The sequence below is a fragment of the Lutra lutra genome, chromosome 8 (genome assembly GCF_902655055.1).
Source record: "Lutra lutra chromosome 8, mLutLut1.2, whole genome shotgun sequence".
Classification (NCBI taxonomy): domain Eukaryota; kingdom Metazoa; phylum Chordata; class Mammalia; order Carnivora; family Mustelidae; genus Lutra; species Lutra lutra.
In genome coordinates this window covers 141553868-142123059 of record NC_062285.1, presented here as the reverse complement: position 1 = coordinate 142123059, position 569192 = coordinate 141553868, and the positions used below count along the sequence as shown (strand labels likewise).

Sequence of the window (569192 nt, the reverse complement as noted above, 5' to 3'; positions counted from 1 at the left end):
CCTCACCTCTCACACACACACACCAGATATTCACATAAACGCCACACACACCACAGATACACGTGCACATATGTGCACACACGCATCACACATGCACACAACACACAGACGTCTGGGCACACCCCAGCGGCCCCCGCATGCCCTCCCCACTTGAGAACCAGGGGGTTGACACACAGAGGTCCGTCTACAAATGACACACTCGGTGCCCTCCCCGGAGCCGGGCTCTGGTGTCGCCCGGCGAGGTCAGGCACAGCTGACCCCTACAGGTGGCCGAGCGACCCTCACCCAGCTGGCAGACGGAAACGTCCTCAAGGACGTCTTTGCCCCAACCACAGGAAAAACCCAGTGAGAGCCTGCAAAGACTGAGCACGCCCCCCAGCACCCCTGCGAGCAAACCAGGGCAGGCTGTCCCCCAAAGGCTGCAAACCTCACAAACTGGAGGCCACAGAAGGACATGGAAGGTTCTGGAATGCACGTCATCACACAGCAGGGGATCCTCACCTGGGAGACCCCCACGGAGTCTCAAAGTCCCACCACGTCCCCCAGGGTTTCCTCCCTTAGGTGGAGAGCTTGGGAGGCCAGCAGCCGGCTGTCCACACCACAACCGCTGGCGTCCGGTCATCAGCCTCGGGACGGCAAAGCCAGTGTGCACCGCTCCAGGAGGGCAGCCCACGGAAGTCCAACACGCAGCAGCTGCTTGTCCACGGGTCACAAGACGGCTGCCCCGACCCCTGCATCGTGTCTGCTTTGGGGAGGGAAGGAGGGGAGCACAAAGGGTAAACTCGATCTACAGCTCGCGAGTCTGCCTGCCCTCAGAAATGCCTCCTAAAGGCCCCAACTATGCCGTCTCCTTGCCTCCCATTAGCAAGAACGTGGTCCCACGGCCTGAGCCACAGAACGTGCTGGACCACGGAGGGGTCGCTGATTTCCAGCCAGACACATTCCCACCACAACAGGCTCGGGATTCTGTGGAGAAGAAAGTGGGCGACGGGGGTCCTCTGAAGGCAAGTGGCAGCGGTACCGGCAAGGGGGGGTGAGGTCCTGATCCCGAATCGTGCCCTCTGGCTGGAACCCGGCTGCTTCCTGGGGAACACAAACCATTTCTCAAAAAAACAAGCTGTAGAATGTGCATGATGTTTACTGTGTGCTGGACACTGTCCAACTCATTTAACCCCCACGGCACATCTGAGCGAGCTCCTCTCCTGTCCCATTGTACAGATGAGGAAGGGGAGGCAAAGTGGGGCTGAGAAACTCACCCAGCGTCATGTAACTGGAATGGGAAGGGGCTGGAGCTTGAGCCAAACCCCGTCATCTCTCCACAGTGCTTAGCCAGCTCTGCTGACATCATAACTGCTCTGAAAGAAGATGTATTTAATTAGCTGGAGCAAATAGGAGGAAAAGGAAATGCAAAAAAAATGTCCTTTTGAGTCACTGGCGAAACATGCCCATAGCTGAATGGGTCTACTTTGCCCCTCAGCAAGCTGGGAGCCGTGCAGGTCAGGATCCCCTCCTGTGAGAAGAGCTCCCGAGGCTGGTGCTGCTGAGTGCCTCGTGATGCAGGTGGGATATACCAGCCTCTGGAAAGTACAGAAACTGATACAGATGTTATCATCAGGAATAGCTTCTAGGAGGCTCTTCGAAGCCACAAATCAGAAGCAAGCCCTTCCTGGGGCACCTGGGTGGCTCAGTCGGTTGGGCATCTGCCTTCAGCTCAGGTCATGATCCTGGGGTCCTGGGATGGAGCCCCGCATCGGCCTCCCTATTCTGCAGGGAGTCTGCTTCTCCCTCTGCCTCCCCCCCCCCAGCTGCACACACTCTCTCTCCCTCTCTCAAATAAATAAATAAAACCTTAAAAAAAAAAAAAGGAAGAAGAAAAAGAAGCCAGAGCTTCCCCAGATTGACTAAATCCTTGTCTATTGTCCCATTCACAAGAGCTCAGCGCCAAAACCATGGGAACTTGGACTGGACAATCTGCATTTCTAAGCCTCTTGCCCACCCACCAGGCATTGTCACAAATCTGTGAATCCCATTCTCCGTGGAGCCTCTAGCTCTGTTCTGGTTCCCTGTGTGGATGTCACCAGCTGAGCCCTTCATCGAGGAGGGGTTTTTAATCATTATTGTTATTTTTGAATGAAATTTTCCATACCAGATTTGTCTCTGCCTCTCCTCTATGGCAATGAAGCCAAAGAAATCTGCACTTTGACTTGACATCAAAGAAAATAGCTCCGCTTTTCTACAGAGATCATCAATTTTCTGGCCCATCTCTGGCCTCTGTGATCCATTCAGTCCCACCTTATGGTAGGGACTCACGGTTTCCCCCTGAGCTGCTCCTGCCTGGTTCCCCGCTGGTCCACTGCTTTTGGAACTTTTTCCTCCTTTTGCCCAGATCCCCTCCAGTCTCCCAGTAAATCTTTTGCTTATTTATTCAACAAATAATTACAGAACGCCTACTGCAGCTCGGGCAGTAGGGAGAGCAGAGAAATCAAGTCCCAGCCTTCTAGGAACAAATACTCAAACAAGAGAGGTAGACAACAAAACTGGAACAGATGAATGAATAACATAATTTTGGTCTACATGGGGACAATAAAGTAGATAAGGCAGAGGAAAGGCTCCGTTACTGGATGTGGCAGCTGGTCTGATACGAGCTCTTGCCCACCTGTGTCCAGCCAACCTGCCCTTATAATTTAAAAAAACTTCCATAAATGTCTTTAGTAAAGCGATGACACCAGCTAGAGACGTGGACCCACACAAAGGAATGCAGAACAGTGGAAATGGTAAATATGTGGTTAAAAACTTTTTTCCTAATTTAAAAAAAAATTAATAAAATGGATTGTTTAAAGGAAAAACACATATTTGGAGACTGAAAGCAAATAGAAGTAAAATATGCAGGATAACTGTTGTAAAAAGGACAGAAGGAGGATGTGGAAGAACATCATTGTAAAGTCCTTACCCTGCATCTGACACGGAATCACAAAAAATAATTGATCCAGAAGAAGGCAGAAAGAGAGTAGAAAAGAAGAAAGGGTCAGTGAGATGAGTGAAAACAAATAAAAAGGTGGTGGGTTGAAACCAGCTACATACACAATATATTTTGAGTAATTGTTGCTCTGGTTGGGTAAGTAAAAACCTACAATATTCTGTCTGCAACAATGTACTTAAACATAAAGACACAGAAAAAGGTTAAAACTCAAGAGATGGGAAACATGACTTACACAACACTAAGCATAAGAAAGATGGATGTGACCAGTGACAAAGGGAGAATTCTCATAATGAATGAACCAATTCCTCAAGAGGGTACAATGACCCAAAATATGAACGTACCTAATAATAGAACTTCAAAAGACATAAAGCAAAACCCGACAGGACTGAAAGGAGAAATGGACAAATCACATTGTAACTGGAACTTTAGAAACTCCTCTCCCGTAACTAATAGAACATGAAGACAGAGTATCAGCAAAGATGTCCAAGACTTGAACAATTTTATCAACTAACTGGACCCAGTTAGAGTTTATATAACACTCCATCCAGTGGCAACAGAACATCCATTCTAGTCAAATACACACAACACAGTCAGCACGTATACCATAGTCTGGACTAAAAATTAAGTCTCATTATGTTTAAAAGAATCAAAATTATACCAAAAGGGAAATTTTACAGAAACAATTAAATTAGAAACCAATAACAGAAAAGGATATTTTTGTATCTTAAAATCCCTAAACATTTGAAAATTAAATGATATACATCCAAAAAATCCATCGGTCAAAGAAGAAATTCAAGGGAAACGAGAAAATGATTTATGATGAATAAAAATAAAAAGGACATTATCTAAATTTTTGGAATATAGCTAATAAAGTATATAGAGGGAAATTAAGAACTTCAAACATTTACATTAAAAATTAAGAAAGGTTTAAAATTAATTATGCTAATTTTCACTTTAGGAAGCTAGAGAAAGAGTATAAGATGCAAAGTTACCAGAAGGAAGGAAAATATACAATTAATAGTAGAAACAAAGTGGAGAAAAAAGGGAAATGAGAAAATCAATGTAGCCAAAATCTGTTTCTCAGCAACAATCAGCTAAGTTGATAAACGTCTAGAATGGCAGATGAAGACTATGAGCTAGAAGATAGATTTGCCCTCAGGAATGAAAGATATGACATCACTATAGATTTTTTTCAATCATTAAGAGGAAGGTATGAAAATATTATGAAAATTTTTTATACCAATAAATTCAATTACTTGGATAAAACAGATTTCTTAAAGGACTCAAGTTACCAAAACTGACTCAGAAAGAAATGGAAAACTTGAATAGCCCTGTAACTACTGAACAAATTAAATTCACAAAAATCTACCCACAAAAATAACTCCAGGCCCAGGTGTCTTCCCTTGTGAATGGTATTACACATTAGGAAATGGTAAAACAAATTCAACACAACTACTTTCAGAAAATGGAGGGAGAGGGAATGCTTCTCAGTTCATTTCCTAAAACCACCCTTACCAATTACAAGAAAAAAAATTGCTGACCAATATTTCCCATGTATATTAGATGCAAAAAAATAAAAAAGCCTGAACAAAATCTTATCAAATCAAATCTACCAACAAATAAAAGTTCTTTTAGTTTTCCAAAAATTCAAAATGATTCACTAACAGAATATAGGAGAAAAACTATATACTGTTCTCAGTAGTCACAGGAAAAGCATGTAACACAATTTAATACCCATTTGTGTTAACAATCCTCCACAAACTAGGGACAAAAAGGAACTTCCTCAAAATAATAAAAAGTCCCTACCAAAGCTTACAGTTAACATAATATTTAATAATGAAAGACCAAATCCTTTCACCTTCAGACTGAGAAGGAGGCAAAGATGACTTCTTTCATCACTTCTGCCCAGCATTTCCCTGAAGGTCCTAGCCAGTTCCAATAAGGCAAGAAATAGAAATAAGAAGGACCCAGATTAGAAAAGAAGGAGCAAGATACTTTTACTAATGGGTAACAGGTTCATATCTGAGATCATTAAGTAAAATGAGTCATAGAGTTTATGTTCGTTATAAGCCATAAAAGTTCAAGAAAAATATCTTTGCAACCTTGAGACAGCAAAGATTTCTTGGCTATGACATAAAACACACAAACATCAAAGGAGATGTTGATAAATAGGACTTTGTAAAATTCAAAACCTCTATTCTTCAAAAACATCACATGGAAAATGAAAAAGCAAGCCACAGACTATAAGATGATATTTGTAACCATATATCTTAACAAAGAACTGACATCTAGAAACTGTGAGGAACTCCTACAACTCAATTGTAGGAAGATAAGTAAAAATGGGAGAAAGGTTTGAAAAGACCCTTCCTAAAGGAAGGTAGAGAAAAGTCGATAACATGAACAGATGCTTAACATTACTAGTCATCAGATAAATGCAACTTAAAACCACAATGAAATATCACTATCTATCCACAGCAACCCCAAAAATATAATGCCAAATGAAGGGAATGCGGAGTAACCGGGATTCTCACACAACAGGGGTAGTAGCATAAAATGCCACAATCACACCAAAATATCTTTCTTTTTAAGATTTTATTTGTTTATTTGACAGAGAGATAGAGTCAGAAAGCACAAGCAAGGGGAGCAGCAGTGGGAGAAGGAGAAGCAGGCTTCCCACTGAGCAGGAAGCCCATGTGGGGCTCGATCCCAGGACCCTGGGATCGTGACCTGAACTGAAGGCAGACACTTAACCCACTGAGCCACCCAGGCGTCCCCTGAAATATCTTAGTTCTATACCCACCCTAATACAAATTTTGCTCCAATTAGTTACCTAAGATAAATGAAAATATTTGCTAAGACGTGTAGATTGCTACTCATAACAGCTTTAAGTTCGAAGAGCCAGATGCTGACGACAACCGAAATGACCGTCAGCAGATGAACGGGTAGACAAAGAGTGATACAAACATGCAGTGGGGTACTACAAAAGCAAACCCACAAAGCTACGAAAAGCCCACCAAAAAATGAATGAACGTACAACACACATGCAACAACATGGTGAATCTGAAATTCTCACGCTGGATGGAAGAACCCAGAGAAGAGTGTCTACTGGACGATGTCATTTGTATGACATTCCAGTAATCTCTAGGGATGCAAAGGAGATCAGTGGCTGTGTCGGGCTGGCAGCGGTGGGGGTGGGAGCTGACCGAAAACAGGCAGGAAGGGATCAGGGGTGATGGAAATAGTCTGTATCTTGATTGTGGTGGTGGTTACACTCATGTGTACGTTTGTTAAAATTCATCAAACTGTACACTGAAAGCAACTGTATTTTGTTGTATACGCAACTTAATAAAGTTGCTTTCCAGATGAATAGAAGACTTGACCAGACCCGTTACTAAAGAGGATACAAGCGTGAGTAATATGTACATGAAAAGATGCTCGGCGTCCTTGGTCATCAGGGAAATGCACAGTAAAATGACAGGGAATAGCTCTTTGTCCCTAGAAAGGCTAAAATGCACATGACGGACAACAGATGTTACGAGGATGTGGACTGAGGGGGGTTCTCCAAACATTGGCTGGTGAGGGGTGTAAAACGGTACAACTACTTCAAAAACTCTTTTATGTTTTCTCATGGAGTTAAACATGTCTCTGTCCCATGAACCAGAGAGGCTGCTGATAGTTACTTACCCAAGAAAATGAAAGTAGACGTCCATAGGAGGACTTTTATTGGAAAGTTTATAGCAGCTTTGTTCATAGCTGCCAAGAGCTAAAAGCAACCCAAATAACCATCCACAGATGGGCGATAAATTTGGGTGTAAATCTGTTATACCATCAGTTGGTACAGTCACTTAATGAAATCCCATTCCAAAATGAAAAGGAATGGCTACTGATACACAAAACAGCGTGCCTAGAAACGCCATGCTGAATGAGAAGCCTGACACCGAGGAGTAAATACTGCCAAATTCCATTCACCCAGAGTTCTCAAACAGGCTGATCTAATCTACAGAGTCAGAAGGCCAAGTGGTGGTTGCCTCAGCAAGGGGGATAGGACAATTGCCCGAAAAGAGGCACCAGGGAATTTTCCCAATTCGGATCTCGTTACTTGAGTGTATGCATGTGTCAAAACTCATGGAACTATACATTCGGTGTGATTTATTGTCCATAAATTAGACCTCAATAAGAAAAGCTCGGGAAAGCAAATTTATAAGAGCGTCTAAAAGTACAAAGGAGCAAATCTAACAAAGATGTAAAAGGTCTTTATTTAGGAAACCGTAAAACATTATTGAGACATTTTAAAGAAGCTCTTAAAACCGGAGGAGCCAGAAATTACATGGATTAGAAGGCACAAGGCTAAATGGGTGTTACTGCTGCCCACAAGCAGAGCCTGGGTCCTACGAGCCAAATCCCAAAAAAAGAATTTTGGAAGAACTTGGAGTGTTGGTTCTAAAACTTCTACGGAAATTCAAAGAGCAAGAAAAGCCAAGACATCGTTGATGAGCAAGTAAAATGTGGGCACATTTGCTCCACCCGACACAAAGATTTAATTATAAAGCTCCCGTAATCAAGCCAGAAAGAGGCCACAGGTGTATGGGCACTTGATTTAGAGCAAAGATGTTCCCGGAGAGTAGTGATGGGGAGACAGCTGACCCCTCTGCTGCCCGTGATACGCAAGCATTCCTTCCAGGCAGATGGAGTCCCAAGTGTGAACCCCAGAACACGTAACAAAGCTTTTAAAAGACAGAATAGGAGGGTGCTTGGGTGGCTCAGTGGTTTAAAAGACAGAATAGGAGAACATCTTCCGGCTCTTCAGATGGGGGGAGGTTTCTGAACAGGATTCAAAATGCAACAACCATCAAGGAAATACCCATCAAGGAAAAGCTGGACAATTTGGCCACATAAAAATTAAGTATTTCTGTTCGCCCAAAAACACCAGTAAAATAATGGAAAGGCAAGAGAAGTAGTGGCAGAAAGCATTTGCAACACACATACCGGACTAAGTTCTCATAGCTGAAATATGCAAAGAACGTAAATTTCAAAGACTATAAATCTAGAAAACAGAATGGGCCGGACACCTGAATGAGCCCATCCCAGAAGCACACCTCCAGCTGGCCAGTTAACGTCAAAAATGGAGCCCGCGAGGCACAAGGAAAGTGCACATTTAAAGCCCAACGAGCAGGGGTGCCTGGGTGGCTCAGATGGTTAAGCTTCTGCCTTCGGCTCAGGTCATGATATCCAGGTCCTGCGATCGAGCCCCATGTCGGGCTCCTTGCTCAGCGGGGAGTCTGCTTCTCCCTCTGCCTCTGCCCCTTCCCCTGTTTATGCTCTCTCTGATGAATAAGTAAAATCTTAAAAATTAAAATTAATAAAACCCAACGAGCAAACAGTGCAAACCCACCAGTGGAGCTAGAAATGCGGGGACCGGTGAGAACGCACAGCCACGGAGACTCCCGTGATGCCCTTTGCCCTGAAGCAATGGGCAAGCAACAGAGTTTTCTAGGAAACATCAAGGTGCACATAGTCAGTGATCAGTGACCTCATTCCTAGGTATATACACCACAGAAAAATGTGCACCGATGCCCCCAGACCCAGATGTGTTTCCACAGCAAAACAGATGAAAGAATCTTGGTATCCAGCAAAGAAAACAATGTATCACGGCTGCGTGCAACACTTGATCTTGAAAATGCAATGTTGGGTCAAACACCAAACTGCCTACTGTTATCATTTTGTTTGCATAAATGTTGAGGAAATGCAAAACTCGACTCTATTATCTGAGGGCAACGCCCACCTCCTAGTTGAGGATGGCAAATGATAGAATAAAGCAAGAATAAGCCTCAAGGTCAGGATCACGGTTATCTTCAGGGAGAACGGCGGCTACAAGTGAGGGGTGGGGGTAGGAGCACTGAAGGTGACCCTGAAAGGGACAAGCAAGGTGGAAGTCTGTGCACAGAGAGGGGTGGGCTCAAGTGCCCGGGCAGCTCATCCAATGGAATAAAGGTCCAGGACAGGAGGCTGATAGATGGGATGTCCTGTCTGGTTTCTTCCCTGGAGAGCACGCCAGCCAGAGCCCCCCACCCTTGTCCACTGAGGTGCTAAGAGCTCAGTGTCTCACTGGGAACTGTAGGGGTCCCCATGGGGAAACTGTGGGACACTGAGATCCCGAACCCCCATGCTGCTCGTGGAGTCTGGAGTCTAGGGGCTGGAGCTGTCACCCACAACGGCATAGATCAACCCCTGAATGGGGACACGCACAAGAACAGCATCTGTGTTGGAGGGAAAAGGGGACCCGACCGGGCAATGAGTTTCTCGAAGCAGCCACATGGAAATGGCATGGAAATGTTGAGCACAGCTCATCAGGAAGACATGACGGGAAGGAGCGTGCTCCGGGAACCCCAGCATTCAAGGTCTTCTGTGCAAAATATGCCAGTAGATCTGAAAGGATGAAACTGAGGAATCTGGTAAACACCAACTGTTCTTAGCTTTCCGGGAAGCGGTGGGGTCAGAGCCCCCCACTTCTCCTTCACAGTACTGGGGGGCGCCGACCGGAGTTCAAGCCCCGGCGGTCGGAATCTTCACTCTGGTGAAGATTGGTTGAAGCAAATTGGTTGAAGCAAAGTCATGGGCGGCAGGAACAGCTTACATCACGGACATTTTGAGCACTAAAATGAACTTATTCGAACGTTGCCAAGAACCGCATGAAAATATGGCAACGTTTAATGATAAAGTTTATGGGTTCGGAGCCCAAGCGTCGACTTTGGAGAAGTGAAGTCAGAAACGGCTCACCAGTGATGTTTGGCGGGGGCGATCATCTGCGTCCTAGAGAAGAGTGATGGGGCTGGCAGGGAAGCATCTGTGGATGACGAGGAAAATGTCGTCGTTATTTTGAAATATTTGATATAAAAAGTTCAATTAGATTCAAAATCCATTTGCATGATCACAAAAAAATTCCAACATTGTATTTGTCAATGAAAGATGACGCCCTGTGGTTCAATCAGAGGCATGGGAGGGGCTGGCGTTCAGCTGAGGAGGCGGGCACGCCTGGCTGGTGGCGGGAGGGGACCCTGCCACTGAGCCGCCACCAGTGACCTCGGGCCATGTGTGTGGCCACCGGCTGGGGTCCTATCAATGGGGACATCAGCTCTCACTAGCCAGAGGATGTCAACCCCAGAGCTACCTGAGCCCATTTCAGGTACAAGCCCAACAGTAAGAAGGTCGTGTGGCTCAGCGTCTGATTTTCAATTTTTGGAAGAATTTCATTTTGAAGTTTTACATAAATTTAGTATTCAGTATCTTTCCTGCTACTTTGCATTTTTTTTCTTAAAATTGTATAGTATGAAAACATACAGACATGTTCACCAAGCCCCGTGTTTGAGGCCCCGAATCGCCCGTGGCCTGCCCCCAGCACAGCGCACGGAAGCCTGTCCTGTGTCCCGGGGCAAGAGCGGGACTCAGAAAACTTTCCACATGGGCCGGGGTCAGCAAGGCAGAGCCGGCCTGAACCCCCTCCAGCTGCAGCTGTCCGCAAGCGCCCGGCCTCCCCTCAAGCGCCCGGCCTCCCCGGGCTTCAGTACCCTCCCCTGTATAATGGGACAAATAACGTAAGAACGTTTTGGTCAAGGTTAAACAGGCAGATCCTGACCCAGCAGGACTCTCAGTCTGTCTGAAACCACTTGGCAAGAGGCAGGCAGACAGGCTGAAAGGTGGACCGCTGGCCGGGGCCGCCCCTGGGTGACCAGGCCCTCTAGCAGAGCCAGCCAAGGCCCCCCGGTCCAGCCCTCAGCCTGGGGCTCTGCGCAACACCCAGGACGCGGGGTCAGGCCGACAGTGCCAGGCGAGCTCACACTCTGTACAGTGCCGTGCCGTGGGGACACTGGCTGCCCCTGGCCTCCCTGGTCATGGCCGGCCCTGAGCGAAGGGACCCTCTCCTCCGGAGCCCACACCGCAGGCAGAGTCTCTGTGAAACACCCAGTGACCACCACCGGGGCTCCCGTGGGCATTCGAGATACAGTGGGGCCCGGCTGCTCAGGGCAGAGGGCCACAGGCAGCAGCGGCCTCTCCCTCCACCAGCTCTCCTTGCTCCAGCCACAGCCGGCCCCACAGAGCCCAGGTCACACTGTGGGGAGCTCCAGAGTATCTACCAGGCCCACAGGCACCTCTGTGGCCCCTGCCAGCCTGACCCAGTGCTCTGGTTGGGACCACTGCCCTCCAGGACTGTGCCGTCCCCTCCAGTATGCCCTCCTCACTGGGGCTGGGCACACCCCAGGCACTGTAGGGAGAGGGGGCCATCAGTGAGGACAGGCAAGGATGTGTCCCAGTAAGGAACACCCAAGAGCCAGAGGACAGCCATCTGTCACTCAGCACATGGCCAATGAGGGGCGGGGGCAGGGCCCCAAGAGTCAGAGGGGACCCAGGCTGAGAAAGCCACTCCCACCCAGGTGCCAGAAGACACACACACACACACACATATACACAACACACATATACAACACACACTATACATAACCCCCCACACACACACACACCATACACAACAGAAACACATATTCACCATCCATAACCCACACACGCGGCACATACATGATACACACAACACAACATGTATATAATACACATGTGCTATTCGTAACCTCCTACATGTGCACCCCACACACATACATGCACAACATACAGTGTACATGCACATAATCCGTAACCCCCCAAACATACATACAACACACACAAGCTCCACTCACAATTCACTGACCCATCCTGGTCACGTGGTCTGGCTTCAGAGTGGTGTGCCGTGCCCCATGTGCCCCCCATGGAATGAACCAGAAACAACGGCTGGGCAGCCCAGATAATTCTGCAAGGTGGACAAGGAGTGCTCACCCTGGAGAGAGGCAGGCAGTCCTGCCTCCTCCTTCTTCCAGAGCCTCAGTTTACCTGGTGCCTGGGAACCAGACGGGCATCACCTCAGTAGCCACATGCCCTGGTCCCTCGTATGCAGATTCCCTTCTGGGGTCCTGGGGGGACATGGGGTGCCCATGACCTCAGGTCCTAGGCAGGGGGCTGACTACATGGGAACATTCCTGGCCCCACAGCCAGGTGACTATACCTCAGTGTCCCTCCCTGGTGCACAATGCTGGGCATGGGCCCTGATGCTCTCACCACTGGCTGAGAGTCTTAATTACTGAGTTTGGGCACCATCTGTTTGCCTTACCTGCTCCAGACATCTGCCCAGCCCTGAAAGGGCCACCTGCTCACTAAGGCCTCCCACAGACTTGTCCCTGTCTGTCCTGGCTCCTCGTACCCCAGGCATGCCCCACACCCTATCCACAGGTAGACACTGCAGGGTGGGGGCAGGGCAGGCAGTGGCAGCTAGCACATGGCTGATGACCTCACCAACTTATATAAGTTAGTACAGGGGATGCAAGTCCCACATTACACAGAAAGTCCAGAGGGTTCCCCTCTAGGCTTTCAGTACCTGGGTTAGAGTAGACCCCAGTATGTAGAGGGTGGATGGGAGGGTGGAATAGATGGATGATTGATGGATGGATGGATGGATGGATGGATGATGGATGAGTGGATGGTTGGATGATGGATGGATGGATGGAAGGATGGATGGATGATGGATGATGGATGATGGACAGATGGATGGATGGATGGATGGATGGATGGATGGATAGATGGATGGATGGATGAATGATGGACAGATGATGAGTGAAGGGATGAGTGGATGATGGCTGGAAGGAGGGAGGGATGGATGGATGAGTGGATGGATGGATGGATGGATGGGTGGATGGATGGTAGATGGATGGATAGATGATTAGATGATGGATGGATGAATGGATAGATGGTTGGTTGGATGGATGATGGATGGATGGATGGATGATGGACAGATAGATTGGTGGGTGATGGATGGATGGATGATGGATGGATCGATGGGTGATAGATGAATGGATAATGGACGGATGGGTGAGTGGATGGGTGGGTGGATAGATGAATGAGGGGATAGAAGGCTTTGCATGCACCCTCTGCCATGATCACCCCCTCCACAAGGCAGACACAGCAGACAGCCCTGAGGCAGCGAGACCTCATTAGACACATTTAGGAAGGTGCCAGAGCTGGGATTTAACTGGGGCCTATAGGCTCCGTAGGATGGTGACAAAGTTCCCAGAAGACGATGGGCAAGGGACGATGGGCAAGGGACGATGGGCAAGGGACGATGGGCAAGGGGGTGGTCTCCTCCTGGTTGTAATGCATCATCACTGGCAGTAACCTGATTCATCAGGCCCTGAGCCAGAGCACCGGCAGCATCTCACAGAAACGTGTTCCTCCACAGACAGCATGATAACAAACCCAGTTTAACTAATAGCAGAGGAGTCAAGGCGCCTGGGAAGTGGGGCTGGACCAGCAGCCCTATAGGAGTGCACCAGCCCCGCCTCCAGGCCTTGGGATTCTCCTCTGTTTGTTTTCATTATTTGTGGCTCATCATGGCTCACAACAGCCTGGGGGACCCCACCCACTGTGGCCACAACAGTACCCACTGGTCCACAGGCCCAGGTGCCTTGAGAGGTGCAGTGGCCCTCAGAGAGCTGCAGGGGCCCCAGAACATCCACCCCTCCCTTCACAGATGGGACCCCAGCCCAGGGACAGACAGTCACCAGCAGGTTCCCAGGGTGTCCAACTCCTCTCCCACCACCCATCGAAACCCTGTGCCTCACAGGCCACACAAAGGACAGAACTTTGGCTCCAGTCCCAGCTCAGCCCCTCCCAGCTCTGGCCTCTGGCTGTGGCTCAGCTCTTAGAAGCAAACATCACTGCATCTGTCAGCTTAGGCTGTGTAACAAATATCACGGCCTGGGCTTAAACATTAAATGTTTGTTCTTGAGGTGCTGGGGCTGGAGTTGGTGACCCAGGCAGGGGCAAGGTTGGATTCTCCTGAGGCCTCTCCTCAACACGTAGATAGCCACCTTCTCCCTGTGTCTCCACACAGACGTCCCTCTGCCTGCCTCCATCCTAATCCTCTCTGTTTGTAAGGACACCGGTCACCTTGGATTAGGGCCAAAGCCCACCGGCCCCACTTAACCTAATTACCACCATAAAGGCCCTCTCTCCTGGTGTGGTCACATTCCGAGGCATTGGGGGTTGGAACTCCAACATATGGATTTGGGGGGGCATAACGCAACCCCTAACACTCACAGTCATAATATCTTACATGTCTTGATGGCCTCAATTGCTCACCTGCAGAATGGACACACCAAGTTCCTTTGTCGGGGTTACGGTAAGGATCAGGGAGGTGTTAGGTGCGAAGCCCCTCGCACCATGCCAGCCGGGCATGCGGGGCTCCATACGGGCTCACCGTCCTCCTTACACAGAGCTGTGGGAAGGCCTCCATCTGCAAGAGAATCATCCAAGACAGACTCCCATATGCCCTGCGCCAGCCCGTCTCGGGGCTCCAGGGATAAGGCAGCAGGCGAGGGGCCCCTGGTGGATGCCCCTCCTCCCCAGGTCTTTTGCCTCCATCAGGGCTAAGGGGAGCCTGCTGACAGACACCTGCTTCCCTGACCCGGACAGGTCCCCAGACATCCCACCCAACAGTGATAATAGCAACGTCTACTCTTTGCGGGGCTTTTACCCTGGCTTCAGAACGTTCTACGTTCTTCTTTCATCCGCAGCGACTGGTGGATGACTGGGCACTATTACGAGCCCCACTCTATGAAGAACAGAAGCACAGAGAGGTCAACCACTTGCCCAAAGTCACACAGCAAAGGCAGGGCCCAAACTAGGCTTGATGCCCACTTGGCCATGCTGCCCATCAGCTTGGTATGGCAGGGTTAATTTTTACAACAAATATTAAAAATAACAACTCTATGATCTGCTAAAGCAGAGGTGTATCTTGTTTAATTAAATGCCAACCGAGCCCAGGGCTCCAGAGGGCTGGCTGACCTCTGTGCTGACTCCCAAGCTTGGCATTCCCATACCTGGGAGGGGGGAGGCCAAGGCTGGGTCTTGCCAGAGGAAATGTGACCCGAAGCCCGGCTGTGTGCTGATGTGTGACCACCACCTCCCTGTGAGAGGGACAGGGCTGGCGGCTGGGTGCTCAGGGAGCAGAGGCAGTCATGCACAGGGACCCTGCCTTGCAGGCTCCATATGCAGGAGGACAGAGGACAGCATCCATCAATGTCACAGGCCTGTGTGACCAGGCCCAGCTTGGAGGGGCTGCGAGGAATGCGCAGGAGAGCTGCTCGATGCCCCTGCGGGCTGCGGGTCGGCGGTCCTGCCTGCTGCCCGCAGGTGTCGGGACAGAGTGCCCCCAGCCCCGCCACTGCCTTTGGGAGGCCAACGGAGCGATCCGTTCTTCCAGACGCACGTGCTCCATCCGTGCGTATCCACTTCCAAGAACCGACCCCGGAGACGCTCACAGGGATTTGCATAAAAACATACCAGAATTGGCAGTGCCAGCCAGCTCTGCAAGACTGAAGCGGGGGTGATCACTGAAATGACATGGGGTACGGGGCCACTGCCACCAACATGGGGCTGCAGAGGACGGCTGGGGCAGGAGAAAAGGTTAGAAAATGCTACAAAGTGAAAAACGTAGCCTCGAAGCTTCTGCAGCCAAGTTCCCAACACAGGCGCCTACTTCCTGTTGCACACCGCGCACCCCGTCAGCCTCGCTCCCGCGGGCTGGGGACGAAGGGACTTTTCTCTTCGGGCCGCTCTCTGTGTTACCCAAGTACCCTATAATGAGCACGTGTCACTTACGCAGCCTAAATCGGGTGTTTTAAGAAATCAGTAGACCCAGGGAGGTAAGAGGTTGGGCTCCTCCAGGTTTAGGCCCTGCGTGCTGGAAGGTGTGAGCAGCCGAGGAACAAGGAGGCAGTCCACAGACAAGCCCAGGGGGAGGGGAGGCTGCCCGTGCCCCCACTGAGCCCACAGGGGAGCTGGACATGGACTCGGAGAAAAATGGTGACCATGCAGCACACCAGGAGGTGCCAGGAGATGCCCAGCCCAGACCCTGGGGGGTGAAGGAAGGCTTCCTGGAGGAAGCGGATGTCATGATGGATAGGAAGAGTAAACAATTGTAGCCAAGTGTATCAGTCAGCTTTTGCTGCATAACAAATGGCTTGGAAACCTGCCCCTTCTCAGCAGAGGCACGTACTCTCCAGCGCCGGGGTCCACAGGCCACCTGCAGACGGGCTGACCAGGCTGGGCCGGGAGGACGGTCCCGAGGCCGTCAGCGAGCTGGGCTCCTCCGTGCAGGCTGGTGCAGGACTGTTTCTCCAGGCACCAAGCCACGGGGCCAGGAGCATGAGCAAGTCCACACACAGACGCATTTCCGGACTGCTGGCCTGTCGCCCCCCGGCTGGGAGAAGAGGGAGGGGCGAGGAAGAATGTTCCAGAGTGTTACAGGCGGCAGGACCAGCACGGGTCAAGGCCCAAGACCAGAGAAAACAGAGGTAGGTGAGGTCCAGAGTGTGAGCGAGTGAGAAAGTGGCCTCTAGAGGGCAGGGGGCACCCCCAATGCCATGTCCTGTAGCCCTCGGCATCTCTTCCGAGATCAGAGCCAGCCGAGAGCAAGGGTTTAGGAGGGAAGAGTCAAGTGGAGAGAACACTCTGTGGGAACCCAGGCCCCCAGCGCCGTCTCTAATCAACCAAAAGCACCTTCAGCACCCCTGCTCTGTCCCAGGGCAGTCTTGGTGGGGGTCACTCTTCAAGCCCCGGTCTCCATGGCAATGCTACAGGGTCTGGAGGAAAGTACGGCTTCTGAGCAGACGAGGAACCAGGCGCAGAGCCGCTCCTCTCGTCTCTCGGATGTCTGGTGGACGGAGCCCCGTTGACAAAATCAGAATTGGCACACACGTCCTCGCAGCCTCTTCACAACAAATTCCCAGCCCTCCCCACCTCCACCATCGCCGCGGAGTGCGAACCAGCAATTAACTCCCCAAGCCTCCGGTGGAAACCAGTCTTCCTTGATTCTTGTCAAATTCTTTTAATTATGAATCTGCAACGGGCCTGCTCCTAAACTCATCTGATAGGAGGCAGCTTGCCTTCTGCCATAATAGGTTTAAAAAAAATTTTTTTAATGAGCCTTGAATTTCAGCGAAGAAATGAACTTTATAAAACACACTGTTGCTTGGAGACAAGAGAGTCCCACCTCCTCCAGGAAGCCTTCCCTGACAAGCTCATCCCTGTGTCCCTTCCCTGGGCTCTGAGAGAACCTACTGCCTCATCACTGGTGCAGTGTTCCAATCCTGGACCTGACAGCTTCTCCCGGAAGACGTGGAGTCTGTCTTTCCCCTTGAACTGGGTGGGCACTGCGACTTGCTTCGGCCAATAAAATCCAGCGAAAGTGATGTCATCACACTCTCAGCCCGGCCTCGGGGGGCCTTGCACGTCTCCACTCCTGGCCCAGCTGGTTGGCCCAGCCTGCTCGGGGGCGAGGGACCAGACGGAGGAGAAGCCTGCTGTCCCGGGTAGCCTGACCTCAGCAGGCCGGCCCTCTGACCCCCCAGTATGACCTCTGAGAGCTTACTGATACAGATGCCCGAAGCCTGCTTTCTCCCCTGTGAAATGTGGGTACCGATGCTCACCCCGAGCTCTTATAACTCAGTCCCTGAGCTCCTCCCCGCCCCCACCAAGACACTCTTTCACGCGGCCCCGCATGCATTCCTCCCAACTCTCCAGCTCCGGACACACCCCTGTTCCCCATCGGGAGCCAGCTGGCCTGATGGCCCTCGGCCACAGTCCGCCCCCCTCGTCACCAGGGGACGGCGGTGCTGGTCAGTGATCTGGGCACAGGGACACCTGCCCGGGCAGAGCACTGCCTCTGCCGGTGACCAGCCTGGTGACCTAGAGCCATCACCTAGCCTCTCCATGCCTCAGTGTCCCCGTCTCCAACACGGACATGGTTGGGGGCCTTTCCCATCACCAGAGATGGGTCGCGCATGGCCAGGACAGACCCTGAGACTGAGCCTTTCCGCCAGAGGACTGGATCTGGGCAGATGCCAGGACCCATGGCACCACCCGCTCTGCCCCATCGACTGGCCCCAGCGGGCTGTCTGCTTCTCTCTGCAGAGCCTCAGCCTCTCCCCCTCCTTGCAAGGTAATTAGTCCGAGACCCTACCATCCCTGCCTTTGAAATTCATGCCGAACTCCAGGAACCTGCTGGGCTTCGCTTCAAATGCCCTGCTCCCCCATCTCCCGGCTGCCTTCCCGAGCTCCCGCACCCACACCCCAGCCAGGCCACCCGCCTCCCGCCCAGGGCTGCCGCAGCCCCAGCCTGCGGATGAACGGGGCCTTCTGCTCCCTGGCATTTGCACGACGGGAGACAGACTGCTGATTTCGCCTTTCCCTTCAATTTGCAGACAGCGCTGGCTCCCCGGTGAAGACAGGCGAGGGGAGATTAATTGGCAGAGCCAGACGAGGTCCGAGGTCCGTTCTGCCCCCAAAGTGGGTGAGAGGCCGAGGAGAAGTCACCATTTAATTGGCTGCATGTGACCCCCTCCTTTTGTTTCCTATTTAATTCTAACTTTTCACATTTGAAACCACATCAGTATTAATTATCACCGCCTCTCTCTTGGTCTCCTCTCACCCAGGAAGGGGCAGGTCCCTCCCTCTGAGACAGGGAGACAGCACTGTGGGGGGCAGTGGCTGAGACCAGCCTCGGAGAGTCTGAGTCTACAAGCGCAGCCCAGGCTCCTGGTCCCGGGGCAACTGAGGCCCGGAAAGACAGTGCCTGACTTGGGGCTCACAGCCTCCAAGCAGGCCGAGGGGGAACCCTGGTTCTAGCCGATGACTCAGGTTGGAGGAGGACAAAGGCCCCGTGGAGGGGTCTCAGGAGTCAAGCTGTGACCTCCCAGGGCTCACCAGTGGGAGCAGCCCCAGGACCCGACCCCCGCCGCTGCCCCCCCCCCCCCCCGCCACAGACCCTCTGACTGTGACCAAAACACAGGCTTGTGGTCACAAAGCACCTACGTTAGAGCTCCTAGGGCTTGGCCAGCACTGCTGCCCGGCCCGGTGACTGAGCCTTGGTGCCCAATGTGGAGGGGCACAGACTCCCCTTGCTCGACCCTCACACTCCCTCCCAGTCTGTCACGCACACCGGAGTGCCCCGTGTCCAGGTGTCAGGCACATCTGGCCTCACTGAGGGCCAGCTCCAGTGGCCAGGGGACAGTCTCCAGAGGATGTGGGCATCCCAGCACAGAACAAGGCTGGAGAGGGGGGTCTAAGGCGAGCAGCCCCTGGGGACGAGGGCACGGGCAGTCAGAGCCACTCCGCTCCCTCCCAAGGCACCCCCAGCCCGACACGAACCTCCACCTGGCACCAGCCATCAGGGATTCGGCAGGAAACGCACTCAAGGACAAAGCCCTTCGTTTCTTCCACACTTACTCCCACACACTCCAGATCAGGGTGCCAGCAGGGAGGACCTGACAGGCCACACTTTGGGCTCCTGCTCCCCCCGCCCTCAGGCCAGCGGCCATGGCGTCAGGGGTCTCCCTGATCGGACACACCGCTGGGCCTGGGGCCTCAGCACGCAGCCTGCTGCTGGGACCGTCCTTCCGACAGGTCGCACGGACACCTGCGGAAAGCCACAAGCCTTCGAGCCTTTTTCCAGAAGCTTCCATCTCTGGCTACAAAACATGGTCCTTTGAGGCGCCTGCTCTAATTACAGACAGCGATCCCTCCCCCGGTTTCAAGGCCAACAGCTGGGCTAAGTGGCCGTCCCCAAAACCCATTTCCTGCCTGGCTGGGTACAGAATGTTCTTTCCCTCTAAGTAAAATAAACAGGTCTGAACTCATCGGACTTTTCTATTTGCCGTCCACTAAAGCCTTCTAGCTCCTGGGTTTTTATACAACGGAGATTTATAGTATCTGTTCTCAGCAGGGCAGAGCCCGGATAATGTTAATAGACAGCGAGTTTTGCCAATAAATCCCACCGGCAGTGGAGAGAAATATCTATTCCAGATGAGTTCTCCAGAGCCAAATCCACACTCCAAGCGGCGGAGGGCACTTGAGCAAAAGAGCCCCACTCCACAGGCAAGGGCGCGGCGCGGGTACAGCCTGGGGCCCCCCCTACACCCCGTACGGGGAGAGATCTGGCTCCAGCCCCTCCCTCTAGCCTCCCACCCCCCGCCCCCCTGTGCTGTGGACACCAGACCCCTCGCTCCCTCCAGTTCCTCCCTTCAAAGAGAGGGAGCGGCCACTGGCCAAAGTATATGAAGGGATCCCCCTCTCCACGGCGCTCCAGGCCCTCCGTGGGGGACCCAGCTAGCCTTCCCTGGGCCCCCTTCGGTCACCTTCACACATCAGACCCAGGCTAAACGGGGCTCTGGACCTTGGGCGTGTCCAGAATCCACATGGCAGCTGCCCTCCGCTGTGCCAGGGCCTTCTCTATGGCACACTGGGTCCCTGCCGAAGTCGTCCCAGGATCATGAGACCCAGCACAGATGCCACTGTCGCCAGGCTGTCTCCCTAGTCAGCTGGTTCGCCAAGTGCCCACCGCACACAGCGCACGGTCTCCGTGCCAGAAGGAGGGCCCAGCTTGTGCGCTGTCTCTTCCAGGGGGGCTCAGCTCATCCTAGCCCCGGAGTCAGGACCCGGGTCACGTTCCCAGCGTGGGTCTGTCCGGGTTCGGTGCCTCTGCTCCTCCCACTCCAAGACCACCGGGGAGCCCAGCAGAGAGGGAGGGACAGGAGCAGACAACCCCCACCTTGCATTTGAGGAAAAAATCATGTGCTTCAAAACCGTTTACTATGCCTGGCCTCAGATACGGAGGAATAGAAAAGCACCGAGAAACCCTAAAAGCTAACACGCGCGTGCGTGGGGCACAGCTCTGGGCCGGGCTCGGCACCTGAGCATTCACGCCTGGGTCCAGGAGCCCTCGGAGGCTGTCCCACACATGACCAACGGACAGCGACAGGCCGAGGTCGTCGGGGCTGAGAGGATAGCGGGCCTGGTGCCCAGGCCCCAGGTGAGCGCAGGAATCCGAGGCCCCGCACGGGTCCTCTAGGCGTGTGGCTGGAGATGGGCTTCTCTCTGGGAATGCACAGCCGTGGGGACCTTTCCTGGCGATGCCTGAATTTCGGAGCTGACTCCTAGGGCAGGTGGTTCAAATCCTCAGAGCCTTACCTCTCTGGCCTGAAATTTGGGGCAATAACAGTGATACGTTCCTCGCAGCTTTTCTGAGAAGTCACACAAGGCCCTCACGGTCTCGGGGTCCTTCCGTGTGACACAGGCGCCCCATGGCCCGTGAATCAACACTGCCGTCCTTTGGCCCTGCCCAGACTTGTCTGTGAGGAGCTCATCTTACCTAGGTGACCAGAAAGTAACTTCTTAAAGAAACGAGCTTTCTGGTCAAGTCTACAGAGAAAGCGGGGCCCCGACCCGCTGCTATTGATTAGTAATAATAAGTAAGGTAATGCCTGCAGCCTGGGGCAGTCAGGCTGCTCCATCACACCCCCACCCTGTTCACGCAGGGAGCACCAGGAACGCCAGCATGGGGCCCCCATGCCACCGCCCAGGCCTCTCTCCAGAGCCCACACCACCCACCCAGGGGCCAGGGGAGGGCGCCCCAGCAGCCTGCCCGTGGCAGGACCAGCCTGGACACCTTCGGGTGGAGGGAGGCCGGGCAATGCGGCTCTGGGCAGATCACACAAACCCACGTCCCATGGCCAGCCCCCCGAGGGCTATCATCTCTGGAGTGTGAGACCGGGGGCCTCCGCTGCCCCCACCACTCGGCCTTGCGGGCGTCACAGCAGGGGGTCGCGCACGCAGGGTGACCCAACTTACCACTTACGGCAACCAGGCCGGTTCCAGCCGCTGTGCAGGTGGGCAAAACCGCCCCCTCCCCGGGTGTCAGGGGATAACTCTTGCAGGACCAGGGGGCCCATTCCAGCACCTCTGGGGACCAGCTGTGTGACCTCTCCCAGGACAGCTAACCCCTGCCACGCGTGCTCCCAGGGTCCTGGGAAGGGATGGTGTCCAAGCCGGGAACTCCAGGGGCACCCAAGACCCGCAGACCTCCGCCCCATGGAGATCCTTCCTGTTCTTCCCCAGCCCACCGCTGCCGCGCTCCCCACCCCGTCCAACCTCGGCTCCGGACCGGCCGCATGAAACTGCGTGCAACATGCCTGTGGCCAGGACGTGACTGATGCGGTTTCTCCTGCCGGGAGCACCGTTCCCCACATCTGTGCCCGATGAAAACTGACCTCCCTTTCAGGCCTGTGTCCTGGGCCACCTGAGGCCGCATTATAGAGATGTGACCGCCTCCCAGGGTCCCCACCGTCCCTAGACCGCAGGACTCAGGAAGCCGTGGAGCTGCTGTCCTGGCCTGTCCTGGGACACTGGCAGGTGCTCCCCGTGGGAACAGGGAGGCTGGGGGCCCGATGTGAGCTCAACGTCCTGTCCCCACCCAGGTAGTCTTATCCCTTCACAAGCATCCCCGGGTCATCTCCGTTGGCTGGTACTGGTCACTGTCTTCAGACCATCTGATCCCTCGCAGGCCACCAATCTCTCCCCTGGTCAGCTGTGGAGGCCCTGGTCTGGAAAGACCACAGATTCCAGAAAACCTGGCACCTTCTCCAGCAGACCTTGTCCTCCGATGGCAGAGCTGCCCAGTGCCCGTGAAGATAGGTGCTCCCACGATGACTCACCAGTGGGCCTTCCGACGCCCAAGACCCCACCCCCCACCCCGCACTTGCAGACAACCTGGGGCCACACGCAGCAAGGCTGGCAGGACGCGAGGTGGGCAGCAGCACAAGCTGGCCCGGGGGATGTTAGCCCTGAGACCTTGGCTTTGAGAAGCAGAACCAGGACCATGAGCAAGGGCTGCGCTCTGCAGCTGGGGAGCCGAGACGGCAGGTGGCAGCTGGACCAGAGACAGGAGGAAGCCATCTGCGGAGGGAGCAACAGCCCGGGGGCTCGGGGAGGGGAGAGTGAGCTGCCACAGACCTCCACCTGCCCCCATACCCGCCTCCGGGAGCCCCGAGCCTTCTACCTGTGGTGGCTGATGCAGGTGCTGAGAAAGGCGGCCTGATGCGGGGACCCATCCCCGCGGGACTCGGGACCCAAGTGGCCCGTCCTGCCTCACTGGCTCGGGGTCTCGGCCCCGACCTGGGCAGAGGGAAGGTCAGCACCCTAGGGTGTCCCAGTCCTTTAGGGCTTCGGCATTCTGTGGTGGGGACCCTCAGGCCTCACCTCGGTACCCACCCGGCGTGGCTACTCGCCCTCTCCCTCCTTCTGACACTTTCTTCCATCTGTCCCCTGGTCTTCACCCTGATTGCCCGGGAGGCAGAGCCCAAGCATCTCCCCCAGAGTCCCACCACACCACTCCATCCCACCCAGCCCTCCCCGGGCTCTGCCCTCCACCAGACACCCTTGCTCTCCACCAGGGAGTTCAGAACCCTGGGACCACAGCTCCAACCTCAGGGGACCCTGGGCCCAGAAACCAGCTGACCAGGCTGCAGGTTTTATGTCTTGTCCCTCGTCAGGAGCACAAATGCCACCTTGTCCTGTCCCTGTCCCCAAAACTCTTCCAAGTAGGGCCTTGGAACTCATCTACTGGCTAACCTTCTCGCATTAGTTTCTTGCAGTTCTGGGTCAGAAGTCTGAAATGGGTCACATGGGGCTAATGCGGACATGTGGGCAGGGCCGCCCTCCCTCCGCGGGCTCCAGGGGACGGCCCAATTTCTTGCCTTTCTCAGCCATGAGAGGTGCCCGTGCTCCTCGGCTCCTGGCCCCTTTCTCGGGTTTCAAAGTCAGCAATGAGCGGTTGGTTGTCTCGCACACATCCCGTCTCCTGGACCCTGGGCCCCCTGCCTCCCTCTCACACTTATAATGACTCTTGTGATGACACCGGACCCACCAAATACCCCTGAATTATCTCAACTCAAGACCCTTCACTTAACCACATATGGGAAGTCCTGTTGGCCATGTGAGATGACACATTCCCAGATTCCAGGAATTAGGGCACCAACATCCCCGGAGACCATTATTGTGCTCGCCCCATATGGCCCGGAGCTAAGTGCTGGACACAGCTGCAGTGACAGACCTCGTTCTGCCTCAGGACGAGGTGGCTAGCAGAAACGGGGTCCCGCCGATCCCACCTCGCCTCTGCTTCGGGTGCCTGTCCCCCTCTGGGGCCTTCATCTCCTCCTCCTCCAAGTGGCACAATGGCTCCTGCGAGGCTGACCTGGATAGGTTCCCCCCAGATTCCCTGGATCCCACAGGTGAGCCCAGAAAGGATGCAACGGGATAATTGTCGGATAACGTCTCCTTTGCCAACCCTGCAGCTCTCTGACGGGGTCCAAGCCCCAGAAAACCACGCAGAGAGGACAAACCCCCACCCTTCCCCAACGCTTGTTCTTCAAGGAGAGGAGGGAGCCTCGCACACCGCAGCTTCCCCGGGCCGCAGGTCACGCTCCCTGGGCCCGGCTTGCAGCGAGGAGCTCACCCCCGAGCCTGCCTTGCTGGAAACCCCAGCTCTGGGACCCCCTCCGTCTGCCAGCATGGGCTGGTTCAGGGACTGGGCGGGCTCTCCCGACCTCTCCAGCCGCTGCGAGTCCGACCTCGGGGCCCCTGCTCGCAGGGCTTGTCCCCGAACAGGATGGCAGGGCTGGGCCAGGCCTACCACCAGCCACTGTCATTCCAGACCTGAGTTCCGGCTGTAAGAGCCTGGCACCACCCCCCTGGACCCATTCCTCACAGAGGGCAGAGTCTGGCCCCCGGAGACCCCCCACCTCCACTGTGGGAACATTGGACAGGGGAAGCAGGGGCAAGCTGCCCTCTGCCTCCCCCACCAGCACCCCTGCCAAGCCCAGGCCTGACTGCCTGCCGTGTTTGGGGTTGTCAGAAGCCCTGCCCGTCAGGCTCGGGACCCCAGGAGCACGTGTAGGACTAGTGACACAGTCCTAGCGACACAGGCTCGTGAAGCTCGTTCAGAACCGAGACTCCAAGAAGCAGAGAGACCTTGACCCAGAGAGCTTGGCCAGCAGGACTCAGGAGCAGATGGGTTCGCACCATCAGAACTCTCCATCTGGAACGTAGTGGGGATCCCAGGAGGCCGGCGGCGCGGTGGTCGGGTCTACGGGCTCTGGGGTCGGGCTGCTGGGGATCCAAGATGACTTCAGTGATAAAAAGATGGAGGAAACCCTTTGAATCCCGGTAGGGGACACCACGCAGTCCCTGAATAAAGGAGTCTCAGCTCTGCATGGGTCCTCAGTGGCCGCAGAATATTCCATTGTTTCTAATTGCTCACTGCCCTTCCCTGAGAGAATTACCAGCTCCTGCCTGTTGTCTGCACCTTGAAGATCTGCCCAGGAGAGCACGTACCCCGCCGGTGACCGCGGCTGTGAGGCCAATGAAGAGCGAGCAGAGGCACCCCATATCCCAGCTGCGCAGCCACGAGGTGACGCGTCCCCACAGGACCATGCCTGGCCGGGAGCTGATCTCAGAGAGCAGGAACTCAGCCTTTGATCTGGAAAAGCCACCGTGATCTGGGTTAAGCCCAGGGATGGGCTGGCGCATGGTGGCCCCGCACAGGCACCTCTGGAAGGTGCCCCAGGACCAGGAACAATGACCACAGCCTTGTGGGCAAGAGCAGGGCCCGGGGCAGCGCGGGGAGAGCGATGGAAATTTCCCCACACTCCCCGAAGCACCACCTGAGTTCCTAACCAGGCCACCATTCCTCATACCAGAGGATAGGGATGGTGATGAGGGGCTGGTCCCCACTCACGCAGCAGCAGTGAGACCCTGATGACCAGCCGGAGGACAGTGAGGGCCCACCCACGCCAGGTGCCCACCTGCCTAGTGCTCACAGCCGCACAACCAGACCAAGGAGAAGCCGGGCTCGGAAGGTCAGGCATCGCCCTGAACCAGGCCCTGACCTGTCCTCCCAGTGCCGGCTTCCTGAGCGCGGCTCCTTGCTGAGAAGGCTCTTGGCGACGAGCCTGTCTCCCTGCCCGCTTCCCAGCATAGCAACTGCTCCGTATTCTCCCAAGATACTCAGGAGTCATCCATCCATGAAATAGCAGAGCTGCGCGCCTGCCGGATAAACTGACCACTTCTCAGAGCTGCCCCAAAGTCTCTGGCTCCGGCCTTGGGGGACCGTGGAGGGGCTGGGGGCAGGCGGTGGGAAGGCGCATTTCTCTCTTCCCTTCCTTGTGGCTGAAGTCCTCCCACCCCCTTCCCGCCTGCGCCGGAGCGGCCTTTAATGCTGTTTTATCAACTTTCCCTCTGCAGGGGATCGCCTTGATCTGGGAGCTAATCGTATTGACATTAACCTGTTCTAACAGGTCTCAAGTATCAATAAATCATTTTTTAGTAGCTGGCCTTATTACAGCACTCTGTTAATGTATTACACTTGAGGTGACAAATAGCCCGAGAAATCATTGCTTTTCTGTAATACACTTTGTCTTTTTAAGTCTTTTCTTTCCTCCTGGTAGCTCAGATACCTCCAAAGTTGATTTAGAGGCGGATAAAACAGAGGCGAGACTGGGGCAGTGAGTGGGGCCATAACCCTCCCTCGCCAGTGAGCTCCAGTCAGGCTGGACAAGGGGCCGCCCGCATATCCCGCCCCGCCAGCGAACCACCAAAATGTGAACGGTTGCATGTAATTTACCCATTTCCTGCAGACGTGCACGGTCAAGGACTTCCAAGAAGGGCTTGAGGCTGAGTATCACAGGGAGCGATCTTCATGTAAGCCTTTGGAAAACACCAAAATCCTTCAATAAGTAAAGAAATAAAACCTGTTAAAAAAAAAATCAGCTCACTTTGAGGTCACCAAGATCTAGGTCTGAGCTCCCTGGTAGCCAGGGCAAAAAGAGAAATACTTTCTTGTATTTAACTGGTCATAGCAGCACAAGGAAACTCGCTGAATTCTTAGGATCAGGGAGCTCCCTCGTGGTTCTGAATTCTGAGAGAGATTTATCTCGCAGGACTCTGTGCGGGACGAACGACCTTCCTAGTAGCATTTCATTCTTGCCAAGCACTTGCCAGCCCCAGGAGCAAAGTGGTCAGGAGGTCACACCTCCTATGAGACAGTAGCCATGCTGGCCCAGTGGGCAGAGGAGAAATTGAGGCAGTGAGAGGTAAAGGAGCCAGCAGGACATCCTACAGTCTGGAAGCAGCAGACCTGGACCACGGCCACCCAGCAGGGCCTGGACTCCCATTCGGACCCACCACTGAGGGCTGGGGCAAGTCCTGAATGTTCCGGAATACGTGAATAATTTTAAGTGAATGCATGAATGGCAGTGGCTTCCATAAATACGAATGTGCTTGGGGTTTCGCTCGTTCTGAGGACCCCTCCTTCAAATACCCTTAGAGTCCTAAAGAAAATGGTTGTTTATGAGCCTGAGCTCTGTGGTCAGACAGAAATGGGATTGAGACCTGGATGTGACCACTTACCTTTGCTGTGCTAGGACGAGGCCCGTTACCCCTCTGAGCCTCCGTCCCCAGCTCTGTGAGAGAAGGGTGAGGAAGCCTCAGTGTTTTGTGCAAAGTGCTTGGCTCGGTGCTCAGCTGACAGTGAGTTCTCCATCCTCAGCCACTGGGGCCTGGGGCTCAGAGAGGCCACCCCAACCCTCCCAAGAGCAGAAGAAACCGCCCCCCTTTGACTGCGAGGAATGGCTCCCAAGTCAGTTTTGAGTTCCGACCCCAGGTGCGCACATCCCACTAGCTCCTTCGAGTCTTAGCTCTTATCTCGTGGGGCCTGGTCTGTTCACGGAACAAATATCTTCTTCATGATGTTTCCAGTGGGCATCTGTGTCTCGGTTCTCACGCGGACCTTTGCCCCTTTTGAGAAAGCCTTCCCCAGTGAGGTCGGTCACAGAGCCCAGCCCATCGCAGGAAGACCGAGATTGTCACTCAGAACCCTTCCTGTCCCCCAATATTCAATTGACTCAAAAGAGTCAAACAAACCAGCTACTCCCTGAGCGAGAATCCCGTGTCCCCATGAAAGTCACAAAGAAAGTCCTCAAAAACGAAGTCCCCAGAAGCCCTGCTCAGAGGGGAAGGTGGGTCCGCCATGTGCCCACATCCCCCTGCAGACCATAGACTGGGCCCTCGGTGACACCTGCTCCGAAGCCTGGCAGCCTGGCAGGCGTCAGACCTTCTCCAAGGCCGCCCATTCCTCCAGCAGGGTACATTTCTGCCCTTGGTCAGTAGGGCGGGGTCTCCACGACAATCAGCACATGCGGATGGCCTCCCCAGGGCACACCGCAAAGAGACCCAGGCTGGGAGGCAGGTGGGATCCTAACCCAAGGCAGAAGGAGCTTCCAGAGGAAGGAAGGAAGGAGGAAGGAACTGAGGGGGGGGGGCAGGGAAGGAGGAACCCCTCAGCCTCTCCCCCAATCACATGCCAATCCCATGGCCTCCGCAAGCCGCGGCATCTTCTCCACGAGCCTGCCCACACCTCCCTGAACGCACTCCCAGCAGACATACAGATCCCCCCTCGCTCCGCAAGGCCACTTTCCTGTTTTACTTACAAAAACAGCCTCTGAGGTCTTAACCTTCCCACCTGTGCTAGGCCAGGTGCAGGCGGCCTGCGGCATCCACCCCAGCCATCCAGGGGCGCAGGGCTGTGGCCGGATGCCCACCTCTGTGAGAGGGGACGGGACCATCCTGTGAGGACCACGACACCCAAGCTCGCCCTCAGCAGGCCTGTCCTGAGCATGCCCCACCGTCCAAGCCGGGACCGGGCACACCGGGCTTGGTCCCAGCGTCCAGATGCCATGACCGTCCTCACCCATCGGGTAGATGGAAGGAGCCGGAAGGGCCCCGTCCTGCCACGTCATCTAATCCCACGACACCAGTGACTCGTGGTGCCCGGATTCCCAACCACAGTTCCTGAGGATCAAGGGGTCTCTGCAGCACGCCCGAGCTCGCTGGACCAGTGAGGCAGAGACCGGCCTGGACCGGGGCAGCCCAGGGGTGACCTTGACAGAGGTGGGTGTGGGAGCAGCAGACAGTGCCCAAGCCTTGCCCAAGGCGAAAGGAAGCCCACGCACCCCGGTATCCACTTACCAAAACACCCTCTCCCGTCCCGAACCAAGCGGAAAAGGTCAGTCAAAGCCCCACACGGAACGTGACGCCCCACGAAGCCCAGTGTTGCCCGACCTGTTCACACACCACTGCCGACCCGATGAACCCGGTGACGGTGAAGACGGCAGCGCCCGGGCCTGGGACCACAGGCTGGCCGGAAGCCGGGCCCTTGACCCAACAAATGGCAGGCGGCCTCCCTCTGGGATGCGGATACCGTGTTCCCGGTAGATTTTTCTGCCTCGGTCTCCATCTCTTCACCTTCCGCAGCACTACGGGCGTGTAAGTGACACACACACCGCACAGGTTTTGGCGGCTGCAGCGTGAGGGGCGCGGACGCTCGCACAGGCCCGTGGCCCCATCACCGCCAGCGAGGCTACGGTGCGGCTGTCTGCGCAGACGCGTCCTTGTGTCCCTTTGCTTCTTGCCCTTTGTTTGTTTGGGTTTTCTCTGGTAAGACACTTAACACGAGCCCCCACACGACTTCCGGAGGGCTCGATCCCGTACGGTGACCTGCGGGCACTGGGAGGCCGCTCTCTGGGATCGCTGTGCACCTGCTGAACGGAAACTCCTGTTTCCAATCCCCGCACCCCCCCCACCCCCCCAGCAGCCCTGGCGACCTTCACTGTCCTTTCTGCGTCTGCAGGTTTGACAATGTTGGAAGCTCCGTGTAAGTGCGATTACGCGGTATTTGTTCCGTGACTGGCTCATCTCGCTCGGCATGCTGTCCTCCAGGTCTGTCCCCCTTGTCACAAATGCAGGTGTTCCGTCTTCCCGGGGATGGGTCCACGTCCCGTCGTTAGGGACCGCGTCCTCCTCATCCATCCGTCTGCTGATGGCCGTGGACTTCTGCACGGGTCTGAAGAGGACGACAGAGCACAGCAAGGCAGGCATCTCGTTGAGACCCTGATTTCAATGCTTCTGGATAAATCCACATGCACGGGATTGCGGGATCATAGCGCGGCTCCACGTCTATGTTTTAAGCAACCTCCATGCCATTTCCACACGGCTGCACCAGCTTGCGTTCCCACCAACCGCGCACGCGGGTTCACGCGAGTCTCCCAACTTCCCTACATCCTTGCCAACACCGACCAAGATACGGCTGTGAAACATCATTTGTCTCGATGACTAAGTTTTACGACCCTCTTACAGCTCTGCCTGAGGTGCCTCCCCCGTCTCTCGTATCCCAGCCCCAGGGTCCTGGAGTAGTTGGTCACCCTTCCAGGTCCCATGATGTGTGCAAGTCTCGGGCTCCCGGGTGGGGTCCAGAAACCCCAAGTTGGGGCTCCTGCAGATGCGTTTTCCCCTTTGGAGCCCACTCACGAGGACCACCAGCCCCCTGCATCCCCAGCCGGCCAACGGAGTGGCTTGAAACAGCAGGGCCACCGAGCGGGAAGCTAATAACACAGTGTTGTGGGGCCGGGTGTCTGGGCTCTATTAAATCCTGGCTCTTCCCTGTGGTGACTTAAGGAGACCCATGCCTGTCGGTTCCCACTTCCTGATTTCAGCCCAGGGAGAAGAATTAATTCTGTTGATCCCTAATTGGCTTCAGGTGGTTCCAATACCAAACACTGACACCGCTCCCTTAATGAATAATTTCTTCACTTAAACCGGTTTCAGTCTTATTTGCAAGCGAAGAATAAGAAAATTAAAGCCGCAGGAAGATAACACAGCGCAGAATGACAAAAGTGTGTTTACATACGCAAGCAGCCCCCCTTCTGCACCGCGGAGAGGCTGGCGGGGCCAGAACAGGGAATGAGCCGTACTCGCCAAGGGACACCGCTGGTAAGTGGGAGCCGTGCCGCAGGCCCGGGAGGCCGCCACCGCTAGACAGCGGCGCCAGGGGTGGACGCAGATGCCACCGGGGACCCTGCGCATGTCGGACACCCAGATACCCAGCCACTGGGTCACGGCACCAGGCATCTAGAACCTTCCGTGGTTGGTGGCAAGGCCCTGGGGATCCTGAGCTCCCGTCAGCCACCACTGGGGGACCCTGAAGGCCTGGTCTCCCGGGAGAGCCGTTCTCAGTGGGGCACAGGACACGCGGGAGGGGACGCTCGGAGCTCAGAGCTCTCTGGGAAGTGGAGAGGACGAGAGACAGTGCAAGTCCAGCAGGGACACAGTTTGCTCCACTTACTGTCTGGGGACAGCTGTCGGACATGAGTGCCACTCAGAGCCTGTGGCGGGCGTGACACGGGCTGGCGGTCCCTGTCTGCAGAGCCCTGCGGGGCCCACTCCCGGCACTGCTGACAGCCCCACCCAGGTGTGTCCGGGTCGGGTCTCAGCCTGAGGCGTGAGCGGGCAGAGAGCGAACACCTGCCCCGGGGCCCTGGGGAGGAACCAGGCCTGCGAGCCGCAGGAGAGGATTTGGATCTCATTCCCTCCAGGGGCCTGGAACCCACAGCAAGGGACACGCGAGGCCTGGCCAGTTGGACATTTCCACTGATTTACTCAGAAAACGAGTCACAGACCCTAGGGAGAGGTGGGAGAGGTGCTGCCCACGTGGGCAGGCCTTCCTGGGAGACCGCGCTGGGGACAAGAGGAGAGGTTGGCCCCTGGGCTGAGGGGCTCCAGACCAGACGTCCGGGTTACAAAACTGTTACCAAAAGACTGAACCACCTCAGTGCACACGGAAAGGCACCTGCTCAAAATGAGCAAGCGAATGAGACCAAGGCTCAGAGAGGCTACACCCTTGCCTGAGGCCACACAGCACAGGTGATCCCGTGGAGACGTGAACCCACACCTGTCTGACTGCTGTGTGCCCAGCCACCTCTACACCAGGGATCAGCAAACTTGTTCCATAAAGGCCCAGGTAGTAAATATTTCATGCTTTGGGGCCACATTATTTCTGTCACGGCTCTGCCATTATAGGATAGAGTATTAGAGACAGTATACAATCAGATGAACATGGGAAGGTTCCAATAAAACTTTATTAACAAAGATAGACCGTAGTCGGTAGATGGCCAGCCCCTGCGCTCTACCCTCTTCTCGTATCATTTGCAGGTCCCTGAGTGTGGGTGCCATCTCTGCAGGGGTTCTGGCTTGGTTGGAGCGGGACGAGCACTGTGAGAAATAAAGCAGTCAGGAGAGCATCAGGAGACAGACTAGAACCAGAGTGCTACTTCCCCTTCTCTCTGAGAAGGAGCTGTTTGAAATGCCCTGGGGGGAAGGCGGAGCAAGGGGCATACGGGCAGACAAAATTGAGAGAAGACTTCAAGCATTGGTCAGAGCTCTTTCCATTGTATATGGCAGAATTCCAGGCCAAACTAGACTAAAAAAACAACAGCCAGCACAAACACGGGATTTAATTGGCTCCCATCTCTGGCACACTGAAGGTGTGGTATGGCTTCAGGAGTGGCTGGATCCAGCAGCTTGCCAGAAAGCTGACTCCTTTCTCCACCTGCTGGCTCCACTTTGCATTATCCATCGGACTGTCTCTGCATCACAGTGATGTCGGCCCCCAAAGCTCTCATCCTTGCCAGTATTCTCAGTGAGGACAAGTGGACTTCCGGCAACCAAAGTTTCAAAGAGCGGGCAAGCACGTCTCTCCCTCCCACCCTCCACCAAAATGCCAGTCAAGAGGAGACTTAAGGTCCGGAAGAACAAGAAAGGAGGCACCACCGCTGACTGCTGGAAGATGCAGCAGAGGCTGTGGTCAGTGAGGGGCTTAGCTGCCCCGAAGAAGGCAGGCCCCGGACCTGAGGCTAAAAACCCAGAACCATGACACTCACAGTCAGCAACCAAGGGAACCAGTCACCTCTGGAACCAGGGATGAGGGCGACAAAAATGAAGAGAACTCAGCAAAAACTGTATGAAGGGCTGCCAGTTCCCCCGCAGCATAGCGGCCCCCTCCCCAGTGGGAGGCTGGAGGTTTACTCTCCACAAAGGAAAACAGACTGGGGACGGGGCCTGCTGGCAGAGCTGACAGGGTCTGCTGCCTGGTTTTGGCACTGGCTCCGGGGGGCGTGGACATGGGATTCTGAATGCAGAGATTCCCACCCTGCCTGAGGGGCTGGCCGCCAGCCTTGCTTCCTGGGGAAAGGAGCCTCAAAGAGCCGCTGCAGGGAATCTGCCCAGCCCAGCGGGGGGCGTCCCCTGAAGCACAGCCCACCGGACCGCCCTCCGTGAGGCTCGGCCCTGACCAGCCCCACCCGCCCGCAGACCTTCCGGAAGCTTCTTAGAGCCCATTCCTAATTCTGAGCCGAGGGGAAGGATTAGCAGGTCACCTGCCTTGAGCACAGAATGCAGACACTGGACCCAAACACAGAAAAGATCTGCAGGGAGCGAACAAGGAGTGCGGAGGGAGAGGAGATTTCTGAACGACACCCTTACTACCCTGAGAGAAAGAGAATGTTACATCCGTGGCGCAAAGCGGGGCGTTCCAGAGAAAATGGAGAGGAGAGTATCACTGAAAAGGCGTGAACATTTCCCAGGAAGGAAGGATCATGGACAAATTATGAAGGCCACCCAGTGCCCCGTGCAGCCGGTGAGAGCCGGTGCGCAGCGACTCACGCCCCGAGAAATTGCACTCGAGTCTGCAGCCTTCCTTCCAGACAGGGGAAGAGACAGGTCAGGTACAAAGAATCAGAAAGCAAAATGGATTCGCACACCCCCACAGAAGCCTGAAATCCAGAATGTAGCAAGCCAAGCTTCCAGAGCCTCGGGAGACACCCTTCCCAGCTGGAGTTCGCTACCCAGGAGAACCACCGGTCTAGCACGCGGTAAAACAATGCCATTTGCAGATATACAAGGTCTCAAAACTTCAACGTCCCTGCACTGTTCTTCAAGCAATTCCCAGGAGACGAGGTCCCCAGAATTAAGGCACAAAAGGGGAGAGGAAGGGGAAGCAGGGGATCAAGGCAGAGATCCCCACGGGAGGGGCGTGAAGGGCGGTGGGAGGTGGGCATGGGGTGCCCGGGTCATGGCGTGACCTGAGAGATAGAGGTCCGAGGATGGACAGCACCACAGAGCTCGCTGCCTCACGCCACCTGCTAATGCGAGGACGGACGCTCCGGTGACACCGGCCAAAGCGGGGCTCTGTGCTGGGCTTGGCCACGTACGGAAGGAGCCCTGCTTCCCCTCCAGACTCCTCACCCTCCCTGCAGAATTCTGAAACCATGAGACAGCATGGGGCCTCCGCCATGAATGTGGGGCTTCCCAGACAGATCTCGCCCACTGAGCTCCCCAAGAGGGACTTGCAAACCCTCGTGGGAGCTGGAGCCCGGCGGCGAGACTGGAGGCTGTTGGCTTGTCTTCTCCAGAACCGTCTGGCGGCACCATACACTCTCTCTCACGCATCACACTGTGCTGGCCCATGGGGCATCGGCTGCGCCCAGCGGACCTTCCCCAACCATCAGCGGAACTCAGGAAGGGTTGACAAAACTCAGGCTCTGGCCTCCAGAGCCATAGGCTCCCTCCACTAGACCCCAGACACTCTAAACATCCCCCAAAGTCATCCATTAAGGAAACCCTGGGTGTCGCCCTGACTCCCACCCAGCCCACAGCCCACACCCAGCAAGACCAGTGCCCCAAGCAACCAGGGACGTGCATCCCTCTCCTCTCCCTCCGCGCCCCGGTTAGGGGCTGTGCCACCGTCTCTGTCATGGGCACACGTTGACCTTGGGGGAACAGGCTTGGAGATGAGGAAGCCCTGGGGTCGAGAAAAGGCTCAGTACTTCCCAAATTCTTCCCCTCGAGGCACAGATGCAGTAGGTTCTGCCCATCTAGACAGCGTTGCCTGCTCAGGTCCCCTTCCCAGTGGTGCTGAGGGTCCATTTTCCCACTTGGCCTTGGGCAGCCTTCTGCATCACAGAGGTCCTCAGGGTCGTGCAGCACCAGCACGAGTCACGTAAGCTGGGGCCATCTGCAAGGTCAGACCAGCCTCTGACCTTCAAGCATCTGTACCCGCGGGAGAATTCCAACGGACCGTGCGCGGTGTCCGTTCTCTGTGACGCGGGATGGTGACAGTCTCGGTGAAATTAAATACCGCAGGAGTCTCCTTGTGTGACTAAGCGTGTGTAACCCTCACCCCCATCACAGCGGTCAAACATTATAGGCAAAATTTCACAGAAATTTGGTGTATTTCCAAATCATTACATTCCTTTAAGAATTTTCTTGACGGGGCGGGAGGCGCCCGGGGGCTCAGTCCGGGGAGCGTCCGACTCTTGGTTTCAGCTCCGGTCACGATCTCAGGGTCGTGGGGCCAAGCCCCACGTCGGCTCCTCCATCAGTGGGGAGTCTGCTTGACATCCTCTCCCTCTGCCCCTTCCCCTGCTCTCAAAAAAAATTTTATTGACAATCCCAGCTGCGAGGGCCTTGGCCGGTCGAAGTTCCTCCAGACTGAAATTAATTTTTAGAAACTATCTAAGAACTACAATAACTCAAGAGAGGGTTCCAACTTGTCACTACTGTCAATATGATGCAAATTATGTGAAAATCTTAATTATAACAACATAATTAGTGATATTGCTGAAATGAAGGCAAGAAAATAAATTTTATAGAATAAACATATGATAATTTATAAATTATGCATGTTTTTGTTTTATTACTCATCCAAGCACTATTGCCCCATCAACAGAACACCCAGGCATATGCGATAATAATTAAATGCACTGCTCTTTGATATTTTGCCAGCTTTCAGTTAACAAAATATAACCCGTAATTTTATACATTTTTTTTTCAATTTTGTTATTATGAAGGTATATTTGTCAAAGCAGGAGGCTGGAACATTTTTTATTTAACAGTTCGTTAACTTGATTTATAATTTATAAATATTTTGACATATGGTATGTGGGGCTGTGTTTCTATTATCGCTCCGAGCCCCACAAATGTTAGGGGTGGGCCGGGGTGAGGCAGGGAGGGAAGAAGACGGGACTGGGAAGGAGCACAGAGACTCCCAGGTACGGGAATGTCCCCCATCTCGTCCGAGGGGTGGGGGAGTAGGCGTTTACCATATTACTTTTCTGTAAACTGTGTTTATATTTTAGGCATTCTTTTTCATGTGCGGTAATTAATAAAATTAAGTTAAAATTAAGTTGAGGGAAAGAATTCACCCTGTGTGCCACACAGAGGTCACCCGTTTCCCAGACAAGGTCACAGACAGGAAAGCACATCAGAAACCGGAAACGTGGCTTCGGTGCAAATCGTCCTTACTGTTTATCTGGCTCCAGCCTGGGGGTCTGAACATTATCAGCTCCGCCAAGAATGAAAATCCTGTTGACATTTTCCCTACCAGAATTTTTAATAACCCATTTCCCTTTGTACGGACTCCAAACACGAGACTTGCCCGTTTTGGAGAAAAGTGGAGTCTGAGAACAAAAAGCAAGGATCCGCCTCACCACCAAGACAAAACCACGGCAGAGACATGGGCTGAGTTGAGCGTTTAAGGAAAAAAAAAAAGAAAAGAAAAAGACACGTCTATCTTCCAATCTGTAATTTTGTAGGTTGAGATCAGCAACCAGATATCCCTTTTTACCTCGCTGGTTTTCTCATTTAATATGCTGGACGTTTCCCCGTGTTATTACCAACTCATTGTGAGCCCCTCTGGCAGCGTGATTTACTTAATCATGAGCTCATTATAGGACACTGGGGGGGTGTCTAACGCCTCACTCACAAAGCTCATGAATGCGCCGCGCGCTTCCCACGTCTCTGTGCCGACCTCCGGAGCCTTCCCTAGGGTCGATACCTAGAAATGGCCTGGAGGGTTTTTAGGATTGCAGATGCGGCTGCTGACGAGACGGTGATCTCGTCCGTGCACCTGTTGCTGACCTTTCCAGGTCGCCCCGGTGTGCAGCGCGAGTTGCTCAGTGGGTCTGAAAGCCACGGAGCGGCGGGCGGGCTCGAACCGCACCTCGGCTTTGCAAAAACAATGTCGGATGACCTCAGCACAGTCGCAAAGTCTCCCCGAGTCTCGGTCTCTCACCTGCAGGCAGACTCCTGCCTCTGTTACAGGTGCATAGTCGGAAGGCTCGCAGACAAGGCAGGTGAACGGCTGCCCAGCGCCCGACACGCAGCGGGTGCTCGGCACACGATGGGAACACTGAGACTTCGGTAAGTGCCACTTTTCTGTCTACTCCAGAGGAGGGTCCCAGGGCAGACTCTGACTGGCCAGCCTAAGGTCAGGGCCCTTCTCTGAGCCAATCACCAGGCTCTGACGGCCTGTGTGTGCTGGGTGCCTTGGGGGTCCTGGGAGGGGAGCTGGCGTGGGGCCGGCCCACCTGAGCCATCGAAACCGAGAATCCCGGGTCCCCAGGACGAGAGTCTGCTGCCAGAGGGGAGAAAGGGGCTGGACAACAGACATCCAGGGCATCTCTAAAGATGCTGTTTTGGGAAAAGAATGGAGTCCCACGACCACAAGGGTTCTCAATCCGGAGGCCAGTGGAGAGCCCGCTGGGCCTGAAAACCTCCGGACCTTGAAAGACGGAAACCGCGGGGTGGTCCAGGAAAGGGGCAGCCCACCAAGCTGAGGAAAGCCCAGGCTCCAGTGGGGAGTCCCGGCCAGAGTCCCCACTGCGGGACCTGCAAGCCCAGACCCCTCCTCCAAGGGGCTGCTGGACCCCCGCCGGGCGCACAGGGCCAGGCGCTGGGCGAAGGCAGTGGGAGCAGGTTTTACTCAGCGTGTTGCTGTGGCGGCAGAGCCTGGCCTACACCAAGCTCATGGTCCATGGTACAGAGGGGACCCGCGCTTCAAAGGGAGAACAAGGGCGGGGAGGCAAGAGGAGTGGGAAGGGAGGTCTGGGCAGAGCCCATCGGGGTCTGCTGGTAGCCCTCACCCAGGTTAGTCTCCTGCCTGTCCACGCAGTCGGGGTGTTGGGTGAACACACCGTGAGTTCTCCCGGCTGTGGCTGGCTGGCACGGGTGAGCCCTGACGGGCCTGGAGCGGCTCTCCAGGGTCTGGAGCATTGGAGTTTCATAGGGGAGAGAGAGAACGATTTACCCCAACAGCCCGTAGTCCTTACAGGCCCAGGCCGAGGCCTGGCTGAGAGCAGGGAACCGAGGAGCCTGAGCACGGGGGAGGGGGTCTCTGTCCACCCCCAGACGCCCGTCTTCCTATGGCACTCACTCGTCCATCGCGGGCACATCGCAGCTGCTGGGGGCCTCACCTGTGTCCCCGGGAGGCCTTCCATCCCCACGTCCCTGGTGCCGGGACACGGCCTGATGGAGGCAAATTCTCAACTAACCCAGCATGACCAGCAGCGCCCCAGTGATGGACAGAATGAGCTGGACCAGCACGTGCGTGGCTCCAAGCCCCTAACAGAGGACAAGAAGGGCTCAGATGTCCAGACCCAAATGCAGGCATTTTGATCCAGAAGATGTAGACTTAGAAGACTCAGGGGCTGCTTTTGTAAAGCTCCCTGATGATCCTGGTGTTTAAAGGGGCCTAGAACCCACTGGTCCCGCACACGTCAATGCACCTGTCACAAACGAAGCCCTAAGACAGGCTTCCAGGAGGCTCCCACCCAGGTGCCCACTCCTGCCTCCACCACAGAGCCCCACTTACAGGCCCCAGGCCAGCGGGGAGGGGTGGCCCCTGGGGGCTAGGTCCTCCGACCAAGGTCAGTTTGGACACAAATGCACAAAGGAAACCCTCATCCCAGTTGACTCAAGCCCACTTGGGCTTTCTAAGACTCAGTCCCCAGAGGCGCACGGGGCCGGAGCAGGAGGGACTCTGGGCAGCGGGAACCACGACACTCTGTGGCTCCCTTCCTCCCAGGGGCAGGACCATCCCTGGACAACCCACGGGAGTTACAGCACGATCAAGCTCAGCTTGCTGACCACTCCTTCCTGAGGCCACAAACCGTGGAAGGTAGGGCAGGAAGGGCCCTCAGGATCTTCTCACCCATCACCACCTTCAACAGATGGGGAAACTGAGGCCCGGGAGGTGCGAGCCTCCAGCCAGGGCTCAGTCCGGAGAGCGGATCCTGCTTCCCCGGGGCGCATCCCCAAGAGCTTTTCCTCCATTTCCTCCAACATCCCAGCCCAGTCGATAATCTCCCGAAGGTGATGCCCTTCAGGTGACAACAGTTTTGCTCCCTCGTGAGGACAACTCAAGTTAGCGTTCTCTTTAAGGCTTTGGTTTGAAAAACTATAAAAAGGACTTACTGGAATTTGTCTGTTTTGCCCATTCCTTGGTGGTGTCTCAAGGTCAAATTCAAAACTGTGCAAACTTTAAAGACAGAACAGTGGGAAGCAGGGGAGAAACGTGGACGGAGGCCAGCGGGGCTCCTGCTGGCCGCTGTGGGTGCCGCGGGGCTGGTTCTGTGCGGGCAGAGGGCGCCGTGGGCTCCGGGGAAGGAGACCAGCACCTCACCAGCCTGGGGCTGTCGTGGTGGCCCTGGGGGTGAGGTTTTCGAATGGTGGAGCGGCGGCCGCAGGAGAGCCCGTCCACTCCTGGCAAACACAGCCACCGCCACTTGCCGCGGTCTATTATGTGGAATTATTTAAACCTTGACAGTCACTCAAACTTGGAGCTGGCAGATTAATTTTATCTGAAATCTTTAGCCAGCGGAAATACATCAAAATGTAGCTTTTTACAACCAGGCAGTGATAAAACAGAAGTTACATCTGTGTTTGGGCCGCGTCTGCTGATGCCGCACCCCAGTGGGGGCCCCAGGGCTGCCAGGTGGGTGGGGACAACCTGTCCACCCATCGGAGGACAGGACCTCGAGGGCCGGTGTTTGGGTCATGGCTGTGTCCCAGGTGTGGACCCAGTCTCTGGCCCGGGGCAACACTAGCCAATCAGAGAAACCGTGCCTTACCCCCAACACATGCCCACCGGGGGACCCAAGGACCATTTGCTGCGGAGACCCTCCAGCCGAGCGCTCTTTGCCAGGGGGGCTGCACCGCGCAGAGCGACCGGAGCACCTCAGCCAGCCCTCGGGCAATCGAGGAGATTCTAACGAGAGGGACGGGTGAGTCCAGGAATGGGCTCATTCATCCACCCCGCAGATACTCATGGAGGCCTCCGCAGTGCGGGAGACGGGAGCGTGAGCTAAGATGGCCGAGCCGGGTCACCGGGGAGCTGACATCCCACGAGAATGGGACAAGCACGGTTGACAACCACGATGGGTTGACAACCCAAAGCAGGATGGGTCTACGGCCTCCAGTTCCAGAAGCAAAGAAGGTCCTATCGGGGCCGGGCAGATAGCACAGCCCGCGCGACAGCAAGCCCCCTGGGGGAGGGGGCAGCAGTGGGCAGGACCCGTGGCGGAGGGGCCTCGCTGCCCTGCTAAGGCCTGACCGAGCCACGGTGGGAGTCACGCCACGGAGGGAGCCATGCCCCCTAGCAGAGCAGGAAAGGCTCCCTGGCCACCCCGCTAAGGACTGACAGGGGACAGAGCAGAGCAGGACCCCCAGCACAGAGGAGAGGCTGGGTCTCCCTCCAGGCCAGACAGAGCAGGGCGGAGGGCCGGCAGCAGCAGAAGGTGCTAGAACTCCAGCAGATGGAAGTCTGGCCCTTTGGGCCCCCGCCAAGCAGGACCTGGCCCTCGTCCCAGTGAGCAAGCAGGAGGCGACAACGCCCGGTCTTTGGAAAGTCACAGCAACATTCGCGTTCCCTCGTAGCCTCACCACGGCCCAGTCGAGAGCACAGGCTGGGGGCAGAGGGAACCCAGGCCGGAGCCGCAAGGGACTCACCCACGGCCCTGAACAACCCGGCCGACACCCCGTTCCACTCAGACCAGCACGCCCGGCCTCCCCCGGACCGGGTGCCGGTGGTTGGACGTCCCTTCCTCAGTCTCCCAGGCTCGGACACAGATTTCTTATGCTCTGGCTCTGGGGCCACAAGTCCAAAGTGGGTCAGCAGGGCCCGCGTTCCCTCTGGAGGCTCAGGAAGGCCATTTCCTTGCTGTTTCAAGCTCCTGGGGTCGCCCACTTTCCTCAGCTTGAGACCCCACGTAATTCTGACCTCTGCCTCCGTGGTCATATCTCCTTATGCCTCTGACTCTCCTGCCTCCTTCTAATGAGGGAATGAGGGTCCTGTATTTACGTTGGACCCATGTGGGTGACCAGGATAATCTAGGGGTGATCCAAGGGGCCGGGGGAACCCCCGATTCCAGCACCCGAACAGCTCATGAATCGGACGGATTTTTCGTCGCTCATCAGGCAGTGGAGTCTCCACGGCCTTCCCAGACAGCGTCACTTGCCCCCTCTGCCGACCACCTTAGTTAGATCACGTTTTGCTACTGAAACGACAGGTCGGATTTGGGAGGCATTTGCCCTGGCCCCTAGCGGGGTTGGTATCTGTGATATGTGCGGTTCTACCTTCCTGAAACCCAGAGGGAAAGATCTCAAATGGGAAACCTGCCTGGCCCGAGGGTTTGGGTTGGGACATCTGAGACCTGCGATGTCACCCTTGCTATGGAGGAAGACACGGAAGTCGGGAGGGGTTGACAAGGTTCCTCATGGTGCAGGGCGGCTGGATGATACAACGAGACATTTCCCTCCACCCCCAAGCCTGTGCTCCCATCTGGGCAGGCCTCTTTGTGCCTCAGCCCTGGCTCTAAACGCCTCCCGACCGGTCCCCTGGGCTTGCGAGTCAGGGGCCTCGAGAACTCCCTGGGAGCTGCATGTTGGTGAACAGCAGGCTGGTTTCCAAAGGGACAAGGGCAGGACGACCAAGGTGACCTGTCCACGTGGGGTCCCGACTCCAGGGTGTCGTGGTGGCTCCTGAGGGCCACGCAGGGTCCCGATCCCGGCGGCCTGTGCTCGCTCTGGCTCCCAGGTGTGGCTCAAGCCGGCCATCGGGCTGGGAGCAGGCTGGCTCGTCTCTCAGAGATTAGGTTAATTAGAAGCAGGATGGATGCTTGCCCGTGTTGGAGGCGATCATTAGACACTCCAAATGCTCGGGTACAAGGAAGTAATTGCACTTCACGAGACCCTTTTGCCATGAAGGCAGAATCAATCAATAATTAAATTAGAAGTGAAAATGAGCTGCTCAGGCCCACGGCTCACTGGCTTCGCAGCCACTTAGTGAACCCCACCACTCGCCAAGGGCAGGGACACGGGGGAGCCCAGCCACCGGAGTGCCCGTGTCTGGCCCAGCAGCGCCCGGACAGAGAGCGGGCCTCTCAGCGACGCTTGGAAGGGCATCGAGCACAGCTGGTTCTAGAGACCGAGCACAGTATCTGTTCAGTTCACAGATTTTATTTATTTATTTCAGAGAGAGAGCCGGAGCGTGCGGCCAGGGAAGGGGCAGAGGGAGAGGGAGACGGTCTCAAGCAGACACCATGCTGAGCGCAGAGACGGCCACGGGGCTCAATCTCCCAACCCTGAGATCACAACCCGAGCGCCCCATCTTCTCAGTTTAAAGACACAGAGACAAGCGGGGAAGCCGCTGCTGTTCCAACAAGGCCCCAGGACCCATAGGCCGTGAACAGTGCGTGCTGGTGGCTCGGCATTGGCAGGTGGCAGGGTGGCCCTGCGGGGTCTGGGCCCGTGACTACAGGTGCCCGGTTGGGCCTGGGGGCCTCTAGTCGAATGTCAGAGCCGGGGGGTGGGCAGCTCGGTTCCTCCCCTGTGCCCTCCCCCGCGGCGGTGCCCAGAGTCTCCCGACAGCCCCGTCCCCACCCTGGTTCTGATCCGGGAGACTTGTCGCAGATGTCGGACTGAGACGACTGGAGGAGGACATTTGGGGCATGTCACAGCGGCAACGAGACGAACAACCACCCTCACTATGAAACGTGATTTCGTGTCCCAGCCCAGTACACGCACGTACACACGTGTGTGCAGACACACGCACGTCCACACACGTGCATGCACAGACACACCATGTCCACACACATGTCTGCACAGACACACGCACGTCCACACACGTGCGTGCACACACACGCACATCCACACACGTGTCTGCACAGACACACGCACGTCCACACACGTGTATGAACAGATACACGCACGTCCTCACACATGTATGAACAGATACACGCACGTCCTCACACGTGCATGCACACACCCACACGTCCACATGTGCATGCACAGACACACGCACGTCCACACACGTGTCTACACGCACCCACACACACACCACCCCCATGAGAACAAACGTTCTGCTACAACCACATACATACTGTGTGCGATTTACTTTGAAAACGTCTCTTGGGCTCCACGATGCACACACACGTGGCCCGGTCACCCCGCCGGGCGGCTCTCGCAGCTGGTCACTCAGCGCCCCCGGAGCCCCCTCCACACGTCTGCCGAGGCCGCGTGCTGAGCAAACTCAGGGGCCGTCGCCCAGGAAGATTCTCCAGGACGTGACTGGGCGACCTGTGTCCTGTGGCCCTGCCCTCCCGAGCCTCTTGTGGGTCCCTCCGTGTGACCACAGGCTGCTCTCCACAGCAGCAGGACCGTCCTGGGGGGCCATCGTGGCGGGGGGACAGTCCCCGGCACCCCTGAGCCAGCCTGGTGCTGCAGCCCGGCCGGGAGCAGAGGCAGTGGGTCCGCAGGGAGGTCAGGTCACCAGTGTCCCACTGCATGTGTACGCGTGGGATTCAGGGCAGCGGCCGGGCCCGAAGCACACAGAACGGGCCACGAGACTGCTCCAAGGCTGGACGAGCCCGCGGGCCCCCCTGCAGCTCTCCCCTCCCAGGGGACCCGGCGTCAGGTCTCCCACAAATGCCCGGGTCGGGAGCCTCCGGTACCGGGGGCCGGCTCGGACTCTGGGCCCAAACGAGCTCCGGTGGGAACTGAGCACGAAGCGTGGGCACGGGAAGCATGGAGACACTGAGGCCCAGAAGCTGGTGGGACCACGTGAGCCAGCCCTGCTCGGTCGGGGGACCCAGCTCAGGGAAGCCCCACACTACAGGCCAGGAGGCCCCGCTAGCCGCTGGAGGACCCGGCAAGAGGGCTCGGACACACCTGTGCCCTTGAGAGACACATGGGGCACGCACACACACACACACACACACACACACACACACAACCCGACAACAGAGGCTACGTACGGGAGGGAAAAGGGGTCATGGGGCCCAGGAGTGGGACAACTAACCTTCCCGGGGGCAGGGTCCCTGCTGATGGACAGGTCCTGAGCTCAAGGAGAAGAGACCTTGGCAGGGTCCCAGCCTGAGTATCAGACTCCCGGGGGCAGGGCCAGGGAGGCGGATCTATGCCAAGTGCTCCAGATGACTCCAGGGGCCCACCAGCCCGACAGCTGGCCACCCCTGCAGGCCGAGCCACGTCAGGGCCCCCACAGCTCCCCTCCCTGTGCGGCAGGACCGCGTGCGCGTCGCCAGAGCTAGGGGTCGGGACGCACTCCCTACTCACCAGCCGCCTCCGGGCTCCGTCCTTGTCACACGTTGGTGCGACCTTGGGGGTGGGGGTGCTTTGCAGGACTCCAAGCTCAGCCCTCTCGAGGAGGCCCCTCACGTGTGCACGGCCACACGCCACGCCGAGGCCGGCGCCGTTCTGTCACCGGCCCAGGAAACACCCCGGCCCTGCAGCGCTGCGCCCATCCGTCCCCTTGAGGACAGGCTCCATTTGCGCCACGAATGGAAATGAGCCTTTGGAGGCGATTAGAATTTTTCAGCCTGATGTGAGCCGGCCCGGACGGGGCATGATCGAACGTCTCTTCTCCCAGCGCCGGAGCTGCGCGTGTCCCGTGCCCTCTCTGGAGGCCTGCCTGCAGGCGGTCGCTGGCACGAGTCCTTCGGTCCCCACAGGCCGGGGTGAGGAGGAGAGGAGCCTGGCTGGCCCCAGAGCCCCCACGGCTGCGCCCCGCAGAGGCCCCCGGTGTCAAGTGCAGGCGAGGCTTGCGGGGCTGGGAAGGGGCTGGGAAGGGGCTGGGAAGGGGCTGAGAAGGGGCGGAGGCCGCAGCGGGCACCCCCGCTCGCACGGCCCACCCCTGCGCCTCCACCAGAGGGCGCTGCGACGGGGGCTCCTCAGGCTTCCTTCGCAGTCCATCAAGGTCGGCCCCTCTGTGCCGGCCAGCTGGGTCCGAGGGGCACTGCTCCAGGTGGAGGTGGGCGAGGAAGGGCATCTGCCTCGTCTCTCGGTCGCCAACGTCCAGGAGGCCTCTGTGAATCTCGCAGCACCTGCTCCGTGCCCCGGCGCTGGGCGGGCATCTGAAGACCAAGTGAACAAGACTAACGTGGTTTCTGTCCCTACGGGAGCCCAGCAGGGATGGCCCACGCTGGGAAGCACCGCGAAAAGGTGGACACGGCCCACAAGAGCCTGTTGAGAACCCAGGAAGGGTGATGAGCTCAGGGAGCAGCAATCCCGGCCGCTCAGCTGACTCACCAACCCCGCTGCTGATCCGTGGGTCTGGAGGTCACTGGCCCGAGGTCCCATCCTGTCTGTCACACTGACGAGCTAGGCTGGTTGCCCCTGAAGGGCCAGTGCTGACTCAGCCTCAGAGCCACCTGGACGTAACCAGGTGCAGGACGTGGCTTCTGCACCTGCTGGGAAGCCCCTTGGGGGCTGGGGTGCATCAGACGGCCCGGCCTCCAGGGAGCTGAGTCTGGAGGGGCAGGGTCCAGGTGAGCACCAGCTGTATGCCCAGAGCTGGCTGCTGGGGGCTGCATGTCTATGTCCCCTCAGGTCCGCACACTGAAGCGTTCAGCCCCGTATGGCTGCGTGTGCAGAGGGGCCTCTAAGGGGACATCTGGGTTAAATGAGGTCATGAGGGTGAGGCTCTCACCCGACAGGATCACTACCCTTGTGAGGAGAGACCCCGGAGCTTTCTCTTCCTCCCTCTCTGTCCCCCACCCTCTCCCTCCCTCATTGCCATGTCGAGAGGCATCGAGAAGGAGGCCATCCGTAAGCCAGGGAGAGAGCTCTCACCAGAAGCACAGCCAGTGGGACTGGGGTCTGGGACTTCCACCTCCAGAACGGTGAGAAGTTAAGTGTCGGCTCCTTAAAGCGCCTCCCCCCACCCCCAGCCTGCGGCGTCCTGTTAGGGCGGCCTGAGCAGACCAAGATCGTGACTTAGGAGAACCACAAGCGCATTCAAGGAGGGTTTCCTGGATGAGGTGGACCCTGAAATGAGACGTGAGGGACGCACTCAGGAAGGGGGCTTCTGGGAGAGAAAGCAACACGGGCAAACCGTTGGAGGGCAGAGAGAACACGGCGCATGGGATGGGGAGTGGCCGCTTTCTGGCTCCTGAGTTCAGGAGGGGAGAGAGAGATGACTCGGAACAGGTGTCTCTTAATGCTGGATATAAATTTGTCAGACAGCTGGGGAGCCGCTGGGGCCTCCTGGGGAGGCCAGGGAGACGGGAGCAGATAGAAAGACTCATCAAAATGGACACTGAGCATTTGGAAGAAAAATGTGGCTTCATTAAAAAAATCATGAGACCCTAAGTCAAAACAGCCACAATATGTCATTTCACACCATGAAAACGAAATAGAATGCAAGGGTCTGATGGGACCAAGTGTCAGGCAGGACTTGGAACAGCCTCTCTGTTCTGCAGTGGGACGTCGCTAACCTGATCTGGTGACCTCGAAGACACTCACCTAGGTCACAGTGACACTGGGGGTGTATCCCTGGGACAATCCTCTGGGGACCCTCCCACACGTGACCAGAATGCCCGCTTCCCAGTACAAAGCCAAAAAACAAAGCTAGAGTCGCCCAGAGAGCCCCTCGGTAGGCTTACATCATCGGGTGGGACCCGGTCCCGTGGGAGGACAGAGGAACCACGCGCTCCACCGAACGGGTGGCCCTCGGGAGTGCCTGGCAGGTCCAACGCCACGACGGGCCTTCCGCTCTGCGTACCTACCATCCAAAATGCAGGAAACCGCGTGAACCCTGCAGACAGAACCTGCCTGCAGTACCACTTCGGAGCAAAAGCAAATCAGGACATCCGTGGCTACAACACCCCTCGGCAGAGGGTGCTTCCGGAGGGACGTAGGGGACAGGGGCGAGGAGCCCCCAGGCTGCAGAGGTAACACGCGTCCCCTAAGGTAACACTCATCCCCTAAGATGAGCCCCCATGGCCAGGGGCCGGGGCTCATCTGCGTCCTCTGCAGATACTCGGTACAGATTTTTAGTTTACTCAGTATTTAATTTAGAAACAACAACAAAGGAAAAGAAATAAGGGGAGGAATGGCAGGAACATGGGGAGGGCAGAGAAGAGTGGGGCCTCCAGCTACATCAGTATAACAATGGCCCGTGGGGTGAGTGTGCGCCAAGCGTGGACACGCACACGCCTGGGAGGCGTGTCGCCACCGGCAGGGTCCTGGGAAAACCCAGTGCGGCCCTCCGCTCCCCCGCGCCCCTGCGGGACTTCAGTGTGTCCGTCCTATGCTCGGTGTAGGGCTCGCTTTGGTTTCGGTGAGACACTTGGGAGACCGTCCCTCCTGACACCTGTGGCTGCACGGAGCCGTGGTGTTGGCCACGGACGCCAGTTGTACGTCGGAGCGCCCCACACGCAATAGCTCCCGCTCCCCAGGTATAAAGTTCAATTAGCAAAAATTTTATCCGGATGCATTTTAAAGGATCTGACAATGATACAGACGAAGACACGGGGTGCCAGAGTGGCTCCGTGAGCCCAGCATCCGATTCTTGACTGGGGCTCAGGTCGTGATCTCGGGGCTGCGGGATCGAGCCCTGTGTGGGGCTCCTCACTCAGCAGGGAGTCTGCCCGAGACTCTCCCCCTCCCTGCCCTTCCCCCCACTTGCACGGACTCTCTTTTACTCTTGCTTAAATCGATAAAATCTTTAAAAAAACACACATGCCACAAAATACTGCCACGCTGGGTGGTCACGTGGTCCTCGGTAAGCGGCTTCTCCCTCTTTTTTTTTTTTTTTTAAAGATTTTGTTTATTTATTTGAGACAGAGAGAGTGTGTGTGTGTGCACAGAGGCACAGGGAGAAGCAGGGAGCTTGACACAGGGCTCGATCCCAGGACCCCAGGATCAGGACCCAAGCCAAAGGCAGACGCCCAACCGATCGAGACCCCCAGGCGCCCCAATAACTGGCTTCTCTTCCCCAACCCTCCCCTCAGAGCCTGGTGGCCTCAGTCTCGTGGTGCTGCTGAAATCCACATTACGGATACACACACGTATGACGTCAGACCCGTGCACGTTTGTGTGTGTGATAAATCCATTCCGTTACATTGGCCTAAAATAGTCTGATTCGGAAGCTGCTTTTCAGCTTCAAGAACGAAGACGTATCTACGTACATAAAAGTAAAACGCGGTGATTACATTCTTATCTAAACATGAAAACGTGAGCATAAAATTATTCTTCTTGGCGCACGCTTATCTGGTCCTTTCCCTTCCCGTGCGCACATCTCCCCTCGGCGTCCGTGTCTCTGCCAGGAGGACGCATTTTGAGTATTTTATGTTTTTCCTAAAATTCCACGTATTGGTGCTCGAGGTGCGTTTCTAAACTGTTAACAGCCCGACTGGCTCTTCTCGACAGGGCATGATCTTTTTAACTTAGGAAATATGACCTCCGCAGGAGGAGAGGTCCCAGTAAGCTCAGAATAAATTCTGTTAACCGGAGAGCCCTTCCAACCCTCATATTTTTGTGCTGAAACGTGTGAAGATCCCAGGAACGTTGTCACAGATGCTGCCTTTTGCCTCCATATTCAGGTTACTGGTTTTGACATAGTTTTTCATGACAAACGATGTCAAATACATCATCTCTACTCTTGCCTCCTCTTAATATTTTTATTTTATTTTAAGTAATCTCCACGCCCCCAAACGGGGCTTGACCTCAGGACCCCAAGATGGAGAGTCACATACTCTACCGACCGAGCCGGCCAGGCCCTTGTTTGTGGTCCTTGTGACTGTTTGATCAAATACGATGCTGGTTCCAATCATCATAATTTGCAGCGGCGGGGGGGCTGTCGATAACGGACATTTCGTGGCTTTCACCCACTAACTGCTTCCATTCGATTTCCAACGGAGTTTTTACAACTGCGCCCAAAACTAGAGGGCTTGTTCATACGAGGGTTAGGGCCATCGTGGGACACGCGACTTGCTTTACTGAGTAACTGAGCCGAGAGGCCAACGTTTCTCCAGTCTGAAGGACGAGGAAAACGAGAGACAAGGTAAGCACCACCACGCAGAAAAATTTAATCTCCAGGTTCTTTCCGTATCTAACATTAACCTCGTCACAAGAAAGTGTGGTTTCCAGTCATTCCGGGCACGCACGCGACAGTCGCGACTCCCCTCAGTGACAGCTTCGGTGCCGGCTGGCCCGACTGGCCCAGCACTCGGCTCCTTTGAGCCTCCCCTCCCCGCCCCCAGGACCCGAGCTCGTTTCTGGGCTTCATGTACCGAGAACGGTCTTCACCAGGACAGCAGCTTCCCCCAAATGACACCCTTTCCACAGCTGCGGAAGGAACTTCAAAAGCTTTACTTTGATTCCGTAAATTAGATGAAAATGATCAAACTATCATTGGAATTAACTGATTTTCTCTTTGAAGCATCTGGTAAAAATGAAATAAAACTGGGATAATTTGGTCCATTCCAGACTCTGCCAGTGGAGCCCAGCCATCGGCCATCCCTTCAAGGAAGGACGTGCCGCCCACTGCGGAGAGCGGGGTCACCTCGGGGAGCGTGACAGGGTCCCATGCACTGCCTGCTCTGGGAGACCGCGTCAGGGACCAGGCGGATGGCGCTCAAGAGCCCGGGTCATCTTGGGGCGCTCATGGCATCCACCAGCCCCGTGCCATGTCGTGACCCGGGCTGGGGCGTCTTCGCTGTCAGACGGACGGTCTGGGATGGAGGCTGAGAGAAACCACAGGCAACGGCAGCTCTGGCTCCTGGGTCTGCATGGGGACCGCAAACGTTCCCATCCCCTACGCGCTCCCAAGACAGCTGAGAGATCGGGCTGGAGTTGAGGTTGTGTCGAGATCAGAGTAACGACTCGGCGCAGGCTGACCGTGACCGGGCCTCCACCTGAGGCCCGAGAGCCCCGGCCAGCCCCCATGTCGCTTCTACCCTGCTGGGAAACGGAGGCTGGGATCTGAGGCCACCCAGCTGGCAGGAGACAGATTCGGGGTTCAACCCACATCCATCAGGAGGCTCAGGCCGGGGACTGAGTTACAGGGGGTGACAGGCCTCCAGGCCAGAAGGAGCAGAAAGGAAAGCCCACCGTCTTGGTGGAGAATCAGACACGGAAAGACCCTCACACGCAGGGGCCTCCAGTCGCTCCCCGCGGCCCCGGCTGTGCCAGGGAGTGGGCTGCCCAGCCCAGGCTCTGCGGCCCCCACGAGACGGGGACACCTCAGCTGGGAAGCCTGGGCTCGAGCCGAGACCGGACCCTCACAGGGTGCAGAGCTCGGAGGTGACTGCCCTGCCGACCCCCTCGCAGACGCCCCACTCCGCACGGGCGGAGGTCCTAAGCAGCGGCCGGTGGTCCCCTCACTCTCCCGAGGCCGACAGACCAGCCGGAGTGGGATCCGGGAGGAGCTACAAAGCCAGAGGCTTCTCGCAGCGGCTCCGTAGTGTTTGAAGCAACCATCCCTCCTCTGCTCCGTGTCCCGCCGTGTGCTACTGTGCACACGCGTGTCGCGTGTCCCATGACTGCAGCGGCCTTTCCGTGGACCTTGCTCCACAGCTCGGCGCTCACGCCTCCCTAACCCCCACCCGCTGCCCCAGCTCCACGGTCCACACAGGCCGCAGATGGGCCTTCCCCGGGGCCCGAGGGACTCAGAGCCCCCCACACACCCACCTGCTCCCCGCCTGCCCCCATCCCCTGCAGGAACCGTGTCACCTCCCAGAACGCGATGACCGGCCAGATCAAACCTCGCCTCCCAGCGGTGGCAGCAGGAGAGAGCGAGGCTGAGAGCTGAAAGCCTGACGGCCGCCCAGCAGGAAGCGGGGCCTTTCATCATCCCCGTCTCAGACACTCCGTCTGACCTCCTGCCCCTCGCGTGCTGCCGCCGCCTTCCCGGCATGATTTATCAAAAGCGCACCCGCCCCCGAGCCCGTCTCCCCGCGCCAGTGGCGCAGATCTCATGGAACAGAGGGGCGCTTGGAGGCCAGGCCGGCCCCCGGGCCAAGGGGGCTGGGCAGGTGCCATGGGAGCCCGGGAGGCCCGGCAGAGGCGACCAGGGTGCCCAGGACCCGGCCTGTGCTGCTCGGGCCTGGACCCTCCCGCCTCTCCCCCGCCAGGCCCAGATGCTCTGGGCAGAGAGGTCCTCCCAGTAACCACTCCCCCGACATCTCCTCCCCTCAGACAGAGGCTCCAAATGTCACTCAGAGATGGCTCTGCCCCGCAGATCAGGAGCAAGAGCCTTAGCCCTTATCGCTGAGAGGGCCTGGCACCCACGGAAGCTTCTGGAAGCAGGGTCCCAGCACGGAGGAGTGAGGGGAACAGGCCTGAGGGGGTGTTGTCACAGCCCTCCTTGGGGACGCAACTCTGACGTTCCCCCCCAAACACTGATCCCTCCCTCCAGAGATCGGCCTGACTCTTCTCCCCTGAATTCTCGGGTGTTGGCTCCCAGGCTGGATGGCAGGTGCCTTGTAGCCTGCGTCTCTGGCAAGAAGTAGCAGGATCGTGCTTTAAAACAAGACATGGGTTTTTTAAATATGGTATTTATTTATGAGAGAGAGAGAGAGAGCACGAGCAGTGGGAGGGGCAGAGGCAGAGGGAGAAGCAGGCTCCCCGCTGAGCAGGGAGCACCATGCGGGACTCGATCCCAGGACCCCAGGATCAGGAGCTGAACGGAAGGCAGATGCGGGCGCCCCGCATCAGGTGCCCCAGGTTTTTTTAATGTCACATACCCTGCCTTCCAACTACGTCCGGGCCTCTGTGTTCTCCTCTACACAATGGGGCTAATAGCGCTGAGTTAACATGTGTGTAATAAAGGCCAGTGGACACACATTCCCGAGAGCCTGACCCAGCGACCCCCACTTCCCTCTCGTCCCCGAGGACCGCCGCCGGAGGTCAGCCCGCCGGGACCGCTAACCAGCCACCGGGGTTATCATAAGTGTCCACCGGCATTAAGGAAACAGAGTCCTCAGGACCACCCTGGGAAGGAAGCACTGTCCGCCCTCTCTGCAGACGAGAAACTGAGTCACTGTAGGCCTGAGTAACGGCCCCCCAGAGCCAGGATCCACCTCTGAGCCCCGTCCCATGGGCCGGCTGCTTGGGGGAGAGCTGCTCTTCATCCTGGCGATTCGGGGCAGCCCCTGGCCTGCTCCTTCTGGCCGCCAATGTGCCTCCCTGTGCCTCAGTTTCTCTCCTGTAAATGCCACCGTCACGGTCCCCAGAGAGCTACGAGGGGGATGGGATGGGAAGCAGGATGCCGAGGCCCCAGCTGGCCCGGGTCTCCCCCCGCGTGCGTCATTGCGGGGACTGGTTGGGATGATGTGTTTCGAGAGAAAACACTATTTCAGACAAGAAGGGGCTGGTCCGTAATTGATGCCTTAGCAGCCGGGACCAGAACCTCATTAATTTGTGTACCCAGACGACATAAATATTCACCACAATAAATCCAGACATGTTGGATGACTGCAGCCCGCTCAGAACCATTCCATGCTCAACCCCAGAAGGGCTGGTGTGGCCTGATACGCTGCTCTCAGCCCCAGCTCGTGGTACCGGAAGAGCACATGCATACCCCCTCCTCCAGGAAGCCCTCCCCGCCCACTTCTCCCCGAGAGAATCTTTGGTAAAGCACCCATCTCGACCTGATGCCATGTGCTGGGCCAAGGAAACCCATTCGATATGGGGCCTGCCCTAGGGAGCCTCACTCTGGGGACAGACACACAGAGGGACAGAGACCCTGCCCGGGGCTGTGCACTGTGCCACCGAATCTGGTGGGAATCCTCAAAGGGGGAGCAGGAGAGGAGGGTACCCAGGACCCAGGATCATGAGCTGAGGTGACGGAGTCACCCAGGTGCCCCGAAACTCGTCCCTCTTATCTCACACACACCGTGTCCGTGTCATGTCTGTGTCCGTGGACGTGTCCGTGTCCGCTCATAAAGTCACAGCCGCGGAGCCGTCTGCACGAGCGCCCCCCCACCCCGCCTGGCTCGGAGCTGCTGTGACTGCAGGACCGTGACTGAGTGCACACGGGCGTGCTCCGGTCCCACGGCCGCGCCGCACGGAGGCCCGGACGCAGAAGGCTTACCCAGCATCAGAGGATTTTTCCCCCGAGTTGGATCCGGGCAAGTGTTCCGGTCACTTTCACGACAGACCCGCGGGGCAGGGCAGGGGCCGCACGAGGCGGGCCTCCAAGAAAGCAGATGCCCCGTCCGCGGTAACGGGAGCCTCCCCACACTCCCCCCCTGCAGAGCCTGCTCCGGGGCACCTGGCCCGTGGCACCCTGCCGGGGTGGCTCACCAAACGCACCCCTGCGGGCAACCCCTCCGGGCCACCCCTGCCGCAGGGGTCCTGGAGCGCCCTCTGCAGGCCGGGGCGCATGGGGCTCTGGGGGCCTCAGGCGGGGCCTAGACCCACTGGGGCGGCCCTGCCAACCTCCCCATTCCCAGAGCTGGGGACCCGGGACAGCTGTTTTGAGCACAGCTCCCCCTTCCGGATGATCACTTTTTTTTAAGTTTAAACAACCATAATTTTCCTTTTATGCCCTGCATTTGTTTTCCAAGAAGATGATTACCCATTCATGGCGCGTTCATGATCCCTTAACACGGAAAGCTGGGGAGAGGACGGAGTTGCGAGCAAATGCACATTTTTATTCAAATAAAGGACATCGATTTTCTATTAAAATGCCCCACTTAGAATGGACGCTTAGTTACAGCCTCTGCGGGCACCTGCCACCAGCCCCCTCCTCCGTGATGACGGCGCTGAACAAGAGGGCCATTCAGAGCGCGGCCTATTGGCAAGTCCAGGCGGCCGCGAGTCTCCAAGTTCTTGCTGCCGCTGGTTTGGTACATCTCGTCCCTGGAATGCGTCTCTGTAGAAATAAATCAGACCCTGGGCTGGGTCCCAGCGCCTCCCAACTCTCCCCCACGACCAGGTTCCTGCCTCCCGTTGGCTCTGCCCGAGCTCCCTCCCCATCCCGTGTGACCACAACTGGCACAGAGTTGATGCGCCCGCCTGGAGCTTCCCTCTTAAGGAGAGGCTGGGCCATCCCCCAGGAGCTCCTGTCTCTGCCCCCAAACGGATCAACAGGTCCACACACAACCGAGCTTCCGTGGCCACAGAGACAAATCGTTTCCAGCACCCCCTTTGGGATGCTTCCCGTGCATGGCTCAGACCCCACAGCCATTTCCAGCTCTTCCTTTGGGCTGTGCCTCTAACAGCTCAGGGCTCCACGACAGGGCTGGCCCAGCTCAGGTTAGACACGTGCTCCCTGGAGGGCAGAGGCAGCACCAGGACCCGAGATTCCAGGGGACATCCGCTGGCTGCCTGCCACTGTACACGCTCTCCCCCGTGCCTCAGTGTTCTCATCTGCAAAGTGGGTATGGCCAAGCTTAGCCATGCTTTCTGCACAAAGAGCTGTGAGCTCTGAACAAAATAATAAAGTGTTATATTATTATTATTATTGTTACGGAAGTAACAATATCAGGGCCAGCATCTGTGGGAGCTGCTTTAGCGTCCTTACTTCCAAGTCAGACCCACACAGAGGATTATTTCCATTTGACAGCTGAGGAACGGGCTGCATAGCGTTACATGACTCACCCAAGACGTCGCAGATAAAAATGGCAGAGCCCGATTTCCCACGCTTCGTGCCCATGCCTTGTTGACTTCCCTTCCACCAGGAAATACCCTCCCTTCTCGGGTTCGGGGACCCTTCTCACTCCCTCTACTCCCCTCGAACCATCAAGACAAGTATTTGCATTGGGTCTGCTGACACTCCATCTTGGCCAAGGTCGTGTCTGCTCCTACCTGAGCCCCAAGCCCGTCTGACCCCCTCGGAAGAAGTGAGCTGCCCAGTGCTGGGCTAGCTTGGGGTTCTCGCTGGAAACGGGCAGGGGTCTCGGGACAGAGCCAGGGGTGCCCCTGAGCCTAAGAGCCTTTCCAGCTCTGCACCATGCTGTGTTTATGACCCCGTCGTTCTGGAACCTGCCCTCCGATCAGATTCTGGCAGTCCTGCTAGCTGCCAGGCGTGGAAATCAGGACAGCTCTGGAGTAGAGAGACCCGGGTTCAAGGCCTGCCACCCTTGTCAGCAGACTTTCCCTCGGACTGCATCCTGCGCTGTCGGAGGAGGTGAGAGCACGTGGCTTGTTGGCCTAAATGCTGTCACCACAGTCCTGCGAAGGATGGGCCTGGTCCCCAAGGGCTGTCTTTAGCCCCAGAATGTAGGCTCTCCCACTGAATCACCCACAGGGCCCCACCTCAGGCAGTTGCAGGCGAGGGAAGGTGATTTGGGAACAGGACGTTCTCAGGACTGGGGTGGGCCCTTCATGCCTCCCCCAGGAAACTCAGTCTCAAAGAGCCTGAAAACCAGTCGGAGGTCACATCCCACGTGTCCCTCTGAAGGCCTGGCCATGTCTCTACTGATTTCAAGTGGTTCAGCTGAATTTGAATCCACCATTGTCCTCGCTGGCCAATCCCTGTCTGCTGAGAGGGTCACCAACCCTCCCCCTGACAGCAGGTGTCAAGAGTCAAGCTCTCTGGGCCTCAGCATCCCCACCTGTGAAACGGGTCCGGGCCCTCCCTCCCGCACACGCCCTTCCAGTTATCCTGTCGAAGGAAACTATTCCTTCTTGCTTTGCCTTCGTGGTGCTGGCTCCGCACACACCATGTCTAGCAGACAGGATAGCCTTGTCCACACGTGGAAGATGGGCTGGTGGACTCGGGAGGGTTCAGGACCCCCAAGTACAGTGCACAAAGAAAGGGGGGCCAACTCACCCCAGTCACTCCTTCCACACTCCGGCGGCAGTGAGGACGTCTGGGCTGAGACTCCAGTGCCAGGCAGGGTCCAGGGTCAGGAGGGGGAGCCAACCAGGTCCAAAGTGGAAGGGGGAGCTACCTGTCAGGGTTGAAACAGCACCAGCCCTGCATCCCTAAGAGAAGCACACCCTTGAACCTGGCACCCTCAGCCCCTGGCTTACTTTACCCTGGTCCCAGCCCTGCTGACATGGCAACCAGGAAGGACACCTTACTCCCCAGGACACAGGAGCCTAGGATGCCTGGACTGGTGGGCCAACCCCTGCGTAACCTCATTTTGGCCACACTGACACCAGCCTGCCTCACCATGTATGCAGGAATCTTGGTCAAGACCCTGGGCTGGCCGGCAGGGATCTCATCTAAAGGACCACCCCTGCCAACCTGTCACAGGGCCAAGAGCACAGTCCCTCTCTCCTCCCAGCCTCTCTGATCCACCAAGACATCTTTACAGATATTTTTAGAGAGGACACAAAGAAGTAATCAGAAAGAAAAATACAAATTTAGCTTCATGGAGATTGAAAACTTCCGTTCATCAAAGGCACCCTTAAATGAAAAGCAAAATAAATAAAGACACCATCCAATTAAAAATGGGCAAAAGACGTGAATAGGCAACTCATAAAAATGGAGATACTCGGGGCCAATAAGGACATGCCCAGGCTCAAGCTCATTCGTCATCAGGGAAGTGAACATTAAAACCAGAAGCACCATCTCCTGCTCACCAGAAGGGCTAAGAATGGGAAGGTCAATGGTGATAAGCATGGGGGATGTGGAAGCATGGAAGCTCTCATACCCCGCCCCTGAGCAGGTGAAACGGCAAGACCACTCTGGAAAACCCTCTGGCAGCATAGACCGAAATTAAGCATGCATTAACCATCGACCCCACCATTCCACACCTGGGAATATGCCCAAGAGGATGCATAAGGATACCAAGGGAAAAAAGTCATGATATTAGCCTAAAACTGGGAATAATCCCAATGCCATTCAACAGGAGATAAATAAGCCATCATACGCCACAGAGAGGAAAACACTCAGCAGTAGAAAGGAGCAGACCACCGGTATAATGACACGGGTGCCTCTCACAGCCAATATGTTGACTGAGAGAAGCTGGGCACGCAGGGGCACACACTCCAGGCTGACACCAATACTCAGTTCAGGGCCCGTGGAACTAAACTATGGTGAGAGTGTCAGTTTGGGGTGGAGGCACAGAATGGCCAGGAAGGGGCCCTTCAAAGCAGGCAGCCCACCACATGGCCAGGACAGAAGTCTAGCCAGTGCTGTTCTCAGATGTTTCTCAGGGTAGTCATCACGAGGTGGGCTCTCGTGGTCACTCGGGCCACACCTCAAGTCAGAAGAACTGCTTTGGGCACTTTGGGCTCCATGTCCTTGAGTGTGTTACTGAAACTCTCTGGGCCTCAGTTTCCCTGCCTCTAAAATGGGGTCAGTCAGCTGACTCATACGCTCTGTGCTCATCCTCCAAAACCTGCCTTTCATTGTCAGCCTCCCCCTTCTTGCCAACCGGGGCTATAGCCACTCCCAGAGCAGGCCTCCATCTCTAGAGAAGGAAGGGGCTGGTGCTGGGACGCACATGGGGACTGGGCAGTGGGCAGCGAGAGGCAGTTTGGGGAAGATTTCTCCGTGTGCGGACGCTGGTGCGGAGGTGGGCTCAGCTCACAAGTCCATGTGAAGGATTTCCTCCACCCTCTGCTCTGCAAAGGATGGAACATCCAGGGCCTTATCAGATGCTAACATTCGTGCCTGTTCCCAGGAACCAGGGCCACCCCAGAGTGGCCCTCAGAGGAGGAGTTCTTTAGAAGAGCCTGGAAGCCAGCATCTGCCTCACCACGAGTGGTGGAGGGAGGGGCACCGTTCTTGGCCTCACAGAGGCAGGTACAAACCCCTGGCTGGGATGCCCACCTGCTGGGCCTCCAGAACCTGGTCCTTAGGACCGCCTCTTCCTTCTTGGGGCCTGTCTCCTTGGCCATCACCAACTGGTAGGGTCTGCAAATAGGACTGACGCTCCCAGATACATCACTTCTTCCTTTGGAAATGCACCAGCAAGGAGGAGTTCACTAGCTCCGCAGGGCTCTGGGCAGGTGAATGGAGGCACCACCACTTTGGATATTAAGAAAGGATCAATGTCCGCACCTGCAAAGGTAGCTGTGGTCGAGTGCGTGGCAGGCAACCTGGTCCCATCTAGGGGGTTGGCCACGGCTCAAGGGCACAGCTCTTGAATTTCAACAGTAAACTTAGACCTTAGCTTCCTCATAGCTTGCAGAGGGAAAGATGAGCAGGGACAAGACTCTCACTGTCCTTTTGCCAAGGACGCATCCATCCCCCGTCAGTTCCTTATCTGATACTCGGATACCCAGGAGAATTTTCACACAGGCTTGCCAAGATGATACCCTCATCCTCATCTCTAAAGGCCAGTGCACTACCTACACATCCTGCCCTGACCCCCAGCCCCACTTCAAGAGCATTCCACCACCATCATCCCACCAAGATGCTCGTCACACTCCCCGAGACCTGTGGGGCCTCAGCCGATCTTGGTTGGACTTCACCATGGCCGGAGCAGTGCTGGAGCCTTGCTCCCCCCAGAAAAAGCAGAGTCAGCCGCCCACCTCTCTGGCCCCATGTGTCCAGCAACGTCCCCCTGACTCTGGGGCGGTCCTGGGCCTGAGACTGAGATGAATTTTTTTTTCTTCAGAGAAAAGGGATTTAAATTTAATTTCTGCCTGAAAGAGAAGGGGTGGGGTGGGGCAGCTGGGAAGGAGGAGCTGGAGCAAAAGGGAGAAAGCAAAGGCCTGATCAATTGTTTCAATTTAAAGAGGCTGCAGTAAAATGGTTGGAAGACAGAGTTATATGCCTCCCGAAAATGTGGCAATAAATAAGGGAGATCACCCAGAACAAATAGCGCCACAGCTGTTTAGACGAACAGAGGAGCCAGGAAATGCACAGGGTGGACGGGCCAACAGGGGTGCGGCAGGCAGGCAGAGATGCCCTGAAGAGCGAGCACAGAGGGACCCTCCAGCCCCTCAGCCTGGGATGCCCCAGGGGGGTCTGCAGCCAGCAGAGAGTCCTTGGGGAAATGGCCCAGCCGGAGCTCTGCAGTGCGGACTCATCTCTGAGCCAACATTCCGTGCGCACCCACAACCTCTACCTCAACCCCATGGCAGCTCTGCTTTACAGGTGACGAACCCATGCTCAGCGTGGTAACTGGTCTACCTGAGGCGCCACAGCAACTGTCCCTTCCTACCCCATGACCTGCCTGGATGTCCTCACTGATGAGCCACTTGGCCCCTGAGATCCTGGCAAAGGCCGGGTGACACTGAGCAGGTGCTTCAGATCCGGTGGGTTCAGGTTGTGGAACCATCACTCCCTTCCTCACCTGGGTCCAGGAGAGCGACACAAAAAAATGTTCCTCTGGAATACCTGGAAATACAAGGGGTGGGAAAGAAGTGTTCCGCTCTACCAGTTCTGAATGGTGGCTAAATAGAAAGGTTCTTGGCTGTGGCAACCACCTCCCACTGTCTGCATCTGTAGACAAGTCACCTCATTGAGCCTCAGCTTTCCCATCTGCGTAATGGAGATAATACAGTCCCAAAGTTGAAAAAGGCCACAGAAGTCACTCAAGCCCAAGCCCTTACCCCGTGGCCATGAAGCTCTACTTGCTCACCTCTCAAGGTGGGAAGTGCCTCGTATCCCTAGGTCTTCACCCTGGGTCTGCAGGCTGAAGAGCCCTGAGCTCCCTTTCTTCCCCTGGAACCACACAGAAGGTATGTGGCTTGGAGCAGCCCTCTCTGAGCCTTCACATCCTCACTGCCTCTCCCTCTGTCTCCCACACAAAGGCTGGGGCACGAGCCTAAGCACACAGCAGAGCAAAGTACTCCCTGTAGAGTCACCAGCCACTTAACAGTAAGCCCACTTCTCGTCTAACCCTGAGGGCCGACAGTTCTTCCCCAAAACGTCTTCTGCTTTTTGCATCAACTACCAAGAGTGCTGGATGGTGTCCAACCTTGGCTCTACCCCCAGTGTGCTCTGACACCGGGCAAGGCACCTAGCCTCTTGGCACCACGGGTTCCCCACTGGTAGACTGGGAATTAGAATACCTCCTCATAGGGCTTTTGTGGGGCTTAAAGGAGTTAATTAGGTACAGTGTTTAGAATAGAAACTAGCAAATAGGCATCATGTAATGTTAGTTGTCCTCACTGTCACCATTGTCACCACCACCATCATCACTGCCATCACCACCACCATCACCACCAGCAGCAGCAGCACCATCATCACCACCATTGTCACTGTCACCATGATCATCAGTATCACCATCATCACCACTGCCATTGTCCTCACCGCCACCATCACCACCACCACCATCATCATCATCACTACCACCATCACCATCATCATCACTATCACCACCATCATTGTCACCACCATTGTCATCGCTGCAACCATCACCATCACCACATGATCATCAGCATCATCAGCACCACCATCACCATCACCACCATCATCATCACCACCATCACTGTCACCACCATCGCCACCACCATCACCACCATCGTCATCACCACCATCATCATCACTGCCACCATCACCACCACCATCATGATCATCGGTATCATCAGCACCACCATCACCACCACCACCGTCATCACCATCGTCATCATCACCACCACCACCAATATCACCATCAATACCATCACCGTCACCACCATTGTCATCACTGCCACCATCACCGCCACCATCATATGAGATCATCAGCATCGTCAGCATGCTAGCATCACCACCATCACCACTCTCGTCAGCATCACATCAAGATCATTCAGCATCATCACCATCACCACCATCCCCATTACAATCATCACCATCATCACCATCAGAATCACCATCATCATCACCATCACCACCACCACCATCAAGATTATCAGCATCACCACCATCACCACCATAGCACCATGGTTACCATTACTTTTTCATTGTTAGCAATTTCCCCACCCAGATGAGACTGCAGGAAGTACTCTGAAAAGGATGCTCCTGTGCTAGAATTGAGTCCCTCCAGCTCTTGGTCACACATTTCTGCTGCCAGGTGATGGCTGTACTGCAGACTTATGTGAGGTCATTCATCCCACTGGTGTAATCGACCTAAACAGCCTTAATGAACTCAATGCCTTCCCATCCCGCCCTCAGGATAGAAGGGGCTGCTCCATCTCTGCTCATCCCTGACACAATGGCCTTCTCTGGGCAAAGTGTCACTCAGGGGAGGGTGGTAACACACATCTCACTGGCAGTATTCATTTAGGGAAGCCCAGTTCCACCTTCATGCCTATAAAACCCAAGGTAGTTGCTGGTCTGCTCCAAGTCCACCCTGCTCAGACAGGAAGGGAAACACCTGATGTTTCCATAGCAACCAGCTGACCCATACATTCACAGGCTTTACTAGAGGATTTGGGACCCTCACTACCATGCCATGGCCTGGACCCCACCATCTCTCACCTGGGCCACTGCAATCACCTCCTCTCAACCTCTTACTTTCCAGACTTGGCTCCTCCAGCCTAACCTTCACACCACCATTGCCCCAGCAACATTTATAAAAGGCAAATGCGATCTGATCACTCCATGTTTAAAGACTTCAGAGCTCCCCACTGCCCACAATTTAAGTCCAAAACACTCAGCCTTAAACCCAGTGACTCCTAGGATCTGTCCCTCAACCCCAACCTTTTCAGCCTTGTCTTCTATTATTTCCTGCCCATATCAGGTTCTTGCCACAGTCTCTGCCCACAAAATACTAGCATTCTTTTCCCTCTGATAGGGAGGCTCTCTTTCACTCCCTCTCTGCTCACTAACCAGCATTCTGTCATCTCTTAAGTTCCAGCTTACATGATGCACCTCTTCTGGGAAGCTCTCCTGATTCCCCTGCAGATATGCCCTTTGTTGGACAACCCCCAGCACTACACCAGCTATATCTTATTAAGGTGTCTGTTTACAGACTGGTCTTTGCTAAGTACATGTGGACAGAATTAAAGGTAAGAAGCACAGTAGAATCATCTCTGAATCCTAGGCCCTGGCACAGTAGGATGCTTGGAAAGGGATGGATGGATGGATGGATGGATGGATGGATGGATGGATGGATGGATTTATGAATGGATTCATGGATCCATCTATGGATGGTTGGATTCATGTTCCTGGGAACATGGACAGGCAAGTCATGACTGCCTTGGAGCACAGTAGAGTGGGGCTGGAGTTGGGATCCTGCGCTGGGACTCGTGTGTGGATGGGTGGGTGGGTGGATGGAGGGATAGATGGATGGATAAGTGGATAGATTCCCGGGTAGATGTGTTGATGAATGGATGCACCCGTGGATGGGTGAGCGGTGGGAAAATATGTAGGTGAATGTCTTTAAACCCAATTTGAGAGTGTTTTTTGTTCCTCCAGTAAAGACATTCAGATTAGCTATTTAGGACCCAAACAGAAAAGCTTGATCTGCTCTATCTTTGTTTATGTTTGGGGTTTTGTGTTTATGTCTTGTGCTCTTTCTTTTCTTAAAAATGTTCTGTATGCATTAATACAGCGATCTTGGGCTTTCATTCTTAACCAATGATTCTGAAAATATCAATCCTGGTTTTAATTCTGTAAGAGACTGCCTTTATGTTGGTAATAGTATTCTTTAGTCTCCAAGTCTCTGTAGGTCAAAGACAAGAATGAATCTTTATCTTTTGACTCCTTCCTTTGTAGAAAAGGTATTGAATGCACTGTGTTCAGGCCACTGCTGTGCCGGTGGGAACATCAGGGAAGACTGAATGCCAAGAGTCCACTTCCCAGGTGGCGGCTGGGATGAGGGAAGGCGGTGGCTCTGAAGCTTCAGCCCACTTCCTCATTCACACCGTGTGCCCGCCTGTGGAGCCTCGTGGGTCAGCTCTGGCCCTGGTTCCAAGCAGCCCCCTGTGGGGCCATCAACAGCAGGGCTGTCATCATGTCCTGAGAGAGGCAGACATCCAGCACGTGTGCCCAAGTTCTGGGTCGCTGAACTTTGCTATAGCAACTCTGTATTTTGAATGGAAACACACTCCCAGGAAGGAAGGCGATTTTTCTTGTTGCTAAAGCAAGAGAAATCCCATGTTGGCTGTCACTTACATGCAGGATGTTCAGATTCTGCAAAAGAAGACCGTGTTCTGGAAGAAAACACTCCAAGGCAGGAGGGGGGCATCCCTGGTCTGTGCGACTGCCCTCCTCGGCGCTGGGCTGCCTTCTGAACCTTTTGGTGACATTTTATCCCCACAGCAACCCTCTGAGGCCCCATTTCCCCGGTGAGCACCAAGAGATAAGATGTAACTCACCCCAAATCAGCAGCCATTAACCAGCAGGATGGGATCCCCCCCATCCCTGTGGTGAAGTCCCAGTTTTGCCCCCTCTGGCTGGGCATCAGAAGCCAGTTCTCAAATGCTGCTAAATAGCTAATATTAATGTCTTTACTGAAGGAACAAAAAACACTCTCAAATTGGGTTTAAAGACATTCACCTACATCTTTTCCCACCGCTCACCTATAGTCCTTAGCTCTACAAATGGAGCACTGACTCCTGGGGCGGCCGAGAGGGCTGTGGTGATGCACACACAGGGCTGCGCACAGCGATGGCGCCATGTGGCCACCGTCCCATACCCTCTGGTGGGAGGTGGTGCCCACACGTGTCTCCCTCCCCGTCGCAAGCAGCTTCCATTGCTGCCGGGACTTCAGTCCGTGGAGATGAAGACCTGATCTCCTGTTTCTTCACAGCCACTCGCGATGCTACAGCCAGAGGGAAGCCGAGCTCTTGGGGGCGAGTGGGGGAAGGAGAAGAAGGTCTGTGCACCCAGCTTGAGGAAGACCTACAGCGGGGTGGGGAGGGAGACCGTGGGAGGACTGGTGTACGGCAGCCCCAGAAAGTAGACCCCCAGGGCTGGGGAACCTTCCAGGTCACCGAGCCTCGCTCCACTGGAAGATGAATCTCTCCACAGTACCCAGCCTACAGTTGTCCATGTTGTCCATGGTGTTAATGCTTGATTACCTCCAGTGATGGGCAGTTCACTCCTCCTTGCCTCTTTTTGGACAACTCTAATCAGTCCTCTGAAGGGTTTTTCTCCTCCCTGAAGTCAAATCTGTTTCTCTTGCTTGTCTTATTTTGCAATAATATTTTAATTTCTTGGGAATTTTCCCAAATTTTATCAAAAGTATATTCTTTTAGAATTCGGTAATATTCTATTACAGGGTGCCTGGGCGGCTCAGTTGGTTGAGTGTCCAGCTCTTGATTTTGGCTCAGGTCAGAATCTCAGGGTTATGGTATCAAGCCGCATGTCGGGCTCCACATTCATGGGCGGGTGTCCGCGTCCGCTTGCGATTCTCTCTCCCTCTCGCTTTGCCTCTCCCGCTGCTCACTCACTCTTTTTTTTTCTCGAATAAACAAATCTTTAAAAAATAATGACATTCTATTTCAAAATCAAAATTTATCAATAAAATATTTGTCTTCTATTCAACGACAGGTTGTTGGCTTAATGAGGAAGACCAGGAGATTCACGTTGTCAGCCCCCATCTGCTCTGTCAATGCCTAAAAACACCGAACATGAAGGAAGAAGAGGAAAGCACTCGGGGAAACAGGGTGGGAGTGTAAGTGAGGAGCCAAGATACGAGAGCGATTTTCTCGGCTTTACACATGCTGGTTTCCCTCACTGTGTCTTGTGCAGCAGAACGCTTTCAAATGGCCCTGTAGCGCAGGTTAGCTCACAGCAGCCTCTTCAGACCAATCACTCAGGCTAAAGAAAAAAGAATGGGGTGTTTTAAACAGAGACATGATGAGAGCCTTAGAAACCAGAGTTTGCTTGTTACAGTTCTGCAAAGTCGAAATGGAAAACCCACGGAAGCGTCTTCCAGAGCTGCCCTCCCATGCATGCGGGCCGGAGGGAGTAGGTGGACACGGGCTCCAAGACTAAGAGAACCAGAGCCGCTAGTGATGCTGAATGGCTTCCGGAGAAAACGTCAGGGAATGAAATCACAGCATCGCCACTTCCAACGGTCGGCAGCTCGTCGTGTAGATATCCAAGCCCACACATGAGAATCGAGTTGCCAGCTCGTGGGCAGAACTGGACTTTTGCTTTGTTTCTCGAGGAGCCCACAGGCATGGCTGGACTCGGGGTTGGCTTGCACACATGCCCTACGAGCACCGACTGGCCACCGAAGACCACCTTCTCTTGTGTGGCTTCTTGACGGCAAACACACGCAGCCCGCCTTCGTGAGTCCTGCTGTTTACGTGGGGACCACCGTGGGGACAGTCACAGCGGCAGCGCTGGCAGAACTGGCCTAGGGCTGCTGCAGTCAAGGCTGTGCCACCGAGCCACACCCGCCACGGCTGTGCTTTGGCCCGTGTGCTTGCAGGCAAGGAAATAGCAAAGAATGTTCTTGATGCGCAGCCCAAACCATTAATTTGATGAAGCTCCAATGACCACGTCTTTGTGCCATTCTGTGTGTAACCGCCTGAATGCTGTGTTCCCCCAATATTCCTATGTGGAAATCTGAACCCCCAAAAGTGATAGCACTAGGAGCTGGGAGGCTCAGGGGTGCTGAGGTCCCGAGGGTGGAACCCTCATGAATGGGGTTAGTGCCCGTAGGAAGGGGACGTGAGGGCCCGGTGAGAAGATGCCAGCGATGGACCAGGAGCAAAGTTCCTACCAGAGAACGCAACCACACGGGCGCCCTGACCTCAGGCTTCCAGCCCCCAAAGTCCTGCTGCGCACGACCTCGTAGTCGGAGACCAACCGCGATCCTCGGTGACAGATGGCAAGTGCTGAGAGCCCTTCTGCCACGTGCCAGGTGCTCTCCTCATCTTCCGGGAAAAGCTCTCGTACAAACATTTGAGTTATGAGCTGAACTAGCTCCTTTTCTGTGGAACACAATTTCTCCTCAAAAGGACAACCGACAAAGTATGGCCGTCCGCACACCGCTGTTCGGCACACATTTTGTTTGCTCAAAAGTGAATGAAGGAAAGTCCTTCAAAAAGTCCTTCAAGGAAAACAGCTGACCATAGATGTTGCCAATAATAACATCTGAGTTTTGTGTGAAAATTTGAATTTTAGAAAATTCACCACTAGCATTGTGATGAACAGCTTCTCAACAACGATTTTGCTGATGAGATCAGTGGTGATATGACATATTTGATTATTTTCATGGAGGCAAAAACCACATGACATAAAATTCACCATCTTGACCAATTTTAAGGGTGCAGCTCAGGGGCGGTGAGCACACTCACGTTGTTGTGAAGCAGAGTCCAGAATGATTACGTCTTAACCAATCTGAAACATCTCTACCCATGAAATCCTCCTCCTCCCCCAGCCCCTGAGGACCACGCCTCTATTTTCTGTTTCTATGACTCTGACTACGCGAGATCCCTCCTGTTAGTGGAAGACAAACACACCACTGTCTGTTTGTTACTGGTTCACACCACATGACATCCTGGCATGATATCTTCAGGTTTCACCCTCGGGTGTGATGGCAATGCCTTCCGAACTGAAGGTGCCCCACTGGACATGTGCTCCACTGGACGTGTGCTCCCCGCTTTGTTTATCCATCCACCCGCTGGCGGGAATCTGGGCCGCCTTCAGCCCTTGGCCGTCGTGAGCACTGCTGCGTCTGCATGGGCATGGCGTTGGGCATGGCGTTGCTCTTCAAGCTCTTGCTTTCCGTTATCTTGCGTATACACCAGAAGTGCGATTGCTGGCTCGTAAGATAGTTCCCTTTTGCATCTTTTGAGGAACCACCACCCTGTTGTCTGTAGAGGGGTACCATGTGACAAGCCTATCCAAAGTACACAGGTGTTCCAATTTCTCCATGTCATCACCATCACTTGTGGGTTGTTGTTTTTCCTGCTGTTGTTCTTTTTCTTTAAACGGGAGCCATCCTAACGGATGTGAGTTGATGTCTCACTGTGGCTTTGCTTGGCATTTCTCTGATGATTAATACTGAGCAACTTTTAATTCCTGTTGGCATTTCTGTATCATCTTTGGAGAAATATCTATTCGAGTCCTTTGCCCATTTTTTTAAGATTTTATTTATTTATTTGTCAGAGAGAGATAGAGCACAAGCAGGGGGAGTGGCAGGCAGAGGGAGAAGCAGGCTCTCTACTGAGATCATGACCTGAGCCAAGGGCAGATGCTTAACCCACTGAGCCACCCAGGCGTCCCTACCTTTGCCCATTTTTAATTGGGTTATTCGGCTTTTTTTGTTGTTGCTGAGTTGTGTTTTTTATATATTCTGGATATTAACACCTTTTCAGATACGTGATTTGTAAAAATATTTTCTCCCATTCCACAGGTTGCATTTTTACTCTGTTTTCGCGTCCTTTGATGCACAAAAGTTTTTAAGTTTGATGTACTCCCTTCTGTCTGCTTTTTGCTTTTGTCAGCTGTGCCTTTGGTGTCATAGCCCAGAAATCATTGCCAAGTCCAATTTCATAAGGTTTTTCCCCTCTATTTTCTTCTAGGTTTTTTGTAGTTTACATCTTATGTGCAGGTCTTTAATCCTTTCCTAGTTAAATTTTGTGTATGCTGTGAGATAAGGATCTAACTTCATTCTCTTGCATGTAGTCATCCAGTTTTCCGAACGCCGTTTGTTGAAGAGACCTTCTTTTCCCCGTTGAGTGGTCCTGGCTCCTTTGTTGAAGGCCACCAGACCATATACACGAGATTACTTCTGGGTTCTCTATTCTATCACATTTGTCTATTTGCCTGTGTTTACGCCAAGACCACACTGTTTTGATTACTGTAGCTTCATATTATGTTTTGAAAATGGGAAGTTTGAGTCCTCCAACTTTGTTCTTCTCTTTCAAAATTATTTTTGTCTATTTGGGGATCTCTTAGGCTCCATATGAATTTTAAGATGAATTTTTCTATTTCTGCAGGGGAAAAAAATCCATTGGGATTTTGACAGGGTTGTGTTGAACCTGTAGATTGCTTTGGGTAATATGGACATCTTAACACTATACTCTTCCATCCATGAACATGGGATGTCTTTTTATTTATTTCTGTCTTCTTCAATTTCTTTCAGCCACGTTGTAGAGTTTAAACTGTGTGAGTCATCTCCTCAGTCAAGTTAACAAATATGATATTTGATAACGTATAATGTAATGTGCCAGCATACGGGATCTCTGCAAACTCATTTTCCAAATGACCGATTCAGAGTGTCACAAAATCGTGAAGAAGTAAATGACCCAATCAAAATACAAAATAAATAAATAGATTTGAATGTGACAGGATACAGAAAGGTCATTGATATGGTCTCAGATTCCACAGTGCAGTCAACCTTCAAAAAAAAAAAAAAACCCTCTTGCTAAAGAAGAATATTCCAATTATCTAAAAAGAGTATTAAAATGCTCTTCCTTTTTCCAATTGCCTGCCTGTGGTAAGCCAAGTTTTCTTCAAAATTCAAAACAAACAGTATATTACAACGGGTTGAGTGCAGAAGCAGATATGAGAATCCGTCTGTCTTAAGTCAAACATTTTTGCAAAAGCAAAAAGCAATGCCATTCTTCTTACTAAGTTTTTCTTTGCTTTAGAAATATAGTTATACTTCATTAAAATATGTTCACATGTAATGGGTTTATCATTGTTTTAAATGAAATAATTCATATTTTCAAAATTTCTCAGTTTTTGTTTCTAATGCAGTAAGAAACATTGCCCTGGGAAGCCTGGGTGGCTCAGTGGGTTATGTGTCTCCTTCAGCTCAGGTTGTGATCCCGGAGTCCTGGGATCAAGCCCTGCATCAGGCTCCCTGCTCAGTGGGGAGCCTGCCCCTCCCTCTGCCTGCTGCTCCCCTGCTTGTGCTCTCTGTCGCTCTCTTTCTCTGACAAATAAAGAAATAAAATCTCTATTAAAAAAAGGATCAATAGATATTGCCCACATAAACGAAAGCTCTTCGGGGTCCTCAATGGTTTTAAGAGTGAAAAGGGCCCCGAAACTTAACTGCTGGTCTAAACCAAACAGAGAATGAGTATGAATAATCCATAAATCCACAGTTAGAAACTGTAACCACCACCGACTGTACAATTTAAAATGGTTCATGGTTAACTTTAAATTGAGTTTTACCTCAATGGAGAAGGAAGGTGACCACGCAGATAAAACACACACGTTCCAAATTATCAAAAGTAATAGGGACACATAAAACAAAAACGAAACAAAAAACAGACTGGGCACTAAAAGATACGTAAGGTTTGAAGAGAAGGCATAACAAAAAACCATGACAATTAAAATTGAACTATCTTATTAATGTATCTACACATCGACATTTATATCAGCTAAACTTACATATTAAAAGAAAACGACTGGGGCACCTGGGTGGCTCAGTGGGTTAAAACCTCTGCCTTCGGCTCAGGCCATGATCCCGGGTTCCTGGGATCGAGCCCCGCATCAGGCTCTCTGCTCAGCGGGGAGCCTGCTTCCTCCTCTCTCTCTGCCTGCCTCTCTGCCTATTTGTGATCTTTGTCTGTCAAATAAATGAATAAAATCTTAAAAAAAAAAAAAGAAAACGACTAAAAAAACATTGGTTAGAAACCCCGTGTGCTGCTGCCCCCGTCCCGGCGAACTGCCCACACCGGGCAGCAGTGGGGGTCGCTGAGTGCCCTTCGCTAATAACCGATGGCCTGTCTCGAAGGGTGCGGTGTCCATTCATAAGAAGAAAACAAAGTGATTCTAAGAGTAGAGGACAAAACAAAACCCAGATCTAAGCTCCATGATTCAGAACGGTTGGGGTAAATATTAAAATAAAGAAAACTAAAACAGGGGTCTCGATCTTAAAATTTTAATATCAGACAAGATTGATTTCAGGACAAAAAGCGTTAATGGGAGAAACACAGCCCATTATAATGACAAAGGAGGCTACCCCTGGTGAAAACTCGCCTCCACAGACACCTTCACACCAAACAAAAGAGAAGCAGCATTCATAAGCGGCATCTTTAGGAAATTCAAGGAAAATAGAGAAGAACACAGTTCACCTCTACCCAGAAATGCATGGATGTTTCAATATTTGGACATTAGTGATACAATTCAGCATCTTACTAGATCAGAAAACAAATCCTGTGATCATCTCTAGGCTGGAAAGCATTAATAAAACACAACACGCACATTTTCTTTTTAAAACCTCTCAGTAATGACTGGACTGATACTTAAATGTGATAAAATATACTTACCTCATCTCAAAGGTCAACATTATGTTTAATAGGAAAGTACTTATAAACATCCTCTTACTGAACACAAGATGAAAATACCTACCATTGCCAGTATGACTGAATATCGTCCCAGAGATACTCAACAACACAATGAAACAAAACGAAGACATAAGGTATACAAAGATTAGGGAGAGATGAAAGTATTGTTGTCTGCAGATGATAGGATTATCTATCTGGAAATTCCAATAAAATGAACCGAAAAGCAATTACAAACAGAGAAACAATTCATCAACAGTAATTGATGTAAAGCTAGTATATGGAAGTCAGTAGCTTTTAGGTATTAAAACAAAACTCACTGGGAGCAACCATGAAAAAGATTAAAATACCTATAAGAAACCTAAGAAATATACAAACACTATTTTAAAAAAAAGAAAAATCTAAAATAAAAACAAACATAAAAGAGGACAAGTGTATGTATACATATACCACATTTGGGGGAAGGAAAGACAGACATCAAGATGTCAATTATCTTCTTGAAGAATGTCAATGGAAAGTTTGGAAAACCACATAAGCTGCTGCAAAAGCTCATGAAGAAGCAGCATGGGTGATTACCCTGACCAGATAGTAAAATATGTTAAAATTATAATAATTTTGAAATAGCGATAGAGGTGCATTCATACACAGACCGATGGGGGAATAAAGAAAACCTCAAATGCATGTGGGAATTTACTACCTGATAAAGGTGGGAAATCCCATTTAAAAACAAGATGAATTATACAACAAACAGTGTCTGGAAAAAAGTTTAATCCCAACCTTACATCTTACAGGAAAATAATTTCCAGATGTATCAAAGAGTTAATGTGAAAAATGGAACCATAAAGGCACTAAAAGAAACTAGGAGGATTCTTTAAATCTCAGGATGGCCATGCCTTCAGAGTATGTTAAAACAGGCACGCATATACACGCTCACACACACGCACATGCACACAACTTGAAAATTCTGATGACTTAAATGTTTTTAAATGATGTACCGTAAAAGTTGATTTAAGAAAATTGAAAGACATGTGAAAGAAAGATATATACATTTTATATCAGAAAAAGAATGCATTACTTTAATATGTAAAGAGTTTCCATGAACCAATGAGAAGGTCAACAACCAAATGAACAACCTGCTCACAGAAAGGGAAAAACACACAGCTCTTCAACATGGGAGCAATGCTCAGCCTCACTCATAGTAACGACGAAGCACATGAAAACAACAGGTTTTATTTTGCTTTTTTACCTACCAGATTTGCAAAGATGGAAACGTTTGTCAGCCGCAGGACAATAAGGATGTGAGAAAGCAGGCAGCTCGGGTGCTCGTTAAGAGCACGCGGTCCCAGGCCAGAAGGTCTAGGGTCTGGATGTCAGTTTCCAGGCTTAACAAACTCGAGAGCGTGGCTTACTCTCTCAAGCCTCAATCTTCTCCTCTGTGAAATGGGCCGTTCTGGGGATTCAGTGAGTCAAACTTTGTCGTGTGCCTGGTACAGAGTACGTGTTGACATGATGGGGCTGAAATGAAATACATTGTTGAAGGAGACACGAACTGGCACAAAATTTGCGGAGAAAGAAATAACCTATTAAAACTGGAAACCTAGAGGACCTCTGAGCATCCCCTGGACCACAGACACGCCCCGAGGGGGAGGGGGCGCCCAGAAAGCCCATTCAGAGCAGCCCCCCTTTGAAGTCCTCACTCAGGACTGACCGCGCCTTGCCGGACACCCACGTAATGGGAATTAGGGCCCAAACAAGACCAGCCGTGGGAGAACCCAGGAAGGGAAAAGCCGAGAGTACTGACTTGGAAAGCAGGAAAAACCACCAATCGACGAACACGACGACTTTCATAGTTTCTGCTCCATGTGAGAAAATCGCTCAACGTCTGGAAAATGCAACACAAAACGTGGGAAAGAAAACAGACAAAAGCACATGAATTATAAGAATACTACATACACTTTTACGTCAGTGTCGTCGGAAGCCTCCACGAATGGGACATTTCCCCAAGAAACTATAAATTATAAACATTCCAGAACGTCTCCGCGAAGAGTAACAACACAAGAGAACATTCAAATGCAACGTAAAAGCCTCCAAATTGTTCTCGGCTCAGATGGTCTCAAACAGCGGATCCCTCCAGTACCCGACAGACGGCTCCCACCGTGACAGACACGCCCCGCCCGTGCAGGGACGACATTGAACCTGGAGTCAAACCCGCAGAGCAAGACAGTGAAGGCAACCCTCGGCCAGTCTCACGCCCCAGCAGACGCACAGAGTCCCTCTCCTGCCCAAAGGGCGAGCAAGGCCCCCACGCGGCGGGCAGAGCCACGAGCAGACTCTCACGCACGTAAAGGCAGCGTTGCGTGGCGGGGAGAGCGTCCCCAGCGCGCCCGAGTGCGAGGCCTGCTGGTCTGTGCACCTGACCCAACCCCCTGGGATGGGGGAAGGGTTGGAGGAGCCGAGGCTGGAGGGTGCAGGGCGTATGCAGAGTGTACGGGCTGCGGGTGAGAGCAGTGTCCTGGGGCCACTGAAATAAAGCAGCACAGGCCTAGGGGCTCAGAGCAATAGACATTGGCTCGCTCACGCTGAAGCCGGAGGCCCAGAATCGCGGTGTCTGTCGCGGGAGGCTCCTGGGGGGTCCTTCTGTGTCTGCTCGCCCTCTGGAGGCCCCGCAGTCCTTGGCGTTTCCTGGTCCACGGCACTCGAGTCTCTGCCTCCAAGTTTCCCGGGCTCGTCTCTGGGGGCTCAGGGTCCCCATCTCCCGACACCAGCGAGGACACCAGTCTTCGGATTCAAGCTGGCCCGAATGACCTCACCTTGATTTGATCATCTGCGAAGACCTGGTTTGCGTGTGAGGTCACACTCACAGGGCCCAGGGTTGGGACTCAAATGGATCGTGTTGGGGGGGGCACCCTGGAGGAAAAAAGCCCCACAAGCTTGAGAACAGAAGCCACTGAAAGGAGTCTAGGGACACACACCCGAGTGCTTGTGAGTGCCCATGTGCGGTGTCTGCAGGGGCTGTGCGTGCGTGCACCTGTGCATACGTAGGGGTGGGCGGGGGATAGGTCAGATCTGACCTCCATCAAGATGGCTGTGACCTCGAAGGGGGTGAAGGACAGGGGTGGCAGGCCTGGACCCCGTTGCCAGAACTCGGGCTGTCCAGGAGAGCGGGCGCGGGGTGCGGACAGCACGAGGGAGGCTGAGACAGGAGGCCGGGGGCAGGCAGGTGGGCAGGGGGAGGACGTGCAGGTGAACAGAGTCACGGGGAGACTTTCCTCAGAGGGGGTACAAGCGGGCGAGGCAGGGGGTCCCGCTCTCCGACGGAGCCCCGGTGACGTCCTGAGAAGGACGACGGCTCAGAACGCCCACGGGTTCTGGACACCCGAGGTCACAGGGGACTGCTGTGGAGGTCAAGGATTCCGGAGAGAATAACCACCCGCAGTCCCTGAGGCTGGCACGCATGCGACCCCGCCGCGGCAACGCAAGAGACCTCAGGCACCCGAACGAAGCCACTGTTGACACGGACACGCGGCCCAGGCAAGGGGGTTCACCTGCCGTCATCTCAGGCGGGATGCCCGTCGGGACACACACCCCAACCACGTCCACGGGCCAGGACCCTCCAGAGGGACCCCCGTTCCACCTTCTGTCCCAATGGCGCAGCAGAGACCTTCCCGGGAGTGACAGGGGCAAAGCCGGAAAGCTACTCTCACCACGATCACTTTGCCATTTCCTGACGTTTTAGCAGATGCTTCAGAGCACAGAGCAGCCCTCACACACATACGGACCAGACAGGAGGGAAGAAGGGCTTCCCGTTCCCAAGGACACAGAGATTAACACCCAGGAGGACCCCGAGAGAAGGAACAGCGACAGAAAACCGTAACACAACCCGCGTAGGCGACAGCTCAGATTCTAAAGGAATATTTTTAAATCTGTTGTTTTCCTACAAGGTAGCAGTGACCAGCGAGTACCTATAATGGGGGGAAAAGGGATTCCACTCAAAAAAGCAACAGGTTTTCTTCAGTGTAACACCTAGAAATAACCACAACAAAAGTGTTCCATTGCGTGAATTGGGAACTAGAAGCTCTACCACGGACTTACGGCTGCGACGGCTGTGCCATCCCGATGGAGAGCTGAAGGCCGTAAACGCGTCCCTTCCCCCAAAACATTCCGGACACAGGACTGAAATCCTGGTTTGAAGCAGACACAGGGGACAGACAGGACACCGACCTCGACGGGCGCTGGGCGACATGGACAAGGGTCGAATCACTATCGCGTGTCCTGAAATACCAGCAGGAAAGCGGTGCAAAGGGAACTGGGAAGGGAAATGAGAAAAACCTTCCCCAGCAGCTCCTGAAATACACATTTAAAGCGCTGGGAACCAGACGTGCCCACACCGTCAGGGAGGGACGGACGAGCCGGCGTCTGCAGACCGACACGTGGGCCCGGAGCCTCGGCCCACGGGAGGTGAGCGATCCAAACTGAAGGTAGGACGTCCCCCGGATGCCCCAGAACGGGATTGTGCTGATGGTCGCCCACCTTGGGAAAGAAAGGGGAATCCCGGCGTGGCACCCTGCCGCGGGTGAGCTGTACGGCGGGCGAAACGGGCCTCGACAAAGCTACCCTTCTAAGCAGAAAAAAAGAAAAGATGTGTTCCCAGAGACGTCCTGATCGGGATGGGGGGTCTGAACCCAGACGGACCTCTTTTCCTCCCCGATCCCACATGAATGATTAAAAAATACCGAAGTCGACAGCAGCACAGGGAAGCAGAAGAAGATGAATTAGCGAGCCAGAAATTCTGTGAAAACTCTGTAACACGCACGGATGGGGTGAACCGACAGGGCACCGGCTCCCCTGTGGGCCCCCCTCAAGACCCCAGAACCGCAAGCAGCGGGTGGGAGAGAAGGCCGCTGGGACCGGGGGAGCTGGCCGTCCCCTCACCTGGGCCGGGCATGGCAGGTGCCAACCGTTACCCCAGGGACGCAGCGTGTGCTCCCCCGGGGCTCCCTCCACGGGCTCAGGAGGAAGCCCCACAGCGGGTTCTCTCGAGCTCTGTGGGCACCCAGCTGCACCCACACCTGGTGCCTGGGCCGGCTCTGCTGAAAATGCTGACGGAAACGGCCTCAGCCCCTGGGTGAGCCTTTCGTCGGCCACTGGGGCCCACCGGCCACTTCATCAGACACGGGTAAAAATAGACTTATCTTCAGAAAAAGTGGTTCCTCGGGGCAGTTAAATCTCCTAGAATCACCTCTCCAAAACGACCCGGTGCTCGGCTAATCCGCGATGAAGCAGGATTAATACAGGAAACAGATTTCTGATTAGCACCCACAGAGAGACTCAAAAGGGAACCACGTCCGTGGGGCAAGGACTAGCCACAGTCGTTTAAATGGGGGGATTAGATTAAAGGACCAAAAAAGAGGTCTTTGAAATTAAAACAAAAAAACATGAGAACATTTTAGTTTAGTTAATAAAACTCTAGAGGAGCTGGGAGGGACCGGACTGGGTGAGTGAGAGGCGAAGCCACTGTTGTCTCTTGGGGTGGCAGGAGCAATGGGGGGAGGGGACGTGGGTGACAGGTGGGCCAGGGGCACTGTCACTCCGGGGGCTCCCAGGGGAGAGTGTGGGCAGGAGGTGATCACAGAGCGAAGGGAAGAGCATCTCCTCAGACATCAGAAGGGTTTGGGAGGGTGCGAGGGAGGGACGCCCGGAAGACGGGCCCCTGCGTGTGTCTGCCTATCCTGGGCGACTCCTCAGTCAGAGGGTTAGAAAGACCTTCACCTTTGCGGAGTAAAAATAAATAAACAAGTCAACCGCCCGCAAAAAGGACACGTGCCCACTGGGGTCACTGGGTCGCTCCCGTCTGCCGGACGGGATGCGGGAAGTGGTGCCGGCGCACAGGCCACAGCGCGCAGAGGACCGCGAGCTTCAGAGCCGCATCCCACGGCGAGACCACGTGCAGCTCCGTTATGGGGGAAAACACACGGGGTTTCCGACTTCCCGAGGTCTCGGAGGGCCTGCCGCCCTGTCCTTCCTCAGGGAAGATAACCGTGGGGTACAATTCAGCAGGATGAAAGAAACAAAGGGAAAGGACGGCATCGGGCGCAAAGACACAATCGTGAGTGAGGAGATAATTAAAATTTACAGTTATGTCCAAACAATTACTGAGAAAATGAGGCTTAATGCAGTTGTTAGGGAATAATTCCCCAAACAGACAGGACAGAATGTTCCTGAAGTAATTGACATAATGTGACAGAAAATTAATAGCATTCTGGAACTGAAATTCTGAATGATGGCAATAAAATGAAGCCAAATGTCTTGCCATCGTCAAGCGGTAATTTATGGAAACTGATTAATTCTTAGAGTTGATAGAAATACGTGTTTTTAACATTTTATCGATGAGGACTCGTTGGGTTGCACAGAACGGAAACCCAACTGAACCCAGCTGAAACAGGGCCAGCGTTCTGCGGGTCCCAATGTCTCGCAGGACCCGAGGAGCAGAGGTGGCGGGACCTCAGGAGCGCGGGGCCGGGGTCAGACGCCAGGGCTGCCGGTGTCCCTCCCTCCCACCCGCGCGTCCTGCTCTCTGCAGGCCGAGATCCCCTGGGGCGAAACACGGCCCCATCTCCCTGACACTCAACACAGCACCCGGTTCCCTCTCTCGAGCCTGTCGGAAAGACCCTAATGGGCAGGCTCAGGTCACACACGCCCCACAGGACCACCGGCGGGGGCCACAGGGCAAGGCCACATGGTCTCCGTGGCTGATGGCGATGCACGATGAGGCTGAGGAGGGAAGCCGGCAAGCCAGCCCGGCTGTGACCCTCCAGCACCCCAGCTGCCCCATCAGATGGGCTCCCTCTCGCCTGCGTGCGGAATTCCTTCCCACATACAGTTCAGACTTGTCCCTCCTCTGATCACTCAGTCTGCGAGGACGGTGGCCTGAAATCAGCCCACGGGTGGGCTCACTCAGGTATCCGGGCAGCGGCGGGAAGGGGCAGGCACTGGGGGGCCCGTGGGTGCCAGCTGGGGCCAGAGCCTCCGTCCCGCAGGACGGAGATGTCAGAGCCACACTTGGGTTTCAGTCCACGCCCCAGACCCTCAGGAAACATCGGTGTGGACACGGACGCCAGCAACAGTATGGACGCGCACGTTGGCCAGTGACACACGTCTCTGGGGTGGAGGGTGTCTTCTCACTGCCCTAGAGCGGGTGGAGTCAAGTCAGGCTCTGCTGAAGGTTTTGGTCACTCCCGTCTGTCGTCCACACGTCTGCGTGGCCACCCCCTCGGCTGAGGATGCCCTGTCCCCAGCACGGGCCCTGGAACGCCTCGTCCTCCCTTCACTGCTGCCGCAGGACAAACCTCCCTCAGCTCCGTGACGTCGAACAGTCACTTCCTTGTGTCAGCGCTGTCGTCAGGCCGGGTTCTGAGGCAGTCCTGCTGCTCGAGTGGGGGCCCCTCCTGTGGCTGCTGTCCCGGGTGCTCGGCTGGACCCCCGTCCCTCTCCGCGCAGCCATGGTCTCCCCACAGCCCCCTCCAGCAAGGCGGCCGGCCTGCCCGGGCCCAGAGCCGGCACAGCATGGGGCCTTCTGCTGGGGAGAGGAAGCCTCGGGCCAGGCTCCGACAGGACCACGCCAGGGGTGGAGGCTGGGCAGCGCGGCCCCCCAGACCTGCCTTCAGAGACTGCCTGCCACACCTGCTCTTCCTTCCGTTGCCACCACCTCCGGGAAGACTTCCCTGACCACAAGGACAAGCCAAGCCCTTCTCTGGGCTACAAACCACCCCCGCTGCGTCGTCTTAACCCGGCGTTCTTCACCTCATCCCCACAGTCTGCTTGCAGAACCGGCCCCCCACGAGCCCTGAGCTCCTCACCCCGTTACTGGTTGGTGAACAACTCTGCTCTGGGGCGCAAACCCACACCCGAATCCCACGCCCAAATGGGTGAAACATGAAACAGGCAAACGAGGGTGTGTTCAGATCCGGCTTCCAATCCCCCCGGGCCGTGTGGCCTGCGAGCAAATATGGGGACATGTCAGTGCAGCGGAGACAGGGCCAGGGAGGCCGTGGGTGGTCGGAGGGAGCCCACGCCTGCACCCACATCTGCACCACGTCAGCACCCACGTTGGTGCCTGGGCGGCCTGTGCTCGCTCCGCACTTCCTGACTCCAGCATCGCCGTGACGTATAGAAGATAACCCAGGACATGGCTCTGCTGTCCCCTGTCCCTCCACCACGGGCCCCTGTGCCCCCACCCTGTGCCCTGCCCATGCTGTAGGACAGCGGGCTCCTGGCCTGGCACACAGCCTGCCCCTAATTTATACCAAGTCGGGGCGGCCCTCTGCCCACCAGCACCCAGCCTGCGCCGCTGTGCCGTCTGCTCATACCAGGGCATCTAAGGGCCCCAAGCTGCCGCGCGCCCCTCCTGCCCCCTCCCTGGGCCACCAGACACCACTGCACACGGCAACACCCAGTGTCCCCAGGCCGGGCTCCGACAAGGGCACTGAGTGACTGACTAGCCCACATGTCAGGAAACACCCTTCAGGAGGAGCCTGAGGGGAGATGTCCGGGCTGGGCTGGCTCCCAGGAGCCATAGTCGGGGCACGACATTGGGGTGGGGTCCACCGGCCCTTGCGGCCCATTTCATTTCCAGAACCTCCCCCATGGAGGAAACTCACCCCTGACTATCGTGCCCACTGCAGAGATGGGAAACTGAGGCCGGCATGGGCGGGCAAGGTAACTGACTTCCAGAGCTCAGGCTCCGTCAGTCAACTCAAGGCCGGACCTTCTGGCTCCAGACTGAGGAACCATGTCCGTCCTGAGGCCTTGGGAGGCCAGCCTGTGCCCGCAGCCTGGGCGGGAGGGGGACACCACGGGCTGTGCCCCTCACCAAGGCCGCCACAGCGGTGGCGGACAGGCAGCCGTCGGGGCAGGGAAGGCGGCCCCGCGGGCAGAGAAAGCCTGGCACGGGGTGGCGAACGCTAGGCTCAGAGTCAGGCACTCCAGCCACATGGTTTCAAACACAGGCCCCGGCGTTGGGCGGCCCCGAGTTCCAAAGCCAGCCTCACTGCTGTGCGGCCAGGAGCAGCGTCTCGGCTTTTCTGTGCCTCAACTGCTTCATCTGGAGAAGGTGTTAATGAGCGCACCTGCGTTTATGGGGCGGCGGGAGGAGGAGAGGGGCCCATGCGGCTTAGCTCAGGCCCCGACACTCGGAAAACGCTCAGTGCGAGTTCTCAAGCCCTGTGACTGCTAGTAATGAGCTCCTGCTGTGTAACAAATCACCACATTTAGCCGCTTAAAACCACACAAACATGGGGTGTCTCGCCGTGTCTGGGGGTCAGGCATTCAGGGCAGCATGGCCAGGGGTTCCGGCTCAGGGTCTCCTGGGGGCTGCCGTCCCCCGAGGGCCACGCCGGGGCTGGGGATCTGCTTCCAAGGCCACTGGCAGGAGGCCCCCACCCCTCCCTGCGTGGGCCTCCCCCAGGACTGCCTCCCCAACCACAAGCTGACAGGGAGAGGGCAAGGGGAAGCACAGTGCCTTTTATGACCTGGTGACATGTGTCCCTTCTGCCATATTCCAGCCATCAGAAGCTGGTCACCAAGCTCAGCCACACTCAGGGCGGGAGGTCCAGCCCCGCCGTCTGCAGGGGGGGCGCCCGAGAGTCGGGCGGGCACATCTTCCGTCCGCTATTGCAGCAAGAATCTGGTCTCGGGGGAAAGGAGGCCGGGAAGTGGTGCACAAAGGCCCACACAGGACCCAGGGAGTAACTCAGCAGCTTGCCATCGTCTCTGCTTTCTGGCCAAGGGCACATGGTTCTTCCCGGCCCTTGCCCCTGGGCCTGGGCCAGCCCCTTCGGCTGCCCAAACCTTTCCAGGGGACAAAATCCTCCAGAGCTAGTCAGCAGCCGGGTCTTAGATGAGTCCAGGACCCTGCCAGGACGCTGCCCTGTGCCCTCCCCAAACCCTCCGGCGTGTCCCACCCTGTCAGAGCCCTTGCCCCAGGGCTGCCGTGGCTCAGGCATCCTGGTTCCTGGCCGGCTCCTCTCTGTCCCTTTGCCTTCTCAGCAGAAATGGACAAAGGTCACGGGGTGTCAGGGAGGAAGGAGCGCAAGAGCATCTCCGGAGAGCTCCCCAGCGCCAGGGGCAGGAAATCCAACACACGAGGTCACACAGCCAGGAGTGGTGTTCCTTGAGCGGAGGCACTGGCCTGGGAGGTAGCGCCATCTACCCATTGCACAGATGAGATCACCCGTCAAAAGGCTCAGCAAGTCGTCCACAGCTGCAGGACCCCCAGAGTCAAGCCTGCAGGCACCCACGTGGGGTGCCACCATGCTGACCTCCCAGGACGCCCCGGAGAGGCCTGTCCCAGCCCAGGGGGGTCGCAGCAGGGTCCAGGGACACCCCGCCATGCCCCCAAGGGCCCCAGGTCAGCCACGTGCCCGGCAGGCGATGGAGCATGAGTCAGATGTGTGGGCCCAGCCAGCAGACCTCCCTCGCCTTTGGTCCCCAGATCTTTGTGCAGAATCTTTTCATCATCAATGATCATTAAACCAAGAACAGAAATAACAACACTTAAAACCAGAGCTTCCAATCACAGCCGCACAAAATCCTCAGCCAAGATTCCCCAAAACAGTGGCGTGTGGACAATCAGATCGCACTCATGAGAAGGCTACGTTTAAATGAAATATTTTAGTGGAACAAAAGGGCCCGAACACTGTGGAGAGACGGTTTTAACGTTGCTTTAGCAAGATGGGTCTTCATTCTTGTTTCGGCGTTCCCCACCCCGTTACAAACACCGCACGAAACACTTCCGTGGGTGCCATTTGTGAGCGAGGAAGGATGCTGACACCGGCTCGTTGACTTATACTTAGTTTCTGCTCCGGGGCCGCATGGCCCAGCTCCTGCCCTGGCCTCACCCGCCCTCGCTGTGTGGCACTCGGCCTCGGTGGGCCTTGGTGTCCTCGTCTGTGAGCTGGGCCGGCACCGGCTGCCTCGGAGGGCGAGACAAGGGGAGACGAGGGGAGATGACACACAGACGCTCCTCAGCCTGGGGCCAGGAAACACTCTGGCCACGCCATCCCCGGAGCAGGGTGGGTCTGACCGCAATGTCTCTTTATTTCTGACCTAAACGCAGCAATGGAACAGGAGAGAGAGCCCAGCAATGAACCCACACTTACACAGTCCATTGACCTGCCACAAAGGAGGTAAGGACAGCCCAGGGGAGGTACCGAGTGGGAAGAAAGTCCCCCCAGCAACCGTGCTGGGAAAGCTGGACAGCGCAGGCAGCCGAACGAGGCCGGGCCGTTCCTTACACCACACGCAGGTCAATTCAACGTGGAGAAGGACCTGAATAGAGACCGGAAACCCTAAAAGTCCTGGAAGGGAGCACAGGCAGTCGTGTCCCTGACGACAGCCGTGACAAGATCTTCTGTTGAGGGTCTCGGAGGCAAGGGGAACAAAAGCAAAATTAAACCACTGGGACATCATCGATGTAGAAAGCTTCTGCTCGGGAAAGGAGCCGGCGACGGAGCCAGAGGCAGCCTGCGGAGTGGGAGAAGGTACACACGGTGACACACCTCGTAAAGGTTTAGTGTCCAAAGTCTACAAAGGCCGGACACAGCTGTTGACACCCCAACAAACAACCCAGTTAAAAAGCGGGCAGAAGACATGAGCAGACACGCCTCCGGAGACACACAGATGGACGACGGACCCTGAGACGGTGCTCCACGCCGCCCTCCATCAGGGAAACGCAAACCACGGTGAGGTGGGCCCACACCTGTCAGAACGGCTAAATTCGGAAGCTCAGGAGACCACAGGTGTCGGCCAGGACGTGGAGAAAAAGGAACCGCCGTGCGCTGTGGGTGGGAGTGCAAACTGGTGTGGCCCCCAGGGAAACAGCTCAGAGGGTCCCCAAGAAGCAAGAAATAGAGCTGCCCTGCGAGGCAGCCACCAGACCGCGGGGTACTCACCCCAGGACACCGCGGGAGACGTGCCCCCCGTGCTGCTGGCAGCATTATCTACGCCACCGAGAGAGCGAGGCAGCCCACGCGTCCATCGACCGAGGCGGGATAAAGAAGTTGTGGGACACATGCGCGGAATATTACTCGGCCATCAAGAAGAATGACATCTTGCCGTGTCAGCACCGGTGGACCTAGCGGGAACACCGCTAACTAAGCACAGCCAGTCAGCCAGAGACAGACGCCGTGATTTCACTCCACTGAGCAATTTAAGAAACAAAACACACGAACAACGGAGAAAAGAGACGGAGCCGAGCACAGCGGACTCTCAGACAGCAGACGATGGACAGGCAGCTGCGGAGGACGGGCCGGGCCACGGGTGAGGCCGGTGGGGGCATCGAGAGGCCACTCACCCGAGGAGCACCGAGGAATGGACAGAAACAAGGAGAAGGAAGAGCAGCTTCCTGAGCACCCCCCGCCGCCACACTCAGGGGCACGCACCCCTGTTCACTCCCGTCCCCCCACACACGCCACACAAAACCCCCAGTTAGTGTTTCCTTCGGCTCAAGTCCTGGCAACAAACCACATCGGCGGCCTGAGTGACACAGGCGCTGCCCTCGCCCCCCAGGGACAGACCGCCTCCCCCCGCCGAGCGGGCACAGGTGCGGAGGCGCCGCGGTCCGGGGGGGCAGCCCTGTGCCCCACAGCAGGTCCCTGGGAAACACAAACTTCCCCGGATCTGTCTGGCCCCAGACCTATGCCCATGGCCAGTTTCAGACCCTGTAGTTGCCCCCAGAGGTACAAGTCAGCCCCAGGGGCCACCGTCCAGGGGTCGGTCCTGTGTCCCCACAGCAGGCCGGCCGCCCCGAGGACTTGGGCAGCTGAGAGACCGACCAAGCGACAGTGAACGGGACACGGTCCGCCCTCTCCTTGAAGACAAGGCCCTGCAGAATTGCCCAGATGCTTAATGACTTCCGTCGCAGGGCATCCGGCTTAATGGCCAACCATAAAATAAACAGGGGGACAACCAGCTCCTCCCCAGTCCCCCAGGCCCCACCCTGTCATGAGTGACCGAGAACAGTGGCGACTCCCTGGGTACACAGCATGACCACAGAAGGGGTCTCTCCAGGGTCCAGCTCAGGCTCGGCAGATGAGGTAGGAGGCCTGGAACAAAGAGATTTGTCCTTGGGGACCAGAGTCGGGGCACCCCTGTGCCTGGGGAGAAGGAGAGCGGGCAGCCGGGGGCCCACCCCACAGGTGTGTGGCACAGAGGACCGGGCGGTGCTCTCCGGCCCCCGCTGCAGAGTAGGGCCACAGGCTGGACATCAGGTGGGAATGAGCCAGGAGCCGATTTTGGGGAGAGGCACCTCCCCAGGAGGGTGTCCAAGGTGGGGGAGCACGGAGCCAGGGTCCGTCGACCGGCAGCTGGGAAGAGCACCACTGTCTGGACTCCTGAGTTCCCGGAGCCACCGTGGCTGGCCGTGGAACTTTCCAGAGTGTGTCAGGACCCGGCCGTGCAGGCCAGCCCAGGGCACACACTGTGACCGACGTCGCTGCCTCCACCCGCACCCTGGTGGTAGCCCAGCACCTCCCCACACCTCCACTTCTCTCTAGAACATTCCATCGCTAACCTGCTGCCCATGGCCCGTGGCTCACGCGTGCCGTTGGAATTCCACGGGAGAGAACCCAGCCCGGTCAGAAAGCACGCCGCGTGTGCCTGTGTGTGCCAGACCCTCGAATCCCGCAGCGAGCACGGCGGGGCCAGTCCTCGGGGGGCGGGACACGGGGCAAACCCGTGTCGGGTCACTACGGCCGCCCAGGGAGGAGGACAGCCCACGTGGGGACAGATGGGGGCTCACTCGGGAGCGCCAGTCACAGAACTCAGCAGACAACTTCGGGAGGGGACAGAGCAGTCCTGGCAGGTGCGGGGGGAGCACTCCCGCAGAGGGGAGAGCAGAAGCCCTGGGCAGGGGCGTCCGGTGTGTCTGGGGAAGGGCAGGACGGCCGGTGGCAGGCACAGAACGGGGGGGCTAGAGACGGGGAGGTCCGGGGGCTTTGTGCCGTGGCCACTCCCACCCGGGTGGGGGCCGGTGGGAAGGGGACGCACCGACGATGCAGAGCGGGGAGGGGACAGTGGCCGGGAAGGAGCCCCTAAGTGAAAGATGACTGACGCACGGGCACAACAGGCGGGTCTTACACGCGCTTCTGCAGGAGACGTGGCACTTCTGCCCCCAACAGAGCTCGAGTGCACACACCCAGGGACGCTGGGGACTGCCCCCCAGAGCAGAGTGGGCATCAGCGAGCCGGAGACCGGGGGGCACACGCGTCACCTTCGGGGTGAGGGGTTCTTGCCAAACTGGGCCCACGGCCCCCGTGACACTGGCGGGCACAGACCAGGGACCGGGGGTGAAGGGTGAGGCCTCAGTCAGCTGCTGGGCTGGGGCGTCCTCAGACATTCGCCTGTCAAGCAGCCGCCCACAAACCGCACAAGCGAAAGATGTGTGAACGGGAGCGTGGGGGCCGCCCTCGGGGCCCGGCTCTCCCGGCTCCGCGGCTCGTGGGTGCTGTCCCAGCCGCCCTCCCCGGGGAAGGTCTCCCCCTGGCGCACCTGAGCTGCCCCTCGCCGACCCCGCCCTCCTCACGTGTGTATTCTCCTGGCGGCCCTTTCCAGGCCCACGGAGGAGCGATGCTCCTGCGTTTCTCTGCTTGGAAGGAGCCCAGGACGCTACCATGGGGCCCTGCCAGTGGCCTTGAGCTCCACACCCCTGGCTGCAAGCACGTGACCGTCCCACGTGGGAAATGACGGTCTCTGCAGACGTTAACGGGCAGGCGGGAGGCGGAGGCTGGGGAAGGAGCGTAGGAGCCCACGCCGCGCTCGTGGGAGGTCCCAAAGATGAAACCTCTGTCCACAGACAACCTGAGTGTCCACTCAGCTCCGAGGACGGTGCTTTGCTCCCCCGGTGTGTCCTTGAGGGGTGGGACACACTGTTCACATCAAGCCGGCGGGACTCCACGGGGGAGGATACGGACAGAGGTCCCTGCTCCGTGACGGGTGCGCCGGACCTAGAGGAGAACACGGAACACAGACGAGGGCGCGCGAGCAGGTCACCGTGGCTGCGAGCAGCTCGGTCCAGCCCGTGCGTGTCTGTGCACAGACGGCCGGTGTCTCTGGGAACCCCGAGACGGCTCAGCAGAGCTCGACGTGGCCCGGGGCGTTCCAGATACTCGTGACCATTTCTCCGGGACTGGATGGCATCCTCCCTGGGACCCCGAGCTAGAGGCCCTCGGGGCGGGGCTTCGGCAGGCAGCAGGGAGAGTGCGGGCCTCTGCCGCAGTGGCGGGATCCCACTCCTGTGCTCAGGAGACACAGAGACCATGGGGTCAGCAGTGGGTTGGGGGTGGAGGGACGGACCACCCGCCAAGCCACTAGCCCCGGAGGTCAGGCTGGGACCCATGACCATCCTCTGGGTCTCTGGGACATTTACCGAAGGAGCACACTGAGTGAGGGAGGAGGGAGGACAGGAGGGGTACAATGGGTGTGTGGTTTCCCGGGCCAAAACCCAAGGTGGACCCGCAGCTCCGGAACCAGGAGGGCCAGTCTTTCCCGCATCTGGGAACGGTGCAGATGGGCCGAGTCTCGACCACTAACCATCCAAGAAGCTTCTGCCTCCTCTCCTTCCCGCTGGCCCTCGGCCGAGGCCAGGAAGACGGCCTTTAGGGAGGTCACAGGAGAGGGCAGGCTTTGGTGCCGGGCCCCCCAGAACCCAGAGCCGTCCTGAGCCAGCAGAGCAGGTGCTGGGACGGGGAAGCCAGGTTGCACGCTCCCACCTGCTGGGGTCAGACCCACCAGGGCAGTGAGGGAAGTTGGGAGGGACCCAGGAACCCAGACAGGAGCAGCCAGAAGCGACTGTTGTCTGTGGGCGGAGCCCGCGCCCCCAGCAGGCTCCCTGCGTGTTCGCCATGCCCGGCCCCGATGCGAGAGAACATTCCGGTCACTGGGAAGGCCAACCTGGATCCTCCTGGATCGCAGGGCCTGGCGCACGGCGGGGAGCTCCCGGGCCCGGCCATGGGCTCTGGACGCACCAAGACTTATTCTCAGCCTCCCGCGGCCAGGGCACCCGGAGCCGAGTCCCATCTCCCGCAGTATTGGGTGGGACCACCAGCCGCTCTGGCTCTAAAGGTTGCCGTTTGGCAACATGCCGGCCCTAGGGGCAGCACCACGTGCCCCCTCTGCCCCCAGAGCCGAAGGACCAGCTGGCCCAGAGCCCCTGCCGCCCCAGGAGGGCAGACGGAGTCCTCGCCTTCCAGCCACGGGTGTCGGTGGTCTGCTGATCTGCGCCGCAGGTGCCCCCAACAAAGCCGCGGGTCAGAGACGTTAGTGACCTCAGGTGGGATCACAGCAGCACCGCTCCAGCCCCGCCAGAAACTCCACGGTCCGCAAGACACCCTCGCGGGAACCAGACTGCAGAAACAACCGTGGCAGTCTGTGGGGGGCCCTGTGTGGGCAGCCCCGGCACGAGCCTCTGACGGCCCCCACCCTGGCGGGGGAGCCCAGCTGCCGAGGAAGAGCCATGGGCGCCCTGTCTGGCTGCTCAGACGCACCCAGCCTCGGGCACCAGGAGCACCCTGAGGGCGAGGGAATGAGGGTGGGGAGCTGGGTCCAGCGGCGTGGGGTCACCTCTGGGATTTGCTGGATGGTCCTCAGGTCCCCAGGGCTTTGCTGATGCTCCCGCTGCCCCCATCAGTCCCCACCCAGATCCGGGACCAGCTGAAACCTGGAGGTAAATTTTGCCCCAAGAAACTGCAGCCAGCCCTGGTCCTGTGGAGCTGTGAGCGGGGTTGGGCCTGTCTTCGGGCGCTGTCCGGCTTCCCCGGGCCTGGCCACATGTCTTGGGGGTGCAGGGCCCACAGGTCCTTTCTCTGCCCAGGATGTAAACAGGTGTCCCTGTACGTGAAGAAATGGAGGGCTGTCCCCACACCCCGGATTCCCGGGCACTGGGTAAGCAGAAGGAAGGTACAGCCTCATGGCAGGTGGCAGCCGCCAGCAGGACCCCCAGCACCCCGGCCCATGGCACGAGGAGAGCACCTTCCTCCCTTCCGCCCAGTCGCTGGGAGAGCTGCCGAAGGCCCAGCCTGTCCCCACTGACTGCAACCATCAGACAGAGCTGGGCTGGCCAGTGGGGTCCGGTGAGCTGTGCACACCTGTCCCCAAGCCCAAACCAGCCTCTGTCCAGGTGCCCAAAGTGCTCCCATCAGACAAGGGCTTGCAGCAGGGCCCCAGGGGTGGGGTACCCCCACTCTCCACGGGGGCTCACAGGGGCGTGGGTGACAGGGCTGTGGGCTAAGGCCCTCCTACCCACCCAGACTCCTGTGTCCCGGTGTACTGGTGCTCGGCTGAGCACGGCCCAAAGGCCCAGTGGCAAAGCCGTGTCATCCTGTCTCAGACACACTGTGTCACCGTGGGCCAGGGTCACGGCCCCAAGCCCCCATCCCCCGAGGTGTGAAGGGAGGGTCTCTCACACCCACCAACTGAACACTCTGAAGCCCAGAACATCCGACACGCACTTCTCCTCTCTGGACTTGCCCGATGGGTCCGACGCCCGCCGCAGGTGTGGAGGACGAGCACAGGCGTCCGGGAATCGGGCCCGCTCTGTGGCCTCGGGACGGCCACCGGGCCTCTGGGATCACAGGCCGGCATCTGCAGTGACTCTTGGCAGAGCCCTTCCCGGGATCGCTGGGAGGAGTTCGTCCCATTCCCGCCAGTCCTGGCTCTGGCTGCGGCTTCCAAAGCTGTCCCTGGGATCACGGCATCTGGTGGCGCCCCTCGCGGTCAGCCGCGGCCAGCGGCGGGGAGGCCCAGGACCGCCCGCCATGCAGACCGGAGGCCGTGGGGAGGGTTGGGCCCGTCGCCCAAAAGGCATGGTGGCAGGACGAGGGCTGACCTGGGAGCCCCGCGCCGCCCGCGGTTCCCTCGCCATCCCCCGGAGAACCCGGCCGCGCCCCTGTTCACGTGGTCACCACAGGATCGACTCCGGAGTGTGGTGTCCGAGGCCCCCCAAGGGCTGGTCCCTGGCGATCCGTCCCGCCGCTCTCTGCTCCTGACCCGGGCCCGCACCCCCGCACACTCGGCTGCGGTCCGTCCCCGCTCACCCCAGCTCGTGCTCTGCTTTCTTCCCAGAAGCCCTCGTCCACCCAACAAGCTCCTGCTCTCCCCGCAAGGCCCGGCTGAAACACCCCATCTTCGGCAGAAGGGGTGCGGCAGAGGGGGCACCGTGACCTTTGCAGAGGCCCGGATGACCCCTGGAGGCCGCACCTGCACATCCTCCCGGGCTCGTGTCACGTGACCGCATTGGCCGCTGAGGAGTAGACCCGGTCCTGAAAGTCCCTTGACGACATCAAGGACGCGCGCTCGGTGGTCAGGTCCCCCGGCGCCTGTGACGCTGCCAACGGCTCCCGCCACGGAGGCTGCATCACGTCAAAGCAGGGAGCGCGGCTTCTCGGCCCAGCCCCCAGGGCCCTGGGGACATGCAGGCCGAAGGCCATGGCTGGGCGTGGGACCAGCCCACGGGGGTGAGGGACAGACACCCCGGCAGGGCCCCCTCAGCGCACACCTGGGCCCGGTGCCCCCCTCACCCTGCCCAGCACGGAGGCAGGACCTTGAGTAAAGTCACTGGACCCCTCCCCCACCATGTTCACACGGGACGGGGACAGTACCCTGTCGGGCTATTACAGGGATGGGGTGAGGCAGGACAGTGCTGTGGGCTCCAGGAGTGACCTGAGCTCCCCGCGGCTCAGTCTCCTCTTCCATCCAAGGGGTGTCGTGCCCAGCAGGGACACTGGCAGGAAAGGGGCCGCTGCTCTCCCACTCTGCCCCAGGGTCCCCACAAGGACAAGGGAGGGGACACTGCACCTGCCCAGGGGACCCCCTGCTGGGCGGGCAGAGGGGACAGTCAGGCAGAGCCAAGGGGGTGACGCCCAGAGGAGACACTGGGGGAGACGGTCTCCCCACCCCCCGCGGCTCATGGGGACTCGCGGGCCTCCCCCCTCTTCCTCGTGGCCCAGTGGGAAGGCTGGTCCTTGTTGTCCTTTGGCCTCAAGGCGCCCACGAGACCCGACATCAGGAGACCCCCCAGCCCACAGACCCCCGGAACACAGCCCTGGGGCCCAGGGCAGGCCCGCCTCCTGGCCCCCCTCCCGCGGAAATCCAGCTACCAGGTCTCTCTTGGACCCAAGGGCCACCTCTCACTCAGAAGGACTGCTGACACGACTGGATTGACGCGTTCCCCTCGGCTCACCCCCAGCACCCCCGCGGAGACCCCTAGGCCCAGGGGTGGCCAAGGCAGGAGTGGGTCCGGACCAGCAGGAAGGGACGGAGGCCACGGGCCCTTTCCTGTCCCTGAAGGCAAGCCTGGGGCCTGAGGCTGGTACGGCACCAGAGGAGGGATGGTGGCTCCCGAGGTCCATCCCACGGAGTCACTGCACCGAGACCTCGCAGCGGCAGCAGACAGACGCAGATTTCCCAGGCGGAGAGGGATAGGCTGCGTAGAGGGCGGAGGTCGGGAGCACAGGGACCTGCGACCAGTCCGGGAGACCATGGGGACACCAGGGCCCACACCTGGCAGGCCACTGTTCAGAAGGAGGCAGAGCCGGGCTGGAGCCCCTGTCCCTGTCCCTGTCCCTGCCAGGCTGGCCTGGCGCCCCTGACTGTCTAGGACTCCAGGTCCCCCCAGGAGCCCAGCCTCCAATCCCAGAGCTCAAACCGCCCTGGGACCACGGCCCTGAGGCCACTCCCATGGCGGGAGCTCAGATCCGCCAGCCCCGAACACACGTATGTGCACACACACGTGCACACACAGCTGCCCCCCCCCGCATCTTGGCTTCTCTGCAGAGACCGCAGGGTCATCCCTGGGCTCACAAAATTAAATATCTAAAACATGTTGGGAACGGATCTTGGTTTCTATGGCAACATGAGAATAATTCACATTTCTCAGCCGAGCTGAAGAGGAGCACGTTCTTCCCTGCTCTGTGTGTGGCCAATTATTTTTAATAGCCAGGTCAGGGAGGCTGTGCCTGGGTCCCGTCCCCCATGAGCCTCCCCAGCAGTGGCCTCGTGAGGACAGTGGCCACTGAGATACTCCAGCCTGGGGTGGGGAGCAGGGAGCAGGCAGCTTCCTGCCACTTGTCACCTGGGAGACCAAGATCAGCCCCTGGGACCTCACTGGGATGACCAAGGGCCCGCCAGGGAGATGCGGGCTCCTGGGACTCCCTGGGCTCAGATACCACCGTCATCACTCACTGGGGTGACCTTGAATGTCCCTTCTGCTCTCTGACCCTCAGGATTTTGAGCCTTAGAGTGAACTCCCAACCTGCCACGGGGCCTCGGTGTCCCCACGGATCACGGTGCCTGGGACAGAGCAGGTGCCCCATGAATGCTTACTGAGTGGAAGGACCAGCTACTCAACCCCCACGTGGCCGGCCAGGGTTCACATGCCTCATGCTGGGGGAAACCCTCCCTCCAGGGGCACCCCAGGGGCCAGGTCACTGCAGGGTGGGCTCGGGGGCCAGGCCAGTCCAGGGCCCACCAGCCGAGTTCCTTGGCCTCTCTGGGAGGCCTCAAATATTACCAAGGACAAGTCAGAGGCCCAGTGTGAGGCGACCCTGAGCTCATAAACAAGTGATTGTGGAGGTCATGGTCTGGGCTCTGAAGAAAACAAACAGGGTGGAGGGAGAAGGGGAAGCCCGATCAGGGGCACCTGGGCACAGGGGTGGGTGGCCTCCCTGAGGACTGACGATGCCCTTCCAAGCTGGCCTCTGGGCTTTTCCAGGCTGACCCCAGCTACCCTCCACGGTGGCTGCTCCTGGCTCGCGTCCTGAGTCCTGAGACAGACGCGTGTTCTCAGGCCCCTCGGCTGCTGGGGAGGCCACTGCTCTCCCAGACTCGTCCCAATGTGGACTCGGCCGTGGCCCTGAGGGCAGGGTGGCCCTCTGTCCTGCAGAGCGAGAGAGGCCCTCCGCTGTCCCGGCCCCAGCAGCCTCTGGCCCTAACCTGACCCCCCTTCTCGGATGTGCAGTCACGGTGCCGCTCCACCTCCGGACACCGCTCTATTTCGGACAGAGCCGGGGCTCCCTGGCGACTGCCCCTCTCCGCTCAGCCTGCCCCTCCCTTCTCGTCTCCTGCTGTCTTCCCCACGTCACGCCCGGCTCCCCAACCTCCTGAACCAGCTGACATGGCCCCCAGCATCTGGGGAGCTGACTCCCCACCCCCACCCAATGAGACGCCGTGGTCTCTGGACTATATTTTCATTTTGTTCTTAAATATAATCCACCCTGCGTCTGGGTCGCCAGACGGCGAGTTGAGCAGAACCGTCTGAAGCCGGCGCCCACCCCCACCCCCACTTCCCTGGGTCCTAAACCCAGTTCTAAACTCCATGAGCAGCAGCAGAGGGCAGCCTGGTCCTACGGAATGGCATTATCAGCCCCAAAGCACAGAGCAGGGCTGGGTCGTGAACTCCCAGCCAGCAGACCTTATAGAAGACAGGAGCAGATCTACGAAAGCAGTGAGTAACCCCTCTGTGGCTACAGTCAGGCCGCAGCTTCCCCCAGCCAGCTGGGTGTGGGCTGAGATCAAGCCAGACACCACGTGTAGCAGACCCCGGGGCCATCCTCTGTGACAGTCCCCAAGGCGAGCCCTTCCAGGTGCTCAAGGACCCCGAGCCCCCGCCTCCTGCATTACGTTGCCCTCTAAATTCTGGTCGCTGGGGTTTGGTAAAACGTGCTGTAATACCATCTGGGCTTGGTGCCTTTGGGAAGGGACAGATCTGTGACAAGCCCCCCCCATTCAGGTTATTCAGTGGGCATTGGTCCATTTGCGGTTTTTACTTTCCTTCCTGAGCCAGTTTTTGTAATGAGTGTTTTCCTAGAGAATTGTCCATTTCATCCAGGTTCTCCAATTCACAGGTATGAGGCTAGTCATGCACTTAGGATTGTTAAAAATGAATAGACTATGTTTTTAGAGCAATTTTTCAAAGATTTTATTTATTTGTCACAGAAAGCAAGTGCGCACGAGCAGTAAGAGGGGCAGAGGGACAGAGAGAAGCAGAGTTCCCACTGAGCAGGGAGCCCAACGTAGGACTTGATCCCAGGATCCTGAGATCATGACCTGAGCCAAAGGCAGAGGCTTAACCCACTGAGCCCCCTAGGCACCCCTTTACAAGAGCTTTTAAGTCACAGCATATGTCGCTGAGTATCTTTCAATATACTTGTCTGACGTCTGTATAGTTTCCTTGGGGACAGGTCTGGGATGGTCTTTGGCCCATGTTTTAATCAGGTCATGCATTTTCTTATTGTTGAGTTGTAAGGGTTCTTTGCATATGTTGAATGACAGTCACGTACCCAAAGTTCTTTAGCAGGGACTCCCCAGTCGCAGCCCATCTTCTCGCTCTCTGCATGTTTATTTCCAAACTCTCTTCAGCACCTGTAGCTCGCCTCCCTCCCCTCCCTTAATATGGTGGGGTTTTATGGGGTTTTATGGAGAAATTTGTCTCTTCTTCATCCAAAATTTACTCAGCCCTTACTGTGTACAAGTGCTGTTTCTGAATGCAGGACATGTACCAACTGCAAAGCAGAATGAGATCCACCCCCGTGCCGCTGCGTGAGCCTTCTGTTCCAACGGCTAATGTTCAGTTTTGTCAGTAACGCCCGTTATCTGTGCCTCCCTTCTCCTCCAGTAACTTCTGCTGCTATACAAAGTTAATCTTTATGGGTTTTCTCTTTTTACATTTTTGCTCTCTTATTCTTTTTCCAGATTAGGTTGAATGTTGAGCTAAATTCTTTTAAATACTAATTGTCTTCTAATAATGGTTTTTTTATGGCTATAAATTTTCCTCGAATTACTGTGTTAGCTGCATCCCACAAGTTTGCTATTTTAGTTTCTTACTGCCATTTTGTAATTTCCAGTATGATTCCATTTATACTTCAGCAGATTGTTTATGTGTATACGGGAGGGGGGTGACACTTAGGTTTTCCCTCCTTAGTTTTGATTTCTAAAATTGTGGCATTGTGGACAGAGTATATTGGTCTATAGCCTAGTGAGGCTTTGGGTTTACTGAAATTTCCTTTGTGACAGGTCAAACATTGATAATGTTTAAATGTTTCTCATGTGCTGGAAATAAATGCACATTCTGTTTGTGGAGAGCAAAATTCTCTTAGCTTAATAATTTTTCTTCAAATTTCTGTTTTTTAAATGTATCCCTTGCTTAACCACATTTTCTGCAAGATATGCTAGCATGTCCCATGTGCTGTGGAAAGGTCAACCTTCATCCATAATTGTGTCCCGCTTTGCTTTCAGTTGGGGCTACATCCCTATTTACGCAGACCCACGGCTAAGGTGCTCTCTGATCATAGGACATACGTGCCCCTTTGTCCTGTGAATGTTCTTCAGATAGATTTTAGGGGAACACAGATATTCTCAGCCATGTTTTCTTTTGGTTAGTACTTCTCACGTTAATTTTTTTCATCCGTTTATTTCAAGCCTTGTGTCTTCTTGCTTTAGGTATATCTCTTGCAAATAGTATGTTATTGGATTTTATGAGGTTTCAAACAGTATAATGTGAATCTCTTTAAATAGATTTATCTGGATTTGCATGGGCCAGGCTCTTATTTACCGCATTTTTCCTTTGCTTTTCCCCATCCTCTTTCTTAGCTTCTCTGACTTGATCAGTTTTGTATACACTCTATTTCTAGTTTTTCACCCTTACATTTTAAATAGTTTCTTAAACTTGCATTTGCTAAGACATTTGCAGGCCAGCCAGATGGGCAGATCTGCAGCCTCAGTCACTGAAGATGGCACGGGGGAGATGCCAACTTACCCATTCCCCACTAATGACTGCAGAATCCACTACAGGGTTCCCCCAACTATCTGAAAGTAGGACATTCCTAAAATCTTCCCTAAGCCAAAATGGCATAAAGCAAAGAGGCAATTACCATTAATTTATATGAAAATATAAATTAATGGTAATTTATAAAAATATAAATTTCTGATACCTTAGGACAGACACATATTGCTAATAGATGCACAAATGAGGGGAAGTACTGATGCTCACAGACACAGTTCAGAGCTGTGGCAGCAGGCAATGGGATACCGAGCGGAGTCCCAGGGAAGGATGAGGGGTGGGTGATGCCACGCTCACTGTGTCTAGACTGGCTTGCCGGGGAACCAATGCTGAATGCCATTTTCCATTTCCACCTTTTCTCATAAAATCCTCTCTAGAGCCTTTCAGTTAGTGAAAACAGATACTAATGTGTATTTCATAAAAGTGTGGTGGGGTAATGCAGACTTTGGCAAGTTGGGGGACACCTGCCCTGGAAATCCATGATGGAAAAGCATTCAGGAACGCTGATGTTGTCCAGCAGCATTTGCGGCAGTAAGAAATGGAAGCAGCTTGACGTACAGCAAGGGAATACACGGAATTACGTCAATCCATGCAACAGAATATTGTGCAGTCATTAAATCATGTTTTTGAAGAATTGTAATGATATGAGAAAGCACTTAGGCTATTAGTACAATAAGAGGTCCCAAGCAGGGCTCTTTCTGGCTGCGGCAGGAAGGAAACAGACGCTGCGCTGCGTGGGGAGATGTGTGGGAGGCCGGGGTGGAGGGAAGTGATGAGACACCCTCCCCTGGAATGGCCAAGGCCCTCGAGTGGGGGAGGGTGTGGGGGAACGAGGACCTTTGAGCCCCGCGGTGTAAACGTAAACTGGGAAATCACTGTGGCACAATCCGCCACCCTCTCCTCGAGCTGGGGAGACACCGCGCTCCCCATCATCGCACTCCTTGACAAAACCCCTAGAGTGGTGGGCACATGTCCACCTAGGACGGACGTGCATGAGATGCTCAGAGCAGCCATGGTTGTGACAGCCCCCACCTGGCAACCATCCACAGAAACTGTGACCCACTCGTCTAATGGGAAAACAACAGCAGCAGGAAGGACCGAACCCCAGCTGCCCAGACGTGGACATCCTCGCCAGCAGAAAGCTATACAAGATACGTTGTTCACAGAAGCAGATCCCATGCGACCCCGTTCAAGAACAGTTTCGAAAGATCCAAAACCAAACTGCAGTGCCGGAAGTCGGGATGGCGTCACGCTTGGGGAGACCAGGGGTGCGGGCCAGGGCCAGGGGTTCTCCTTGACCTTGACTGTGGAGCCTGGGTGTTGCTTCGGTAGTTCACTAGGTGCTTGATTTACAGGGTGCCCTCCTCTGTGAGTATTAGACTTCAGTTTAAAAGTAAAAAAATACACAAAAACCACTGCTAGATCTTCGGAGAAAAATGTGAAGACTGAGAGCGTGCTGGTTTTCCACTGTAATGGATCGAACGGCCAGGAATGCAGCCTGAGACCAGGCAGCTGGCGCCGCTGGACGCCCTCGGCTCCCGCCCGGCCTCCCGCCCAACTGTGAATGATGCGAGCGACTTACTGATCACCCCTGCACCCCCCTTTGAGAATTCCCTGCTTTCTGTACTGTGCCCGTTTCTATTTCCAAGAGTTAGTTCCAAGAACTCTATACGTCTTCGGGAACGTAAGTATTTCATTCAGGCTGTGAATACGTTTGCTCGGCTGGCTGGCACTCACCTCTGCCCACCGGCGGTAGGGGTGCGGGAGCCGGTGCTGGGGTCCTCAGAGCTGCTCCACGGTGTACGTGGTCCATCAGACTGTCTCCAGTCATTGGTCACTGGAATCATGCTCAAAAAGGCTTTTGCCACTCCCTGTTCTAAAAAAATACCTGTTTCTATTTTGAGCATTTGGGGGAATTTTAATTTTTACATTTAAAGCCATCATCAGGAAAGCAGTTGGACATGTATATTTCTTTTTTCCCAAATGAATAATCCGCCTCAAATTGTTAATGAAATGGGCTCGGGGGTTAGATCCTTGGTGCAGGGTCACACGGAGGCTGCGAGCAGCTCCTGGCCATTCTGTGCTGACGATCAGTCGGGCTACAGAACGAGGGTGACGAGCCTCGCAGCTGAGCAGGGCAGGCCCCTGAGTGGCCACGATCCCTGGGTACTCACAGAGCACGAGGCGGAAGGGGTAAGGGGACATGGTCTGCTGGGGTGGGGCAGGACCGGGGAGACTCAGGGAGGGCCCCCGCCGCCTGACCCTGGAAGCGGTGTCTGCCCACATCTTGACCTCACCAAAAAGCAGCTCGACGGCAGGCCCCCCAGCCCCCCAGCCCGCCAGCCCACTGTCAAGGCAGACGGCGCCCCGAACTCGCTGGCAGTCCCGATGGAATCCGTCTGTTGAAATGTGGGGATGGAAGGAGAGAGTTCCCCCGTTTCAGAGCCACAGGTAACACCAGCGCAGAAGCCCTGCCCACCGGCTAGTCCTTTCCAAATCACTCCACACCCCCAGCACATCGGAGCTGCCTGGGGCCCGGCCACCCCTCGAACTTCTCTCCGGCACCCTCCACTTGATGGCAGTGCCCACAGGCAGGGCTGCTCCAGGTAGCCTGGCCAGGTGAGGGCCACAGGGATAAGGGCTCAGGGGCTTACCTCAGGTCCTCTGGGTTGGAGCCACCTGTGGGGGCTGTGAGACCCCAGCATGGGCCTGAGGAGTCAACCGCCAGGCCACCAACACCAACAAACCATGGCTACAAATGGCAGTGGTCACCAGCTCTGAGCTCTGGGCCAGCAGCCGCGCCATCCGAGCCGGCAACAAGGCCTGGGAGTCAGCCCGGCTCAGCACGGCGCTCAGTCACAGGGGGAAAGTGAGGGGAGCACTCCCACCCTGTGGCGTCTCCTGCCACCCAGGGGGACAGTGCCTCACCCCACCCCAGGAGTGGACAGCACGAGAGGGCAGACAGTGACATGCTGCCCTGGGGAGTCCCCACGGTGGGGGGAAGTGTAGGCGTGGGGCACCGGAGGGGCCAGGGGCTCGCGGGGGCCTTGTCTCACGGACCCCAGGAGGCTGGAAGCAGGGATGGGTGTGTCATGGGTCCCAGGAGGCACCTGGCCAGCTGTGGTGAGGAGGCCCTTCCCGTCCCGGGGCCTGGCAGATGGGTCAAACATGGGGCCGGCCTGGATCTGACCCCCAGCCGGGCAGAGTCAGGGTTTGGGGCTCGGCCCGAGTGTGACTCCTGCTCTGCCTTGCACCTCCGTCTCCCCAAAAGGTCCTCCTGGGCCAGGACTCAGCCCAGCGCCCCCACTCTCAGCCGGCCTCCAAGGACCTGGCCTCCAAGGACCAAAGACGCCTGGCCCAGGGCAGCCCTGTTCCCTTAGGAGGGGCCTCGGATCAGGCCGGGCTGGGGGTTCACTGCATCCAACTCCTCACTTTCCAGACAGAACATCCTTCCATCGCTTCCGATCGAGGGGCCCCGAGGGTCGGTCTCAGGTTCACAGACACAGGAAGACACACGTGGAGCTTCATCTAACCTGGCAGAGCGTCCTACTGCAGAAAGTAGCCACCTCAAGAGGCGGACGTCCGTGTGCCCATGCCTTGGCCATGGGGTGAGCCGGGCTGTGACGGCGGTTCCTGGGGCGGCGGCCAAGCGGGACGGGGCTTCCCGCGCGGCCGTGGGCTGTCCTCTGGGAACCGGCACTCTGGCTGGAGAAGGAGCTGCTGGCCACCGAGTCCCGGTTGGAGACGGGCCCCGACCCGGGGACTGGGCGGCTCTGTCTCGCCGGCCTGAGCCCCCCCACCCCCGCTGATCGGGGAACACCGCACATTTGCACAGTGCTCTGCGCTGATTTCCACGTCACACATAATGACCCGAGAATCTTCTAACAAGAAGGAAGGACACACACCTCGTGTGTGTAGGTGCTCCTGCCCCCGCTCGTGGGCTTCTCGCAGCGTCCTCATGCCCAGCAGGCAGAGGCGGGGGCGCTGAGGCGGCTCCAGTGCGGGCCCACGGCGGGGAGGAGGTGCCTCCAGATACGCAGGTCTGGGAGCAGGAGGCAGAGCTGAGGACAGGAGCCTGTCCTGGCTCAAGGGTCAGCGTGGGCCGGCGGAGCCACAGAGCGGCCACGTCCCCGCCAACCACATGCCTGGGACAGGTGTGCCTCCGCATGGGTCGGGGGCATGTGGGAAGCGTGTGTGGCCCCCGCGGAGCCCCAGGCAGGCCAGTCCGGGACCGTCTGCACCGGGGCTCTGAGCCCCAGCGACCCCAGATCACAGGAAGCCGTCAACTGAGCAAGTAACCCCCGGAGATCTGAGCGGCGGCAAAGAGGCCACGGAGCGAGCTTCGAGGACTCTGATCACAGATGCTGAACCCACGGGTCCCGACGGCCCAGTGCAGGGAGCTCCGTCCTCAGCGGCAGCCTGTGCGGCACGTCCCCAGGGCTGCAGGGCCCTGAGCGCCACAACCCCAGCAGTACAGCACATGAAATGCTCTCTTCCAAGAGGCTGGAGATGCGGAGCAGGCCCGTCGCTCGGCTCCTCACCCTGCTCCCGGCCTGCTGGAGCCAGAGCCGCACGGCCACTCGGCCGGCGCACAGCGCAGTCCCCCGTTCAGTCTCGAGCAAGAGAGCAGGGACACGCTAAAGCCCGAGGGACGGACGATTACAGGAATAAAGCCAACTTCGAGAAGCCCCGTGGGGACACAGACTTCACAGGTGAGAGCAACAGTTCACTTCTTATCTTGTCTATGTTTTATTTTCTTTCACTCAACAGAATAGGATTTTTGCATTTCAAAGCAGGTATGAGATGACGGCCACCTCCTTCCGCCCCAGCACCGGACAGCAGGCCTCTCCAGAGGGTCTGGCTCTTGGGCTGCTGTGCCCTGGTGGCTCCAGGAGGTGGGCATTTGGCAAGGACGCTCCCGGGCAGGGCCCTTCAAGGGCCAACACCCTCCCCAGCTCTCTTTGGTATCTCAGGAAACAGAGGCGGCAGCCCCCCACCCCGGCCAGACCCTGGCCCTCGTCTGACACCCAGTCCCGTCCTGTTCCCTGGAGGGCAGGGCTGCCCAGCAAGACCTGTCCTTGGCCCCGGACCTACAGGCCCCGGCGGGGTGCGGCCTGCTGTGCCGGCCCTGGCTCACTTCTTGTAGTGATTGGGGGCGTCCGCGAAGGCAAACTTCAGGCGGTAGGCCTCGGCCAGCAGCAGGCTGATGTCTTCGTCGCCCCAGTGGGCCGTGGGCAGGTTCTGAAGAAAGAGCAGCAGCTCCTGGGAGAAGAGAGACAAGCCCAGGTCAGAGCAGATGACCAGCTATGGGGCGGGGGCTGCAGATCAGGGGATCCCCTGGGTGGGGACTGGCTGGCAGCGGGCTCTGCCCACGGTGGGTACGTGCTGGGTGGGTGGGGACATGCCAGGCAGCCCCTGTCACTGTCCCTCAGTCAACACTCAGGGTTTCCAGGGAAAACCAGGCTGGAGACCCACAGCTGACCCAGCCCACCCAGGCGCTCCAGGCTGGGCACTGAGCTCAACCCCCACAGGACACAGGACCTGTGTCGAGAGCTCACAGTTTAGAAACCAGAGAGAAGGATACTGAAGAAAGTGCTAGAAAGGACAACATGACCATGGCCATAGTGATGCATGAGACCCACAGCCTTGCCCACTGACCAGCTCTTCTGAGGGGCTGTGGCCCTTGTCCAGAACAAGCGGGAACCCTCCTAAGGGCAGGGTGGGTCTCAGGGAGCACAGGTCCCAGCACCCAGAGGGTTTTGGCAGAAGTGGGGAGGGCTATGTGACCAGGATGGCTTTCTGGGCTGGGGCTCTCAGAGGAGAAATGGGGGACTGGGCCAACAGGTCAGGGCAAGCCTGAGGCCAGACTCCCTCTCAGGAAGTGGGCCAACACTGTGTGGATAGCCCGGCCGGCCCTGGTTCTGGAGCACTGGGGCCTTCCCTCCAGCCTGCCCATCCCCCCAGAACCAGATCTGAGGAAGCCCGAAGGGTGGCTGGGGTTTCAGGGTGCTGGTGCTGCCCCTCGGAGGCCGCCGGCAGAGGACAGGTGGCAGACAGGGCATCTCACTTGGGCTGCCCCACCCTGCCTGCCTGGAAAGGGGCAGCTCTGGGAGACTCAACCGGGTGCCGTCCACCGAGCCTCCTGTCCCCACAAGGCCGGGATGGGGTGCACAATCAGGGGGTGCTGGACAGGATGGATGACGCATTCGCATCCCAGACCAGTCCTCAGTAGACACCCCTCTGCTAGCCCCACGTCCTGCATCTGTAGGTTGGGGGTGGCCACGCCGTCCCACAGAGCGGCCGCTGGGAGCACTCAGGCCACGGACTCAACAGCAGGTCTGGACCCAGACCCTGGCTGCTCTGCCATCTGGCTGTGAGGCCAGCCCAGCCACTGACCGCCTCGCGGCCTCAGGCTCCTCATCTGCAGAATGGGGTCCCAGTCCCCACCAGGGAAGGCCAGAACCTGGCGTGGAGCGACGCGGCGCCGTGGGTCCGTGAGCCGTGCAGAGCCCTCCCCCACCGCGAGACACGCCCCACAACTGTCCCCCGCGGTCAGCTCACCGCGGCTGCTTTATCCCCTCCTCAACCCCATTTCCTTTTGCATTTTGGATACCTTCTGGGGGCCTTTAAATTGAATTCGCGAAGCACATTTCCCTGGCAGAATGTCCCCAGGGACAGATCGTCAATCCGCTGTCTTTCACCATTAGCTGCAACTTACACGGACGCCAATCCAATTCTGAGCAGGTCGTAAATAAATACCTTTGGTTTTATTTTTAATCCACTTCGCTTCATATTATCATGACCTCGCTACTTGCAAGGTGAGAAGCAATGCCCTCCCATTACGGTACCTCACCGACTCCCCCACACACGCACTCAATTTCAGAATCTAATTTAGTCCCCCAGGCTCCCTGGATGGAGGGAGAATAGAAATGCCCAGCGCTTCACAGTCTGCAATGCTAAGGAAGGAAAAATCTATCCGAGTGACCTTTACGGGAGGCGAGGAACACAGCCCAACGCGTCCTTAAATACAGATTTCGCTTTCAAAAGGGCCTGTCTTGTTTATGCACGGGGCAGAGTGTCTCCGATGCGGGAACCACGGCCCGGCGACTGGCCACGGGCTGCCTGGCACTGCCACACCATTCGGGCAAAGGGCCATCGCTCATAAAGCTGCCACCAGTCACATCGCAGGGGGTTCGGCCCTCCTGGGGACAGTGGGCCTGCGGAGCAGTGGCGGGGCCAAGGGGCCGAGTCAGGGCCCGTCAACAGCCCAGTCCCGCAAACCTAGAGGGAAGCAGGTCCACAGGCAGCACTGCCTGGCGGCAGACATAAAAAGGAGAGGAAGGTCTGCCCGGGACATTGATGTCCGCAGTCAGACGGGTCGGGTCCCAGTGATGCTCTCCCCACCCTGCTGCGCGACAGCCGGGCTGTGCGAGAGCACATTCTGGTTCCTGCACCGGCCACTCCCCGCAGCCCGTCAACGTGCTGTCCACAGTGACACCAACTGTCATGACGGCCGTGAGCAGTGGAACCGTCCCACCAGGACGGCTGGAGGTCTGCAGCTCTAAGCCCTGCCCTTGGGTCATGATCCTCCCAGGGAGCTCGAGAAAGCTGCTGGCACCGGCATCCAGCCCAGCATCGCAGGATGGGCACGGACACGCTGTCCCGCCTCTCGGTACGAAGAGCGGCTGGGACTCTGCACATGGACGGCCCATCCCGAGTGTGTGGGTCGGAGGCGGTCTTCACTCTGTCTGGCCGTCCCCCCGGGAGGCCCCCCCAGCGCCAGGTGGCCCCAGCGGAGCCACACTCATGCGGCCGCGGCGCGGGCAGGGGCGTTGTCACAGGCCCCGGACGTAGGCCTGGCGTGAAGGTCAGCAGCTCACCATCGCAGACACACCGCGCGGGCCACCTTCCAGACGGAAATCTGCCGCTGCCTACTCCTGCCTCTGGGTGGGTTCCATGAGGATCTTCCAGTGTTAAAGCTCAAATGATGTTCTGACTTTGGGTCCTTCCACCAAAAGGTTGTATTTTTCCAGTCAGAGGAAGGACGCTGCCATCTACAAAGCAGGACGCTCTCTGCGCGTGTACACCTGCCGCGAAGGACGAGGTGGGGACACACTGGTACGCTTGGGCTCCCGAACAGCGCGAGGGGGCGCTCCATGACGCCAGAGCTGCTGGTCTGGTTGACCCCTTGCAGAGGCTTCCGGGAGGGCAGGCAGCAGTGGGGGCGGCAGCGAGCCACAGCGCAGCCGTCCTAGCCCCCGCCACACCGCCACCACGACCGCACGGCCCTCTGTCACGGGGTGATGGCTCTCCTCTGTGACGTCCTCAGGCCTGTGCACCCCCACAGCCCTGAAACAGAACGGCCGGCGCGTGGTGGCAGTCAGGGAAGAGTCCGCTTGGCAACCCAGAGAGTCAGTGGAAAGTGCACACTTGAAACGCTGCGAAACCGCCAGGGTTCAAACCCCAGTCGTGCCTCAGCGGGTCCTGGGACCCTGGGCAAGCCTCCCGGCGCTATTCCTCAGTTTCCCATCTGTAACTGGGGACAGCAGTGCCCCTCCCTCCTTGTTGCTAGCAGGTGCCAAGTGCCCGTGACGAGGCCAGCACACACCACACACAAGCTGGGCGTCCCCACTGCTGCTTGTCCCAGTCACGGCTACTCAGTCATTACTATCGTAATTACCGCAAGTAGCCAAAGCAACAGTCACAGCGGCCGGTGCGTTTCTGATAAAAAAGTGAGCATCTGGGGAGAAACAGGTAGTTGAGGAGACGAGTTCAGTAAGAAATTGAACTCCTAGTGGACGATCCACCTGGGAGGGGGTAGGGGGGCAGGACGGCCTGCCGCAGGTACCGGGGTGAGAACCCCCAGCCCTGGACGGGGTGCCCCAGAGAGCACCCGAGCCCCCGGGGTGGCACCGAGGCAGCATCTTCTACGAGGGCTGGCGAACCCAGGAGGATGCTGCTTTTCAGTCTCTTTGGCCCCGACCTTCAGCTTCTCAAGCCAGACACGAACCGTATTTAACTCAAAATCCTCCCAAAGGTCTGACTGCGTGTGAGCTACGGGGAGCATCAAAGGAAAGACCATCATTCTGCTTCTGTGCCAGGACCACCCACTGCCGAATGGCGTCACACAGCTGCGTCCAGAGTCAGAGCTGACTGCCAGATCTCTGCAGGCCGTGCGGCCTCCCCTAACCGGGCGACAGCCCCCACGCCCTCACTGTGCAGGCCCCCCGGCCCAGGAACACACCTACGTCCCAGGGAAGGTGACCAGCGCTCCCCTGGGCAACGGGAAGTAGGTCTATCTGTGGAAGAAAGGCTGTGGCATGGCCAGCACCGGTGGCGGAGTGAACGGGAGAGAAAGGCACGGCCGAGAACCCAGGAAGGGTAAACGCTCCTGACCTCACGCATCCGTCCATCCATCGGCCGGTGACCGCACACACCGAGCCAAGGGCACAACGCAGCAGCAGCCAGCAGCTCTGCCCCGGGGGCCCGGCCTGCAGGCGCACCCGCGCCCCGTGTGAGCGGAGGTGGGTATCGGGTGACAGGTCACTGACCACAACGCGGATGACGTGTGGTCCTGAGCAGTCACAGCCAGGCCTCCCGTCTGCCTGGCCACCACAGAGCCCCCGCGGGGTGCGTGCCAGGGAGGGTGCACCCCGGACGTCCGGCAAGCCTGCACAAAGCACTGTGGAGTGCGTCTTCACGGCTTTTATGTGGATTACAGGTTGGAAGACTGAATTCTGGATTTCTGGGCTCAATACAAAATGCGTTATTTCCCCTGGTTCTGTTCCACTTCGGGAGGCGGCCAGAACATTCACGGTCTCCCCCGCGGCAGGGCTTAGAGTGCGTCAGAGGGCACTGCTCTACGGAGCACGAAGAGCACCGCATCCCGCCGGGGACCAGGCCATCAGTCGGCACGCACCCGGGCCTCCCTCCTCGGGGCCCTCTGGCAGCCAGAACATCCCAGAAGGCTCCCATGGGCAGCGGGAAGGGCAGGAGCGCCCGGGACGGAACCCGCCAGCGCCTGCCCCTCCGCAGGGCACTGAGCACGGAGGTCGGCTCGCAAGCGGCCCAGGCGGGGGTTTACGAACCGCCAGCTCGCAGAGATGAGTTTGTTACTCAAACCCCTTGCATTCCGTGCAGTGGTTACAGCGTCTCCAGCGTCCCGGGTATGGTGGCATCCACTGAAGCCGATGGTGATATTTAAAATGCAAGCTTATTCCTGGAAGCAGTTCAGAACTAAGCGGGCACAGGCCGGGCTCTTGCCTCCTGATTCGAGGAACACTGGCTTCCCGCTGCCTGCTGCTACGACACTGACCTTTCCAGGAATGTGTCAGGAATGCTCACGGGTCACTGCCAAGTGTTCCAGATCTGCAATCCACGGGCTTCAAGGACGTCTTCATCAATGCACGGACGTGTTCACAGCGCAGATTCTCCCCACTCCCCATGGGCTCCACTGAGCTCCACAGTGACAGAGGGGACACTGCCCGGCTCAAGCCGGCCAGGTAGGGTGGGTGGGAGTAGGGACAGAGGTGGCTCCTGGTCATGGCCCCCTGCATTGTGCCCGTCCCTGGGAAGGCAGAGCCAGGGTTTCCAGGAAAAGAGGTCCCCCTGGAGGCCAAGGCTTAGGTCAGAGCACTCTGTTCCCCCAGCACATCCTGCTGGGGAGCTGTGTGGTTCCTACAACATTCTCCACAGGGCAGCAACCGTCCAGATCTATGCAGGGTCCAACCACAGCCCTTATCACCTGAGATCCTAGAGGGCAAAGACTCAGACAGCCTAGGCCCCAGAGGACTCAAACATCACAGTGCTCAACTGAGAGCAGCAGGGCGTGTGTCCAAATAAATGTAACTTCTGCATGGGCGGGTGGACGGACGGACAGACAGATGGACAGGTGGACGGGTGGGTGGGTGAATGGGTGGAGGGAAGGGGGCATGAGTAGATGGAGAGTGGATGGAGGGACAGGTGGATGAGTAGAAGGATGGATGGACAGGCAGATGGACAGATGGATGGGTGGATGAGTGGGTGGATGGGAGGGACAGGGGCATGGGTGGGTGGAGGGATGGATGGGGGGTGAATACAGAAGTGGATGGATGGATGGAGGGAGGGAGGGAGGGAGGGAGGGAGGGAGGGACAGGCAGATGAGCGGATGGACAGAGGGAGGAATAAGTGGATGGGTGGCTGGATGGAGGAATGGGTAGATGAGTGGCTGGATGGGTTGGATGGAGGGAGAGATGCGCAGGTAGGTATGTGCATGGATGTAGATAGGCAGACGGACAGATGGATGGGTAGGTGAATGGATGGGTGGATGAGTGGAGGGATGGGCGGATGGGTAGGTGAGTAGATGGGTGATGGGTGCATGAGTGAGTGGGTGGGGAGACGAAGGGATGGATGGTGGGTGCGGGGGTGGGTAAGCAGGTGGACAGATGGGCAGACAGGCGGCGGGTGGCAGGTAGGTAGACAGATGGGAACATTAACAAAACCTCCGGGACAGACCTGAAAGGAGCCCCCATGGCTCTGTTCTTCCCCCTCCAGAGTCTGAAGGCGAGCTACTTCCACGAGCAGCCAACAGACCCCAGCTGCGGCGGGCTCGGGTATGCGCTCTCAGGGCCTAGCGGAGGGCCTGGCGCACAGGCAGCTTCTGCCGCTTCTGTACAGTTAGCACCGTGAGAATGAGCACATCGCACGGCAGGAACCACCATTCCTGAGTAACACTGTTAACCAGTGCGACACAGGGAGTTCTGCAGGGAACAGGGAATCTGACACACAAAACCGTCGTCTTTAAGGCACTGACCCGATCATTTTCTTCCATCCTCCCTCCTTCAGGAAACACCACAAACTACCCAACTTTTCAAAGAAACCCCTTAGACACAAGCAACAAGACCAAGCCCCTTGACATAGACATTTGGTAAAATCTCCTCTGGTTCCTTTTCTTCTTGCAGAATCCTGGGGCTCACTTCTCACTGGGGAGGTCGGGAGGGGCTTCCTGAGGCAGTGGCGGAGGGCAGGAGGACCCAGGTGTGGAGCGGGACTGCCCCAGGGTCAGGATCAGCTGTGTGACCCTCGCCAGGGCAATCTCTTTGAACTCCAGATCTGGGGACAAGAGCCCTCTGCAGGGCTATTTCGAGGACTGAAAGTGTGCCCGCGAAGGGCACGTGAGCCCCACAGAAGCCAGCCAAAGCGGGGGGACAGCTCCTAGGGGGACAGCTCCTAGGAGGCCTACAGTGAGCCCCTGCCTCTGGAGACCACGACAGGGGGAACAAGGCAGTCTGATCACGGCGCAGGCTGTGGAGTGACGAGGCCAGCCCTACCGGCACAGTGCTGGAGTCTGAGCCCCAGGCCCCTCCAGATCAGCACCTGTTCAGGCTGCCCGTGGGCCAGCAACTGCAAGGGGCACATTTTCCAGGGAGGTCGCGTTTTCACAGCATTGACAAGGCGCCTCAGCGCAGAGAACCGCATGGCCACTAGCCCGCCACCGGGCGTGGGCCAGAGCTGCCACAGAGACCCCCAGCAGTGCGCCCCGGGGGCTGCTGGGGCTGCAGGGAGGGAGAGCCAGGCAGGAGCACCCTCCCCTCCAGGCCTGGCCGGCTGCCAAGCAAGGGCAGCTCCCAGGTACACCGGCCACTTCCCGTAGTGGCCCCGCTCCGCAACACTTGCCATGATGGAGGGCCCGTCTGAAAACAAGTGGCGCCAACTGGGAAGCGGGGCCTTGGAGAAGGAGACGACTCGGCACACACCACTCGGAGCCTGAGCAGTTTTTTTCAGTTCATCTCTACATATGCACAGCTCGGTTTCTGCTCAGAATGACGTCCGCCGCTCCAAGGAGGACAGCCAGTGTCGAAACTGCTGGGCTTCCTCTGGGGTGTCACCACTGCTCCCAGCCACCCATCTCCGGAGTGACAGCGGTGTCATCTGATACCGACTGTAAGAAGATATTAACGTGGCAGGGAGTGCCGGCAGAACCACAGGCTGGTATTTAGGAATAAGACTAATCAAGAGTGATAATGTAACCGGAGATGTCACGTTACTTGACTTTGTGACAGGTGCACGGGCTAGTATGCACGTTCGGGCAGGAATTAAGTTTATTACAAAAGGATTATTTGGAGACATAAAACATGGCACTGGGAGCGGAGCTTTTCCCACGGCAACACCTGAATACAAATGTGCACCCAGGTGGAGGCAGCCCCACCGCGGGCACCTCGAGGCGAGCACCGGGCCCTGCGCCGGGAAGCTAGCCGGAGCACTGGCGAGGGCGTCCTGCGGCCGCGGGGCAGGCTCCCCACCCTGAGAGCCCCAGGAAAGGCAGCTTCACTCTCTGAAGCCTCCCACGGGAGCACTGTGGGAGCACGGGTGCTGAGGCTGCCTGCAGAGGCCCAGAGGGCAGTGACCCCGCTGGGAGGAAATGCAGGAGCTGGACCCCTGCAGGGCAGCTCACAAGCCCGGAGCCATGTGCACCCAGGGCCAACCCAGCCTTGGCTAAGTCACAGGGCCCAAATCCAGGCAGGGCCACCAGCTGGGACAGGCAGACTGAGTCAGCCCTGTGTGTGTCCCAGGCTTTTGTCAAACAAGGCAGCTGGAGGGACAGAACTGTCCCCTACAACCCTGAAGGCCCCCCGGGGAGGCGCTCTACGGACATACCAACCGGGTCAATGGGAGAAGACAAAGTCTCCCCAGAAGGACAGCAGGCCAGGCAGACACACACTGCCCAGCTGCCGACCCATCTCCGAGGGGAGCACGTCCAGGGACAACAGCCTGAGTCCTAAGTCAGAACACACACCACACATAGCAACAAGGGCCAGACACTGTCACAGCCGCTTCCGTAAGCTGTAACTCCAGGCCATTCTTTTTCAGTGAGGGGCCAGGAGTGACCCCGACATGCTCTGCCTGCACAGTGCCTTGACTCCCTGGGGACCCGGAGCCTCTGAGCTACGGGGGGATTAGGAATCCTATTATGTGGCCACGACACTGATGACTCACTCCGCAGAGCGCCCCCCTCCCGGCATTCACCCTGAGAGGGGGCTGGGACCCTCCGACGGGTGGACACACTGAGCCCCACTCAGGAAGCAATCTGGTCTCAGCTGTGAGGTTCACGGAGGGTGCAGAGTGTGGGGCTTGTGGCAGAGGCACCCCAGCCTCCCCAAGGTCAGATGGAGCCCCGGGGATGGCTGCCCCAGTGCAGAAGGAAAGATGGGGCCCTCAGCTCCCTCAAAAGGGCCGGCAAGAGTCCCACCTGTGGCCTCGAGGGCCAGCACGGTGATCACAGGCCCCGGGGCTCAGCAGCAGCCTGTCCACACTGGGCGTCCCCAGCGTTCCAGGTCCTGGCTGGACACCACTACCTCTTTGCATGAGGAATTAAAGATCGATACAACTTCCGTGTGCTTTAGCACAAAAAACAAACACCCTAAAATTGAATTGAGAAATCCTATCCTGTTTGCCCTGAAAATCCTCAAACTAATTAGGGTAAGAGAATGAACCTGCCATGCAGTCCGAGGGCTCTCTGGACTGGACGTGGGTCATGAGGCAGCCCGCCCTCTCCTCCCGCTCGTCCACTCATCTCCCTCTGTGTCCCCTCAGCGGACCTTCCACGCCAGCGGACGGGTGAGGCCTCAGCTAGGACCCCACAGCCAAACATGTGTGCCTCGTGCTGGAGCCTGCAGGGGCACAGGAAGCTCTGACAAGGGACCTGTGGTGACACTGGGCCCCTGGGACTCCCTGATGGGGGGGTCTGGGTCGGGGGCTCTGGTGGGAGGGGGCTAGCACGCTGTCGTTGTCACTTTGTCTGGACGACAGAGCGAGGGCCGAGGTGTATGGGTCCCCTGCAGGATTCCCGCTCGCTGACGCTATCTGAGCAACTCGCCAGTGCCAGTCACACCGGGAGAAGCTGAGTGACCACTCAGGGTCTCACAGGGGGTGGTGGCTGGGAGGGTCCAGCCCAGGAGTGCTGAGCGGCCTGGGCCTTCTGTGCCTGTGGCCCCAGGCTCCGGGTTCAAGGAGGCACATTACAGCCTGACCCCTAGAGGTCCCCTGCCAACTGAAACGGGCCGTCCCCGGGAAGGACCCTGAGCGGGGCTCGAGCAGGCACTACAGCCTGCAGAGGGGAGCCGGCGGGGGCACATGGGCAGCAGGAGACCATGCGAGACTGGAGTGAGCCGCAGCCCTAACGGACCCAGCTGCCACCGCCCTCACGGTCCTTTCACTCCGAGGGGCTTCACTCCCACTGCAAGTGGGGATCTTAGAACCTCAAAGTCACCCTCTCCATCCTTCTCCACTGCACAGTCCCAGGGGCCAGCCTGCCCCCCAAGTGGGTCTTCCTGGCCAGTCTCTTCCGGTGCAGACGGTGCTGGCGGAGCACGGGCCTGGCGAGGAACAGACCGCGGCTCCCCTTCGTGCATGAAACCCTCGCCAGCAGAGAGCCCGGGAGGCTTGGGGGGTGCACAACAGCCACATCAGACACTCAGGACCTGGCGACACAGGCACAGAAAACACGGGGAGTGGACAAAACTGCCGTGGGGCAGGAGGGGCTTTCCACAAAGAAGGTCCAGGAGCTTGGCGAGCAACCAGCAAAGCTCAGGTTTGGTGAGAGGACACAGCCTCGGGGACACAGCTCTCTCGATTCCCCGACCAGCCTTGCAGCCGAGTCCGTCCCTTGTCTCAGCCTATCTCTGCCACGCCGCCGGGGCTAATTCTGAGCGAGGCCGCCCATGGGAGGAGGGCCCCCAAGGAACGCGGGAAGTCAGGGGGCTGCCCAGAGCCAGCAGGGCAGCCGGGCATGCCTTCCTGAAACGGCTGGCCTCCCGCACTGCCCACGGGCGGCCCACTCCCGGCCGGCACCACCGTATTTCTGCACCAGATCTGATGGGGGTCCGTGGGCACGCGGCGCAGCAGGAAGCGCGTGACAGCTGAGAGGGAGACATTTCAATAAGGCCCAAGATGTAATTACATTTCTTCAGGGGCTGAACAGATGAGCTTCTCCAAGTTTATCTGCCTCAGATATCAAACACCATTAATGAGATAATAAGGGCCTTTCAATTAATGATTTGAATGGTGGGTGTAAGTTTTTCCTTAATGGCAAGACTAATTCACAGGCAGAAAGGAGCAGAGAGTCATTGGCAAAACCCGCGATGGGACGTCAACTGTCCTATGCCCACCTGCGGCAGCCAGTCTCACAGCGGCTCGGGCCAGATGGCTGGGCTGGGCACAGGCACACGACCCAGGCTCAGAGGAGGGGGATTGAGACCTGGGGCTGAGATGAGACCCTCCTCTAGACAGGAGATCCTTCCTTTGTGAAAGGGGGAGGAGAGAACACAGCCACGTCCCAGGTCGGCTTGACGACCCAGGGGTTTACGACAGGGCACGGGGGATGTGTCCCCTGCAGCCAGGTTTACGACAGGGCACGGGGGATGTGTCCCCTGCAGGCAGCCTGAGCTGTTTCCCGCCAGCAAGAGCACCAGGGGGGTTACACATGTGGGTACGAAGGTTCGCTGTCCTCAGCTTTCCTGCCTGTAGCAGGAGGGGATGCCAGGCGGGGCCCAGAGCAGCCTGCACAGCCCGACTGCAGGAAGAGATGGAGTGTCCTGGGAGCAGCCCACAGGGCCAGGTGCTGCCCCAGCATCTCCCCACCCGCGGCACAGCTGGCACCCCCTGGAACTTCAGGGGCATCCTCTGGCAAACACTGAAACCTGGACTGCGGGTGGCCGGCCCCTGTTGTCCCACACAGAGGCTGGGGGTACTGGGACCGTGGCCCAAGGACGAATCCCAGGGACCTGCAGAGGCTCCGCCCCTCACAAGCAGACCAACACGCAGCCATAAGTCACATCAAGCATCATTTTAAATGAAAACATGGAAGGATTTTTGTGATTTTGCTTTGAGATTAGCTGCCAGGGGCCCTGGTGAAAAGCATCTTGGTTTTCAAGACGTCCTGTGCGCCCCTGGGGTCTGCCATGGAGTGATGGAGTCTAACCCAGTCTGTGCTTAAGGACCAGCAGATCCGGAAACCGTGAGGCTGCATGGTTAGCGGAATGGACAGGACGCTATTTGCTACGTCACCACCGGAACATTTGCTAAGGTCACTTTCCAGAGCCCAATTTTCTCAAGTCCCACAGAGCACACATGGCTCCCTGAGACCACAGTGGCCCCCAGGCCCCACGCTCACATACCAGGCCCTGAATGAGGCCAGATCTCGAGGTGAACTCAGCGTCCATCCCAGGGAGGTCAAGGGCTTGATTCCAACAGAAACACAACCACTTGCTTATCCTGACATGAGTCACTTAGGTAACGTGGCACTTCCACAAATGCATCCCTGACTCGTCCCACGTGGCTGGGCGGTGACAGCCCAGACCCCCGACGAGCCCATCGAGGACGGGAGCGACCCTCTCCCAGCAGGCAGCACTAAGCCACTGGGGACGAGGACAGCCAGCACTCCAGGCAGGCCTCCCAAGGAGATGAGGTGCACAGTCAGGTGCAGAGAAACGCAGGCCACTCGGGTCGGGGGTGGGGGAGAGCAGAGACTCGAGCCAGGAGGGCGCCATGTCCTGGCCAGGTCGTGGAAGGCCCGACAGTGGAGCTGGGTCGTGCCAGCTTCCTGGAGTCAGGGTGAGCTGCGGCTGCTGCACGGAGCATGGGACGTGACAGTCCAGCTCAGCAGGGCAGTGGAACCTTGAAGCCTGACCGGCTGGGGGCGGGGGGATCCAGTCTCACCAGCCAGGCTCCAGCAGGTGCTGCGACGGGCACGGCGGGTGGACAGGGAGCCCAGGAGGCCGCACGACTGTGCCCGTCAGGACACTCCCCTGCGGGAGTACGAGGGTACGGCAAGATCTTCAGCACGAGCAGGTAAGTGGGGTCAGAATATCAGAGCCAGAGGGAGCCGAGCAGACGCCCACGCCTCCATGTGGGGAGAGCCTCTCTGTCCCCTGGGGGCCCCCACAGCCCCCGGGCCAGGACTTCTGGGGCTGACGGCCAGGGTCCTGGGCTTTCAAAGCTTTCTAGTTTGTTCAGATTCTCTGCATGATGGAACAGATGCAAACAAAACAGATCAAACTCGGATGGATCAGAAATGCGGGCCGAACCGAAGTCCCCCTTCCCACAGGCACCCCAGGGCGAAATGCAGCAGCCAGAGCCTTCCAGCGCACATGGGCTCACTGGCTGCTCCGGCTGGACAACGACCTGAATGTCACCAGACGCCTAAGCTGGAGGGCGGGGAGGACAGAGAGTGGCAGAGAGGCTGGCAAAAAGGGAGCAGGTGAAGCGCCGGAGCCCACGGACACAGCTGGCATCGGGGCGGTGGCACGGGGCGCACAGAGAGAAAGCGGGGGCCGCAGAGCCCGACCACCGCTCCACGCTCTGCCCAAGTGCACACGTGACATGCTCCTCTCGGGCCTCCCCGGCTGTGGCCCTGATTGGGGGGCCCAGAGGCCCAGCTCTGCTAAAGCAGGAGACCAAGCAGCACCAAAAGTGCCAGGCCCTGAAGGAAGGGGGCTCTCCCGAAGCACAGGGGCCCTGGTCCCAAGAATAACGGGGTGCAGAACACCTGCCATCGACCTCCCGGGACACGGCACGTCTCAGGAGCTGCTGGGACGAGTCCGGGGACGGTTCGCAGGAACCAGGACGGCTGCGAACAGTGAGGCTGACAGATCGGGGGCAGGGCAGAACTAGGGGACTCCGCATGAGGAAGGGTGGCACGGCCACGAGGAGCAGCCCCACCCAGCGTCTGGCCAGGGCCCCAGTGGGGGAAAGGGGTCCCATGGGGTCATGTGTGTCTGTGTGTATGTGTGTGTCCAGGCAAGGCCTCTAGGAGGAGAGGCACCAAGGAGGCTGGGCGGCCGGTGGACGGTAAGAAGGCAGGTCTTCCTGCTGCGGAAAGTCATGAAAGCTGAAAAACCAAGAAACAGCTACTTACGTTGGCAGAGATAAACACAAAAACAGAACGACTTAAAAGGCCGAAAGTGGCCGCCTCTTGATCTGAGAGGAAGTAGGGAGAGGGGCATGCTTGGTAAAAAGCCTTCCAGAACTTTCTGTCTCTAAGGATCACACACACGCGAGCACCTGGGGCTCTTCTTTAAGCGCCCGACTCTGGATCTCAGCTCAGGTGCTGATCTCGGGGTGGTAAGATCAAGCCCTGTGCTGGACTCTGTGCTGGGTGTGGAGCCTGCCTACAGCAAAATAAAAATAAAAGTAAAAATCATGCACCCGAACACCTTTAATACAATAAAAACCATCATGAAACCTATGTGACTGCAGCAAGAATACTTGGGCTCAGCCCCCCGACCCCAAGCCCTCTCCTCTCCGCGCCGGGAGCCACTCCGTGGAGCTCGTTTCCCTGAGTCTATGGAGACGTCTAGGGCCTCCGCGGACAGCAGTGAGTGTGGTAGAAACGACGAGCCGGCACCTGCTGACCGTAGGGGCGCCAGGCTCCTACTGGACCCCCTGCAAGACAGGTAGTTCTCAGGAGGTGAGCAGAGACCCTCACCGACAGGACCCACAACACGAAGTCCAAGCATCCCCTCCTAAGAGGCCGCGGTATTCGTTTGAGTGCAGTGTCAGGACAGAGGAGGAACACAGGACGTCTGGAAGAGACGTGTGGACATGTCCCCGGCTCCGCTCTTGGGCTGGCAGGTCAGGGAAACGTTTCCACTTGGGCCGAGAGTCACAGAGTTTGCCCGTCACACGCACCTCCCTCTGAGCGCCCTGAACACGGAGGACGGACGGGCGTCCTGGCTGGGGCTCGTGCTGTCTCTTCCGGAGCCAGGGGCGGGGACAGGGAGCGGCCCGCGTGCTGCCCCACAGTCACCGGGATCCCACAGGCTCAGGTGCCCCCAGCTCAATCCCACAGGGGAAATGAAACCGACCGCAGAGAGAGATGATTTAGTTAAAATAGAGATATGTCTGAGGACAGTCATGGGAGAAAATCGATTTTCTCCAATCTTGTGCAGACTCCCATCTCCCTCAAAAAAATGCCTGGGGAATTCCAATCACAGCAAACAAAACAATCAGGGGAGGAGCGTCAGGGGCCGGGGGCCCGCGGGCAGATCCCAGCGACAGCAACAGCAGCAGCAGCAACAGGGGACGGGACAGGGACAGGAAGGGGTGGGTTAGAAGTGGACAGGACGGGACAGGACAGGATCCCAGCTCCTCCTGCCTCCCCCATCATGGAGTCTCACCAAAGGCCGCTGCCACCCCACAAGGTTCCCCCTGCAAGGAGCACTGGGGAGCCGTGGGGCAGACGCCGGGGCAGCAGGATGGGCAGCAGGCAGGTGGGCAAGGAGAGGCCTGAGTCCCTTCAATCAGGGATCGAAGTCCAGCCCACACAGCTCAGGGCGCACAGGCCCGGGAAGACCACCTGTCCCAGGGAGACGCCCACCAGGTACATCCCTCGAAGCCGCTGCCCCTGGACTTGTCCCAGCAGAGGACACCGGCAGTGCCACCCGCCGTCATGACGGGGAGGGTGCGGCTCAGCCACACAGGAAACCCCAATGGCACACAAACAGGGCCTTCCTCCGCGACAGTGGAAGCACCGGGGGTCTGGCTCCACAGGAGACACAGGAGGGTTTGCTTCATGACCACTGAAGCAAATCTCCGCGTGCAACGAAGACGGGCCTGTTGTTCAGAGATCAAACGGACGGGATCGATTCCTCCCCTGCTGGGTTGGTCAGAGACTCTGAGTGTGCGCATGCGTGTGCACAGCAGCTCCGAGCCCCTCCTCCGTCCGTGGCCTCATGCACCCTCCAGCAACCACATGAGCTCAGACGGCAGGGTACACCTGTTGTCCCCTTCTGACAGGGAAACTGAGGCCTGATGCTCCCAAACTGTCCCTTCACCGTCCCGCCTCCCCTTCCGGGTTGGTGGGTGGAGGCCCCAGACGCCCCTCGGCCTGGGCACAGCTCCACAGCACATGGGGCCACGCACCATACACAACCACACACAGCCACACTAGCCCCACCCTCACACACACACAGCCACCCGCGGGAGCACGCAACGGCACAACAGTCCACGTGAAGATTAGCTTTCAATTGACCTGATTTTGTCTTTAAAATGTCTTAAAATGATCAAGAAAGAGACAATTGATCTTTACTCTGGCATTTCGTGACATTTGCTGCTTCAGATGAACACAGGATGGAACGCAAACCACGCGGAACCATCACCCGCCGTGGGGCACCCAGCACTGCGGGACGGATCCGGTTTAACGGAGACCGGACCCCTGCCCGGACCGCATCTGGCCCACGAACTCATCAGCTGGAGGGGGCATGCATATGCCAGGGACGTGGGCAGCGAGGACTTGCCCACGAGCACGAAGGAGCCCCACATGAAGGTGTGCAGAGCAGCGGACGCTGAGTGTCCTTCCATCTGCTCCCCGCATGGCCCTGGGCAGACCACCGCCCCATGTGGGGAAGAAAACCGCCCGGAGAGTCTGCACGGACTCTGACCTCTCTGACTTCCAGGCAAAGGGGACAGCGGGGTGGCCCAAAACGGGCAGAGGCGCCACCCCAGGCTTCCCAGAGGCCTGGGCTGGCAGGACCCGCAGGGACACTCAGCAGCCTCCTGGAAGGGCTGGCACGTCCTGGGCAGCCGCACACAGCCGTCCCCCCAAGACAGTACAAAGCCCCCAGGCGAGTGCACGCGGCTTCCCTCCACCTGCCTCCATAGGGACTTCTAAAGCTAGAGCTGAGTCTGAGGCCCGGAGGCCAAACAGACACAGGCCCGAGCTCAGGAGCGTCTACTCTGAGGCTGCCTGTGAGGCTACGGCAGAGGGGAGCACCCGGGCCCCCACGGCTGGCGGACAGGCCATGGGGAGGCCACCTCGGGTCGCTCCTGCACGCCAGGCCCTGCACGGGCTCTGAGAAGCGCAGGCTTTGGGTGCTGCTGCTGCATTTCTGTCTCTTAATCCGAGACGCCCCACAAAGCTGTTCCTGACCACAGATCTCTGAGGTCTGCAGGGGCGCACCGGGAGGCCTGCTGAGTGCAGGGCTGCGCCGGGCAGGGGCTCACGGGTCACATCCTGGACTGCGGCCCAGTCTGGACAGGGATGCTGCACAGCTGCGAGAGATGACCTCATCCACCCTGCCCCCATGGAAGGGGACGGGTGACAGGGCACAGAGAAGCCCCACCCAACGGAGAGCGCGCCCCACAGGCTGGCTGCACAGCAGACTAGAAGGCCCCATCGAGGCACCTTGGCCAAAGGAAAGGGATGGTCTCAACAGGCCGTGAGCAGCTGCAGAAACCGTTTTGGGGCATGGGGGGGGGTGGCCAGAATCTATGCTCCTCCCTCTTCATGCCACCTTTCGACCTTCCACCTTCTCCCCTCGGTCCCCCTTTCAGGAGTAGCCCTCCCCACCCCCACACACATAGGCGCCATGCATCACTGAGGGTCCACAGAGGGCAGCACATGCTTCTTGCCTTTGAGGACCACAAGGGTGTCAGCATCCACACGTGTGCATGAGCTGAGCGACACACGGGGCCACAGGGATCCACTACAGAGGGACACCTGCTGTGGGATCAAGAAAGGGCCCAGGTCGCAGAGGCCAGCGCCCCTGAGCACTGGCTCTGGGCCGGACCCCTCCCAGAGCAGTCTCCCCTCCTTCACCTGGGAAGGAACCCAAGGGGAAAGCCCCGTTGATCCCACAGTGAGGGGATGTGGAAAATGTTTCAGGAGTTCGAATAAGAAATAAGATATAGCTGGGCGCCTGGGTGGCTCAGTGGGTTAAGCCTCTGCCTTCAGCTCAGGTCATGATCCCACAGTCCTGGGATCGAGCCCCACATCGGGCTCTCTGCTCAGCGGGGAGCCTGCTTCCTCTTCTCTCTCTCTGCCTGCCTCTCTGCCTACTTGTGATCTCTGTCTAATAAATAAATAAAGTCTTAAAAAAAAAAAAAAGAAATAAGATATGCATAATGGCCCTGACCAAGACTCAGTAAGGCTAACGCTGTGATCAGCTCCTGTTCCGTCTTCTGTCTGTACACAGAACACAAGCACACTAGGGTCATCCTTGTATCTACACATACACGTCGATCGGCACGTGTGTCCCGCGTGTGCATGTGCAGATCTGCACAGTCGGCGTGCGTGTGTGCGTGCCGCGTGCGTGTCCACGTGCGGCTGGGCGCCCGTGCGTCTCCTGCCTGCACGTGCAGACGTGCGCGCTGTACACACGTGCGTGCGTAGATGAAACACATCTACACACAGACGCATACAGACACGTGTAAGTTCCGATCCTGCTTCTCCCTGGCACGGCGCGTGCTGGGAGCGCGCTCCCGCATCGGAGCCCGGCCCTGCAGACGGGGCTCGGGGCGGCGGGGGCACGGCAAGCAACAAGAACTCCAGCGCCGAGACCCGTCGCCTCCCGGATGCGCGGGGTGTGGACGGGCCGTTTTCACAAGACCATCAACGAGGGGCATTACGGGGTGCAGGAAAGGCTCCGACGGAAGTTACTGACGGCTGTCACCCCGAGGGAAGGAAGGAGCCTGCCTGCCCACGCAGGCCTCACCTGTGTTGAGGGGCCTTGTGGAGAGCGTCGCTGATGTCCCAGGTGGCGTTTCCCACCTCAATTCCTCACGACCGACCCGAGAGCCACGAGTACCTGCCGGGCAGCTGCGTGAATTCTCCTGCGGACCGACCGCCGACCGCCCTCCGTCAGCAAGTCACACGAGCTCTCCGTATGCTACCAATGTGGACTACATCCGGGGCCTGTCGGTGAGTCCCTTCCTGGTTTCCACCTGCCTTTGACCTCGGAGGATGCGTTTCAGAGGGACAGACGTTCGCGACGGCAAGGCTGTGCTGACCGCGGCCCTCCAGAGAGCCGGCGTCTTCTCGGGTTGAGCCCTGGACTCTGGCCGACGTCTGAGAACACCGCAGTGAGGGGTGCGGCCCTCGCACCGCAGCTGACCCCAGAGCAGGGGCGCTTCACTCTCACTCCTGCTGCACCGAGAGCCGGGCTCAGAGCAGCGGGGCCGCACACCAGGTCCGTCTGTCTGCTCTGCTTCAGTGTTGGGTTCGGGGGTCCTCGCTCAGGCAAAGGGTTTCTGACGCACCCCCACCTGCTCAGACACCCTCCTCCTCCACCTGCGCCAGGCTCCGGGCCTCCCCCAGCAGGAAGCGGCAGGGGCCTTTACAGCAAACACCAGTACGGGTGTGAGCTCACTCCCTGGAGAGTCCCCACGTCCAGAAAACCTATTCTTCATGTCCCTGGCGTGTGTGTGTGTCTGCGCGCACCGGACGGGGCAGGAGCCCGGAGCCTCTGCTGAACACAGATCCATCGTACCCCAGACAGGCGCGCGCTGCCAATGCAGAGGCACTGTCCACAGTGGCCCCTACATGTCGCTGGCTACTGACCACAGACATCTTCAGCGTGTTGAGATAAGGATTCTTTTAGTTCTATGTTAGGGTAGAGTTGTTTTTTCACTACTAAATGCAGGAAAAGCTGCTATAGTTCATAAGAAATCATGAGACTAATGCCACCGGCTGTCGGCTACGACGTTCCACCAGCAGCGAGCAGAAGCGTTAGTGCAGAAGTGGCTCACGAGGGGCCTGGCCGCAGGGCTGACCCCTGGCTGGCATCTGGAACATGCTCTTGAGGTGCTCGCTCCATGGGAAGCTGGGGCTCCGTGCCAGCCCCCAGACACCGCTGGTACAGCTTTTACAGTAAGCACCAGCTTTGCTTTGGAATCTTCCATCTCGGTGACCTGCCCCCACTGAAAACCCTGGGCTCTCGGTGTCTTCCGGGCTTCCCACGGCAGAGACGAGGCTCCGCTCTGCGTGGCTCCCGTGGGGAGGGCCCAAGGAGCCTGCAGCCCGCTCCCTCACTCTCCTCCTGGGCACCTTCCCCCGACAGACCCAGCTGCACATGTCTGCGATGTCATGGTGACAGACCTTGGCCATTGAGTAGGACCCTATGCTGAGGTTCATGAGCCCCTCTAAGGGAGCCCTGCACACGTGAGGTCCCGACACCAAAGGATTTGTCAAGAGCAGACTAGTTCAGAATTCCTGGGAAAAACTTTTTAACGGAATATTTTTATTTACTCTATTAACAGGTTAAATCTGCCGCTACTTTAGCGAGGATACTGGTATTTCTACCGCTACGCGGAACTAGATTCTAATTTCACTCCTGCAGGGGCTGCCCTTCATATTAATAAATGCAGAATTCCTCTACTCAACCCATGCTGACGTCCCTGCCTTCCCGGGTCAGGCGCTGGGCCGGGGCCGAGGGAGCCCGGTGAGCAGGGCCGGGACGGGCCCTCACCACACAGCGCTGCACACGGTCAGCTCGGTGTGCAGACAGACACACAGAACAGACAGAGGTCAGTAATAATCCAGAGTGAGACGGGCCAACAGGAGGGAAACGCCCGGGCAGGCGGCTCTGAGCAACACAGGCCCGTTCTTCATCTCCCTCTGCAAGTCCCAGGGCACACGGCAACAGGGTCTGGAACGTTTGAGAGAAATCACTGGCAAGACGGGTTCTGACCTCAAAACTGTTTTTAAAGGTAAGACTCTGGAAAACGTTGGAACTTATCAAAAAATTCTGGGTCCAGTCAAGGGTTGTTATTTTCCTTCATCTTGCGGCAATTCCGGCATTTTCTATGCTCCCTAAATCTCTGCACTCTGCCTTCCCAAAACCCAGGAGGACAGCTGTTTGCTCCCGCGTGTCCAGGTCTGCGGTAAAGGCCGCCTCCTCCGCCGACATCTGTGCCTGCCTTCTACGTGAGATGCTCTTTTTTTTAAGACTTTGTCAGAGAGCGAGCGAGCACTAGCAGGGGGAGCGGCAGGCAGAGGGGGGCAGGCTCCCTGCTGAGCAAGGAGCCCGACGCGGGACTCGATCCCAGGACCCTGGGATCACAACCTGAGCTGAAGGCAGACACTTAACAACTGAGCCCCCCAGGCATCCGAGATGTTCTCAGTTCTATCACGAACCCCATTTCCTGACCCTTCATTTATGTGTACTAACCCTTTACCACCTTTATCACACGTCGACTTTATTTTTCCATAGCTCACTTCTTGAGTTAAAAGGTTAGTATATTTTTAATGTTTTTACATAATAAAAGTGCGTTGGCTGAGAGTCTGTGTTCATCACGTCTCATGTGTTCTTTTCTTTTCAGTAAGGTTTATTCGGGGGGTGGGGCTTATTTACTTATCATCTGAGGGAGCGAGCCAGTGAGGATGAGTGGGGGAAGGGCAGAGGGACCACCTCAAGCCGCCTTCACCCCGAGCACCGAGCCTGACATGGGGCTCGATCCCACAACCCTGAGATCACAACCAGAGCCAAAACCGAGTCAGACGCTCAGCCGCCTATGCCCCCAGGTGCGCCACGTCCCACGTGCTCCTAAAAGCCACCCTGTGTTTCCGGGGCCACTTTCTTCCCGCGCGGCCTCCACAAGACCTACGTGCCCGATTCTTCCGTTTCAACTTCGCCAGCATCTCGCCGGAAAGGGTCGCGCTCAGCGAGTACAGCCTGCGTCACTCCAGCTTTCCAGACGTGGACGTTTACTGCTGAGGGCCGAAGATCCGCTCTGCAAATGTTCCACAGAAACGTGGAGGACGCGACCACGGTCTACACAGCCCTCACCGCCCAGAGCTCTCGGGCCGCCCCGGCCTCTGCATCTAGACTCGAAATAACCTCCCTCTTCTCCCGATCAGACCCGCCGTGTCTCCCCCTGCACTTGCTTCATCTGAGTCTGTTTCATGCGGTTCTGAATTCAAGTCTAACCTACAGAGACAGCACAGCACACAGATCAAGGCCTCAGTGAAGGAGCCCTGGGCCCACGCTCCCCAAAGCTTCCGTCCCACCGTGAAGCCCCGAGGCGCCGCTCAGACCACATGTGACATCATCCCCCCCTGCCCTGTTTAACATTTCCTCCTCACGGCCCGATGGGAATCGTGCCAGCCCTGTTTCCTTCCCGTGTGTGCCCCCTGCCCGTGGCCGCCCCTCCCCCGGCATGTCGTAACGTCCCTAGGTCCTGGCTGCCATCCCCTGAGTCTGTTCTCCCCAATCCCTCCCTCAGGGCTCCTTGCCCCAAAGTCCTTCTGCGGCTGCATCCCGGGCCTCTTCCCCATGCCTGTGGCCCTCGGGACACCGTGTTAGGTGTTAGGAAAGGCCAGGAGTCCTCCCTGGCTCTGTCCTTCTCAGGCTGTCTCCCGACGGCCACCCCACCCTGGCCCCCACCCCCGGGGCACACTCAGCGCGGGCCTCACTGACGTACTCCCAGCTGCAGAGCAAGCTGTCCTCCGCGGGGCCCTGTCCGGGGTTCCCTGCCCTGCTCTATGCCTTTGTGGCAGGCTCCTGCCCCAGCCCACAGCCCCCTGTCCTGGGCCCAGCCAGCCCACACACATTGGGGGAATGGAGTCTGGGGACAGTCTGCGCAGGGCCTGGCCCAGAGGGAAGGCCACAAGGGCTGCGCTGGTCCGGCCTGGGAGAGCCTCGGAAGCCGAGGTACACCACCGGCCCGAGTTCAGGGAAACCGAGCGCAGCGGGCAGAGCCCATCACCCCTGCCCCGGCACCCGCCGCAGGGCCCCGATGGACACCAGGGGAGTCTCCTTGCTTCTGGGAAGCCGCTCTCCTCGGGAAGGGACTCTGCTCCTATGAAAATGACGTAAAGCAACGCTGTTTCCCAAGGGGCACGTTACAGGTCTGCAGAGTGGACGTGGGGGCTTCTAAAGCCTCGTGCCGGGTATGGTCTCCTGCTGGAGACTTGGGGTCTTGGTCTCAGTCACGCGGGCTGTCCTTCCTGGGTGCACTCGCTGTCCTAAAACACCAGGATTACAAACACGATCCCCCACACTCACCAGCGCGCCAGAGGCTCCTGCATTTCTGCTTTCCCGCGCCCTCTCCCCCTTACTTCAGTCCTCTACAACTTGCTGCCGCCTTCATACCAGGAGCTCATCCAACCCCATGACGCGGACGCCCCGGGTCCTCCCCGTGCTCTGCACGGGCTCCACTCACCCCCTGGCCCCACGAACCGCAAGCTCGGGAGCGGTACCTGAGAAGGCCGGCAGCCCGCTCTGGGCCGTTTCCCGCGCGAACCCCCCACTAGCACCGGGCAACGTCCGCAGCCAGCGCCACGCAGGGCTCCCGCACTGGGAAAACGCGGCGTGCTAAGGAGCCACGGGACTTGGCAACACATCTTCCAGACCACCAGGAACACTGCCTCCGGGGGTCACCTGCCATGTGGCAGAGCCCCGGGCCGCCCCCTCAAAGGGCTCTTGTGTGAAGAGTGGGAAGACGGGAGGCCCCACCAGGCCCGGGGCCGACCTCCCCGGACCTCACCCAGGTCCCTCGCCTGCAGGGCTGTTCCCACCCGTGGTCCCCCAGCCCAGGGGGTGACAGCTCTACGTCAGCCCCTTATGGCACTTCACACTCATGAGCACAAGCTGACTGGCACCGTCCCCATGACCCAGGAAGGGGATCCTGGTGGCACGTCCTCGTCTGGGGAGCAGGGGAGGAAATGGCGGCAGAGTGGCAAAGCCCCTTTGTAAGGTGACCCATTTGTCATGAGTCTCTCCCCAACTGGGACTCAAGGGCCATTTCCCAGGCACATGTGGCTCAGGCTGCTGAGGGTCGGGCCTCAAGAGTGACCCCTGGGGCAGTGACAAGCCTCCCACTTTAGCACGTTCTCACGCAGCCCCCACGGTCATGAACTCCGGTTACCCTGCGTTCTGTCTCACCTTCCCCCACAAGGCAGAGCCCAGGAGGAGGCGAAGAGAATCCTACACAGGGTCAATGGGGAGAGCCCCGGTCTCCTCGTATCACCTGTTCCCCAGGAGACGCTCAGGGAGTCAGCCCAACGCAGGGGCGTGTGCGGGCCGGGGTCACAGCATGGCTGGCCGCTGTGCCCCAGGGAAGCTGTGCCCCTCTCCCGCAGAGAAGCAGCCAGGCTCTCCACAGGCCAGCCTCCGGCTCAGCCAGCACTGTTACCCCAAACCTCCCACAAGGAGCTGGGAGCCACAAAGCCAAGCAGACTGCCCAGAGCCACCTCATGGTGACTCAGACATAGGGCCTCCTAGTGGCCCCTGACCTAAAAGCCAAGCGTCTCAAGGAGGTAAAGTGGCCAGAGAGTGTCCCTAGCCAGGTGGGGCGGAGCCCAGGGTCCCTGGTCCCCACAGTTGACACTCCCTTCCATGTACCTGTGAGTCCCCCATCTTCCCAGGTCACCAGCAGAAGCGCTGAGACATCTGGGGGCCCCGTGGAGAGCACCCTGTGAAGGGGTCAACACCCCCATGGTATTCAGGCCACCCCTGGAGGCACATTCGTGGGGGAGGGGCTGGGGACTCAGCCCCCAAGGAGCCCCTTACTTGAGCACAGAGCTGACGAGTCGCTGAGGAAAGTGCCCAGAGAGGCTAAGCGACATGCCCGAGTCACACAGCTGTGAAGCGGCAGTCTGCTCAGCGCCCGGCACCTCCCGTAACACATGGCAGCCCGCAACCACCCCTCAGGGCTGCGCTGTCGAGGACACACTTGGGCTCAGGAAGCGCCTTTGGGAGGCTGGGAAAGGGCCGCGCGTCTGGCTCGGTGGCTGAGCTTGCCAACGGCGAGAGGTCAGTGTCACGACTCAGACAGCCCCAGAACGAGAGTGTCGTGAATCTCCCCCAGGAGAAAATCAAGTGCAGGCCTTTCGAGAAGGCACGTACTTACCTGGAAATCCCTCTCCTCTAGAATTTCCTTCCTCCATCTCACCAGAAAAGCAGCGCAGACATACAGGTGGAAATGAGAAAAGCCATCGGGTTCAGACTGCAAGAGAGAACACAGGGGACATGAGTACGCCCACACGTCCCCGCGGCCACCGGTGGCTGGCGTCCCCCGCCAGGCAGAGCCCCCGGGGTGCTCAGGGCAAAGCCCATGTGACTTGCTCGCTTTTCCTCCTCTCTCCCCTTCACATCGGTACAGGCTCCTGACAAAGAGGAGGTGACAGGCTGTCTCTCCCGCCCTCCCACACAGATGACGGCCAGCAATAACAGAAGGCACACTGACGAGCCCACATTCCGGGCCAGGACCCAGGGAGGACACCTGCCCACAGGGGCCGGGTCACTGGCCGGGGCTCAACTCCGGTCCTGGCTCCTGGAGGGCACCCCCAGGGAAACGAAGCCACCTGGAACCGTGAACCGGTGGGGCAGGGAGGAGGGTCCTCACCGGGTGGACCGTCCCTCCCGCAGTGGGTTCCGCTCGCCCCCTCTTCGGGGCACTCCCTCCTCCCGTGCCGGCCCTAGTTCAGGCGTGCGCTCCCAGCTTTTGAAACCGGGTTCTCAAAACTTGGCTCTTCCCGTTCCTCTTACAACACAACTGAGTTACAGACCAACAACCAAAGATAGCTCAAAAGACAGAATCCCAGTGAGCCACATGCTTCTAATCTTCCAGAAAGCTACCAAGTAAGCCATGGTTCCAACGAGTAAATCACAGAAGAAGGCAGAGAAGGGGTGTGGCCACGCTGGCGGCACAGAGCTGGGAGGGAGGACAGACACTGCGGCCCAGTGGGACTTCACTTCGCTGCCCTGGGCTGCGGACGGTGCAGGCGCGCCCCTGCCCTGCACACCCTCACCTCGCAGGGACCACGCCTCTGCACGCCTCAGCCCCGATAACCACCTGGGCTTTGCCCTGAGTCTTTCCGGTGGACAGTAACACAGAGCTGTGCAGGACACACGGCCTGACTCACTAGTTCTTACGACGGCAGCTTCCAGAACTCCCTCAGACGCTCTCCCTGCATCAGTGGAGCTGATAAGGTCATTTCTCTCTCATCTGTTCCTGTGATGACTGACACCAGTGTACTTGGTTCCTTAACGTCAGGCCAACCTTGCATTCCCGGATAAACTCAATCTGGCCACAACGTATTCTGTTTCATCACAGCTCAGTCCCATTCGCTCATGTTTCATTTAGAGGGTTTCCACGTCTACGCTGAGACGGGCCCCCCGCTGGCCTTTCCTGAACTGCCGCTGTCCAGCTGAAATGTGAAGACTGTGCCTGCCTCTTTCTCAGCTTCCACGCTCAGAGTCCGTACCAGACCAGGACGTCTCCCCGCGGCGTGCTTGCTAGGAATCCCCTGAAGAACATGCCAGGCCTGCCGCTTTCCCGGTAGAAAGACAGGGATCCCTGACTCAAGTTCTAACTCCTCAGACTCCTTCAACATTTTTGAAAATTTTTCTTTCTCTAAAGAATCTGTCATCTAAGTTTTCAAATTTGTTCATAATAACCCATTTTTCTTGAAGTCCCTGCTGCACGTGTAGCCGCACCCTACTGGACAGCCTTAGGAATGCGCGCGTGTGTGCCTTTCCTCACTACCGTCCTCAACGGTGCCCAAGACTAATTTTGTCCGTGTTTCCCAAGAACCAACTTCTGGGTCCGTGTTCGACCGGCCAATCTCCCATACTTCCTCCACCTCTGCTGTCGCCCTCAGCACGGCCTTCCTGCTGCCAGCGCGCCCTGCTTTGCCGCGGACGCTGTACGGACTCCAGCATACACAGACGCAGAATGACTTCGAGTTATGTTTCCATCATCCGGTCCTTTCTGGAACGTGAGACGGACGGTGATTAGCTCGTTCGTGTCTGGCTCTTCCTCGTCTCCAACACAAGCAAGCATCTGAGGCTACGCACGGTCTTCTAGGAGCCCCACGTCCGCCACGTTCCACAGCTGAATGATGTCTTTACTATCCTTAAGTACTAAGAATGTTCTGCCTTATTTTATGATTTACTTGTTTGAACCACAACTTAATTATTAGCATGTTTTTTAAAAATCTATCAACAGTGCTCACTTCAGCAGCACATATACTAAAAATCGACAAACCTGTGGCTCGCGCTTATCTGGTTTCGACTTCTGAGCTTCCTTTGGTTACTGGCTTGTAACTCAGTCGTGTCGCAGGAGCATGTGATGTAGGGGCGCCTGGACGGCACAGTCGGTTTGCATCTGACTCTTCGTATCAGCTCAGATCGTGATCCCAGGGTCACAGGAAGGAGCCTGAGTCTGACTGAGAGCCTCCTCTCTCTCTCCGTGCGCCCTGTGCTCCTGCCTCCCCCCACTGTGAGCTCACTCACACCTCTCTCTCTCAAATAAATCTGTAAAAAGAGAATGTTAGTTCCATGATGAGGATTCTTTTGTTCGTTTGGATTTGGTTTTTGGAGTGGAAAACAATTAGCTTCCACCAAGGCCCCATAAGGCAGCACATTCACAGATCAAAAGCACAGCGGGGGCCTGGTTTGAACCCAGTTCTGCCACTTACTAGCTCTATCATCAAACAAAGTATCCAGCCTCCCCCTGCCTCCGTTCCTCATCTGTGAAATATTATGAAGATTAAGTAAATAAAACAACATTAAGTACTTAGGATAATGCTGGAGCATAGTAAATAGTAAGTAAATGCCAGCTGTCACCAGGTATGTGTTAAGAGTATGTATTCGAGAGTCCTTGGATACAATATCCCATACGTGTTCATTAGGGAAATTCAATCAATAACGTTGCTCAGGTCTCCTATAAATCCTTGCTGACTTTGTCACCTCGTGAGCTATCAATAACAGAAATGTGTTAAAAACCCCATTACAATGGCTGATCTGATTTCTCCTTACAGTTCTACCAATCTTTGTTTTATATATTTGGAAACTATGTTATTAGACGCATATGCGTTTTATATTATTTTACCTTCCTGGCGTGCTGATCAACATCAGTACATGTGATTCCCCTTATCAGGTAATGCTTTTGCCTTAAAGTCTTCCAGGAGGGGCAGGGGTGTCGCAGGACCATAACTACTTGTCAACTTTTGTTGGGTTCATTGATTTTAAGCAGCTCTTGTCGAGCTATAACCGACAAACAATAAATTTACATATTGAAAGTACATAATTGCTAGGTTTTGATGTAAGTCTATACCTGTGAAACCACCGTCGCAATCAAGAGAATGAACCTGTCCATCACCTGCAAGTTTCCTCAGGCCCGTCTACACGCTCTCCCCCAACCCCTAGTCCCCAGGCAATCATGATCTACTTTTGTCACAACAACAGTTCACACTTCCTATACTTTTTTTTTTTATGATTTTGTTTATTTGACAAAGAGAGAGAACACAAGCAGGGGGAGTAGCAGACAGAGGGAGAGGGAGAAGCAGGCTCTCTGCTGAGCAGGGAGCCCTGAAGCGGGGCTTGATCCCAAGACCCTGAGATTATGACCTGAGCCGAAGGTAGATGCCTAACCACCTGAGCCACCCAGGCACCCCATACACTTCCTACACTTCTGTGCAGAGAGACCCGTCCGGCACGTGCTTTGTGTCCAGGTACCGTGACTCAGCACTATTGCTGTGACACTCAGCCATGTCACTACAAGGCCACTGCCTCTGACTGCTCAGTAATGTGCCATTAATACCTGTGAGAGCTTGTTCGCCAGAGCTGTTTGCCTGTTGACGAGTGGCTCTAAGTGTGGGGCCACGACAAACTCGGCTGCCATGCACGTCGCGTACCAGACTTCCTATGAATATATGCCTTCGATGCACTTCCGCGGCTGCCCGAGGAGCAGAAGGCTGGATTCCACGGTAGCACGTTTTGACTCTGGAGACCCTACCAGACTATTTGCATCACGTCTGCACCAGTGGACATTCCCACCAGCAGCAGACGGAGTCCCGGTTCGGTCACCCCATTGTCGATGTACGAAACGGTCAGTATTTTTAAAATGAGCCCTCCTCAGAGGTGAGCCGTAGGATCTCACTACGGTGTTAATTTCCATATTTACACTTCTCTAACGACCAACATCTCGAATGTATTTATTTGACGTTCTTGGTGGAGTGTCTCTCCAGTTTCCCCTGAGCTGTTTGTTTCCTACTGCGGAGGCAGGAGCGACTTTCCATGCACTCTACATACAAGCCTTTGATCGGCTGCGTGCTTTACAAACACTTCTGTCTACAACTCGTCTTTTATCCTCTTGACATTGACTCTTGAAGAGCATGAATTTTAAAGTTTGATGAAGTTCAATCTATTCCTTTGCTCTTTCATGGGTCCTGCTTTTGGTGTCATTTCTCAGAAATCTTCGCCTAACCTAAGGGCATAAAGGGTTTCTTCTGGAATAGTTTCAAGCTTTACATTTAGTTCTGCGATACATTTTGAGTTATGTTATACCAAAAAAATGTTCTAAGAAAATATTGTACATTTTGTCTATGGTGTAGGGTAGGGGATGAAGTTCCTTGGTTTAAAAACATGGATATCTAACTGTTCTCGTGATTTGTTGAAAAGACTACCCTTTCTCCATGGAGTTAGTAATTAGGTAGCGTTAGTCCCCTATTTTTGCTCTTATCAAAGTTGTTTTGTCTGTCCTAAGTATTCTGCAGTTCCATGAAAACTTTAGAGCCAGTTTGTCAATTCCTCCAAGAAGCTTCCTGGGATTTTACCGGAATTGCACTGAATGTGTAGATCGATTTGGGAGAATCGTATCTCTACGACACGGTGTCCTGACTCACGAACACGGTACAGTGAACCACTGACTTACCTCTTCTTTAATTATTTCTAACAATGTTACATAGTTTCCAAGGTACAGTTACATTGCATCTTTTGTTAGATTTTCCCAAAGTAGCTTATATTTTTTGTAACTATTAAAAATAGTGTTTTGGAGCTCCAGTGGCACAATCGGTTAACAGGCGGTACTTATAAAAATAGTGTTTTGAACAAAAATAAGCTTAAAGTCAATTAAAGACCTAAACGTTGAGACCTGAAACCATAACATTCCTGGGGGGTGGGGAACATAGGCAGTAATCTCTTTGACATCAGCCATAAAAACATTTTTCTGGACATGTCTCCTCTGGCATGGGAAACAAAAGCAAAATTAAACTATGGAGACTACACCAAAATACAAAGCCTCTGCACACCAAAGGAAACCAACATAAAACAAACAGGCAACCTTACCAAATGGAAGAGGGTATCTGCAAATGGCACATTGGATAAGGGGTTAATATCTAAAATATATAAAGAACTTATACAACTCAATACCAAAAACAAAAATAGCCCAATTAAAAATGTTCAATGCAACTGAACAGACATTTCTCCAAAGAAGACACACAGACGGCCCACAGACACAGGAAACGATGCCCCACGTCACTCACCATCAGGGACCTACAAATCCAAACCACAATGAGAGACCACCTCATACCTGTCAGAATGGCTAAATCAAAAACACGAGAATAACAAGTGCTGACAAAGATACGGAGAAAAAGGAACCCTCACACACTGTTGACAGGAACGCAAATCAGCACAGCCACTGTGGGAAACAGTATGGAGGCTCCTCAGAAAGTAAAACTAGAACCAGTCTGTGATCCAGTAATGCACTAAGCAAAGAAAACAGGAACAAGCTCAAAGAGATACATGCGCCCGGTGTTTCCTGTGGTATTATTTACAACAACCCAGATCCGGAAGCAGCCCAAGTGCCCATCAAGAAATGAAGGGATAGGTGGCGCCTGGGTGGCTCAGTGGGTTAAAGCCTCTGCCTTCGGCTCAGGTCAGGATCTCAGGATCCTGGGATCGAGCCCCAAATCGGGCTCTCTGCTCATTGGGGAGCCTGCTTCCTCCTCTCTCTCTCTCTCTCTCTGCCTGCCTCTCTGCCTGCTTGTGATCTCTGTCAAATAAATAAACAAAATCTTTAAAAAAAAAAAAAAAAGAAATGAAGGGATAAAGATGTGGTGCATATATGGAATGGAATGGTACTCAGCCATAAACAGAATGAGATCTTGCCACGTGCAACAAAACAGATGGGCTAGAGAGCATACGCTGAGTGAAGTAAGTCAGGAGAAAGACATCCTATGATTTTACTCACGTGGAATTCAAACAACAAAACAAAGAAAGAAGAAAGAGAGAGAGAAAAACAGACTTCAAATGCAGACAACTGGAGGTTGCAAGAGGGGTGGTGGGTGGGAGGAGGGGTGAAGTAAAGGGGACAAGGCGCACACGTGTCGCGACGAGGGCTGAGACATGTACAGAACAGTGGAAACACGCTGCGCACCTGAAACGCATGTGACATTATGTTAACTGTGCCTGAACTGAAAAACACTAAGTTAAATTTTAAAATGAAAATAGGGGGTGCCTGGGTGGCTCAGTGGGTTAAAGCCTCTGCCTTCAGCTCAGGTCATGATCCCAGGGTCCTGGGATCGAGTCCCGCATCGGGCTCTCTGCTCAGCGGGGAGCCTGCTTCCCTTCCTCTCTCTCTGCCTGCCTCTCTGCCTGCTTGTGATCTCTGTCTGTCAAATAAATAAATAAAATCTTTACAAAAATTCAAAAATAAAAATGAAAATGGTGGTTGGAAAATTTTCATTTCTGACCGTCCCTGGTTGTCGGGACGGATACAACCTGCTGGGTGTGTTTTTCTCATCCTTTGCTTGTTCTCTTTCTGCGTCCTTATGTTTGTCTCATAACTAGTACAGTGTTGGATTTTAAAAACTCCAGACACAGTCCCTGTGGAGCTGAGCTCCTGCCAACAGATTCCGGATTCACTCAGAGTCATCTGCATCTTCTCACTTTTAAATTTATAGTTATTCCGCTTCTTTTATTATTTTATTTTTTATATTATTTTATATTATTTTTCTTCCTTGTCTACAGCTGGACTGATGTACTTTCCCCCTTCTTCTACAGCCCCAGCGATTCTGGAGCTTACGGAATTGTTTCTACTATTTTAATAGCTACTCTGCAAACGTCAGCGTGCGTCCTAACTCAGGGTCTTGAGTCATCATGATCTTCACCACCTTCGCAAACAACACAGAAGTCAGGCGTATGTTCACTCCAGGCACAGCAAAGACATACACAGATCTTAGGTTCCCTGGTGAAAAGCTAATACTGGCCTTGGTCAATTTGAGTTCTATCTTGATGTTTTTAACATCACAAACACAGATATTCTTCTCACTGTTTCAGATGTAGTAACTCGTAACTTCCTCTTTTCGTGCTTGTTTCTGCTTGCACTGAGACCTTCCTTCTGAAGTCATTCTCCTTCTTGAAATGGAACCTTTAGCAGCTCCTTCCATGAGAGGGGCTTTCAGTAGTAAACGCTCTCCGTTTTTTTGTCTAAAAATGTCTTCACGTCCTTCTCTTTCCTGGAAGGTAGTTTTGCCGGATACACAATGCCAGATTGGCTCTCGTTTCTGAAGAGGTTACCGCACCGTCTTCCAGCCTCTGCCGTATAATGCTACGTCTGCCTGTCGTCCCTTCCCAGGAAACCCAGCTTTTCTCTCTGCCTGCTTTCCAGGTACTTGGTGCTGGTGTCTGGCCCCTTCCCTATACTGTTTGTCCTACTAGAGATCTCCCGGGCACCCTGAGTCCCTGGAGTCGGCTGCCCCCATCAATCTGGAAGACATCATCACTTGTCCCTCTGTACTCTCTTTCATGTCTCAGAATTTGGGGTGGGTAAAGTTGAGCTCTTTTGTCTATTCCCCTTTTCACCAGGCTGTCTCCCTGGACAAGGTACTTTCTGGGAGTCGTCTTTCCTTAGTCGGCTCTCCCAATGTGTCACACCACAATTCCGGGGCAATGAGAGCATCCAGTAAATTTGACACCTGGCTCTTTCCTCGCACCTGCCTTGGAAACTGTGATGGGCCCCCTTCCCTTGTGCTCCTTTCCTTGACTTAAACCCAGTGAGCTCACCGTCTAGCCTGTCTCTGAGAACCCTATGATCCGCAGTCTTTGTAGGCCTCTCTCCAGTTTGTTTTCTCTGCTGATTCTTCCCCCTCGTGGCCTGCTACCTTGTTCCGCGATGGGGTTCCCCTTTTGGAGCTTATGTTACTTGGAACTTTATCTGTTGGAATTTTTTGAAGCTTGCATCAAAAATGATTTTCTTCGGGAGAAAAAAACTGTGTTTACTTCTACCTGAACCTGAGGGCACTATTATCACCAGACTACTTTCAACTAAATTTTCAGCTTGAAATTTTTTAGGACAAATAGGTCATGGAAATTAGGGCTCCAAACCCTTGTGAATCCAGGACTGCGGTGACCTCTCTGAGAGGAGAGGTTTTTTCTTTTTCTTTAAACTTCCATGGCCAAACCCAAGAAAGGCAATCACCAGCACCCACTGAGTCTCTGAACGGTCCCCCTGGGGTTCTTCTCCCCACCGTGGCTCACTCTAACCCAGGGGCAGACCCTAGAGAGGAACTGGCAGATTCCCCTGGGTGGGCACCCGCTTTGGTGTTGCCCCCTTATCACTCTAGACTTATATTTTCTCGTTATTTCCGGCCAATGACAGCATCCTTTCCTTTACGGCTATGTTTTTAAACATTACACCAGCATCCTTTGGCGTACTCTGTGACACCAGCACAAAAGGCTCTGCCCTATTCATTTTCTTTAAATCAACATTAACTATTAACATTCAAAACATCTGTGTTGGAACTGTAGCTACTAACAATTCGAAGCTGGTAAAACGCTGCTGAGACATCCATAACACCAACCCCACTGATCTCGAGGCCTGTCCTCCGGCCCCCAGCCCACCTGCCCACTGAGAGCAGGACGCCCTCTCTGACTAAATGGACGCCTGTCTCGTCACAGTATCGCTCCTAAAGGTCCACTGCCTCTAGGATAACTTCCGAACTATTAACATGACACAGTCCTCTGCTGTCAGGGACCCCGCCCCACCCCCTCTGACATTGGACCCTCTCAATCTCCCCCCAAATGCCAGACCCTCCTAGCCTCACCTCTGTTTTGGTACCCACTGCCACCACCCTAGCAGCTAATCCTCCCGGAGTTTTCTTGGCCACATAAACCCTATTCGTTCCTCAAGGTCTTTCCTGTGTCTCCCAGGAAGCCAGCTGACCTGGCCCTCCTCCCAGGAGCCCGGCCAGCTATCCTCAAAGTTCACCAGTCCTTTCTCCCACCACCCTGGGAGCCCCTTCTCTCTGTGACCCTCCCTCCTGTCTAAGCCCGGCCCCAAACTCCAAGCCCCACAGCAGGAGCAAAGACTGGATGACGTCACACACACCCATACCCACTCACGTGTGTGCACAAGGGGAACGGACAGGCGGGATGCTGAGAGCAAACATGAAGACACACGCCTATTTCTTTTCAGATACGTAAGATGACTGAACAACACACAGAAAACAGGGCTCTAAGGTCTTCGGAGAAGCAACCCAGCAGTGCAAGACTGCTAATTAGTATTGCAAACGCTGAGAGAAGGTCTCCGGGAGTATTTAGGGACGTTCCAGAATGATGACTTCTGGAAGGAACCTTGTTTACACTTTTAATTTGCTTAAGGGCCTTTGATTTGAGGGAGTGGGGAAGTCCGCCTGAGGCCAGCCCTGGTGCCTGCCCTCGCTGGGAGCTGCCGCCCACAAGATGCCCCGGGGGGCCAGCAGAGGGTGGGGTAAGCGTCACCTCCACTTCCAGAGGACACAGCATTAGGAGAAAGCGGGCTTTCACAACATTGCTTACATGGATTATCTATCTTTGATGACTTGGTAAATTACATTAAAACAGCAAATTAATAAATAAAAAATTGATATCATCATGAAAAAAGAGCTTCTGCTTTAATGAAGCTTCACCCAGACGGTAATAACCAGCAGCCACGCGGGGCAGGCTGAGGAGGCTGGGTCTCCCCGGTGGCGGCCCACAGCCCATCCCCTCCCACAGCCCATCCCTGCCCCTGCCCACAGCTCGCCCCTGCCCACAGCCTGCTCCTGCCCCTGCCCACAGCTCACCCCTGCCCCTGCCCACAGCCCACACCCACTCAGCACAGAGGGATGTCCACTCTCTCCAAGGTCTAGGACATCCAATCAGGGCTGTCCTGACTGCTGTGACATCGGCCAGGACAACCCGGCATTTGGATGGAGAAGCAGAGCTGTGGAGGGCAGAGGACGTGACTTTGAAGAGGCCCCCCCACCCCGCCCGTGCACACGGCAGGTCAGGGCCAGGCGAGGCATCAACCCACAGGGAAGGAAGCATAGCACTGGGGGCCGGGGAAGCTTCTGGTTGCAAGGGCAGGTTCCAGAAAGGTGCCTCCGCGGCACCCTGGGGCACTGTGTACGTGGGGACAGGCCACCCGGTGGGGTCACACCCCTCTCCACTGCCGCAGGAGCATGTACCAGGTCCTGTCCCGCTACCTCTGGGCCCAGCACCCAGCCTGTGACTACCACAGAGCTGGAGGGGTCAGGTGAGAAGGGTGGAGACCTCGAGAGCTCGCCCGGGTCATCAGGCAAGACAGCAACGGTGTACAGCACACGACCGAGCCAACCGTGAGCAGGGTCCCTGGCCACGGGGTCGCCTTCCAGAACCCTGCCCTCACTGCATCGGCACTCAGTCGGTGCCCTGTGCTGTCCCCCCACCCGGCAACACCACCCTGTGACCGGCCACCAAGCAGGGGCTTTGCCCCGAGCGCTGCACCATGTGGGATGGGGAATGGAGGTGGTCACCCTCCAGCACAGGGTCGGTCCCTGGGCGCAGACCCAACACGTCAAGGGCCAGCCCCTGACCAGCCTTGTGGTCGCAGGCTTCTCCCCACTGGGGTCAGAGGAATGCTCACCCTGGTATTCCCAGAGCCATCTGCGCTGTCCTCCCGAGAAGTCCTAGCCTGAGCCACAGGGCACAGCAGTCTACACACAGCATGACTCCCTGGGGACCGCTGTCACCTCAACAAGGTCAGGGCTGTCCGAGAAGGTGATGGACAAGAGGGAGGAATCCGCCAGGACCTCCAGGCCACCACTGACGAGTGGCACCTGATTCCTCCTGAGCTCGTGCACCTGCGGGGTTAAAGCAGGTCAGGCTCCTGCCACACAACCCCGCGTGGAAATGTCCAGTCCCTGCGCTGCACGGCTCCACAGTATGCGTCCCGCCTGGCGATGGCAGGCCCACGGAACGGCGAGTTCAGGGCTGTGTGCCAACAGGCTTCACACTGGCCTATTGCTTCTTTGGAAAACCAGTCTCCTCCTAAAATGCTCACAGAATAAAGTCAGGATTCAGGGGACAGGGAATTCCAGAGGCCAAGGAGAAACACTGTTCCTATAACCCATAACCTTTTTAAAAATCCTAAATGTCTCTAGCTGAGCAAGAGACAATCCATGTAAGTGCCCAGATGGACTTGGAAATGACCATGAAAGAGCCCGCATCCCACTGCAGTTGGATCGGACGGCTGGACGCTCCCGGCCCTCGGGCTCTACTGCCTCCAGTAAACTGCGTCTAACAACCCGGGCGGCGCGCCCCAGAACCTGCCCTGAAAGAAAGCAGCATGGTGAGGGACGCCCACATCACTCCCAGGGGAACCCGAGCACTCAGGGCCCCATCCCGCCGCACACACCAGGCAGAGGTGCTGAAGGGACATTCAGACAGGCCCGAACCATAGGCGGGCGGCAGTCCTTGGCGGTGTGGAGCCCTCCCCTGCACAACTTTCACTGGGGAGAGGGCTTGGGGCACCCAAGAACTCAACACACTGAGTGCGTCCTTACGGAAAAGGCAGAAAAGTTCTCTGAAAGACGTAAGAGAAAACCTAATTAAATGGGAGTTATACCAGGTCAGCAGACCAAAAGATTCAATACTGAAAAGATGTCAATTGCCTTCCATTTTAATTTACAAACTCAATGTATTTCTAATAAAAACTCAGGACTTTCTGTGGCATACGAAGCTTATTCTAACACTGATTCTGAAGAGCAAACGGCCAAGAATAGCAAGACAATCCCAGGGATGAGAAAATAAGGTGAAAATTTACGTCCTGTATCAGGACAGTCCGTGAGACCGATAAAGACCATGTGTGCACAGCACGGACGGAAGGACCCACGGAGCACTCAGACATACGCCCGGGCCGATGTGGGCATTCATCTGCGGAGGACAGGGGACGCAGACCCACAGGGGGAGGACGGCTTCCTCAGTCGATGGTACTAAGACACCGGGCTATCCACATGGAAAAAGCAAACGTTTGATCCCTACCTCATGCCACACACAGAACCAAATTCAAGGTGGATTACAAAGCCACATGTAAGTGCAAAACTTGCAAGCATAAATTCTTTAAATCAATAAAGTCAACAACACAGGAATTTCAAACTGGTATGCGACAGCAGCACTAGAGTGACGGAGAGCAGGAGCACAGACCAGCAGCGGCTGCTCGTAGCGCTTATGTGACCAGGGTATAATTAGCATATGGAACGTGTACGGACTTTAGCATCTCTCCAAGAACCAGTAGGAGAAGGACAAACTACCTAAGGAGAAAATGGGTCAAGGATGTGAGCAGTGGTCAGCACAAACAGGAAAGCTGCTTCCACACACTACACAGGGATGTGCACAGCAAAATGAGGAAAGTAAGAGGTTGGTTCATATTTATGGGAAAAACCTAGAACTTACGAGGAGTGCAGAGTATGGGAGAAAAGATGAGCTGAAAGAAATCCTCCATCTGCTGGGGGGTGGAGGGCGTGCAGCCACGTTGGAGGGCAACCTGCTAACATCTCGATGCTCACACCCTGCGATCCAGAAACTTCCCAAACAAAGCATCTCCCACGGGCGGGTGTAAGGAGACAGGAGTAAGGAGACAGGCACAAAAACGTTCGATTGAGCATCATGTGTAATTTTGAAAAATTTGCACACCACTCAAATGTCTTTCAACAGGAGAAGGCATATAGCACGTTGGTACAACAGAAAACCCCAAAGGATGAAAACAAGTAGGACACAGCTATAGCCACCAACACGAATACGTATCAAAACAGAAAGCGGAACACTCTTTACCTCAGGAAACAAACTGAGGGTTTCGGGGGAGGCGGGAGGGAGGGAGAGGGGGGTGGGGTGATGGACACTGGGGAGGGTATGTGCTATGGTGAGTGCTGTGAAGTGTGTAAACCTGGCAATTCACAGACCTGTACCCCTGGGGCTAATAAAACATTTTATGTTAATAACAAAATAAAAAATTAAAAAAAAAAAACCCAGAAGGTGGAACAAAACAAGCATACTGCAAAAGAACAGTTAAGCGAGACACCTTTTATAGAAGTTCTAGAATGTCCACTACCATACTGTGTAGTACTTGTGGACACGTGCACATGTGGCAGAAATACTAAAGAATGCTCAGAGATGGTAAAACCCAAATTCAAAGTAGCGGTTACTTCTAGAGAGGAAAGGAGAAAGCTTCAGTGGTACAGGTTCAATTTAATTTCTAAATAAGAAATAAAAGATCTGAAACAAAAATTGAAAAAAAAAAAAAAAAAGGTAGATTTGACCAAGCTGGGTAGTAGGTACAGAAGTATTTATTAGATTATCCATGCTTTCCTATATGTTTAATATTTTTTGTAATTAGAGAAGAAGACCGGGGACTACTGGAGATGGTCTTTTCTAGAGGCACCGGGAGACGTAGCTGAGGGAGCGAGGGGAGCTACAGACCTGTATGGCTCAGTCCCGTGCAGGACTCCATCTGGCCCCACTCCAGGGCCAGCATCCAGACTCTATGGCCCCAGGGGCAGCCCGTCCCTGGATCTTGACCCCGAGTCTCCTCCCAGGTCCGCAGGCTCAGGCTCAGCCTCTCGCGGCCCCGTCTTCCCTGTGACCTTCGCACAGAGGTTCCGCCTTCCGTCCCTCCCAGAGCCGGGTGGCTGGCGCGGCTGCCCCCGTAGGAAGGTCCGAGGGCAGCACAGCACCGGGCTACCCGCCCCTGCATTACCGGTTGGCGGCAAGAGTAAATCCAGACGCCCCTCACATTATGAGTTTCTTAAAAGTGTATTTCAGGTCCTCAGCAGGTCTGGTTTTGCTTAAGAGATGACAGAATGCAAGTTCAAAACGACTGCCATTAGCGAAATGCAGATTACTTACACGTGACACGCACTTTCTACAGTGTAGGAAATAAGGCAAAGAAACAGGTTCCCTTTTACTTTTTATAACAGAGAAACTGTGATAAAAGGAACAATTTTTCACCCTTAATTGCATCATTAAGCCTTCCTTATAATTTTTGGCACTGACATAAAAACGAACAGCCTTCTGGCGCCAGGAGATTTTCCCGTGTACGCGTATTGACGTGGATGTATTTTTGAGGCCATTCAAACAGCAGGAATTGTTTCGCATTCTTTGTTCAGATTCAAGTGCACCAGCTTCAGCTGGGCAAGCAAAGTCTCTGCTATGATTTCCTTTGAAATATTCATCGCCGGGCCGCGGCACCTCACCATTTCCCGGCAGGTGTGCACAGTGCAGCCATTTTAAAATTCGCACCCACATCCCCGTGTTTGGGGCGCGGGCTCGTAATGGAACTATAGATCACACTTCACCGTGCGGCCACGTCCTGCGGCAGAAATGAGCCTGGTTCTCGTCCGGCCGGCCTCCCAGTGACCGATCTATTACCTCTACGCCAATCTCGATCATCCTTCGCCAGACACGTATTGGCATGTGTCTGTCCACATCTGAGAACGCTCCAAATGGTTAAATGACAAAGGTCAAGGCCAATCAAACGCGTTCCGTGTGTCATCAGATGGAGGCCAACCTGCACGGCCTCCCGAGGGCTGACCTGCGCAAGGGAGGGGCCTGCAGTCCGCTCCCAGGGCCGGGATGTGGGTCATGGCTCTGGCGCACCCGTAATTTCTAACCAAAATGAACATTTTAAAGCAATGTAGGAGAAAAAGAAAAAAACGTAATAAAAAATACTGGAACGTTTCTACAGTTCCTAATGAGTGTTTATTCTTAGGGTGATGTATTATTAGTCAGCGTTCTCTAGAGAAACAGAACCGAGAGCATATAGGTACGCGCGTGCATGTACACACACACACACACACACACACACACACACGGAAGGAGACACTGATCGCCTGACTGATCTGAAGGAACTGGCTCCCACGCTGGCAGAGGCTGGCAGTGCCCAAAATGTGACGGAGAAGTGGCCGCAGAGCCCCCAGGAGAGCTCATGGCGCACCTGTGGTAGGAAGGCAGAGCTGCTTCCTGCTGGGGGAGGGCAGTCTCTCTTGAATTCAGGCCTAGAACTCACCGGACGGGGGGCTCACCTGTATCGCGGAGAATGACCTGCTTTAATCAAAGTCCACCAATGTAAATGTTAAGCCCATCCAAGAATACCTCACAGAAACATCCAGAACAATATCTGACCAAGAGTCTGGGGTACCATGGCCCAGCCCGGCTGACGCACAAAATCAACCAGCACAGCTCATGACCTCATGATCACCCAGGCCGAGGTCTGCCTTCGATGCTGAAAGACCCCCATCGGTGCGGGGCTGCGTTCCTAGGTCCGTTCAGATATCAAACAATTGCTGTGGATTTTTAATTAATCAACAAAGTCACCAACATCCCTGCAGAAGCCGCAAACCTTCTCAGGCTCACCAGTAAGAAGCTTCTCCGGAGGTGCTGGGAGACAGTTCTGGAACCCGAAGAGGAAGGGCAGCTCGCTCCCCTCCGCAGCACCTGCTCCCACAGCCCACCTCAGCTCCTGGCCCTTCGGGGAGGGGCTGACGCTCGAATGCGAAATAGACCCTCAGCAAAGACCCGCGGAAGAGGCAAAGCCACCGAGGCCTTGCTGCGACTGTACTGGCGGGGCTCGGGACAGGCGGGGGCACCCGCCAGCACCAACAGAGGAGGAGGGGCCGCGCATCACGAGTCCACATCACAAGTTCACATCACAAGGACCCAGCTGCCTGCAAAGTCCTGTCTCCTTTATGGACGGAATCAAAGACATCCTTTTAACGTGGCTCTGTCAAAACGGCGTGAGTTACACAAGCTCTGAAGGACGGCGGGGGCCAGAACCAGCGCCAAGTGGTGAGAGGGGTCGGCCTGTCCCCAGCCTCAGCCGCCCTCGCCGCGGCCCCTCCCACGTCCCAAACGTAAACACGGCACACCGGGCAGCCTGGCCCTCCGTGAGCCCACGGCTCACTACCCAGGCTGTTCACGCCACTCAGGGCCATCTCGGATGCCCTGTCCCAGCTGATTAAACTCAACCGCTTTTTAAATTTTGTCAAGGACGTTCCTGGCAAATGAAAAGAAAGAGATCCTGCTGTGGGTCCTGATTATTTTTTCTTTGAAGCAAGAAATGACATCACAGCAGTTAATAACTCAAAGCCTCGATCCTCTCTGTAGACAGAACTTGGCCCAAGGAGCGTGACGGTCAGAGCGGGCGAGTGCGGCTCTGGGGAGGGAACCCACACTCGGTCCCCACTTGCGCAGGCTGATGCCCTGGGGAAGCCGCCCATGAGGGGACAGGGAGCCCACCCACCCTCCCCAGGCTCCCTCCGGGGCATGCAGCACAGCCACCCTGCCACCGTGCTGGCCCTGAGGGCCTATGCTTGCCTACAGCTCCGCAGGCTCAGCCCAGTCCCCCGGCCGCCACCACCCAGGGCACCCCAGAGCCAGCAGCACCAGTGCCCACGTGCCAGAGAATGACAAGGCCCACGAGCGCCTTTTCTGCTCCGAGAAGAAGCAGCCTCCACTTCCCCAGCTGGCAAGGGTGGCCCCGTGTCCAAGTCCAGGACCAGAACAAGCTCGCGGGAGGCAGCATGCCATGAGGGCCAAGCCACGAGTCCACTCCCCAGGGGCCACTTCTGGCTCCACCTCCCTAGAGACTAGAAGCTTCCTCAGAACACATCCTTATGGGACCCGAATTGGGAAGAGCCAACAGAGCAGAAGAAACCTTGGGTGACACCTGCCTCCTCCAGGTGAGCACCTGCGGGACCCGTGTCCCCCCGGACAGGGGACAGACTCACTCTGTTCGTCCCACAGAGCAATCAAGGACATGTGCTTGGTCCCAAATGTTAGGTTTGCAGTATCTTTGATAGGGATTCCCCAGTAACTCAGCTCCCTGAACAAGTGGGAGCAGAGAAACAAGGGCCACAACCGTGTCTGAGACAGAGCAGGGCGCCGGCTCGGCGGGCCTCCAGCACACCCCCACCGCCGCTGACACGGAGCTCCTGGTGGCCGGGCCACACGTCCCCTGGATCGTGTGCCGGCTCACTGCCTGGCACTGCTGGTGGACGCCCTTCAACGGACGAATGGATAGGGAAGGTGTGGTCCATATACACCATGGGGTATGATGCCTCCATCAGAAAGGACGAATCCCCAACTTTTCCGTCAATGTGGGCGGGACTGGAGGAGATGACGCTGAGTGAAGTAAGTCAAGCAGAGAGAGTCAGCTGTCATACGGTTTCACTCACTTGTGCAGCATAAGGAATAACACGGAGGACAAGGGCAGATGGAGAGGAGAAGGAGTTGGGGGAAATCGGAGGGGGAGAGGAGCCATGAGAGACTGTGGACTGTGAGGAACTGAGGGTTTCCGAGGGGAGGGGGTGGGGGATGGGTTGGCCCGGTGGTGGGTATTCAGGAGGGCACGGACCGCATGGAGCACTGGGTGTTATACGCAACAATGAGTCATGAACACTATACCAGAAACTAATGATGTGCTGTACGGTGACTAATGTAACATAATAAAAAATTTTAAAAATAAATAAAATGAGATGTGTCAAAACCCCCCCAAAGTAGAAAGCACAGAATAAAGAACCCCAGGTACCCAACTCAGGATCCACCGTGATCATATGAAGCCAAGCCTGTTTCATCTCTGACCCCCATTCGAACCACAAGCTGCTGGAAAATTCTGAAGAAAATCCCAGCCATTGCACTGCACCCACAAATAGTTTCTTTTAGAGCTAAGGGCTATTTCTAGATGCCTCACCACAAGACCATTATCACATCCAAAAGCAGTAATTCCTTACGGCGATGGGAGCACGTCCCTGACGGGGCTCAGGACACACCATCCAAAGACATGGCACCCCGGCAGAGCGCGCATTTATGCTGAAGGAGTGTGACAAATGCAGGTGCCAGAGGGACTGCTGGGCCCTCCCTCCCCCCGTCCACATATCTGCGGACAAGGATCAGGGACGGGCACCGGGACAAACGGGCCTCCCACGCTGTCCTGTGCTCCTCCTCCACTCCACACCCTCCATCAAGCCGAGCACAGACACACCCAGGATGCCCTGTTTCTCCAGCCCTCGATCCCTAACGACGGCAGCCGTGCCACGGGACACAACATGACATAAATTCAGCTGCCCTTCTCTTGCTGCTCTGGCCTTGGCAATGGGGCCCCAGCAGAGAACCTAAGATGGAGGGAAGCGAGGTTCCGTCCCTTCTTCTCCAGACCGTGGGCCTCTCCACGGCTGCCTCACTCCACACGGGCTCCAAAGGCGCACACGCGGGCCTCTGAGGGCTGGGGTCTCTGGTCTCCTGGAAGCTCTAGGTTCCCTCCCTCTCTCGCCACTCTGTGCTTGTGGAGGACAGCGGAGCCACCTGTGCTGCGGCTGCCGCCCTCCCACGGCGAGCCGAGCCGCTGTCCCCTTCCCCGGGGTCTCCTGGCAGCCCGCACTCCCACCTGGGGGCTCGACTGGAGTCAGAGGTGACGAGTTCGGCGAAAACGGATGGCGGAGTGCGCCCTGGGCCTCCCCGCACATCGGGAGGCACACGGTGTCCCTGGTCTCCCGGGATGGATGACTGATGCGCAGGGGCTGCCGGAGGGACCCGCCCGCTACGGAGCCCCCGGGAGCCGCCTCAGACAGCTTCCGAGGCCGCCGGTGAGCGCCCTCCGCACCCCCGACTTCAACGGGGCGGCAGGGCAGCTCGTCCGTCCCCTCTGCATGTACCGCTGGGCTTCCTGCCGACGGAGGAACGTGCTCTCGGAAACTAGGCGACCGCCGGGAAAGCACCGGCCGCGCTCGGGTCTTGCTTTTATTTGCCGCCGACGCCCGGGCAGCCTGCGAAGGCGAGCCGGAGAGGTTCATTTCGGAAGCACCGCGAATTCACAGACTCTCACGTATCTGACGTGCTTCGAGCCGCTGCCCTAATTCCTCCGGACAATCTTCCCACATCTGGCCGGTGGGAGCCCCTTGAAGCCGGACTCCCTCTTCCTCCAAGAGGCCCCTGCTTCCCTCTCGACCACACGTTCCAGACTCATCGTGAACACGGCCCGCGTCCGGCTTTCCTGAGGGCCCAGCTCCTTCTAATGGGAACAGCGGAGACTCCGCGGGGCGCTCCTTGCCACCGGCTCGTCGCTGGGCTCTTAATTTACAGGGACGAAGGCTCGAGGATACGATTTTATTTCTTTTAAGGAGAAGAATAAAGCATGGGTTCACACTGAGTCTTCATTCGTATTTGAGATTATAGGGTTTTCACTTCTTTGATTTTATGCTTGATTCTCTCTTATGTTAAAAATCTTAGTTCCTATAGCACTATCATAATTACTTCCTTTATCCTAATACATGTATTTATGTGTAATGTATGTATTGCAATGCGTGGGTATATAAATAATAATTTCAAGGTAGCACTAATATGATTACCAAGAACCTGATTACCGGACAGAGTTTCAAGTGTTTGTGCAACTCGTGGTCCTTCAGACGCGTCCCACTAGGGCCGCACATTCAAACTACTTGAAAGCCTCTTGGAGGTAATTCTTCTCCGTGTGATTAAACCCCCAACTCGAGCTCCAGTCAGGTTCATTTTTTAAGTTTTAATTTTGGTCTTGCTTTGTAAGGACAGCTCTCTTATTTGGGTTCCGCCGGGCTTCACGATTACCTAACGCGACACGTCACTGCCAAATGGGCACCGGAACCAGGCTGCCCCCTGCCCCCCACCGGGTGCCCCGAGGCTGGACCTGTGGCTTCATCCTGGCACTGATGGTTTAATATGCAACAGAAGCAAATGCGTGTGTGTTCGGGAAAGGCGCGTGCGTCTGTGTGTTCACATGTGCTCAGATTCTCCCCATCACCCGGACAGGTAAATGGGGGACCAGCAGCCAAGAGCCCCGTGGCGGCCACCGGGGAGCACCTGCAGCCCTCCTCACCCCGCATGTGCCACAGAGAACAGGCCTGTGGGCACAGCATCTTGTGTTTTCTCCAATGTACCTTCTGGATGGCTCCTGGGTCGACGGGTCACACGTTCGGTGCCCTCCGTGCTCGGTCTCCCTGGGTCCCTGCTCTCAACCTGCAGAAGCGCCTGCAGCCGCCTGCCGCCCACATCCTTTCCTGCCAGCTTGCGGGACAGTCGCCACGGGCTGAGGGCTCGCCTTTGGCGGGCTTTACGTAGCATTACTTCCATGCAAACGTGACTGCATACACGGAGCCGGTGAGCAGAACAAGGGGCTGTGCTGGCCTTCGTCCTTGAAGCTCTTTACTCTGAGATAACCGTAGCCTCTCACTCAGTTCTACGCAACAGTGGAGCGGCCCCACACGCCCTCTGCCCAGTCAGGCACTGCCCTTCTGACCTACAGGCAAGGGACAGCGACCGAATGTGCAGCCTGTGCCTGTGCTCTTCACGGGACTTACAAAGGAGCCCTGGGCGGCTCGACCCACGCATCGCAGCCAAGGTGTTCAACACACGTGACTAAGCCATGGCATGTCTCTCCCTGCGCACACCGCTGCACTGAGCGCTTCTAATGTGGGCACATGATTTTAACTTTACTGTTGAAATAAAAACGTCATTTGGTGCATTCATCAGGGTCCGTGGGTGTGGACGTGGGATGCTCATGTATCTGTGCGCACGGGTGTGGGCGTCGGCGTGATGGTTTCTAAACAAAGTCTAGCTGTTCTCCCCTCTCCGGGTTCCCGGTGAATAAATGTTAATTCCAGCCACAGAGATGACATTGTCCAGATCCTATTGTTTTTTCTCTTTGGTAACTCATACACCGATAAGAAAACGAGAGCTCTCCACCGCAGCTGTAGTCATGGTACCAGACGTGGGCTTTACGCTTTCTTACCCCCATGACTTAGGACACACACGTCTGAGACTGTCTTCCTCTAACAAACAGCCACCCTTGATGAGCAGAACACAGCCGTCCTTGGGCCTTTTTCATCTCCGTCTCATCCCTCCTGGTTTGCTTTTGCTTGGGGTCTGACGGGAGGCTGCCCGGCATTTTCTTTCCAATCCTTCCATGCCCCCAAAGGAATAACTGCTAAGAGAGAAACTTAAGGCAAAATCTGACAAACGGGTTTTGAGAGAACGTGAAGGAAACACCCATCTAAACCGTGGGCATTTAAAGTAATGTGTTTGGGTGCTTTTTGAAAAAACTTAATTCCTGACCAACCAAACATGGATATTCTACTATTTTTACACTGTAACTAACTGCTGAGTAAACACAAAAACAATTTTGAAATGTATGAAAGGAAAAGAACGCCAGCAGAAGAAGAACTCTTGGGTTTAAGGAGAGGAGAACGAACCTCTCACTGGGTGACTCTCGCCAAGCCAGCCCTGCCCGTGAGACCCCAGAGTTCTGAAAGCAAACGCTGCCCTAAGTGGGCATTTCCCTTCACTTTCCTTATGTCTGCACCACACTGGCTTCCTTCCGGATCTTCATTTCAGATAGTGTAGCATGAGGTATGAATGATCAAGGACTTATCCCTCATTCGCTGTTATGGTCCCAAAACGCCTCACGTAGCTGCCGATCACCGCAAGCTTCCGTTCCTTCCCCCGCGAGCCCTGCGGAGGGTTGCCAAGCCCTCCCTGAGACAGACGGCACACACACAGCTCGGGTCAAGGACCCGGGGCTGGGCGAGAGCTGCTGCTGACCAGCCTGATGCGGAGGACAGAGCCCTTTGGGAAACAACCTCACCTAGGGGCTCTCCTCTTAGCCTCACTGCAGAGGGTGAACCGTCCCTCCACCCCAATTCCTTCGTAAGGCCTTGAACGATGAAGATCAAGTCAAACAGATCTGAAGATGGGACTCCGGTGTTCCACTCACTCCAGGTTTCTGTTTTGACTCTTTTATTTGTTTTGGGTTTTTGTTTTTGTTTTTGGATTCCAGATATTTTTAGCCAGTATTTTTTTTTATTTTTATTAACTTTTTTTGAGATGTAACCTCAACAAGGTAAGCTACAGAGATCGAATCACACCGTTTAATGAGCTCTGACAAAGGAACGCACCGGTGGGGTCGGCACTCCTATCAGAACAGAACGTGCGCGTCCCCCGGACGCCGTACCGTACCGCCAGAGGAAACTACTGCCCAGATTTTTATCACCACTGATTGAGTCTGTCAGTTCTAAAATTTCACATAAATGAACTCACGCACTATGGATTCTGTGTTTTGCTCCTATCGGTTATAGCATAATGTCTTTAAAATTCACCACGCTGTCCCTGGGTGGCATTCCACTCTGCATGTGCTTAGCTGTTCTGCTGCTGATGGACACTCGAGTTGCTTCTGGTTTGGGCCGGTGTGAATAAAGCTGCTATGACCAGTCTTGCACAAGCGTGTGTGTACACAGGAATGGAGCTGTTAAATCAGAGGACTGATGCGTGCTCAGCATTACAGGAAACTGGGCTTTCCAGTGTGGCGCTATCACTCAGCACTTCCACCAGCCCTGCAGGAGATCTTTCCACCCACGTACCGACGCTCAGCATCGCCCATTCTGTTAATTGAGAGACTGCGGCGCACACAGCACAGTGGTACCTCGCTGTGGTTCAATCTGTGTCTCCCTGATGACTAATGATGTTGACGGCTTTTTCAAGGGTTCATTGGCCCTTTGTCTATCTTCTGTTGCAGTATGTCTGAACCTTCCATTTTCTTTTTTTAATTGGATTTTTTTGTCTTTGTGATATTGAGCTATAGGAGTTTGTATACATCCTGGAGAGTCCTTCATCAGGCGTGTGTGTTCCAAACACGTCCTCCCTGTCTCTTAACTCTCCTGCACTCTATAGAATGACGGAAGCAAGGAGTCTATCTACACTTGTCTTGCTTACTGTAGCTTGCAATGAAGAGGTTAAACTCTCCAATTTAGTTATTAAATTTCTGCATTTCCATATAAATTTCAGAATAAGCTTGGTAGTTTCTACAAAAAAAAAAAAAGCTTGGTAGGAATTTGATTGGGATTGCATTAACTCTTAAGATCAATTTGGGGAGAAGATCTTAAGAGCAAGAGACCTTCAATTTATAGACATTATCTTACCACATATCTCTTCGATTTCTCTCAGCAATGTTTTATAATTTTTAATGTAGAGATAAGTGCTTTTAGCTAAATTTATCCCAGGGAATTCTTACAAATTCATGTTATTATAACTGGTATTGGTCTCTTGATTTCATCTTCCAATTGTTCAATGTTAATATACAGAAATTCAGTGGATTTTTACATATTAACCTCACATCCAGCATCTTCATTAGTGTTTTTTTAATAATTCTTTCATATTCTCTACATAAGCAAGCAATAAAGACAGTTTAACTTTTCCCTTTTCAATTGTTAGACCTTTTATTTTATTTTCATTCCTGATTCCCTAGCTAGGCCTTCAAGTACAAGAGTGAACAGAAGTGGTGAGAACAAATATTATTTCCTTGTTCTCAACGCAGGAAGAAAGCATTTGACGACTTCACCGTTAAGTATGATGTGAGCTGCAGATCTCATCGATGCCCTTCATCACTGAGACGGCTTCCCTCCATTTCCGGCTTCCCGGAGTACTCTTCCGAGTGGGGACTGAATTTCACCCAATGTTTTTTTCTGCATCTTTTGACATGGTCATATGGTTTTCTCTTTTATTCTGTTAACGGGATCAATGACACTGCACATGCCTGTGATAAATCCCACTTAGTCATGTTGTACTGTCAATTTTTATATATTACTTGATTCAATTTGCTAATACTTTGTCAAGAATTTTGCAACTATTTTAATGAGGAATATCAGCTTATAATTTTCTTTTAATGCCCTTGTCTCATTTTGGTATCTCAGTTATGTTAACCAAAAGAGCTGAGATGTGCCCACTCCTCCGCCACATCTGGAAGAATCTGTATGAGACTGGTTATCACTTCTTCCTTAAATGTTTGAACATTTAAGATGACCAGACAGGTCATCTGGGCCTGTAGTTGTCTTTGTAGTCAAGTTCTTAATTACAAATGCCATTTATTTAATGGATACAGGGCTTTTCTGGCTTCTTATTTCTTCTTGTGCAAAGTTTGATCATTTGTATATTTCAAGGAATGTGTCCATTTCATCTAGGTTGTTAACTTATAAAGTTGTTAATAATGTTACCTTATTATATTTTAAATATCTGTAGGATCTATAGTGCTGTCTCCTCTCTCCTCTTTACTCATGATATTAATCATTTTCTTCCTTTTCTTTTTTTTTTTTCTTAATTATACTAGCTAGAGAGTTTTCAGTTTTACTGTTCTTTTCAATAAACCAACTTTTGGCTTGTTTCCTCTAGAGCTTGCCCATTTTCTATTTCATTGATTTTTGTCTTTTTCATTTTTTGGTTCCTTCTCCTTACTTGGAGATTAACTTCCTCTTCCTCTGAAGGGGGAAACTAAAATTATTTAATCTTTCTTCTTTTTTGATGCATGCATTTATAGGAATATATGAGCACTCTAAGCACCACTTTAGCTACATCCCACAAATTCAGACGTTACATATTTACTATTCACTCGGTTCCAAATATTATGTGATTTCCCTTTGACTTCTTTGACTCAAGGGTTCTTTAGAGGTATACTGCTTACTTTGCAAAAATTCAGAGATTTTTAGGTACCATTCTTACTGATTTTTAACTTAATTCTATAATTACAGCTAGATAGCAACTCTGTATGATTTCAACCATATTATTTCAATCTTTTTAAATTTCAAGGTAAACTACCTTGGTTACTGGTCATTGTGTATGTGACAAGAATGCTACTGGATACCTCTGGATGTTGGACTGTTAACAAGACCAAATAAGTTGCTTGATGATATTTTTATGATATGTTTATGATACAGGAGTATCTTCACCGACCTTTGGTCTATTCATTTTATCAACTGCTGAGATAAAATAATTAGTACATCCAGCTACATTTGTGCTAGATGTTGCAGTAATATTAATGGTCCTGATTATCTTTTTATGTAAATTGTTGTTTGTGGGTTCCCCAATTACTGATTTTGTTATCAATTTTTACCCATGTTTAACATGGGTAAAAAGTTAACAGAGAAGAACATCTTTCCTCCATCCCTACCTGAAAGACCAGGCTGAGATAGAGATGTCTCTGGCTGTCTCCAAGAGCTAGCAAATGAATTATTTTTCCCTAGTTCACCCTTTGTCCAAGAGTATAGCCTCCCAGTGCTCTGCCTTGACTTAAGTGCCTTAGCTCCACATTCCCTGCCAGGAAGGGGCACAAGGTCTGTATCTTGTCTCAAGAGTGTGCTCAAACCTAAGCCTAGAGACCAGCAACCCCCACCCACCACCAATTTTTACTTGGGCCTCCGGTGACAACGCAACTTTCCTGCAAGCTTTCATGCACTTACAAGTTCTTGTGTTTCTGATACTCCACCAGCACTTGGGTGTGTTAAGGGTTATGTGACACGTCGTATTTAAAGCTTAGCATGCTATTAAGCTGCCGCTGACCCACACAGGAAGGGACATAGGCAACTGAGCACACCACCACCCCTCCGTAACTCTGGGGTTAGCACTGGCCTTTAACAGTTCCTCTCTGTTCAGTCTAACTTCCAGGAGGCTGAGTACTTGCCTCTGTGCTCTCTTTCTTGCTGGCCTGGCTGTAACCTGGAATGGGTACACATGGGTCTCCTGATGAATGGGGCGAGAAGTGTAGATGGAGCTGGATGGTAAAGGTCCCTAACAGTCAGCCTGAGCTGTCTGGGCTTTATCTGATGGGCAACAGAGGTGCCAGCAAACGCAATTAGGTAGGAAGGCAGGACAGCTGCCCGGGTGGCATGGAGCTTCTGTGCCTCAGGGAACCAGTAGAACAATAGAATTCAGACAGCACTGTTCACATAATCCTGCCTCTTCACTGAGAAGCTGGCCATCAAAGAGACTCTAAAGCTAGCATTAAAATGTTTAAGAAAGGAATTAGATACATCGTGCGCATCTGTTTCTCTAAACCTACACAAAAAAGTGAATTTTTCACTTGAATGCATGCAGCTTAGGAACAGTAAAAGACACATTGCACAAGGAGCCCTCTGCTCTCCAGAGAAAAGATTTCAGAGCTGCCTGGGAAGGGTTAAGACTTGAAATTAGCAAACGGCCTGCTTCCAACACCTCCTGAGTCGTCATGGTGACACTTTCAGCCGGAAGTCATCGATACAGATACAGCCTATCCTTTCTCCCAAGCTCTCATAAAAGATGAGGTGACACCCATGAGGGAACAAACAGGCCATGACATCTGGCTGCCCCCTGGGTCTCCACTTAAGCTATAAGCTGGTCCGGACGACTAGTCAGAGGACACTGGCATCATCGGCACCTTCACTTCCACTGCTCTGGAGTAAAAACAATAGGATGTCTGATCTGAATCATTTTCTGTTAATATTTTGTTTTTTAAAGACCTGCCACGGTGTGCTGTCCCCACGGCCTCCCAAGGAATGAAGGGCCGTCTGCCCTGAACTAACCTGCCTCAGCCTGCTGCTGTGGGACTTGGGGGCCAATGTCTGCTTTGTTCCCATATGTTCCTCCTTCTACAGGTGCAGCCTGTGGTCTGGCTGTCGGTTCTCCCTGGGGAGAACTCCCTTAGGGAGTTTCTCTTCTTTGGTGGGGGGGATCCTGGGTCCAGCCATCTGTGGTTTTAACCACAGCCACACACAGTTCGAAACCATACTGGTGGGACTCTGTGCAAAGATGCTCCGAGGGGGCACAGGAATGCCTGTGTGAGTAATGACCACCGCTTATCATACGGGACCTTTCTGACATCCATTATGGGATTGGAGCTTCCACGTCTCTGCTAGACTCCCACAGTGCTCCGAGTAGGGCAGGCTGCACAGTGAATTCTAGAAAGGCACGGAGTTACTATGTTAATAAAGGTGCCAACAGCACAAAATAGATTCAGTCCTCCAATATCTTAAATAAAAATTGTTGTCTTCTACCGCCTGGAACAACATTATGTGGTTTTGCTTTCCACAACGTACATGATTTCCTATTTCCTTGTGAGTTTTCTGGGTCACATATATTTCTGCACCAAGTCTATACTTCTGCTCCAACAGTTAGAAGAGTCTTTCAGTATCATTTTTCCTGGAATAATTTGTTATCCATCATTTTTATGGCAGCATTAAATTTTAAGAGAGAATTGAGAGGGATAGAAAATCTACTGCATATCTCCAACCCCAAAAGAAAGCCTTTAATAAATTTAGGACTTCTCAGTTTCACATTCGAATCTGACCCTGTGACCAAAGGCGGCCTGCAGCCACCGGTCCTCCACGTAGGAGCGTGGGGCGGGTGTGCGACCAGAGGGCGGCGGCCCGCTGGCCCGAGCTGCCAGGGTAGAGCTTGGTCTGCTGAAGCAAGCCCACAACATAGAATGCCAAGCGGCCCCATGGTGACAGCTGGGGCACAGGGCCACATTACCCCCACCTAAACAAGGTCTGGCGGTGTTTACGAGTGTGCCCCACAGGACACCGGGTGAATCAGATCCAGGGAGCCACGCGATCCGGGAAGCCCATGTGCGGACGCCAGCACACCCGGTCCCACGCAAGGTGCGGGGACAAGGAGTTGAATCAGATGGCGCTTCCCCCAAGGGCTTCCTGGCCTCCTACGTGTAGCAGGTGTGAACACGGTGGTGTGATGACACAGTCAGCGTGCTCACGGGGCCTGGCTAAGGCGGACCTCCGTACGTGCACAGTAAAGGGGACCCTACCTCTGAAATGTGGTGAAGGGCCACCCCGCTAACCTGATGGGTAGTCACTTTCCGCCATATGCGGGTCCAGACACTGCACTGCAAAAAGCCAAGAACACGGTGATTAACAGCTTAATGGGCTTATTTTCAGAATCACACAATTGCCCGGTGCTGGGGACTCGGCGAATGGGGCCGAGTGGCTCCCAGGGAGAAGCCGGGGCCTGGCTCGGGGGAAGCTGGAACGGAAGGGCAGGTCGTGCTGCCCCCCTCTGTCACCATGTCTATGCCTTGGCGGACCGTCCCAAGCACAGCTTTCTAGCCCACCTGGAGGCCTGGGAGAGGAAAAGGCGTCTCTGGCTCTCCACACGGCACCTACCCGCCTGGAAACATGGAGTGTTACACAATGATACCCTTAGAGACCAAGGGAACACGGGGCAGCGCGTAAACGCAACACACAGAGGCAGGCATCCGGGGGAGGAGGACGGAGCCCAGCAGGCACAGCGCGCGCTTGGCATCCCACCCAGCATGACGCACGGGGAGAAGTCTTCCTCCCCTTCAACAGCAGGAAGATTGATGTCGGCATCATATGGGCTCCCAGGACTCAGAAATTCAAATGAGGAAATAACTTTTATTTATTAGGACTGGCTTGTTTGTTTTCCTCCTTCCCAGAGCTTCCACAAACCGCAGCCATAAAGCACCAGCAAGTGTTTCTGGGTTGGTGGATCAAGCCAAGGGAGGACGGATGGGCAGAGTTTCATCTAAAAGGGCACGGATGGGGGCGCCTGGGTGGCTCAGTGGGTTAAAGCCTCTGTCTTCGGCTCAGGTCGTGATCTCAGGGTCCTGGGATCGAGGCCCGCATCGGGCTCTCTGCTCAGCAGGGAGCCTGCTTCCCTCTCTCTCTCTGCCTGCCTCTCTGTCTGCTTATGATCTCTCTCTGTCAAATAAATAAATAAATAAAATCTTAAAAAAAAATAAAAAATAAAATAAAATAAAAGGGCACAGATGGGAATGGCAGGGCTTCCCTCTGTCCCTGAGCTCAGGGGCTCCTGTTTCAATTCTGACTGTAAACACAAAGCGTAAAGGGCGAAGACGGTGCAGCCGACCCCTGAGCAGTGCAGGATTGGGGGAGACCACAAGTGTCCAGCATCGGGGGCAGGGAGGGACTCTGCCTGCCACCGAAAAGGGGCTGAGGGCGGGCAGGGCCCGGCTGAGGGCCACACACGCAGCGCCCAGCCTCGCGGGGCCTGTGGGCAGCTGGGGTTCTGCATGCGGGCCCGCGGCCAGGGCTTCCTGGCGGGGAGCCCTTGCATCAGCAAACATCTCAGGAACACCAAGAGGCAAAGGGAGACAGTGCCCTGCTCCTGGTCAGCTATTCCTTGGGGACACACGCCAACGTGCACTGAGTATTTACGACGGCGACGGGCTCATGGGGTGAGGAGTGGGGGGTTCATTCATGATTTACATTTACTTGTTTTATTACAGTTCTTATTTTCTCCAGTAGTTTGGGAGACAGACTTCTAGAACGGAGTTCACATTTAATATCAATAACCTCAGGAAATATCTGTCCCGAGATTCCCAGAAACGGAACTGCCGGACAAGCGTCCTCAGGGTATGACTCACAATCTCTGGGCAGGAGTCAGCACTGGTTCACTCAGGCCGACTCTGGTTCCTCCGCACACTGGGGTCTTACGTGGGGGCACAACGTTTACCTGAAAGTAGGCCTGCTGGAACTCAAACACCTCTGTGCCACGCAAAGCCTCCTCCGGCAGCCATCCAGGAAGCCTGACGGGGACAGCACAGTCCCCGGGGCTGGCGCGCACCAGCTATGACGGCAGCAATGAGCGCCCTCAGATTTGCCTGCTCACGAGAGCCGAGCACGCGGCGCTCAGCCTTCCACCCAGACGGCTGTCTCTAGCAGGAGGCCGGGGCTCGGGGTTCACCTTCTGAGCAAATGTGCAGCACAAATAAGTGAACCTGCGGGTTTTTTGCTGAAACTCTTTCAATGTGGTCTAAACACTCAGAATTTCACTTGGTAATTCAGTCAAATTAACTCTTTTAAAAACTTCCTTTTGCAACTTTTGTTGTATTATTAGATTTTGCAATGGAAGTTATTTTAACAATGTACAATATAATTAGCCACTTAATGTCATTAAGAAAATTTATGAGCCTTTATGAGTTGAAAAACAGCCCCAAATGGTATTTATTAGCTATCCAGGACTAAAAATAGGACCCTATTGCCTCAGTGAACCACATTTTAAAAAATGTACAGTCACAAATAATATGTCTAATTACGTATTAAACTAATTCTTGCCTTCACCTTTTGAATTTCTAAACTCCTTACCTCATGTATCATTTTAATTATTTTTCCAGTTCATTCCCAGGGAAACTGGCTGATGGGGAATTAATTAATGGGTCCAATAAGGAGGCTGCCAGCATTGTCCCACCACAATCTGAGCTCTGGCCTCATTTGCATGTCTCCTTTATTCTAAACAATAGCACTGCTGAGATTTCAGCATGAAATTGTTAGCTCATTAAAGAGGACACAATCGTATCCATTCCCACAGATATTCATCAATTATCACATTTTACTGCAACACGACTCCATGAATAGAGCAAGCACTGGAGTCTCTGGCCCCAGGGTTTGAGAGCGAAGACAGGTATCTCAATGCTCGAATCAATGCAGATTCCACTTGATGAAAGGATTTGGGATTATCCAGGCCCAGGAAAGATCCAACACGAAAGGCAGGCGCTCCCCGTCACGTGGCGAGGGCCACAAGGAGCAGCAGCATCGAGGCCCACATCGGGGGCACCCCTCCGACGGCACGTGTCCTGGGTCCCGGCCGCCCTTGGTACACACTTCAGAGAAGAAACCCTTCGCCAGGGAGGCAGGCTGTCCTGACTGTGGGCCTCACAGACGTCTGCTCTAGCCCCAGGGATGCTGGCAGGGGTGAGGAAGGGCCCGGGGGGAGCCAGGTCCTCTCCCTAGTGATGGGCCACAGGCAGGGCCGCCTGGCTCAAGGCCGGTGGTGCCACACAGCGGTTGTCCTGCCGGAGCGGCCCGGCCATCTTCTGTGCACGGGTCCCCCACTGCTGGTCTGCCAAGAAAACCGACACCAGCACACCAGGGCCTCGCGAGCACTTTCTGCGGACTCCGTCTCAGACCCGGCTGAAGGCTGCTCCAGGCAGCAGCCATTCTCATGGGTCTGTTAATGCCCAGTGTGCAGCCCTGGGCTGGTCCTGATACTCTGACAGTGTGTCCTTGGCCAGGAAGAGGGACAGATGGCCGTGTGTGCTCCTGAGACAGAGAGCTGGCAGTCGTCCCTCGGCGAGCGTAGGCGGACCCCAGAGAGCCTGAGGAGCAGCGCTCAGCCGGTCGCGCACAGAGGAAAGCACCAGGAGGTGTGTGCGGCCACCCTGTCCTGCCAAGTTAGGAGGGAAATGGCTGCAGTCCTCTCCTAGAGCTTCGGCTCCGGCCCCGGGCACCTCCGCCCACTCTCACCTCAGCCCAAGCACGCACAAACCTCGCCACCATATGGCGCGGGGGACCCGGGGCCGCCCGCAGCCGCTCCGACAGCCGGGCCTCCACTCGCTGGCTCGGTCACTCGGCGCGCCGGCCGCTGAGGGCTCACTGTACTCGCACAAAGTCCCCGGGAGGGCAGACAGACCCATCGGGGGCGGTGAATGCCCCGCTCTGCACGCCCTGCTCTCCCTCCTGAGTTTCAAGGTTCACCTCTTCGTTACCAGGACGAACAGAGGAAGAGGCAGGATTTACTCATCTAACAACAGCGCCTGAAGAGCTGGCAATGGGAGTGGCCCTGGGAAAGAGCAGGAGCGCGCAGGGCGCTCTGTGAGATGCGGCTCTGAGACAGGCCGGGCACCTGGGCACAAACGGGAGCCCACAAGAATCTGCCTTTTTATTAGTAGTGCTGCCCCGCTCGAGAAATCCAAAAAAACTTTGCGATCACCTATCCAGACACAAGCCCTGAAACCGCGTGAAAACAGCCTGGTAAGGACAGAGACACACAGGTCACTCTGAGGTCGAGCACGGCCGTCCACCCGGGGAGACGCCTGCTCCGTGGCAAGCTTCCCAGGTGGGCGAACTGCAGAGAAGCGGCTGCCCCCAGCAGGCTCAGGCCCCCGAGCCTCTGGGCGCCAGGGTGCGGGTGACCATGTGATGGCGGCAATTCAAGCTCTACCGAAATTCATTCTTCCACTGCACAAAGGCGCGGGGCTGCTCTGCACTCCCCGGCCCCCTCTGGGCCAGCCCCTCACCACAGTGATGTGAGTAGAAGAGATAGGGTCACCCTGGGTGAGCTTTTTTTCTGCAGAACTGAGCCATGATGCCTTTGGGGCACAACAGGTCAACCCACCCCAGCCTCCAACAGACTCCCAGGAGGTCAGTCCCCCCCGACTGCCCGCCCAGCGAGGGAGGCAAGGACAGCACTCCTTTCCACACTGAGGGCAAGGTGGCCTTGTGCTTGCTCTCCTGAGTCTCGGGGAGCTTTTCTCTTTTCAACAAAGCCACCAACACTTTGAAAGTGACCACGTGCTTTACACGTGTACCTTGGTTTATTTAAATGCCAGAAGCTTAGTTCCCCCAACATGGTTGGCACACCACAGTGACAAATCTTTGATGAAGGCAACTGTCCCCAGTCAAAGCCTTTCCTGAAAGCAAACAGTGCCGTGCAGCCCACGAAGAAAGGCCCTCCTTTCCTGGGTCCCTGTGTCTAGGAGTCCACTGGGTATGGTTCCCAGGACGTATTGTGGGTTCAAGCCCCAAAGTGGGGTTTAGCATTTCTCTAGAACCCCTCTGCCTCCCAGCCCAAGTACCAAAGCCAGGCCAAGGGCAGTGGCCAGGAAGCTCCGAGTGGGATGTGGGAAGCGGCAAGGAGTCCACGAGTCTCCGGTGCCGAAGGACCTGAGGACACGCACGAAAGATGACACGACACACTAAAGCCCAGCTCCTCTGAGCACCAGGGAGCCAGAGGACAAGCCCAGAAGGCTGCGCCCACAGATGGGGGTTCGGGGGGCGGGCTCTAAGCAACCCTGGGCTCTCTTGCCCCCCTCGGCTCATCTGCAGTAAGAGATGGAGAAAGGAAGAGAATAAAAAGACCTTTTAATTGTGTCTGGTCCAACGTAAGAGGGATCCATTCCACTGGGTCAGCCCTTCCCACTGAAAGTCCTCCCGCGGTCCCCACGGAGAAGCAGCCTTCCACAACCCCGACTGCTCACCGAGCCCTGCCAGGTGCCAGGAGAAGCCCCCACAGACCCCAGCTCACCTGCTCTGTCGGAGAAGGGCCGCCACCTGGGTGGAAACCATGTCTGTGCCCGCACAACTGAAGCCAGAGCGGGGATGCTAACTGATGGTCGCTAACGTTAGTGGGGACCAAAATAGACTGAAAAATAACCCCAATTTATAACTGAGATGCCTCTCGTTTAAGAAAACACTGATACATCCTTTAGAATTGCCTCTTCATAATGACAGAGATTAAAGTGTACAGCACATTTTTCAAAAGACACTGTCAGCAGCGGAGAAGAAATTAGACACTTCTAGAGTTAACATTTATTCTTTGTGAAATTTAATTAAAAGCAGCTCACTCCTGACGTGACCTTAACACGCCAGGGACCCCGAGTAGGAGGGAAGACAAAAGACCCTTGCGGCAACTACCGCAGAGTTTGGGAACACCTACACGTTCTCGGGATTCTGCTTTACGGGGACACTGACAGCACAAAGGGGGCCCAGCCCTGCCCCACAGCGGGGCAGGCCCACATCCAGACTGGCCCCCAAAACCGTTAACAGCAATAAAAAAAGGAACCTCTTTCTTCTAAAAACGCACTACCATTGCTGTACTTAAAATAAAATGCCATCGGGTGAAAGGGATCAGACTGAACCATCTAATCCTTGCTGACATCAACCGCATGGAGCCGAACGGCTCGATCTGCAGACATTCAACGGGGATTTCAATTTCCCTGATCCTGTGTTTACTAAAGCACAAGTGGCCTCCCACGGACAAAGCTGCCCAGCCCAGAGCAACAAGGCTGGCCACACGGCTGCCCGGGGCTGAGCGTGGCCCTGGCCCACCGTGCACAGCGGCCTGAGCGCAGCCGGCACACTCCAGCCGGGAGAGCCCATCCGCTGCGGGTCTGCGCACCCCCAGGGGACAACACCAAGTCCGAACGTGGGGAACAAGGTCTTTGCAGATGTAGTTAGGATGACGTCAGGCTGGACCAGGGCTGGGTCCCAGTCCTGTGACGGGTGTCCTTGTAAGGAGGAGGAGATCTGCACGTGCACACCCGCGCCCGCGCGCGCACACACACACACACACACACAGAATGCTGTGAATGACACACACAGAGACTGGGCGGTGCATCCACAAGCCAAGGACACCAGGGACGGTCGGCAACCCCAGGAGCTGGGAGAAGAGCGTGGGACACAGTCACCCGGAGCTCCCGCAGGAGCCGACAACCCGGGCCACGCGTGCTGCCACACCTCCGGCCTCCGGACTGAGAGATGCCTGCGGCGCGATGGGCCCCGTCTGTGGCACTGGTTCCTGAGCCCCAGGAAACACCCAACCTAGTCCTTGACTTCCTCGGGCCTGACAAAAACGATACCCAGACCGTACTCCCCCAAACTTCTGGGGTCCCCAAAGAGGCTTGTCCCTTAGGCTGAGCAGCACCTGTGCCTGCCCTCCAGCCGCACCGAATGTGCCCGCAGCCCTCCGGCAAACGGTCCCTCCTTCTGTTAGACGAGCTCCCACTTGCATCCCGCGGGGCACTGTGGTCACGGAGGAGTCTGTCCTCTATCTCCCCAAGCCTCCTACGAGTGTTTCAGACGCTTCATCAGCTCAGAACAGACCGACCTGTCAGCGCAGGAGACTCCACGTGCCTCCACGTGCAAGCCGGGCTGAGAGCAGAGAGAAGAGGTTTCACACACCAGACATTTCCGGCTGCCAGAGGACAGAACACAGAGCCCGGCGCGAGGAGCTCGGGAGGGTGACCCTCGCCAGCCATGGGAGGAGGTACCGTGACAAGCACTCTTTGACAGTGGGGGACCAGACAGCGAGGGTCATAAAGGGGAACTCATCCGCCAAGGCCCTGAACCAGGGGAGGGAGCCGCCTCCCTCTGGACCACACCAGCTCCCGGAGAAGATCGATCGTCCACACACTGCGCAGGAGGGGGCGCCACCCCCATTCTATGCACAGGGCCCCGGGACCGTGACATGGCCACACACTCACACACACGCACACAGAGCCGCTCTGCCGCGAGCCAGCGAGTCGGGGTCTGAGCCCAGGCCTGGGGATGACAAGCCTGTTGGCACCTTCGCTTCGCGAGCCCCTGCCAGCCAACGTAAGGAAACAGCAGGGACCTATTACAAAGCAGCCTGTGAGAGACCAAGATGCAAAAGCTGAACAGGTAGGAACTCCCGGCCACTGGAGTCCCTCCCTTTCAGCCAAGAAGCAGAGCCCAGCTCTGAGGTCACGTGGCAGGACGGGGCGGCCTGGCTGAGCCGCCGGTGTCCTCCCTGCGGGAGGAAGCCTGCAGCCACTGGGCACCCAGCAGCGGGACGCAGAAACGCTGGGACGGGAGGACTCCCTTGCATGTACATGTGCGCTCCCGTGTTTTAACATTCAATTAGGAGAGCTCGCATCCCTTCCTCGATGACTCCGGCTTCATGCACACAAAGACGGCTCTCGGTGCGGCTGCTGGCTGTGCTAGCTACCATGGTGCACACGGACGCCCCTGGACGGCAGCCTCCTGCCAACCCAGCAGGTTACCCAACACGCCGGTCCCCGCAAATGGGAGGCTCTGTGTGGCCAGTGGGACCAGAGGCTGCCCAGGCTTCCCGGGGCCAGTGCTCGACATGATGCCTGGTGAGACGGGTGCGCTGGCCCTGAACCAGACAGGGCACGTGCAGTGGGGCACACCTGTACACTGGGAGTGCGCAACTCCAATATGCTTGCTCTCACACTGATAATCCAACTGAAAGATCGTTCCGAGAGACGCCATGAGCCCTGTTTTCACACACCCTCCCTTCGGTGGTGGCATGGTTCGCCACACACCTGCAGGCCCCCAGACAGGAAGCCCTGGGACCCCCCACAGCACATGAAGGGCCCCCTCCTCCTGGGGGCTAGGAACACAGGAGGCGAGCAGCTGGCACGTCCAGGACCCAGATGTCATAGAGCAGGGCAGCCAAAGGAGGCCGCCCTGGGTGCCGCCCCACAGGGAGCCCGAGTCCCCTGGGCCGGAAGCCCCCAGCCAGCATCAGCACAGCACGGGCGCCTTGAACGTCTGCCTGAAAGGAGCGCTGACCGGCTGCACCCCTCGTCTGCCACAGTCCCCGTGGAACTAGGGAGCCACAGTGTGGCTGAAGGGAGGGCAGCTCTCACTTGCAGAAACCCTGCCTCAGAAGAGAGTGTGGGGCCCGAAGCTCGTGGCTACCAGCCCGGCTCTGGGGCCGCAGGCGTCAGGACGCAGAGGCCCGGGCCGGGGCTGCAGCAGAGGGCTGACGGGCGGGGCTCGGGGCTGCACAGGCGTCAGGCACTCTGTAGGGGGATCTCACCTCCGGGAGCACCGCCGCCTGACCTTGTATGTGGACACTTGCAGACGCCCCTGCACGAGCCTGACACGGCTCTCGGAAGTGGACAAGCGTCCCGACGCACCCCTGCAGGGCCATGCGGACGGTGCCCAGCTGTGCGGCTCATGTGCAGGTCCAAGGAGCGGCTCGGAGTGACATCACGCCCTCAGTCCCAGCACCCACGACCCAGTACGTGCTCCCTGCTCTCACGCAGCCCGGGGGCATCCCAGTAGAACAGGGGGTGAGAAGGGGCGGGTCCCCAGACGGGAACCACCGGTCCCTGAAGCTGTCCTTCCCGCCACCTGCTCTTCCCCAAACTGCCACTGCTCCAGCAGGAGAGTCTCTATCCCTCCCCTGATGCGGTGGTCTCTGTGCAAGTGCCTCCTCCCCACACTCGTCTCCAGCTCATGCAGGAGTCCGGCCATGAAGCTGCAGGAAGGCCCAGGGCCTTGCTGAGCCTTGGGAGGTGCTGGCGGGAACCTGCCAGCCTAGTTGGGGGCGGGGGTGCTAAGCCACCATCAGAGCAGCCCTCTAGCCCCCATCAGGCCTCCCAGCACAGCCACCCCTGCCAAGCCCCACGTGAGCTGTGCGTCCAGGAGCAAAAGCAGCATTTGCTCCCTCGACCCCGAGGCTCGCAGAGGCTTCTGTCCCAGCAGCTGGCGACCCAGACAGAACCCGCTGGCCAGAGAGTGGAGGCGGTGGCCTCAGTGCGGCTCCCCCTGGACCTACGGAGCCCACAGCCCTGGGGTCCGTGCAGCTCCTCCTCTGCCCGGAGAGGCTGCCCCCGGGCCAGTGATGCTTCCCCACGGCGAGAGAGGGAAGGAAAGAGCCACCTGTGGATTCTAGAAAAGGATCCTTTACTGCAAAGGATCAGCACGAAAACAGCTCCAACTGATGCATAACACAGAATCACAGATAAATTGCGAATAATTACAGAGTGAAGGAAGCTAGACTAAAAGAAGCCCTACTGCAGGGGCTCCATTTTACGAACTTCTAGAAGAGGCGATGGGAAATTTTACAGACAGCCTGTCCCGAGCACTTTCTTCCCTGGCCCCGACCCCCATGGGAGTGGTGGGAAGTGGCAGGATGTGGCCAGGTGGGACACACCCCTCCCCAAGGCCACTAGCAGGAGGCGAAGGAACTGTGGGAGGAGGTGGAACCCCCGAGAGTGAGTGGACGGGCTCGCCCCTGAGGGTCCTGAAGCTCGTAGGCCTCTGAGGCCCTCTGGGGGTGGCGTTCAGGAAGGAGTGCTGCAGCCCCCAGGTGTAGGTCAGGGGCCCCAGGCGGAGGTCAGGGGTACCCAGGTAGAGGTCTGCCCAGTGGAGGTTGGGGGGCCCCAGTGGAGGTCAGGGGATGCAGACCAGTACGAGGCTACACTATGAGGAGCTCACGTCAAGAGATTCTCAGGGTCCCCTTAAATGATCACGAGTGTCACTAGCAGTAAAAATGTCACCACAACCTGCTTTCCTCACGGCCTTAAAGACGGGCTGAGCGGCTCCACGCCAAGGAAGACAGAGGTGTGACTCACACTTAACAGACGGTGGCCAGAAAGCACAGTCCGCCGAGCGGTTCCGTAACTGAGTCGCTGGCCCCGACACACTTCCCCGCCGCGGAACCTGGCACTTATTTGCGGCCGAGCTATCAGCAACTTCTGTGGAAAACAGTCAGAAACCTTGAACAATGGCGGCAAAGCTTAAGGGAAGCCCCAGTGCCCCAGCCAGGAGCGCACGGGGCCGCTCCTGGCGTCTTCGTTTTAATGACACACAGAGCCGACAGGGGCACAGAACGTGCCTGACAATCAGGCAGAAACTGCCACAGTCCTGTCCAAGCGAGCACCTTTTTCCAGAACCCCCAAGCCCCCCAAGTCTCACTTAGGGCCGCGAACGCCATTCCTCAGAGGTCCCAGGAGGTCTGGCAGCTCACGACGGCCCTGGAGCGCCACCCCCAGACACAGACGCTGCCCCGTGGCACGGCGCGAACGGGACACAACACGGCCGCTCGCTCACAGCAGGCGCAGCAGGTCCCCTTCAAGAGGGTTTTCAAGTGATATGAAGACCGTCCTGTGCTGGCCTGCCACAGACGCACTTCAGGCCTGGGAGCACACAAGGCGCGGCCGCGGGCCTGGCACGAATGACAGCCGCAGGTCACTGTCATCGGCTCCTTCAGTGCCGGGCAGCGAGGGGAGCAAATCACCTGCTAGGAAATGCATGATTCCCTACAGGCTTTAGCAATCCCTGTTACTGTTCGCTCCGTGCGGCAAGCAGGGCTCTCCAGGTGCCGCGGGGAGGACGCGCTCGAGACCCAGGATTCAGGTTAGCACTTGAAACCACTCTTCCACACGCGGCTCCGACGGTCTCATGCGCAAGGAGACGCCCACTCAAAGGCCGAGCGTGAGTCAGGGTATGAGCGTGGAAGGGGAGGGGAATCCACCCGTGAAATTCCCCACTTTCTTCTGCTTCTTATGCTCTCTCCCCACCGTTCCTCCCAACTTAGAAAGGGCCCCACGTATCAGCCAGACATGTGCCTGGCTCGGTGGCACCACAAACATGCACTGAGACCCAAAGCAGCGAGCTCAGGTGACAGGCAGCAAAGGCACCCACAGAGTAGGCCTGTCCCCGGCTTCGCCACCCACCAGCTGGGTGGCTCTGCACGGAGCACGAACCTGAGCCTCTTGTCTCCTCCAACGGCCTCAACCGGGCTGACTGTGCACGGGTTTTAAGGGCAAGACAAGAGGGAGGAGTGTGGACGCCCAGCGCAGTACTGGACACTGCTACAGCTCTGTGTGACCAGTCATCGCTCATGATGCCATGCTGGGGGGAGGCTACCCAGGGGTCTAACCTCCCCGAGCCCCTGACTGCCCGACCCCTCCCTCGCCCAGCAGGCACTCACGCAAGCACACACTTTACTTCTGGGGTGTTTCCTTTGTGCCACTCCACTTGGTCAGGGACTGAGCACCACACCTGTGGCAGACGCTCTTCTGGGCACGGGGCTCTAGAGACGGATCCCGGCAAGGCCGGCCCTCCGGGAGCCCAGCTGGAGGGCAGCCGGCCCTGTCTCCAGGATGCGGCCCGTCTCCCAGGACGGCCTCTCCCTGAGCCTCGTCTCCTCTCCCTGAAGGAAGCTGCCCCAGTTCTGAAGCAGCTCCCATGACGTGTAGCTCTGGCAGCAAAGGGAAGAGAGGCTCGAAGCAGGTGGGCCAGGAGGCAGAGAGCATGGGACAACGGGGGGCAGCAGGAGCTAAGAGGAGAGAGGCACTGGGGTGGAGCTTGGCTGGACTCAGAGATCACAGCCGTGAGCAACAGGAGAAGGGAGTGTGGGGTTACATGCTCAGAGTCAGGGAGCAGGTCCTCCTGCCCTGGCCCCTTGGTCTGCAGTCCTCAACAGCCATCAGGGCAGCCCAGGCAGCCAGCGCCACATGGGGACAATGGCAGAGCTGGGATGCCACTGGCCTGACAGCAAGCCCACGGGCCTCAGCTCTCACCTGCCCTTTATAGGTCCGGGTGCCCCTCACCCAGGCGGATGCTCCCACCCCCGCCCAATGGGGAAGGAAGCTCAGACACAGAAAGGTAAGGGACCATGCCTGCCTACTTCCCCTGGAGAACACGTGGCACCACTGGACATGGGACCCACGTCTATCTGAGTCCAAATCCACCCCGGCTCCCTGTCCGGGGCGGAGGCCAGCGGAACCTTGTAGAAGCTTGGACAGAATGGGAAGGGGAAGTGAGGGCAGTGGCCTGAAGGGGCTCAGGGGCAGGAAGACAAGGCGATAGACCCGCTGGCTGATGCAATCAGCAGAACTGGGAGGGCCTTGGGGTGCCTGGGTGACTTAGTTGTTAAGCATTTGTCTTCGGCTCAGGTCATGATCCCGGGGTCCTGGGATCGAGCCCCACATGGGTCTCCCTGCTCAGCGGGAAGCCTGCTTCTCCCTCTCCCACTCCCCCTGCCAGTTTTCCCTCTCTCACTGTCTCACTGTGACTCTGTCTCTGTCAAATAAATATAGAAAATTTTAAAAAGAAAAAAAAAGAAAGAAAGAAAAGAAAAGAACTGGGAGGGCCAAAGAACACGGAGCCAGAGCCCCCATGCCTCTGCTGGAGTCTACACCACACAAACAATCCGAGCTAGAATTCACTTGCAGATTTTCCAAAACAACTGAACTAGACCATCAAAACAGCCTGGGTTAGGCGGGGGGAGCCCATAGGCCTGGAGCAAGGCCTGGAGAGAGGGCAGCGGGCCTAGCAGGGAGGGACACACCTCGAGGCTGCCGTCAATGAGGACAGGCCAGACTGGTGTCCTTGGGAGCCAACGGCAGACAGCCAGGGCGGCAGAAAGAAGTCCAACTGGGAGCCACAGTGATGGCTGGATGGGAGTGGGCTTTGCACTGAGGGCCTGGCGACAGAGGATGGATGGGTGGCGGACCCGTTCTGAAGGAGGCGGCTCCAGGCTCCACTATGAGCGCAAGTCAGCTGCCAGTCCGCAGGCAGCCCGGGGTCTCAAACCCCCTTGCACTGACCCCGCTCTCCGGGACCCAGCAGTGAGCAGTGCTTGAAGGGCGCACTCAGGCCCCCGGAGGCACCGGGAACACACAGAGGGAAGGGGTCAGTCCGCAGCCCCGTCAGTGCGGGCAGTGCGCCCAGCGCCCAGCCCAGCCCCGTCGCCGCGTGTTCCACAAGCACCTCCTCTCAGGCCGCCGCTACACGACCAAATCCCCTCCAAGATCCGTTAACACGCACGGGTGCACGCGAGAAAACAACACGCGCCCCAAGCAAGCCGGGAAGCCCCTGCACCGGGGAGCCCCACCTACCTCAGAACAGAGAGCCCCCCACCCCTGACGGGACCCCACTCACTCCAGACGGTGCCCTCCTTCTCACCCAGTGGCAAGGATCCACTGGGGGGGGGTCACCCCTGGCCAGATGGCTCCCATCCACATTACGTGGGCAGGGCTGACATCTATACCGAGGGCCACCGCCTTCAACCAAGCCCAGGCCCAGCCCTGCTGGATGGGACTTCTGCATGGCTCCCCCACTCCACACGGCCTGGACAGTGCTCCCACAGCATCCCGGGGCACCCGCCCCCTGCTCCCGCTCTCTGCTCTTGTCTTTGCATGGGTGGGCCTCTCTCTGCACCCCTGTAACTCCTAGCTGTGAGATCCTCCATTACAGGGCAGCACGTCCCCGACCCACGATCCCAGTGTTAGAATAACGTCAGGCTCCAAGCTCTTGTAGGAAGTGCAGCAACAGAGTCCTTACTAGTCTACCGGAGGGCAGACAGAGACAGGAAACAGGTATTTTGCCATAGTAACAATGAGGACAAGTTTTCTCTGTCCCTCTGTCTGTCCAAGGCAGCACTCATGACTGACAGTGATGGGCGGTACGGTGACCGTCCCAGCACCAGTCCGAGGCTGGGCTGCCAGGACACCCGGGAGCAAACCCCAGCGCCTCCCTCTCCCAGGAGCTCACCGAGCGGATGAAGAAAAGACTAGGTCAGAAGAGGAGAGTGGGGTACCCCTGGGCCAGACCTCCGCCTGCTGCCACTGCCCACCCTGCACACAGCACACACTCACTTGCCCCTGCCCTCGGAGGCCCAGGGCCCGGCTCTGGTTCAGGCCGCCTGACCTCGGCCACACCGCTGCTTAGGACTCCAGCCCGGGACGCTCCAGGTCGGAGCTTTGAGGGCGAGAAGACTGGCCTGGGCCAAGCACACAGTCCTGTTGCCCCTTCTTACAAAGGTAAGGACAGGAAGGAAACCCGGGAAACCGCGGCACCGCGGCCCTTCCCACACTCCGGCAGGATCCCAGCGCCCACCCCCGCAGCGCGCTCCTCAGCAATCGCGCCCCACTGCCCAACTGCGTGACAGCCGTCAGAGGCGCGGCGGCTTGCTTCTGTTACCACATCAGCGAGGGGGACGACGCCGGACTCCACGGGTCTTAGAAGAAGCGGAGCCGCGTGCCAGAGTAGCAACGAGCACGCTCCCGCTGCCTCCGAGAGGGGCTCCCGGCCACGAGCAGACCCTCCGGAGCAGACGCCAAGAGCCAGGCCTACAGACTGGAAATAATGCAGCGGGGGGAGCTCGGCGCACGGGGAAGGCAGCTGGGAGCGGACGCACGGAGGGAGGGATGCCACAGAGAAAGCTGGGGTCCTTGTGACCCTCACAATGCTCCCAGGGAGAAGTCACCCTGAGCCTGGCTGCCTGACGCCCCTGGCTTTTCTCGTGCGAAGCCCTGCAGGCCCACTTGGGGTGTGTGGCTCTCCTCCCCAGGCAGCGCCCACGCCACGGCGGGAAGACTCCCCGCTCCCGCCCGCACCTCCCACTGCTCCCCTCGGAGGGCAGCATGGAAACTCAGGGTGGGAGCTTGGGAGCCAGGCATCAGGGTCTCAGCACAGATGGCCGCTGCCCAAGAGCCCACACACATCAGTCCTTTCGCTCCTAAGCCAGACAACCACGGGCAAGTGAGGGCCTCTCTGAGCCTCAGTTTCCCTTCTGTAACACAACAGAATGGCCGCCCCGCAGGTGTTCCTCCACATATGGACCTGTGTCCCAGGTGCATGTGGCTCAGCTCACCACTCCATCTGTCACGACAGCCTGCAATGTGGCCTAGAGCCTCTGTCTGGGTGTCCCCGGGAGACACCTGCACCAGCAGAGGGGCGAGCCAGGAGGTGACCCACAAGAAAGCCCCCCACCCTGTGCCCAGAGCGAGGACTGCTCAGCAAATGCCAGCAAACATCCCACTGTGTGCGGATTCAGCAGAGTGTCAGTGGTGTTCCCCCACCATGGACAAGCTGGATGAGCTGTCATGAATTTGCACCAAACCAGCCTCCCAACCTTCCCTTTGCACAGAGGTGTCCCCCCTCACTGGGGTCTCTGGGCTTTCTGCTCTCCTGATCCCCAAAAGGCAGACAAAAGGCATCGAGGCCGCCACGGCCACTCTTGAGGCCCTGTCCCACTCTCCAGTCCAGGAAGGCACAGCCTCTGGCCCAGAGGACCACCTACTAAGGGAGTGGGGCTGGGAACTGGTCCCCAACATCAGAGAACTTGGTCTCGCCCTAATCAGGTGAAGCCAACCCTTTTTTCACTCCTTCCCACCTCCCCATCTCCAGGGTTCCAGGGCCCGCCCATCGCCGTCGGGCACGCCCATCCCCTACCAGGGGCTCGGAGTACTAGAGGCACACGCGTACACACACGTGCACACACACTCAGCACTGCCGGCCAGTAGCAGGAGGCAGCAGGCCAACAGGTGTCCTACTTGGGAGAGCATGGCTAGATTACCGGCTCCCCTCCAAGCTCAGGAATGAGTTAACGTTACCTAGTGGACCCAAGTATTCAAAATGAAGGCAAACTGCTTGAAATCAGTGCTCACAAATACCAGTTATCACATTAAAAGCATCCCACTCTAACTCCAGAACTCGCTCCCCTGGGGCGTTTCAGATGCCACAGGGGAACTCCGAGTATGCTAGCAAAGGCTTGCAGCCACAAAGGGACAGGAGGCCTGCTGGGACTCTGTTCCGGAGTCGAGGGGACCCAGACGGTCCCGGGGAGCACCCACTGCTGCATGAGCAGGGCCCCACCGGCTCTGCGGTTCCAGTTTACGCTCCCCGAAGCCACGGCCCCAAGCACGGTCCTCAGAAGAACAGCTCTGCCTGTGGCCGCCCCAGCCCCGGGACGGCGGGGAAGCCTGCGCGGGAGTACGGGACCAAGCCTCACTCTGGAACACAGTCCTCCCCTTCTCTCTGGACACACGACATAGAAGGATCGGGGTTCGGAGAAAGGCAGGGTGCACGGGGCCTCGAAATCGCCCACCCTGCCTCCTCCGTTGGCCAGAGGCCGTCCAGCATCCCTGCCCTGCGCTCGCCAGGCCCCTCCTGCATCAGCGGCGTCAGCCAAGAAAGAATTCGCTCAACACTGAGGCAAAGCAGGCATTCACCGGGACAACCAGAACTGCGTTCCGGAGACACCAACTCCAGGAGAACCTGGCCCGTGCCCCAGGGAAGACGGGGGTGCAGGGTCATAAAGGCAAGAGGTCGCAGTGCCCCCTTGCATCCTCCACACAAAACAGGGACGGAAACTAGGCTACCTGGGATTAGTGCGGTCGATACGCAAATGCGAGACTGATGCCTGTTACACGGGACCGGCTCCTCGGAAGTGGAGACTGGGGATGACCTGGTCACCGCAGCGAGAACGCACCAGGCCCAGAGCCAGCGGCCGGCTGACGGGTTCAGAAAGTCCACAGTCCTCTGATGAGGACGTGCGTGAATTCCTCCTCCCTCACGGCCTCCCAGCCCTACTCTGGCTTGCCCGCTCCATCACAAAGTGCCATCTCCTTTGCCTGGACCTGCTCCCCCGCAGCCGAGCACGGGCCCCTGAACGCGCCCGCTGAGCCATCACGCCACACCTACGGGGAGGGCGGCTGCGGGCAGGGAGCACAGAACCAGGTCAGCATCGACGGAGGTCCGGGCCCACCTGAAAGCTAAGGACCACAGCCTCCAAACCTAAAATGGTTTTCAAGGCCTAAAAGAGAATGTTTTCCAAATGTGTGCATCTGGGAATATGAAAACTGTGACAAAAGCTTTAAAAATGGAATCATGTGAAATCAGACAATAACCGAGCATCTTCTGTGATAAAATAGAACTCTATGGGCTCCACTCTGGTCTGGAAGAGGCAGGCTTGTAGACTGAGAGCTGAGCACGAGCGCTGGGATGTTCTGCTGAAGCCAAGACAGGACGCCTCTCTGCTCCCCTCACCCTGCCTCTTCCACGACACGCCACAGCCCAGGGAGGAGGAGAGGGCACCGCACAGATCCCTGCCTCCCCACACAGTTTACACCTGACCACACCCAGTCGGGGGGGCACACACTTGCCCCAGGCTGGCTTCGCCACCTCTGGCCTCTAAGGGTTACCCTTCACTTCACCCCATCGAGCTAGCCTGCTCTTCTGGTCACATCCCAAGCCCCTCCCCAAAGTACCTTCTTCCCATCCTAAACCCCCACGCATCTCTCCCCGCCCTAAGGAACCGTCTCCTACTTTGTATTTTGGACCGATTAGGAGCACCCAGGGAGCAGGGGAAGCGGCCTTCTCTAGGCACCGCTCCCCACTGGGAACCCTGCGGGTCACAGCCACGGTTCCGGACGAACGCTCGCGAGGCCACGTGCTGCTGTTCCACGCAGAAACTGCGGATGGAATGAAGGTTATCTTAAAATGCCACACAGCCAGCTACTAAATACGCACAAAACTTTAGAAATGTACCAGGAACCACAGAGACATAGACTCAGGATCTTACCATTTATGCTCAGTTGAACCAAGAAGAACAACGTTAATTAAAATGCTTGGTGATGACGAGCATGAAGAGGACATCCCTCCCCCTCCAGGCTGGTCCCAATATACACACAGTACCTTGGAAACAGTGGTACCCGCTGACCCCGTAACCCACTCCTGCACATCTGTTTTCAGGGACGTTTGGGAGAGAAGCAGCTTTACGTACCACATGATCCCATCACAGTGGTGACCCCACGGGAAGACCGTCCAGCACCATGAGGCAGACCGCAGGGCAGGACGCCCCCAACCCCTTAGCCGTGGCTATAAAGACTGAAACACCGCGATGGGACAGCGTGACGAATGCCGGGGGTAAACACCATCGTGCCACGGGTCATCGTGTTTAAGACACTCCAGGCGAAGTGCAACAGAGACACTAACACTAACACTAACGAGGGGCTACTCGTGTCGGGCTGGAGGTGGTCTGGGGGAGGGCTCCCCTGTCCTCCAAAGTTTCCACCACATCCTCTCCCTCCCGGGGAACTCAGAGTAGGCACTTTTGCAGCAATCGGCGAAGGGGCCTGCGGGGCCCTGAACCACGCTCGACCCAGCACCAGCCAAGGGCACACGGGGACGCGACAAGCCCCGCTCATGGCCCGTCCTTCAGGTCTGCCAAGGAGCTGGGAGGTTCACATGTGCAAATCTCAGTCCTCACACAGTGACAGGAAGCCAGGGACGGGCCCAAGACACAGTCCTAGTAGCACAAAGCCTGGTCCCAAAGGACCCAGCGGGGAGCCGAACCCTGCCGCAGCTCTGAGTGGTCACGACCAGGGACCCGGGCAGACGGTCGCCTTCTCCTCGTGGTCATTAACAAAAGGTCACAGAAAATTGGACTGGAAACCTTGAGAATACATCCCACACTTGGGACGCAGCAGGCCAAGCTCCCGAAAGTGATTCTTAGGTTAACTTTGACTTTTTGAATTTCTTCCAGAGCACATAAAACGGAAGTTAATTACCGGGGATGCTGGACCTCAAGAGTCTATAAATCCAGGACACACGTGGTCAAGAGGGGCCCCTGCACGGGCAGCCCTGACGCCAGGAGCTCTCTGCACCCCAGCACAGGGTGTCCCCACCGGAGCACTGGGGGAGTAACTGCCCCCAGCCCAGCCCATCTCAGGCATTCCTAGGCCGGCGGGTGGGGGTGGCCCACAATCTCAGCCCAGTGTCCCCATGCATGTGAGGGGTGCTACAGAGACCGGAGTCAGGACACAAGCCGGGGGCGCAGGGGTGGAGGGAGGCAGCCCAGTGCCTCTGCCTGCCCCCATCATGAGTGTCCACCGTGCCACAGCTGCCTGCCCTTTGCCCTCTCAAGCCCTCTGCCTGGCAAGGAAGCCTCTGTAACTAAGGACACAACCACTAAGGCACTGTCCCCAGTAAGAAGCAAAGTAACCAGATATGCTGGGGAAAAGGTCCAGGCCCTGGGCCCCTCGCTGGTCCTGCTGTAGGAGGCCCAGCTCGGTAGCCCAGAGGGGCCAGGCCCTTACTTACTTAACTGGGGGCCAGCGGACAGCCGGCGCCACTCCCCTCCCCTCCCGAGTAGGACAACATCTGTCCTCGTCCAGGGCACCACTGCCTAGGCCTAGGCCGACCTCGGGAAGTGCGCACCAAGAAAACGGGCTTCCCTGTGCACCTACCCTCAGGGAGACGCCCCCAGGTGAAGAATTCCTGCCAGGGCAGCTCGGGGGGGGGGGGGGGCTCAGCCAGGACCTCCACTCCCAGTGTTCTGGTTCTTTCTTTCCTCCTTTGGGCCGACAACAATCCTTTCGTATAAGGGACAAGTGAATGAGTCCTTCCTTCTGCCTTCAACAACTTCCCCGGGGAGTCCCGCCAGCGCGCCACCATCAAGTGAGCCCCGCCGTGGCCACCAGGCTGCAGCAAAGCCTGGGGCTCCGCACACAGGTCCTCCCGGGGCTAAATGAGCAAAGGGATCAGCAGATTTTGCAGCCAAGGGCGGCAGAGCTGAAGCAAGGCATGGCCAAGGGAACCCACCCCAGGGCGCCAGAGCGCTGATGCAGAACAGCTCCCCACCCCCCGACGCCGCTCTTCTAGAGCCCAGATGCCAGGGAGACTGTAAGCAGCCGTGCGATGACCCAGCAGACATGATGTCCCCACTCACACCCCAAGAACAGATGGTCTGCAAACCGCCAGCCAGCTCAGCGCACGGGCCTCCCGAGCATTTGTCGCACAGTCCCGTGAACACCATGTGGCCACTCGCCTCGGTCCCTGCCCTGCCTGGGGTTTTCCTCGCTCCCCTCTCCTGACCCAGCGCCCTAGGTCCCCTGGAGACAGGCACCTCCTATGTTCTCTCCCTATACCGTGCTGTACCGAGCACACGCCCGTGCAAGTGACCACTGCAGCCATGGGGACTGCGATGTCCCTCATGGGTAACAAAGCCCCATGTCAGTAATTTCCCCCCAAGTGTATTATCTGTATCTAACACGTTCACTCCCTTCCCAACAGCGGCAGAGCTCTCGGGCTGTGCGGTGGGCGAGCGCAGGCCTGGCTTCGTGTGCAGAGCAGCCCCTCTCCCCAACCCAGGGCTGGCGGGCACACCCCCACCCCACTTGGGCCGGCCACCCCAGGAGGACACTCGCCCTCCCTCACGTGGCAGATGAACCCAGTCCTCCCATGGGTCTCCTCTAACAGCCCCCGGTTTTCTTGAACCTTCTGTCCAGAGGCCTAAAGAAGTTAGACAGGCTGCTTAAGGTCACACTGAAGATAAAATATTCATGAATATATCACCTCAGAGCTCAGCGAAGACATGACGAGCCATTACCCGTGGTGTGACCTTGCGTGAGGCCTCCAGTTCTGTCCGCTCAGACTCCCAGCCAGGGGCTCCAGCAGCCCGGCTCAGGGGATGTATGGACCCAGCCTGGGGGCTGCAGCGTCCTGCTGCTCTCTGGCTCTCAAATTCCTCGTGAACTAGAAGCTGGCAAGGCCGGGGCACCCGCGCCTACGATGGCCTCGGCTCCAGCAGGAAGACACTTAGAACATTAATCCCCGTTATTTCTTCCCACATATTCCAGTTCCTCCTCCAGAGCCACAAAGACCAAGTCCGAGGCCAACACCAGGCCCAGCCCCTGGACACAGGCAGCATATGTGTCCCCAAGCATGTCTCCCCAGCCATGCCTCCTCCCTCCTCATCCACCACGGGAGGCAGGAGCTCCCCCGCCTCCTGATGGTCTCTATGACCGATTCACCCAACGGGCATTCCTGGTCGTCCCCCGTGTGCGTCCCAGCCAGGGACTCAGGAACTACGGGGTCCGTCCAAACGACTCCACAGCCTGCGGGACCCGGGGTCCACAGTCCCTCAGAAAGAAGTGACAGGACGTGCAGACCCCCTGCAAAGACGGAGCAGCACAGTGCTCGGTGAGCCGCCATCCCCTTGGTGGCTCGGAAGGAGCTGGGGCCTCTCAGACATCAGAGAATTTGCTGACACCGGGGGCTCTGGAGAGGACACGGGGAGAGGCCACACCACTGCTGACTTCCCCTGTGTCACGCAATCCCCGGTTCTTCCTCAAACCCGCAGGTCTGGGCCTCCCAGCCCATCGCGTGCAGTCTGCCTTGCTAAGCCAGTCCTCACCCCGAACTGTCCCTCGTCCCAGCTCTAGGCCCGATTGTCACTTTGCAGGAGCTTTTTCCAGTAGGGAACGAGCAGCCACCCACAGGCGGCACCACACCGGGCAGTCCCTCCTCACAGAACTTCCCAGAAATCAAGATTCTATCTGTTACAAATTTAGAGCTCAGGGACTAAAATGTCGATCAACGTTCTCTTCTTGCTCCAAGGACAATTCAGCATTTCACCTACAGAAGCGGGAGATGACTGCCCATGTCAGCGACTGTGTGGAGGCTGACAGGTGTCCCAAGGCCCCCAGCCGGAAGGTCACTCGTTTCCAGGAAGCACCTGGACCAGACTGGAGCCCCACACACCCCCGGCTGACGGTGCCGGAGCACAGCAGGCCTGGAGAGCGAAGGCGTCTTCCCCTTCGTGTCCGAGCCCTCAGTAAGCTCCGATAAAGCCCAACCTGATTGAAATGTGAGTGAAAGTCTTAGTCACTATGGACATTCTAGATACTTCTTTCAATACTCCTTCTGAATCCCCAAGACGCTGACGTTAGTGCCACTCTGGAAGAGTGGAGACACCCTCTCCAGCGCCTCCCTGCGAAGTTATCAGCAGTGAGCACAGTCCTGGTGACTACTCTCGTTCCTAAAGCCCCGTCCAGCTGACAGTGATCTATGCCTGCTCCCACAGGAAGGCAGACGTGAAAAGCTTACGACCTCAAATCTCTTTTCTTTTTTTAAAGATTTTATTTATTTGATAGAGATCACAAGTAGTCAGAGAGGCAGGCAGAGAGAGAGGAGGAAGCAGGCTCCCCGCTGAGCAGAGAGCCCGATGCGGGGCTCAATCCCAGGACCCTGAGATCATGACCTGAGCTGAAGGCAGAGGCTTTAACCCACTGAGCCACCTAGGTGCCCCACGACCTCAAATCTTAATGGGCTTATGAAAAAGTATGTTGTAAGGAGGCCTGCTTCTCCAGGTTTACTAGATTAACCCAATCCATCAGCTTCACCAGCACCTGACTCACGCCGAACCCGGCGGCAGCGCCCTCAAAGTTCCGGAGCACCGCGGGCTGTAACCCGCCCCCGCCCCCACCCCCACCCCCGTGCAGAGCTCCTGTAGGGGCTGCACTCAAGGGGTGCTCTCCACCCCACGCAGGGGCGGCCGGTGACACTCCTAAAGTTACAGCACAGCCAGGAGCAGAGCTGGGAGAAGAGGGGCCACAAGGACCCCTGGGACAAAGGATGGAAGCCATGGGCGTGACCCGGGCCAAGATTTACGTTCTGCACCAACCACTAAGGCAGGTACAACCTGCAGACCGAGCCCAGGACACGGCGTAAGTCACAGCAGCCAGCAGCCCTCACACACCTGCCCCTCCGGCCAGCCCCCAGGGAACCGGCTCTGCAGCACCCCTCCCTGCCACCACCCGCTCCTCCCTTCCGGCCACCGGGCTTCCCTCACCCAGGCTGCCACCCAGTACAAGAGTGCTGGGGGGCCGACAAGGACTACTGACAAAACCTGTATGCCAGGCCCCAGCACCCGCAACCGGGACTTCCCGCAGACGGGCTGGTAGGCAGGGAGGTCCGGCGATCATCACAGTTGGGGCTAGTGGTCCAGGTTCCACGGGCGGGCCTGGATGAGTGGCCATGGTAACCAGCACCAATGTCTTATACAGGCAGAAACCCAAACCTACAGATGCTGAGTCATCCTCTGGAAACAGAGCAGGGAGCGCCCAGCCTGTGAACAAGACCGTGGACCCAGACCTGCTCCCCACCATCCAGAGCTCCCCACGGCCCGTGACCCCGCTCTGCCCCGGCACCCAAACACCTGATGCAGCCATGCCCACCACACCTCCCTCGGGGCAGGCCGCGCCCACCTGCCTCTCAAGCCTCCAAGCACACTCTTCCTTCAGGCCAGACCGCACTCCTGCCCTCGGCAAGCACTTCCTGGCATCCAGATCCAGCCCGGGCCTGTCCTCAGCGCCAGGTCTTACTGAAGTGTCCCCTGGGGAGCCTCCACAACATGCCCGGGCAGAGTGAGGAGCCCCAAGTCGCCACCTCATCACCTCAGGCGCCTTCTGTAATGGCTGTGTGTCCACCTCCCATGCCAGGCAGTGGACCTGTCAGGGCAGGGAGGCCACCTCAGGCACTTTGAGGGACCCAAGGCCTACATGGGGCCCCACACAGACCAGGGATCAAGTTGTAGAAGGTGGACAAGTGGGTGGACAGACAGACGGATAGAGGTCATCCCCAGACACACAGCCGGGGCACCAGGTATGATCCACCTGGCATCCGGTGACTGCAAATCCAGCACCTTCTCGCCGGCTCCATAGGGACCCCCTGTGACCAGACCACAGCTGTCCCCTGCCCGGAGCGTGGCAGCAGCCTCCAGGCCCTTCCTCCACACCCCAGGTCCTGCACACCTGCTGCCCACCCGCCCTTGTTCCCAGCAGCCTTCCTCCTGCTCCACACACTACTTGTTGGTCCCGTCCCGGCCGGGACTCTCGGGACTCCTTCTCCAAGACGATCTGCTAGAAGCCTGCATTGCCAGGAGCAGAGCTCATTTGGGGACCTGCCATAGGCCCCCTGCCCACTGGCTTGGCAGCCCCGGGGACCACACATCATGGTGCACCTTCTTCAGCAGGTGTATGTGGGCTGCCAGGCTCGCTCACTGAGATCAGGGCCCCCGTCACCCATCGCCGTGTCCCCAGGGCTGAGACCAGGGCCAGGCCTGGAACACGTACTCAGCAAACACGCCTGGACTGAGCGATCAAGCTCTTCCCCAGAGATACGGCTGCATCCTGCGACGTACAGAGAGGCCCCGCCTCTCACGACCTCTGCCAAGACCTCTGCAGGGACAGCAAAGGGGGCCCCCACTGAGCAGCAGGAAAGTGGAAACCTGCAGAGATTTCACCTGAAATGGTGCAAAAGGAGCAGGTGCCAGGAGGCTGTGCTCCCAGCAGCAAACTCGGCAGCTTCCTGACCAGAGACCTGAGGCGATGGGTCTGGAACACAGGGGCCCTAACCACTGCCCGAGGCCCCGGCCAATGCCACCAGGTGCTGTGGAATGTGGAGCCGCGTCTCACCAAGGACCCAGCCCGCCGACGGGACCCCAGAGGAGCTGGGCGCGCCGTGGCTCTGCTGCGGGACCTGAGAAGGCAGTGAGCGAGGCCATCGCCCCTTCCTCTGCCGTCCCCACCCCGCGGCACGGTGGGGCCATGGCCCACGGCCCCGCCACCAGCACGCCTCAGAGACGTGGACTCACGGTGGCAGCCCAGTGGCTGGACGCTGCCTGGAGCGACGCAGGCAAAGAGTCCATTCTCACCTGTGCAGGGCACGGGAGCCCGGGCACGTCTGAAGACGCAGGCGCGTCACGATGGGGCGTCTGTGAGGCAAGCAGGGCGTTAGGCAGGTCCCGAGGCTCTGCGCCCCCTGGAGTCCGGGGACTGACGGGCCCTGCCCCGGGACAGCGGCCGGTCCGCGACCCAGCGGGCCCTCGCACTGCTCCCCCGAACACGTGTGCACCAGGGGCCTGGGGCTGCCAGCCTCGCACGGGAGCACAGCATGTTCTGAGCATCGGGGCGCGGCAGCCTGGCCGCAGGAGGTCACGACCTAAGACAGACGGCGTGCGAACGTCCAGATGCAAGGATGAGCCCCGCGGTCCGTCCCCCATGATTCCCCACCGGCCGCATGAAGAGCGGGATTGAAGACGCTCTTGGGGGTATGGAGAATGGAAGTGTCGTAATTAGAATTCAGGTGGCCTTTGGGTAACACGAGGAAGGAATTCAATAAATGCCTTAAGCCAAATGAAGTCATCTTGCAACACTCACCGGGCAGCAGGAAATTTGTCCTTTTCTTAAAACAAAACCACCAGGCTGAAGGAATCGTGAGGCCTCCAAGGGCTCCGTCGGCACCATCCCCATTGACCACGGCAGTCCCGAGCCTCAGGACGCAGGTGGAAGGTGGCAATCGTCAGAACGCACCCTCCGCCCGAGGGCCAGACCCGCAGCAGCTCGCTCCCCCGGCTCGCTCCCCAAGGACCAAGCAGGGAGGCCAGCTCTCTGGCCAGAGCCCCAACGGTGCCCCGGGGACCCAGCTCTTCCATTTCCCTTCAGGAAGCGGTACGTGGTCTTCATTTCAGGACGCACCCTGGCGGCACACTCACTTCCCAGTCAGCCTCGGAGGACCCTGGGGAGGAAGGGACACCAGCCTGTGGCAATGTCCCCACCACCCAGCGAGCTTTGCCCACTGCGCCAACAGCAAGCTCCGTGAGCTTGGCAATGCCAGGACTGCCCACTGCACAGCCAGCAACCGGCCCTTCATTCCCCTCCCAGCCCCATCTCCCTCTCTCCCCTTCACAGCCACACTACTCAGAAGATGGGGGAGTCACCTAAACACAAGCTGAGGTCAGCCCACCCCACCCAAAGCACACCTGTCTACGGCCATCAGCGGCCAGGGCACTACTGCCCCAGGGCACACAGGCCTTCCGACGGAGCTGCCCGCTCCCCACCGTGACCTACTGACCCTGCCAGCCCCTCCCCAGAGCTGAGCCCCACGTTCGGCAGCCACTCACCGCGTGGGCCTCTTCAATTTAAATTTATATAAATTAGAACGAAAACGACAGGTCCTCAGTCATACTTTTTCAACATCAAATAAACCACAATACACCCCTGGGCTGCCCCACCGGGCTCTCCCATCACCCTTGAACCTTCTACTGCACGCACTGCTCCAGAATCCCTCCCACTGGCTCCATGCGTGGCAGGGCTCCCCTCCTCCCCCTCGCACCCCGGCTGGGCCCCCCTGCACCGTCACACACTTACACACCCACCCTGAGTCATTCCCACGTCCTGGCCATGGTGAGCAATGCTGCCGTGAACATTGTGGGGGGCGCGCCTCTGGAGATCCTGATCTCATTTTCTGGGAATAAACAAGTCCAGTAAAGTTGCAAGTTAAACAATGCACACAAAACTCAGCTGCATTTTTCCACCCTAACAGCGAGCTACAGGGAACCATCCCACGCACAAGTGCCCCGGAAAGAACAAAATACTTAGTAAGTCCAGCCATGAAGGTGACAGGCCTGCGTGCTGGAAACTAACACTGACGAACAGAGCCGAGGACGAGACAAACCAGCAGAAAGTCATCCTGTGCTCGTGGACGGGAAGGATTAATAGCGAGAAGGGCCCACACCACCCCAAGCCCCTCCAGATTCACCGCAATCCCCATCGAAATCCCAACAACATTGTTCGCAGAGGTAGAAAAGCAAACCTTAAATCCGTACGGAGCCACTACAGACCCCAAGTAGCTAAAGCAATCTTGAGCGGATCGACATTCTACTGGCATTTAGCACAAAGGAATTACAATCCAGAAACCTCGCCTCAGTCTCCGCCCTTGGGGAAACCTGCAGTTGCCACCCCCTCTGGGCCTCTCTCCTCCCCACAAGGTCATGGGGAGGCAGAGCTCACCCCAGACCACGTCTCAAGGGTCAGGGACTCCTCATCAACAAGGCACGAGGCACAGCCTCTCCCGGCATCTCGGGAAGCCAAGCAGCCAGGCTCAGACACGGTGGCAGGTCCTGGGACAGAAGCTTCCCATGAGGGGCTTCCACAGGCCTCCGGACTAAAGCCCAGCCATGGGACGCAGTGCAGGGAAGGCAGCCAACGACCCGCCTCTGTGCCCTCCCAGGCCCCTGGTGCTGCAGGGAGAGGCCCGATGAGCAGGGGACAGTGCTCGCTTCTGATGTGCTGTGCCCTCTGTCCAAACCTTCTCTGCCCAGAGGTTCACAGGGCTCCGTCCACCCTTCACCCCGGTCCCAGCTCAGACCTCGACCAAGTGGCCATCCCCAAACCCGCAGGGAGAAAGGCAGCTTCCGGCGCCCTCAGCCCTCCACAACGGCTGCTGCGGCCCTGGCCTGCACATCACCGCCTCAGCTCCCCAGGCACCAGGAGGACAGGAGGTCCAGCCCCCTCTGGGATCTAGGCCTTCCCTCTCCGTCTGGCAGGACAATCTGAGCACCGCACTTCCCTCACTCTCCCTCACATGCAGCTCCCTGCTCCTCACTGTTTGCTCCACAGCAAACACGAGCCTCACGTACCTTGCATTTGCCAGGGGCTCACTTCTCCATGCTCCCGCGTCTGTCCCCCTGGGACATAAGGGCACTCACGGGAAGGAACTTCTGCTCTGCTGGAGGCCAAGGGCCAGCACGCTGCCGTCCTCCCTCCACCATCATCCCGCTGGGAGGAGAAGACAGAGGGAGCAGCTCCAGCCGCGCCTCTGTGCCGGGACCACAGTGAAGGCAGAGGAGAAACTGGGGGCCTGCCTCTGACGGGACCCTTGGTGGGGCTGCCCGCAGCCCCGAACCCGCCACCAGCACAGGACAGCAGGGTCCCTCCAGGGCCCAAAGGTTACAAGTACCGGGTCAGCTTTCTCAAAGCCAGCAGTGGGGGGGGAGGCTGAGCTCACAGCATCACTGTCCAGTCATGGCAATGGGGTGCCCCACCACCCCCTTCCTGCCAACTGGGTGTCTGCGCTCATTCACCTGAAAGCAAAACCCATGTGCCTTCTCACGGACACAGACCAAGAGGCTGGTGGGGGGAAGGGAAGGGGGCAGTCAGAGAGAAACTGGAAGGAAACGAGGCACGGCCTGGCTGACCAAGGGCCCCGACAGGCTCGGGACTGACAACATCACCCCCACAGCTGCAGACCAAGGGTGAAGGGAACGAGCCCAGGGTCTCTCTCCTTGGAGGTCATCACTAGCCACGCAGTGGGTGAAGGACCAGAAGCAACCCTTTCCACAGTCTCGGGACGGGAAGCCGAGTCCTAGAGGCCGGGCGTCAGCTCCCATGGCCAAGGCCCCCCAGGAGCTGGACTGCCCAGGCTGACCATACGGCTTCGAATGAATGCAAATGGTGCCTGGGAGCAGGAGCCATCTCCCCGAAGCACGGGCCCCTGCTGGGCTGCTTGCGCCTGTCAAATGCCTGTTTTCACGCCTGTGGTGACGCATCTCGTCCATATTCATGCCAACTGCCTGCCTAGTTGGGAGCGGGGCCCGAGCAGCTGCTCTCCAAAACCCTTTGTGGGCACACGCCCCCCGAGAACGTCACGGCGCCTCCCAGGGGTTCCAGAGCGATTGGAAGCTGTGACGGCCCAGCTGGTAAACACCCCAGCCGAGGGGAGAGCAATCACCCGAAGGCCATCCTGTGATTACCACGGATTTTCATTGCCAAAAGATGTAATACAATTTCATGGTTACTTGGGCCTATAAAATAGAAATACCCCCAATTTTTAAGCTATGAAAAGGTTTATGGCCAGGGTACCCATCAGTTCCAGGATGAGTCTGTGGTACAAATGAGTCGATTCACGACAAAATTTAATTTCAGGAAAATTAACGCAATAAAGATGCCACAACTGTGCTTAAAGTTTTAATACCCATTAGGAGTTGGAGGGAAGTGGTGCACGGGCAGGTCCGATCTCCAGCTCCTCACGACGCGGCTGGCTCCAGGCCTAATTTATCGGGGACAGGGACGGGGATGGCATCGCAAGCAACTGTTTAATGAGGGGGCTGGGGTCTTCAACAGCCTCACCCGTCACAAAGGGAGAGCGTTCCCACGTCCCGGGGCAGTAGGTTTGTTTCCTACGACACTACCAAGACCCAGTGAGTAGCACCAGGCTGACAGGCGCCTTCAGCAACAGCCCAGGGCAGGCTTTGTGTCCCAGCAAATGTCAGCGGCCAGGAATTCTGTAACTGCCAGCTACGCAGAAGAGCAGAAGAGCAAAACCCAAGTGGCGGATAAGGACGCGAGCAACGGAGTCACCCTGATTTCCGCAGCATTGTCACAACGAGCAACGCACAAAAGAGGAAAGCAAAGCCAAAGCTTCAGAAGCCCGCACCCACGCGGGACCCAAGGGCCACCCCCAGGACCAGAACCTCGGGCTGCTGCTGACTCCCACGACCACAGCTCGGAGCGCGGCACCAGCAGGCTTGGGGGCCGGGCCACACAGCAGCTGGAGCTCCTCACCCATGGGAAGGAGGCAGGTCCAGACCAAGGGCTCCTTCAGTGCGGCGAAGGAAGGGCCCCCGGCCTCCCGCCACCACACTCACGGACGCGCACATGCAAGGCTCCCGCAGGGGAGGCCAGCTCCGTGGCTGGGACCTACGCCGCCGCCCGGCGCTCCCTTTCCCAGTCCAAAGCCCACGAGGGCCCGGCCCTCATGGAGGCCAAAGCCCTGCCTCCGGGAGCTAAGAAACCAGGCTCCGCGGGCCTCCCTCCCAGTCCCACGTCAGGCTCCCGCCATCTGCAAGGGATGATGAGAAGCGGGTGTGGGAGCCCCGCGGCGTGGCCTCCTCGTCAGCAAACATCTCCAGCAAAATGAAAAGGTGCTAGAATAAGCAATGGGACACTCGAGGGAACGACGGTGGTTTGTTCCGGAAAACTCAATCTCCAGAAGAAATGAATTTCATCAAAAGCGGTGGAGAGGAGAAAATCTCATATTGCACTGAATCTGTCAGTGACTTTTTAAAAAAATCTTTATTACGAGTAACTCAAAGCAGTGACAACGTGTGAGCCCCGAGTGTGAATGTTTCTGGCAGCCGCAGCGCCGACGTCCATGAGTTACGAGCACCCCCACAGCACCCCCCACAGCACCCCCCACCGCACCCCGAGGGCCCCGACAAAATGGACGCGGCTCGTGAGCCCCAGGGACGCCGGCACCACGCGGCCAAAATGAGATCCAGCTACAGACACGACGACGGGAAGCACTTCATACCGGCGTCGCGTCTACTCGGTGTCAAGAACACCAGAAAAGGACGTGCCCCAGGCAGACCGTGTGCGGCAGACAGCCAGCGCGGGGGGAGGTGCCTCACCTGCTGTACGTGTTCCACAGGCAGGGGCAGGCGGGACGGCGGGGGCCGCAGGGGGCCGCAGGGGCCGCTCACCTGGTAGGCGTCCCACAGGCGGGGGCGGGGGGACGGGGGGACAGGGGGACGGGGGCCGCTCACCTGGTAGGCGTCCCACAGGCGGGGGCGGGGGGACAGGGGGACGGGGGCCGTGGGGGCTGCTCACCTGGTAGGTGTCCCACAGGCGGACGGTGCAGCGCAGTGGCACCTCCCTCATCAGCAGGTTGTTCATCCAGCGGAAGGCGAACTGCAGGTACCTCACCTCGTGCTGCTCCAGGTGCTGGTGCACGGGCTCTGCGCAACACAAACACAGGCCCCGAGGCCGTGAGCCAGAGCTCCCTGCGGTCGCCCCCCAACTGCCCGCTCCAACCACCGGCCGCGCAGGCAGCGTCCCCAGGGCGCGGAGAGTTCAGCTGGACTCTTCCTCTGGAAAGTGAGTGGCCGCGGTGGCCATGACAGGAACAGAAGCAAGGGTAGGTCCAGGGCTGCGTGACCCGCTGGAGGTCCGGCCCCGCCTCAGCCCCGGTAACGGGGCGGCAGGACCACTGCTGCCTCACAAGTGAGAAACAGGCCTGTTCTGGGGCACGCGGGGAGCACTCGCTCCTGCCCAGGCCAAGTCCACCAGGCCCGGGCTGCTGTCCCAGGAGGGGCTCAGACACACAGGGAGAGCTCCCTGGCTTGCAAAATGACCTCAAATCCCCACCTGCTCCCAGACCCAGCCAGTGAGAGGACAAGCGGGACGGAGCCCTGGGGTGCCTCTGGATCCCAGGTTTGGGGCTAGCCTCGGGATAGCGGGCCTCCCGGAAGAACCAAGCCTTATGAACCACCATTTCCCTGACGCACGATCTCCCAGCAGCCACGAACGTCTCTCTTCCCCACCCCGCTACAACAGGCGTAACTCCGCAGCAGAGGGTCCCGCGCTCCCTGCCCCGACCTCTCTGTCGAGTGCTTGGCAACCTGGGAGGCGGGCTCCGGAGCTCCATGAAGCTCCACGGTCTGTAAATCCTGGAAGCAAAGATTCTGGGGCTCAGGTGACCCCCCACCCCGCCCTGTGAGGATCCACTCTGCACTGTTTTGTAAGACAAGCAAGTACTGCCAAAGGGTCCTGACTTGGAGCCGGAACCCTCCCGGGCTGATGGAGCTTCATCAGGGCCCACCAAGCGCTGCGCAAGGCACCCCTTCTGCACACATCTCTTCTATGAGTTCCCGAGTTCCGTGCAAGTTCCTTCGCTCTGGGGCTTACCTTCCCCTGCAAACAGCCCTGAGAAGTGACCCTGAAAAAGTTTACGGGTTTTCCAGGTCTCCCAGATAAAGTTCTAGAACTAACGAACAAATGTTAGTGTTCTGCTAATTACTGGTTTGTTTTTACTCGTGTTCCTGGTAACTTGCAGTACTGCTGAAACAAGGTAGTGCTCACCACTAAGCACTGAGGAGGGGGCCGCGAGGGGCGGGAGGACCCTGTCCTGAGAACCCTCGGCACCTTCCAGTCACTATGGCTGAAGCGTGAGTGCCTTGCAAGGTGCTCCGTCACAGGAGAGGAAGGCGGGCCACAGAGAAGCTCTGGATGGCTCTGGTTCCCACGACTGGAGCCAGTTTCTTCGTCGGCTCTGCTGCGACACCCACCCCCGCCCAAACCACCGCTGTCCCCGGCCAAGCAGAGCAAACACGCCTGGGCACCCTCCATGCGGCAGGCGGGGCAGGACACGTGTGGGGGAGCAGCCGGGCCACGTGGTGCAGCAGACCCAACAACACACTGTGAGGTCACTCACAACGAGGCAGGGAATAATAACACAGGGCTGAGAAGAACCACACAGGCTCGTCTCTCAGTCCTTGCAGCCAGGCGGGAGCAAGGTGCCAGGGAGGAGGCTGGTGGGACCAGAAAGTGGGAAGACCCAGAGGCCACCAGGTGTGCCACCTGCTGCCTTTTCAGGGACAAACGTAGGGGCCAGGGGCTCTGGGCACAGCATAGGGCAGGCTGGGCCCAGGGTGCTGAGTCCCGGAAGCAGGCAGAGACAGAAGGCCCGGCAGAGGGGGCTCCTGTGGCTAGTGCCTGTTCCTCCCCGCTACAGGCAGGGGCCCCTCTCCTTGGAGGGGTAATTCACCTGCCAGGGGAGGGAGGTCTGTTCTGTTTTTGCTTGACTGAGAGGTTCTGGCCAAGCCCGTGCAAGTGCGAAGAAGACCGCTGCATTCCTGCATTACCAATCCTGTCTGTCCTCCCCGTGAAAGCCTAAGGAGGAGAGCATTCCTGCGCAGGAGGGGCCAGAATGGAGTGTGGCCCGGGGAGCCAGGTGCTACGAGGCTGCAGTCGGCTGGACGTAAACGGGGACACACCGAGCAGTACGAACAGATCGCCACCAGAAATCTGAAAGCTAGTCTTATGCTAAAACCAAATAAATAAGCATTATGAAGTCAACAATCATCAATAATTTTTAGGATAAAACCTAGGCTTTCAATGAGACCTCTTCTTTGCACTAGGGCCCCTGAGCTCGGTCTTCGGTGCCCCCGGCCTGCAGACCAGGGCCTGCCCCTCATCCTCGCGCACTGGGTGAACACAGGTGTGAGGCCCTGGGGGAGCTCAGGCCTGAGTAACCACCAGGGCCCGGGGAAGGACAAGGCCAGCCCAGGGCCAGGCTGGCCTGATAACAAGGTGCCACAGGGGCTGACCTCAGTGGTCCCCACGCTGGGCTGGACAGCGCCCTCGTCTCGGGGGCTTAGAACACAGGTTCTCAGGCTCATCTTGACTATCAGAATTTTCAGGTGGGGTCTGAGAACCCATGTCAGCTCTCCGGAAGCTTCTGATGTGCTGGGAACCCCTCCCAGGGGCCCAAAGGGACAGAGGACAGCAGGACTCCAGCCTCTCCCACAGGGTCCCCATTCCAGAAGTTCCCCACGCGGGGCAGAGTGCAACCACAGGTGGGGCCACACTGTGGTCCCTAATCACTTTATGTTGATTCTAATCAACATTCTTCTAATGTTCTTCTAATCAACTTATGTTTCATTAAATACAATTATTTTTCAATAAACTTAATTTCACCACAAAAAAGAAGTTTCCACTTGGCTGTAGTGGCAGGTAAAGCAGCCTGGAGCCCGTCTCAGGCGCAGCGCTCGGCGGGCCGCCCCCACAGCCGTCCCCAGCAGAACTGAGACACACAGCTTTTCACAGATAGGAGACCCCTGTGTCACTAGCCTGTCGGCTCGGGAGCAGTTAATGCCTCCAAGGGGTCCTCTCTCCAGATGTCGTGGGGGTCCCCTAAATGGCGCACACTTAGAGAACACCGGAATGCCTCAGAATGCACCTCGTCCTCAGCCCTCCGTCCCCCAACACGCTCCACGGGTGTCTCCCTCAGGTGGCACGGGGTACCAGAACCCCCAGCATCACGCACGCTCCAGCCTCTCCCAGGCCTCCCCCGTGACCTAGTCACGTGCCCAACACCTGAAGTGTCCAGACTCCAGGTGCCGTCAGCCTGCCCCTCGTCCTGCTGCTACAAACACCTCGAGTCCAGCCTTTCTCACAGCATCCAGGGCCTCGCCGCTTCGGGGCCGTGCCCACCCCGGGCAGGCACTGTAGGCACCTCACCCCTGTGCCTCCTGCCCGGACACCAGGTCCTTGCAAGCGTCTGTCAGATGGTGAGTGAGGGAAGAGCGCATGAATGCATAGAGAAAATGTGTGACCGGCACCGGCGATGAGTAAAGCCCCCCGAGCCCAGGCTCCCTTCTTGGCCTCCACTCCCCACAGTGCAATACGGAGAAGCGTTCCCGACAATGAGAAGGGACACTGTGTTCTCTATGACGAACTGAAGAATGATTTCTAGGCTGTTATCAGCAGCTGCATAACTAAACCTCTGGAGAGTTCCGAGGGCCCCTGAGTGGCCCCTCCGTCCAGGGCTGATCTTTGCCTGCTGTCCAAGGGCAGAAGCCCTACCAGCAGACGCCCAGCCCCTGCCCTGGCCCAGGACACTGATTCGAGCGCCCTGGTTAGCGTGAAGTTCAAATATGAGGACACCTGAAAACAGGCAGTTCAGAACGTTTCTGGTTTTACTGAAGCAGCCTCCTTCACACGGGAGCAGAGTAACTTCCCTGCGCACACAGTTGGCAGCTTGAGAAGAACAGGCTGGAACAGGCAGACAGAGCCACTGCCTGCAAACAGCCCGGGAAGGACGGAGGCCAGCACAGGGGAGGCTCCCGGGCCAGGTGGCTGGCCCCGGCTGGAGGCTCCCGGTCCCACCGGTCACCCCAGCCTGCCGCTCCACAGGGACAGGTCAGCCGTGCCAGCGCCTTGTCTAAGGGCGCCGGACTGACCCCAGGGCTACAGCGGGTCCACAGCCTGGAGCCTCCCACGGCACAGTGGCCGGCCCACCCATCCCAGTGCAGTCACCCGTGGACCAGGCACAGTCCAAACCCAGCAACGACAGCCGTGGGAGGGCCACATTTTCAGTTGGGAAGAAAATGCTGACTCCGAGTTTCCTGATGTGGATTCGAGTCACGTCTCCACGGGACCACGGCTTCCCATCCTCCGCCCTGGCCCAGTAACACGGTGGACTGTTAGCTGAGGGACCGTCACGCTGAGGGCACCGAGGAGGGGGCCATCACCCAGGCTCACCCCGGGGTATCTCCAGCGGGTCTTCCCCTGGATCCTGGTCTCCTGCAGGACGGGGGACGTTGTCTGGGCCCACAGGCAGATGAGGAGCCCGGCCGAGGGCGCCGTCTGTGCTCAGCCCATCGCTTAGGGAGAACGATGGCCAGAGCCAGACGCTCTCGGGATACGTGAGCAGGACGAAAGCCGGAAAGCGGGCCACCTGCATGAATTAAGGACAGAACAGCCGTGGCCTCCTCAGCCAGGCCCGTGCTCTGCTGTGGCGCTTCCAGCCGGCGCAGAACAACATCACCGGCTGATGAATGGGAACCAGCTCTAAAAATGCACTGGGAGACAGGAGTCACCTTCCTAATGTAAACTCGTAAGCGAACAAATCTGGAAAATTAAACACCCATTTCTGGAACATCTATCACTGCAGTAACCTAAGGAACCGTAAAAACTAAGTCTTTCTCTTCCACAGTGAGTCCCACCTGAGGCCACAGCAGCAGGGGCATGGGGACAGATGAGTTCTCAGCCCCTCCCCACGAGATGCAGAGAGAGGCAGCTCCCGTCTCAGGCGTGGCGGGAAGGAGCCCACCCCAGCCACAGCGTGATGACCAGCGCACCTCCTGAAGGGGCCAGGCCTACAGGACCCTGGCCCGGGGGCATGCGCACCCGCTGCCCGTGCAGTGAGGCAGGCTGGGTAAAGTGTCCACGGATGCAGGCCAGGCAATGGTAGACTGGACACGGGACTCAGAGCTGCCCCTCTCCGTGTTCTGAAGGGACCCCACACTGCCACATGGCTGCAGGGCCTCGCCCTGTGTCTCTGGATACCAGCCCTGGGGGCACGGCGACGGTCCTCTGCAGAGCAAGGCCTCTCCTGGCCCATGTGGGAAGGCACGGGCTGTGGGAATGACCGGAAACCCCATGCCCCGCTGACCCCACGAGGACACAGGCGAAGTCCTTGCAGAGCAAAGGTTCCGCATCCATCAGCTCTTCCAGGGAAAATGTATCAGTGCCCCGCGCCCCACCCCCCGGCCCATATACCCAGGCTGCCTGGAAGACGATGCCACAGGGCAGAAGAGGCCTGCGGCCTGCCGTCCAACAGCCGAGAAGCTGGGAAGACAGACAGAAAATTCAGCCTTGAGTCTCACCGTTGTCTGTTTCACCGAAGAAGTGACCCTGCGTGCCCCACGTGCCAGCCTTCCGTGCCCGGTGGGGGCCTCGCGGCTTCTGAGAGGCGCTGAGAAGGCCAAGGCCACCCCCTCGCTGTCCCTGTGGCGGGGTGCTGAGCCCCAGGCGTGAGCCGAGATGAGGTGCCCCACGGCCAGGCCGCGCCGGCACGCTCAGGCCACAAGAGCACCGTCGCACACGCGGAGGTGGCTTCTCTGAAGGAGAGCGACAAGGTGGCCCCACTGGCCCCCAGCCCCGTGCTCACGCGCAGGACTCCTGGCGCAGGTGCCTCCTGTTTGGAATGTGTGGAAAATGGACGACTAAACTCAACGCATTACTTTCAATTTACAGACGTCAGGGCTGCAAACGTGTGTGCTGAAAAGCTTCATTTTTCCTCTTTTGTAAGTAATTGTGAGCAGATGCTCTTCCACTGATAAAGGTAATTTGGTTAGCAGTAATTCCGAAGTTGAAGTTTTCCATCTCACTGGAAACAAGAATGTACATATGATGAACGCGCAGGCAGATGTAATTATTGTCATCCTTCGGGTTGAAAGGTTTTTTTTTTTCCCCAAAACCCTCCATGGTGGGCTAGGGCACTGCCACCGTCCCAGAGTCCCCAGGAAGGTGCCTGTCACGTCGACACGCAGGAAGACCACAATATTTGCTGGACGCTTTTCTCAGCACTTTACACAGCAGATCTACAGACTGAAAATTCCACTGAAACATCTTGTCTTCTTGATTAAAAATAAAAATACATTATGCAAACACACTGTGTCCCAGGCTTTATGCTAAAGAGGAAAAAAACATGGATCCCGTTGACTTAGCATAAAAACACATACTGTTTATGCAGGGCAGGCACGACTGAGATTTATTTGCCCAAAGAGTGAGCGTAATTGCTCACACTTAGATACCTGACAACGAACACCGCTCAGAAGCCTCCACAAAGCTGAGCACAGGCATGAATACATCTCACTCCGGCCCCGCAAGGCCTGAATAGGCTTTGATTTGGGAGGAAGGTTTCAATTCTCTATCAGTTAAAGAGATAAAAAAGGAACAGAACAAGAGCCCCTGACAGTGAACACGGGCCTCTCTGCAGCCGAGAAGCCCCTTGTCTGGGCTCGCCCACCCTCCCGGTCTGCAGGGCCACGGCGGGAAAAGCATCAGGCCCACGTGGAGGCAGGGCCCAGCTGCATCCACGAGCCAGGGGACCCAGGCCTCACCATACCGGGGGCACAGGGGACGGCCACCTGCATGAAGGGGAGGTCTAGGGCTCCCCACTACAGACACCTGCAGAGGTGCCCCGAAGGGACAGGGGGTCTGAGCCAGAAAGGGACGGGATGAGCAGACAGAAGTAAAATAGAGCAGAATCCGGGACCTCCAATTCCACTCTCAAGGCGCGGGCCACTCCCCCGCAAACCCCGGCGGGCAAACAGTCTTGCCGGCCACACAGCAGGGGCAGCGAGGAGGCCGTGGCCTGAGCCCAGGCTGCTGGACTGCCCTCTCCCTCAGGCAGTGGGTGAGCCTACCAAGAGTGGGCCAGACACGAAGGAAGAGTGCTAAGACCTCAGGTCGAGAGGAGAGCCTGGGTTCAAACCCCAGGTCAGCTCCTGGAACGTTCTTGTGGGCTCTCAGTGCCCTGTGGTCCTCCTCCCCGAAAAGCCTGCTCCCTCACGGCACTGTGGCAGGGAAGTCCCTGGCATGGCGGCAGCCACCACCAAGAAAGGGGAGCCACTGCCCCGTGTGTGGCCAGAGGGCGTGGGTGGGATGCCGGTCCTACAGTGCAGGTGCACAAGGGGGACTTGGTGCGGAAAATCTGACCGCTCGCGGGCCTGCCCTCAGCAGCAGCTGACCGGTATTGCTACGCAGCGCGCTTCTGCAGGAAACTCTCCCTCATTAATATGCGTTGCTGCCTTTCAACAAGCGTCTTCAAAAAAACATTTTTTACCTTAGAAATTGTAATGGAAATCAATAGGAAGTAAGATTTATTTAGACAATTTAACACCATCTTAGGAATGTGCTGACGGCGTAAGGAGAGAAAACCCAACCCCCCCCGCCCCCAGGCTGTGCCAAGAACCCAGGATCCCAGCGGGTCCCACAGGGGGACCATTCCACACCGGAATCCTCCGTGAGCAAGGAGGGGCTCACCGCAGCTCAGTGAGAACCAGCCACCCTGGACCATGTGCCTGGTCAGAGAGACCTCCTTGTTCCATCACGAAGAATGGGGCTGGCCTTTGCCCCCTTCCTGAAGGGAGGCTCTCAGTCCTGGGACTTCCCTCAGGGCGGACTGTCCCTGTTATGCTAACGAGGGAGGCCCCGGTGAGTGCACCCTCAGCATGGTCGGACAGGGACCGGCTGAGACCCTCGGCTGCCAGCCGTCAGGGGGAAGAGAGGAGCTGGAGACTGAGTGCAACACGGGGCCCATGATCCAGTGGTGCCCGTGTGAAGAGACACCAGACCCAGGAGAGCTTCCCAGTGGTGAACACACGGAGGCAGCGTGGGGCAGGGCGGGCAACACGCCCTGACTCCATGGGGACAGGGGACAGTCTACAGGCCCAGACCCCTCCCAACAACCCAAGCCCATGTCTCCCCTTATTTTGGCTGGGCCTCCAGATCTGTACGCTTCACGGTAAAACCACTCTCTGAAGTACAGTGCCTTCCTGAGCCCTGTGAGCCATTCCAGCCGAACCTAAGGAAGCCACGGGAACTGCTGAAATTATGGTAACTCGCACAGCAGTGCAGACGGGCCTGGGGTCCGTGCAGCTGGCGTCTGAAGTGGGGCAGTCTTCTGGCCTTGACCTGGGGGTGTGACACCGCTCCAAGGGGTTGGCGGCAGAGCTGCACACCCACCGGGGGTACAAACAGAACGCTCCCTCCACCATCCAAGGGCCTGAGGCTGCGATCCGGAAAGACACTGAGGGCAGAGGCCACGCTGCAAATACATTCTCCCAAGATAACTGCTCCGAGGCTGGTTGGAACATCAAGGTCATGCCACACGACTGCTGTCTTTTTCCACACTGCACACGAGGGTGGGGGTGACAGTGGGTCTAACTGTCTAGCTGCTAACCAGTCCCCCCAGCCCCCTGGCAGGAGAGCCTAGCAGGGTCCGTGCATGGCGGCAGGCAGTGGCAGGGAGCGGCAGGGCATGGTCAAGTGCAGTCACTCTCAGGCCTCGGGTCACAGAGGCCACCACGTACTCAGGACCCAGGCGCTGGGAGCAAAATTAAGGCTCCGGCAGGACGTGAGAAAACAGCCTCTATCTGACACCACGACACACTATCTTCCTATCTTTAGAGAGGTATCACAGCATATTTTTTTGACAGTAACATTATCTAAAATACAAGTTCTTCCAGAGCGGTGAGGTGTTAAATCACTCTCACTTCGCAGCTGTGCTCATGAGCTTCTCAACCAATGCCTGTTTTCATATCAGGAAGCAACAACCAACCTGATTTATTAGAAAGGAGCGCAGCTGACAGGCGACTCCCCGGGTACCCCAAGCACAGAGGTGCCGACAGCAGGACAGCCCGCAGCGCACGTGTGCGGCAGCGACGGCCGCCCAGGCCCTGGGGGCGGCAGCTGGACAGGAGCTGGAGGGGGCCTGGCCCTTGGCTCTCCCACCCAACACCCACAAGGGCTTCTAGATGGGAACACACCAAGGGGCAGAGATGAAAAGGCCCGGCCTTGGGTGCCAAGATCTGACGGGCTAGTGGGGCAACCAGGCCTGGTCTGCGCCAAGGCAGCAGTCAGCATCCCCCCACCCTCGGGAAGGAGAGGGTGTCTGGGCTCAGCGAGCCACTTACAGAGGGTGCAACGGGGAATGGACCTGTGATAGTGGCGAGGAGAGCCAGGCAGGAGCGAGGGCCCTGCAGGGAAAGGCGGGGGGCTCTATGGCATTACCTGTCCTCCATGCATAAGTTTTCTGATTCCGTAGAACAAATAACCACCATCGATTTGTTATCGCACAACCCCCATGGCTCTGAGTCCAAGCAGCCTGGCTGGGTCCTCCGCTCAGGGCTTTGCAGCTGCAATGAGGGCAGCGCTCTCATACAGTGGCTCAACCGAGGAAGCGCCCACCTCCGGGGTAATGCCAGGTGTTGGCAGGAGTCAGTCCCCTGCAGGTGTATGACCGAGGCCCCAGCGCTCTGCTGGCTGCCAGCTGGAGGCCACCCACGCGTCCCTGCCACCTGAGCTCCTCCAGGCTGGCTGCCAGCTTAAGAGCAGAGGCAGAATCTAGCTAGTCTGCGAAAATGGGCTCGTAGATAATGTAACGTAATCACGGGGCAGACAGCCCACCACCCCCCACTCCATCAGGACGTAGGATTTGCCCAAACCCAGGAGCGGGGGGCGCGTGCTAGTGTGGACACCAGCTAACAGGGCTCCCTGGGATCCCCCCGAGGGCCCGTCCGCCACGTTCACTCGCTGCATTTCCCTCGGCAGGAGTAAACCCGTCTGAGCTACAACACACCGGCCCCCATGTCCCCCTTCCCGGCAGGACAGGGAGGAGGAGGGCAAGGGCTGCCTGCGAGTCCCGCTCGGTCACCTAGTGGCGGCTGTGAGTCAGGGCAGCAAAGCAAGGCGCTGCCTGACGGACACTTCCGAGCCGAGAGACGAGGCCCTTTTGCAAACGGGCAGGAAGCGGAGAAGAAACAAGTGCTGGGCCAGCAAGCGCGCGGCTCGCGCAAACACTGTGCAAGTCATCTCGTCAGCGGCACCAAAGCCCTGATGCGGCCCAAGTCCGCAATCAGGCGAAAGAGGAGGCGCTTCTCCAGGAGGGCTCCCTCCACCGTGGGCACTGAACACGGAGAACGCTGCCACCAACGTGCCCGACCCACGACTCCCACCCCCGGGCTGGCACGCAGGTCCGTGCGAGCCACCCTCACACCAGAGCTCAAGCAGCGGCGCCCACCTGATGCCCTTCTGACCGCGTCCCGAAGCTGACCACCCTTCCTTGGCACCCCGCTGGGCCGCCTGCAGACTTTTGTGAGAAGACACGTGGCACTTTAGTGGCCTAGAGGGTTGGCGCAGCCATCTCACCATTAAACTCTGAGATCGTCCTAACCAGGCTCCTTCCGATTCCTTTCCACACCCAGGACCCAAAGGGCAAGGCAGTCAGAGTCTTCCATGAAAGTAGAAGGGATGAGGGACATCTCGGTGGCTCAGTAGGTTAAGCTTCTGCCTTCAGCTCAGGTCATGGTCCCAGTAAACTGGGATGACGTCTCACACCGGGCTCCTTGCTCAGCAGGGAGCCTGCTTCTCCCTCTGCCCCTCCCCCTGCTTCTGTGCATTCTCTCTGTCACATAATTTTAAAAAGTCTTTTTTTTAAAAATTGAGAGGGATGAATGGATGAAAAGATGGATAGACAGACACACTGATTAACGGACAGTTTGATGGGTGGACAGCCAAATGATGGATGGATGGACGGACGGATGGATACATAGATGGATGGACGGACGGATGGATGGATAGATGGATGGATGGATGCATGGATGGATGGATGGATGGAAGGATGATGGACGGATCAGGGGAGAGAGGACAAAATGCCGGAGACTAAACAAGAAGTCAAGGGGAGGATGGTTGGGACAGACGATCCCAGGGTGCCTATAGAAAAAGCACTTTCCACACAAGTTCTGGGACTCCAATATTCTCCTGTCACAAGCCATTACTGAAGACTAGAGTCTAGACAAGAGTCCTTCACTCGCCACAGCAGACACCAATGCAAGACTGCAAGCCGACATCCGTCTTCCACAAAGATGTCCCCCCGACTGGCCCTTCTGACATCACGCGATAACTAGAGAGACGGCCTGCACTAAGTCACTCCCTCGTCTGCCGTCCTGCTGGCTACGAGCTCACCTACAAAGGCCTCTGTCGAATGCATCCCCGTACACCCAGGACCCAGCACAGAGCATGTTTCACAGATGTTAGCGGAATGTGTGAAGTCACCCGTGTCCCGATCCAGAGGCCACTCAGTCTGAGATAGGGCTGGAGAAAGAGCGGGTCCCCCAGAACATGCGAGAGGGCCCCCGGCCAAGGTGCCCAGCTCCCGAGGCACCCACTGCGAGGGCCAGCTAACACAGGCACAGGGCCACCTCCCCGCATCCAAACAGCAAGCAGAGGCACATACCAGGACAAGGGGGCAGTCAAGCGGGGCTGCCATGGGTCCTGCTGCCGCCTGGACTCCCAGGCCACGACGGAGCCGCTAGCACGGCTGGGAAACTGAGGAGTACCCAGTCTGCCCCTGGTTGGCAGGAAAGTGGTACAGAGCCAGGAGGAGGAGGAATGGGAGGCAGGACAGACAGGGAAGCATGCCACTGCGCAAGTCCTCCAGACACAGACCAAGTGAGGGAGCAGGGCCCCAGGGCCACAGGAGTCTCGTCTCCCTCTCCACAGCCCACCCCCAAGGTCACTTCTGATGATGACAGCCCACAAGCGGAAGACTCAGAAGCAAGTCGCCCAGCGACACCCATCTGCCTCCTAGTTCAAGCAAGTCTAGAACCAAGGCCTAGTCCCTACCAGGCCTCACACAGTGCTCAGTGCCTCATGAAGCAGACACTCGCTTAGTGTCCCAAGACTCCATGACAGCAGCAGACCCAGAGTCGTCACACGTTCACAGAGATCCCTGAACGAAGGACACAACTGGACCAAGGAGTGACAGCAGCCAGGAGGCAAGCAGCCCGGCCTGACCCAGCCTAGCTGCTGCTACAGACGGAATACGGGGGTGAGGCCGCCTCCCCAAACCACCCCCAGGGTGAGGGATGAGCGCCTGTGACTGCAGCCAGAGTATGGGGCAGGGAGGCCAGGCGTGGCACGGACCACTCCAGTGGGACCACCAGCCGTGGCAGCCCATGCCCACCCATGTCCAGGCCTGGGACTGGACAGCAGCAGCCTTGGGGGCAGCCTGATCTGGCCTGCCCAGCACCAGAGCCTTCCAAGAACAGCGCTGGACACAGGCCAGCACCCAAGGGCAACAGTCTGACTCTGGGTCACGGGCTTATTTTCTGCGCTGACATGGCAGTGCTCACGGGCTGCTCTGCTCTGTTCTGATTCAGTGTTTAGGAACGAGCCCAAAGCTGCCGGCGCATCAACGGGGAACCTGTGAAAAGAACATTAGCAGAGACACAGCTAGAGACCAAAGGTAACCTAAGCACTTAACTTCGACATTATTTTTTTTAAATAACCAGAACATAGTTTAAAATGATGAGTTTGTCAAAAAGGGGAGCTCTAGGAAGGGCTCTATCCATCACCAGCACGTTGCTAAAAGGCCCCTTTTCCCCACCCGACAGGAGTCTATCCTGCTTCCCGCACTGACAACCTACCCCAGACAGAGAAACGCCCGCTTCCCGGGACTGCCGTGAGGAGAACCTAAATGCAGCTCACTCTGCTTTCTAACCGGTAACCCAGCAGCGGGAGCGGTCGCTGGTCTCCTCCCCTGCACACAGAGACCCCTGCCCCCAGGAAACCAGGCGTAGGCAGAGGGGGGTGCCCCCACCCTGCCTCTCAGAAGACTCGGACACAGGGCGAGAGCCAACCGTGGACCCCGTCCCTCCAGGCTCTCGGGGAGCAGCCCCTCCTTGTGCCTCCCGCCAGCCGGTGGAGAGGTCTCGGTGCCCACGTGGGGCTCAGGCCCACCGGCTCACACACGACCTTCCCTCACTGCCCACGGCGCCCCAGGACCTCCCACAGTGGGCAGACACACTCACGGGGCTCGCACACAAAAATGCGATGTCCCACCCTGGAGCTACTCCGCTGTCCCCTCCTTGTCAGGGGCACATTCCCTCAAGGACCTCCTGCACCAAGCTGACTAATTCTGAGCATCAACAGGATTCATTTTAGAAAAGAAGTGTAACCTGGTAAACACACACACACACAGACACACATTTCGAGCAGGAAAGCGGCTGCATTAGCAAACCCCAGGAGCGACCGGCCCGGACCCCGTGCTGACCGAGGGAGGCCCAGAGCAGTGTGAAAGGCCGGGGGCGGGCAGCACGGCTCCCCCAGCCGAGTCTCCTCACAAGACGCTTCTCAGCACACACGGAAGCTGGCGGACGGCCCCGCAGCCTGCGGTCAAAGCCGGCATCACCAGCGATGGACGACCCGCCCCGTGTGTCCCCAGCAAATCCCTGAGGAGGACACAGCCACACGTCTGTGGCTTCCTGCCAAAATCTGGATCTGTGCACCAGGAAGCAACAGATAAGCCCAAATTAACATACTCTGGCAAGAAAACAAAGCAACAAAACCCGAATGCGCGCCCCAGAAACAGCTGAGTCACGAAACACAAAGAAAGGCTGAGCCTGTCCCAGGCAAGAAAAGACAAGGAAAGGCAGCGTGGGTCCAGGGACGCGTGGTGACACCTGGACGGAGTCCGCAGGCGAAACGCCAGTTCTGCCGTCAAGGTCGATCCCTGGCTTTGGCGGGAGCACTGTGCTTGTGGGAGAGAAGGCTCCGATTCAGGGGAAACACTGAAGTACGCGGGGGTGAACTCACGAGCCCCTGCTGTGCCCCCGGCACCCCCCAGGCAGGGACCCCCAGGCTCCACCCCGCTCATTTGCTCTCTTGGTGCCCCCTGAGGTCCCGCAGCACACGGCGCCCTCCTGAGCTGAGACACAGCAGCCCACTGGGCTCGACACGCCGGGGTCCGCACACAGCAGTGCCCGGAGGTGACTTCCTGCCCCACTCACTGGCCCGTCCTCCTTTCCTGGGCACAAGCCATCCCAAGTGCTCCTCATCCGTTTCTTGAAGCAGAGAGTGACAGGAGAAGAAATCCTCCTCTTTCCTAGGCTCCTGCTGGTCTACTTTTTTCTAGAGGACGGTGTGAGCTCAAGTCCTGCCACTGCTGTGTGTCCTGCCTCAGGGAAGGAGCACGGGCCTCAGGACCATAGCAGGGCTATGGAAGCAGGGATGCAGGAGGGACTCTGGGGACGTAGGGCAGGAGTGACGCAGAAAACCACCTATGGTCACCTCGGAGCCACAGCGAGCAGGAAACAGAGGCAGCTGTAACTGGGGCAAGGCCAGCTCCGTGTCACAGGGCCCCGGGGAGCAGCGGAACAGAGCCTGTGCAAGGGGTAAAGGATGAGCTCGGGGCACCTGCATCACAGATGCAAGGCCGTGCTGCACCGTGCTCCTGAAGCCATCTAGGGGACAGGACGCCAGAGTTCTGGAACATTCCATGGCCATCACAGTCTGGTTACACAGGTGCTCTCTGCACGTACAGCCTCTCCTGGCCTGACCCTCAGAATGAGTGAACCATGAGGCTCATTCTCCTGGGGAACACATGGGTAACCTGGGGCAGGGACACCCAAAGACTCGACGGCAGGTATCACAACGGCAGCTTCCTCAGTCATCCACCAAGAACACCACAGGGCCCCACGGTGGGGGCCGGGGGCCTGGATGCCAGCACCCACACCAGAGTCCAGGCGGCCCAGGTCAGGCTGGCTGAGAGGCCAACAAGGGCTCGGGGGCCTCCCTGCAAGCCCACCGAAGCTCCCAGGACAGGGCACTGTGCTCGCACTTGAAACGAGCTGGAGAAGCGAAGCGTCTCTTGGAGGGGGTGGACTCATAGGAAGCAGGCAGGGGCAGAAGCAGGGAGAACCCTGCGGGGGCCTTCATTCAACCCTTAGCTGCTCAGTCAACCCCGGGGGCTCCCCAAGTGTGGAGGGCCCGGCAGCGGCTCGGGGGGCCCGCAAGGGGGTCTATGCAGGTCTGAGCGGCAGATACACAGCGGCTGCGCTCTGCAAGGCAGGGAGGTCCTCCGCTAAGCGTGCTCAGCCGCTGGCCTGGCCGCCTGGCTGTGCAGGCGAGGATGAGGGCCAAGGACCCCAGCGTGCTCCAGGGCCAGGCCGCTCTGAGCAACAAGGCCCCCTGCCCGGCCTGGCTGCCACCTCCGCGCCCCAGCGGGTCTCTCCGGCCCTGGCTCTCGGACTGCTGTCCTCGGGAAGCAGATGGCAGAAAGCACGTGGACAGGGCCACGGGAAGCTCTGCCTGACCAGAACAACAGTACGAGGGTGGCTGCGAGGTAAGACACAGGTCCCGCCGGAGCTGTCTCTGCACGCGGGGCTGAGCAGAAGGCCACGGGAAGACCAAGCAGGGAATGACGCCCCAGCTGACTTGCGGGTTTCTTGGCCGTCAGGAGGGAGGCATCCAAGTGTAAAAAGGGGGAGGGCCCCGGATTCTCACCCCTCTATCATCCACTCACTTCAACAGAAGCTCCCAGCATTAGCTGTTCTGGGGCTGCTTTGTGCAGACCAGACCAAGGGCCGGGGGTGCGCGCAGGGACGCTCGGAGCCCCCATCCCAGGCGCCACGGTGGGACCCCCTCCTGGCCCCCTCAGCCCTAGGTCCAGTACTGCAGCCCACAAGACGGACTGCGGGACAGCAGCTCCTACTCCAGGTCTCGCCTCAGCCCTGCGACAACCTGCTGCACCCCAGGGCTCCCGCAGACGTGGCAAAGTCAAGCTCCAAAGGAAGAATCCGTGGGTCCACGTCTCCGTGTTCTGTGCCAGCTCCCAAGGAGCCGGCTGCACACACCCCCGCACAGGGCCCCACCTTAGCTGGGGGTCGGGGGGTCCCCACATGGCAGCAACCAGAGACTGGAACCGTCACACGCACACAAACGCACAGGGGTCTGAAGCCAGGGGTCACACAGAGGGACACGGCAGAGGGCAGGAGGTCTAGCCTGCCAGAAGAGCTCGGCCTGCCCTGTCCCCTGTGCAGGGACAGGGGTGCGTGCCTGAGAGGGACCATGGAGAAGCATGGGGAAGCACGGTGCCCTGCAGGGGGCCCAGCAGGGGGCCCAGCAGGGGGCCCAGCAGGGACCCACAGCCGGAAGCACGGGGGACACAGGGACCACAGAGAGTAAGGACGGGAAGTGCCCCATGGTCTTTCATGAGAGCCAACGGCTTACAGGCAGGGAAGGTGACCTCCACTACAGAAACCGTCCTCTCCCAGCCAGCCTGGCATGGACGTGCCCAGCTGTAAGGCCGCCTTCTGTCCGGGATTTAAGAGGGACGTCAGTGCTTTATGGCAGGGCCGATAAAACCACTTGCATTTTCCAGCAACTTGTAACCACGAATAAAAAGGACTTTCGGGAATCCTATCAAAACCAGAATTTGATGGCCTGCATTCAAAACCAAGACAACTTTTTCTTCCTGAGGTCAAGGAGAATCACTGCATTTGCAAGTGTCTGCTTACAATTTAATTAACTAGTCTCGGTTTGGCAATAAACCCTGAACGTCGATCTCAGGTTGGAGGGTCGCAGAGAGAGCATCATCAGGAGAAAGTCATCTAAGTCACGGGCTCAGAAGGCCTCACGTGCTTGTGTTTCACTACACACCAGATGGCCGTCACCACCTCCCGGGTAAACACGCACCCCACCCGAGCGGTCACACGTACACGGTCACCACGGCGTGGGCGCGCCGGTCCCCGCACCTCCAACTGGTTCTGGGGAAGGAACGGCCCAGGATGCAGAGAGACCAGACTCTAGTGCCGGCACAGCCGCCTGGCCTCAGCCGCCCTGCCAGCTGGAAGCACAGCTGTAGGAGACTCCTCCCCGGCCCTCCCAGACAGCCCGGCCGACACGGGAGTGATGATGGCCTCCAGAGGCCATGAGGTGGGCTGGGTGGCGGCAGCCAGATGACCTCGGGGGCCTCCCCCCGATTCCATGCTGAGTCTGGGCCTGCAGAAAAGAACTCCCAGGGGACAGTCAGTGTCCTATCTCCTGATACAGGACAGGATGTCCGCAGCCGTCACAGCCCATCCACACACATCAATAAGGTCTTGAAACATCAGCTAACCCCTCTGCCCTACAGGGGATTTAAGTGTGGCCCCACCCACAAGCCACGAGCTCCAAGACCCTCTTGGGACCCTGCAGTTCAAGCATGGGAGGAGAGCTGTCCCTCGGTTTTAAGAAAATAAATCCCTCTCAATCTCTTCAGGGGAACACCCGAAAACAAGCTTAAATTGGGTCCGAGAGGCAGCAAGTCCTAGAGAAAGAGCAGGAAACCAGAGGGGGGTCACAGAGGGACCCCAAGTGACAAGGCTGTAGCCCCACTCTCCCAACACACCTCTCTGGCCTGGAAGATGGCAGGAGGGGGTCGCAGGCCTGACCCAACAGCGGGCTTGGAGACAACAGCGGGAGGGCCCTGGGATCTGGCTCCTGCGGCAACAGCTGGCTGGCGTGGGCAAGGGCAGAGTGGAGGAAGTCCAGCACCGCGCCAGGCTGGGTCTGGGGAGCTCCGGGACCCTCTGAGTCACTGGGACACTCAGCTCCCATGTCTCACGGGGGAGCTCAGTATTTCAAAGCTCTGGCAGGTGCCACCTCCCGGATTATCCTGACAACCTTTGGGGGTGGTGGAAAATACACGTGAAGACTGTCACCCCAGATCGAGGCTTCTCCAAAGAGTGCTGTCCCTGCAATCAGCGCGAGGGCCAGCTCATGGGAGAGCCAATAAAGCAGAGGGGCCGGCAGGTCGCCGTGAGGAAAGGGCCCCGCTCAGCCGGCCAGGGGCACGTTCACACAGAGGCAAGATCATTCTCAGATGACCACAACCATCAGCACTTACCCAGTCACCTGTCTGCACACCCAGCGTTTTCCTGTCACTCTCCCAGCTACACAGCAGTTAGCAGGGGGCACGCTCTCGGACTGCAGAGCTTGTCCACACGCCAGATCGCCCCCTCCCCGGATGAAAGGGCAGAACAAAGGCCATGGAGGAGAGCCCCAGGGCACATGAACATGTAGAGACAGGGATAACCCACACAGACGCGTTCACCCGCCGCTCCCCAAACGTCCATTCTAAATCGGGAGCCTCGTCGGCAGCCCGCGTGGGAGGAGATCAAAGCCTCGCAGGGTGTGGGAGCCCTTGTGTGCGGACACCACAGTAACGCCTGATCCGTGCATCCAGCAACACGCCAACGAGGAGTGGGCACGGTGTGCACGCCGGCGCCCTGCTCGCTGCCGGGAAGCCTGCAGGACGCCACAGGCACAGGCTCAAAGCCGGGAGAAGGGACCCACTTGCTATTTCAGGATGGCACAGTAGACTCTTGGACCTCCTTCCCCTTCTCAGGCTGGCATGGCGGCGGGGCACCGGAAGGCACCAGATGCTGGCCGGCGTCCCATGAGGAGCCACGTGAGGAACCACGTGAGGGCTGCAGCCGGGGGCCGAGTGGTGGGCGTCACACAGCACACTGCAGCCTGCTGCCCCAAGGAGATCCTGGGTCACAGGCAGGCACAGGCAGGGCCCCGAGCCCCCAGGCCACTGCTGGGCCCCCGACATGGGACGGAGCTGGGGCAGCTCTCCGTGTTCAGCACCAAGCCAGGAGGGCAGAGCTGGAGGCGATGAGGGGCTCCCCCAGCATGTGGGACAAGAGAGACTGGAGAAGGAGCCGGCTCCTCTGGTGGGGAGGCAGACACTCCACTCTGTCGGGCCTCTGGGGGGAGTCACCACAGTGCAGAGGCGATGAGCTGAGGACAGTGCCTGGGACGCAACAGGCACCTGCCAGACGCAGCCTGCTACCAGCCACGGCCGCAGCGGCCAAGCCCGGGCGTGCGACGGGCTCACCAGAACCGGGGTGCACTCTCCTAATACATGACCTGGGGTTCCACTACGCTTCCTCCAGTCCTCTGATCTTCTGGTACCTGGTACGGCATCCTTCTCCCCGACAACACAGCGAAGTATCACGCCGGGTTTCAAGTGAAAGCATATTAAATCCGCTGGGGTGAAGGAGCCCCTGTCGGCCCGGCGCGGGGGTGGCATTGCCGCCTCCCGAGCACAGGAGTGAAGGACCACGCTCACACGGGGGAGGCCGCAGCAGGTGCGGGGACAAAGCCCCAGCAGAGACGGGGGAGCCAGGCGCAGGAGCGCAGCCCGACACGGCACACTCTGCCTCCTGTGCGGCCCCACGATGCCACGCGGCCCACGTCACTGCGGTCTACGTGTGCTCTGCCAGCCGCCAGGTTCGTGTGTCTCCAGTGAAATATCTCTATCATTCCAAATGCTCACATCAGCCATCCCCGGGCTTAATGAGGACGCAAGTGGGGGACAGGGAGCTGGTTATTTTTCACGCCAAGTGCTCCACGGCCGGACCGACGTCGCTGATTTATTCTCTGCTCTCCGACTGCTTACCTTGTAGCAGTAATAAAAATATTTTCATTCGGATGGTAATAAAGCTGAAACTAGTTTACTAGATGTAACTGGATTCTATCTTGAAAGAATAAGTCAATTTTAAACTTACAATGCAGTCAAGACAGCTTTCAGAGAAATTTCATTAAAATCACATTTACCTTAAATTAAAACACAGAGGAGAGGGGAAACGTACAAGCAGACAAAGCCACGCACACACAGGGAGAGCTGTTCCCCAGGAATGCATTCTGGCATCTGGTTCCCTCGGGCTGGAAGGGCACAGTTTTAAAAACGCTAACGGCCACCCCCAGTGTGCTGGGTGCGGGCAACACGGTCACGCTAATGGGCTCCCCGGGAGAGGGCAGGGGGGCCGTGCACGGAGGTGGGGCACACAGGGCCCTTGGCTGCCCAGCAAGGTGACCGTGGCCAAGCGGAGCCCCCAGACCACAGGCCCCAGTGTTCGAAGAAGTGTCAGCCCCTCCGCCGCCAGCCACCTGCGAGGCAGGACTGAAGAGCAGGGATGGCAGCGGGCTCCGACGGCGAACGAAGCTTCCAGCACCTTCGCGTCTGGGTGCGCAAGGGCTCGCGGGGGACAAGCTGCAGCCAGAGCCCCAAGCCAGCTGGCCTCCGAGGGCACACGCTGTGCTGGCCAGTGGCCACGAGAGTGCGGACAGTCGAGCTTCCCTTCTCGGAAGCCCGGCCGGGTGCCCCGACTTCTCTCCTCTGACATGCACTCCTGCTATGAAGCAGCCTCCCGTTCTGCTCGCGGGCTGGCATTTCCCCCTCACTAAGGAACCAAAACCCTGCAGTCGGAGGTCAGCCTGTCCCTCGGTCTGTACCCGTTTACACACCACAGCTTGCTTGCTCCTCTTCAAGCCCCAAATCCGCACCCCAGAAGAAGGGCTTCCATGTGCTCACAGCAGGGATGGAGCCCCTCCCGCCACGGCACAGCAGCCTCTCTCTGAGAGCCGGGCTCACCTGCGGTCCTGCCTGCAAGCCAGACCACCCAGGCAGGGGACAGCCAGCCTTCTGGACACGGGCCTGCAGACGCACCCCACCCCTGCTGCAGTTTCCAACTGGGTGAGGTGGGGAGATCTTCCATGGGGCAGCAGACACGGGAACCGGGCACAGAGTCTGCCTTACACACCAGCCCCACCCCGACCAGCCCCGAGAGGCAGATTCGAAAGAGAGGGGAGAAGGTCCATGCTGGCTCAGGCCCTAAGCGGGTCCCCAGGGCCCACTTTACAAGGGAGCCAGCTGGGGAGTGACCAAGTCCCCTTTCACAAAGCCAGGCCCCACTGGCCACCTGCCTCTGGTCCCTGTGGCTACGATCTGAACAGGGAGGGGTGAGGACCCTCTCCCTCTCCCTCATGCTCACGCAGCATGCCTGTCCTTTGGTGACACTCGGTCACTGCCCCTGGGAACGAGTCACCTTTCCACTTGTGTGCAGCCCCCACGTTGCCACACCACCAGCACCTTGCAGAGTTTGGGACACGTGTCCCAGGCCCCAAGGAGCACCTCGTGCACAGCAGGCTGCTGGGGGCACACCACTGACACACTTCAGAAGCACTCCGGGACAGACCAAAACGTAAAAGCCATCACGGAAGGAACTACTGCAGGACCCAGAAGCTTTGGGCCTGCCCTGGGCCTAAGGCCGGTGTGACAACCTCCTGGGAAGGTCAACAGCACCTTCCTGGCTCCAGCCCAAGGATGGGCCTCCTGGAGACTCCCCTCCACGGCAGGCCCAGGGGCTCCCTGAGCACTTCCCAGGCTGCACGCAGGTAGGCAGGTCACCTCCCCAGCTCTCAGCTCCCTGAGGCCAAGTCCTGCCGCACACTCTGCACACTGGCTGCCCTCCCCCAGATGCGGCACACTCTTCCTGTATCCTGTCACCGCCTGTACTCACAGAGCTCAGGGCACCAGAACACCTGGCCGCGGGGACAGAAGCTGCAGGAGACAGGAAAAGTGTTTCAAGTGCAGAAAACAACAAGAACAAGGACCAGAGCAGAAGCTGGGATCCCGTGTCCTGACGGAGGGAAAGCGACCATCCAGAGTGCGCCGGCCGGGCTGCTGGGGGGTGGGCAGCGGAAGGGCTGCTTCAAGCTGAGAAGGGCCCGGGGGGCTCCGCGGCCATTCCCAGCAGCACTCTGCGGCAGCGTGGACCACGCACCAGAGAGGAAGAAGACGCGAACCTGCCGCGCCGCTGAAGGCGGAAAGGAAGAGCCTGCCCTGACACCGCCAGCCGGGGTCACCGTCCCGCGCCGCCACAGGCCAGCCATCGCGGCCAAGCTCCTGCCCCTGACCAACACAGGGCGGGTCTCCCAAGGTCCCATCCACGGTCACTGCGAAGAAAAACCCCACCACTCGCGGGGCAGGTAGGCTCTGCGTGACCGTGAGTGCGCTCCCGGGCGGCCTCCCCGAGACCACAGCGAGCGGGTCAGAGGTGACCTGAAGCAGAGGCGTGAGGGTGTGTGAAAAGGCGCTCGGTGAGCAGCCTCAACACCACGTCCACGCTGGAGGCAATGGGCTCAACCGGAGCCCTTGGCCACGAATGGGGACCGCCCCACCCCCGAGGACACCGGCGGCCCCTCCTCCAACAGGCCGGTGTGAGGAGCGTCACCAGGAGCCCCGGGAACACGGAGAAGCACGAGCTCCGGACAATAACCACATCCACAAAGGAGCCGCATGTGAAGTGTGGGGTGTAGGGCTGTGAGAGTGGGTGCATGTGCAAGTGCGCGTACACACGCATATTCCTAAATCCCAAACAGCCCCCTATGCGGAGGCAGATCCTCCCCGCCACCCGGAACCCCAGCAGCAGGGGCGGCCTGCAGCTCAGGCACGGGTTCGAGTCTAACGTGAGCCCCGCTGAGCTCAGCCGGCTCAGAAGCGCCAGCCGAAACGTCGGGGCCCGATGGGATCTGAATGTCAGTGTGTGGCATACTTACGCCGAAAAGCTACAATTTGTGTGAAATTCACATAACGGGGTGCTCCTTACTCTGGCTGGCTCAAGACCAGGCAGGAGGAAGGATTCATCCCCCAGCCATCCCAGGCTCTTACCTGCTAACGCCAGATGTGGCTGGCATAATGGCCACAAATCTATCAGGGGTATCGTTTGGTTCTCCTGCAACACCATGCAATTTCGTTCAGATCTGTTAGCGGTCCAGGTGTGACACGGAGCAAACAGTCCCACTGGGGCTTCAAAGCTGACCCTCTCCCGGTCTGAGAAATGTTCATCTCTGCTCGTTATCACAGCATGGAATCACTAGGTCATTGGTGGGAACTTAGGATTTTACATACAAAGATCAGTCAGCAGGGAACAGACTGACAGCCACCAGAAACACTGAGCACATCCTCTTACCCGTGACCCCATCTCTCTGCTGTGACTGGCACGCCCAGCGCTGACCACCAAAGCCCAGGGCTCTCTGTGAGCCCCGGGTTGGGGACGGGGCTGCGCCCTTCCCCCGGCTCCAGGCTGTGGCCACAGCATAGCACTGGGTTTGGCCAACAAAGAACAGCACAGTTTCAGGAACCACTTTCTGTTGGAAGCGTTAAGAGCCTGTGAGGACTCCCCAGAATCCTTTTCCTTCCGTCCCAGGACCTGGGCAAGGATGCCCCCAAGGGTGGAAGCTCCCTCGGCCTGAGTCCCAAAGCGAGAAGCACGCAGAACAGAGTCCCAGCCAAGCCGCGAGGGGCGCACTGGCCGCCGAAGCTGCTGAGACTGGCCCGCCATCGGCCGAGCCCTTGCTGAGCCCCGTGACCCCCACTGGGGATTCCCGGCCTCCACCCCACACAGGGTTCCACACTCGGCCACTCAGGGTTTGGTCAATGTGCGTGTCTGATGCACGTCCAGTGCCAGGCTCTGGGCTCCCACACGGTCCTGACAGCTCAGCTGGAACCAGTCCCAAAGCAGCGGATGACAGGACAGCGTGGGTCAGAGTCTGGAAGGAACAGATGGTGGCCACCAGAGGAGAAGGAGCTGCTGCTGACCAGAAAGGAAAAGCAGAAGGAAGGGAGACGCCGCCCATCCTGGGGGTGGGTGCAGAGGGGCACCCGTAGTGACTGGGCACTGCCAGGGTAGAGGGACTTGGGAAAATCAGCACAGCCTCCAACCCGCAAAACCACCCCAATCACTAGCCCGTACTGTCCGGTGCAGGCAGACCTGCTCACCCAGCACACCCGTGCACACACACACGCACACCTGTGCACGCACACTTGCATACACACACCTGCGTATGCACACACCTGTGCTCACGGGTTCTCCAGGTTCCGCAGAGAACATTCCAGCTCCGCAGGAGCGACCGCACCCTCTAGACCTCCAGAAGGCAGCAGCCCCACAGGTGCACCGTGGCTCCTGGCGCTTGGAGCATGAAAGGCATGGCAGAAGGCAGAGGGTCTCCGGGTCACAGCCAGGACAGTCAGATGCCTCTGATGACTGCGGGTGCAGAACACCCACTGGCCCTGCTGTGGACTGTTGTGAACTGTGGCTCCGCACAGCCCCTCCCAGAATGAGTCTGGCCACCGTGCGGGGGACAGAGAACTCAAGAGGCTGTTCTGGCAAGCTAGAGGACCGTGAGCCACACCAAACACCGGGGGCGATCTATTTCTCCCTGAGATCGAAGAAGAAATGACATCTGGTAGCAGATTAAAAAATCAAATTAATGTATGAGCAAAATTTAAAAAGGCTGAGGTTGCTTTTTGAATAAATGACAAGCTCCCTAACTAAAGCCTGAGATCCACCCCCTCTGCGCACCGCCACCGTCCCCCGTCAGCTGGTGCCCAGACTCAATCCTTCAGTCTCCACACTTGCACCTGGAGGCCCCAAGAAAACACCCCATGTCCCTCGGTTGGGAGGGGCCGCTGGAGGCTGACTAGCCACAGCAGGAACTCAGCTCTGGAGGCTGCTTCCTCCACTCCAGGGCCAAAATAACTGTTTGCCAGGAAGAAGAAGTCCCCATCCCTGGGGAACACACACCACCAAAAAAAACATGTGACCCAAGACTTGGGCTCAAACAGGACAAGCAGCTGTTAGAAATGGGGGTCTGCTAAGGTCTTCGTGGCCACTCATCCAGGAAATCCCAAAATCTTTCTGATTTGCCGGGAGCCAGTGCCTTGTTCCACCAGACCGCAGACCTGCAATCAGTCTTTTCCTGTTCTGGGATGGATTTTGGTCTTCCCGGAGTGGTTCCATCTGGTTCTAGTCCTCCTTAGATACCCACATACCCCTTCCCCTTTTCCACAGACTTTTTGCACCTGACCCTCCCCACAGGCTGGGGGTGGGTGTTGATTTGCCTACTTGCAGGGGATTGGGGTTCATTACTGTCCCTACTTACGCTGCAAGAGTGGGCTCTCTGCCGCCTTCTTGAGGTGCACAGTTTCTCAGAGGGAATGCAAACAATGCACATTTGGGTGGCCTTGTGCAATGCCAAGGTCAGTCCAGACCGGCATGCTTGCTGGATTCCTGGAGTTATATTCTCGCCGCACGTTGAGGACACTTTCTCATATTTTTGTTGAGAAGTCAATTCTCAAATAGCTGTTCTTAGAAAATAATCTTTGCCTCCAGCTGCTTTAAGACTGTGTCTGTCATATAATAAAACTTCACGAGGATGTGCTCACATACAGTGTTCCCATTAGTAATTCTCCTCTGGACCCAGTGGTTGCTTGAATCTGTGAGTTGGCACATTTCGGGACTTTTAGAAAATGTCTCCATCATTATCTCTCCAAAGTCTCACGCATTCTCTCTCTTCTCCTCCTGTGACTCCAAACACACACCCCTCGGGCTTCCTGACCACACCCTCTAGATCTCCTACCTTCTACATTCTTACTCTCAGGTTTTATTATGGCTCTTTCCTTCCAATTATCTTCCAGATCACGCATGTTCTCTGTAGCTGTGTCTAACCACCACGTTTTTAATATGGTTATCATACTTTTCAATTCCAAAGATCCTATTTGGTCATTTTTTCAAATCTCTTCTGTAAAACTACACAGTTTCTTCTTCCCCTGCAGACATAGTCAAGATCATCTGTTTTTATTCCTTCATACACAGAGATAAGGATAATGGTTTCAGGGTGTGTGACTTAGAATTACTAAAGCACAGCATTTGGGGGGGCCAGTTTCTGATATCTGTTGCTTCTGTTTGGTCCACTTAAGGAGTTTTGAATAGGTGACAAGCTTTGACTGTACCCAGATCATTTTATTTTGAAAACTACATGTGTTTGTACAAACAATTTCAGTTCTGGTGACTTCCTCCAGAAAACAATCTGCTTGGCTTCTCCCAAGCACTGTGAGCGCCCCCGCAGAGAAGGACCGTAGCTGAGTTTCAAACAACCCTGGTCCTCTCAGGTGACATAGACCAAGATTACCAGACTGTACGGAGGCTGTTTCATTCTGGGTCTTCCAGACTCTGCTCGGTCCCAAGAAGGTCATGGGCCTTTCTCACACTCTCTGTGCGGAGTAGGTAGACCGTTTGCTGCGGGAGACTGTGCGAACAGCAGCTCGCGTTGGGATTCTTCTTTCTGGATGAGCAGATGCCCTCAGAGCAGCAGCCTTTAGTGCTGGCCTCACCTCTCTGAGCACCAGCATTCTCCTCGAACGTACGCATGGAGTTTTGTCTTCTTGCTGGTAGTTCAGCACTTTTAAGAAATGTGTTTCCTGGGGCACCTGGGAGGCTCAGGTCATGATCCCGGGGTCCTGGGATCGAGCCCCGCATCGGGCTCCCTGCTCCTTGGGAAGCCTGCTTCTCCCTCTCCCGCTCCCCCTGCTTGTGTTCCCTTTCTCGCTGTGTCTCTCTCTCTCTGTCAAATAAATAAATAAAATCTTTTTTAAAAAAGAAAGAAACAAATGTGTTTCCTTTTTCTTTCTTTCTCGTTTTCCTTCTTTTCCATTCTCCCCCTGGTCTCTACGAGCTTTACAGTGAATCTTCTTGAGCTAGTTCTGGTGTGTTCAGGGGGCAGCTTGGGCGGAAGCATCAGACCCACCAGCACTGGAAGTGAGGCTCATCACCTCTCACCTTGTCCTGTGTTCCGAGTTCCGTGGCTCGAGTCTTCCCCTCTCATTCTGAGGGGAGTCCTTCCGCTGGTGCCCCAGACAGCACAGGGGACTCCCCTGGGTTCTCATTAGCCACCTGAGCTGTCCCGAGACACATCGTTACCCCCGCCCAGCACACAGCCTCTCGGGCCGCTGCCTTCCACTCCGCTGGGCTCCACCACAGACAGGCCCGTCTCTCCTCACGCAGGGCACCTTCCTGTCCCCAGCACACACTTTTACAAAAGGCTTAAGGCTAGCAGAGAGGGGGTGCAACCTACTCAAATTAGAACTTAAAAGTGCTTTTGAGAAATCCTTTAGTCAACCCTCCCCACTACAAAATAAGACGACGATGCTGGATCTCTTCAGGTCTTCCCCTCACCTCCTCACTGTGCTTCCTTCTGTGTTCACCCCCGAACCCCAAGACCTCGGTTCTCCTTCCCCTCGCCACTCTGTTCTTCACAACACAGCTGCAGGACTCCAGGTTCCCTGAACTTTACATAGCAATTCAGCTCTTTTCCACACTAGTCCTCGCTGAGTCATGCCCATAAAAACCTCACCTTTCTATTTTCTTTAACTTTTATCAGTGTATTTAAACTATTTTAAAAAAAAGTTCACCCATTTTTCCCACCCCAGCCCCCACCTCTTGCAACCACCAATCCCTTCCTTGCATCCGTTGAGCTTGCTTTTTGGTGTTTCCATCTTTTTCTTTCTTTTTTTAGGATTGCACTCATACGAGAGATGGTACAGGATCTGTCTGACTTATTCTCCTTAGCATGATGCTCTCGAGGTCCGTCCACAATGTTGCAAACAGCAGGATCTCCCTTCTTATGGCTGAGCAACACTCCTGCGTGTGTGTGTGTGTGTGTGTGTGTGTGCGTGCGTGCGCTACAACTTCTTCACGCGTTCCTCTGTCAGTGGACACTCAGGTTGTTTCTGTATCTCGGTGGGTGTAAATGATGTGGCACTCAACATGACGTGCACGGATTTCTTCAAGTTGGCAGTTTTCATTTGGTTCAGCTAAATACATGGACATGAAACTACTTAGTCGCATGGTGATTCCATTTGTAACTTTCTGAAAAACCTCCATCCTGTGAGTGGCCACACCAGCCTGCGGGCCCGCCCACAACACACAGGGGCTCCCTTCTCCGGAACAGCCATTCTGGTAACGGTGAGACGTACTAGCTCATCGTCCTCTGGATTTGCATTTCCCCGAAGGTTAATGACAGAGAACATCTTTCCGGGTGTCTGCTGGCCACCTGCAGGTCTGCTCTGGAAACCCGTCTACTCAGATCTTCTGTCCATTTTCTAATCAGATTTTTTTTTTTTTGCTCTTGAGTTATAAGAGTTCTTTATATGTTTTGGATATTAGCCCCTTATCAGATATATGTGACTCGTGATTATCTTCTCAGATCTAGTGGGCTGCCTTTTCACTTTGCTCACGGTTTTCTTTGCTGTGCAGAATCTTTTTAGTGTGATGTAGTTCCAACCTTTTACTGTTTTTTCACTTTTGATAACAGATGCAAAAAATCATAGCCAGGACCTATGTCAATGAGCCTGTGTCTCCTGGCAGGAGTTTGAATGTTTTAGGTCTTACACTCACGGCTTTAACCCACTTTGAGCTAATTCTGTGTATGGTATAAAGGATCAGTCCAGTTTCATTCTTTTATATAAATTTTCCCAGTACCATTTACTGCAAAGACTGTTCTTTCCTCACGGTTTACTCCTGATTGCTTTCTTGTAAGTTATTTGACCATACATGTGTGGGGTTATTTCTGGGCTCTCCGTTCTATTTCATTGATCTACATGTCTGATTTTATGCCAATACCATCCTGTTTTAATTCCTATAGCTTTGGTAACACAGTTTGAAATCGAGGCCTGTGATGCCCCCAGCTTTACTCTTCTTCCTCATACGGCATTCTCCGTTTGCAGAGCCTTCTGTGCTTCCGTACGTATTTTAGAATTCTTCATTCAATTTCTCTAAAAAACACCACTAGAATTTTGATAGGGATTGCAATGAATCTGTAGATTGCCGTGGAGAGTCGGGGCCTTTTAACATTAATTCTTCCAATCTATCAACACCAAATATCTTTCCCTTTTCTTTTTTTTGGAGGGGGGTTATCTTCTTTAACTTCTCTCATTAATGTCTCATAGTTCTCAATACACAGGTCTTTGACCTCCTTAGTTAAATTTATTCCTAAGTATTTTATTCTTTCTTGTTTTTTTAACTTTCTCTTTCTGATGGTTTGTTATGAGTGTAAGGAAACACAACCGACTTTTGTGCACTGATTTTGTATCCTGCAACTTGACTAAACCCGTTTATTAATTCTAACAGGTTTTTTGATGGAGTCAGAGGTTTTCTATACATAATATCCTCTTACCTGCACATAGCGACAACTTCACTTCTTCCTCTCCAATGGGGATGTCCTTTCTTTTTCTTGCCTAATTCCTCTGGCTAGGATTTTCAATACTGTGTTAAAAAAACAGCAGTGAGAGTAGACATCCTTGTCTTGTCCCCAGCGTTAAAGGAAAAGCTTTCAGCTTTTCACAGTTGAGCGTAATGTTAGCTGTGGACTTGTCACAGACGGCCTTTATTCTGCTAAGGTATGTTCCTTCTATGCCTATATTCTGTTAGGAGTTTTTATCATAAACGGATGTTGAATTTTATCAAATGTTTTTTCTACATCTACTGAGATGATCCTACAATTTTTATCCTTCATTTTGCTAATGTGGTAGACCACACTGATTGCTGTGCATCTATAATCCAAACCATTTTGGATTATGGATTCCACAGTCCAAATATGCCTCGAATAAGCCCAACTTGGTCAGAGTGTGATCTATTTACTATATTGCTGAATTCAATTTGCTAATATTTCACTGAGCATTTTTATACTAATGTTCATCAAGGATACTGGCCTGTAATTTTCTTTTTTGTGTGTGGCATCTTGGTCTGGTTTCAGCATCGGGATAATGCTGGCCTCGGATACTGTGTTCAGAAGAGCTCCTCCTTCTTCTATTCTTTTGGGAGGGTTTGAGAGGATTGGTATCAATCCTTCCCTGAATGCTCGGCAGAACTCACCAGCGAAGCTGTCTGGTGCTGGACTTATGTTTCTTGGGAGACTTTCAATTACTGCCCGCTTCACGTCAGTCTCCCTGCCAGCCCGGGGCCTGGTGTTCAGGTCCTCGACTCCACTATGATTCAGTCTGGCTGGTGGGTAATCAGAATCTACCCACTTCTTCCCGGCTCTGTTGGTATATACTTGTTCGCATCCGTCTTTGACGACCCTTTCTGTTTCCGGGGTATCTGCTGTAATTATATCTCCCTTTTCACTTCTGATCTTACTTGAGTCCTCTCTCTCTCTCTCTCTCTTTCCTGGTGAGTCTTGCTAAATGTTTGTCAACTTTGTTTCCTTCTCAAAGAACCAGCTCTTTGTTTCACTGATCTTGTCTAATATCTGCCCAAGTCATTTATCCCTGCTCTCACCGGGGCCTCCTTCCTTCTACTAGCTTTGGCCTTCATCTGCTCTTCGTTTTCTAGCTCCCTGACTGGTAAAGTTGGGCTGTTAACTTGACACTCTTCTCATTTCTTGAGGGAGGCATTTACCGCAGGAACCTCCCCCTCTTACAACTGCTTCTGCTGCGCTCACTAAATTTTGATATGTCACTTTTCCATTTTCATTTGCCGCAAGGTACTTCTGGATGTCTCTTTTGATTTCTCCTTTGACCCACTGGTTGTTCAGCAGCATGTTGTCTAATCTCCCCATGTTTGTGAATTTTCCAGTTTTATTCATGCAATTAACGTCACCGTTCTTAATCAACAAGCCCACGAAGGGGTGTCCCCTCACCAAAGTGCCGAGAAGTCTGAATCAATGCCGTCCTTCCCCTAAAGTGCAGACAGGAGACAGTGGGGGTTTTTTTAAGCAATTTTTCTTCCTAACATATCCTGCCCTTAATAAAATCTTTACAGTTCCTGCAAAAGTTCCTAGTGCACAATTTCTCCCTCTAAGGGGTGAGGGATGAAAGTGGGGAGGGAGGACTTCCCAGGGTGGAGGCCTGCAGGAGCTCTCCCAAGGGGCTGCTGGGGGGCCTGGTTGCCCCACGGCCAGAGAGCCCAAACCCTGTCTGCTGGATGCACTTCCTGCTTGGAAAGCTTGGGCATCTAAGGTTTCATCAGAAGAACAGTCACAAAACGGCTACAGCGTTTCCATATTTTACGTATCTATTACATAAAGGAACCTTCGCTGTTGTGAAGAACGGATCCTTTAAGCCAAAAACTGCAGGCCGGAAGTACCCTCCTCAGAAATTGCACTGAAAAATGTGATTTACGAAAAAGCACAGCTTGGGCTGGGATTCCTCTGGTCCCTGCTGCTGCTCTTTTAAACCGCCCAGCAAATGCACAGAGTGCTTCTTGCTGAACCACAGCACCAGAGAAAATCCATTCCAGCGTCTCCCCAAACCGCAGCACTGGTACAAATGAGCGCTAACCACGACTTCCTAACCTCCACGGAAACAGAAAAGATGCCCTCTAAGGGACAAGAGGGGAAGAGAAGAAGCCGCTCCAGAAGTGTAATTCACACCTACTGCAAATCGTAGTTCGAAGAACTGAGAACGGGGCCAGTTGCGAACCCGCTAAGCGGGGAGAACCCAGCTGCCTCCCAGAGATCTTGCTGCGAAGAGAAGAATAAACGCGGTTCCACAAGCAGGAAACGTATCTCGAGCAGAAGGTTGGAAAGCAGCTAAATAGACTGAATGAAATAAAGTATTATTGGGAGAACCATGAAAACCTTCACCGTACGGAAATGAGGTAATAACCATTAGATCCCTGGTCGAAAATCAGATTCAATCAAGCTACAAAATGGCATTTATAATTTGTATGACTACATTTTATAATGTCATTCACAAGTTCCCCAAACCAAGTGCCTTTCTGGGGGGGGTGATGACCAGAGCGATGCGGCGAGGGGAGCGCAGAGCAACACGCCAGGACGCAGAGGCCAGGCCGGAAGACACACCCCTGTGTCGATGCTGGAAGCGAAGGACGATTTCTCTGCACGTTCGGCAAAATCACCTGCTGGGTTCACATGAGGCTCTCCGTGACGGAGCCCCCTCTTCTCTGCACCTCACCACCGACCGGTCGGTGCCACAGATCTATGCCTGGTTCTGCTTGGTATCACTGCGTTAACGCTCTGTTCGTTAATGTAACGAACTATCGGGAGACGGTGCTGGGAATGGGCAGGCATTATCTCCCAACTTCCATTTAATTAAACTCTGCTATTGCAATAGGACAGTCAGCACATCATAGGGGAAATTATTTTAAGAATGAAGGTAAAAGGTATTTCAAAGCCCCCACTTAAATATGAAAGCGTAATCTAAAACGGCCGAGCACACACTATAATTTTCCTATAATATTAAAGATTTTATTTCCAGATTTGGTAATTAATTGGATTCCATGGAGAAATTATGCCAGCATCCTTGATAGCAAAATGATGCACAAAGGCAGGGAACAGTGTGCCAAAGGACAGCCATAAACAGCCATGCTGTCGCCCAGATTATGACAATCATCGGGCTTAATAAGGAGTGAGAGCTGCCAGCTCCTGGAGCACATTCATTACTCCCTGCAAAGAGCCTGCACTGAATTCTGATTATGTCGCCTTAATAAAAACGAACGGGAGAGGCTCCTGCTCCCATGGCCCCCCAGAAGAAAGCCTGGCCCTGGCCTGCGGGAGCCAGGACCCCCAGGCTGAGTGAGGACAGCACCTCGCCGGGGAGAGGCCAAGTCCTGAGCCTCCCACCGCCTCCTCCCAGGACCTCAGGGAGCGGCCTTACCATCAATCCGGCTCACGAGCTCTTCCAACATTTTCACCTTCATCTGAATCCCAGGCTGGGCAAACGTATAGTTGTCCTACGGGAAAAATAACAGCAAATATCATATGCACAGAAAATAAACACATAAACCACACCTTCCAGAGGGGAGAGGAAGACGAAACAAAGGTGAACAGTCTCACAGCAGAATGAATTCACCAAGTGACCTGTACACGCGGCGTGAGGCCCCGTCACAAGGGCCCACCGCAGCACAGTCCCATCTGGGGTCAGGACCAGGCCTCCCCGACATCCGGGGGCGAGCACACCCGACTCGGGGACCATCTACCGGAGCATCTTTTTGCGTAAATGCAGACATTTACATTCGCATGGAACAAAGAGGCACGGGCGCAGACAGCTCCTTGAGAAGCGTGCGCTGGACGCTGCGCTGGTGGCCGCTGCCTGCGCCGTGGGCACTCACCGGAGCTGGACTCACCAGTGCCGAAAGAGTAGACGCAGAACAGCGCCCAGGCCTGGGGCTGATGGTGTCAGCGTCCCACCTCCAGTCCCAAGGCCAAGGACGCGGCCACCGCACAAGGAAAGTAGGCCCATGTGACCACTCTCCGGGAGCCCAGGTGAAGGAGTGGATAAACCGAGACAGGAAAACAAGGGTAGGTGTCAAGCCGGATGAGTCCTCGGTCCAACAGACCTGGAAAGGAGCCCCGCTCTCCTACTCGGGAACTGCATAGCCTTGGCAAGCCACATCACCTCTCTGGGCTCCCACTGGCCGTCTATGCCAAGAGAACAAGGCTACCTTCTAGGTCTGCTCTGAGGTGTCCAGGAAACCAGGTAGGGGCGGTGCTGGAGGGCCCGAGATTACCAGAGGTGCCAGGGAACGAGGGCGGGGCCTCAGCCAGCCTCCCATCACCTTCAGAAGGGCTGCTGGGCTCCGAAGGCACAGGCCTCCACACAGGGACACAGAGGCAAGACAGAGACAGCCCCAAAGAGGTCCACAGCCTACGCCGGAGCCTGCCGAAGGGCACAAAGGGGCCAATCCACCAACCAAAGGGAATTATCTGGACTAGCTGAGGGCCCACCGTAGTCCTGGGGTCCTAACGAGTCCACAGGAGCGTGCGAAGGACCCGACCGGCCGCAGCGACACTAAAGATGGAGGAAGGGGCCAGGAGGCAAAGGACGCAGGCTGGGAAAGGTCAGGTTGTGAGATCTTGCTGGAGCCTCCGGCACACACCTTGAGTCAGCCCCAGAAGACACACGTCCTCCCGAGCTGTGAGGGGTATGTAACCTGAGTGCTTTTCGGCCACTGAGCCTGTAGCGATATGTTGTGGCGGCCGCAGGAAATGAACACTGCAGGCTTGGGGGCTGTTTGTCCCTGGGGCCCCCAGGACCCACAAGATAGAAGGACAAGATGAGAATCTGGAGCCCCCTGGCCGATCCTGACTCCGGAGAGCAGACAGGCCTCGGCCCCAGGACTCAGGCGGCCCATGCTGGGCCAGTGCGGGGATGGAAGGGCTCGTCCTCAGGGAGCGACACCAGCAAGCTGCATGAGCTGCGCCAAGGACAGTGAGACCCGCGACCTCTGTAAGGTGTGGGTGACACGGGCGAGGCGCAGGACAATGACAACCTACCAGGCAGTCACCGTGGGTTGTGGACAGTGGGGAGTGCTCTTGCTGCTGCCCCACACCACCAGGCACTAGGGCGGGGGGCGGCATCCCTTCAGCAGGGACAGCTCCTGGGCAGCCCCCCCACATCACAGCCTGCATTCGGGGCCCAGGAGGGAAGCATAGGGCAAGTCCAGAGTGGACATGCTCAGTCCCAGATAGTCGACCGTGCAGACTGTGAGCCAGGGGCCGTGCCCACAGAACTCAGTCCAGACCGGGAGGGTACCGAGCAACCAGTGGCACTGACAGTGGCTGTCAGGCGGCCCCAGGGAAGCGGCCACAGCACCCAGTGTGGCCCGCTCGGGAATCTGTGAGGGGGGTTTTCAGGTGGAACACTCAGCGTGGAGCAGCTTGGGAGGCCAGACGTGGGTGCGGGGGTCCTTGCCGCCGGCCCCTGCACAGTCAGCTGCGCTCACCACGCCCATGGTCACTAGCCACACGCAGGCACAGCCGGCAGCTCGAGCTGGGGCATGAGCGGCAGCCTCTGGGGCACGGAACCGAAATCTCCTATGGGGCATGGGGGAAATATCCGCAGGGGCGGGAAAGGGGCAGAGTGGGCCCCGCCCTCTCGCTGGGGGGTCTCCCCCACCTGAATCTGGGGTGACGGGCTCTGGGCTCCAAACCGTGGCAGATCTGCCAGCACAAAACCAAGAAAAGCAGCGTGCACCAACCTCACCCAGAGCGATGCCAAGGCACAAAGGACAGTGCCCCCAGGGTGGTACCATGGGGGCCTGGTGTGACCGTCTCCTAGACCCAATGACAGGCCTGCAGGTCCTGCTAAACCCAGCCCTGGAGAAGGGAGTCAGGGACTCGCGTTTAATGGGTGGGACTTCGGGGCCTGACGGAGCCATGGGTGTCCCTTAAGGACACACTGTAAGCTTTAATGTAGGTGAACTTCAATGGGGTAAGAAATTGGGGTTTTGGACTTGAGCTTGCAAGGGTTAGCCTCTGAGACTTAATTTCTCCCTGGAAATTGGATAACAGAAGGAGATTTATCTTCAAATGCGGGGCAATACTGCCTGGTGAAAGTTTACACACCACCCCTTGGCCTCGAAGCAGAAAATTCCAACGAGCCTGAACAACACTCGTGGATCCGGCTCAGGGAGGGAAGCACGCTGGAGGCGGGAGCCGCAGCCTGGGGCAGGGGCCTTGCAGATCATTTCCCTGACGCTCAGTCTGACAAACTGCAGAGCCATCGGGGGAGCATTCTGATACCGCCCCCCCAGTTGGTCTCAGGAGAGCAACGGGGCGACAGCTTCCCTGGGAGCTGGTCCACCCCGAGGGGCTACAGATCCCCTCCTCTCCGTCTCCAAGGGGAATCGGCTGGCACCATCCCTTGACCTCTCTCTGTCCCCACGACACTCGCCGCAGAAAGGCAACTTACCAGCTGCAAGACCGGCAGGACAGACAGGCTGCAGCTCAGCCCTCCTCCCAGCTGTCGGAGCCGGCTACACCCCGGGCAGGCTGCCCCTCCAAGGCTCTGCAGCCCCCAAAGGTGCGCTGGCACTGAGGGGGTGCGTGAGCTCGGGATTCAGTCGGCCGGTACGTCTGGGGCTCACACTGAGATGGGATTTCAAGATTCTCATTTAGAAGAAATAAAAGTTACTCTTCGGTCTCCATCTGCCACTGTTTTGTTTTATTTCTCAATTTGTTCAAAACCCAGGTAGGGAAGATAGGTTTTCTTAGAAATCCAAACAACGAGAAAAGAATAACACCTGAGAGCCTCCAAATTAAAAAAAAATAAAAAATAAAAAAAAAACCTCTGTGTTTTGAAAGGAGAAGAAGAGATTAAAGGATGGGTTGTGATCTTGGCATTCTGGAATTGGGTCCCGGGCAGAGAAGACCAGCCTTCAGAGGGGCTCCAACCAAGATGGCAAGACGGGGCTCAGAGGGCAGAGCCCAGCGAGGCAGGGCACAGAGGTGAACGGAGGGAGCCCAGGAGGTGGGTGGCCCTGCTCAGCGGCCAGGAAGCCTCTGGAAGGCACACCAAGGACATTCCAGAGCCAGAAGGCTGACTGAGGAGATGTAAGAGGGAAAGGACATTCTGTGGCCCCAGCAACAGCCCCTCTAGGAGACACGTGGTACTCAGGCCCTCCTCGGGGACGGGGGTGGGGTGGGGGCAGGGGAGACTGCAGAGCAGCGAGATCCCAGCAGCACAACACCTCCCACGGGCTCTGCCTGCTCCAGGCCAGGGCACCAGGTGCACCTCTGGCCACTGTCCCAGCCCCCGATCCAAACACGCACCTGCACACACAACTAGCGCAGTCAGCACCTGCTGCGGGAAGCTGACTGGGCCCAGGTCGCTACCCGTTCACAGAAATATGAACAGTAACAACATCATCCCCTTCACAGCAAGTAAACAATCTTAGCCTTTCTAACTGAGATTTGATTTTCTGTCTTTAAAAAAGAATGCGCTCGGGGCGCCTGGGTGGCTCAGTGGGTTAAGCCGCTGCCTTCGGCTCAGGTCATGATCTCAGGGTCCTGGGATCAAGCCCCACATCGGGCTCTCTGCTCGGCAGGGAGCCTGCTTCCTCCTCTCTCTCTGCCTGCCTCTCTGCCTACTTGTGATCTCTCTGTCAAATAAATAAATAAAATCTTTAAAAAAAAAAAAAAAAAGAATGCGCTCTACGAAACTTACGACCAGAGGAAGAAAGGTCTGAGGAACACGGCGACCCTGGGGGAAGCTTCCACGGAAGGCGAAGTCTGCGTTCGCCGACAAAGCGCGCGCACGGCCCGCCTCACACCCGTTGCCATCCCACCCCACGCTTCGGCAGAGGCGAACAGCACTTTCTGCGCTCCTCGGGAGAAAAGGGCAATAACGTTTTCTGAAGGAGCACTGCAGAAACGAGCTGAAAATTAACTTCACAGGGGGCTGGGCTGGAGGGCCCCACGCCCCCCCTCCCCCGCTACAGCGTGACAGCCCCGCAAGCACCTGTGATGAGGGCCTCGGTGGGCCCCCGACCACGGATCTGCCTTCTGGCGTCCCTCCCCAGAACACGGCTTCTCTCCGTGCCGAAACCACAGGTGCCCTTCTCCCCACCCTCTGTACCTGCTTCTGGAACAGCCCCACACGTCCTTTTTGCAAACAATGGCCTGAAAGACCTCCGTGTCCGTCATCTCGTGCAGGTGCCCCCAGGCCCTGGACACAGCCCTGGACAAAGTGCCGCACAGGGCTCCCAGCCGCGCAGAGGTCAGAGAGCACACACCCAAGACGGCTGCACTTCGTGTCAAACATCGGGACGTCACCCCGGCTACTGCCCGTCATGTCGCAGTCCAGTCCACTGCAGAACAGGGTCACACCGTGAGCCCCTTCATCTCTCCAACAACCACTTCTGCACCACCCGTGGGCCACGCGCCATGCTGCGTCCTGGCAGAGCTGGCACACAGAAGAGCAGGGCTGGGACTGCCGTCCTCAGAGAGGCTCATGTGCAAGGCCAGCCCTCCCTCGGCCAGTGCCGGACACCTGAGCTCTCGGGAGCATTGCCATCATTCCCGAACAAATAAGAAGCTTCACTGGGCCTCAGCCGACAGTGTAGCTTATGCTGAACTGCTTTCCTTCTGGGAGTCTGGAGTTCTGGCAAGTGCCAGGCAGAGGGTGTCGAGGTGACAAGCTCTCCACAGAACCCAAAGTGAGCTCCCTCTCAGGTGGACATTTCAGAGCTGCTGTCACAACTCACCACTAGGGATGCGACATGTGTCCCATGTGCCTCCACCAGGATGGGACATGAGGGACCTTACCCCTGCCTTCCTCCGGGCCTCCCCACCCGGCTGGTTCTGCTCTGCACACGTGCACTGCAACAAATCATGGCCATGAGTACAACCATAGAGAGATTCCCGAGAGGCGCCAAACCCTGGCTGCTCTTTGGGTGCCCTAACACAGTCGGAGAAAAAGGGCCCCACCAGGGCCCTTCTGTGCACAGAGACATCAGTTAAACAAAAGTTCCTCACGCAGGACAGCGAGTGCGTGAGAAGGGCTCACTGCCGTGTGGGGGGCCCCGCCTGCCCTCATGGCACAGAACAGGGAGCCCCATCTGGAGACCGGACCGCGAATGCGAAGGCCGAGCGGGGATGCAGAAAGAAGGGAACAGGGCGCAGAAGAGGCCCAGCAGCGGCCCAGAGCGGGGCGGCTCCCTGGAGGGGCACGAGGGCCAGGACAGCTGGAGGGACAGCGAGGAGGCTGGGTGAGGTGGGAGAAGTCCATTCTGAGGCTGGGGGAACATCGGGGAGGAAAGGGTAGGACCAGAGCACAGCCATGGGATGAAGGAACTGGCGCGGAGATGGGGAGCCGCCACGCTTCCAAGATCTGCACTCGGAGAAGACGCCTCTGGCCGCAGGGCACAGAGTAACCAAGGGGCAAAGCGAACGCAAGGGAGTCGGCGGCCCCACCGACACCCTGATCTTGGCCAAAAGACGAGGACAGCCTCCCACCAAAGACACAGGTGGCCCAAATTATGCAAACTGCTTCCGACGACCTATATTACTGGTTGGGTTTTTGAACTTGAACATAGGGCTCTTCATTTATTCCTATTAGCTTGTTCCCTTGATTGGCTCTCGGGTGGCATTCCGGGCAGCTGAACTCATTCTGAATCTTGATTATGTCATCTATCACATTAGCGGTCCCTCCAAGCTTAGAGGCACTGGTTACACTAACACCCTCAATGTCTTCATTATAGTCTCAGGGAAGAAGGGGAAGGACAAGGACAAGGACAGAGCTCCACGGCATGTGTCTCCGAGACCACACTCAGGCGGAGGAGTGTCATCACATCGGATCAAGCCAACCCCTCACTTCCTTAGTGCGAGCTTCATTTCTCTGATCTGTCCTCTCATCGGTACGTGCGACCGGAACGGCCGCTCCATAACGCACTGGGCAGCACCCAGGGCTCCCATTGTCTGCCACTCTGACAATGGGGACAATGCTAAAGGACTGTTTTCAGCCACTCCAGGGGTTGCCAAGGGTCTGAGGGGAAGACAGGAGGGCTGGGGAGAGCACAGGCGATGTCTAAGACCCTGGAACCACCCTGCGCGACTCTAACAGTGGACATCCATTAGTCCAAACCCAGAGAACGTGCAACACCAAGAGGGATCCCTCATGTCAACCCCGGACTCCGGCCAGTAGTAACAGAGCAACGCTGGTGCATCAGCTGCACCAAACATGTCGCACGAACGCACAATCTTAGCAAGACGAGGAGCGGTGTCTGTCAGGACGCGGTGACAGAGCACAGGGAAACTGTATTTTCTGCTGAGTATTTCTATACACCTAAAACTGCTCTAAAAAATGAAGTCCATTAATTTTTAAAATTACTCGGTTCATCCAAAAGAACGTATGGGGAATAAAGAGGAAGTAAGAAAAGATAAAATGAAGAGAAAATAAATACCAAGGTGGCAGCCTAAGCCCCGGGCACACAAATAACCACCCTGGGAACCTATCAATGTGTATGAACTAAACACGCTTAAAGAAAGCAAAATCCAAGTATACGCTCTCTACAAGAAACACACTTTTAATAAGAAGACACCCACCAATCAGAAGCAAAGGGACAGAAGAAGATGCACCAAGACGAAGGCAACGACAAAATGGCTGTGTTATACCCCATGAAGTGGACTCCAGAGCAGGGAACGTGACCAGGAACAGTGAGGAGTAGTTCGTAGCACTCGATAAAAATAACGAACATATAAATTCATCAAGAAAACCTAAGAGCTAATTCTACGTGTGTGTATCTAATAAATGAGATTCAGATTATGTGAAGCAAAACCTGACAAAACTAAAAGAGACCAATCAACCATCGTAATTGAAAATTTCAGAAGTCCTCCTTAGTAGCGGATAGAAAACGGAGACAGGAAATCAGTAAAAGCAGAGAAGTCTGGACTATCATTATCAACCAACCGAACCTGATTGGTATTTATGAAAACCTCTCCCCACAAAGCAAATCACACATTCTTTCCAAGGACACATGAGATAGTCACCAAGACAGACCATGTGACAGATCTCAGAATATCAGTAAATTTAATCACCAACGTTAGGAAGAAAAGACATCACTATAGTTCCTACAGACATTAAAAGAATTACAGTATTATGAACAATATGCCCGGAAATTAGACAACTTGTTTAAAATGACCAAATTCCTTAAAAGACACAAATTGTTAGAACTGACAACAGCAGGGGGACACCTGGGTGGCTCAGTTGTAAAGCGTCTGCCTTCAGCTCAGGTCATGATCCCAGGGTCCTGGGATCGAGCCCCGCATCGGGTTCTCTGCTCAGCAGGGGGCCTGCTCCCCCCCCCCCGCCCCGCCTGCCTCTCTGCCTACTTGTGATCTCTCTCAAATAAATAAAATCTTTAAAAATAAATAAATAAATAAATAAATAAATAAATAAATGAAATCTTTTCAAAATGTATTTTTTTTTTTTAAACTGACAAGAGGAACACCTGAGTGGCTGAGTTGGTTAAGCCTCTGCCTTTGGCTCAAGTCATGGTCCTGGGTCCTGGGATCGAGCCCCACATCAGGCTCCCTGCTCATCGAGGAGTCTGCTTCTCCCTCTCCCTCTGCTCCTTCGCCCCAGTCATGTTCTCTTTCCCTCTGCCTCCTGCCCTGCCTACTTGTGCTCTCACTCACTCTCTCTTTCTCTCAAATATTTTTTTTAAAGATTTTATTTATTTATTTGACAGACAGACAGTACAAGTAGGCAGAGAGTCAGGCAGAGAGAGAGGAAGGGAAGCAGTCCCCCTGCTGAGCAGAGAGCCCGATGTGGGACTCGATCCCAGGACCCTGAGATCATGACCTGAGCCGAAGGCAGTGGCTTAACCCACTGAGCCACCCAGGCGCCCCAAATCAAATAAATATTTTTTTTAATGCTTTTTTAAAATGACAAGAGAAGAAGGAGAAAATCTGGACCCTACCTAGTGCAGAAACTGAATGTCTACTTCAAATTTTCCCACAAAGAAAGCTCCAGCACAAGACGGCTTCATGGCTAGGCTCTACCAAATATTTAAGGAGGAAATAATACTAACTTACACCATCTCTTTCAGGAATGATAGGCCACCATTTCTCTCATGTGAAAAAAGAAAAAAATATTAGAAGAAAACAAAGTAGAACAGAATATTCCTCATGCACAGAGAGGTGAAAATCTTTAAATACACATTACCAAACAAAATCTAGAAATACAGAAAAAGGCTAATATCTCAGGACAAAGTGGGGTTTCCCAGAAATGCAGGTCAGCCTAACAAAGTTCATTAAGGTGCTTCGCTATGTTAACAGAGTAAGAAAAACCACATGATCATTTCAACAGAAGGAAAAGCCTCTGACAAAACATCATTTCATTATATTTTCATACTCGGAAAAGCAAACCAGCATCTGACGTCCTGGTCTTCCTGCTCCAGGTCGTAAGAAGTCAACCCTCAACCTCTTCCTCCGTCACCTCCCGGTACTCCGCGAACGGAAAGGCCTGGCGGGATAAACCGGGAGCTTACGGACCGTCCGGACTCCTTGGCTGTGGCACTGGCACTGTCGGCAGCCACCGGGAAAAGGGCGTCTACAAACAGCCAACGGCCGCCACCGGACCTGGGGCTGAGCGCCTGGGTGCCCCGCCCTCCCCAGCAGGGCCTTGGAAGGAGGTTCGAGGCTCCCATCCCCTGAGGACCCTGACAGTGCGGCGAGTGAAGACAAGGACACAAAAGCCGGGCTACGGCACCGAGAGGAGGAAGGCTCTGTTTGTAGATGACACGATCGTGTACGCGGAAGCTCCTGAGGCACCTACCGAAGAGCTCGCAGGACGAGCCCGTGAGTTCAGTCAGATCGCCAGAAACGGGAGGCACTTAGTTTTCCGGAGGCGGCCACGACAGCACCTGCCAACCTGCGTGCTCCTTTACTGTGGGACCACGCCACTCCTGCGCCAAGAGGCCGAGTCCCGTTTCCCTCTCCTTGAATCTGGGAGGACTTACGACGGCTTCAACCAAGGTACAGGGAAGTGACACTGTGACTTCACAGGCCCCGTCATGGATCGCGCACCCGACACGCTGCTGGCCACAAATCTTCCTGGCAGCCTCGCGCTCTCATGTAAGAAGTCTGACTATCCTACGGCCACGGGGGAGAGGCCACGAGATGGCAGTCACTCTGCAGTCCCGGTCTCGGGCCCCCCTCCCCCGCCCAGCCTGAGCCCCGGCACCAGGAGCTCCCACGTGTATCGCCGAGACCCCAGAGGACTCCAGCCCCTAAGCACCAGCCCGGACCCACCTTCAAGTCTCCCCACCTGAGGCCCCACACGTGGCACACGGAGAAGCGACAGCACCACGTCCTGACTGAAATTCTCACTGCAAGAACCCGTGCGCACAGCAAGGCCGCGCTTTCCGTCGGGAAACGTGAAGCGAGCTGCTAGGCAACAGCGCTAGACAGAGAAGGACGTCCGTGCGCAACACCAATTACATTCGTGTGTAGCAGCAGTAACAGGTGAAAAACAAAATTTACAAAGCTTTACCATTTAAAGTAGCATCAATTAGCCCGGACTACTCAGCAATAAATTTAACAACGTATGAACAAAACCAACACACTGAGAATGACAAAAAGTTTGTGAGGATAAATTTTTAAATGTCTAAGTTAAAAAACTTGGTATTGTTGATGCTATTAATTCTGGGAAAACCGGCGTATAGGTTCAACATAATCCCATTCAAACTCCAGCTCCTACTATTTTTTCTAAGGCTTTTCTGGTAGGAAATGACTAACAATAAACTTCACATAGAAATATAAAGGACCAGGATGCCTGGGTGGCTCAGTCGGTGAGGCGTCTGCCTTTGGCTCAGGGTATGATCCCACGGTCCTGGGATCGAGTCCCACGTCACCCTCCCTGCTCAGTGAGGAGTCTGCTTCTCCCTCTCTCCCAGCTCATGTGCTCACTCTCTCTCTCTCATATAAATAAATAAAATCTTTTAAAAAAAAAATGCAAAGGACCAAAAATATTCGTGTCAATTTATTTTGAAAAGAACAAAGTTGGAGGACTCTTTCTACTAGACTCTGAGAAAGCTGCAGTAATTAAGACAGTACGTACTGGCCTAGAGATGCATTAATAGATCAATGGAACAGAACACGGTGTCCAGAAATAGACACACATTTATATAATCATTTGATTTTCAGAAAAGGGACCAAAGCAATCCACTGGGGGAGAAAAGAACTGTTTTCGACAAATGATGCTAGTATGCCAACTAGGAAACCTGTATTTTAAAAATGAACCACTCTGCCTTCCTCATACCATACAGAAAAATTAAGTCAAGTTAAAAGTCAAAATGAAAATTATAAAGCTTCCCGGGGCGCCCAGGGGTCTCAATCTGTTAAGCCTTGGCCTTCGGCTCAGGTCAAGATCCCAAGGTCCTGGGATCAAGCCCCGCATCAGGCTCCCTGCATGGCGGGAAGCCTGCTTCTCCCTTTCCCATTCCTCCTGCTTATGTTCCCACTCTCACGGTCTCTCTTTCTGTGTCAAATAAGTAAACAAAACCTTTTAAAAAAAATTATAAAGCTTCTGGAAGAAAAACAAAGGATAATTCCCTGGCTTGATGGGGTAGGATTTTTACTTAAATTAGATGTTGAATTTTAAGTTAGATTACTGTTAGATAAATTAGATTCCATCAAAAGTAAAGTTTTCCACTCATGAGAAGACACTGTTTTCGAACAATGGAGTGACATACCACAAACTTGGAGAAAACGTCCCCCTCCCCACTCTCTGTAAGCAGACACACATCCCAACAGTACGCACGTATCCTAGCACAAAGAAGCCGGAGAAGGGGAGTGCTGGGGCAGCTCGCACCCAGGGCTGCTGGGGATGCTACACAGTACAGCCCATGTGGGGGAGAAGCCGGACTGTTTTTCACAAAAACAAAACACACTCCCACAGCGTGACCCTGCGAGGCTACACATAGGCACGGAGCGGAGAAAGGAAGGCCACGTCAACAAGAAGACGTGCGTGTGAGCGTCCACGAGAAGTTTATTCACAGCAACCAAAGGCCAGAAACAGCCTGGCTTCCACCGAAAGAAGGACGGAGAAGCCAGCTGTGATAGATTCACGCGATGAAGCACTACTTGGTAATTAAAAGGAATGAACTATTCATTCAGGCAGTGACATGGATTTGATATTTTTCAATGCTATTGTGAACTGAATTTTTTTAATTTTCATTTTTAAAGTGTTTGCTGCTCAATGACTCATTCCTAATGAATCTTCTGCTGCAGCCCAGGAACCAGCACACTCTCATCTGTTTAATAAACCTTTCCAAAACGCGGCCAAGAACTCTCCGTGTTACCAACGAGGGCCCTCACGTGCCGTCTCTGAAGCTTCCTCCCCACACGCAGCACGACTGACTCATCTCACGTCTGACGGAGGAGCTCATCCGCGCAGACCGGGTGCCTCCTTCGTTCTTCCGGCCACGGGGCTGGGCACGAGGAGGGCGAGCATCCTCTCAGCCACCTTTCCCCGCTTCTTCTGTTTCCCTGGAGCCGAGCTGGGGAACAACAACGCCCCCAGGCCTCTGGCCGCCCCAGGCTCTGGCTGTGTAAAGCTCATTTCTAAGGACCCTGGGCCACCTTCCAAGAGTGCCGTGGCCCCCTCTCCTTCTCGGTACATAAAGCTCTCCAAAGGCTCCCCTCACCGGCTCTGGTTTCCCGTGATACGTCTGTCCCCTCTCCACCCTGGCCTTATCTTCAACAGCTGGTGCACAGCAGCGACATCTGAGGGACGGCGGGCCCTGTAGCCTCCCCCAACCCAGGGACGGGGCTGGCAGTGGCCCAGACATCCTCTCGGCAAATCGCCACGCCACCCTGTTTCCAGCCTTCTCTCTGACAAGTTCCAGGATAACACAGTCCCTTTCTTCAACACCTGGTCACTCCCAGGCCACCAACCGGTTCTCAGAACTGAGCGATGCTTCCCCGAGGAAAGGAACGGAGCAGACTAATTATAAAAGGCAACGGCCCTTTTCACCCCGAAGACGCTGGCCTGTTAAGTAATGAAGCCAAGAGGAATCGTGTGGCTGCAGGGAGGCAAGCGGGGCAGCCATAATTCAGCGGGTACGAGCTTGCCGACAGCCCTGGCGCTGGGGCTGCGGGACCCCGCAGAGACGGAAAAGGCCCAAGAAGCCCCCCAAGAGCCCGGAAGGCCTCCCCGCTACACAGAGCCGTGTCCAGAACCTGCCCGCAGGTGCCAGCGCCACATCCTGACAGCAGGCAGTCCCCGACAGAAGGGGCTCCGGACGGGCTCCACACCCCAACGCCTCCCCACGGCCCTAGCAACACCTGCTGTGGAGCCACGTAAGAAGTAACGGCCCACCAGATTGTCTGTCCAACCTGAGTCTCTGGCTGGACCCCTACTGCACCCAAAGCAGGAGGCACACGGGGGACAGTCGTGGGAAGCAGGCAGAGGCCCGGCTGCGAAGGCAGAGAAACACGAGGAGGGAAACGAAATGCACTATGGCCCTAAGTAAGACACCTGCACCTGAGAGGCATTAAGGGTCAAAGGATCAAAGCGGGTTGAGGGGGCCCCTCCCAGCACTGAGGATACTCACCACCGCCGAAGCCCAGAGAACAGACAATGGAAGCCCCCGGCCACGGCTTCCACACCAAGGGTCCTGTCCCCCCCAGCCGTCTGTGTCCAGCCAGCCCAGGCCAGCCCCCGCGCTGTGTGAACCTCCCACCGCACAGCCTGCCAGGCCGATCCACACAGCCCACACCACCACAAAACAAAGGGTCCTCTCCCAGTCACACCCACTTGTCAAGACAAAACCAGCCATCAGATTAATTAGCGGTCCCGTGGGCGGGTGACTTCCACCCAGATCTGCCGCCTGGACTCCTAACGAGCTCCTGGTAAGATTCTTCCCCGGCCAGGGCTGTCCGTGTACGGTTGGACATTCAGTCCCCTGCCCTCGTTGCCACACCCAGACCCCTACTAACAAGGTCGCAGGTGCCCCCACCATGCCTGCCCCGTCTCGGGGGCTCCCAGCGGCCCCACGGTGGAGGGGCCCGCCCGGTCCGCCCGGCGCTCTCTCTCTGCCTCTCCCACCACCGCCTGGTGAGGCTCTAGTTTGGACCGCGGATGGCCCCTCACTAGCCCCACACGCCGCTGCTGAGGGTCGTGCCGATGGCCTCCCTTCGTCGCTCACAGAGCCAGCAGCAGCTCCCGGACTGTGAACCGAGTCTCTCCCGTGAGACTACTTCACCTGGAAAGGCAGCTGCTTCCTCTTCTCCCAGCCCCAAGGCCCCTCCATAAAAAGAACGTCCCCTAAACGAACCCCAAGTGTGAGGACACCATCTCAGAAACGAGCGAGCAGGCCTGGAGCCCGGGCAGGGCCCCGTTATGGGCCTTTCTCGGAGCCGCCGAAGCCGCCCAGCCGCACAGCTGTGGACCCCGGCCCGCTCCCCGCTTCCCCACGGAGCCTGGGTGTCCACGGCCGGAGTCGCCGCGCAGCAGGAGAGCCAATCCCCGACCTGGTCTGCACAGCTCCGTGGGAACCGCCGGGCGTCTGTTTCTAGACTGTCCCATACACACAGGAAGGAAGGGAACACGCTGGGTGAGCTAGGCGAGGGGTTCCAGACACGGCCAGTAGCTCACCCTGTGCGGCTGGGGAACAAGTCAGTCGCAGTCTCGCAAGTTCTCCCTGCCTGACCTATTTCCTGAGAGGCCGGAAAGCTAAGGCCTGACTCCGCGGGTCTGCATCCCAACTCCGCAGCTTCCTAGCCCCACGGCCGGAACCCCTACCGTCACGTCGCAGGGGAACCGAAGTGACACCCACAGCGAACAAATGCAAAGAACTCAGACCGGCGGCTGCCACTGACAGTATCTCCAGGGACTTCCGCCAGATTCTAGCCTCTCCCCTCCCGCCCGCCCCCCGCGCACAGACAAGAGGCATTGCTGTCCGCGCAGTGACGTCATGGCGGACGGGCAGACGGCGTCTTCCCTGGTAAACGCGTCCACTCGTCCCTCGGCAGTGATACTCTGTATCCCAAATAACGCTCTCCGCCTGAAACTCCGGTTCCCGCCATAATGCGGAAGAGCCAGCCGCTGCCCAGCTCTGACCTGGGTTAGTGGGGACCTGCTGCGTTTCCCCCAGCTCCCTCCTTCGTGCCCTTTTGTAATCTCGTGTGTTAGGTGGGCGACTTGCCAGCAGCGTACGGCTGGGTCCTGCTTGCAAATCCAGCCGGCCCGAAGCTACCCTCCGGAACGCCGAACACAGCCCACCTCACCGGCCTCGGCTCTGCCTGCCGCAGCCCGCCTCCCCCGAACTGTCCGCCCCAACAACTCCTCGGTCTGGCGCCAGCCATTCCCGTGACATTTTCTCTGACCTCCCGTACGCAGCGGCTGCACACTGGTTTCTCCAGGTGTGATTTTTTAAGGTGTGGTCTTTCTTGAGATTTATTTATTTAGTGACCATAAAGCCCATGCCTCTCACAGGTGCCAGAAAGTTCCAGGCCACCACGTGTGTGCACCGGGGCTCCCGCAGCATGTTTTCCCATCCCAGGCCTGTTGTCCGTTCTGTCCGGCCCTAAGCTCTCTTCCAAATCCACGCCGTCCCCCGGTGCTGCCCCCCCCAGAAATTTCTCCTTCTACTTCGATTAACCCTCTCGTCCGCTGTGTCTGATGAACGGTCAATGCCAGCGACCCTAAGTCTGGTTGCCAGAGGTTCTGTCGGGCTCTTTCCAACAACCTGCGAGCTCCTCTCTGAGTCCTGTTCTTCATGGTAATGACTTGTTTGAGGTCCGGTCACATCACTGCCACAGGATGTCGAGTCCCTCGGGTGGGTCCAGGCTAACCACGGTGCCGGCTGAGTTCACTCCAGGCCACGCTCCTGCCTCGTTCTTTTTCCATCGTGAGCTCACCTTCTGGGGGCTCTTCCGTGGGAAAACCGCAGGCCTGTGCCAGGAGAGCAGCCCCCAGCGTGGCGGTTCTCGGGGGCAGTCAGCCCACTGCCACCATCCAGGAGACCCTTCCAAGCGGTCCCTGAGAGCAAAACCATGTTCCTACCAACAGCAACGTTATTTACCTTCAACGCTGTGTCGCTGCCTGCACGGCTGACACGGAAGGTGAGATGGGGACACACTGGCATGAGTCCAGGCAGTGCCACCAAACTGTACTCTTAGTGCCACACATTCACGGTGAAAAAAGGAAATAAAAGGCAGTTTCGCTGAAAGACGTTCTTGATGAAGTTCCTAATTTAAGATTAATATTGCGTCAGATCCTGGCCTTCAAGAAAACATCTTTCAACATTCGGTGTGGTGAGGCGGGAAGAGCACAGACAGCGCTCGAGATGTGCACCAAAGAACAGTGCTTTCTTCTCAAGCGCCCCTGGCCAGCCGCTGGAGCTGGGAGCGGAAGGAGAACGCATTCTTCCAGAAGCCTCATTTTCACTAGAGGAAATGACTAACAGGCAAACGGGTTATTCAAACTTGGGTACTTGGCAGACACTTTCCCAAAAATGAACAAAGACTGTCATTTCAAGGAAAACAATTGACAGTATGTGTTGCCAATAATAATATTTGAGCATTTAAGCCAAACTCTGAATTTTGAAGAACTTCTGTCTGCCACTCTGGGTGTACAGCTTCTGACGAGACGGCAGGAACGCGCCCAGACGGATACGGCGAGATGAAGCGCGGCAGCGTCCACAAGGTCGGCACGTCTCCATCAGCCAATACTCCCCAAATGGCCAGCGTCCGATGGTACAGAACCACGTGTGGACGAGACACCCGCTCCAAGTGCCAGACAGCCCAACGGACTTCGATGTCCCCGAGCACAAAATGGCGGCCAACATGGCGTCAGCTGTCACGTGGCAGGTAACCGGCAGGAAGCCACCACGTGCTAAGCTGTGTCCTAGTGTCAACGAGCAAACACCCACGGCGGTCGGAGAGTGCAACGAAAATCCCCCTCCCTCTCCCAACGCCCTGCCTGTGGGAGGCCGGACCGTTTCCACGCGTTCCCACCAAAACTACATCTGTCTGCGGACGGAACACGCAAGCGCACGGGAGAACCCGGGTGTCTCCCGGGAAGTCAGACCTTAGTCTGACCACAGGGGACTATGGTGCCTTCCTTCCGACGAAATAGTTACATTTCAGAAAATATTCATTTACCACCAAGATATGCTGCTTATAATAGCATCTAACGGGTTCATCGTTGTTATTTCAAGATAAATTACTAAATATTTTTTAAGGATCTCGGAGTTGCTAACACAGCGAATACCGCTGGAATTCACCCGCATGAGTCAACGCTCTTTGAGCTCTTCGGGACTTTGGAAGACTTTAAAGCAGCCCGAGACACGGAACCGAAGGGCCTCGGCAGGAGACCCGTCGTACTTCTGTCTCTAGCAGCTCCGGTTTGTCCCTACGCAGGCCCCGCTTTATCTCATTTCTACCCTCGCCAGGGCGATAAGACCTTACCTTCCGGCATTACCGTGATCGCTCCTTCAAGCCCTCGGGCACCCACTAGTGGGGTCATCCTGCCTGCGTCTGGGCAGCTCCCCCTCGGCGAGGAGGCTCCACATTTCAGACGCTTCTTGCTCAGCATCACCCAGCGCCTCCAGGCATGCGCGGGGAGGGTGCAGCTTCTCCCTGGGCCTCGTCTGTCACCCTCCTGTGACCAGAGCACCCCAACCCCCACAACTCTGGTGCCCCTCCCCCAGAGCGCCCAGAACTCTGCCCTCCGTCAGCAGCCCGCTCCCTGCAGCCCTGGCCACCAGGACACGCATCCCGTGGGGACAGCAGGTCGGTGACTGTGCAGAGCACCCGTATGCAACAGGTGCTCACCATGCTCTGGACTAATGCAGAACAGAGTCCCAGACTGACACCCCCAGGGGAACCCAACGCACAAACGCAGTTTTTGCCGTCTAGAACGTACCCAGCAAAAGGGAAGTCATTTCCACCAATTCCAGCTGGACATGGTTATAGAGCAGAGTAGAAAACCACAGGCTCCGGGACTCACAGGCAAGTCCCCGCAAACGCTCTCTGACCCCAGGCAAGGGATCTGTGTGTGTGCAGGGTATGACGTCTGCTCTGCTGTGACGCTCAGAGCCATTCGGGGCACGCAAGCCATCACTGCCGCACCGCGGTCCCACCGTGGCCACCAGCTGACGGCGGAAAGCCCCTCACTGCGGCTGAAGAGAGCGAGACAGCCGCCGCATGGAAGTGGCACAGCGACCCAGACTCCCTGTGGTCTCTCTGGCATGTGGATTGAGCGTAACACGACAGACAGCCCTGAACTTCCTCACGTGCAAGGAACAGGCAAAGGCCAGGCTGACAGGGCTGCAAGCACGAGTCCTGGTGGCTTTCGACCAGGGCAGTGACGTGCTGAGAAGGGGCTCCAGGAAGATGGTTCTTGTGTGGTCCAGACAGCGGTGAAGACCGGGCAACCCAGGAGTATGAGCCCACGCACAGCAACAGAAGCTTCCAGCTCCTTGGGGGGCGGACACCCGGTCCGTCCTTCCTCCTGCTCCTCTGTCCCCTCGTCCACACAAAGCAGCAGGGACACCCCCATACACCCAACAGCCCCCAGAGGAGCTCGCCTCATCTCAGGGGATGACAGACCTCCCCGGGTCCCCCCACGCTGGTAACTGGCACCCTCAACACTGCTCACGTCAAGGCCCTGGCTCCCGGTGGCGTGCGGGGCGTGGTGAGTGCGTGTGCCCGGAGAACGCCACGCTGCACACACACACACACACACACACACACACACACTCTCACCCACCCTAGTCCAAGGCCATCCCCTCGGACGGCAACCCTCGGGGGAAAATGAAAAGCCAGTGTCACTTCCAGCGTACGGCTGATCTTACTCACAAACAGAAGCAGGATAATCTTGTATTTAAATGGCCTGAATTCCATCACTCATGATCAGAGAAGTGACAATTGAAATTTATAAAGTCCCACATTATGATTCAACCTCTTTTCTAAAGGGGGGAGAAAAGCCGTCCGTTTCGGGAGAGAGAATAACACGTGTGAAAACATCGACAACGGACGGGGCTGACAAACCAACGCCAGGGCCGGAACCGAGCAGGCGTGTTTTTCTCTGTGCGACGCCAACAAGGCTCCTATTCGTTGCTACGGGAAGGGCCTCCACTTGCTCTGTCGCTCCTCGGTCAACAAAAGTAAGGTGAGGCCGCCCCGTTCTCCCCCACACAGTCACTCTGGCTGATTTCGCAAATTAAACCTCAGGGCCCGATCTGGAGACTATATCGTGTAAGCGTCTTCCACGGCGTCCACCCCTGGGCATCTCTGGAATGAACCCGGCCCATGAGGGCCCGCAGAAAATCTCCATCACCCAAACCCTGCTGTGGGCTCTACACCCCACCCCTCACCCCATCACCCCTCCGCCAAGTCTCACCACATTCCCAAATCGGGTCCTCAGGAGCACGTGCCTTATGCCCCCTACAGGTCTACCCTGTACCCCTACGGAGCTCCTGGGAGGCCTCTGTCCGACACGCTCCGCCCTCCCGGGGAAGGCACGCAGCCCCTAGCACAGAGCGTGCATGTAGGAAAGGCTCGTCGGCACAGAGCGAGCCTCAGATGGCCCACACCCCACCGGGGGGCCCCATCTACCCCGGCCATGGACTGCGACATCGAGAGGCTCCAGTCCTCCTTCCCGCTCTGGTGTAGGGTCCTTCCCCCAAACCACTTCCATAAAATCACCCCTGGCCCTGGGACACCTGCAGCCCTTCTGCGACAACGTCCACCATCCTTCCTGAAGGACACCAAGTCCAGCAGAGCCCGACCACGGGCAGCAGGGCTTCCAGCAGCCTGTGCTTCCCTCCGGGACTGGGCACAGCTGCTGCTCCCCACAAGCAGACCCCTGAGCTGGGGCCAGCACAGACTGTGGGTCCAGTTGCTCATGGCCCCGGGTGACAGGGGAGGCACTGAGGCCCTAACTCGGACGCCCTGTAAGGGGCGAGCTGCCCTGAATGCAGCTCACCAGGCACGGCGGATGATCACAGCGGCTCGTCAGCAACAACCCACGTGGTACTGGTACCACCCGGCGTCACCAGGAGCAGAGCTGGGGACCTCGCAGTGTGTGCGGGTCAGACTCCGCAGGGGAGGGGAGAGCCCCATGCCCCGGAGCCCTCCACCGCTGGAACCCTCAGGGCACCACAGCCACCGGCAGGCGCAGGGATGTGCGGGCACGCGCGCGCACGCACGCGCGGTCTGTCTCGGGCACGCGCTGGCTGTCTCGGGCACGCGCACGCGCGCGGTCTGTCTCAGACCCTGTGGAGGAGGCAGAGTCCAGGCGCTGAAAGGGAGGCTGGCCGAGCGGGGCACAGAGGCAGGCCTACGCGTCAGCCCCGGGGTTCCCCGCCCCCACGACACTGGTTTCCGATGCGGAGCGGCGTCCACCCAGGGCTCACCTGAATACCGTCCAGCAGCTTGCTCATGCACCAGTACGTGTCGGCCTCGACGTCGCGCAGCACGTCTGCGGGCACGCGGGAGACGTCGGCGGTGTCCACATCCTCCTCTGCGCGCCGGGGAGCATGCAAAAGACAGCAGCGGTTAACCCAGGGGACACACCATGGGGCGAAGGTGGGGCGGGGGGCAGGGGCACGCACACGGCCGGCAAGGTCACTCTGAGGGCAAGGTCATGCCGTGGGCAAGGTCACGCTGCGGCCCATTTTTCTTGTTGGGACTAGATGGCTCCTAGGCTTCCAACTCAGCACTTGATGGTTCTCCATTTTAATACCTAATTAGCTGCAGATAATTAATATGCTAAGTCCTCTCCAATTAATTAACATAGTTAATATATTCTAATTATTGCATCTCAGGCATTTCATCTCCTAACAAGACAGCACCAAAAAACCCTACTTATTCCGAACAGAGACCTGAGAGGTTTTTTCAGAAGATTTTTAAAATTCTGTTTTCTCATGTGGTCACATATTCATCAGACAATAATTTCTCTCAAAACTGGTTCCCAAGGTGAGAGCTTCCAAAACCACACTGGGCAGAGACCCCGCGGCCGCAGGAGGGCCCCCACAGAGGCAGGAGCCCGAAGAAAAAGAAGAGGCCGCAGTGCTCTGAACGGTCACTTTCTTTGGGTATAAAAAGCCCAGGAGAGAACATAATTAAACCTTTTAAAACGCAAAACAGACACTTAATTGAAACAGCCTATCAGACATCGGAACAAACTAATTTTAGGTCCTTACAAAAGCCGCTGTCATCCAGCACAACACTCATAAATGTTTTAAAACTTGTGTGTTCTATTTTTTTCCTTTTATTTACCTGTGTTTTATTTTGCAAACATGCAGGGCCCCTTTGCAAGGAAAACAAACACTGTTCCTGAGAACAAACACTTCTGTGAGAGCACATCTGGGAAGGTGTGAGTCGGAGGACGACGACTCCACGAACACTGACGGCTCACGCCTGCGGAGCAGTGAGGAACGAGGAGGGGCCAGGCTTCCCTCACCACAGCTCGGATGTCCTCACTCATGAACCCCCCGTCTCACGTCTGCTATCCCCACCACCGCGCCCCTTGACACAGGTGCAGAGAACACAGCAGGAGTGGCCCCCAGGGCAGTGCGTGGTGGCATGGCCAGGACACGGGCCCTCCCGAGAGGCAGCCCAACACAGCCTCGCCTCACGTCACAGGCACGGTGAACCCCCTTCCACTCCACTCGCTCCCTGTTCATGACAGACACCATGACACTGACAACAGGCCAAGCGAGTCCCAAGCCAAGCCCGCCCAGGCCCGATGTGTTGGCCACACGGGTCTACACAGGAAGGCCCAGGCCTGGACGCACAACCGGCCCAGCCACGAACAGCCACGAGGACCCATCCCAGCCAGCACTGCTCTCAGTCCCGTCACCGCACGTCCCTGGGGCACACGGGAGCACTCTGTGGGGGCTGAAGTCGGGCAAGTCACTCCACTCCCACTCCCTCCTTCACTCCCCCACTCATTCGACAAGGACTTCTGTGTTCTGGTTTCGTTCAGAGATGTATCTGATTGAGATGCAGTTCACATACCATAAAATTCACCTTTTTACAGCATGCAATTCAGTGGGCTTTAGTATACTCACGGAGTTGGATAACCATCACTGCCACATAATTCCAGAACATTCTAACCACCCCAAGCCAGCCCATCAGCAGGCACTCCCCATCCTCCCAGCCCCTGGCAGCCGCCCCTCTGTGCTCTGCCTCCGTGGAGCTGCCTGATCTGGACATTCCACGTGATGGTACTGTGCGGGACAGAGCCTTCCGTGTCTGGCTCCCCTCACTCAGCACCGTGCTCCCAGGGACATCCTGGCCCCAGCCTAGACCGGCACCTCAGTCCTTACCATAGCAGAACATTCCGAGGTATGGATGGGCCACAGTGCCTATGAGTTGTCCCTTGTGGGACACCGGGCTGTCCCCTCACTGGGGCAACGCAACAACCTCAGCAGGTGCTCCCCACGGGGTGGCTCCAGGGCCTTGGGCACAGACACCAGTAAGAGGTAGGCCCTTCCAGAAGCTCAGAGCCCCTCCCTCTGCTGCAGGACTGTGATGAAGAGCGTCCCCAGGCTGGCCTGCCTGGCTCTGAGTGCCCTCCTCTCAGTCTGAGCCCGCCGGGGTCCCATGCCCCGTCCCAGCTGCTCTGTGGGCCATGGGCTCTCCCTCCCACAGCCGGGCACAGCTCTGCCTCCCGGCCACAGCCCGGCAAGGTGCCCGGCCTCAGAACTCGGCTGCCCCGGAGGCCAACGTCTGGCCTCCAACGAAGCCCCACTGTGGCCTGCAGAAAGGCCGGCTCCGAGGTCCTGAGGCAGCGGAGGCGGCAGGCACCAACTCCGCCCATCTACCGAGGAGGAAACACGGCCTCCCCGGGCTCACACCGAGCACGCGAAGGCCGGCGGGACCCAAGAGCAGCTGGTGGGCACAAGCATGAGCGGCCTCCTCCGGCTCCGGCGGACTCAGGTCCACGCCCCCTCGCCCTGGAGCAGCTCTGATTTTATCCCCCGTCTCCGGGAAGGGACTCCTCTTGAGAAGCTTGCCATCGACGCATTCTCTGTTTCCAGGGCCTTCAAAGCACGAGAAGTTGCCTCAGCTGGTGCAACAGAGCCTGCCCGGGCCTCCAGCTCCTCCCCAGCTCGCAGGGGCGGCGGGCTCCCCAGTGCAGGAGCACAGGACGCAGGCCTGGGAGAGGTTTCTCGCTCTGCTGAGCTGGCTTACTGCCTTATGCCAGGAAAGGTCAGCCGGGCAGCCTCTTTCTGGTGTCCCCTGTCACAGCAGGCCATTTGTCACTCTTCAACGTAATGAAGTAATGGCATTTAACTCAGAGAACTCCTATGCCAATCTGTCTTCCAAAAGGCCGAGAGAATCGGGATGACCCTTATTGTCCGAACGAGATAATATCCATCCTCCCGGAGAAAACGTCTGCTGACACGGGAGAAGGTGCAGAGGGCGGCACAGAACACTCTGGAAGGCCTGCATCATGGGCACAGGGTCAGAGCTGAAAAAAGAACACGCCAAGGTTGGCGCAATTGCTACAGGGTCCTCCTGGGGGGGTCCCCACAGGAAACGGGGCTCCAGTGGTTCCTGGGGACACAGCCCAGACCAAACCAACAGCAGAATCAGCAATGTTCAGCACGGGTCCCATCGATCAGACGCTAAGTTCCTGCACCATCTGCCACCAGGCCCAGGAGACGACGCTCTGGGGTGGGAGGGGGTCCTCACATGCATACCCTGGAATGGCCAACAGTCGTGACAGGCGACAACTCAAGCCCCACCGACTCCAAAGGTAACATGTGCCTCCCACCAGGGCATGCCGCCTCCACGTCCCGGAGGCGAGGAGGGGGATCAGGCAGGGCGGGAACCTGAGCGGGGAGCCACCAGGGAAGCCCTGGGCCTGAGGAGCCCTCTGGTCGGCAGCCACGGGGCTGGGGCCGGGGCCAGAGCTGGGGCTCTCGGGGCCGACCCCTCTGGGCCACAGGGCTGTGCAATAGCTAATTCTGACCCACATCAGCAGATGCTCCACAAGCTGCTCGAGGCTGCCGGCCGGCAGAGGAGCGGGAGGCAGCACAGGGCACCCATGCACCACAGTCCCCCACACCGCATCCACGGCCTTCTCCTAGCCAGGCAGGACTAACAGGCCCTGGAAGCCAGCACAGGGAAGCTACCGCAGGCCCCCAAAGGTGGCACTGGTACCAAACACATGGTCCCCAATGATGGAATTTAAGCCAACCTGTTGCTTCTGAAATTGGGGCTGGATCCCACGTCCCACTCCACCCCGTCAGCACAAACACCAGCACTGTGCACGCACCACCATTGGAGAACGGCCCCAGCCTGCTCTCTGTGCTGCCTACAGCGCCACCGATCAGGGCCCAGCCCTGCACCCCGGGGACACCAGGCTGAGAAAGCTGGGAGCCCTGGCCCTCAGACAGAGTGACCGGGAGACAAACACGCGCACAGGGGCACAGAGAAGCATGGCCCGGCCCTGGACAGGTCACTCGCTGTCTCAAGGGGGTCACAAGCGCATATGCCAGCACAGGACATGGAAACAGCCCTTTAATTTATAAAATATCTCACTTTCCTTCTCAAACCATGAAACGGCTTCAGGGAGTAATTTAAATAAATTCTTTGAAAATGCTATGCTGCATTATTATTGCTGAAAAAGCAATTTGTAAAATAATCCCGTCCTCATCAACAACACCGTTTATATCACAAACTCCAACCCTCACCCGTCTGTCCGCATGAGCACTGCTCAGAAAGATGCCAGCAACAGGACCACGCTGCCCCCGGGAAAGAATGTCGGGGTGGCAGTAAGTACAACGCTTCCCATTTTGTAGAAAGGCAAAGAGCAAAAAGAGAACACATATTTTCACCAGTAACAATTATGACTTTTGCAACACAGAAAAACATACTGCTTACGCCGCTGAGATCATTTCACTGAGGTCTATCTTCCCACAGATGGCCTGAGAGAGAAAGTTCCTAAGGGCGGTGGGGCCCTTCGAAGTGCTCTGAGAAGCTCGTGGGGTACTAGGGGTCAGGACAACTGGGATAGGAACTGCTGCCATCCGGGACGGGGCCAGCGCGCCCACCCTACAGGTGTGAGCAGCACCACACAAGGAGCACACCCAGAGAGTGTGACTAGGCCACCAGCCTGGTGAGTACGTGGTCGGCGGAAGGACAGGTAGATAAAAGGAACCAATAAAAGCACGGAGGACAGGGGCGCCTGGGTGGCTCAGTGGGTTGGGCCTCTGCTTTTGGCTCGGGTCATGATCTCAGGGTCCTGGGATCGAGTCCTGCGTCGGGCTCTCTGCTCGGCGGGGAGCCTGCTTCCCCCTCTCTCTGCCTGCCTGTCTGCCTACTTGTGATCTCTCTCTGTCAAATCAATAAATGAAATCTTTAAAAAAAAAAAAAAGCATGGAGGACATTCAGCCACATAAGGAAAAAACCACACAGGGATACAACCTCTACTCTGCTGTATCCAAAAAGCTATCTTAGATACACAAAGACCAGAAATTTCTTGTCCACATTTCCACCTCCAGAAAACCAGCAGGGTCAGTGCTGGGTAGGGAAGAGGCAGGTTGATGGGCTCAAGGCCAAGTCCATTGTGTGATGAGGCCGCTCGCCAGACAGCACGTCACCCGCCACCAGGGGTGGATAGGGCGCGTCCTCGGGCGCCAGGGCCCACCACACCCGAGACAGCTTTTGGAGGGAAGCAGCCCAGCTGACACTCAAAGGACCCGCAGGAGGGTCGTGGGCCAGGGAGCAGCCGCACCTGGTGGAGAATGGAGCCCAGCTGGCAATGCTGGCCTCCCAGTCTCGTGGAGATGGGGCAGCATGAAGGCCTCTGACTCTGTAGGGAGAGGAGGCGAGAGCCGCCACAACCCCAGAAAAGCACAGCCTCGTGGGTGAAAACACTCCCACAGTCATAAAACACGTGGTGGGCAAGAGAGCCTGTCAGTACCATAAGCTCCCTCAAGCTTTGGGTCTCCCCTCCAGGACAACACTGGCCTGCTTCAGCGAGACCCTGGCATGGGCCCCAGCAACAGCCATGGGATCCCATAAGGGCCAGGATGTGCTGGAAAGTAAAGAGGCCTGGCACGTGGCCAGGCTCTGCCTCATCACAAACCAAATGGGGAGCCTTGGAAATCACAAAAGGAGAAAAACCTCAAATTTAAACAGAGCATGTGACGCGGGATCAGTGCAGAAAGTGTAGATGGGGCCTCACCAGGCTCAAGGCGCCGGGAGGGCCGGCACCTGCAGGTGAGCCGCGCAGGTGGGGGGGGAGGAGCCCACCACGGCTTCATGACTGCGTTCATCACCCGTACCACACAAACCCTGCAATGAATCTCTTCACGTAATCAGGAGCTTAACTGATAATCAGAAACATTCTCTCCTTCGTAGGCTGGCTGGAATCACGCCACGGTCTAATCTTCTGCATTGCCCAACTTGGGAGTTTTAAATTTGAAAGCCTGACACTTCAGTGATGGAGGTTTTAGCACTTAATTACACAGATTTGGGTTCCAAGGCAAAGGGAAAAGTCCCGCTTCGGTAAGAGAGGGGCCGCCACTAAGACCATCAATTCACAAAACTCCGCGGCTCAACAGAACAAGTAAGGTCATCATCAAGTTGGCTTAGTGGATGAATGTTTAATGTTAATATAAATAACGTCCAGCTCAAGGTTACAAACTAACCACCGTCAGAGTTCCCAATTCTGGCATGTAGCTACGAACCTGCAGCCCACAGACACGGACAAACGGTCAGTGGACGACGGGACACCAGCACGTGATGGTCACAAGTGAAGGACAAACCAAGGCCGATGCCCTCGCTATGGGCCAGGCAAGATGGCACGATGTGGCCGCATCCAACTATCCGTCTCCCAGCCCGCAGCAGGCCCCAAACAACGAGAACCCAGCAGCACCACTCTGCTTCTCGTCCACCTCCACCCCAAGCACACCCCCAATCGGGGGTCCCCAGCCTCGTGCAAACCGCAAGCCGGGGACGGCACGGATGGGGCAGCTGTTCCTCTCTCTGAAGGAGTGCCCTGCGACCTGACTCCGGGCCCAGGAGAGCTCCCAACAGCTCCTGGGGAGCACCAACCGCAGACCCCGTGTGGTACTGAGGGACAGGGGGAAGGGGAAGTCTGTTTCTTTAATGATCCTCCTCTCTATAACGTCATTTTTGTAAGAGAAAAAAGGCTGAATTTCACAACACTCTTTTGGCCTGACTGGATCTCTGATGTTCATTAACGCTGGGAGTCGGGAGTTTTTGTTAACTGAGATGCTACTGGTTGAAATACTGACTGACTCTACGAACGTGGATCGAGTACTTCGGTGTGTCAGAAACCGGCGGGGGGAGACGTGGAGACGGAACAGCCAGCACGAAGCCCAGAGGAAGGGCTGCCCGCGCTCACTCGCCGACGCGCTCCGATGCACTCACGCCCCGTTCACTAGCCTCGCTCACGTGTTGCTTGACCAGACTGGCTTACACAGCGATGTCAATAAAGAGCTGGCCACGTGGTGAGTGAGTGTGACAAGGGACGGGGGCAGCATGGCAGGTGCAGAAGAGCAGAGTCCCCGCCCCTGGAGAGGGTGGCCTTGGGAGGCATTGGGGCTGAGCCTAGAAAGTGGCAGCATCAAGCACAGGGCATGAGGGGACGTAGGGGCCGGGGGGGAGGCCGCAGAGCCCAGAGCCAGTAAGCCTGCAGGACGTCCCCATGACCCAGGCAGGGGACAGCTCATGAGGACCATGACACCACAGCACCGGGCTCCTGAGCTGGGCTTCCTTCTGGAGGAAAGGGGGAGCCCCTGGAGACGTGTGCCCATCCAAGTAACTCCCCACACTGGTGTCTGTGAGCCAAGGTGCAGATGTCCCCATCTGGGGACAGCGCTATGGAAACAAACGGAGGCGGGTGGGGAGGGGGGGAGATGCTCCCAAGCACAGCCCACAGACTGCATCAGCTACTGAGGCAGAAGGGAGAGTCCCCGCCCCGCCACTGACGCCCCTCCAGTGAGGAAAGCCTGACAGAGGACACGTCAGCGCCACACCATGAAATGGCAGTCACCGGACCGCCCGTGGCCGAGGACAGCAGGTGGCGCCCGGCATGCTCACCCTCGGCATTCCTGCCCCGGGTCGCCGGCCGCACCCCTCCCCACTCTGCATACGGCATCCTCGCGCCCGCCGGCCCCTGTAGGACACGGTAAGGACCGCAACTGCCACCCTCTCCACGTCCCCGGACACAGCAGGGCCTCGGCGACTGCGTGGCGAGCGAGGGCATGAGCGGCCAGCCGGGAGCTCACAGTCGGGGAAGGATGAGGAAATACAGGCACAGCTGCAACCAGAACGCGGGGAACGGGATGCCAAGATACTCCCTGAAGAATGGAAAGAATTTAATCCCAATTTCTCCGGTTAAGGCAAACACCCAAAGTAGTGCTAAACGTTAAGAAAACGCGTCAAGTCCCACGTGCGTCTACTGATGACAATGCCACCAACGCCCCGTCAGCAGGAGTCCGCCCAAACCGAAGGAGCCACCCCTGCAAACACGTCCCACACGAGCAGTGGGCTCTGCCCGCCGCCCTGCTGTGCAAGCCCCGGGCTCTCTGAAAAGAAGGCAAAACTGCTCTCTAACCGGAGCCCCCTGGAAGGCTCTGATGGTCGCCGAGCTCGCTTCCCATTTCTCGGCGAAGCCCGATGCCCGCGTGCGCCCAGCGTCCCACCGCAGCGGGCTGCACCCGGTGCCCGTGCACCTCCCGTGCCCCGCCAGCCTTCACGGGACACGCGTGTCCCTGGAGCCTGCAAGGGCCTCCGGAGACGCCGTGCGGCTGGGAACCTCGCGCCAGGGCACGGGACGAAAGCCTCCCTTCACGAAGAGTCCCGCACGGACGGATTTAGGCCCTCGCTGTTTGTTCGCGAGGATGGAGGAGACCCGCAGCTGCAAGCTTCTCTCTGAAGGCGGGACGCTCTGCAGAGACGCCCTCCTCCCGCAGGCAGGCGGCAGACCCACAAACACGGTCCGCTCGCGTGAGTCACGGTCATGTGAACACGCAAACTGATCATAAATCAACCCATTAAACTGATCTACTCCCTTTACCTAATTAAGTCAAAAATAATTCCTCAAAGGATGAATGGGTCTTTAAATCAATCAGCAAAATGCTCCCTCACATAAACCATTAATAATGCAGCCAAATGGAAAGAAAGACAAGCAACAAGAGACAGCTCGTTCCCGAAAACCCGGGTGCACGACCTCGAGCAGGGCATCACGGGATGCACGCAGAGGGCCCCCGTGCCGAAATGTCCCCCAGTTGTGTGAGCAGACCTCCCACCCAAGGAGATGACGACGGCCAGACCGCAGTACAACCCCAGGGACGCTGGACTCTGCTCGTGTGCGCAGCTCAGCAAAACTCTCCCCGGGGAAAGCCCAGCACGAAAGGAAATGCTGAGCCACGTCGCCATACACAAATCTAAAATGGTTTAAAGGCAAAAAAATTAGAAAGTAAAACAGATTGAGGAAACATTTGCAACGTATTTCAGGCCAAGGATTAATACTAAAATTCTGCAGAAAAACATCAGGCAACAAGAAAAATATGTAAGTGAGCCCACTGAAAATAAAGAAAATATCTGAAAAAAGTTATTTGTAAAAGGAAGTCGGTTCAATAGAGAGAACAGCGTCAGTTACAAACACACACCAGCACATATGACGAGGTGCACCCCCACTCCCCAGTAACACCAGTCAGCTCAGGGCTTCAGACACCCACCGGGAGCCATCTGAACCACGAGGAGCCCCCGAACACAGGCACTCTGCTAAGGAAAGGATCGACGGGCTTGAAAACCAGCCTGACCGAAGATGTCAGAGCCCTTCAGAAGCCACAGAGCTCCGCTGAGCCCGGATGGCAGGCCAGGCATGGGACGGGGGCCGTGGGAGCCCAGAAGAGTGCGGCCCGGTCCTCCCACGGCTCAGTCTGGCAGGGAGCGGGGCCCCGTGGGGTGAGTCCCGAGCCAAACAAGAACCAGCAGGCCGCCCCGGCGCCCCACCGGCTGGACAGTGAAATGGGAGGTCGTGTGCGTAAGATGCCAGCACACTTTGCTAGTACTAACACAGCAAAAAGCCAAGAAATTCATTTACGGAAAGTCATACCGCAAGTACCTTTGTTGCCGAGATGATACAGGACCTTAAAGTAATGGTTATTGGGAGAGTTTGCTGCTCTAACTGATGGACAAGGCGGCTTTCCCTGACAGCTCCAACGAGGTAATTCCAGCGGGGCCATTTACGAAAGACTAAGTTGCTTTCGTTGTCCGTTCCTGGTCCTCGATAAATCACACAGACACGTCAGCTCCCCAGTTCTGCTCGTGCACCTGCTAACGCACATCCCAGTTGGGATTCCTCTGATCCCCCTTACAGCCAGCCTGGGCTGCAGCATGCCCTAGAGCCCGGCTTCTGGGTGTCACGCACGAAGAGGAAAATGAGGTTACGGTCATTGCCTCTGCACGTATCCCAACACATCCCTGTGAAAGGCCGTCTGTGGTCACTCCCCGGGCAGGGCACTGCCAGGAGCCAGGCTGGCAAACCAACCCCACAGCTAGATTTCTGCAGCCCTGGCCAAGCCCTGACAGCCCATCACTCAGGAATTAATACATTTCAGCACACTCTTCCCTCTCTGTTACAGCCAGCAAACGAACCATAAACAGGCAGTAAGAAACTGCTTACGTTGTATCTACCCCAGCTGGGCGGAACATAATCCCAGGCAGAGCATGTGGCAACAGCAGACAGAATCCGGACGCGCGGTCTGCAGAGGGCCCCACAAGGTCAGAGCACAACGGGACCGCTTCCTCTCCATTCCTGAAATAGTCCTGCTCAAGATAACTGATCAACTGTGTGGCTCTTTGATTTGTTAATAAAAGAGATCTGTTCCCCCAAAAGGAACGCACCGACCTCATTTAAAATATGGGGCTCTTCCCTTCCTACTGGTCAGGCATCCCAGCTCATGGCTGCTGCAAACACCACAGGTCGCCCAGAGTCAGGAGAGCCAGCGTGGCCACCGCACGCGGAGAAGATGCTCAAAAAGCACGACCGTGGCAAAGTCCAACCAATAAACCTCTTCCGAAACGACAGACATCCGATTTACCAACTGCCCTGCTGCTCCCCATCCCACACTAAGAAGCCTGTGGAGAAGGAATGCATGCCATTGGCTGCCCAGCCTTCCTGCACAGGTGGCGCCGAACCAGGGCTCCAACCCACAGCATAGCCAACGACTCGGCACCTGCCAGAAAATCGACAGCTGACAGCCAGGAGGGGGTGGGAATCCCCCCACATAACAGCAAGCGTCGCCCACACTCCAGTCCCGAAGCTCTGGCATCAACATGGGCTCCTACCGGCCACTGCTGCTGGACCCGAGACCAGAGCGCCTCTCGTCCTGGGAGGCTTCCATGACCCTGAGTGGGAAGTAGAAAGCGCACTGGGAACTGGGAAGGCAGGGGCCATTGCATTCGGAGCCAACAGACTTAACCAGGAGACCACCAAGCCATGGGCACAGTGCGTGCGTCCAGGCCTCTGGAACCACAGGGCCCAGGGAGGGGGTGCTGCAGGGGGCAACGTGTCCCTGGCAAAGGTCCCCAGGGCACGTCCAGATCCCACAGGGGTGTGATGATCAGCCTCCGGCTATTTGAATTCACAGTCACAGAAAATCTGAGGAACTCAGAGTTTCGAGTAAGGGGGGAACCTGCCACGTCTACCACCTACCGCACAGGCAGGACACCCGAGTGTGACGGCACTCCAATTCTCCACGCGCACTTCTGCTCAGCTCTTCGAGGACCACAAATGCATCATAAAGATAAATTTGTATCCTGCTGAAATCTGACATTTATAATGAGAATTTTCCATTTTATAGACCCTACTGGAAGCCAGGCTGTAGAATGGTGCAGAATAGCTAGAGGGCTGGCGCGCCCCAGTTAGCTGGCCACAGCCCTCCTCTGGGATGCTCACAGCACCTAAATACTTCCCATGATGAGGGATGCTCCCCCAAGCATCGAGACCGCATAGGGATTGGCCCACACTGAGAATCAGTTCCCCGAGATAAGCATCTCCAATGAAATCCACAGGTAAAGGCTGAGGACATTTTAGGGCTCCTGGCAAATACTGGGGAAACACCTCAAGGGGGGTTTGCGATTCCCTCGACATCCGGCGTCTCCCAGGACCGCCGGCCCCACCATCTGCCCGAGGCAGCTCTTCCGCCTCTGCTCGCGGGGAAGGCACGCACGACTCAGGAGAATGAGGCTGACTGTGCATTTCCGTATTTTCTGGTGAACTGTGACTTTCTTCCACAAGTGTCTTTGTAACTGTCCCTTGAAGGCATCTCCGACTCACTCAGCTCCCACGGGAGCCACACGGAGCGGGAGGGGTGGCTCACAGGAAGCGGTCCTCACCTCAAGTGGGGGCCTCCCAGCCGGGGCTCCCGGCACCCGCGCCTCCTGCTGGAAAGTGCACTCCTCGCGGGCAGGGCGGCGTCGCCAACCACGTCGCCCAGGCCTTCCGCGGGGCTCAGGCACGTGTGCCCCCCAGGGCAGCCCCCAGGACGCGCAGGAGCCTCCAGCCACAGTGGAGAACGTACCAGAGACGAAGCCGCCCGCAGGACAACAGCCCGGGCTAACCTCATGAGCACACACACTCTCGCCCCGTCTGACCCGCGGTCTCCGTGGAGCACGCTCTTGTCCCCTTGCCCTTCCTGAGGGACATCAGTTGGGTCCGCACCCCCTCCCCGCGCTATCCCGCCCTTCCGTGAGCTGAGCACACCTGCCCGCTGCTGGCGGGGAGCCTGGCCCCGACAGAGCCCCGGCCCCCAACCTCCTGCGGAGTAAAGCAGTCGCTGACCAAAGGGCTGTGTGAAGCCTTCCGGTGTCAGCCGACCACACGGACTGAAGAAACGGCTTCAGGGCTTCTTCTGTCTCGTCCATACCAGGACTACAGGCTGCAGATACTGGACGGCGAGCCACATGGCGTCTGTGGGCGTGAGCCCCACGGCGGGGCCTCACGGTGTCCAGCACCAGCTGGAACAGCTGACCGCGGGCCCGACACCCGAGTGCACAGAAATGCAGCGGGTCTGGTGGGCGCAGGGGCCGGGGCAGGGGTCTGCATCCCCCTGACGAGGCCTGACGTCCGCCCGCCACGGTCCCCGAAGCACTTAACTGGTTTGCCGTGGGCGAGACTGTTTTCACGCCCGGTGTCACAAAAACCCGTGCTCCCTGATGGCGGTTCAGAGATGAGGACCTGACGCGAGAGCCCGTAGGGTAACAGAGGGCCCGATGCTAACTAGCGCTAGTTACCAGCCCGTGAAGGGGTGAGCGTCCCGAGCAAAGCCTCGGAGGCCGGGATCTGTGCTGAATCACTTTCTTGTCATTCCCCACTGACCCCCTGGGATTCGCCTCGTGCTGGGAGTCCCGGGCGTGGCTTTCTTGCTCTTTCGAGAAAACGTATTTGGTCAGGTGGAGAGGGCCCTCGTGCTGTTCTCAGGGGCACGGGCCGGGGTCCTCGCCGGGGGTGTGCTGCACCTACACAATTCAGCTCAGCGGGAGGCCCGGAGTCGCATCATGAAGACGCCAGGAGAAAGCAGATCGCTAAATCTGTCCTGACCCCGAACCTCGCTTTATCGTCACGGCGACACGCTGCCAGCAAGCAGGGAACAGACCGCCCTGCTCTCCTGTCAGCCGTAAGTGACTCCCCTCCCCCAGGCACTGGAGAGAAAACCGAACTTAGCCTCTGACCCCGCGCTCCACGGCACTCGGACAGCAGCCGCTCTGCGTTTGAGCAGAGTGATTCCCAGGGTCCTCTGGACCACACAGAGCCATTCCGAAGTCCCCGGGGGCCGAGCCAGGGGTCTGCTCAAAGGACCCAGGGGCCAACGGAAATCTAAAGGCAAACACAGACCTCTGGTCAGCAGAATGAAGGAGTCTGAAAATGCCAAGTCCGCGCTGAGCCTCAGAAGAACATAAAATACAACACGTGGCAGAAAACTAAAATCACCTACAACAGATACCAGGGAACAAACATGCCAGTCAGAGCCCCGTGACAGGTGCCAGAATGCTGAGGCGGGGCGGGCTCGGGGGCACGGAGGGCCTCAGTAGACTCGGGTGCAGAAGCAGAGGGTAAAGGAGCTCGGGGGTGAGGCCCCTGCATGAGGGAGGACAGAGGCAGGCGAGTGAAGAGGTGGGCCTTTTCCTTCCAAGGCCCCGGGGAGACAGCCTGGACCCCGGCAGGACTCGCACATTGGGGAGGGAGGCCTGGGCCGGCCCACACGCGACCTCCACGGGCCTGTACGCCCAGCAGGTGGCTGAGCCCAAGCAACCCCCTAGTGTTTGTGCCCCTCCCCAACTGCATGCCAGCCCTGCCCATCTCCCCTCCCGCCTGTCCCCACTGTCTCCTCCGACTGGGCAGAGTGATCACGGACAGAGGCAGTGACAAAGCTGACACAGGGCAGTCCCAGCAAACGCCTCAGTCGTCACTCATGTAGCTTGAGGGTCACTTTGCTGTTGCTTCTCACCGTGTGAAGTGGGAAGTGCAGGCCACAGCCCAGGGCCCCGCAGCACCAGAAGCAACCCCATCCTGAGGGCGGGGCGGGGCGGACCATCGGGGACACGTGATCGCCACAGACGCTGCCTCGGGGAGCCACGGCCAGTAGTCACCCCATTTCACAAGAAAAGCTTCCCGCATCAGGCAGGTGGAAAGAATGACCACGGGCTGGCACCCGAGAACGCGTTCTTCCTCCGTGGGTTTCACGGAAGCGCTCCCACACTCAGCAACACGGCAGCTCCGCCCCACGGGGAGCACCGCCAGGAGCCCGAGATGCAGCCCCTTCTGGGTAAGGAGGACGGAGGGTCCTCGTCGCTAGAAATAAACGCTTGGTCCGCTCAGACTCGGCATGTCCAGAGGAGGAAACTCTGAAGGAGTCACCAAGCCCACTGTCCTCTGGGGAACCCGGAGGGAAGGGCCCCGGCAGCCTGGGGAACACATCGGCGGGGAGAAGAAGGATCCGTGCTGAATGAACACATCTGACCAGTTCCAGCAGCTCTCCGACGACAAGCATGGCGCCAGGTGGACAAGGCCAGGGACTGCCCCCAGACTGCCCCCCCCCCCGCCAGCATGCGGACAGGCAGCTAAGCAGCCCGCAGGGAGCGGGGTAAAGACTGGCCACCGTGGGACCACAGGCACGGCGAGGTGGGGTGGGGGAGCTGGGGGTGGAGAGCTTTTGCACACCCCCAGGAACTGGGGGCTCTCGGATCTCAGCCACCAGGAGACCCAGAAAGACCTGATGTGGTTTTCAATGCCGGCCCCGGAGAGCACAAGCACCCAGGGAGGGCGGCACATAAGAAAATTAAAGGCACCGCAAGGCCTTTGGGCTGTGCCCTCCCTCAGGACCCGCTGACCAGGGCCGCCACCTCCAGGGGCTCCTCTCCCAGACTGTCCCCCTCCTCTGGGGCCCCCACACTCCTGGCCCGCCCCAGCACTCCCATCCCTGCCGTGTCAGAATACAGTCTCCAACCTGGAACACAGAAGATGTGGGGTGCCCCTGCGGGAGTCTGCCACGACTGAGGAAAGGGGGACGAGGTCCCTCGTCTCCCGCCTCCACGCGGGCAGAGAGCTCCTTTGACAAAGGGCTCACCCACGACACCTGCTGGGTTGCTGCCCTACGCCTCAATGGCACGGCTGTCCCTTTCCTGGGGGAGAGGCAAGCTGGTCTCCTGGCAAAGGGTGTGCTGCCCTCCCCGGGACAGCCGGGCCGTGCCCCACCTGCAGCCTCACGGGCAACTCTGGCCTCTGTGTGAACAGAAGAGGAGGCCGCGCTCACTGGGTCCCAAAGGCCCCGGCTTTTGGTGCCTGTACTGGGCGCGACAGCTGTTGAGAAGCTAGAGACAGTCTGTGACCCCCCAACCGTGAAGCCTTCGTGGTTCCCTATGGATGTCAGAGGGCGCCCTCGACCACCCAGCTTCCCCTCCCGGCCACCCCCAGCGCAGCCCTGCCTCCTCAGGCTCCTTCAGTCTCCACCTGACCCACTCCCAGGCCTCCCTCCAGGAGCCGGAGACGGTGCAAACCTCGGGTCCCAGAGAGCCGGAGCTCAACGGGTACATGGTGGTTTCCCACTGAAGTCCTCACATGAAAGCCAAGGGGAGAGAGGCTCAGCCAAAACCCCGCAGATCCCTCCCTCACGCCACTGGGCCGTGCTCACCATCTGGTGACTGTGCCATCACTGGAGACCGTGCCATCACCGGAGACTGTGCCATCACCGGAGACATGGGGCGCCTGCCCGGACCACGGACAAGAGCATCCGCATGCTTTCCCAAAGCCGCACCCTGAGAAGCAGAGCAGGGCGGAGAAGACCTTCTGGTACACCCCAGGACAAGTGCCTCCACATGGGGGGCGTCAGGCCGGCTCTGAAAGAGGAAGGGGCCTTCCGCAGCCGGGTTGTCCCAGCTCTCTGCGGACTTGGAAGCAGCCTTCCTAGCAGTGCTCTGATCACGATGCACGGCCCTCGTGAATAGCCAGAATACAGAAAGCACACGAGACAGAAGAAAGCGTCGATTGGTACCCGTGCAGGCTCAGCTAACAGCCTGGTGCGGGTCACTGTGCTCGTCGGCTAGGACGACCGCACAGTCTCACGGACGGGCAGGCCCCCACGACACTGACTGTCTCACAGTCTGAGAGGTCCAAGGTCAGGCGCGGCCAGGGCTGTCCCCTCCTGGGCTTGCAGAAGGCCGTCCTCTGCCTGGGTCCTCACACGGCTGTGTCTCTGGGTGGGTCTGTGTCCTGATCTGCTCTTCTTATAAGGACAATTTGGGCTGAAATAAGGCCACTCTAATGACTCCACTGAGCCTTCACTGTCTCTACAAAGACTCTCTCCGAACGCAGCGGCATGCTGAGATCCTGGTGGCTGGAAGTCCAACAGATGAGTCTGGGGAAGGGAACAATTCAGTCTGTAATGTTCACACATACACATGTTTTTTAATAATCCAGAACTGACACTCCGTATGAAGTTTTACGTGTCATTGTTCTTATGTACGCCCTGGTCTCTGTCACGTACTGAGAAAAGCCTTTCTTAGGCAGTCAAGGCTAAGGCTGCACAGATATCACGGAAGCGGAACCGGCCAAAACGTGCCTGACGGCTGGGACTCGGGGCTGGTCTGGGGCTCCTCCGAGATCATCCGCTGTGACCCGAATCCCCCACACCTCACCCTCCACGGCCTCTCTCCCCACTTCGAGACAGGGAGGCACCGAGCCTTCCCGTAAGCGTCGAAGTGCTTCCCAGAAAGGCTTCACAGAAAGATTACAGGGTGTCAATCTCCTCTCACCTGAAAAGCACCGAGTATGACCTTTTCTAATCTTGGCTAATTTGACAGACAAAACTAGAACTGTGGTACCGCTCCCATCTGTATTTTCATTACTCACAAAGCTACACTTTCTTTTCAGCTTATTAGTCATTTGTTTCCAACTTTGTAACGTTACTACCTTTTCTAAAAAGCGTTTTTTAACTAGATGTCTGCTGTCCACAAACATAAGAAGTGGTTCTTAAAGACGAACGTTGCCACAAGACCCCACCACGGTGCACGTGGCGCGCGGGGAGCTGCCAGGCCAGGCCGGCTCTCGTGAGCACACCAGGTAACTGCAAGTCCAGCGCCGGGGACAGTAAGTGGCTGGAGGATAAGTTATTCTGTTTGACCTTTCTTATTCAACATTAGGGTACTTGTAATCAAATATATCAATATGTACTAATTAACCCTGCTTGGGTGAGTCAAAATTAACAAACCACGTCAATAATAAATCACAACGCCACAACTGGTATTTTAATTTTCATAAGGAACAGAGCATACACCACCAGAAGGAGTATGAGGTCGCCACCACACAACCACACCCCACACCCCACGGCGCGTCCTCCACACTCTCATTAGACTCATAAACTGTGCTTCCAGAATGAGAGAAAATAGTTGTCAAGAGCCGCATCTTATTATTCAACTATGAAACTTTCTTAATCATCAATCAGTTTAATTGCCCCTGACATGGGTTATAAATAACATTTTGTGGTTCAATAAAATACTACAAGCGTAACCCCTTCGCTCCCAAAGCTGCTCTGAAATCCTGCCGGGGACGTTCCAGAACAGTCTACGCATCCTTCACTGGCCTCAGTCATTGCCACGAATATGCCGGAACGATTTACGCACCCTTCACTGGGGTTTGGTCATTTCCATTTCCGTTGGATAAAATATCCTGAAGCATTTTTCTAATTTGTGCAAAAAACTGTGAGGCAGCTGCTGTACTGAACCACACAGCATTGTTTTCTACTGGATCTCTGAGGGGTGGACGGCCCATCTCTCTCTCGTCCAACCAGTCAGCTGAATGCCCACATAGCGCTGAACCCCGTCCCCTCCTCCAAGCCAATGGCCTGGGGCCGCACGTCCCTACTCTCCGCCCGAGCCTGGGGCGGCAGCTTCCCTTCAAGGGACTTACAAGTGAGAGGTGACTAGGACAAATGCTAAGACTTAACTACTGACCACGGTACTTTCCCTTCATCAATCATGACCCAGATGCCACGCACCAGGCTGCCTGCGGCGGGCGCGTCATCCATCTTCAACAACCTTGCCTGCTCCGTGTCAGTGACATTCAGCAGAGGGGACGGGGCTCAGCAAGCCTGGGGGGCTCTCTCCCGGGGCGGGCCCGCCGTCCGTGAAGCACATCCACACAGCCCTTTCTTCTCCGTAAAATCCCCATCGCCGCTGTCATCAAGGACTGTGGAGCTAACCGTGTTAGCATCCGTCTCACCTACCCTGTGCAGGCTCCAGTGCCCTGGGGGGGGCGGGGACAGCCTGCACAAAGTTACCTAACAAGTGCCCCAGACACACTGGCTGCAGGCCGGAAAGGGGAGAAAGGCACACAGCACACTGGTCCCCGAGAAGGGGGAAAGCCCGTCCTGCTTGGAGGTGGAAGGTTCAGGAAGGCTTCGTGGAGAAGGGAGTCCACTGATTCAGGCTCGAGTGACACGCAAGCAGAGTGTCTGAGATCCGTGCATCCAGGGGCACTTGGGGGCCGTCGGTTGAGCATATGACTCTTGGCTTCAGCTCAGGTCATGATCTCAGGGTCACGGGATTGAATCCTGTGTCGCACTCTGCGGTCAGCGGGGTCTGCTTAAGGCTTCAGTCTCCCTCTCCCTTTGCCCCTCCCTGCCGATCACACCCACATGCCCTCCCTCTCTAAAATAAACGAAACCACCTTTAAAAAAAAAAAAAAAAAGATATGCGCATCTACCACTTAACTCTCCTGAGTACAATTACTGTTCCACAGCTTCCCTGGCCCCCACAACAAAACCCAAAACCCACTGGCTGGTGGCACCAGCCACCAGCAGCAGCCCCTGCTGCTCACTGCAAGGCCCTGGGACCTCGCACAGCCAGGTCTCGCCGTGGGCCCCACGTCTGCCTCACATGCCCTTCCCCTCCTCCGCTGAAGTCCTCCCTGGGCTGACCACCCTGACCACCACTCACAGCCCCGCAGCAAGCACACTGTGTCTCTCAGAGTGAAGGAAGACCATGTCACCTGCTCCCAGACACTGGGGTCCTGGGAGCTCTCCAAGAACTACGGCCCAGGACCTAGTGTGGAGCTCAGCCCAGGGAAAGCACTCAAAAATGTCTGTGGGACTGGCAGGCACACAGATGCACAGATAAAAAATGAAATGCTTTCCCAGGCCTTTGTGGCTTATAAAAGATCTTCTGTTAAATGAGGTCTTTGGGGTTTTATTGTTTTTTAATACAGATGATTCTCGGAAATGGGGTTTTAATCAAAGGAAGTACACTGAACAGAAGCCTAGAGGCTGCGAGGGTCTCCGAACTGCAGGCAGAAGGGAAGAGGGAGGGGAGAGGTAGGGGGACAAGTGGTCAGCACTCTGCATCTGGGCAAGGAAGTCACAGGAAGTCACTTAGCACGCTACGTAAGGACACGGTCAGGGCTGCGCTCTGGAAAGGGGAGCCCAGCAGAGCCCAGCAGAGGCCATTACATGAGGCCGGGCACCAGGGTGTGCACCGTCCACTACAGCTCTGGGCCATGAAGGGGAAACCAATGTGGTTTCTGGTCTACGTGAAAACTTAAGCCACTGATTCAACTGCCAGGCACTGAGCAAAGCCCAACAAAGAGCCCTTCCGCGGGCTGACAGCAGTGCCAGACACTGGGCGGCAGACATGCCCTGCTCTGCGCTATGTAATCGTAGCACAGAGCAAATGGCAGGCCATTCTCAGCGACTTGAGAGGAGGGAAAGCAAACCAGCAAGGCCGCAGGGGGCACGCCAACTCCCACGGCCTGTGAGCCAAGCAGGAACACCGTGGAGACCCACCTATCAGACCACAGTGCCTGACAGGTTGTAGCACGGAGATGGCATTTTATAGACGAGGGTGAGCTCAACCTGCTCCCTGCACTTCTGGAGAGTCTGAACTCTGTAAGCAGATTGGAGCTCAGGCTCTGGAGTTGGCCAGTCAGGACTCAGCACCTCTTGGAAGTGGCCATGAGCAAACAGGTTCATCTGCACGACCCTCAGCTTCTCTCCTCTAACCTCCGCTACCATCAGCAGCACCTCCCTCTCGAGGTGGTGGGGAAGATACACAAACACGAGCCACGCTAAACCAAGTGTCTGATCCAGGTACGCCCGCAACCAAAGTTAACACTGGTATCGGTCACCCTGCAGGGAATTCTCCCAAATTCTACAAGTGGAACAACAATGGTAGCACAGCGGATTTCCCACAGAAACTATGCAGGACGGAAGACAATGGAATGGCATCACTAAAGACAGAAGGAAAACAACTGTCCAGCCAGAGCGCTGCTCAGTGAAAACATCCGTCACAGAGGAGATGACATCTTGTCACACAAACACAAGCCACAGTACAAGAAATGCTCAAGAAGATTCTGGCAGAAAGACATGCTACCAGTCAGAAACGCAGATCTACAAAGACACGTCAGGAAGACAGGTAATGGTAAAGAGGAGGGTACGTGAGGCTGTTGTCCTTCCCCGTCATTCACTCAGAGAGTTGGCAAGACGACCCCGGGAGTGCGGACCTTGGTTTGGGATGCCGTTCTCCAGTGGGAGGGCCTGGGCCCTGCGGGGGACAACCACATGCTCACAGCGGTGCGGCTGTCACAGGAGCCCAGGTGCCAAGGGAAAGAGCGTCCAGTGGCCAAACCTGAAACGATGTGAGCAACAATGTAGCAGACTGCATGCACCCCAAGATGCAGAACAAGTATCTGTGGGGCCGGACTGACGTATACGGTCGCAGACACGAACGAACGGGGGAAACAGACAAAGCCCTCATGCAGAAGCATTCTGAGTAACTCATGCACACACCGCGCCCTCAGGAACGGGAGGAGGACTTCCCTCCCCACACACGGGACGGACTGTGACTCCCAGAGAGGACAGGAGGGGGAGAGGAGAGAAAGAGCGACTTCGTGGAGAAACCAGACAGACACACCCCAGCCAGGCAAGCGAGGTCAGCACCAAGAGCAATAAATCATGTTGACGGCACGTGCTCAGGACTGGATGGGGTGAGAACACGTCCCTTCTTTGTCATTCCACCTGAAAACCCACGACCCCAGTCTAATCACAAGAAAAACACCAGACAAACCCAAATTTAGGGATATTCGACACAATACTTGGCAAGGACTCAAACTGTCAAGGTCTTTAAAAACCAAGAAAATTTGAAAAACTGTCCCAGTCTAGAGACGCCTAAGGGCACATAACAATTAAATGTCGGGTGATTTCTGGATGGGATCGTGGAAGTGCAAAACCACACTAGTAAAAACCAGGGAGACCAGAACATAAACCATAACAGTTTTTCAGTATTGATTCCTTAGTCGAGGCAAACGTCCTCATATATGACATTAATCGCAGGAGAAATGGGCAGAGAGCAGGAGGGGACCCGCGCACAGTTTTTACAACTTTTCTAGAACCCTGAAACAGTTCCAAAATTTAAAGTTTAGGTACAAAAACAACAACGTTAAGTCTCAAAAGCAAAACATCCAACAACGTACAACACACACACCCAAGTCACACGAGGCCGGAGACAGGAAGCAGGAGTACAAGGCTGTAGAGTTTAATGCCGTATGTCAAGTGGTACAATATTATGGGAAGGTAGGCTGTGATAGGTTAAAAACGCATACTGTAAACCCTAGAACAACCTCTAAAAAATGAAGAAAAAAAGAAAAGAAGAAGAAGAAGACGACATGTAACTAAAGAGCCAACACAGGAGACAAAAGAGAAGCGTAAAAGCACTCAATCTAAGAGAAGGCACACAAGAGGAGCCTGCGGGGGACAGACCGGCCCACCACGCGGAGTCCTCCAGCCCTGGGCCTAAGATCTGGGCTGCACAGCAGCGCCCCGAGGACCACCTCCCACCAGAAAGAGGCCTGGGCACAGGTGGTGCTCCACAGTGGCGCTGTCCCTGCCCGAATCCCTCAGCACCCAGTAAGCAAGCACGGTCACAGCCAGGCCAGGACGCTGGGGAGGAGTGGTGAACTGAGCAAGAGGGCCGGAGTGACATCCACAGGGACAAGCTGAGAGGTCTCAGTGCTGAGGGCAGTGGGGGCCACTGAGGCCCTGCGTGGAGGGAGGACATGTCGCTCTGGACAGGATGAAAGCCTGTCCCGGAAACAACAGCCAGGAGGTGCCACTGAGGAGAGGCCAGAGGCGAAGCGACAGACGACCAGCAGGCCCTGGCCCCCAGGAAGGATGGGAGGCTGGAGAGAAAAGGGCTGTAGGAGTCAGGATGGGCAGGACCCGGAGACTGACAGTATGAGGAAGGGGAATCAGAGCCACGCTCACATTTCCGACGCGGGACCCGGGCAGAGGCACGGAGCCAGAGCCGGAGAATCCCACAAGGCCGCGGGTGAGAGACAGCGTGGGGCAGCTGCCCCTACGGCCCACGGCGGTTCCTGTGCCTACCAGCAGGTGCCAAGGAAGCAGGTGGACACACAGGAGCGGAGCTCGGGGCAGATCGGGGCTGGAAATCTGACAGCTGAGAGCACTAGGTCTCAGCCCCGCAGGTCAGCCCTCTTCTGTCCGGATCTGCTGAAGCGGTGCCTCCTTCCCCAGGTCAACATGCTCACGTGGGACATTAGGCAGTTTCAGGAGGTTCTTAAACCTGCTCAAACCACCCCTGGACATGCATCAACATGGAGTGGTCAGGCCAGACAAGAGGGAAGAGGCCACCCGAGTCGGAGAGAAGATACAGGACACTATGGCCCGGGACTGAAGCAACGGGGCTGGGGCGGCGGGGCAGCAGGGTCCTCCTTCTAGAGGCGGCTGAAGAGACAGCTCCAAGGAGGGCACGGCCAACAAGGGGACAAGCTGCAGGGGTCACATCAGCTGCAGAGCTCAGGGGCATGCACAGCAGTCACCGCGACATCAGAGCACGCGTGCTCCCTGAGCCTCTGCAACGACTGCTCACAGGACACACGTCCCAGGCTCTGGGCGGAGTTTCCAAAACTAATACCAACGGCCTCCTCTCCGACCCCTCAGAGACTCCAACTAAACGTAGTAACTGCTCCAACTCTGGTAAGCCACGTGCAACTCCCAGGGGCAGGAGAGGAAGGGGGCAGTGGCCTCTGGCTTCCTCTCCCACACATCCATGGGCCCAGGAGCCCTTCCTACTAAATAAAGCTCTGCGCTCCAGCCTCTGCTTTGAGTAGCACAAATTCCATTGGCTATAAATCAAGTTTATGAATTTTGTATGGATCTGAAAGAAAACCCATCAGTCACCGTGAAGACGCTTGCCCACCCTACGTCCCTGCCGTAACCGGGCAGCTGACAGAAGGCGCTCAGCCCTAATGACACATTATCACAGAGTTAAGCTCCACGGGCATAAAAGCAGCATCAAAAGCTGGGGACAGCCCCCACCGCCCGTGAAATACCACCGCGTCAACGCAGACGTCCGCTGGCTCTCAGTACAATCACACCACCTGTATGCCCCCCCCACTGCCCCGGGCAAGGCGGCACAGCCTCAGTCACTCTCAGCAAATACATAACACATGCCTCACAAAGCCAGCTGTGGGGGCCCCAAATTAGACACTGCTGTCCAGCCTCAGAAACTGCTATCGCTTTAGAATGTTCTTCTGAAGTGGTTTCATGTTTTATTGGCAAAATGGTGTATTATTATTGCAATAATAATGATTTAAATATAAACACCATTAGAGCTATAATAACAACCACGTGCACTTGGTGATTTAACTCCACAGCACCACTTTATGCTCAGTGATCAGCCTCCCAGCGAGAAGAAAAGCTGAAGGCATCATATCTGCTTGCAGATGGCGAGCCTGCGGCCGGGAAGCAAATGGCAGACCCAAGGCTGTGTGCAGGAACGGTGGGAGCTGGGACACGGTGGCTTACGCCCGTCCGTAAACACACACACGCTCACACACACACCCCTGTGCTGGGTGTTCACAGGGAATGTGAGCGAGCACAGGTATCAAAACCTTACTGTAAACCAGACAGAAGCAAGGCGGAATGAGTGTCGTGGGGGGTGCCGGGCTGTGCCTTTTCTCTCTCTCTCTCTCTCTCTCTCTCTCTCTCTCACACACACACACACACACACACACACACACACGTCAGCTCTAGAAGGCACGTTTCAGGCAGACACACACGGGGCACATCCAGGACCTGGCTCCTGATGTCCCTCCCAAGCCAGGGCCTCGCCCCGCCAGCCTTCCCTGGAAGTGGTGATCCCGTCCTTCCCGTGAGTGTGGGGGAACCCTGGGGTTATCCACCATCACGCGCTCTCTCCCACCTACAACCATCTACCAGCAAACTCGCGCAAGCTTACCCGCAAACCAGCCAAAGCCAACCAACCAGTCGCAGCCACTGGGCGCCAAGCCACACCTGCGTGAGCCCAGCAAGCTCACGGCCCTCCCAGCATCCGCCCAGCTTCGCCCTTCAACCTGCTCTCAGGATGGTCCGCAAACAGCCTATTACAAACAAAGCCCCGTTAACCCTCTGCTTAGAACCCTTCCTCTTCCAGATCAAACTCCAGAGTCGTTCCACAGGACCTGGGCCATCATGGCTTGGAAATCGCTTCTCTGGCCACACAGGCCTTTGCACGAGCCCTCGGGCAGGCTGGGCCACCTAGGGACCCTCGTCCTCGCTCAGAACATCCGACGGCATGGCAGACTCTCATGCAGACACCGTGCTTTGTGAAGAGACCCCGGCCCTCTCACGGAGGTCTACAGACGGGCCAGGTAAGAGAGCCTCGGAGTCGTGGCTGCCCGCCCACGCTCCCCGTGGGGCACCTGCTCCCGCGGTGAACTGCGGACAAACTGCTCACGCTATGTGGACAGTCTCGTCGGCCTGCGTCCGTGTGCTTGCGTGTGTCTGTCTGTCGGCCCAGCACACAGGGCCGAGTCTGTATGAGGGAAACATGCCTGGGATGTGCCTCTCCCAGATGTCCTGACTCCTGTGACCCACCTGTACGCCTCTGTTTGGCAGTGTCTGCGGGAGAAACTGCTTCCATGGAGAAAGGCGGTCTTCACCTGTCTCACGGGCCTCTCGGTGGCAGGGACGGGCTCTGTTGAAATGACTGTTCTTCCTTTCTTCCTGAGAAGCTGCGGCTCCCGCCCCACAGGGACACAGGCCAGGGAGAGAAGACGGCCTCCGTGCCCCATCGAAGGAGTCCCACACCGAGCGGTCACCAGTCCGAGCAGAATGGCACCGGCCCCTCCGGCCAGCACAGAGCAGGAGGCGGACACACAGCCAGGAGCCCGTGAGTGACCGCGGCTGGGCGGAGCAGGCCCTGTCCTGCGGGAACCGAGCGGGCGGAGACACACGAGGCGCAGGACCGAGGAGGACTCCTGCAGAGTCACGGTCACCTACCAAAATGACGCCTGCTGGCAGGTCCTCCAGAGCTAATGAGAGACAACCTGCTCCTACTTCTTCACCAAAGTCTCGCTCCAGAACAGAACTAAGCACACGGGAAGCAAAGGAAAAATGGCAACCGCCTTGTCGATTTCAGGGTGAAAATACAATGAGAATCTCTTCTGCTGAAAAAGCTTTGATTTCTTTTCTCTCTCTTTCACCTAAAATGTTTTACATGAAGGTAAGCACTGCGTCACGTTTATTGGCGTGGTCTCGGCATTCTCTCTCCTTCTGGCTGGCGCTCCAGCCCCTCCTCCTCGCTGCCCCCCCCCGGGCATGTTCCCCAGACAACACGCCATGGCTCTGAACACCTCGCTCAGGCAAGGCACGGAGAGCATCCTTCTCTCGCTCACAGCCGGCATTGAAGGGCGAGTTTATCAGGTGAGCGCAGGATTCTAACAGCTCTGGTCATTTTTCTGCGTCTCTCTTGCAAAGAAAGCGCTTAACAACCAGGTCTCCCAAGTTAGCGAGAGAATGGAAGACAGCGGCAGAACCGCCAGAGGGGACGGCCAAGCTGCTGAACCGCGAGAACGACCTTATTCATGACCCCAGCATTCCCTGGGCAGGAGTCCCCGGCCTACCCCAAGCCTATACAGATTAATCCATGTGCCTCAGATGTAGCCACGGAGAGACACAGGGAAGGGCAGGGGTACTGCACCCACCAGGGGTGGGGTCAACATCAAAAAGAAAACCAGGAGATGCAACGTCACAGACAGACAAATGGTGAACAGAAGTCATGGCTTCCACAAGGCCTTGAAACACGCCAACATTCAATCATTGCAACAGACCCCGTGGCCTGGACAGGCCCACAAGGGCCTGCTGGGCTTGAGCCTGCCAGTGCACTGATGCGACAACCCAGATGTGCGGCTGCGCGTGCCCGTCCCCTCCCATCTGCAGAGTGAGGACAGTTCCTGCTCCCCAGGAACGCACACAACTTCTGCAGTGAGGACCACAGCTGTGGGGGCTGAGGGACCCACCATATGAACTCAGACGCCTCGGCCCAGAGCAACTGAGGCAGGTCCAGAGACCACGTCCACACAACACAGTGACCCGGGGAGAACGGACAGTCTGGGGACAAACAGCAGACATGGCGAGGGCACCCCTCTTTAACTGGGTGCCTTTCAGCACCCCTACAGAAAGGCACACCCCAGACAGACAGGCACAAGGACACACGGCAGTGCCCCAGTGCACAGCAGTGTCCCCGAACTTGGCGCCCAAGTCCCTCGATCTTGCAGAGCCCTCACCACTTTGTCTACACAGTCACCAAAACCTTGAGCCCAAAGTGCAGTCTCTCCTCCTGGGGAAGGCCACCCCGGAACAGGACAGCACTCCTGGATGGCACCAAACAGAGCTCCAGAGGGAGCAGGGCCCTGCTCTCCCCAACGGCGGAGGCCATGCCGCACACCAACGTGGGAACAGGGGAGCGACCATACTGCGGGAAAGCCTCAGGGACGCGGGGCACATGCACTTCCTGACCCGGCCACACGCACCGACGTGACAAGGCCAGAGGACAAGACCTAGGGCTCGTTCTCGGTGCTGTGCTCTCGGGAGCAGAGCAAGCAGGGTGCGGTCTGCAGGAATGAAACCCTTCGTCCCTGTGCAATCATGCATCGTAGCAAGCGCGTTTGCCGCCCGTGAGGCCCTTCCTGTGCATCTGCTGAGCACCCCACGGGATAGCACACTGAGGTGGCACCTTTGTCCCCAGCTCCCTGATGCTATCCTCTGCTCTCCACCAGACTTCCGGACAGCAAAGCTCCCACATACTGCTGCCCCCAATGCTGCCCTTCAGACAAGAAGGTAGAGGGTCCTCTGAGGCCCAAGGGCCCGGCTGAACTGCAGACAGGGAGGGAGACATCCAGGCCCCAGTGTGTCAGAGACACTGTCTCCCCAGTGCCTCACAGCTCACTGACCACACTCGGTCGTGGGGAAGAAGCAGCCATATGTTCTGGCCGCTCTCTCTTCCCGATGGTACATGCATTGCAGGCCAGGATGGCAATGTTGGGGACAAGGCATGGCCACGGCATGGTGGCCCGAGCAGGTGCCCAGCACAAGACTGGACCAAGAGGGCAGCTTCACTGGCACGCACGAGGATGTTGACCCATCTGGCAGGGGACACAAACCTCAATGGAGTGTGCTGGCAGATTCAACAAAAACCGCCATTCCGTCATTTTCGTAAGCTGTGTCCACACACCTCTGAAGGGCGACTGCGAACACAGGTCATTCCTGTGCAGCGAGCTACCGGGCTGTTAACAACACTGTCCTCTAAGCCAGAGCTGGAACCGCACAGAACAATGGTGTTGCTTCCACCAGAGATAAAAATTATTCTAAGTACTTAGTCACAGTTCTGCTGTGCGAAGCAGAAAAGCACATTCTAATACAACGTGTATAAAACACTCGTCAGCAAGAGGAAACACGGCAAGCAGGTCTGAGCTGTAGGTGTGGACAAGTCACTTAACCCCTTCGTGTCTCAACCCCTCCTCTACGGAAGGAAGTTATCCCCGAGCCCACCGGGAAGGCACTAGCCACCCCCGGCCCCGCAGGTGAGCAGAAGTCCAGACACCGTCCACAAAGAGTCCGCACGGACAGAGGGAACCCCCGCGAAGGCCCAAAGAAGGCAGAGCAGAGGCGTTAGCTCACAGAGGGAGGAGTCGAGAGCCGGGAGTCTGCCCAGACAGCCTGGGGTCTCTGACCTCGGACAGAGGAACGCCGTGAGAGCCGCGGCGACGGCCTGGGTGTGGACGCGAGCTCTGCCCAGCGGCAGCTGAAGACCCGCACTGGCCGACTGCGTGCGCCTCCCGCTGTCCGTCCGAAAAGCGGGGATGGACCTCAAGGAGCCGTGGTACGGAATAAGCAACGCTCTTTGCGAGTGTCGGGCACCGGGTGCTGGGGGGGCTCAGCCAGGTAAGCGCCTGACTCTTGATTTCAGCTCAGGTCATGATCTCGGGGTCCTGGGGACGAGCCCCACACCCAGCTCTGCGCTCAGCGGGGAGTCTGCTTGAGCTTCTCTCCCCCTCCTCCCACTCACTCTCTCCAAATAAATAAATCTTTAAAGGAAAGAAAAGAATGAAGTTCCTGGTGTACAAAGTACCAAGCAGAGGTTAGCTGCTACCTCCACCACGGCCACGGCCACCCCCGCGGCCACCGCCGCCATCATCATACTCAGCGGCACCCGTTTCTCCAGCTCCTCCCGCAACTGCGAACGGCTGGACACAGTGGACACCGCGGCTCCGTCCCACAAGGTAAGTACTACGAGCGGAGCCCCCGGCCTACCCCTCCAGGGTTCCGATACCGACCGCCTCGAGGGTGTTGACAGAAGTCTGCAGAACAGACTGGAACCGCAGGGACACCAGTGCTTTGACACTAAAGTCATGACCAGCCTGCGGCTTGTGAGGAGGCGCAGCCTCTGGAAACATGAAGCTGTGACGCTGGACAAGCAGCTTCTCCCCCACAAGTGTCCTGTGGCCCCGCCTGGGCACAAGGTCACAGAAATAATCTCCTCCACACAAACGAAAATCTCGGCCTTAAAATCAACCTCTATTTTCGGTCTCGGGGATCTAGAAAATAAATCAAATGTTTGCATCCATCCAGGGATACGTTTTCCTTCTATAAAAAAAAAAAAAAAATGATGATGCAAACAGAGCTACCTTAACTTTACAGACCTGAGACCAACTAAACACAGAGAAAGCACCGAGTGCACAGACTTTAATGGCAGGAACAAATTCAAATTCTGAAAGACTTTTCAGTGAACCCAGCCAGCCTCCAGCAGCACAAGAAAAGGCGCTCAGCAGCACCTGTCATCAGGGAACTAGAAGCCAAAGCCGCGAGCTGCCGTGTCGCCCACGAGCACGGCGCAGAGGAAAGACGGGCTGCGGCTGTGGCGACGCGGGAGAGCAGCGGCCTCCCACGCTGCTGCGGGGCACGCGACACACGGCAGCCCCTGCGGAAACCAGTCCTGCGGCTCCTCCGACAGTGAAACGGCAGCCCCACGGGACGCAGCAACCGCGCTCCAGGGACACACCCGAGGGACACGCCCGCGCGTGCACACACCCGCGGCCGCCTACTCACAACGGCCAACATGCGAACACGAGCCAAGGGTCCAGCGGCCGACGAAGGGACAGGCAAACCGCAGTGTAAGCACACAGTGAAACGCTCCGCCTACACAAGCAGGGGCAGCCGGACACAGGCGGCGGCGCGGGGGAAGCTCAAGACCATCGCGCTGAGCAGAAGAGGCCCGGCAGGAAAGGCCACACACTGTACGATTCCAGACCCTGCGTGAAAGGTCCAGAATAGGCAAATCCACGGGGACGGGAAGTAGACCAGGAACTGCCGGGGGCTGGGGGAGGAGGGCTGCGGACCCAGCACGGACGGGCGCAGGGTTTTCTCTGAGAGGTGGAAACGCGCTGGAACTGGTGGTCACGGTCACACGACTCGGGAGCTCACGAACAGCCGCTGAACGGCCCACCCGAAGAGAGAGGCAGGCCCTGCGGGTGGGCAAGCGGTAGGGGGTGGAGGGGCAGCGACGGGCCACCTGGATCAGACAGAAAATCCCAGCAGGGGGCAGGGACAGCTGGCTTCCCGCCCCCTTTTCCATCACAGCCCGCCCGGTCCTGCCACGCAGCGGCCCACTGCACTGCTGCACTCGGCCGCCCCGACACACGACCAGTCAAGGCCTCAGCTATAAGCCAGCTTCGTCCTCCAGGCCACTTGGTGTTCAAGGAGATACACTGCAACGTTGTGTCACGTGAAGAAAAAGATCACAAAGCAGCTTCTGCCCCTGGGCTCACGGCTGCGGGGCTGATACCAGGCCACCCGCCATCGCCAGCTCCAACGCGCAGGCCACGAGACTCATCGGTCACACCGAGATGAGGCCACAGGGAGGCGGGGCGGCCGGGAGGCCAGCCCTCTCCAGAAGCGAGGCAGGCAGCCCCCCCCCCCCGGAGTGCATCTCTCCTCGTAATTACATTAACCGCAATTAGCGCTCTCCTCCTTCCTAATTCCTCTGCTCTGACACCTGCTTCCACAAGTCCTCTGGCTGCTGTGGAACCCCACCTCCCTGCAGGTGTCAGAACTCGCGCTCGTCTCCCCGACGCTCCCAGAGGCACACAGCCTCTCCGGCCCGGGGCTCTGGGCGAGCGTGCCTGTGCGCACCCCGGGCTACTGTCACCCCGCAGTGGACACCGAGTCTTCAGAACAGAATGATCTCTTGTGTGTTCAGCCCAGAAATAAACTCAGCGATGACAGATACTTCATTTCTTCCTCATAATTCAATCGCCCTTAAGGAGAAGTTTCATAAGTAATTAAATTGATTTTCTTTTCTGCTCGGGACACAGATCTATTTAGAACCGCCAAGGAAGAGAAAGCGCGCCTTGTCGGGGAGGACACCTCCGGGAGCCGGCGGCGGAGCACAGGAGGAGCCGCGTCCCCCAGAGCCCCGCTCGCAGGAAGCCTCCGAGGACGGGGAGCCAAGCGCGCCCCATCCTTCTTCCTAAGTGACATGTGCTGTATACATTATATCCAGAAGGGTTTCACGGGCGCTTTCTGGATCCAAAAAGGCTCTTAAATATTAATGCAGTCTGAATCCTTCTTGAATACTCTTCAATTCTTATTACTGAAGCAAAAACGGAGACGCCTGACGTGAACGGCACGGTTAAGCAGCTGGAAGAAAGTGAGCAGAGTGGCCCCTTCTGGTTCCCCACCAGAGAGTCCCCGAGACTCCCCGAGGACACCAGTCATGCTGCGATGCGCAGGGCCCTCAGAAGTCAGTAAGACATCTTTATAAAGGACAACGGGAAAAACACCTCAGAACAAAGCTGAAAGAAAAGAAAGCAGAGACGGCTCTATTGCTGGCCGTTCCTGTGGACGGTGCGCGGCGCAGCCCGCCCTCCAAAGGAGAAAGGAACGGACGCAAGAACGCTGGCACCACCCACTTCTCCCAGGTCTGGAGTCCAACCTGCTGCAAGGACCCATGACCTTGACCAGCTTTCTCCACCGAATGAGCCTGGTTCTCCCGGCTGGAATAGGGAATCCTTTTCTCATTGAATCCACATACAACAGCGGGCACAGTGCCCGACACACCAGGAGGGGGCACTCCTGCCGAAACAACTCCAAGGCCTCATTTTTCTGACAGGGAGTGGGATAAAGGAGGAGAAAGGGCCAGACATCCAGGTCTGGGTTTTGTAAGATAACTCACCGCAACACCACCTTTTAAATTTGGAGAGTCCGCGGCCACCTGCAGAGCACACGCGGGCCCCACATCTGCGAGCCCAGCTCCGCCCCACGGCCAACAGCCCCATCAGACGCTCCAAAGCCGCCAGGGTCCCCAGCAGCGTCCCAGGTCCAGAGGGTGCCACAAGCCCTCCCTGCCACTCACTGTCTGAGACGTAAGAACCAGGGGTCATCACAGCCTTCCGGAGCCTGGCCACGTCAGAGGCAATGCAGGGGCAACCACCCCCACCGCAGTCCATCTGAAAATGACCAGCAGTGACTCTACACCCACATTTCCAGAAGGCTCTCAGACACCCCGGGGACCACCTACAGACTCCAGACTGGACAGAACCCATAGCCTATCAGGGAAAACAAGCACCATCTGTCATCCGAGTCCAATAGACACGTTCTATTTTTATGTATTTTTAAGTCCTTTTACAAATAATTTACAGAATTAAGAAAAGAGAAAATGTAAAGGACAATTTTGTTAGAAATTTTAACACGATTTTAAACTTAGTAGAATTTCCCCCCATATTTTCCTAGTTTTGAAGAAACAAAAGGCTCGAAACAGACAACAGCTTTTGCAAGCAAATCACGGCTCACCCGTGTCAGGGCCGAGGCCGGATCACACCCATGTCGTAAACACTGGTGACGAGAACGGACTCCCGTCCAGCAGCGCCCTGCTTGTCAGGACGGTGCTTCCTGCTGCAACGACGCCGTCAAAACGCGACTGTGGTTCCAGGTGTCAAGTTCTTCTCTGATACGTCCTCACTTATCCTGACTTCTGGTTCTTTCACTTGCTTTGTTCAAATTCAATCAAATTCCTAAATTTCAAATTCATCTCCAGAAAGTTTCAGCTGACTGCTACTTACAGTTTTGCCTTGTTGTTTTCAAAATGCAATACCTTTTTTTAGAGATGTGTTTATTTATTTGAGAGAGAGTGAGCAAGAGAGAGCTGGGGAGGAACAGAGGGAGGGGGACAGAGTCCCAAACAGACCCTGCACGAAGCAACGGAGCCCAACACCGGGCCTGATCCCATGACCCCGAGATCACGACCGGAGCCAAAACCCAGAGAGTCACCCAACCGACTGAGCCACCTATGTGCTCCCAAAATCCAATAGTTTTGAATCTGTTGTGGGCGACAGCTTTGTTGAAGAGAAGAGAGTGGAAATGCAAAGAACTTTCACTTTTTGATTTATGGAGGCCGGTCAGAATGACAGGCCAGCACCTTCCTCTATTTATACAGCTTCTTCCTCACGCCTTCCCGTCACAGCTTGAGCACACACCTGCTTTCAGCACTGGTCACCTCCATCCAAGTTTGACCCACACACATCAGTCATGGAAAATAACAGAATACGGATCTTTCTAGCAAGAGAGGACAGTCCTCATACTTGTCACAAAATATTAGGTGACGAAGTCCTTCGTGCTAACGACTGGCTGGACCAGAGAGCGGCTTTCCTGCACGCGCTGAGAATTCCACGGTCCGGGCACTGGCGCTCACACCCGCCACAGCCAGCTGAACGTCGGCAGGACGTGGAGACAGCTGCATCCGCCTCTCTGCACCCAACTTCCAATTCACCCAACAGTGGGCGAGGGCCTTCCTCCGCCATTCTCCTCTTCGTCATTATCCGTGGGACAGAAAAAATGCCAAATGCTCTATGTCCAATGAAAGCTTAAAAAAAAAAAAAAAGACTACAAAAACGCCTCCAGACTTCTTTCACACAGTGCTGACAGCCAATGCAATCCCTGGGAGACACGATAAGAAAACCAAAGGACCCCACAAAGGGACGGTTTATTTCACTACTACACGATTCTTCTGGATCATTCCATCTCTCATTCTTCCACTCTCCATGTTAGTCTTGGTTTTACCATAGTTAGGAATAATCAATGAATAATGATACAACAATTCCTAGGATGATAAACTAACAAAATATTTTAAGATACAGAAAAAAAAATTAGGACCATTAAAATCTGACACTATATCTCCAATTTATAAAAAGGTCCAATGGACTATATGGTATTGCAAGTAAAAATGGATTTTACTCTATTTTTCAAAAATAAGCAGATTTTCTCCCTGAGCTTTGAAGAAAAGAATAAGTCATCTAATATCAATCAAATCTTACAAATAGTTTGAAATATTCAAACAGTAAACTCAAAAACGAAAGCACTGAAATGACCCTGAGGGTCTACAGAAGGTCAACACCCTTCCCCAAAACTGAAGAACACGTCTGTAGCCTCAGGCCCAATCACGGGTCTGCCGGAGAACCCTACCTGCCCCTCTGCCCCCGAACACCCAACGTTATGTTCGTGAAGTATAAATATGAATCTTGAGAATGATCACAAACTTAAAGAATCTGACAAAACTTTGTTTTTTGAAGGTTTCTTATTTATTCATGTGAGAGATACAGAACGCACAAGTACGAGAACACAAGCGGGGGTAGCAGCAGAGGGACAGGGAGAAGCGGACCCCCCAGTGAGCAGAGAGCCTGACGTGGGACTCGATCCCAGGACCCTGGGATCCAACCTGAGGCCAAAGCAGACGCTTAACCCACTGAGCCCCCAAGGCGCCCTGTCAACAAAACTTTAAATGGTCCCTCAGTCGAGCCTAGTTACTGAGGGGCAGAGCGGGTAAGATGCTCTCCGCTCAGGTGGGCGAGTGCCCGGGACGGCCGTTCAGCTCCGCAGGCTGCACACGCAGGAGCGCCGTGAGGGCCCCTCCTCACGCTCTGCTCCTTACTCGGGGACCCGCCGCAGCCTGAGCGGCTGCCTGAGTCCGACAGGAAGACCCATACGGTGTCGAGCCCGCCTCACGCTCTGCTCGTCTGCCCGTCCGCAGACCTCGCTTGGTGATGGAGGTCATCAAGCGCCCAGAGCCCGGGGCTGCGGGGCAGAGGAGGGGCGCTCACGCCGCAGTCGGTTCTGCAGGACTGCTGAGTCCCGAGAGCCCCCGCACAGGGCACCCAGAGCGGAAGGCACACGGCGCCCCGCAGACCCCGCCACGGGCCGACGGGCCTCCCACGCCCGCCGCACGCCCACCTGACGTGCGGGGCCTGACTCTCCTTCAACTCGACCTCTCTGCTCCCTGCTCCGAGGGATGCTGGGCTGTCATCATGCCCAACTCTAGTTTTTTTGGAAAAATGGTCCTGGAAGAAGCACCACACGCTGGGCCCGGTGCTGGATGCTAACAGCTCCGAGACAGGAATGGCGGGCCTTGGGCAGAACATTAAAAAGTCCAGAGGGGAAATGCAAGTACCGAAGGAAGACGGCTGCCGCCAAACCACCTGTGTCCCAGCAGTCCCTCTCCAAACAACCCTGAACACGAAGGGGAAAACAAAAGTACACGAAGACCACGGCCACAGAGCTCGGAACGTGAGAAGGCCCACCCTCAAAAGAACAGCCCGCGGAGCCGACATACACACGGTCCCCTCGCTCCCGCCACCGCCCGGGGAGCCGGCCACTCCGTGATGGGGAAGCGCACCGGGACCCTGCGCCCGAGGGCCAGCACCGCGTGGGATCGTCGGTGCGGAGGAACGGGTGGGCAGAATCCGACACCGCACGGCAGTCCGCACCCGTCCACCTCCTGCTTTGCTCCGACAGGCAGCACGCCGCCGCAAGGCATGAGTTCAGGGTGGCGGCCCTGGTGACCCGGGGGGCCTGCTGGGTGGCCTTGGGCAGCCCCGTCACTGCGCAGGACCTCCCGGCCCAGTAATGAAGTAGGTCCCGCAGGGATGGCCTGGGCGACGGCTCTAAGTGCGCGGTCATCGATGCAGCGAGCCCAGGACGGTGCCCTTCTCCTGGGAACCAAGCCCTCTCCGGCCCTGGCAGAGCACACGGGCCCCCCACACGGCTCACACACGGCCGCGCACGAGTCAGAAGAGAAACCTCGTAAGGTCAGAACGCGGTACTGATTCTTCAGTTTGTAAGCAGGGATTTTTCCAAACTGTAGCACAGAATTGGGAATACAAAGGAAACAACAGCTCATAGAAGATGTCATAAGGATCTCCTAACTGAACGCCATCAATTAAAAAAAAACTCCCGGTGACATTTCTACGGGTAAAATAAAACTAACATGGGACACACCAGAGCCCGGAAGAGGGAGAAGCGCACCTCCAGCCCGAGCTGTGTCAGAGCGCCGAGGACCGCGCCCACCGTGAGCCAGTCTGTCGCGTGCCGCGGCCGCCCTGGGGAGCCCAGGCACCGCCCACAGACCTAGCCCTCTACTGTCTCCCCGCCACAGTACTCCGAGCAGGGCGGGCTCTCCAGCACTGTCCGCCATCCGTGGGGGCACGGGTCCCAGGCCAGGGTCCCGCCCTGGAGGAGCTGCCCCGCCTCGCCAACGGCCCACATGACGCACAGTACTGGACGGGCCTGCGTGCAAGCACGTGTGTGCGAACAGGCTTAGGAAACTGGGACTAAACTGGCAGTAACTTGGCCTGAAAGTGGCCTCGGGACTTTCACAATCACCTTGGATTCAACAGAAACACGTCGGGACACTGGAGAGCAAAGAGGACAGTCACTGATGCATGTCACCTGACACCTATTCTGTGACTCTCCGACTCCAACAGGGCAGGACGTAAGAAGGCGAGGAGAGCTCCCGTCTGTGGAAGGAGGAAGTTCTTCGAACGTAAGTGGCAGAGCCTTCCGTGAGCCCAGGCTGCCCTGCAAAGCTCTACTGCTCACGGGGATTCCTGACCCAGACCCGGGAAACGGGGTCCGTGCACGGCCTGCAGGGCTGGCTGTCCCTCCGGGGTGAGGACCAGTGGGCGTGTGCACGCTTCAGGGACCTAGGAGCAAAGTCACCCAAAGGGGCCGTGGGTCAAACATCGTGCTTCTGCAGTACAGGCACATACCAAGCACGAGGACCGTAGTCGCTGGCTTCCCAGTTTCATTACACACCCGTGCCCGCACGCACGCGCACACGCTGGTCTTTCCTGAGTTCCTAATTAGGCCGGCTGAGCAAGATGCTTGCAGGCTAAACACTCAAATGTCAATACTGGAGAGTGTACTAATTGCTCCTGGCTCTCCAATTAATTCTCCACGTCACTTAACAGCTTGGAGCTCTGGCCCGTGTCGAACAGGCTCACACGGAAATACGAAAATATCTACCAGTGAACGTAGTGCACGTGTAAACACACAGACACAGACGCAGGGCCTGCCTCCAGTCGGCATGTCAAGGACCCGTTCGTAATCAACGTTTGGAACACACCGAGGCAGGAGTGATGTGCCATCTCTCAGCCGGCTGGCGGGCATAGGCCCGGGAGCATCTTCCCGGAAGATACCCCACAAAGGTCATCAAGACTTAGAAACACTCACAAGCATGATGCAGAAACGCCTCGTCTAAGAATGCGTGACAAGAAAACAATCCAAAATGTAATCAAGAACTTATTTCCAGACACCACACGTATTACCAGTAACAGTGAAAACGTAAACACCACACAGATGTTCACCAACAGAAACCCGCCAAGCTACGCTCTCTCCTCTCACTGGAACGAGAGCCCTAGACGGTCTGAATGTCTCCATGCCCCCCCCGAAAATCCACACGTTGAGTCCTGATCCCCAGAGATGATGGTGTTGGGGCTGGGGCCTGGGGGAGGTGCTTAGGAAGGAGCCCCCACAAGTGGGGTCGTGCTCTGTACAGGCCCCACGGGGCCCCCGTGCTCCTCCACCACCACGTGAGGACCCGGCGAGGAGAGAGGACGCGAGCTCCCAAGCAGGGGAGCATCCCGTACCCAAGCACGGCCACACTGGCGCGCTGCCCCACGTCCAGCCTCCAGAACTCTGAGACCACTTCCTGCCGCTGGAAGCGACCACTCTGCTGTTGTGTCACTGCCCCCCACGCAGACGAAGACATGAACTCTCCTTTCTTTCTGAAGAGCTTTACTGAGCATCAACTCAAGCGCCACACAACGCAGCCACACAAAATGGCTTATGGTGCGTTCACTAAACTGTGCAACCACTACCGCTCCTAATTTTAGGACGTTTTCCACCACGTGCCCATTAAAAGTCAATCCCCATGACCCCACCGAGTCCCCAAGACACAAGCAACCACTAATCTACATTCTGTGTGTAGAGCTTTGCCTGTTCCGGACGTCTGGTATCCGTGGATCCCGCACTGCGTGGACGCTGTGTGGCATGGCTCATTTCACGTGTGGTCCCCGGGTCCCCCTGTGAAACGGTGTGTCAGCGCCTCACACTCTCTGTTCTAGCTCTGTGACGTCACACCGCCGGAGTGCACCCCCCTCACTGCCGTGGGCGTCTGCTCGCGAACGTCTGGGCTGGCTTTCGTGTCCGTGGGCTGTGCGAACGGCGCTCCCATGGACGCTCACACAATAACTTTGTGTCCAACTCTCCCGTGAAATGCCACACTGTCCACCGGGGGCAGGGACTACACCAGTCCCACGCTGCCCTCAACAACGCACAGACGTCCACTTCCTCCGCACCCTTGTTGACATTTCTATTGTCCTCGCTGATTCCGGCCACCACGGAGGGTATGAAATGGCCTGTCACACTGGGGTTGGGTTTCCGTTCCCTAAAGATCAACGACATCACGCCTCTCTTCACGTGCTTGCTGGCCATTTCTATACCTTCTCTGGAGAAGTGTCTGTGCAGACACTCGGCTCGTGTTTTCGTCAGCCCATCCTCTCCCTGAGCTGGATGGCCCCTCGCGGCCCCGCGGACAGCAGGCTCTTCTCCCGTATGGTCCGACCTGCAGTTTGTCCACTTTGCTGGTATTTCTAAAGAACCAGCTTTGGTTTTGTTGGTTTCCCCTATTGCTTTTCTACTCTCTATCTCACTTATTTCTGTTCTAGTCCCGATTTCCTTCCTTCTGTTTGTTTTAGCTTCGGGGCGGTCTTTTTGTAGTTTCTAAACCTAAAGAGTCAAGTTAACGATTTGAGACCATCTTTCTAAGACAGTCACCGATGACGGCGGGTTCTCTTCGAGCACAGACACGGCCGCACCCCACAAGTTTGGGTGTGCCACGCCTTCATTTTCAATCATCTCAAAGTTATTTCTAATTCTCCTTACAGTTTCTTCTCTGACGCATCGCCTGTCTCCACACATTTGTCAATTACTTCACGTTTCCTGCTGTTACTGATACCAAACTCGGTGTCCTCGAGGTCAGAGAGCACTCTCTGCATGACCCCGTCCTTTCAAATGTGCTGAGGCTCCCCTTGAGGCCCGGCACGTAGTCTATCCCGGACACGATTCCCTACGTACTTGGGAAGGGCATGCGTCCTGCTGCTCCTGGGTGCCGGGCTCCACACATGGATGAGGTCTAGCTACTAGTCAGTCTCCTAGTCTGCTTTCTAGCTGCTCACTGACCTTCTGACCAGTTTCCCACCCATCACTGGAAGTCATGTGTCATTATTTATCAAAGACATTTCAGGGGCGCCTGGGTGGCTCAGTCGGTTAAGCATCGCCTTTGGCTCGGGTCATGATCCCAGGGTCCTGGGATGGAGCCCCGCATTGAGCTCCCTGCTCGGCGGGGAGCCTGCTTCTCCCTCTGCCTCTGCCGCTCTGCCTGCCTGTGCGCTCACTTCCTCTCTCCCTCTGACAAATAAATAAATTTTTTTAAAAATCTTAAAAAAAAGACATTTCAAAAAAAGTTTCATGACTTTGGAAGATGCTTATATACCAAACAAAAAGCAACATTAAAATGTGCATAACATAACTGCCACCATGTTAAAAAAAAAAAAAAGGACACTGACACAAAGGCCAGAAGGAAATTAACAAAAACGAGCCAGTGACAGCTTCTGAGACGCGGACTTACACTGTCACTGAGTTTTCTAGATTTAACAAGAAGTCCGTTACTTGCATTATCAACGGGTTTTTAAATGGAAAATAGGACTCCATGTGAGTCACCAGCTCTGCAAGGATGTGGCACCTTACTGTCCCTGCGGGGCCTGCAAAGCCAGCAAGCCCTCCCGTCTCGGGCTCTAACACCCCAGTCCCCAGGGCCCTCTGCCCTCTGTGTTCCCACGTGGAACCAGAACGTCCACACGAACACCCTGTTTTCAGATGCTCTGGGCGAACAACGCAGGACCACAAGGCACCTGCGCCATGACGAGCACGACGGAAGCCACGCAGGAGAGGCTCCGAGCCGCAGCTCCGGTTCGTGTGGCCCGTGGAGAAAACGAAACGCAACGAGACAAGACTTCAACGCAAACAGGGAAGTGAAGGCCCCAAATTCTGAAAGGAACTCACCAGCGGCAGCAGCCCCTCCCTCCCCCGCTGTCACCAGAGCCCAATTTATACTCCCAGAGTGGAAACGGGGAAGAATGACCACACAGCTCCCCTTTGGTGGCTCACAAATCCCCCACGTGCCTTCCCCCATGCGGCCCGCCTGGCGGTGAGAACGGACTCCCTGGGCTCCTGCACTATCCCAGCCCTGCAAGCCCGGGCTGCACGGAGCGAATGCCGTCTTCTCGGAGCAAAGGCGACGTACTGAAAGACAACCCGTACCTGTGAGATTCTGACTCACATACAGGAAAAAAAAATGCTCATTCTTAATTTTCTTAAGTAAATACATTGTTTATTCCAGTTCCTTTCCGTATTTGCTCTCGACAGTAATTTATCTTGAGAGAAAATGACACCAAAATCAAGCAGATCGGAGCCTACACATGCTGATAAACAGAACCAATGGACAAAAAACCCCTCACCGTCCTGGCCATTTCTCCCACAGGCCCAGCCCACACGTGGTCAGCCTGAGGCCACACACCGTGAGCCTGAGGTGTCCCTCCCAAGTGCTCCACCAAAACCGTTTCTAAATTTAATAGCACAGAAGATGGGGGCTGGGGGACGCTGCTTTGGTTTTCACTCTGCTGAAAATATTTAAAACTAAAATGTAATTCTCTGCTTAAATTGTGCAATGCAACATAAGGGAATGGTTCTTAATTCTAAATCAAATTTAACACTGTTAAAAGGAGTATGACAGTTGCTGCTTGGAAAATACAGTCTTTACTTTAAAATTACACCATGCCTGGAGGGAAAAAGCCTTAAAAAAAAATCCAACAACAGTAGAAGGGTTTCATGAATTATGCTATATTATCTCAATGGAATATTATGTGCAGGAGGTAGAAATGATCTTTACAAAGAGTTCCTAATGATATAGGGGAAAGCTTGTTATAAGGTTAAGCGGGAAGAAAGCACAACACAGAATTTTATACATAATGTGCCCTCAGGTAAGTAATTACAACGCAGAGAGAAAAGAGAAAAGAGGAACTATACCCAGTAGCAGGTACCCGGGAGGGCCGACGCGGGCCTGGCCCCAACCTGCGCCTGCCTGCCAGGACACGTACAGGACAGGAACGAGCCACCGACAGGGCCTGACACAGAGGACAGGTGGGAAAACTCAGCTCAGGCTCAAGGCCAGTGGGCCACTGGGACCCACATGCCAACCAGAGCCTGGGAAGGAAGAGACCAGAGCCAAGTCTGCTTCCAGCCAGCAGCCCGGAGAAGAGGCCCGGCTCGCTCCAGGCCAGGCACAAACAGCAGGAGGCACGGAGGAGGGCCCACCACGGGAAGGCACCGGAACAGGCAACACCAACACCATGACTCCACCTGGGCAATGGGCCCAGGCAGATGCAAGACGTGCCCCCCCCAAGCTAAGCAGCTCCCCTCAGATGGGAAGAGTGAGTGCAGGGATGGAGAGAGGGGGAGCTCCTTCCCCAGCTCTCCCTGCGTGGCTGCCAGGAGACATAAACCCAGGCTCCCCTTGTCAACAGTGTAGCTGTCAAGGTCAAGGCTCTGGCTCTCCGCCACGCTGCCTCCACTTCCCGGCTCCACTACGCCGAGCACTCACACGCTGAAAAGCATGCATTCTAACCACACAACACACACCGAAACCCTGCAGGGATCTGGCTCGACATGGGGTCTGCCGAGCTTCCAGTCTGAGCCGAGCATATGCACACAGGAGACACGGCTGCTGCTTCAAGGAGCAGAAACTGATGGGGCTACCAGGAGAGGAAGAGGGAGACAACACGGTGGCAGGGTGGCAAGGCGGAAGTGAGTCACAGGACTCACAAGTCAGGAGGGACTCCTGTAACTCCCACCACCTTTGAGAAATACAAAGCTGTAGCACGTGCTGTGGGCAAGGCTGTGGACCCACGGGGACCCTCCCGGGCCGCTGGCAGGAACATCAGTAGAGCCGTGGCTGACATCTGACTGCTGGGTACACAGATGCCCAGAGGGACAAAAACACGGGCGTCTACACCAGCACGCAGGGGCTCACAGCAGCAGCGCTCGTGATAACCAGAGCAGAGAGAACCAAACGTCCACTTAGGGCTCTGAGGAGGGGCACAGTGTGCCGTAGCCATGCAGCGAGAGGCCGCCCGGCCACAGGGACTGCGGTGCCGGCACCTGCTGCCAGTACAGACCTTTAACGTGCCAACAAGAGCAGCCGGTCTCCGAAGACCCCCCGCCATTTGATGCCATTTCCAAGAGATGTCCAAGAGGCAGCCCAGGAGACGGAGCCTAGGTGTGGTTGTGCAGGGCAGGCGGACGGGGAAGGCCGCGGGCCACTGTGGGGCAGGAGTGCTTTTCAGGATGGTGAGAAGCTCCTGAAATTTGGGCAACGGCCACCGTGAGAACACCCCGACTGCCACTGAACGTCTCCCTCGCGGCGGGTGACTTGTACGTGGGTCAACTCTATCTCGGGGGAACGATTTGTCAGGCAGTAACAGTAACTACCGGGTGGGGGACGAAGAAACTGCATCCTCCAGACCTTCGGGAGGCCAAGCATCTGGCGTTTACCCGCTTACAAACCCAGCAAACCAGAACACGCTCGGCCCGCGGCTGCCGACACGCCTGCCCGCGCCTCTGAGCCTCCGCGCGGCGCCTCCCGTCTCCGCAGCCGCGGCCCACACGGCTGGACACGCACCCAGGCTTCCCCGCGCCCAGCAGACGCGGCCGAGTGCCCGCAGGGTCTCACCCCATGGGGACCGTCCTCCCTCGTCACTGCGCCCGGCGTCACAGCACTTCCTGCAACCCCGCAGCTGCACCCCACCGCTCCCTGCGCCGGCGCCCCATCCTAACCACAGCGGGCAGCCGGCCCCAGAAAGGCTCCTCCAAACCCTCGCCCGGGCTCACTGTCCCGCTCCCCACACACCTCCAGGTAACACGAATGTCTGTTTCCGTTCACGTTCTTCATGACCGGTTTCAAGTCTGTCTTCCTGCTGTAAGCACGAGCTCGAGGGGGCAGGACCCAGACTTGCTCGCTGGCCTCCGGGGGCTCCACACGGGGGGACCTGAGCCGACGTGGTCTCCACGCCCTGGCACCCTGCCCAAGACCGGCACCCCAGCGCACGCCCCCAAAGGTCAGCATGGACGATCACGCTTCTGCCCGGGGGCAGGCGGGCGGGGCTCCAGACCACTTCCATAGACCTGAGGCTTCCCAAGATGAAGGAGGGTGGACTGGCACCAACGCGAGCACACGCCCGAGCCCGGACGGCAAGAGCTGGAAGAGCGTACGCCACCAGCGGTCTCTGAAGGACGAAAAGCAAGTATGTCCACTTCATGACACCGCCAATTGCCAGAAATAAACAGTGTGTTTCGTACAAATGTCCCCACAACCCCGGCACACCCACTCAATGCACACGTGTGTCCTGGTGCATGTGTGAATGTGAGCAGACGTGTCCCGGTACATGTGCGTGTGCACACATGTGTGGGGGACCACAGGGAGGCAGGGAGAGAGCACAGATCCCACCCCCTCTGGTCCTCCTCTCTTCTGGACAACGACCCCACGGCCCAGCCCCTTCACCCCACCTCGCCGACGACTCAGGCCAATGCAGTAAGGATGGCTCAGGTCTTCCGACATGAGCTGGTGGTAAAGTACTTAAGACAAACTTACTTACCACATTAATTAAATGGTCTATTTAACATGGAATATCAATTCTCTAATCACATCTCAGCTGAACTTCTTCTTTCAATTAACAACCCTGAAGTCTACTGACAGGTCCTACTGTTCTAGGATCATTAAGAACATTTTCATTATCTGTCAAGCGTGGGAGGAAGCAGCAGAAAGGCGAGAGCGCCCACCCCTCCCCCTGCCCCGCACATAAGAGCTGACTGGGGGGGACACGTTGGTCCTCGTCAGTTGATTAGCAATGGAAGACCTCCTCTGAAATCAGCAGCGCAAACAGCGTGAAGGGTTGCGACAAAACGCACTGAATGGGCATGTTCTCGTCCTCGGAGGGTCATCAGTCCCGGCCAAACCTCCTCCCCCGGACGGCACCCAGGATGGGAAGCGGAAGCAGCTGGAGACACAATCTCATAAAAACAAACAAATGTCAAGTCGGGAAGGTTCACGTAAGACAAATTAAAATCGGGTTTTAATAAAAATGCTACACGCAAACAGCAATCCCTCCTTTGGTTATTTACTTTTTATCCACAAATAAATTAAAAAGCAGGTCCCACCCTTATATTTTCAGAATTTTTCTAAAACTTAACATGTGTTCATAACAGGTACGGTGCTATTACGGTTGACTGCTGTAACTAAATGGGAAGAAATACACAGCCCTCAGAGAGAGACCGCGCGGCCCAACCGAAGTCTCCGTTAAACCAATTATGTTGCTTGCAATTAACATTCCCATAAGATGAACTGCTGCTCATATATCCGAGGTGGGAAGGAGACAGCGAGCTGCAGAAGGCAGTCAGAGAGGGCTCGGGTTTTAGCTTGTCAGCAGAACTTTCGACTAACGCTCCATCACCTTGACCCGATCCACCCAAACCCACCCCCAGGACTCCAGCGATCTGCTGGTCGTCACAGCAAAACCACACCGCTCGTGTGTTATCACAAAGAAGACAGTCAGAAGAGAAACCACATCTTCATGTCCTCTTTGGCAGTTCAACACGTGAATTTACAGACATTTTTTAAAGCTGGCATCAATGAGAAAACCATTTTTCTCTATTTTTAGTTGTCATTACAACATTTAACTCAATGGCACCTTTCAACATTGGTGCATAGTAACGCAGCAAGGCCACCAAAGTTCACATTCAAAGTCTGCGAGAAAAAAAACATCATGATATGGTCTTACCTATGTGTTCGCACATGAAGACTACAAAGAAAGGAGTGACAAGGTCATTAATCCCCTGAACATATCCACTGGCAGGGTGACGTATCGCCCATATAAACAATATCCTTTCAAAAATCTGCAAGAAAATTGAACAGGTGGTGAAGCGAGAGTAAACACGTCAGAAACTTTAACACGTATGCATTCTTTCCCTCAAAATACATTCACACAACCAACATTTTTCACTGTCTCCACTATTCAAAGTAAAACTGTAAACAAGTATTAATTGTTACTTAATTTTTTCATAAAATTCCCATTATCTGAACTTCTTACTGACTTAGAAGCAGCTGCAGTGTCTCCCTGAGCCCCGGGCTCAGCCCTGCCACACGAGCTGGCCCCCAGAGAAGCCACACTGGGCTCCCCTGGGCCCTGCGGGCAGAGACTGCACACGGCTGCCCGGGACTTGGTCAGGCGGTCAAGCAGCACTGGCCTCGGCACTGACCTCTGGGTGCGTACTCCCTCCACGTGGAGGGACGGGAGAGCAGAGGGCCCGGGAGGCGCGTGGGCAGGTGCACGGGCAGGCGCACGCACAGACGGATGGGTGAATGGAGAGAAGGCAGGCAGCATGGTGGGGGGAGGGGGCTGGGGTCAGGGAACGGTGTAGGGCGGGGGGGGTGATACAGGAAAAGATGCTCTGAATGTCCCTTGTACGGGAAACAGATTGTTTTCAATGAGGCAGAACCAACATTAACATTCCATTAGTTGAGGGTGTATAATATTTGAATAGTAACTCGATGCTGGAATATACTACAAAAATGATCTTCAGTAATATATGTAAGTCTAATTAACACCTGTCACCATACAGCTATAAATTTCTTTTCTCACGATGAGGACTTTTAAGATCTCTTAGCAACTTTGAGACACGCTGGCACACCACACACTACATCCTCTGACCTCCTTTCCGTTGACCCCCCCGCCACTTCACCCACAGCCACCCCCACCTCTATCAGCCACCAGTCTGCTCTCTGTACCCATGCGCTTGGTTGGTCTGGTGTTTTAATAGATGTTTTAGTCACTGCACAGTCATCGCCAACCAGGTGACCTACTGCAGCCATTCCCACCAGCCGCTCAGTCACCCAGGCCACGACACAGCAATGCCTCAGGCTGCTCTCTCCTTACGAGACCCTCCCTGCTGACCTGGGCCTCAGGCTAAGAAGGCTCAAGGAGCAGATGCCCAAACAGAGCGTGAATTGCCTCATTTCCAAACAAGTCCAGCCTGCAGGGCTGACTGTGCGACAGTGTCTCCGAGCAGGTCAGCCCCTCCCTGCACTGCCCTCCCTCCCAAATCTCGCCGAGCTTGTGGCGTGCAGCCCCAAATCCGCACCCACCCAGCTCTGCAGCGGGGGCCCCAGGGTCTAGATGGGGAAGTCTCTTAAGGCAGGGTCCACAGTCAATGGGGGACAGCACCAGCCCTAGAATCCAGGCCCTCAGCCTGTGCCCGCCGGTACCCCACCTGCCGCTGCTCCCAACAAGTACCAGTAACCACCACATAGGCCGGGGCACCTCGGCACAGAGCCTGTCCCAGCGGGGCAGCTGCTACACCCCTGCTGAATGAGTCAGGCGTTCACGCACATACGTCCATGCACGTGTCTCCTTTCACAACCGCGTTCTAGCGACAACCAGCAAGAACATTCAAATGAGCAAAAAACCAAAACCACTCAACATGTGGCCCATCTGCCATTTCTCTTGTGCAGACGCCACAGGGCTGGCACCGCGCCACCACGTCAAGTGCCCTCATTCTGATGACCGGCCAGGGCAGTGGCCCAGTGGTCAGACAGGGATGCAGGGTCCATGAGGGAGAGGACCCCTCTCAGAGACCCCAGTCACCCCCACCCCAGCCCCTGGGCAGTCACGCAGCAGTCATGGCCTTGCCCGGGCACCTGGACACGAGCAAGGCCCAAAACAGTGTCCTAACTGCACGTGGCCTTTCCTCGCCGTGCACAGGGTGGAGGCCGGCCAGGGAAGCGAGGGCACGGTCAGCGCCGAGACCACACCGGCGGCAGAGAGCAGGCAGGACAAGGCTGCTGGAGGCCGAGCAGGAACAGCGCCAGGCAGGACCGACTCGTGACAGCTCAGCACACAGGGCAGTGCAGAGCCACGGAAGTCAGCGGAGCATCTCACTAAGGACAGCCTGAAGCATGTGTACAGCTCCTGGCAGACTTCTATCCCACACTAGAAAGTTCTAGCAAAGACAGCCAGCAAGGTGGGGGACTCACTTGCAGGCATGCTCAGTCACCACGTGGCCAAGAGCAGGAGAGCCTGATAGTGGAGAAGCATTCCCACCGTCCACTCCCGGGGCAGGCCCCCCACCTGAGACCTGCAGGGACTCAATCGGCCAAGAGACGGGGATCCACCTGCTGTGGCCCAAGCCTCTCTTGTAAAGAGTCTGGCTCCTTCCGGTCCCAGCACAGCCTGCTTCCCTGGCACAGGGCGATGCTCAGATGGCCCCAGGAGCACCCAGGGATGGGATCGGGCCACGCCTTGGGCCACTGCTCACATGGCCCATGTCCCCTACACAGGGCTCCCCTCAAGACAGGGCAGCAAGGCACCCAGAGACGGGGTCAGTCTGCTCTGAAAGCAGCTCCCAGGCTGGAAGGGGAGCAGGGCACCACAACAGACACCCTCATGCTGCAAGAGGGCACCATTGGCAGCGCCCTGCAGGTCGGGGACCCGACGCGGGCAGCAAGGACATCTGCGGTCACCACATGACAACCAGGCCTGAGGAGGGCTGGGAACAAAGCAGAAGCGTCAGCCCCACAAACAGGTAGATGGAAGGGCTCCACAGTGATACACACTGCGTTCTGGAAGCCCCTGAGGGCAAAGGAGAGATGGAGGGGTGACTTGACGGCAGGAGGGAGTCATTGGGGACAGCCCTGGATTCCACGGTGCAAACGTGGGCTTCAGTAAGCAACCTAACCCCAGTAACGACAGCGTTCGCATGATCACACAACAGCTGCTGACATTGATGAGATGCTGTTGGCCTCACCACCTCCTCTAGATGTGTTGGCTCCTTGGCTCGTCCTCCTCTAGATGTTGAGACCAGTACGATTACTACCCCATCATCAGATGATGCGGCAGACAAGCCCCGAGATGGCTCTGTGCCCCACCTCCCACCTTCTGGTGTACACACTCCTGTGGTCCCTTCCCAGAGTGTGACACACACTACAACCTGCTTCGCACAGGGAACACAGGATGTGCACGACTATGTCACATAAGACGACACCCGTCCTGCCAGGAGACGCTCTCCCTGCTGGCTTCCAGGACACAGGCTACCACCCCGTGAGCTGCACACGGAAAGGGCCATGTGCCGAGGACCTAAGGGCCGCCGAGAGGCAGCGGGGAACCCAGGCCCCACCTCCACAGCCTACCGGCCACCGAGTCCTGCCAGCAACCACGTGGGTCTGCACGTGGATCCTTCCCCAGTCAAGCCTCGGGTGAGTCTGCAGCCCAGACCACGCCCGACTGCCACTTGGGGAGATCATGAGCTGAGACACGCCCAGAAGCCTGACCCGCAGAAACTGCAAGACAACGAACACGGTAAGTGTGTGTTGTTTGAGTGTTAGGTTTGCAGCGATGTCATTACACAGAAACAGTGATTCACACAGATGAAGAAACTCCAGCACGGTGGGGTAAGCAATTTACTGGGAACAGCGGAGCTGGGAGTCCGTGCTGGTGTCCGACTAAACGGGGCTCTCGTAAGGATTACAGAATGCCACCACTGGTCTGCTGTAGTCCACAAGAGTTGTTTTCATGTGTAAATCAAAAAAGGACGGAACGCCAAAAAGTAACAGATATGCAGTAAGAAGGAAACAGTAACGGGGATGAACTCTGGGGAGCTAGCTGCATCTAACCGGTTCGCCTGCGCGAGACCCAGCAGGGCCCGGTGTGCACACGTGCATGTACACAGATGCGTGGGAGGTGTGCGGGCAGGTGTGTGGTGTGTGCGTGTCTGTGTGCGCGCAGGCATGAGGTGTGTGTACACACAGATGTGTGGTATGTGTGTGTGGGGGCTGGTGTGTGGTCTGTGTGTGTGCGTGCGTGTGTGTGTATGTGCGCTGGAGGAAAAGTTGGAGCTCAGGGCCCAGAAGTTTCCTTTCCTGCTTTGCAAACTCACGGCGTATCAGCCGTGGAGCCCTCCCACCCTTTAACTATGCCCCAGACTTTCAGAGCACTTGGCTATCGCGTTCTCTCTCTCTCTCTCTCTCTCTCACACACACACACACACACACACACACACACACACACACCCCAACCCCACCACAAGCAGAAACGCAGGTTTTCCCTTGGTGCTCCGGCACAGAAAGCTGGCGAGCTGACCAAGCCGGCCCCATGCGGCAGGAATGCGGAAGGGACGTGGGTCTTCTCAGTGCGGCCAGTGCCCATGCAGACAAGTGGAGCGACTCCTGGGCCCAGAGGCCACAGCAGCTCTGAGACAGCAGCAGGGGAGACCTGCTGGCCAGGGCTCCTGACACAGTCCCAAAGCTTTCTTGACAGAGCGTTCTCGTCCTGAGATGGACCAGGCTCCGTGGGACACTACCTGGGGAAACTGACGGAAGCACTGGGGGCAAACACATCTGGCAAACAGGACTGAGCAAGGCGGCAGGAGGGGCAGCCGAGCCTTTTCGGTCCCAAAGAGACTGCGCATGTGCTTGCAAAGCTGTGTGTAAAGGGGCCAGCAACCCAGTGATGACCTACTGGGCCTGCATCAGGGCCCCTGCGCAGGGCTTCCAGAAGCACAGGCTGGCCCGCACGCTCACAGCCGCAGAGTGCCTTGCGTCTACGGGACCTTGGGAGAACGTTCAGAGTTCAGATTTCCCTTTAATTAAGGAGCTATCCGTCAGGTAGTTCAAATTATTTAAATTTAACTCTACTTGATCGCTCTTGAAAATCTGAAAATTATACTTTTAAGGCTTTAATCCCAGTAACATGTAAATAAAGGGACAAGGGGTTCAAGCATAAACAAAAATGGCATTTTTTAAAAATTTTATTTACTTATCAGAGAGAGCGAGCGCGGTGCACAAGGAGGGGAGCAGGCGGCAGAGGCAGAGGGAGAAGCAGGCTCCCCGCTGAGCAGGGAGCCCGATGCGGGGCTCGATCCCAGGACCCCGGGATCATGACCTGACCTGAAGGCAGATGCTTGACCGACTGACCCCCCACCCCAGGTGCCCCAAAAATGGCTTCTAACAGGACAGGCGGGCTAAAGCATCAGAAGAGCACGGCCAGCCGCGGAGGTTTGTGACGACGGATGCAAATCAGGCTCTGCCCCTAAAGAGATGGTCGTGGTATCGAGCCCCACATGGGGCTCCCTGCTCAGCGGGAGGCCTGCTTCTCCCTCTCCCTCTCCCACTCCCCCTGCTCGTGTTCCTGCTCTCGCCGTCTCTGTCAAACAAATAAATAAAATCTTTAGGAAAGAAAAAAAAGAGACAGAGAGACACATGCCTGTGGGTCGTCTCCCCCCGGGGTCCAGCCTCGAGGCAGTCATGTCCTCAGCACCACAGCGCCCCCACAACAGGCACCCCCGCCCCTTCTCTCGGCTCCACCACCACCAGCTAGTGGCCATCGTCTCGTGTCTGGTTCTCTGGGACAGCTTCCTGGCTGGTCTCCCTGCTCACACCCTGCACCCCACGCCCCCCAGAGCAGCAGAGGAGCTGGTAACACACGGCAGGTCACACCGCGCGACGCCGGTGGCTGCCCGAGACCCGGAGGGTAAAAGCAAACTCCTGGCCATGACTCCAAGGGGCTGGACCTGCCACTCCCTTCCCCACCTCTTCACCTCCACTGGGTCCTCCTGCACCAAACCAGCCGCTTCTGTCCCCACCCCAAGGCGTCTACGCTGGCTCCTTCCGTCAGCAGCACCCCACTCCCACACCCCCAGCGCCCCAGATCTCCAGCATCAGGTCATAGCTCCAATGCCGCCTCCTGAGAGCCAACCTCCTGGACCGCCCCAGCCGGGACAGCAGCCCCTTCCGGGCCTGTAGCTCAGCCACTCGCCCGTGAGCCCAAGGAAGGGTCATCCTGCATCCTGTCCACCCCGTGCCCTCGGTCCTGGCACGGAGCCGGCACCAAGGAAAACCCTGGAACTCTCTCCAGCTGAAGCAAGGCATTAATGAGGATCTGGGACCTGCACCCTCCTCTCTGAGCCCCCACTCGCCTCTGCTCTCCGAGGTCCGCGCCACCGGTGGGCCCCAGACCCTCCCGCTGCACAGAGATCTCAGACCACACCGGGGTGTGGACCCGCGTCGCCCTTCTGTTTCTCCTTCAATGGTGCTCCGGGCCCAGCTCCTCGGAGGCCAAGCCGCGGGGATGTCAGGTCCCCCCTTGGGAAGAGGTGAAGCGAGCTGGGGCCCACGGAGACTCCGCTCCACTCCAGGGAGCGGTGGGGGCAGCCCATGGCCCAGGGAGCCCCGACGAGGAGGTGACCAGCGAGCTGTGAAGGCCGGAGCTGAAGCGGGAGGGACGGAGAGCAGAGGGGGACGCGGCCGGGAGGCCAGGGGACAACACGGGGCTCGGGAAGACTCAGCCCCGAGCGCGGGGAGCTCATGTTCGTCGTCGGAAGACGCTCCTGTCCCAAGTCCAGGTCCAGGCACGGGGAGTGGGCGCCAGGCGAGCACAAGGCAACGTGCCCATGGCCACCCGTCGGCACCAGCCCCTCACCCGGAGGAGAAGCAGCCGCGTTTCCTCCTCGGGGACCGCGCCGCCTGCAGGCTGCCTCCGGACCCGGCTGGATGCTTGACAGCAGCGTCCAGTGACGTCCGCCGCGCTGGCTGCTCACCAGCGTCCACGACGACGGAGTCGCCTGCGCGGGCCACAGTGGGCTCATGTGCGCTGGGCCCTGACACGTGCTCCGAGTGTGCACTCGGCTCCTGCTGTCCCACGGAGCTGCGCCCACGCCACTCGTCTCCCCACGTACTATTTCCCTCTAACAATAGCCATTAATTTCAAAAACAAGAAAAAAACCAGGATGTTTCTTTGGCAGGAAGGGGGAAGAGAAGGTAAGTAACTGGCCTAAATGTCCTTCAGCCTCTCTTCATTCTGTCAGACTGTCCTGCCACACCGGGGACACACCAGGAAGCCATGGGTGGCCCCACCTCCGCCCAGAGCACCTGTAGGCCCCAGGCCCGCACCACTGGCCCGGCGGGCACCCCCAGTCCTACGCGCCCGATTAGGCCTGTGGCTCGGCCAGACACCGCCCACAGCGCGCACCGCAGCGGCGCTCTCTCCGCAGGGCGGGCGGAAGCCGCCCCCGCACGCGGGGACAGTGCAGCCCAGACCCCCGAGGAAAGAACCCCCATGCACCGCAATAACGTCAAAAGGATTTCCATGTAGGGAAAATGCCTGGTGACCCTGGGAGCTCATAAGCCCGGAACGTGGAGGGAACAAAGTCCTGAGCGGCCAGCTGAGGATGGTGTCCCGCGGAGGGCAGCCGGGCGAAGGGACCTCGGCAGAGGGGGCCGGCAGGACGTGCAGGCAGCCAGAATCCCAGCAGCCCCTCCTGAGGGCCCCACGGGTCCCTCGTGCTCCAGCTCCGGCCGCAACCAGGCCCCCTGCCAGCTCCTGGCCCTGCTGCCTTCCAGGGGGGCTGGCTGCAGGGGCTGGAGCAGGACAGGAGCCCCGTGGCCCCAGGAGATGGGGCTGCTGCGGGACACCTGTCCCAAACCTAAATCTAGCAGCAGCCTGACTGACCCGTCCACTCGGGGCTGCTCCAGGAGCGACCACAGGCCAGGCTGCAGAGCTGATGGGCAGGACAAGGCCCACATCAGAAATGATGCGCGCTGTTGCTGGCTGAGGGCTACTTTCTCTTTGTTTATTTCTCTTCACTGACTGCGATTATATCCTGGATCTTTTGTCTTAAATCACGTCATCCGACTTTGCTTTGCCTATGTCTGAGGTCACGACAACGAACACAGGTCAGAGTCCCAGTCGCTCAGCATCACTCAGAACTCCCTCCCCGAACCACCCAGATTGTCCCGTGGGGTCCCAGGGTACTCACGGCCTCCCTCTGCCAGCTCCCGTCTCACAGACCCTCGGCCCCGTCCCCAACAAGGTCTGTGAAGACCCAAGTGACAGCGTGCCCCACCTTAGATCCCGCCCCCGCCCCACGGACCAGGACAGCAAGCATGACCGTGAGCACATCAGGACGGGACCTCTGAGGGTTACCCCGAAAATATTTTTCCATTTGCCTGTCATCATAATGAGCTCCCCAGAGACGAGACATCACTGATAGCAAGTGGTAAGGCAAGGGGCTGCTGTTCCCAACCCGGGGGGATGCGCGCTGGGGGGCTTCTCACCTGCGCCCGATACCCGCCGCTCCCGTTCACAGCACACGCCAAGCCCCCTCCGAGCTCCTGCGCTCAGGCTGGCAAGAGAAAGCACCAGAAGGGCTTTCCTATCACCATTTCCGAGCAGGAGTTTTCAAAGTCAACAACATGACCCTTTAAGGGGTACAAGCACCAGTTCCCTTGAGTTCACAGCCGGCCATGGGCCTGGGGGCAAACTGGGCACTGGCATTCGCTCCTGCTGGCTGCTCCATCCTCAGGGCCTCACTTCAACATAGTCTCAACTACAAACGAAGTCAGCGGACTCTTCAGAAGGACAGTCGCCAAGTGCAACCGGTCGCTGGTGCAACCCCGAGGACGAGAAGCTCTTGACCATGCTCCCGTGCCCTACTAAGGAAGGTGCCAGGAAAACAGGTTACTCTGGCCACAGCCAGGCCTTTCACTGACCAGGCCCAATTCCCCAGAGTGACAGAGGCCAGAGCTAGCGAGAAGTCCCGCCAAGGCAAAGCGGGAGCCAGCAGGTCACCGAAGTCAAGGGCCAAAAGCCAGAGGAGCCAAGCCAGGAATCAGGCGGAGCGAGCCAGCAGCAACCCGAGGGGGCGTGGGGCCCTGGTCTAGCACCAGTCCAGCCCCTGCCCTGGGGTCAGCACAGGGAGGCGACAGGACAGCACTGCTACCACGTGGCCAAGGCAGCTCAGCTTAGGGCTGGAAGCCACCCTCCAGCATCTACACTGTGGCCGGCACCACAGGCACCACCAGGGCCCCCAGGCCTGTGCAGCCTGCCAGCAGGGCGCAAGGCAGGGCCATGGGGGAGGCAGGACAGCCCAGCCGGGGAGTCAGGACATTCTTCCTACAAGGCTGCTAGAGGACCAGGTCGGGAAACTGAGGCTCCCAGAACTGGGACACGGGGCAACCTCAGCAATTCAGTGTTATCCTCCAAATTCAAGTGTCCCCACAAAGCACCCTGATCGGAGATGTGTCCTCCAGCTCTACACATAGCCAGAACAAGGCTGGCACCACACACACAAACACACACACACACACACACACGGACTAGATGGATGACAAGACAGGACCCCTTCTGCTTCCTGCACTCCTGTCCGTGGCCACCCTTCGACAGCCCAGTGCTGAGGACACAGACCATGCCCAGGCCTGAGTGTGCACTCGCACTTCCTCGGGGGGGGGGGGGGGGGGTCACAGCCCCCACCACGCCATCTGGCGGAGACTCGGGTGTCTCAGGGGTCAGGTCGCCGCGGCAGGACAGGTGGAAACACGACGGCTGCTCGTGAGGGGGACCACGGGAGCCGGTGTGGAGACGGGAGGGAGCTCTGTCACGGCGCACCAGCTCAAGGTTCAGTGCTGTGCTATCCGTCTGAGCAGCGGCATCATCTGCCAAAGGACAGTAAGCAGGGTGCCCGGGAGGACGGGGCGCTCAGTGAAACACAGAATGACCGGGAAGGGCTCCAACAACGATACACACTGGATCTTACTTGCTATTAAAGTTCTGTTAACATCCCTGATGTGCTTGTCTTTGCTAAAGAGTCAGAATTCATTAAAAGTAGCTCAAACTTTCAACTCTTCCCAAAGTATCTTTTCTACAAATGGACTTACACTGGGCAACAGCAATAAAAGACTTGCTACCGTTACCACCAGGGCTGAGAAAATGCAAACCCGGCAGTCATTCCCAGTTTACTCACTTGCCGAACTTCAGGCACCCAAGCACCAAGAACGGTTTCTCCTAAAAAACTCAGAAGCCATTCTTGCGCAGAAGCCTCCCGGGAGGGGTTCAAGAGGGCCCCGTCTTCGTTCTACAAACATGCTGTGCTCTCCACGGACCCGCCAAGGCAGGACCCAGCCTGGCCAGCCCCGTGGGGCACTCTGGGAGCCCCGCCACTCTGCAGTCTAAGAAAACGAAATATACTGAACCCAAAAACGTCGCTGTGCTCATGAGGACGTACAAAACCTGACTTCAGAAATCTGAAAACCTTCTAGCGTATGCATGAGCCACATGACTTCACAGCACACAAAGCACACGGAGACCATCTCTGTGCGAGGAGCAACAACATCACTGTCCTGCTGAGGGGACTGGGGACTCACATTCCTGGAAACCCAGGAGCAACGTGGCCCAGAACGAAGTCATCACGGCGCAAGCGTGTGCGACACGATCCAAGGAACACCGGCCCCACATGAATTCTACCCACCGATGAATGACACCAAGTGAGAGCCCGTGACAAAACGTGGGTTACAAGGCAGCCCCCTACCACATAAAATATACGCTAGGCATACAGAGACGGCCGCTGACGATGTGTCACGACGCTAATTAATGATGTAGAGCTCTCTTAAAGCAGGCAATGAGGCCATGTGTGGTGTATGAATTCCTTGACACTCACCTCCTTCAAACGTGACAATTTACGCCCCACATTCTGTGCTCACGACAGGAGTTTGATGAGGTTAGCAAAGGCACAGATGTCTCACTACACTCAAAGCACTTTCAAACAAAACATCACAGTGTCACTATTACCAGACCAAATATTCGACACAACAGACACGGCTGTGTGCCAGAGCGTCCTGAAGAATCAGGGCCAGTCAGAAAGAAGCAGTTTTCGGGGCGCCTGGGTGGCTCAGTTGGTTAAGCCGCTGCCTTCGGCTCAGGTCATGATCCCAGCGTCCTGGGATCGAGTCCCACATCCGGCTCCTTGCTTGGCAGGGAGCCTGCTTCTCCCTCTGCCTCTGCCTGCCATTCTGTCTGCCTGTGCTCGCTCGCTCTCCTCTCTCTCTAACAAATAAATAAATAAAATCTTTTAAAAAAAAAAAAAAAAAGAAAGAAAGAAAGAAGCAGTTTTCAAATTCAGGAGTGACCAGACTTCCCTTCTGGCGGTACGGCCTGTGAGACCGCCACTGACCTGCTCCTGCCAGGCCCTGGAACAGCCCACCCCCAGCCACGCAGGTTTACTTCTGGAACACGCACGCCCTCGATACCAGGAAGTCTACAAATAAATCCACCATGTTAAGAGAATAAGGAGGCAAAAATGAATTCTCCTACCAGATGATGGGGGAAAGGCCGGATAAAACTCAACACCACGAGCAAGGCCCCGCCCCTCACACAACAAAGCGTTCGTAAGGCTTAGAGTGACCATCCCGTGGGCACCGTCAGCACCGTGGGCACAGGCCTCCCGTTACGGTCAGGAATGACGCCGGGAATGACTGTATTCAGTGCTGTGGTAGGAGTCTTAGCCAGCATGTATCAAAACACGTATACAAAACAAAACTTAGCCAGCATGTATACGAAACAAAGCATGTATCAAAATAGAAAAAAAAGGGGCGCCTGGGTGGCTCAGTGGGTTAGGCCGCTGCCTTTGGCTCAGGTCATGATCCCAGGTCCTGGGTTCGAGCCCCACATCGGGCTCTCTGCTCGGCAGGGAGCCTGCTTCCTCCTCTCTCTCTGCCTGCCTCTCTGCTTACTTGTGATTTCTCTCTGTCAAATAAATAAATAAAATCTTTAAAAAAAAAATAGAAAAAAAAGAAACTGCCGTTATTCATGAGTAATAGGATCCCCTTCTCTAAATCTTCAACCACATCCACACATGAACCTGAGAACGGATGAAAGTGGTCGGTAATGTGGGCCAGACAGAAGACTTGAGGACAGAAGTCAGCCGCCTCTCCGGAGTATCACAAGAAGACAAGAAAGAAAACACTGCTAAAAATAAAGGATCCAGAAGACTAAAGAAATGCAAAACAAAACGTGAATTCTCTCCAACTGATGGGCAGATTCAGTGTGATTTCTGAGAGCGTCATGAAACTGACGAGCTGATGGTACATTTCCATGAACAGCCCAGAACCAAGAACAACCCACGGGCAGCCCAGCCTGCAGGACAGCAAGACCACGGAAGCCAGCACGGGGACAAATGGACAGACGGGCAGAACGGGGGACAGCCCAAACGGAGCGCGCTACGTGTGGAACCCTGATTTAAGGCCGAGCTGATCCGAGGAGGAGAGGCTGCAGCGGCTTAACCACGCGGGGAGACGCTCAGAAATCAGACCGCCACCCAACCCACGCACACAAAGCCCATTCCAAACAGACTGTGGCCCTAAATCTAAAGGGCAGAACTTCAAACTCTGGAAGACTCAGACTTCTTTGAAATCATGAGGTTAAAAAGAATGTCCTCAGGTACAAAAGCCGGGGTGCCGGGGTGGCACAGCTGGTTAAGTGTCCGACTCCCGGTTTAGGCTCAGGTCGTCGTGACCTTGGGGTTGTGAGATGGAGCCTTGTGTCAGGCTCTGCACTCAGCACGGAGTTTGAGTTTCTCTCCCTCTTCCTCTGCTCCTCCCCAACGCGCGTGTGCGCTCTCTCTCTTTCTCTCTCTCCTCCCCTCGTTCAAATAAATAAATCTTGAGAAAACAGAAACAGCTGTAAAAAGGTGTGATCATAACGGCAACAATCGCGGAAGTAGCCGCAGTGACTCATGAATGTCTCCTCACCAAGAGAGTGAGGAACAAACCGCGATCGGAAGGGAGAGGCACGTATCCATCCACATCTAAAACAGAATCTGCTTCCGGAACAGACTGAGAACCACTTTAAATCAACAGAACTAGCAAGCACAAGAGAAACATAGAACAAAAGCATTTCTCAAGAGAAGAAACGCAAATGGCCAAGAAACCTAAGAAAAAATAGCCAACTTCGCGTGCACTTAAGGAAGTCAAAGTTAAAAGGCCAACGGGACACCACAGGCGCCTCAACCTGACAATCCCAAGTCCAGGCAAGGGACAGTGGCGGCCACTCTCCCCAGCACCCCAGTCAGTGTCACCTGTGCGCACCTGAGCCAGCCCCAGCGCCCCTCCCCACACACGCCCCAAAGGGGCTCTGTACGTGCACACCCCACTCACAGGAATGTGCCCAGCGACGCCGAGAAAACACACCCGATGCGAATGGCCTGAATGCTCGAGCAACGCGAGACTGGAGGGAGCCGCACACAAACCAAGCCGTGGAGAGCGACGCAGCGCTGGGACACGAACGCCAGCTCCAGGCAACAAACCAAAGGCTATGACAGAAAGAGCCACCACGAATATATTTAGAATAATCCCATCGGAAAATGAAAACTAAAAAAGGCAAAAACATATGCGTGCATATAAACACATGACAAAGCCAGACAGAAAATCAAGAGACTAGTTAACCAAAATACAAGAGAACGACCACTTGCAAATGGTCGCTTGCTGGGAGACAGGGAGGCCCGTGGGGAGGGACACAGGAGGCGCGTGGGGAGGGACACAGGAGACATGTGGGGAGGGACACAGGGGCCTCAGAGACACCAGCTCTCACTCTTCCTTCCACGAACAGTGGCACCTGTAGGTCAATGCTTACTTGTCTCTTTGAATCTAAACATAAATGTCACAGAACTTCTGCTCTGGTATGTTCTACCATAAAAACAGAGACAGAAAAGGAAAGATCTAGCGATCGGATTCCCAGAACACACACCAGAAGAGTTTAGCGAACTAATTCTATAACAAGCAAGCACTTCTGGGCGCTTCACAGACGCATCCCCACCCCTGGGGAGGGAACAGCTCAATTACGGGCCCAAGTGAAGAGACAGGGAGGAAGGAGCCATGGGCAGGGAGGGCACGGGGCGTGCCTAACGCCTGCAGGACTGTCCAGCAGGACTGTCACCTCTCCTGTAGAAGGACCCACAGAACACCCACACGGGAGGCCTGTGTGAGTCCGCGTGGCATCACTCAGCCACCGTGCCACGCGCCAGGCACCACCGCAGGGACCGCAAGAGGAAGGGAACCCCAGGCCATGTCCTCAGTCTGACAAGACAGAGCCGAGTGCCCAGTCCCAGCCAGAATCCTGGCAGAGAACTCAGAGGTTCACTGAGTCGACCCAACAGATCCGGATGGAACAGATGGAACAGTCGACCCAACAGATCCTGCTGCCAGGCAGCCCGGATGGAAGACACCAGCGTACAGGCTGCTGCCCCTCTGAGCGAGGTCTAATGGGACCGAGACTCTGGGCTGCAGTGAGAAACACAGGGGCACTGCCGGGCCAGCCGTGGCAGGAACAGGTGGGGCTGACCTGGCCGGTTCGGGCCGAGGTCTAGGGGTCGGCCACGCAGGGCGGACTGCTGAGGAGTCCTCCATGTGCAAATGCCAGGAACCCACTTAGATGTGGTCCCAGATCATGGGTGGCCAAAGCCAACTCTAGAGCCTCCAAAGCGGTCTTCCTCTGGCTACTACTAGCCCAGCTGCGGGCAGGGTGGCAGGGCCCACACGTGTCCATACGAGAGCACCGCAAGTGCACAGCCGCAGGCAGGAGCCCGGTCTAAACCCCCCGCGTGCCCCACCGCTTTGTGCCTCCTAGAAAATGTCCATCCTTCAGGGCCACAGAAAACTCATCACCCTAATTCTAAAAACTGCACATAAATAATGTGGCTTTAAAAGCCTGCATGTTCCATTATCCTCTGCGTCTGGTGAAATGTAATGAGACATCACTTCTGCATGGCTAATTGGAAAAAGCATCTTATTTCCCTAATTTGTGAAACTGCTCTAAGAAGCAGATAACCAGAGGGCAAATAATGTAATAAGTGCGGAGGCAAAGGCACTCGGTAGATGATGAACTTCTCAGTAGAGAAGGTCCCACAGCCATGTTTGAATATGGTCCTTCTAATAAACTCGCCGTTCCCACCACCGCAGCCATGGGGCCACTGCTCAGAATTCGTGTTTTTCAATGTAACGGATCTACTTTGTTCAACACTGGACAGAAGGTTAAAAAAAAAAGTCGAAACAAATAGGGGGCCAAAAAGTTAAGAATTTTACTTTCAAACAACAACGTTGGATAACAACAGTATCAATTTCAACAAAATTTCCTAAATCCCATAGGATGCCAGGAGATGCTCCGGGCACCCAAGACACAGCCAAGGCCCAGCCCCATCCTCCAGAGGGGACAAACAGGCAGAGCGAGTCACAACAGGAACAAGAAGTCAGACACAATCCCACAGAAGCGTCATCAGAGACCACACCTCTGACAAGACAACCTTCCAGAAAGATCTGAAGGCCCAGAGGGAACCAGACACTCCGAGGTCATGGGTGAGAGAAAGAGGAATCCTGTCAGCTGTTCCTTTGACAGGTAGCCATGAGTAGCGGCTCCGTGTCACATGCTGCCTGAGGCACCAGAGGGAGACGATCTGCTGTCCTCCTGGAACCTGTCGGACCTGGGGGAGGGGCGGTGACCTCCTGACCAAGGCTACTGGCCTCAGCCGTGCTCCTGCTCTCCAGCTGGGAGCAGCTGGGCCATGGCCACCTGCCCTGCCATCCATGCTGCTCACTTCAAGACCTTCCTAGCAGCTGTGACGCACGTCCTGAGGCCCCCAAACTAGCTGAGCCTCCACGAGATCCGGACCTCCAGGCTGAGCTCGCCCAGGGAACAAGCAAGGAGAGGTCTGAAAAGCAATTAGTGCGCAAAAATGGAATAGACGTGTCATGGAAGAAGACCTACACACGGCAAATCGGCACATGTCAAGACGCTCCCCGTCCTCAGCCATCGGGGAACTGCAAACTGGAGCCCCGGAGGGTACCACCACACACCGGCTGAACGCCAGCAAAAACTGAAATGGCTGGCGACACCGCGTGTTGACAAGGACACGGAGCAAGAACGCTCCTATCCTGCCGCGGGGGTGCGGACTGGGACGGCCCCCATGGAAATGAGTGTCAGTTTCTCAGGAAGCGGACCCCCCCACAGGGCCCACACAGCCTCCGTCCCGCGAGGCACTCAGCACGGGGGGACGCATCCCTCGCTGGCGCTCCGCCAGAAGGCCGACAGCAAACCTGCAATGGCCCACACGTGGGAAGAGCCCGAGCGGCCACCGGGGACTGGCGAACCTGTAAGCACACTGGGGAACACGTGCAGACCACGGAGTCCGGCTTGGCGGGACCACAGGACAAGAGAAGCTGCTCGCGGAAGGCTGCGATACGTGGGATGCCACCTGCAGGAAATTCTGAAAAAGCCAAACTCTAGAGACAGAAAGCAGCAGAGCACTTCACAGGGGCACCGGTGGGGACGGAGGCGGACAGCAAAGGGGACTTCTCCGGGTGGTGGGAATGTTCTAGATCATGATCCAGGTGGTGGTCACATTCGTACATGCAGGTATCAAAACTGATCGAACGACACACTTCAAATGGGCGAATTCTATTGTCCATCCACCAGACCTCAGTGAAGCCACGGGAGGAAGAGGACGGGGGGCGGCGGGAAGGGGCGCCGGAGCAGAACTGGGCCCCGTCTGCTGAATGAATAAGAGAACGTGTGGACGGACGGGAGGACATGCCACAACCCCTCGTCCCAAGCAGTCAGAAGCCCCAGCCTCCAGGGAGGCATGTGGACCAACTACGGTCTGAGTGACATTTTCCCAGGTCCGCACAGCCAAGGTCAGCCCCGTGACTCAGTTCTGGCTGTGGAATAAGAGAAGAACTGCGAGCGACTTCTACAAACGAGCTGGAAAGGGAAGGACACGTCCTTCTCTGCATGTCTTCTCCTTCTGCTGCTCCGGGACAAATGTGATGCAGCGGCCGCTGGGGCCGCAAGGGGAAAGCCAAGGCCAGAGGAGCCCCTGCCTCGCCGCCAGTGAGCTCGGGCCTGGGACAAAACACCCTTCTGTGCGGTGGGCCACGGGCTGTCCGTAGCAGAAACCCCTGGGCCGAACCTCTGCAGCGCCAGACGCCAGAACCGGGCTTGCCTACTGCCCACCCCAAGACCACAGCTTTCCTGACGCCCGTTGCTTATCGCTTCACTGCCTGCACGCCCGGGCAGGCTCTGCCGCTCCGGGGACGTGCGAGCACAAAACGAGAAAGCATGTGCAGCAGAGAGACCCGCTGCTGGGGGACAGGCACCTCAAAGCAACAGGACCAGGGTCCCGGGACGTCCCAGACAAGCAGACACGTCAACACCAGCCACGGGGACTGCACTCCAGCCCCGGAACCCAGAGCCTGTGAGCTCTGCTCTACAAGGAAGGTGTCGAGTGTCGGGAAAAATAGAAAAATGAAATCAACTGAAGGTCTGCGGCCGACTCTACATTCCATTAAAAAAAATGAGTGAAAGAGAGATAACTGAATGTTATCTCCGTGTTCCAGATACGGTAGGTACAACTGCTAAAAAAGACAATCAAAAAGAATTGTCTCGAAATTACTACTTCTGTGGAAGACTAATTTTCTCTCTTTGTGTCCTATAATCTGGAAGTACTTTTGCTTTCATAATCCAGGATTCGTGTTCAACAAACTTAACAAACAGACAACAACAGATAGGGAAGTTTAAAAGTACATTTACGGGAGAAATCAAGAGGCAAAGCAAATATTTCAAACGTTAAAAAAAATTCCGTTTTAAAGAGGTACTGTTTATAATAGAAACAAAAAATACGATAATTAAGAATGACTCTAATAAAACACACAAAACCTTCCACGGAGCACATTCTACACCAACGCCGGAACAGCCCGGAACGTGGAGAATCCACAGGTTGGTGAGAACACAGACTGTATTTCGCGGAGAGGTCCGTCCCACCCCCCGGTCCCCAGACTCCGTGCAGCCCCCGCCACATGACCAGCAGACAGTAAACACCAACGGGCACACGGAAGCTGGGGCCCGGTGACCGCAAGGCTCAGGTGGGTGCATGCGGGCCGGAGACGGAGCGGGGAAGCGGGGCCGGGCTCCACCCGCGCACAGGGACGCGCCTCATGCCGCCCAGCTCACTGGAGGCTGTGGTGTTGAGGGAAAACGCCTTGAATTCTGGACAACACAGAGCCCACGGAAACACGTGTGAGCGTGAGAAGGACGAGCGCCAGACGGGAGACTGCAAACGCAGGCAGACGAGGTGGAGGCCATGCGTGAGGCCAGGCCTGACAGGTCACGTTATGGGCAAGGTCACTGGATTCCTGCCTCACGTGGTGCACAGCTGGGAATGACAGACGCATGGAACGTGCAGGTGTGGAGAGTAAATGTTAAAACTTTCAGGTGAGAACGTGCGAAAGGCGCTGCGTGAAGTACGTGGAGATTTCTTAAGAAAAGCACATGAGGGACACCTGGGGGCTCAGCCATTAAGCATCTGCCTTCGGCTCAGGTCATCATCCCAAGGTCCTGAGACTGAGCCCTGCATCAGGCGCCCTACTGGGCGGGAACCCCGCGGCCCTCCCCCACTCCGCCTGCTTGTGTTCCCTCTCTCGCTGTGTCTCTGTCAAATAAATAAGTAAAATCTTTTAAAAAAAAGAAAGAAAAGAAAAAAGAAAAGCACAGGACCGCTAACCATAAAGACACGAAGAAGTCTGACCACACGGAAACCAGGAACTTCCTGTCACCAACAGCCACCAAGAAGGAAGTGAGAAGTGGCCCCAGCATGGAAGAGGATGCGTGTGACACGCAAACTGACGAAGATTTAGAACCATAACATATAAAGATCAGCAGGCAATAAAAAGTTAGATCAAGAGGGGCGCCTGGGGGCTCAGTGAGTTAAGCCTCTGCCTTCGGCTCAGGTCATGATCTCGGGGTCCTGGGATCAAGCCCCGCATCGGGCTCTCTGCTCAGCGGGGAGCCTGCTTCCTCCTCTCTCTCTGCCTGCCTCTCTGCCTACTTGTGATCTCTCTGTCAAATAAACTAATAAAATCTTTAAAAAAAAAAATTAGGGGCGCCTGGGTGGCTCAGTGGGCTAGGCCTCTGCCTTCGGCTTGGGTCATGGTCCCGGGGTCCTGGGATCAAGCCCCGTGTCGGGCTCTCTGCTCAGCGGGGAGCCTGCTTCTCCCTCTCTGCCTGCCTCTCTGCCTACTTCTGCCTACTTGTGATTTCTCTCTCTGTCAAATAAATAAATAAATCTTTAAAAAAAAAAAAATTAGATCGACAACCCAAAAGAAAAATGGGCAGAAGACAGAATCAAGCATGTCACAGAGGAGGGAACAGAGAAGCCCATCAATACGGGAAGAGGTGCTTATGCCGTGAGGCACGAGGGACACGGAGAGGGAGGCCACAACAAGAATGCGCGCCTCAGGGACACGAGGTGGGCAGTCCCCGCGGGGCTGCGGAGCGCAGACCTCACACTCCGCGGGCGAGCCCGTAAGCAGCGCAGCCCACCGTGGGGCACGCTGACACCAGCCTGCGGGCTCCACAGGCCCACACCCCAGCACACGACCGGTCCGCATCTTCGGCAATGCCCCAGAGAAACTCCTGCCTGTGGGCACCCGCGAGAACATGCTGGAAGGCCCTGATCCCAGAAGATCCCTGACACCCAAACGTCCAGCAGCAGGAGAAGGGCTGCGGAGAGGGTGCGATGTTTAAATGTCGGTTCCACAACCGGCCACCAGATCGGCTGAGCCTGAGAAAACAACGCAGAGGGAAACACAAGCTGCTGAGGGACAAGGCTACCGGGAAGGAGGTGGCCCCTGCTGCTTCCTAGACACCGACTGGCCACAACAGCACAGGACGCACGCTGAGGTCGTGCACAATCACAGAATCAGGAGGCTGGTCACGTCCTACGGGCCTTTCAAGAGCTGGGTGAGAACCGGGAGCAGCTCCAAAAGCTCCCACACGAGGGGTCCAACCTGAGTGGGGTTCTCGGCCCTCGGTGGGGGTGAACACGAGCGCTCTCTACCTGCACACGCCCATGTCCTTTACACGCATCAATATTACACACAAAATATTTGAAGAACAACCAGCAATTCCTGTCCATGACTATGTCCCCACAGGCTACCCCCAAGCCCGCAGCAGGCACGCACCCCAACCGCCCCCCTAGCTCCGGGGGAGCCCACCACCCCAACAGAGGGACACGCCCAGATGCCGGCTCTCACCTCTGTCACTTTGGGTTGAAGAATCAGCGCTTCTGGACTCATGCGAGGGATGTCGATGTGGATCTGCAGATGCAGGAGGAAGATGCATCATTTTACAAGACAACAAACGTCCTTGCAAGCACGTGTCAGACCCGCAGTTAAAGCAACAGCAATGACTTCACTCCAGACTCTGGGCCGCTCCCACCCTGAGAACACGAGCTCGGCTGCAGACGTGGTGGCGGCTTCGACCAGAGTGGGGCTCCCCCGGTCCCAGCTGAAGGCTCGCCTGACGCTTCCCAACCAAACCGTGCCCTCGCGGTTAGGGAGCGAGCGGCCCGTAGCTCTTTAGCAACATGATCCACAGCAATTAGTAAACATTGATTTCCAGCCTCTGACACGGGAGCAAGTCAGGTGCATCGACAGCGTCCAAGTTCTCGGCGGTGACAGCTGCGTCTTGGCACCCAGGACGCATGCTTCTCCCCTTCACCCAGTCCCTGGGGATCCAGGGCACTCCCAGAGGAAGCACCTGAAACGCTAGTGTCCGCGGAGCCCGGCCTGACCCTGCCCTGCGCCACCGCGAAGAGCCCGGCTGCCCAGCAAGCACTGCGCGTGCCAGCAGCAACCCAGTTAGAGCGTCCAGGGCTTGAGTGGGCACCACGGGCTGCCTCCCGACCTCCCACATGAGTCTCTGCCCCCGGCCAACATGGTCACCACCCCCGCCGCCCAGGGAAAGGTCCAAAGAGGCTAAAGGAGGATGTGCACGTTTTCATGCCCAGAGGGAGTCTACGATGCTGGTCCATCCCCATCTCCGCATGAGGACCCCGCTACCCATGGCACCAGGATAGTGTCCTCACTCTGCCTTCCTAGCACTACAGCCCCGGCTACGTCACTGAGGCCCTTGGGCTCGGCGTCCTCGTCTAGAAGGTGCCGCCATACCCCAGAGGCTGACCCGTGAAGAGCACACAAGGCGAGGGGAGCCAAGGGAGCCCCACCCACTGCACCATGCTGCGGCATGGGGACTGCTTCCCCACTCACGGGCTCTGGCCTGGGGCTCTTCCCTCGGGCAGCCCCCAACCAGGGGAGAGAACCGGGAGGGAGCCGGGGGCCAGTGGACTCAGCATTCAGGGAGCACGGACCACGGGCAGCAACGAAGGGTGGTGGGAAGGACAGAGAGGCAAGGAGCCGGATGAGAGCAACCCGGGAAACCATCAGCCTCAAGCGCTCCAGGCAACACGGGGACAATCCAAGGAAGCAGAGACGTGCGTGCGACCTGCTGTGCGAAGGAGGCCTACGGCCAGCAGTGCCGGGAGGGGCGGGCGTCCCATCCAGACTAGGGACCGGAGCACGCCCACCAGATCTCACCCCTGCGCCAGGGTGTCCTCGAGAGCCACCGTCAGAACACTGCCCCCACGACATCACACTCAGGCACACGTCTGTCCCCTCGTATAGATGTAGCCAGTCATGTCTGCCGAGTAGCCAGGACAGCAGGCCCCACAGCTACCCCCGCCGTCGTCTGTGCCAGCAGGAGGGGACGCCCAACCTGAGAGGCGGCGCTGCACGAGGCTGGGCACAGGGGGCTCTGTGGGCCCCTCCAGGCCACCCGCTCCCCATGTACAGGACTGAGGTGTAGGGGAGGCCACGGCACTCTGCAGAACTCCCGGAGCAGGGAGGGCACAGAGGATGAACCTTGAACCTGATCAGCTCTGTGTGCTCTGGGCATTACGTCTTCCACCTGACACCTGAGCGCATGAACAGAGGACACAGAGGGACATAAAATGAGGCCGCAACCCCGTAGTCCTGCCGCCTCCTGGTAGTGCAAGAGGGCGAGGCAACCGTGAGGAGTGGGTGGCAGGGAGACAGCAGGTGCCCGAGCCCCAGACCAGACCAGGCTCTGCCGGGATGGAACAGCGTGTCTCAGACAGAAGCAGCAAAGACAGCGCCCACTGGGTCCAGCTCCAGGAGGCGGGTCTGTAAAGCCCGCGGGCCAACCAGACTGCCACCGGCTCCGCTGTTCTCAGTTATGTTAATGGGGAAACGTTTGGGGAATTCGCTATAATATGGAATCTTTTTATTAGCTATCAGAGTAACTGAATAAAGATGCATGTAACCCATTTTTAATTAACTTTCCCTTATGAAATTCATAATAGAATACAGCTTGGTAAATCTTATAGATAGATGCTGGTGTCGTCCTTTGGAAGTCTTTTTTTTTTTTTTAATGAAAATTCATGAGAAACGCATTCAAAACAATACCAAATTGGTCCATTCCCTAAAATCACTGAAGTGCAAAGATAAGCCAGGAAACCTAGTCTTTCCCTCACCAAATCCAAATGCAATCTCTCTCAAATCAGTTTCTCGTGCCCTGGGGGCCACTCAGGAGAGGCTGGGGCTGAGCCAGAGGGGCAGAGGGGCTCGAGGCAGGAGGGCACCGCCCCGGGAGGTGAGGGGGCAACAGAAGTGGGCTCCTGCCTGCCCTCTTCCTGGTCCTCACGTAAGCATGACGTCCTCCTCCTCCTCCCAAGCTCCACCGTACCCCATCTGTGCGGAAGACATTCCCCCAGAACCTGCACAACCGGAAGCAGCTCTGGTGACCAGTCAGAGGGAAGGCCTATCTTCAGACCTTCTGAAAGATCTATACCAAAATGACAAGGAGATGCGGCGAGCCGACATCTGAGGCAGAAAAATTTGGCAAGGCTCCCTCACCTAGAAGTAGGATTTCCACAAGGAAATATTAGGTACTGACACGGCTCAGGAAAGTCAGAAGTTGATTTCTGAAACCGGAGGCAGGGCTACCAGTTAAGAACTAGCTTTCTGGGGGCACCTGGGTGGCTCAGTCAGTTAAGTGTCTGCCTTCAGCTCAAGTCACGTTCCCAGGGTCCTGGGATGGAGCCCCACATTGGGCTCCCTGCTCAGTGGAAAGCCTGCTTCTCTGTCTCCCTCTGTCCCCTCCCACTATTTATACACACTCTCTTTGTCAAATGAATAAATAAAATCTTTCAAAAAAAACTACTTTTTGTTTAAATGCAGCACAAAAATAAATAAGAGAATGAATGAATGAATGCAGCACAAACCATTCTGAATTCTCACATATTACAAAGAGAGAGAATGACAAAGCCATCAAAGAGCTATTCTAATAGCAAATTCTGAATGTATTGTGAACTGTAAATCAATTTTAAGTACTTTTCCCATTATACACACCGTCTGTCAATGGACTGTTCAAGAAGCCATAATTATACCCATTTTGCATTAAACTAAACAGCAGAAACTATTAAGTGGCCACACGTGTTGCTATGGACTGAACCATGTGCCCTCGAATCCAGCTGACAAGCACAGATCTCACCCGCCTAAGCCCCATCTCTCAGTGCCTCTGGGGGCCCAGAGCCCACGAAGCCCACGGAGACTGCTCTGATCGACCCGAGCTTTCAGGCCGGTCAGCAGCTCATGGAGCCAAGAGGGGCCCCGCTCCCGAGCCAGGTCTCTGGGTCCTGGCGAGGGATGTCAGGCAAGTTTTATAACTCCAATTAAAAACACCCTTTTCCCTTTCGTAAAAGGAGCCAGAGATAAGCATAGCACTATCATGGTTATAGTAATACCACTATTAGAAGCACACCATTACTTATCTCAAGCTTAACCATCAGAAAACAATAACCTGTGACCCAAGTAGGGACATGCTAGAGAGAACACTCCCTCCTACCGATCGCCCCCAAGTTAAAGTTCTTCACACAACATGAGACACGGGAGAGGAGCCCACCTGCCTGTAGGTGTCCTGGTGAACGTCATCGTTCCGAGAGTCGTAATAGTGCTCAATAAAAGCAAAATATTCTTTCTGTTTTCTCTGGAGAGTGGCTGGTCTTCGGTCCACATTGGCAGGAAGGTAACCCTGGGTGAGAAAAGGGACAAAAACAAAAAGTACGCATGGTTAGTGCCGGATTTGCCGTTCTGACATGGGCTCTGAAACCGGACACGGGGGAGCAGGCGCGAGTTGTGAGAACAGAAACAGATGTCAAGGACATCAGCGAGCTGGCCTCCGAGGCTCGGACGCGCGCAGCCTGTGCCGGGCCAGCCACACCGGACTCGGCCACGGCGCGGGCGCCAGAGCGGAGCCCTCAGGCAGGCTGAGCGTTCCTGCTCCTCTGAAGCAGGACTGACATGAGCTCCAAATGCCTCGTGTGTCCCAAAGGATTCCGAGGTCTGCACGGTCTGATGCCAAGAGAACACACGTGTGCGTGTGCCTGCTCACACACACACACTCAGCAGAGGCCTGCGTGCACCTGTGTGTATGCAGTACACACACACACACATACACACACACACACACACACACGTACAGGTCGTCGCCTATGCAAGTGTTCTCCTCTATGCGAAGACCACTGGGCGCCCAGCAGCCCCAGCCCCAGTCCAGGAAGTAAACTCAAATCCGGACAGGCCAGGTGGCTCCGGGGGGACAGGAAGGGCCCAGACTCTGGGCCACACGCCCTGGTGTTTTATATGGTTTTTATTTCTTTGTTTCTCCCTCTTAAATCAACATTATTGACATAGCACATATAAAATGTGCCCCTTTTAAGTAAACAGTTCCGTGACCCCGGACGAGGGCTCAGAGCTGTGTACCTACTAGCCCAGTGAAACGACAGGGCATTTCTGTGACCCCAAACCCTTGCTGTGCCCACAGCCATCCACCCCCACACTCGCGAACAGAGAGCCCAGGGAGCACCGAGGCCTGGGCTAGAATGTCACGGACACAGAATCATCTGGGGGCCCACGCTCTGTCTCCACTCAGCCCATGGTCTGAGTTCATCTGAACGGAAGCGCGAGCCGGCAGCGACCCCTTTGGCTTACGGAGCAGTATTCCGCGGGACGGATGGGCACCCTGCCGGGCTGCTTCCTGGATGCTGAACGTCTGGGCTGGTGCTAGTTTGGGGCTATTATGAATAAGGCTTGTTATAAATATTCTCGTATGAGGTCTTCATGGCTACGCACTTGGATTTCTCGTGGTTCCACAGCTAGGAGTGGACTTTCTGGCTCACGTGCAGGCGCGTCTCACTTCCTAGGAAACTGCCAGATCTTCCGCAGAGCGAGCGTACGGTCTCCCGTTCCAGCTAACAGTGGAAGACAGCCTCCAGTGCTCCCCGCCCTCTCTGACACGGACTAGTGTCCTTCCTTGAATATCAGCCGTTCTGGGGGTGCGTGACTGGCTCAGTCAGCGGGGCATGGGACTCTCAGTCTCAAGGTTGTGAGCTTGCGCTCCATGTTGGGTACAATGATTACTTTAAAAAATAAAGGGACGCCTGGGTGGCTCTGTTGGTTAAGTGGCTGCCTTTGGCGCAGGTCACGATCCCAGCGTCCTGGGATCCGGTCCCGCATCGGGCTCCTTGCTCAGCAGGGAGCCTGCTTCTCCCTCTCTCTCTGCTGCCACTCTGCCTGCCTGTGCTCGCTCGCTCTCTCTCTCTCTGACAAATAAATAAATAAAAGCTTTTAAAAAAATAATAAAATAAAAATCTTTAGACAAATACCACATGATTCCAATCATAGGTAGAATTTAGGAAATAAAACAGATGAACACGAGAAGCGGGGAGGAAAAAAGAGGAAAGCAAACCATGAGTGACACTTAACGGGGGCGCTGGGTGGCTCAGGCACTTAAACATCAGCCTTCAGCCCAGGTCACAAGCCCAGGGTCCTGGGACTGAGCCCCGCGTCGGGCTCCCTGCTCCACGGGAAGCCTGCTTCCGCTCTGCCGCTTGCCGTGCTTATGTCCCTCACTGTGTCTTACTTGTCAAATAAGTACGTACGACTTAAAAAAACCTTCTAAAAAAAAGATCTCTTTAAAAAAAGAACCTTTAAAAAAACAGCATCAGCCTTTCCACTGAGTGGCTCTGACGGCATGTCCCTGCTTGGGAACGATGAGCGTCCCCCCCGCCACGCACACACACGCACGCACGCACACACACACGCACACGCACGCACCCGTCTGCCCCGCTGCTCTTCTTCAGTGAAGTGTCCGTTCAAATCTTCTGCCCATTTTCTAAATCAGGTTGTTTGTCCTTCTAGTGCGTTTTATGGCTCCATATTCTAGACACAATTTTTGTGCCTAGACACAGGAAATACACATGATGAGGATATTGTCCTAATCTGTGGCCTGTCTTTTTGTCTCAAAGAGCAGGAGCTTTAATTTCCATGATGTCCAACTTGTAAAGTTCTTCTTTTCTAGTTAGTGCTGCTTCTGTTCCGTGTAAGAAAGATTCCCTCCTTGTCTCTTCCCCAGATGTTTTACAGCTTGACCGGGGCACGTCCTGCTCATCCCTCGAGCATCTCCTCGACAGGATTTCTTCCGTTCTTCCGGAAGCTTGGCCAGACACGCGAGGCGGGTCGGTCACCCCGAGCTCCAGCAGCACCTGGCAAGAGACCCCCTCTGAGCCCGCCCCTCACTGCGCCCACCACATGACAGTCACTTTTTTTTTTAAAGATTTTATTTATTTATTTGACAGACACAGCTCACAAGTAGGCAGAGAGGCAGGCAGAGAGAGAGGGAGAAGCAGGCTCCCTGCTGAGCAGAGAGCCCGATGCAGGGCTCGATCCCAGGACCCCGGGACCATGACCTGAGCCGAAGGCAGAGGCTTTAACCCACTGAGCCACCCAGGCGCCCAATAGTCACATTTTTATTAAGCAAGTCCATGGATGAGCCATAAGGGAACGGATGAAGAAATATATCCTATATGGTACTTTCTGGCTTTTAAAATGTTCCCATATCAGGGGCGCCTGGGGGGCTCAGTCAGCTGAGCCTCTGACTCTTGATTTCCGCTCAGGGCATGACCTCAGGGTCCTGGGATCAAGCCCCGTGTCGGGCTCTGCACTCAGCAGGGAGTCTGCTTGAGCTCTCTCTCCCTCTCTCTCTGCCCCTCCCGCTCATGTCCACATGTGCTCTCTCTAATAAGTCAATAAATCTTTTAATAATAATACTAATAAAAGTGTAGGACAGAGACAAGTTGTGGCAGCCACCGTGACCACTCGGAGAAGCACAGGCTACAGGCGCACCATGAAGGGCTGAGCTCACAGCCGTGGCCGTGACGGTGACGTGGGCCTGAAACCAGCCATTTTTCAGCTGTGCGGGTGCCTCTGTTCCCCTTCTTTCCCGGAGGCGCCTCCATAACCATCTATTCTGTTCTCAGTTACACTCTCGCACACAATTGTTTTAACACATTTGGGTCACACCATTAAGCTTCTTCTTTATAAACAGATATGGAAACCAAACGTGTGTGTGCGCACACTCACCCAAAACGTGTGCGGCATCACTGCGAACTGACCCCAGCTCGAGGCCCCTTGGGAGCCTCCCAATCACTGTCCTTCAGCTCCTCCCTGGAGCCAGATCCCCGGCCGCTGACGCCATCTGCCTACTCTGAACGCCATATAAGCGGGATCGCTTTTTCTGTCTGGCTGCTTAAACTCAACATTACATTTGAAGAAGTCGCTCGTTTCTGCGACACATTAGGAGCAGCTCTGCGTGTTCCCAAGTACAAAACCCGCTCTACCATTGACAGACATTCGGGTCACTACCACTGTTATAAACACTCGGTTCCTGTCCTTCGTGGCCCGTGGTACGCATCTCATTAGATACATATCGAGGAGGAAGACCCCCAGCTGTGCCTCCCTTTCACAGACTCTCCTGCAGAATTTTCCAGAGTGACTGCACTCCCACGGGAAGTGCATGCAGGCACCCACCGTTCCCACCCTTGCCGACACTGGTGCCGTCAGTCTTCATCTTAGCCGTCCCAATGGGCCTGCGAGATCGTGGTTAGAAGGAGGCTTTAATCTGTAATTCCCAGAAGACTTGACAGGTGCCACTGCGTTTCCTCGTGGGTGAAATGCGTGTGCAAGCGTAGCCCTGTCCTCTATGAGGTCATCCCCTCGCCTGTGCTCATCTGAGTCTGTTGTACCGTCCGCATGTGGGTCCTCTGTGTCTCCTCCTCCCTCCTTGCCTTGCCGTCCTCCCCATTAATGAAGACAAGTTCCTAACCTTAATGGAGCCCCTTTTATTAATCCTTTATGATTAGTTTTTCTCATTCCTTTGTAAGAAAACTTCCTGTGTCCAACATTCGGTGTTCGCACATTTTCACCTTCAGACCATGCCCGGACCCCGTGGGTGAGCGGTGACCTCCTGTGCAGCCAGCACCCTGCCCGAGCGCCTCCACGATCAGGCCTCTGCAGCCAGCTCCATCCAGAACATGCGGCCGCATCACCCAACACAGGGCACTCGTTCTATCGGGTACCCAGCCCTGCCCCTGCTGGGGGACCGCCACTCCAGGGCCGGCGAGGCCTGACAGAGGACACAGCGTCATCACATCACAGACGCCTTCGGAGACCACTGGTTCGAGAACCACCGGGACCCACTGTGCCTACCTGACCTCGCCACTACCTCCGGTGCCCGTCATCTCCCGGAGAAACTCACATGCCCGTCCTGAAGTCGCCACGGCCACAGACTGAGGAGCCAGGCTGCTCGCCAGGCACCGGGCTGCACACGGCATGGCCTTCAGTCCCACTCGGGGGCCCACAGATGTTATTCCACTTAGAGAAAGGACAAGGCTCAGGGGTTTCGTCAGCAACCCGGGGTCACAGGGCCGGAGGACACAGCGCAGCCAGCCCTCCTCTGGGCACCTGGCTCAGTCCGCAGAAACTCAGGGAACAAGTCCCCGCCCTACGCAGTCATCCGCACACACCCCCGGTCAGAGCTCCATGCGAGTCCCAGGGCCCTCGCACCCTCACAGGCCGGGCTCGGCACCAGGAGGCGGCGATGCTGATTGTGGCCGCACAGGGAGCTCTGGAAGCGCCCACGGCTTTTGACTGTGGCCCTGCCCGGAGGCGGATGCCCTCCCCACGCTGGCACCAGCGGCTCTGGCTCCCAAGGTCAGGGCCTCTCTCTGAACTCCCGCTCCCTGGGCCTGGGGCTCAGAGGCAGCTGCTGGGTGCCAGCGGGCGTGGCTGAGCCGCTGAGACAGAACCCTGTGCGCCTCAGGCCGCAGCGGCAGAGTGGCCCCTGACCTTGGCAGCTGGCCCCGGCCCTCCTCCAGTCTCTGTGCAAGAGCCCGTGGTGGCCCTTCCCCGACAACAGTGCCTCCCCCACCCCCGCAACGTGGGAGCAGCTGAAGAGCGCAAGGCCACGGCGTGCGCGCGACGTCCCAGGAGCTCGGCTCCCAGCACCGCAGCTGCGCACAGGCACGGAGCAGGCCCCGTGCACGCCTCTCCCGGGGTGCACCAGCCTGGAGCGCACATCCCGCTGCACCTGCCCGCCCTCCACCGAGGCCCCACTCTGACCTCGGCAACCTCCCCCGGCTCCAGGAGCTTCTCCGCAGCTCTGATGCACGGGCTCGGCCGGCCCTGCCTCCGCCCACCAGACCTGGAGCTCCGAGCTCAGGAGGGCAGGAGATCCTGCCCTGCGCTCGTGCGGTCTCTGCCCCGTCGAGCCCCCCATGCTCAGAGTCCCGCGGGGCACAGCACGGATACTCGGTGCAGACTTGCCGTGCTGTGCAGTGGGACCACCATACCCAGGAGCGCCCCAGCCCTGGGGCCCCACAGAGGAAGAGGTCTGAGCTACTGTGCGACAAGTATCAGCACGCAGTTCTGGGCTGGCTTTGGATCAGTCTGGAGTCGGCCCTGGTGCTGGAGAACACAGCGGTGCAGAGGGAGAAACACAGAAGATACCCTGAGAAAGGTCACATGCCTGCGTCGAGCGCCCCGGGAAGCATGTCTAGGCTGCCTCGCGGCAAGGCCAGAGCAGTGGCAGGTGACGAGCGGGGACACGTGTGCGGCAGCAGCAGCAGCCAGTGGGGGCCCCTTCCACCCAGGGCTGTGGGGCAACGAAGGGTATGAGCCTGGGCCAGTGTGGGCGACCTTCCGCCCATCACACACGGTGCCACCACAGGCTTCTTAGTGACCGTGAACAAAGACTCACCCCTTCTCCCTACTCCCAGATTTTAACTTCACTTGTTAAAAAGAGAAATTGTAAAAGTCCAGGATGTCATAACAGGAACAGAGGCAATAAAAGCCCACACACACACACTCCTGATACCCCCATCCCTAAAGGAAAACACGGGTGTGCAAGTTGGGGCCTTTGGGTAATTAAGCCAGACTGGAAATTATGCGACTGAAACATATTCAAGTATGCAATGAATTTTAAATGACAGAACTACAGAAAACTTAACTGCCATATTAGCATGCTATAAAAACACTAATCATAAATGTAGAACAATAATACTTGCACACACTTTATCAAAATTGTTCCCGTGACTCACGCTTCGAGGGCCTCCCCCCGCGGGGTCAGGTGTGAACCCCCCTCGACACACCATGAGAAAACGGTGACGCCAGCACCTCACAGAGCACTCTTAACCATTCTGCTCACCAGCATAAATGTTACATTTAATTAGTTTTTGTTCAATGTTTCTGAAATAGTTATTTAAAAATGAGCCAAAAATGCGATTTTCTCCAGCACTCATTTCTGAGAAGTTACTGCCGTGCTTGCATGGAATTTAGATGTTGAATCGCATTAATGGTGGTTTAACGACACGTCCTGGACTAGAGTACATGTTAGTCCTCAGTAAATGACAAGAGCCACGTTTCCCATCCCTCTCCATTAAGGAGCATTTCCTACTCATCCATTAAGAACAGTGCCTTCGACAGACCACAGGATCGCGCTAAGGACGAACCGTGGACAGACGGGGGAAAAATCACCAGTTCGCCGGGTCCTGCGGCAGACGCCCTTCCAAGTGCAGCGTCAGTTGCCTTTTTCAACTGGACAAATGACAGATTCTCCTCGGTCCTGGGTTCAGGGTCCCAGAAGTGAAGGGCTGCGCCCAGCCACCCGCCCCACCCGTTCAGCGGAGCCTCTGGGACAGTACACGCTCGTCAAGCCAGACACCTCGGCCCAGGTGTACTGCCTTCAGTGGGTCCTGTCTCCTGGCTGGTCAGTGCACGCCCTGCCCTGCCCCACAAGGAACCTACATGTTCTAGAACAGCTGTCTCCAGCCCTAGGCACGCGTGAGAATCCCTGGGGACCCCAGAGATCAGTAGTTCCCCCAGCTCCCTAGACACCGACGTGCAACCAGAATGAAAACACTGCAGTCAAGAGGGCAGCCCAGAGCCCAAAACCACTTTGTCCTTGCTGCCGTCGCCCCCGCTCCTACCCAGCCGGGGGCAGGCTGCAATCGGCACAAAGCCTGATGCCTCAGTCTACCCCAAGGCTCCAACGTGCTCTGTGGGTCCAGACACCAAGATCTGCAAAAGTTCCCCAGGAGAGAGGAATATGAAGCCTCAGATTCCGAGAGTGACTGAGAGGTGACCGTAACTTGGGGGACCCTTCTCCACACCCCCATGACCCTGAAATACATGCTGGGTTTTCTCCCCACCATTTTCCAAGATCCTTTTGTAGCCCAGCACTTGCAAAGGGCCTGAGGCCAAGGGCAGATGCATGGCAAACACTCACCACTTCAGAAATAAGTGATTAGCATCCTTCACTGTGCTCCCCAAATCTTTCGTTACAGGAAACATGCTCAAGACGTCTGCTTGGAAATAACCAGGAGAGAAGCAGCAGCTAGAAGGTAGCTCCTGGGTCGGCATTAGGGGATAGGAGATGACAGTCCCCACCATTCTGACCTCCTCCTCCCAACTGGTCCATGCCCCTGTTTGACTCATACCCCTCAAGCTGGTGGGTTCCCTGCGCCTGAATGCCCAGAGCCCATCCTTAACCTCGGGGCATACAGCACCGTGCAGAATGACTGTGCACGGGCCTGTCTCCCTGGGCTGTCGGGGGGCACCTGAAGGCTCACCAGTGCAGGTCCAGAGCACGGTGGAGGCATGTGAGCACCCGCCCCTGAATGATGAGTGAGCACAGTGCCGAAGCAGCAGCCAGTTTCCTACTCCAGCAGCCTGAGTCCCACCCACCTGCCCCTCCTTCCCTGCCCGGGGTTTCCTTGTCCCAGCTGCCCAGCCCCTCCTTCCGACAGGCCCCTCCTGGTGCCAGACTGTGGTCACAATACCGACCCATCTGTTCCTGCAACTCTGCACTCAGAGATCCCCGCCTCTGCAGGGGTCCTGTGCGTGGGCACAGCCCAGTGCACAGCAAGCACTGGACAGATGCTCTGAGACAAGCAAAAAGGCCCAGGAAGAGCCCCAGGGCGAGCAGAGAGAGAGTTCTCCTGAGAGAACGGGCTCCTTCCCATGTGGTGAAACCCCAATCTGTCCTGGGGAGACAGATAAAGGCAGGAACCCCTTATCTTTCTGCAGGCCACAGAAGGAACAGCGACTTGGTCCTCTTTCCTTCTTTTCTCGCAGCACCAAACACAGTGCCAAAGACACAGAACGTGCTGGAGAAATGCTGATCAAACGAATGAAGGCACCAGCCAAAAGACCCTCCAAGAGGCTCCCGGCTCTCCCGCTCCAGAAACAGCCTCCTCGCCCCTCACTGAAGCCCTTCACGTCCTGACCTGCTCCTGTCCCTAGCTCCCCCACCCTCCCCCCCATCCAAGCAGGCTGCCTGCCGCCTGGAGGCCAGCTCACCCGGCTCCTGCCTGTCCAACCCCAGCCGCACCCCACAGGCTGAACGCCCTCCCCCATCTCCCCGACCCAACGACACCGACACATCCTTCGAGATGCTCCAGAAGCAGCCCACCTTCCCCGAGAAGCCTGGCCTGCCATCCACAGGAGTCTGCACTGCCCTGGAACCGTGACTCCCTTTCTTGGTGACGCCCTCCCTGCCCACGGGCCACTCTGGAAAGACGGTTTTTTTGCTCACGGACCCCAATACTTCTTTTTAACTCATCCATCAACCCAAGCCTAAAAGAGGTCCAGAACTGACAAGTTCATCTCTGTCCTTCCCGCTCCCCAGCCTCCCACCTTATAACACCTGCAGACCCCGGGAAGGGGAAGCCCAGCCTCAGAATGCACGCCCCTGCTCTGAGGCCACCCTTCCTCCCCTCCTGTGCCCCGTGCATCCCCACCCTGTCACCCAAGCCTGTCATCCCAGCCCCTACTGCAGCCCTGACCTGACCCAGCCCCTCTTAACAGGGAGGTCTGGGATCTGATTCCCCTCTGTCTCGGGGCAAGGGGCCCCTGCAGTTAACGGGTTACATGAATACATGTGCCTGAGATGCCCGGATATCCTTTCCCTTACATCCCCAACACTCCGGAGAGATGCTGCCCACCTGCACCCGCCCTCCCATTCAGGCCAACAGAGTGGAGCGTCCGTCTCCTCCCCCTTCCGCTCCCCTGCCTACTGAATCCCAGGTCGCGCGCTTGCCCAGCCGGCCACTGGGCATCGCACACAGGGCAGCTCAGGGACAATGCAGACAGACTGAGAACCGAAGGAAAGGAACGGGACAGAACCATTCGTGAAGGCTTCCCACCCAGAGGAAGCACAACCTGAACACACAAAAGTGCACTATAAGCTCTTAAACAAATTATCGTCAAAACTTCCTACAGCTCTACCAAAAAAGCTCGTAAGCTATCGTAGAGGACATTTGGAAAAGTAGATATGAATGCTTAAAATAACAGACACCAAACAGAAACATAAGCAATTGTAGCAGGTCTAATTTTAATTGCAAGAGAATATTTAATCAATAAATATTCACTGTTCAGAGGCATCTGCATTTAGGATTACGAGATACTAAGCTGCAAATTTATTAAGACTCATTAGCAAGAAAGTCTTTTAAACACTGGAAGTCAGACCCAATTCAGAGTAAACACTTAGAGTTCCCCACTGATTTAGCTCCAAAAATGATTTAAAAAAGGAAAGGGAAGAATGCTGTCAATAAACTACTCCCAAGTTTCAGCAGGGCCAAGCTCACTTCCAGTACTAACCCGAGTGAAGACCACGGCCACCCCAGCCACCCACCGGGCCTTCTCCAGCCGTCTCCACAGTTGGGCAGTTTAGAGCCGAGTAAGGAGCCGGAACCCCAGCCTCCATCATGGAAACACAGACACTTCTCCCCTTACATCCCTACTAAAGTACATTAAAAAAACAAAAAAATTGGTCAAACATATTGCACTGTGATGGATTCCTAAGAATTAAAAAAGTCTTCTAAGATGAATCCTTTCTCTATCACAGGTTTGAAAATATTACAAAGATTTTTAGAATAATAAAATCAGAGAAAAAGAATACAGCTGTCACAAATAATTACTTATCCTCATTTTCTGCCAGCCTTGTCAAACCAAGCCTGAAATGAAGCAAAGGATGGAAAATGTCACCCGAGCTCAGGCAAAGGCCCGGGTCCCTGCCACGAAGACGGGGTGAGGGTGAGAGCCACACCGGGGCCAGGCCGCGCCCTGGGAGGCCCCCGGACACTTACTGAGAGCAGCTTCCAGGTAATCGGACGAACCGGCTTCGGGATTCCGGACCAGCTCAACTTCCGTAATTCCTCTGCGGACAAGAAAGAGACAAAGAAAACAAGGTTTACGAACAGCAAACTCCCCACAAGGCTTGGACTCGCTCTGTCAGTGTTCCGGGGGCAGCAGGGGCCTCGTAAATGAAACCAGAGCGAGGCTAAGTGAGAAGGATTTCAGGTTCCTCGTACATTTCCCAGAACGCCAGAGACGCCGAGCGACCTCCACCCCAGCGGAGCTAAGTGTCCACACTGAAGCCACACGGAGTGCGCAGTGGCTACACGCATGGCAAGCGTCCCCGGAGCCACCATGGGACAGGTGAGGCACCGCACACCCTCCTCCCTGGGGCAGTTGAGGCCCAGGAGCACGGCTCCCCTCCACGCACCCCCTCCTTCCCTCCCACTACTTCTCTTCCTCTGCCCCCATGAGCACCTGTCCCCACCGCCAACACCCGCCAGTGATCCCTGCTCCTGCACCCCGACTCCTTCTCACCACTCACTGCTTGCGAACACGAGGTGCTTTGCTCGGGCTTTGGAAGACCTTGTGTCGCGGAGCTACGCCTGTCTTCACGCTGCACCATGTGGTTCAAGGTAGACTAATACAGTGTCCCCACAAGTACCCACGGCGGGGCAGGGCTGGCCAGGGGCACAGGGGCCCAGAGCCGCCGGTATGGAGCCGCCCAAGGGCACCAGAGGGCTCAGCCCCGACACAGTGGTGAGGGGACCGGCCCCTGCAGTGCGGCGGACCTTCTGTGCCTCCCCAGTGTCTCAGCCCGGTGCCCCGAACGGCTAGAGAACACGTTTCAATTTGCAGGTATATCAACACTCAGTCAATCCCACAGACACCGAAGTAATTACTTCTTTCCTTGAAGTTAGGAATCCACCATTAGGCACTTCTAACAGGAGCTCATGATTAATGCCAGGCATAAAAGAAACGATTAAAGAGACTTTGGTAATATAATCAACAAAATACAAAGTCCTGACATCTAATCTTTTTCCAATTACTACAGTCTAAGTAAAATAAGTACAGAATAATCGGGGGATGGTACCAGCCATAACTCGCACTTTACAGCGGAATCTCGGAAAACAGCGAATCTTCCCCCGCACCCTGAGGATATTATGAAAAGCAGGAACCTAATATCTGAACACCAATAATGTAATGTTTACCGTCATGTTCCCGGGGCCTCTCCTCCTGCACAAGGCTGTTTTCTGATTACGCTTTACAGGAAGAAAGCCGGGAGGAATCTCCATTGTTAGTGTTCTCCGACCCAGTCTCCTCCCAGAAGCAGCTCACAAACACGCACCCTGAACGCCCGTCCGGGACGGATCTCTGGATCTGTGCCAGCCTCAGCGTGAACCCGCTGCCTTCGCGGGTGCTGTGTGCTCCCCACGGCAGCCCGAGTCCATCAGGGCTGTCCCCGCCGTGTCACTGAGGAGCAGCCTCAGAGAGGCTAGGTGACGCGGCCACAGTGGCCCAGGAACTGAGTGACCTTCACATCCCAGAATCTTTCCACTCTACTCACTCCCATTACTAAAAGGGCTTCCTGTGACACAGACAAGTCTCACTCATAAATACGGACAAAAGGTCCAAAACGAGATCCGCGCAGATCGGGGCACAACCAGATGTTCAGAGACGGGCCCACACGATTTACTCCGGGAATGAAAGACCGGCCGCCCATCAGGACGCCTCCTAGTTTTATCTGGGTGCTCGGCTGGGTTGATGGGAAAGTCACGGGGCCGTTCTGCTGGATGTGCGGGGTAGACTCTCCCCCAGGCCCGTCTGCCCCTCCACCTGCCTAGCAGAACCCCGTTCGCACAGAGTGACAGCCCACCCCGCCACCCCTCCCCGCAGCCCGGTACTGAGGGGGTCCACCCAGGGAACGAGGAACGCGCCACCGAAGCCGGAACGGATGGCCTGCTGCAGAGCTGAGCCCTGCCCTCGCCCACGAGGGACCCCGCAATGGGCCTGGGACCCGATCCGAGCCGCGGAGAAGACAGCAGGGGAGCTGGCGGCCGCCGAGGAGAAAGCCCCCCGTCGTTCTTCAGAAATCTTCTGGGGGCAACAATCTCTTGCTTCCTCGGCAGGCTGCGAGGGTCAGACGTGAGGCTGGGGCTGCTGCACCCACCCGGCACCCACCCAGCCTGCAGAGGAAGCCCACGCAGGGAGGCGGCGATGGGGGCTGAGTTGGGCAGGACGGGCCGACACCAGAACGTTCCCAAATCAACCGCTCTCCCCCGCCAGCAACAAAGCAAGCACACTGTCACAGACCTGAGCTTGACGGAAAAACGGACACTCCCAGAGAAAGCAAATGGAAGCTTTTACTCGGGGCGTGGAGACACACAGGAAACCCCGAGCCCCCCCACACACTAAGGAGAACTTCGGGGCCAGCGGTCAGGGCGCGGCGGCCCGAGGGCATCGGGCACGCAGAGAACTGTGAGCCGGTGCAGGACGGTGTCCGGACAGAAGCCGGGGAAGGACGGGAGGGCAACGGTGGGAAGCAAATTCTGCCCGGCTGGGGAGCCTTCCCTGAGGAAACGACCACTGAGAAAAGACCCACAGAGGAGGAGAAATTACTGCGGGAACAGGACCGGAAGGGGACAGTCCCAAGTCCACGGGACACCTGACAGGAAGCCCTGGCCACCAGGTGAAGAAGGGACCAGAGGGGCCCGTGGTCACAAGCAGACACTTGGTGGGCCACTTCCGAAGCCCGGGGCAGAGGGGACAGCGGCTCGCAGGGCGGCCGCGCATGGCAGAGCCGCGACCAAACCCACCCCCTGGACCGGGCCGGACACCACGAGCTGTCCACTGCCACTCGGAAGCTCTCGGCGTCTGGCGCGAAGCCCGGGAGACACTGCTGGGCTGTCCCGTGTGTGTCCTGCAGCCTGGCGAGGGGACACGAAGCACCTCTGGGAGAGCAAAGGCCTAGAGCAACCGGTCACACTGGGGGAGGGTGCGGGACAGGACGCGCCCCCGCAAAGCAAGCGGGCGAGGGCCGCAGCGTTTGAGAGCCCGGCCCAGCGGGGCAAGGCCAGGCCAGGAGCTCAGGGCACAGACGAACGGCCCATCCACCTGCACCAACGCAGGAGTCCCACCGCCTCTCAAATCGAGGACCCGTCCGAGCAGGACACCGTCGGTCTCCGGAAAAGGAAATGGGACCCTGAGTCTTCCCACGAAAACTATTTCCAAGCGAGTAAAGACCCAAAGACCTAAACGGAGCGCGTGTGCGTGCACGTGTGTACATGTGGACGCGTGTGTGTGTGAAGGAGGGACTAAAATACCACAAGAAAACACAGAGGAGTATTTTGCTATTATCTGATGGGAGAAGGGCCTTCCCGGCAAGTCACGTATCTGAGAACTACAGGTAAGGTTAACAAACTGTATGAAAGTTTGAAACGACTATGGTGAAAGCCAACATAATGTTAAAAAAAAAAATGACAGACTTGGGGCACCTGGGGCGCTCAGTCAGTTAAGCATCTGCCTTCGGCTCAGGTCATGATCTCAGGGTCCTGGCACTGGGCCCCACGTCGGGCTCCTGCTCAGCGGGGAGTCTGCTTCTCTCTCTCTCCCTCCCTTTCTGCCTCTCCCCGCTTGAAATAAATAAATTCCTCTCAAATAAATAATAAAATCTTTTTAAATATGACAGACTTGAAAAATACATGCAACGTACAATACGAAAAAGTGCACATCACTAATATAGGAAGAACACAAAAAAGAGAATGAGCCATCTACACAAAACGGAGAGTTCACAAAAGAGGAACTAGACATGGCTAATACATGCAGCCATTCCTAAGAAACGCCGGTCTTCATGGGCACGTACTCTCAATGGGGATTAAAGAACTATATCATTAGAACAAGAAAATCTGTCATAAATTACATTCAGTTTCAAATGAGCAATACCCAGTACTGAGGAGCCTTGGGGTGAGCAGCTACTGTCTCCGTCTGGTCAGAATGCATATGAAGAGAACTTTTTCTTGCTCAAATTCTTTCTTCTTTTTTTGTTTTCAGTGGGCTCCACACCAGCAGGGAGCCCAACACAGTGCTCAACTCCTGACCCTGAGATTAGGACCTAAGCCGAAACCAGACGTCAGAGGGCTAACCGACTAAGCCGCCCCGTGTCCCCTGGCTGGTTAATGTGGAAAGGTGCATAACGTCCGTGAGGCAGCTTCCCTTGAAGAAATCCCCCCCCAGGGACATCTGCAGGGGATGACTCACAGGGTGCTCTTGTCTTAGGAAAAACGAGAATCAGTCAGAGTGTCCATTAACAGGGGATGATTAAAACACCGTTACATCCGCACGCTGGACTGTAACGCCGCCACGGAGAAGCACAGGTGCTCTCCTGGGTAAATAAATCAGTCTGTGAAGATGAACGAGAGAGTAGAGTGCAGATGCGCTGAGTACTTTTTTAAGATTTTATTTACGAGAGAGAAGAAAGAGCGTACAGGGGAGCAGGGCAGAGGGAGAGGGACAAGCAGACTCCGTGCTGAGCACGGAGCCCGACTTGGGGCTCAGTCTCAGGACCCTGAGATCATGACCTGAGCGGAAATCAAGAGTCAGACGCTCAGCCCACTGAGCCCGCCCAGGGCCCTGCACCGAGTCCTTCTGTACGTGCACGCCGGAGCCTGGAAGCACAGCCAGCCTTGGGGGAGGGATGCAGAGAACGGCTCAAGGGCAGAGGAAGAAGTACTTTCCATTGCACACCCTACCGTGTTCCCACAGAGCTAGAGTTCCCGTGACGTCTCCAACTTGACCTCCAACTCTTCAAAATCCACCCAAATTGCCAGGCCCAGCTCAGCCTCTGCTGGATCTATGAAGCCTTCCTGACAACTCAGGCCTCACCCAATCCCCTCTTCTGCGAGCACTGGGAACACCTGGGACCAGCCCACCTCACCCCCGTTCAGTGCCGTGTCTGAGCACCGATCTCACGTCCAGAAGCGGCTTATGAGTTTCTGCAGGTCAGATGCCATGATTCTGCTTCTTTTGTGTCCTGAGGCAGAGCCTTGCCATAGCCTGGCAGTAAGTGCTGGAGAGAGGAACGTCCGGTTCTCTCCTCTACCCCTGCAGATGTGGTTTTCTTGGGGGGGGGGGCCTCATATTTTTTAACTGACATATAATTTATAGGCAACAGAAGAATTTAGCCCCACAAACAAGATACAGAACATTTCTATTACCCTTCTCTGTGATTCTTTGCTCCCACTCCAAGCTAATTCCTTCCTGATAGCGATCACCATAGATTATCCTTGCCTGATCTTAAAATTCATACAAGTAGTACTTACAGAATGTACCTGCTGCTAGCCTGCTTCTTTTGTCCAAAAAATGTCAGAGTCGCAATGCTGCAAGTACCAGTGACTCATTCCTTACAAGCGCAAATGTGACTCTACACCAGGCGCGCATCACGCCGGCTTGCATACTCACAGACAGCCGGGTCATTCCTATGCTGAAGCAGCTACCGCCACCCTTGCGGTCTTGTGTGGTGTGGGTCTGTGTTTCCATGTCTACGAGGCAAACATGAAGGAGCAGAACTGCTGGTCACAGGACAGAGACAGATCTACCTTTATAAAACACCGCCACATGGGCCTATAGAATGCTTGTACCATTTTGCACTTCCCACCCGTAATGTATAAAAGCTTCAACTGCTCCACATCCTGGTCAAAATCCAGAGCTGTCTGTCCTTCATGTTAGCCATTCTAAGAAGGCATCTCATTATCATTTTAACTACCAATTCTGAGATGACGAATGATGTTGGCGTTAAACTGATTTTCGTGTGCTTTCTGGCCATTTCTATAGCTTCTATGATGCTTATCTTGAAATCTTTTACACATCTTTTTATTAAGTTGCTCATCATCTTATCTGTTACCAATAACACACTTTTCTTCTGCTTCTAGATCACATTTCCCTGTTTCATTGCATGCCTGGGTTTTTATTATTGAATGCCAGGTGTGCCAGTTATCGATCTATTGCCTCTGCGATATGGAACTGGGACTTGTAAATACTTCTCCTTGGCCGCCTGGCATGATATCATCCTTTTCAGTACAGAGTGAAGGAGGGACACTGGAGGAGAAGGGTTTTCTCCCTCAAGTCCCCATACACCTCGTTCCCCAGGCTCCGGCCCACAGTTCCTGCAGCGAGCGCTGGGTCTTCTTCAGCACTCGCCTGCCCTGGAGGCTGCTTTGTCTGGCATTAGCCCCCTGCAGAGCGCTGAGGTCCTGGGCACACTGGGTTTCTCCCACATTCAGCTGGTAGCGAGAGCGACTCCCAGTCCCCGGTTCCTGCAGCAAGCGATGGCCAGCGATACCCAGCAGCCACACCTTCGTGAGCTCTGGGGACGCTCTCCCCTGCCTCACGGACTGTCACCTCACTCACGAACAGGCCAGCACTCCACCAAGGACTTACTGGCCCCCCCCGCAGGTATGTGGGCTCTGTCTCGGAAGGAACACTCTGCTCTCCAGCACGGGCTCCGAACAGTCTGTCTCCGTTTCTGTTCCCTTCCTGGGCTGCAGCCTGGAAACTGCTTCCAAGCACCAATGCAGTGAAAGTGAAATCCACCTGGAGTGTTACCTTCTCCCAGGGGTCACAGCTCCGCACGGTCTACAACGCGATGCCGGACAACAGCTGTTTCTCATACGTGATCCAAGTTTCTACTTATTCACGACAGAAGAGCAATTCCTTCGGCAACTCATCATTCATGGTTGAAGCAAAAGTCAACTAACATATTTTTAAAGAATTTTTTGTCTATATTCATCTGGGATATTGGTTTCTAGCTTCTTTTCCTCATACTGTCTTTGTAAGGTTTTCCTATTAGGGTTATGTGGCCTTAATAAAATGAGTTGAGAAGGGTTTTCTCTTCCTCTTTTTTCTGAGTCAGCTTTTGGAGAATTGGTGTTATTTCTTCTTTAAATGTTTGATAGAATTTATTAGGAAAACCATCTAACCCTGATACTCTCCTCGTGTGAAAGCCTTTTTTTTTAAGATTTATTTATTTATTTGAGAGAGTGAGGACGAGCAGGGGGAGAGACAGAGGGGGAGGGAGAGAAATCCTCAAGCAGACTCTTCACTGAGGAGAGCCCGATGTCAGGATTGATCTCAGGACCCTGAGATCATGACCTGAGCCAAAATCAAGATTCAGATGCCTAATTGACTGAGACACCTAGGCGCCCCTAAAGGTTTTTTTTGTTACAAATTTTTTTAGGGAGCACCTAAGGTTAAGCCTCGGACTTGTGAGTTCGGCTCAGGTCATGATCTCAGAGTTCTGAGATCAAGCCCCACATCTGGATCTGCACTCAGTGGGGAGTCTGCTTGAGATTCTCTTCCTCTGCCCCTCCCCGCTCTCTCTCTCTCTCTCTCCAAAAATACATAAGTAAATCTTTAAAAAAAAATTTAATTGATGTAGGCATACTAAGGCTTTCCTTTTCTTCTGGTATCAGTTTTATTAGGTCATGTGTTTCAAGGAGTATATCCATTTTGTGTCAGTTCTTGAATTTACTGGGATAAAGTTGCAAATAATGTGCCCTTATTATCTTCTTAATATCTGTAGGGTCTGTACTGATGTTTCCTCTTTCACTTCTGATATTGCAATTTGTGTCTTCTCTTCTTTCCACTGATCAAATCTAACTAGAAGTTTCATTGATCTTTGTAAAAAATGAACTTCAGATTTTCTTGATTCTTCCTCCTGTTTGTCCATTTTCCAATTTACTGATTTCCACCCTTGTTTTATTTCCCTTCTTTTACTTGGTTTCATTTAATTTCCTCCTCTTTTCCTAGCTTCTTAAAGTGGAAGCTTTGATCATTGATTTGAAGCCTTTATTTCTTTCTAAGATAGGCATTTAAACACATAAACTTCCCTCCAGGCACTGCTTCACCAGTAGCACACAGGTTTTCATAAGGTATTGTCACTATCACTCAATTCAACATAGATTCTTACTTGTGATTTCTTTGATCCATGAGTTACTCCAAAGTACGCGGACAAATTTCCAAATATTTGCTGATTTCCTGGGTATCTTATTGCTACACTGATTTCTAAATTAAAACATCTGGTCAGATGAACATGGTGTTGTTTCAGTCCATCGATATTTATTATGACTAGTTTTGGCAGGGCAGGTATATGGTCTATCCAGTGAATGTGCCACATGTCCTTGAAAAGAATGTGCTTTCTTCAGTTGGTCTATGTCTACACGTGGTGGATAAATCAGTGGATCCAGCTGGCTGACAGCAGTATTTTTCACATCTTTACTGATTCATATCTTCCACATCTTTGTTGATGCTTTAATTTACCTATTGTATCAACTACCCAGGGAGAGGTGCTAAAATTTCTGCCTGTGATAGTGAATGCGTCTCTTCCTCTCTTCATTTCTGTCCATTTTTGCTTCATGTATCGTGAAGCTGTATTACTAAGTACACATACCTTTAGGAAAGGTATATCTACTCAACGAACTGGACCTTTCACCATTATGAAATATCCCTCTTTGTCTCTTTCTGAATGTCTTTTTCTTATATTGCTATAAACAAATTAGTTTTCTTATGACTAGCACTTGCACGGCATAGCTCTTCCCACCCTTTTAGTCCAACCGCCCGAATGTTCCCGTTTAAAGCTTGTGTTTGGTTTTCCTTTTAGCTTCCTATCCCTGTATTTCTTGGAATCATGTTGTAAAATCACTAGAAATGCAAGAAAGACTTTCATAAGCAGAAAGCAAATGAGAAATAAAGAGCATGTCTTCCTTCCACAATAGAGAACTTGTTTTCTGAAAATTAAAATTTTGCAAAGTTTCAATAAAAACACCAATATTATAATGCCATCTTCATCTCTTCTGTAGGGGTCTACTTCTCAATAAAATTCCCACTTGGAAAACGGCCACAGCAGGCCCTCCCCCTACACCGAGGACCGAATGAAGCAGAGAGGTGAGCAGACAAGCACAGACGAACAAACACAGGTTGTGGACTCCATGGACCTGGGTTCAGGGGCCAGCAAGAACCTGTGTGGTTCCCTTAATCTCCCGAGCTCCAATTTCTTCCTCTGAACATAGAACAAATTAAAAATACCAGCCTCGGGGCGCCTGGGGGGCTCAGTGGGTTAAGCCTCTGCCTTTGGCTCGGGTCATGATCTCAGAGTCCTGGGATGGAGCCCCAAATCAGGCTCTCTGCTCAGCAGGGAGCCTGCTTCCTCCTCTCTCTCTGCCTGCCTCTCTGCCTACTTGTGATCTCTGTCTGTCAAATAAATAAATAAAATCTTTAAAAAAAATAATAATACCAGCCTCACTTAAGTCACAGAATTTTCCCCAGGAACAGAGACAATACATGGGAGAGCATTGGAAGCAATGACACACTCCACAAACGCAAGAAGATGCTTCTGCCATGCTTACTGATGTAATTATTCAGCACACTTCATGAACCCAAACCATGAAGCAATTGGGACTCATTCGTTCTAATTGGATGTAAAATATCACATTTGAGACTGAACCAGAAATCTGTCACAAAATGGTGCATGCAAAGAACTCATAATTACAAGCACCTTTTTCAGAAAAGCCAGGAATAACAGAAAAATCAACCCATAATTTAAGCTATTTTTTCCTAACACAAAGTTCTTTCTAACTGGTTTTAATCCTGATTTTTAAAAATCTTTTCTAGCAATAAAATCAGAGGGAAACAGGAATAAAAGTAAGAAATGCATGTACATTGCAATCACTTAAGCTTAAATGGGAATCTAATCTCGAAGCTGAGCACTCACCAGCAAAAGGGTCTGCAAAGCAAGCACGTTTCCTGTTCCTAAAAGCCACTGTCCAGGAGAGTCTCATAAATCAGCCCACTTGACCAACGCTTATCGAGCACCCACTCTGTGTAAGATGCCTCTGGGAAGAAGGCCACTTAAACACTGGCCCTCCTAGGAGTCCGTCACACACATTTATTTACCCAGTGAACATTGACCGGTGCTTACCACCAACCGGGAGCCAGGCCGGCCTTGGAAGGCACAATCAGACCCAGTTCCTACCCTCCAGCCGCTCAAGGGCAAGTAGAGAGGAAGAAATCAACAGCGCCCGTGCGAAGGGGTGCCACATGATAAAGCCGAACGGGATGCCAAAGGAGAGACGGCCTCTCCTGCAAAGAAGGGCGACATCGGGAGACTCCCAGGGAGCTGCTGCTTGAGAGGCACCTGGAAGCCGAGTTAAAACCTAGATTTCCCTCTGCCCGCACCCTAGACCTCACCAACAGGACGGTAAAGGAATAAGGTCCCAAACGAGGACAAGGGCACAAAAGAGGAGACAGAGCAGACAAGCAGCAGCAACGAGCTGCTCTGGAGACTGAAGACTCAGAACCATGGAAAGCAGCGAGGGTGGGAGCTCACCAGAATGGGGAAAGCTAAGCCCACCACTGGCAGAGGGGAGGCCAAGCAGAATCGGGGGGGCGGGGCGCCAACCACGGCCCAGAACCCCCAGAAAGAGCTGGGGGGGGCCTGCTTCCCAGGCACAGGAGGCAGTTAGAGCCCCCGCCCAGGCAGGAATCAGGGCCTCGCCCCCCAGATTAACAACTTTGGGCGAAAGAGACAGTTTACCACAGGTCCTCCCGGCTCAGTCGTGAACCTGAGTCACAGTGAGTGCCGATGTCCGAGAAACAGTGAGGGAAGGAGAAGAGGCTGACCCTTCACCTCCAGAGCAGACAGGCGGTAACAACGCGCGGCTCAACCGCAGGAATCTGCAGAATTGGCGTTCCGGGAAAGAACCCTTCTGGGACTTTCTTCTATCGAGAGGTAAAGGGTACCTGCAATCCTGAGAGCTCTGAAGAAGACAGGCAGGCCCTCTGGGGTCTCTGGCCATTTCCTTTGCTCACAGACCTAAGAACCCGCACGCCACCGGCAAGAAAACACACGGCCATCCCGGCTGCGTTCTAGACTCGGCTGTGCCGCTCGCTGCAAAACCCCCAAAAGATAAATGCTTTAAAAAGACTGAAAAACTAAAACAGAGAAGCTCTTTATTCTAGAAACTGCACTATGTTTAACAGTTAAGGCTATTTAAATGAGATAAAACACATTTCTAAGGAAGAAGTGTATGATTTGCTTTCAAGTACTCCTGCACAAAGAGAGCGGCCTGGGCTAGCACGGCCCCCCCACAAGGAGCCACAGACTCCTATCCCCCTTCCCTGTCAGACCCACGCTCCGTACCCCCATTGACTGCCACACAAAACACTCCTACGATTAAAACAGGCAAATAACGCCTCTCCCCTTCACAGGTGCTCCAGCACATTCCCTAGGCAGAACAGGATTCCTCCCACTCGTGATTTCAGAACAAATTTCCAGGAAGCACTTTACTCACCAGAAGACACTGGCCAAGTCAGAACCAGAAAGAAACACGGTACAGTACGGTGTGTCTTTACATCAAAAAGGGTTCTGGTGATCTCACTGCTTTTCTTGTCATCTGTTCACGGCTTCCTTGGTCTTGCTGGTTTTGACACAGCTGCGTGTATCACAAGTACAATTCTCTTCGTCATTTCTTTTACTTTCTCTCACTTTCATAATTTACCTCAGTGAACACACCCAATTTATTCGCAGTGGGGAAAACAAATCCTACCAAGGCAGAAGTCACTCTGTCAGCAGTGCCAGGAAAATAACTCTCCCCCCCTCTCTGGTGCGTGTCCTGCTTCTGCTTGACCCTCCCATCTGCAAAGTTCAAGACCACCTGTCCAGCCACACTGGCCCTCAAAGGCAGACCCAGTCCTCGGCTCGGCATGTCCTCAGTATCGGCGGTTCTCCTGCAAGAGAAACTTCTCTTCCTGCAGATCAGCAGCAGAAGCATCTGGGATGGCTCGAGGCTTTCCTACAAGGACGCCAACAATATGCTTGCCCGTGACTGCTTCATGGCAAATGCGTACCACGGGACTCGGGCCCCGCGAGGCTAAACCAGGGATGCACACGGCTTCGGCAGAGCTGGGGGGCGGTGGGGGCAGCTGCCGCAGGAACAGCCGGCAAGCCCACAGCCAGCTTCCATGCAGCCCCCTACCTCCAGCCTGATCCTCCAGGCGACCGGCGAGAAGGAATGGATATTCGATGTGAAGAGTCTTGGATATCAGTAAAAAGATACAACCCGATTAAAAACAGGCCAAAAGGGGAGCCTGGGTGGCTCAGCGGGTTGGGCCGCTGCCTTCGGCTCAGGTCATGATCCCAGAGTCCTGGGATCGAGTCCCACATCGGGCTCCTTGTTCTGTGGGGAGCCTGCTTCTCCCTCTGCCTCTGCCTGCCGCTCTGTCTGCCTGTGCTCGCTCTCTCTCTCTCTCTGACAAATAAATAAATGAAATCTTTAAAAAATAAAAAAATTTAAAAAATTTAAAAAAATTAAAAAAAAAACAGGCCAAAATATTTAATAGATTATTTCTTCCCAGAGTATACACGAACAGCCAACAAGCATGAAGGGATGCTCACGTGTGACAAAATACAGATCCTTTCTTGACAAAAATGCTTGACAAAGTAGGTGTAGAGGGAACATACCCCAGCGTCGTAAAGGCCATATACGAAAGACCCGCAGCTGATTTCGTCCTCGATGGGGAAAACCTGAGAGCCTCCCCCTCTGGTCAGGAGCACGAGGATGTCCACTCTCACCACGACTATTCAACACAGGACTGGCCTCAGCAGTCAGACAACAGGAAGAAATAAAAGGCATCCGAATGGACAGGGAACAAGTCAAACTTTCACTATTCACAGATGACATAATACTCCGTATTATGTAGAAAACCCAGAAGACTCTACCAAAAAATAATCAGAACTGATACACGAATTCAGCAAAGGTGCAGGATATAAAATCAATGTGCAGGAATCTGTTGCATTTCTACGTGCCAACAACGCGACAGCAGAAAGAAATTGAGGGGTCAATCCCATTTACAAGTACACGGAAAACCACAAGACAACTAGGAGTAAACCTAACCGGAGAGCTAGGAGATCTGTACTCTCAAAACTCCAGGACACTTACGAAAGAAACTGAAGAGGACAAAAAGAAATGGAAAAACAGTCCATGGTTCATGGGTTGGGAGAACAAACATTGTTAAAATGCCTATACTACCCAAAGCAATCTACACATGTAATCCAGCCCCTATCAACGTACCACCAGCAGGTTTCACAGAGCTGGAACAGAAATAATCCCCAAATCTGTATGGAGCCACCAAAAGCCCCAAATAGCCAAAGCAATCCTGAAGGAGAAAAGCAAAGCTGGAGGCGTCACAATTCTGGACTTCACGCTCCGTTACAAAGCTGTTGTCATCGAGACATTACGGAGCTGGCATGAAAAGAGACACACAGATCAACGGAACAGAATAGGGAACCCAGAAACGGACCCATTAGATGTCAAGTCATGTTCGACAAAGCAGGAAGAATATCCAATGGGAAAAAAGGCAGTTTCTTCAAGAAATGGTGTAGAGAAAAGTGGAAGGCCACATGCAGAATGAAACTGGACACTCTCTTACACCACACACAAAAATAAATTCAAAATGGATGAAAGACCTAAATGTGAGACAAGAAACCATCAAAATCCTAGAGGAGACACAGGCAGCAGCCTCTCTGGCCTCGGCCATAATGACTTCTTACTCAACACATCGCCAGAAGTGAGAGAAACAAGCACAAATGAACTATGGGGACCTCACCCAGGTAAAAGCTTCTGCGTGTGCCAAAGGAAGCGGTCAACAAACTGAAAGCAGCCCACGGAACAGGAGAACGTATCGGCAGCCCACGTTTCTGAGGAAAGGCTAGTGTCCAAAATCTGTAAAGAACTTATCGAACTCAACACCCCAAAAACTAATGATCCAGTTTGGAAATGGGCAGAAGACAGAAAGACATTTTTCCGAAGGAGACATCCAGATGGCTCATAGACACATGAAAAGTTGCGTGACATCACTAGCCATCAGGGACATCCAAATCCAAACCACAATGAGATGTCACCCCACGCCTGTCAGAACGGCTAAAAGCAACAACACAAGAAACAACAGATGTTGGCGAGGATGCGGAGAAAGTTTAACAGTTAAGTGCAGTTAAGTGCATTTCTCGTTGCACCGTTGGTGGGAATGCCAACTGCGCGGCCGCTGTGGAGAACGGGATGGAGGTCCCTCGGACAGTTAAAGGAGAGCTGCCCTACAACCCAGCAATCGCACTATGCAGTATTTATCCAAGGGATATAAAAATACTGATTCAAGAGGCACCTGCACACCCATGTTTACAGCCGCGTGACCAACAACAGTCAATCCACGTACAGCCAGTGTCCACTGATGGACGAACGGAAAAAGAGAAGATGCAGTGTGTGTACACAGACACACACACACACACACACACACTGGAGTATTACTCAGCCATCAAAGGGACTGAAATTTTGCCATTTACAACGACGTGGAGGGAGCCGGAATGCACTATGCTGACGGAAATAAGTCCGTCAAGAAAGACAATTATCATCCGACTTCACTCATATGTGGAATTTAAGAAAGAACACAGATGAACACAGAGGAAGGAAAAAATAAAAAAGAGGGAAGCCAGCCACCAGAGACCCTTAACTGAAGAGAACGAACTGAGGGTTGGGGGGGGCTAGAAGGGGGGAGGGCATTAAGGAAGGCACTTGTGTAATGATAGTCACTGAATTCTACACCTGAAACCAACATTACACCGTACATTAACTAACTAGAATTTTTTTTAATTTGGAAAAAAGAAAGAAAAGAAAAGGTGCTCACCATCGTCAGCCATCAGGGAAATCAAACCCATGGTACGATGCCACAGGGCAGCCCCGCAGGCGCTGTAGTGAACGATGCGGGAAAACTGGAACTCCCCCAAGGCACACAGGGTGGGCAGAAGACCCAGCATCCCACCCCAGGTGCGCCCCCAAGAGGAGCGAGAACACGTCGGCACGGAACCACGCACAGAACATTGATGGCAGCAGCGCTTCTAACAGCCGAAACGCGGAAATACTCCCAACATCCACCAGGGGGCGCACGGACGAATAAAGTGTGGCCGTCCAGGTAATGCGCTATTATTCTACAAAAAAAGAAAAACAAACCTGCAGGACACCTGCTACCCCGTGGACGAGCCTTGAGAGCATTACACGAACTGACAGAAGCCATTCTCAAAAGGCCACACATTACATGATTCTATTTAGAGATCTTCCTCGACTCACGATGGATGTGGCTACAGCCCAACGCAACTATCATCACTTAAAAGTATCTAAGTTGAAAATGCACTTAATACACCGAATTTACTAAGCATCACGGCTCAGCCCAGCCGACCTTCAACGTAACGTGCTCAGACGCTCACACTGACCTACGGACGGGCGGTCAGCTCACACGAAGCCCACAATGCAGGGCTGGGCAGCCCGTGTAACCTACCGGACACTGCACGGAAAGTGACCGACAGCAAGGGCGCCCGCGGAGCACTGCTGACCCTCGTGATGGTGAGGCCGACCAGAATCTGTGGCCGCTCTCCTGCATCACGGGAGCGGAGCGTACTAGGGTCACCAGCCCGGGAATCACTCACCCAGGAAAAGATCCCAGCTCAAAATTCCAAGTACAGCGTCTACCAAATGGGTATGGCTCTCACACCGTCATAGAGTCAAGCCATTGTAAGTCAGGGACTGTCTGTGTACAAAATGTCCAGAACAGGCAAGTCCACAGAGGCAGAAAGTAGACTAGTGACTGCCTAGGGCTGGAGGAGGGGAAGATGACTGCTAATGGGCACAGAGTCCCTTTTCTGAGTTCTCCAATGTACTGTCGTGACGGTCACCCAACTCCACAAACACACTGCCAACCACTGCACCATACATTAAATGCTAAACGGTATAGTGTGTGAATTCTATCTCAATAGAGATGTCTTAAAAGAAACTTGGATGACAAATTTCTTAAAGGCTATAGAACCCCTGGGGATAAAAATATATGTTTAAAAAAAATTAAAAAAAAATAATAAAATTTAAATTAAAAAAAAAACTATTCAAAGTTAGATTTGGAGGACAATGAATAGGAGGTTGGGAAAAGCAAGCTTTCTTACTACATTTGTGTTTGTATATATGTCTTATTTGAGTCGTAACTTGTACTGAGATCTTAGGAATAAAAAATGTAATCTAAGGGAAAAAAAAAAAAGGCTATAGAACCCCAACTGCCGGGGCGCCTTGGGTGGCTCAGTGGGTTAAAGCCTCTGCCTTCGGCGCAGGTCATAATCCCAGGATTCTGGGATCGAGCCCCACGTCAGGTTCTCTGCTCAGCGGGGAGCCTGCTTCCCCTTTCTCTCTCTGCCTGCCTCTCTGCCTACTTGTCATCTCTGTCTGTCAAATAAATAAATAAAATCTTTAAAAAAAAAAAGAACCCCAACCAACTGCCTTCTCAGGAAAGAGGACTGGGAAAAGAGGCTCTGCTGGTGGGAGTCTGATGACGGACTTGGTGTGTAGAAGTTCGATCAAAACTGGGGAAGGAGAGACCAGAATTTGGAAGGGGCCCCACACCCCTTAGATGGCAGGACGGTGGAAGAGCAGGGACAGCCTTCCCAGAGACTCCCAACTTCATTCCACCAACCAAAGCCCGGGCAAAGGCCGCAGCAAACATGTCACTTCTGGTTTTGTTTGCAGCTGGCGGGGGCCTGTGGACCGACCCAAGGCAAACTGCGCCGGTGCGGAGGAAGCCACGGCCCAGGGATGCACAGAGCATGGTGGGTGTGGGGCCCAGGCATCCACGCAACTCGGGAGATGCTCTAGGCTTCACCAAGTAAGCAAGACTGAAGGCAATTCTACAACTATCTACCGGGGAGAGACACCGCCAGCGCACACCCCAGCCTCGCTGAAAACGCTCATGTCCTCCCAGCCAGTAATTTCCCTTCTGGGAATCCGTCCGAAAGAAGTCATCCAAAACGCGAGTAAATATTTATGCACCAAGATGGTCACTGCAGCACTATTTCTAAATTTTAAAAAATATGATCTTAACGTCTAATGGTAGAAATCTGATGAAATCAGAGTTATAGCCACTGGTCACTCACAGGAAATCAAGAAATACACCCAAAATGTTTACGGGGCCACCGGTGTCTCGAGGTCGGCAGCAAGGAGAAGCAAGGAGCAACTCATGAGCTCATCCTGCAGCCAGCCTCGCCCACCCTCGCCCCCTGCACAGAGAGCTCACCCAGCCACCCGCTCTCACTCTGCAAGGCCTCACAAGGCCCCTTCTCCCTTCAATACCATCGATCCCACAGCCAGCGTCGCATGGCATTTCATTAAAGGGAAGGCTACTGCTGTTTCATGTTAAAAATCTAAATCCTTTCAAGCAAATTAGAAGCTGGAGGTTTGCTTCTCTGCTTTCCAGTGGACCCACTAAAGACAGTCCTCAGCCTCCTAGAATTCCTGCACGAGAACACACACATACGTGCGACAGGACTTAGATCCGCCCCTTCTCGGTCTGCCGTGTCTGCCAGGAAAGCACCTGCCAGGTCAGTCCATCTCTCAACAAGCAAGGTCAGTAACAAGGCTGGGGCCGGCAAGTACAGTCGTGCTGGTGCCACGGTGCTTCCGGTTAATGGGGCAGGCACACAGAGGCCCCTGAGAGAGCTTCTGGCCACAGGACGTGTTTGGTTAGGACCCCGAGCTTGTCACGACCTCTTCCGGTTCACTGTCCCTCCTGCACTCGCTCTCTGTGCCTGTGCCCCCATCACTCTGGAGAAGCCCCCTAGACCAAACACCCTCAGAGAAAGGCAAGAAAGAGTGTGCCATCCCCAGCTCTCACCAGCGAGCGCCCCCCCACTCTCTCTCTGCACCCTGAGGGCCAGCGAGCACACGCCTAAAGGCCCCACGTGATGGAGGAACCCAGCAGACAGGAAGCTGGACGCAGCCGCGGGAAAGGCAGAAGATAGTCTTGTCACTGATAAGCCCAAGTGATTTCAGATAAGTATGCAATGTAATTACAAGGCAAAGCAACATAATCCCATAGTCCCCTGCACGCAGTTTCACATGTAGGTGCACAGAAGGCAGACTCCATGGAGAACTGACCGTCCACCCGCCTGCGGGCCCGCACGGCACCGTCAGGCTTGCCTCATCGTGCCGGGGCCTACGCCTGATACCACGAGGGTGCTCTCGCCCAGAACGCCATCTACCCCAGTGTCTCTCAGCAGTCCACTGCTGATCCAGGAAACCGACTCCAGGGATCCAGCCCTGGCTCCCAGCCTGCCCTGTGCCATTTCCCCCACACCAGAGCGATGACCTGCTTCCCGCACCACGTGCACACTTCCGTCCACGCCAGCACGAGCTACGTCTGGTTCCAAGTCTGCCCGCACCCTGACCTCGAGCTCCCCAGGGACGGGAGCCACAGCTCCAAACTCCTCCCATCCCTCCCATGGTACTAAAAAGGTGACCAACAATACAGAAACCCACCCCTGCCAAGTGACATGGGCAAGAGATAAGGGCTCTGGTCAGTCCACGGAGCCACTGCTACAGGCACGTGACGAGTCACCCATTCAAACGCAGGTGCAAACAGGGAGCAGAGAGGAAAGGAATGCTCCTCGTTACCCAGAGGCAGGTGGGCACGGGTACTGTCTAAAGTCAACCCTTGTGGGGCACCTGGATGGCTCAGTCAGTTGTTCAGCTCAGGTCACGATCCCAGTCTCACATCAGGCTCCCTGCTCAGCGGGAGTCTGCATCTCCCTCTGCCTGCTGCTCCCCTGCTTGTGCTCGCTCACTGACAAATAACTAAAAATCTTAAAAAAAATAAAGTCGACACTTGAGGGCATGATTAATAGTTAGTACTAATAATCAGGTATTAACAAGTATGTCAGTGGGGCGCCTGGGTGGCTCAGTGGGTTAAGCCGCTGCCTTCGGCTCAGGTCATGATCTCAGGGTCCTGGGATCGAGCCCCGCATCAGGCTCTCTGCTCAGCAGGGAGCCTGCTTCCCTCTCTCTCTCTCTCTGCCTGCCTCTCTGCCTACTTGTGATCTCTGTCTGTCAAATAAATAAATAAAATCTTCAAAAAAAAAAAAAAAACCAAGTATGTCAGGACAATAGGGATAAACCAGCAAGTCCGGTATATCAGGCCAGTGATCAACCCGCAAAAGGGTGCGGACTCCGGTCTTCTGGGTAGTGCAGAACAAGGAGGCTTCCTGGGGCACGGAGACCAAAGAAAATGGGAGGAAAGACACAGTCCAGAGAGGAATGTGATCTATTGTGAAGTATTATTATTTAACCTCTGTCCTAGTTGCTTTATACGGCTGTCGGGCCATCAGAGAATTTCGTGTCCCGCCATACATCATAATAGTTCCGACTCCCAAGATAATAATCAACACTCCGGGATCGGTACACTCCTATGTCTGGATGGAGCAAAAGGATGACCAAGTCATTAGAAGTCCGCGTACGAAGGGCACTAAGTACCAAGAGTCTGACCTCCATCCCGGAAGCAGCAGGGAGCTGTGCTAGTCAAGGCAGAGCCATGTTTCAGTGTGACTCACCTCCTGCCAGTACACGGAATGTGTCACAGGGAAAGAGGGACACAAGGCAGCAGAGATAATACAGGTCTGAACAAGGGCAGGCCCATCAAAGACAGAGAGGAAAGACAGAAAGTAAACGCAGGAATATTTTGAAAGAATGGCAACAGGTAGGCTTCCCCGTAACTAGATATGGACACAAAGAGACGGAAAGGTTTGACGATGACTCCCAAATTTTACCCTGGGTAAACAAGACTGGGGACAGCTCTGAGTTAAACTGGAAGCGGGTGGGGAGGGCTAGCTAGTTTAGATGAGGGGGAGGACGGTGGAACAGCTCAAGGGACGTGATATTCAGTGGCAGGTAGCAGGCGCTTCAGAGATGGTGACAGTCACAGAAATCCAGGGAGGAAAACCTTTCAAGAAGCGCTCACTGGTACAAAAGACTCCGGGTCCAAGCAAAGCCTGTGAAGGTCTCCTCTGGGCAGAAGAACAGTGGCCGCCTCCTGGAGCTGCCCTGTCCCCCGCGCTGCCCCGGCCACTCTGAGCAGACCGCTCTGCTCCACTCAGTGCCGCGCCTCGGCCTGGACAGCCAAGCGCAGGTCGCCGTGCGTGCTCAGCGCGCCCGTGCCGGAACATGGCCTCCGCGGGCTCCCCGTCCCCAGCTACAAAACCGGAAACTGAACCAACAACCTTCTCGGCTCCTGTTCAGCTCTTGGGCACTGCTGGGCAAAGGTCACACCATCGATGACCTCCAAAAGATGAGTTTCAGCAAAAGGGGCGTTAAGATCTAGATTTCAGGAAAAGGGCACTTACAGAACACTTCTCTGTCTCAAACCACCGCTGGAAGCAGCTGCGAGTGAATCCCCAATGCCCCCGAATGAGGTGTGGCATACGGCACTCCTGCTGGCCAGAGGGAAAGTCCCGGCAGAGGTCAAAGCCGGCCGCACAGGGACAGTCAACAGGCCAGGCATGAAGACCCCCGATGTTCAGAACGTCTCACGCCCACAAGTCCACGGGGAAGCGATCAGCGGGCTTCTGGCACGAGGCATCTCAGCCATCAGCAAGCAGACATTCACCTCACCCTAGATTCACCTGGCCCGGGGGTTCAGGGCGCTCGAGCAGAACTCCACACAGCGGGGGGCTTCTGCACAACAGTGGTCTAAAGACCACGGACTTCCACGGAGCGGGAAGCTGGAAGTCCAATATCAGGAGGCTCTTCCTGGTTCATGGACGGCGCCTTCTTCCTGCACCCCCATATGGCAGACGGGCCAAGTGCTCTCCAGGCCTTTTCCATTAGCGCACTGGTCCCGTTCACTTGGGCTCCACCCTCACAACCTCATCACCTCTCAGGGGCCCCCTCCAACACCAACACCCTGGGAATTGAGTTTCAACATAAAAAACTGGGGGGACACAACATTCAGCTACAACACACCTTTGTCATCCCTGCACCCCACAAGCAGGCTGGAAGGTGACCAGGCGGGAGGCTGCAGGTGGCGTGTGGAAGACCAAGAGAAAGGCGGGCCAGGACGAAAGCAGAAGGCGGCAAGGCCCGGGAGCACATAAGGATGCGCACCAAGGGGCAGGCCTCCTCGCACCCTCCAGCTTTCCTCGGCTATTTGCCTACCAAGCTCCCGGTCTTACAGGCCCTTCAAGGTGCTGCCCACAGCAGGTTCCCACAGGAGCGGCCAGGGCCTCTGGGGTCCAGGCAAAGAGACAGTATTCAAGGCCGGCAGGAGCTGGGGGCCTCCAGGGCCCAGAAGCAGGCTCGTCACAAGGGGACATTTTGGACATGTCCTATCAATGCGCCGCACACCATGTGGCCTTTTGTGACTGGCTCCTTGACCGAACACAGTGCTTCCAGGCTGGTCCGGGTCCGAGCACGGGTCAGCACTTCACCCCTTTCTGCGGCCGAGTAACGCTCCACAGCTGCTCCGCAGGGACCGCGTCCAGTTTATGCATTCCTCACACGACACACACGGGGGCTGCCGCCACTGTGGGGTTCTTACGAACAACGCTGCCGTGAACACTCACGCACAAGTGTCACATGTCACATGTCCTAGTCCCTCGATGGGGACCACCGGGGCACATGGCGGCTCCAGATCCAGGAGCTTGAGGAGCTGTCAGACCGCGCTCCACAGGGGCTGCGCCGCCTCCCAGCCCTGCCAGCCGCACGGGAAGTCTGCGACATCCTTGCCAACTCTTGCTTGTGCCTTTTTCTATTACGGTCAGCCTGGCGGGTGTGACCGCTCCACGGTTTGAATGGGACAATTGGTACTTCCCAAAATCTGGGGTCCAGTTTTATCCCTCCCTGAATGGGTTCCCATTTCCACTGCAAATTTCCCACGCACACACGTATGCATGGACACACACACACTCACCACACCGGCACCAGCCCTGACACGTCAAGCCCATAACACGGCTGGCGGACGAGACATTGTCCCCCAGAGGCCACCACGGTGGTGGCCCCTGCTCAGCCCTCCCCCGCCGTCCTTACCATCACCCCACGCACCCACCCACCACCGTTGCTGCCTCTGCTTTACCCCCCAGAGGTCAGGGGCTCCACCTGCCCCCGAGCAGCACACCTGCCAGGCTGCAGGCAGGCAGAGGGTGTGCTTGGTGAGCGAACGCAGATGAAAGCGGCGCCACACCCCACCGACACAGCAGCAGCCCCAGGGTCGGCTGTCTTCCTGATGTCCCCCGGACACCAGCCACAGCCAAGCTAAAGAATCACCATCACTGTCACTTACCTGAGTTCACGCACACTCATGCGGCTAGACGCATGATTAACAAGAATAAATTAAATGAAGACAAACACAGCATGTTCTGCAATCCGTCTGGCCACCCGGCACAGAGCGAGCACAAACCACCCAGTGAGCCAAGCCACGGTTCCAAGTGGTAGTTGCAGAGCATGGCAGAGTCCGCGTCTATGTCCAACGCCCCGTTTTGCCTTTGCAAGCCTTCACGAGGAGGCTGAAGCCCAGAAGAAGTCACAGGACCAGTCGGAGACGCCTCCGTGGGAGAGAAGCAGGACAACTGGCCCCCGGCTCTGGTTGTCACTGCTGCCTACTGCCCAAAGTCCTTCTGGGCTGGGATGCGGGCAGCAGACAGGGGAACGTGGATTGGCCACCCTGACGAGCACAGGGCCTGGACGGAGCTGCACTCTAACAAAGAGGACAGAGGGCCAATGCCACATGGCAGCCGTCCCAAGAGGAAAGGGAATCCGAGACTACAAGACCAGGGAGCAGACAGGTCCCCTCGCCCGCACAGGTCAATTCAGAATTCCAGAGAAACCGAGACTCACAGAACTGAGTCTGGGCTAGGACGGCAGGGGAGCTGGGGGCCTTGCCGTACAGCCCAGGGGCTGACTGAGGAGAGGGCAGCAGAGCAACAGGAGGGCAATCCACGATCCAGAAGCACCTGCCACATGCCCTGCTCGGGCAGCGAGAGCCAGACCCACAAGGAGAACCTACAGCCAGAGCCTGCCTCCTGGAAGAAGGAATGTTCCACTGTTAGAGTAAGAGTCACACCAATCCCTGGGTCTAGACCAACACATGAACTCCCCTGCTCGATCCCCACGACCACCGGAAGAGAGAGTCTACCCCCCATGCCACAGAGGAGGCTAAGTAACCTGCCCAGCCGGGGCGGCAGAGGGGGCGCATGGGGAAGGGTCCCCAGAAGGTCCTGAACAACAACGGAACGCTGTCGGGGTTCAGGAGCCACGTTGTGGAGGTCTGTCAGCGCAGACGGCGAGGGAGGAGGCCCCGGGAGGAGGCCCCGGTACCGGGACCGCAGGCTGACACACAGTCAGAGAGAAACACGGAGCGAAACACACACTGCTAACACACACACACCCCACCCCGCAATCCGAGTGTGTGTGCGACTACTTAGGGAAACACGTCATGATGCAGTCAAAACTGTAACAATATTTACGGCTATTTGCAACAGAAATAGCATGCAATAAAAAAGTAATACACAGTAACAGCACAAACATCATCACACAGCTGCAGCCACGCCAGCCCGAAGCCCCTGCTGCGAGGAAGAGGCCGCAAACGCTCCAGGGCGTGTGGCTGGGACTGAGGCTGCAAACCTCTGGTCCTCCCCCTGCTGGGCTCTGGGAGCCACAGCCCAGTGCACAGGGAAGACAGGGCCACCGCTGCTCAAGAGCAGCACTTCTGGCACGGAAGCACCCTGCCCAGACCTCGCAGTCACCAGTCCAGAGCCAAGGCTAAGGGGCTCTCTGCTCACTGCCATCCTGCCTCCAGCTCGCCGCCTTCCCTGATCTCCAGGCTGATGGAAGGCTGCCACCCTGGGGTTTGCGCTCAAGGGTCGGCAGGGGGGCGGGGGGCGGTGCACCCTAAGATCCCCTAGAATACTCTTCTGAGCCCCTCCCCCATACCAGGTTCCTGGCGGGGGTGGGAGGGGGCAGCCATGAAAGAGCCACAGAGCTGAAGGCCAATGAAATGCTTCAAAGCACTGTTAATCAGCAACTCCCCTCTTCCAAGTAACTTAGATCAAATTCATGCTCCCAGCCAGGGTCCCGTCACATTCATCCTAAGATGGGACCCAGACCCAGAAAGAATGTGCTCTGTGGGGAGCATATTCGAGGTCCCCCCAGTTGGGCCTCCCTGGAGAGGTCCCTGGATGCTCTAGTATCTGACTACTTCCCTAGGTGTCATCGGAACAGCCTTTTACATATTTTTAATATTTTATATGTAAACATCCATTGGGAACTAAGACATTTTTCATTCCAAACCCCATCTCCCCCGACCAAAAGGAGTGGGGCTCCTCCCTGCAAACACAGGGAGCCACCACGCCTACAGGGTCATCCCACACATCCTCCAGTAAAGGATTCTGAAGTCCTACTCGGACAAGACAAACCCCGGATGCTCTCAGTTGACCTGACAGGCATGAATTAACAGCAAGAGAAGAAATCCAGCACGCCACATCTCCCTCCAGTCACGTCGGCACGGGGCAGAGAGGGAAGATGGCAAGGAGAAAAGGTTTCTCAGGAAAAGACAAAGCTGCAGAAAGCCCGCACTCGTGAATCCCAGTGTAGGAAAGATACCTCGAACGAGAGACCTGGGGAGCAGCAAACTATAAACCGGGCCGATCCTACACATGGGAAGCTGTCAGATGTGCCCACGGCAGACGGCGCCAAGCGGGCCCCCCCCCACGAGGGGTGCTCTTTCAGACCTGTCCAGTGACCGCCTGCCAGTTCCCCCAGAGGTGCGATGTCTTCTGCCACATTCCTCCAACATGGAAATACAAACATCGAAACTGGAGCCATAAAACATCACCAGTGCCTCCAGGTCAGACCCACCCAGGACAGGGTCTCCAAAAATACGGGAGGGATCACTAGAGAACTAGTTTCCCAAAACGTGAAAGCTTCCCCCAACCCCAATTCACACAAGATCACATGACTCCCCGTCTGCCAAGATGGGCTGGCACCCCCAACCCCAGCCTGGGACCCCAGAACCCCAGAACCCATAAGGGACTCGAGGCCGCGCCTGCCCACAGGCCCTCTCCTGCAGGTTACTGTCTTAAAAGAGCAGGAGTTGGGGGGTTTTTTGTTTTTTTTTTTTTGGACCACATACTAAAGCGCAGAGAGGTGAAATGCCGTGATGTCTGGGACCTGCTCTGAAATACTACAGCAAAGGAAGAGGAAAAGAAAAGGGAGCCAGATGAGGCCACCACAGCAGCGCCTCGGTAACGCGGAACGTGGCGGACACACGTCCTGGCTTCGCCGTGCCGTGGTCTCGACCTCCGCGTCTGTTTGAAATTGCCCATAACACAACTGTTTTAAAGCACGAGAGAAGGCAAAGGTGGCGCGGGCCTTCTGACAATGACCGACCCCACTCGCACTCTGGAAAGCAGCACCTGTTTCCTGAGGAGCAGGGCCTGCCCCCTTCACATATGGGCCCCACCACGGCCCCACGGGCCGCCCCGTGACCCCCCCCATCTCTCACAACACGCCTGCTCCAAAGTCTGTAGTGCAGGCGAGGAGGGTGGGGAACACACGTGCGCGGGGGGACGTCCCCCACGACAGCCCCGGCTCGCTCGTCCTTCCAGCTGGAAGAGCCCTGCAGCCAGTGCTCAGCAGCCTCGCCACCGAGACCACCACAGACAGCACGGCAGGTACATGTGTGCTGCAGAGCGAGACCACAGGCAGGCAGGGGACAAGCACTGCACCCGCTGGGCCATCCAGACGTGTGTGGGCGTCGTCCACGGCCCGTGAGCACCCGGCACAAAAGCCACATCTCGTCCCCAGCAGAAGGAGGGCTTAGAAGCATCTTCTCCTTTACACACAGGGGTGCTTCTCTAACCCACACCCCGACCCCCAGCGCCCTGGCTCGCGTGTGGCCTGCTGTCCGGCGGGCCGCTGCCTGCAGGGCTGCTGTAAGGCGTGTGCGGTCCCCCTGGACATGCCTCGATACCAACTTTCCTTCCTGAGAGCTGGCGACCAGCACACACAACAACAGACTGAAGCCCCCAGCCCGTATCAGCCCCTGATCATCATTCTGTCGCTTTCAAATAAAAGAGCCTAATATTTTGAGCGTAATGATTTTAAGGAGCTCAACGATCTCTTTGCATGCATTATTCATTTTGTGACACAAAACTGTTATTTCACTGAGATCACTGTAAATCGCTACATGAAGAGCCAGCTTGCATGAACAATTAAATGATAGATATGATAAACCAGATTTATAAGCTTTACGTTCCAATGACATAAATTCCTTGAATGATTTAATGCAACAGAGCTAGAAAATTCTTTCCAGATGCCGGGTTCGTGGATCTGTAGCTCCCCCATCAGCACCGAACAAAAACTGACTGCAGACCGAAGAAAGAAATATTTAATAAAAGGTTTAATATTACTATGGTAACCAGAGCAACTTGTTTCAAAAATGAATAATAGCTCTGTTAGGTGCTTCATTAAAATTTTTTCAACCAAATACTGCCCTTAATCTTCTCAATGGAACAAAAGGCTTACTCAGAAAACATGCAGAAGACTGAGCGTAACGTCAGACACGACCGTGCGCCTGAGCTCACCCGTCCTTAAGTCTGAAGCAGAGAGAAAGCTGGAACCTCATCAGCTCTGACTAGAGAGCTGGGCAGTCCCCCCAACATAACGAAGTAAAACTCTGCCTGCCCCACTGTTTGGCTCTTTCCTCCCCCACTCCACACACCGCAGCCCATGCTCCCTCCCCGCCGTGGTGGCTGCTGACACCGGAAGCCCAGGCCAGGAACCCGGGGCAGGGGGGCTCCAGAGGGCTCCGGAGCAGCGCGCTCGGGAATCAGGGTCTGACTGGGGGAAGAAGCCACCTTCCGAGCCAGTTCTGCTACACCCACAGTGCCACCTGAGGGCCTTGACACTGCGCCTCCTGGAGGGCCCAGGACCTGCCGCCCCCAACCGGGGCTCTCGTCCAGCGCCCCCGTCCAGAGCCACGCTGGGGCCACGAGCCCGCGGCTGGCTCAGACACGCAGTCCTGCCTTGCTGCGTCCCACTGTCTGCTGCTCTGGCGCCGGCCAGGAGGATGCAGAGGTTTCCTCGTGCCTGTGACCGGGTAAGGTCTCAGCGACAAGGCCCTCGGGAGCCATGCAGAACTGTCCAGCCAAGCCCAACACGTCCAGGACCTCCTGGGCCCAGCCCCCACCTGGCCCATTCGGCTGTGCTAGACTGGTGCACTGTCCGCGTCCCCTCAAGCTCCCCCAGTCCCCTTGCCCACCTTGCCCCTCCCCAGGCTGCCCACCTGATGACCCACTGCAGTCCGGGTCACCAGGCTCTTGCCTAGCCCCAGGACCGGCTACGCTCCCGGGCACTGGGGAGGCACTGAATGAGTGTCTGGAGCGGGTGTAAACAGAGGGATGCCCAAGGCCCTTACAAGGATGCATTGTGTTGTCCCATGGAGCTTAGAAGCGGCTCAAGAGGGGAAAAAAGAGAAGGGAGGCCTCCGCCCCCAGCAACAGTGAACAGAGGAGGCTGGCTTGCAACGGCACTGGTGAGCACGTCAAGCAGCTTCCTGAGCAAAGCACCAAATCCAGCCTGTCCCCAGTGTGTCCCTGCACACGCACACACCCCCCGCAGTGAGCCTGGCCAGCCCCACCCATGCCCGCGCTCTCACAAGCCAGCCAGAGACCATACGACCCTATCAGGACTGCATGGCCCACCAACCTCTGGCCGGTGGCAGGCGACACCCCCCCCACCAAGGCTTGCTGGCCACAACATGGCCTGCGCAGGCGTCTGTCCTCGTGAGGGATGGGAAGCAGCTGTCCCCAGTGATGCAGGAATGGCCATCCTGAGACACGGTGGGTGTCAGGTGCTGCTCGCCACGGGGCGTCTGTTCTCACGGCTCAGTCTTTGTGGAACGAGATGCACTTCACCTCCACAAACACAAGGAGCTTGACCGTCTTGACCCCAGGGAACCAGGCTGCCATGCATCCCAGCGTACCCGGTTCATGCCCCGTCTGTCCACTGCTGGCTATTACCTGCAATCCCTCGACCTTCCAAAGATACACAGATGACAAATGGTCCTGCTACAGACAACTTTCCAGGAGTCTTTAGGAGTCAGCCGCAGAATAAATGCCCCCCTCCAACTCCCAATCGCATCTGACTCAGGGCAAAGCCTTCGCCCAAAAGGTGCTACGGCCCCACTGTGTGCTCTTGTGTGTGCAGATCACAAGGGGTGTCTCCCCACAGCTTCCTAACAGGGCACGGTTAGCATGCAAGACAGCGGCCTCCAGAGCCGGGAGCCTCTCCATCGTGCGGCGTCCCGGGATGAACAGCTCACAGAGCACCATCTGTGCCCGTCACTTCACACCCACTGTCGCCTCTACCTCTGCAGGGCGGCTAGCACTATTATTATCAAAATGCATGTGATGATCGCAAGAACGACGGCGGCAACACTTCCGAGCACTGCTCCATGCAGGAGCCGCTCTAAGAACCCGAGTATGCTCTGGGGGCACCAGAGGCTCCGAACGCACCTAGGAAGCCAGCATCGTCATGACTCCCACTTGACAGATGAGGACACTGAGGCAGGCACAGAGAAGTGAAGGCTCTTACTGCCCTCATCCTGCTAGAGAGTGGGAGGAGTGACCCAGCCTGCACCGAGTCCCCACACCCCACGGGCCACCTCACAAGTAAGCACATGAACGTTTGAAGATGTCAAGAATTCACTCAAAGCTGCACAACAAGGATGAAGGGGTGGGGGGTCCTCGAAATCCAGGCACCCCACTGGATAGGTGGGACTGAATGCATTTCCCTCTAAGCCACAGGGACGCTCAAGGAGGACCAGACCCAGTTGCCCCGTGTGCCAGTCCCAGTCCCCACTGTGCCCTCCCCCTCTGCCTCCTCAGCAGCACGTGCTGTCCATCTCACGCAGTCCCCTTCCCATCCATGCAGCCAGGTCTCCGCTCAGCTCACCGGCAACCCCGTCTAGGCCATCATCCATGTGGCCCTTCGGCTCCAGAGAGCAGGCCTGCACACAAACCTTTCAAGGCGCTACGGCCTTCCTTCCCAACTCACCTACCAAGGCTACCCGCTGGGTGTGGCTGTGCGGTCGGCGCACTACAGAAAGGCTCCCGGAGAACTTTCTGGGGTTAGGGTGAAGTTCTACAGTCCGACTTCTGTGCTAAGATCTGTGCATTTCACAATGCACATTTTACCGCCAAAAATCAGTCAGTCTAGTTAGTGGCACACATGCTTAACTGTTTAGGGGCGAACTGATATCTGCATCCTACTCTGAAACTCGTTTGTTTAAAAGATGGATTAATGGATGGACAGATGGAGAGAGATGGAACACACTCCAGATGGTGGCTTACACGGTGATCAGTGACAAGCCTTCCAGCCTCTCTCCACATTTGACTGCTTCACAATAAAGTATTAAAAATAAATTACTCATCCAGGAACCCACAGAGGCCCAAAGCTGGTGACTGGTCAGCCCATTTGCATTCTGCCCAAATAATATTCCACACATAAGGGGTCCTCCCCTTGCGTGACCCAAAAGAAAGGGGCCTGGTATCTCGGCTCTGGGTGCTCACGACTTCACTGGAGGACGCAAAATTGGTGGCATGGGGCGCCTGGGTGGCTCAGTGGGTTAAGCCGCTGCCTTCGGCTCAGGTCATGATCCCAGAGTCCTGGGATCGAGTCCCGCATCGGGCTCGCTGCTCAGCAGGAAGCCTGCTTCCCTTCCTCTCTCTCTGCCTGCCTCTCTGCCTACTTGTGATCTCTCTCTGTCAAATAAATAAATAAAATCTTAAAAAAAAAAAAAAAAGTTTAAAAAAAAAAATTGGTGGCACGCGCTTTGAATCAAGGGAAAGACTGGGAAGTTGCAGTGAAAACATCTACACCTGTAACTACAATCTGTCTGTTCCATGTTGCTGGGCCGGATCGCCCAACGGGGGCTATCTGTAGGGACCCCAGGAACACCTCAATGCAATTCAGACAACACGCTGCGCAAACGACGGTGAAGGCTCCTGGCGGAGGCACTGAGTGGGGACCACACCCCAACTCCCCTGTGCTGCAAGGCCACCTCTGCCCAGAGGAGGGAAGTCTAGTGAGCACGCCGCTGCTGTGTCCCCCAAACCAGGTCCCAGGGACACCTGGCCACTCACTGCCCCGGAGCCAACGTCAGCCCACTGCCTCTTCGGAAACACCACTCACTGTCTCCACCTACAGGAGCCCAAACCCCTCTGCTCACTTGTCACCTTCTCGAAACTGTCCCCTGACCGCCACAGCCACACAGCTCCTCCCTTTTCTGAACACTCTGCCTTTCCCAGGGGTTCCTGAGTCTTGGGTCCCCTGGAGCCCTGCCGTCCCGCCCGGCCGGGCAGCATTGGTCCAGCGTAGGAAGGTCTGCAGAAGTCATGGAGCTGGTGACACCTCCGGATTGCCGGCTGCCATCTCAAAGGCCCTAAGCGCAAATGGTGGCCTAGCAGTTGCTGTCACTGGTTCCAGGGCCCCCCAGGCAGGTCCGACTACGAATTCTCCACCTGCAACTCAAGGACACTAGCAATGAGGCCCGACATAAACTTCCAAGAGTACAATACATCTGTCTATATAAAGTCCAGCACAGGGACTGCATCGGTAACGCGGTACTAACTTTGTGTGGTGGCAGACGGAGAGCAGACTTCCTGGGAGCACTGCAGAACACACAAGTGTCAAACCCGCGTCGTACACCTGAACGCACGTGGGACCGTGTGTCTGCTGCGCCTCACCAAGGGAACTAACTTCACTCCATGGAGCCCCCCCGAGCTGTGAACCTTCATGTCCAAACACCTCAGCCCCGTCACGAGCACCAGCAGCTGAGGGACAAGTCATAGTAGACAGGGACCCTGAACACTCCCAAGCAAGCACGCAGGGCACAGACGGAGACGTGTGAGACAGACGTGTGCGTCTCCGCACGAACCTGCCAGCTTCGAATCCCAGCCTTGAAGGACATCTCACACTTCGCCTCCAGGTACGGCCAAGCCCCCCCCCCCCCCCCGGCAGGGTCTCACACCGCCGGTACGCTTCATTCTCCTTGTGCTTCTGCTCACACTCACACTCGCCCGACAGGAAGAGAAACCCTCCCCCCACACACACACACACACGCAGCTCAGCAGGGGCAGGTGCCGTGGGCGCTGCTGTCACACTCTCTACTTCTCCCTCACTCTCCGCAGAGCCCAGCAGAAACCAAAAGGGAAGGCACAGCCTGGAAATGCCCGCCTGGGAACGTCTGTCCAGTGAGAAAGGCGCTTTCCCTTCGCTGCTGGACGTGCGGGGTCGCCTGTCCGCACCGGGTATCTAGAAACTCACCACACAGTTACAATTCACTTACGAAATTACTTACGTAACTATCTATGTAACAATGCAGAATAAACATAAAGACAACTTTTTAAATTTTTTTTGTTAAAATATTAAAATACTTCATTAAAACAGACAAGCTATGTTTAAGGAGAATTCACCCTTTCTCACAGATTTGTACTGTCCTGAGTCTCTGGTAAATGGAGCACAGCAAGACTTCGAGAGACAAAGTGACTTCTCCAGGCCCAGAGCCACAACTCCTCTCTGCACCTGCCCCCAGCCCCGGGCCACCCAGCCTGCAGCGTGGCCTCCCCCGCCACGCTCACCAGCTCGGCCTCCCTCTGGGCCTGTCCTCTAGGACACAAGTCTAGAGGTTGGCTGGAAAAAGAAAAGGCACGACAGAAATACTGACTCGCCTCTCCAAATCCGCACCTCCAACTGATGAGCCCGGACTTTCCAACACAGCTACCACCAAACAGCAAGTTTCCGTGATCAGGTAATTTTCATATTTAAAATATTCTTTTTTTTTTTTTAAAGATTTTATTTATTTATTTGTCAGAGAGAGAGAGAGGGAGAGAGAGCGAACACAGGCAGACAGAGTGGCAGGCAGAGGCAGAGGGAGAAGCAGGCTCCCCACAGAACAAGGAGCCCGATGTGGGACTCGATCCCAGGACGCTGGGATCATGACCTGAGCCGAAGGCAGCTGCTTAACCAACTGAGCCACCCAGGCGTCCCCATATTTAAAATATTCTGACGCCATTGCCTGTCCTTCACTTTACTGACTCTGCCACAATGATCTACTGCCCCTTCTCTTCCAAATGGATTGCCAAATAGCATTTTATTGGGGATTTCCTCTAAAAGGCAATTGGAGGTTCCTGCAACACAATTTATAGGTGCATTGTTTCCATTTATTTTAATTTTATTTATAGCCTTCTGCCCAGAGCCTGTTGGGCCCCAGCAGCTATAAATCAAAGATCACAACACAGTGCTGCTTTGTTCCTCTGCTGATGCTCAAGTATCAGGGAATTGTTTGGTAAGCTCTAATATGAATACTAATTACTTTTCCAATCAGACCATGGGTGTGAACTCACTTGAAGAACTGCACAAAACAAAAATTCATTATATACTAGATCTGATCTTGAACCAGAGGACACGAGGAGTGTCCGACTAGGAAAGGAACGGGGCCTGCTGCAGGAGATGTGCGCTCTGGACCCCGAGCACGAGGCTGAACTGCAGACTCAGCTTCGCTTGCGGGATGACCTTGGGGCAAGTTCCTTGACCTCTGTGAGACTCCTGTTCCCTCAACTGTGAAACAAGACGATGGCCAAGAGAATCTACTCTGCAGAGTCTGCCAGAAACCAGGTGAGAACCCCTGCAAGGCTCCCAAAACAGCGTCCCCCACACAGCAGGCCCTCAACGTCACGGTCCATCTCCCCACCGACACACAGGCAGCTGTCGGCCCTCTCTGCCCGCCCCGACCTGTGCCACTGGGTCATCTCAGCCACTACCACCATCTCGATGCTTACACAGTGACCGGCCTCCCGGTGCCAAAGCCAGCAACACAACCTCACTGCTCCCCTGCGGCCCCTGAGGCCCCTCGCCCCAAAAGTCCCCACATCCTGGTGACGACACCTCCCTCCGAGACACCTCTCGAGTCTTTCTCAGCACCCCCACAAGCACGGCATGACCGTCACCACTCCCCGCCTAGACTCCCCCTGAATCTAGCCTCACCTCTGCACACCACCTCCCCCACTGCTTCCTAAAACGTACAAAGAGGCCGGCTGGTCGGCTGTATCAGAGACCCAAAGACTCACTTCAAGGAAGGACTGTCTGCTCCTGCGTGAGGGGCGCTGGCCCTGGCCACACACTACCCTCCGGCCAGCGGAGCGTAAGCGGCAGGACGCACCGCACCGGACAAAAGCTTCAGAGGCCCTGGGGGCTTCTGCCGCCCCTCGCTCCTGCCCCTGCCACGACAGCGGCCTCAGACAGAGCCGCACCTCCAAACCAGGGCCTGGGCCGAGGACCTGGGGAGCTGCGGGGACACAGCTCCAACCCCTGAAGCCACACAGAGCATGCAGCCGTGGGGCTCCCCACCTCCCTCCGGAGGCTGATGGGGCAGAGGGAGGCGCTGTGGGTGGAGACGGGAGGTTGCACCAACCAGCTCCCGGCTTGGTGCACCTGTGCTGGCACTGGCCACGCCCCTTCCCTGCCACACGCCCACCTGGGCCGTGGCACCGTCTCCCCGCTGGACCCCTTCCTCACCCAGGGCACTGCAATCACAGGGGCAGGTAGACAACCTGGCCCTCCAGCACCCAGCAGCTCCCTGTTCTCTGTACCTCCCCCCACTCTCCCACGGTGCCTGGCGGAGCTGGCACCGGATCTGTTCGTTTGTGGGGTTCTTATTAAGGCTTCACTGTTGAGCAATACGGACTCATTTGGTTTTCATCAAATCCTTTCCATCTAAGCACGTAATGCTGAACTTCAAAGCTCCGGTCCCCGAACAGGAAGAGAGCCAATTTCGGAGAGAAAGGATACAGATGACCTCGGAGATCTACAAGGAGTGCAGGAGCAGGAGACCTTTGGAGGCACATAAACGCCACTGGCCCCATCGCCGTGAATGATGGCCACACTATTGCTCCCCACCTCGGGCAAACAGGCCACTGTAAACGCTTATTTTATGACTCAGTCTTTCATAAATTATGCAGGAAGATTCTCCTAACTTGGCTCTTCCCAGGCCTTCCAGACACAGTATTAATTCGGCAACAGTGCTAAGCAGATGTCTTCTCTCCACACTACAAAGTCCGTCGTGCGACTTTCGTCTTTCATCAGCTGCAAAAGCAGAGGTGACTTCGTGAAAGTCAGCGAGCTCAGGAAAAGAGAAGCCACCACGGATGTTGCTTCCGAGATCCCCGCTCTCACCAGGCCCACAAGGACAGGGAGCTCTGAAGCACATATTTTAACAAACTCAAACTGTCCCCTGAGCCTCCAGGGAAGAACCTAGTCGCCACGCAGACTGTGAGGACGGCAAGTGCCCAAGGCCACAGTGGCTGTGAGACCACCAGGGGCTGCCTACACGGCGACCCTACCGGGATGGAGAGCAAGGGGCTGTCACCTGGTCTGGGACCTGGATGGGGCACAGGCAGGCCCAGGGGGGAAGGCAGAGACCCCAAGTGCATGAGAACAAGGAGGTTTGTGGGGGGGGCAGGGGCAACACAAAACAGGAGACCATCCTGGCTCTGATCCTGGTCAGGGAGCCTGGTGAGTGCGTGACCTTGGGGACTCTGCTTACCCCGGCACCTCAGGCCGCTCCCCTGGAACTGGGACAACCAGGACTTGCCGCACAGGTGGTTCTGAACACGGAACACGTTCAGCCGGGTGAAGCACTCAGACAGCATCCAGCAGGTCAGACGGGCGCTCAGGTGTGAGGGTTTGGATGTGCGTGCGTGCGTGCGTGCGTGCGTGTGTGCACGTGAGGGGCACATCCAAAGGGCAGAGAAGAGCCCGCCCGGCTGCAAGTAAGGTGCGTGGCAGAGAACAGCCCATAACGAGGCAAGCAGGCAGGCGGAGACCAGAGAGGGAGCTGTGCCCTCCTGGGGGATCCTGTACAGCTTTTACACGGAAGCTGACATGGGCAGAGCAGCGTGGCAAGAAGATGACACATGGAAGACGGATGGAGAGAAGAGGACCATGTGGGAAGGCCGACAAGAGACTCCCAAAACGTCCAAGTCAGCAAGAACCTGACTGCACAGCAGACGGGGGTTTACAGCGACCAGGACAGAGCTTGGGAGAAACTGCCCTGAAAACCAGGCTGTGAGGAGCGCCTGGGTGGCTCAGTGGGTTAAGCCTCTGCCTTCGGCTCAGGTCATGATCTCAGGGTCCTGGGATCGAGTCCCACATCGGGCTCTCTGCTCAGCGGGGAGCCTGCTTCCTCCTCTCCCTCTGCCTGCCTCTCTGCCTACTTGTGATCTCTGTCTGTCAAATACATAAATAAAATCTTAAAAAAAAAAAAAAAAAAAAAACCAGGCTGTGAACGACCAAGAGGGCAGCAGGCCACCGGGAAGTCTCCCAGCCTGCTTCCTCTTTCAATACTTTCTTGGCTCCACACATTCTTAAAAACAGACCAGGAAAAGAGCACCCGGCTGGGTCAGTCGGTGCGACGTGCAGGCCTTGATCTTGAGGTCGTGAGAATGAGCCCCACGAGGAGTGAAGAGATTACTTAAAAATAAAATCTTTAGAAAAAGAAAACCAGACAAGGAAGACCTAAGCGGAGTGCTGGTCACACACGCTGGGTGCCAGGAGCCGCAGAGAGCACGGGCAGCCCCACCGCGAGCTGCTTCTCCTCCCAGGAAAAGGCACGCTCGGCTGCCGAAGTCACGGGACAGCCCCACAGGGGATCTTGCGGGGCCACGGTGCTAGAAAGAGGGGAGGCCTCAGGGGAGAAGCAAGACAGTGTCACCCGATCTGCAGGAGGACTACAGAGCATGAGTAACTCTGCTCACATGGTCCGATCCAAGACTGCGCAGCAGAGACAGCCGAAGCCCCGCAGAGCCTCCCGCACGCCCCAGCAGCAAGGGGCCTGCTGTCCTTCGGACCCCGGGCACCACATCCAGGCTCTGTCTGGGACCTAGAGCTCCATGTGGAAGTCATGCCGTTGTGCTCCAGAAGCCCACCCGAGGCAGCGACCCCACCCCCGGCACAGCCACACACGGACTGACCACGCCACAGGTGTCTTTGGGCCGCAGTGACGGCAACTCCACCTGGGCAGGCCTCTCGCTGACACAAGGCGGCTGGCACTTAAAAAACATCTGATGCACAAGTTCAAGGTGCAGCTCCCTGGGAAAGGAGAACGGGAGGTTTTAAAGGGGCTGTGGTGGGCTGAAGTCTCCTGGGGGGTGGAAAATGCGGGATGGAGAGTCACATCGTGGATGTCCTGTCTGCAGCGGGAGGGTAAAAGCCCACCGCATCACGGGGAAGCAGACTGTGCTCCTTTCCCCGAGCCCACCGACAGCCTGCGCGCGAGCCAGCACACGCTGACGCGGCAGGCCCCGAGGGGCGCCACGAGGCCAGCGCGCACCCGACCGTGAAGACCCATCAGGGAGAAGGAACAAGATCCAAGCCTCCGCCCCGCCGAGGTCCGCAGCCCAGAGAGCGGGGACGGTGCTGCGGGAGCCGGCAGCTCTCGCTCACCTGGGGAGGGTGTGCGCGGAGTACAGCTCGGGACACAGATGATCACCAAACAGTGCTTGAACTGTGCCACTTATAAATAGATCGTATTTTAACATAATTTGCTTTCCAGGCACAAAGAACACGTCAATCAAGTCCACAACACGACAAAGGAAAGAGTCTCTGTTGACAGCTTTCTGGCAAAGGAAGAAAAACAGATTTTACAGTGAGCTAATCTGTCTTTCACAAAAAAAAAAGGGGGGGCAGGGAGGAGCTGAAACTGGGTTTGCGTTTTTATTTATTCATTCAACAACCATCTGCGTGCCCCTGTGAGCCAGGAGTTGTCCTAGATGCTGGGGTCTCCACTTCCACCCGGAATCGGACTAGCGCCGGCCCCCTGCCTCCCAGTTGTGCCGCCCGCTCACCCGTTGGGCCGCCTCCCTGCACGCCGGAAAGGGCAACCCTGAGGACCGGCGTGGGACTACCAATGACAGGCCCGCCACAGGCTCTCGACAAGCCCACCATACTGTTAACTCTACAAGACCAGGGTAGCAAGAAACCAAGAGCTTGAGGCTCCTTTAACAGCAATTCTCACATAAAAATGTCCCAGGTCAGTCGGCACCGGGGAGAGCGGAGCTGGTGGAGCGGACAAGCCTTGGAAACAGGAGCCTCCCGATGTAGCAACTGCTCGACACTCAAACGGGAAACCAACGGCAGCAGACCCAGCCGGGGGGCACGTTCCCACGTCAAGGGATTTGAGGAAACTCCTTGGAACAGACACTCCGACTCAGAGAGGACCAGGGCTCAGGGTGCTCTGGTGTCTTTTAATAAAAGACTCCTTAGCACCCGGCGGGCTAGAGAAATCAGCCGGCAAGAGAGCCGGGGATGAGACGTCCCCACAAGTCCGTCACCACGGAAGCCTATCATATTTCTTCCCTTCTGAAAAGACACTGGTCACCACCTTAAATGTTCACGCACAGGCAGGCAAGTTACAATGAAGGAGACTTCGCAGGCCAGCGCCATGTGCTCCCAGCCTCCAGAATCCAGAACATGCAGCCCTTCTCTTCCTCCAGCTCCCAGCATCTGCCCCGCTGTGCCCCAGCCTCCGTGCAGAAGGGTAACCTGCAGGAGGAAAGCGACAATGGGTGAAGCCGGACTCGCTCCAGGCAGAGAGGCTGACGGGCAACAGGGATGCATCCAGCCCAGGAGGACAGCTGTGACCTCCAGCCGTCCCTTTCTAAATGTACCAGCATCCAGCTGAAAGTCTGTGGGACCCAGAATCTTTGCAAACGCATAGACTCAGGGTCCAAAAAGGTGGGAACAGAGCAATAAAAAATTGTTACTGCCTCTTCTTCAACACGAAATGAAACACAGAGAAACACTTACCAGAGAGTAAACAAGAAAAATTCCGCAATTCTCTAGAAGAACTGTGACGACTCAGGGGTCGTCATACTTCCTTTGAGGCAGGATCTGTGCCTAGGTGGAGAGCACGGATCCCAGAGCCAGACTGTCAGGGGCCACAGCCTGACTCCACCAGGGACTGGCTGTGTGACCCTGGGCAAGAAAACTGAGCCTCACCATCTGAGCTGTGAAATGGGCAAGTAACTCTTAGTTCGTACGACCACCATGAAAATACATGCCAAGGGCTTCGAGCCCTGCGGGCACACCGTCCCCAACGCTCCCCAGAGGTTCTGGGCACTGTGTGCTACCCTCGTCCCACTGCCCACCTTCCCCCTGCTGCCCACCTTCTGGCACAGCCTAGGGCTGATGACCCGACCATGAAAAGCCCTCTCCCAATCATAGGGACATCAGCTCAGGAGCCGGACAGCAGAGACACAGATGGCCCATAATATGCGAGAAAAATAAATGATCAAGTTTTAAAAATAGACATATCCTCTGAAGCAATAATTTTACATCCAGTAATTATCCCAAGAAAACAACCAGAGATGGGAGCAAAGATGTGAGCATGGGGATATTTAAGGCAACACTCAGCGGGGGGAACTTGGAAAAAGCAGATCTGTAACAGGAAGGGTGGCCCACTAAATCGTGGCGCATCTGGACGACGGCCTCTTTGTGGCCAGCACAGGTCTGCTCACAGACGAGTACTGAAGCACGGAAAAGGGCCCGTGACTTACTGCCGAATGAAGAAGGAGCACTCCAGTGTCTCACAGCCTAGATGAACTCCTGTTTTAAAAATGCTTTTTCACATCACATGTTTAATATGTAGGAGCAATTTTTATTTAAAACAACTCATGATCTTCTCTAGCAAGGGGGTATTACATAATTCATACCAGTGGAGAAAACAGATGTCTCTACATCTCCGTTCTGCTTCCAGCGTCCAGTGGAGAAGAATGAGACGCAGATCATCAGGCGAAGCCACCGCTGGTCCCCGTGAGCCACATCGGAGCTTGGGGCACAGCGGGGATTAAGGGGAACCCACTCTGGACAGTTAGCCCACAGGAGCCAGGCTTCCCAGGGAGAGAAAGCAGGCCCCCAGCCACCAAGAGTGGGACAAGACAGAAAGCTGGACGCCCGGGGAGGCAAGAGCACCTGTAGGGAATTCCTGGCAGTACAGGGAACTGGGGGCCGCAGAGGGTATAGGCGTGGGGCATGGATGTTTAACAGATTCAATTATTTACACGCTTTTTCTGTGAACCTGCTCTGAGACCCCCAACCTTCAATGAGGCCTGTCGCATGCACAGGAACTCAGACACAGGAAGTGTGCTCCCCACACTGCAGAGCACGGAGAGAGGCGGGGGGGGGGGGGGGGGGGGGCTGCAACCCCATCGCCCAGCCCAGCACAGGCACCACAGGGCCCTAGCCAAACCCAGTCTGTCCAGAGGCGTCCCCATCTCCGCAGCGTCCAGCCCCAAGGCACGCTCACCTGACTGCCACCCCCGAAGGTCCTTCCCTACCTCATCACCTCCAGACCCTCAGCAGGTCCATCTCTGCAGCCCTAAAGACCACCCCAAAGGAGCCCCATGCTTCCCACCACCTCCTCTGCCCAGCCCCGCCCCACGCGCCACGCCTGACCCACAACCCTGAACCAACCCCACGCTTCCCATCACCACTCAGTCCCACTCCACAGACCAAGCCTGCCCCAAGACCTATGAACCAGCCCCCCAAGTTCTCCTGCATCCACAGAAGAGCCCAAACCCGACAAGCCCTCTCTGGGTGAAAGCTCACAGCTCCCAGGAGGTCTGCGGACTCAGGCCCGAGTGCCTCTCCAGGAGCCCTCTGCCCGCCTGCCCCGGCTTCTCTCCAAGGCCACCGGCTCGAGGAGCCCCTGCTCTGTTGAGGACCCTGCCCCCAAATCACCCCACCAAGAAGTCCTATCTTTCCGTCTAAGCTCCTGGGTCAGACAGACAGCCCCCCTTCCACCTGCCCCGGGCCCATGCTGTCAGTGTGGGAGCCACAAGCACACGTGGCCACGGGGCAACAGAGACACGCTCTCACTGTGACAAACACGCCAGGTTGCAAACACTACCAAAAGTGAATGTGTGTTATCTCGCTCACAGCTTTTCTACTGATTAGATATTAAATATGTGATCTGTGAAGATGGTATCTGGTACATGTGGGATCGATAAATAAAATGTATCGTTAGAATGACTCTGCCCCGTCCCTCTGCACTCCCTCGGCGCAGCTTTGAGAGTGTCTGAAATCACGTCCGCGGCTGGTGGCCTCTCACGCCCCCGCGCGGCTGCCGTCACTGCCTGTGTTCCCTGCACACAGGTGGCTTGAGGTGCGTGCAGCTGGGCCTCCGGGGCACCGGCGCATTCCCAGCCCCAGGAACAGCACCTGCCCCACCACAGCTACTCCAGGGCCCAAGCACAGTCAGCTGACTCGATTAAAGCAAGAATGCAGGAGGAAGCCAGACCTAGAGCCAGAGGGACCGAGAGAATCCATGCGATGACCACAGCTGCCATCGACTGAGTCCTGACCGTGTGCCGGGCACCGTCCTTAGAACGTGGCGGTAGGGAACTCGCGTACCCTCACGGCGGCACCGGGATTCAAACCGAGCTGTCTGGCGGCCGTCTGCCCTCAGACTGCCCCGGGCATCCCGCCGGACGGCCTCACACACGTGCAGAGAATTCACCGCCCGGCCCGGACCTTCCAGAGACGATCCGCCCTTCCCAGCGGAGCTCAGACACAGGAGGTACAGAAACGCTAACCCCATAAGGGAGGAGGGGGACCGCGGTTCAGGCGGTGACACGACGAATAGGTGACGAGCTCTTAGTAGCGAGGACATCCTCTCTGGACTTTCCCCGTTACGGTAACGTGTTATCTCTCTCATCGAGAAGTCTCTATTCTCGCACACCTCACGCTAACGGTGACCGCAGACGCCAAGCCTTACGGTGGGACGGGAGGCTTGGTGCTGCCCTCCTCATTCCCAGGTCCGCGTGGCTCCAGCCACAGAGGTTCCAGGTACGGGCTGAATACTCCTGGCTTTGACTTTCCTGATACCCTCCGTCCGGAACAAGAGTGCGCATGAGCCAGGGTTCTGAGGCCGCTGCCCGGGGAGAGGCCAGGGGCTGGTTTTGCTGTGTTTTATTTCAAGGTCCCCCGGAGACCGACTGGAGCTGGACCCCCGAGCTGCCAGAACATCTCAGCTCCATGCCCTTCCTCAAGTGGCCCCATCCACACAGCACCTCTCCCTTCATCTTCCATCCCTGCCCCTCTCCCTGGTCCAGGACCTCCTCCCCATCCCGAGCCTCTCCCGCACAAGCCTGCGCATCTACCATGTCTGCCCAGCCTCTCCATAGGCCTGGGGCCTGACCCGCTACCAGGCAGATGCTTAGAAAGTGATCTCCAGGGGCGCCTGGGTGGCTCAGTGGGTTAAGCCGCTATCTTCGGCTCAGGTCATGATCCCAGGTCCTGGGTTCAAGCCCCACATCGGGCTTTCTGCTCAGCAGGGAGCCTGCTTCCTCCTGTCTCTCTGCCTACTTGTGATCTCTGTCAAATAAATAAATAAAATCTTTAAAAAAAAAAAAGAAAGTGATCTCCAAGTAAATGAACGAGCCGGCGAGCGAATGACTGCGCGAATGAGCTGGGGCCAAAAGATACGCGGAGTCAGAAAGGTTGCAACCTTGTTAAAAGCGCCCCCAACCCGGAGGGACCCAGAAGGCCTGAGTAGAACAGCCCGAGCCAATCACACATGAGGAAGGAGGACGTCGTGCTCTGAGTAAAATGCACCAGTGCCCGGGCACCTCGATTCCGACACACGGGCGTGGGTGAGACGGAAGGGCAAACCATGCAGGACCGCCAGGGAATGGAGGGCCACGCAGGACGACACAGTGACCCAGGACACCCCTCTGTTATTGGGCTGGGACCGCTGCGAAGGAGATGAGGTGCTCGAGCTGTGACTCGGGGAGTCCTTGCAGGGTTAGTCACAACCCCAAGTAACAACCCCTACTGCAGACAACTGAAACGGCCAGATGACAGGGACGTGGCCTCAGACACACTCCAGCTGTGAGCCAGCAGGAGGATGATGGCACACAAGTGACATCCACGGCCACTGGCAGCCGTGCATTCAAGGACACTACTGTCAAGGGTAGACAAGCATTTACAGGAGGTAAAGACAGCGAGGTACAGGCAGGTGCGCTCCGTGTCCCCAAATCTATAAACAGGAAGACACACATGTTGTAAAGGCCCTCCCAGCCTCCCACTGAGCCACCCAGGCGCCCCACATCTGTAATTTTTAAATACACGTCATATCAGGGCACCTGGGTGGCTCAGTGGGTGAAGCCTCTGCCTTTGGCTCAGGTCATAATCTCAGGGTCCTGGGATCGAGTCCCGCATCGGTCTCTCTGCTCAGCTGGGAGCCTGCTTCCTCCCCCCACCCCCCGGCCTGCCTCTCTGCCTGCTTGTGATCTCTGTCAAATAAATAAAATCTTTAAAAAACAAAATAAATAAACATCCTTCATATCAAAGATGAACACACTTGGGACGCCTGGGTGGCTCAGTTGGTTAAGCAGCTGCCTTCGGCTCAGGTCATGATCCCAGCGTCCTGGGATCGAGTCCCACATCGGGCTCCTTGCTTGGCAGGGAGCCTGCTTCTCCCTCTGCCTCTGCCTGCCTCTCTGTCTGCCTGTGCTCACTCTCGCTTCTCTCTCTATGACAAATAAATAAAATCTTTAAAAAAAAAAAAAAAAAAAAAAAGATGAACACACTTAATACTCCACAGGAAAGGGCTCTGTTCCTGCCACTCAAAGGCCTCGTGGAAAAAGACCACGGAGCTGTCCAAACACGCAAAGGGTCCAGAAAAGCACAAACCAGCACCAGCCTCTGGGTCCTCACTTGGGCTCCTCCAAGGCCCCCTGGCCTTGCTCTGCCCCACCTCCTGTTCTCCACCCAGGCGCCTTCTGATCTCACTGCTGGCCCAGAAGGTGCCCCTCCTTCCCGGGCAGACTGGCAGGGGTTCACCCTACAGGCCCGGCCAGACAGCACACTTTGGCAGCTACCCAGGCGCTTGAGGACCCACAGCTCCCACCCCAGCCGAAATCCTGGGGGAGCTCGCTCCAACGCACGGAATTCACATGTGTGAGCCCTAGCCCTTCCCACGCTCCACAGTGATTATCCGCAACCCATATGTCCCCAGGAAGCAGGAGCCTCTGGACTCCCTGTGCCTGGCCTGGGAGAAGCTCTCCACGCATCTTACTGGAATAAAATAATCAACAATAATTTTTGCTATTCATAAAAGGGTACTTCTTCCACTGCAGGAAGATGGAGGAGACAGTAAAAAGTTAAAATGAAAATGGGATTTCTCTGTCTCTCAAAAAAAGAAAAAATCAGCCACAGTGGCCAAAGCAATTTTAAAATCTCATTGAATATAACAGTAAGTTAAATGCTACACACTAAAGATCAAAAAATGACTCTGCAAAATAGATTTCATATTTTGCTATTTGGTTTAGGTAATGGAGATAGAATTTTCAAGCACAAAAGGCCCAAATCTAGAAAGTTTTAATGACTTCTGATACAACTGGCGCACATAAGAAAATTCATGTCTCACTAATCCAATATACATTTTATTGAGGAAATAGCCATGAATAAATGGGAGAAGAGAGTGTACTTTCCTGAAGTATTTAATAGTTTGATCTAGAAGGTCATTAAAGTAAAGGGACAAGCAAATGAAACCCAGGGACCTGCATATAGAAAGAGCTCCGGGCCACAGGAGAGGAGCAGGGGCGCCGCAGGCAGCGCAGGCCCCACGCGTCCCAGGGCACCAGCCGCGGGCGCCCACGCCGGGAGGACAGGCTGCCGATGCGCAACACGGTGAGCAGCGCCACGGAGAGCGTAGAATGACTCACACAGAACCAAAGCAAGAAAAGATGGATGCTAAAAGTCCACACAGGCCCGTTTAAGTTTACAAGGATTAGGAAACACTTTCACGTAAGTTGATGGTAGTTCCTAAACCCGGGAAGAGTAGTGTGATAAAACAAGGATCAAGAAACAGATTCTGAAGTAGTCTCCTGCTGCCTCTTGAACATGAAAACACGGTGTGCCTTCTGCCGATTCCCCACCGACACGCCCCGAAACCCCACTGGGCTCCGGCCCCAGGGCGCCAGTCCAAAGCGTGCAGGACCCAGGGCCACCAGAAGGGCAGCAAACCCGCGGCTCGGAGCAGGCTGGTCCCCAGGCAGGGGCGGGCCAGCCCTCTGGGCCAGGGTGGCTGGGGAGGATCCAAGGCCAAGCATCCAACCAAGTTTCAGACCCAGGTGGGCCGCACAGCCTGTGTGTCTCCAAGGCCCGCTTCACAGGCACCGCCTGTGATCCTCGTAATCCGTGAACGCTCCCGCGCTCCCGTGTCGATCCCCCACTACCAGGCGGCTCCAAACGGCCTCATTATATCTGAGCCTGCTGTGACCACAGGGTGTGCAGAGAAGAAAGGGCTGGTTCCTGGAGAAAGCAGGAGGAGGAGGAGAGCACGGGAGCCGAAGCCTCCACCAGAGCCGCGAGCGGCACGAGGGAGTTCCGAACAGCTCCAGTTCAAAGCGCGGCTAATTCACTTGCAGCTGAATCTCAGAGTGTCACCGCACACTGTCACTTACGCCAGGATTATCACAGAGAAACAGAAGCCAGATTAACCTCCCCAAAGCACGGTTCTCATCAGTCCAGTCCCTACCCAAACACCTTCCACGGCTCCCAGGTACGCGCAGAAGAGTCGATGAGTCAGTCTCGGGGCTGGGCTGCACCGAACCGATGCCTCGCTTCACTGACAAGGAAACCGATGGAGTAACCCGAAGGTCTGACACGGCAGATCTGAATCCAAGATCTCACCGTCTCCTCACCGCGGCCCACATCCTTCCCACTGCGCTGCGGCTGCCTCTAAACCACCCGCCTCAGTTCCAGGGTCCGGCCCCCTGTGCTGCCGGCTTTGCCTGCCACTGCGCCGGAGAGGAGTCCGTCCCGTGGTGCGGCGTGCGGAGCGCAGCCTCCCTCACACGCGCCTGACTCGAGCGCGGGCCGGGCCAGCTGACCCCGAGACACCGACGTCACGCCACGGTCTCTAGGGGGAACGGGTGCGTGTGTGCGCCCCCAGCCCCATCGGAGCTGGCCGTCCGGCTTCCGCAGACACCCGGACATCAAGGCTCAGGCTCCGCCTCCACACCCCTCCCTCGACACTGTCCCTGCACTCGTCCCTCCACCTGGGACGGCCTCACCCCATCTCCAGCCACTGAAGTCACACCCGTAAGACAAGACCCACTCACAAGTGCTGGGCCTCGGAACACTACACAGCCCACATGGAGGACACGTCACCTTCCGTTAGGGGACCTGGCACTTCCCAACCGGCTACTAAATGTCCGGCGGCTGAATGGCGGGAATGCTTGTTTCACCTGTGGCCCGCTGCTGCCCGACCACAGCGTCTGTGCCCACCACCGTCTCCTCACAGGCCTTCCTGGCAGCTTTCCCAGCGACAGGAGCTTTCCACGGTGGCCTCAAGGACCACCCAGTGCCCGCACCCACCACAAGCAGCTCATCATATACCTGGACACCCCTGGTCCAGCATCACAGGAACATGACGTCAGCTCAGTGCCCTGCACCCAGATTGCCTGGTAACGAGTCACGTCGTGGGCCACAGCCCCGTGACCAGACCCTGATAGGCAACCCCGCATGGACCTGCTCCCCGGAGGCCAAAAGCCACCAAGGCCGGCTACAGGGCACACCGCAGCCTGGAGGTACAGCAGCCCTGCCCCACCCCCTTCTCAGCAGACTAGGGATAACCCCCCCTCCTTAAGGTCAACCTTGCCCTCCATGGACCGACCAAGAAGCACCAGGAAACCCAGCTGAGAAGGTGGACACACGAGGCCATGAGTAGTGAACGAACAGCCCAGGTGCGCCCGTCACCCGGGACACGCCATAAATCACCTAACACAACAGTAATTCCATCCAACACACACACTGATCTTACACACACGGCACTAAACTGAACAGAACATAAGGACAAAGATGTACGCTTCAAACAAGAGATGATGAGATCACAACCACGGCATTCCCATCACCAGGACGAGTGAGCGGGCACGCCGAGCCTGGGGCAGACCGTGCGGCCGGGGTGCCGGGCTCCCGCGCCTGTTTCTGAAGCGGTAGTCCCTCTCCCTCCGCATCGACTGTAACAACCACGGTGTGTCAGGAGGACAACAAAATTGAAGGGTATGTGTGTGCGTGTGTGTGTGTGTGCGTGTGTGTGTGTGGTCTGAAGATTTTATTTATTTGTCAGAGAGAGAGAGAGAGAGTGTGTGCACGCACAAGCAGGCAGAGAGGCAGGCTCCCCGCTGAGCAGGGAGCCCGATGCAGGACTTGATCCCAGGACCCCGAGATCATGACCTGAGCCGAAGGCAGACGCTTCACTGACGGAGCCACCCAGGTGTCCCGAAACTGAAGGGTTTTATCACTGCTGCACAAAGACCTTTTTCCCAGGGAAAGCATTTAGTTGCAAAGGACTGAAATATTCTGGCCTGTAGAAAGGTAAAGGGGCAGTCCCACGATGAATGACGTCCTCATGGCCCACGTGGGTCCACCCGGCCATCGGAGCACCGACCGCACACGGGACGTGGGGTGCGGGGCAGAGGGAACCCCGGGAAGCCCCTGCGTGCGCGGCAGGGACGCAGCAACCCGGCGAGGAGCCAGCTCCCCTCGCCCACCCTCAGATGCCGTCTGAAGACTCGTCCAAGGCTCCTCGCGGTCAGCTGTCCCACATCCACGAACGGGAGCTGGACGGCATAAAAACAAGTGACCGCTCTATATTTCCAATGTCCTGGAACACTGGCTTGCTGTACCGAGTAAGACCAACTCCGCCCCCGCAAGGCAGCTCAACAGAGAAGCAGGTGCACAGACTCTGCAGTCAGGGACATTTCTATGCTGGGGACTCGCTCTGAGACGGGAAGACCACTGCCGACCTTGGCCAGCTGGCTGAGCTCCGCCACCGGAGTGGGCAGTGCGCTGGCTCCGACAGGGTTTGGGGGGTCCGCACAGCTGGTAGACCAGCGCTCAGCACGCTCGGGCAGCTGCCATCCAGGAAGGAAAGCGCCTCCCACCCCCTCCCGGCTGAACCACTCGGTCTCCACCGCCCACCACCGTGCCCCTCACACACAGGTCTGAGCCTCTAGAGTGATCCTGACGGCAGAGGTGCAAAGCGGGCGCACCTCAGCAGCCCCAAGGATGCACGTGTGGGCAGGAAGTCACAGAGCTGACATGGCCCTTTCTCCCAGAGGTAATTCAACCCTGAATTCAGTAACATCTCACCACGGGGCCCTCCTGAACGGGGTGATCCAAGGGTCAGGGGAAGAGCTCTCTCTTCAGCTGATACAAGAACAAAAACCTCCAATTCTGTAATTGCTGCTATACAAAAAACTTGTGCTGACTAAATTTCTGGTCCTTCTTTGGCACCAAGAATATTTTGGGTGGTGGTTCTACATCGTGAACGTACCGAATGCTCCCGAACTGTATACCTCAAAATGGGTCGCTGTATACTACGTGGACTTCGCTTCATTTTAGAAAAGGATATTTTCCTTGGAAATGCAATGACCTGTATGCCATCTGACACCTGCGAATAGAGAGAGGGCCATGCACAGCTACTAAACACCACTGGTCCCCAGGCGCCACGATCTGCGCCAGGCGAGAACAAGCACATGGAGACAAGCCAGCGCACTGCATCTGTGTTTCACCGAGAACCGCGGGACGCAGCTGTCTGCACTCACGCTCGCAAGGCGACCTGACCGCCCACGACAATCCTGAAGGCAGAGGACGAGGACGCGGCTGCCGGCCCGCAGAGGAAAGGATACTCCCTTGTCATCACATAAGCTCACAGTAACCACTGGCTGCTTTAACACTGCATGATGTGGCTTTTCCAATTAATTAAAAAAAAAACTAGTAAACAGGTAATAAAAATAAATATTACCAGTTCCCAAACTTTAAGTGACAAACCCTTGTGTATTCTTACCTTCCTCCTCCTCCAGAACAGCAAGGAACCTTTCTGCCAGTGTAAATTCTATTACGTATTTTGAATACTTACGTTAAACTTCTAGATTTTCATTAGATACATAAATTAAATGCTGATTTAGACAGATAGGCAATTTTAATAAAAACTTAAAGTAAAGATCGTTTTCAAAACATTATACAGCCACTAAAAATGATGGTTATGAAGACTGTAGCAACATGGCAGAGACTTATAATATTCACCGGAAGAAAAAAGAGGTGACAAGCCTAGCTCTATCCTCACCGCCTCTGTGGGATGGAAAATCCGGGGGAAGGAGGCAGAGGGAAGGAGGGGACACAAGCCGGGAAGGCGGGTCTGCGGCCGAGTGCCGCGCTCTCTGCGGATTAGCTCATCCAGCCTCCGGAACAGTGTGGACACAAAGTGCCATTATACCCATTTCACAGATGAAGAAAGTAAAGATTAAAGAAGCTTTAAAACAAAAAACAAAAAAACTACAGCAGCCACTCTGCTAGTGAACAGCAAAGCACGACCAGGACCCCTCGGGGTGCCCCCACTTCCCGTCCCCGGGGCCCTGAGCGTCAGTGGCGGGTGGCAGGCTGCCCACTGGGCTCCTCACCTGTAACGTGCAGGCTCGTCCTTGCAGAACCATGGACAGATACAGGTCACACCGTGCATTTAAAAGTGGGTTTAAGGGGCACCTGGGTGGCTCAGTGGGTTGGGCCGCTGCCTTCGGCTCGGGTCGTGATCTCAGCATCCTGGGATTGAGCCCCACATCAGGCTCTGCTCAGCGGGGAGCCTGCTTCCCCCTCTCTCTCTCTGCCTGCCTCTCTGCCTACTTGTGATCTCTCTGTCAAATAAATAAAAATAAAAACAGTGGGTTTAAAAAGACATCCCTACCTAATTTTCTTAAAATAACTTATCCCAAGAAAACAACATTGGGTTTTTTTAAGCATTTTAAGCAAACGAACTTTTTCCCTGTGGGACCAATTTGAACATAGTGTAAGATCATACCAGAAAGCCTCCCATTTCCATTAATCTCCAGCGCTGGCTAAAAACCAAACCACAGCCTTACCTGGCAGCGCTGCCCTCCTCGCGGTAAACTCCGGACAGCGGTGGTTCTCCTCCCGCTCCACAAAGCCCAGCGGGCTCTTCACTCTTGCTGGCTGCCTTAAAGTGGAACTCCCTCCCCGTGTTAAACCCAGCAGCAATCCGAACCGGATTATTTTCCATCTCCCAAGCCTTGCACTTGTACTCATTACACATCTCTTCCTGTTTTCTTACTTCAACCACGGAGGAGTTAATCCCGCATCAAATCTCTAACAAGGACTTTCGGGCTCCCAGAGCGCGCAGGGAGCTAACGTCCCAGGACCGCGGGGGCTGCCGCCTCCGACCACAGGCGCCCCTCCTCCTTCCCTCCATCTGTCTTCTCACCTGCAAAACTGGGATCACGGGGGCCGCCAGCTCATCTGTCACTGAGGGTCAACACCAAACCCGCGAGGTATTTTCATGGCCAAGAGCTTTACAAACAAAAGCTGTCCTCCTCACGGTGACCAAGGCGGGCCATGTCTCGCCAAGCAAAAGGCTACCACAAACAGCGCCTGCGGCCCCCAAGTCCCCATGTCAAATGCTGACTCTCACGGACGGTGTTTGGAGGAGGAGCCTCTGGGAGGTGAGTGGGTCCGGAGGGTAGAGCCCCATGAACGGGGTTAGCCCTTGTAAGAGACCCCAGGGAGCTCCGTCCCCATGCCTTCCACGGAGGACACAGTGAGAAGGTGCCAAGTGTGAACCCGAGTTCAGCCTCCGGAACTACAAGAAATCAAGGCCTGTTACTAGAAACCCCTAGTCTGCGGCATTCTGTCCCAGCAGCTGGAATGGACACAGATAACAGCACCATCATCCCATGCGAGAACCGTCCTCCTTCCCTTTAATGTACCAGAACCCAGAAGCCCCCCATGGCTCAGAGGCCTCCCGGAGCCAGGCAGCATGTGGAGCCCAGAGCTGGGCGCGCACACGTCCTTGGCAAGGGCTCCTGGGGCCACGATCAACATGCCCCTCACAGGCCGCCATTCCAGACCCCGGGGGGACCTGCCTGCCACCTCGCTGCCTCGGGCTCCTGTCACCTCTCCCTCAGGCTGAGGGGGACAGCTCACCATCACACCCAGAGGCCCCAGGGGTCAAAGTGCATCAGCACCTTTTCCTAAGTTAACACACGTCGACAGCCATCCTGAGCCTGACTTTCTTCTCGGCTCCCTGGAACAGTTCTCATCATTGGGGTCATTCTTTATTTTCATTAATAGATTCCAATAAAGACCATATTCAAACAAAAATATCATTTTCTTTGCAGCTTCCCGAGCTAGACACTTGGCTTGCAGTGGTCTGTGGCCCTTCGGAGTCTCAGTTCCGTTTCTGGGAACGAAGCCGGACACTGAGGAGAACTCATTCTAACGGCTGTGTCTGCCTGTGAGCTTCAGAGGTGTGACCACCGCTCCCTCCCCATCCGATACTCTGCAGACATGCAAGGCCATGCACTCTCTGGGTCTCTGCTCTGCATGAGGCCCAGGCTGAGGCCCCAGCACACAGCCCCTGACCTCAGGGAAGTGGAAATCCACGGAGGTGACACAGAGCCCCGCAATCTGAGTGGCAAACACAAGGTGGCTGTCTCCCCAACATCCAGCTCCTCCCTCTTCCCTGCTACCAGAACCCCAAGTTCTAAGTGTCAGTGACTAACCCCACATGAGAGACTTACTTGTCGGGGTCCCCCGCAGCCAGGGATTGACATGGGACCCAGCTCTGGTCAAACCCCTTCCCGATGAGAATACAGACGCATGACGATCGCCCTTTGCCTCACACGAGCTGATGACCACCACCTCATGGCCTCGAGCTCAGACCCTTGATTCCATGGCAGTGACGAATGCCAATGGCTCCCTACCCCAGCATCTTGCTGAGAAAAATAAACCCCTTTTTGTTTAAAAGTCCCCAAGTCAGATTTCCTGTTACTTGCAGCCAACACAAATGCTCCCCAATCCCCCTCAACGCAAGGGAACCCGGTCAGCCGATGAACCAGGGACGCGGGTCACCACCATGGGGACACCCACCAGCACCGTTTCTCCAGACCACACCAGGACCAGTCACAGGTCCCTGGAAAACGAGGGCAAGTGACAGAGCGTCCAGCAGGAAGATGGGCGTAACTCACTCACCCTCGACGAGCAGCAGCAGAGCGGGGAGCAGCTCTGTCCTGGCGCGCCTCCCCCCTTCCCTTCTCTCCCCTTGCACACAACACAGGTTCCCCGGCCTCCCCACAGCACCCTGACCTACAACAGAAGGTGTCAGAGAGAAAAGACAAACACGTCAAAGACTGATTTTTAAGACTGCTATTTTAAAACCGTAAAGGAGACTCACAAACGTTTTTTTAACATTTGCTTTTAAGATTATGCGCAGAAAACCTTCATTCAACAGAGTTCCCGAAACAAGCCCTGAAAGGTCTCCTATCACACTGGGGGCTTCCTCGGCTCCAGATCCTGAGGGAAACCTTCCTTTTACCGACTCACACTACACTGGGTGTGTCTCAAACTCACCGCTACGGCAGGTCACTCACACCCCAACCAGGGGTGGGCCCGGGGCGCGCTGGCACGGGGGGTGCCATGTCCCCCGGGCCCTCCTGTTCCCGTCCCAAGCCCAGGTGGGCCCCGCGGGTGCGGGTGACAGGATGCGGAGAGCACCGCAGCAGACAGACCGCCGCACGGTGGCACGTCTGCACAGCAGGCACATCTACCATTTCGGTTTGCTGGTTTTATCGTCTTTCCTGTTCCCCGAAGTTCCAACAACATCTCTAAGCTCCAACGTTCCCAGAAGCGCTCGGGTGGGAAAATGAAGTAGAGGAAGGAGTCGCTCGGCCCCTCGCGGTGGGGGGGATGGGGGCAGGAGCGGGGCCCACGCTGGGAAAGGCTCCGGAGGGCCAGGAGGCGGACAGGCAGAGAGCGAAGAGCGCACACAGCGCGAGTTCTGTCCGCAGTGGGGGGAAGCGCAGGGCACCCCCGAGCCCTCGTCGGCACATACGAATTACTTGCTGCCTAACAGCTTTTACAGAAACAAAACCGGAGACGGAGGGCTCTGTGCCCCGAGGAAGGGGAGCAGAGTCTAACGGCTGCTGAGCACCACCAAGGACAAGTGTCTACCACGGGCACCTCCGGGGCTGGGCACCGACGAGGCAGCAGTGCCCGCCCCCTGGAGGGATGGGGCCCCAGGAACAGGCAAGCGGACGAGTGGGCAGAGGGTGAGGGTGCTCTGCGGCGAAACGAAGCCGGCTGGGGCGGGAACCGAGAGGGTAAGGTGTTCTGGGGCGGGAGGACAAGCTGCAGCCGCCCGCAGCTCAGTCGGGAGACCACGCGAGGAGGTGGCCTGTGAGCAGAGACCGGGAGGAAGTGAGTCATGCAGAAATCCAGGGCGGAGGCCCGGGGCATGGACGTGCTGGTATGCTCCGGAAAGGGCAGAACACAGTGAGGCAGGGACGGAGAAGACGAGACCCAGAGAGGGATGGGGCCGGTCCTGCCGGACCTTGAAGGCTGTCATCAGGCCTCTGGCCTGGGAGCCCTGGCGGCTTTGCAAAGCAGCTGACCTGGATCTCATTCCCAAAGGACCACAGATACCACGTGCAGCACGGCCCTGGGCACACGGGTTTGCCAGGGGCCTGGTGAGGAGGCTACTGGCACCGGGTGAGAGGGGGTGGCTTGGGGCAGGGCATGGGGCAGAGGTGCTGGCCATACGAAGCCAAGGAGATGCGAGACTGAAGGGCGGTGGAGGGGGTGCGGTGAGGTGACAGCGGAGAGCGACCCGAAGGGGAGCGGCCGTGTGCAGAGACGAGGGACCATGCGGCAGGGCACGGGGGTCAGGGGGAGAAATCAGGGCATTGTGAATTTAACGCAGCTGCCACCTTTAACCCAGAAAGCACCTTTAAAAATAGATGACCTGCTTAAAAACAAGCTCCCTCAGGTACGTGCCCGAGGAAAGGTAACTTGCCGCGTCCCTGCCGGCCTCAGAGAGATGCTACAGGGAGAATCCAACACGGGGGTGCCACAGGAGGGCCGGCTGGAAGGCGCAGACAAGGATGCCACTGGACAACGCCAGGAAGCCTCAACACATGGGCTCTGGCCAGCTGGCCACACCCCGTGTCGCAGACAGGGACAGGGACCCCACGGCGACCCAAGTCCTTGCACCTGTTCACACACTCAGAAGGTGCTGCTCAAGGCATGGACGCCCGGGACCTCGAGAGGTGGAGGCCACGAGAAGGGCGGCGGCAGGGCGCTGTGCCTTGGCTCCCACCCCGTGCGGGCTCCGCACCTGAGCCGCTCACAGGCTCACAGACTCGGGTGGCCTCAGACATTCAGCAACCCGGTTTTCAAAGCTGCTTTGTTTCACCAAAAGACCTTTTCCTCGGGGCGCCTGGGTGGCTCAGTGGGTTAAAACCTCTGCCTTCGGCTCAGGTCGTGATCTCGGGGTCCTGGGATCGACCCCCACATCGGGCTCTCTGCGCAGCGGGGAGCATGCTTCCCCCTCTCTCTCTGCCTGCCTCTCTGCCTGTCAGATAGATAAATAAAATCTTTAAAAAAAAAAAAAGTACGTTTTCCTCAAACCACAGAAAGGAGATAAAACTGGGCCTTCCAAAGAAAGCTGCCCAGGCTTCCGGGCGGCCTGAGTGGGGCAATCACGACTTTTCCCCTCTTTACCCTCCTAGTTACCTCCCCAAAGCCCCGCTGGCACCACAGGGTACAGAGCCGCGCTGCGCACACCGCGGGTAAGAAGACAGGCAGCAGGCCAACTGAGTCATTAGGTCCAAATGCATTCGGCCAAGGAGAGGGGTGGGACAGAGAGAATCCTGAGCAGGGGAGAGAACAGGAGGGCGGCAGAGGAGCAGGCGCTGGAGGGAGGGAAGCGGGCAGTGGGAGAGAGGCGCAGGAGTGTGGGGAGGAGGGGAGCAGAGGCCAAGGGGGGAGCAGGGGCAGCTGGGGGGGGTGGAGGGTGGGAGAAGAGCAGGAGAGAGGAGCAGGGGAGGAGGGGCCAGGAGCAGAGACCAAGGTAGGGGGAGGAGCCGGAGGAGGGGAGGGGTGCGGCAGGGGAGGGGAGCGAAAGTGGAGCGTCTGGCCTGAGCACTGAGCACGCAGAAGGCGCTGCGGCCCCAGGAGCTGCACAGGACACGAAGGCCGGAGGTCCTGAGCCTCCTCGCCCTGGGTCTTCGCTCTGGTAGCTGCAGGGGACACTCAGCGCGAGGGCCAGGGGCCAGTCCTCCCAGGGAGAGGGCAGGGAAGGACACAGGCAGCTGGAGCTCTCGCTCTCCCATCCTCCAGCCCAGTCCTCCAGCCCACCGGCCCTCAGGCGCAGGCGCACACAGCCACCAGGGCCTGGCGGTTACCAGGTAGCCAGGGCGGCAGGGCCAGTGCCCGGCCACTAGAGGGCGACAGTGGGCGCAGCTGGCCCACCGCCAGGACCCCAGATTGCAGGAGAGCCCTCCAGGCTTCAGGGGCGTCCCCCAGTGCCCAGACGAGCCCTCTGCTCCAGCTCTCCGACCTTGGGTATGAAAAGGGCCCCTCCTTCCTCAGCCCCTGAAGAGCACAGCGAAGGCCGAAGCTTCAGTGTCCGACCAGCTCCCAAGCCGTGGCCCAGCTGCGCCGAAGACTCGAGCCCCTCAGTGGCTGACCAGGCTCAGGCCCGCACGGGGAGCAGACGGCCGGCGCCGGGCTCGGGGCAGCGCACGCACAAAGGGACTCACCGTATCCATTTAGCGCCCTTACCTCCCGAGCATCACGGCTCAGCCCAGCCAACCTTCAACGTTAACGTGCTCAGACGCTGACACGGGCCTACGGACGGGCGGTCAGCTCGCACGAAGCCCACAGTGCAGGGCTGGGCAGCCCGTGTAACCTACGGACACTGCACGGGAAGTGACCGACAGCAAGGGCACCCGCGGAGCGCTGCTGACCCTCGTGATGACGAGGCCGACCGGAAGCTGTAGCCGCTGTCCCGTGGCACGGGAGCGGAGCATACTGGGTCACCAGCCCAGGAATCACTCGCCCGGGAAAAGACCCCAGCTCAAAATTCCAAGTACAGCGTCTATTGAACGGGCATGTCTCTCACACTGCCGCAGAGTCGAGCCGTTGCAAGTCGGGGGCTGTGTGTATAAATACGCCCGTGCGGCATCGACGCCAGCACAGAGTGAGGACCCAAAACGGCCAGAACCATGGAATTACATGGCCACACTACTGTCCCCGGCTCTGTGTCCCAAGTCCCTGACTCTGTGTCCCCAGTGAAAAGACACCTCTCCATGTGCACCAGAGGCCCCTCCTTATAGCCCGAGGCTCCCACTGTGCTTCGTGTCCACCTGCTGCCAGGGCCCCCCAGCCCGCCCTGCAGCCCCAGGGAAAGAAAGCGCCTCACCCACCCACCTCCAGCCCCCACCCTCAGGCCCTTCCCCAGTCTACTCCCCAGCTTGTCCCTGCCCTCCTATCCCTCCCCCTCCGCACTCCCAAGGGGCTGCCAGCTGCCCCAGCCCCAGCCCCAGCCCCACGCTGCTGGAGACACCCAGGCCACAAGTGGGCCACGGCTCTCCCTCCGCAGAGGACAAACCAACCTCGGACCCCATGCCCAGCCGCGCCTCCAAACCTCCCAGCGGCTCCGCAATGAGCTCCTCCTTCTGGCCTTCGGAGCCCTCAGGACCTGTCCCTTCCTACCGGCTGTCCTGCTCACTGTCCCCACCCCAGGCCGAGGCCTCAGCGGCCAGGTCCAGCCCTCAAGCATGGGAGCCCTGTCGCACCACCGGCCGCCCCAGAAGGCCCGTCCCCACCTCCAGCTCCACCCGGGGTTAAGGGGCTACTCCGGGGGTCGCAGCTGACGGCTCACCCACAGCGGCATCCCCGGATTTGCGCTCCACAGGCGCCTTAGCACCTTCTGGGAGCTTCTGGAGAACTGAGTGTGCGCGTGCGCCTGCCCGTCTCCGCACACTAGAGCGGCCGCTCCCGCAGGGCAGGGCCGGGGGCGGGGGGTTCTGGTTCCCTGCTTCTCTCCTGCACCTGCACCCACAGCAAGTGCCCAGCGGACCCGGTTGAATGAGTGAACCCTGCAGGCGCTTTCCCAAATGACCTCCGGGTCCCGGGACCCTGCAGGGTGGGCCTCGTTCCCCCAGTCACCTGCCGAGAGTGGATTGCACAGAGCCGGGGCCTGGCGCCAGAGCCAGATGGCCTCCTCCTGCCGCCACGGCCCCGCAGGGCTGTCCTCCAGTCGCAGGCCCTGAGGGGGCAGCTACCTTAACCTCACTTCTGGAGTGAGCAGCTCCACGGACTCTGCCCCCCCCGCCAAAACACTCTCTCCTCCCCACCTCCATCTACGGGGACACTCCCCAGCCTCGGGCCAGACTGGGTGCTCAGGCAGGGGAGCTAGAAGGAGCCCATGCACCCAGCCTCGCTCCCCCAGCAGACACGGCTGGAGGCCTGGAGGCCCCGTGCCCTAGAGGCCACACCACTGAGACGGGGCGGCTCCGCAGCCTCCGGACCGCGCGTTCTGCCCCCGACCCAATCCCGCTCCCACGCACAGATGGACGCGATAAAAATGAAGGCCTCCGAGTGTCATTTTCTTGGGCTTCAAAGCAGCAGCCTTTTGCACGAATAAATACTGAGTCAATGCTAAGAGCAGAATGAGCTGTTAAGTTCTATTTGCTACTCTCATCCCCAGGCTCATCCCAGAGCACAAGCTAAACAAAGAAAAACAGCTCTCCGCCGACGAGATGACATTCGCAGGTAGAATCATTTCTGTGGGCACTTCTCACATCAGTGATTTGCTTCTCCAACATTGGCAAATATTTGCCACTTATGTCTTTTATGTAATGTGGAGATAATATATTCCACTGTCTTCCAAGGCTATCTTAAATGGCTTATGGAAACAGGCAATTTACTGGCTCTGTTTCCTCCTGCCACTAAATACAGATCCAGTGATTGTTTAACTTCGAGAGCTTTTCGGTGTGAGATTTGATACCTCAACAGAACGCCAAAGACAGGAAACACTCGTAATGCCACCGGCCCAACAAAAGAATCTTACTTTTAACTGTTAACCTTCCCTCCTGCCCATGCCTACCCGCTTTCCCCACGAGTCCTGAAAGCTTTTTTTTTTTAAGATTTTATTTATTTGACAGACAGAGAGGCAAGTAGGCAGAGAGGCAGGCAGAGAGAGGAGGAAGCAGGCTCCCCACTGAGCAGAGAGCCCGATGCGGGGCTCGATCCCAGGACCCTGGGATCATGACCTGAGCCGAAGGCAGTGGCTTTAACCCACTGAGCCACCCAGGTGCCCCAAAAACTTTGTTCTTAAAGAGGATTTTAGTGTCCACAAGTTAGTCCGCTGATGATGTCCATGAGAAGACTACGGGGGCTCAGCTCCTGACCCCGAATGCAACTCCTAGCAGCGGATCTTGTCTTCGCCAACTGCCTCCGTGCCCCTACTGTTAGAAACCGCATACCTCAACCAAGAGAACACGTGCAAACCGCCTTGACTCGGCTGTGACCACACAGTGACCATGTCCGTCAGTGCTCTGAAAATCAAGGTCAAGGGTAAACAGGCCAACACAAACAAATAGGGCAGATGACTAGCACTGTTCAGCGTTCACTGTGTGCTGGGCCCACTCCTATGCATTCTATACGCATCCCCTCCCGGGCTCTGCACACGCAGCACAGCTAGCACCACTGGGACACGAACGAGGACCCCAGAAGCACTCCCAGGCTTGCTCTACTCACAGGGCCAGAGAGCGTTGAACCTGCACTCCCTACCTGTGGTCGTCCTCAGAACCCCCGCCCTCCCTGCACTCTTGGACCTGGCCTCCCCACACGGCCCGAGGGACGCCTATGTGTTGCCGAGCTGGAAAAGCAAGTGGCTGAGGGACGTGCTCAAACCCGATGACTAGACTCCCCAAAGCCCAAGGCACCTGACTTCCCAGCGCCGTGGGTGAGATCTCCACTCCAGCTGCTCCCCTCCCCGACCCATACTTTGGGCTTAACGACCATCACTAGTCACCAGTGCGGAGCAAGGATCATAGGTCCAAACCCACTGCAGGGACACAAAGTGCGGAAGAAGCCAAGTGCCCGTCGGGAGGGGCGGAAAAGGCGTCTGGGGCAGCCCAGGGCAGCATCGCACAGCCCGTGCGGGCCGGGCAGGTGTCGAGCACTAACGCAGGAAAGACGCCGTGAGGTTTAAAGCGGGAAGCAGAGCAGCATCGCCACATGGGGGGACGGTAAGCAGACCATATAAATGCACAGACCCCAAAGCGTCTCTCCACACACGACTTCTGAGCTACCGCAAGACGACAGTCCCCTCTCCGGGCAGAACTGACAGCCGCCGTCTCCAGCCGCCATCCATCTCCAGCAGGCATGCACTCCTGACCAGGAGGACCAACCGGCTCCGGGGCCTCTCACCACGATGACAGGCACCACACACCTCACAGGTGACATTCCTGCCCAGACAACAGGCCCGAACCTCACTGGGAGGACAGGAGACAGCCCCGCCGAGAGGTGCCGCACCACAGCCGGCCTGTCCTTCCCCAAAGCCCCAACACCCAGGAACATGGGCACACGGGGACCCCTCAGCTGACGGGGAGGACGGACCAGGAGACAGACAGCGGATGTCACTGGGACGACTGGCACGATGTGAACGTGGGCCGTGAGGCGGTTGGCTCACCGTCTCGCTGGGAAAGTCCCGGTTCTGATGACAGTCCTGTATCATGCTGACAGTGTCTCTGTGCTTAGAAAACACAGAGACGCTCTCGGGGGTCCAGGGATGCAGCGTCTCCAGCGGACTCACACGGTTCGGGGGAAACACACCGCCACGCGCGCACGCACGCACGCGCGCACGCACACACACACACACAGTGAAGGGGGCAAAGCGCAAACTGGGCCTGAACTGACGCAGGGGCCGTCGGTAATGTTCTTGCAACTTCTTTCTAAATCTGAAATTACACCAGAATGAGAAGTTTCAAACGTCACGTGCATCAACCGTCCCCAGAAGACGCCCGGCATCACGGGAAGGAGGGAGAGCCGGGCTGGGGAGGAGGAGGGCGACATGTTTTTCCCGGACATCCGCCCGCATGCACGAGCAAAACAATCAGGAAAATGAAAATGAAGAAACCTTCGTTAAAAACCCTCTGCGCCCAGGGGGGACCAGCACCCCAGCGGACTGGGCCCATCCTTCCGCGGGCCTGGCTCCGCCTCCACTGCCCTCCTCCAGGCGGCCCATCCGCGTGCCTCGGGTGCCACCTGCTGGCGGAGTGGGGCACTGCACAGCCTGCCCCCACCCCCCTCCCACCCCCTCCTACCCCCAGCCCCCATGCCACCCCTGCGCCTGCCCTCCACCACGCATGACCCCACGACCGCGGCCACATCCCACCTCCCGGAGAGCTCCCCCGGCAAGCAAGACACCCGCGGCAGCACGGCGCTCCACGAGGATGAGGTGTACAGCTTTGGGGGCATCTCCAGCAGGCGGACCTGGAAGTGGGCACCGGCTTCAGAGCCTGCTGGCAGCGCAGCCCCACGGCTACAGTGACCCTAGAGACCACTGGTGACTGTACCACCCCCTGCTGGCCTGCCCACCCACACCCAGCCTTGGCTCCCCGAGTGCTCTCAGCCGTTGCTCACTCTACACTGAGGAAGGTGTGAGGTCGGCAGCACCCAGGACCCTAGTCACCAGCTGTGTGCCCCCGCGAACACTCGAGAGCAGGGACGTCCACTGGTCCGCCCTGTAGGGCCAACCCAGGGCAGCTCCACAAAGCCTAAGAGGTTCAATCAAGGCATTAAGGAAAACAGAACAGAAAATGCCAGATCGATGGCACTGGAAGCCCAGGACCAGCACTCAGCGAACGTAAACCTTAAGGTCAAATGGTCAACTCTGTGACTCGCGGGCAGGACCGCACAAACAGACCACCTGACAAAGCACACCACACGCAGGGGCACAGGCACGCGTGCCCTCCGCCGGCGGGGACTCACCAAGGTCTGTGTTGGGGCCGGCAAGGAGCTGCTTGAACTTGTCGAGCCGTGAGGCCTCTCGTTCACTTAACGCTGAGCTGCTGAGGGCACTAGGGTGAGACGTGCTACCCAGGGCGACCGTCACCGAATGTGGGAGAGACTGGGAGCGCTGCAGAGGGACAATGTCGCTGGCACTTTCTGCGGAGAGAGAGAGCAGGGGGTGAGGATGGCCTCCTGATGCTCCCCCGTAAGACGGCTCCCACGTGCGCCACTTTCTCCTTGTGAATGCCACCGTGCCTCAGCTGCCCCCTCCCGTCACGGGACAGCGCAAACCTGGGTTCCTGGAGCAATAAAGTGAAAGTAGCGAATGCCCAAGAAGTTCACCGGCCCCAGAGCATTCCTCACTCGGGAAACAGGCCTCACCCAAAAGCAAGACGACAACCAGAAACGTCCAGACCACCTCAGGGTGCACCCCCGGTCAGGGCTCCCCTGAAGCATGCCTGCCTGGGGGACACAACGCCAGGACCCGCTGGTGTACAGCAGGGATGACGCTGCCTGTGGGGCCCCCTGGGCGTGAGCACAGAAGGAAGCCACTGAGTCACGTGTGGAAGGACGTGAGCCCACAATGGCACAGAGGACTCTGCACCCCTCGGGTCTCCCCAAGCCCCGTGAGGGAGCTGGGCAGGGACCATGACCAACAGAAAGCACAGGAAGCTAGAGTGCACAAAAGCGGGGTGGAGGGTGCTGCAGGCAGGGGGTGCCCAAGACCCCCCCAGGGCACCACGCCCAAAGGCCCACGAATGGGGACATGCAGGCCGAGGTGAAACCATGCATTAAATCCAGGAACCCGGGCCGGGAAGAGCCCCAGGAGAGAGCCCAAGGTCCCACACCCACTCAGAAAAAACCACCAGGGACCAACAAGGGGCCCACAAGCAAAAGGCGGGGACAGGCTGCACGGGCCCAGGTCTAAATCCCCCCGAATGGCCACCTCTTCCAAAACTGGAATTTAGAGTAGAGGGAGATGGACGAGAACAAACAGGGAGACGGAAACACGCCGGCTCCCGTGCGCTGTCAGACCCCCACCAGCTCCCTCCTTCCTGCCGACTCACGACCCTAGAAACAGAGCCTGGAAAGGCTTCACACAGAAACCCCTGGGCTACGGAGGAGCACTGCGGCCCACGGCCTCTGGGCAGAGTCTGGCCCACTTAAGCTTCCAGAAAAGCCTAAAGAAGTGGGTGTCCAGGTGAGAGCAAGCCCGGCCCCTCCTCCGGGCCTCCCCACCACCTGCACTCGGGGAGGCCCGGGGCTGCGATGTTCAGACCGCCTCCTCCCCGCCCTCGGAATCTGTTACTCCGCCGTGAGTCATGATTCTTTCCTTAGGAAAGACGATGATAGGAGGAGCGGTCCCGCGTTCTACCGCAGAACCAAACGGGCTGGGTTTGACTTCTCTGCCATCTCAGAGAGCATCGGTGTGATTTATTGCAACACGAATGGACCACTTGGTCCCGACCAGAGCACACATCCAGGCCCCCTCTAAGATGGGACAGGTGGGGTTTGCAAGACACGCTGATGCCCCTCCCCACCGAAAAAGCAGGAAGGCCAACAGCCACGTCTCCCTGCTTCTGTCAATGAAACACATCAGCGTCCCCGCAGCCAGCATCGACCCAGGAGTCACTCACAGCTGGCTCCCCACCAGCAGTGGAGACAGTCCTCCCCAGCCACGGCCACTGAGCCCTTCACAGCCTAAGGCACGGCCTCACCATTACGCCAGTGGTACCCCAGACCAAGCAAAGTGCACCTGACTTGAGGTGCAAAGGCACAGACTCCTCAGACACTAAGAAAGTCAGGAGAGTCAGAAGGTGGTAAGCAGGAGGCATGAGGAAGGCCAGCCCAAGCGCCCTCCCTGCAGCTTCCTAACTTCCAGGCCGCCGTCTACCCAGGGCTGGAGGCCAGAGTTGGGGGCAGCTGGGAGGTCCCTTGGACACTGCCACGTGGGGTGATGTGAAACGTAGCATGCGGGACTGTGAAGATGAAAGAGCATCGTTCCTACGATCCATCACACGAAACTGGCCTGGCCTGGCCCTGAGCCATGGGGCCGCTGTAGGGACGAGGGTAGGGCAGGACATGGAGGTGAGAAGAGCCCACAGTCACCAGGCCCTGGGGAGAGCTCGGTTTAACTTACTGACATTCATGTAATGACACGGGACACCAAAGGGAAACAAAGGTAATGGGACATGGTCTCTGCCTTTGGGGAACTTGTAAACCACGCAGATGGGGTGTGCAATCGGGCCCAGCCCACCCAGCACCTCCCCTCAGCCAGGATGGCCTCCTGTCCTGAACCTGGACCCTCACCCTCCTGCTAACTTTAGACATCACGTCCTCCCGAAGCATTCCCAGACGTGCCCCTGGCCCTCCTCAGCAAGTCAAAGGCGGGACTTCTACCCCTGGGTGCTTCCGGGTCCGCCGCTCCAGGGCTCCATCCCACCCACGGAGGTGGAGGACTGGGCCCCCTGTGTCTCCCCACTGGACTGACAGTCAACACATCCACACGGGGCCCAGTCCAGTAAGAACAGGACTGACGTGGTCTTAGGCCAACACATGTAGGCCATCCCCGTGAGTAACAAGCCACCCTGAGAACTGAACACAGGCCCACGATTTCTGTCCACCACTGCCCACCACCCGCGGGGTCGGCTCCCCGAGAGGCCACCTCGGGCTCCAGAGGGGCCCTCTCCCCCTCAGTCCTGTGCACCTTGGGCTAGAGTTCCCTGTGGGGCAGCCCTGGTCTCCACCTACTTCATGCCAGGCGCACACACTCCCTGCCCCAGATGGGACTATGGGAAAGGTCCTAAAACATGACCTCGTGCCCCCTCAGGGTGGAATCACCCGCGGCGAGGTCCTGCTCTCTGTGGTGAGACCAGAGGCGAGCAGCAGGCCCCGGCGTCAGACGCCATGACTCCCGCCCCACGACTCAGCGTGCCGGGCGAGCCACGTGACCTCCCCGTACCGCCCCGGAAGCTTTCTCCTGCGGCGGCCGCAAAGTCGGAGGGGTCTGTTCTCGACGAGGGCCTGCGACAGTCCTTGCCCCACAGTGAGCGATGGGTAAATGCCGTCAGGACACGAGCTGCTCACAAAGGAAAGACGGTTGCGCGCTGGGGGACGGAGGCGCAAGGGAGACATGGTCGTCCGCCGCCTTCCCCAGCACGAGCCGCTTGGAGCATCCTTCCCCTGGCTTCTACGGGAGGGAGTCACCCCAAGGCTCCCCACCCTGGCCGGAGGCAGCCCAAGGGCCGAATGCTGGGCGGCCCCAAGGTCCATGCACTCAAGTCCTACCCCGGATGGGATGGGGTCAGGAAGCAGAGCCTCGGGTTCAGAGGAAGTCATGCAGCTGGGGTGCGCCAGTGGGATCGGTGCTCGCGGAGAGTCACGGGACAGCTTGTTCCCCTCTCTAGTCTCCCCACACGAGGACACCGTGAGAAGGCGGCTATCTGCGCCCCGAAAAGGGCCCTCGCCAGAGCCCAACTGTGTTGGCTGCCTGACCTCAGACTTAGCCTCCAGAACTACAAGACAGAACTTTCTGCTGCTCCCGCACCATCGGCCTGCGGAACTCTTGCCACAGCAGCCCCCCCGGCCTCCCAGAACAAAACCCTGCCCTCAGCCGAGACCCAGGCCCCGGAGGCGGGGGGCACAGCAAAGGGCAGGGGAATTCAGGGCACCAGCACACGTGAAGAGGGACGCAGCTGAGGACACTGGCTGGCCAGGGTGCGCAGGCAGTGACTGGCGTGCGCCGCATCCGTCTCGGAGATCCTCGACCCACTCACAGAAGCCCTAACCAGATTTTCATCTTCAAGCTCAAGTACTTTGAGGTTCAGCCTATTTTAGAGAAAAGCAGTTTAGATTCCAATATGAAAACCGGAGGAAGGAACGCATTCACAGCATTCCCCTACAAAGAAGTGTGACGTTTCACACGTTAGCTCCTGGGAAAGCAGAGGGATGGATGGACACCAGCTCCGTGTGTCCCAGCAGCACAAGCTAAGGCTGCACGAGGCCCTCTTCTCCCCTCTGCAAACCAGGGCAAGCCCCCGACCCCCAGAGACCCTGGGAGAGGGAGTCCGTGAGTCTGCAGCTGCACAGGCCAGGCCCTCTGCCACCCATGCCCCACGCCTCCCCACATCACCTCCCTGACGCTCAGGTGTCCCCCTGCTGCGGAGGGCGTCAGGATGGTCTGACTGAAGATTACGCCCCAGCTCCAGCCTGCTGTGACCACCTGTTTGGACCCACAGCACTTGTCACCTCCCCGCACACCCCAGGCCTCCTTACTGATCGCATGTGGGTGTCTGTCCCCCTCGCCCCATAGAACACACGCTCCAGGCCAGGGACCTCCTTGGGGCACCCCAAGCCCTGAGAGTTGTGCCTGACCCATCACAGAGGCTCATCTGTTTTAGGTCACAGAAACCCCCAAAACAAAAAGAGTAAAACTAATGAGCACTGTCTCCAGAAAGGCCACCAAGCGCCAGGCATGGGAGTACAAGACACGCGCCGATTCCATCCTTGAGTTTATGACCTGGATGCAGTGATTCCACACCCCAGACCCCGCCTGCCACCGACTGGGCCCACATGCAGGTGCCCTGGGGAGAGAGGTGGGGGGGGGGTGTCACTGGCAGCCGCCGAAGGAGGGGCAGGCTCTGCGTGTGCAGCTGGCCTGACCCCGCAGCTGGAAATGTCCCGCCTGGAACAACCGAGGCACACTCAGAGGGAGACACAGTCCCCCGGGGCCTGGTGCTCACCGTGGGCCTCTCACGGCCAACCCACGGAGGCCGCACACCACGCCCCTCCACCTGGAGGAGAGGAGCACTCAGCTGGGGGCACAAAGAAAAGTCCACGGCTGCCTGGAAAGGCCTATGGACAGGCGGATCCCAACGAGCCGCTGCGGCAAACAGGACAGAACCCCTCTAACCACCCGCAGTTAGACAGGACTCGAGCCCCTCTCCCCATCAGCTCTGCACGTCGCCTCCTGGGGCCCCCACCCCACCTGCGGGACAGGACGTGTGGCTCTCGCTGACGGACTTCACCAGCCGGAGGTCACCGCTCGGGACCGGAGGAGGCTCTGCCGAAGGCTTTGGCTTCTGCTCAGGGCCCGGCACCTCCCGCCGCTTGTGGCGCTCCTGCCGCTCGCTGTGGTTGCGCAGGACGCGGTTGGCCGTCTCCATGACCACGTCGGTGTGCAGGCTCTCGGCCGCCATGGCCAGGAGCCCGTCGTCGTCCTCGCTGGCATCCCAAGCATCGCTGGTGTTACTCTCAAACTCCTGGAAGGTGCTGATTCTCTTGGCCTTCGCGGGCGTGGTGGGCACCTTGGGCGCCGCCTTGAGCAAGCTGCAAAGCAAAGGCAGACCTGTCCTCTCGGGGGCTGGCGAGGATTTGCCCCGCGACTGGTGGGAAAGGATTCCCAGACGAAAGGTGCACCTCCGCGCTCTCAGCGTCAGCTGAGCTAAGGGTGAAGAGGTTCCCGGGAGAGGACTCAGGCGCCCGGGGCGCTCCGCCTATGAAGCGGCTGCCCTCGCCCCGGTCATGCTCTTGGGACTCCGGGATCGAGTCCTGCAGCGGGCTCCCTGCTCAGCCCTGCTCCTCCCTCTGCCTCCTCCGTCCCCCCACAACTGCTGCGCGCGCGCTCTCTCTCTCTCAAGTAAATAACGAAGCTTTAAGAAAAGAGGACTCCTAGAGTTCAGTGGCAGGAAAGAGAGGCTCTTGAGGGGCCATCCCACTGAGCAGTCTGCTCGGTGACAGAAGCCATTCGGGAGGAACCCAGCACTGCACAGTCACGGCCTTCCGAGTCCACAAACCTGCCAGGGGCTGGTGCCCGCCAACCTCCCGAGGCAGCAGTGGGGGGCAGGCATGAGCGGCTGTCCCCTCCCTCCAGGCCTCTGGCATCCGGACTCGGACGCAGCAGCACTAAAACCAGGGCCCCCACGGGGGGTCCAGGAACATCTGCCAGCACAGGCCGTGGGGCCACACCTCCCTCTCGTGTGCCCACCTCTGGAGGAGCCCAGACACTGGGCACAGAGCGCAGCGGAGGGCAAGTGAGCTGAGTGCCGCTGCGGCAAACAGGACAGAACCCCTCTAACCGGGGCCAGGCCCCACGCCCGCCAACTAACGGGGTGCCAGGCACATGCTCTCCTGCCCAGGCCACTCCACTCCAGGCTGGGCATCCCCCTCCGCCATTCTCCAGAGGATGAGCCCTGTGAGGCCCTGACACGTGTCTGCTGACGGGAAGACTCCTTCCTCCTCTCAGGACTCCCAGGCAGCGGGCGGATCACCACGGCCCCCAGGAGTGGGTGGAACCTGGCCGGAGCGCAGGCCTCACTTACGTGCCGTGTAGCAGCGGGTCGAAGGGGGGGTGCTGCGCGCCGTACACATGCTGGATGCTGTTTGGAAGGAAAGGAAAACCGGTCAGCTTCTCTCTGCCTCCTCCAGCACCCGCCACTAACTCGGGGGAGGCACTGGTTCCCAGGAAGCCACACGCCTCGGGGAGCAACTCCCCATCTGCTGCACAGGTCCCGGGGCCCACCCGGAAGGATGAATGGCACCGCACAAGCCCACGCCGCACAAACAACGGGGCACTCAGCCTGTCCGGCAAACGGACCTCAGCCCGGGGAGCCGCAGCCCTGACCGCATCGCCCGGACCTCAGGCACCGCTGGTGAGTGGCCGCTGGGAGCCGGGAGTCCCTGACGTCACCGAGGTCAGGCGGCCTCCGCTCTCGGACCATGTGCCACCAGCAGGACCACAATCTAAGGCTGAAATGACCATCTGGTACCATTTTGTGTACAGACGAAACACAGAATCACAAGAGGAAGATAAACGTATTTTTTAGAAGACTTAGTGGTTTTATTATACAAGTCTTCTGGGGGCGCCTGAGTGGCTCAGTTGGTTAAGCATCAGGTGATGATCTCAGAGTCCTGGGATCGAGCCCGACATTGGGTTCTTGCTCACAGTGCGTCTGCTTCTCCCTCTGCCTCTGCTGCTCCTCTAGTCGTGCACCTGCTTTCTCTCTCTCTTCCAAATAAATAAATAAAATCTTTAAAAAATACATAAATAAATTTAAAAATAAAGACTTCTGCTCGTCAGAGTGAACTTGGAAGATGGACGGAAACAAAACAGCCCCTGTGGCAGACAACCACAGCAGTCAGCTGAGCGGGCACACCCCACACCTCTTCCTCCGCAGGGCGGCGTCCAGCCGATGGAGGCCCTGTGACCCAGCACAGGTCGGTCACCAATGTGCTGGCCCTTCCTCATCTGCCTGGAGCACTGGTGTGAGGCCTAGAGGTTCCCAGCCGCCAGGCCACCATGCGTGAGGAATGAGCAGGAGATATAAACCATCTGAGAACACAGGCATGGCAGGAAGACGAGACTGCGCACGGGGTCCCGTGAGGCAGTGCGGCCCCACAGGTCCAGGCCCCAGCCCCCTCAGATGTGAACCAAGCAAACCCCAGTTCGGTTCAGCCACTAGCAGTGAGGCCTCCTGGTACAGTCCCTGTTCGAGAGACGCCAGCTGGCACCCTCAGTGGGACACTGTCAGGGGGTGAGCGCATTAAAGCAAATGCATACACGGAGGCCTTTCGTGCACAAAGGAATGTTTTAATTTTTTTTTAAGATTTTATTTATTTATTTGACAGAGATCACAAGGAGGCAGAGAGGCAGGCAGAGAGAGCAGGGGAAGCAGACTACCCGCTGAGCAGAGAGCCCGATGCGGGGCTTAATCCCAGAACCCCAGGATCATGACCTGAGCTGAAGGCAGAGGCTTAACCCACTGAGCCACCCAGGCACCCCAGAATGTTTTAATTTTTAAAAACAGAAGGAAATCCTACATTTTTCACCAAGCATTACATCATGACTGTGTCCCCGTATCACCACCATTCAATGTACTTAAATGCATTTATTCACCCAATGTCCATTGCTACATACCAAAAAAGGTACGTTCTGTATTAAATTTAAAAACATAATCACGGGCGCCTGGGTGGCTCAGTGGGTTGAGCCGCTGCCTTCGGCTCGGGTCATGATCTCAGGGTTCTGGGATCGAGTCCCGCATCGGGCTCTCTGCTCAGCGGGGAGCCTGCTTCCCTTCCTCTCTCTCTGCCTGCCTCTCTGCCTACTTGTGATCTCTGTCTGTCAAATAAATAAATAAAATCTTCAAAAAAAAAAATAATAATAATCACGAGACAGCCACACGAGACATCTCTACCCACTTCTCTGCAACTCCTTGGGAATCTATAATTAATTCCAATTGTTTAAAGTTTCTAAAAGTCCTGGGGCACCTGGGTGACTCATCGGGTTAAGCCTCTGCCTTCGGCTCAGGTCATGATCCCAGTGTCCTGGGATCAAGCCCCGCATCGGGCTCTCTGCTCAGCAGGGAGCCTGCTTCTCCCTCTCTCTCTGCCTGCCTCTCTGCCTCCTTGTGATCTCTGTCTCTCTGTCAAATAAATAAATAAAATCTTTAAAAAAAAAAAATTAAAGTCCTAAGAATAGAAAAAATAATTTAGAAAATAAATAAAGTCCTAATAATAGAACAGGCCCAACTCATCGCTGCCTATGCCACCTCCCCGGACAGGACAGCCTTTAATTTCACCCTGTCCCACTGTATAACTACACTATAGTTTGTCTATCCAACGTGGATCACGACTCGTACGCACCAAAGGGGGTCCGTCCACAGCAGCGCAGTTGGCAGAATATGGCTAAACACGTTACGTCCTAATCCCAGAACCTGCAAATGTGTCACCTCCCTTGGCAAAGGAGGCTTTGCAGATGCAACCAAAGACACAAGCCCTGGGAGAGCAGCTAGGGTTATCAGGTGGGCCCAATCTAATCACGAGTCCTTCGAAGTCCTCCCTCCTTTTAAGAAGGAGCACAACCAGAAAGAAAGCTCTGATCAAGGCTGCACTGCCGGCTGTAAAGATGGAGAAAGAATGTGGGAAGCCCCTAGAAACCGGAGAGACTAAGGAAATGGCTTCTCCCCAGAATGTCCAGAAAGCCCTGCCAACACCTTCATTTTAGCCCAGCAAGACCCATGCCAGACTTCTGACCACCTACGACCGAGTGTAACTGATTATAAGCCAAGAGGCTTGGCTCTCTGACTTGTCAGAGCAGGAAGAGAAAACCAGAAGAGAAGAGAATGATGACAGGCAACAAATCCGTCTTCCTGGCTTATGGAAGCTTAGAGGTCTCTGGTTAAGTCAACCTCACTCTTCCGCGTTACACAGGGCTCTCCCCTGGTGACGCTACTTAAAAAGGTCCCACCCCCAACTGTCTAAGTCCATCCCGGCTGCTGGAACAAAAATACCACGCGTGGGGCAGCTTATAAACAAAGACGTTTATTCCCCACAGTTCTGGAGCCTGGAGACGCAAGGTCAAGGCGGGGCAGATTTGGGGTCTGGTGAGGGCCTCAGCGGGTGCCTTCTGCTGTGTCCTCACCTGGCGGAAGAGGCAGGGAAGCTCTCTGGGGTCTCTTTTATAATGGCCCTAATCCCACCACAGATGGTTCCAGGCTCAGGACCTCCTCAGTCCCCAGAGCCCCCATGTCCTAACACCACCCAGGGCTCCCAGCGAGTTTTGGGAGCACAGGAACACTCAGCCCAGCAGACCTACGGAGACGGTGTAAATCTCCCACTGTGTCCTAGTTCCACACTTCTGTGGTTTTGTTGTTTACTCATGAGTTTTTAGTTACCTAGAATTTATTTTATTTTGCTACAGACTGTAGAAAACTTGCTAAAAATATAATCCGCTGCTCCAATGACACTGCTTAAAACCCTCTCCTACTCCCTACTGGCCTGCAGACACCGTCATCTTCAATACACATGAGATTATTCTATACTGGGGCATGTTTTCAGTTTTCCATTCATGCCTCTGTGCTTGTGCCTGTGGCACAACATTTTAATTACAGAAAACGTTCCCTTTTATAACCTAAAACGTCTTAGCAAAATCTAACAGACCTCTTCCGGCCCCCACTTTGTGGCGGGCGTGGCGAGGAGTACCGGGCAGCCAGAGCCAAGCACACTGGACGCCAAACTCACAAGAATCTTTAAGTTTACCGATAAAAATTTTAAAAGTGCATCGGTATTTACAATGGTCTAGAAGGACAGAAATATGGAACCTGGAATACTTTCAAACGGAATAGTCCTCAGCTATGAAACACAGCGCTGGCTCGTGCTACAACACGAAGAACCTTGAGAACATCCCACTACGTGCGGGCCACCGGGCATAAAACAATGCCTATCCTAAGATCCCACTGACGTGAAATGTCTAGAAGGGAGATGGGAGGTAGACTAGTGGTTGCTTGGGGTGGAGGGTGGGAGGCTGGGGTGACAGCGAAGATGACAGGGCTTCTTCTTGACGGGACAAACATATTCTAATGTTGACCACGGCGATGATGAGGCAAGTCTGCAGAGACACCACAATCCCACTGACTTTGATTGTTAAACCAGGGAATGGTGTTGTACGGGAACTATTGGGTGAACTATTATTATATGTGAATCTCAATGAAGATTAAGTTTTTAAAGGCAGCGCAGCTTCCAGCTGGCTCCCTTGGGTTCTGTCTTGGAACCCAGCCACCGGGCTCTGAAGAAGCCCCAACTAGCCACGAGGGGAGCCCACATGGAAGCACGAGAGCCAACAGCTTCAGGGGAGGTCCCAGCCGAGGGCCGGCATCAACCGCGACAGGCGTGAGGCACGAGCCTTCTGATTTCCGTCCCAGCCTCTGAACCGTCCCTGTGACACCATGGAGCAGAGATGCGCCATCCCCACTGTGACCAGTTGGACCCACAGAATCCGGAGAGTCTAGGGGTCTGTTGTTGTTGTCGTTTGAAAGAGAAAGTATCAGCCCACGGAGGTCAAGCACAACCCCTCTGTAGCGTCCCTTTCCAGAAATCTCTTGGAGGCTCCCCTGACCTTGGTTGAAGGTTTCCAGTTTTCAAGAACCAAACAGCCTGGGTAACTGCTTTCAGCTTTAGCTTCCTCGTCCCAGAAATGGGAGTAAGAACTTACAAGAAATGAGACCGTCATACCAGCAGCAGCTTGGCGACCGCTGAGTGACCTACGGGCAGCATTCGCCAGTACTGTGCACCTACCCTGCTGGCTTGCCCCCTTCCCTCGTGTCTCAGGACAGGAAGACAGCTGCAGACCAGCAGGAGGGGGTCTCTGCCCTCTGTGCAAGGCGTCTGCACGCGTCGCACAGCGGCACCGCGCGCTGCGGGCCCTTCCCTGCCAGGACGGCGCCGGCGCCTTAATTCTTCACGGGCACACCACTTGTGTTTATTGAGCAGAAAATGTTCCAGCACAGTTCAAGCTCAGACTAAAAGGCATCTCATTTTATCTTATGAAAATTGCATTTTTATCTGGCCTCGCATAGCTAAAAAGAAAAATGGGCTTCAGCGAAAGCCATTTTAAAAGAGGAAGTGGCAACACGCCTACCTCACTCCACATAATGAAATCGTCCTTTAAAAAATACGCTCACCAATACTTTCTAATAAATAGTACTGCCTAAAAAGACGACAGTAACTCTTTGCTTTAAAGAGGACCCCAGGTGCCTGGGTGGCTCAGTGGGTTGAAGCCTCTGCCTTCGGCTCAGGTCATGATCCCAGGGTCCTGGGATCGAGCCCCGCATCGGGCTCTCTGCTCTGTGGGGAGCCTGCTTCCCTCTCTCTCTCTGCCTGCCTCTCTGCCTACTTGTGATCTCTGTCTGTCAAATTTAAAAAAAAAAAAAAAAAATTAAAGAGGACCCCAGTGATTCCTTACGGAAAGCAGATACACATGACATAATGGCACTCCCAGGCACACGCCGTGAGAAACCCTCGCGTAAGGACACAGGAGACAGGTTCAGCGGTGTCGCAAGCACGAAGAAAGAAAATTCAAGAAAACCCTTCATACGTTAGCAAGTGAAGAATGAATTCACATTAGCCGTTCGCCCACTATCAGCTGGAACATGAGGAAGCGGACCACTAACCACAGCAAACATGAAAGAAACACAAGAACCAAGATGGGTGAACTTATAAACGTACCGCTGAAGGCTGGCTTGCGCAGGCCGTCTGATGTCACTTACAGAAAGTTTTTAAGAAGAGATAATGAGGGGCGCCTGGGGGGCTCAGCGGGTTGAAGCCTCTGCCTCCGGCTCAGGTCATGAACCCAGGGTCCTGGGATCGAGCCCCGCATCGGGCTCTCTGCTTGGCCAGGAGCCTGCTTCCTCCTCTCTCTCTGCCTGCCTCTCTGCCTACTTGTGATCTCTGTCAAATAAATAAATAAAATTTAAAAAAAAAAAAAAAAAAGAAGAGATAATGAAACTATCATGTTGGATACATACACAAGCAGTCAAACTCCTAGTGCGTGACGGCCACAAAAACAAATTCTGAATAGCCGGAGAAGCAGAGGAGTGGGGAGGTGGGGACCCTGGGTCCAGGGAAAGGATGTGGTGGCAGTTCTGTAACCGCCAAGCGTGGGGACAGTCCCCAGGCCCATCAACGGGCGGCCTAGGCACACACCGGAATGTATTAGGAGGTTCCAACAGAGAACCACGAGCTGACACCCACTCCCACGTGGATGGAGCCTGAGAACATCACACTCAGTGAAAGAAACCGGTCATGAAGACCACAGTCCTGTGATCCACACACAGGAATGAGCAAATGTCCAGGACAAGCAAGTCTGCAGACAAAAAGCAGAAGTGGGGCGGCCAGGGGCTGGGGCGGAGGGAATGGGGGGGGTCACTGCTGGGGAGCCTGGGGGCCGGGGGCTGGGGCGGAGGGAATGGGGGGTCACTGCCGGGGAGCCTGGGGTTTCTCTGCGTGCTAAGGCTAATGTTCTAAAATTGACTGTGGTGATGACTGCCCAACTCCGCAAACAGACTAAAAACACTGTACACTTTAAGTGAGCGAAACAGAGGCTATGCAAATGATGGCTCCACAAAGATGCTGAAAGGAAGGGAGGGAGGGAAGGAGGGAGGGAGAAGGCAGGCAGGCGGGCAGGGAGGGAGGGAGGGAGAAGGGAAGGAGTGCGAGAAGGAGGGGGGGAGGGGAGAGGGAGGGAGGAGGAAGCAGGAGGGGCTCCTCCCTGACCAGGTGTCCGGGAAGGCTGCTGTGCCACGGTGGGTGAGGGAGGGTGAAGCAAGGCACGGCTTTAAGCCTGTGAAGGGAGACCTTTAAACAAGTCCGAGTCCCCCTCTGCAGCACCGAACAACAGAAGCCCCTAATGCTACCCGCATAGAACCAGATGCCCCAGCAGCTTCCAGTGAAAATGACAGGCATGTATCGCCCCCCCAAGACCACGAAACTTCTGAAGGGTTCATTCGTTACCAGCAGGCAACAGCAGGGACCACAGCTGCATTCTCTGGGCAGGACAGGTCTCCATCCTGATGGAGCGGCCATGAAGGATTCTCAGACGGAAGAACAAATACACGAGAACTCACGAAGCGTCATGGATCCCCCTGCAGCCCCACAGAGGCTCCCACCTGGAGGTGCCAGGACCAAGGACAGCACCGCACAGGGCATGCCAGGGATGGGCAGGGGGAGAGATGCCCCAGGGATGGCGCCCCGAAGAGGACCCCCCCAAGACAGCCCCCAAGTTCTCAACAGAACACACCCCTCCCGCACAAGGCACAGGGAGCCACCGCTGAAACGTCACCACCAGGAAGGGGGCGGCAGGCAACGAAGACGGTACAGCTGAGGTTCACTACAGGCAGGAGGTGGGAACGAGGGGCACCCCCAGACGGAGGAGGTCACAGGTGAGGACAGGTTGGAGACACAGGTCAGCCAGGGGGGGCCCAGAGAAGAGAGATGGGGGCCCGGAGCAACCACTGCTGGCTCCTCAGGACTCGGCCCTGCCGCCATTAGAGCTCAGGGCAGGCAGAGTGTAATGAACCAGCACCCAAGGCTGTCCAAGGGCACACCTGTGACAGCCAAGTGCTCGAGCCTGGCCTTCCCTTGGAGGGCACCCTTCATTCAGCAGACACTGGCTGAGCCCTGCTGCGGGCCGGGCTGACACCGGAGCTGGGGTGATGCTGGGGAGCAGGGACACGGGGACAGCTGGCCCCTGGCTCCGGCAATGGCAGGAGAGCATCCCAACACGGGTGAGCGCAGCAGCGGGAAAGCAAGAGGGAATCGAGCAGGGTCACGGGCAGAATTCCAGAAGGAAGGAGGAATGCTGCGTGACAAGAAGGCCATTCTCTCCCACATATCCCAGCAAACGCTTCTCTGGTTTAACTGACACACACACACACACACACACACACACCCCCGACACCAAGGCCCCGGCTTGGAAACGAAACGGACAGGCCAGGGACCAGGGCGGCTCCGTGTGCCTTGGCGAAAGGCTGGCGTAGTGGGGCTGAAGCCGCCCCGAGGGAGACAGCGAAGTGTGAGAGGAAGGAAAAGTACAGAAAAGACGCATCCTAAGCATCAAAAAGGAAACTAAGAGCCTAACCCAGCACTTAGGAGACGCTCACCTGCATCTCAGCCGCGGGGCATCAGCGGGCAGGTGGGGAGCCCCACTGCGGCCGGCAGCCTCCCGGGCCGGGCCCCGAGACTGCGCCGCACCCCCTCTGTGCTCAACGGCGCTTCTCTGCAACAGGAACTCAGTTAGCGACTGACTTGCCATCAGGCTCGTTCGAACACACCGCAACGTTCCCCGGGTTTATCAAATATTCAGGAGAAGTAAGTTTTCCAAGGAAATTAACTTTGGAGAGCTTCAGAGGAAGATGCACGAACACCATTATCACCACAGCAAACAACTCCAACGTGCCTCCGCCCACAGCAGAGTCTGGAACTCTCAGCCCGTGGAAGCAACGGCAGGAACAGCTTGCACTACGGACCCGGGTCAGAGTGTCTCTCGAGCCGTCCCAGCAAAGACAGCTGTGCCACCCCGCCTGGCAGTGACGCTCGGCCTGTCCCACATGCTCTCGGCCGTCTAGTGCGCCCACGGGGCCATGAGCTCCCCACAAAAGGGATGGGACTTGCCTCCCGTCACGTTCCTTGGGGCCCCCAGAACCCAGCAGAGGCTCAGGCAATCGCTGGGTCGATCAGCAAGGTGCCCCACGGGTGTCTCCTGAAATAGATCTTGGAAATGAGCACGTTTAGGTCAAGCATTTCTTCACAGGAGAAGAGCGCCGTGTGAATGCACAGGGACAGGAGACAGGCTGGTGGCTGTCCAGTGGGGGAGGGGGAGGCAAAACGGGTGAAGACGGGCAGGAGGCGCCAACTTAAACAAGTCCCAGGAGAGTGATGTGTGCGCACGGTGCCTGCAGCTGGCAATGCTGTGTCACAGGCTTGACGGCGGCTGAGAGAGAAGCGATCCGAACCGTGTGTGGTGACGGAGGTTAAGGACAGGCTTGGTGACCATCTGAGGACACACACACCAAACCATCACGCTACACACCCGAAACTCCCAACGTTCCACGCCTGCCAGACCCCAACCCAAACAAGAGTGCTAGGTGCGCGTCATGGAAAACAGAAGGTGAGAGTAAGAAGAAGGCAAGCGTGGGAATTAGCAAGAAAAGTACACAGCGTGGAGGCCGGCCACCCCCAAGTCCCATCCCCCTCAATCCCCCTGCCCTCGTCTGGCCTCCAGACGCGCCGCACCCAGCCCTTCTGACCTCGCTCTCCGACCCCACGCCACCGCACCCCCTTTCCTGCCAGGCCAGTCCGGAGGCTTCTGAGGCTGCCGCACCTTCCTGACCTCCACTCCCCACAGCTGAGGACCCAACCCTGCCTTCTTCCCACTTTATGGGGAACCACACTCTCTCCTGATGCTCCTGCCCACCTCCCGGTAAAGAGTTCTCTAAGGGCTGCCTTGAGCACCACTGCCAACTCAGCCACACCATCCCCACCTCGCATTAACAGGGCCGCGACAGAAGGCAGCTCTCCCCTAGGGGCCACACCTCACGCCCACTTCTCACAGTGTCCAGCTCCAGGACAACCCCACAGATCAGGCAGGAAGACCGACAAGCGCCCCCAGCCTCCTGCACCTTCACACCCTCTGCCACCAGCTGCTCCTGGTGCTCCCGGGGCTGCCCGTGTCTGTGGCATCAAAAACCCACCTGCTGTCCCCATCACCCTGCCTCGGGGCTCAGTCTCTCCTTCTGACCAGGTCACCAACCCCTTCCATTGCCTAATCTCCACGAACAGCAATCCAAGAACCCGAGGGCCCCCCTTCCCTCCTCCCTGAAGCATACCATCCACATTCAGCCAATCTCCAGGTCCTCCGAAACCCTGAACCATTTCCCACATCTCCACCGTCCCCTCGGTCAACGTCTCGCACTGCTGCCTCCGGTTCTGGTCTCAGCTCTGCCAGTCAGGGGACAGCTTCACTCTCCAGCTCAAAGTCTGCAAGGTCTTCCTACTGCCCTTGGGGAACAAGTGGAACCTTCCCTATTCCTCTCCCGCCCCTCCTCCCCACACCACCACCCTTGCCTGGAGCCAGCGCTGGCCTCCAGCCCCCCCAACCCCCACCCCCCACTCCCCGCAGTCTGACGGCCCAACCTCATCAGTCGGTCCCTGCGGGCATCCCTGCTGGCAACGCTCTTCTCTCTCCTGGTCACCTTTTCCTCAGCTGTGTACAGAACACCCCCACAGCCCAGCACAGACCTATAGGAACGGGAGGTCCTTCAAGGTCCGGTTTGAGGTCACCTCTGCCCTCCACCAGCATCTCCCTCCTCTCGCCCACGCTGCCCCAGGCTGCCCTGCGGGGGGTCCAGGCCAGCAACTGTAGGACCTGGTGGGCACACAGAAGGTATCCAATAAAAGCTTCCTTTGTTACACAAATATCTGAATGATTGAACCTTTTACGTGTGAAGGAGTTAAGTTCCACAGGAAAGACAGGAGAGCGCCCTCTGACCAGCTCCTGCATCTCCCTTGCCCTACCCAACCTCGCAGAGCAGCTGAGAATCAGGGGCATCCATGAAGCCATGTTTGGTTGAGACAAAAAATGCCACGATGGCTCTAGTGACTGGTTTGGGAACAGAAAACTGATCCGAGAGACAAAACAAAATGGGGCCCAAAGCCACCATCATCCCAGGCAGTTCCACACACAGCACGGCAGCCGGGGTCGAAGCAGGACCCGCAGCCAGCGCAACGGGCTTGCAGGGCGGGGCAGCTGCTGCGGGCGGAGGCGGGCTCACTCTCCGAACAGAAGAGGTGGCTCCCCCTCTACCAGATCCGACAGCCCAGCGCCCTGAAAGGAGGAAAATACCGTCACAAAGACATAAAGCTCTTCTCTCCCAGAGCCGGCCTGAATTCTGGAAGCAGAGTGCCCCAACACTCCTTTCAGGGCCCCACCCCGATAGCACAACACATGGTCCTACCGGCTGGCTGGCTTCACCACCTGCAAACAGAGTCGCCGGAAAACAAGAGAAGCAGGTGCATCGGTACCCTTGAAAGGGCTGTCCCCCGTCTCCAATGTCCACAGTGGCACCGAGGGACCCATCCCCTTTCCAAGACCCTGCCGTTCGCCCTGCTCTGCACACACATCATGCCCAACACCCTGTGACATCCCAGTCACCCTGCGGAGGGCTTTCCGTGAAGGATCAGGAGCTCATCCAGAGGACAGGGACCGAGCGCTGTTTGTCTCCGCGGGCATAAGCCTTAGGGCCAGCGAGCCTTATTCTATCTTTCAGTTTAGGACAAATGTTTGCTGAAAGAAGGATCCTTTCAAAACGGGAGCAAGGTGTGTGCGGGAGCAAGTGGAGGGCTGCTCCGCGGCCCGTGTAAGAACCATACCGAGGCGGCTGGCCACCAGCAGCATGGCCAAGCTCAAGTGCAAAGGCTGTGCGAGGAGGAGGCCGGCAGACGACGGGCATGCCCGCGGGGCACGGGGCGCACACCAGGCCAGGACGGTTCCTCCACGGAGCCGGCGGACTCCAGACCCTCAGAAGATGGACCCCAGGACGGGCAGAAACACCCATAAGGGCCCAGGGAACAGAGCTAATGCCGTCAGGGTCCAGAAATGTACGGCCCCGAACTAGCACGCGCCCAGACTCAGAGGCGGCTCCCTCGCTCGGGAGCAGCAGGGCAGGGCACACGCAACCGTGGCGGCACCCTCCACGCGGGGAGGAACACACGTGGGCCGGGCTGCCACGGGGCCTGGTGCGCGCGCTCCCAGGCCGGCTGTGCGAGCGGCGGCGGCAGCCATCTGCAGCCCTTAATTTAGGCGACCGCAGACAGCCCACACTGTTCTAACCACTGATGGCTACGGGTACCTCTGCGACCCTCGGCACTCGGGCTGCAATTTCCATGTTAACCCCCAGAAAAGAGGAAACAGCACTTCAGAATGGGGGAACAGAAAGACTAGGGATACTCAAAATGAAAGTCCCCCAAGTCCAGGGCCCCAAAAATGGGAAGAACCCAGGCTGCCCCATTCCCTCTGGGCCTCCCGACCCCTCTGCCTCTGGTCTGTGGAGGGAACATCAGGGCGAAGCCAGAAGAAGCTGTCCCTCTCCTCCTGAAGGAACCCCAGACTGTGCAATCCGAGCACATGGGAACCAGGTTCCCCACCCTCTGAGGTCTGAGACCCTCCAGGTCTGAGGAGCTGGACGAGGGCTGAGCCCAGGGAGCTCTGCTACCCGCCTAGAGCCCAGGCTCCCCGGTCGGCACACCGGGCCACAGGGAGGGCCGGTGGCGCGCTAGGTGGCAGAAGCCGCAGGCGAGAAGCAGCCGCGCAGGTGCAGTGTCAGAAGGCCCGTGCTGCCTCGTGCGCGCCGTGGCACAGCACCCCAGCCCAGGACCTCTGTCCACAGCCGCGCTCCCAAGGCTGGCCATCCCCATGCCCAGTTGTGTGCAGGATCCCATGCGAGGCCCGGGCCCCCCGAGCGGACCCATGCTGCACCCCAAAGGGCCTGCAGGGCCAGACTCCACACTGGGCGCGTCTGAACACGGAGAAGCTGAGGAGTGGTTCGAGACGGAGCTGCCGGAGAGGCCAGGGAGGGGCAGGTGTCCCTCACTGGCCCCGGGTCACTGCACACTGTCCTTCTCCGTGCTGCACACAGGCAGGGCTGGCCCAGGGCAGCCTGGGGAACCGAAGAACAGAAGCGGGCTGGCAGGGCACTTCACCTGGTTCCCACCCACGACCTCCGACGGTGCCTTCACAGCACTCGGGGAATGGAATACTTCCTCTTGCTCTCAGCTCTTAAAAAAAAAATTCTAATCGAAGTCATTAGGGATTTATTTAATCATTTCTGTCCACACTTAAAACTGACCCATGAAAGTCTTGACTTGCTACATTCGACAAATACATAAGAGAGAAAAACATGACTCATATTTATTTTTCAAAGTTATTTCCAGGCCAGCTAAAAGGCATTTAAGTAACACGAAACAGGACCACAGGAAACAAACAAGCAAAAGGAACTGCGTACGGCACCGCGCCCCTGCCAGTGCTTCGCAGGCACTGGCGCGGTGAGACCATCTCCACTCACAGACGGAGCCCAGAAGACACCCGCCCGCGCAGGACACACAACCCCCGAGACTCCCCAGCTCCTCACGACCCGGGAAAAGAGGAATAAACATGCGCTCCGTCCAAACAGCCACCTGAAAAATACAAGCGAGGAAATAAACCGGTCTCTAAAAACAAGAGCGAGCTGGTCAGGGCAGCAGCTCCGGGCTTCCGAGAGAAGAGCCAGGGCCTCCGCCTAGTTCGTGGGCCCAAGAAGACACAAGCTATGGGCGGGGCCCTTCCAGCTTTGCACTCTGCAGAGGTGGGGGGCGGGGGGAGGCGGCCCACCCGGGAAGACAGATGCAGGTACCGGGTCCACATTCAAGGGCAGGACTTCGCAGGGCCGGGTGTGGAGGGCCACCCACAACCCTTCCCATCCGACGCCCCCCACCCCCCGCACTCTTCTCCAACCACCCTCCCCCGGCCCAAGGGTTTTTTGGCGGCTACTGTTAACGATCTGCCACATACAGCGGTTCAAACACACACATTTATCATCTTAAAGTCTGGAGGTCAGAAGTCCAAAGGTCTCAGGGGGCTAAAGTCCAGGTGTGGCCACTGCACTCATCTACGGAGGCACTGGGGAGAGTCCACTTCCTACTCCCGAGGGCTGTTGACAGAATTCGGTTTCCTGCGGTTGTAGGACCAAGGTCCCCGCCGGCTTCAGGCAGAAGGCCACTCCCCCTGCCGGAGGCCACCACATCCCCCTCGGCTCAGGGTCCCTTCCTCCATTTCCAGAGCCGGCGACGGCCGACCAGCGTGAGGCTGCCGTAGATCCTGACCACTTGTCTGCACTCGTTCCGCTGGACCCACCAGGTCACCCAGGACAAGTTAATATCTCAGGTTCCGCAGACATTCACTCTCCTTTGCCAGGTGACCTTGTTCTAGGCTCCAGGGATAAGGACATGGACCTCTTTGGGGAGCACGACTCTGCAACCACACCCCATCCCTCCGGCCAGAACGCTGCGGGTCACCTCAATCCCCAACAGCCGATGCTGGGCCGCAGAGAATCCACGCTCCAGCCGCAGCCCGAGGGCAGAGCCAACCCCCCTCCGCCATCCACCCTCTCCTCAAGGACCATGAACAGGACCGAGCGCCTCCCTTCAGTGCTTTCTCACGGCTCTTTTCTGTGGCCTCCCGAGCCCTGCCCGCCTCCCACCCGTCTTACAAGGCTCACCCTGGCACACACCCACGGCCCCAGGGCTGACATAACATGGTGACAGTCACACAGAGATTAATAGAAAAAAAAAGGCTAAAACGCAGACCACAGAACCAAGTCAAAGATGCTTCCACCGTATCACACAGCCTGCCTCATCCAGAAGAGGAATCTCTAAGGAAGCTCCAGCCAAGAAGACAACCTAAGAACCAGTGTGAGCAGAGGATGGGAGGCGACTGCAAGACCACCTCTCACGCTGGGTGAGACCCTGGCCAAATCTCTACTCCCTCCAGGGGCGCCTGGGTGGCTCAGTGGTTTAAACCCTCTGCCTTCAGCTCAGGTCATGGTCTCAGGGTCCTGGGATCGAGCCCCGCATCGGGCTCTCTGCTCAGTGGGAGCCTGCTTCCCCCTCTCTCTCTGCCTGCCTCTCTGCCTGCTTGTGATCTCTGTCTGTCAAATGAAGAAATAAAATCTTAAAAAAAAAAAAAAAAAAGAAAGAAAGAAATCACTACTCCCTCCAGGTTAACCCGGAAGGCGGTCTGAACCAATCACCATTTATCAGCACTAACAGTGCAAAGGGCAGAAAGGCACGCTCCCGAAACTCGCAGAGCTCACGGTCTGGAGAAGAAAACGAGCACCTACCAACGAGCTGAGTTTGATGCACAAACGGTACTTCGGCCCAGACTGCAGTGAAACACGCAAGGCTTTACAAGGAGGTGCACTGGAGGTGACTTTGAAAACTAAAAAAATAAAATAAGCCAGGCAAAGGGGAGGCGAGGGGGGCAAAGAACATTCTGGGCAGCTCGGAGAGCATGAAACTGACAGAGGTATCACACAGCTTGGACAGCAGGGGACCTGCGAGTCACGCAGTACCACGGAGGGCAACGTTCAAAGCAAGGAGGGGTGGGCGATGTGGCTCCAGCGCTGGGCAGGGCTCGGGTTATGAAGGGCCTTCCTGTGCTTCTGCACACGGCATTTCAGAGGAATCACGCAAGGGCCTCCACCCGAGCCTACCTCAGGGAGTGTCAGCTGTAAGACAGCGTGCGGCTTTGTAACTCCCAAACGCTAGGGAGATGCCACACTTGCAGGCCACCAAGAATCGTGCCGGGCAAACAGTAAGAGCTCAGTGACCACCTGCCATTATTGTCACAAGGACGTGTGAGGAGGGAATGATTGCTAACGAACCAACTGCTAAGGGCTCCGCTGTATGAAAGACCCCTTAACAGCGCTGTGTTCTGTGGTGAGTCTGTTCTCCCTCCGCTGTGCTTCCCAGGGCTCAGATCCACACTCCAAGAGCGAGACGATCCTGGGACGCACTGAAAGGGCCGGGAGGGCCACAGGAATCGGGCCAGGACTCTGCCAGCGCGGTGCTCGTGCAGATAAGGACTAAGTACGCGGCGATCGCCACAGCAAGGTGAGCTACCGACCGAAAGAGCCTGCCTTCGCAACCCCTCCTGGTGCCCAAAACAGCAGCACCGCCAGAGCCAGACCGGAGGAGGCGCGGGGCCCAGGCCGCTGGGCAGGCCTTTCCCGCAGGCCCACCCTCTCCTCTGTGCCCTGCTCTCTGCGGGACAGCCTCTGGCAGCTCTCCAAGCCTCCACTCCAACTCTGTAACTCGCAAAAATGCGTAAGACACGCAGAGCGCCAAAATCAGAAGGAAACGGAAGTCTGTGTCCGGTGACGCAGAACCTCACGGAAGCGGGGGACCATGTGCCCATCATACATAAAGAAACTGATCCTCCCATAGCTCTGCAGGCTTGGAGTCCAAAATCAAGCTGTGGGCACGGCCATACGCTCTCTGAACTCTTCGGGGACGACCCCTCCTTGCCCCTTCTAGCTTCCACTGGCTGCCTGGGACCTCTGGCCTTCCTGGCCTTGTGAGCGCACGGCCCCAGTCTCCGCCTCCGTCTTCACATGCCACCTTCCCTACGTGTGTCTCCCTGTGTCCAAATTTCCCTCTTCTTTTAAAGACATCAGTCACTGGACTAGCACTCACCCTAACCCAGTGTGACCTCATTTTACCCTGATTACCTCTGCCACGGTGCTATTCCCCAATACGGTCACAGTCACAGGCTTCCAGGTGGACATGACTGGGGGGGTAGGGAACACCACTGAACCCAACACAAGGACAAATTACCAGGAGGCACAGCCATCGGTCCAAGCGTTATTCACCATGATAACTCCACGCTGCAGCTCGACTATCCTTAGAGCTCAGCTGGCTAAGAATCAGTTTATTTAGACTGAGAAGAACCAAAACCTCAACACCTAACGGCAACACACAAAAGCTCTCCTGCCACGTGGCTCGCTTCTCCCAGAGTCTATGCTCTGGAGCAAACGTCTCTGTCACTCCTGGGACCTCCTATCCTCCGCCCTTCCAGAATTTTCATATCACCTTGACCCTGGCATTGGTTTTGAAGAAAGCTCTTTTCTTCTTCCATCACGCACAACCCCGGGCGTGAAGCGGGACCTCTGGCCGCCTCTGCCAATGCCCTCTGAAGTCATGTGTCTGAGCGGCCGGTAACTCACTGCTACTAACTCCCAAATCTCTGACAACGGGACGTTTCTGGCTGAACACAGTGAGTTCCAAGTTCACAGCTCTGCCCCCCACCCCGTGTGGGTCCTGTGCAACCCGTAAGAATAAGCCGGGCTTATAAACGGTCCCCCGTGGAGGAACTCCCATACCACGACTCCTAACTTCCAGTATTCAGACGCTGGTTTCCAAACAGAGTAACCGTGTCTAGGAATCCTGACCTCTGCTTCCCGCGAGTCCCGTCCGCCAGCCGCTGGGCTCCTCCTGGGCACTGTCCACGCGCTGTCTTCACGTTCCCCGCCCGGCCAGCGCTCAGCGACGGGCGGATCAGGACTTTGGAGCCCAACAGCTCCCAGGGTGCACCCAGGCCACTGCAAGCACTTCCTTTACTGGTTGTTTTTTTTTCTTTTCTTCACTTGCTCCCCGCTGCTGACTCAAGAGAGCAGATGGTTCTGAGCCAGAAAGTGGGGCACGTGGAAATTAACCGGGAGTCTCAAACCCACTCGAGCGACTCCTTCGGCTCGGCCCGAGGCGAGCGCGGCCGGCCGCCGCAGCACAGACAAGGAGGCCATTCAAGCGGGCCGAGCCGCCACGCCCCCTCGCAGAAGCCGCCGCCCGGCTAGCGCGGCCCGCCCGGGGCAGTCCCGCACTCCACCGAACTCCTCGCATCGCGGCCCAAGCCGGCCCCCTCCTGGCTCCGCAGGGAGCCCCGGAGCTGCACGGGGGAGAGCCTGCCCGTGTCGGGACACACGCGCCGGCCGCTCCGCCTCCTCCCTTCCTCGACGTACGTGCAGCCATCGACCTCCCAGACCCTGCGCTCGATCCCCCTGTGCCCCCGACGCCCCTCACGTCCCCAGCAGCCCTCCCACCGCTCCCCAGACCCCCGACTCCCCCCGCAGCCCAGCGGGCCTACGCGCCCACCTGACCTCTGACCCCTGACCCCGACCCGGCCTCCCCCCTCACACCCACCTGCCCGGGACTTTGCTGTTGCTGCGCTTCCAGAACTGCTTCCTGGCCCCGTCGCTGGCCATGGCCCCTCCTCATCCCTCAGACCCGCGGCCCCGACACCCCTAGCGCGGCCGGCCGGCCCCGGCGGCCCTTTCCCGAACCCCGGGTGGCCCCTCAGCGGTCCCGGGACTCCCGAGCCTAGAGCCTAGAGGCTCTTCCGCCTCCTTCCGGAAGTTGTGCCTACGCGCGTCCGGAAGTCCCGCCTCCGTCCCAGGCGCGCCAGACGCACGGCGCGGACGCTGACGGAGTTAAAGGGCGACGCTGGGGAGGTGGCATGGTGGCTGCGGCCCGGGCGGCTGGGCTTCGTGTCACGGGGGCTGACGGGGGCCCACGTCCGGCTCCGTGCTCTGCTGCTGGGCGAGGCGGCGGGAGGGGCGCCGAGGGCAGTGGAGGGGGCGGCGGGGCGGGGCCCGGGGGCGCGCGGAGCCCGGCGCCGTGAGCGGCCGGCAGGGTTCGCAGAGCCGGCCCGGAGCCCGTGAGGGCGGAGAGGGTCCGCGCTGGTGCGGCGGCGGGCGGCCCCGTCGGCCGGCCGGCTGCCTCGGACTCGGCTCGGGACCCGGGGTGCTGGCGTCGGGCCCCGCGCGGGGCGCCCTGCTCGGCCGGGGCCTGCTGCTCCGCCGCCGGCCTCCGCCCGGCTAGTGCTCTGGCGCCGGTGCTTGCTCGCCGCGCTCCGAATCTTTGAAAAGACGGCTGCGGGGACGCCGGGGGCTCGGGGGTCAGGCCTCTGCCTTCGGCTCGGGTCCGGACCTCAGGGTCCTGGGATGGAGCCCCGCCCCGCCCCCGCCTCTCGGCCTACTTGTGATCTGTGTCAGTAAATAAAATGTTTTTCCAAAAGGAAGACGCCGTGTGCACTGGTGACGCGACAGCACAATAGCTGGGTGTACTGGGCTCAGCCAAACACCTGCTGAAGTTATCGTTAGGTTCGTTTTATGTGACGACACGGCGCCGCGTGCCCTGGATTTCTCTTGGTCGCAGACCAGGGTCCGAGCGGTCAGCGGCTGGCCGCTCAGGACCGCCCGCAGTTTACCCCGTGGGAGCCCCTTGGCCCACCTCCGCCAGTTCTCCAGCGAAACAAACCGGATTACATCTGTTTTCCGACGCCTCCTGACGTCGTTCTTGCCATTTGCGAGGTTGGGCACTAGGTGCTTTACAGGCATGCCTCGGCCCCATGCCAACCGCCCCAGAGGCTGCCCCTCCTGGAACAGCAGAATGGCGCGCTCACCTCTGGGACACCAAGGTTTATGCCCTTCGCGCAGCGCCTCGCATCCACCCTGCGACATCCACACCCAGCAGGTAGCTTGGGAGATACTGCTGGGCGGGGCCCATGTCTTCCGCCTCTAAATGTTAGTTGGATGAATAACAACCCTGGGAATTCTCCAGGCATCATCCCCTTTCGTCACCATAGAAACTAGGAATCTTCCTGGGATGATCTCAATGGATCCTTGGTGATCCCCCAACTGACACACACTCGGTAGTTCCTCAGGGCTCCTTTGCTGCATCGCCTGATGAATTCTTCCAGGATCCTCTCCTCACATGACCTCAGGGAATCACCAGAGATCTTCCGATCAAGTGTTGGTGGATCTTCAGGGACTCCCTGACGTGGCCTCAGGCAGTCTCCTGGGATTCTCTCCTCCAGAAGCTCAGAAAGGCCCCAGGGATCTCTTCCCAATGTATAGCCCCAAGGCCTCAGAAATCCTCCTCAGGGACTGGCTCCTAACAGCCTCCTGGGTCCCCTATGGACATCACGGGGAGCTAAGGAGTTCTCCGCAGCTCTTCTGGCTCGTTCCAAGAATCAGTGAGGTGACAGCAGGACAAAGATGATAGAAGTAGAGTTCACAGAGAAAAAATGGACATAGTGACCAGCTGCATGCAATTATGGCATCTTAGATCGGTTGTCCCTATGGCTTGAGGATACTTTCCTGCCTCGTGTCTCCTGGGGGAAGAAGCAAGACTGACACCAAAACTGATGAAGGCTTCAGGACCCATGTAGCAAAGGGTTAGTAGTGCCAATGACGGAAACAGGAGAGCAAGGGGTCAGCCTGTTTGCAACCTACATTTATGATAGGTTTAGGATGAATAGAGTCGAGGTCACAGATGTAAGGCCTCAGCCAAACATGAGGTTAGAGGACAGATTAGTCTCCAGATAAGGGACGGGAGGACCTGCCAGGGCAAAGTCACAGGAGTACATCAGCATCGTGAGCAACATAAAACAGAAAGCCAAGAGGAGACCATCCCCAGAAATGGATTTTGGCCAGGGGGCATGGTAGGAATAGGATGTGAACGGAGCATTTAGTAGAAGGCCAGGTGTATAGACCAAAGCGTAGCAGATGTAGAGTCTAGGGATGGGATGTCTGCAGGCGTCAAGCAGGACAGATGCAAGAACCAGAATGAATGACTCAGAGCCTTTGGTATTCATGTGTGCAACACATAATTTTTAAAGATGTATTTATTTATTTGAGAGAGCGCATGGGGGATGGGGGCAGGTGCAGAGGGGGAGGGAGAGGGGGAAGCAGACTCCTGGCTGAGTGCAGAGCCCAACACAGGGCTCAAACCCATGACCTGGAGATCATGACCTGAACCAAAATCAAGAGTCAGAAGCTCAACAGACCGAACCACCCAGGCACCCATTGCAAAAAATAATTACTGAAACTTTATTCATTTGAGAGAGAAAGACCATGAGACTGGGAGAGGGGGAAAAGGAGAAGGAGAAGCTCCACTGAGCTAGGCACCCAACACAGGGCTCGATCCCAGGACCCCAGGATCATGACCTGAGCCAAAGGCAAATGCTTAACTGACTGAGCCCCCAGGTGCCCCAACAAATAATCTTTGAGCAACAAACACAAGAAGCTTACTTTCACTAAGATTTAAGCTAATGAAAATTAAATCCAAGAAATGCCATTTCACACGTAACAGATGGGCTAAAACTTAAAAATCTGTCAATGCCAAAATTGACAAGGATGTGGATTTGTGAGCAGTGCATAATGAACTGATTCACTGCTGGTGGGAGTACAAGTTGATTTAGTGATTCTCAACAGCCATCTATCCATTTCTAGTAGTTAAGAATGCCTATACTCTACAACCCAGCAATTCTACTCTTGGTGTGTACCTTAGAACAACTTGCCCAAATTTGCAAAGACAGGAACATTCACGGCAACGTGCTGCTACAGCCGGCAAGGGAGGGTCATAAAGTCATCTATGAGAGAATTGACAAAGAGAATTGACATAAAATCATCTATAAGAGAATTGACAAAATGATACATACTCATGCTATAGGAGGCTGTAGGTAACGAAATGAATAAATTAGTTACATGTATCAACACAAATGAATGTCACAATGTTAAGTGAAAAAAAGTTGAGTATGAATGCGCGTGCTATTTAATTCCATTTTTTAGAGTTAAAAAAATGCTAAACACTAAATTCAGGAGAGGGGTCGCCTCTGGGTATTGGTGGGGACTTTGATCAGTAAGTAAGAAATTCAAGGGGCTTCAGTTTTATTGTTATGCTTTATTTCTGGTGGCAGAGGGAGTATATGCCGCTATTGTTATATTATTTATGGTTTCTCCCATGTATATAATGTGTGACAGCCCATGACTAGTACAGAGCCCTTACTGCTGTGTCTGTGACCACACTCTGGGAAAAGGATGAGACACTGAATGAGCAGTGTTCACTAAGAGGCATGGAGGGGTTGGGGCAATCGATAAGATCTGTGACTGTAGTTCAAGGCAAGCGGGGGTGATAGGACAAAATGCAAGGAGTGGTTCCAGGGAGAGGGAGCATTGCTGCTGCAGCAGGGAGACAAAAGTTTGGAGTGCTGGGTAACAGGTGAGTCTTTGCCACAGCTGCAAGTGATGTAGGTCGGGTTCCCCCAAGAGACAGATGTTTCCTAGGGAGGAAAGGTTGAACGGTAAGGGGCCCCTGGCCCTGCAGAGATATCCTGAATTGGGACCAGAGTGTGGGTCCTTTGCACTGTGCACAAACCAGTCATTGCAGGGCTGCCCCTTGGCAGCGGGGGCGGGGGGGGGCGTTCCATGCAGCTGTGGGCATCTCCATGAGGGACTTCTCTGAGCCATCAGCAGCCAGCACTCCCGGCCACAGAGGAAATGAAAGTCTTCGTCCTCGGGGTGAACCTGGACAGCACACCGTAGTGCTGACTGCAGTCTACCTTGGCACCACTCAGACCCCCGAGTGTCACAGAGGTCACCATTGGAAGAGCATCTCCAGGATTCTGCCTGCTTCCTTTTGTGGAAACTTACAAGAGGAGGGTTGACATAATCTTGGAGCCACATCGGTCAATCACTCTGTGCCCCACCCACTTCCTATTCCTCTGCCCTTACCCGCTGCAGGCTTCCTCGGCGGAGGGAATCTCTTGCAGATTCTGGATGAGCTACCTGGTGGGGCGACCCCGACTCTCATCCTAGAGGCTTCAGACCCTCCATCATCACACCCCTCTCAGCCCACAGCTGCCGTACTTGTCCACATGCCATCAAAATTGGGCAGAGGGGCCAGTTCATGTAGGTGCCAGACATGTTCTCCCCTGGCCCCACTAGGCAGTAGCATCCCTACCTCCCCTGGTGGCTGCAGAGAGACCCCTTTCTTCACCTGGCTAGTCTGCTGGCCCAAGGAGCCGTGACTCGACATTGAATCAGACTCTTACCACATCCTTTTCTGGCAGCATTCCCCCTCTGGGGCTCGGGACCTCTAGAAGAGGACATGATTGTGAGAATGGAAAACAAAAGCGAATCCAGTCCTGTGTCCCTCCCCCTGCTTCCCACACCCATGTCTTTACTTAAAGGGGTCACGGGCACTTAGGGCGCCCTGACTCGGGGGCTATCAACTCTGAGCTGAAAGGAAGCTTCATTGCTCTGTCTGGCAGTGCAGCTTCTGGGCAGTGCGATGTATGTGGGAGGACCCATGCGTCCCCCAGCCACAGGCTCACTACTACCACCTCCTTTGCTGTAAGTGGGTCCCTTGGACCAACACGAGTTTGCACAGAGCCTGGAGGGCTGGATCAGACTCCCTGAAACCCACACAGGGCACATGTCTGTGAATCACTGGGTCCTACTGCCTCCACTCACATCCCCCATGACTTGCCTACGCACAGGGGATGCCAGCGAGTGTAATCTGGCCGGGTGTCCGTCCCCAGCTGAGACTGCTGGGTTCTGCTACTGAAGAATGGCGGGCTGGTATCGGTGGACAATAGCAGTGCGTCCCAGCCTCACAGGGTGTGCCATCAGCTCCCACCTCTGAAACCAATGAGGAAAGACAGGCAGTGTCAGCCTCCACCGCAGGGGTGTGAAAGTGTGGAATCAGCTGCTGCTGGGGTGAGGCTTGGGAGCACTGAGTCATGTCCCTCCCCACCTGTCTCATGGCTCAGACTGTGTCCTCTGTCTCCCTTCTCTCCAACTCACCAGCGTGCCCCCAGGTCAAAGGCCTAGCTTGGATGATGCCTTCAATGGGGAGTAACAGGGCGCTGGACTAGCAGCGCTTTAAATCCACAAAAAGGCCAGGGGCAGGCAGCTGTGGGGTGTACTGTTGGCCGAGTTACTCGGTGCTGTAGGGGACTCTGAGCGGCACAGTCCCCAAGCACCCAGGTACCCAGTCCCTACCGCAGGGAGGGCTGGTGCTGCCCATGCCCAGCCCGGGCTCTCTGGGAACCATCTGTCCTGCGTCCAAGGGAGCTGCCTCACCGCCAGTCCAGCCCGTGCCCAGTGACTGGCCGGCGTGGAGAGACAAAGACCTAGCCGCCTGTCCTCACCTCATGCCATCCCAGAAGGGCTGTCCCAGCTCTGGGCTCTCCAGGCGGGACAGATCGGACAAGGTTATCGTGCCGTTATCTGCTCGTCCCATCCTGCCCCAAGTCCCTCACTCGCTCACAGACACGGCTCCCAAGGGTACCCCTGGGATAGCCGAGTACGTGCTAGTCAGGGTTTCCTGGGGAAACAGAACCAAGGCGGGGCGTGTAAATGGAAATTTGTTATAAGGAATTGGTTCGCACAATATGGAGGCTGAGAAGTCCCACCACTCAGCGCCTACAAGCCGGAAGGAGAGCCGGCGGGGGAAGGTGAGCTTAATCCCAGCCCAAGCAGCAAGGCAGGAACAGGACAAGTTCCTCCTCCTCCCCCCTCCCTCCCTCCCTCACTGTATTCAGGCCTGAGGCCCACGCATGCTGAGGAGGGCCGTCTACTTTCCTCCTTTTCTCCAAGTCTGCCAACTCAAACTCAAATTTCAACACAATGCAGATACACCCAGAACGGAGTTACTCCTGGCACACCATGGCCAGTCTGTCAAGCTGACACATGAAATCACCCAATAAACCTCCTCCAGGGGCATTTCCTCAAATCCACTGGCTCAGACGGAGACTAATACAACCGAGCTCAGGCGTGCTGCCTCATGGTCACAAGATGGTGTTCCAGTTCCATCTGTTACATGCTCATGCCAGTGTCCCAGCTAGATCGGGAGGAAAGGAGGCCCAAGGAGAAAAAGAAAAAACAACCTCTCCCCAAGTCCTGTTTTATCCAGGAAGGGCAACCCCCAGGCAGTTCCTTAGGAGGCGGAACTGAGTCAGGCCCTGAAGGAGAGACCAGTCACTAGGGAGAAGCGGCTGCTGGCTTGGACTCACTGGAACTTCCCCTCGAGGTGGAGGATAGGTCACTTCCCATCCATGCAAAAGGTCTGAGCCCACTAGGAATTCAGGCTGCTGTTTGCAGGGAGGCAGGCAGATTGGCTGGTGGGAGGTGGAAGGTGGGAGACGCCAGAGGCACCGGGGAGGGTTCCCAGGGCGTCACCTAGAACTCAGAAAACAGAGCCTCCACTCCTGACTCCTAGTCCCACGCCCACCGCTCCCCACCCCCACCCACACCCCTGCAGCACACCGACCTTGGCCACCCCAGACACCAGGGGGAAAAGGCCCCCAGCTGCCTCTGTAGGAGCAGAGACAGGAGACAGGAGCCAAACGAGACCACTGACTGGAAGAAGGAAGGGGGAAGTGCCCAGCCCACAGGCGCTGTGGGTCACCCTTCAGGCACCGAGTCCTTACACAGCACCCTATCCCCGCCACCCTGGGCTTCTCTGCCCTTTGCCTTCACAGACAGCTGGAGGCAGCATCCCCCCCACCCCGCTCCCAGGGAGCCTGCTCAGTCTGAGGGAGGCCTGCGCATCTGCCGGGGTCCGACATAGCCTCTTGTGGCCAAGAGACCTCAGACTGAGTTTTCCGCTGAGCACTAACTCCTGCCTTGAAGAGGGGAAAAGGAAACAAATTCCCATTCATAATGACGCAGAGCAATACAGGTGCTCTAAAATCTTAGTCGACTTCTGTCCATCCGCCTCTGGTCAGTTCCAAGGACTGGCATCCAAAACCAAAACTCTTACCAGTGGGGAGAATGTAAACCAGAAATTTCTGTCTCCCAGAAGGAGGGCATGGGATTTGGCCTGAACATCCCATCCATCCATCATCTGGTGGTCCCCATGATGGGGGTCTGGGAAACAAAGGCTGCCCTGGTGAAGTACCAGGCCCGGGCACTGGGCTGCAGACTGCGTCCCCAGCAGTACCCCACAAGAGAGGGCAGACCCTCTTGCCCAGAGACTCACTTCTGAGGAGCTGCTTGAGACATGCCTGGGGCTGGGCTGGAAGTCCTCTTAACCCCCACCCCAAGATTTCCCTGCTAACTCACCAGCCTGCCTGCTCAGTTCTCATCAGCTTGGCTTGAAGTGAAGTCTTGGTTTTCTTGACCCCCGGCCATCAGGGAGAGGCAGAAAGGATCTCTTCTCAGCCAAGATAATTGTTCAGGCTTCTCTGGGTTTGGATGGGCCAGTTTCAGGCCTGTGATGTCTCGACGGGTCTCTCAGGAGTTTGCTGAGTGAGCCACCCCAGCTACAGACTGTGCGGGCTCCGGCTGACATCCCGGATAGCCCACGCCCCTGAGTGCAGAGGAGACCGTCCTGTTTGTACGGGTCTCCCAGGGCTGCCAAGGCAGATGACCGCCAGCTAAAGTGCTGAAAACAGCTCAGCCTGTTTCCTGCAGTTCTGGAGCTCAGAAAGTCCAAATGCAGGGCTAAACTCAGGGCGTGGACAGGGATGCCTTCCTTCTAGATGCTTCCTTGCCTCCCCAGCTTCTGGCAGCCACCCACTGTCCCTGGCTTGTGGCCTCTGCCTGCATCTGGAAAGCTCCAGCCTCTGCCTCTTCCCACTCCAGTTCCTCCCAGACCCTTCTCACAAGGACCCGCTCAGATCACCGAGCACCACTGCTCCCTCTTCAGGCTCTCAAATTAATCACGCCCCCAAGCTCCATATGAAGTAACACTCTCAGGGTCCAGGGGGTGGGCAGGGAGATGCAAAGATATTTGGAGACCATTATTCAACCGACTATGATCTTTCATGACATCTAGCAAAAGTTCCCAATTTTCCCCCCATAAGTGACGGGGCCCTCCTTCCCGCCCCCGGCCCTCACTCAACTTGGCCCTTTATAGAATTCAGGGTCTGCCCCCAGACACATCCCACTTCGTAGTACAGAATTCTGCATGAGTTAGGATATTGACAGTTGCAGGAAATAGAAAATCCAGCTTAGATGGGCTTATGCTATAAATTTTTTTAAAAATTTATTTATTTACTCGTGAGAGACACAGAGAGAGAGGCAGAGGGAGAAACCCAATGTGGGACTCGATCCCAGGACCTTGGGATCATGACTCAAGCCGAAGGCAGACACCCAACCGACTGAACCACCCAGGTGCCTGGGCTTACGATGTAAAGGGAATTTCTCGGTTTTCACAGCTGAACAAGCCCAAAGGTGAGTGGGAGTCTGGAGAGGGGCTGGAACAGGACAACGGCCCCCTTGAGGTTCCAGGGTGCTTCTGTGGGCCACCTGGACCATGTGCCCACCCCTGAACCAATCACTGTGTCCAGGAAAGGCCACACTGGTATATGGGAGCGTCCTGGAGCACGATGCTCCCAGATTGTTCTCTGGATACCCTGCCATGGGGCCAGTGTCGTCCTGCACCACTGGGTGTGCAGGTTTTGGGATGACATGGCAGTAATCAGCCCCTTTCCCATAGGAGAAGCTGTAAGACATGAGCTGGGGAAGGTTGGGGCCACGTTCCCTAGGCATGGAGAAAGGGGCAGCAGATGAGGGACAGGAGAACAGCCTGGACCTGGCCGTTCTGGAGCCCCACCTGTCCCTTACCCACGCAGAGGTCCATCACTCTTGCGGTGGCCATCCTGGGAACTTTGGCAGCCCACCCGGAGGCAGGCGTGGGGCCAACCCCAGACAGCCTCAGCCAGGGTGGGCTCTGAGACCCGGGCATGTCAGACTGTAGAGCAGTGGTCACAGCTGAGTCGTTGGGGGTGGGGGGAAAGAGAGCCATGCTTCCCTTTCTAGTTACCTTCCCAGCAAAGAAGGAAAGAAATTAAATTTGCTCACGTTTAGAATATGAACTGATAGAGGTACATGTACAAAATGTATAAATAAATATGTACAGATTTGTGTTCAAAAATTTTTTTTACCAATAGACATGGGAAATAAAGTTAGAAAACTTCTGCTACAAACTGCTCTTTATTTCTTTTTTTTTTTAAGATTTTATTTATTTATTTGACAGAGATCACAAGTAGACGGAGAGGAAGGCAGAGAGAGAGAGAGAGAGAGAGAGGGAAGCAGGCTTCTTGTTGAGCAGAGAGCCCGATGTGGGACTCGATCCCAGGACCCTGAGATCATGACCTGAGCCGAAGGCAGCGGCTTAACCCACTGAGCCACCCAGGTGCCCCAAACTGCTCTTTATTTCTACATCATGTTCTACCGCCAGTAAGTAACTGCCACCGCTTTCCTTCTAAAATACAAAATGCCTCCCCTCCCCTCTACCCGGCCTGCTCGCTGGGATTGCTCCACGCAAGACGGGTTTTCCAGCAAATGGGAAAGGTCACGTGTTACACTTACAACTGTTCAGCGTCTCTCCGACAAGGGTGCAGTCCGGCACGCCGTCGCCCACACCCCCACTCCCCAAACGGCCGTGCCCAGCCTTGTCCAGCGGAGCTGCTCCCAGCCTGCTTGCTGCCTTGACTTTAAGGTTACAAAGTTCTCGGTGCGGAAAGTGTATTTGCAAACGGGGACAACCTGCCCGTGCTTCCTCTGAGATGCCGGTCGGCTAGTAAACGTTTCCTCCTGGTTCCAGGGTTGGGGTGAACATTACAGTCCAGAAACTTCGATGGGCTCAGGTGCACAGGGAAGAAAAGCAGTCAGAAGGGCAGGGGACTGCGGCCGCCAGAGAGCAGGGCGATGCCCCAGCACAGGCACGAAACACGCTCTGGTCATGCTAGGTGCACCACAGAACACCAGCCCAAGTTACTTGTTCTTTATAGCCCAGAAGCTCAGTGAACTGCACTAAAATTAAATTCTAGAATCTGATCTTTATCCTCCAGGCTTTGTGACAATAACAACAAGCCCCAAGGTGCGCGGGCGCGCTGTGGCGTCTGGCCACTCCTTGTCATCCTCCTACTTCCAGAATGACCTGTAGATACGGCTGATTCTTCTGAAACAGGACGGTAGCTGCTCGGTGGATCTCTCTGAGACACAGTGGGGGGACAGGGACAGCCCTTCTGGGGAGGTTAGGCTCCCTGGTAATGTATCTGAAGACGCCCCCTGCTCAAGGGACCAAGACCCGGGGCAGACCTGCTGTCAGCTGACCCTCGGGCCCCATCCGGGGACTTTGGCAACGCCTCAGCCCCTCCATCACTGTGTGTCCCCAGGCACAGGCAAGACCTCAGGGGACAGCCTCAGGCAGCAACAGGGAGGATCTCAGTGCAGGAACTTCCCGGTCAACCTCCTACCGCACACTCAGTCCCTCTCGGCTCTCGCCTAGCTTCCCACGTCCCTCCCCCTCCACACCTTCAGCCCTGTGGTCCCACATCTGCCCCCACGTACCTGGGGCCTTCAGGATCTGGATCCTCCCAGACACTGGGAGCAAAGGCTCTGCGGGGAGGCGAGTCCCTCGCTGCAGCTTCCACCAGTGACCTCTAGAAGGCGCGGAGCGGAGCAAAGATCTGGGCTACCCTCCGGCCGGGAAGAGCAGAGGCCAGAATGGAAGAACGCAGAAGGTTTGCTGGAAGTGGGGCCGTGGCACTTGATATGAGATGCCTGGGCCGAGTCCCAGAAGCCCTGTGGGAGCCCGGCCTGGGGACACCTGTGCCCAAATCCTCCAGGTCTTCCTGGGTCTGGTAGCCCGCTCTGTGGCCCTGACACAGGGACAGCCAGGGAGCCTGAGACTGGGACCACCCCCCCCACCCCCCCGCACATCCCCAGGCCTTGAACGTCAAGCTGTGTGCAGGAGGTACTGCCAGCAGGGGCCGAAGCCCACGCCAGCCAAGCAGGCACGAATAGGGTCCCTGGTGGGGGTCCATGATGCCAGGCACGCTGCCAGCAGACAGGGCTGGCAACACCCCCTGGGCCCGGATGCGGCCGAGATGCCTGCCCTGCCTCGCTCCTGGCGTAGAGCGGGCTGCACCTGCAACCTGGCCCCAGGCTTCGGGGGTTTCTGGTAGGCGACAGGCTCCCACCCAGGATGCCGGCCTGGACCCAGGGAGAGAGCAGGGGAGGAAGGAGGTGGGGCACTTAAGGGTGCCTGCTCTCCTTTCAAGCCCCAGAGAAGCTGCTGGTGCATGACTGGTGGCTGAACGGGGCTTCCCTTGTGGGCTCTCAGCCCCGGGGGTCACTCCTGTGAGCCATCAGGGCCTGGCTGGAACCCCACGTCCAGCAGCAGCAGTGGCCCCTGGGGTTTCGGGCTCCCGGCCAGGAGCAAGCCTTGTCCTCCCCGCCCTGCTCGCTTCCTTCTTTCCTCGCTCACTCCTGTCAACCACTGACCCCAGACGCTCCTCCACGGCCTCCCGCCTCGGCCACACCTGGTTTCTGAGCGGCCTGGCGTCCTGCCTGAGCACAGCTGGGATGTGGGAACAGACAGCGGGCCTGAGTCGTCATACCCACGGGGACAAGGGGCTGGGGGAGTGTCAGAGACCGAAGGTTTCAGGGAAATCGGCCGGACCGTGTCTGAGCCTCCCTCTTGCTGGCCTCCCAGGATGCCAGTCAGTGCCAGCCTCTCAGAGCCCTGCCTGCAGCCGCAGCACCACACCAGATGCCCAGGGCCCATGTCCCCTCCTCTTCCGTGCATCCCCCCGTGTCCCAGGTATGGCATCATCACTCACTGTAACCTGGGAATGATGCCAGAGCCAGCCAGAGAGCTGGCTGGGGTCAGGCAAGCCCAACTCTGTGGAACTGGGCTCAGCCGGCCTCTCCCTGGGCCTCACCTTCCGCATCTGTGAAATGGGGGTGGTAACCAGTCCTCCACGGATCTCATGGGTTCTTCTGGATGCCTGCGCCTGCTGTAGGCGGCCCCAACAGACCCCGACTCGGAGGCCCTTTGCTGCCAGTGGCGATGGGGGTGGGGGGAAGGGGCGGCCTGGTAACAGAGCGTCCTTTAAATGTCTCCCTGAGGATCTGGATTCGCACTGTGACTCATGGTCATGCTGGCTTCCGCCCGTTTCCTTATTGGAAGAAGACGGTCATGAAAAGGTGATTTTTTTTTTTTTCTGCAGTTTAAGCAGGAGACAAAGCAGGCTCTGTGCACCCAGAGACTTTGCCCTTCCCGCTCACTTTCTGCTTCCAGGGATGTCACAAGGTGTACGGAGAAAAGAGCAGGCAAAGGCCGGAACCTCACAGCTATCGGAGCTGCCAGTGTCCCGGAGCCCTCTCCTCCGCACCCCTATGTTGCCGACGGGCAAGCTGAGGCCCGGAAGTGGGCACTCTATTTAAGGCTGAGCTGGGCTGAGCCCCAGCCCCGGACTCCCAAGCTGGCGGGGGCTACTGCTCCTCCACCCCAAGAGGAGGCCACCCCCACGGGGGAGGAAGGACAGAGGATAGAGGCAGAGGTACAGCTCCTCAGAAGGGGGAAGGGTGCCAACGAAGGGGTGGGGTCTCTCTCAGGCCCTGACCCCTGGTTCTCGGGTTCTGTGGGGGCTACAAGGGCAGAAGATCAGAGGGACAATTCCAAGAAAGCCCACTCTGCTTCCTGACCTTCCGAAGCACTTGCCCACAGGGAAGCCCAGCTGTCTGGGCCCTGACCACTGAGACCCATGCTTCTTTTAAAGGGGCGAGGGGTGGTTTGGGATAAAAAAGCCTATCGGGGCCCCAGTGCCAGCAGGAGAGAGCCCGAGTGACCATCTGGCTTCCTGCACCTCCGTGCATGCTTTCAGGGGAATTAGGGCCTGGCAAGGCCAGGGGAATGGCTCCCGGTCACCTGGCTGGCCCCCAGAGCAGCCCTGGGCCAGAAGACAGCCCTCAGCACCCAGCCAGGGCTCCCTTCACACCAGCCACCTGTGTGGCTCAGGGACACTGGTTCACAGCAGCAGAGACATGTTGCCGGCTCTAGGCCGGGCCCCGCGCAGGCAGCTGGGTGCCAGATGGCCTCTGGGGCTAGGATGGTGATTGGGGCCCCCAGGCCCAGATACAGAGCAGTCCAGTGCCTGGACTCCGGACCCTGGGTGGGACAGGGCAAGGCAGGACCCCACTGTGCCTTGCTGGGCAGGGTGAGGACCTCCCACCACCTGATCAGCCGGGGAGAGTGTGGACTACAGGTCCTCGCCCCCCCAATCCCACCGAATCGGGATCTCTGGGGGCCGTGCGCTCCCGCCTCCGTACACCCTCAGCCTTGGGTCATGGGCAAGCAAGAGGCAAAACTGGGCGTGTCCTCAGGGGCAGGGCACCCCCAGGACTCCGCCTACCCATGGAAGAACGTTTGGTGTGGAATTTTCCATGACCCACAAAAGTGCAGGGAGGCTGAGGCCGATTGGCTAGCCGCCGGCTCACGTGCAGCTGCTAATTGGCGCAGCCCGTTCTAGTTCCGCTCCAGGCCTAAATGAGGTCACCCATCCCGTGCTGCCTAAGGAGAGCCCAGCTGGAGGGCCCGAGAGCCCAGCAGCCCAGCGTGCCTGGGGGAGGCCGGGAAACGTGGGTCAGGCCAGCCGAGGGTGAATGCCCACGTGAACTGGAAAGCCTGGCCAGGATGCGGGAGGAGCTGGACACCCAGGACAGGCAGGTGGTCCTGGGGGCCTGCTCTGTGGGGCACGTTCCCGGCCAAGGGGGTCATTGGTGGCTCTGAGTGGGGAGAAAGGTCAGGGCGGCTCTGGTGGTCAGGGGAGGCCACACCTTGGAGCGTGGGCTGCAGACCCTGGCTGGGCCTTCAAGTCACAGGCCGGCTCCGTGTTTACTGCCGTGTTGAGGGGCTGCCAAACTGTTGCTCAGCAGCCGCTCCATTTTGCCTCCCCGACCCACCCCCCTGGCAATGCACGAGGGGTCCGTCTCTCCACGTCACACCAACCCCTGTTACTCTCCATCGTTCTGCTGCAGCATCCCAGGGGCCGCGGCACGGTCATCCACGGCAGTTCTGATTCACATCCCAACAACACGGAGCATCTTCTCCCAGGCCCCTGGCCATTTGCAAATCTCTGTGGCGGGTACAGGATACAGGTTTGATTTCTCTCGGCCGTGATTCTCCATAGAGTGGCTGTTTCAGGTCTCCATTTTGCCACGGGGGCTGTGGTCTCGTGAAAGCTGTTCTACAGAGCCCACTGTCAGACTCTGGACCCGGAGCTTTCTGGAGAGCTGTCCCAGCACAGCTCCTGCCTGTGTGCTCCCTCCCCTGTCAGTGGCAGACATCACTAATCGATCAAGCACTTGAAAACCTAGCGATTTACCCACCCGACCCCTGTAAATATGCCCTTTGTTGGGGTGTCTGCCCTTGAGGAATTCACTCATAAGAGGGAAAGGAAAAGAACAGACACAGGTTTCCAGGGGCAGAAACAGAAGCCTAGAGTGGGATAGTGGGCCCCAGGGATGATTAGGGCTGGTTCTAGCCAGAGGAGACATAGAAGCAGTGGTTGGGATTTGGGGGGCTAGTAAGTAACACTCTTCCCACGTTCAGAACCAAGTGAGAGACGAGACCCAGAAAGCCAAACCAGATCAGCCTGTCAGCTTTACTACTGATAAAGCCAGGCTGAGCCTTGCAGAGACGACCCGTCGTGCCCACCAGGAGGGCCATACTCCGAAAGACAGGTGAGGTCAGGTGCGGGCCAGGATGTGCGGAAATGGGGACCACCCAGCCCTGCTCGGGGGGCGTCTAAGTGGGGCCGCCGCTGTGGAGAACAGTGGGGAGGCTCCCCAAACCATTCTGAGAGTTAGTCTGTAACCCAGGAACGGCCCTCCCGGGCACGTACCCGACGGCACTGACAGTGGGTCCGCACAAAACCTTGCGCACGGAGGTTCACGGCAGCTAGAGAGTGCCAACACCCCAGTGTCCAGCACCTGCTGACGGCAGGCATCCCTCGTGGTCCAGCTGACGGCAGCAGGTGTCATTCTCCCATGCCAAGGAGGGGGCCCCCCCACACACTCCCACATGGATGAATCTTGAAAACCTGACACAAGGGGAAAGGGACCAGTCACAAAAGCCCCCATGTTTCGTGATTCCATCCATAGGAAACGTCCAGAATAGGCAATTCTGTGAGGACAGAAGGTAGACCGGGGGCTGCCAGGGGCTGAGGCGGGAGGAGAAGGGCAGTGATGAAAATGCTCTGACGGTGATCATCGTGAGCCCCCTGATGACCAGGGAACGGCATGCCCTCAAGGAGGGAAGCGTGTGGTGTGTGACCTACCGCTCAGCGAGACTGGGCTGAGACAGCAAAGCCAGGCAGCAGCAGGTTGGGCGCATGGCCCTGGCTCAGTGCGGCCACCACTGAGCAGCAGCTTTTTCTGGGCTCCCGTCACCTGTTACTTGGCTTAACCCAGACCCTTTCCCACCCCTTCCCCCTCCCCCCTACCCCGACCTTGACCCTGACCTGGGGCTGTGGCTCCCACGGGGACGCCCACTCCTGCTTGCCTGGTGAACTCTGCACCAGGGACTTGGAGCCTGGGCCAAGGGACCCACTGAGGGACCGTTCCTGGCTCCTGCCCTGGCGGGATCCTTGTACACTCAGTACATTCACGGTCACCCTCTTCTCCTTGAACTTCCACAACCCTTTCCTTTGTGATTCTGTTTCTTTGCTGTGGAGCGTAAATACATAGAGCCCACTGTTACGTAGTCCTCCATCTCTACCAGTGAATCATAACCTTTTTTATTGCTTCAGACTGTATTTTTAAGCAATCTCTTCACCCGACACGGGGCTAGGACTTACAACCCCGAAATCAAGGGTCTCGGGCTCTCCCAACTGAGCCAGCCAGGCACCCCAAAGAATGACCTTTTAAGTCTACCTTGACTCCTGTGGTTCTAAGCCAGGTACCCCAAATGGGCTGGTCTCCAAAGACCTCTGGCCTGCATCTGGGTTTTGTTTTCCTGCCTGGTGTTTTGTGTTTTGGATTGGAATTAGTTGCCCATATTTAAAAATCGCAAGTCCCCCCCTCTCCTTCTACACACACACACACACACACACACACACACACACGCACGTGGGGTTGTCCCTTCGCCGCGAAGCCCCAGTGCTCTGCTGTCTGGTTGCCTCAGTCCCATCACTCCCTAATGTCTGTCCTGGTGTGTCTGTATATGACCCCAGATTTAAACTCACCTTTGTCTCAAGTTAAAATTGCTCCACTGACTTTGCTTGCATTTTCATCATTAGCAGACTTTTTTTGGCTTTCCTGCCCTCTGCCAGGCTTTGCACTGGCACCAAGGACTCAAGATGAAAATGCGGAGGCCCCTGGCCTCCCAGCCCTCCCAGCTGGTACCGCGGCCGCCTCCTGTGCCTCTCCACAGCCTCACCAACCGCCTCCTCTGGGCCAGGCTTGGCCCAATGCATGGGCTCCTCGAATCCCACAGATGGAGAGCCAGTCACAGGGAGGACTGGCCGGCCCTGCCTTGGCTCTTCCCAGGCCCCCAACCCATTTTATGGAGTTGTTCCCCAAACACTGTGCCTCCTCCAGAGGCTCTCACTTGACATCTAAGCAGAGACAAGAGTGAAGGGAGATCCGGACCACGCAGCCAGCGGAGGGTTGAGGGTGGGGGAGAATGTTTGGAGTAACAAACCAGCACATTCAAAGCTTGGCTCTCCACGAAATACCAAGGGGAGGATTTGACTGTGCAGCATGAACTAGGAGCAGAGAGGAGGGAAGTGGGTCAGAAGAGCCTTGAGGCCAGAGGGGAAGGATTTGAACGTAATCTGGATTTCCATCTAAAATGGATCCCACTGGCTGCTCCGTGGAAGCCTGGAGATCAACTGGTTCCAGGAATTTTGTTGGAACCGGCTGTACTTCCTGGGCTACGGAGTTACTCTCCTCACGGGGCCAGATGCGATTTTTAACCTCAGCTCCTCGACCACAGCAATTTCCTGTCAGGAGTTTTGGAGATAAGATACGGGCCTTGTAAATTTCCCTATCCCTGGATTGTCTGCCAAAGTCCTTTGTCCCTTCTCCCGGGAGAGGCAGCCAGGCAAGCAACCGGGCAAGCAACCAGCCCAGTGGGGCAGCTTCCTCTCACCTCCACGTGAGCAAATCCCCAGGGCGCTGGGATTATTAGGGCGTCTGAGAAATGGCTTAAAGGGGTTCTTGTTTATCTTTTTGTGGTTGTCTGAGGATTCCTTGAATGTTTCCATAATAAAAAAGATCTTACCATCACTTTGGTTTCTGATGTAAGGAGGGAAAAATTCTTCCTCTGCCTTCAAGGTCTTCTAGGCACTAAGAATGAAATTTACAGGAAAGAGATTAACAGGAAAAACAAAACAAAACAAAACAGAAAACAAAGTCTTATAACATGCACACAGCAGCCCAAAAAGGAAATAGTGACCGACTGAAGAAATGACCAAGGCAGGCGGTTTTTATGCTTTTCAGACAGAGACCTAAACCTGGGAGGTATTGATAGGACAAAGAAAATATCACTTTGGGAGCTTCGACTGGTAAGGAATTCCAAACAGAATTTGGGCTGGGGCAGTAAATTAGTGAAAAGTAATGAGGGTTGTGAGGACAGCCTTCTCAGCCCTGGATTTCTTTTTTTTTTCTTTTCTTTTTAAATTTTATTTATTTATTTGACAGAGAGAGAGAGAACACAAGCAGGGGGAGTGGGAGAGGGAGAAGCAGGCCTCTTGCTAAGCAGGGAGCTCCATGTGGGGCTCGATCCCAGGACCCCAGGATCATGACCTGAGCAGACACTTAACGACTGAGCCCCCTAGAGACCCCCCAGCCCTGGATGTCTTATCTCTGGTGATAAGGATGTCTCTACCTCCTGGTACTGGGACAGTTTCTTTCCCGTGGGAGATTAATTTCCTGCTTTCCGGGCATGGAGGAGGGTCTGAGTGATCTTGCCCAGGCTGGCTCTCAAGTAACTTTTCTTTAAAATAATCAATATGCCAAGGTAGCCCATTTCCGGGCAGCCAGCCCTTGGCCCCACCCTTGGTGCGGGAACCTGTGCATGGAAACAGCAGATGTGCATGTTTGAGCTCAGGCAACAGGGCTCAGAGCCCAGCTCCCGGAGGAGACTGCCCCTCTGGGCCTCAACACCTTCCTCTGTCAAATGGGGACAGCTAGCTTTCTCTCTTCCTGATACAGAGTAAGATGCCAGTGAAGGGTAGGCATGCTGTCACTGCAGCATGAGCTGGGTCTCCTGGCTGAGCTCTGCCCTCCTGTCATGACTGTCATTACTGACTCTGGGCGGCCCCTGCCTTTTCCGCACGCCAGTGTCCCCTATGCTTCTCTGGGATCTCAGCTCCACGCCCTCCTCCCGGGCAGCCTTCCCGACCCCCTGAGTCAGGCCAGGTACCCCCAGAGCCCGGCAGAACATTCCTCCTTTCCTTGTCGGCTCTGCTTTCGGGGTTGGGAGCCCGGGCGCACAGTAGGGCCCGGTGAGCATGAGCCATTCCAGCACCTCCTCAGAGGCTGCTGTCCCCCTCTGGCCTCAGTTTCCCCAGCCGTAAGGAGGCGTCCTGAGCAGACACTGTCAGCACTGTTCTGGGGTCCAGATGATGAAGTTCTAGAACCTAGGTGAGGTTCGGTGGGGTGAGGTCTGGAGCCGATGACCAAGAAAGAATTCTTGAGACATCTTTGGTGTAAAATGGTGGTTGATTAAAGCCCGAGGACAGGACCCGTGGGCAGACAGAGATGTTGCTCCGCTATCCTGAGGAGTGGCTGATTATATACACAGGCGTTGGGTAGGTGAGAACAAAGTGGGTGATGTTAGTCTCTAAGGAATTTTGGAAGCAAGGTCTCCAGGACCTTGAGGGCTAGCTATTGTTGGGAGAAAGGTTATTTATTACTAGTAGTAAAAATCTTCTTGTGAGACCCTTTAGATGTATATCAGTGGGCCATATGCTTGGGAATGATTCTCGACACTATCTTGGAGATCTAAAGTTTCACATTTCTGCTATCAAGTGTCCTTGTTAGTGAGATTTGGTTTAGAAGAAATTTAACTTTATTTGGGGCTTGAGGAACTGAGTTATTTGCCTCTGGAAATTGTGCTATTAAGATAGCTTCTTTGTTGTAAATCTCTAGGACATTGGTAAACCAAGGGAGACTCCTGTCTTGCAGGATTGTGACCTCTGAAAGTTAACTATTTGTTTTTCTTTTAGGGCAGTCAGGGGTGCCTGAGGAATGTCACACACATTACGGGGGGGGGGAGCGGGTGGAGAGGGGGTGCAGGGTGCCAGCTTCTGCTTTGTCCTCAGCCAGCCTCTTGCTCCCTCATCACAGACACTCCCACACCCGGAGTCCAAGCTCATCACTTCCTCCTCCGCTGGTTGTTGTCCACACGGACCATACGAGGGGCCGGCCTCGGCGCCTGTGCACAGACCATGTCCTGGGCCCCTCACTGCCCTGCAAACGTTTTAGGGGTTTTAGGGGAGTGTGTGTTGTTTCCACACCAGCGGACATCAGCAATTCTCCAAGATCAGCTTGAGACTCACCATGTTTCCACTGATTTTTTTCTTTCTTTTCCTTTTCTCCCTTTCTTTTTTTGGTCCGTTTTGTTTCTGTCTGGGGACTCCGTTCTAGGCTGTTTGTGCGGCAAAACTTCCGGACTGAGCACAGATCGTGTCTGTTTGCTCCTCATGTTTGAGATCCTCTTTCCTCCAGAAGGTGTTGTTTACACGTCCGTGGGGCTGTCCGAGGCCTGTTTCTCCTTCTGCTGTGGGGCACCAGGCTCCTGGCGCAGCTGTACGCTGCCCCCTCTGCTCCCCAGGCCCACCTGCTGCGGGAACAGTGCCCCCGTGCCACTCAGATCCCGGCTCCCTCACTCCCCTCTCCAATCTTTCACAGACCTCACATATAAGAAGCCAACATGCTGAGGGCGTTATCTCCTTCTGCTTATCCCTCTGAAAATCACAGTGTGTGGCTTCCACTGTGGCCCCGAAGTCCTGGGCATAGGGTCAGGTTTCCCCCACCCCAACCCCCCCACTCCCGCTGACCAGGGCTCCATCCTGGGTCACAGATGTCACCAGGTGGGGCCTCCCCAGGGCATCACGGCAGCAAGGCTGGACAGTGAGCAGCCCCACCCCCTAAAAGGAACTGAGGCCACATTGCACCGGGCAGAAGGGGACACTTGGCCACAGACCCCAGGGGAGACAGGCTCACCTGTGGAAGGAAGCTGTCCTGCCAGTGCCTTAGCTCCCCTCCCGCCACGTCCTCCTGCCCCCTCCCCTCCACCCCACTATCCTCTACCAGATCCCACACTCTCCTCCCCACAACAACCACCTTAGCTGACTCTCAGACCACCTGGCTGTCCAGATTCCCTCCAGCGGCAGGGGTGAGGAGGTGGGATCTCCCACCCTGAACTGCTCCAGACTTCACCCCACAGAGCCAGGCTTTCCCACGGGAGGGTCTGCTACGGAACCAACAGTCCCTGCTGGGGACAGCAAACTAGTCCGCTCCCCATCGGAGCAGCATGTCTAGGTGGTGCAAGGGTGGCCTTCAGGGCCCCCCAGCCCTCTTTCCTTCCCTAGTCCCTGGCGGGCGCCTGGAAACCCCTGACCCTGGTTCCAAAGCTCACTGGGACTGTCCCCTCGCTTTCAGAGTGGTATCAATCACCTCGAGGGACAAATGGTGACAGGCACCCACCCAGCAGGGCTGTCACCCCAGCAGGCCTGCGGAGTCCGTGGGATCCGGACCAAGACCAGTCCTGGCCTTGGGGGCCTTCCCCCTCGGTGCGGCACTCCGCACGGCTCCCAGGTGTGCAAGCAGCCCCGATCCCCCACCACGTGTGGCGTTATTTTTGGCTGGGCCCCCTTCATCAGCTCAGATCCATCCCGCGGCCACTGCCCACTGGCACCTCTATCCCAGCCCGGGATGGAACAGACTGGCCCCACCACAGCGCCCAGGGCGGGTGCCCGCGGAGGGAGGGCGCGGGCTGCGGCTTCTGCGGGTCTTCTGTTCTCACATTTCAGACTCTCCCACGCCAGTGTGCCACTGCAATGCCCACCCCTCTACTTAGAACTCAAACCGGTCAGGTTAGTTTGGTGGGTCTCAGTCTTTCCATCTGTAAAAGAGGGTAAATGACTCCCATTCCCAACAACTATTGTCTGGGTCCCACATGCAATGCAAGGTGCTTTGTAAATTCTCAGCTTGTCTAAATGTTTGAGCCGCTTTGGGCCTAGGACAGGTCCTCAGAGAATCAGCCTCGACAGGCTGCAGTTGGAAGGCCCCTCCACGGTGGAGGGCAGGGGGCTGCATTCCTGGTAGCCAGCATGTATGGGGACGGCTGTCTCCTCACCCCACCCAGCAGTGTGCTGACGTCAGGTCGTGGGCCTGACTTCAGGCAAAGGAAGCTTGGAGAGAGAAGCGGGTGGCTATCCCAGCAAACAAGTCCAGGAGCTCCCGGGACACAGGCAAAGTAGGTTGGAGGCCACTGAGGTGCTGGAAGGTGTGGCCGGTGCCTGGGCCCTGCTGGTGGCCAGGAGGGGTCAGCAGATCTCAGGCACGGATGACCCGGTGGGCGGAATCTTCGTGGGCGTTTGGTGGCAATGCTATGAGGCTCGGTAGTATCTCTGGCTGGGGGAGTGGGTGTGAGCCCCTGCTGGGCAGGATGTGTGGCCCAGACAAGCCGGTCAGGTTCGGGCTGCAGCCCAGGCCTGCACAGCAGCCATGGGCAGGGGCAGGTGGCAGGCAGGGCAGCAGCAGGCCGACCCAAACTTCGGACTGCTGGCTGAGTCCATGCCCTCTGGCCTCGCCGGCATCCCGGGCATGTCTAGCCCCTGGAGAGGGCTGGGGCCAGCTGTGCACACACTGGGCTGGGGCCAGGCTGGGCCACTGACACTGTTCTGCAGCAGCCCGGGTGGGACAGGGGACGCACCAGGGGAAGCCTGAGTGCAAGTCTCATGGGGCGAGCTGCCTGGGGACCTGATGGCATTAAAGGAGGGATGTGCGGTGAAGGAGAAGCTGAGTGGAGGTTTCCCAGGCCGATCTTACCGGAAGGGATTATGGCCAAGGCCCAGCATCAGAAAGGCATGGCTGGCAGGACAGAGATGAGCCGGACAAGCGGGCGGCCACCACGGGAGCCGGGGCTGTGCCGCTGGTCGCCTTCACAACTAGCTCCTGGGGCCCCCCACCAGCGCTCGACACACAGCAGGGGCCTGGCAGCCGCTCTGGCCCCTGGTGCTCTGCTCACATAGGGTGTGACATCCCTGCCCCAACTCACGCCCCAGCCAGCCTGCGGCAGGAAGCAGCGGCATCTGACAACAGCCTGCATTTCATTTCCTTCTTCCAGAGTGTAAGTGAGGGGTCCTGCACTGGCCAGGCCCCTCCTCTGCCAGGCCCGGAGCCACAGCGCCAACCCCCCCCCCCATGTGGAAGGTCACCGTATTACTCCACTGGGGCTGCAAACCACCATGGACGGGGGGGGGGGGGGGCTTAAACAAGAGACTTATTTTCTCACAGTTTTAATCTGGAGGCGAGAAGTACAAGGTCAAGGCGCTGGCATGCTGGTTTCTCGCTGGGGACTCCCGCCTTGGCTTGGAGACGGCCACCCTCTCACTGCCTCTTCATAGGCCTGACCCTCTCCTGGTCTGTGAGTCCACATTTCCTCGCTAAGCACACCTGTCTGATCCGGTTACGGCCCGCCCACCTGTCCTCATTCTACCGTGATCACCTCTGAAGGCCCTGCCTCCGGGAGCAGCCACACCTGAGCTCCCTCCGCAGGGCCTCATCAGTGCTCTGGGGCGGATGCTCTGGTTTCCCCCCCGCAGAGGTGGGGTCCGCGTCCTCTCTGGGTTCCCACTTTGGCTACGGCCTTTATGAGTTGCTGTGCGGCATTAAAGGCTCTAGATGAATAAGCTGGGAGGGGCAGAGGGAGCCAAGCCCAGGGAAGCCACAGGAGGCGGCCTGGGCAGGGAGGCGGGCATTACTGCAGCCCTCCCTGCCTGCCCACCCACACTTTCCTGCCATCCTCCCGCATGGATGCCCCGCTGACACCAGCTCCCCCGCTGGTGCTGGCACACGACTTCCAAAGAAGTTTCATACCCACATTTCCAGAACCTCAGAGCAGCAGCCGTGGGAGGGAGGCAGGGCAGGCCTTCCTTCATCCACCCGACTGGGCTGGAGATCAGGGACGGCTTGCCCAAGGGCAGGGCTCGGACTCACCCACGGCCTTCAGCCCTCTCCTCGCTCTGCCTGCACCTGGCTTGAACAGGGGCTGGGCTCCCAGTGAGGAATGAATCACAGGGAGCTGGCAGGGTAAGGCCTGTATTTGTGGCTACCCAGTGCCAAGCACAGGCATGAGGCCCGCCCTCCTCCCATCTGCAGGGAAGCCTCCTGCCAGGGGAGCGTGGAGAAGCAAGGCTGGGCAGGGATAGCTGAGGGGGAGGCAGACGGCTCGCTGTGCCCCTGCAGTCAGACCTCTGTCACTTCTGAGCCCCTTGCCTGTAGACAAGTTTCTCGGCTTCCCTGAGCTGCAACTTCTTCATTGATAAATTGGGGACTGACGCGTCATGGACCAAACGCCGGCGTGCTCACCCCGCACTCAGACTGTTTTCAGCGCGAGAGCTACAGGATCGACCGGTCCCTGCCCTCCGGAGCTGGGGGGGGCAGACATACTCTGAAGGCAGGGCCGGAGAGGGCTCCCATGGTCCATCTAGCTTGGAGGTCAGGAAGACCCCCCATGTGGCTGAGCTGGGCCTCCAAGGAGGAAAATAATCCAGGGCACAGGGGTCAGAATAACACCTCCCTCTCCTTGGGCCGACTCAGGAGGGGAGGGTTCAGCTCCCTGTGTCCCCCCCAACCTCCACCCCTGCTTTATCCCAGGCCCCTAGGAGCAAGACCTCCCCCAGCAAGCCTTCCTTGCAGGGTGCAGGCCCCTCCCCTCGCAGGCTGGCCGTGAGTGCCTGGGGCAGGGGCTGCAGGGGCTCTGGGACCCCTAGCCGCTCTCTGCAGCCCCAACCTGGGTAGGACATGTAGTCGGGTGAGCAATAAAGGACGGCAGACGCTGGCAGCCCGGTGAGCAGGACGCGCCTCTTCAGAGGCAAGCTGTCCTCAGCCTGGGTGCGCAGGGCACAGGGGGGCCTGAACCCAGACTGCCTACCTCAGGCGCTTGCTCCGTCCCATCCCTGCTGAGTCAGGATGTGGGGAGGCGGCACCTGCCTCCCTGGCCTATAAACAGAAGCCTATGGTAGTCTGTGGGGGGACAACAGGGCTCGGACCTCCTATAGGCGCCTGTCCAGGCCTTGGAGCTTACGTGTGAGAGGAAGGCAGGGCCAGCCCAGCTCTAGGGAGGACATCAAGCCGCCCATCGGGGCCACATCCGGATTGACACAGGTGTCCCTCGCCCACCCGGAGGGCCAGGCCTGTCCGCAGGCGGCTCAGGCACCACTTCTGAGCCCCTGAAGGACCAGCCATTTCGACCCCACCTGTCATTAGGACCCACCAAGGAGGCGTTATTGAGCTCCAGCCCCCGCCTGGCAACTGTGACCCGGACCCCAAGACCAGCGGCGAGGGGAGGCCCCCTACTCCTGGGCCTGCGCTCTCGGAACCATCCCGGAGCAGCACCCGGGGTCTGCTCGGCCCGAGTCCCGCCCACTGCCCTGCCGGGCCGCTCGCCCCTCCCCCGCCCTGTCCTCGCGCCCCCAGCTCCCTCCTGGGTCCCACGCCGACCCTCTCGTCGCCCCCTGCCAGCCGGCCCCTCTTCGATCCCCCCACTCCCTGCAGCTCCCGGGGCCCCCTCCTTGGGACCCCCACCTCGCGCCGCGGGCCCCCTCCTCGGCACCCCCGCCCTGCCCCTCCTCTCCCCTCCCCTCCCACCCCCGCGCCGGCCCCCTCCGCGTCCCACGCGGCCGCCCTGCGTACGGGGTGACGCAGCACCGCCCGCCCCGCGCGCCCTGCCCGCCCCGCGCCGCCGCCGCCGCCGCCGCCGCAGCTCGGGCTCGGGGGGCCGCTAACGGTCCCGCGCCCCTCGGCGTCCGCGCCCCCGCCCCGCGCCCGGCGAACAGGCGGCGCCGGCGGGCGACGGGCGCGATGGGGGCGGCGGAGCCGCTGCGCTCGGTGCTGTGGGTGAAGCGGCAGCGCTGCGCCGTGAGCTTGGACCCCGCGCGGGCGCTGCTGCGCTGGTGGCGGAGCCCGGGGCCCGGAGCCAGCGCCCCTGGCGCGGGTGAGTGTCGCCGCGGCCCGCGGGTTCGGCCGGGGAGCCGGGGGGGGGGGGGCGAGGCGGGGGCGTGCGCTCCGGGGACCCGGTGACAAAGGGCGAGTCGGGGCGGTGCGGGCGGGGAGGGCCGGACCCGCAGTCCCCTGCGCGGGTGCGCCCCGGGCGGGGGAGGCTCGGGCGGGGCGGGGTCGCCTGATCGCGGCTGCTTCGCGCAGACCGGCCCGCGGGGATCTGAAGGGCACCTTCTGGGTGAGACTGGTCACGGATGGATCCCGAGGGGTGCGGGCGCCCCGCACTCGGTTTCGGTTTAAACCAAGGACGGACGCTTTTCCTTAGCGGGGCCCCAGACCACGAGGCAGCCCTGCGGGGTTGGGGACTCCTGCGGTGAAGTGAGGAAGGCGCTCCGGGGAGAGTTGATTTTGGTACAAAACAGGCTGGTTACATGACCTTCAGAGGCCCTCCCGACTCGGAGAAGTGTAATTTGGATAAAAATGGAAAGGACACACCCGGCTCAAGTCTCTCTCCCCAAGGAGCAGGGGCCCGGGGCGCCCCAGCAGAGCTGTCAGCGGGCGAGGGATGGGCAGAGGCTGAGGAGGGAGCTGTCATCTGATCCCGGGAGGGAGGGGGAGGATTGCCCGAGGCGGTGGTGGACAGCGGGAGAGGGAAGAGGCTTCCCAGGCAGATGGAGCCCAGGACTGGGCAGCCTGCGCTTGTTCCAGTCCATTCATTGGTCTTGTGCAAGTTTTCATGGAGGGCCTGCTGGGAAGGGTGCCCTGGTATCCTATCCTTGGCTCAGTGCACATGACAGCCTCCCTGCCGAAGCGTCCCTGCCGCAGCGGGTCATTTTCCCTGGAAGGGAGACGGAGGGGGCCGCCTGCAGAGGCATGTATGTCTGAGGAGAATCCCCGCCCCCCGCCCCCCCGCAGGAGGAGGCAAGTGGCTGCGGTGGAGGAGCAGCCAGCAGCCCTCCCTTAGGTGCCGCATGTGACTGCAGACCTGGAGGGACCGTGTCCCTGGGGAGAGAGGGTGCAGGTGGGAAGCACAGCAGGGGCCCTAAGACCAGCCCGGGAGGTGGGGGAGAGGAAGTGGGGCCCTGTGGATCCCGGGGGCTGAGGTAGGATTTCCCTTCCTCTGTGAGTGCTTGGGAGCCGCAGGAGGGCTTTATCCAGCCCCATCTTCCTAAAGGATCCGTGCAGAGTGAACAGAGGTGAAAGGAAGTGCAGTGGGGAGGCTGCCCACGCAGTCCGGGTCAGAGTGGGGGTGAGCAGGGCGGGGTCTGCATAAAATGCAGAAGTTGAGAGAGGGGAGCATGGTCCAAATTTACAGCCCACTGAAGTCAGGGCCACGGGGATATATATATTGTTTTAATTATTGGAGGTGGGCATTGCCGAGATCGGGATTCTCTCCTGGACAGGGTTTGGGATGCCTTTTAGACGCCCTGGGGACGGTCAGGGTGCTGCAGGCGCTTCCCGAGCGGAGGTGGGGAGGCTCAGCAGGTTGGAGGAGGGGTGGGCAGAGCTGGAAGGGAGGTGGGGCCAAGGTCAAGGGTGGCCTCCGACCCAAGATCAGCACTTGGTTTCTGGTCTTGGGCACCAGAAGCCCTTTCTGTAGAGAGCCTGTCTGGCGGGGTGTTAGAGTCTGTGCGATCTTACTGAGGTCCCTTTGGGAGAAACGTCTTGCCTCAGATCTCACCCTCGGGCCCCCTGGCACCACCCAGCAGGGCCCTCTCTCGCGCTCATTTTCTCTCTCTCGGTGGTGAGTGGTGCCTGGCCTGGCCCCCGGGGCTTCGAGCTGTTGTGTCAGTGTCTGGGCTGCAGGATGGGGACTCCTCGCAGCCATCGCGCTGCTCTTCTGGGTCCCATTCCCTCACGACCCCGCAGGACAGCTCTTACACTTGACTGCTGGGGAGACCCAGCTCTGGAGAGTTTAAGTCACTGCCCCGCTCATGGTCCGGCCGTGAACTTGGTGGGTCTCCAGCCAGCCAGTGGCCGTGCAGACCCCACCCGTGGGCTGTCCGGGTGGGAAGGCCCTCCCTGCCTGCTTTCTGTGTGGGTGCCCTCTGCCTGCCCGGGGTTTTTGGCTGTCAGACCGGGGGCGCTGCTCGCTTCCCCTGGCTGCTCACGTCCCCAGCCACCAGTCCTCTTTCTTGGGGTGGTGGTTGTTTGGCTCTTAGAAACCGTGGAGGTGCTTCAGACCGGCTCAGCCAGAGCTTCTCCACCCAGAGCTTGGTTCCCTCCCTGGGGTGGCAGGGGCTGAGGGAGCCCCTGTGGGTGGGCCTCGTCCCAGAAGAGTCCTGTTCCCGTCACCTGGTGTACTTCCCAGCAGCGTGCAGAGCACTGAGTGAGCGGCATTGAGAGGGCTGCACCAGCTCTTTGGGGGGGGGGGGGGGGCATTACCCTGCACTCCCCAAAGGAAGCAGACCTGTGGGAGATGACTGCATGCTGGAGATCAGTAGGGTCAGCTGGGCCGCCGTGCCCCAGCCCATGAGACAATGGGTTCAGTTCGCTCCCCGGGACAGATGGGGAAGGGGTTCAATGGGTGTGCCACAGCAGGGGGTCAGAGAAGGGGGCGCACTGGGTGGGGTGCGGCCAGTCGCATTATTTCATTGGCCCTCTTGCGTCTCGAGAGTATCACTCCTGTTCTCAGACACAAGAGCTGGAACTGCCCACAGAGGCAAAGGGCAGGCGCTCATTTCTCTGCAGGTCACTGTGTGGGAACGTGGCTCAGGGTTGGACAGCCAAGTTAGGACTGGGAACTGGGAGGGGCAGGGTTTTCTGGTCCCTGAGAGGGCTGCTCTGCCCCTAAGGATGCTACGAGAGATGCTACAAGAGCGGGTGCCCCTGGGTGCTAGCTTGGTCGGAAGTGAAGCCGACTGAAAACAGGAAACTCTGCAGAGGCTTCCTGGCTCAAAGTGGGTCGGGCTAGCTGAACTTGAAACAGACTGTAGCTGTTTCTGGGTTATACCCTCAGACTCTGAATGCTTTCTTTCAGGGTTGGGGCTGGCAGGAGTGTTGTGTATGTTGCATGCTTGTGTATGTGCGCGTGCACGTGCTGGCTCTGTGTGTGTGTGCACATGCGTGTGTCTGGGGGGGCGGGGTAGACACTGCTACCCAGGCTCCACCGTTGCAGGAGAACCCTCCCCTCCCTCCCACCAGCCCCTCCTGGAATGCCCCCCCACCCCCACTGGTGGTGAGCTCCTTGGCCAGGTCACTGCTATATCGATAAAGGGTTTCTCTAATACCGCCTGGCAGTGCCAAGCAAAACTTAGGCAAACCACAGATGCTGACAGAAAATGTAAAATCTGGAAACACAGACAGAAAAGCAGGTACATAGAAATCACCCTTAGTCTCATCCTTAGGCAGTGAATACTCTTTGGTGTTTTTGTCTGTGTAAATGCGCGTGAAGGAAAAGCTTGGGAAACATACTGCAGAATGTTGTTCAGGGATACTCCTTACGCACTTAAAATGTGACTTTTAAAAATCAGCTTTACCATCTGATGTCTGGCGTTGGCTCAGGTCATGATCACAAGGTCCTGCCTGCATCAGGCTCCCAGCTCAGCAGGGAGTCTGCTTGTCCCCCTTCCTCTGCCCCTCCCCCTAGCTCGTGCATGCTCACGAGCACGTGCTCACTCTCTCTCAAATAGATAAAGTCTTAAAAAAAAAAGTCAACGTTATTGAGGTATAATTTGCAGACACTAAAATCCACACGTTTTAAGGGTATAGTTTGGTGAATTTTGGTTAACATATGCACCTGCCTAAGCCTCCTCCCATCAAGATACAGGATACTCAGATCAGCCCAGAACCTTCTGCCAGGCTCCATCCCTCCGTCTCTGGGCTGCTGCATCCGCAGGGACGGAGTTGACCTCTAATAGAATTTCCTGTAAGTGCAATCATGCAGTATGTGCTCTGTCTCTCGCTTCTTTGTCTCACTTAATCTTTTTGCAATTCATCATGTATCAATGGTTGGTTCTTCTTGTTACAAAGTAATAACTGTATTGTATGAGAAAACCAGTTTGTTTATCCATTCAGGACCATTTCCAGTGTTAGGCTGTATGAATAAAGATACTGATCACTTGTGTACAAGTCCCTTTGAGGAGCATATGCTTTCCTTTCTCTTGGATGCGTAGTTAAGAGTCAAAAGCTAGGGGTGCCTGGGTGGCTCAGTGGGTTAAGCCGCTGCCTTCGGCTCAGGTCATGATCTCAGGGTCCTGGGATCGAGTCCCGCATCGGGTTCTCTGCTCGGCAGGGAGCCTGCTTCCCTCTCTCTCTCTCTGCCTGCCTCTCCATCTACTAGTGATCTCTCTGTCAAATAAATAAATAAAATCTTTAAAAAAAAAAAGAGTCGAAAGCTATGTCGAAAGCTAACATAGAGAAGCTATGTCTTAAGACATGATTTTTCTTGGGGCGCCTGGGTGGCTCAGTGGGTTGGGCCTCTGCCTTCGGCTCAGGTCATGATCTCAGGGTCCTGGGATCGAGTCCCGCATCGGGCTCTCTGCTCAGCGGGGAGCCTGCTTCCCCCTCTCTCTGCCTGCCTCTCTGCCTACTTGTGATTTCTCTCTGTCAAATAAATAAAATCTTTAAAAAAAAAAAAAAAGACATGATTTTTCTTGGTTGCGCAATATTTCATTACACAAACACTACAAAGGCCCTTTTTAGTCGATGATGTAAAAGTTCCTCAGTCGGCATTGGACGGATTGAAGATTTCCGTGTAAAGATAGAAAGGAAACAGAGGACAATTTTGCAATCTGGGAAGACCTCACTAACCAACATGGAATCCAGACAAAAAGAAAAATCTAGGTCAGGATCTATTTTATTTCAATAAATAAAAATCTTATCCTATTTTTGGTAAGTCTCCATAATTTAAAAAATTATGGGAGTGATATTTGCAACAGATATGGCAGTCAATTAATTTTAAAAAGCCATTGCAAAGAACACGTATAGGCCGTTCACGGAAGAGCACAATTCAAGGGTGGGTGATGAGTGTCTGGGGAGATCCCGAGAGCAAAACAGCACAGAGAAGGAGCAGGTGCGACGGGCCGCTGAGCTGCTTCGCGGGTTTGGGAAATTAATCTGGCAATATTTTGACAGTGTTTTTTAAAAAAAGGATGTATCATTTGACCTATCAGTCTCCTGTTTGAACCTTTATGTCAAGGAAAAACACTAGTATTTGAGGAACTGTCTTTGATGGTGGAGAAGGCTCGTCTTCTGTGTGTTTGCTAAGACACTGCTGATGGTGTTGGCTTTCCTCTCTTCCCCCAATTTCTCTTTCTTCTCTACCGGTCCAGACTTCGGCACACGGACTCTCTTCCGGAATGCAGCTGGTTTCTGCCTTCAGCATGTATCTCGTGATCGCACAGATTGGGCCCGAATAAGGTGCCCTTCGTTCTTACGGACTTGGGCTGACCCCACGGTCCCAGCCGTCAGCACCAGGTGGACCCAGGGCTGGGTCTGCGTCGTGACTTCCCTTGAGCTCAGCTTCCAGGTTTCCAAACACACCTGACTCCGCGCTGGAGACAGCAGCATCGCGGACTCCCAGACTCACCCCCCGCCCCCCAGCAGCATCTCAGCTTTGGTCCTGGGCCCGGGCACCACCCGCCGGCTGCGGGTTCTCCTGTGGCCTGCCGCCCGTCAAGTCTCATGCCTCTTCTTGCCCACCCCACCCCGACCCCCTGCATGTACTTCTCTTTCTCCACAGACGGCTTTGGATGCCTTCTCCCACTTCCCACCTCTGCGCCTCCCCCGTCTCTGTCTCTCTCGTTCACTGTCACCTCCTTGGAACACTCCTGGGATGGCTGAACCTAGGTTCTGGGGTCAGAAGTCGGGAGAGCACAATGAGCCCTGTGCAGGCAGCCAGCTGGGTGCAGCGCCACGAGGCTCTGCTAGAAAGTTCTTCCACGCATGCCATTCTCTGGCCCCACGGGCGTCCTGTTGCAGGCATGTGGCTGCACTCAGCCTCCCTGATTTGGCCCCACGGTACCTGCCCTCCTGGCTGCCTCTGATTCTGCCAGACGCTTCCTCCTGCTCCCTGCTACAGACCGTACCCCCCTTCCAGGCCCAGCCCTGCTAGGACATGGCCCTTCAGCAGGCTTCATCCTCTGAGTTTCCTGTGGCTCTGTTGGCACCTCTCTGCTCTGTGAGTTTTGCTTTTTAGATTTTTGAATGTATTTGTCGTCTCTACCTGCTTTCTCTCGGAGGGGAAGAGCCAGTGTCCGCTCGCCCCATTCTCCGGAGTGCCCCCACCAAGCATCGGGAGGAGCGGGCAGGAGGCATCACGGCAGGTCCCAGGGCCCAGGGCCCGTGCAGGAAAAGGCGGGGGAGGGGCGCCCAGGGATCTCTTCCTCTGTTCACTGTTCAGCACCCCTGCTTTTCTCTGAAGGGTGTGGGTTTGAAACCATTGGGGGTGACTCGGAAGTGGAAGAGTTTACGCAAAGCCCACAGATTCTCCACAATCCTGAAGGGTGACACCACAGATTCCGAAGGCCCACGTACCACATGCCCAGCCTATGTGTTCCGTAGGAGTCTTAGTGCCCCATCCGGAAGCCCCGAGTAAGGCAGGTCGTCGGGTCATGCAAAGCTATGACCTGCACGTCCTGACGGGGAGGCATCTCAGTATATCCAAGTAGGGAACAAATGGCCATCCCATCGACCTTTTTCAGAAAAGAATAGACTGTCTCCCGATTTGGGGAGGAGACCCTGAAGGAAGAGGGGCTCAGCCTCTGCGGCCTTAACAGGTGATGGAAAACGAACAGCGGACACGCCCTCGGGGCTTCTTCAGGCCCCGGCCAGCAGCAGCCTTACTATCAGATTCCCTGATTGAGCAGTAGCCCAACGTGATCAGAAACATTCCGATTTTTCTGAGGCTACTCAAGGTTAACTCTTATTTGCTGCTCTAAAACATGCCCCAAACGTTTTCTTAAAGGGCCAGATAGCAAATATTTTAGGCTTTGGGAGTCGCGGTTCCTCAACTCTGCTGTTCTAGCATAAAAGCAGCTATGGACAGTATGTGAATGCATTCCTGTGGCTGTGTGCCAATAAAACTTTATTTATAAAGGCAGACAGCTGGCTGGCGTTGGCCTGCGGCTTGCTGACCCTGCTCTAAATCCTTATTTGTGAAGAGGGAACAGCCATGTGATGTATTGTAAAAGCAGCTGATCCAAATGGCTAAAAATATTTTGACCTTCAAAACAAGCAAGCAAACGAATCTGGTCGTCTGGAAAAACCGATACTGCGTTTAGGAGACACACCGTTTGGGTTCCAGTCCCACTGCGCCCTGGTCTGTTAGCAGAAAGCCGGCCCTCCCTCTGAGGAACAGCATATCCACGTGCCGACTGGGCTCGGGCATCGGAGCTGGTCCAAGTTTCACACAAACCTGCCTACACCCCCTGAAGACTGAAGTAGCTGAAGGGCAGGGGGACGGGTTGAGGCGACCTGGTCTGAGGTGGTATCTGGCCCGCGGCCCATGGTGGAGGGTGTGTTGTGTTGCTGGAGAAATGTGACGGGTCCTGTTGGCCGATGGTGGTGGTGGTTCTTACTATCCTTGTGCATCTGTCTGGTTGTTCTAATGATTGTTGAAGTCTCCAACTGTAATTACGGACTTCTGTCTTTTTTTTTTAAGATTTTTATTTATTTATTTGGCAGAGAGACAGCGAGAGAGGGCGCACAGGCAGGTGGAATGGGAGAGGGAGAAGCAGGCCTCCCGCTGAGCAAGGAGCCCGATGTGGGGCTTGATCCCAGGACCCTGGGATCATGACCTGAGCCGAAGGCAGACACTCAGTGACTGAGCCACCCAGGCGCCCCAACTGTGGACTTCTCTATTTTGCCCTGTAGTTCTATAAATTTTTGCTGTATGTGTTTTCCTGCTCTGTTGTTTGATGCATACATGTTCAGGATTGCTGTATCTTCGTTTGGGGTTCACTCTTTTTCATTATGTCACGTCCGTCTCTGTCTCTGGTAGTTTTCTTTGTTCTGAGGACGACTTTATCTGTTAACAAGCCACTCCTTCCTTTCTTTCAGAGAGAGAGAGAGCAAGCGAGCATGCATGCATGTGCCCGTGCGTGTGCGCGCGCGCGCGCACACACACACGAGTGGAAGGGGAGGGGCAGAAGGAGAGGGAGAGAGAGACTCCCAAGCAGACTCTGAGCTAAGTGCAGAGCCTGACAAGGGGCTCGATCTCACGACCCTGAGATCACGACCTGAGCTGAAATCAAGATTTGGACACGTAACTGACAGAGCCACCCAGGTGCCCCAACTCCAGGTTTCTTCTGGTTAATGTTTGTATGACGTGTCTTTTACTTTCTACCTGTTCCATTGTTAGATTTGAAGTGAGTTTAGACCACATAGGGTTTTTCAATCTGTCTTCTTTTTTCCTCACTATCCCCCACCTGCCTCCCGAGTGCACAGAAGGCTCAGACTTCGGCCCAGCCCATCAGGCCATACCATTGGGTGCAGGAAGGGGGTGTGCAGTGGCCCCTCCTGGCCTGTCCTGCCTGCTCCCTCTTGCACAGGGCTCTGGCGTGTGATGTTGTGTCATGGAACGCAGCTACGCCCCTGATCGTGAACTTGCTTTCACTTTGGTCCCGGCTGGGCATCCTGCGTGTCTGTGGGGGTCTGCGGAGTGGCGTGCTCCGGCCGTCTCCACCCCACCCCATCTCATGACACATACTAAGTCCCTCTCCTGTTGGGTATGAGGCTGCTGTGGGCGCTCAGGTTTTCCCAGGAACTTGGAGCAGGAAAGCTGATTGACGGCGGGCACTCCTTCTCATCTGAGTCGTGACTGTCGAGTAGATTGGGTCTGAGTGGGTCATGACCAGACAGAACCGACAGGGCAGACAGCAGAAGGCAGAGCACTTTCAGCTGCCCCTGGCTGGCTCTGCCCAGACTCTCTCCAAGCTGGTGGTCTCGTGGGCATCGCCTGTGACTCTGCTGGAATATGGTGGCCACTTGGTCGTCACCTTTATCGGGGGGTAGCTGCCTGTCAGCACAAGCCCATCCTCGTGAGGGAAGCACCGGGCGCTGCACCTGTTGTCAGCAGAGCTCTCGGACTTGCAGTGGAGATTTGCTTGCAACATCTCAGCCCGGGGTTGCAAAGGACTTTATGAGAACGTTTTTCTGAGTTTGTAATAATTATAATATCTTAACCAGGACCAGCGGCCCTTAAAATGGGTTTCCTATTGTTATTGGAAGACGTCACCGGGAGCTTAAACTCACAGAGGTGTGTCGGAGTCCTGCCGAGGTCTGATAGGGAGAGCGGGGCAGCTTGTGGCACATTCTGGCTCCAGCGAGCTGCGTTCTCAGGAGGGTTCTTTATGAGATGCTCGAGACCTAACGAGATGGCCTACCCTGGGACAGCCGTACAAGGACGTTCTTACAAATGAAGGTGTTAAGTCCTTTCAATTAGATATTCCCACATAGCATGCTGTACTTGCTGCTGGATTATGGTTTAAAAAAGGTCTTTTTGGGGTACCTGGGTGGCTCAGTGGGTTAAGCCTGTGCCTTCGGCTCAGGTCATGGTCTCAGGGTCCTGGATCGAGCCCCATGTCGGGCTCTCTGCTCAGCAAGGAGCCTGCTCCCCCCGCCCACGCCCGCCTGCTGCTCTGCCTTTGTGATCTCTCTGTCAAATAAATAAATAAAATACCCCCCCCTTAAAAAAAAAAAAAGCTCTTCTCACCCATTTCTGAATGGTTTGTGGCTGTTCACGTGCTCTCCTTGTGGCCTGTCTCAGCCCGGGGTTGAGGTGGGGACCCTTGGGGACCAGGTGCGGGCAGGGGCGCTGCGGAGAGGACCACGTTCTGCCAGAGTTAATTCTGGGGCTGCCACTCACCGTCTGTGGCTCGGACGCGTCGTCCGACTTCCCAGAGAAGCGAGATGCGTGAAGTCCCCTGTGCGGTCCGCCGTCTGGAAGGCGGGGAGCCTGCTCGCCCTGGCGTCGCCGTGAGGCTCATCCACATGTGTGAAGTCGGCGCAGACCTCACTCCCCACGGCCGGCACCGTGGCTGTGTCACCGCCCATCCCACGGCAGGGCTGCTCCAGGTGCCCGGAGGCGGTGGCCCGTGGGGACACACAGGCAGGCTCATCCTCGGGGAGGCAGCGCACAGGCACGTTTGTGCGCATGCGCAGCGACCGTAGCCCAGGCCGGTGCGTGGGTGGGGGCGTCGAGGAGGCCGGGTTTAGGTTGCAAAGTGGGGGACACCCCAGGGGAGGAAGGTTGCTGGGCGTGTGTGTCTGGCGGTGTGTGCGAGGGACCGCGACGGTCTCCACGTGAGTGCGAGTGCCAGGCCACGGCCCAGGCCAGCACGTGCAGGTCGCACACGGAGGCCGGGTGAGCTCACTCCCTGCCCCTTTGGAACCGGTGACGCGGTGGGGAAGTGGTCGAACTGTCGTCAGCGGAGCGGAGCGGCCAGAGCCTGTGGCCTCCCTTGAGATTCGTTTATGTTTAATACTGTAAGATAAAAATATCAAGTAGGTATTCAGAATGTCTGGTTTTCTTTTCTCATTTGGTTGAACATGTGCCTCTGCTGTAGTTTCCTTGACTTCGACTTGGCTCCGTTTTTTTTTTTTTTTAAAGATCTTATTTATTTGTTTATTTGTCAGAGAGCAGAAGCAGAGGGAGTGGGAGAGGGAGAAGCAGGCTTCCCGCCTAGCAGGGAGCCGGATGTGGGGCTCAATCCCAGGACTCTGGGATCATGACCTGAGCCCAAGGCAGATGCTCAATGGCTGAGCCACCCAGGCACCCCGCTTGGCTCAGTTTTTACAGCAGAAGTGGATGCTACTTAACATTTCAATTCCAAACTTCAGCAACGTGACCCTGAACTAGTCTAGGGTTCACATCCCTGCGACGCGGGACAGATGGACCGTTTCGTGTCCCAGGAAGGGGAGGACAAAAGGAAGAAAACACCTGCCGCAGAGCCTGTGAGTCTTCCTCACCAGGTTGTGGTTTCTCCCAGCACGGATGCGGGCCGCGTCTCCAGACCTGGTGCTGCCCTCGGCGCTGTCTGCCCAGGAGGTGGCGGTGCCCGTCTGGGTGTCATGACCCAACACCCCGTCTCCCCGTTTTACTCTTTGAACACAAGCGGCTCTCCCTGTAGCCGGACTGTTTTTCTTCCTCCGGAAGCAGAGAGAGACCGTTGTCATTGATACAAGCCTCTCTGCAGTTCCGTGTTTATAACCGACCTCGCCTGCACGTGCGTTTCTCCAAATCCGGACTATTCGTAGCGGGTTGTCAGACAGTCTGTTTCTGTGGGATTCCAACTCAGGTCTTTTCAAAACCAGAAATAGCTGGATCCTTAGTGGCGTGAAGAGAGAGAGAGCAGCCAGGAGGGAGGTCGCCAGCGTACCTGGAGCTGCGTGCGAGGCCCCTGCCCTGGGGGGCACCGGGCAGAGGTGTGTCTGGATGAACCCCGCTGCTGCCCGCATGTGATGTCCTGTGTCGCACTTGTTGGCTTGCATGACGCGAGGTGTTTCCGAAGCACTGAGGACGGGCTCGCAGTGCCGACCGGGCCAAATCCGCCAAGGGGTGATTGGGAAGGTCGTAGACGTCTTTTCTTTTCTTTTCTTTTCTTTTTTTTAATATTTTATTTATTTATTTGACAGATCACAAGTAGGCAGAGAGGCAGGCAGAGAGAGGAGGAAGAAGCAGACTCCCTGCTGAGCAGAGAGCCCCATGTGGGGCTCGATCCCCGGACCCTGGGATCACGACCCGAGCCGAAGGCAGAGGCTTTAACCCACTGAGCCACCCAGGCGCCCCTGTAGACGTCTTTTCAAATCTTCTCCGATGCTGGCCTTCGGGTTGCTGCTTCATGGCACGGAGCTCGGGGGGCCCCGGGTCGCGTCTGGGACGCCGATACCCGACTCCAGGGGAGCAGGCCCCGGGACAGGGCGTCCTCTGTTTAAAACTCTCTTGTCTGGTGGCATAGCAAGGCCTTCTCGGGAAAGTCAGTGTGACGAGCAGATGTTCGTGGAAGTTATGTCAGAGCCTCTCGAATGGGTCAGTTTTCTAGAAGGGTCTGTGGAATGCTCTGTCACCCTGTGAAGCACGAGGCTGAGGTGAGCCAAGGCAAGGAGGCCTGGGGAAGCTCCCAGGAGGGGACAGAGCTGGGCGGGCGGGGCCCGGTGGCCAAGCCATAGTATATCCCGTATAGTAAGTCCTGTGTGTGTGACCGCCCAGCGTCCCCCAGGGCTGGAGAGCAGGTGGACAGTGAGGGCCAGGGGTCAGGGTGATACCCAGGGGCAGGTGACTACGCAGTGGGGTCGCTCTACTGGGAGCCAGGCGGGGGCGGCGGTGTTGCCTCCAGTCCCTCCCCCAGCTGCTTGTGAGCACACACACATGTGCACACAGAGCCAGGACAGCGTTCCTGGGGCCTTCAGAGCAGGAAGAATGGACAGGCCAGTCCGTATTGGCAGACAGGCATCTGGGAGGGGATCAGGTGGCACTTGGGACATCTGATGCCTCGATCGTTCTCTTTACTCTCGTGAGGAGACCACCCCCCATGGCTCCCCATTCAGTCCCCCCGCCCTTCGAAGTTAGGGCTCCACCCACTGTGGGAACCGTCCCTGAATCGGGACGGGGTGGCCCTTCCTGGGCACCCAGGCGGCTGCAGGCTCCCGTGTGATGTCACCTGAGCCGGCGAGGAGACGGTGGGAGCCTACTTCCTCTTTCCCTGCTGCCCCCCAGGAGCAGGGATGGGGGGACTGTCCTGTGGTCGAGGACAGCAGCCGGGTCAGGTCGCGTCCTGTGTCTGTCCTATTGTGGGGGAGGGGGCACCCGGACAGACTTCTTTTCCCAGCTCAGGAAGTTTTAAAAATCACCACTGAAAACAGAATTTTGGCGTCGTAACTGTGTGCTGTAGAGAGGTCCGATGCACGGTACCCGTAGGGCCAGGACACTTCTATCCGGCTGCCTTAGGATTTGGCTGAACTCGTGCTGAAAATCTTCAAGTAGTGCTGGAGGCGTCTGTGCTTGTTCTGACGGTCGTCCTGAGTGTTTGCTGTCTCGGGCCAGCGCGGGCGCCGGGACGAGAGCGGGGGGTGGGGGGGTCTGGGTCCTGCACTTGCTCCCGCAGTCGCAGGCTTTGCCAGGAAGGTGGGTGGTGCACGGGCTCGGGTGTTGGTTCCTCTGCATGGTGAGCGGCCGGATGTCCCCGCGAAAGATTCGAACAGAGCACTGCCACGTGTACTCGGGGGACCCCAAGGCAGGGAAGGAGTCAGGCAGGGCTCCCGGGCAGCTGTGCCGTGGGTGCGAGGTTGGAGGGTTCTTCGCTGGCGGGGGGTACAGCGGGGAGGGAAGCTTCTGGAAAGGGGCAGCAAACGGGGAGAGATAGGTTTAGATTTCGAAGGTTGGGTGTGAGGCCTCTGTGGGACACACGCGCACACACGTACAGGAGATGCCCCCCATCCCCTGTGTCCCCAAGACTGGCCCTCGTTTCCTCCTGTGTTTTCTGTGTAAAGAACAAGTTGCTGAGCACAGTGATCTCCTCGGACAGTGGTTCTCTTCCAGGGACGGTGCCCCCAGGAGATGCTGGCCAATGTCCAGCAATGTTGGGGTGCCCCCCAGCAGTTTTTTTTAAAAAAGATTTTATGTATGTATTTGACAGACAGAGATCACAAGTAGGCAGAGAGGCAGGCAGAGAGAGAGGGGGAAGCAGGCTCCCACTGAGCAGAGAGTCCGATGCGGGGCTCGATCCCAGGACCCTGGGATCATGACCTGAGCCGAAGGCAGAGGCTTTAACCCACTGAACCAACCAGGCACCCCTGCTCCCCAGCATTTGTGGCTGGAGCCCAGGGATGCTGCCCAAATCCAGCTGTGGCCAGGATGGCCCCACCATGAGAGGTGCCCACGGTTCCGGTGAGCAGCCCAGTCTCAGGGAGTTTTGTGGTTGCCAGCACCTTTCCGTCCGTTGGAGGGACCTGTGCAGTCCAGAAGCGATCTCACCAGGTGTTGAAGAGGAGACGTCAGGTTGTTGTTTTGTGAAGCGACAGCTGGGTGACTCCTGGGAGCCTCGGCCGGTCGCTCCCTCTGCAGATGGGGCTGTGCCAGCCCGAAGGAGGCCGTGACGAGGAGTGAGATCCGAGGCCATTTCCCCGGGAAGATGCTTAGCGCATTTGCAAGTGCAGACTCTGGTGGGGTTGGGGTACTGCGCCCCTGATAGCAGGGTGGGGGTTGGGGGAGCTGCTGCAGGGGGCAGGCCAGGCTGTGGGCCGGGCCGGTGTGTGCCCTGGGCCCCCACGTCCTCGTCTGGGGAGTCCTGTCCAGGTGAGTCCTGTCCAGCGCTGTGGCCACCAGCCAGGTCCAGCCCCTCCTGAAAGGAACCTTTGCTCACACAGGATCTCTCATCCCACTGCTGCTCTTTTCCAGAAGACCGTTCCTTTTTTCCCTAATCTCACATTGCAGTGCGAGGTCATGAAGAACGCGGGCAGAGACGAGAGAAGTGCTGATACTGTGTAGAACATGAAGTGCCACCAACGTCCCACCGTTAACTGTTTGCAAGCCTCCCTCTGCTTTCTGTACACGCGCAATGTGCTGTCGTTCCCACTCGTGCCTGGCGTGTTTGCATGACACGCACTGTCCCTCCCGAGGGCCCCTGCGGGCCAGCACGTGAGCCTCAGAGGAGACTGATGGAACCGGGGGACGTGTTCTGTGTCCTGCACGCACTTGCTGTCTGTCTTTTCAGGTTCTTGGTGGAGTTCTTCGCCTCCTACTTAGAGAGGAGAGTTTTGAAGAATAGGGGCTTCTGCCCTTGATGTGCAAATGTGCAGTGAACTAGAAAGGAAAGGAGCGCCGGGCCCTGAAGGCAGGTCCTCAGCTGGGCACAGAGGAGGGGACAGGAGCCTGGGGGAGACGGAGCCTCGGCCTTTTGTCTCAGACAGACAGAAGATCTGTCTCAGCCCTGATCTTATGTAACTTCCCGAAACCCCGTCCATTCGACACGGTCATCCTCATGCACAGCCGAGAAACGCAGGCTTAGCCAGTGGCCACGGTGCTGACCGATGGGCCGGGGCCAGCTGCCCTCCGCGTGCCCGGCCCCTCCGCATGCCCGGCCCCTGGGTTCCTGTGCTCCTGCAAGGGGCAGCCCCCAGACCAGACCCGGAACTCCCCTCCTGACAGTCCTCAGTGAAGTGTCCACACAGGAGGGATTTTTACCTCCCTGCAGGTGTCGATCCCCTGAGAGAAGACCGCTCTGTGCGTCCCTGCACGCATCCCACACACAAGCCATGCTCGTGTGAACAACCGTGTGTTTGTCTTGTTCTCACCCAAGGAAGCACGGGGAGGCCGACCGTAGAGGAAGACAGGAAGGTTCATCCCAGAGTCCCTCCCTTGCATCGTGTCCCTTGTCCTGTCCCCCAGTTTTGGTGACCCAAGAGCAGACCTGCGTCCACCCAGGCTTCCCTTTGCCCGGGAGCCTCCTGAGCTCCAGCTCTCCCAAGAGAAAACTCCATGAGCCTCGAAGCCCCAAGCCCTCCAAGCCCTCCGTCCTGTCCCTCCAGGCCTATCCCTCCCTCGGCTCCTCCTTCTCTCCCAGGCCACCTTCTGAGCGGCTTGTCCTGGCCTCATTGTGGTCTCTGCTCAGACCCTGACCCCCCCTCCCCCGCCTCCAGCCCCACACTGTGTACCCGTCCTGTGCCCTGTCACCCCAACATCTCCCCACGCAGCCCCTCTGTGATGGGGGCGGGTCTGGCACCCGGTGGGTACCCGAGCGAGCGGGGTGCTGTCACAGCTGCGTGCGACGTAACGGGTGAGCCGCGTGCAGGAGTCCGGGGGACCGCAGCCCTGGGCGCGCCAGCACCGGGAGCAGGGTGTGGGGCGACATCCTGACATCTCATGCTTCCCCCTTCGGCCCTCTGAGTCGTCCAACCGAATGAGCAGGATTAGGAATTACTGATGCGTAGACTCTCACGTGCGTTATCCTGGGTCATGTGTGACTTGGACTAACCTAACCGCGTAATACGACAACTGGTGTCTCGTGCGGTTTCTTAAATCCGCTGGTTCGTCTGAGTATGGAGAAGCCTCTGCCCTACTGACTGCGCACTTAGCCTGTCCTGATAGCCTCTGGGCTGTTTCTTACCAGCAGGTATAACCACTGCCCAGGGCTGCGACCGCGCCTGACGCCTGTTCTCAGGGTCTGAGATGGCCGTGGGAGCGTGAGACCCTAAGGGGCGGGTCCCCGACTCTTCCCACGGCATCCCCGAGCCGCTGCCGCGAGCCTGGCCCTGCTCGGTGCCCCAGACACACCGACCCCTGACGGCTCCTCCGCATGGAAACACTGGTGCAGACTCGGTGGGGCCTGAAGGAGGGCAGGCCAGCGCCCCAGAGGTCGAGGAGGACGTGGGGAGGCAGGCCGTGGGATGGCGTTGGGAGGGAGAAGGCAGGGCGCCCTGGAGGGAGGGCTCCGTGACAGCCGCCCCCCTGCCGGCCTCTGACCCCCGGTGCGCCGCAGCCCTTGCTGCCCTCTGACGCCCACTTCTGGTTCCTCTCCAAGCTCTGTCTGCCCCATGCTCCCGGCCAGTCTGGCCCTGCTGGGCACCGTCCCCTCCCAGCCTTCTAGGGCTCCTTGAGGCCCACGCCCATCTGCGCCTTCCCTGACCCCCGCGGGCAGTGACTTCCAGACCGCGGGAAGTTGCTGAAATGCCCCAGTGGTGGGTTTCTATGAGCCCCGGCCAAAAGCGAGCTCTCCAGCTCCATGTGACAGCCAGCCTGGGACCAGCCACAAGTTAATGGTGCTCTGCTCTGCTGGATCCTAGCAGCCGTCCGCGGACATGCTTCCAGAGTGCAGCCTGTGCGACGGGGGCTCGCTGTCCGGGTCTCCACTTCCGGGCCCCCCAGCCGTGCTGGTACCGGCTTGCTTCTGCCGTCTGGGCAGCTCTGTGGAGTGGCCTCCGCCGGGCTTCCCGCCGTCGACAACATGGGCTGCCGTGTGCCCCCAGCCCATGCCGTCCTCCCCGATCTGACGCCTGCCCACCCCCGTCAGGCCTTTCCAGAGCCCCCGCCGCCCCTGGCCTCTGCCACAGGGGGCCCTGACTCTGCGGGGCACACGCGGTAGCCCTGGGTCCCGCCTGCCCGGTGGTTCGTCACGTGCTTCCTTCCCACTTGGATTGCTGAACCAGACTAAGGACAGACACTGTGTCTTGAACATCTTTGCCCAAACTGAGCACAGAAGCCGGCCAGAAAGTCAGCGGAGCAGGTCATGGAAAAGCAGACAGCCTGCGTTGCCGACTTGGATAAACGTCCCTCTTCCGATAGCGTTGAGTTTCCCGAGCGCATTTAGCTCTGAGTTTAATAAAACTACATATGATTTTTTTTTTTTATTGGATGTCTAACGAGAATATTAAAGCAGAACAGCCCCAGCATTTTGGGATGGATTTCTTGTATTCTTGTGAATTCTATGCAGTTCATCTGATGTGAGGATGTGGTCTTTACAGATGCCTGCTGTGTGCCCATCTCCGAGATTATCACCGTAGAGGAAACAGACACTCACGGGAAGCGCTACAGCAGCGGAACATGGCAGAAGATGGAAAAGCCCTTTGCTTTCACAGGTGACGGAGCAAACCACCCCCCCCCGGCCCCCGTCTTCGCTGATTTCACACAGTTGAAAAGGCGAGTTTTTAGTCACTCGTTTGACAAGCTCAGTGTTTCCTTTTTTTTTTTTTAAATCTTTTAGAAACTGCCTTATGCAATTTTCCCCCAAGATCAACTTTTAATTAATGTTTCGATCATCTTGTTTCTTACTTTCTTTGTTTTTTTGTTTTTGTTTTCTTAATGGGTTAAAAGAACGGAGACGCAAGTCTTCTTCCTAATGCCTTGGACGTCGCTCGCGGGCCCGGAGGGGTTTCCGCGTGAGCTGTGGGGCCCGGGGCTGCGCTCTGACCTGCCCCCCATCTGTCTCCGCAGTGCACTGCGTGAAGAGAGCCCGCCGTCGCCGCTGGAAGTGGGCGCAGGTCACTTTCTGCTGTGCCGAGGAGCCGCTGTGTCACCTGTGGCTGCGCGTCCTGCAGGAGCTTCTGGGGGCGCTCAGTACGTGCGTTGGTGCCCCCACCCCACCCCACGAGGCTCCGCTGCCGCCTGCACAGCTGCCTGTAACCTGTGGGGTAAACGGGTGTGGCATGGGCAGACTGACCCATGTACCCATCAGAGGACCAGCCTAGAGTCGCTGGCTGCCCCCACATGGCCTCCCGGGGCCAGGGCACTTCACCGACCAGCTGGGACCCGGGGTGCGGGTCCCTGGACCTGCGGAGCCTCGGTTTCTATTTCTGGGCTATGGGGATGGGGGTCCCTGCGTTGCAGGCGAATGTAGGGAGTCAAGCAGGTCATGGGGACGCACCTCCAACATCTGGGGGGCGACATCGAAACGCGGATGGGTTGCTGGGCGAGGAGAGTCCGTCTGTCCAGCTCCTTGGAAGAGTGCGTCCGTGACCCCGTTCGCGCCGTTCGCTTATAGACTCAGTACGTAGTCTGGTCAGTTCCTCAGCTTTAACCCCAGAACACAGCGCGTAGAGGGGTGGTTTTCAGTCTTTTTAAGTGAATTTGGCGTCTGGATCCAAAAAGTGAGAATTTACTTGAAGGTGGCGTAGCCCACAGATGAGCTTCCGAGAGATGTCCTGGCCCGAGATGGCTCCTCGTACCTGCAGGTGTTGGAGGATCTGTTCCTCGGGTCTTTCTTGATTTTAACCCTGTGTTATCTGTCTGTGGCCTCCCAGAAGCAGCCTAGACCCCGGGAAGCACCCACATCCCACGCGTGCAGCTTGGCCCGTGTCACCGACATCCAGATCCCACACCAGAACCGGCCAGCCCCCTGGGGCCCACTGAGCACCCCCTGTCCCTCCCCCACGGGGTGACCACTGCCTGGCTTCATTTTGGGCTTCGTAGACGTCAGGTCGTACTGCAGACACACCTGTGTCTGGCTTTTTGGCTCCGCGTTCTGTTTGTGAAGCGAAGCACGCAGGGCCGGGTGGTGTCCGCGGTTCGTCCCTTCTGCAGACCGTGTCGTTCGGAACATCTGGCTCATGTCTCGTGTGGACCCATGCTGGCCTTTCTCTTGGCTGTGTCCACGGGAGAGGAGTCTCTGGGGTGGGGGGCGTGTGTGTGTTTCCCTGGTAGACCCCATCAGACCGTCTTCCAGACCGCGGTGCCAGCAGCGCTCCCCCCAGCAGACCTGCAGGGCCCTGCTCAGCCCGCACCTCGCCCACACCCTAAAAGCTGTCGCCCTGTTGATGGGTGTTGAGCGCCTGGCGCTCGGGCATTGACATGCCTTTCCCTGACAGCTACTGAAGGTGACACGTCCATTCCCATGTTTAGGGGCCACTTGGAAGTCCCCTTCTGTAAGGGGAGTGTTCAAGTCTTGCGTCCGTTTTTCTGTTGGGTTGTCGGTCTTTTCTCCACGTTACGCGGATACTCTTTGCGTGTTGTGGATCCAGACCTTTTATTGGGTTTATGCACGACAGATACCTTCTCCGTTCTGGGGTTTGCCTTGTCCCGCTCTGGCTGGTGAATGGACGTCCTCGACGCTCATGTCCTTCCAGTTCTCGTGGTCAGTCCCGTCCTATCCGATGTCCTTGTCTGCTCCAGGGCCACGAGGATATTTTCCCCCCGGAGTGGTGCTTTAGCGTTCACATTCAGACCTACGGTGTCCATCTGGGGTTGGTGTTGAGTGGCGACGGCTCGTGTAGGTACGGGTCTGTGCTCGACCCCCACTGCGGCCGGGGGGACGGTCCCTGCCCCGTGCACGGTGGCGCCTCACGCGGGTCTTCACTTCTTGCTTTGCTGTCGAACTTGCAGAGAGTTTCACTTGCGTCCAGTGACTCGGCGAAATTCACTTATTAATCTCACTGGACTGATGATTCTTTTGGATTTTCCTTAAGCAGAATCGTGTCCCCGTGAGTAGGGGCAGTCCTGTTTCATTCGTCTTAGCTCTCGCGCCTTTCTTTCTCTTTCTTACACGTCCGCCCTGCAGCGGGTCCCAGCGGGGACGAGCGCCTCAGCCCTGCTCACGGGGCCAGTTTTCAACACTTCACTGTCAAGAATGATGTTTCTTGGGGTTTTGATAGATAAAAAACCAACAAACATATGAAGGGGCCCCTGGCTGGCTGAGTTGGCAGAGCAAGTGACTCTTGATCTTGGCGTTGTGAGTTCAAGCCCCGCGCCAGGTTGATAGAGATTCCTTAAAAAGTAGAAATAAGGGCGCCTGGGTGGCTCAGTGAAAAAAAAGTAGAAATAAATACAAGTTTAAAAATCAGGAAAAAACATCTTAAGGAAGTTCGTTTCTAATTCTTAGCTTTCTAGACTTTGTTTTCTCTTAAACCACGGCTGATCGTCTAATCTGATAAATGCTTTTTCCGCATCCCCCGAGGTGCTTGTGTGATCATCTTCTTTTGGAGTTAAGGTGTGAATTATTGCTTTCTCGCGTGTAAAACCTCCGTCTTCCCAGGAAATCCACTTGGCTTGCCTGCTCACTTTTCCTACAGGTTTCTGGAGTTGACTTGTTGACTTTCTTCAGGATTTCTGCACCTTGGCTTGGGGAGAAGTAGAGCCGTGTGTGCAGCTCAGGACTAGTTTTGCTCCTGGGCTCTGGTCCCCCGTGCTGGTCGCGGAGCGGCTCCCCTTCCTTCCGTTCCGTGGAGGCACTCCCTCGATGTGGGGCTGTGGTTTTCCTGACGTCCTTGGAAGCACTCCCCGGTGAAACCGTCTGGGCCTGGGTTTTCTTCGTGAGGTTTTCATAAATGATTTCAGTTTCCTTATTAAATATCAGACTATTCAGATTTTCGATTTCTTTTGCCAGCTTTGGTAAATTATATTTTTTGAGAAAATTGTCCATTTATCCAAGTTTATAAATTCATTATTAAGAAATCCTTTCTGTTCCCTTGTAACATGAGCAGACTCTGGGGTAATGTCCCCTTTCTCATTCCTGGTGATTACTGATTTGTTGCTTCTCCCTTGCTCTGTAGCAACTTTATTAGGGAATTGTCAATTTCATGAATATTTTTGTTTTTATTTTTTAAAGATTTCATTCATTTAATTGTCAGAGAGAGACAGAGAGGCAGGCAGAGGGAGAAGCAGGCTCCCCACTGAGCAGAGAGCCCGATGCGGGACTCGATCCCAGGACCCTGGGATCATGACCTGAGCCGAAGGCAGAGGCTTCACTCACTGAGCCACCTGGGCACCCCATTTTTATGAGTCTTTTTAAAGAACCAACTTTTGGCTTAATTGATTTCCTCTACCATACACCTCCCCCAGTACTTTATTGTGGTTTTCAACCATCCAGAACACGTGTAAGACTTGTATCACGAACAGGCACACGCCCGCCGCGTGGAGGCCGCAGGGCTTGGCGGTTTATGTTCTTTCTTTGCCAGCGTCTGTGTATCTGTCTGTTAGTGAATCGTAGTCTCTGCCGAGTCTCAGAGGAAGGGACAGGTGGGGCTGCTTTACACGCGTCAGCGGGCACCTTGTGGATTAGAGAGCAGCCTTTGCCTGCGGTTCTGAGCTAGAAATCCCATGCGGTGGAGTAGACAGACGGTGAGCTGAGACCAGTGCGGCTGGAACACACACGCACGTAGCTGTGTCCCCCGAAGCCCCGTGAGATGTAGATCGCCCCAGAGTTTTCTCGTGGTCCTTCCTGTCGGAGCAGAGACAGCCACCCCATGGACGGAGTCACATCACAGGGGCCCCTTCAGGTAGGGCTGTAGACCGCCCAGTGACGGCGTTGACAGGATCCACGTTGGCAGGATACCAGTAGTCTGACCTTTTTGACTGCCGAGTAGTATTCCATTGTGCAGCTGGACCGCGTCTGGGGTGTCAGCCCCCAGTGGACGGACACGTGGGGTGTTTCCACTCAGGGGCTATTGTGAACTTCTGTGTGCAGGATTTTGTGCGGACTCAGGTTCTCAGTTTTTTGGGTTGGGGGGGATATACTTTCTTGCTACTTTTATTGATTGCCAGTAAAGTTAGTTTCTGAGGGTCAGAATCTATCTGAACTGACCCCAACACAAATGTCGGTGTGAGCCAGGTGAAGACGCTCTCTGGACGGGGCTGAGGCCCGAGGCTGACGGGCTGTCTGGGTGTCTCACAGTCTGTCTCTCCGTCATCTCTGTCTCTCCGTCTGTCTCTTCTAATGGTCCCGTCTGCACGTGTTTCTTCTTGTTCTCTGCAGACTTGCCTTCCAGAAGTCACATTTTATAGGACCCTTCATCAGGAGACAGTGTCTCCATCAGAATTCTGGTTTCTTGGGGATTCGCAGATCCACGGAGCTCTTGGCCGTTCTGATAGACCCCCACTCTCTCCTGCCTGTAGATTAGGAAACTCTTCAGCACCATTCTTTAACCTTAAGTTAAATGCTTTTTACCAGGCAGTACTAAGCAGGGTTCTCAAACTACAGTCGTTAGATTTCCTTCAGCGACGCAGTCTTTCCTGTTGCCACTTGCTGGGTTCACTGTGATTTGCACGTCGTTGTTTTGTAGCATCGAGACCAAAGCATTTACTGGTGTTCATTAATCCGTTCGGAGGGAAGGGACAAGGCAAGCGGATCTATGAGCGGAAAGTGGCACCACTGTTTACCTTAGCCTCCATCACCACCGAAATAATCGGTAAAGTATCAATTCTATTAAACATATGCAAGTAAATCTGAGAGTGACTCAAGTGTGATCACTAGACAAGGTTTTATCTTACAAGTTTATTTTAAACAAAGTAAAATGCGTTGTTTCATATACCAGAATGAGAACAATACGATATAAAGAATGGATACTTTTTTTTTTTTAAGATTTTATTTATTTATTTGACAGACAGAGATCACAAGCAGGCAGAGAGGCAGGCAGAGAGAGAGGAGGAAGCAGGCTCCCCGCTGAGCAGAGAGCCCGATGTGGGGCTCGATCCCAGGACCCTGAGATCATGACCTGAGCCGAAGGCAGAGGCTTTAACCCACTGAGCCACCCAGGCGCCCCAAGAATGGATACTTTTCTAACCAAGTCGTGGCGTAAGAGACACTCGAGAGAAAGCTAAGAAGACGAAAGGGTGAAGATCAGGGACAGAAGGTTCTTACAAGGAGAGAGAAAAGCAGTTAGTAAGACTGAGGAAGAATTTCACAACAAGTGACACTTGAAGAAATGTCATGTGACGCCATGTTCATGGCCCCGATTTTTAGTGCAAATGCTCGACGCTGGGTGGGGACGCAGAGACGCCGTTCTCCTCCCCATGACCCTGTGCTCTGAGGTTTGTGCACACTTCCTGAGCGGGGGTTGCCCGGTACCCCAGCTTTCTCGCTCTCGCCCAGGACGACAGTCGGGCGTACGAGTGACAGGCACAGAGGTGCGCGGCCACATTTTAGAACAGCAAACGTCGAACCAGCATGATGCCCACCGGCAGGAAACACGGGGCTGCAGTCATGTCCTCGTGAATCGGAAGGGACAGCACGTGGACCTTAATGTGGTCTTTCCAGAGAACTTTTCACTGAAGAGTGTCTGGGATGAATGTCGGGAAGTCTGGGGTACAAAACTCCACGCAGAGTAGCGTTTCTGTTGCGTTTTGTTTCTTACTTTGAGTACAGTCTGCGGACTCGTGTTTCCTTTTTCTTATATCTTCAGATATTCTAAAATTTTCTTTGAGTTCTGTATTATTTAAATAAGTTTCAGCATAACCGGGGTAATAAGGAAAAACTTTAAAATAATGTGCTTATAATATAAAAGATATATATCATATAATATAACAATATAACATAATGTTATTTTTCCTCACAGTTACTGAACATGCGAACCAGGCCAAGGAGACTTTATATGAGATCAACACCGACAGATACGACGGGTGGGTACTGCTCGTTCATCCTGACGCCCATGTAGAACACGCTGATCAGGCCTTACCCATCTCAGTGTTGTTCCCTCCCTGTCCTTCGTTTTGCTCCTAATTGTCATGGGAGAAAATCAGAAATAGCCGAGAAGTTCCGTCGTGCCTCCTCCTACGACGTGGAGCGACCACTGGCTGTTGTCCTTGTCCATCCGTCTCCTGCCTCGTACGCGGACGAGTCTTCCCGGAATCATTTGTCTGTTCCAGACATTCCCCTTTTGTTCCTAAATGTTTGAGGGCGTATGTCCTAAACACAAGGCTACTCTACAGAGCAAATACCATGACAACCCAGGAGACCACAGGACACGAGGCTCTTTTTTATTTTTTAATTTATTTATTTGACAGATCACAAGTAGGCAGAGAGGCAGAGAGAGAGGAAGGGAAGCAGGCTCCCCGCAGAGCAGAGAGCCCGATGTGGGGCTCGATCCCAGGACCCTGAGATCATGACCTGAGCTAAAGGCAGAGGCTCAACCAACTGAGCCACCAGGTGCCTCAGGACACGAGGCTCTTACCTGTTTGCTGTCCCCACTGGGGTCTCGCCCCCCGTCCCATCGTCCCTCACTGCGGGAGAGCGCTTGTCTCAGGCTTTCTTGGTGTGCCTGAGGTTTTGAGACCACAGACAAGTCGTTCCATTGCACCCGTGGGTTTGGGTGTCTAATGTCTCCTCTTGGGTCGGCCCTGGCTGTGCGTGCCCAGCTGTGTGACACGGGGCGGGGCGGGGAGCTGCTGCGCTCTTTCCCCGCGTGCGAGTCCGCGTCCATGCTGTGTCTGTCTGCTGGCGCATCAGCCCCAGAGGGCCAGCGTCCTGAGCCCTGTGCGCAGCTGTCCCCTAGCCCCTGGCACAGGCCTAGCGCATGGCAGGGGCTCGGTGGAGCACTCGAGACCTGGCGGGAGGATGGCTGCCTCCGCAGGGGTGAGGACTCAGGGCTGCCTCCGCAGGGGTGAAGACCCAGGGCAGCTCACAGGCTGCTGCTGAGGGTCAGGCGTTCTGGAAGGACCTTAAAGCCGTGCAGTGAAGACTGATGTGCTGGGATTGGACCCGGGACGGCTGAAGGAGGTTATGTGCTGCGGGCGCAGCCGGCTGGAGGGTAGCAGAGGATATGTGCAGAGGGGATGGTCTCTAGGACGTCTGGGGGAGACCTGATTGGTCCGGGTGATGGAATCCTATAGAAGACACGTAGGCACTTGTTAGAGATGGGGAGCTGAAGTCGGCTTTGGAGACAGTGGTGCAGCCAGTGTGGAGAACGTGACCGGGTGGCCCCGGGAGCCCAGGCAGCGTGGAGGTTAAGGGTGGCTGTGGGGCTGCGGGGCTGCAGGCTGGTCTGGCAGGTGGAGCGCCGTGGAGCGCCGTGGAGGGAGACGTCTGTTCTGCCTTTGTCTGCTTATTTCTTTTCCTTTTTTAAAAGGTTTTATTTATTTGACAGAGATCACAAGTAGGCTGAGAGGGAAGCAGTGGGGGGGCAGGCTCCCTGCTGAGCAGAGAGCCCGATGTGGGGCTCGATCCCAGGACCCTGGGATCATGACCTGAGCCGGAGGCGGCAGCTTTAACCCACTGAGCCACCCAGGCGCCCTGTTTGCTTACTTCTTAGCAGTCTGGCCTGAAGGGGAACCCCCTGCTTGTGGGCGGAGGGGGAGGGCATTCTCTGCGATGAGCTGGGGGCGGGGCCCAGGGGGAGGGCATGACCTTGTGGGGACAGCAGAAGGGACCCTAACAGCCCGTGTCCCCTGCAGAATCGTCTGCGTCGGTGGAGATGGCATGTTTAGCGAGGTCTTGCATGGCCTGATCGGCAGGACGCAGCGGGACGCCGGCGTGGACCAGAACCAGCCCAGGGCAGCACTGGTGCCCAGCCCGCTCCGGATCGGCATCATCCCCGCGGGTAGGGGCACTGCCCCCCCTCCCTCCCCCACTTCCCTGGGGGACGCCCCCCTCCCCATCCCTCCCCCACTTCCGCGGGAGCATCAAGCTTGGTTTTCCTTCAAGGTCATTCTGCTACCGAAAGGGTGATGTCACCGCCACTCTGGGGCAGTTTGTTGAGAAACAGTTTCTGACCAAGTACAGGACCCTGTTTTGCATTTGAGAGAATCTTGTCTTCCTTCCCTGGGCACTGCTTCCCACGGGCACTGAAGCCGGTGGCTGGGGTACGGTCTGCTCTCAAAGGACTGACCAGTCAGGGGGTGGGGGGACCTGGGGAACACGGGGACCCCAGAGCACAATCAGGGAGAAAGGAAGCTGGGGAAACAGGTGGTTTTCTGGAAGTGGCTTGCAGCCCAGACTGGCGGGTGCTGGGGACTGGTGGGGGGCTAACACAGTGGGGGGGGGGTGACTTCCTGTGTGAGACGGGGAGGGATGGGGTTCCAGGCCTGTTCACCCCATGGGCCCCTGGGCTGTGTCCTGAAGAAGTCTGGCTCAGTGTGGGTTTTGTTTATTTTTTTTCAGATTTATTTATTTATTTGAGGGGTAGGGGGAGATGGGGCAGAGGGGGAGGAGAGAGAGGACGTCAGGCAGACTCCCCACCAAGAGTGGATCCCAACACGGGCCGCGATCCCATGACCCTGAGATCATGACCTGAGCGGAAACCAGGAGTCAGACACCCCACAGACTGAGCCCCTCAGGCGCTCCTGGCTCAGTGTGTTTGGTGACTGTAGGAAGTACTCACTTCTTTGAAAATCACCACGTTGAGTTATATAAATTGGTTCGAGGCTTCGCGAACATTGTCCGCAGGGAGGAGGCACCCCTGTCCAGTGCCCGGGTCTGCCCCGAGGCGGCAGTGATGGGGGCTGTGTCCGGGCAGAAATCCCACGTAGCATGTCCCCTCCCACCGTTTGCGACAGCTGTGAAGGAGCAGCTGTCCTGGTCCCACTTCATGGACCAAGATGAGCGGCCCAAGGTCCCCCAGAGGGACCTCTCTGCCCCGCCCCACGGTCAGGAAAAGTGGGACGAACGTTGCTCCTGCAGCGGATGTGTTTATTCTGGGTCGATCGCCGCACACGACTTCTTCCCGTTAGGCTTTTCTCTTCGACTGCATGGGGTCTGTCCTGGGCGACATGAATCTTATTTTTCTCTCTGCGAAACTGTTTTCTCGTGTCGGCTTGTACAGCCATCGGCCTGCAGGAGCATGACCATGTACAAGCTTGAGCTGTTCACGTTCAGGAGCCGCTCGGGAGTGTCGTGGTGACAGACGCGCCGCGTGCTGTGGGCATTCTGGGCCTTGGGGATCGGTGGAAGACGGGATGGGCGTGGCCTCTGCCCACTCAGGGGACCCGCACACCGGGAAACTAGAGCGGGCACACTGCAGACAGTGGCCCCGAGGGGCTTCTCTTGCTGGGGCACCCAGGGCCCTTTCCAAGAGGTGACAGGTGAGGGGCTGGCCGTGTGGGGACGCGAGTGTGCCGAGGGTCAGCTGGGCCAGAGCTGTGCGTCCAGGAAAGGGGACCTGCCTGGTAGGGGTGCCAGGAGTGGGGTCATCGAGGGGCCTGGACAAGGGCCCAGTTTGGGGCTCGAGTCCTGAAGGCCATGCGGTAAGACGCAGAGGCCATGGGCAGTGTCATCTGAATGGGCTTGAAGGCCACCCCATGCGCTCTGTTCTGGGTGTTGTTGTCTGAGCCCCAGGGAGGACATGGTGCTTGGGCCGGTGGCCATGTGGTTGGCTGGGACTCGGGTGTAGCTCTGCCATGGAGCCAGCAGGCATTGGGTGGAGGAATAAGGGTGACCCCGTGATGTCGGTCTTGGTGCTCTGGGGACACAAAGATGAGGCGTTGGGGTGGGGGCACGAGTTCTGATGGAGATCGGGACGGGCTCCTAGGGGACGCCGAGGCCAGCGCTTGGAAGGGAGTGCCTGGCGTTGGGAGGAGCGGGCCGCAGGAGTCTGGCCGGTGTGTGGCAGCCCCAGGGCGGCTGGGACGGCCCGACACAGAGCGCATTGGAGACCCATCACTGCTCCAGCTGCCGTGAGTCCAGACCTGCTGATGCCTTCTCAGTTCTAGTCTCCTTCCACTTGAGGATCTAGAGGAAGGAGCCAGTCCGCAGAAGGAGGGGGCCCTCTCCTTGGGCCCATCTGTCCTCATTTCTGGTCGGCACACCCGAGCCTCCACGCCTCTGCAGACTTGGTCCCGGAACCCCGTCCCAATGCCTGGTTGGGGCCAGACCTTGGTTTCCAGCCAGGGCTTCCTCTTGGTCGAAGTCTGGGCCACGCAGATGTCTGAGGAAATGCCCGGGGAGTTAGGTCACATCTGAGGGATGAGCTGTTGAAAGCACACTGGACGTTAAAAGGGAGGAACCGGGTTCAAGGGACTTGCCTGCGGGCACCCGGGTCCCCCCAGCTGCGCCAGCCTGGCCTCTTCAGACCATCGGGGGCCACATGCAAGCTGGAGGCTCTCTGGAGCTTGGGCAGGTCGTCCATCCGTCCATCCGTGATCACGCACCCTGGAAACACGGCTTTCCCAGCCCCTCTGAGAGCCGGCCGCTGCTGTGGGCCCAGGAACGGGCGAGGCGGGGCCCCCAGGTTGTGGGGAGGTGCACCGTGGGTCCAGGACACAGAGAGCCGAGTGGGGGACACGCTGTTGCAGACAGGGTGCTCTGAGAGGCCTCTCGGGGTGACACTGGCCCAGGGCCCAGAGTGTGGTGAGGATGGTCCTGCCCTTGGGGCGCAGTGGTCCTTGGGCAGGAGGGAGTCTGGCTCTGGCCCAGAGGTGTGAGCAGGGAGCCAGAGGCAGGGCGGAGAGGGGAGGGGCAGAGGCCAGGGCCGAGAAGGGTCTGGAGTGCTGGCAAGCCGAGTGATGACCTCCTTTAACAATCTGACTCGTTAGCAAAACCATCCCTGAAACCTGTCAGGTCAGGTCACCTGCCGTATTCATTGCCGGGGGACCGGGTGACAGAGAACGCGGGTCCTATCCAGGGACAGGGCCTTGGGAAATCCTGGAACACAAGTCCGCGGGGCCCCACCCCAGCCGGGCTGGGCCTAGACGCCTTGGCCTGTGCCGCCCACACCTCCTTAGATGAGACGCGTCCAGCAGCTTTGGAGGAGCGCCACGCTGTCCTGGAGGTCAGTCACGGGCCCGGCCCGCTTGGCTGTGGTTCTGCGGGGTCCCAGCACACGCACACGTGAGCCCGAGAGGATCCGTCACAAGACTCTGCTGCCCCAATGGGGGTGTCCGGCCCAGCGAGGCCTCGGGCATCTCGGCCACCGTGCGGGATGGGGACCAGACGCTCGCCGCTCTGCTCTTGTCTGCAGTCCTTGCGGTCCCTGCGGGGTCCTGCCGGGGCGGGAGGCCCCACATCTGTGAACGCAGGCAAGTCTGGGCGTCTGCGCGGCTTGTGTTGTGAAGGATGGCTTGCCCGGAACGCAAACAAAGCCCTGGCTGTGCGATGGGAGAAGGAGCTCCGCGGGCGTTCTGGAAGGTCCTGGGGATGCGAAGAACTACCTTGGGGCACAGCTGAGAATAATTAAAATAGCCCTTTCAAGGGTGTTTTCTTAGGAGTGTTCGTGCTGGTTTTCCAGGTCCGCTTCGTTCTAAAGAGGAGCCTGTGGGAGACTCTGAAACCGCACGGGTTTGCTGTTAATTTTTAATATTTTAAGACTTAACTCCTATGGTCTTAAATGCTTATTTAAAAATTTTTACTTTTTGGCTCATTTTTGGAATGTGATACTACTGACATTCTCAGGTTAAAATGAACAGAGCAAGAGAAACGCACGTATTAAAGGCGTACGTGTGTGTTACCGTAACTTACAGCCATCAGGAGCGCCACGTCGCTCAGACGACGTCGAGCCTCCCCTCGGGCCGCAGACTGGGCCAGGGTCTGTGAGTCGAAGACGTGACACGGGCTGGCAGTCCAGCGCGTCTGTTTTCCAGTTTCGGGGGACATCACTGACGATGGGAGATGCATCGATCGTTGGGGGGTGGAGGACGGAGTGTCTGGACCCGCCGGCGTCCGGGCTGCTGTGCCGGCTAACCCTGGTCACTCCCTGCCAGGTCCCGGTCCGCAAAACGCAGCCAGACTTGCGGTTCCAGATGCTGGCGCGCACTTGCTCCGGGAGGTCCACACTAGGCTTTTTCAGCCAGTTCAGCTCGCTCAGCCCCTCCCCGACTTGCTGGGTCCGTGTCGCGGGGCAGTGGGGTTCGGCAGTCTGAGAAATAAGGGCCCACGGGACACTCTGCCCACGCAGGCCGAGAGCAATGACCTGGACTGGGCCCCGGCTGGAAGGAGGACAGACGTGTGGAGGTTCCCAGCACCATCACCACGCCTGGGGATCCTGGCCCTCGCCGGGTGCCCTGAGGTCACCCCCAGCTTGCGGTCGAGCACATCAGTGGGAGGCGTGTGCTCGCCGAGTTCCAGGGGGTCCCCTCCCGTCTGTCAGGTGGTGGCTGCCGTGCGTCTTTGGCCAGCGACAGGCCCCAGAGTGCTCTGTGGACAGGGGGGCGCTGTCGTCGGGACACGGGCTCCCACGGGCCTCTGCGGGGACCTCGCAGGTTGCCCTCATTCTGCATCCATGTTCCCGCTGCTGATGGCTCTGCACCGGTGCCCGTGGTCCTGGGGCCGCTGGCGTGTGCAGGGGGGACATACACGCCGTGCAGAGCGTGGAGCGACACTCCCCGTCCCCCCGCCCCCGTGTCCGGCGCTCTGCTCCCCCAGACAGGCCGAGGAACAGTCACGAGAGCTCTGTGAGGAGCAAGTTGGGTCGTGTGGGCGTCTCAGCACGTCTGACGAGTTCCTCTCAAGATGGCCAGGTCTCCCTTGGCACGAGGATTATTTAGTCCTCGTGTCCTTTCTTCATCCAAGGCCAGAAGGAAGCGCGACCACCCTGTTGGAAACCTGCTGTAGTTTTAAATCATTACGACGCCATCGAAAACCTTCCTTTTCTTTTTCCTTCTTTAGGGTCGACAGACTGTGTGTGTTTTTCGACGGTGGGCACCAACGATGTGGAAACGTCCGCCCTGCACATCATCGTGGGTAGGTCCCTCCCCGCAGGCACTGATCATGGGGGAAGCTCCGGGCCGGGGCTGGCTTGCGGGCTTCCCTGGGCCTCCCGCCTGCGGGGCTCTGTGTGGGCCGTGGTTCCCGGCTCGGATCCCTCCGGCGTCCCCGCCCCACAGTCGCAGGCACCCTGTGACCTGGCCGCTGCCTTAGTGTCCCTGTGTGTGCCCAGGCCGACCCCCTGGCCCCAGCATGCTCTGGGGTTGCCCGATGCTCTGCTCTCTGTTGCGCTCTGTGTCTGGGACGCAGCACCCGCCCCGTCGGGACAGGCTTGCCCAGGCCCGAATCCACACACCTGCGATGCCCCTTCCATGTGGTGTTTCCTGGGCACCTGCGCACTCGGCCCCGGGGCAGGAGGCTGTCCGTGCTGCTGGTCGCTGGCCCCGCAAGCACGTGGCTCCCTCCCCGACCACGGTGCGTCTCCCCTGAGACCTGAAGCCACACAAGTGCTGCTGGCCAGTGGCACGTTGACAATCATCTGTTTCAGTCGCGGGCAACTCCCCTCCTTTCGCAGCCAGAATGTGCTCCCTGGGGCCCGACAGGACGGCTTTCCAAACGTGTTTTGGAAATGTCCATTAAATTCTGTCATTAGAGTGACGCGTGGGCGCCCAGTCCCCCCGGGGTGCACCCCGTCTCCCCGCGCTCGTCGTCCGCGTCGGCACGCGCTCGCCAGGCCCCGTCCAGGGCAGCAGGGGTGCGCGCCAGAGTGGGGACCGCTTCCCTCCGCAGGGGACTCGCTGTCCATGGACGTGTCCTCCGTGCATCACAACGGCGCACTGCTGCGGTACTCAGTGTCCCTCCTGGGCTACGGCTTCTATGGGGACATCATCAAGGACAGCGAGAAGAAGCGGTGGATGGGTCTCGTCAGATATGACTTCTCAGGTGAGGCCGTCTGACCTTCGGCGCCACGCCGGTCTCCATGGCCTGCAGCCGCAGGGGCTCGTCCGATGGGTTCGGGATGCCCGCAGGGCAGGGCCCGCACCCCGAGAACCCCCACCCTCGGCCCCAGAGCTGGAACTGGCGGGAACTGGAAATCCGCTGCAGACCATGCAGAACAGGCCGGTCTGCTCCCATCAGGGGTGTCGCCCTCGGGACGGGGTCTGACAGTGCGCAGTCCAGTGGCCACACCTGCCGCCCACACGGGCTCCGGGGCCGAGTTTGATCGGTGCCATTTGTCTGGTCACGGCCCTTCCCAGTTCACTTTTGGGCAAATCTCTATTAGGTTCAGTCGAAGCATCGCAGGTGTTAACATCTGAGCCCTTGTCTTGGGAGAGAAAGGGACAGTAACTTGCTGGGCATGAGGCATCGCCGAGACTGAGCTAAGTTAGAAGTAGAGCGGAAGGTGAATCGTAGGGGCCCCGAAGAACTGTCTGATAAACAAGGGTCCGGGAAAGCAACGATGGGCACCGCGTCCCTGGTGCCAAGCTGGCCGTGTGCCCTGAGCCCGTGGGGCCTCGTCCCGACCCAGTCGCCCCTCCGCGGGGACGTGTCTCCTCCCCCACCTGGAGCCCGACGCGCCACAACGCCCCGAGGTGGTTCTGAGGCAGAGAGAGACGGCCGTCTTCGGGCCCGTGGACGGGCACGTGGTCTGAGGACGGGCAGAGACAGGCCACCGCCGTCTGGGGAGAGGCTGCCCTGCGGGTTCCAGCTGTGCACCCTTCACATTAGCAAGGAGCCGAGGGGGTATCGGGGGGAGAAGCAGGGGGATGGGCAGCGGGAGGAGGGTGGACTGGGGGCCACTGGAAGTGGCTTCTGCACAGGCCACGTGGTTACTGAGTGTGTCCCGGGGCCCAGCCACAAGCTAGGTGCTGGCACAGTGGGCCGGGGCCCGGGGCGTGGGGCTCAGTGCTGTCCCCGTCGCACGGGATGTGACCATGGCCTCTGCTATCTGATGCGGGGCATGGTGTCACTGTTCCACTCCCAGGACACGGCATGGTCCCCACTGTGACCCGGGCCCCATGCCCGTGTCCTGTGGGACTCCCTGCACCGGCGGGCTGGGTTCCTGCCTCGCTCTTAGGGGTCAGCTCGAGGCCGGCCAGGCCCTCGGAAAGCAGACGGCTGCCACAGTCGGCTCCGGGGCCGGCCACTGTCCTCTGGGCCCAGTGCTGCTGTGAACTTTGTCAGAGCTCTTCCCAGATGCCAGAGCTGTGCTGGGTGACCCTGGGCGGCCAAGGCTGGGGGACGCCAGGGTGTGGCCAACAGCCTGGGAGGAGCAGACGGGGTCTGGGGGCTCCGCCCTTGGAAGCGTCTCCTTCAGGCCGCATGGACGTCAGGGGCTTCAGCAGACTCCAGCGACCTGCGGGCAGGCCAGGAGGGGCCACTGTCGGGGCAGCCCTGGAGACCAGGCGCCCTCCCTGCTCCCGTCACCAGGCTCCCGGGAGGCGCTGGTGGCATGGGGCGGTGTGGCCGGGAGGTGATGCTGGACTGACTCCTTCGTGCTCTGTTCTCAGGTTTGAAGACCTTCCTGTCACATCACTGCTACGAAGGGACAGTGTCTTTTCTGCCGGCGCGACACACAGTGGGGTCTCCGCGGGACAGGAAGCCCTGCCGGGCGGGGTGAGCACCCCCTTCCGTGCAGGTTTTCACACGTGGCGTGAAATAAAGCCACGCTGTTTGGGGCTGTTTCCCTGTTGTGGGCATGTGGCATCGTCTAAGGTCGACGGGGGAGGGTGGCGCTCGCGTGCCCAGGGACGGAGCTCAGCGCAGGGCCTCTGGGGTCCCGCGTCCCCACGCCTCTCCCCTCCTTGAAGTGAAGGACTCGAGACCATAGATCAGAACAGTTAGAGGCAGAAGCTCCTTCTGTCGTTGCGTCGCCAAGCTGACTGCTGAGCTCCTCTCAGGGGCGTAAACCCTTGGTACCCCGGGGGACAGGGAGTCCAGTGGGCCCTGGGACCACAGACACTGTCTGCACTAACTGTGGAGTTCCCAGTCGTCCACTTGCTTGGCAGCGATGGGAACACGGAAAACCAGTGTATTATTGGCCATGGAATTTGTACCTTTCTTGGCCTTTGCTCCTGCTGGAGCTCCGCTAACCTGGGGCCACGCAGACCTGGCTCCGGGCGCCGGCTTCCTGGCCTCATAGGACGTGCCCTGCTCGTGTGACGTTTACCCGTGTTAGAGCAGGACTTGAGGACACAGGTCACTGTCACAAGGTCTAATCTGGAGAATTCAAACTGGCGTGCAAAGGAAATATTGTTAGCTCAGCCTCGAGACTGAGCCTGCTGTCACAGGAGAGTTCCCACAGTCCCGTGTCCCCGCCGAGCGTCTGCGCCCTCAGGAAGGGTGGTGACGTCCTTGCCTTTCAGGTGCTTCGTGTGCCGGCAAAGCCAGCAGCAGCTGGAGGAGGAGCAGAAGAAGTCGTTGTACGGTTTGGAGAACACGGGTAACGTCTCCGAATCAGTCACGGTCACCACCGTGTGCAGAACCACGCGTTTCCGAGTCCCGGAGGGCGTCGCGTCTGTCCCTCTACGGGTGCCGCTCCGCACCTCCCTTTCTCCTGGGCTCCCGCAGGCAGCAGACAGCGGCTGCTTGCCAGCCCCGTGGCAGGGCGATGCCGCGGTTGGACACCAACCCGGCTCCCGTTCCCCACAATGCTCTGCCCAGGGCCCAGCGACCTCTCCTGCGACTCACCTGCGCGCCTTTGGGCTTTGCCCGGCACTTGCAAGGGAAGGGGCGCAGCGCCGCGGCAAACTCTGTGGACGTGAAATTCGGTTCCGTAGCAGGTTCATGTGTCCCAACATATTTCTCTTGATTTCTTCCAACCATGTAAAGATGTGAAAATAGCTCGCAGGCCACGCTTGGCGATCGGTCTGTGTTTGAGATTGTCCAGAAGTCCCCACGTGAGGACCAGCAAAACTGCTCCGTGTTTTGGCTGGTGACCCTCTGTGCCCGGCGGTCGGCACAGGATTCTTGGTGCTGGTGCCTGGGGGCCTGTCGCGGGGGGCATTTGTGGCGAGGGTCTCAGGACGCCCGCTCACCTCTAACGTCCCGTCCGCGACGCCCCTTTCTGCTTCAGAGGAGGTGGAGGAGTGGAAGGTGGTCTGCGGGAAGTTCCTGGCCATCAACGCCACAAACATGTCCTGCGCTTGTCCCCGGACCCCCCGGGGCCTCTCCCCAGCCGCGCACTTGGGAGACGGCTCTTCTGACCTCATCCTTATCCGGAAATGCTCCCGGTTCAACTTCCTGCGGTTTCTGGTCCGGCACACCAACCAGTGCGACCAGGTGAGCGGCGGGAGACCCTGCATCTCGCAGCATCTGGAGGCCTGCGGCTGTGGGTGTGTCTCTGATTTTAGTAAGATCTAGGAGTGGTTTTTTGTTAAATTGTGCTTAAGGTCTACTCTAATGGTGTTCTTCAGTGGCTTTTAAACTAGCATTTGTGAAAGGTAAGGAATTCTACAAGTTACAGCTAAGGAACCACCAGAATGCTTTTCTTTGTTTTGTTTTTTTTTTTTTTTTTAAGGTTTACTTGTTTTTGAGAGAGGGAGCAGGGGAGGGGCAGAGGGAGAGGGAGAGAGACTGTCCAGCAGGATCCCCACTCAGCACAGAGCCCAGCAGGAGGCTCGATCCCACGACCGTGAGATCGTGACCCCGGACGAAGCTGAGAGCCGGCCACTCCGCCGACTGAGCCGCCCCGCCTGAACCCTTTAGAAAGTGCCCGTCGCTGCGGCCACGGTGGGAGGCGGGCGTCTGACGGTGGCGCGCGGCCCACGGCCCAGCCTCCCCGGCCCGGCGCCCAAAGAACGCCACCCCCTTCTTTGTCTCTCGTTAGTTTGACTTCGCTTTTGTCGAAGTTTATCGTGTGAAGAAATTCCAGTTCCTGTCGAAGCACATGGAGGACGAGGACAGCGACCTCAAGGAGAGGGGGAAGGCGCGCTTCGGGCCCGTGTGCAGCGACTCCCCGCCCTGCTGCTGCCCCGTGTCCAATAGCTCCTGGAACTGCGACGGGGAGGTCCTGAGCAGTTCCAACATCGAGGTCAGGTGCGTGCCCGGGTGCGTCTCCCGCGTCCCCATTCCGTCCGCCCCCGAGGCACCGTCGGCTGCTTTGGGGAGGGTGCTGCTGTCCCCAGACGTCACAGCATGACCGGTTCCTTCATTTGCTCAATGGGCCAGCAGCCCCGCAGACCTCGGGGGGCCCCGGTTGTGGCCGGAGCTGGGGGTCTGGCTCGCAACCTCCCTGGGGGTGGTCGCCCTGAGGCCGCAGGAGAAGCCGCTGGGACAGTTGTCTGCGCGGGGACTCGGCTTTTGTGATTTGACCAGTTAAAGACATGGAATTAGTTGTAATGCTGTAAAGGCCTAAGGATTTACTAAAATGCAGGAAACTTTGAAAACCAGGAACAGCATTATTTTGGGAAGCATATGGTCTGTATCTTGATATCATTACCATGTTTGAGCAGTAAGTGACTTCGGGTTTTTTTCTTAAGATTTTATTTATTCATTTTGCAGAGAGCTAGAGAGAGTGTGCGCAGGGGAGTGGTGGGGCAGGGGAGAAGCAGGCTCCCCACTGAGCTGAGAGCCCAAGGCAGGACTCGATCCCAGAACCTGGAGATCATGACCTGAGCTGAAGGCAGGAGCTTAACCATCTGACCCACCCAGATGCCCCAATTATGGGGTTTTTCTTACTGAACATCTTGGAGGAGCCTGTGACACCATTAGTAAAGGGGGAAGGTGGCCCTGCTGATGGGGACCACGCATACCCCTGAGCCCCATGGCGCTCATCCTCATGCTTGTCGTGGAAGGCGGGGTCTCTGGGGCACCTCGGCCACCCATGGACCCCTGGGTGGGGGCTGGGGTGGCGCTCCTTCGTCCTGGCTGACCGGATGTCCTGCACATCCCACATGGGGGCGTCGCCCCGCATGGAGCCCTCCCTGTGGCCCTGAAAGCTTGGAACACGGCCATCTGGGGATGGTCACGCTGCTGAAGAGGGGGTGCCGGGTGTTGAATCCGGCCTTCGGGGCCTCCACGCCCTTTACAAGACAGGCTTCTGAAGAGCGTGGGTAAGTCACTCTGCACCCCTGGCCTGTCCCTGCGGGGCCGGGCCCAGAGCCAGCCATGAGGAGACCCCCAGGTCCCTCCACCCTCGACCAGCTGCTGGGCTGAGGGCCAGGGGGTCATAGGGGGTCACGCCAGGCCCTTTGTCTCTGCAGGGTCCACTGCCAGCTGGTTCGCCTCTTTGCGCGGGGAATCGAGGAGGACGCAAAGGAGTCGGACGGCTGAGCTGCCCTCACGCCCCGCCCGCCTCGCTGTGCTCGGGAAGAGCGAACGTTATTTAAGAAAATTCCTGCAGACCAATTACGTTGATATATACATTTAAATTTAGAAATTTATTTTTGATAGTTAGATCTTGATTTTAGACAAACTCCTTGGTCAGAAAATCCGTGAACGTTCCCGGCCTTTTCAGCTCTCTGTGAGCCTGTGGACCGACCGCATTTCACAGAACTCGCCTCTGCCAACGGCCCCTGTCAGTTTGGGGCTCTGGCTTCTTAGATTTTAGGCCGACGGCGGTTTTCAGGGGCCCACCCATGGCTCTGTCACAGTCATTTTAGCGATGGTGGATGTGAGGTCCTAGCATCTGGATGGGAGGCGTCGAGCAGCTCCCCGACCCTCTCCGCCAGACAGACTCGTGTGCGTGTGCTCAGGTTTTGGAACACTCGGTGGCCTTCACGTTATCTTCACCTGAACCTGGGCTCGGGCCACACTTACCTGGGTCGGGTGTGTCCCGGGCGGCTCCAGTGACCTCGGAGCAGGACCGTCTTAGGAAGAAGGACACTGACAGAGAGACCCTGTATCTGCAAAGGCCCAGCCCTTGCCTCCGTCGCGCTGGTGCCTCTGGGGCAGTCGGCCGGGGGCGAGAACAGTCATGAGCTCTGGACATGGCATCCGTTTTAAATTGAGAGGACCCACGTTTCACAGCGACCCAGTGGGTAACAGGAGGGCTTCGTGGGGCGGTGGGAGGAAGCGGGCGCGCGAGGGGTACAATCCGCTCTGTGAACTGTGTTCACTTTGGGCCGAGTGGCCTCGCCCCGTTGGGGGTGGGTCCCGAGGTCTCACGTTCCTGCAGCTCCTTGGCCGCAGACCCCAGGTCGCACGTGCTCCAGACTTGGGCTTTTCTTCACGCTTCATTCCATGTATTTATGAAAACGTCCTTGTCAGCGGGAAGTGGCGTCCCCATAGTTAGCGCAATGTTTGCGGACGTGCCAGAGCCCCAGCGGCCAGGGGTTCCCTGGAGGGATGACCCCTGGTCCCCGGGGTCCCTCGTTGGCGCTCTCGCCTTGTTTTCTTTGTATTCACATTAGGTATGTGGAAGACGCCTCAAAAATAGCTTTATTTGAAATACAAGCTGCAGCTTGGACTCTGGTTTGCGGAGACGGAGCCAGCCTGACTGTCCCAGGCGGCACGTGAGGGGGTGCTCGGCCGTTGGGAGGGGCAGCTGGCCCCGTCCGCTCGACAGACAGCCGGTATTTGTCGAATTTCCTTGCGGTGTTTGTGTTTTGGAGTATACGCGAGATCTCCTGCTCCATCGTTCAGTCCCGTCCAGGTCACACCAAAGTGAGCTTTACCCGTGGCCTTTCCAGTAGACCACGTCACCGTGTAATCGCACAAAGGCAACAGTTCAGCAGGTCCTGGGCGGGCGCAGTCTGGGTGTGGAAAGTCAGTCCACGCGGGGCTCTTTCTGTCCCGGGTGCTCGCTGCTGGTTGGAAGGACGGGCAGGCGGTGCTGTGCGGGGGCGGCGGCCACATGTCAGGGCCTGGGCTGGGGGGGCCAGAACCACGCTGTGGGACGGGCTCCTTCACAAGGTTTCCCCAAAACAGTTCTGGCCTGTCCTACAACCCACTGCCCATTTCAGGAAACTGGTCCAGGCCACGGTGGGCGTTTTCTGTTCACCGAAAGAGCCGGCCCTGTCCCCGGCTTCCTGCACGGCTGGCCGCATGCCCAGGTCCAGAACTGCAGGCCTTGGGGCTGTGCTCGGGGCCCAAGTGATGGTCGGGACGCCCCGGGAGTTCCCGATGATGCACGCACAGTCCAGAAGGACTGTTCAGACATTCCCCCAGGGGCGAGAGGCTTGGGTCTGCGGGAAGGCCCCACAACCGTTGGACTCCAGGGTGAAGAAAACCCGGACCGATGGGTCAGTGAAAACGTAGGGCCATCTAGAAGGGCTAGTCTGTGTTTTAACTTCCTTGGTGACTCATCGGTGTGAAAACACCACGAGCCATCACGCTCTGACCCTTTCCTGCTTCTTCCCACCAGGTGGGCACCTGATGGGCGGTCCCTGCCGCTGGGGGCGGGGGGGGGGGGGCTGCTCTGGTACGATCCTGGGTAACGGGCAAGTATGGCCTGAGAGGGTGGCTTCATTTTCTTGTAATCTTGCTGGTTTCAAGATTGGAAAACGGTGTATTTGCTCTGGTATGTTTGAGAAGACAAAAATAAAGTTACTTTGGGCAGAGTTTGGTTTTCTTTTATAAATTCTTGTTCCGTTCAGAGCAGAGCGTGTTTCGTGAAAACAGCTGCGCTCCCTTTGGTTTTGAGAGTGAGCAGGGGGAGGGGGAGAACCCCGGGCAGACTCCCCGCTGAGTACAGGGCCCAACTGACCCCCAGGCTCGATCCCACAACCCTGAGATCATGACCTGCGCCCAACTCAAGAGTCGGACGCCGGACCGACCAAGGCGCCCAGGCCCCACCTACGTAACAGTGTAAAGAACAAGAATAAAACGAAGGACATGGGGTTACCCAGGCCAAGAGCTGGAACTTCCCCCCCAAAGTCCCCGTGCTCCCCTTGTGGGGACCCCCTGTTTCCGGTGCACCGTTCCCTTGTTTATCCGTGTGAGGGGGTCAGGACAGGCTACCCCAAGACAGGCCACTTGGGCATAAGATTGTCTCAAGCTAAAGACTTCAAGAGGCGTCCTCTGCACCCCCACCCGTCTGCTGAGAAGCAGGATCGAACTTCCCCTCGGGCGGGTGCGCCGTCCTCTCCCCGGCGCCGTGAGCCAACCCCTGGGACGGTTGGTGCTGAGCTAGGTCTGCACAAACCTTAACCTTCCCTTACTTCCCCGCTGAGACCCCCCCAGTGCCGTCCTATGACCTCAGAAGCCCAAAGCCCTCATCCTGGCTCGTCCTGACTTCAGAAGTTTGTTGCCGTTTTGTTAAGAAGGCCCAGGATCTAACTGCTTCTCTGGGTCTTCTGATTTTTTTCTATAAAGGTGTCCACGAACAGCAACAAAATAAGCTATTAGCATCAAGTAAGAACATGTGCCTTTTCTCCGGTTCCCCTGCCTGCTGTCCGCGTGCTCGGGGGCGCGCGGGCCCGGAACCGAGCCGGCAGGAGCAGGGCTCTTCTCTCCCTGCACACTCGCTCCCGTCTCATCCGGTCTCGTCCCGCAGGCGTTGCTGTTCTCCTGAAAGGAGTCGCGCTGCGCGGCCCCCGGACCCCGCTGCCTCACGCTGCGCGTTTTGAGAAGACGTTTTCATCACGAGGCTGAGCTTTCCAGTCCGGGAACGTGGCACGTTCCCATTCATAAAGCCTCACTCAGGTCTTCTGACAGTTCTCTAGTTTCCCACAGTATCTGAACCGTTCAGGTATATTCCTAACAAACTGTATTTTGGGATTAATTTTTTATTTTTACATAGAAATCTGATTTTTTTAAAGTATCATATGGAATCCAGAAATTGTGCCTCTTACTATGAAAACTTACCTGCGTGGGGCACATAGGAGACTCAGTCGGTGAAGTGTCTACCTTTGGCTCAGGTCGTGATCTCGGGGTTCTGGGATCGAGCCCTGCATTAGGCTCTCTGCTCCGCGGGGAGCCTGCTTCTCCCTGTCCTCACTTGTGTTCTCTCTGTCAAATAAATACAATCTTTAAAAAAACCCTTATTTCTAGATCTGGGGTTTCTCACCGTACCATCATCTACAAGTAGGAGCTATGAGTAGCTCCAACTTCAGGACCTTGCCCACTTGTCCCCCATCTGTGCCAGCTCTGACTCCCCATACAGAAGGGACAGCAGTGCCTCCCTCTAAAGGAGTGGGTCCCTGGGTGCCTGCCCCCCACCTCTGCCGCCTGCGTCCTGGGAGCCCTGCACCGCCGACAATGCCAGCCCGTGGCCGTGGAAGCGCTGGGTCCCTGCAGAAGGCGGGGTGGGCTTCCCAGCTCCAGCATGTGGGGTGCTGATTTCAGGGGCCAGATTGCTCCCCCGGGACCCCCCCCACCTCTGCACACCCCTGCAGGGCGGGGCCTCCTGGATTGACCCACGGATCCCTGCTGGATCATCAGGTCTCGGGCAGTGGCTGCCCACCCCCGCCCCGACGACCCCTGCCGCCCACCCCAAGCCTCCTCCAGCCTCCGCCGCAGGGGATGTGTGAGGAGTCAGCTTTGCAGGTTGGTTCTGCAGGCAAACAGCGGTAACCACCGCCTTCGGTCCCTAACTTGATGGCAACACTTCTCTGGGCCACATGTGACCCCCTTGTTCACTGAATGCGGTTTCAGCGCCAGCAGCAGGTTCCCCGCTCGTCGCACGCCAGTGTTCCAGGGCTCCTGTCCCTGGGGCCCCAGACCCTCCCCAGGCCGGGGCGCCTGCTTCTCCGACTTGCGGTCAGAAAGACAGATTGTGGGAGCCTGGCAGGGAATCGGGCTCCCAAGAATAAAGGCTCCCAAACCACGGGGCCACCAAGGTACCTCCTTTGGTTTCAGGGGCGCCCGGGTGAAGCCAGGAGACGCCCCCTGCAGAGGACTGCTGTAAACGCACCAGCGGAAACACACCGGCCACAGACAAAACCAATTCTACTGAATACGGTCCCCGGGGAGCTCTTACCGGAGCCAGGAGACCTATTTCTGCTATTTTGTGGACACATCAAATAACGAAACAGGCTACAAGGAGCCCCATCGGCGAGGGTGGGCAGAGGGGTCCCTGCCGCCCACACCTTGGGCTCCGGCCCCTCCTCACCCCTCCCCCTCCCCAGAACAGGGGTCCCCGCAGGGCTGGGAGCTCATAGACCTTACCTGTTGGGCTGTGCAGTCCCAAAAGTGTTCACCGGGTGCCTGGCCCCCAGGGACCACCGGCCTGTCACAGCGCGGTCCCAGCCCTGAGACTGCCTGCAGCGGATGGACAGATGAAGGGAGGATGGGGCTCATCCGCGCGCAGGGCCGGCCCACCAGACCTAATGTCTGTTCAGCTCCCACTCACTTTGTGGGACCTGGGTGGAGCTATGGGCGTGGGGGCAGGAGGCTGGCGCCCTTGGCTGTGCCCAGCTCAGCTCCACACAGGACTTTGGTGAGTTCAGATGTCGGCTGGTTCCTGCATCCCTTGGTCTCCACTGTCAGTGTCTCGACTGGCTGAGCCACGGGTGCCACCGGGGACCCTTCTGCCCAAACCCCAGGGGGGAGGGCTCCAGGTTGCACCTGGTCCCAGAGATGCCCACCATTCCCAGGGAAGTCCTGCTCAGGACCTGCACCCCAACCCCAAGGGTCCTTTTCCAGGCTCCTCCATGTCCTGGTAGAGTAATGGTCCCACTGCCCTGTCGCCCAGTGCCGGGCCTGGATGCCCCGAACCGGCCTTCCAGACTTTGGGAACCTGGACCCCTGCTTCCCCTCGATGTCTGCACCCATGCCCCCTGCCACACTCCATGGCCCTGCCCCACAGCCCACGCCCCAGACAGCTTTGGATCCCAAGCCCCTGCTACCCTCCAGCACTGGTGGTCATGGCGATCCTGGACCCCCAGGAGGGGAACCGGCCTGCCCCACTCCAGCTGCCGACAAGGCACAGGGGCCCCGCTGGGGAGGCCAAGCACCCCCACCCTCCCTGGAGCACAAAGCATCTGATGTTTATTTAAATAAAAATTATAATTTATACAAGACTTCTTTAAACAAACAAAGTTTTCTTATAAAAACGGTTACAGGGTTTTTCATTAGTTCTTCATACAGTACAACCCTTCTGTTGAACAGAGTGACAGCAGGAACGGGTACTTACAGATCCAAAACAGACTTCAGCTTTGGACCTAAAAATGTAACATTCACGCTAGTTCAGTGATTAGTCATAGAAATTAAACATCTGCCCAGATGTACACAGTTTGATAGAAACCCCGGGCTCTCTGCCGGGCAGCGGGGAGCCCCCGGGGGCCACGTACCCCTACCCAGCGCCCCACGGCCGTGCTCCGCACGTGGTCAGTTTTCATCTCCCTTTCTCCTCAGAAGGGACTCGAACCAAACCACCCACTCTGCTGAGGAGGGCGAGCCCCACGCCAACCCCTTGGCGGCCCCAGGGAGGGGTATGAGCGGCTCCCACAGGGTTCCCCTGAATGCGGCCTGTCCCCCCTCGCCTCAGGCACTGAGGGAGGGTCCCTGGGGGAGGGTCCCCAAGGGTGCCTGAGGCCTCTGCGGGGCCCACAGGAGCCGGTCCCCCTGCACCCACAGTGGGAGCCAAAGCCAGGACTCAGAGTGGCTCTGCCTTCGGGCCGACGAGAGGCCGGCCTGCGGGGTGGTGCGAACGCCAGTGCCAGGCAGACCGGGGCAGCAGGCGCCGCGGGTGCCCTCAGACCTCACCGGCCGGGCGGGCTGTGTGCTTCATCAGGCTGGTCGGCGCGGCTCCCTGGGAGCGCGGCCCGGTCCCTGGCGTGTGGCCCCGTGGCCCCCCGTGAAGGAGGACGCGAGTGAGGCCACGGGGCCTCACCCAAACCAGCAAATTAGGATTGGAGCAAAGGTAAAAATTACATCTGAAAAATGATACAAAAATAAGAAAACAGCTTGCTCTCTGTAAAAAATATAATCTTCTGTTTCTTCAAAAAGCAACAATGTCTGCGACACCCAGGGGACGCAGGGCAGGCCGAGGAGCCACTGCCATCGAGTCGGAAGCGCGCCGGCTGGGGGCGGGAGCAGCTGCCGCGACCTCAGCCTGTCCTTCCCCGAGGTCACAGGCCTGTCCCCAGGCCAACCCAGCCTGCAGAGAGACCCCTCCCCCCACCCCCAGCCTTGGCCACCAGCGCACTGGCAGGCACGGGGCGGGGGGCGGCTCGCTCCCACCCCCGGGGTGTGCCGCTGGACGTCAGGGCTGCAGACCACCCGGCCCTGAACCTCTGGGCTTTACTCACGGTCACTCCCCACCGCCGGTGAGCCCCCGAGTGGCCCCACACAGCTCCCACGGCAAACCGGCAGCCAGCCTGGCCCACGGTGCGTCCGGGCCGCTCCCGCCCCAGGGCCCCAGAGCACCCCCCTCTGCCCCGCCAGCCCTGGAGGTCGCCACCATGAGGCCACACCTGGCCGTGCTGCGGCTGACGTTCCTCTGAGAGCATCCCGTGCTCAGAGGGCCCCGAAAGCCCCGGCCAATGGTCTACTTTCCAGAGCAGAGAGTGGAAGTTGTGCTTCTACCTGCACGCCACTCCCTGTCCACGAGGGTCGCCGACTCCTGGCCTCCCGGTGGCTAGTAGGGCCCAGATGGCCAGTGGCCTTGGTGGCTCCCTGGCCCCCGTGGATGGTTGGCACCGAGTGTAGGCCAGACCGAGCCGCACCCTGTCCCGGGCCCCACTTGAGGCCGCGCAGCAGGCAGCCTCGCTACAGGAAGGAGCGAGACTCACGGACCCGCCCAGGGTGGTCGGCGGGACGCCTCTGAGCCGCTCCTCACCGATGTCCTTCACGCCCGGGAAGAGGGACGCCGGTGCTCACAGCCGTGGCTTCGGCGTGCAAGCGCTCCGGCCTCTGGAGGGCTGGGCGCCGCGGGCGCGGGCTCTCCGTCCAGGGCGGCGGGATGGCGGCTGTACTTGGCGGCGGCTGGCACAGGCGTGTCCTGAGTGTCCTCCTTCCCGCTGGCCTCCGAGGATCCCTGCCCTCCGTGTCCGCGTGTTCGTGGGACGCGCCTCCCCTGTGGGATGGGCGGGCGCCGTCCCAGGCCGCAACCCCCGCGTGAAGGGGTCCAGGAAGCGCAGCGTGAACACAATAAAACCACGGGTCAAGGGGAATTATTGCGAAAGATCAGGAGGATGTCCAACTGTTTTTCCACTATCAAATTGTTAAAAAACAAAAAAACAAAAAAAAAAAACAAAAATAAACCAAAAAACCAAACGAAAGCCTTCCAGCACCGTCCTGGGCGACGGACACTAGCTGTCGCTGCTGGCCGCCGCGGCCGCCGTGATCTTCATGTACTGGCTGAGGATGGTCTCGAAGGCCTCGTCTCTGTGCACCATGGCGCCGAACACCAGCGGCTGGTGGGGCGGAGACGCGTGCTGACCCTGCGGCCAGGCCGAGCAGGGCCCCAGGGGGTCTGGTACCCAAGGGCAGACCCCTGCCCCCCGCACGGGCGCCAGGCCCACCTGCAGCGAGAGACTGGCTCCTCCCGGCTCCCCCTTCCTCCCTGCGGCCCCGGCCCTGAACCTGACCGGACTTGCAGAGGCAGGAGGCTGCTGCGGCCACAGTGAGGGAAAGAGGAAGGGGCCCCCTCGGGTCCCGAGCTGGTCAGTGGCTCTGCGCATGTCCCAGGGATTTAGACCCGCACCCCCGACCTCTCTTCCATGGCCCGGTGCCCCACACCACACTTACTTTCTGGGTCGAAGGCGTTGACACAGCGATCCCCATGCCTGAGCCCGGGAGGACAGAGAGGACCTTGTACTGAGGGATGACGGCACATGGTCAGCGTGGAACCCTCCAAGGATCAGGACCAGGTCTGTCCCCGGGCACTCTCCTCCCAGGGGCCACACACCACCAGCCCCATGAAACCCTGCCTTCCTGACCACGAGAGGACAGACTGACTTCATGACGGAGAAACCAGACCCGTGCCCAGTCCCACCCTCTCCCAGCAGGCACGAGTGAGACGGGGTCTCCCTAAGGGGCAGGGACGTCCCCTGTCCCAGCCACTGCATATCTCTCTGGCAGGGGTGGGGGGGCGCGAGGGGGTTGTGCTCCTGACGTGCCAGCAAGCTGCGGCCCACGCCCAGCCTAGGCTGGCCTGTGTCCCAGACGCTCAGACCCTGGAGGTGGGGCGCACCCCCTCCCAAGTGTGTGCGCCAAGCCCTTTGGGCCCCGCACATGCCCTGCCCTGTCCAAGTGACGCACTGAGGGATACTGGCTGAGGACACACCCAAGGTTTGGGGGAGCATCTCAGGGCCGAGGGGCGGATACACAGTGGTTAGCGGGGGCTGGGGCACCCGGCCGGGCCCACCTTACTGTGCAACCCTTCCCCATCTGTGGGAGGCGCCTGGCGCTGACCTGTGAGGACGGGGGCAAGCCCGTGGTATGCGGACACTCTCTGAGGGGAGCTAGGGGGCTCTGCATGGAGACCCTCTAGAAGGGGAGCCCTGACACAGGCACCCCCACGACTCCCGACAGCACCACTCCTTCACCGCAAACACATCTGACTTCCAACCAAGGCCCACCAGCTTCACGGCCCCACGGCCTCTCTCCTCCACAACCGGAAAGGGGTAACCGAAGAGGGGAGGAGAGGACCCACACTGACCTTCTGGATGTCCGTGATGTCCATCAGCTTGATGACCTTGTTTCTCTTGGAAGAACCAGATTTGGAGCTTTCAAAGCACAAGTAACTACAAGAGGAGAAAGGAAGACATGTGACCCAGCAACTGCACAGGGACGCCCGCCCGGGCTGCTGCCACCACGGTCCCCACGCGGCAGGCAGAGCGCCCCTCCCAGCCGCCGCTGCGCACCCACTTTCCACAGAGCTGGTGCTCTGAGAGAGGGCGACTGAGGCTGGCGGCCTACACTGCACCTGAGCCACGTTCATGGGCGTCCCGCATCCTGGGGGCACCCGCCTAGAGCTGGCACGGCCCCTGAAGCCCGGCCCTTCAGCGAGAGGAGCTGGGGAGGCCAGCGCCACAGCCGCCACAGCAAGGATGGGAGACAGGGGCCCGAGGGCCTGCGGGGCACTCACTTCTCCGTCACGTACAGAACCCCGTTGCGGATGTAGTCGGTGGGCATCTTCCGGTCCCGGTTTATGAGGCAGCAGCGCCAGCCGTGCTCGCACACTAGTGGGGAGGGATGGGGCCCGTCAGCCCTGCTCTCCGGGGCCAGGCCAGCTCATTCCCCAGCCGCCAAGAACACCCACAGCGGGAGGCAGGCTGCCCTCTGCTCTCCTAGAAAGCAGGTGTCTGCTCCCGCGCGGCAGCCGGCAGGGGCTTCCGTCCCCTCCGAGGAGCACACAGCTCACGTGGTGCAGACGGACAGACCCGCCGCCTCGACACTCAGGGGCCGCGTCTGCACGGCCCGGGTTAGCAGGGTGGGGGGACAGGACAAGGTCAAAGCTCAGCTCTCCGTGGCCAGTAGTCACTCACTGTGACCTGCCAGGCGGTTCTAAGGGCCCAGCTGCCTGCCACCCGGTCCTGGCCAGCCCCTCTGAATTCCTGCAGCTCAGCTGTCCACGGCCAGGGAGACGGGCGCCCTCGGAGCATAGCCAGCAACTCCCGCCCGCTGCCCAGCGCCCTCCCGGGCCCCCAGGGCCTGTCCTGGCCCCCGGCCCCAGCGCAGGGTGAGCCCCCCAAACGGCCAGGGCGGGCCACAGGCTCCGCGCACACATACCTGCCAGCGGGCGCTCGTTTTCTGTCAAGTTGAAGATTTCGTGGAAATTGCCCTTCTTGGTACCGTGGAAGCGACTGGCGTCCTCATCCTTGTTGAGGCCAGCGGGCGCGCTGGAGACGTAGCTGCGCGAGGAGGCTGTCTGTAGCTGCCAAGAGCACGTGGGACTCCCCATTAGTCACGCCAGCTGCAGGCGGGGGGACGGACGCACACAGCTCCCTGCCTGCCCCCGCCCAGCTGGAAACGGAGACGAGCAGCAGGCGCGGATGTCCGGATGTGGGGTGCGGACCTCTACAAGCCCCTGCCAGGGCTGCTCCTCATCCCAGGAACCCTGCTTCCCCCAGCAGTGCCCCCACTCCAGAGGGCCGGGCCAGAACCTGCACCCCAGCACACGCGGTCCATATCCCGGGCCACCAGGTGCTCAGCACAGAGGCCATCCCAGACATTTCTGAAATCAGAACTGGCCGAGGCACAGCCCATGGAAAGTGATGTTCAAAGTCAAACAGAGTCACAACACAGCAACGCACAGCATCAGGTCCCCGCAGGGGAGGGGTTTCCACACGGACACCATACCTTGTCGGACCCTGACAGCTGGCCAAGAAGGAGATGACAGACAGATGCATGACCGAGATAAGGGAGAAAGAGGGTCCCCGCAACGTGAGCTCACACAAGGGGGCTGAGGAGAGCTGCACGCAGACGCTGTGGCGGGGTCCCCCTCCCCCTCTCCACCTCCAGGAAGTCCATGTCCTCACTCCCCTGCTCTGTCTCTCCCGAGACTGGCCAGCGCTACGTGGTAACCCCTGGAAGGCCCTGTCCTGATCACCCCAGGGCGAGGACGAGCCCCTCGTCCCCTCCCACGCCTGCAGGGAGCCAGGCTGCCCGCCTCTGTACCTCCTCCCTCAGGCCCGCCTCCCCGTGTGTGATCAGAGCTCGCCTACTGGCTCACCACGACCCTGTTTGTGTGCAGAGAGTCCCACACGCCGCTCACGAGTGTGGGCTCCCAGCAAGCTCTGTAGTCCCAGAACCTGGGAAGACTGACCTACACCTAACCTTCACCTGACCCAGAGCTGCCCTCCCATCACTGGGTCACTGGACACCCTGTCCTCAGACGACACTCAACACAGCGATCCAATGTCATCTCCTTCAGGAAACCTCAGACCTCCCCAGGAGTTCTATGGGACCCAGAACCTCCCGCACTCGTCTGAGACCCTGAGAACGCCTAGGCCAGCTCATCCTCTGTGTCCGAGTCTGGGACCCAGGGCCCAACACCCACAAAGCCCTTCTACCATGAATAAAATACAGGCCCCATGCCAGCCTGTGGGCACGAGGTAGGCCTGAGCCTGAGCTGGGGAACAGAGGGCCAGACAGTAGCTCCCACGGCTCCCTCCTCCCAAGGCCCCCAAGCTCTGGGCAGACATGACCAGCACCCCGCACCCTGCCTGCCCTTGGCCTGGGGGCCAGCATGGCTCAGGCAAGTCCGTCGGGGGCCGATTGAGGGGCCTCGAGGCAGGAGGGGGCCTCCAGCACAGCCTTCCCCAGTGGCTACCTGGCGCCCAGGGCCGCGGGGCGCTCTGAAGCAGCAGGGCCGGCAGCGGGGACCGTACTCTGTCTGCTTCAAGGGCCCCACGAGATCAGGAAGACACCAGCCTCCCCACGCACAGGAAGCACAAGTGTGGGCCCCGTCCGAGGCCAGCCTACCCGGCGCGACACGGCGGTGCTGGAGCGCTCTTTGAGCTGCGGGTCCGTGGGCAGGCTCCTCCAGATGATGTAGGGGGTGTCGTACTTGGCTCGCAGTCTCGGGCAGCGTTTGAAGACAAAGTCAATGAGGAAAAACTTGATGCCGGCGTACAGTCCTAGGGACAGGAAAGGACAGTCCCGCTGCGGCCAGGGCCCATGGACGGCCTCCCAGAACCCAGGTGTGGCCGGCGCAGGGCAGGGGGAGCAAGAGTGTGAGGACACGGGGTGTCCACTTCGGTGTGTCGCCACCTGGGACCCTCTGGCAGCTCCTGCTGACCACACCACCTTGCACATGGACGGGCCCACTTACCACCCCGAGGGTGACATGAAGGAAAGTGTGAGGGACCCACCCTCAGCCTGCCGCCCTCTGATCTGGTGGGCCGGCATCCATCACGGCCGGGCGCCCCCCTGCACCCCGGGCCCCCGAGAAACAGGATTGAGGGCATTTCACTTTGGTTGGTATCAGTCCTTGTCCCCAAAGCCATGCTGTCTGCCAGCCCTGCTTGTCCTGACAAGGCATGCAGGGGGAGGGCCAACGAGAGACCAAGGCCCCAGCGGCACGCCAGGAGGTGGTTGGCAGCTGGGGAACGCCCCCGCACCGTGCGAACCCCGAGCTCAACGCCCCAGCTCAGATCCAGCCTTCTACCCTCGCCCTGACCCCTGCACTGCAGACGGGCCACGTCCGCTCCAGGGACATGGAGGCCCTGCAGGAGATCAGAGCTCAGGGTCTAGCCTGGGGAGGAGGGTGCAGCTTCCTGGGGTAGGTGGGCCGAGTGGGTTGGGGCAGCCTCAGAACCATGGCTTTGGGCTCAGGGCAGCCTCCACACTGGCCCACACCCTCTCCCTACCCTGCAAAAGCCCCAGGCAGGGGTGTGGTACAGGAGTTTCAGCAAACCCATGGGGGTGTTCAAGTTATCCTGCCAGGCCATCCCATGGTTTGAAAGAGGCAGAAGCCACATCGTGCACAGTCAGCCCTGCGACCAGTGGCTCCCTGAATTCTGCCCACCCCAAAATCAAGCTCTGACCGCCCTGTCTTCAGTTTGTCCCTCCCACTTCCCCAGTGGCCCCATCTGGCAACACTGCCTACCAGCCCCTTCGGGGCAAACCCTGAGCCCTCCCTGACCGTCCGGTCCATCCACAGCTCCTGGCGTTGGGCTCCAACCACAACCAGGGCCCCCCTTGGGCCCCACAACCCCCACGCACATGCCTGCCTCAGACCCCTCACTGCCCTGCCCGAAGCAGACTCCAGAAAGTTCACCTTCTGCTCAGACCCCACCGCACAGAGAATCGAGGCCACTGTCCTCCATGACACCTGCACCCCACGTCATCCTCCCTTGACCCGGCCGCCCCAGGCCCCTGCGAGCGCTCCGAGCTGGCTGACCGCGGTCCATGACGGACGCTTCCCAGCTCCCCTGCTCGGCAGGAGCGGGGCGGGGCAGGGGTTTGGCTCTTGAAAGCAGCCAACAGGCTCGTTTTAAGGAACAAGAATCACGGCTCTGGGGTTCCGATAGGCTTTGTTTCTCCCAAGGTTCACTGTTGTAACAGAAAGCAGTCGGGTGCGGCCGCACGCGCGAACAGCGGCCCCCGGAGGCCTGTGCGTTCGGCGGACGCTCTGGAGGGCAGCAGGCCGGGACCCCCGCGTCCCCTCCCTGGCGCGCGCGCGGCAGCCCAGAGCCCGGCCCGGGCGCCTCCTTACCCACGGCCAGTCCCACCAGGCGGTAGGGGAAGCAGCAGGAGGCGAGGAAGGCGGCCCAGAGCGCGACGTACAGCTTCTGCGTGATCTCGGGCTGCACCCACATGAACAGGCTGGAAGGGAGAGCGGGGCTCAGCCGGGGCCAGGGCCGCACCCCCGAAGGTGCGGGCTGGGGGCCGGGGACTTACTTCTTGATCTTCTCTAGGATGTCGGCCATCTTGCCGAAGAGGTTCTGTGTGGAGAAGCCGCGGTCACCACGGGCCCCGGGCCCGTCCACACGGCGACTTGGGGGGGGTGCGTGGCCGCCCCGCGAGGCCACAACCGGAGGTGGGGGGCACACTGAGCCCCGCTGTCCCAAATAGCCACTCTCAGGCTGAGGACAGGGTGGTGGGTCCCCGCGAAGCCCAGGGAAATGCACGGATGCCAGACCAGGCCACAGGCCGCGTCCCTCCCAGCAGCCGGCTCGCCCCGCTCGGCGGGTCTCCACCCTCCAGGGGGCCCGCCGTCAGCCCAGACCCTCCCGCCAACCGTGGCCGTGGCTGCTGCCACGGGATCAATGGGCAGGCTGCAGGCAGGTCGGCTGACCACAGACAATCCAGGCCTGTGGTTCTGAGAGGTTGGGGGCCCCCACGAGGCTGGGCTGATGCACAGATGCCCCCGGGGCTAGAGCCCGAGAGCGGTACCTGGGCCTTCTGGGCGACATCCAGCACGAGCTGGAACTTCTCAGACACAGTCAAGTCTTCCTTTGGAGGCTCCTGCAGCCAAAGGGGACAGAGAATTTCCACCGGAATTCAGCAGCCCTGAGCAATGGTTCACAGAAGCAGTCCAGAGGCCTCACAGCCCCAGAAGCAGGGTCCCGTACTGCCCCCGCACAGAGGGGCTGGCTGTCCTGGCAGGTGCCCCCCTGGTGCCCGAGAGGGTGGGCGGGCAGTGGCAGTCCCCCAAGCCAGCAGAGGGTCACGCTTCAACAGCCCATCTTCAAAGGTGCGTCTGAGACCGTGTAGCCCTCTGCCCCTCACTCTGTACGGAGGGAAACCGAGGCGAGGGGGCTGACCTCCTCCTGTTTGTCTGAGTTCATTTAACAAGAACCTCCCAAGGGCCTCCTGGATGCCAGGGCCCAGCAGATCACAGTTCGCTGATCTCTGCTCTACTCGACTTCTTGTCCGGAGGCCCCCTGTACTCCCTCTCCCCGCTCCAGCATATTATCCCCACCAGGAAGGGTGAGGACAGCCCAGGGCCCAGGCCAGGTGAGGACCTGCTTTCCCTGCAGTGAAGCCGGGGCCAGTGAGGGGCACTCGGGGTGTCGGCTGGCTGGGGGTCAGACTGTGGCCATCCAGGGCTCTGTGCTGGGGGAGGCTGGCCTTTTGCTTCCTGACCTCCACTTGCCAGGCAGGGGTCCCCTGGGCATCCACCAAGCAGCACCCTGAGGCTCCGGGAAGCTGGCCGAGCTGAGACAGAGACCTTCACCCTCCCGGGACTTACCACCGGTTCAGAGACTTCAGGCACGATGCTCCACTGTATCCTCCAGCCCCTGCAAGGACAGCGTCATGCGCCTTTCACAGACGGACGACATTGAGTCCCCAGCCCCGTGCTCCCGCAGTGAAGAAGTGTGGGACAGGAAGGGCTCCGGAACCCCTCGGTCTGCAGCCAAGACCTGCAGGGCTGCTCCCTGGCTCTTGAGCAGGGACAGTTCAGGGTCACCACCAGGAGCCCCTCCCCTGGGGGCCCAGAGGTGGAAAAGAAGATCTTTCAGAAGAAGCCAGCGAAGAAGTAACGGCGAGTGCTTTAGCTAATCGTGCCTGGTCTGGGCACAGGTGACCCCTTCCCGGGTATCTACAAAATACATTTTCAAATAACCCTACTTAAGCAGGCTCAGAGATGCACCCGGGAAAACCGTATGTGAAAGTGTGAACTTCTCAACAGCTGAGCACAAATCTGCCTGAGGTGGGGGACTGGGAGGCTCCGTCGGTGCAGCGTCTGCTTTCGACTCAGGTTATGATCCCGGGGTCCCAGGATGCAGTCCCATGACCGGCTCCCTCCTCAGCGGGGAGCCTGTGTCTGCCTCGCCTTCTGCCCCCACACCCCGCCCTTGACTTTCTCTCAAATACATAAATAAAAACATTAAAAAAAAAAGTCGGGACTGCTAGGGCCCTCTGCGGGCCTGCCGTGAGGCGGGGGACACTGCTGCTGCACACAGACCAGCAGCTGGGGAGGAGGGGTTCCTCCGCGGAGCCCCCCGGAGTGCGCCCAGCATAGAGAAGATGCTGCATGGGCTCCGTGACTGCAACGACCCTCCCGCCGAGTTCCAGGGCCTCCCAGGGCACAAAGACTCCACAGCCCCTAGAGCCCCTGGGGACGTCACAGCTGAGCAGGAGCTGCTGGGGGGACCCCCTGCCAGCCCCCGAGAGAAAGGAGCTGGGGAGTCTGCGGAGCCCCGACTGCTGCCTTCCGCGGACCGGGTGGAGGTGGGCATCCTCCTGGGGGCTCGGGAGCCCAGCCTCCCCGAGGACCACTCCCCAGACCCCACGTGTGAGGCAGCCCCAGCTCAGGCGTGCCACGGTTGTGTGTGTCGTAGGGAGACAGCCCGGTCACGTACACAGGACAAAGCTGCTCACCTACCTGGCTATGAGGTAATTGAGGGATAACCTCAAAATCGCTAGAAATAAGAACATGGGGATGGCCCAGCCATGCCACACGGCGTTCATGTACACCTGCGGGTTTGGAGAGAGACAGTCAGGCAGCCTGACAGGCCACATCCCTCCCCCTGCCCCGCCCCACCGGGCAGGCAGCCATGCCAGGAGGCGGGGAGCCCAGGCCCCCAGTGCCTTCCCCAAGGAGGGACCGCATGACAGAAACCCTGCAAGGAGCTGCTTTCTCAGTAGGAGCCGCCAGTGCTCTGGGGGTACAGGGAGCAGGCGTCCCAGGGACGCAGCCATTGCATGTAGCCTGGGATGAGCAGAGGAGAGTGGACCCCACGTGGAGGTCCCTGCCAGCCCTGGGGGTGGCTCCCTTAAGCTGGAGCTGGCAGCACCCCCGGGACTCAGCGCGGCTGAGCGAGGCAACGGGCTGCTGGCTGAGAACCCCCCGCGTGCCGTGTGCCAGGCCAAGTGCAGCGCAGGCTCCTCCACTCCGGGCCCGCCGGGACCGGCAGAGCTGCCGGCACAGAGCAGACGCTCAGAAAGGGGCAGAGAAGGGAATGTGGTGGGGGCGGTGTCCAGGCAGAGGCCTGGAAGGTAGGTCTGAATGGCGGGCACATCCCCTGGTGACAGTAGGCAGGACCAAGTTACCAAAGGCCTCATGGAGCTCGGAAGGGTGAAGGCAGGGCTTTTGGGGGCTGAAGGCGGGGCCTCTGGGGTTAGGTGGGGCTGGGGCCCGGCCACTGAGTCCTGTTCTCAGTCTGTATTTGCAAAATGCCCATCTCCCCCCCTCCCCAGGGCTGGCACCAAGCTGTGGGCTTTAGGGAGGTCTCAGAACCCTCTGGAATGCAGAGATGGGGACTTTGGGAGCTGCGGCCACCCCTCTCTGGCCTGGCAGGCAGGTGGGCAGGCTGTGTCCTCCTCCCAGTGACCAGAGGGTCTCACGTGGGGCTGGGGATGGCGGACACAGGACCATTCAGGTACCACCACAGGGTCTGTGTCCCCCAAGGGCACACGGCGATGCCAGGCCGCTGCTCTTCCATCCTGCCCCAGGACTGGTGGCTCACAGAGTCTCAGCTTGGCCTCAGGCCACTGGGCGTCTGCCAGGAGCCTCCCCTAGATACCCAGCGGGAGGAGCCCGGGGCCCCTCTGGGCAGACGTGCCTCCCCACTGTCCTTTCCCCGACTCATCCAGGGAGGCGACTGAGGCATGGACAGAGGGCTGCCATGGGGCTGTGTGTGTGGACATGGGCCGACCCCCGGCACCCCCCACACTCTCGCCTGATCCTGCAGCGACCCTGTGGCTGGGGAGCAACACGGCAGCCACTTTCCAGACAGAAGCTAAGGGGCGTGTGTCCCGGGCACAGGGCGGGCCGACGGCCTGGAGGCGCACCCCCCACCCCGCCTGGGGAGCACGCACGGTGAAGGCGATGGCGGACGTGTAGACAGAGTACCAGTCGGATAAGGCAGAGAGGTTCTTCACGAAGCTGGTGACGGGCTTGGCGCCGCGCTCTGGGGACAACACACCACAGTGAGGGCAGCGCTTGGGCACACCCAGGAGGGCAGGGGGGCAGCAGCGGGGCAGGGGGAGCCAAAACGAGCAAAACTCTGGCTACTCGTGCGCCTGACCCTCTGCCGGTGCTCCCCCGGCCGCTCCAGGTGCTGCGGACCATCCCCAGCCTCTGTGGGGCTGCACCGGCCGCCTGTCCCCTGCCGCCCACGCCTGAGCCACACACACGAGAAAGGGCAGCTGAGGGGGTGTTCCTTGTCACCGCCCGGGCTCTGGCAAACACGTGGGAAAGCACCACTTCTCACGGGGCCTTCCAGGCCTGGAGGGAAACAGTGCCCCTGGCTCAGGGCCAGGTGGACAGCGCTGGCCCCATCCTGTCCTGCTCTAGATGGACAAGGTGGGGCCCCGGATGTGCTTCCAAAGGGAGCCTTTTTCCTGAGAACTCTCAGGGAACATCCTTCTAAGAACATGTCCCGTAGCTCAGGACTATAGAGCCGGCCCTGCTGGTTACAGGCGCACAGCTCAGGCCCCAACGGTCCCCACGGCCACTCACAGACACACTAGGTACTCACTTAGTCGTCTCATGTTTTCCGTCAACCTGGGAGAGATGGGGAGAGACATGAGCACTAGCTCCTCTGCGCCTCGCCCCTGACACCCACCGCGGGGCTCTACTGGCACCAGGGACATGGCCACGCCAGGAAGCATGTTGCTGCTGCTCCCTAAACTTGGGGTGCGGGGGGTGTCTCACCCATGGAACCGTCCCTCAACTCCCACCCGCGGCCCTAGAACCTGAGTCCCCCAGAGCCTACGACACAGCTTGGAGCACGGGCAATTTACTGAGCAAGTACCACTGAGCGGGGGGACGCAGCAGTGCCACCTGCCCTGGAGCCCTGCTGCCTGTCCTCCTCCAGGAAGGGGGTCCCTCACCCAGGAAGGTGGGCACGGCCCAGCCCTGGGAGCCGCCCCGGCCGCTACCTCTCGGGCACTCGGACGCTGGCCTGGCTGAGGCCTCGGTGCGGTGACTGCCCCCCACCTCCGCCAGGGCCCCCACCTCCGGGCGCTGAGGGGCTCCTCCGTCTCCACGGCACTCTCCTCCGGCTGGAAACGGAAGTCCTCCACGTACTCCCCGAACTTCTCGTAGAACCACTTCTGGACGCGGGGGCACAGCCCCTGGCTCCGCCGGTCTGTGGGCACGGAGGTCCCCATGAGGACAGGCGGGGGGGGCGTGAGGAGCACCGACAGAGGAGCATGAACACACACTCCCCAACGCCAAGCCTGACCCGCTTCCACCACGAGGCCTGGCCTGGCTGCCACAGACCACATGGGGTCTCCACGGCCACATGCACTCCAAGTTGCCCCCCCCGTGGGCTCCCACCCCTGGCGTCTGTGTCACCCTCCCTTTCTCTCGCTGGGGGCTCACTCCTGGGGAGCCTGGGGACCAGAAGAACGGCCAAGGGGTGTGTGGGCCATGGCTGTGTCTGGCTGGGGGCCCCAGTGAAGGATGTGGCCTCTGCCCAGCTCGGCCAAGACCTTCACAAACGGACCCACATCCCGAACTCAGAAAACCAGGCGGAGGAAGCAACTAGGTGGCTCAGTGGGTTAAGCCTCTGCCTTCGGCTCAGGTCATGATCCCAGAGTCCTGGGATTGAGCCCATCGGGCTCTCTGCTCAGCAGGGAGCCTGCTTCCCTCTCTCTGTCTGCTTCTCTGCCTGCTTGTGATCTCTCTCTGTCAAATAAATAAATAAAATCTTTAAAAAAAGAAAAGAAAACCAGGCAGAAACGGGGAGCGTGGGTGCTCTGCAGGGCACGGATTTGCCCGCAGGGGGCGCTGTCCGGCTGCAGGGAAGGAGGGGGACAGCGGGAGCGGGTCCAGCGCCCGGGCTCTCCCAGGGGCTGAGGTTTGTGCTCACTGAGCCGCCCAGACGCAGAGAAAAGGCAGAGCTCTCAGGGAGGGAAGGGTTGAGGAGGGCTGGGGGCTTGTCGCCCCTGCCAAGGGCGTGAATGTTTTCGGCGGGCGGCTGTAGCCGTGGGCAGGCCGGAGTCTACCAGGCCTGCCCGTGTTGCCACGAAACCACACTAAGGATGCTGAGATGTGAAATCCACATCCTTGGGATTTTCTCCAACCACTTAAGAACGTAAAAACGTTTGAAACATGTGAAGTCAGGTGGGGGCTGTAGTCGGCCGAGCCCCAGGTCCAGGTCGGGCCCACTGCCCCAGCAGACCGGCTCGGGCACCGTGACCCCTTGGCTGTCCACCCCGGCTGCTGGGTGGAGAGCCCCGCACCCGTGCCCTCCCTCCGCCCACACAGAACCCACCACACCAGTGACCACCGCTACAGAATGGACCTTGGCCTGGGCTCTGGGAGACTTGGGGTCCCCCCCACCCCCCACCCTCCCACGTGCACAGGAAACTCCTCAATCACAGGGCACAGTGGGGGTCTTGGGGTCTCTGTTCCTGGCTTGGATCCCGGGTCTTGGGTGTGGCACCGGTGACCCGAGGGGCACAGCAGCCAATTCTGCACTTGACTGGCCTGCCTGGGGTTCCCACACCAGGGTGCCCGGGCAGGGGGCATCTCCCCCTCTGGAAGGCAGGACCTGACTCCGGGCCAAGCTGGGCCTCCACGTGACAGGGGCCCCCTGGAGCGCTTCCCCTCCTGAGTCTCTGTTTCCTCCCCTGTACACGAGACAGGCTAACCTGAGGCCCTTCTGGGGCACCTGTGTGCTACTGGCAGGGGTGCTCGCGAGGGCTCAGCCTGGGGAAGCGGACCCCAGGTCGGGTGCCAGGAGGGCCAGGCCTCAAGAGCTGGATAGAAAGTCCAGTTTGCTGCCAGGACAGCTCTGGGAAGGCCAGAGCGGGGGTCAGACAGAAGCTCAGGGAATGAGGAAAAGGTGCAAAGGGGTTGTGCATCCTGGGCCAAGGGGGGCCGGGGCACATCTTGACCATGGCGGCCCCCACTGCTTGCTCGTCCCTTGTCAGGACTGCCAGCCTCTGGACGTGGGCCACCAGGTCAGGAGCCAAAAAGCCAGTGTGACAGCAACGACACTGCATCTCCATCAGCAAGGGCTGAAACGGGCCACATGGTCTTTGTACAGGAAAATAAGCTCCTGTCTCGTTGAACAACCTGTGTTTGCCGTGACAGCTCGCTGATTCACAGCTGGAGATGCCTTCGCAGTCCCACGGGCTCAGGGCCAGCACGACCCCACCGCCCAGCCCAGCTGCTTAGGGGCCTACCTGCTCCATTGGTGACCTGGGCCTGCCCCTTCGGAGGCTGCTGGGCCGTCGGCTCCTCGGTTCTTAAAGAGGGAGAAGAAGCAGCAAGAATCCCGTTAGTTAACACTGCGTGAGTGCGGGCTCTGGAAGGTGCTGTCCTCCCGGGGAGTCTGCCCCACATGACTGGTCACTCCAGCCTGCGGGGCACCTCTGGGACCTCAGTGCTCAGACCCGCTTGTGGGGCAGGCTGGGCAGCTCAGAGCCGCATTCCCGATGGGCACGCTCTCTTCTAATTTTTTTGATAACCAAATAAAAGAAGTCTCATAACTACGCTACTCTTTCCTGTGCTATGAACACACCTACGTCTTCACCGTGACGTTCAGAATACACAGCTCTTACGCTGATTAACCAGCCTGTGATAAGCAAATGCTCGTCTGCGGACACGTTCAATAGGCAGCACGTGAGGCCAGAGGCTGGGTGACCCTCTGGGCTGTCCAGCTGTGCCCAGGTCCCAGCTCGGCCCGTGCCAGCCACCTGCCTGGGCCCCCACGGCCCAGCCACCAGGGCCCACAGCCGTCATCCAGCCTCAGGGCGAGCTCCCGGGGTTTCCATCCCCCTGCCACACCTGGACTGCTGATACAGAGCCTGATGCAGTGATCCAGCCCCTGACCTGGGGGGGCCTCTGACCAGGCTACGGTTCGTGCTACGGCTGCCCTGCCTGCCTTGCTCTGCGCCGGCCCGGGCCACAGACGCACCACACTGTTTCTGGTGCTCTCGGTCCAGCAGGGACCCCCGGATGTGGGAGAAGTGGTGCCCCAGGCAAATGTCAGCAGGGTCCTGTGGGGCACAGAGGACGCTTCCAGGACAGAGACAGCAGGGCTGGGAGACCCTGGGCCCGAGCACGCCCTCCACTGCTGTGAAGGAGGGGCGGGGTTTCTGCTCTGCTCCCACGGTGGGATCTCACACCACGCTTCCATGAGCCGACCCGCTCTGCGGGCTTGAAACCCTGACTGTCATCTAGAGCAGGAGACTCTAGGACAAGCTGGATGGGGGACGAACAGGGAGAGCGACGCCTGCAGCCTCACCAAGCAATGGATGGGGAAGACACAACACAGACGTGAGGTCCTGGGGAAGGGAGCCACGGTCCGGGGGAGGGAAGACAACACAGATGTGAGGTCCCGGGGAAGAGGGCCACAGTCCGGGAGGAGCGGGCCAGGCCTCCACACCAGCCCCTTCCTGCAGCCAGGCTGCCCAAGCAACGGTCCACGCCCAGAGCGACCACTGACACGTGGGGCTTTTCTGGGAACCGGAAAGGGCCCCAGGGCACACGGGAGACACCAGGACCCGGTCAAGAGCCTTTCATTCCCAGGCGTGCATCCCGGCCTCGGGACCAGGATGTCTGTGCCTAGCCTGGAGGTTCTGGAAGACACAACTTACCCAAGAAGCACTAACAAGCCAGACCCCTGCCCAAGCCTGGGGCCACGTGGCCACCAGGAGGACTTGCACGCCTGAGGGACACGGCTGGGGGCTTCCCGAGGTCCTGTGCTTGTGACGGTTTGGTGTGCACGGCCACTGACTATGTGGTCTTTCTAACACAATCCCTGCTAGAAACACCCAGATGCTCAGATCTTCGTGGGCTGCGAGCTGGCTTCGGGGGAGGAAGTGTACTCCCTTCCCATCGCCCCACATGCAGGACAGGTCAGTGCCTCTTCCATGTGCTGGACAGAGAGACAGACGGACAGCAGGGCAGACGGTGCACCAGGAGGTTCCAGCCCACGACACTCGGGGCACGAGGACCTGCCTGCAGCTCCGGAGAGGTGGGAAGTGAGCGGGGTGACCTCAGAGGAACATACAGGCCGTGTGACCTCACTGAATCAGAAAAAGGCGGCTCGTGTTTCTAACAACTGGATTCTTTGAAATGTTTCTGAACGACCTACGCCAGCGTTCAACGACCACGCACACGAGACGGAGTGGAACATGCCGGACTTGTTTTTTTTAAAGTCCGATTTTCGGGCCTGCAGCCACCCGAGGCCAGAGGGTGCAGAGGCCCACAAGGAGCGCAACGCCGGGTGCTGGGGTCACTCTGCCCTGACCCCTCCCGGGGGCTGGGGGCACCAGACCACCACCAGGGTCCCTTTCATCCCACACACCTCGGCCCCAGCGAGACTCAACGCGGCCTGCCGGCCGAGCCCAGGGGTGGGACGGGTAGAGGGTGGCGGCAGGCCCAGGCCGCCCAGACAGGCCGGTCAGAAGGGCAGTGCTTCTCTGCCGCTCCTGGACCCCAACGAGAGAAGGCCTTTGCCTACTAACAAACAAGCTTCAATCAAAGGGATTTTTGGGGAATTTTCTTTAAAACCCAAACAGAGGTTTCTATAAACTGTAATTACCACATTTCAATCCTGGAGCTCGTCTGCAGCTTGGGGGCGTGTGTGCCCGTGTGTGTGTGCGTGTGTGCATAAGGGGGTTCCCCTCCACATGCTCACCCACCGGGATGGCCCACGGCCACCCCAGACGGACACTGAGGTGACAACAGAAGAGGTCATCACTTGCACAAAACCTGCTTCTCCCTGTACCTCCCCCCTTCAGGTCTCCATTTCCAGAAGGTTCCTGAACCCCACCCCTATGTAAAGCAGGGGAGCAGCCCCACAGTGGGTCCCAGGCCCCTTAGCTTCCGCGGCTCTGGACTGCTATTCCTTTACTGTGACCACCCAGCTTGTCCCTCTGTGTCCTCAGAAGCGGACAGGACTTTGGAGAAAGAATGAGGAGGCTGGGCTGGGCAGGAGGGTGGGAAGCGGAAGGCGGGGCCCTGCCAGGAGAGGGCAGACACACGGGCTCAGCTTGGGAGAGCACCTCTCAACCCCACGGGGAAGTGCCGCCTCCAGCCAACCGCTCTGGGCAAAGCCAGACAGAAACGCACACTTGCACCGGACGGAGCACATTCTCCGGGGGACGCGGTGCTAAGATGCACCATGGGAGGCTGACCGTGGCCGGCGGGTGGAAAAGGCACCCACAGCCAGCCATGCCCCCGGGACGGCGCCAGGCCCTCGCTCTCTCAGCGTCCGCAGGTCAGGTCCCCGGCTGCACCCTCTGCATAACGAAAACATTTAGAAATGGGAAAGGTTCAACGTCAGGTAACGTGCAGGTTGAGGCCCATATGCTGGTGTCTGGGAAGGGCTGCCGGCCTCATGGCCGGGACAAAATGGGGAAGTAAGGGACACCCCTCCCCTAACAAGCTCGAGGCCCCCACACAGAATCCCAGAGAACCCCACCATAGCCCTGCGGGGACAAGCAACAGAGCCTTACTTCAAGGTTGCCCAAAAGCCCATAGGAGTCGTCAGAACTGCCTACAGAGCACAGAACCAGAGACCCTTCCTGCGAAGAGGACCAGATGCCCCCAGCTCCCGGGAGCGGAGAACCACGGTCAGCCAGGATAGGAAGCCAGCTCTGGCTGCAGAACAGGAGCCATCTCTTTCCCACCAGCCAAGCCCCACGCATCGAGGTGCCCGGAGGGTGGGTGTCCTCAGAGCCAGAGCCACAGAAGACACTTGAAAGTGACCGGGCCCTCGTCCACCCCACGGACAAACCCGTTCTGGCTGGCCTCGCCCAGCAGCAGCCTCCTCTGCTGGGCCACCAGCTTGCAGGCCGTGTGGGCGGACGGGGAGCCTCCGGGGGTTTCCAGAAGGTCAGGGAGAGCACAGCTCTCAGAACCCACAAATACCCTCCTGGAAGGACTCTCTTCTCACAGGCAGCACCGCGAGGTGGTGGCCCAGCTCGTGCAGGCAGAGCAGTGGGTGCAAGAGGAGGCCACATGTGGGAACAGCGCCGCCCCACGGCAGGGCCCACGTCATCCCCTCCAGAAGCTGGGGAGGGACCCTGCGGCGATGAGGGTGACCATCCGTGACGGGCGAACCCGGCAGTAACTGTGTGCAGCGGGATGGCCGTCTGTGGGGGGCGCACAGGCAAGGAAGGCCTGAGTGGGCAGTGGGGCACCCTCGACCCCCTCACCTGGCCTTCAGCACTTCCTGGACCTTCTGCTCCAGCTCCATCCGCCGCTGCCGCTCCCGGTCCAGCTCCTGCCGGAGCATCTCCGAGTTGGTCTCTTCTCTGAGCTTCCGGAGCTCCTCCTCTGCGGGGAGAGAACGGCCAGGTGACCCACGCTTGGACCTGCTCCGCCCTCCCAGGGCAGAGGTGCCGAGGGCGGGCGTGGTTTTCGGAGCCCGTGGACAGAGGGCCCCGTCCACACCAGCCAGGCCGTGGCAGCTCCCCTGGTCCTCTCTAGGGGACACCTGCGGGGGGCTACTAGTCGGGCCCCTCTCCCACGGTGGGCACAAAGCTACAGGGAGGAATTCCGCACCACGCAGAATAGGCGCAAACCACACGCACGAAAGGCAGCTCGCCACAGCACCACCACCAGACACCCCAGGGGAAGGGATCCTGGTGGCACTTGGTGACCCAGTGGACATCGCCTGGACACACACATGCCCTGGGTGGGGTCTGCAAGCCTCAGCCACAGAGCCGAGCCCCTGCCCGGGGCTGACAGATGGCTCCCACCATCCAGCTGCTGATGACCCAGGAGCACGGCGGGAGGGCCGGCGGGGAGCTTCTGCGGTCCGAGCCGGAACCAGGATGGGGTGAACATGAAGGCGGCAGGCTCCGGGGGGAAGAGCAGGTGGCAGGCTCAGTAGCAGCCTTGGCCCTGAGGCAAGGAGGGGCCTGGGAGCTGAGGGGGGCAGTCACCAGGGAGACGGGGCAGGGCCAGGGCGTGCAGAGCCCAAAGGAGGACCTGATGTTAATTCCAGGATGGGTGGAAACCAAGGGCCATGCAGGTGTGGGTTTGACTGTGATGTGTGATAAGCTAGGTGGTGGTTCCCCCAAAGAGGTCCCGACCTAATTCTGGGGACCTGGGACTATGTCTCTTCCACAAAGGCCTATACTACAGAGGTGATCAAAGAAAGGACCTTGAGACGGGGACCATCCTGGTCATCCAAGCCCAGTGTAATCACCGTTACATAAACCAGCGGAGGCAGGAGGGTCAGAGGTCAGGGAGAGGAGAGACTGGCAGGCTGCTGGCATGCAGGGTGGCAGAAGGGGCCGGCAGCCCGGGATCGTGGGCTTCTCGAAGCCGGATGAGCCACGGAAGCAGATTCTCCCCCAGACCCTCCGGGGGCGGGGGCACAAAGCCCTGCCAACATGTGACCCTCGTTCTGTTGGACTTCTGACCTCTGGAATCGTAAGAGAACAAACATGCTATTCAAGGTCCTTGGTTTCTGGTGCAGCAGCAAGAGGAACCCCCACAGAGTGGGGCCCGCGCGGGGGCTTGGATCCTGAGTGGACGGCTCACTGTGTCTGCACATGCTGGACATCCCGGCCCGGAGACAGCACAACACAGCCTCCGCCGAGGCCCCAACGCCTTCCATCTGCCTCCGTCCCCTGACCGTCCCAGAGGCGACCACCAGCTAGCGTCCATGTGCAGGCGAGACCTCCGTTTCAGAGACCAGATATGATGAAGGTGGGTGTGCCTTCAATCATGCAGCCAGGACAGGAGACCGCGGGCTGGGGGCTTGAATCACAGCCCCTGATTCGCCCATGTTCCAGAGCTGCAAGTCCGCGGTCAGGGTGCCGGCCGAGCCGGGCAGTGCCGCTCTGTAGGGTCCTCCCATGGCAGAGAGGAAGGGCTCAGGTGTCTCCTCTTCTCCTGAGGACACTCACCCCATCCGGGGTCTCCACCTCCTAAGCCCTGTATGCGTCTGGGGGGACACAGACATCTGGGCCCCAGCGGGGCCTGAGCTCAGGCAGCCGGGCCAGCCCTCCTGCTCACCCTGCAGAGCCCGCGCACACGCTGTTCCACCGCGCCCTTCTGTGACCCCGGGGCCGCTCGAAGGCTCTGACCGAGCAGCTGGCCCAGAGGAAGCAGAACCGCAAGCCGGTCCTGCCTGTCACACTGTTCCCGAGACGCGGACCCCGGTCGGCCCTGCCTCTCACACTGTTCCCCAGACGCCAACCCTGGTCGGTGGGCACCACCCAGGAGAGCACGGGACCCTGTCTGTCCCTGCAGGCGAATCCTTTGCCGTCCTGCAGAGCCCCCACCACTCAGTCACCCCACAAACATCTGGGGAATGACACCTGGCTGCAGGCAACTTTCTCAAGGACTAGGCTGAGTCCCCTGCAAACCCAATTGGCAAAACATTTGTATCACAATAAAATGCAGTGGAATGCATCCAGAAATCCCAGGCCGTCTCCTTCGGGCCTAAAGCTCCTGCAGATGGGCACCCAAGTCTCGTTTCTAAACTGGGCACACAGCAGACCCTCCGTCACAGTCCCACAATGACACAGGACTCATCCCCTCTCCGCCCTGCCACGCCCCCGCACTTCCTGGATGTCAGCCCTGCCTTCTTGAGGTTCTCTACTGTATCCTAGAGGGGTCAGTACCCACCGGGAACAGATGGACCATGAAGGCGTGAGGGGCAGACAACCAGCTGCCTCGCGGGGCGGGGCAGGGCTCGCCATGTCCAGACAGGATACAGATACGGGGTAGGATGTCCTGACTGCCCTACAGGGAGAGGCAGGTGTAGTGGGGACTCGGCCCAGCCACAAAGCCCCCGGGGATAACACAGCCTAAACAGACACCTCTGCACGCTGGCAGGGCTGCTGAGGGCCAAGATGGGAGCTCAGCCTTCTCCACGAGCACTAGCCAGAAGCTGACGACCCCATGTCCCCTTTTTAGCAAAGAGTTAAAGTCACCCAGTGAATCTGCTAGGTCTGCAGCACCCCGGGGCCCGGGCAGGACTGAAGCAGGCGGTAGAGCCCCGGGTGGCTATGGTCCACACAGTCCCGCATGTCAGACCTGCATCCCGCTGCTCCACAAACAAGCACCGCACAGCCTCACGCAGTGGGACACCTGTGATGACAAAGGGACCGAAACAAAGGCCCGGCCTCTTAGGGACATGCATGGTAAGGACAGATGGCTGGGGGGAGCCCTGCTGCCCAGGAACCTTCTCTCTGTGGGGGGGTTTGGGGGGTACAGGGAAGTGCTCAGGGCGACCCAGCAGCTTCCTTTCAGGTCCCCGCTGCCTCAGACCAAAGGACACAGGGCTGAGCCCAAGCCCCCAAAATTCAGGCCAAGGTCAGTCTGGCAGCTGGAGGCCCCAGGCGGGTTACGGCACGACTGAGTGTGAGCAGCAGGACTCTCTGCCCAGACGGCACACGGGGAGGCAGAGAGGCCCAAGGTCAGAAGACCCTCCAGCCTCAGGAGAGCCTGTGGCCCGGCCACAACGTCTGCCTGAGGAGTTCGTGGCTCCCTGGGTTTTGTCATGAACCAGTGACAAACACCGAGGTTTGCTGCGTGCTGGGATCCACTGGCTCCGTAAGTACGTGGGGTGTTCGGGGCCCTCTCGTGTGCCCGCCCCGCTGGGCCCCAGCGTCCTCCAGCTTCTGTAGACCTTTCAGGGCCTCTCCCCTGCAGACTCACGGGGAGAAGGCCCTCCCCAAAAGGGGCCTGAGGGATGCCACGCCCAGCCCACGGGGAGCGGTCCCTCCTGGCTCCCCCAGTCACGTTTTCGCACGGTTTCATCCCCTCCGTTCTGGGGTGAAGCAGGGTGGCCCTCCCACGGTCACCTTCCTTGAAGACGGAGGTCCGGACCCTCTCCTGGGGGCATAGAACCGGGTTCATAAAGGAGCCAAGCAAAAGGGAAATCTGAGACGAGGGGGCGGCCTCTGCCCAGTTAGACCCAGAAACGGGGCCCAGCCCAGCCAGGGCCCCCAGCCTTGTTGATGGAGCTGCATGTGCCCCCCCCCCAATCACGGTAGCCAGCCAGGCTCCTCTGTGCCCAGGGGACCTGTGTCAGGCAGCCACCACATGCGGGACATCCTGAAAGTACCCCCAAACCCACGAATTCTGCTGGTCTCAGTTCCTACCCCAGTGCCCAGCTGGCCCCCTTCCACCTGCGGTCTGGCTCGGAACAGCAGTCAGGGGTTCTTCAGAAAGCCCGTCAGAACCCACTGCTGTCTTGCCTCCAAGTCGGCAGGGGTTTGTCATCTAACCCACCCACTCAGCAAGGGCCCCCACTCCACCTCACCAGCTGTGTCTCCCTCTACTCTTCCCTTGTCTTTGCCACTGGGACCTCCTTTTAGGTCTTCAAATGCCCACGATCCGACTCTGCCCCAGGACCTTTGTACATGCTGAGGTCCCCTCCCTGACTCTCAGTCCTAAGCCGCCATTTCCCCTGAGAAACCTCCCTGTCTGATGCCCCCCACAAACAGAACGTGGCATCCTGTCACGTGGTCTTCTTCCTGTGGATCCTCTTCAGGGTGTGGGAAGGGGATTCCTAGAGGTGACACAGGTCCACAGGGCAAGGTTTAGCGAACGTGGCCACCAGTAACACGCTTCTTGGTCCACATTCACGCGACCCGGGCCCACGGCCCCCATGTGTTTACTGCCTGGGACAGTCCAGGACCCAGCCTGGCTCCGGGAGAAGCCAGAGAAGGCACGGGGAACAGACAGCAAGGGAGTGAGGACAGTGCAGCAGGCTCTCACGCGACATGCCCGGCGGCTAGAGCAGACGACCGGTGGTGAGCTCGATGGCAAGACACCGGTGGTGGGGGAGGGGCTGGTGTCTGAAGGACACAGTGCACAGCCCCACATCTCAGGCCTCGCCCTTCCTAGTCTCTGCCCCTAAGAGTCCCCGCCTGCAATGGCTCCTCGTACACGCAGCGTCTGCTGGGAGGTGGCAGGGGGTAGCTGGTGATGGGGGACCCAGAACCCTAGCACGTTACCAGCCCAAGAGCCCCAGCCCCCATGGGGCCCTCCCCTTGGCCCACATGAAGCCCAGCTGCCCAGAGAGGCCTCCCGCTGGCACACAACTTCTTCAGCAAACACACACTGCGCCAGTGTTACACACCGGGCTCTGACGCCCTGGCCAGGGCAGACTTCCCGGGGGACCCCTGCGAAGTGCCCGTGTGTGTACTGGCCCCAGGGGTGAGCCTGGGCCCCTTGGGAGGCAGGTCCCCTGTCCTGACACAGGCGGGGCCCTGGGACACTCTTCCCAAAGGGCAGGCGCCCACTGACCGTGGGACATCTCTGTCCTCCCACGTGTCTGCAGAGTGTGGCTCCACCACCTCCGATGGGACTCCCTTCTGCACCATGTGACCCTCCCGTAGTGGGCCTGGCCTGAACAGGTGCTCGGCCCAGACTCACTGGATGAGCCCATGGACCAAAGGCTCAGAGTGAGCCTCCACGGTGACCTGTCAACCAAGTGCTCACAGGCGGACAGTCCTGTAAATGGGTGGGAGCACATCTCTCCCAAGGGGAGTGGCCACGGCTCGGTCGGGTGTCCTGGGGGCCGCCTCCGTGAGCCACCTCAGAAGGACCGGGCTTGGGTGAATGTGCAGAGAGCCAAAGAGATCGCCATCTCATTGTCTGATTTATGTGGGAGCAGTGAGGGACAGCCAGGATGGTGGTGGACAGTGAGGACAGTGGAGAGCAATGGGGGGCAGTGAGGACAGTGGGGGTTAGTGGGGGGCAGTGGAGGTGCTCAGGGAGAGCGAGGACAGTAGAGGACGGCAGGGGGCAGTGGCTACTCTCATGGGGAAAACAGAGGGGAGGGACGGCACGGTCATTGACGACCTTGCTCCCGGGAGCCCCGGCTGGGGGCTTCTGGTGCTTTCCCGTCTGCTCCTCCGAGTGCCAGCACCCACACACACCCCCAGCCGCCTCCACAGAGCTCAGCTCCATCTGAAGGTCCCGGCAGCCCGACACCCGTCCGGTATCACCAGCGGGAAACCACACTTTCCTTAGGGGGCCACCCCCGAACTCCCTTCCCTGTGACACCAACCTGTGAGAGCTCCGCACGTGTCTGGGTTCCAGCATGTGGCAACCGTCATCCAGGCCCACGGAAACACATGTGGACACGGAGCCCCCCCGAGACCCGCCAGAGCACTAAGCAGACGGGCTCACAATCACGGGCCGTGTCAGAGACGCGGGGGCCCCCGCTGGCCGAGAGTCATGTCCCCTGAACCGGGGCCTCCCTGACGATGCCCCCCGGCCCCGCCCCATCCTTCCCATGGTGGAGGTGGGTACCTCAGCCCCAGAGCTGCCCCCCATGCTCCTGGGCCTCCCCAAGCCGAAAGCACTCCTTCCGCCACCCCCGTCCCTCACCCCTGCACCGGGCCATGAAGCCCACCTGCTGGCCGGAGTGGACCCTCGGCTGCAGCCCCACAAACATGCTCATCCCCTTCCTGGCAAAGCTGTGAGGAGACGTTCCCTTTCTCCGGTGCCTCCTTTCCTGGTGGCTCCTTCTGGAAATTTCAGGAAGAATCTGTTTCTTGCTTTTCCCCATGTCTAGTGGCACTGCGCTCCTCAGCTGGTGACCCCCAGCCGCAGTGACACCACTGTGAGTTCTGACCGTCCGCCTCCCTCTCACGAGGCTGCCTGTAAGGAATCAGTCTGAGCGCTCGGGGTCAGCCCAGAGAACTCCCCGCTCAGATCCTCACCTCGAATTACGAATCCCTTGTGCCCAGCAAGGTGACCAGTCAGTCACCGGTTTTGGTGACCAGGCTGCACTTTCGGGGGCCAGAATTCTGCCCCCCACATTCCCTTCTGAGACAAGACACTGTGTCCAAGGAGCCATGCTGGCCCCGGGAGGAACTGATGAGCCCCTCTGTCCACCTGGCCCAAAGGGGGCCTTCTTGTCCCGGGAACACTACCTGCTCTTGGCTGTCCTGAGCCCTTCCGTGCCCCTGCGTGGGGCAGGCTGCAACCAGCCTGCCTCCCGGGCCCGGGGAGCCACCCTGGCAAGGTGGCTGGGAAACCCACTCGTCCGTCTGAGCCAGGGGCTGAGTGACAGGCGGGATCCCCGGGAGTGGGAGCCCCAACCCACACATCAGGCTGCTTAGTCACAGACACGCACGGCGGAAAGGCCACGGTGTGAGCACCCACCACGCCTGCCCAGGATGCGCCACGAGGTTCCCGGCACAATGATCCGCTCCCTTTCAGGCACTGGTGTGGCCACAAGGGCCTGTGACATCTGCCAACCCGGCACAGACAGCCAGGGCCCTTCGGAAGCCTGTGGGAGGCTGGGGGACCCAAAAATGCCTGCCTAAGGAGTCTGAACCCCCAAACCTTCTAGGATCTGAGGTCGCCCCTGGGAGACAGAAGTCAGCACTGTCATTCATTCATTCCCTCCCTGAGCTCCTGTTTAACGGGGTCCCTGTGAGAGCAAAGCAAGGCTGCGGGTATGCGGCCTGGAGGGAAACCGGGGACGCTCCCCGGCACATGGCCTATCGCTACCCACCGTCCACCAGAGCAGTTGGGCAGCAGACTTTCTTTTTTCCTTTTTTCCTTTTAAGATTTAATCTATTTATTCCTTTCAGAGAGAAAGAGAAAGGCAGCACTGGCACATGCTGGCCGCGGGGTGGGGTGGGGGGGACAAGCAGTCCCATGCCGAGTGCAGAGCCTGACGCGGGGCTCCAGCCCAGGACCCCGATATCACCACCCAAGCCGAACGCAAGAGTCCGGTGCTCAGTCCTCGAGCGACTGAGCCACGGGGGCTTGACTGTCCGGTGAGGCTCGATGTCCCAGCGGGCCAGGTCCCGCTCACGTAGCAGCTTTCAGGGACCCCGACAAGAAGACCGTCGGGCCGGGCTTGCAGCCCACCTCCTCACAGGGACCGCCGACCGCTGCTTTCAGAGGGACACGGCGTGCGAGCCATAGACGGGAGCCCCGCGAGGAGGCAGACGGCAGCGCTGCGTGGCCAAGGGAGTCGTGCAGCAGCTGCGCACGGGCTGCAGCCGGCAGGCGGCCCCCGGCCCGAGAGGAGGGCAGGGCTGGCGCGCCAACGGTCACCCCGGGCACCTCATCCACCAGCAGCCCACAGCCACCCTGGCTCAGAGGGAGAAAGACAGGACGCTTGGGCTCCCGCCCACCGCGCGCCCAGACGGCACGGGCCGCAGCCCAACCGCGCACCCCAGCCTCTGGGGAAGTCATTGGGAGGAAGGAACCAGCTTCCAAGCTATTTTTAAAACTGTAAAAGTAGAACTCTTCAAGCAGGAGTCCTCCTGGCACATAATTCAACAGGCTCAGCCACAGCCAAAAATAAAAATCAAGTGATAATCCTTAAATAAAACTCCTTCCCACCGGCCAGGCCTGCTAACAGAGACCACTGGAAAAGCTGAGCTGTTTCTGCCCCCTGGCCAGGTGGGAGCCCAGCACACCTGGGGGCCCCAGGCTCCGCCCCCTCACCTCCCTTGCCAGCGGCGACCTGCTAGCCCAATTCACCCCTCTGGCCATCGCTGGGGACCCTTCTAGAAGGTAGGACCACGTGCTCAACAGCAAGGAGTTATCAGGTTCTACTTTCAATGGCCAGAGAAGCAGCCACCACGGCCTCCCTCCCCTCAGCTGCTCTCTGCAGAGGGACAGTCGTGATTGGCGACGCCTGGCTTCTACGGTAAACCTACACCCACCTGTCCTCCCTGCTGCTGTGCTCCTCGCCACCGCGGACGAGCGGCTAGCAACTGTGCCCTCGGAGACCCATGAACAGCGCTGCCTCGAACAGCTTACGCTGCTGAGATGCGCTGCTGAGACGCCGGCCTATCACAGTGTTTCCAGGGTGTCTTAGGAAACTGACTGGGGGTCTGAATGAAAGGTAGTGTGTTGGAATTTTTTCCATGTAAACTAATAAGAAACAGGGTCCTAGCCTATCCCGGGAACCGACAGCCCTTCACGAGAGATGGTGGGCTTCGTCAGGCCGCCCGTGGTCTGGGCTCTGGGACCCTGGACCCGGTTCTGGAACACAGAGTGTGTGGGCACCAGCCCCCGATCCACAGTCCCTCTCTCTCCAACGCAGCCCTCAGAGCCAACAGCTGAGCCCTCCGGGCCCCTGGCCGTCCCTGGGGCGGGGGCAGGCAGGGGCTCTGCTCCCCAGCAAGGTGAGACCAGGCCAAGTCACCGAGTGGGGGAGCAAGGGTGGCACACACACGAAACACGAGCTGCGGGCCCAAACGCCACACAGGATGGAGCAAGCGTGTGGAGGACCAGAGCTGGGCTGGCGCCCGGCGGGGCCTAGAAGGGTATGCAGAAGCTCGTAGAAGAAACAGTCTGTTTGTTCATCCACTCATGTCCTCACCCACCCACTGACTCATCCATCTATCATCCACCCCCACCCACCATCCATCCACCCACCCACTGACCCATCCATCCACTCGCCTGCCCATGGACTCATCCACCCCTGGATAATGTCCACTCAGACACGCACGGAGCATCCCGCAGCCGCCTGACTGCAGGCCCGAGCTGGGGGAACGCAGAGATAAGGCAGTAGCGACCTTCCCTCTGTCACACGAGAATCTAGCTCCATAGAGGAGATGAAACGTGGATGAGGGAGAGCTGGGGCAGCCCCACATCACAGGACAGCCCATCTCTGCCAGTTGGGCCTCACGCACACCGGTGAGAGTCTCAGCAGAAGGGGACCGGCCAGGAGCCGGCCGAGGGTGGGGAAGGACGCTGCCCCAGCAGCTCCTTTCCCCCTGTGCCCACGGGAGCTCAGCCATACCACCTGTACGTGGGGGGTCACATCCTCCCCCACCCCAGGGAGCGGTGAGGGGTTCAGGGGAGAGATGCAGAGCACCATGGAGAGAGGTCCCAGAGCTCAGCATGGCTCCTGCCTCGACACTCTCCACGGAGCTCAGTTCCGTCACCTTCCACAGGGCCCATGAGAGGACGCTGCCGACCCCAGACACAGAGCCCTCCGACACACAGGCAGGCGTGTGCCAGCTTCCTCCCCGACTTTACCCTTACCCCAAGACCCCCGCAGCCCTGGGTCCCAGGGAGCAGGGCTGGCGCCGGCAGGACCCAGAGACCTCTCCTCTGAAGTGCGAGCTGGCCAGGTGGGGTGCTCAGCTGGGACGACACAGCCTGGGGTGGCGAGCTGGCCTCCGTGCCCAACATCCATGATGAATGATTACAGGCACATTCTCACCAGGCAATGAAAGGATCTAGAAATACGGAATTCTGGCCCATTCAGTGGGTTGGACAGGTCATTTTCTTAGGGACCAATTCCATTTTTTCTGAGATAAAGCTCGTGTGATCTGCACACGCAGACTCACCTCTGTTATCTGTCCTCACCTTCTGTGCCAGCGAATTCACAGCAGGACCACAGTCAAACAAACAAGAAGCCAGACCCCAGATGGACACCTGCAGGCCCCGGTCCACTCTCTGACCAACCCCACACCTCACCCTGCTGTCCGCAGGCTTCGAATGGCCCAACCCCCCAGCAGCAGGCTGCAGGCAGCTCCCCGGACCCTCCTGTTTGCAGAGAACTTTGTGAGTGAGAAAGTGCTTCCTCCTCCTCTGTCACCCACGCTGGCGGCTCAGAAACTTGCCTTCCCTCCAGGGCCCGCCTGCTAAGTCTAGGCACTCAGAGAGACGCTTCGGGCCGCAGGAGTGGACTGGTTGCCTCCCCGACCAGCTTCTCTGGGAAACCCTCTCACATGGGCAGCAGGGAGCCACGCTGACCTGCCGCATATCCAAGCAGGAAGGGGGGCTTGCGTGAGCGCCGGGGCCCAAGATGAGGGGCCTCCCCCTGAGAACACGGCCTACAAGAGCTACCTCTGCCATCCGCCCACTGTATCCACGAGGAACTGGCACGCATCTGGCAATGGGCGGGTGTCGGTGGCCCAAGGAGGATGGTCCTGACCCAGAGGGCTCAAGACCCCAGGGTGGGGCCCCCTGGGAGAGGACCCCCAGCCAGTCCGGGGAGGATTCCACGACCTTCACCTCAACACGGGAAGAAGAAACCTCTCGGCCACATAGAACCCAACATGGGTAAGGGAGCCTCAGGCTCAGCCCGGCCACCAGGATGCCCCCGGACCCCTGAGGCTCTACAAGCGTTTCTCCAAGATCCAAACTGCACACCAAGTCACTGTGGGGGAGAGCCTGCGTGTGCCGCTCACAGCGCTGGGGAACCTCCTTTCCAAGGGCCCCCACCCAGCCAGGGACAGGGAAATGCACAGAAACGAGAAGAGGGTGCGTGAGCTCAGAAGGCAGCAGCCGCTAAGTGAAAACGAATGATGCTCTCAACTCATTTATGTGCCTCCTTAGCAGATCCGAGTCCTGCCTGCTGCCACGAGCCGGAGCGCGCTCCCATCTCCCGTTCCCCTCCTGCGTCATCCCTCCCGGGGACATCTGTACTGTTCAATATTTCATGGCGAAGCCAGCCGCTGCACACTTGGGCTCCTGCCTCCTCCCCATGAAGAATAATCGTCTGCTTTCGGGGAGAAAGCGCTACAGGTCACTGAATGGAATTTTCACACCGACTGCGCGGGCTTTCGCAGATGAGGGAGCTAAGGGCACAAAGGACACAGGTCACAGTGGGGTTACACCGTGCATGCAGGGTCCACACGGCAGATGGAACACGGGACACGTGGAAGGACCATCCAGAGGGACCTCGGGGAGGCGATGTGAGTGTAGAGAAAGTGAGACCGGGACAGGATTTATCTTAGAGAGAGGGTCAGGACAAACGGACGCACTTGCTTCCACGACAGAGTCAAGGGAAGGGTCAGCCACAACACTGCAAGGCGGCGAGAGGGCAAAGGAGTGGGAGCTGCAGGAAAACCCACTCTGCGTTGCAGAATACACCTTGACCGCAACCACGTAAATAATTTTAGGCGACTGCAAAAGTAAGATTAGTTTTAAAATGAACTGTTCAGGGCGCCTGGGGGCTCAGTGGGTGAAGCCTCTGCCTTCGGCTCAGGTCATGATCTCAGGGTCCCGAGATGGAGCCCCGTATCGGGCTCCCTGCGAGCCTGCTTCTCCCTCTCCCTCTGCCCCTCCTGCTCGTGCTCTCTCTCTCTCTTTCGCTTGCTCTCTCTCAAATAAATAAGTAATCTTTAAAAACCAAAAATGAAAAAGATGAGAACTCTTCACGACAGGTGTTAACAGAACAAGATGACACTGTGTGCCTGCTGACGCGGCACCACACCTGGGACACTCCCGACCTGACCTCCCCATGGGGACATGGGACACACCCAGACCAAGGAACCTGTATTCTTCGAGAATTCCGACATTGGGAACACAAAGCCAGGCTGAGCCACGGCTCGGTGACAGGAGCCTGTGGACACAGGACACTTGTGGGTAAAGTGTGACATGTGACCAGGCACCTTCTGCTAAAAATTCCAGGACATCCCTGCATACACAGGGAAGCTGGACCGGGTCTCAGGTTGGATGAGTGTCTGGTGTCCATGTTCATCTCCAGGCAGTGACACCTGGACTGAAAGGTGAGAGCAGATGCTCGCTCCCAGGAAATCCACAGAAGCCATCAGAGCCCGAGGGACATTGTGTCCACAGATGGCCACCAAACAGGGTCAGAGAATAAAACACACAGGTGGACGGAAGGAAGGATACGAGACAGGCGGGCCGACAAACAGGGTCAAATGCTCTCCTTGGGGACAATCTGGCTGGAAAGGCCATAGGGTGCTTTGTACTTCTCTCATGACCTCCCTGTGACTCTAAACTGGGTCAAAAGACAAAGTGAGCAGGAAACCGGAGCGATCTCTCCAGACCTAGAGCAGCAAGAAGCACACGCACGCGAGTCCGTACCGAGTTGATGACGTCACCGCAAAGACGGGAAAAGTCACAGTTTCGTCCCCGTACGAGCCTTGTGGAATCGGTTCCCCCGAGTGCAGAGGAACTCGCGAACACAGCGGGGCCACCGCGTGTGGGACCCGGGCATAAAACGAGCGAGGCCTCGTCCGTGTCGCCGATGGGAACCAGGACTGGCAGCAGGCGAGGCTCCGAGAACGGTCTGATGAGGTCGAGCGAAGCCCTCGGGGTTTGGGAGCAGGGGATGGGAGAGAAAACACACACCGGAGCCCACAGCTGCCCCACGGGGGAGGTGACGCAAGGGCCTGCCGACTGACGGACGGACAGAGAGACCCAGTGTGGTCCATCCACGCGGAGGAGCGGAAAGGAAGGAAACGCTCACACCTGCTATGGCCCTGATGAACCCGGAGGGCGCTGTGCTCCGTGAAGTCAGCCTGACACAAAGACACAGACACCCTGAGGCTCCACTCACACAGAGTCCCCTGGAGGAGTGAGAGGATGGTGGGACGGTGGTGCCACCGGCGGGGGAGGGGCAGGGGACCTGCAGTTCCACGGGGCAAGGTTTCAGTTTCAAGAGACGGCCACCGTGGTGACAGTGACGGCGGCACAACACCGGAACGGGTCAACAGCCCTGAAGGGCTCACGTCCCAGTGGTTAAGATGGCAAATCTTAGATCATCCGTCCACTTTCTCATTATTTTTATTTAAAAGAAAAAAACCCAGGGGACGCCCGGGTGGCTCAGTCCCTTAAGCGTCTGCCTTCGGCTCAGGTCATGATCCCAGGGTCCTGCGATCCAGCCCAGCGTCAGAGCTCCCTGCTCAGTGGGAGGCCTGTTCCTCCCTCTCCTCCTTCCCCTGCTTGTGTTCCCTCTTTTGTTATCTCTGTCAAATAAATAAATAAAATCTTGAAAGAAAGAAAGAGAGAGAGAAGGAGACAGAGGGAGGGAGGGAGAGAGGGAGGGAGGGAGAGAGAGGGAGGAAGGGAGAGAGAGGGAGGGAGAGAGAAGGAGGGAGAGAGGGAGGGAGGGAGAGAGAGGGAGGGAGGGAGAGAGAGGGAGGGAGAGAGAGGGAGGGAGAGGGAGGGAGGGAGAGAGGGAGGGAGGGAGAGAGAGGGAGGGAGGGAGAGGGAGGGAGGGAGAGAGGGAGGGAGGGAGAGAGGGAGGGAGAGAGAGGGAGGGAGAGAGGGAGGGAGGGAGAGAGAGGGAGGGAGAGAGGGAGGGAGGGAGAGAGGGAGGGAGGGAGAGAGAGGGAGGGAGAGAGGGAGGGAGGGAGAGAGAATTGGCAAACCCCACGGTCTTGGATACAAATTCAAGTTATCGGAATGAACTTGGGATGCCCTACCTCTGCCCACTGGAAAGGTCAGAAACACCGAGAGCAGTGAGTACCCCCAGAATCCTTATTTACCTTCTTAAAACTACTTTTGACCAACAGGAGCCAGGGGAAATGACTAATTCCAGGACAGGGGAAGGGAATGTTTAAGAGGAGCCTGGGAGCGGGGGGCACCTGGGTGGCTCAGTTGGTTGAACATCAGACTCCTGATTTCGGCTCAGGTCATGATCTTGGGGTCCTGAGAGGGAGCCCCGCATCGGGCTCCACGCTCAGTGGGGAGTCGGCTTGGGATTCTCTCCCTTGGCCCCTCCCCCACCTCCACATGCACGCATGCTCTCTCTCCGATAAGTAAATCTTAAAAAAAAAAAAAAAAAAGAGCCCAGAGTGTCTCGTCACAGCACAAAGCAAGGAATCGCTCAGGGAGGACTGGCGCATTTCAGAAGGACTCAGAAGCAAACCGGAAGAGGCCCCCACCGCCCAGAAGTGGGTCTATCTGAGCACCCAGGGGACAGCGGCCACAGTGACCAAGACAAGTCAGCTGTGTTCACAGCCATGATCTCATGATGACCCCAACAAGCCCAACACTCTCACCGGTCACCACCGGAGGATGGTCTGAGTAGGGAATCGGCTCCTGATTTTGGAAACTGGACACTAAGGGCGATAACTCAAGTCTGTATCCTGCCTTTGCTCTAGGGGCCAGCCCTCGGAGCAATCGGATAGTCAGGTTTTCAGAGATAGGTCAGCGAGCAAATGGAGAAAGGTTGGAGGAGTAGAAAGTCATCGTTCTGTAACCAACGGATCGAAGCCACGTGACCAAGGACGGAAACCACCGCAGGGAAGCCGCCACGGAGGGAGTCCTCCCAGAGAGCGCCTGGGGGACGCGGCCACACTGGCTCCGTGAGGAGCCCACGGGGTCGCCCCGGGCAAGGTCCAGGGTGCAGGCGCCCCCCGCAGCAGGCCTGGGTTCCACCACAAAGAACAACTCAGAGAACCGGCACCACGAGAGCCTGAAGAGGGGCACCAGCCACACAACGAGGGGCCTCGGGTGCTGCTCCAGGGGTTGCCAAAAAATGAGGAGACTTGGGGAAGTGTGCGCTTAGGCTGGGGGTCTGATGGTCTAAAGGGTAATGGATGTTTTCAGCTGTGGTATCAGACGCGTGGCTCTCATTTTTAAACCACCAGGCGCGGCTGACTGGCAAGTACAGATGAAGGACGGGGCTGGCCGGGACTGGCTTCAAAGCCAGCCTGGTGGGGACCACCTGCCCGCCGCCGCCGCCGCTCCTGCCAAAGCTACGAGCACGTGAGACACTCTGCTTCCGTGTCTGCTCGAACCGTCCCGTGGTTTAAAGGGACGTCCGTAACGGCCGCTTGTCACAGCCGCATCACACAAGTCTGTCTACGACATGGGCTGCCCAAGAGGAAATGGGACGCTCCTCCGGCAAAACGCTGAGGACAGACCACAAGGACGGGTCGAGACGCCAGCCGAGCCGGGGCGGGGGTGGAGGTGGAGGTCCAGAGAGGCATCCCTGTGGGCCCCGGCCACCCTGCCTGGCTGTCTGCCCAACGGGACTTGCACCTCACCCGCCCCGCCCCTGCCAGGGAACCCGTGCTCCCCTCCCTGGCTGGGGCTCCCTGGTCAGACGCTCTTGCGGGGACAGTGCTTGGCTCTGCCTCACCAAGGCCTTGTGAAACCCCCCATTCGGCCACTTGATTCACCAAGGCAACTGCACCAAGTCCCACCGATGCCTTGGGCAGCATCTGTCCAGCTCTGCCAGGACCAGCCAGGGCACCAGTGGGGCAGCCGGCCCCTCCACTCACGCAGAGCCCCCCTGCGGGACCTCAGCATGGGCCAAGGTCATGGGCACCAGGTCACCAGGACCTGATCAGGCTGGCCCACCACCGCTGGGAGGCACCTGCCTGAGCAGGCTTGGCAATGACCTCGGACTCGTGGGGAGACCACGCTGCTCCACGGCACTGTCCTTGGAACCACAGTGCCCAGGCCCGTCTAGCAGAGGGACGACACCACGCCTGCACACGCCTACAGCCAATGACCCTGTACATGCATGCACACGCACGCCCATGCACACGCGTGCGCGTGCACAAACACGTACACACATGCTCGTACCCAGGGGAGCATGGACAGGCTAGAGGCGTTCTCCTGGGGGGCAGGATACTGTGCAGAAATGCAGCGAGGCCCAAGTCACCTGCTTCCCAGGAGAGCAAGGCAGGGCCAGCCCCCAAGGCTCCTCACCACGCCCAGACACCCACTATCCCAGGCAGGCGAGGGACACCACATGGCTGCAGAGCTGGGGGGCCCATGGCTGGAGCCCAGATGACCCTCAGCGTGTCGACAATGAGGAGGGCGGCTCCAGTAGGGACCCCGAGGGATGGTGTCTGTGGGTCACCAGGTGCAGGGGAAGGCAGAGAGAAGGGAGGGGACCTGCCGCGGGCCCTTCCTCCTGGCCCGGCAGGTCTGGGCCGGCTCTGGACACGCAAGGCAGGAGGCTGCTTCTCTCTCCCCAGGTCGTCCCAGCATCTCTGCCCTCTCCTGGGCTTCAGTCATGGGAGCTCCACAGGGCACAGCAGGGCACGCGCACGGGTGCCACAGCAACCCACCTGCGGTTAACCCCTTCCCAGCCAGAGGGTTCTCCCTGGGCAGAGACCCTTGTCCTGGCCCCACAGCTCCTGTCCGTGATGTCCATGATGTCCTGCCCACAGAGGGTAGGCAAAGGGAGAACTCAAATGAGTTCATCTCCGTGAGCAGCGCCAGATGCTTCCACAGTGGTTTCTACCATGTCCACCCAAGAAGCCAAAACCCAGTGCAGGGCACGTGAGGGGAGGCTGTGCCAGCGGCCCACACGCCAACGTGGAGGGCCACACGACGACAAACCCCTCGGGCTTGCCCTCCCTCCTTGAGGCGGAACGAAACAGAACGCGGCAAACAGCCCTGCTCCGTCCTGTGTGCGGGACACGCAGCTCACCAGAGCCTGCAGCAGGGTTTCCCTGCCTCCCTTCTGCACAGTAAAGACCCTGTCACTGCGCAGACGGAGTGCTGGTTTCAGGGGAATGGCAGAGGGAGCCTCCACTCGGGATGTCACACAGGGGCCACATATGTCCCCAGCACGAGCGAGCCCGGTGACTGCTTGCACGGGGCTTCCCCAGCCCCGATGCCCTGCTGCGCGTCTATGGGATGCATCCCCGTCACCCGAGCCAGGGGTACTCACGTAAGAAGTGTTTTTCCAGTAAGGCAATTTCCAGGTGACCTTTGATCTCATTTAATCGATCAAACTCTGTCCGGTTAAAGTCCTGGACTCCTGCAGCCATGATGAGGGTCCCCGGACCAGCCTAGGAGAGAAACAGCGAGAGCTCAGAGGAGCCGTCTCCAAGCGCCCCGCTTCTGGAGGGGAGCCCCGAGGACCCGCCCCTGCAAGGGCTGGGTCCGCAGAGCCCCTGGGGGGCAAGGAAGGCACGGTCCTGTCGAGAAGCCCACATCAGTCCACCTCGGCTCTGCCCGCTGCTGGAAGGGACATCTCGGACAACATGGAGAGCCCGGGAGCCCGGCGAAGTCAGCTTTTAGAAATGGTTTAAAAAATTAAAGCTGGCGGCATGACATCAGGCCTCCTGAGAGCCACATCCAAACCTGCGCTAGCCTCCCGGGGGAGGGTGAGCCCCGCCGTAGGCCCCATGCTTCGCCACCCCGAGCCAGAGGGACAGGACTCCGGGCAGGTGAGGAGGGCACGTCTGCAGGCCAGGCTGCGTAAACCCAAGGAGCAGTGGCTCCCTGAGGTGAGCAAACACGGACAGGGCCAGGCCTGCTGCACAGAGGGCAAATCACAGCCACCTTGGGTTTCTGAGGCTGCTCGCCCAGGGGCTGGCACAGGCTGCCGCCTGCGTCCGGCTGATGGGAGGGGAAGGGGTGCGGCACAGGCCCATACTGCCAGGCCTGCCCAGGCGCACACACTGGACACTTCCACGGTCACCCCATGGCTATACCCACATGCTGAGCTGGCGAGAAGCAGCACCCATGTGCCTTCCCACACGACAAGGGGGATCTGACTCCCAGTCTGGGTTTCCGTGACCCCCCTTCCTGGCCAGATGAGGGTAGAAGGGGACACACAGCCTGGATAGGGTGCAGCACAGACCCCTCCATGTACAAGTGTCTCCTGCTCTGAGGCCACATCTCAGTAAGGAGGTGCTGACATCGGGAAGCCAGTGGGTTCTGGGAAGACCCTCTGGCCTGTGGCTGCCCGGACCCTTGACCTATTGGACTTTGAGCTTCCTTGGCTGCTGGGGCAAGTTCCTCTGTTTCCCTGCAGACCCCGGGCCGGGCAGCAGTGGGCACAGGGACTGAGGCGGTGAGCCGATAGCCAGGCTAATCCCACCACCTGCCCCAGGGAAGATGGCACATGCGACACCAACTCGCCCCTGCACAGGAAGACATCCCTCCCCTGCCTGATGGTCAAGGAGGAGGCCGCAGAGCGGAGGGCAGAGGCTGGCCGGGAAAGGCGGCTCTGCGTGGACATGGAGACAGAACGCTCGACTCCATCACGTCCGCCGACGCCTCCCCAAAAGTGAGCAGATGCTGTGCGGTTCATGAGGTCACGTGTGAACGCACGAATCCAAGTCCTCAGAGGCTGTGATGCTGTCCGTCTCCAGGATGCTGGAACAACGTCCATCTGCAACTTGCCCTCGAGCATCCAGAATCCCCATGGGGTCCCCCTCGCATCTAAGAGAGCCGGGCCCTCAGGGTTCCGGGTGGACTTGGTGCCGTCAGCAGCTCCGAGCCGGAGCCCCGTGGATGGAGGGAGGGGGAGGGGCCGCTCTCGGGAGCCGACCAGCCGGGAGGCAGCGCCCACGGGGATGTGAGCCCCAGGGGTGGCACTCTGGAATCCCGAGGCTCAAGCCCCTCCGTGAGCCCCCTGGGTCCCTGCAGCTGACCACCTGTCAGACTTCCCGAGAGCAACAATGAGCTGGGGGTCCGGGGCCTGCACCTGGGATCCAGCTGAGCTAACCCCCAAGGCTGCGGCGTCCCCACCACAAAGCCAGGGACGTGGGCAGGCCACGTCTTCCTGCTCCCTTACACGTGGTGGCCTCTCTCTCCCCACCTCTTGGGCTCACCTGCACCCTCAGGGCAGCACTTCCTGCTGCTGGAGGAGCCTGTCCCTCGGCCTCCTGCACGGATGGGGTCGCCGGTCTGCCCCAGCTCTAGGGCTCTGCTCCCCTCCCCGTCATACCTCTCCTCACTGGTGTGTCACTGGCCCACCTGGTCAGCCCTGAGCTCTGTCCCCCATCCTCATCTGCAATGGCCTGTCCCCGCCCCGGTCACACCCCGAAGTTGAACATCACCCACGCTGCTGCACCCGCTCCCCACACACCCCACCATCTCGGGCCTCCTCAAGCCTGTCTGCCAGCCCAGGCCCAATTCCCCGCCCATGGCCTTGCCCTCCACTGCTGCGTCCACTCTGCCCGGGACCCAGGGGGCAGCCAGGCACGAACCGACAATCACTACAGGACTCTCTCGTGGGACCAGCTGGTCCAGAGATGGAAAGTAGATGTGGGTGCCAGGGGCTGGGGGGCAGGGCGGGGTCAGTGTTTTACGGGGACGGTGTTTACATTTGCGGTGAGGACGACATTATGGGGACGGACAGGGTGACGTAACACACCAAACGGTGGCCAGGACGGGAGCTCTAGCAGTATTTTACCACAGTCAAAGGTAAGTAAAGTAAAAAAACTCCAAAGCCTAAGCCCATAGATGACCAGCCTCCCTCACAGCAACAGCCACTAATCAGAGCCTCGCTCTTCCCCCGTCGAGAGTGGAAAGCCACGGGGATGCCGCTGCGTCCTTGTGGCCTGGTAACAGCCACCAGGACAACAGACAGCTCGGGCCCTGCATGCCCAGCACGCCCAGCAGGGATGCGGCCCACAGGGGAGAGGGTCCTGCAGTGGGGAGCGGTCAACGCATCGCTGGCACATCCCGGTGCAGCGGCCACCGCTCAGACCAACCTCAGGGGCGCAGGCACAGCCCCGCAGGCCCCGCGCACCAAGGCAAGTCTAGGTCTCTCCTGAGAGGGCACCCACAGCAGGGCGGCTGCCACAGAGTTCTGGCAGGATGGACAGACGGACGGAGCAGGGCGCCCAATGAGTCTGCCGCAAGATCCCTGTCACACCCCATGGTGCGCTCAGACCCCCGTGTGGGGATTCACGCTCCTGAGAGGCCACGGCCCACTTAGCCCAAGGACCACCACAGAGAACCTGTGGCTCACAGCGCCCCAGGCTGCCACCGGCCACACACAGTGCCCCGGGAGACCCAGCAGCAGAGCCACAGCCCCCTCAGGCACCCCGATGCTGGAGGACCAGCCCACCTGTGCCAGCAGACAGTGGCCAACACCCAGGTGGGTTCCGCTCCGGGCTCTGCAGCACCGGCCCACCTGATCGGGCAGCCCGGCTACTGGAGGCAGAGCTGGTAAATTATTCATTCCTGCCAGGAGTGAACTCGTAGTCCCTGTTCAAAAGCATTAATAATATAAGAAGCCAGAGAAGGTGGGTGCTCACAGGCCACACCTGGGAAGGAGAGCTAGCTCGGGAGCTCAGAGAGGAAACCAACGGACCACCGACTCCGGTCATCCACACCGGGCAAGACGGCTCTGGACTTCTTCACCGGCAAAGGGGAACATCGAGCAGCTGTGCCCATGACGGTGAGCCCCGCGATCACCTCTGGCCAGAGCCCACCCTGCCCCTGCCCCGCTCCCGGCTGAAGAGGCACGAGCTTCCGGAGGGCAGAGCCCACCCAAGTCCGGCTCCCGCCGCGGCCATGCCGCCCAGCTGAGCTGCTCAATGGACACTTGCTGCCCCATTGAAGAGCGCCCGCGAACCAGCCCACGGGGGCCAGCTTTCTGTGCATGACTTCCCCATGAGAAGTCAGCCAACCACCAAGGAAGCCAGCGAGGAAGGAAAAGAAATCCAGCCGCTGGACAGACCCATGGTAAAGGCTGTGCCATCCTTGACTGGGGAGCCGGGCACCTGCCAGTGGCCAGTGAGGTCCACTGGGGAGCAAGACGAGGGCAGAGGGGAGCCACACTGGTCGGGACGCAGATGCCAAGGGCGCACTCAGCTGGACCATGTAAGGGGGGGCAGACCCTCGCCCCCGTGGTGGTCCCCAGGGCCGAAGTCGGACGGTGGAGGGCGCGCCCGGCCCGCCTCGGGTACTCACAGCGTCCCTCAGCTCCTCGCTGTCCCGGGCCGAGGTCCGAGGCATCTTCAGGGGCACCTCATCTCCGCATTCGGTGTCCGAGGCATTTGGAGACTCTGCTAGATCGAGGAAGTCGTCTCTCTTGTGACCTCTGAACCTGATTTTGTCCAGCCTCCTTAGCATGTTCAGCACTGAGCCCCTCTGCTTTACCTTCACATGACGGTCGGGGTCCCTGCATGAGAAGAAAGGAAGAGGCTCGGTCACTCGGTCACCCCCTGCTGGCCACCTGCCCCACGGCGCACGCACTTGCCTGAGCGCATGGTTCTCCTCTGTACACCTTGGTCCCAAGGCTGAGCCCTGCCCTTGGGGAGGGGCCGCTCTGGATTTTCAAGGAAACCTCGGGGCCCACTGGCTCCCACCTGGCACCCACCAGACTGGGCCCCTCCACCACTCCCGCTCAGCTGGCCAAGCCCCTGCCCCTGGCCCCAACAATGTCACCTCCCCCATGTGCTCTACAAGGCAGAGAAAGCCAGGCCTCTCGGCAGGACCTTCCCGGCCACAAAGATAGCCAGCCTGGTGCACAAGGAGGCCAGAACCTGGGGAAGCCAGGGAAGAAACGCTTCAAAGAGAAGGGGAGGAGGGCTGGCCACTCCTAGAGCAAGCCGGCCATCAAGGATGCGTTCAGAGCTGTAGCTATGCATACCGCCCAGACAGCAGCAAACACCCAGAAACCACTGGAATGCTTGGCAGGAGGATGTCTCAGTAGATCCCTTCCGAACCCAGCAGAGCCCTGGCTTCGTGTGCCCTGACTCGGCCTGGTCCCCACTTCCAGGGACACAACCAGGCTGCTCCGTCTGCCACAAGCAGCTTCCTGCTCACCGGTCGGCCTTCACCAGCTTGCTGAGGTTGTGCTCAGAGAGATCCTCCCATACACGGGCTGGTCAGGAGCCCAGCGATGGCCCACCTGCTTCCCTAGCACAGCCCCAGGCCACAGGTGCAGAAAGAAGGCTGCCTGCCTGTGCTCTCCGGCCCAGTGCGGGGTCACACGGGGGGAGGACACGTGTGAGTTCAAACACGAATGCTCGCCCGGAGATGAACATGTAGCAGGCTGCCCCGTATCTCTGCGCCAACTGGGCCAGCAGAGGCCAGCCGGCCCCTCAAAGCCCCAGGGGGCAGAGTGGGAGCGGCTGGTTTGCACGTGCAGCCAGCCTCCCTCTGAAGCCCACAGCAGAAGCCACAAACCCCAACCCTGGGTTGCAGGGCTGTGCATCAGGGGTATCCCACAAGACCCAGCCCCCCACCTTCTGCAAGCGGCCCTGGGTCCCAGCAGGAGGGTTGGGGCTCGGGACACAGTGGGGCTCAAAGCCTCTTCCTCTGCTTACCCCCTGCTGGGCCTTGGCTTCGGCCTCAGAAGGAATGAGACCAGGGAGGCCAGCGCTCTGGGAGCCCCAGATGACGCACACCAGGAGCCGGATGCTGGCCCCAATGAACACTCGAGCATCTCCACGCAAGGCGGGCAGGGAGGGGGCCGAGCAGGATGGAATCCATCAACTTGGCCCCGGCTATCCCAGTTGGGATGTGTCAGGGAGAACCACAAAGTTGGGGAAAAGTACTTCCTGTTTGGGACTGTGCAGGCACAAACACTCTCAAAGGACTCTCCAATAATGGCCCAGGATGTCTGTCCCCCACCCTGCAAGGGCCCTCCGCCCCCCTTGGCAAGCTTGCCTGCGCCGAGCAGTGGTGCCGACAGCGGGGCTCCTAGGACTTCAGCCGGATGGACCAGAACTCACCCTGATCTATGAGAACAGCAGGGGTGTGTTGCACGGGGAGGGAGGGGTCCTGGGCCAGGCGCTTCTCAGAGCTCACCCGGAGTACTACCAGGGGGCCTGGTGTGGCCCTGGTGGCAAAAATGACAGGACACCCAATGCCCAAGGCCCCCAGGACCCAGGAGAGCCCAGAAGTGCATGACGCCAAGGGGGGCTGTGGGGGCCCGGGGTGGCCTCGGGGGGCTGGTGTGGGCCACGGGCAGCCGTGGGCAGCCGTGGGGCGCTGTGGGGGGGGCACGGGGCCCCAGGGCAGCAGGCTGCATGCATGTGGGTGAGGGCGCAGGCTGGCCTCCCGGAAGAACAGCGGCCGTGAGCTCCGCAGACACGGAGCGGGCGAGGAAACTTCAAAACTAACAGAAACCTAAAGGAAAGAGAACTTCGTGCTGACCAGGTCCCCAGAGAGGGGCTATCGGCCCGTTAAGAGAAACGACAAGAATAATCACGGCATGAAAGAGTCTAAGAGTCAAGTGGACAGAAGCAAACTTCTGACTGTCTCTTACTAGACTGACTTGTTTGCTCATCTGAGAAGAGCGAGCGCCAGCGCGCGGGGTGCGGGCGAGGGAGTCAGGGCTCGGTCGCAGGACCCCAGGACCACGACCTGAGCCAAAGGCAGCCGCTTCCCCGATGGAGCCCCCGGGAACCCCCAGCCTTCCACTTGTTAGAGAAGAAAAGAACGCAGAGGAAGCGGGCGTGGGCCCGTGGGCCGTGAGGGACGACCACGGGCGCGCTGCGGCCGCTCCAGGGCGTGGGCAGGAGCTACAGGACCCGGCGCGCAGATGGGCGAGTTTTCCTGAGCAAAAGAATCTGCAGCCAGAGGAGATCTACCCACCACTCAAGCAAAAACCTCCAAGTTCCCTAAAAAGGAAACACCAGCCAGGCCGCGAGGCAGAAGGCAGCAGAACCACGAGCGCGGACGCCCTCGGAGCCGGTGAGGCTGCCTCCTGAGCGCGAACCCAACACGTGGGGAGCGTGTCGGCCCCGTGGGGAGATGTGACCCCGCAGCACGGCCCACGATCCAGCCGCCCCGCCCCCCACGCAGCAGGCACGGCATCAGGGGGACTCACACAGGACCTCAGCCCCTAGGGACAAAGGCTGCCGCCCCCCCCGCACGGTGACGGCAAATAGTCCAAAGGTAACACGGGACCCTGCACGGGATAGTATGTGAGACTCTCTCCAGATGTCCTATAAAGTGTTCCTACTGCTTTTTAAACTACAAAAATAAAACACTGGGTATGGGAAGTACAGCCACATGAAACCTACTGCCTCTCGTCTCCAAGGAGGCCCAAGGGATTCCTCAGCAGCCGGCATCAGAGGAACTCGGGGTGCAGGGGGCAGGCCAGGCTGTGGCTTGGGAGCAGGGACCCCTGGCTGACTTGTGCCCAGAGCAGAGGGCCCAGGGCTGGCCTCACGCCAACCAAGCTCTGTACCCCCTGCAAGGCTCTGGCTTGGCCGGTTCTCGCTGTCCGGGATTCTCTGCCATCCCTGGAGCTGGGACAGAGCTGGACTCCCCCAGTTCGGCTCCAGCAAGCCGACAAAACGGCAGCAGCAGGACAGGGGACAAAGCACCCAGTGTCCAGCCCCCCCGCACCATCAGAACGCAATGCATGCCTCAGGGAGCCACGGGCGCATCCTGCCCGCCGCCAGCTCACCCCAACCCTGGGCTCTTCCTGCCGGCTCATGTCAGCCCGCACCAGGGCATCTCGACACACAGTTCCCCCAAGAGAGGGTGCTCCCAGAAGCCCGACCCCATCCCCCTGTTCCCCCAGGCTCCCTGGGCCCCTCAAAGGATGAAACATCCACACTACTGTCTGCTCAGAACCAGACCCAGGACTCCCCACCCTCCCCACCAGGGGCCGGGTCCAGGCTGCGAGGGGAGCCACGCTGCACCCCTGCGCTGGGCTGGAGTGTGGCACAGCCTAGCCAGGGCTCCATCGTCTCGATTATGTCCGTTCAGTCTCTGTTCCAAGCGAGGCCAGGTCCACAAAATCCGGGTGGATGGGAATTTGGGGAGGATACACTGTTCAACCCGGTTCACCTCCCACTGTCCACTAAAGATGGGGGACCAGTGTGGACCATCATGTCGGACACAGAGGAGGCTGGATCTCAGACACCAAGTGGGACCCAGAGCGAAGCTTTCCACACACAGCCCATGCGGAGTGGGTGCCCTTTCGACAAATCCTACTTGCACCTGCGTTCTGGACACTGCTGCCATGTGTCCCCCAGCGCCCAGCGAGCCCTCCCTATATCCCACCAGCCCCCCACGCCCTGACCCTACCTCCTCAGATGCCCTCCCCGGGACCGGCCCCCCCACAAGCACCCACGGGCCCAGCCCAGGCAACTCAGGGCAGCTCCCGTAAGCCCCCACCCCAAGGGGGCCCAGCTGCTCAGCGGGATCCGTGGCCACATGCCTTGCCTCCGGCGGAGGGAATCCCCTCCAGTACCTCCGCGTGAACGCAGACGCTCTGGGAGAGGCCCCCTGGCCGTAGCTACTCCAGAACCCTGCTCAGAGCCAGGGCGTTCTGCAAGGACGCTGGAACCCTGGCCGTGGGCAGCGGGCGAGCCGGGAACACGCGCGGCAGGGGCACCTGGGGCTGCGGCACAGGGTGGTGGGGCTCGGCTGGCTCCGGGCAGCACCCGCCGGGCTCTGCGTCCCCTGCATGCAGGACTGAGTCCAGCAGAGCTGGCCCCAGGACACAAAGCGTGCTGCTCTGGAAACCCGCTGAATGGCTTCTGGACACACAAAGACAGCAGTGTCTAGGGAAACTGGACTTGGAAACCACAAAGGACTTCATTTCCCTTCCCAGCCAAGATTCTTAAAAGAGTAGTTCCTGGTCTCTGGCGCTTGCCATGTCCCAGCCAATCTCCCTTGACCCGCTGCGCCTGTCACTCCCCGGCCTGGCCTCGTCTCCTGATTATCTAGGGGCTCTCCTGCTGATCCAAGGATAAACAGTGTCCCCTTTCCCACAGGATCCAGCCCTGTCCTAAGCCTTCTTCCTGGGAGTCACAGATGCTGAGAACCCACGCCTCCCCGCTCCCCAAGCCAGGCCCAGAGCTGGCCCATCCTCCCTGTCCTCTGGGAAGACAGCTCCAGACCCCGCAGTCAGAGTGGCCTGGGATGGCAGCCGCAGATTCTGAGGCTCTGCAAGGGGACCAGGAGGGCTGGGGAGGTGCTGACTTGGGTGTCCTAATCAGCGCCTCAAGGGCCTCGCCCCCAGAACCCCAGCGCACACCCAACTCCCATTCAGCCCTGCAGGGCCCTGTGCTAGGCACTCCCCTGGGAGCGGTATGATGCCAGAGCCACTGACCCTGTCGCCAACCCCATGCCAGGCTCAAGATGCTGGCTCACAGCGGATGACCCCCGGGTCTCCCCAAACACAAGGCTTGTGTGTGAGTCCCTTCTCTCACCCCAGATTCCCAGCTCAGTCCTGCCAGCTGGACACAGGCAGCAGGACCCCAAATACTCCTGGTGTCCACACCCAGATGTCCTGCCCCCGGACCAGCGCCTGCAGGCTTCCCCAGGAGCTCTGCTCCGGCTTATCCGCGGCCGGCCTGCTGGATGTCTTGGCTCCATCGGGCTTAGAGCAGAGCCCGTCTCCGCTCGCCCTCCCGCTGGATGGCGTGTGTATCCACACTGCTCAAGCCACAGCCCCTGAAGGAACCCGCCATCACTCCATGGCCACCTGCAGCACGCACGGCCCTCCTCTCCAAGCTAGGTCCCACAACCGTTTGCCTCTCCACCCTGACCGCACCCTCCTGCCCTGCTGGACTTGGGGCCGGGGTCCCACGGCACCTCACAGAGCCCTTCTCCATGTGGCAGGAAACCGGACTTCCAGCCCCCGGGGGTTCTCTGGCCACTACTTTTGCTCCTACTGTGGGGCCCAGCACCTCTAGTTCTGGGGGATTCCCCATCCCAGAGCCTTTTTCTCCAAGTACCCCACCTTGAAAGCCATCATCCCATTTGGTTTGGGGTCCAGGAACTTCCAGCTAACGCCCCTGTTTAGGATTTGAGCACCCAGCCCTGCCCTGTAAGAACACAGGCCCTAAGGGCAGAGGCCAGCCGTGACCTGTGCTGGGCTCACAAATCCTCGTCCCGCAAACGAAGCAATGATGCACAAGGGAGGGGCCGTGCTGACCAGCCTCTGAGCACCAGGAAACACGGGGCCCTACACTGGCTCTGGGCCCCCCGGCCACAGCCGCGAAGAGCTGTCCTTCCACAGAGCCCTCAGAGCAAAGGGCCGTCCATGGACTTCATCCAGGAGACCCGCTGGGATTTGTAGCCCTTAAATCCATAAACACTTGCAGAAAACTTAACGCCAAGTTTCTAATAACCTGGGTGTTTCTCTGGAGGGGGGGTGGAGGCCTGAATTTCTTCCCAGGGGCAAGCATCTTCCAGGCCTGTCTGCCCCCACGAAGGTCAGCCCAAAACCCCCGGTGTAATCAGTTAGTGAAGATATGCAGACAGGTCCCACCAGCTCAGTGACCCTGACGATGGCCTGGGTGGCCCTGGAGAGTCAGAGAGAGTAGGAGAGCTGGGAGGGCCTGGTGTGAGCTGTCACCCCACTCTTCTGTGACCTGGGATCACGCGCACGACCTGGAGAGCTCGTGACGGCGCAGGGAGTGGCCCCGGGGACCCGAGAGCAGAGACGTAGGTCGGACGGCTCTTACAAACCACACGGACACACAGCTGCACACACACTCACAACTACTGGTAAAACGTGCGGCCGGCGCTGCTCACGGGCGTTCTGACTTCTCCTAACACCCCTCCCTTGTCCACCACGGTCGCAGCTGGCAGACGAGTCCCGCGCGGGCAGGAATGCCAGCTGGCGATTCTGTTCACACAAACCAGACAGACAAGGTGCATGCGGGAGGCACGCGTCAGGGCCCCATGCGCGGCTCGCGGACAGGGACTCCCCTGCCCAAGGGCAGGACAGCTTTCTGAGAGCAGCGGACAGTCACCTCGGCTCTTCTGCACCGCTCACAGCAAGTGGCTACACATGTCACACATGCGGTTTTTCCGTCCCTCAATGAAGCCCAGACAATCAACAAAACGAGAAGTGAAGCCCCGATTCGTGGCATCGGCCCGTTCCGGGGGTGTGGCTGCTCCCATCAGGGCCATTTGCGAGCCGCCAAAGATGCGCAGGCATGGGTGCGTGACTAGGCTCGATGCTGTGGCCACTGTGAGCCAGGATGTCCACCTTTCAGACAAGACCGACGCAAACCAGCTCGGGACCACGCCAGCGAATAAAAGCAGTGACGGCAGTTCCGCAAGGAGGGGTTCGGTCGGGTACGTTTGCTTCAAGTTTACCTAACTTTGAGTTTACAGGCTCCCGTTCTTACTACTGGCCAACTCTCAGATCCGTGCAATGCCAACAGTGCCTGTGGGCTGGTGTGGGCTGGTGTGGGCTGGTGTGGGCCGGCGTGGGCTGGTGTGGGCCGGCACGAGCTGGTACAAGCTGGTACAGGCCAGTACGGGCTGGTACAAGCTGCTATGAGCTGGTATGGGCCGGTAAGGGCTGGTATAGGCTGGTACGGGCTGGTACGAGCTGGTACAGGCTGATGCCAATACATGGGTCCTCCTCCCTCCATCTCACGCTGTCACAGGCACATAAGAACAAGGCTCAGGAAACACCAAGGGACTCAGCGCTCCCATTCACCCTTCTTCCCCTGTAGGGCTCGGGGACATATGCAAGAAACAGAAGCCAAGGTCATAATGCAAAGTTCGAGCCCCTTAGAGGGCCAAAGGGACCAAAGCCAGTCCTGGAGGTGGGACCCAGACCATGAACTCACTGGGCCTGGACAGCAGAACGGAGCCAGACTCCACCTACCATCCTCCCCATCCCAGCCCCCTTGGGTCCCCAAGGAGGTGCCAAGACCCGCCCCTGAACCCCTGGGACCCCACCAGGGACATTCCTGCTATCCAAGGCATTCTCAGCCACCAGGTGACCCCCTCATTTTTCCCACATGTGGTGTGACACCACCCGCCTGCCCAGCCAGCAGCTCCTACTCTCCATGAGGTCACCCCCACTCGGGCATCCTGCAGCATAATCGTCCACACACCAACCACAGCTGAGGGGACAGTCAGGGGACACGTGCCTGCCTGGGGCCATTCCTACTGGGGAGCCCACTGGGAGCGGTCTGCTGATCCCCTCCTCACCATCCAGCCGCGAGCGCAGTGGTCCCAAGTGCCCAGAGCAGGATGCTACCTGCCATGCCGCATGACCCGGTGTGGGTCACGCCCCCTTCCCCCGTGCTGGTCGCTGGGTTTGAGGGCATGTTGATGGTCGTCCCTCCTCCAAGAGCTACCAGGGAGCACACTCAGCTGTGTGGAAAAGGACCCCGTCGTCCTCACCCAGTGAGCAGCAGTAATGAGGACAAAATCCCAGATCCTACCTTCCAAATCCACATTCAACAAAGGTCACTCTCCCTGCACACTATCACTTTCCCTGTGGGGTGCTATGGTGATGACCCTGCCTGACAGAGGGAGGAAGCCAGGGTAAGAGGGTCCAGGTCACTCAAGACCCACCTCGCCCCCAACCCCCCGGCCATCAGAAACTTCCAAACTGTCTGCAGGCAGGAAAGGAAGGGCTGGTGGGTGACGGGAGCCTGCAGGCAGTGGGAAGCAAGGGCCACGGTGCCCAGAACCCCAAGGGAGGATTCAGACCAGAAACTGGGGCGGGGGGGCAGGCGTCCAATTCAGAGAGGGCGCAGCACCCCACAGCCGGTGCGCCAGGACCAAGCCTCAGCCTTGCCACCTGCCCTGCACAAACCAGGCCTATGCCCCCTGACCCCAGCTGGGGATGGCCCCAAGGAGCGACAGTGAGGTCTACAGAGACAGGCCAGCCATGTCCAGCCCAGCCCTCCCAGTCTCTGAAGTAGAGATAAGAAAGGGCAGCGCCCGTCACAGGTGTGAGCTGGAGCCACCCGAGGACCTGTCTCCAGGTATTTGGGCCTCAGCCCAGATGCACACCTGGAGAGGAAGCCCCAGGCAGGGGCTGGGAGCACCTGCTACCGAGCGTTCACAGGGCCCGGACACAAGGGAGGAAAAAACCCCAGCACCATGCTTTCACGGTCCCCAGGCCTCCTGTACACCCCAAAACCTGTGCAGGGCCCCAGATGACAGGCAGCAACAAGCTCCCCCATCACAGGTGTCACATGTCCTGGTCACAATGCTGAGAGGAAAGAACCCTGCCAATTGACAAAAGGGGCAACTGAGGCTCAGGGAAGCAGCATCAAAGAGAAGTGGCATGTCAGAAACAGGAACCAACCTCACTGGACTCCAGAGCCTGTGCTTGCCCTAACCCCAGACAGACCCAGCTATCCCACCCTCCCAGCACATGCCTCTATTAATACATCCCTCACTGTATGACAGCTCCCAGGCTGCTTTGCCTAGCATATCGAGTAAGGAGCCTGGCAGAGTAGCCACGCTGATGTTTATTTGAACAAAACAGAGCTAACAAGAAAGCCTAATGTTTAGGAGCAGCTAGACAAAAACCTCCGTGTCACCTAAGAAAATAGAATAAACTACCAGAAATGCACACAAATTCATTTCCATTTCTCTCCATTTCTCTTTGCAACCAGGACCTGAGAAGATCCAGCCAATTAGACAGCTGGTAGGAAACACCTTCCAAATTCCGGGCACCGGGCATGACTTCCTGCCATGGCCCCGGCCCAAGTTCCTGAAAGCAGAAAGGGGCGTGGCTCGCAGCTGTCTGAAATCCGGCTGCTTTCCAAAGGCAGTGCGCCATTAAGACACTGCAAGAGACGGGAGGCACGGGGCAGGGCGAGCCTGTTGTGCAAGAGGCCAGGTAGGAAATGTCGGGCTTGGCAGGCCGCACAGCCGTCCCAACTTCTCAGCTCGCTCTGCTGGACCACAAAATGGGTGTGGCTCTGGGCCAAAGACATGATTTCCAAAGGCAGGTGGCAGTGCGCTGGGTTTGGCCTATAGGCCATGCTCTTCTGCCCCTGGTCCTTCAGGGACAGACGCCCAGTGGAACAAGAACTCTCAGAAAGGTCACAGCACTTATTAGCCCACTAACAGGGAACCTGGGCCCTGGCTAAGCCCAGGGGTCCCACTGCCGACAGCCCGAGCGTCACACGCTTGTGCATGGACCTCGCCTCCACCTAGTCTTCTTAAGGAAAGGGGTGAGGGGCAAGGTGCCCTCCATGGTGAGGCTAGGGCAGCCTGGACAGTCTCTAGGCTCGCTCGGCCAGAAGGATCTCAGTGAGGGAAACCGAACCATCTCCGTCCACCCGAGTCGTGGGCCAGGGACTTCTCCCCACGTCCCCCGACTCCTGTCTGAGGCAGAGACTCTGGAAGGAGAGCCAGCTGGGAACAGCACGGGGGGAGGGCACTGCCCACCCTGAAGGGCCATCCCCTGGGTCTCGGGGCAGTGACCCTTGCTCTGCAGTGACAAAGAGCTCAATGAATAAGCCCTTGTGACACCAGGAGGCAGCCCCGGGTCCCACCCCCTGCCTGAAACCCCTCAATCGTGCTCCATGGCTGTGCACTGCCCCCTTCCCGGCGCACTCAACTACACCACCCCTGACCCAACGCCGCCGTCACCTGGCCGCACCTGGCCGTCACCTGTTTCTGGCAACCAGTCAGGGCACGGGTGGATGAGGTGCATTTTAAAGACCTTCCGGGTCCCCAGGCAAACTGAGCACCAGGGTAAACCCGCAGCTTTAAACAGCCCCTTAGACAGAAGCGCTTTGGTGCTCAGCCAAACCACCTGCCCGGAGGCCACTCTCTTTCTACTATTTTATCTCCGCCCAGCCCAGGCCTGGGGCTCCCCCCCCCCAGCCGCTCCCCACCTCCCAGCCAGCCCTTGGGATATTTTCAGGCCTTGCTGGGGTGTCAAGCACCACATGCCACAAAAAGGTTTTCCGTGTTTAAAACAACATAAAACAACACACAGCGAGAAGGTGGAACCCACACTTCCTGCTCGGCAGGCCAAGGCGGGGACACAACGCAGGCCGGGACAAGGCAGGAGCAGAGCTGCCGGCAGGTGCTGGGCAGCCCTCCCTCCTCGGGCCTCTGCTACAAACTCACATCCAACGCAGAAGAAAAAAATAAAAAAAACAAAAACCACACCTGAACCCTCAAAGTTGCCTTTGCACCTGCCGCCCAGGTAACTGCCAAGCTCCAGGGTGGCCGCCGGACAGTCTGGTCTCTCCTTAGGGCGTCCTGGCCGGCCTGGCAGCAGAGGGCCTCTGAGGGCCACACGAGGGAGCGCGTATCAGCTCCAGCACCGGCCCTGGGGCCTCAGGCTCACAGCCTCAAGCCGTGCAGCGGGGGTCACGGGGCAGGGGCTATGGAGGCAGGCGTGCCCGTCCCACGCTGCACACTCAGAGTCACTGCGACAAGTGAAGTGGTCAGCGGGCGTTTAATGAGCGGCTACGACGCACCAGATGCGGTCCGGTGTGGGAATGCAGAGGAGGCTCGCCAAAGGCCCAGGCACTTCCTGACCATGGAGAGGAGGAGTCGGGTGAGTGGGGGACAGGGGGCCACAGGCCAGGGCAGGCTGCTCTGAGCTGCAGCACTCAGCCACGGGCTGCAGGACACACCCCAGGGCAGGGAGCAGCACGGAGCCTCCCGGCAGGATGGGCAGAGAAAACAGTGGGGCCGTGGGAAGCAGAGGAGGCTGGGCGAGGGGCTTGGTCCGTTCTGGGGAAGCAGACTTGCGGCACAGGGAGTGCGCGGGGAGCTCCCACCTATGGCAGCCGCACAGAGAGCCACTGTGACACGGCCCGTGGGCTTCACGCCTTCCCGCCCCCCCTTCCAGCCCCCCACCGCCGCCTGCCTCTGGGAGGTTGGAGGCCTGGCTCCCGCATGCCTGTCTCTGGGCCAGGCCAGCACAAAAGACTCCGTGAACATAGCTGCTGCGACTCTGGGGTCCCCCCTGCGGGGGACTCACAGCCATGACTGGGCATAAGACGGAGGCGAGGGCACAGTATGGTCCCCATCACTCCCGCCCTGTCCCCCTACCCTGACAGCTCACGGACCAGCTCAGGGACCAGAGCCGCCTGGCTCAGGGCCGTCCATTCGCCAGATTCCCAGGACTACACTCGGTCTGATTTCCAGGACCCACGGCCAAAAAATAAACACAGGACCAGAGGACCAATCAGCCCCACGTCCAGGGCTACACCCCAATACCGACACCTGGGGCTTGAAGAGATACGGATGGATGGACAAACAAGTGTGGCCTATGCACAGAATGGCGTATCGCTCGGCCTCGAGAACAGCGGGAATTGTGATGGGGGCTAGAGCATGGACGAGCCTGGAGGGCACTGTGCCCAGCGAAATGAGCCAGGCACACAGGGACAAATTCTGCAGGGATCTACTCAGACGTTCCCTGGGAGAGTCTCATCAACAGAGAGAGAGACAGAGGGATGACAGTGGGCACCAGGGGTGGGAGGAGGGGGATGGAGAGTCCATGTTCCAATGCGGACAGAGTTTCAGTATGGGACAGTGACAGAGATCTGGAGACGGACAGTATGCTGGTCTCATACAACAGAATGTCCAGCCCTACCACGTAACAGAACGTGACGCAGCTACAACCCTTCCGCAGGCGTGGGGATGGCGCGTCAACAGAGAGCAGGGCAGCAGAACATACAGAAGCAGACCCAGCCGCCGTCAGGATCAAAGTGGCATGTCACAGCACAGGGCAAGAGACACATACTGTCCTGCAAACGACCTGGGACATCCCTGTAGTTGTGCGGGAGAAGCAAGGCTGGAGCCGTGCTCAGATGACACTCCAAGTGGCCCAGGGGCCACAGGGGAGGGTCCAGGACCTCGCCCAGGCTAGGCCTTTCCAAGCAAGATGTGAGGCACGGTTAAGAACACGGATGACTTCCAAAACAAATTTCTGCAAGGCAGGAACCTCTGTCAGCAGTGAAACAAATGAGAATCCAGAAGGAAAGGTTGGCCCCACACACCACAAAGGATTAATCTGTCCGCCGTTCATAAACAGCCCCGTGGAAGAATGCGCAGAAGATGCAGACAGCTCCCAGAAAAGGCAAACAAACGGTTCTCCAACAGTCGGAAAGACAATCGTCACTTACAAAGACAGAAACACACACTGAAATGACACCGAGAAGCCCTTTTCCCTAACAGCCCAGCGGATACGGGGCACGTGGGCGTGAGGGCCAGGAAGCAGGGTCCCCGGCTCGGAAGGAGGCACACAGGGCCATTTTGCAATGCCCAGTAACGGCACTATTTCATTTCCAGGAACCTCTCACACTTGCAAAATGATGTACAGGCAAGGTCATGTCACTGCCATGTTGTTTCTGGAACAGCAGAAAGAGGCAGGACGTGCCCTCGTGTCCATCCATGGGGGACAGCCACACATGGGATCCCCCATCGTCTAAAGAAGTGAGGACCCCTGCATGCCCCGCTGGAGACCTTGCAGCCTGGGCTGACTGCTACCTGCCAGTGTGGGCAAGCCAGAAGCCATGAGCCCCAGAGAGAAGGAGGAGGGGAGGGAGGGGGAGGGGCGGGGAGGAAGGTGGGAGGGGGAAGGGAGGAAGGGGAGGAGAGGGGAGGGGAGGGGGGGGAGGAGAGGACGGGGGGGGCGCCCCCCCCCCCCGCACTGGAGACCCAACTTGAGCTTCAACCCCCTTTTGAATCCTGAACGTGTTGACACAGCAAAGTTTTAAAATCAAATGTTTCAAATAAAAGACAAGAAGGACCTTATTTACATATTTTTATAAGAAGTACTCTAAAGAAAGCAGAAAAAATGGAAACAAGGACCTTCATTCACCACGTCAGGGAAATCTCTCCGGAGGCCAAACCAGCGGTTCTCCGACTACGGCCCAGGAACCCCTTTTGGGGGACGCGCAAGGTTAACCCCAAGGCTCATCGGCTTTCCCACGCCTGCTCTCATGCATGGCGCACGGACCGGACCCGGCACGCCGGCTGTGTTCAGTCACGCCGAGCCCCAGGCCTGCTGCCTGCACTCATTTCTTTTCCGTCTACGGAGGCGCGTGGGGGAATGGTAATTTTATGAAAATAAAATGTGCTACTTGTGTGAATATGTAATGGGTTTATAGTTGGCAATTTCTGATCAATTAAAGAATATTTCTGAAGATCTTAGTTTTACTTTCTCACCGGTGAAGAGCGACAGAGACAACCGGCGTAACTAGGGGCCTCTGGCGACCTCACGAACTGAACATTATATAAAGTGCTCAGAGATCAACTCGGAGAACCGGCACCCTACCCCGATTCCGGAGAAGGCGTGCTGGGGCAGGCGGTGGGCGGCGGGCTATGGAGCGCAGGGCAGCTCTGTGTCACCATGTGCGCAAGAGGAAACTCAGAGAGGCAGGGCAGGGCGCCCTCACCTTACAGGTGCGTACACTTGGCACAGAGTCAGACAGAGGGGCGAGGCCATGCCCCGTGCCCAGCCAGGCCAGTGGCTACACCTCTCTCTTCTCCACCTCCGCCTCACTCCTTGGGGGCTCAGGCGACAGGAGGTCCCCAAGCACATTTCCCCACCTCTCTGCTTACAAACAACCTCCCTGACCCTGGGTACCATGCACCTTCCAGGGGCCACAGAAGCCACCCGCTCCAGGAAGCCCTCCCTGATGTCCTCATCCACAGATGTCTCTCAGTTGGTGCACACCCCTGCCCCAGGGCACATGGGCTCTCACACCTGAGTGTGCACGCCCGCCCTGCCTCTGCAGCCCAGTGCACACGGTGTCTGTGGTTCTCAGCACCCAGCAGCCTGTCTCCTGACTCCCCCCACAATGTAGACTGAGCCCTGCAGGCCAATCAAAGCCTCTTCGGTAACAGGACTGCGGGAGTCTGGAGCACAGAGGTGCTGCCCTCCTGGGGGACGGCCTGCCTGAGAAGGAGTGGGACACACATGAGGCAGAAGGGAGTGGTGACAGGGAAAGAAACAAACAGAAGAAAGAAAGGGAACCAGAGACAAGGGCCTAAGGGCCCCAGGCCAGCAGCGTCACAGCCTCCACCCCAGGTCCCAAGCACCAAAGGCCCCCTGGGCGTCAGCAAGCCTGCGGCGGACCCCTCGCTGCTGGGCCGACAAGGTGACTCTGAAACATGGGGGACGCCCTGGAAAGGGAAACGAGGAGTGGGTGACAGCTGAGGGACGTGTTCAGGCGTCGGCGGGATGCTCTCCAGAGACCACAGGCATCACCAGCCACAACAGTCGTGCATGCAACGGTCCGTCTCACAGTCACCTGAGAAGAGATGGGCGAGGACAGCAGGACCCCGTCTCCACAGGACCCTGACAAACCGTCCTGGAAAGAGGCGACCTTTCCCGGGGCCTCGCGGGTTCAGATGGGATGTGCGCTCATCGGCCTCCTCGCTCCCTGGGCGGTTCCCCGGGAGAAACACCACCCGCAGCACGAGGCACCGGGGTCCCCCTCAATCACGCTCACAAGGGGGGCCCATGTGGGAAAAGGTCACTCCTCCGCGAAGGCAATTAAACCCACACTGTGAACTTGCTTCGGCGAGGACAATCGGACAGAACCCGCCGGCCGCGTGGCCGCGACGCTGAGCAGGGCTGATCTGCCCACAGGCTTTCATCTCCCTCCACGGAGAACCGAGAGGACACAGTCAGTGAGGGAAAATCAACACCCAGAAGTGCAAGGATGAAAATCACGGCTCGTAGTTTGAAAAGCCAACGGCCATCCCCATGCTACTTAAGTAACAGCGTGACCACTGACACACACAGCCCCGTCTGTTGACACGGGTTCCCCAAACCGACTTGCCCTGTGTTAGGGAGTCTCCCTAAATCTTAATGTCCTGACCTGACCCCCCATCGCAGTCTGCTTTGTCCCCGTTCCCCGAGACCCTCTCCTGCCAGGCTGCCAAGCTCACAGCCCAGCCCTCCCCACCAGGCCTGGAGCGAAGCTGCTGTTCCTGTCCCGGGCCCTCACTTTCCCCCACGCGCCCCTGGGCTCCTGGCCCCAGCCCCCACTCCTTCTCCTTCGTTCCGGCCACTCAGCATGGCTGCAAGAGGGCCTGGGACACCTGCCCCTCAGAGGAGCTCACTGCTGCCCCACACCCCCACATCCCTGGCTGATGGCGGGCGCCCCAACCCCAGGCAGGCCCCTACAGCTCAGCCAACCAGACCCCAAAGACCTAGACCGCCGAACTGCTGGCCAGAGACCATCTCTTAAGAGCGGGGAGGGAGCCGCTCGGAGGGTCCCGCGAGGAAGCCCCAGCGGCTGTCCCGCACCTTCTGTGAGTGGAGTCCTCAGGCGGCCACACCACAGGGCAGGAGGACCACGCCATCTGCCCTCCAACGGCCACGCTCCTGACTCCACTCACTCACCAGAGCAGAAGAGGCCCAAGCATCTCACATGAATTTTCATCAGCATTGGACCCAAAAAAGGTCCAACACCACATCCTGAACTGACGAAAAACCCGCAACTGGTAAGAACACGCCACCTTCCGCACCTGGAGGGGACCATGTGCGAACAGAGCATTGGTAACGACCCACGATCCGCGCCAGCCTGCCCTCCACGATGCCCCCGTTTCTGTCCTCATGGAAACGCTGCGGGCATGTCACCTAAACCGTGAGACAGACGTCCCTCAGCAAGTCCCCGGATCCAAGGACGGCCTGGCTCACCGCATCCTCGCCTTCCCACGGGCCACAGGGCTCTGGGGAACCAGCACGCCGTGTCCGCGGCGGCCTCCTGCCAGTGCCCGCACCGCGTGTCCACACCTGGCCCGGCCGCCGCAATCCAGCTCCGCGATCCCCGCCGGAGCCACCTCCCCACGCTCGTCCCAGCCAAGGGGTCCGAAGGGCTGGCCATGGATTCCCAGGGAGGGCAGGACGCACCGAAAGCAGGTGTGGAGACCTGGCTTAACCAGACAGACAGGTTGGCACAGCCGAGAACGGTGGTTTCCCATCCAGCCTGGGGACAGCAGCCGAGTCCATCCCACAGCCTCAAGATGCCGCAACGTGGAGGCCTCAGGGAAGGTGGGAAAGACCCAGGAAGACAACAGAACAGCACCTGTTGGGGCCTGATCCCCAAATTCCAAAAGGAAACAAGATTCCATCAACCGGTTCCCGGAGAAGACAGACCATCAGCAGTCCCCACCCCACACAGCACACTGGCCCAGGCCCGGGGAGGCCCGGCTCCACACACACAGAGGGTCACAGGTGACCCTGCAGGACAGACCGCCTGCATCGTCCTCCCAGGCACACTCACGCCTGCGGAAACTGCTGGCTCTGGCCTCCCTGGCACCACCTCCCCGGTGAGACTCCCAGCCTGGGTCTCTCTGCGGGGAGCTGGGTCGCTCCCCCAAGTGCTCCCGGCCAGGTCAGGAGGATGAGGGGGAGGGAACCTGCAGATTCATACCCCTGACCCCCACTCGGAGCACTGGACCTGTGCTCAACGACCCCACCAGTGTCCACAAACTGCCTCTGGATAAAGCCGACCCACCTGATACGGCGGGTCAGCTCTTGGAGAGGAGAGTCCGGGGGTGACCGGCCCCTCTCTCTGGGACAGCTCTCGGAGAGGAGAGTACGGGGGTGACCGGCCCCTCTCTCTGGGACAGCTCTCGGAGAGGAGAGTACGGGGGTGACCGGCCCCTCTCTCTGGGACAGCAGGCTCATGCTGACCTGCTTTGAGGACCCTACTTGGCTCCCGCTCCTTCCCAGCTCCCTGGGAGAGCCCATGAAGGGGGCAGAGGAAGAAAAAGAGACCACGTGTAAGGACAGGAGAGCCGGAGGACCCAGCTGGCCGGCAGGCGTGCACGTCACCCACGATCCCCACCTGCATGGGACAGGGAGGCACCGGCCTGCGCAGAGCAGCTCAAAGGTTCTCTGTGCACCTGCCCCTCAGCCTCGCTCGTCCTTGACAACTGAGAGGACGGTCATCGGGGCAGCTGGGGCTGTGGGGTGGGCATAGGAAGGGGCAGGGGTGTCGAGGCAGGACAGGGGCCCCGACCCTGGCTGAGGGCTGAGCTGCCTGACGGGAGCCTGTGTGCCTCCCAAGGTTCTCCACTCCGGGACCCCAGCACCTGTGCCACACCCGGACGCCATGGGCACTGCCTCACTTTCCCAGAGCACAGCCAGCTCCTACCGGGGGCTACAAGACGAGGGTCCCCAGGGGGGCACCCCTTAATAAAGGCAGACTCAGAGCCCAGGACACTGAGGTCAGAAGGGGCATCCCCCTCCAAGGCACCAAGGCCAGCTTCCCCCACATCACCTCCGTGGTTGTTTTGGAAACCCAAGGTACTGGGTTCCCCTCCGCACCTCCCTCCCCAGGACACGCCACATAGCCTGTGTGACCCTCTGGGCTGCAGGGCACGTCCTTCCGGGCCTGGTCTGCGGGCTGCAGCCACAGAGCCCCCTTCCCTCAATGATCCGCCTCATGACAGCGCCCTCCCAGCCCCACAGCTCCCTGTGCTGCCCCTCACTCCTCCAGGGTCACAGAGAGGTGGGGGGGGGCCTCCAGCCTTTCCCTCCACTCCAGGGAGGCCCAGCCTCCACCTCCAGCTGACCTGCTCCCAGACTCAGCTGCCCCTCTCCCATCCCAAGCCATTTCCACATCTGAGACTCCTGGAAACACTTGTCCCCCCCAGGGCTCACCCCTCAGATGTTCCTCACTCCCCGCTCCGCCCCCCCAGCACCGCTGGTCCCTCGCACGCTGGTCCCTCACACCCGTGTGCTTTCATACCTGTCCCGGCTTAGAGGGCTGGTATCGCCGCCCTGCCTCCCACCCTCTGGGCCCGCCCAGACCACTTCTACCAGTCCTTCCAGATTCAATCACACAAAGGGGGGCAGGGAGGAGGAGCGCTCCTGGGGGCCGATGTCAGGCCCTGTGGATGAGAGGGGTAAGCCAGGGAGGCGGCAGCCCGCGTCAGGTGCCCGAGCGCTCGGCTGGCAGAACGCCCACCACACGCAGTTCTCATCGAGGTCCCAGCTTCTGTCTGGGCGGAAAGCTCAAGGGCGTCAGGACGTTGGAAAGAACCAAGTAAACAGACAAGAGGGTCCTGCATGCGTGAAGGCGGCTCCCGCAACCCAAGGGCTGGGCCTTCTCCGGTTCTGCGCACCTGAAGCCCAGAAGAAGAGAAAGACCTGGCTCCACACGAGTCTCCCCCAGCCCCACACACGATGCCACGGACACTCGGCCCCACACCTGCCTTCGCACCCAAGGGCACGCGCCAAGAGGACGCTGTTGGCACAAATCGCCCTCCTCGTCCCAACACCGCACGCCAAGCCGGAGGTAGCCGGGAGCACCTGCTCACGAGCCTCGGGCTTCCCCCAACATTTAGGGGAAAAGCAGGGTGGGTGGGAAGCCGGCCGCAGCTTCACAACCAGAACTCACAACGACTCTGGAAACATTTCCGCAGAGTTTCCCTTCCTGCCGCTGGCGAATGAAAGGTTCTGCAAACGAGACACCCGTCAACAAGGTCTCCTGGCCATCACGCAGACGCGCGATTTTCAAGGTTTTGAGAGACCCGCGTAGGGGAAATCCATTCCTTTTATGTTTTTGTTAAAATGGCCTTTTTTTTTTTTTTTTTTTTTTTTTTTTACAAAACCTACACGGAGAGAGTTCTCATTTAGGTTACGCGAGTGCACAAAAATAATCACGCAGTACGGTTTATATCTCCTAATTACACGGAATTTAGGACAAAATACTCGTGTAAGTGATTCTGAAATACTTTATAAATAGGTCACAGTGGGCTCTCCTGGCGGCCGGGGTGTCTGAGGCTCGCACCGCCGCAGAGCCGGCCTCCATGAGTGGGGGCACCGGCGGCCGCAGGCGGGTCCCCACGCATGGGACACTCGGAATCCAGGGGCTCTCGGGATGGGAGCCCTGCCTCGGATTTGGGCATCCCGCAGGTGTGGTTCCAACCCAGCTCCCTCCTGTCACAACCGGAATGGGAAAAAGATGCAGAGAGACCAGGAACCCAGCTGTGAACGAGCAAGGGGCTTCCCTGCTGTAGGACTCGTGCCGACAACTCACCAAGCCGTCTCAGCCCTCCGAAGGGCGGTCGGTTATTTAAAAGGACACACACCTGCCCAACTTAAAGGAAGGAAGCTGATCTGTGTACTGAGTCAGCTGGTGGGGGGGCTGTCGTCCCAGGGCACCGCATGACCCGGCCGGCGGGGAGGAGGACGGACTCATGACCGGCACCACCTGCTCCAACACACCCGAAAGCCCTTGGGCAAGAGAGGGGCCTGCAGCAATGGGCTGCACCCGACAGACACTTCCGTCCCTCGTGCCACCGTCCCTCGTGCCACCGTCCCTCGTGCCACCGTCCCTCGTGCCACCGTCCCTCGTCCCACCGCAGCTGCGGCTACCTGCAAACTACAGGTGGGTGTGGAACCTGGGACAAAGGTGCAACTCCGGCAGCACGGGCCTCCCCCAGATTTGGTCAATGCTGGGAAACCGACAATCCATTTCCTGATGCAGCGGCAGGGGTCTGTCTGGCATCAGAGAACGTGAAGATAAAGCGGGATTTTGCAGGAGCGCGCTGGGAGAGGGAGGACACAGTTCCCTGCCTCATGGCCTGTGGGTCTGGGCACCTGGCTCCCTTTCTGGGACCCCCGCCTTCTCCACCTGCGTCCCTAAACTAGAAACCTCGGGTCCTCAGCTGTCCTCAGACAGACGCTGCGGGCTCGCCTTCCCAAATGCTCAGACCTAGCTCTGCCGGGCCCTGGCCTCCCTCCTGGTCGGTTCCAGCCCTGGCTTTCCCTCCTCCCGTCACCCAGCCAAGCCGCCCCAGCCAGACCCAGCAAGAGGAACCAGCAGACACCCACCAGCTGCAGCCAGCCCCAGGCCTGGGACACACACACGGACACATACGGACAGCAACCCAGGCCCAGGAGCACCACCTCCTCAGACAGGCACCCCCAGCCCCACCCCCAACCCCACCTCAGCTCTCTGCCGGAAGACAAGGTATCCCGCAGCAACCCGGGCGACACACAGACAGCAAACAGAAGGGCCTGGACTCAGGGCTGCACCAGCCACACTCCAGGCTCAGCCCCTCCTACCTAGGGGAGGAACTCAGGGCCCCTCACCCCCCGAGGCCTGCTCAGGCCCCCATGGCTGATGGAGACATGCCAAGGCCCTGGGTGCCAGTGGCCTCTAGAGTCGCCCAACCTCATATCTCTCGGGCCGTGTGATCTTTTCTGAGACACCTCACCTCTGCGCCAGGCTCACCAGCTCTCACAGGGGGATACGGATAGAGGCCGTGGGTGCGAAGCCTGGGCCACCTGCAGAGCCTCCAGGGTCACTGCTCCCATCACGGGCGGCATTTCAGTGTGAGCCTCCCCAGCCTTCCTGCTGCTCTTTCCTTTGTGGTCCTGTGGTCGGGCCCTACCCCCACCAAGGCTCCTGGTCCTCTCCGTAGGCTGCGAACAGGCTCCAGGGGGAGGGACAGCCCAGAATACGCAGGCCTCCCTGGCCCTGCCCAGTCCACGCCTCTGCTCCAGGGACCGCCCACTGGGCTGGTCAGAGGCAGCACCCTCCTGCAGGTCCCTGTCCCCCTGCCCCCAGGCTCTGAGCAACAGACAGCAAGGCCAGGCGGCCCGCGGAGAGCATGAGCACTGGGGCCCCTCCCGATCCAGCACTCACCTGCCACGGGCGGCAGGCGCCTGCACAACACGGCGGCAGGCGCCTGCACAACACGGCCAGGCCCAAGCCTGCCCTCAAGGAGCCCACAGTCCCGTGAGAGACCCACACCCTCCCATCGCAGTCAGATGGTGGTGGGAGGGCCTGTTGGGGGCTGGCTAGGTGGGTCAGAGAGGAATCTGACACCCCAGCCTCCCCATGAGGGTTGGGGAGGTGTGGGGAGGCCTGAGGCCCCTGCAGAGTGAGGGGGGCCCTCATGCATACATGCATGAAAGGGGCAGGTCGCCCCCAAAGCAAAATTTAGCATCCACATAAGGCCTGTAAGTGGGTAACTAAGAGGATAACTTCAACCATCTAAAACCCCTAAATGGACCCAAAAGGTGTGGCAGGCGGGACACAGACAAGGGCACAGGCCCTAGGACAGCAGAGCACCTTAGCCACTTACCAGGACCTCTCCAGCCCCACTGAACTCGTCTGCAAGGTGGGGACGAGGAAGCCCCTCCCAGCTTTGCTGTGGGGGGTGGCAATCACATACTCACCCTCCCCTGGGGGACCTTCGGGCAGCTCTCCACACCCCCAACTCAGACCAGGCCCCCAGCATGCCATCCATGCTTGGGCCACATAAGGTGGGGTCCCCAGCATCCAAGGCTCCCCACACCCAAGAGGCTTCAGGGCTTTCCCAAAGATGGCAGTGACCCTGCTGGGGGTTAAAGGACGCTAGGACAGGGCTGTAGCTCCAGGATTCCTCCCTGGAGCACCAGCTAAGCTGGCCACTGGTCACTGCTCGGGCACCTGCTGTGTGCCCGGCCCCTGCCCCTCATGACAGCCCCGCTCTGGTCCCTGCCCCGGGTCAGCAGGAGCTCTGCTTTAGCGGACAGGCTTAGTCACCAGCCCCACACATCCTAGCTAAGCCGTGACCCAGGCAAAGGCTTTAGCAGCCACCAGAACAGCGTTTGGGCCACATCTAGGCTCTGCCCAGTCACCCCTACATCTTGGGATGAGAAAGGCCCAGCCCATGTGACAGTGGTGTGGGGCTCACGGGCCTGACGGAAGACCCCAGGGAGAAGAAAGGGCCACTTGAAGAACTCCAGCCTCCCACTTCCCCACCGTGAGGGCATCTGGACTCTCACGCCCCCAGTGTAGCAGGAGCTACGGAGGTGGGGAAGACCTGGGCTGGGGCTTTTCAAAGAGGAGAAACCGGCCGGGGAGAGGCCGTGGTCCCCCCTTCCTGGGCCCCACGCGGCCTGGCCCACCCCACAGAGTCCTGGTTCTCCCCAGAACCAGTCGGGCTGCCTCACACAAACGCGAGCAGACCTCAACATCCAGGATGCCCATCGCCCCCCTCCTGGAGGCTGTGCCTCCCGCGCACACCGGGGAGATGCCCAGCGGCCGCTCGCGCTCCCCCGCTGGTGGGGAGTGGTGATGCCAGGCAGTCCTGAGGATTCCACCCTCCCCCTACACTTGCCCCGGTCAGGTTGCTGGGGCCCATCTCCCAGGGCCCCCCAGCGACGGTGCTCAGCGGAGGCTGCGAGCTGCCCGCGCCCCTCCTGACCCGCACCGACCCCTTGCCTCTAGGCTCTCCCACCAGGGGCTCGCCCTTGGGACACAGGCGGGCCGGGCGGCCAGGGCGAGGGGGCAGGATGGCCCCTCTGGCCTCGCCTCCCCTCCCAGTCCTCACTCCAATCCTGCCAGCTGCTCCGCCCAGCCCGGACGCCCAGGGCTCTCTGGCGGCTGACTCAGCTCACTTCCTCCCCACCGAACGCTCCTCGGCCCCCGCCGCTCGATAGGCTGGCCTCAGGGACCCGAGAGTGGCACTCGTTCGGTTCTACCTTCTGATCCAGCACTGGGTCCCCACTGCTATCCTTTCTCCTCCTCCTCCTCGAGAACGCCAACCCGCTCGCCGCCCCTCGCACCGCGCGTGCACACGCACACGTGCACACACACACAGATGCTCACACCTTCCTTTAACTTCCTCATGGAGTACGTGTGGTGTGACTCACACATCTGCCTGCATTCCCCAGCACTGGCTGCTGAACAAAGTATTCCTTTTCCTCCTGCTGCAGGATGTGCCCAGCACTCCTGATCTACGCTCAACCCATGTGGCAGGACAGGGCCGGGCCTGGCACGCGCGGCTGCCCAGGATATGCTCAGAGGGGCCTTGAGGGGGCGCATGGCCTCAACCCCCCGGGAACCAGGGGGCAGTGTCGGTGGGGACAGCTGGGCCCCCGCCACCCCACCCCACACGGACCCTCACCGTCCTGCTTCTGGGATGTGGGGCCTCGGGCGGGTGACGCCCTTCACCACCACCAGGCACACCCACCACCGAGCGGATTTTGCGGGAACCCTGTGGGTGGCTAGAGAGCCTGATTCTTCTGAGAAAGAGACTCTGAGTTCGGGGATATCACAGGTTTGTGCGCGTTTCTCACTATTTAAGTTGCCTCAGAGGTTTAAATACCAAACTCCCGGGGAGCCTGGGGGGCTCAGTGGTTAAGCGTCTGCCTTCAGCTCGGGTCCTGATCCCAGGATCCTGGGGTCGAGCCCCACATGGGGCTCCTTGCTGGGCGGGAAGCCTGCTTCTCCCTCTCCCACTCCCCCTGCTTGTGTTCCCTCTCTCGCTGTGTCTCTCTGTCACATAAATAAGTAAAATATTTTAGAAAAATAGAAAGAAAATAAATGCCAAGCTCCCCAGCCAGGGGCCAACACCAACACGTGTCCTCCAGTCTCTGCCACGGAGCGTCCTCGGAGCAGGGGGAGCCCTCCACTCCAGACTCCCTGCTCTGGGCAGGAGGGCCGAGGCCAGGCCGGCCTTCGCTGGTCCCGCCAGGCTCACCCTGGTGGTGCAGCTCGGGCTCCCCTCCAGGCAGACAAACGCGCCCCAGACTACAGCTGCCAGGCAGCCACGCTGGACAGCCGTGACTCCCACGTGATTCCAGTCGTCCCAGAGCTCTGCTGCCTCCGAAGCTGCCTGTGGCATAGGACATAGCAGACCCCAAAATGTCAACCCAGAAAGAAGGGGCAATGCGGGTGTGGTACAGCAAGGACCTGGGATGGGGGCACTCCGTGGGGGAGCCAGTGAGCAGGGTGACAGGTAGATGGTGGCACGATGGTGCCCACCAGGTCCCAAGGCTTCACTCCCAGGAAGGGCCACTCAGGGACCACAGCACCCCCAGCCCCACAGAGCCCCCGGCCAGTTCCACCAGCTTCCTCAGCTCCCCCGCAGACGCAGGCTGGGTGGGAGGGCCAGAGCCCCCCGGGCCCACGGTGGGAGCTCACCCACGAGCGAGAAAACAAGGCCAGCTCCTCCCGGAGCCAGACCTCCCTGCGTGGGAAGGAGCACAGTGACGGAACAGACAGGATGGTGGGCACGGCCACGCACGCCCACCCGTGTGCCCACCCCAAGCGACGGTCCTCATCAATGTCCCACTCGCCCACTGTCCTGTCCCGCTTTCTCTCAACAGGGACAGCTGCCGTGCCAGCCTTCTTCCCAGCCTGCCCAGCCGGCCGCTCCCCTCTTCAGAAACCTACCCCGCCCCCAACCCCGTGGCTGCGCGCAGGCCTCCCCAGCCAAGGGACCCCAGCGCCGGCCCCTGCCCACCCCCTCAAGCCTGCAGACCGTGTACAGCTCCCCAGCTTCAGGGAGCCGGAGCCTTCTCTACCTCCCCACCCCCCGCCTGGCTCTGCAGCCTCCAGCGGAAGCCCTTCTCCCTGCCAACAGGACCCACGTGCGCCGCAGACAGACCCCACACGGGAATGGAAGCCGACTCGAGTCTCGCTTCTCTCCTTCCCAGAAAGGAAACTGGTCTCTGGGCACAGCCCAGCCCGCGCAGGTGTGAGTTCGGAGGTGGGAAGCCGCCAGGCCCCGCCGGGATCCTGGTCCAAGATGCAGCTGAGCTCGCGTCTGCTCGCGGTCCTTCTCTTCATGCTACCAAGGCCAGGCCTCTGGGCCACGTTCAAAGTCAGCCCCGCTTTCACGTTTCAAAAGCATGCCAAGTCTGTGCCCATCCCCGTGGGGCCAGCTGACCGGGCACAGCCGGGGACCCCGTTCTCCTCTTTCCCTCTCCCTGCAGGCCACAGGCCTTCTTGCAGACAGGACGCCCCGTGACCCCCCTGCGGCCTGAACTCTGACAGGGCACCGGGCCCCACAGAGTGAGCACGAACCGGACAAGCACGCTGCATCCAGGCCCACAAAGCTGCTCCCCAAGGCCAGGATGACAACTGTGACCCCGCTCCGCACACATACCAGAAAGGAACGATTTTGGAAACACATGGCCAATGGGGAGCCCGTCTCCCACTGCGGGATAGGAATTTATCGATCAGGGAGAAGAGGAGGCCAGAGTATCCACGTGGTAATGAGCAGACTGTATCGTCAGGATGAACTCACATTTCACTGAACGCAGACACAGATGGTGACTCACAGACGTCGTCAGAGGCGCGCAGAGACCCACGGTTAGAGTACTCGAGAGTGTCCCCCGCTCCGCCCGCCCGCGACGCGGAGAGAACCACTCCCCCAGCAGCAAATGCGCCTAGCGCCCAGACCCTGGGTCCTCACACTGTGCTCTGGCATGGGGAGCGGCACAGGGCTGGGGCAGGACCTGACCGCGGGTCCTGACCTCTGTGACCCTGGGTCCTGAGCTCTGGCAAGGGGTGGGCCCAGCGCAGTGCCGGGGCAGGCCGGGTGTGGACCCCGTGCTCTGGCGGGAGCGGCCGACTGCAGGGCCGGGGCAAGACGTGGGCAAGGTGAGCCTAGAGCCGCCTGCAGAGCCGGGGAGTGGGACGTGCTCACCCCCCACCAGGATGGGGGCCGGAGCCGGAACAAGTCCTCCAACAAGATAAATTACTCGAAACACAGAACGAGACAGGACTCTGCCCTGACGCAAGAGAGACTGAATAGATTAGTAAATGGGGAGAAGACACTAGGTTCCCACACAGAAATTCCAAATAAAGAAAGAAGAAACTTGGCTCCTGAGGGGCTGGGGCAGGACCCCCCTTGGCATGGGCCGTGCACACGGACCCCCTTCAGAGGGCAGCATGGACGGGGGAGAGAGGAGCTTCACAGAGGAGAAGCCTGACCGACGTGCCCACGACAGCCCTGCAACCGTGGCCAACAAGGTCGACACCTCGGTGGTCAGTGAGGCGGACAGCAGGTGCCCCAACGCGGTGGTAAGAGAGGGCACTGCCCCTGTGGGCTTCCTAACCCTGAGACCCCAGGTCAGCCTCAAGAAAAACATCCAAATTCCCATAGAGGAATTCCAGGTGTCTGAACAAATTCCAACATAGAGGGACCCTATCATTTTCCTAATGCTTCTCCAGCCTGTCAGGGTCATCAGAAAGCAGAAAAGTCTGAGAAACCGTCCCAGCCCAAAGGAACCTCCAGAGCCAGAGCCCAGATGGGGTTCTGAAATAGGAAAAAGATTTTCCATTAAAACTAAGGATATCTAAAGCCCGACTTGAGTTAATAAGGGGTTAACGCTGGTTCACCAACTGTAACACTTTCGCACTAACAAGATATTAACACCAGAAGAGCCTGCAGGACCCCTGAGTGTGTAGAAACCTCGGCCGTAGCTGTGTCATCTTCTGTGTATCTAACGCCGATCTATAAAATACGGTCTATTAAAAAGCCGACAAACGGCGTGCCACGGATGGGACGCGGCGCAGGCGGGCCTCCAGGGGAGCCGTCACCCGCAGCCAGACCAGCCCTGCCCTTGAGCCGCCCCAGAGGGCACAGTGAAGTTTCAAAACCAGCCAATCGTAGGATAATCATCGAGGAACGGAAACGTGCGGATGTGGGGGAGAGAGCCTCACGGACCCACCCCACCCAACCCCCCACCTGCAACCATTCCCCCCACACACACTGTCCCCAAGAGCCCAGGGAAAACGAGAAGGAAGGCCCCTGCTCTCCGGCAGCAGAGAACGCAGGTGAGTCAACAGGCAAGCCCGCGCAGGGCGGCCGGCACGAGGCACGACGGCCCATGAGGTCCTAACCCTGTGGGAAGGGGAAAAGCAGAAAGGCTTCCTGGAGATGATGGGGATGCAAATGGCTTGAGGTCCTGCACACAGTGGGTGAGCCACGGCGACAGAAGGGGCGGCTATGGGCTCAGAGCCCTGTACCTGGAGAGGCAAGGTAAACCCACGGAGCCTGTAAGAAAGGCGGCCCAGGGTCCCGTGGTGCTGGGGAAGAAGGCCACGCTTCAGGAAAGGCCCCCACGGCTACACACTGCCACACAGACAGATGAAAGGCCTCCTCTTGGCCAGCGGACCCCACATCGGAGGCAGGGATGAGGGGTGACCGACTGCGGAGGGACACGGGTTTTCCTTCTGGGGTGATGGAAATGTTCTAAAATCTGATTGTGGTGACGGCTGCACAGTTTCGTGAATATGCTAAAACCCGGTGAGTCGCACTCGCAACGGGCGGTTGGCATGACATGTAATGACGCCTCAACGAAGATATTTTAAAAACAGCCGCCTCTCCGCCTGCAGAGCCCTGCCCCCTCCCTGTGGAAGCCCGGCCACCCCCGGATCCCGCAGCTCCCCCGGCCAGGCTCCCGGGCCCTGGAGCACCCCCACCCCAGGGCACAGCCTGGCACCCCAGCCTGTGCTGAGGCCACATTTCACTTCCCCAAGGCTCACAGACTGGGGAGCTGAAGCAGAGAGGGGCAGAAGGGGCACAGGAGTAGCGGGGAGGGGTGTGAGCGGGGCACTTCCCTAACCGGGGCTCAGAGGCCACCCTGGCTGGGGAAGGGAGCAAAGTTGAGCCAGACAGAGGGCTCTGCCAGCCCTCAGGCACCTCGGACAGAAGGGGGCGGAGGGGGAGGGAGAGAGGGAGGACGGGTGGCTCAGAATGGAGGCTGCACGCCTCCCTGGCCTGGGAGGCTGCTGGGGCACAGGAAGGACTCAGATGTGCCCCCACCTATACTCCACGCTGGCAGGGCTGGGGAGGGACTCCTGCCTCCTCATGCCATGTGCTCCCCCCAGACACCCCCAAGCCCCTGCCGCCCACAGGGGGACAGGCTAGAAGCAGAGTGCTCTCCACTGATGGCGGGGAACCTGCCCGAGAGAGGGGAGCTGTCCGCCCCCACCTCTGGGGCCCTTGATGGTGCCCAGCACACTGGGTTTCTCTTCCCCACAGATTAAGCTGGCTCTGGTGGCATAGAGAAGTTTGGGTAGCGACCCCCCATCCCTCCTTCCAGAGGCACAGATGACAACTCACTGAGCACAGTGCTTTACGGTTTCCAAGCACCCTCACTTCAGAGGGGAGAAATATGGCCCCTGGTGTCCCATATCTTTCTTCCCAAATCTGGGGCTGAGCCCTGAGAGAGCTAGAAGCCCTGACTCCAACCACAGCCACCAAACACCAGTCCGTGCTGGGGACGAGCACCTGCCCGCTTGCCACCATCTCCCCCAGCTCCTCCTCCTTGGAGAAGCTGGCCGGCCCATTCTATGAATGGCAGAATGCTCTCATACCTCTGGTTTCTGTATCCTACACCAAGACCCTTGTTTACAGGTGACCAAACCCAGACCCAGAGAGGTTAAGCATCTTGCCCAAGAACAATCAGCAGCAAGATCAAGTTTTCTCCACCTCACCTCCCTGCTTACAGGTTAGGAACAGAGACCACCGGTCCAAAGCTGACGCCACTCACCAGCCTGTGGCCTCAGGGAGATTACCTTTCTGAGATGAGCTTCCTCATCTGTGTGATGGAGCTACTAACAGCACCCACCTCCGGTTACAAAGATCAATCCTACAAAGCACTCAGAAGGCCGGCAGGCCTGGGGTAAGGGACGCCGCGTGTTAGATAGCAGAAAGCCTTCCCACCACCGCTCTCAATTGGTCGCTCACACCGCTCTCACGGATCCCCGGAAACGTAACTGAACTTGCCACAGGGGTTATCGTGGAGGCGGTGAAGTCAGGAGCCTTGCAGCCAAACAACCCAAGTTCCAATCCCAGCCCTGCGACTTATCTAAATGGGGACATGGGCCAGCCCACCTCTCTGTGCCTCAGTTTCTCCCACTGGGACGGAAGGGGGACAGTGCGTGGAGAACACCTGTCCCACACCTGATGTCCCATGCTGGTCTCAGTGCTTTCTGTCACTGTTCGCAGAGTTTCTGTGAATGGCCAGTACTCCCTGTCTTCCAGGGTGACCACAGGGACTTCAGGCACAGGCCTCAAACACAATCGCAACCCGGTCAGAACTCAGACGCCAGACAATGTCAAGGGCAGCCCTCAGGAGGCGCCAGTCCTCGGTGCAGAAGGAGGGGCCCAAAGTACCCCCCCAGCCCCTCCGTGCGGGCCGCATGCAGACACCGAAGGAGGAAGGAGTGTGGTTTTCTCGAATCAGGGAACCCTCCTCTGGCTCCACCTCTGTAAGGAAAGTCCGAGCGACCTCCCTTGAAGTTCTCAAGTTACCCGATTACATTTCTTGACCTGGCCAGCTGGCCGACTCCCAACCTGGGGCAGGGCTGTGCCTCCCACCGCTGGTCCCTCAAACACCATCATCTTCAGCGACCCGGGTCTCCTTCCGCGCCCGCCAGCCACACCGGACTGTCAGGAACTTGAACTCTTACCCTCTGCGTGGGGTATTCTCGAGATTCTGCCCAGGATGAAGACCCCCACGAGAGTCCCCACTGCCACGCCGCCGAAGGGCCACGGAAGAAGCCGGCCCGAAACCACCGCAGGGCCAAAAAGCCCCAAGTCCGCTTCCAGCCCCCCCGCCCCAGAGGCCTTCCTCCAGGCACCTCGGGAGTGGACGCGTTCTCCTGGAGCGGCTTCCCACGGGCGCCCTGTCTGGGGTGAGCACACAGACGCCGCCTCCCCAGCAAGTGCAGCTGTGTCCCTCCCACTACTCACCTCCACAGTCCACGTCTCATCTCCCCTAGTCCGCCAGGACACCCCAAACCACAGCGCGGTCAGAGCTCCCACGGGGTGGCAAGCGCGCCCGGAAATGGTCTCCCGTGCTCGGGGCGACAGGTGCCGCAGCCACGGGAAGCGAGGCAGGCAGAAGCTCAGAGAAGGGGTCGCCGGGCCACACGGCCGGCCGCCGCATCTTCCTTCCCAGATAGTGCACACTTTGTGCTGACAGGGGCTCCAGAAATGCTCAGCACGTCCCCAGCACGGCCGCCAGGCGGGACCCCATCCCAACACACAATAGAGGGCCGGACATCAGAGGTGAGGGGCACCAGGAGGGCCGCCCCCACAGAGGAACCGCTGGCTGGAGCCAGGCCGCGCCAGGATGGGAACTCCATTCCCTCACAGGCTCATGCGGCTCCAGCCCCGAGGGAAACAGCCCAACCACAACACGGGGGGAGCTGAAAGGGGTCCACTGGGGCTCATGAGGTGACGGGGTGCCGAGGGCACGACCACCAACACGGGCCATACCACGGACGCGTCAAGGGAGCCCCTCTGTTCGCCGATGACACGGATTCCACTGAGAGCGGCCCGGGGCTGGGGCTGGCATCTGTCACATCTGGAACGTCGCTGTGACACACAGAGGACGGGCTGCAGGCTCACAGCCTCTCCTGGCAACAGGGTTCACTGGGCTCTAACAGCACTGTTTCATTGTGCCTGAACCGCGATTCTATTCTGTTCTGCCGTAGAGCAGAAATGGTGATTCAGGAAAAACAGGCCTGATTTTCCCCCTCGTTTCCAGCTGGTGAAGGTGAGACCCAGGGAGCACAGGGACTGCCGGTCACCGGGCGCTGGCAACCACTGGTCTCCTGACACCCACTCGTGGCTGGACTGACAGATAAGAGGGCACTGAGGGGAGCCTTGCGGGGTGGTGAGAAACCACCTGGTTCCTCCTCCATGAGGGGTCCCCGGCCACCTCCAGAGAAACCCAGAATAAACAGGTTGCCAGGGCCAGAGCCCAGCAGACCACAAGTTTAAGACTTTCCCAGTTTCCAGGAAATGCCTTTCCCGAGTGCAAACACACAGACATCACAAGGACAGGCCCTGCCCGTCCACAGGCCACACCACTGGGACAGCCACACCCCATACTTCATCAGCCAGGGCAGCTGAGGGGGAAGAAGGGCACAGGCCCCGAGGACCCCCCCACCTCCCAGCCCCCGGGACCAAGGTGGTACCCCCACCCCCGCCATGAGTCCAGCACTGTCCAGACTGTGGAGATTCAAGGCCCCTGCCCTGCTATGACAAAGTGCTCCAGAAGGACAACACCATGCCCAAGACAGGGAGAAAGCCAGCCAAGCCAGGCCCTCTACCTGGGCCAGGCAGAGGGTTTTTGAGGGTCTGCAAGCAGGAAGGTGGGACAGATTTCTTTAGGTCCCCAACCCAAGGTGTCCCAGCTAACAAGGGTGGGATGTGCTTCCCTCCCAGCACAGGGCAGGGGTGAGAGCTAGAACGCACTCACCCAGGGGGAAGATGTGTCCTCAAATGCGCCCGGGACACAAGTGGGGCAGTCAGGGAAACTGGCTGCCAGGGGGCAGAGGGCACTGCCAGCCTCGCCAGGGTGTTCTGATCTCTGCCCTGGGCGTGCCTGGCCAGCAGGTGGCCCGCAACACCTCATCTAATACTTGTATCAGCCCCCCTCTCCCTTTACTGCTGGGGAAACTGAGGACAGGGAGGTGCAAAGCCTTCCTGCCCAAGGTCACAGGGCATGTGCACAAGAGACAAGACTCCGGAGTTGTCTCTTAACTAGTGCGTAGCCCTGCCCCCGCCCATCCTGCCAGGCCCAGACTTAAAACAACCCCCAGAGCTGGGGGGTTGAGCTATGGGGCCTGAGCTATGGGGCCTGAGACCCAACGGCCACGATTTTTGTGTGCGGGAAAGGTTCAGAACTGTATTTCCTCCACAGCCTGCATAGGGAAGGCAAGAAGAGATTCCCATCCTGCAAAAGATCTCCCCCAAAATGAATTTTCCCTGCGTCTGGAAATTCAGGACTGGCGACAACCCATAGAGCAACCAGGCTTCGGGGGCAGCCACGGAGGTCTCCAGCCCTGGGGCCTGCCGCTCCTCCCGCCACAGAGCCACTGTCGGGGCAGGTGAGCCCGCCCACCTGTCTCTGGCTCCCCTTCCTCCGCAGCTGTAGGCCTGGACAGGGGTGCCGGTTCCGCTCTGAGCAGGTGGGGACCCCAGGCTGGGGGCTGCCACACTCCACTCCGCCTCCTGGCCTGTAGGCGGCCCGGGTCCCCGCAGAGCCCCACTAGCTAGAAGTCACAAACAAAGGGAGAGCAGCCAGGGCAGAAAAAGAGGTACAGGGAGGGGGCGAGTGGCCACAACTTTTTGGCGGGGTCGTTTCTGGGGTCGCGGGCTCCCTCCTTCTCTCCTGTGTCCCCAGGGAGTGGGTTCCACGACGACGTTCGCCCGCCGAGCCCCTATCTCCGCCGAGCTTCAGCGACCAGCAGCACCCCAGCCCGAGCCCCGCGCCCCCGAGACGTCCTCCTCTCCCAGGCGGGTCGGGCGCCGGGGGCCGCGGGGCGCGCTCTGGAGGGGGCGGCCGTGACGCGCGCTCCGGCGCCGCGCGGGACCTGGGGGCGTGTGTGCGGGGCGCGCCCGCGCGGGGCCCTTCTAGGAGGGCCGCTGGCTCCGTGCACCAGAGGAGCGTGGGCGAGCGCGCCGGGTCGCGGCCGGGCCGGAGCGGGTCCGTGTGTCCGCGAGGTCCGTGTGGGCGTCCGCGCGCGAGCCGCTTACCCTGCGCGGAGATCGGGGCCAACTCTCATTCACCCGCTGCCGCGGCGCTCCCCTCGCCGGCCGCCCGGCCGCGCTGCACCTGCCGCCCGCCCGGGAGCCCACGGCGCCGGGGAGCCCGGAGGAGGCGACCCCGCGGGTCCGGGCCACGAGCGCGGAGGCGGCGGCGGCGGCGCCAGGTCGCGCGCTCGCCTCCCGCTGCGCGGAGTCTGCGCGCTCCTGGCCCGGCCTGCGCAGCCGCCGCCCCGCCCCGCGCCTGGCCCCGCCCCGCACGCCGCCCCGCCCCGCGCCTGGCCCCCGCCCCGCCCCGCCCTCCCGGCGCGGCGGTCTCCTGAGCCCGCGGGAACGCGCCTGCCCCGGCGGGGCGGCGCGCGCGCTCACGCTCGGTCACGCGGCGCCACCTTTGTTTGGGTGGCCCACGTGCGTCCCCACCACCTGCACCCACGCGCACGCGCAGCAGCTCCTCTGCGCGGAGGCCGCGGCCACGCGTTGCCGCGCTCCGTCGCGGTGAGAGTCTCGGGTACAGGCACGCACGGGCACGCACGCGCTGTCACCTCGCCGGGGCCCGCGCGCCGCACAGCCCGGGGCCGCGCCGGGGCCGCCGCGGGTCGGAGACGGTGCTGTGCTGCCGGTAGCGACCCGCATCCCATGGGGAACGCCCTTCCCGTGACCGCCGCTGCTGGCCCACGGCCGGGGGAGTGGGGTGCGCGCTCCCCCTGGACCCCGGCGCCCGGCGGGGCTCCCTTATGCCCGGGGCTGCTGCCTGGCCTCAGGGTCTGGGCCTCTGGGCTCGTGCCCGCTTTCTCCAAATCTCACCCTCGTTGAAGGGAGCCCCGCCAGCCCCCTCCACACTCCTGCGTCTCTCCAGGCACCACCCAGTGGGGTCCCGCTCTCCCCGCTCCTGCCCCCGGGTCTGGGACACCCTCTCCCCCGGAGAAACCTGCCCCACCTTGGCTGCAGGACCAGAGGCCGTCCCAACTCACAGGACGGTGCGGAGTGGACAGAGGAAAACAGCCCCAGAGAAACCGGGCCCTTAGGCGGGGCTGGGGGTACCCGCTATCAGCCCCTCGCCCAGGTCTGACCGAGACAAGGCTACTGAAGATTGGGCTGGGAGGGTAGGGGGAACCGGGAGAATGCAGAAGGCCTGAAGGCTGTCACCTAGGCTCCTCGGCCTCCCCTGCCCAGCTGGGTCCTCTGGGCTCTGCCCTGCCCTTCCATCTGCCCGCGGCCTAGCGTGTGTCCTGCCCGCGCTCCCTGCGATGCAGAACCTTACAAGCATGGGAGTCCTGCAGGCACCTCCCACTCAACAAACCCAGAACTGAACTCTCCGCTATCCTCCTGCCCCAACCCGCCTCCAGCCTCTCCTCCCTCTGGGAAAGTCCTATCCATCCCTCCAGAGGCCCTAAGTCCCTGAAACACTTCCTGGGCAAGATTTGCCCCCCCCCCTTTTTTTTTCCTGACCCAGCATTCTCTGCCTGGGGAGACAGCCTTGATGGGCCAGGGTCAGAGGCTAGCATTCAGGTGAGCTCCTAGCAGGAGACCGTCCTTCTCTGTGACTCAGTTTCCTTTCTGCAGCATAGAGAACCAGATGACTTCTGAGTAAGGGAGCTAACGTAACGTGCGTGGCCCGGCTCCAAGCTGCCAGCGCCGCTTGACCAGCCTGGCTGGAAACAGTCCTGGCCTCCCGTGCACCCAGAGCGCCCAGAAGTCCCCACCTAGTATCTGCCACCTCCTGTCTCCAACACTATGATTGTTTGCATGGTTACTGATTATGTTCTTGCCTCCGCGAACCCTCCCCACCGCACAGCTGGGGCAAGACCCAGATTATTTATGTGTGAGTCATTCCTCCCAGCCCCACCCCCATCCCACCCTCACCTCAGGACCTTGGCCAGACTAAGTATAGTTGTCAGGACGTTTTTGTTCACAAATGACAGAAATCCACCTCCAACTAGCCCCAGACGGCCCCTATCTGCTCATGAGAGCAGCAAGCAGAGCTCCCCACCATAGCATGGCGCAGACCAGGGGCCCAAAAAATGTTTTTTGAAGGCGTGCCCAGGGTTGGGAGAGCAGGCAGGAGCTGGAGGGAACCTGGGGAGAAGGGAAGGGGTTGAACCAGACTGCCGGGTCCACCTCGGGAGCCCTCACGTTCAGTACCCCCAACAGACATCTGCGGTGGGTGGTGGGATGGGACATCTGCACCTGTTGCTGCCAGCGAGGCCACAATGGTGAGCAAAGCCAGGTGTGGTCCCCCTGGTGGACGGGTTCAGACCGGATCCCCCTCAAAGCAGGTGCTTGGCGTGATGGGACACTGCCCTGCTCGGGGCTCCTGAGAGTTATCCCGTCACCTCATTTACAAACGGGGACTGTTCCAGGCTCACCTGTGTCTGTCCCCCAAATTAACAGGCTGAAGCCCTAACCCCCAGTACCTCAGAATATGACGGTGTCTGGAGATGGGGCCTTTACTGCGGCCTTTATCGAGGTGATTACATTAAAATGAGGCGCTTAGGATGGGCCCTAACCCAGTCAGGCTGGGGTCCCTAATAAGAGGAGGAGGTGAGGACACACACACAGACGGATGACCGTGTGAGCAGGGAGAGGACAGCCGTCTGCAAGCCCAGGAGAGGGGTTCAGACCTTCAGCCTCTGGAACCCTGAGGAAATAAATCTCTGTTGTCCCAGCCTCCCTTCCTTCCCAGTCTGTGGTATTTATGCTGAGCAAACTCCCACAAGGACCGGGCTCAGAGCAGCCACCTGACCGCTCAGGTCCCCATTAGCCCCCCACCCCTCTGCTCAAAAATGTGCTGGTGGGCATTGCCAAATGCTGAGCTGTGTTGGCAGCTGTGAGAAGGTCTCCTGGAGTCCCCCTGCAACCTGGAACCAGCTGAGCCCCAGAACGGGTCTCTTGGCCTCAGAGCCCCAAAGAGCATCCAGGGGGGCAAGATGGCTAGACTCACGCGAACCTCTGGGTGACTAGCAGAAGCAGGGGATGTTGGTGGCTAAGAAAGTCCCACAGAAGTCAGCGGGAGGCCCGGGCAACTTGCTGCAGACCCTGTCCTGCTGGTCCCCCACTGCCCTGCTCCCCAGGGCCCTCAGCACCCCAGAGCGTCCTCCCTAAATCCCGCCATCCTTGGGCCTTCTCCCACCTTTCCCTCCATGCTGCGCTCTGGGCCTGGCAGCTCTCTCCAGCAGGGCTGGCTGGACAGCCCCCGCCCCGGCCCCTCACCCCCTGGGCCTGCACGTGGGGGCCTGGGTCCTCCGTTCAGAGCCACCTCACCTCACCCCCACCTCCACACCAAGGCAGGTGGGACCCCTGCGGTCCCTGAAGCGGCTACCTCCGCTTCTCTGACCCAAAGTCCTAGTGCTCCCCTCCTCGCTGGGCCACCTCTGGGCACACAGCCCCCCCTGCTGCCCAAGGATTCACCTGTTGTTCCTCTGCCTGCCCGCCACGCCCGGGGGCTGCACGGCTCCTCCCTCAGCCTCTTCTTCCGTCCACGCGAAAGGGCCACCTCCCCTCTGGGGTCCACCCTGACTGCCTCTCCTGCTTTTCTTTTCCTCCCGCACCAAGGACTTCATCATACATGCCAAGGGAGGCTCCTGATCAGCCAGCCAGTGCCTTACCTCGTCCCAGCACCAAGACCAGCGGGGGTGGCCTTTGCCTCTGAGACCGTCTCTGTGCTCTGCCTGAGGACAGGGACCACGGCTGACCCCCTCCAGCCTCAGGGCCGGAGCAGCGCTCTCTGCAAGCCTGGGGACAGTGGTTCTTCTCTGGGCATCTTACCTCTCACACCGCCGTAGCTGTGCTCTTTTCGGGAACACCACATTCAAGTGCCCTCTCTTTCAGCAAGCTTTCTGCGCCTGCTTCTTTTCTCGGAGCTCCTAGAGGGCCACTCTATCCATCCTGGACTCTTCTAGAAGAGCCAGCCTGCCAAGAGGTCTGTCCCAGACAGAGCCCTCTGCCGTTGGAGTCTCCTCATTCACCACGTCCCGGGCCAGAGCCCCTCTTTGTTCCCTTCCTCCTGGCCACCTTCCCCCCAGGATACCCGATCCTCTGCCCTAGGACACCAGCATCAGAGCTGCTGACCCACCTTGGACTCTGGGCACTGACTCCGGCCATCAAACCTCCCTCTTAGGGACCTGCTCTCTCCCCGCCAGCTGCTCCTTCTGACCTGTGGCCCCAGCGCCATGAGAATGTGAGGGCCCTGGCCAGAGAAGTTCAGGACCGCCGTCCACATGCTCTTGGCTCCGCGTCCTTGGACACACAACCTAGACCTCTGAGCCTCAGTTTCCTCTTCTGTGAAGGGAAGAAGTAAGGTGCCCACCACAAGACTGTGATCTCCACCTCTGGAGAGACAAGAGGCAGCCTGTAGGGGAGGCCAAGGGTGGACAAGGCCTCGAGGAAGGGTCTGGAACAGGATGTACGGTGCCTGCCTGCCGGTCCAGGGGACTGAAGGTCTGATGGACCTGCGAGTCCTACTGGAATCAACACGTTTATATCTCAGTACGTGGAAAGCCTTGCACATAGGCTCTCAGAGATGTGGTATGGGTCACCGGCTAGTCGACACCCAGAAACTCTCTTTACATGTTTCCTTGACTTTAAAAATGCTGGGGAAGGGGAGGGGTGGCACCGGGGCGGCTCAATCGGTGAAGCGTCTGCCTTTGGCTCAGGTCATAAACCCAGGGTCCTGGGATCGAGTCCCACATTGGGCTCCCCGCTCTGCAGAAAGCCTGCTTCTCCCTCTCCCGCTGCTGCTCCCCCTGCTGTGCGCGCGCTCTCTCTCTCTGTCTCCAATGAATAAGTAAAATCTTAAAAAAAAAATGCTGTTGGGTAAGATGCACCATCAACTTAATAACAGGTTTTCAGGAAAAAATGGCCCACCCCTGCTGTGTCAGACACGCTCCTCTGTTCTGAGCTGCATCAGCGTCTCAGAAAGGTGAAGATGGGAACCAGTGAGAGTCTCAGAGGAATTAGCCGCAGCTAAATGCAGGTGTGAAGGGCTTTCTCAGCTTCGTGGCCCTGGGGAGACTGTGTTTTCTGAAGGGTGGGGGGCCCTGAAGACACGGCCCCTTAGCAGGGCTTCACCAGGCCCTGGGGAGGCGACAGAGCACAGACCCCAGCCACTGGCCTGGGACCCAGGGGCTTGCTGCCTAAACTTGGGGTTCTGGCTTCTGAGACTGATGGAGCATGCCACCTGGTGGGAGCAGGCGGCAGTGCAGGTGCTGGGCGCGTTGCCCCCTGGGCCAGCCCTGGAGGTCTGCCCAGACCCCGCCCTGCCCAACCCTCGCCCCCAGACCCCGCTTATAAGCCCCGCTTTCTGCCTCCTTGTGGGAGAAGGCTGGGTCAGCTAACCTGGATCTGGACTCTGTCTTACCTGCCATGTGACCCTGCCAAGCCCCTCCCACTCTGGGTGCCTCAGTTTCCCTACCTTGTAGGGTGGTGGTCTCCTTTCTTCTCACCCCACACCTACTCCGCACCCATGTGGAGGCTGGCATTTGTCAGACCTGGCTCTCACAGACCTTCCTTGGAGGGGGGAAGACCTATACCTGAAGGGCAAGCCCAGGTGGTCAGTGGGGCTAGGACCTGCCACAGCCTGGGGGCTGGGGCTTCTTGGAGGGGGGCTTTCAGGCTTCTCTAAGGGAAGGCAGGCCTGGCAGAGGCCAGAGGGAGGAGATGGTGGAGTAGTGACAGCCCTCTCTGCCCATGGAGCTGAGCAGGCATGGTGGGTGGGAACCTGGGGGCCGGTGAGCCGAGGTGGCCAGTGCAGGGGAGCCCCAAGGGCTGGTAAAGGGAAGGCTGGAGGAGGGTGATGGTCGGTCCCTCCCCAAGGGACTCTCTTGTATAAGAACAAGAGAGTAAGATAGAGAGTTATGATCCTATGGACCAGCTCTGTCTGATGGAACTTTCTAGAATGATGGAAATACTGTATATTTGCACAGTCCAGTAGTTATGGAGCACTTGAAATGTGGCTAGTGGCCCTAGGCCGTGGGACAGCACTGCATGGAAAAGGACAGTACGTCCAAAGGACGTGCCCACAAAGCAGATGGGAACTGGAGATAGGGGAAAAAAAAGAAATCACAGAAAAACACCATTCAGAAAACTTGTGGGACTCCTGGGTAGTTCAGCCGTAAAGCGTCTGCCTTCAGCTCAGGTCATGATCCCGGGGTTCTGGGGTCCTGGGATCCAGGCCTGCATCGGACTCCCTGCTCAGCGGGAAGCCTGCTTCTCCCTCTGTCTGCTGCTCCCACTGCTTGTGACCCCCCATGACAAGTAAATGAATAAAATCTTAAAATAAAAAAAAAGAATTAGGAAAACTCAGAAAATCCATGATTAGAGAGGAAAAGGACAGTTGAGTGTAAAGCGTGTGGAGAATAATTAGAAGAAAAGAGAAAGTAATTCCAGGAATGAAGACAAAACTGACTGGGACCCACGATGGAATAAACACAACCAGCGGGAGACAAAAAGTATTTCTTTTTTTAAATCACAAAGAAATGAGAGCGGGAGAAATTAGGGACTAGAGGAAAACGAGAGAGTGTGGAAGGCAGGCGGGAGCGATCTAGTGCGGGAGTGATGATAACATTCCCGACCAGAAAGCCAGATCCGTGGGCCAGAGCGGACACCGAAACTGTAATTGACGTAGACATTCCTGAAATTTAAAACAAATGAACGACTGTAAAATTACATATTGGGAGAGCATACCCCACGCTAGGAACACGGGCCTGGAATGACTAAATCTAAGATGTAGGAGAGAAACGCCACCGAATTTTAAAGAAAAAGAAAATAAAATCCTTTCGACATCCAGGTGAGAAAGTTCCCGTCACTTACAAGGAAAAAATAGCAGATCGCCGCGGACTGCCGCTGGCCAAGCTTTGTGCCGGAAGGTGTAATTCCCGGGTCCAAGGAAAGAAAAAAGCGCACCCAGAAAAGTATGTCCAGTCCAAACAGGCTTTCATGTTAAGGCTGCGGAGAAACTGTCCTTGTTGGGGATTATTGCTTCAGGAAGACTTTACTGAATTAATCTACTGAAGAACGGGCATAGGAAAGTGGAAATGGAGAGACAGCAAGATAAGGGTTTATGATGAGAATGAATATGCTTTATCTTCAGAATTAAACATAACTGGGATGTTCCTAGGGAGGAACAGGGTGAGGGTATGAAAGGTAGGGCCTGCTTCCTGCTTACCCTACAGGTGTTAACTGGATGTAAAAATTTTGATTTTTACAAAAAATGGAAAAAATTTTTAAAAAATGATTTTGAATTAGATCATGGAGAAAAGGAATAAAAGAGAAGGAATCAAAGGTCACCAGCTAATTTCATTATTGTCTTTCTGGGGGACCAATAGACAATTAAAGAATAAGGAAGAGGAGAGGGAGGGAAGGAAGGAGGTAAGGAGAGAAGGAAAGAAGAAGGGAGAGAAGGAAGGGAGAGAGAGGGAGGGGGAGAAGGAAGGGGAGGGAGGGAGAGGAGGAAGGGGGAGGGAAGAAGGAGGGAGGAAGAGAAAGAAGGGAGGGAAGGAGAAGGAAAAAGGAGGGAGGGAGGGAAGGAAAAAGAAAAGAAAGAAGAAAAGCAGGCAGACAGTGGACCAAGAATATTACATAGAAGTATAAACATAAAGTAATTACAACATATATAAAGTAAAATAAAAAGAGGAAGTAAAACAGTCTACCTAGGGAAAAACAGTCATTTATCTAAAAAAGTGAGTGGCACAAACATTTTTCATATTCTTAAAGAATTAAAAGATAATTAAAATTTTTCAAACAGCTACCTCAAAGAAGAGAGAAACAACAGGGTACTTCTTTGAAAATACTTTGTTTCATAGGTCCATTGGAGAAATGATGTTAAATTTTTAAAAATCCTAAAACAAAAAATGAAATAAATGAACATTGGTTGTGTGTTTAGATGGCAACATGACCATATAGGGAAGAGATATTCCAGGTGACCTTAAATACAATAATTTGTCGGCACATGTCTGTTGGGTTATAACTAAAGGACAGAAAGTACAAAATATTTAACTCCTTTCAGTGAGCATGTTGGTATTATTGTTGGTATCGGGTATCATTTTTCTGAGATCATTGTGTATGCAGGGTGGAATGAAGCACCCGAGAGATATTTTTTTCTATGTGCTATTTGTAGTTCAGGTGAGAGGAGATTGAGGTCAATGAGTTTAAGTAAAAATGCTATAGTCCAGACTCTAAGTAGGAAATGTCAGTGTAGACTCGAGGTATATTTCTTTGAAACAAATGTCTGTCTGCTCTATCCCGTGGAAATGCCTTAGAAACAAGGGTCAACCCCCTGGAAATGAGCACCCTTAGTGGGAGCTCTGTGGTCTCTAACTTCCCCTAAAAGGAAACAGAACTTGGAGAAAGGCTGCTTCCACCTCTGGGACAGGAAATGTATGAGGTGAGCCTGGAATGTCTTGTCACACCTGGAAAAGCACGAAGCTGTCAAAGACTGCTGAGGTCAGGTCAGAACCACCCAGATGCCACAGAGCTCTCGCACTGACTGGGGACGGGACAATTAGAACACCAGTAAGGATTGTAACTGCAGTGGATTGAAGCACATTCTGTATGCTCAAATCCATCAATTCATAATGATGCAAAAAAAAAAAAAAAAAAGGAAAAAAGCTCACAATCACAGAATACTAGGGAATCAACCCATTATTTTGAAACTTGTAAGTAAAGGAATCAACCATTTATCCTATCTTTCCTACATGATCTATAACTTAGGATGACCAAATAGTGGATAAGGGGAAGTTTCTGTTGACAGGATTTCAGCCAGTGATTGAAGGCAGCAATGGTAGAATTAGGACAGCGCCATTTTGCACCTGCTTGTGGATGAAGGGGTCCAGGGCAGTGATGGGCAATGACCAGGAGTGGATCTTAAACCATAAAAATAGAGAAATCTGACATTATGGTTACTCCTAACAGAAAACTCACCCCCCCATAAAGTCTTCTTGCCAAAAAAATATTGAACCTGAATCTGATTAAGCCTCTGAATCTGCCCATTATGGTGGCCAATACCCTTCCCGCCAGGTATTTACATTAAGATTAAAATTAATTAAAATGAAATAAATGAAGAATTCAGTTCTTCAGTTGAACTAGCCATATCCTAAAGGTGGTGGGAGGTAGGGGCGTCCTACCTCAAAGGATTCCCTGTTCCTCCCAGAGGCGGCTGACCCCATCTTGCTCACACAGGTTCACGCACACCCTGAGAAGGGGCATGCTGCCTCCTCCACCTTCCGGGCACTCAGCCATGGGTGGGTGTCTTAGAACAGGGCTTTTGGGGTGTGGGAAATGCTGGGTGCCAGAGACTCACGTGGTGGCAGCCCCACTCAGCTCCCTTTTAGCAGGTGGGGGGTGTAGGAGAGGGATGGACTCCTGCAGTCCCAGGTTTCTGTGTGTGCTAGCAAGGAGTGAGCTGGTGTTGAGCCCCAGAAGGGGGGTAGGACCGTCTCCTGGTGCCCAGGAAAGTCTGTCCAGACATAGGCTTTTTTTTTCTTTAATAATGTTTTCCAGAAAAGTGAGATTTATAGAAAAATTGCCACAATTCTTCAGAGATGCCTTATACTTCCCACCCAGCTCCCCCAGTTGTCATCCTACCTCGATCTGGTGCATTTCTTACAACACATGAATCAGTATCAATACATCATAATAGGGGTGCCTGGGTGGCTCAGTGGGTTAAAGCCTCTGCCTTTGGCTCAGGTCATGGTCCCAGGGTCCTGGGATCGAGCCCCACGTTGGGCTCTCTGCTCCGCAGGGAGCCTGCTTCCTCCTCTCTGCCTCTCTGCCTACTTGTGATCTCTCTGTCAAATAAATAAATAAAATCTTTTTTAAAAAATACATCATGGGGCGCCTGGGTGGCTCAGTGGGTTGGGCTGCTGCCTTCGGCTCGGGTCGTGATCTCAGGGTCCTGGGATCGAGTCCCGCATCGGGCTCTCTGCTCAGCGGGGAGCCTGCTTCCCTCTCTCTCTCTCTCTCTCTCTCTCTGCCTGCCTCTCTGTCTACTTGTGATCTCTCTGTCAAATAAACAAATAAAAAATCTTAAAATAAATAAATAAATAAATAAAAAATACATCATAATTAACTAAAATCCAGGTCTCCTTCAGACCGACTTTATTTTCTGAGACCCGCATCTGGGACACTATATGGCATTCAGTCGTCGTGTTTCCTTGGGCTTCTCTGGGTTGTCACTGCTCCTTCATTCCTTGTTTCTGCAGATCTTGATGGTTTTGAGGAGGACTGGGTATTTTTGTAGAGGTCTCTTGGCTGGGATTTGTCCGATGATTTTCTCGGAATTGGACTGGGGTCACCGGTTTGGGAGGAAGACCACAGAGGCCAAGTGACCCTCCTCATCCCATCCCTTCAGGCATGTGCTGTCAGCCTGACGGGTCCCCATGACATTGACCTTGATCACTTAACTGAGGGGGCCTTTTTCAGGCTTCTCCCATGTAATTTTCCTACTTCCATTCTGCACCCTTTGGGAGGAAGTCGTGACAGTGACATTGGTCTATTTAAATTTTTCTTTATGTAACACACCATGAGAACTTGGTTTTATTACTTGACGCAGTTCATATTTGCTTAGACTTGCCCACCCACTTACATAATTTTATAGCGGTGATACCCGTACAGCAAAATTTACCATCGTAACCATGTCTGGGTGGACAATTCGGCAACCCTAAGCACATGAACACTGTTTTCATCTTGCAGAACTAAAACTCTGTCCCCATCGGATACTCACTCCCATGCCCCTCCCCCAGCCCCCGACAGCCACCACCTACTTACTGTCCGTCTTTATGTTTCAGACAACTGTAAGCACCTGCTGTAAGTGGGATCCTGGAGTATTTGTCCTTTTGTGTCTGGCTTGCTTCATGGGCCGAATGTCCTCAGGACTCATCCGTGTTGTAGCAGGACTCGAAATTTCCTCCCTTGGAAAGGCTGAATCACATTTCGTTGTAGGATGGACCTCACTGGGTTTATCTGTTGATGGACACTTGGATGGTTTCCACCTTTCAGCTATTGTGAACAGCGCTGCGGTCGGCACAAATTATTTCTTCACGTCTCTGCTCTCAGTGCATACCTCGAAGTGGGCTTGCTGGGTCACGTGGGATCCTCTACTTAACCCTTTGAGGAACTGCCAACTGTTTCCCACACCAGGGGCACCATTCCATGTTCCCACCAGCAATGCACAAGGGTTCCAGTTCCCCGTGCCCTTGCCGATGAGATGCTATTTCCTGTTGCTGTTTTTAAAATAATAGCCATCCATGGGCACCTGAGTGGCTCAGTCGGTTGCATCCGACCCTTGATATCAGCTCAGGTCGTGATCTCAGGGTCATGAGCTTGAGTCCCACCTGGGGCTCTGTGCTGGACCTGGAATCTGCTTAAGATTCTCTCTCGCCCTCTCCCTTCGCTCCCACCCTGCCCCGCTCATGAGTCCTCTCTCTCAAAAATAAAATAAAATAAAATAAAATAAAATAAAATAAATTAAATTAAATAATAGCCATCATAAAGAGTGTGAAGTTGTACGCCTTTGTAAATTTTTTTAAATTTATCATTTTTAAAGTAGGTGGTACAGACCGAATTTTGTGTGCCCCTCAAAGTCATATGTTGAAACTCTCACCTCCAGTGGGATGGTGTTTGGAGGTGGGGCCCATGATGGGATTAGTGCCCTATGAGATGTGAGAGAGAGAAAGAGAGAGAGATCTTTCTGTCGCTGGTTTGTTAGTACCAAGGAAAGGCCACGTGAGGACACAGCCTGAAGACGGCCGTCTACACCCAGCGAGAGGCCCTCACCAGGAACTCGGTCGGCAGCATCCTGGTCCCAGACTTGCAGTCTCCAGGACTGTGTGAAACAAATGTCTGCTGTCTAAGCCCCTCAGACTGTCCATCTCACAGAGGCCAAGCTGAGATGGTCGGTAATATGTTCACATGGTTCAATATTCAAAAGGCACAAAAGGCATCCAGGGAAGCCACCTCACTCCCAGCCCCAGCCATTCACACCCTGCAGGGAGGGAGCATTTGAACCAAGACCCCATAATGAGACAATCAGTAAGAAAAGCATTCTAGGCAGAAAGAAGAGCCCGTGCAAAGGCCCTGAGGTGCCAAATACATTCAAGGAGCTGAAAGGTGGCACAGTGAGCCCAAGTGGCTTGATGGGGACATGGCCCTGCAGGGGCTTTGGAGGCTGACTGGGGTCTGATTCCTGCCCTGTCAGGTAAGAGGGCACCAGACCTTTCTCTCTCTCTCTCTCTCTCTTTCTGTGCCTCTTTCCTCATCTGTAAGATCGGGAGTGATTGTGCCTACCTCATGGGATGTGAGTGCGTTGGTGAGGGTAAAGCCCTTAGAGAAGGGCCTGGTGTGGTCAGCATCTACTTTCAAGGGCCCTGGTCCTCCCCAAGCACATGCATCAGCCAGGATGCAGGGATGACAAGAGGCCTGTCTTGCTGCCTCCCCCACCCCCCTTCCGCGAGCTGCGTCGCTCACCCATCTGGGCCCATCGCAACCCAGAGGATGCCGGGTGGCACGTGTGGTCGGCCCTAGCCCACCCTGGGATGAGCAGCTGGGTCAGGATGCAGAGCACCCCCCACCCCCGCCAACGCTGCCGGCTCCACTAACCCATTTTCCAGCAGACTTTTCCAATGAAGGAAGCAGGGGGTTGTCTACACAAGTTCCTGCACGGGCTCCTGCAGCCGCTGGGGTCCGGCGCTCTGGGCAGCTCTGACGAGGCTGAAGCACAACCCTCCCGCCCCCCGCCCCGCAGCCTATCCCCAGGACAGGGCTTCTGCATGGCAGGACGAAGGCAGCTGGCTGCAAGTCTGGGGCAGGGTGAGTAGGGAAGGGCTGCGATTTAAAAAGATCTCTCTGGCTACTGGAGAAGAAGAGATCGGAGGGACCAGTGCAGGGTGGAGGACAGGAGGCCAGCTGGAAAATTCTGGCATTGTCCGTGGGGGAGGTGGTGGCCTGGACCAAGGCAGCAACTCTGGGAATGGAGAAAACTGGAAAGACCCATGGAGCAGGCCTGGAGGGTCCATGGGTCCGTGGTGCACGGGAGGTGGCTGGGCGTGCGGGAGACCACACCATCCATGGGGCCAGGAAGGGGGTCAGGCCTCAAGGCCTTTCAGAGGGGTCCATGGCCAGGAAGCTGGGGCTCCCACTCAGCTCTGCCAAACCCCACCCCCCACCATCCAGCTGTCACAAGGACCCGGTCAGGCCGTGTCAGCTCCCCCAGCAGCCAGCACGGAGCTCCTGAAGGACTGAGCCCATCCTGGTCACATCAGTCCCCGGCTGGAAAGCCTCCATGGCATCGTGGAGCCCATCTAAGCTAATTCTGGGCCTCTCCCAGCTCACCTGGTGTCCAGTGTAAGGGGAACTCTAGGGACGAGAGGCCTCCCACCACGGGGACAGGAGTTGGTTCCCCACCCCCAACAAAACCATGTAACCCACAGCCTCAGTGGGTGTGGGAAGTGGGTTTGTGTAGAGGGGGAGTGTGTGGGGGTGCTGAGGCCCGGCCTCAGAGGATCCAGATGTGACAGCAAGGAAAGGCACGGGAAGAACGGGCCTGTCACCTTTGTTCATCTCAGCCTCACAGGACCCAGGCGGGCCTGTGATCTCCCATCACGCAGAAGGGAGCCAGGGCTCACGGAGGTGAAGCTTATGTGCCCAGGCCACAGCCGCCAGCATGACCTGGGCCCTTGGGGGTGTGCTCCATTCCCCAAGCCTGCCAAAAACCTCCAGGCTGCTCGAGGTCCCCTAAAACTCCCGACAGCTACCTAAATTCACAAAGAATTCCCGTGGTCTCACAAGACTTCCCAGGGATCTCAAGACCTCTGAGGTCTCCCAAGACCCCCCAAAGACTCTTCAGACTCCCCCATACCCCAATATGCCCATGACTGCCCAAGTCCCCTAAAGACCCATCAGGACCCTCCATGGCTCCTCAATGTCCCCAGGCCATTCAGACCCATCAACCTTCCGCCCCCAGCCCCCTGAGGACCCAAAGTTTCCCGAAGTCTTCCAAGGCCCCCAGGTGCCCCAAAATCTCCAGGCCCCAAATCCCCAAGTCTCCCAAAGTCCCCTTGGTCCTCCCATTTCCCCAAGACTTTCCCCAGGCCTCAGGCCTCCCTCTCCATCAGCAGCCCTCCAGGAGACTCCCTCTGCATTGCCTTCTCCTGGGATGTCCAGCTGGGGTGCCCAGGGGGCGAATCCAATTGGCCAGTGGCTCACTCTACTGTCAGTGGTCAGTCCCGGACTGACCTATGGGGTGCCCCCTCTGGGTCATGTGACCACCAGGCATGGTCACGTGGTGTCAGACATGGCTGCCTGCAGCTCTGCTGCCTGCGGGGCCGGGAGGAGGTCTGTTGCCAGGTCCTGAGCTGCCTTGCTGCTCTGGGCACCCCGCTCAGGCACTAAGGGCCACACCCAAGGAGAACCACAGAGCTAGGGGATGTGCAGAGGGCTGAGAGAGTCCCTGAACGGGACCCCAGGCCCTCCTGGAGCCCCGGCCCACAGCCTGCCCTGCCCCTCAGTGGAGGAGCCAGCACCCCCCTACACACCCCTCCCTGGTCTGGGGGCCCAGGGCCCTGCCCAGCCAGCCTCTCTCCAGCTCCTGTTCCTGTGCCCAGAGGCTGAACCCATCAGCCAACACTCACTGAAACACACCCACGGACGGCAACCTCACCTCCCCACTCCTGCCCTCGGGTTGTCACCAAGAGAAGGGAGGAGGCGCCCAGAAGGGCTCTGCCTCTGTGGGGAAGGAGCTTGTCTGCAGCCTCCCAAGCAGCCTGGTGCACAGACAAGTGACCTTTGAGATCCGAGGTCCCGGGCTCCCGTTTTAAGGAGGGAAGAGCCAGCCAGACAAGGAGGCAGGAGTGTTTGGCCACTGGCTGTGATGCTTTGGGCAAATCCCTTTGCTTTCTTGGTCCTCAGAGGCCTCGCTGCTCCTCTGGGGTGATGAGCTGACGGGTGGGGACCGTCGGGCTCAGAGCAAGGACTCTAAGAGGGGTCGCCTGGGCTTGAGTGAGTCCTGGATCTGCTGCCTGCAGGCTGTGATTCTGGGCAAGTTACTAGCCTGCTCGTGCCTGAGTTCCCTCCCTGGTGAAGTAGGGATCAAACAGAACACGCCACTGAGCACGGCTACGAGGAGTCAGTGAGTTAGTAGTTGTAAAGTGCCTGGTACATGGTTAGTGCAACAGGAATGGAAACTCGTGATTTCATCCAACGATTCATAGTTCATTTAGCAAACATGTACCACCAGGGGTGCATGCTAGGTCCTGGCTGGGCCCTGGGTTGGCAGAGATGAACCGAAGGAAAATACAATGAAGGTACAAGTAACCACATCCCACGATAGCCTGGAACTGGCGATCTGTGAGGGGTCCCGGGTTCAAAGGGACATGAAAGTCAGAATGTGACACTTCTGGGGTGGTCAGGGAGGGCTTCTTGGAAGAGGGGGCATTTAGGTGGGGCACGGAGGGAGGCATGGGCTGGCAGGGACCGACACAGAGCACGTGCAGCCCGCTGATTGCTGGCTGGTCTGTGGAGGTGTGGACTGTGCTGGCTGCTGAGTCTGCTGGGACCACGGCTCTGAAATGACTTCATTGCACAGCTCAGCAGACCCGTAAAGCCACTCGGCTGGGTGACCCAAACACTGCACCACCTGGCACTTCTCCCAAGGGGCATCCATGGCCCTGGCCAAGCTGGGGACTGAGGAGGGACAGGTGTGGGCTAACAGCTTCCCCACTCGGCTCCTCTCACATACCTTGGCTGAATCCTGAGGCTGGGGTTTTGCACACCAGCACGACCCATGAGACAAGAGCCCTGGAGGCCTGGCCTGCCCCACCCCCATTCAGTGTTTCTGAGGCGTCATTCCCTCAAGAGACCTCCATCCCTTGCCAAGGCCCAAGGCCATAATAACATGCTGTTAAGAGCTGACTTGGGAGCCCGGGGCCTGCCTGGGCAGGGATCTGGCCCAGGAACGAGCGAGCCGCACTGACTCCGGGAAGACCGCCAACACCCACGCCAGCCTGCCTGGGCACACCACTCACCTGACAGCTTACTATGACACAGCCTTCAAGGCCTGGCCCAGTCATCACCTACTCTGGGCTGGGCTGGGGTCTCCATGGGGTCTCCAGTCTTGGGGCTTCCCGATGAAGCGAGGAGCTGCATGTGACAGAAAAACTGACGCAGACCAGCTTAAGCAGAAAAGGAAATGTATTAATGTATTTATCTGCCAAGCCCAGGGTTTCCTTCAGGCCTGGCTCGATCCAGGACTCCAAGGGCTCTGCTTCTTTTTGTGGTGTCTCCATCTGGCGGCTCTTCCAGCCCTGCATTCTCCCCTGTCAGCAACCTGAGATTTTCCCTGCCGAACTATTCCAACAAAAGTTTTGGATCTGGGCCTCATGGGTCACCTGGCCAAGGTCTTACAAACACGCCTGAAGCAGGAAGGGCTGGGTTGGCTCTATCTGGACCACGTGACCTGAGAGTGGGGGAGGAGATGGGGTACAGTTAGCAGTCAAAGCGGGGGGAGGAGCTTGGCCAAGCATCAGCACAGCTGTCCCCCTCATTGCGGCTGCCTCACCACCAGAATTCCCACTGCTCGGACAGGAAGGGTGTCCAAGACCTCTGTGTCCCAGCATCACCCTGCACGAGGCCAGCAATAGGGCAAGGGCTCCAGCAGAGCAGCTTTGGGTGAGCCGTGCTGTTCCCTCTGCCTGGAACAGCCCGCTACCTCTCTTCCTGCTCCAGCCGGCTCCTCCTCCTCGCCCGGCAGACCTGGAATTCTGATTACGGCACGTTTGTGTGCACACTAGACTCTGTCTCCTCCTGGCCTCCTTCCCCCACCTCCCTATTTTCTCTCTCCGTATCTCTCTGGGCCGCCTCTGGGGAAATTGCTCCAGACCTACACTCCTGTCCTCTGACTCTCTTCAGCCTGGAGGGTAAAGCTTCAGCTCGTATAGTTTCATTTGTAAGAGTGATTTTTGTTTTTTTTCTCCAAATGTGTCTGGTCTTTTACATTTTTAAATATATATTGCTCTTTTTTTAATCACCTTCTTCTCTATACCATCTTGTGCTGCTTTATCTCCCTCAGACATTCAAGTGTTTGAAGTTCTGAACGTCTAAATCTTTGTCCTTTGGTTGATTCTCATCTCACGATGGCTTGCTTCCTTGGGTTTCGTCATCTTTTTACGGTGAGTTTGGATTTCATTGTGACTCGTCTGTAGGAATCCTGAAGACCTAAACGGGGATGCTTTCCTCCAGAAAAGTTTTGTCTGTTTGTTTCTGTCACTCACAAGGGGGTACTCCCAATTGGGACTTTTTTTTTTTTTGAAGATTCATTTATTAATTTTGTGAAAGGGTGGGGAGGGGCAGAGGGAGAGGGAGAGAGAGAATCTCAAGCAGACTCCCCACTGGGTGCAAAGCCCAGGGCGGGGCTCGATCCCACGACTCCAAGATCGTGACCCGAGCTGAAAACCGGAGCTGGATGCTTAACCAAGGGTGCCACCCAGGCACCCCAGGTCTGCTCCAATTTGATTTCTTTTTTTCCTCCTTTCTTTCTTTCTTTTTTTTTTTAAGATTTTATTCATTTATTTGACAGACAGAGATCACAAGTAGGCAGGGAGGCAGGCAGAGAGGGAGGGAGGAAGCAGTCTCCCCGCTGAGCAGAGAGCCTGATGTGGGCTCAATCCCAGGACCCTGGGATCATGACCTGAGCCGAAGGCAGAGGCTTAACCCACTGAGCCACCCAGGTGCCCCCCAATTTGATTTCTTACTTGGGGTTGTTTTTGATGCTAGCCATCCTGACAGGTGTGAGGTGGTCCTTCGTGGTCTGGATTTGCACATCCCTGATGGGGAGGGATGCGGAGCGTCCTTTCATGTGTCTGTTGGCCTCTGTGTGTCTTCTCTGAAAAATGTTCAATCAGACACTCTGCTGTGGTTGCAGGTTCTCAGGGGAAATTCTCTTTGGCATTAAATATCTTCTCTCTGGAGCCGGGAGTCAGACACGTGAATTTCCCAGCAGCGTCCCTTTACCGGCAGGCAGATTCAGATGGTGCCGCTCTGTCCTGCAGACGGTCGCCCTCTTTGAGGACTGCAGCCTGATGGGAGTCTCTGGGTCACCCCCCACCACCCACCGCATTGCAACAGTTCGGTCTGTTTCCTATGCGCACCCAGGGAAGACGCTGATTGTTCGCCTACGGGTTCCTTCCAGCTGTTTCTTTTAGGTTTTTCCCTCTCTTCTTTTCTTTCCTTTTCTTTCCTTTTCTTTTCTTCCTTCCTTTCTCTCCCCTTCCTTCCTCCCTCCCTCGATCTATCTTTCTTTCTTTCTTTCTTTCTTTCTTTCTTTCTTTCTTTCTTTCTTTCTTTCTTTCTTCTCTGGAAGAGGGGACTCTCTTAAAGAGCTCAGCAACGCAATAAAGTCACGTCTGCAGACATTTATCTGGAATCTGGCCGCACCGTGGTGTCTAGGATGTCCCATCGCCATGCTGCCAGAAGGCAAATCAACTCATCACTCCTTCCGGGCGTTATACCCTTGGCCGCTGGCATGATTCTTACCTCGCTCCTGAGGGGGGTCATTTTGTGACCAGCCCATGGAATGGGGCCTGACTTAGGTCTGCTTCCTCCTCAGCTCTCGAGCCAAGGAAAGCCTGTTTCCGGGCACCAGAGGCACACCGTTGTGCCGCCTTCCCGGTGACCCCATGGACGCTCTGGAAGACAGCCAGCAGGAGGGCGTGGGCGTCTGTTGGAGGAGTCCTGAGGGGGCGCTGGGGGCGTTGCTGGTGGGAAGGTTCCCAGGACAGTTAAAGTTGGCCGTGCTGATCGGACACCATCTAGAAAACGACCAGATTTCCCCTCTGTTTCAGGCAGCATAGGTACAGCCTAACTGAGCTCCTTTGAAGATGGCCCATAAGGAAAGAACCTCTACGATAGGACGTGTGTCCCTCCCCATCCCTGAGGACAGGACTGGGTTGTCCCCAGGGCTCTCCAGCCCCGCTCACATCCTCCTCCTGTCGTTCAGGCACACTCTAGCCGACACTGTCCACATCCCCTTGTGTCCAGCCCAGCCTCGCTTGGACCTGTGTACCTGGGGTCCCTGGGGCTGCCCCTTTCATGAAAACAAGCCTGGTCTCCTTCATACCACGCGTCTGTATTGATCCTCTCCTCTGTACGGGCCCCCTGCTGAGTGCCGCATGATGGAAAGAGCTGGTCACGGTCTTCAAGGGGACTGATGGTGGGGGTACCAGGAGGCGTGGCTCGCCACGGGCCATCTTTGGGGACTGGCCACTGTGGGGGTAGACCTTGCATTCAACTCAGGTCCATGTCCTGGGCACCCACGCCATGTTCTTGACCATGACTGTGCTTCTCTTGAGGGGCTGTGGCCGTCTTTGGGGTCCCTCCCAGAGTCTCCGTGAGGTCCCTCGCCTCCGAGCACGGCTCTTCGTGGTCCAGATGGTGCCTCTAGCAGTTATCTACGGCTGTGTGACAAAACTCCCCCATACTTAGTGGCCTAAAGCACAACCATTTGTTAATTCTCAGGAGTCTGGAGGCTGGGTGGGCGCCTGTGTGTCTGCATTCACTGTGGGTCAGTCCCGCAGTTTTGCTCTCGTGGCTGAGCTCCCAGGCTCCTGCTGGGCCCGCTTTTCTCTGCTGCACATGCTCCGTCATCTGCCGGCAGGCTGGGCGGGCGGGCTTCGCCGTGTGCAGGACTTGGCCTGAGAGCGGAGGGCATGGGACACTTACGGCCCAGGCTCGGACCGGCCCAGTGGCCCTTCCACTGGATGCTACTGGCCAGAACTAGTCATAAGATCTCTGCCAGATTCACTGTGGGGAGAGAGCGTCCACCTTCCGATGAGCCAAAAGGCCACATTGCAATCCTGCAATGTAAATGTAAATAAATCCTACAATGTAAAAAAACATGTGTAAAGGGGGTGAAGAAGGCGGACCTTGAGTCCTTTGTGCCCCGCCGTGCCTGGGGGAGAGCCCCTTCCCTGGGCCAGGATGCGGAGCTGGGGGAGCCCCTCCGGGCCAGACACCGCTGTGTGAACCGTCACGACTCTGCCCCACCCTAATGCCTCAACCACACCGAATGCTGCCCCCGACCCGGGCCAGCTTGGGAGCTGGGACTCAGATCAGAGTCCCGTCGGTCAGCACCAGCTGTGCCCAAGAGCCGAGGTCAATCACTGTCCACGGGGAAGCAGAGAAAACAGGTCAGAGAGAGGCCAAGTGGGAGGAGAGAGGGGCAGAAGGGGCCTCGCACAGCACGTACGTATGTGTGTGTACTGGTGTGTGTTTGTGCACATGGGCTTAAGATGGGAAAGTTTGGGTGACCCCTACATCCACCCTCTGTGCACGCCCCAGCCCTTTGGGTGTCCCTGCCCTTCCCTTCCATGGCCCCCTTCTCCCTGGCACTAGGCTGCAGGCAGCTTATAGGAGCCCCTGGTCCCGCAGGAGGGGCAGGTGCGTGGGAGGAAGGCAGCCCGAGGACCTGGGCGTGCACACTGGCTCTCCCGCAGCTGCCACCAGTCCTCTCTGTACAGACCAGACAAGGAGAGGTGATCTGGCCCTCAAGGTGGAGAGGGAAGTGTGGCCCTCCAGCTGCTAGGATGGCCACATGGCAGCCTCCCCACCTTGCTTCTGAGAATCCAGAGCTAATCCCAACCAGAGACCCTCAAGCCTGGTTCGCACAGAACTGGCAGCGGGTAAGCCCTGGGTGGGCGACCGTACCATGCTGGCCAGTTGCCGAGCTTTCCGAGGGGTCCTGGGCTCTGGAGTGGTCGGGGAGGCAGGGAGAGAGGGGCTTCGAGCCGGTGCCCACTGAGGGTCCCTTGGCAGGCTGCCTGGCCTCTGTGAGCTCCTTTCCACGAGGGTGACGGTCCCCACCAGGCAGCATCATCAAGGTAATGGAGCGGAGCAGCGGTGAGTTCTCGGTAAGAGCCGCCAGGAGGATGTCAACCACACACCCTTTGGTGGAAGAGACAGAGATGAAACCGGTCCCCGGGCACATGGCCAGAGAGCCGCGCAGCTGGAACCCAGACCCAGGCTGCTCCTACCAAGTCCATTCTCCGCCCACCACTGCCACGCTGGCCTCCCAGCACAGCTATGTTGCACTGTGGGCTCTTGAGCAACATACTAGTGAAAGGAGTGACTCTCAAATGCCATAATTTCTGTCCATGGAAAGACAAGAGGGCAGAACTCTCCTGGGGCTGGTCACCTCCTCCCTGCTCCACAGAAACTCCTGGCGGGGGCTTTGGGACGCCCCCACCTCTCACCTGCGCCAGCCTGGGGCGGCCTGTGCCCATGGGAGCGACATCCTTTCGGCCCTGGCTGTGTTGTCTACACCCGCACTCTCTGGGTACTTCCTCACAGAGGGAGGTCTTTTTTTTTTTTTTTAATTTAAATTCAATCAGCCAACGTGTAGAACATCATTAGTTTCAGATGTAGTGTTCAATGATTCATTAGTTGTGTGTAACGCCCGGTGCTCATCACATCACGTGCCGTCCTTACTGCCCATCCCCCAGGTCCCCCATCTCCACCCCCCCAGCAAACCCTCAGTTTGTTTCCCAGAGCTGACAGTCCCTCATGGTTTGTCTCCCTCTCTGATTCCTTCCCATTCCGTTGTCCCTCCCTTCCCCTGTGATCCTCTGCGCTGTTTCCCACATTCCACGTGAGTGAAACCACATGGTAATCGTCTTCTCTGACAGACTTATTTCACTCAGCCTAATCCCCTCCAGTCCCGTCCACGTCGATGCAAATGGTAAGTAATCTTCCTTTCTGACGGCTGAGTCATGTTCCCTCGTGTGTATGGACCACATCTTCTTTATCCATTCGTCTGTCGATGGACGTCCCGGCTCCTTCCACAGTTTGGCTACTCTGGACTCTGCTGCTATGAACACTGGGGTGCTGGGGCCCCTTCGGATCACTGTGTCTGTGGGGTAAATGCCCAGCAGTGTGATTGCTGGGTCCTAGGATGAGGCGTGTGCCCTCTGTCCCTGCACTGTGGACAGTTTTGATCAGGAAAGGATCCTGCTCTTTGTCAGATGCTTTTTCAGCCTCTACCGAGAGTATCCTATGGTTCTTGTTCTTTCTGTTATTAATGTGTCGTGTCGCGTTGTCTGATTTGCAGATGTTGACCCACCCTGCAGCCCAGGAATAAATCCCACTTGGTCGCGTGTCATCCTTTTCATGGACTGTGGGATCCTACTGGCTCGTACCTTGGTGAGAATTTTGGCGTCCATGTTCACCAGGAAATTGGTCTGTAATTCTCCACTTGGAGGGGGTCTTTGGTTCGGGGGTCAAGGTCATGCCGGCGTGGGCATCTGGTCTTGTCCCCCGATCTCCCCAGCCCTCGCTATTCTCCCAGCCACCCTGACCGTGTCCCTCTACAGCTTAAAATCCACATCACCCGTCTCACAAAGGCTAGACTCCTTAACCCGTCCCCGCCTACCTGCGGCCCCATTCCCAACCCCTGCCCCCACATCTCACCCTCAGTGATACCGCTTCTACCTTCCACTCGCCCCAACACACGCACACACACACACACACGTGTGTGCACACACAGGCACGTGCATACACACGCATGCACACACAGCATTCTGTGCCTCTATTATGCTTTGGCACAAGATGTTGCCTCCACCTAGAATTCCACATTCCCATCTAGCTGGTGAACTCCTACTCACACTTTGAAGCCCGTCGACCCCAGAAAGTTTTCTCAGAAACCTTTGTCCCTCACAATGCAGAGACAACATTTTCTCTTTGGAGTGACCCTGTCCCTTGGTTTTATCCCACAGTATTTTGAGGACTCTGTGTTCAGTAGGCTGAACTTGGCTTGGGCAGGCCAGCACATCTGATTAAACAGGCCTCACGTCCAGCACAGAGCTGGGCACAGGGAGGCAGTCAGCAGCGGCATGTGGCCCAGATGAAATGCAGCACCCTCCCCTGACTCTCGGCCCCAGGAAACAGCTCTGTAGAAGTGTGGTGAAGGTTGCCGGGGGGGTCACGGTGGCATCGCTCAGAGGGCCAGCCTTGGGGACACTCCTGGCCTCCACTCTGGAGCAAAGGCCTCCTTTTTCTCCCAGGAGTACCCTGGTCAGGAGTGGCTGCTGAAGGGATGCTTCTGGCTTCTGTGGGCTGCATGGCCCCGTTCCTCGGTGCTGACGGGCTGTGTGGGCAGGGTTTCCCCACGCAAGCTGCCAGCTCAACCCCCACTACCCTCGACCATCTTGGGTGGGTCCGATATAATTGGATCCTTAACCATGGAAGGGGAGGCAGGAGGGCTGGTTTCAGAGTGCCACAATGTGAGAAAGGCCGCGGAGACTGGCCGCTGCTGGCTCTGAACCCAGAGGAGGGGCTGCAAGACACGGGGCGGGGGGGGCGGCAGTCTCAGGAAACTGGGAAAGGCAAGAGAACGGTCTCCCCTGGAGCCTCCAGGAAGGACAGGGTGCTGCGGACATTTCGATTTAACCCGCAGGAGGGTACATGTACTGTTTTAAGCCACAGAGTTTATGGGATGCTGTTACACCAGCCACAGGAAATGGTACAGCCCATTTCACAGAGGAGCAGACTCAGGCCCAGAGAGGAGAAGGGGCTTGCCCAAGCCCACAGCCTGTGGCACCGCCAGGTCTCTGACTCACTGCCTGGTGCTTCTGGCCCTGCCCACCCCTCCTCCTTGGGAGACAGGGCATAACCCCCCACAAACCTTTGCTGCCCAGTCTGTGTAAGTGTGATGCTGGGAAAAGCACGCCACGTTCACTTTTCTGGGTGCACCAGCCCATGAGCAAATTTGGTGGACGGAGATGCATATGTGCCTTAAATCCTGCAAAGGAACTCATTAACCAATTTGGACCAAAGTTGGAACTTGCAGGAACCAAGGGCTCTGCCGAGAGCCCCTCCTTGTCCTCCGGTCCCCCGCGCAGCAGGTGGCGGCCAGCCGCGGGTGTTGACGGGATCTGCGATCCTTAACTTTGTGAGTGCCCGGATCACGCACCTCCCCAGTGCCCCTCCTGTGTCCGGAGCCAGGTCCAGTGGCTCCTGCCTGTTTACGGTGTTCTCACCCATCTTCTTCCCTTTTGATCAGGGCAGGGTCTGCTTCTCCTTGACGAGCTGCAGGTCTCAGCACGCACACCAAGTTCCAGGAAGGCATGACTCATCACCCCTGCCCCTGAGAGGTCCCTCCCCTGCCAGCGGGGCTGATGGGGCCCCGGGGCTCCCCTGCTGCCTGGGTGGGACCCTGTTCCATGGGATGTGTCCCTGCATCCCCCAGATGACTCCCAGCGCCTCCAGGACCTCAGGCTAAATTTTGCCCTGGGGATCTCGGTTGACCCTTCTACGAAAAGAGAGTTTCCCTTGGGATGGAAGGATGAGGGGAGGCCTTTTCTCCCTGGCAGTTCCGGAGACCAGGAGCCCACTGGCATTGGTGGCTCCTCAGGGCTGGTACATCTTGCTGGGAGCCACATGGGTCTTGGACTTCCCCCTGCCTACCCCCCAGGAGCTGGATGGCTGAAGTTCCCATGCTTCTGGGAATCTGGGATTCCATCGAGGCCGGATGACCCCACCCCCAGGCTCTGGGGGAAGCACAGAGGTAGAGGGGTCCTTCAGGCTTCTCTGCTCCATGCTCTGGCCGGGCATCCCAGAGTGGCCGGCTCCCTCCCCTGTCCTCTGAGCAACTGTCCTCCCCCCAACCCCTCTGGGGCACCAGAGCCAGGAGGCCTGTGTTGTGTTTCCAACACGTTGCACACAGCAGGCGGCTGGACCCTGGTGTTGAGTGCTGAGGGGCTGGGGTGAGCAGGCATTCATTCCATCAGGACAACGGCAAAAATAGCCCCGACCTTTCAGCCACTGCTCTCAGGAGCCAGTTCTTCCTGGGTGGCATGTCCCTCCCTGCAGGATGCTTTTGTCTCTCAGACAAGGACATGACCCAGAGGTCCCTCCTGAGAAGGGGACTCATGCAAGAGGAGGTGGAGTGGGAAGGTCGGCTCCCAGGCTTTGCCACCCTGGTCTGGAGACCTTTATTTTCATTTTTTTTTTAAATTTTTAAGAAGATATAATTGGGATTTGGGGACCTTCTTTACTTTGTCTGGGTGTCCCCCATTCCTACAGAGTCACTGATGAAATCATGCTTGCCCATGGTCACGTTCTCATCTTCCCCATACCCTGAGAAGGTTTTGCAAGCTGAGTAAGAGAACGAAACAAGGAGGGAATGTCCCGGGTCACCCTCTCCCCTCCAGGAGGGACCCGGGTATGTGGAAGCTTCCTGAGGGAGACATGGGGACCTTTTCCATCTCTGCCTCCCTGTAGCCCCAGGAGGTGTGGCACCCAGTGTTTCTCACTGAAACACTTGATCCTTCTGGAGACAAAACTGTTGCAAGGAAGGAGGCTCCAGGGTATGCTCCCAGGGGAAGTCGGAGGAAGGAGACCATGTGCAGGTGGGGAGGAGTGGGGGAGCCCTGTTCCTGGGCCCTGTCGCTGGGGGACCTAGGGAGCTCTATGTCCCCCACCCCCACTTTTACTCCAAGGGAAGTCCTGTTGTCTCCCCTCCAAAGCCCAGCCCAGATCTGACAACTCTTCCCACCTCCATGGCCCCACCAGTCCCATCAGGATGCCTGGACCATGGCCGTGGCCTTCCAAAGCCGCCTCCAATCAGCCACAGTGATAGCCGGAAGGTGCAGACCCGCATCACTACATCTCCAGCGCTCAGCTGTCTGAGCTCTTACCATGAGACATACAAGAAAAACCAAAGTCCTGGATGGGTTCCACGTGACCCCCTGCCTCTCACTGTCTTCCCCCTTTCCCTCCCCGCCCCCCACCCCATGACCTCAGACACCCCCAGCACACACACACACACACCCCTGCCTCAGGCCCTTTGCACTTGTTATTGGTCCTGCCCGGAATGTAACTCTCCCAAATGTTCTTGGTCACCTGGGTGGGAGGCCTTTCCAGATCACCTCACCTCAAATAGCCCTCCCACCACTCTGTCCCCATGACTCTACTTCATTTTCTTCCTCTGAAGCAGAATATTTCTGTATATTTCCTGTCTGTATTCTCCTGAGAGGATAGTCTCTCCATAAGGGCAGGAAAATGTCCATTGTGTTAGCCAGGCTGTTGAATGGAGAGTGAATGAGGGACCAAAGGCAGACAGGCACACAGGAGGGAAGGAGAACCCCAGGGGCAGTGTACTGGGCCCCTGGAGGACCCCCGCTGCACAGCTGCTGGGGGAAAGCCCTCCCCAATAGGGGAGGGTGTTGGCGGGTTGGGGGGCTTCCCGTTGCACTCTGTCAATCCTGCCTGGTGCAGCATTAGTGTCCCTCCGTGTACCGAGGAGGGACCCAGGAAAGTTCCTTGTGAGCCACTGATGACAGTGTGGTTGGGGTTACAATGTCAAAATATAAAAATAAAGAATAATTTTGGGGTGCCTGGGTGGCTCAGTTGGTTAAGTGTCTGCATTCTGCTCAGGTCATGATCCCAGGGTCCCGTGATTGAACCCTGCGTCGGGCTCCCTGCTCAGAGGGGAGTCTGCCTCTCCCTCTCCCTCCATTTACACTCTCTCTCTCACATAAATAAATAAAATCTTTAAAAAATCAAAGAATAATTTCAAAAACGATTTTGTGAGCAATTTTTAAGTTTTTTATTTATTTTTATTTTTAAAAGATTTTATTTATTTATTAGACAGAGAGAGAGAGAGAGTGAGAGAGACAGAGCACAAGCAGGGGGTAGTGGGAGAGGGAGAAGTAGGCTTCCCACGGAGCAGGAAGTCCAACGTGGGACACAATCCCGGGACTCTGAGCCGAAGGCAGACGCTTCACCGATGGAGCCACATGGGCACCCCTGTGTGCAATTTCTTTAAGGATAAATGTCTTTCCTTTTCTTCTTCTACTTAAAGGGAAGAGAGGGTATTCAAAAAAGTCAGAAAGTGGAAACAACCCACATACGCATCAAGGGGTGCATGGATACACAAACGTGGGATACTCGTAGAATGGAGTATCATGTTGCCGTGAAAAGGAACACAGTCCTGATTCGGGGAGGCCCCTAGAAAACATGGAGTTCGGTGACAGGAGCCAGCCACAGAAGGCCACAGATCGTAGCGTCCCATTTACGGGGGATGTCCACAGAGGCAGAGGGTAGACAAGTGGTTACAGGGAGGCGGGGGGGAGTCTGCTAATGGTCTGAACTTGCTTTAAGGCGTTGACAACGTTCTGGAATTCTAGGGTGGTGCTGGGGGCACCACTGGTGTATTTAGTGTATGTGCTGGCTGCACATATACTAATGGACACTGAGTCGTAGACATTAAAAAGGGTGAATTTTATACTATGTAGATCCCCTTTAAAAAAGAAAAAAAGATTTTATTTATTTATTTATTTGTCAGAAACATCGAGAAGGAGTGCACTAGCTGGGAGAGCAGCAGGCAGAGGGAGAAACAGGCTCCTGGCTGGTCGAGGAGCCCCACACGGCACTTGATCCCAGGACACTGGGACCATACATGAGCAGAAGGCAGACGTGTCCCCGATGGAGCCACCCAGGCGCCCCATGTAAAATATATCCTTAAAAATGGAAAGGAGATATACAGAGGGGAAAGAGAATCAAGGAAGACGATGTGCTTCCCCACACTGGCTTTGAGATGTGGGTGTGGGGGGGTCAGGAAGTGACAGAAGCAAGTACCCCCACCCCTGTGTCGGCCAGCCCAGGGCTGAGTCTTCGGGCCGGCACCTGCATCCCACTCTCCCAGCACCTTGGCTCTGTCCCTGCCTTCCGAGGCCTTCCTCCGGCCTTGGGAGCCCTCTGGCCCACTCCCTTCCCCTGCAGGGGCTCAGACTGGATTTGGCCCTTCCTGGCCGGCCAGCTCAGGTCATCCTCCGGGGCTTGGTGACCAGACTGGAGGGGTTTGAATTTGAATTCCAGCACCTGCCCTGTGCCCCCTCCCCTCGCCATGTGCCATGTGCTCTGAGCCTCGGTTTACCACGTGTCCAGCAGAGCAGAAGGCCCCCCCCACCTGCGGAGAGTCCTGGGACCCCCAGTGTGGCAGTGTGGCCAGGAGGCCATGTGGCCCAGCAGGTTCAGGGCCACCAGGGGCCGCATGCTCCCAGGGCTGCAGCAGCTGTGTGCGCACGGGTGCCCACGCTCGGGCCTGCTGCCATCTGACCATCTGCTCTCCGAGGGCGCTTGCTGGACCCTTGCTTGCTGGACCGCTGTGCAGGAGGGGTGGGCACCTCGTCTCCAGTGGGACAGCAACTGCGTTCGGCCACTAGAGGCCAGTGCAGCCTGAGGGGCCAGGTGGGCCTGCCAGGACCAGCTCAGTGCACCTGGGGAGCAGGGTGGGGCCGAGGTCCCTTGTTGCCTCCAACCCCAGGGTCCTCTGAGATGCCACGACTGCCTGGGACATGAGTCCTGTGCCCATCACCCTGTGCTCACAGTATTTCTAGTTAGCCCAGAGACTGGGACTGTGGGGCCTGCCGAACTAGCTTCCAGAGCCTTCCTGGAGCTGAGGCCTGGCCAGGGGCGGGCAGGTGCAGATTAGTAAGGTGCTGGCCTCTCAGGGAGCACCTGAGGGAGTCAAGCTTCCAGGAGGGAACTTCACCTAGGGGAAACCAAGGTGAAACCTTGGTTTTGGGCACCAAGGGCCCCAAACCTCAGTCCAAGGGCCTGGGAGCCTGAAAGAAACTCCAGCATTTCTATTTAGAAGGTTCTGGAAACTTGTAACCAGGACAACAATTTTATTTTTTGTCCTGATGATATCTGGGTTGTTCAGGGAAGCTCTAGTCCATGAAAGTTCTTGACGGGGTTCCAAATCTCCTCCACTCTCTTGCTTCTATCAACATCATGATTCAGTCAAAGTCTCCTCTTTGTCTTCCCACCAGTCAAACCCTACCAAAGGAGAGGGCCACTGGGGAGGCTGGTGGAGTGGGGGTAGGAAGAGGGGCTCAACCAACAACCGGTTTGCAGGAGGTTTTTCCCTCTGAATTCCAAAAACAGGGTAAAGCGGGGGCCCAGCCTGGACTTGCTTCTTGGCTTTCCCCACTGGGGTGTTTCTTTGACCCCTCATCATTTCAAGATTGGCTCAGAGATTTTTTTTTTTTTTTAAGATTGTATGTATTTATTTGGCAGAGACACAGTGAGAGGGAACCTAAGCAGGGGGAGTGGGAGAAGGAGAAATAGACTCCTCACTGAGCAGAGAGCCCGATGCGGGGCTCAATCCCAGGATGCTGGGATCACGACCTGAGCTGAAGGCAGATGCTTAACTGGCTGAGCCACCCAGGTGCCCCTGGCTCAGAGATTTTTTTCTTTTTTCTTTTTTTTTAAAGATTTTATTTATTTATTTGACAGACAGAGATTACAAGTAGGCAGAGAGGCAGGCAGAGAGAGAGGAGGAAGCAGGCTCCCCGCTAAGCAGAGAGTTCGATGTGGGGCTTGATCCCAGGACACTGGGATCATGACCCAAGCTGAAGGCAGCGGCTTTAACCCACTGAGCCACCCAGGCGCCCCTGGCTCAGAGATTTTTTTGTGTAAGGAACGGATTCTGGAATTCATGTGGGTTCTGGTTTGAGCCCCTAGCAAAAAGTGTTTCGAGATGCTTCTCAGAACAGGTACAACACAACACAGATCCACAGCTTCTACCTTAAAAAGAATTTTTTTTAAAGCACTCACTTCCCGTGAAGCACTGCCTGGGCATGTGCAAACTATAAAGGTCAATTACATTCACTGCATCCCTGACCCTGAGGGAGGCGGGGCTCCAGGCACAAGGAGCAGCACTAAACGGGCTCACGCTCCAGGCATGGGCACCACTGCTAACCTCCAAGCTCCTCCCACTCTGATGTGATCCCCCCTGCCTCTGAAGGGCCCCAGAGTCAATGAGTGGGCTGTTGGTCCGCAGAGCTGGTGGGCACATGGGGGAAGGGGGGAGAGTGCTTGGAGCCGCCCCCTGGAGGAAGGGCAGATGGCATGACACAGCCTCACGGGTGGTGCCAGTCAGTCCACCAGACATGGGAGCCCCTTCCTGAAGCCTCAGGCACCTGCCTTCGCCGCCCACGGCTCGCCAGGGCCTCCATTCACTTTCTGTGAACACAGAGTGGACTGGAGCAGGGGCTGTGCTCAGACAAGCACCCCCCATCCCCCGACACTGGATGAAAGTCGCAGCCTCTGGCTCTCCATGAGCAGGGACAATGGGCCTGCAGCCTTCAGCTCATTATCTTCAGCCCTGAGCACCAACGCAGGGAGGAAACAGTTGTGACCCATGACCTTGG

General features: G+C 57.4%; 4 protein-coding genes across 10 annotated transcripts; 1 reads left to right on the top strand and 3 right to left on the bottom strand.

The window, feature by feature from the left end:
• Window positions 1–98508: 98508 nt before the first annotated feature.
• TBC1D22A (TBC1 domain family member 22A) lies at window positions 98509–397409 on the bottom strand. Of its 3 annotated transcripts, XM_047740626.1 has the most exons (14): window positions 397190–397408; window positions 379450–379506; window positions 378117–378457; window positions 373109–373285; window positions 313307–313377; window positions 302731–302859; window positions 299004–299066; window positions 278884–278998; window positions 258728–258730; window positions 234173–234279; window positions 214180–214255; window positions 181650–181777; window positions 123381–123476; window positions 98509–99038 (listed from the first exon to the last, which is right to left on the bottom strand). In XM_047740626.1, the coding sequence occupies exons 1-14, from the start codon at window positions 397249–397251 to the stop codon at window positions 98910–98912; spliced, it is 1554 nt and encodes a 517-aa protein (XP_047596582.1). In that variant the 5' UTR covers window positions 397252–397408; the 3' UTR covers window positions 98509–98909. The 3 variants fall into 3 exon arrangements, with proteins under 3 accessions (XP_047596582.1, XP_047596583.1, XP_047596584.1); XM_047740627.1 differs by lacking the exon at window positions 258728–258730 and having other exon boundaries at window positions 397190–397409; XM_047740628.1 differs by lacking the exons at window positions 234173–234279; window positions 258728–258730; window positions 278884–278998 and having other exon boundaries at window positions 397190–397409.
• LOC125106505 (uncharacterized) lies at window positions 370340–373067 on the bottom strand. The gene is made up of 2 exons (XM_047740629.1): window positions 372513–373067; window positions 370340–372075 (listed from the first exon to the last, which is right to left on the bottom strand). Exons 1-2 carry the CDS (start codon window positions 372593–372595, stop codon window positions 371424–371426), a joined length of 735 nt encoding a protein of 244 aa, XP_047596585.1. The 5' UTR covers window positions 372596–373067; the 3' UTR covers window positions 370340–371423.
• A 25130-nt stretch (window positions 397410–422539) lies between the features above and the next one.
• Window positions 422540–462025, top strand: CERK (ceramide kinase). 3 transcript variants are annotated; one of them, XM_047742454.1, is made up of 14 exons: window positions 422540–422803; window positions 440209–440322; window positions 440678–440800; window positions 445237–445362; window positions 446509–446572; window positions 448343–448488; window positions 453486–453560; window positions 454314–454466; window positions 456035–456140; window positions 456890–456966; window positions 457600–457805; window positions 458353–458561; window positions 459728–460500; window positions 460877–462025. In XM_047742454.1, the coding sequence occupies exons 1-13, from the start codon at window positions 422671–422673 to the stop codon at window positions 459795–459797; spliced, it is 1602 nt and encodes a 533-aa protein (XP_047598410.1). In that variant the 5' UTR covers window positions 422540–422670; the 3' UTR covers window positions 459798–460500; window positions 460877–462025. The 3 variants fall into 3 exon arrangements, with proteins under 3 accessions (XP_047598410.1, XP_047598411.1, XP_047598412.1); XM_047742455.1 differs by lacking the exon at window positions 440678–440800 and having other exon boundaries at window positions 459728–462025; XM_047742456.1 differs by lacking the exons at window positions 440209–440322; window positions 440678–440800 and having other exon boundaries at window positions 459728–462025.
• A 3403-nt stretch (window positions 462026–465428) lies between these two features.
• Window positions 465429–539151, bottom strand: GRAMD4 (GRAM domain containing 4). Of its 3 annotated transcripts, XM_047742450.1 has the most exons (19): window positions 538990–539151; window positions 505993–506203; window positions 502007–502127; window positions 484872–484992; window positions 480888–480949; window positions 478708–478840; window positions 478229–478254; window positions 477567–477658; window positions 476131–476222; window positions 474994–475042; window positions 474195–474266; window positions 473700–473743; window positions 473515–473624; window positions 471780–471934; window positions 470085–470229; window positions 469441–469534; window positions 469012–469096; window positions 468099–468167; window positions 465429–467764 (listed from the first exon to the last, which is right to left on the bottom strand). In XM_047742450.1, exons 1-19 carry the CDS (start codon window positions 539016–539018, stop codon window positions 467660–467662), a joined length of 1815 nt encoding a protein of 604 aa, XP_047598406.1. In that variant the 5' UTR covers window positions 539019–539151; the 3' UTR covers window positions 465429–467659. The 3 variants fall into 3 exon arrangements, with proteins under 3 accessions (XP_047598406.1, XP_047598407.1, XP_047598408.1); XM_047742451.1 differs by lacking the exon at window positions 502007–502127 and having other exon boundaries at window positions 484872–484990; window positions 506182–506203; XM_047742452.1 differs by lacking the exons at window positions 502007–502127; window positions 505993–506203; window positions 538990–539151 and adding an exon at window positions 496351–496490.
• Between the last annotated feature and the right edge of the window lie 30041 nt (window positions 539152–569192).

What these genes read in the sequence shown, in the direction of transcription:
- CERK (XM_047742454.1), top strand. Translation starts at nt 422,671, where the DNA reads ATGGGGGCGGCGGAGCCGCTGCGCTCGGTGCTGTGGGTGAAGCGGCAG. An exon ending in CATCACCACCGAAATAATCG is followed by an intron (nt 445,363 to 446,508) that starts GTAAAGTATCAA and finishes TTTTCCTCACAG; the next exon opens with TTACTGAACATGCGAACCAG. An exon ending in CGTCAGATATGACTTCTCAG is followed by an intron (nt 454,467 to 456,034) that starts GTGAGGCCGTCT and finishes CTCTGTTCTCAG; the next exon opens with GTTTGAAGACCTTCCTGTCA.
- TBC1D22A (XM_047740626.1), bottom strand. Translation starts at nt 397,251, where the DNA reads ATGGCCAGCGACGGGGCCAGGAAGCAGTTCTGGAAGCGCAGCAACAGC. An exon ending in GACCCGCTGCTACACGGCAC is followed by an intron (nt 378,458 to 379,449) that starts GTAAGTGAGGCC and finishes TTTGCTTTGCAG; the next exon opens with CTTGCTCAAGGCGGCGCCCA. An exon ending in AGCTGCTGGACGGTATTCAG is followed by an intron (nt 214,256 to 234,172) that starts GTGAGCCCTGGG and finishes TTTTTCCCGTAG; the next exon opens with GACAACTATACGTTTGCCCA.
- LOC125106505 (XM_047740629.1), bottom strand. Translation starts at nt 372,595, where the DNA reads ATGCCCCCAAAGCTGTACACCTCATCCTCGTGGAGCGCCGTGCTGCCG. An exon ending in CCGGGGGAGCTCTCCGGGAG is followed by an intron (nt 372,076 to 372,512) that starts GTGGGATGTGGC and finishes GTGTAATTTCAG; the next exon opens with ATTTAGAAAGAAGTTGCAAG.
- GRAMD4 (XM_047742450.1), bottom strand. Translation starts at nt 539,018, where the DNA reads ATGAGAGTTGGCCCCGATCTCCGCGCAGG. An exon ending in ATGTCGCCCAGAAGGCCCAG is followed by an intron (nt 473,744 to 474,194) that starts GTACCGCTCTCG and finishes TTCTCCACACAG; the next exon opens with AACCTCTTCGGCAAGATGGC. An exon ending in CAACGCCTTCGACCCAGAAA is followed by an intron (nt 467,765 to 468,098) that starts GTAAGTGTGGTG and finishes CCGCCCCACCAG; the next exon opens with CCGCTGGTGTTCGGCGCCAT.